This window comes from Peromyscus maniculatus, chromosome 14 (genome assembly GCF_049852395.1).
Source record: "Peromyscus maniculatus bairdii isolate BWxNUB_F1_BW_parent chromosome 14, HU_Pman_BW_mat_3.1, whole genome shotgun sequence".
Classification (NCBI taxonomy): Eukaryota; Metazoa; Chordata; class Mammalia; order Rodentia; family Cricetidae; genus Peromyscus; species Peromyscus maniculatus.
Window position 1 is genome coordinate 55,539,710 of NC_134865.1, and position 576,716 is coordinate 56,116,425.

At 46.2% G+C, this 576,716-nt stretch overlaps 5 protein-coding genes across 28 annotated transcripts; 3 read left to right on the forward strand and 2 right to left on the reverse strand.

The window, feature by feature from the left end:
• Nucleotides 1-45,325: 45,325 nt before the first annotated feature.
• Dpf3 (double PHD fingers 3) lies at nt 45,326-337,778 on the reverse strand. Of its 5 annotated transcripts, none has more exons than XM_015991899.3 (11): nt 337,638-337,778; nt 211,273-211,433; nt 183,961-184,068; nt 166,263-166,390; nt 158,889-158,984; nt 148,856-148,934; nt 126,608-126,745; nt 107,301-107,429; nt 57,248-57,360; nt 45,961-46,042; nt 45,326-45,464 (listed from the first exon to the last, which is right to left on the reverse strand). In XM_015991899.3, the coding sequence occupies exons 1-11, from the start codon at nt 337,667-337,669 to the stop codon at nt 45,394-45,396; spliced, it is 1,137 nt and encodes a 378-aa protein (XP_015847385.1). In that variant the 5' UTR covers nt 337,670-337,778; the 3' UTR covers nt 45,326-45,393. The 5 variants fall into 5 exon arrangements, with proteins under 5 accessions (XP_015847385.1, XP_042116802.1, XP_076407118.1 ...); XM_042260868.2 differs by lacking the exon at nt 337,638-337,778 and adding an exon at nt 283,910-285,593; XM_076551003.1 differs by lacking the exon at nt 337,638-337,778 and adding an exon at nt 245,499-246,054.
• A 34,261-nt stretch (nt 337,779-372,039) lies between these two features.
• Nucleotides 372,040-398,450, forward strand: Dcaf4 (DDB1 and CUL4 associated factor 4). 2 transcript variants are annotated; one of them, XM_042260869.2, is made up of 14 exons: nt 372,040-372,286; nt 379,845-379,920; nt 383,043-383,143; nt 383,700-383,857; nt 384,489-384,571; nt 386,540-386,642; nt 388,209-388,352; nt 391,546-391,595; nt 392,965-393,044; nt 394,584-394,682; nt 394,812-394,909; nt 395,434-395,607; nt 395,921-396,035; nt 397,275-398,450. In XM_042260869.2, the coding sequence occupies exons 2-14, from the start codon at nt 379,853-379,855 to the stop codon at nt 397,505-397,507; spliced, it is 1,506 nt and encodes a 501-aa protein (XP_042116803.2). In that variant the 5' UTR covers nt 372,040-372,286; nt 379,845-379,852; the 3' UTR covers nt 397,508-398,450. The 2 variants fall into 2 exon arrangements, with proteins under 2 accessions (XP_042116803.2, XP_015847384.3); XM_015991898.3 differs by having other exon boundaries at nt 372,060-372,286; nt 394,581-394,682.
• Nucleotides 398,451-403,461: 5,011 nt separating this feature from the next.
• On the reverse strand, nt 403,462-454,143 carry Zfyve1 (zinc finger FYVE-type containing 1). 7 transcript variants are annotated; one of them, XM_006973070.4, is made up of 12 exons: nt 453,874-454,143; nt 451,654-452,593; nt 428,439-428,943; nt 422,869-423,083; nt 413,102-413,208; nt 410,311-410,419; nt 409,755-409,852; nt 409,549-409,666; nt 407,601-407,771; nt 407,118-407,298; nt 406,456-406,569; nt 403,462-403,699 (listed from the first exon to the last, which is right to left on the reverse strand). In XM_006973070.4, the coding sequence occupies exons 2-12, from the start codon at nt 452,134-452,136 to the stop codon at nt 403,467-403,469; spliced, it is 2,334 nt and encodes a 777-aa protein (XP_006973132.1). In that variant the 5' UTR covers nt 452,137-452,593; nt 453,874-454,143; the 3' UTR covers nt 403,462-403,466. The 7 variants fall into 7 exon arrangements, with proteins under 7 accessions (XP_006973132.1, XP_006973131.1, XP_076407129.1 ...); XM_006973069.4 differs by having other exon boundaries at nt 451,654-452,564; nt 453,874-454,139; XM_076551014.1 differs by having other exon boundaries at nt 451,654-452,615; nt 453,874-454,011.
• On the forward strand, nt 416,910-525,470 carry Rbm25 (RNA binding motif protein 25). 11 transcript variants are annotated; one of them, XM_076551010.1, is made up of 23 exons: nt 416,910-417,050; nt 417,539-417,664; nt 471,757-471,830; nt 479,251-479,447; nt 485,947-486,012; nt 488,927-489,047; nt 489,851-489,900; nt 491,787-491,954; nt 493,220-493,277; nt 495,597-495,757; nt 502,699-502,884; nt 503,841-503,894; nt 504,113-504,196; nt 507,476-507,756; nt 511,118-511,340; nt 511,456-511,545; nt 513,917-513,990; nt 514,692-514,842; nt 516,290-516,614; nt 517,006-517,280; nt 518,579-518,677; nt 520,031-520,078; nt 523,868-525,470. In XM_076551010.1, the coding sequence occupies exons 6-23, from the start codon at nt 488,942-488,944 to the stop codon at nt 523,958-523,960; spliced, it is 2,526 nt and encodes an 841-aa protein (XP_076407125.1). In that variant the 5' UTR covers nt 416,910-417,050; nt 417,539-417,664; nt 471,757-471,830; nt 479,251-479,447; nt 485,947-486,012; nt 488,927-488,941; the 3' UTR covers nt 523,961-525,470. The 11 variants fall into 11 exon arrangements, with proteins under 11 accessions (XP_076407125.1, XP_076407121.1, XP_076407123.1 ...); XM_076551006.1 differs by lacking the exon at nt 479,251-479,447 and adding an exon at nt 488,701-488,818; XM_076551008.1 differs by lacking the exon at nt 485,947-486,012.
• Nucleotides 525,471-528,357: 2,887 nt separating this feature from the next.
• On the forward strand, nt 528,358-573,674 carry Psen1 (presenilin 1). Of its 3 annotated transcripts, none has more exons than XM_006973068.4 (12): nt 528,358-528,493; nt 538,979-539,050; nt 539,139-539,278; nt 551,829-552,082; nt 554,090-554,231; nt 557,095-557,162; nt 560,098-560,318; nt 564,995-565,093; nt 565,503-565,589; nt 567,861-568,034; nt 570,701-570,819; nt 572,517-573,674. In XM_006973068.4, exons 3-12 carry the CDS (start codon nt 539,192-539,194, stop codon nt 572,670-572,672), a joined length of 1,407 nt encoding a protein of 468 aa, XP_006973130.1. In that variant the 5' UTR covers nt 528,358-528,493; nt 538,979-539,050; nt 539,139-539,191; the 3' UTR covers nt 572,673-573,674. The 3 variants fall into 3 exon arrangements, with proteins under 3 accessions (XP_006973130.1, XP_015847381.1, XP_042116816.1); XM_042260882.2 differs by having other exon boundaries at nt 528,485-528,895; XM_015991895.2 differs by lacking the exon at nt 538,979-539,050 and having other exon boundaries at nt 528,363-528,493.
• The last annotated feature ends 3,042 nt before the right edge of the window (nt 573,675-576,716 follow it).

Below are 576,716 nucleotides of genomic sequence, written 5' to 3' on the forward strand. Positions count from 1 at the left end.
TTGAGGCTTCCCTGACAAAGACCCAAAGGGCCATGGAAGGCATGTCCTGGGACGTTTAGAAATGTAATGTATAGGCTGGGGAAGATAGCTTAGTCAACTAAGAACTTGCTTTGCAAGCTTGGGGACCTGAGTATAGATCCCAGAGCCTGTGTCGGGGTGGGGTGGGGTGGGGGAAATCCAAGCAATCCTAGCACCAGAGAGGTGGAAGCAGAAGGATTGTTGGAGCTCTCTGGACAACCAGCTAGCCTATTTGGCAAACTTCAGGCCCATGAGACACCCCACCACCAAAATCAAGGCAGATAATGACTGAGAAATGACACCCAAGGCTATCTCCTGAGCATGTACACACACATGAGAGAGAGAGAGAGAGAGAGAGAGAGAGAGAGAGAGAGAGAGAGAGAGAGAGAGAGAGAGAGAATGCAATGTTCGTCAAGATTAGCCATGGGGCAGGTATTGTGCTAGCAGAGTTCAGTAAAACTGGTTCCTGTCCTCAAAGACCACACCTTCTAGTAGAAGGCATCAATGTGTAGCCAACCTATCATGACACAAGCCAGAGACATATGTACACCTAAAATGCACATTGGACAGAAGATATGAAGAACGGGGCCACATGAAAATGCCTGGCCAGTAGGGAGCAGTAGATGGCCCTTGTGATGGAAGCACAAACAGTATGCAGGACTGGAATGGACACGGAGCTCAAAGTTCAGAGCCTGGGACCAATGAGAGACACGGCCGTGGGTTGAATCAGAAGAGGGCTTGGCAGGGAGGGTGCAGAGAGGAATAGGCTTGCAAGAGGCTGCGGCAGAATGTGAAGCCCTGTGGAAACTCTGGCTCAAAGGGGAACATGGGAGCTGAAGATTTCCGAGGAATCAGATCGGGGGAGGCATTGCATAGAGGCGGTATTCTAAGAGCTGTCCTATGCCCTAAGGATGGGACTGGAGGACCAGGGACAATAGATCTGTGAGGACAGGCAGAGAGGGGAGTAAAGAGAGTTCAGAAAGCACATTTCAGAGTTCATTTTTTGGGGGGTCAGCAATTTTGAAGGATCCAAGTGTAGCTATGGGGTGGCTGTACTGGACAGGAACAGGCAGGTGGAAGGGAGGATGTCCAGGAGGGGATGGCTTTGGGTGCTGGAGATTGTCATTGGGGACATATTGGGATCCCTTGGACTGACAGCGGTGGGAATGGAAGAAGACAGTGGGAGTCAGACATGACAGTCCTTGTCCAGGGGAGTATAGAGAAATGAGGTGGGGTCCAGAGGTGAGGGCATTGAAGATGAGGATGGAATCTCCAGCCAGTGTTCCTTCAGGGGACAGTAAAGCCCCAGACAGAGGCCGCAGTGTCTGATAACAATGATGACGCAGAGAGGATGTGCACTTCCAGCATCACCCAGATTTCCCTCAGAGCCACCTCTGGATTGAACATTTCTCTGCCACCCTGCACTCCGGGAAGTGAAGGCTAAGCCCATCTGGATGCTCGTGCTATGTGCTATTAGGCAGCTCAGTCAAGACCAGCAGCCTAGACGGATTGACTTCTGCCTCTCACTTCCTCAGCTGGCGTCCCACAAGTCCTTCCCACGCCTCCCTGGGAATAGCCAAGACATGTCGAGGCTGTCATCCCGGCTTCAAGGGCCTCCCGTAGAACGGCCTCATTAGTGGACGGATCTGATGATCGTGGGCCTTTGATTTGCAGTCACTCGGCTCCTCTGTGGAGTTCAAGGTGAACCACTTCCCACTGCCTTTCAGTCACCAGGAACACAATTAAGGAAAGCTCTTCCTGCTTTCCTTTCCGGCAAATTCTACCATCTGTGTTCTCTATCTGGGACACGTCCTCCGGATCGTAGAAGACCAATTTAGGCATGTCTATTGGTCCACATAAGCATAGGTATGCGACATGGGAAGGCCCCCACCCCCCAGCCATACACACCTACAGAGTTCCCAAGAAGAAACCAGAGTCTATGGCTCTCCCCCAAAGCGGTGTGTGCAGAGTTCTCTCACTCAATAACATCGCCCTTTAGTCTATAATGATAACAAACAATGACAGTGGAGAGCAAAGGGACCCAGGTCTCCAACACAGTAATGCCATTCCTTTAATGTGCTGTTGGCAGCAGGCAGATTAGACTCAGCTGTAATCTCATAAAAGGCTTTCGGCTCCAGGAGCCGTCAGCCCCCTTTGTTCATTTCAACTGTCTGGAACAGAACTATTTTGGGGTGGGGGGGGGCAATAAAATGAGTGTCTGTTACAATATTGTTTGGGGGCATAGACACGGGAGACATGTCTTTCCGCACTGTTGTCCCACGACGCAGACCAAATCAAGCTCAGTCTGTCCCTCTTCCTGACTGTCTGTCAGGACAGCGTTGAGTCCACGTAACCTCTCTTAGTCCTGCAGAGCCTCTAACCTGCTGCCCTTCACAATCTGAGAAGAATGGATCTAATACGCTCAGAATCTTGGTATTAGTAATTAAGGGAGAGTGATTTACGCTGACTCCTCAATCTGGGCCCCAGTTTGAATGACAGATGCTCTATGATGCCTTATGCCTTCCAGGGAACAGGTGGAGGCTGTGACAGCATCAACCTCTGTTCCCAGAATGCCTCCTTTTTATTTACGGAATCATCTGAATGATCTTAGTGAGAATGTGAAAAAAGGTTCCCGGACACAGAAGGCTATGTTTTAAAAAGAAAGCTAGACATAGCGGTGCACGCCTTTAATCCCAGCACTTGGGAGGCAGAGGTAGGCAAATCTTCGTGACTTTGAGGCCAGCCTGCTCTACATGTTGAGTTCCAGGACAGCCAGGACTACATAGGAAGACCTTCTCTCCAAAAAAAAAAAAAAAAAAAATTATTCTGAATAAAATTCTCTGAGCAAACAAACTGAAATCTTGACATAGGAACTGCTTAGGGTGGCCTACCAAGGCTAAAGTCTAGACAGAACAAAACCATTCAAAGAAGAAATGGCTCCCTGTGTGTAAGTATGGCCAGAGTTCTAGAGTCCTGTGTCTTTGAGCTCATTTTTGGCCTTTATCCTCCACCCTTCCCACCTCCATCTTTATTCCCTTCTTACCCCACCTCTAAAGCCACTCCCCTTTAGTACAGCTCCAGGTGTGACTGTTCAGATGTCACCCGGCAACATAAAGAGTCCAGTTTGAAAGAGGCCAGATTCGGTTATCTACAGACATAATCCAAGGGCACATGGAGGAATGAGTTCACTGTACCTGTCGGAACTAGGACACCCAAAGTCCTGCCTGCCAGGCTGCTCAAGACTGGATGGGACATATAGAGAAATGATGTGGGATCCAGAGGTCACATCACTGAGGATGAGGATGGACTCTCTGGCCAGTGTTCCTCCAGGAGACAGAAAACCCCCAGACAGGATTCACAGGCCAGTGATCCAAAAGCAATGGTGGCCAGGCGAGGATAGACTTGTGTACTTCCTCCATCACTCACATTTCCCTCAGAGGAACCTCTGCATTGAACTGCATTTCTCCACTGTTCGCATTCCCCCATGTGTCTGGAAGAAGTCCAGCAGAGCACCCATCTGAGGGAACCATTTCACATATCCTTAGGCTGCTGCTTTCCTATCTGAGAGGCCAGATAAGCAGAGCTCTAACCTGAGCCTTCGGTCCCACGGACACAGGGACTCACTGCTCTGGGCACCCACAATGCTTTTCACCACACTAGTGAGAGGGGAGACCCCAGGGCAGGCAAAGCCCAGCAGCTGCAGAATGGCCTGAGGTTAGTTCAGGATAGCAGCCTCTGCCTCCCTTGTGTGGGGGTGGGGGGTGGGGGGTGGGGGGGGTACGGAGTCCATGACTACAGAAATGCTCCCTTCCTTGCAGTAGGCGACCGACATTAACTGACCTTCCCTCTGCCTGGGTTCTGGCTTGGCTCATCTGCTTCTCTCTCCAACCAAGAACACAAACCGCCAATCTCCCTGCTCTGGCCATTAGACATGCGCTTCCCCCATTGGAAAGATTCTTGTTTTACTCATCGGAGACAGGAAATGCTTCCCCTGGCTTCGTCGCCATACCGTCTCCCTTCTTGTGGGATGCCTCCCATAGCAGTTCCTAACACAAAGGCCTGACAGTCAGTTCCTAACCCCCCCTCCTTCAGTCCCCACACCAAAACTGACAGCAAATCCAACTTCTGCTCTACTCTTCCTACTTCATCTGCCTTAGCTGAGGTCCAGACCTTGACCTCTCCACTGCAGCATCTGTCTCTAGGCAAAAATCCTTTAGCACCAGCAAAGTAGACTCAGTTCCTGCTCAAAACAGCCCAGGGGCTCCTTCAGCTTTTGTTCAATTCTGAAACCATCTGTCCAGGACCCACAGTGTGCTGGGTACTGGGCTACTGTTGAGAGGGCAGGGATGAATGAAGCAAGCAAAGCCTGAGCCCTTCAGGAGTTCACAGAGAGGCAGACTCACAAAGGAACCAGGTTTCACAGGGAAAGAGTGAATGGAAAAGGAATATAAAGCATTTGAAATCCTGGGGTGCCAGGGTTTGGAACTCCAGGCTTGCAGCATTGGACATGAGGCTCTGTGACTAAGCAATCATTTGTCAAGTGGACACCAATGGAAGAGAAAAGACTTGGCTTAGGAAAAGCCGTAGAATTGGGATCATCACGACATTCAGGCGTAAGTTAAAAAGTGTGGTGCAGGAGCTTGGAGAAGACCAAGCTAGACTCCTTCGGGAAAAATCCAAGCTGTGTGTACCTACCTGCTCCGGCCTGTGTTCCTGCCACATCTCCACCAACCCCTCCCATCTCTTCATCTCTTCCCAGGTCCAAAGTGCCCCCCATACTCTCTCTGATCATTGGCCTTAGGGTGATCGCCAAAGGAATAAGTGGGTACTCCCTGACAGCTATACAGAGATCGCTGAGCAACTAGGGCCCCTGAACTGGTCATCAATGCCCCTGTTCGTTGTTCCCACGTCCCATATGTGCCACCTATCACAAAAGGCCATCAAAATGAGGCCAGAAGGCAGCGCTCAGTCCTGTCTACTGGTTCAGATAGGAAGCCAGGCATTTATATAATGAGCCTTGCTCAGAATGCATCCCTCTTCCTCAGCTCCCTCTGAGGAGTGACGGAAAAGAAAAGGGAAGGAAACTTCCAGCCTTGTTCACCCAGAGACACTAAAGGGGAGGTTGGGCATGATGTTTTCGTTTTTTCTCGTTTGGGGTGTATATGTGGGTGTGGTGCATGAGCACGTGTGTATGCATGTTTGCATGTGTGCAGGTGTGTGTGTGTGTGTGTGTGTGTGTGTGTGTGTGTGTGTGTGTGTAGGCCTAAGATCAGGAGTTTTTCCTCATGGCTCTCCACCTTGTTCATTGAAGCAGGCAGGATTTTCCCACTGAACCCAGAGGCCCCCAACTGTGCTAGTCTGGATAACCAATTTGCCCCAGGGATCCCTTGTCTGCACCTCTGCAGCCTGAGATTTCAGCCAGGCTACTGTGCTCACCCAACTGCTGATCCAAACTTCCATTCTCATGCTGCATGGCAAGCTCTTTACCTACTGAGCCATCTTTTCAGGCCCTAGGCACTTGTCTGCAATGCGCCAGTCTTTGCTGACATCTCTCCCAGGATGAAGCATTCCCATAGACTTGGGATCATGACCTGTAGTAACAACATCCCTCGGAATGTCATGGAGACTCGTCTCTTCAGATGCTGGTTCCTGGGCACTAAACCAAATGACTAGGAAACTGGTAATGGACATCAAAGCTCTTTGGATGAATGGGATTTGGATTCTGTAAGTCACAAACAGAGCTCTTCAGACACTAGTCGCCACATAAATATGGTCTGGAGCCACCGGGGGCAGGATCATGAAGGAGACTGGGGTCTGAGCTGAACCGTGGAGACTGGGTGGGATCTAGACAGCAAGAAATGGGAGGGGGCACATACAGGGGACTATTGACAGCCAAGTCATGAATTAGGACAATGCGCCCCTTGGAGTTGGAAGATGTTTTCCTACTCACGCATCACAACTCACCACTACAAAAAAATCCTCCTGCAGCATCTAACCACCCAGCCTCCTAACCAGAAGCTGTGGAGACAAATGGCGAGAGCTGAATAAAAGGGCAGCGTACAGACACAAATGCTTCCCTGCACCGCTTCTTCTGATAGCGACAGGCTCCTAAATCACAAAATGGCCTTTCTCATGGCTCAGAAGACCACCTTTCATTCTGACCTTGTATCTCAGCAAAAATCCCATCCCTACTCAGGGTGGTAGCTCTGCCCTCCGGACTAAAGCAATCAGCCTCCATCCTCGCCATCCATATTCATAAGAACTGTCTGTGCTCTGACCTGTAGCCCTGAGTGGGATGTCAGCCTGGGAGCTGGGGCTGATGGTCCCCAGAAGGGCCCTTCAGGAATGAGCCCACCACCATCTGCCTCTCCTCGCAGTAGCTCGGGCCTGGGAGGAATGCACAGCTGCTGTCAGTGCCTTCCTGGGGAAGCATGGAATAAGACAAGGAGGAAGGGAGGCGGTGGCTTTCAGAGCCAAGGCTGCTCCTGAGAGTGTTGGAAGGTTATTAGTGCGGCTGTAATCAGGCTATTAGCCAAATGCAGGTGGAGAATGAAGTGGCTTTGAAATTGCTTTTCAGGGAAAGTAGAGCCCGTGTTGGTATAATCTATGCATACGATCTCTTTCAAGTAGCTCTTCAGCTTCCTCCCTTACCACGGTGGGGCCCAAATACCCAGAGAACACAGTCAGAATCATCCACTACCCCTGCCCTAAAGAGACCAAGGCATGCTAGGCAAAGCCCGACCCTCAGCCAGCTTCTCCTGCCTGGTATAAATGGGTGCCATGAGTCCCCTTCTCAGAGTCTACAGGCCCTGGGAGGCCAAGTAGCCCAGTGACACTTGTCTTTTCCCTTGCAGGCAGGTGGCTTCAGTCTGTCCTGAGTGGACAGTGCTCAATGTCTAGTTCATACCCAGAAGGGCATCTTGTTCCCTTCAGGTTTTCCTAGGTGGCTCGAAAGGAATCTCATTTCTTTGGGCAGGCTCTTAAGGAGAGAGGGGTGGCACTTGGTGGACCCAAGCCTTCTTCACAAACTACAGAAAGAGGAAGACACATTCTCACCTGCTTCTTCATGGTACCACATCCATCTGTTTCCCTGAGGCCAAGGCTTGAGCATCACACTTTCCCTTACCCCCTTTATCTCAGATCAGCTGAAAATTCCATTTATACATCTTTAATCCCAACTTCTTTCTCCTTCCTCCCTGCAACTGGCATTGTTTTGGCTTCTACCATAGCAACAACAAGAAGGCCAGCTGTACAGTCTACTCCCTCTTCAACCCACTGACCACACTGGAGCCACAGCCATCTTCCCAAAATTTCAAGTCTGCTCCTGTGAGGCCTCTGGTCAATTCTTCCCAGCTCCTGCTGTCCTCGGGATGGTTCCAAATGCATCCTCTGATGCACGATGTCCCAGTAATTCTTTCACTAGTTGCCTCTGCTAGGAACCCTTTCCATGCTAATCTCTATTAGATAAAATGCTGCTGCCCTGCAAGAACTTGGTTTCAGAAGCCCCAGTCTTCAGGAATGTTTTCTGATTCCTCTTTTCTCCATCCTTGGGATAAAAGTCCCCCCTTAGCGAGCTCTTACAGGACATCATCTGTGCATTTCTATCTCCCTTCCTATCTGTGGGCCCTGCCACGTGAAGGATGCTGTCATCCCCTTCCACCCACTATCCTTATTACAGCAGAACAGTGACCACTGCCAAAGTATCAAGCAGCTGAACTCATGAAAGACCAAATAAAAATAATGAAGGAGGCTGTAAACGGCCTAACGGGCCAATAGCTTGGGATGAGCCTGCTTGAGGATTAAATAGGAAAGGCCACACACCTGTCATTGATGGCAGAACCACATGAGCAAAAACCAAGAAATATCTTCGAATGGAATACCTTCAGGCCAGAGTTTCTCTTACGATTTTGGCTGGTAATTTCCACCTAGAGCCATCCAATCAGATATGCTGACTCTTGGTTCTGGGAGTCTCATCACTTATCCAAAGAACACAACTGGGTACAGCATGTAGTACAACCCAACTAGCTGGTGAACGATTTCTTGGATCCACTGCAATAATTTAAAGTATAATCATGGTCCCCACCTGTGTCCTTCCTTATGATGACTAATTTTTGGTGTCCACTTGACTATATTAGATAGATGCCTAGTTAGTCGGGAAAGCATTATTCCTGGGCAAGTCTGTGAGATTCTTTCCTAAAGAGACTGGCATTTGAATCAATGGACTCATTAAGAAAGATCCATCTGCCTCTAATGTGAATGGACAATAGCCAATCAGCTGACGGCCCAGCTAGGGCCCAAAGGCAGAGGAAAAGCAAATCCATTCTCTCTCTCCTTGAGCTGGCATGCCCTTCTCCTGTCCTTGAGTATCAGAGCTCTATGTTCTTATGCCTTTGCACTCTGGGACTTAGACAGCAGGTCCCAGCATCCTTGGGCTTTCAATTTCAGACTGAGACTCACACCATCAACTCTATTTGTTCTCGAGCAAGCAGGCTTGACTACCATAGCTTCCATGGTTCTTCAGCTTTCAATGGCATATCAAGGACTAAGATACCCTAATATCCCATCTATCTATCTATCTATCTATCTATCTATCTATCTATCTATCTATCATCTATCTCTATCTCTCTATATCTATCTATCTATCTGTCTGTCTGTCTATCTAACTATCCATCCATCCATCAGCTAATCAATTCTATTGGCTCTGTGTCTCTGGAGAACTCTAGCTGATAATTGTGGTACCAGTATGTGTTTTTTTTTATTATTGGATAGAGACCAAATAGCCTTTGACACATCTGTGCACTTTCTCCATGGTGGATCAATGGGAATAATGGAAGAGCTGATATTTGAAGGTTGCATGAAAAAGTGAAGAGAGACCGTTTAAATCACAACCCAACTTATAAAACAAAAAGTACTTCCCCCCTGGCTTAGCTTTCTTCTTGGGCCAATTTTTCTGCCAATCCTCCTGGACACTCTCAGGCCTCCCCTGGTCTCTTTCATAAGATAGCAGGTGCGTTTGATGCAGCGCTGGCAAAGTGTCACACAGGTGGTCACCCATATGGTGCCAGTTTGGAACTGACTCCTGGAGAAAAGTCTAAGAGCCCACTCAGCCATGAAGGATACCCGCAAGCTTCCTGTACAGGGTCCAGAGATGACTACCCATGAGGGACCCGGGTGGGAAGCAGGTGTTTCACATAAACGGATCACCCTCTGCTAATCACCGCCAATCAAGGCAATGGTGCAGGCGAAAACAAAATGAGAAAGAATCATCATCCAAAAGGTGAAATGAACTGGTATCCAAGGTGGCAGGCGATGCGCCTGGGTTCTCATAACACACGATCATATTTCAGGCAGGCTTTGCTGCAGAGCATGCTGGAAACCCAGAGAGGGAGGATACAAGGACTTCAGGTTTAATTCCAGTTGATGCAATATCTAGAGGTGTTTAATATAATAAAAGTCAACAGCAGCCAAAAATCAGACTCATTTAGTTGGTTTTTGGTTTTTGGTGTTTTGTGTTTTGTTTTGTTTTGTTTTTTTTTTTTCCGTGTTTATTGGACTCCTAACATGTACCAGGTACCATACTGGGTACTAGAGACAAAAGGGTGAACAATGTTTACAAAATCCTCCTTTTGGATACTACCATTCCAGTTGAAGGAAGACAGAAGGACAAACAAATTACAAGCTATCAGAGAGACAGATGTTCATGCAGTGAAATTCAAATGGATGGTGTAAAAGAGAGGCACTGCCGGGCGTTGGTGGCGCACGCCTTTAATCCCAGCACTTGGGAGGCAGAGCCAGGTGGATCTCTGTGAGTTCGAGGTCAGCCTGGGCTACCAAGTGAGCTCCGGGAAAGGCGCAAAGCTACACAAAGAAACCCTGTCTCGAAAAACCAAAAAAAAAAAAAAAAAAAAAAAAAGAGAGGCACTGGAAAACTACTACCCTGGCTGGATCAGATGCTCAAAGGATTTCTCTCTGAAAAGCTGAAATCTGAAGTGTAGTGATAAACTGGATGGGGATGACAGAGCAGCAATTTATGGATGACTGGGAAATAACCACTGCAAAGGACCAATAGGAGACAGACAGGTTGCTGCTCAAAGATGGTCAGAAGGGCATCATCCTGACGATGTGTGATTCTACATGTATAAAACCACAGCCAGCACAACAGGATCTGCAACCATGTGTTGAAGACATCACCACCTGTGCCTGAGAGAGTCTAGGGGAGGTGGGCGCTGACAGAGACCAGCCTCACAATATTTACCAGTGGGAGGCTCAAGTGATTGGCACGAGGGCTAGGCTTCTAACTGAACCCCAGAGATAGTGGAGTCTAGTCAAGGCTAGAAATGAAGCAGGCAGAAGAGGAGAGACTGGAGCTGAAGTATGCCTGGATCATGGGGTGGAAGCATGACCAGGTTAGGAGTTTATGTAAGGAGGGATAGAGGTTAGGACAACCCAGTGTACCCAGGATACAGTCAGGAGCAACATGGGAAGCAAGAGTTCCAAGGATCATGGCACTTTCGTTTTCAAGAAACATGGACTAATCTTCCTATTGGAATTGAGCCAATTCAGGATTCCCAACCAACGCTAGAACACTAATGACTTAATCCACTCATTTCTTTCTTGTAATATTTTTATTTATTCTTTCATAGTCACACGTGTATACAATGTATCTTGATCAAATCCACCCCTTATCCCCTTCCCAAATTCTCCTGGACCCCCCCTCAACACATCCCCCTCCCATCTGTATGTCATAATAAGAAATAAAATAAAATGAATCCAGTTGATGCTGCCTTCATGTGCATTCATGGTGTAGAGCCAACCATGTTAGCATGGGCAGCCTTCCAGCAGTCACATATCCAAAGGAAAACGAACTCCCACCCCATCCCTAGTTACATCAACTGCCAATAGTTCCTCATCTAGGGGTGGGGCCTCATAAGCCCTCCTCCCCAACCATGCTGAATGTTGACTGGGTGGATCTTAGGCAGATCTTGTGTGGGTAGCCATAGCTGCTGTGAGTTCATGAGCCAGAAGACAGTATTTCATAGCCTCATTCACATCCTCAGTCTCTTACGTTCTCTTAATACATTTCTTTTGAACTCTGGCCTCAATTCTCTAATGTCTCAAGATATTCAAACTCCGTCTTTCCAGCTATGATTTCCCTCCCTACCCACTCCATCCGTGTTTCATATTAAGATATGAATGTATGACACCACCATCTGTGCTGCTCAGAGGCCAGGAGATTGGCGACCGTAGGCCTGAGTTCTCTGGGAAACACACTGGGATGGAGGTGGCCATGGGACAGGTATTAGAAGGGTCCCTTGAGATCCACGTACACACCTGAGCAAGAAAATAGAAAGGCAAGTTTGGGATAAAGAGGAAGCTGAGATGCAACTAGGCCCTCAATAAAGGCTTCAACCAACCACACCTTGAGCCCCAAAGCAGAGAAGGCCCTTCAGAGTTACTCTGAGTTGGAGTCAGGGACCGAATATATAGCTGTTATACCTAGATCGTGACTAGTCATTGGAGGCAGCCCGTCTAGGACAACAACATGGACTTTGACAAGTAGATATCTCTAAATAAGGGTAATTCTCTAGGAAACTGGGGAAATGAGTTTTTCAGCACTGAGGGATGGCATAGCACATCCATTCAAACATTCTCACCTCCTTCTTCTCCCTTTGTCTTAGCTCCCTCATCTCATAAAGGCCTGAGCATCGATCTTTTCACCTTCCCACAAATTCAGGACTCAGTCCCACTCCCCTAGAGTGATGAAGTCCACCCTTATCTGAATGTTTTGAATGTATACTGCCTCCCTAGGCACAAAGCTATCTTAACCATTTTTTTCCTATACATTTTCCTTTTTTGTATGTTAGGGGTTGTAAAATGGTTGTATCATAATTTTTTGCTTCAGTGACTCTAGGACAAATTAAGACTCCTAAACTCAGGTGCCAGAGTTATATCAGAGGGGTGAAGTGGGGGAGGGATGAGGTGAGGGTGGGGTGAGGTAAGGAATGTGCTCACTTGAACAAGGTTTTCAAAACACTGGCCTTGGCCTCCTCTACAATCCATAAAAAATTACTTTTCTGCTACACAGCTTAAACCCATGGTTATTTAAAATTCTTCAGTGACTGTGGTCAGAGGGCAATTCAAATCTACCTTCTGATAAAATCTGAATTTCAGATCACAGCGTCCAGACTCTTCCTGACTGACCCATATGACTCCTGTGTCCCAACTGCCACATCTAGGTACTACTTAGTCCTTTTCCATGACTTAGTATCTCCCCACCCCCCATTCCTTGGACATCTGGCTTTTTAATCAAAAAGGCCTCCTTCATCTCCATCCACTTTGAGCTTTAGGGCTCAACGCAGTATCCTGATATCACGTCCCCCAACAAAAGCCAGCCATGTCTGGTGGGTTTGTCTAGGAAACCTTGGACTTTAGGTCCTTCATAATGGCCTAGTGCCCCCTCCCTTCTCTATGAGACAGAAAGATCCTTGAGCACAGAAACAATGTGATGTACCGGACACTGCAAAAGGGAACTGAGGACTATGATAAGGACTAAGATAAAGACATCTTTAACCAATCAGAGATGGCAGTTCCAAGTCAGATGTCTAGTGGATGCCTCCAGGACTTGGAAAGCCTCCAACTAGAGCAGTGGCCACACTAGGAAGATAAGGCTCTGCTTGTGACCTCAGGTTCAACTGTCTTTGGGGACTCCCAGGAATACTGATCACAGAAGCATATCTGGGTGCCGATGTTAAGATACTACCTGGGACTCCATAACTTGGTCAGAATCCCTACCTGTGAGCTCCTATGGGGGCACCCTTCTAGAAGTTTCTAGAAGCACTTCTGGAGGACTTATTTGTGAACTCATATGTGAGGTATTGAATATAAAAAGGTCTCTCGTTTGTGTTCATACATGGGACATGCCCTAGGGGTTCCCAGAAAGACCTGGGAGGGACTATTAGTTATGAGGTCATGAGGAACACTGCTGGGAATCTCTTTGTGTAGGGAGGTATAATGAGAGTATGTGGGGCACTTCTGGGTTGAAAAATATTTGAGGATCCATGTACAGGAGCTGGATATTCTACATGATCAGTTAGAGGCAAGACCCAATGAAATTTGAGGATTACAGTTCTTGCGACCAAAGGCCTGGGGCATTTGTTGTTCGTTTGTTTGTTTGTTTGTTTGGTGTAATTTGTTTGTTTGACGTGTTAGGGATGAAGCTAGCATGCTAAGCAAGGGCTCTTCCAATGAACTACACCCCAATCTAAGCCTAGAGGCATTTGTACACTCATTTTGATGACTAAGAACAACACCCCTTTATTCTTAAATGGCAAATTTATTGGGTCTGGCAATTCTTTTATTTTTTGGTTAGATAGGGCCTCACTATGTATCACAGGCTGCCTTTGAACTCATTACCCTCTGTCCCAGCCTCTCGTGTGCTAGGACTATAGACATGGACCACCAACACTGCTGTCATGGCTCTGGCAATTCTTCTGTTGAAGATATCAACAGAATTTCCTGGCCTGAGATCCACTCTGATCCTGTTTGGTGACTTTGCCCATTCCTGTGACACTGGCTGAGACAACAGAATTATAAATGAACTCTCAGGTGCCAAACTTCGGTTCTGACTTTTTAGGGAGTCCCCTCCTTGTCTGCCTCGTGGCTGTTTGCAGAAAGGAACGGGACTTTCACAGGCTGATTGGCCTAAGTGAAGAAAGAAGTGTTCAGGATTGCATGAATTAACAGGCATTTGCCCGGGTCCCAGACGGACATTTCCCTCCACCTGACCCCAATGCCAAACACTTCCAAACCTGCGACAACTACAACATCTCTGCTGAGCTTGTGGACACACAACAGAAACTCATTTGGGACAAAAGACATAAAGAAACAATTCATAGAAGAAAAAAAAACACTTGGAAGGATGTCCAAGTGCACTAATAATTTATGAAATGCAGTTTAAAAGCAACCACCATCCCTGTCCCTTAAAGAAACACTTAAAAAAAATACTAACAACATCCAAAGCTGGCAATAGTGTGACAAGGAAGGGTTTTCACCTATTGACAGTGACATTTAAAAATAATACAAACTTCCTGGGAAGCAAGTGGGCAACAGTATCCAAAGCTGGCAGTACCTTTTGATTTTATGTTTTGCTTCTAGAAATGTATCCTAAGGAGTAAATCAGATTTTTGTGAGAAGACAAATGTTAAACTGTTGATATTTTGAAAACAGAACTGCAGGCCATAGAGATGGTTCAGTGGTTATAAGAGCATTTGCTGTTCTTTCAGAGGACCAGAGTTTGGTTCCCAGCACCCACCCACATAGGGCTGCTTACAACCACCTTTAACTCCAGCTCCAGAGGTTCTGATGCCCTCTTCTGGCCTCAGAAGGCATCCATGTGCACATACACAGACACAGACATACATACACAAAAATAAAAATAGGTAGAAGAGTCTATTCCCATAGTCCCTCTGTGCTATGAAATTATCAAAGAGATAATACAAGAAAAATTTCCAAAGAGAAATACATGAACCAGCAAAATAAAAATAAATGACTAGTACAATGACTGGAGAGTCAGAGCAGACCTGGACCTGTATTTGGCATCTTACTATAAAATTTCAGAATATTATAAAGGATAAAATTCTAGACATTCCCAGTGGATATAAAATAAGTTCTCTGCTAATGAAGCAAAAGCAGGCTGATGGCTAGTTTCTCATAAGTAATGTTGGTGACTGCAGTTTCAACGCTCTGAGAGTAAATTATCTAAATCGAGAATTCTATAACCAATGAAAGAATTGATCAAGTGTTACGGGTGGAATGTGCCAGGACTCAACAAGTTTATCCTTCCACACCAAGTCATGGAAAAATGCTTGATGCCCTGCAATCAAACAGAAACCAAAAGGGGGAAACATGGAATCCCTGACGAAGGGGAAGCAAACCCAAGGAAGGAGTGAGAGGACCCGAGCAGCGCAGTGTGGAGTCTAGACTGGGGTGGGGGGTGGGGGGTCCTCTGGGAAATAGTTCTCAAAACTTCTCATACCCGATTGGATGGAGCGAAATAGAAATTTTGGTAAAGAAAAAGAAGAGTGTGGAAACTCAATCAAAACAGAGAACAATTTGAAGATGGCGCCTGTGTCCTTGAAGACAGAGACAAGGACATGAGTGCTGTCTACTCCTTCTTAACTTTCCAGATGAACCTATACTAAAGCGGAGAGCTCAACTGTTCCAGAACGTCGTGTGAATGCTGACACCACGGAGAACGTAAAGTAACATTGACAGAAGTCGATCTGGCGGATGCGGAGAAGGTGAGAAAGAGGTGGGCGTGTCGATATCCTCCACGCAGAGTCCAAATAACTGTACAAAGCTGTGAACCAAGACTGAAATGATAAAATGCGGGGATCACGCTAAAAGTAGCTCATGGGGGAACTGTAACCACGGAAAGGGAGGGGCAGGGGACCTCAGCATGAACGCAGGAAGTGTACAGCAGCTGATGCCGAACCCTGACACCAGAGGAAAACATCGGAAGTGCCAAACGTGGCTGCCCCTGAGTATCCAGGACTGGAGACAGGCAGGGGCGGGCTGGGGACAATCATCATCTTCCTCCTAGGCCCTCTGTGCTTGGCATTGTTATTAGCCATTTGAACAAATGGAGTAGTATGTCACTGAAAATAAAACTACATTTAAAGCATCCGTTGGGAACTGGGAAGGTTGCTCCGTGGTTAAGAAGAGTACTTGCTGCTCTTGCGGAAGACCCAAGTCAAGTTCCCAGCGTCTATATCAGGCCGCTCACAACCACCTGTAACTCCAGCTCCAAGGGATCCGATGCCCTCTTTTGACCTTTTAGGGTACCTGTACTCATGTCACACATACACATACAAACAAAAAAATAGATCTTTAAAAATAATCTATACGTAGCAGATGATTGCCAGTATTGTAAACCACATATGGATTCGTAGAAAGAAGACTTGAAGGAAATAAACAGAGCAGAATCTTGAAAGAAGGTTTGTGATATCAGTTAGCCATTTATTTACACTCTCCTATTTTTCACACCTCCTACAATGAGTGTGTATTCTATTTCGGAAAGTGGGAAACATTATATAAAGAATCAAAGCAATATTGTGGATCAAATTTTAAATATGAGAAATGAAGTGAATGAAACAAAATTGAGTATAAAAGTGAATTCAATTTTATATGTGCTTGAAAGAGATTTTAAAAAATAATGGACAATAGGACTGTGGGTACTTTTGTGATTTTCCCATCTTATCTTTACCTTTTTCCATAATTTTTCCATAATCACCATGCATTAAAACAGGTTTGGCTGAAGAATTAATTTTGAACTCTCCATTGGCTTCAGATCAAAATAATTAAGTAATGGCTCTGTGTGGTGCCAGACACCTGGAAAGCCCTTGGTGAACACTTGTGGCTTTAACAGAACTGAATGTAATGAGGTTTGTTAGCAATTGCTTCTAATTGAGCCCCCTCGGCTTCAGCCACTCAGCCAGCATTAACCAAACCCCTACTGTGTCCAGTGACCTGCACAGGACTCAGTGTGGGTAGGAGAAGTAGAAGAAGCAGGTGGACTTTGACCTTGTGGAGTAGCAGCCAAGTTTGGAGGAGAGACTCGACACCCACACATAAAAACAGCTGGACAGCATGCCCAGAGCTGCATCAAAGGGACTCATCCATTTGAAGCAGTGGACATCCTTCCCAGGCAGCTCTACCCTGCCTAGTCGATTGCTGGTGACTAACTTCCTCTCTCCACACCTGCTTTTCCTTCTAGCTCCTCGATGCCATACTAACATCGAGAGAGACTCTGTAAGCTTGTTCATCCCCCCATGCCAGGATGAGAGACCTCAAAATTATCCAAGATGAGGATGGAGAGCAACGCACACCTGAGATTCCTTGTCTTTCAACTACACTTAACTTTAGGAGAGTCAGCCTCGTTGACAAGCAAGGCAGACATGAGAAGAAAGTAAGAGTCCTGAGTTCTCTGAAAATGTTCTCCCAGGAAGGCTGAGAATGCCTCACTGTGTTCTCTGGCCAAGGAAATCCATTTCTCCATCATCAGTTGGCAGGCCAAGGGAGAAGCCACAGAAATTTCTGATTGTCCCAAGCCATATTTGTTGGTTCCCACAAGACCATCCTCCACAAGAAATGAATGGCCCAGACACAGGTGCACTGGTCTCTGTCAAGCATCAGAATTTGGCTTCGTGGACCTTCTCTCCATCAGCAGGCACATCAGGATCAATTTGAACATTATAATAAGATGAGGCACCATGACACAGTAGATACTACATTCCAGAATTAGCTATACATTTACAAGGAAAAAAATCCAAAAACTTCTTTCTGAACTCAAGTTCTCACCCACATCCTTCTTGAGAGTATAGAGTAATCTGACCCCTAGAAATTAAAGATTTAGGAAGATATATTTAGAAAAGAAATATGGATGCATCATGAGCCTTGTTGCTTTCTGAGGTCAGGGAGATGGATCAGAGGAGCCTGTCTCTTCTCTTAAATTGGCAAGAGGGATTTCAGAAAGACTGCTAAAATCTTAGCCTATGTCCCCAATGACATAGTATAACACTACTGGACTCCAGTCTGGAATTCTAAAAGGTAGAGACAGATGGACTGGCTGGTTGCTCCTACCATGGAAAGCGGGAGGTGTTTCTTCAATCTTGGAACTGACCTACAAATTATCACCAAACCGCTGGTTTTGGGGGCAGGAGGGGCAGCCATCGGGGCTTCTGGTGAAAAGGTTCACCTCCAGGGGTGAGAAATCCTCAGCAGAAAAGCTGAACTGGTTCCCATGAGCTCAGGAAGCAGTGTAAATATGAGGATGTGACGAAGGAGTGGTGACCTGGGTAAGAGAGCTACAGGACAAGGCAGAGGGAGGGTCTGGTGGTTGATTTCCGCTGTCAACTTGACTGGATTGAGAACCACCTAGGACACTTGCCTCTGGGTGTGTTTGTGAGGGCATGATGAGGGAAGACCCACTATGAACGTGGCTGACACTATCCCATAGGCATGATACCATCCCACAGGCATGACACCGTCCCATAGGCCAGGAAGCCAGACTGAATTCAAAGGAAGATAGCAAGCTGAGCACCAGTGCTCATCTCTCCCTGCTTACCGATTGCAGATACAATGGGACCAGCCATCTCGTGTGCCAACAACCCTGCTGTCTCCACCACGATGGACGGTGCCTTCAAACCATGAGCCAAAAGAAAACTTAATTTCCTTGGGTTGACTTTACACAGCAATGAGAAAAATGATTAATACAGAGGGCCTCTCAGAGACCCTCCACCATGCCCAAGAGACTGCACAGTGGTGCAGAGGCCATATTTACCCACTGTAGTTTATTACACATTTCTCTCTTCCTCACAGCTCTTGTCCCCCGTTTGCTCCAACTCCAAATGGCTTCCAGTTCTGATAGAGAGCTAGAGGAAGACAACTGATGAAGAAAGAAGAAACTGGGCCAATGAATAAGAATGCTTGCTGCCAGGCTTGAAGACCTGAGTTCAATCCCTGACACTCACGTGGTAAAAGGAGAGAACCAACTCCTGAAGCTGTCCACTAACCTCCTCATGAGCACCATGTTCACACACACACACACACACACACACACACACACACGCACGCACGCACGCACGCACGCACGCACGCACACATTTAACTAATTAAATTCAGAAGGGAAGAAGTATCCCACTGGCCGCATCTCCTCACTCTTTTACACTCTCTACCTACAGTAGCTCTAGATTTTGTATTGGGGGATTTTTGCTATTCTAGGGACACAAGCATTCTAGTATCTGGACTTGAAACAGTATTTGGTGCCTTAAGGTAACTGCAGAAGTTTTAATTATCTAAGAATGAGCAAAAAAAAGTCATGGAACTGCATGAATTTGTTACAATCCAGAATCTAGAAGGAGAAGGGCTTTTCTCCATAAATAAGAAAGTACACAATGGCATGGAGGTGAAAATGACATTGCATTATAATTATAACTCAGGGTCCTTCCCTGTTCAAAGTTCACGTCATCCTCTCTGTTATGGAATCCACTGCATTTTGCAAAATTCAGGGGCACTCCCATCCCAAAGCTGTACCAATTCTACCCTTTATGTGGGACAATAGCTTGGCCAATGAAAGTGTTCAAAGGCACAGGCCAGGAGACCATGGAGATAGTTAGAAGCCTCGAGAACACAAAAGAGCAGACAAAGGGAGGCATAAGATCAGGTGAACAGCCAGAATCTTAGCACCTGGGTATTCTGCAGTACTAAAACAAGTATTCCAGAAGGGTCCACCAGCTCCCCCAGCAATGCCAAAGAACGCATTGCAGACAGAATTGTGGTCTTGAGAGTGAGAGAAGGGAAGAATGAAATGAATGTTTGGCCGAGCCCTTCTGTGTGCCAATAACTGTTGCACATGCCATGTTGGCACTATTGTGTGAAGTAATGCTTTTATCCCCATTTACAGAGGGACAGATCAAAGTCAACTATTAAAGATTTAGACAGAAATTCTAATGGCCAAGATAATGTGTGTGTGTGTATGTGTGTGGTGGGTGGTGGTCGTGGGTGGTGGTAGTGGGTGGTGGTGGTGGTGGTGGGTAATGGTGGTGGGGGGGGGGGTGTGGTGGGTGGTGGTGGTGGTGGTGGTGGTGATGGTGATGATTGTGGTGATGGTGGTGGTGGTGGTGGTAGTGGGTGGTGGTGGTGGGTAATGGTGGTGGTGGTGATGGTGGTGGTGGTGGTGGTGGTGATGGTGGTGGTAGTGGGTGGTGGTGGTGGTGGGTAGTGGTGGTGGTGGTGGTGGTGGGTAATGGTGGTGGTGGTGGTGGTGGCTAATGGTGGTGGTGGTGGGTAGTGGTGGTGGTGGTGGGTAATGGTGGTGGTGGTGGGTAATGGTGGTGGTGGTGGTGGTGGTGGTGGGTAATGGTGGTGGTGGTGGTGGTGGTGGTGGTGGTGGTGGTGGTGGTGGTGGGCTGATGGTTCTATCAAGGATGACTGAAAGCCAGTAGAGGGGGACAACATGCTAGGAAGCCAAGCCCTAACACAGCTCCCACCCAAAAGATGACTACTGCTCCTAGCCTCTTCCTGAAGAAGAACAGGTCCTGAACTCCAGATCCTCATCCTCAACCACAATGCTGTCTCACTCAGTGGCCTCCAACCTGCAAACTCCAGCAGGATTCTTTAGTTAACACACAGCTTCCCTTCAGTCTTCCAGAAGGGTCTTAATGAGCTATATTTAGAATTGACCTAGAGTGTTCTAATTCTCTCCTTTGAGGGCCTTCCGGGGCCCTTGTGTTTTGGCTGTCCTGGCTCTGAGACTCTGAGTGTGGACAAAGAGAGGATTTAAAACCTTCTTGCTGGTTACCCAAAAGCCTCGAAACCATCACACCACCCTTCACCGGCTGCCCTGGGAGAAAACCACTTCCTCCTGCTCCTGAGTTGCTCGCGGTTCTAAAAGTCAATGCCAAACATCAGTTCTGCTGAATTAATTGCCTCTCCAGTCAATCCCTCCACCTCTGGTCATGGAAGGAACATGAGTGTGGAGCCAGAATAATCCTGTGCAGAAAGTATGGTCCCTTCTTGGGTCAGGTACTCCACAGAACAGGTACCATCACCTGGCGATATCCAAAGGCCACCTTGGTGAACTCTGCCCACTTGTGCCTTCCACCCTGAAGACTGAAATCTTCCCAGTGTGTTCCAGCCCCTTTCCGCGGTCAGTGGTCATGCTTGGAACCCACTCAGAAATAGTGTCTAAGTTGCCCTTGACAGCCATATTTTCAGAGGCTTTGCCCAGCATGGTACCTTCCATAAATGATTCATGGGAGGCTTCTAAGTGCATTTTATTTTCTAATAACCATCTCTCTCTGCCAGTCCATTATAGATGAACCAAGATATGGAAGAATGGTGAACCCATATGAAAGATTATCCCCCTCTGTGCCCAAAATGACCACCCTGACCTTAGCAATATTAATCCCTGGCCCAATTCTGTTGAGTATGTCATACACGTCCCAAGGTTCCAGGAACTAAATACACCATGTTATTTTTTTTTCCTATCTGTATTAAGCAACCTGTACGCACAGTTTAATCATGAGTGAGAACTTACAGGCGTAAATTATAACCTCTGTATCCTGCATGATCACCTGTCCAAAGGTCAACTAATCCATCCCCCTGCATTTCTAAAGGAGGAATCTAAATCATCTCCATGCAGACACAAATGCAACCTCTCAGTAGAAAAATGGTTTTTTCCCTCAGAGGGATGCCACGCCTATTTCTGCAAGCTGTGTTGGTATTTGGCGAGTCCTTCACAGACCTCACACCACTGTGACAGATCTTTCTCCTTTCTCTTTCCTGTAGATGGAAAACAGCCTTCCAAGAGAACAAAGCCAATTTACCATCACCGCATTATGAGACTGCGCCCGTGTTTACATTCCTATTCTTCCTATTCTCCATCAAGGGATCTGTTTATTTAATTGATGGTCTCTGCCTTCGTTAAAGGTTACTCTGGTATTTAGCAGGATGTCGAGAGAGCTTGAGATGTGACAAATTATACCTGTTTTTCCTCAGTTCTGTGCCGCCACCATCTCACAGGCACAAACACTGACAGTCCAGACTCCATCCATTCCAGACTGCCTGCATTACTCACATCCATGGAAATTCACCAGTGGACTGATAATTGACAGACTTAATGATCTCATCTTACTTCTGCTATGGCTTGAACTTGTCAAAACATTCCCGTGAGGAACCCCTGAAGGAACCAGGGTTGCACAGCATGGAGAAAAAGACACTCAGGGAAACAGTATTTTTTAACAGGTCTCACTGTGTAGCCCTGAATAGCCAGGAACTCCCTCTGTAGACCAGACTGGCTTTGAACTCACAAAGATCCACCATCCTCTGCCTCTCAAGAGCTGGCATCAAAGTAAATACTGCATTTGAAAATCCAATTTGTTTATATTTGTTTTGAATGCTGCCATAATAAAGAGGCTTAAAACAACACACAGTTATTATCTTTCAGTTCTAAGGGTCAGAGGTCATCAAAGCACCATCATGGTGGGTCTTTTCTGAAGGCCCTGGGGAAATGTGGTCTCTTGCTTTTCTGTCTTCTATAGGCTGCTCGCATTTTTGGCCTATGATCCCTTGATCTTCAAAACCACCAATGGTGGGTCAAATCCCTCTGACATCCTATACCTCCATACTGACTCTTCTGCCTCCCTCTTCCATCTTTTAAAGATACTTTTGAGTTTACTGAACTCATCTGTATAATCCAGATTAATCTCTCTATTTAAAGGTCAGCTAATTAGCCACCTTGGTTCCATCTGTGACTCTAGTGTCCCCTTGCCACATGGTATCGCATATTCTGAGGATTAGGATAGAGAGCTCTCTGAGAGGCCATGACCACAAAAACTAAGTGGCAGCGCTGCGGTCACTACAGTAGATATTGTAGATATATATAGTATAGATATATAGTAGTATATAGTAGATAGTCACTGCAGTTACTAAGAGTTCAAAACCAGTCCAGTGCAGGGGTTCAGGAAACAAACATTTTCATAATTATAGCAGCCGAGGAGGGACTGCTAGTGACTGTGATACCCAAGCCCTCCCTGTCAGAGGGTATAATGGTTTGTCTTGATTCCCAACTAGATGAGATACAGAATCACCTGGGAGATGGGCCTCTGGGCATGCTTCTTAATTAGGTAAATCCAGGCGGGAGAAACCTGCCCACTGTGGGCGACATCATTCCATAGGCTGAGATTCTGGGCTGTGCCACAACCTGCATGGCTGTGGGAGTGATCTGAAGGGGACAATAGGGAATAAAATGATAGATGTGTGTACAGAAAAGCTGGGATAGGGTGGGCTGTGAGCTCTGAGAGAGGTACCAGCCACCTTCCGGGAACTCAGGGAACTTAGCACAGCTGAAGGAGGAGGCAGGTAAATTCGTCTCAGTACGGGGTCTCTGTAGGGGAGCAGTTTCAGGCTGCTGTCCTCTGGAAGGAGGAAGCTGCTGTGGTTGATACTTTCTGCATACGTTGTCAACATCCTCACTTGAACCAGGGGAAGGCCTCGCCATTCCCATGTATCTGAGGCACTGGGGTCCTTGACATGGCCATGCTCACGTCATTAACGCTCGTTTATACAAGGGTGCATTTGCTCCCGAAGGACTGTATAAAAAGAAGGGAATGGGCTAGACAGGTGGCTCAGAAGTAAAGAGCACTTGTTGCTCTTGCAGAGGACTGGGGTTCAGTTCCCAGCACCCACTTGATAGTTCATAACCACCTGTCACTCTTGTTCTAGAGGATTCAATGTGCTCTGGCCTCTGTGGCACATGCTATACATACATACATTCAGGCAAATAATCATATACACTAAGTAAATACATAAACTTTTTTTTAGGAGCACAGACATCATAACTCTCTGCTTCCTGACTGGGATACGATATGAGAAGCTGCCTCACTGTCTTAGTTGGGTTTGGTTTTTTTGTTTGTTTGTTTGGTTTTTTTTTTTTTTTTTTTTTTTTTTGGTATTTTCAAGACAGGGTTTCTCTGTGTAGCTTTGCGCCTTTCCTGGAACTTGCTTGGTAGCCCAGGCTGGCCTCGAACTCACAGAGATCCACCTGGCTCTGCCTCCCTAGTGCTGGGATTAAAGGCTTGCGCCACCACCGCCTGGCTTAGTTGGGTTTCTATTGCTTCGATGAAACACCAGGACCCAAAAAGAAAGTTGGGGAGGAAAGGGTTTATTCGGCTTACACTTTCATTTTGCTGTTGATCACTGCAGGAAGTCAGGCCAGGAACTCAAGCGAGGCAGGAACAGATGCAGAGGCTGTAGAGGGGTGTGGCTTACAGGCTTACTTCCCCATAGCTTTGCTCAGCCTGCTTCCTTATAGCACCCTGGACCACCAGCCCGGGGGATGGTACCACCCACCATGGGCTGGGCCCTCCCCCATTGATCACTATTTGGGAAAATGCCTTACAGCGGGATCTCATGGAGGCATTTCCTCAACTGAGGTTCCTTCCCCTCTGATGACGTTAGCTTGCATCAAGGGAATACACAAAACCAGCCAGAACACCCATGCTCTTGCTTGCAGTAGTGGTGACTTGCCCACGGTCTCAGGGTTTCTATTGCTGTGCCATGGCCACAGCAACTCTTGCAAAGAAAACATTTCATTGAGGTGGCGGCTTACAGTTTCAGAGGTTCAGTCCACTATCATCATGACAGGGAGCATGGCGGCACGCAGGCAGACATGGAGCTGGCTATATCTTGACCAGAAGGCAGCAGGAAGTCGACTGACTGTCACGCCGAGTGAACACTGAGACCTCAAAGCATCACATTTCCTCCGACAAGACCACACCTACTCCAACAAGGCCACGCCTCCTGACAGTGCCCCTCCCTATGGGGGCCATTTTCTTTCAAACCACCGCCCCCTCACCATGATGGACTGCAACTTGGAACTGTGAGACAAAGTCACCGCTCTTCCCTTCAGTTGCTTTTGTGAAGGATTTCCTCACAGCTGCAGAGTAACTATGACAGAGGGTTTCAAGCACGGCTAGTCCAAAGAGCTACTTCACCACAGGGGAGACTATCACAAGCACATCAAGGCTGTGAGTGATTTCTTACATCCTCATTCTTCATAAGAATCCTATGACACACGAGTTATTATGTTAGAGAAGATGAACACTTACGAGAAAGACTTAGTGGGAATCCTGGATCTGTCTAACACTCATCGTGTGACCTTAGACAGTTATTTAGCTTCACCGGTGCTCAGGTTACCCATCTGTAAAATGGGTAGAACAATGAACCCCCATCTCAACAGATAGCTCTGAGGATCCACTGTGCTCCTAATGGCACTCACGCCGTGCTTAGTTGAGCAGAGGACAGAACCTGCTTAGCCTGGACTCAAGCTCTGTGCCTTTTACTACATACAGTTCAGCTCCGCAGAATGGTATGGACTCCTTGGCTACCTGCCCAGCACTGACACCTTCTCTCGAAACCAGAATTCTGCATGTCAGGCAGCCATGTTTCTCCCCCTTGTCCCTGACCTCTCGGCCATGACTGTGTGAACCAGAAATGGCCACCTGACTCTTGCTGAATTAAGATGCTCTCTCCCAGTAATTTGGAAGGGGGCCCCTGACAGACATTGAGTTCAGTCTGTGCAGACATTTTTTTCCTGGACTTTGGTACAATGGGTCTTCATCTTTCACCGTGTGCACTGCAGAGAAAAGCAAGTTCTGAGGGAGGATTAAGCAGTGGTCCTGGAAGAAGCCCTGTAGAGAGATGAAGGGACCAAGCAGCCCTCCACGTCCGTCCTCCCTCCCCTCCTCAAACGTCCCCCTTCCCACTAAACACGTGCCCCTGAGCCACTCTATGTCCTCCTAGCATGGCCTTCTGTTTCAGTTAAGTGGCCCTGGAGGTGTGCGTGGTATCTATTATTCACAACCAAAAGTCCCCGGATGGAGGCATTGCCGTCCAAAGGGGTCAGGGACCTCATCCAGGCAGTATGATGGCAGAGCCAGGACCAGCACCTAGAACCTCCAACTGCTTAGGTCATTTCCACCCACCACCCCTGCTTGTCTCCCAATCTGTTTGTTTTGTTGCCCTGCACCCCACCCCCCAACTCCAATAGGCTGAGAGTTGGGATAACTACTAAGGGGGTAGAACTGGGGACTGGGGAGAGTCCCTGAGTCTTGAAGGAAGTCAAAAGGAATTTCACACTGGAAGACTGAAACACCCATTCAAGAGGCTAATTTCAGCACAGGATCTGGAACTCTTCCAACAGCACCTGGATCTGCCTGGATGGTACTGGGAAAGAGATGAGCCAGGCACCATTTGCATATATGCAAATGAGGCCTTCCACAGCTGTCCAGAATCCACCATGGCTTAGAGCAGCCAGATCAGCAGGCCTGGGGGTTGGGGGGGAGGTGGCGCTGCTTTTATCCATCTACTCAGCCTTTGAAGACAGAGAGACAGGCTTGCCACAGCTTCCCTCCCAGCTGACAAGGACAGTCATCTCAAGCCACAGGGCTGGAGCGGTGCAGAGTGTCAACCGCCACAGTAAGGAATGGAGCCTCCCTCCCTCCCTCCCTCCCTCCCCAGCCTTCAGGCAGATTTTCCAGCTGGGCTAGAACAGGAGGCTACATTGCTGTCCAGGATTCTATCTACAGAAGGGCTGCCATCCCCATCTCCCTTCCCCTGACCCAGAAAAAGGCCTTCAATACTCTTCTCACCCCTCCCCTTGGGCTGGGGCGGGGGACGGGGGGGGGGGGGGGGACAGAGTGGAGTATTAGTCTGGTTGATGAAAAGCCTAAACTGAGACCTGGCCTGTCTCAGCAACAGGAGTCCCAAGTCTCAACCTGTTTTCTCTTTATAAAATTCTGAGCAAGGAGACAGGGGAATTAGAATCCATCACGTTTTAGTCAAGGGAGTCCCCAGTAAAACCTTAGCTGGGTCACACGCATCAATACAAGCGTTGGCGCCCAGTTGATTCAAATGCTGCAATACCACCGTTGTTCCTCCAGCCATTATTCTTTACAGCCCTCCGGCCATCAGAGCAGCTCCAAAAAAATATCGGGGTGGCTGATCAGTAATTTTCAAAGCTAGGCATTGCCTCTTGACTACTAAGGGCTGAAAGAAAGCTAATATTCTGCTTGCTTGCGTGCTTGCTTGCTTGATTTTGAAGCCATGTCTGACTGCATAGCTCAGCCTGGTCCGGACTCACTATGTGGTCCAAGCTGCCCTCAAACTCACAGGCCTTCTGCTTGAGTCTCCCAGATACTGAGTTTAGTATGTGTGCACAACTGTACCTTGTGTTAGCGCTATTCTGAACAGCAAGCCCCCGAGACCAGGCTTTTGAGTCCTGTGGATCAACACACATTCATCCCTCAAGTTCACAGTCCTGGGATTGCCTGTTGGCTCCATCCACACCTGTCCTTGCCATAAGGTCTTAAGAAAACTTGTTAGCCTAGAGAATTCCCTCCTGAGGACTAGCCGGACCTCTGTGACACCGGCCTCCCTTTCTGCCCATCTACTCCCCCCTCCCCCCGCCACACACACAGAGTTAACTTGTTGCCACCTTCACACCCCTCTCCACTCCCTGGCCTGTCCAGCCCACTGGACCCTGGGAAAATATGTGAACAATACCCAGAGAAAGATCAGGTATCCTAGTGGGGACAGGCCCCTGCAAAACACACAGATGGTTAATCCCCAGGCACTTCTGGGTTTTCCGTTCTTCCCTCCTCCCCTCTCTCTGTTCCCAGCCCTGGTCCAGCTCCCAGTACTCCTGCTCTCCTAACAGAAGACATCCTTCTCTTCTGTGTCATTCTTGGTGGCAGGGACCCAGCCAACCCCACCCCCACCCCATCCCCACCCCACCCCCACCCCCGCCACACCGACTCAGTTTACTCACATAGCAAGTGAAGGGTTGCATCGGCGAGGGCTGTGTTGTTGTTTAAGATTTTTGAGATGTCATAGAACCCTCCTGATGAAAGCCAGGTAGACACACATCACACACAATTTCACAGACACGTTCAAGGGCTCCCGAAACCCGTCTGTGGACTGCAGGGTGGCTATCCAGGGATCCTGTCCAATTGCTCTAGAATCGATCCCCAGTATTGTAAGAGAGAGGGAGAAAAGCAGAGGAAGCAGAGAGAGCAAAGGGCAGACAGGAAGAAGGGGAGTGAGTTCCTGTGTAGACAGAGCGCAGAACAAAATGGCTACAGCCTCTAGTCCCTCCACTCTCAACCTAAAGGGGGCGCCTAGAGGGCATGGGCGGCTATGCATCTGCCCACATACCCTGGGCATCTGGTAAGCAGGACCAGCAACTCCAGCTTCCCCACGGGTCATCATCCAGCGTCATCATGCGGCAGCAGGGCCCAAGTGACAGGGCTCTGGCCTGAGAGTCGGGGACCCCCCCCCTGCAAACCCCTCTCCAGTCCAGTCCACTCAGTCCTGCTCCCAACATCCCCAGGCTCAGGAGCCTCCCAAAGCTCTCTCTTGCTTCTGATTGAAGTCACCAGCCCCTCGCTCTTAGCTCTCAAGGGCAGAGTCCAACCCAGGCTTCCCCCTGCCTCATCGTCTGAAGTTTTCCTACCTGTGAGCCAGCCTGAACCACCATGATTTCTTGTCTTCACAGAGATGCTAGAATAATCTCCCTCTTCCTCCTCCCATCACTATTCTCTAAATGGGTCCCCATACCGCCTCTGCTCTGTGGTCTTTATCTTTCCAGCTGGATCCCTCTCCTCATCAAACCCTGGTGGGACACGCAATTGCTTCTGCAGCCTTTCCCACATTATACTCGATGTCGATGGGCAAATTTGATAATATGAGTCAATGGGCAGCTGGCAAGATGGCCCAGTGAATAAAGGTTCTTGCCTGATGACTAGAGTTCAATCCCCAGGACCCACATGGTGGGAGGAGAGAATCAATTCCAGGAAGTGGTCTTCTGGCTTCTACACCTTCACCACGGGATACAGACTAAATACATACATACATACATACATGGGATACAGACTAAATACATACATACATACATACATACATACATACATGCATGCATGCATGCATACATGCATGCATACATACATGTAATTAAAAAATGTTGAGGCAATGTCACTGTTTAGTTGGAGTCTGCTGCTCGCCAGGAGGTCTACTCTCCTAAATTGTCCCGCCGGATCTCCCCACAAACACGAGTTGAAGACAGCAACCGCCAAACCTTCTGTGAAGAGTTGGGAGACATACAAAGCCACATCTCTCGTTCCCCCCAAGCCCACACGCCCCCCCCTTCTGCCCCCTAAGTTTCTTGAGGGGACTTCAGTGTTGAGGGCAGAGTCTTCTTCACCTTTAATCTGAGCATCAAGCTCAGTCGAAGAAGGGTCAGGAGCAGAGGAGTTTGTGCCTGCCCTACCAGTTCACTCTCCCAGCAGCCTACAAGGAGGTGTTACAGGCGAGGAAACTGAGGCTCATGGGGTGATGGCATATGCCTGCCACCAGCCTATGAGTGAGTGGCCCTTGGCTGGCCTTCCAAGTGTCCTCAAGCCCCAAAGGCCCAACCCCCATTAGCAGTCCCACTGAGGGCACTGTGGCCAGAGAGAAGCCTTTCAACTACTTCCCTTCAGAAGCAAATGGGTTCCCAATGTTAGAGTCCAATATTTTTTTTTTTCTAATTGAAAGTATTTTCTTACTGACTTCCATTATGTAATTGGAAATGTGTTCCCTGGAGCAATAATTTTGGCCTCAAGATATAATTAAAAGCATACAGGGGTGCAGTGTATATTTTTAAATGGCACAATGAAAGGAAAGCTAACGATTTTATGACATAATAAAAACACAAGGAAAAGATCACTCCAGAAGCAGCCATCTGGACCCCGCCCATACTGGACCCAGTTGGAGAATATCAGGACTGACTTTGACTCAGCCCCTTAAAATCAAAGGGTGCTTGTAAACCAGCTGTTTAAACCCTGTACTTTTAGGTACTTTCTATAAATAGATTTAGTCTGTGGATGCCTGTTTAGGGACTTAGCTAATAATGGATTTGTTTTCAGGGTGCTTTATATATCTATAGTTAGTTAGTTAGTTAGTTAGTTAGTTAGTTAGTTAGTTAGTTTTTTGAGACAGGGTTTCTCTGTGTAGCCCTGGCTGTCCTGGAACTCTCTCTATAGACCAGGTTGGCCTTGAACTCACAGAGATCCTAAAGGCCTGTACCACCACAGCCCATCCAGGGTCCTTTCTTTATCAGCTCTTTAAGGGGAAAGCTGGTCTTTGTGCCTCCTAGAAGCATGGAGATCGTTCCCTTCATTTATTATTTCTTTAAGTGTGCAGTGGATTTTTTTTTCCCCATGGGAACACAGGGTGGCCCTCTTAAAGGGGGTCCTGTTTAATCATTCAGAAAGAATTAAAGAGTTACCTAGCAGAGAGAGAGAGAGAGAGAGAGAGAGAGAGAGAGAGAGAGAGAGAGAGAGAGATTGGTGCAGGCCTAGTTGTTTCCCCGCCAACATGGCTGCCACCCCTGTTCCCCGTCCCCCAAGCACACACAAGCATGAGAGCAGGACTCTGCTGATGATTGTGTCAAGGTCATCATGTAGAAAGACATATGTCTGGGACCAACTGTGCTTCAGTCCCACCCCTTGTTAGATCCATTGATTAGTCTCCTTCAGCCACTCCTTGCTCAATCATTTGTTCAAGTGTTCACATATCCATCCATCCATCTTTCCATTTGTTGATCATGTACCAGGACAATGGGATTCAACAGTGAACCAGACGCAGCCTGTGCCCTCAGAAAACTCGGTCAGATGGCAGGAGGCTGGCAAAAAAAGAAAAGAAAAAGAAAAAGAAAAAAAAGAAAAGCAGACAAATTGTTCAGGGAACACCACATGGTGTAAGAGAGGTCCAGTCAGCAAGGCAGGGCTGCTCCCTGGGCAAGGCAGAAGAGGCGTCGCAGGAGACAGGAGCCTTTAGGATGCTTTCAGGTGGAAAGAGTGTGCGAGAGAGATAACAGGAGCATGGGGGCTTGGTGGCATTCTAGATAGGAGAATACAATCCAAACACACAGACAAAAGGCCGAATGGGAGGCTGCTGGTGGTTTGCTTTGGGAAATGAGGGTTTTAAGGCACCTCGTAAAAAGGATTAAGAGGAAGGGTTCAGGCGCTGGGGACCCGCAGAAGGAATTATCTTTCAAGAGAATGCATAGAAATGGGGAAGGGAGAGTTCCATATGGACAGAGTCCAAGTCCACACATCAAACAAAATGGCAGGCCAGATCTCAGGCACATTTTTCACAGGCAAAAGACTCTAAGATGCCCTGGCAGACATCGGCTCTCAGCTGCAGAAGGCAGTCCCCTATGCAGTCACGGGGCAGCCAGTGTGCCATGGGAGACTTTGCCCTAGACCTGGAATGTAGCCCGAGTCTCTCAGTGGTCTAAGACACAGGTCTGGGCCAGGCCAGCCCAGCCCAACATTACCAGAATAAACAAGGGTCTTTGCTCACATCAGCCCCTCTACTTAAAAGGCCAAATCCCTGGTGCAAAGCCTATACACCTCTCCTGTCTCTACTTTAGGGCACCTGCCCATGAGGCCCTTTTGTATATAAACTCTCTTCCTTCATCTCTTTGGGACCGTCAGGTATGAGCATCTATCCCAAATTAAAGCCACCCAAGTGCATACTATTCCTTTCATCCAGCCCATGGCCTCCACTATAGGGTTTTAACATTGATACGAGCTCTAAGTATCCTCCTAAATCTGCAGCCATCTAAATCGCCCAAGGAATGAGCATTTTAAAAATAGCACGGAAGACCCTTTCCCAACATCCCCTTGGACACAAAGGACCTGGGAATTTAAGAAAATCAGAAAAGGGAGACAGCAAATGTCCGGACCCAGGGCAGCCCCTTCTATATGCCCCGGACCCCAGAGGCTCCCTGCATTGTGTTTTCCATCTCTGTTTTGGGTTGTGCCTATGTTTAGTCCCTCAAGGGGCAGCCATTATTTTCCTCCAGGTTTCAAGGGGTTTGAAGATCATCTCATATTTCTCTGTTTGACAAATAGTCAGTCCCCTGCCTCCCACTCCAGGAATCATGAATCCCAGAAATTAAAGCCGGTGGGAATCGGGTTTCTTTCTAGGGAGGGGCCACTAAGCAGATGCCAGTCGAGGCCAGGAAATCCAGCCAGGAGTTTGGCACGTAAGGCCCTGGATTTTTTTTTTCTGGGAGGGGAAGCAAGGTAAAAAGAATGGAAACAATGCCTTGATCCACAGAAGACAGACTCAGACACCTGTCTGGAGGCGAGAATCCTTTCTTTTCTCTCTGTGTGTTACAGCCAGCAAGGAGCAGAGGCAGCCGCCATGGCGCGCTCCACTGTGGGTATGCTTCTCTTTGAAGGGAAGGACACAGGTGACAGAATGTCCTCCAGTAGAGAAAGGGCAGGAAGGAGGGAGTCCCTACTGAGGGAAGCAAGGCCCCAGCCCAGATGCCAGCAGACAGGAGACAGGCGCTATAGGGAATGTGTGAAGGAGCTGGCCTTCCACACGGAGGCTTGGGGTGGCAGGCTATGCTTACAGCAAGAGCAGGGCTGACACCTGAATCGTGCTGGCTTCCCCCTGGAGAACGCTTTAATGAGGTTCACAGCTGTAATATCACAGAACGAGCATTAACAATGCTAATTACCTAAAGTTTAGCCAGAGAACATTCTCAACCCACCCACCTTAGGGACACACTTTTGTTCTGGCTCTGCCAGGCTGGGTTTTACCAGGAATCTGCGACAGGAGAGCATTGGAGTGGGACAGGATGGGGGTGGGCAGGCCAGTGAGCACTGCAAGAGAGGACCAAGTCACCTCCCCCGGTGATGACTTGTGTGTCCTGTGTCCTGCTGCTCTACTTAAGAGAAACCCAAAGAAAGAAGCCTGGTGGAGATTGCATCCCCCTGGAGAGAGCTGGGAATGGATGGACTTAATCTATATGCACCTGGCAGACATCAGGGGCCTGTCTCATCATCATGTCGTCTTCTGCAACCTCAGAGGACACCCCTGTGCCTCTCCAACTATCCAGCCCAAAGATGGTTTCAAACTGGTACATGGCCCTTTGTTCTTTTTCTCCGCAACATAGCCACCAATATGGCACAGAGCCACTCAGAGCTGTGCTGGCTGAGAGTGTGAGTCCAAGTATGAGGTTGGGGGACCTTCTTTCCTCTCCTCTACCCCAGAGCATCTGGGAATCACTCAACCCATTCTAGACTCCCAGGCCTCTGAAGAATGGATTTAGATCAGCTTAAGCCTCAGGCATCCCGTCTCAAGGGACTCCGTGGAAGACAAATTTGTCCTCTGCTCCCAGAGGGCCTTTGACTCAGGTGACTCTGGGGACTGGAAGATAGGCGTGGTGAATGTGTGTATATACACCTCGATCTGCTTGATTCTACCCAGACCTGCCTGAATCTAGGGCTGGGTTTACTGAACTCCGTCCCGGTGTCTGTAGAAGTCAAAAGCCAACTAGACACGAGATGTGGGATTGCCTACTTCTCTCCAATGTCCTTTCTGCTGACCCAAGGAGGGAAAACCGCTGCACAGCTCTACCCTTAGACTGCCCCAGTCATGGTATAGCAGCACCAATATCTTATCCATGGTTCTCTCTCTTTAGATCTCTCCCCAACAACCACCGTCACCATGCCATGCCTTTTCCTCTTCTGAATGACCAAGCAGAGGGGATCCGGTCTGTTGAGCAAGCTTTAACACCATTTGCTGCCCTCTGCTTTCTCTCCCCTTCATTCCTTTAACTCCCTAGAGCTGTGGTTCCCAACCTTCCTAAAGCTGCGACTCTTTAATACCGTTCATGTCATGGTAACCCCCAACCATGAAAGTATTTTTGTTGCCACTTCATAACTGTAATTTTGCTACCGTTAAGAACCATAACGTAAATATATGTTTCCCGATGGTCTTTGGTGACCCCTGTAAAGGGGTCGTCCAACCCACAAGTTGAGAACCACCGTTCTAGAACCTCCTATGGCTTCTTTGCTTTACTTATTTATGATTCAAAGTACAACTTGTTTTGTAAAGCTTGTTCTATGCCCCTCATTTATTGCTTGCTGTGGGTTCTACCTTCAGGAGTCCAAATTCCCCAGTCAAAGGCTGTAAACAATGGAATTTGTTCTAGAGGCTGAACCCTTCAAGATCAGGGCATCAGGAGAGCTGGTGTCTTGCCAGGCTCCCACTCCGCATAGAGAGCCTTCACTGTCCTCTATACCCCCCATGCAGTCCCTCTTGAGCGTCCTTGAGAGGGGCACTCATGCCATCAGGAGGGCTTCGCCTCTGTAACCTAGTCACCTCCCACTTCCTAGTACCATGACTGAGCGGGGACATCGGTATTTTAGGGAGGCACAACATTCAAAGCACAGCAAACCGGGGTGCAGCCCTGGTGTCCCGGGGGTTAGAGCAGAAACATGCGTAGCCCTCCACGCAGACAAAAGCCAGCACATGAGTGTGTGTGATCTTTTCCTGCCTGGACTTTGTTTTGAGCCCAAGTGCCCATGCTGCTGGAATCAGCATTTTAACATTGCAAGCTCAGCTATCACCTGAGGCACATTGGGTGAAGGCCTGGCCTTTCTCCTCTTGCCCCTGGATGTGGACACCCTCCCTCTCTAGGGAAGACTTGCCAGCCTGCTCGGTGGCCTGTATCTACAGTAGCAACAATCAATGGCTCCCCTGCTGAACCAGCAGGCCCTCACTGTGCTGAGAAACTCGGAGGCTGAAGGCAAGAACATGGCTCCCACTGCTGCACCAAGATGTGCGCCCGACTGCAGTGCACCTAATTCTTCCTGAGGCAAGCACGTGACTCCTGCTAACAACAGGCTGACTGAGACCATCCTTTTAGCCTCCTTGGTGACCCTCGGAACTGGCTCCAGACCCACTGTATTCTGTCTGGTGCCAGACTCCGAGACAAGACTGTCAGTCAGCCTCAGGGGGGCCTTGTTTTGTCCTCTTAGCTGTATCTTCAGTACCCAGCTCACAGCTGAGGTTTGACTTCATATTTGTTTATATTTAGTTTAGTTTTGGAAGGCTGGCCCTTCACTTGAAGTCTTGGGAAGCTACTTCCTGTGCGGACCCAGGAGTCCCACAGCAGGAGATAAGCAGATTCTGGCCCTTCTCTGGGCAGGTGCTTCTTGGGCAAGGTCTCTCTCTGGCTCCCTGCCTACCACAGCCATCGGTGCCTCTTCTGGAAGGCAGTTTCCAGCCCTAGGAGGGAGGAACAAGGGTTCAGCTGGCTTCAGCAGGGTCCTGACCCGGGGCCTCTCTCCCCCTCACCGTCGCCGTGTTTCCAACATCTTCAGTGAATCACCTCTGAGTCACTGACACCCCCCTCCCCAAAATTTCCAGTGGGCTCCCTTCAGCACGCCCTGTGACCTCTCAAAGGAGCCTTCTGAACATGAGCAAGTGAGCTTCTGCAAACGAAAGGACTGGGTTGTGCCCTGAAAATTACGCTGCCTGCTGTGTCCGTGAAAGCTGCCTTGACCTTGGCTTGTATGTGATGGGGTCAGAATCCCATCACCCACCGGCAACAACTGAGACCTGGAATAATTCATTCATTGTGCTTCTCTGAAACCTGGCGTGTGTGTGTGTGTGTGTGTGTGTGTGTGTGTGTGTGTGTGTGTGTGTGTTCATGCGCGCTCACTCTGCACACACACACCCAATGCAGCCCCGGTACATCCCAATATTTGTAAATTATGCTTTGTGATGGGCCTTTTAAAGATGAAAAAAAATAACCAAGAGTTTCTGAGAGGTCTAAAGCTTTTATTTGTTTACACATTCTCTAAACTGCAGACAAAAAGGTTTGCTACATGGATAGTCAACACTGCTAATCAGTCACAGAACAAGATACTAACCACAGCAAGGAGAGGCAGAGGGCTGTGGCTCAGTCTTTACCAGCGTGCGGGGGTCCTCTGAGGGGCTGGGATATCCAGTGGTTCTGAGGTAAAGGCTGCTAGATACTCATATGCCTAATCATTTGCTCAGATTCTGACATCTCCAAGGCCTCCCTCCTGGAATGGAAACTGAGTCAGGGCAGGAATAAGGAAAGATTGGCGGGGGGGGGGGGGGGGGGGGGGGGGGGGGGGGGGGGGGGGGGGGGCTGGCACATAGGCAGTCCTTCCAGACAGCCGACTTTCCAGGTAAGCCCCAGTCAGAGAGGTAAAAATCCAGATACGGGCGATTTCCAACCTTCAGATTCTCTTGGAGCTTCTTGCCATGTGCCAGCTCTCTAGGGAGTCAGAACCAGTGTGTGCCCTTTGGGTAAGGGGAGATAAGCACAGCCTCCTTTCCAACACTGAAACACCAAGAGATCCCACACATCCCTTAGGCAGGGTGGGGACAGCACAGCACCTTTCACGATGGGAGTCACAAGACCAAGACTTGATACATGGGAGAAAAAAGCATCCCCAGAGGAAGGAAGGACAGGGGCACACACAGCTATACACACCTGAAAGAGGCAGTGGAGCTGGGGCTGGCCGGCCTTCCCGTCTGTTTGTTGCTGTGCTTGCTCTTCAAAGCAGCAAAGCAAGCCGGATGGAAATTCATCTTCGGCCCATTACACCCAGCTTCCCAAATCGGCAGCCCTTTTCTGTAACCTCGCGGAAGCTGTGCCAGCCCACATCCCGTGCACTGGAGCTAAGCAGCTCAAGGCAAAAAAAAACTCTAGGTTGTTCAGTCAGCAAGAGGCAGCATGGTGCTGGGTCCCAAGGTCCAACGGGTCGGGGGGGGGGGGGGGGGCGGAGGAATGTTCCAAGGCATAAAAGGAAGATCTTCATTTGTAGAGATTGCCAGTGATGGAGGCCGACGCTCTTGGCCATCCTTGTGGGATGAAGATCCTCAAGGCGCTGAGGGAGTGGTGAGTGAGAGACAAGCAAGCTCGCAGCAAAGCGGAGGAGGATAAAGTGCCCGGATGGCGTCTCTCCCTTGTGCCCACTGGAAGAAGTGTGTGTCACACCTCAACCAGGCCAACAGGTACCAATGGAGATCCCATGATTCCCGAGGTCAGGAGGCCATCACCAGGGACTAAGAACCCTTTCCCAAATGCAACCCAAAGCAGTCTAGGGTGGTAATCCCCAAGGCTGCAAGACGTCCAGGGTCAGCTCAGATACCAACAGAGACATGAAGACTTAAACCAGCTCTTTCCCAAATGCCTCACGTTCCTGACTTAACTCAGGACCTCCGTGGCCCTCTGGAAGCCCATGTAGCTATAAGATTCCTCACAAGACAGCTTTCTCTCAAACCCTTCCTACCCTATGGACCTCCTGCCCAAGCTCACTCAGGAAAACCTCATAAGCAGCAGTTGTAGCCCTTACCAAAGCCACCGAGCCAGCCTTTCCCTGATGGGAGACACAGCAGGGATTAGCCGACCAGAAGAAGAAAATCAGTTTTATGTATCTTCCTGTGGAGATCTTCCACATCTCAGCTATCAGGGATAAAGAGTTATTCGAAACTGGGCCTTAAGGTTGTCCTCAGCCTAAACACATGTAGGGCAGGGAGGAGACACTGGGTAGGATGTAGTTCTGGCCCCTTCTCAAATGGACTGTCACGTGCACAGGCCGGTCACTCCTCAGATCTGCATTTGCTAACTGTCCAGCAGGCCAGCCTCAGGATAGGAAGGGGTCTGAGAACACTAGAGTGGAGATGGGAAGAGGAGCTCCCCTCAGAGCTTGGTCCACTAGCTCTGGGGGATCCCAGGTCCCTTGTGAATTCAGGGGCAGGAAGCTCATAGTCTGCTACCAGCTGCCTGAGGCCTGTGCCACCAGTCTGGCTTGGACAGGATCCAGGTGGGTCCCATCCTCATGCTTCCATACTCTGCTGTCACTAAGGAACAGTGAGGAGCTAACAATTCAAAGGAGATTTGGACCAAAAGAACCCTGCCCGACAGCTTTCAAATGGCTCAAACTCCAGTATGTGTTTCTTATTCTCTGGCGCTTTAGATTCGCAGCCAAGCTTCATTCTGGCTGCCCCTAGGGACCCCACAGTCCCTCCTACTGAGGGCTGTGTCCTCCCAGGGTGCAGAAGAGCCTTCTCTAAGATCATCAACAGCTAAACATACAGTTGCTTGTGAACAGGCCTCCCCCAAGGTGAGTATTTAGCTGGCAAACAAGCCTGGTGTGACTCCTTGGGGGAATATCCGAAAGCTAAAACCTGGTTGTGACATGTGCACATGTGCAGAGGGGGGGCGGGGAGAGGAAAGGAACTCTTGGTCCCCAGCGCTGTCAATATCGACAAGTTGGAGTCAATGAAGCCTGAGCTCGGATGTGAAGAGCCGCTGGCCGGGTGTACTGAAAATGCCTGATGCTGGGCCGTATCCACATAGGCCAGCTAGACCATAACAGAAGCTGGTCCCTAGAGGCTGAGCCCAAGCCAGCAGGGTTTCAGTGAGTGTCCACTCAATGCAGGCATAAGCCAGTTAATTCTCACTACCGATCATACCCTGCCAATTACATCTCCCTGACCTCCACTCCAGAAATCAGCATTTCTGACAGCAAAGACAGCATTTGGAGATATAACTTCAGATTCCCTGACTGTCTGACACACTTCAGCGAGGTACCCCCATTCCTCATCTCCCTGACTCTGATGCTAAAGATGAACACTTTCCATGGCATCTCTGAGCTAAGGATATGTATCTTCTCTGGCAGCTAGTATTCGGGATAACAAATCAAAACAAGGAGGCTGGGACCAGTTGTGTTCTCCGCAACTTCCAGAAGGTGGAGATAACCAGATGTTTCTACCTGCTCATCATATGGACATATGTCCAAAACAGAAACTAACATACACACATATAACCAACCCTTTCCTGGTGGTAGGATATTTAACAGGAGTTCCAGGAATATTTTTACGTTTACAGCCGATAATGTAATCCAAAGGCTGGGCCAGGGTGAGGTTGTTTTTCCAGCCTCTGCAGACCAAGTCCATTGCTCTGCGCATATCCAGCCCCCTGCCAAGTGCCTCAGCCGGTACCAGCTTGCCCAGTGCTCGCTCTTGGCAGGCAGGAGATGTGTTCATCTGCCTCCAGGGAAAAAAGTAACCAGGGTGGACAAGCATGGAGGACACAGCAGCAGCTAGGCCGGACATCGTTTCCCTTGCCTGACAGAGGAACACAAATGCTCCTAAGCACTTGACCATTCATTGCAAAAGCATGATTTGCCTGCTTCCCCCAAATGCCACGTGGACCTGACACACTGGCAAGCTAGGGCTCCCTGCTGACCCAACCCACCTGCTCCTCCACATCATCTCTGCCCCGGGATTCTGTTTTCACTCCTATATTATCCGGCCGTGTTTCTTTTGCTTTATTTCTCCCAGTCCTTAATTTAGACTTCTTCAACTACATATTGAAAATGCACAGGGGTGTATTTTTCTCTCACGCTACTGTTTCTTCCAGCCACCACTGCACTCTTTAGCATTTGCATGGCTAGAGGGAACGCAGGGCAAGGGCAGAGAAGGGAGGAGGCAGGAGAGGAGGAGAACGGAGGTCACTGTGGGGAATAAACAGGAAAGGGCAAGCAAAGCCAAGGACGACCCAGGCCTAATTCCAGCCATACCGTCTTTGCACCATGTTCATTACATAATTGAGGCTTTTTTCTTTTTCTCAAATCCTCACTGTTTCTCCCAAATAGGCAGAGGTGGGGGAGGGGCAAGATGGGAAGGGCCAAGAGCGTCTCTCTGTGGGAATCTAGTGCTTGTTTAGACTGGGCACTGGTGTCTCTGGCTGTGGAAAACCTCTGGGACAGTTAAGATACATCTTACCTGGTTGCTCCTGGCTCTCCCACTGCTCTTGGATCAACACCAATGGCTTTCTTGGGGTCAACACACACACACACACACACACACACACACACACACACACACACACACACACCCTGCTCTCGTTATCAATATTAATAATAGCAATACAACAATAGAGATGAAGAAAGGCAAGCTAACAAGATAGAGTGAGTGGAAACGGAGGCTGGGATTTCTCGAAGCTGTCTGCTGAGGGATACAAAGGCCCCAGGGCCTCACGGGCTCTCTCTGTTTCCCACAATGTCCCTTCCCAGCTCCAGCTCTGTAGATTTGCCAGACCCAGCGGGTGCCAACCTGAATGGGCATCTTATTTGCTTCCAGGCTAGAGGTCATTATTAGTAATTGTATGGAAGAGGCTTCTGGCTGCCTGCCAACCCAATACCGCCTTCCTCTACCATGCCCTGGGAAATGTTACCATCAGCACAAATGCTCCTGTTCATGGTGAGGCCCAAGATTGGGGAAACTATGGAGCGTTCCTTGTTTAAGGTTGCTGGCTCCTCCACCTGAGGCTGCCATAGACTCCAACAGGGCATCATCCCTGTACCCCCTGACCCTATGACACTCCTCACAGCTTCACAAATGCCAAGGACCACTTTTGATCAGTCATGGGGGCATAGCCAGAGCCCACTCAGAACCCAGAGGAATCTAAGACACCCTGCTCCGGGCTTCCAGTTTTTCTCCTCATAGGGAGCAGTTTCTATCTCTTCCGAGAGATGAATTTGATGTCGAGATGACAAAGCAGGAGCCTCCCTCCCCTACTTCAGGGCTTCCTGAAGTTACTTCCTATGGTTCTCTCTCCTACAGCCCAGTTTGAACAGCCTGACAGTTGAGCCTTCCCAGCAGCAACCGTTATGATGCTCAAAGGGCCCATTCTGTTCATCTTCCTGCCTCCTCTCTCTCTCTCTTCTCTCTGACCTACTGTAGATTTCCCAGTCCTCTACCCCCTGTCCCTCCAAACACCAGAGGGTCTCCAGGCTCATTAGAAAGACATTTCCAGGCTCTCAATCCATCCATCCTGCTGTTTCCACACTCAAGGCAGGCAACCATGGCCTCCGAAAGAGGATCCTACAGACCCCAAGCCCTGAGAATGCTGGGGAATAGGAAAGGAACCCAACTCACAGACGACCTCAACGGCAGTTGGGGCTGCAGTGGGGGAGACTTGTGGATTCGGGACAAATAAAAAATATGAAGTCCTCTCCATTCCTCAGCTGTGATGCGGGTAAAGCTGAGCTAAGGTCCAAAGGGGTAGCAGACAGTGGGGGACAGGGAGGTAGAGGAAAGGCTGTCTGTCCTGCCAGGTGGTAGGGTAAAGGCTGGCCCGGCCCTCCTGCTTCCCTTTCCAAGTGCTAGAGTCGGGACCTGTGGGCCCAAGCCCTGCAGCAGCAAAGCCTGAAACGGCGGCCATGCCACCATCTGTCACTTGACCCCAGCCAGTCTAGACCAGAGGGGCCTCAGCAGCTGACGTCCGAATGTTACAAGGACACTCATCTGTGGGGGTGGGAAAATCCATGCGGACTCAGGCCAGAGCCTGGGGGTCCTTCCTAGTTCCACCGGGTGAGGGGCACCAGTCCCGCCCCCCCTTGCCCTTCGACGGCCCCCTTAACCAACATGGATCCAGAGTCCAGGGGGCCCAGAGAAAGGAGAGCTGGCTTTTGTCCGCAACCGGGCTTTTGTTTCTTTTTTCAAATCATTTTGCTTTCCAGGACCAAAGGACTGAGGGGAAAGCGTGTTGGGATAACTGTCCACTCCCCCGCCCCCCGGCCCTTTGCTTACAGCCCCCATCAGCCCCCTCCAGTGTACCCTCACCCCCACTCAAGGCTCCTTCCCCTCTCTTCTCTTTATTAGGTTCTGCCTGGCTTCCTCACTAACCCCTGACTCCCCTTCCCAACCCCAACTCAGGAACGCTGGCCTACGAAAAGGAACACCGCTGTGTACTGCTCCGGCCTGGCTCCAGGCCTGGGACTCAAACACTTCCAGTGGGAATGTGGGCATGACTGTGGCCTATGAGCCAGCTTCACCCTTTGGGATTTTGGGATTCCCTAAGGATGGACATTAGTGAACAGGAGGGGAGAGAAGTCTCACCTCAACACTCCCAAACCCAGTGGCAGAGGGCAGACTAGGAGGTTCTCAGGACCCTTGCATGGGCCACCACCGGCCAAGCAAGGCTGCCTCGCACTTGCGGGCTGGGAGAGGAAACCACGGTCCTCTTCCATGCTTGGGGCAGCCTGGCTGCGGATGATCTTTTCTTCCACCCACAGCAGAGCATAGGTTTCCTGAACTTGAAAAGTAACAACGATCGTTTTCTTCCTTAAAATACCTGGGCTTTTTAAATAGGAGGGCTGGAAGGAATTGTTCTTGAAGACTAATGTCTACCAGGAGTGGTACCCAGACTCCTCCCCCCCCGACCCTGCAAAGCCTCCCCCAACCTTCCCTGCAGAAGTGATCCTCTCCTCTCTCTCTGTTATCCACGGGAGGGCCTCTCAGGCTGAGCCCAGGGAAGCAGCTGCTCCCTCCACCTAGCCTGGGCTTCCTAGCTGGCCCGGAGGCAAACACACACGTCCGAGTCTAGGGACCTGCCCAGCGGCTTCTGCCTCCTGAGGGGATGAGAAAGATGACAGGAATGTCCGTTCTCATCAGGAGCACCATTCCTGTTCCTTCACCAGGTTGCCTGTCCTGGATCTGCTACAAGCCCCGAATGCAGGGTCTCAAAAGCGTCTAGACGGAAATAAGAGTTTGTTTTCCGGCAGGAACCCTTCAGGGTTCCCATATAAGGATAGAAGGCTGTGGAACGCTATAACCCTGCCGGGGATTTGAGGGGGACTCAACAGCATCATCCTTTCCCCTTAGTGACCTCTGCACAGAATGACAGTGGCTACCACAGGCGGGAGGCCCTCTTTTTAGCAAGGCCTACACCAAGATACTTACCAGCGTTACTCTGATATCCCCGCTAGATTTCTAAACTGGCCATGTTTCTCTACCGCACGCACATGCGCAGTGAGGCTCAGAGAGGCAAAGCCAGCTAGAAAGTGACGCTACCTTTGAACAAGAACATAGTGCCCTCCGCAGAAGTTGGCTCCCTCTCCCAGTGGTTAATCACGCTGATGGTGTGTGTGTGTGTGTGTGTGTGTGTGTGTGTGTGTGTGTGTGTGTGTGTGTGTGTGTGTGTGTATTTCGGTCTGTCCGCATGCACATGCATTTATAGTATCTTCATCCTCTAGTCCCCAGCCTCCAAGCACCTCCCCATTACCACGCATGCCCAATCATGGTCTCCATGGCCACAGCCCTGGCTTGGGAGCCCTGACCACAGATAACCTGGCCCTCAACGTTTCCAAGAAGGCCTCTAGCTTTGGCTAGAATCCACAAGAAGGTGGCTTCAGAAAGCATTTGGAGTTCCTACAGACAAGCTGGGCTCTGGTGATGGTTGTTCATATAACATCAGACTTTGGGCCCCTCCCAATGTCACTGTGGAATAGAAAGGGCAAGTGTCAGCATTTCCGTTTTACAGATGGGCAAATTGAGATTTGAGGGTGCTAAGTGATTTGTCCAAGATCATACACTACTCGGGTAGAGGGGACATTAGGACCCTGGACCAGTGATTCCCGCACTCAGAGAAAGTGGATACCAATTTTACTTTACGAACACCTTCTTTTTCCCCACACAGGAGGTGGCACCCTGACAGGGCATCTCACAAGCTGATCTGCTCTCCCCACTTTCTCCACGGGGAACCAAACTGAAGCCTCCAAAGCACCAAGGCTGAACCCATTTTGCAGGACTCAGTGAAACAGAAGGGAACCCCAGGAGCCTTCCTTATGTCACCCAGAGCTCAGCTAACCCCAGCACTGCGGGCAAGCTCCAACTGGTGCCTTGACGTGGCTAGAGAGGCCTGTTCCCCCTCAGCTTGGGTGGGCAGAGCAAGCATGGCTGGATATAGAACAGGGAGCACCCCCCTCATCTGCATGTCTATAGAGAACGGACTCATGCACACTCCATATGGGAACCTGTCCGGTCTCAGAGCCACAGGTTGGGGTTTTAGACTTGGTTTTTTTTTTTTCTCCCCCACTTTTAAGCCAGTGTAGCATTCTGGAACATTTGGACCTTTTTTTCCCCCCCTAAAATTAATTTAAAACGAATGCCCAACCAAATAATTAGCCATTGAGGAGATCCTGCTTTAGGTTTTGTGGGAGGAGAGAGTGAGCCAGCAGAGTCTGGGGAGGAGAGGTGCCACTCTGTGGAGATGGGCTTTCCCCGCAGCCCTTCCCTGGGCCTTTAGAATCCTCACAGGCTCAGCAACCAGCAGGAGGAAGAAGAGAGCTTGTGAGGAAGGGCAGAAATGCTGTCTGGACAGGGGCCCTTTAAATGAGATCATTATGTATGCATGTGACCAGCTCTGAGGCCACAGGGCCTGCAGGAGAGTGACCCCCCACTCTCTTGCCACAGGTCACTCTGCAAAGGAGTTGGGGGGGGAGGGCACACCGCTTGGCTCCATGCCAGGCTGCCCTGGGTCCAGGTGCCAAGAGCAATTAGCCAGGGGGAGGATGACTCCTGCGGAGCGAGCGGCGGAGGCAAGCCTGCATCTGAGCAGAGTGGCCCAACTAGCCCAGGTCTCCAGGGGCTTCTTCGGGAGCTGAAGACTAAAAATAACTCCGGCCTTTGTTGCAAGCTGCTGGACCACGGCGACGGAGCTGATTTCAGGGAAGCAGAGCATGCGCGAGGGTCCTGCTCACTGAGACCTGCCCTTTGGGCAAATGATTTTTTTTTTTTTCTAGAAATATGTCAGTCATCACGCTGTTGCTGCGATTCAAAGACAACCCAAGCCACGCCAGCCCACAAGGCTGTCTGTCATCCGACACACAGAGTTCTCGGAATCTAGGCCTCCCTACCCCTTTCTCTAGAAACTTTCTTATTTCAGACGCGAGTCCAGCTCATAGCGGGGGAGCTCAAGGTACAAGGGCAGGCGAGGGTTCTGAATCATGGCCACCTCGTCACAAGTAATCACCACACTCAATGGTCTAGTTAAGTAATGATCCTCTCTCCTCCATTCTGAAATTTCCAGTCACATCGCAGTAGTCACTGGCAAACACATAACTCCACCAAAGTGGAGGAAATTGCCCGGGGAAGGAATTCATAGTGTAGCATTAACACTGAAGGGTTTCTCAAAGCTACACTCTCTTTCCTCCAACCTCAGACCATTGAGTGGGCAGCCTTTGCCCACCTCTCTGATGCTTGTCTCCCACCAGCAGAAACTGAGCCAGGCCTTGACACTCAATTCAGTCGGGAGGCACCGGGAATCTTCAGCACTTTTCTGTGTTTGCAGACTGTGGTTTGTCCCACCTCAAGGACACCGCAGTCCTGAAGGTCAAAGGACGACTGGGTCCCTTGCCAAGTCTCTCTTGATGAACAGCAAATACTAACTGGTTAGGCCGGGGTCCCATTTTTTCCTCCCATCTCTCGGGCTCTCTCCACCCCTCATCAAATGGTGGTGCAGTAGATCAAGACCATCCCAGCTGAGGTTTGAAAACTGCAACTCTTCTTAACCAAGCTCCATCTTCAAGATGGCCTCCAAACGTAGACATTTCCAGGGAAGCTTGTAATAAGTAACAATTTCTCCACAGCATTTTGTTCCTCGGTGAGAGTTTAGGATGAAGAGCCTAAGCTAAGGGTGAAGAGGCTGTGTGAAGGGATCTTGAAACACCATAGGTTTAAAACACACACACACACACACCATCAACACACGAGTGATTGGTGAACAGTCACAAAATGGCTTCCGCTAAAATGGGAAGTGTTGAGAGGGATGCACTGTGCGGGTGAATGTGAAGAAGATTCCACAGGGCTGGGCTGGATTGTTCTTCCAAAGTGCAAGCTCCCTCTGGTAGAAATGTGGAAAGTACTGGCTGAAGTCCCACGGGTGAGGCTGGAGGTCACGGGCCGGGCGGTAGGTGAGTAGAGACCTTGCCCTCTCGGTTCCACAGGTCCATGCCCTTCTGTAACTATTCATTTTCCTTACAGTTGGTCTGTGTGAATATGCAGGAGGAGAGCTCCATCTGGATCAAACAGGACTCCAGTTCAGCCTCTCTGGTGGCATGTCACATCCTGTGACCTGAGGCCCTAGGCCTGACAGCCAAAGGCTGAGGCTTTCTCTTTGAGCAGCTCCCAGCATAAATGGCAGCTCCAGCTTCCTATAAGAGACAATAGAGCATTAGCAGAAGCCCTTCTCCTAACTGTTGGGCCCCAGCCTAACGACTTTAACGTCTGGTAACGCCTATTTGCCTTTGACTTCCATAATATTCAGAGACCAAGTCTCAGTCCTGAAGGCGTGTGAGGTCCATTGCTCAGTGCAAAGTGAATGCTCAGAGATATAAATGCTCAGAACTATATAAGGAGCCCCACCCCTTTGTCACACCTCTTAGCCATCCTTGGTACACCTGTACTAGTTCCCTTGGAAACTCACACCTCCCCACTGTTGCAACCACACATCTGAGAAACCTCTCCTATGCCTCAATTTCCCCATCTGTCATTTGTGAAGTTACACCTAACCTCATAGGACTATGATGATGAAATGAGACAAACTTTGAAAATCCCTTAGCACAAGGCCCGCACCATAGTAAAGGATCAGTAAGGGATAGGCGTGGTTACTGTTACTGTTGTTGTTATTGTTGAGTTCATCATCATTACCTTCTGGGGGCTCGGCCACTGGGGGATTTAAACAGTACATGTGATAACCACGGTCACAGTCATCGCAGAAGAGTAGCTGGTCCTGGCAGATACAAAAGGGATAAATTGGGGAGAAGAGAGATGTCATTACAGTGTCTGCCCCCAACTTATTCCTCTGTTCTTATTTCCATAAATCAACTTTCCAGGCTCCATTTGGGTTCCTCACTGTCCCTTAAACATGGCTTATACTTTATCAACATCTGAAAATAGCCCTCTGACTCCCCAGTTATACAAATCCTTCGCCACCTTAGGGCTCTTCTCAACTCATTATCTTAGAAGTCTTCCCTGATGGCTGCCTTACACTTAGGCTCACAGAAATTCCTTGTCCTGGACTCCCATGGCCAATGATGTTGTGGATTTCTCTGACCCCCAACCCCATGGCAATGACCTAATAATACATGGATTGAATTTCCGCTCTTCCCATCTGTGTACTGGGCAACAGCTGAACTGGGTGGTAACACCCATTGCGTCTCAGAGCTCCTTCAGGATTTCAATGTAGATGTTAAGAAAAGCCTCTTCCCCATCTGGGGGTTGGAGCCCAGTGGGAAGCAAGAGATTGGTTGGTTCTAGAAGGAGAAGCCAGGTGAAGGATGCTAAGAGCCTGAAGTAAGGCAGGGCAATGAGGAAGCAGTCACTGACTGGTGTAGTTGCCTGGGCTGTGGCATAGTTAGCCACTGAGACAAGGCCAGGAAAGTGGCCACGGGGGTAGGAGAGAGAGGACAGCCTCAACTAGAGATCCAAGGTCACCAGGGAGGGATTTCCTGGAGGCTGGAGATCAGGACAGAGGTCTGGGCCCAAGATATAGATTTGAAAGTCACTGGTAATAAGTTGGCAAAGTGGAGGTCCCAGGAGAGAAAGTTCAGAGTGTATGACAGCAGACACCTCTGAAATGGTATTCATGGAAGGCTGTCCCTGAAATGATACACACAGTTTTGTATACAGGTAGAAATGGGTATTTTGCGAAAAATGTGTATTTCTGAAAATAGGGTGAATCCATGGCTTTCACGGAAGTCTCTGAAGTCTTTCCACAAGGAAAGCCAAGAACACATACTTTCACCATTAAGGAGAGACCAAAGGGATTAAAGAAGCCCAGTCAGGGGAGAGGGCGAAAGCCAGCACACCAGCTTGACTCCCAGAAGGTACACCATGGCATCTGAGACCAAAGAAGCTGTAGGACTACATAATTTGGATATGTAATTGTTGTGATACGAAGAGAAGTAATATTAGTGATGTATTAAAGACATCAATAATCCCTACCATAGCACTGACACAAGGCTCCAAAAAAGGGGGGATACCATAGACTGGACTCCCCTTCCCCACAATTCAAGTATATGAGGGTCCAAGCACATTTGTCATGTGTAGTCGTCTAGAATCCTTTCATTTCTTTCCCATTTACTTTTCAGGGCAGTGTTTGCTCATGCTCATGCCCATGAAAAAGATCATCTTAAAGGAGATCTAACCCCTATATCTAAGAGGCTGGATCCACTGATAGCTACAGTGCTGGTGGGATGGCAATCTCATTCTGGGATCTGCAGGAGACCTTGTGAGAAGATCCCTAATGTCCAGGCAACCACTCTACTCACTTGTGGACCCCTATTAAGGCTCTGTATTAACAATTTCAGTAAGACCAAAGTCTAGAAGCAACCCAAACGCCAGCCAATAAGAGACCAGCTACATAAAACCAACAAAGAACCATGAAACCCTAAGGATGGGGATTGTGGCTATAGATGGCTGTGGAATGACTTCTAGGATATTCAGTGGAAAAAATCAGAATGGAGAAAACATACCTATATTCTTACCATTTAGTTATGGGTACAGTATACAGCACAATGCTTACATTTAAACATAATGTAAAGACAAACTTTGTAATTTTTAAGAGGTCATCTGTAAGCAAAGAAGGAAATTAAGTTTGGAACCAGAACATGGAAACTAGATTTTCTTGACTATCTTATTCTTTCTAGATTTCTTTGTGGAACTATTTTGTATAGTCATAAACCAAAATTAAAATCTTACTATTCTTAAAAGGAAATTCTTCATAAGCGAATATACTTGTATATCTAGCTACACAACTATAAACAGAAAGTATTTGGGGTGATGACATATCTTCTTTATTTATTTTTTTATTTGGGTTTTCTTTTGATTCAGGGTCTTTCTGTGTAGCCCATTCTAGCTTCAACCTTATGAACCATCTGCCTCTACCTCCAGAATATCCAGCTAACCCATGATCTTAACAACCACGCTAAATGTAAACATGTGTGTATATTTTCAGCAATCATATTAGTGATGACAGTATTAGAACTGGTTAACTACCTATAGCTAGTTGCATGTGTGTCAAATGTGTGATTGTGATGGTATCACTGAAAAGCAAAATATTTTACATGCTGAAGGAATAGACATGAGATCAATGAATTAGTAGAAAAACCATATGATTAATTCTAGCTGTAATCTAGAAGAATTTGAATAAATAGTGTATTTTGTCTTTTAAATAACAAAAATATGTTCTAGATCTGCCATTGAAAATGTTCTGAAGCCAGGTGGTAGTGGCGCATGCTTTTAATCCCAGCCCTTGGGAGGCAGAGGCAGGCATCAGACCTCTGTGAGTTCATGGCCAGCCTGGTCTTCATAGAGCATTCCAGGCCAGTCAGGGTTATACAGAGAAACCTTGTCTCAAAAAACCAAAAAAAAGAAAAGAAAAGGTTCTGAAACAATGATAAATGCAATAAACCTTAGCCCCTCCAGACCAGCAGTCTTGGGGAGATGGCTGCTTTCAGACTGGCCCATGAAGTGTATAGATAGCTTCCTTTGTCCAAAAGCAAGGAAGCTATGGAAAGCTCTCAGGATAGTGTTGAAAGGGCTTGGTCTCCAGCCTGAGTGTTTCCATGGGCCAAAGAGAATTTTAACTGCAGTGGATGGAAGCAAAACATATTTGAGTTCTTCAGTTCATACAGACAATATTTTTAAAACTTAGTCCCTTTGGAAGATGTTAAGGAAATTGACACTTTTATTTATTTTGATACCACTTTAGACTTAGAGAAAAGTTGCAGAAATGGTAGTTTCTCTATTCTCTATCTAGCTCTTCCAAATAGTAACATCTTACACTGCAGGGTAAAATTACAGAGTGGAGATTACAGTTGGTATAATGTTATTAACTGGCCTATGAAAGGGCTTTAATTTCCTCCATTTCCCCACTTGTTTCCCCTTTCCCAGGATCCTACATAACATTTACTTTTTTGTCAGTTTGTCATGGTCTTTAATTGTTTGTTTTTTTCTTATACTTATTCATTGGAGTCAGTTTTCTCTTTCCAATGTGTGGGTCCCAAACTCCAGTCCTCGGGCTTGGAGGCAAGTGCCTTTACCCCCTGAGCCATCTCACAGGCCTTCTCTGTTTGTATTTTGGGGGGCAGGGTTTCATGTAGCCCAGGCTGGTCTCAAAGTCACCATGTAGCCAAGGACAACCTTGAACTCCTGGTCCTCCTCCTCTGCCTCCAAGTACTAGGATTACAGGTGGGAGCTCCCATACCAGATTACACAGTACTGGAGACCGAACTCAAGGCTCCACGTGTCCTAGGTAAGAACTCTACCAAGTAGAGCTATGGCCTCAGGTTTACTTGGGTTTTCTTTGTGTCCCTCAGTCTGTGACAGTCCCCCAGTTTATCTCCCATTACCTTGACACTTTTTAATTAATAAACTGCATTCATTGATGATGTCATACATATTTATAATGTATTCTGGGGAGGCTCCTCCCAGCCTCTCTCATTTCTCTCCCACCCCTGTCAAACCCATTCTACCTTACACATCTCCTTCTCCCATATTCATTCATTCATTCATTCATTCATTCACTCATTCAACTTCTTGTTTTATTTTGTGCCCCCACAAAGTTTAACTGGGATATCTGTGTGATTCTAGGTTTGAACTATCCATTAGAGTCTGGTGGGCTCACCAGTCAGCACATGACTGGGTACAATGCCCACCTCATGCCAGGATCTGTTAGTCGCTAATAGTGCAGTGGTAGTAGAGTCCTGTGGGTCCCTTCCCATCCACAGCTGACTGCTGGGAAGGCCTGACTTGTGTAGACCCAGGGCCGGTGCACAGCTGCTGTGAGTCCATGGCTTCCATGGCCGTGTCCTGCTCAGAAGATGGCATGGCAGGGCCCTTCTCCCTATCTTTGGTTCTTACATTCTTTCCAACCCTTCTTCCACAATGTTCTCTGAGCCTGAGGAGGGTGGTGTAAATGTTTTCATCTAGGGCTGAGTCCTCCACTGTCCTTTTTTCTCAGCATCTTATACCACCATGTGTCTGCATTCACCTCTGTCCACTATAAGCAGAGACTTCCCTGATTACAGCTGAGGGAAGCCTTTGTAGGCACACACAAACATTAGAGAGGCTGTTTATGCTCTCAGGAATTTGACACCTTTGAAGAATACGGGTTGGGGATTTTATAAACTTCATTGGATGTCTTGGACGAATCTCTTCCCATATGAAGACTGAGGTGTGCAAGCATTTTTGGCAAGACCATCACTACATTCTATCCTTCTCATTGCATCCTATCAGGGTGTCACTAGAGGTGGTATGTCTGGTTACTTGCAATATCATCATATAGCTAGGGTGGTGACTGTCAGTGTGAAGTTACTAATTTTCCTTTGGTAATATGTAATTAGGGACATATTTTGAGTTTATGCCAATATCCTGTTTTACACACTTTTACTCACTACATTTTAAAAAATAATTTGATGCTTGCCTAACTGTGGGCTTATGATTTCTCCTTCTGTATTTATTAATTGGAATTCCACTCTAAGGAAGTATGTACTGTCTTCATATTCCTCCCTCTCCTTCTCTCCTCCCTCCCTCCCTCTCTTCCTCTCTTCCTTCCTTCCTCCATCCTTTCAATCTCATAATATAAGAAGGGATATTTGTGTTATTCTTTACATTACAAGCCAACAGTATCATTATTTTCTTTCTCAATTGTTCCTAGATTAGGCCATTAAGTATTCTTTCAGGTTGTTGGTTCTTGTGTTCTTTAGACACACACTGTCACTTTTTTCTAGCACAGCCCCACTTTCTGACATCACAGGATATTCCAGGCATGTCCTATGTAGTTGGTACCCCATCCTGGCACCAGTCACTTCTCTAAGGATCTCTGGCTCTTTTCACTAGGGAATTCTATTTAGAATCAATCTCTGAGTGTTGGGTATCCTTGTTGCTTCTAAGTCTTTGCTAGGTTTGAAGATGAGCAATGCTCCCTAAGGTCTACATAAGCTTGGTACCCAGGGCAATGGTACTGGGAAAGTGCTGGAGACCTCTAGAGGTGGGGTCTAGTAGCAGGGCTTTAAATCACTGAAGATATACTTTGAAAGTTACTGTAAGACCCATTCATATTCTCTCTCTCTCTCTCTCTTTCTCTCTCTCTCTCTCTCTCTCTCTCTCTCTCTCTCTCTCTCTCTCTCTCCATTTGTTTTTGTAAATGAGCACTTTATTGTTACATGCTTTCCCTGTTAAGTATCCTCACCAAAATCCCAAAGCAACTGGGCCACTTGATCTTGGGCTGAAACTTTCATAACCTCCAAAATCATGAGTTAGGTCATTCCTTCCTTTTTATACACTAATTGGCACATCGCTGTAGTAATGAGAAGCTGACTAACACAGCCCTCTTTGCCAACATATTTAGGAAATAAATATGTGCATCTATATCATTCATATATGCTTATACTGACCGTGAGTACACACACACACACACACACACACACACACACACACACACACACACACACCAATCTAAAGCCAAAGGATTCAGGCTCCTCTCCTCCTCTTTTATGGTTATTCTTATTCTGGCACTTAGAACCATGACTATCTGTCACAATATTCAGCTATTCATTTAGACATATAAAGTCGCTTTCAGATTTACTAATCCGTATGCCCATGAAAATAAACTTCTTAGCTGGGGTACAGCATTTGTGATGCAGCTGTGTCTGTCTTTAGTCTTGCAGCACACAGTCAAAACACCATTTTCCCAAACTCCTTAGGCTAGTTCTTCTCTCGGCTCCTCAGTCTGGTTATGCTATCTGCTTGTTGTATAGATAGACTCATGGCTTACTGTCTGCTCCATTTAGCTTGTCTAGCCTCCTGATTAGCATTAAATATGTAGCTGTCTATGAAGCTTACTCTTGACCCAAGCTATCCAAAATGAGTATTCCCAAGGCCATGTTGGTCCTCCCTTATCCCCACTCATTCCCACATCACTGTATTTCTCCTCCCCATTTCCATCCACTCCTGAAGATAATCACTCCCGTTACCTCCTTGTTTATTCTTTTACACAAGTGCACAGATGTATATGCATTTCCTTATGTAGCCTTTTCCTTCCAATGAACACAGCCTACCATCAATAAGACATTACATTGAACTCTGTTTCGTCCACTCATCGTGGAAATCATTACACATCCATGCACAGACATCCTCCTCTTTTTTTTTTTTTTTTTTTTTTTTTTTTTTGGTTTTTCGAGACAGGGTTTCTCTGTGGAGCTTTGCGCTTTTCCTGGATCTCTCTCTGTAGACCAGGCTGGCCTTGAACTCACAAAGATTTGCCTGCCTCTGCTTCCCAAGTGCTGGGATTAAAGGCGTGCACCACCACCGCCGGCCCTCCTCATTCTTTATATAGCTTCATGGCACAGCTTCACCAATATCTATTCTATCATTTTTCTGTGCATGTACATTGAGGTTATTTCTGATATTATTTTTAATTAATAAACCACCTACCAGACATCTATTTCTGTAGTGGGGTGTATCCTTCAAGGTAGACTCCCACAGATGGGATGGCTCAGTCAAAAGTGAAGTGTGCAGTAGTTTTGTTAGAGATCACCAAATCCCCCACCCCAGAAGGATCATGTCACTTTGCACTCTCTTTAACACTAGATGTAGGAACCAGTTTCCTTATAGTTACATATGTTGTTATACTTGAAAAAATTTTGCCCATCAGATAGATGAGAAATGGGGTCTTGGTTTGGCTTTGAGTTTCTTTAATTGTGAGGGTGTTTGAGTGTTTATTTCAATGTTTAAGGATCATTTTTATATTGTTTATGAATCACCTTTCATGCATGTTTCTTCTTGTTTATCAAGTTCCTGGTTCTCTGTCTCTCATTCATCAGAGCTCTTTATATCCTGGGGCCATTGGCCCTTCTCCTGCATCGACTACAGACACCTTCCCCCCTGTCAGTCATCCTTTCACTGGATCGTGGCTTTTGACTATGCAAATTTTCAGATTCTAATTTTCCAATATTTCACTTTATTGTTTCTCTATTTTGAGGCAACTGGAAAACCTTTCCTAGTGTTTGAAATGAAAGAGGAATCTGGTGCTGGTCCGGTCTTAGTTTTCACATTTAAATTCCCAGTCTATTTGGAGATTGTTCTTATGTCTGAGTGTGAGGTATGAAGCTAATTTTGTCTTCTCCCAAACGGCTCCCCTATTGTCCTGGCATCATTCATTAAAAAGTCTATATTTGACACAGTAATTTTAGATGCAACCTTTATCCTATACTATATTCCCCTATGTAGGTGGGTCTATTCATAGGCTTTCTTTTCTCTTCCAACTGGTTTATTTGTCCACTTACATATCACTACCATACCATTCCACTCTGGGGACTCCCCAAAAGATTTAATGTCTGTTTCCAGCACAGTTTATCAGAATTTCCTTGCCCATTTTCTTTTCTGAGCCCAGATTTTATGTAGCCCAGGCTGGCCCAAAACTCACTACATAGGCAAGGATGATCTTGAACTTCTGATCCTCCTGCTTCTACCCCCCTCCCCAAGGATCACAGGCATGCACTACTCTGCCTAGTTCTACTGTGCTGAGGATTGAACCCAGGACTTCAGGCAAGCTAGAAAGCACTCTACAACAGAGATACAACCTCAGCCCTTCCTCTGCTATCCAAACCCACTTCTTCTTCCGCAGGGACATAAGCATCGGCCTGTCTAACTCCACAAAGGAGGCTTGTTGGTACTGCTCCTGGTGTCCATTTGCAAATCAACATGGGCAAAACTGGTGTCTCTGTAGAGCTGAGTCTTTTTATCCCATGTCATAGGACACTGTTCCACCAGACCTTTATGTTTTCAAACACATTAAATTTTTTTGTTCATATAGACTCTGCACATTCCTAAATATGGCTTCTTGTTGCACTGTAAATATAGCAATGTTTACTAATTCATTAGTTTTTACTTTTGCAAGATTCATTTTTAATTGTGTATCTGTCTGTCTGTCTACGTGTGGGTATGTATACGTGAGTGCAGCTATTGGCAGAGGCCAGAGGTGTCTGATCCTTTGGAGCTGAAGTCACAGGCAGTGGTGAGCCACATGGTAGAGATGCTCAAACCAGAACTCAGGTCCTCTGCAAGAGCAGTTTATACTCTTAACCACTGAGCCGTTTCTCCTGTTCCTAGCTTTCACTTTGTATATTCAAGTTAGCTCTATCGTTGATTCTATAGTTTCCCAGACATACTGCCACCACACATGAAAATAGTGTCTTAATATAGGCAAGGCTAAATATCCTGTATTTGAAGTGATTGAACTCAGAAGTGCTTCCAATTTGTGTGTATTGAAGGAGGCATCTTTGAGTTGAAATCCAAGAAGAAAGGGAAAAAATCCATGTGTTTCATATATGCTTTACACACATATCTTAAAGGTGATCTTATGCAATATTTTAAATGATTTTATGCTTGAAATAAAGTTTTGAGCAACAGAATTTTCCACCTGTGGCATCATGTTGGTAATCATAAAGCCCTGGCTTCTGAGCTCCCTGTGGATCAGCAATGCTCAACTGGTACTGTCATCTGTCCTTGTGCCTCTAATCTATGTCTCTTGTCAAGTGGTGCTAACTAATATCTCTACAAAACTATCGGATGCTGGCAGCATTGAGAGCATCCTTCTTACGCCAAGTTTGTAATGTTGATAGAAATATATCAAGTATTTTCTCATTAAACATGATATGGGCTCAATCAGAAAATATATTTTCTTGTGTTTAGAAGCAATTTTGTAGTTCATGTTTTCTTGAGTGTTTTTTTATTTTTATGAATAGATGATGTTTTTGTTAAGATTCATTTTATTTTAATTATACATATGTATGTGCGTCTGGGACCAGGTATGTATTTGTCAATGGAGGTGGCCCATAGGCCAGAAGAGAGCATTACCATGGAGCTGGACTTGTAGGCCATTGTAAGCCACCTGACATGGGTGCTGGGAACCGAACTCAAGTCTTCTGCAATAGCAGTACAAGCTCTTAACCATGGAACCAATCTCTCAAGTCCCATAAATAGACAGCCTAATGATCACATTTTTTTAAAAACTGATAAAGGAAAAAAGCAACCACATATGCTGCCTTTTATATATGGTACCAAAGGGTAGCATGGGTAAGTTTCTTACTATGGAAGTACTCCAGATAATAAAAGAAGAACCTATCAAGTAAGAAAGTGACTAGTTTGCAGCCTGTAATGAAATGGTCTCACTGAATGCCACGTAGAGGTACCATCACAAAAAGAGAGACACCAAGGACAACAGATGTGGTGATATTTTATCTGTGTCCCCCAATAAAGTTTATCTGAGGATCAAAGGAAAAAGCCATCCACGGTATTAAACATAGAAGTCAGGCAATGGTAGCACACACCTTTAACCCTATCACTTGGGAGGCAGGGATCTGTCTGGATCTCTGTGAGTTCAAGGCCACACTGGGAACAGAGTCAGGTGTGGGAGGGCACACGCCTTAAATCCTAGCACTAACCATAAGGATCTGGAGGTCTGTACAGACAGAAAGTGACAGAACTGGGCAGGAAGAGGAAGTGATGTAGCTGGGTGGAGAGGAAATGAGATGGCGGAACAGAAAGGCATATAGATGTGGGTATACAGGAAGTAGGTCTCTTTGACGGAGGATCTCCAGTGGGTAAGAACGTGGCTGGCTTCTTTCTGCTTCCTCCGCTTTTTATTCCAATTTCTGACTCTGGGTTTTTATTAATAAGACCTTTTAAGATTCATCTTACAAACAGACTCGGTCAAAAGTGTGTACTGATAACCCCACAAGAATGCGTCCAGAAAAAGGAAATCCTGGGAACTCCATTGAACAACTGATTTGTAAGGTGGAGGGGACATCTATGTATTATTTGTAGAATGCAGACATTGAAAGAAACTTCAAGATACATCAGCCGGCTGTAATGCTCAGGCCTCATTTGGATCTCAATTGCAGCAAATACATTTAAGAGACAACTGACTGAGATGAAATATTTATTGGACATTTAATTATATTAAATAGTATTGATTTGAGGCTATAGTAAAATTTTAGTTATTGTCCGTTAAAAAGTAGCTATTTGTCTTTTTATAGGTGCAGATGAAATATTTACCCGTGAAGTTATATGGTGACTAGGATTGAAAAGTAGGGGCCAGGGAGATGGCTCAGTTGATAAAATGCCTGCTGCACACTCGCGAGGACCTGATTCCAGGACCCCGACACCTGCGTAAAATCTAGGCGCACACTTGACACCACAGCTTTGGGTAGAGGAAGCAGTGTATGGAGATAAGAAGAATCCCTGGAACTCGTTGGCCATCTAGGCTAGCCAAATTGATGAGTCTTTGGATCAGTGAGCTAACAGTCTCAAAAATCAAGATGGGGAGTGATGGAGGAAGACAGTTGATATAGACCTCTGGACTCCACACGTACAAGCACGTGTATACACACCTACATAAACAGGTACACACAGCCCACGCATAAAGGATAAGATATTAGTACTTATGAAAAAAGACTGGACACGGTGGCCATTGTTGAAGCTGGGATAGAGTACATCAGCTTCCTTATTCTCTCGACCTTTGAATGTGTTTGAAATTGTCCGTAACAACAAAAAAAAAAGTTAAGTATCCTGCATTTCTTGCATTTACTTTGTCATCCAGGTGAGATCAAGCACTAGAATGTGGTGAAAAATAGCCAAGTGCATCCCACTCGAAGCACTGGTCACCAGTCACTAAATTCTGGAGAGCGAGTGGCCAGGCTGCTGAGGGTAATGGCCAAAAAGACATCCTCTGCTGGCCACCTCTGGCATCTTTCCCTAAAGGCACAAGGACCCCAAGGCAAAAAGTACAAGGGTTTCAAGGGCTGTAGAGGCTTAAAAAAGATTGACATTTTCCCCAGAACCTGGTGCCCGGACCTCTGTCTCCTTTCCACCTCTCAGAGGGCTCCCAGCCCCTCTGCCTCTTCTTGACACAGGGATAACCCAAACTCACGTCGTTCTCCGAGGTCCCACACAGGATGCAGGACTTGCATTCTATACACTGCCACTTGTAGGTCTTGACCGCCTCAGTCATATTCAGAGTGAACTGCAGACAAGTTGGGTGACCTGAAAGAAGCCAGAAGCAATGGTATTAGGACAAAAGAGCGTGACCTGTACCCCTAACACCACCAAGTCCAGACACATCTTGGCAGGAGTATGGAGGAAGGCCGGTGTGGCACTGGCTGGGAAACAGACTGGGAGTCTGAATGGGGCTCTATTCACAGTGCTTGCCACCTCCAGTCACGCCAGATAGAGGCCAAATGGAGAGATGGGCATGCACCTTCTTACTAAGTCCCATCCAGTTCCTCTTCCCCCGAGAACCGTGTGTCCCATTGGTGTGACAAGTAGAATAGAAAGCTGTGATCAGAGAGCACTATAAGGGGTGATGTGGAGCACACAGTTCATGGCAACCTGGTGGGAGGCATTGGCATCACCTCCCAAGCTCTAGATGCAGCTGGGGCAGGACAACTTATCAAAGCTACTTGGAGCTGGGACCTCTGTGGGGCGTTTACCCACCACCCCCACAGTTCCCCAGAGTTTTCTTGAGTGCAATCAGCAGGAAATATTAGATAGAAGGATTTATAGTGGAGAATCTTGCGGAGATAAACAGATAGAAAATAAAGGATAGCCTCGAGAGGGCCTGGAACCTATTCCAACGGGCCCCGACTAGCTCTGGCCCAGGGTTTTTATAGAGACACCAAGGGGTGGAGCAAAAGACCTCCTCCCCCAGCACAGCCAAGTGCAGACCATCTCAGACACCTGCACTCAGGCCCGTGGTCCTGATCATCCTCTATGCGGACCTGCTGGGTAAAGCCACGAGGAACCCGAGAACGGGCTCCCACAGACCTCCTATTCGCACTGCCTGAGGGCGTCAGGGATCACATAAGGTTTTCAGGGACAGTGCTTAGGGGTAATAGGTGGCATTTTGTGGTTCCTTGGATCTCCAGGCCCACAGCCAAGAGATGAACAAAAGCCCAAACTGAATAGTCACAGAAACGCAAGAAGAAAGGAGTCTGGCAGGGAAGGCACGGGAGTGACTATCCCAGCCAATGACCAGGTCTGTCCTCCCAGGTCTGCCGTGTTAGCTAAGTCTACAGCCCCGTCAGGAGAGGGACTGTAAGCTGGGACCACAGATCACACAGCCCTGAAGGAAGGCCCGAGGCTTGACCTGCCAAGCAGGACTCCATCAGCCCCCACTGAGTCTAAAGAGCAATGCCATCAATGAATAGACAGCTGGGAGCTACAAAAGGTACAGACCTTGGCCTTCTAGATGTCAGGGAAGAGAAACTTAGATGATGTCCCCAGGTTTCCTACTGCTGTGACCTGGACAGGCGAAGGCCACTGCTGATTCTGCTGTAAAGAATCAGCAGCTTGGCCCAGCCCAGGGCCCCATCCTTCTCCAGAGCTCCCACTGCACAGAGCATTTGCCCCTTCCACGTGAGGGATTTCGTTCGTTAAAGGATACTATAAACGGGGGTGGGCACCGATTAGAGTTAGTGTCACTTACCAAGGGTGCTGTCCCTAGCCCCCAGCAGAGCCACATCCCAGCAGGAAGCCCATGCTTCCCTTTGGAATCCTCAGAGAGCCCAACGGACCATGCTCGTTTGGGTGAAATACCAATACTTACGCTAGTACGTCAGCATAAGGACCTACCAGATTTTGGACTCCCCAGATATAAACCACACTGAGGTTTCTGGGAGTGTTAGCGTAGGAGTAATAACCAGTGGTGGGAAGACAGGAGAAAGAGATGAGGCCAAAAAGAAACCTGAAATTAAAAGCCTGCACGGATATCCTGCTGGTATTCTGGAAAATGTCTCAAAGTAGGATCTAAGGAGAATACTAGCCAAGCTGTTTCCTCCACTGACCTCTCAGAGTGAAAACAGAATGGGAATAGCAGGGACATTGTCAGCTGTGGACTCAGCGGTATGGGCTACAGGTGCCCAGGTTCTCTGACAGGACATTGTTGGAAAGGATGGCGCTGAGATCGTGGGACATACACCCACCTAGGCGAGGTGGTTTTGTGCAGTTCTCTGGCCTTGGGTCATACCCCAGCTGTAAAGACCCAGCTTATGCTAAGAAGTGCTCATTAACTCAACAACTGTTTCGTGAGCAGCTGCTAAGCTGGCTGTTACGCTAGACAGAAAAGATACGGTGTGAGCAAGACACCCTAAGCCCTCCAAAGAGACCTCAAATTACAAAATCCCTGTGCACAACTGTTTAATCACTATGGTGTGACTAACACCGTAAAGAAAAGCAGAGTCGGCGATGAAAACCAATGGGAGCTCCTGGCCAGAGAGGTCAAGGAAACCCTCCAGGGGAAGAGGCATAAGTCATTACTGGGCAGATCAAAGTTAACTGGGTGGGAAGGAGAGAGGATGCCAGGTAAAGGGAGCTGCGTGTGCAGGCTCTGAGCAGCCAGGAGCTTTGTAAACTAGAAGAAAGAGAAAGGCCAATGAACACGAGTGTAGCTTCTTTGTAAAATGAGGGGGCAAGAGGGCACCCGGGAGACAATGAAGCCAGACTAAATAGGCACTTATGGCCCTTATTTAAGCATTTGGGCCTGTGAAGTCATTGAAGGCTTTCAAGCAGAGCAGAGGCCGGATGATTGTGTTTTTTTAAGAAGCATTCTTAGGCATAGAGGATCTTGAGGCTGAAGATGCAGCTTTGGATCTTGGGGGTTACATATGGGTCAGGTGTGACATAGAACTACGCAGAGGCACACATCAAACATTCACAAACATGTAGGTGCACACGAGCCTGTGACACAACAAAACCCACAAAGGGTCTAGGACCGCAATAGCTTTGCTCTTGTGCGTGGGTATCTAAGATGCTCATCACTGGGGGAAAGGCACATGGGATCACTGCCATTTCATACAAACCTACAGTTACTTCCAAACAGAAGAAAAGACCTCTTAAAATAAGAATACACAAGTGAAAATGTACATCAGCAGGAAGAAAGAGGGTTGGGGGAAGAGAAGGCCTGGAAAGGATTTGCTGCAAGGCTGAGGAGATGCAAGAATTTTTGCCAGGATTGGTTCTGAGGCTGATGCAGCCAGCAGAAGAGAGACAGGAGGACTAGGCTCAGGTGGAAACCTGAGAGAACAACACCTGAGGAAGTGACAGGAAGTGACGCATCTGAGTGCCCTGAAGGTGGGAAAGGGGGCGTCTGAATGAAGAAATCAGACACAGTGCCTTGAAACCACTGAGATGAGGGACACCATAGGAAGAATGTATGGTAGCCCTGGAGAAGGGGATCCACTCTGTTCTGAGCAGGGCAGGCTGGATCAGGGAGGGGAACACAGGGTTGAAAGTTCACAAGACAAGTATGGACTCGAAGTAGAAATAAGGCCAGGCGTGGTAGCACAGCTTTGATCCCAGCACGTGAGAGCCAGTGGCAGGAGGATCTCTCTGAGTTCCAGGCCAACCTGGGCTACACAGAGACCTTGCCTAAAAAAGAAAAAACAAAAAACAAAAAAACAAACTTGAGATTGATTTTGCTAACTAGGTGGTAATTGGAAATATGAGAATCAATAAAGCAGGAAAAAGAAAAATGAGAAGAAAGAAAGGGGAAGGGATTTTTTCTAGAACTAAGCTTTGAGGAATCATCTATTTAAAGACAGAAGAGCTGAGGATGGAATACGTATCTATAAATCCCAGCACCACGGAGCCTAGAGCAAGAGGATGGTGAGTTCGAGACTACCCTGGACTACATAGTGAGACCCTGGCTTCAAAATAAAAACAATGGAGGGAAGAAAAAAAAGTAAAGAAAACAGAATGGCCAGAGAGCCAAGAAACAAACCGGGCCAGTACGGAGGGACCATAGCCAAAAGAAGAGATTTCGGCGATGGGTCAGCTGTGTGATACCGCAGGTTGGTCTTTGTCCCATAAAGACCCTGAAAGAGGGGGTATTGTCTATGGCCGTACCATCCTGAATGTGCCCGATCTGGTCTGAATGAGGGAGTGTTGACGGATCAGCACAAATGCTGTCCTGCTAATAATAACATTCCTCATGGTGCCATCTTCCCGAGGAAGGAAGGTCAGCACATTCCATGGCCTGGAACTCAGCTGGCAGCTGCATTGGAGCCTCTGCCTGGGTGGGGCTAGGGTGGACTGTGTGGTTCCCATATCCCCAACACAGCAAATGCTAGTCATCAGTGGATTCTGTGTCTGAGTTCTCCTACAGCAGGCATGCCCAGTCTTTGACATTGCAACACGATATTGTTGTCTACGAAGTTCACTCTTGAGAGTGGCACGATTGAGTTACAAAAATAAATAAATAAATAAATAAATAAATAAATAAATAAATAAATAAATAAATAAATAAATAAAATCTTGATAATCTCACAATGTTTTACAATTTTGTGTTGGGTCACATTCATAGCTATCCTAGGGCACATGTGTCCTGTGGGCCACAAGATGGACACATCTACAACCTCTACACAAACCCTGTGCTGAGTTCTAGGGACATTTTGGGGTGGTAGCTTTAGTTAGACAAGTGGATGGTAGCGAGTGGATGTTAGAAGCTCCTATTAGAAATCTGAGGGCGGGGGGAGAGGGTAGGATATCGCACAGGCTTTCTCTGTGTTCTTATTTTGAGAAGGTCATTGGCTTTCCAAAGATCTTCTGATATGGAGGAAGAGACATCAGCCACCATGCTTCCAGCCTCCAGGCTAGAACTAGCCTCAGCCCCAGCTCAGAACTCAAGACACTATTCAAACAAGAGAGGAAAACGGGGGCACAGGAATGTTTCTCCTGCTTCTATACTAGGGGGGAAGAGGTGCAAAAAGTTTAGTAGCTATATAGACAGGTCCTAAAACCAAGTCCTGAGTTAAGTTATTTGCCACCATACCAAGTTGGCCATTCTCCAAAACCTAGAAAAAAACTCATAGCATGCAAAACTCCAAAAATATGACATCTTAGGTACCTAAGGAATGTAAAAGGATGTAAAAGTGCACATTGTTGGGCAAAAGAGAACGTTTCCAAGGAAAGCAGTGGGAGCTTGTTTCTAAAGCCTCACTGCTGGGGCTAGTTTTGTCAAGCATTAGTGCTCAAAGTTCATGTACGTAGGAGAGGAGCAGGCACAGTCTTTCCAATCCAAGGGGTGGAGAGAAGAGAGGCGTGTTGCTGTGAAGCAGCTTGCTGAGGCCCAATTACCACTTGGTTGCTCTTGGAAAGTTAACCACCATCTTTAAATGTACGTGCTCGGAAATGTAGGGCTTTTCCCCCGTATCTCCGGCTTTCTATTTTTTTTAATTTCCTTTTATTTTATGCGTATGAGTGTTTTTGCTGCACATATGTATATGTACCGTGTGTATACAATGCCCTTGAAGGTCAGAAGAGGGCATCAGAACCCTGAAACTGAAGTTACAGATGGTTGTGAGCCACCCAGTGAGTTCTGGAAACTGAAGCCAGGTCCTGTGCAAGAGCAGTAAGTTATCTTAACCACTGAGCCATCTCTCCAGCCCTCCATCTTTCTTAAAGCAAAGAATACCTACACTGCTATTTAGCTCAACATCTTGAAAGTTAGACAGCCAAGCAGTGGTAGGGCATGCCTTTAATCCCAGCACTCAGGAGGCAGAGCCAGTCCGATCTCTGTGAGTTCGAGGCCAGCCTGGTCTACAGAGTGAGTTCTAGGACAGCCAGAACTGTTTCACAGAGAAACTCTGTCTCAAAAAAAAAGGAAAAAGAAAGGAAGAAAAAAGAAAGTTAGGCAGTTTACTCCTAGTCCCTTTGGTGCAATTGGTCAATGGGACATTTGTAAGATTCCAATTGCCTAAAGATTTAGAAAGTGTTGGTTGGGTATTTAGCTCAATGATAGGATGCATGCCTAATAAATACAAGGGTTTTCATTGTCTCCAGAACAGAAAATGGCGGCAGGGGGTGGGGGAGGGTACAAGCTGCAGTATGTATGATTTATCCCAACAGGATCATTAAAAATCAAGTCCTTGCTGAAAGTTGAGATCCAAAAGTGAACTTGGTATAAAGATGCATTCCTTGTTCATACCAATCTGCTCCCAAACAGATCTCAACCCTCCCTATAAGCTCCAACAGGAAATGTCATCCACAGCCACCTATTCAAGAGGCCTGGCCCCTGAACTAGGCTTTCAGATGATAGGGTTTGGCTTCATGGGGCTATTTCAGCAGATGGGAAGGGAAAGGAAGCCAACACAAAATAGGAAATTTCTCAGACGAGGGAAGACAGACTGTGGAGATAAAGGCACGGGGTGTTCAGGATACCACAGTAGAAATGCGAAGGTGGGCCTCTGAAAGCAGTGACCACTGCCTTGCCCCTCAAAGGACAGACATATCTCTTGTCCGCACAGAACACATGTGCCTGGGTGATGGACATATTCAGTGTACAGCAATGGGCTTCGATGGGGGTTGAGTCAGAAGTCACATATGTAAAACGCAAGGCAAAATCAGTGTTCATTTCATAACCACACACTCCTGCTTGGAGTCTCCTACACAACTGTCCCCACACCTGGACACTTTAACCTTTTAGGGAAAATGGCATCTAAATACACCTCACCGATTAAGCTCACGTTCTGATTATGGCTTAGAAGCTAACATATGTCTTTAAGTAGACTGTTTCGTGCAGCAGACATCCCATGCAGTGAAATTCAGTTCATTTTCAACCAACCCTGGGCAAAAATAAATACACAAACTACTATGATGTTTTTCTTGTGTTATGATTCCTATTAAAAGACTTTTATTTCATTGTTGCCAATATTTAATTTGGGCTTGGTTAAGCCACATCACCAATTAAATTAAAGGTCTAGGGGTAGATTATCTTTCGAGGTTTGTGCTGAAAACATAAATAAGAAGATACAGAGAAGTGTAAAGCTAGCAGGCTCTATTATTTATTCATTATGAATTTATAAACATCTAATTACATTTTATTACCTTATTTATCAATGTTGAGCTTTAAAAAACTAATTTCTCAGGAAAGGGGAACCTGGATATCCAAGGTTCTCATAAAAGCACATGTAAAACTCAAAATGTGTTCCTTGGTTTTTGCTGTTTCGCCTATGGACATTACATGAAATGCATACATAGCATCACTTTTAACCTGAAGCAGTACCAAAAACAAGTCTCCGTGTGTGCTCGTGAGAAAATAATCAGGAGGCTGGGGAGAAGGCTTGGTGGGTAAAGTGCTTGGTGAGCAAGTATGAGCACCTGAGTTCAATCCCCTGCACCCCTCTAGAGTAAATACAAATCCCGGCAAGGTGGTGCAGGGCTGTAATCCCAGGGCCAAGGAAAAGCTAACCGAATAACCTCTGGGGCTCGCTGGTCAGTCTAGCCAAATTGGGGGAAACTGATCCAAGAAGACATCCAGTGTTGGCATATGGCCTCCAGATGCTATGCACATGCACCCAGACACACCTGAACACACACACACACACACACACACACACACACACACACACACACACAAATAATAATAATAATAATAATAATAATAATAATAATAATAATAATAATAATAATTTTGCTCAAATTGTAAATAGTTATCCATGTTCATATACACAAAAAATTATAATATTTACATATTGAAAATGCATTTAGTTTTTTGTTTTGTTTTAAACTTTCTATTGATTCTTTGTGTCTTTCACATCATGCATACCGATCCCATTCATTTCCCAGTCCTTTCATATCCACCCTCTGCCCTTGCAACCTTCCCCCAAAATAAAATAAAATTTAAAAGAAAAACCAAAACGAACAAATCGCTGGGCGGTGGTGGCGCACGCCTTTAATCCCAGCACTTGGGAGGCAGAAGCAGGCGGATCTCTGTGAGTTAGAGAGGTTAACCTGGTCTACAGAGTGAGATCCAGGACAGGCACCAAAACTACACAGAGAAACCCTGTCTTGAAAAAACAAAAACAAAAAAGCAAACAAACAAACCAAAGTCTCAGTGTGGAAGCTGTAGTGTGGCCCAGTGAGTCACACAGCATACCCTTTAGTCCGTCCATCTTTACTTCATTTCCATGAGTCATTGGTCTGGTTCGAGGCCTCTGGTTTCTACACTATCGATGCTGGGCCCTCACTGGGACTCCTCTTGGATGTCCTGTTGTTGTTCTGTGCATGGAGATCATGCTGTTTTGGATCTGCAGGACAGGCCCTTTCACATGCTCCAGCAGTTCATAAATGAGGTGAATGTTGGGGTGGGCCAACTCATAGCCCTGGTTCTGGGCCTGGGTGGTAGCTGGGTTGGTCGGGCTGCCAGCTTTCCCTCATCACTCCCAGGGCAAGTTCTCCAGCACGGCCCCAGCTAGCTCACCCAGTGCAGCAGGCAGCAAGGGGCAGGGCCAGTTCTCCTGCTCTCATGCCCTCAGGGCAGCTCACCAGGACTCATACCTCAGGGCCAGCTCTACTGTTTTGCCCAAGCGAGGTGCAGGGCCCACTCTCCTGAGTACTGCACTTGGTGAGGTGCAGGACCCACTCTCCTGAGTACTGAAGTTGGTGAGGTACAGGGACCCCTCTCCTGAGTACTGCAATTGGTGAGGTGCAGGGACCCCTCTCCTGAGTACTGAAGTTGGTGAGGTGCAGGGACCCCTCTCCTGAGTACTGCAGTTGGTGAGGTGCAGGGACCCCTCTCCTGAGTACTGCAGTTGGTGAGGTGCAGGGACCCCTCTCCTGAGTACTGCAGTTGGTGAGGTGCAGGGACCCCTCTCCTGAGTACTGCAGTTGGTGAGGTGCAGGGACCCCTCTCCTGAGTACTGCAGTTGGTGAGGTGCAGGGACCCCTCTCCTGAGTACTGCAGTTGGTGAGGTGCAGGGACCCTTCTCCTGAGTACTGACTGCAGTTGGTGAGGTGCAGGGCCTGCTTTCCTGAGTACTGCAGTTGGTGAGGTGCAGGGACCGCTTTCCTGGTCTTGTGCCCCTGAAGCCAACTCTCCCACCTGCCACAGATGGCAAGGGGTGGGAGAAGGGAAGGGGAGGGGGCATCTTTCCCTCACCCTTGCCACCACATGGCAGAGACAAGGGGGTGGGGTCAGCTCTCCAGCTCCTTCACCTCAGGACCAGCTCACCTGAACCCTCCATATATACATATATATATATATATATATATATATATATATATATATATATACATATATATACATACATACATACACATATATATATGGTGGTATTCTAATTGTACTGAAATGTGATTTTGATTGTATGTTAATAAATAAAGTTGCCCGGGGGTCAGAGCTATTAGAGCCATAGCAAGAGTGTGGCGGTGGTGGCACACGCCTTTAATCCCGGCACTTGGTAGAAGAGCTAGGTAGATCTCTGTGTGTTCAGGGATACAGCCAGCATTGGAGACATACGCCTTTAAGATCTAGGGGGCTGTACATACAGACAGTGATGAGGCAGTCACGTGTTTGGGTTTACAACCAATGAGAAGGCAGAACAAAAGACTATGAAAAGACTTACACACAGGAAATAGCTCTCTTTCGGGAAGCTAGGAGCACGCAGGAGGAAGGGTAAGATTTTAGCTCTGAGCTCTGACCTCTCGGCTTTCTCTTTTACATTGGTTCTGTGTTTCTTATTTAATAAGACGGTTGGTTACATCTACATATATATATACTATATATATGTATATATACATCAAAGAGTTTTATATAAAGAATAATCAAATCTAAATAAAAAAATACTAAGTCATTCAAGAAAAAAATGCAATTTGATATCCTTGGGAACAGAACTCATTCAATCAGGCCCATTCATTCTCATTCTCTTTCTGCCTCAGTCCCTCTCAACCCCCCGCCCCTTGTTTCTCCACTTTGACACCCAGCCTACCAGATGGAGGGAAGGAGGCTCTGAGTCTTTACTTTCAATCTGTAAAGGAGTGAACCACTTCTGTGCAGCCAAGACTCCAAACTCCTGGAGAGCTGGGGCATAGCTCAGAGATAAAGGTACTTGCCTAAAACGTGCTAGGGCCTGGCTTCAATTCCCCCAGCACCACACACACATTAACAGTCCATAGGTATGTGGTGCTGGGGAATGGGGGGAGGGTCATTTTTCTTCAGGGTTTGGCCACTGGTAGGTTGAGCATACACATGTAGACAGCACATTTTTTAAAAAGAAATAAAAACATGAAGATGGGAAAGGCACATGTTGGGGGCTGGATGGACTGGGAGAAGAGAGTTGGGCACAGATATGCTCAAAATGCATTGTAGAAAATTGTCAAAGAATAAATATTTTTTTAAAAATTTTAAAGAGCCCAACCTCTTTCCACATATATTACCGCCAGTGTTTTCACAGATACTTGCTTCTCATGGATTATTTCTAGAGGCCTGCTCTGTTAATCTTTTGTAGTGGGACACAGGCTCACCTCTGTGTGCCCCAGATGTTACTTCCACTGCTTGAGACACCTGCAAATTGATGACTGCAATGAAACGGCACTCTCGAGGCACCTGAACGGCTTCCCTTTTTCCTTGCCATTTTTCATGTGCCTCAAAGAAGACAAAGAAGAGAAAGAGTGTGGAGAGGACAAAGACAAAACAAACAAAAATGCATTAAAAATAAATGATGGTGTGTGCTGTGGCTGCCTTTTGCTCAGGCAAAACACCTCACTGGACGGCAACTTCATCTCGTCTTAGAGGTCAGCTAATCCTCGCCCTCAAGCTGACAAGCCGTACAGCACCCGGGCATCACGTGACACAGAAGCCCGAAGGTTTGTTACACCAATTGTTCCTATAAATACCACACCTAGCACATTCATGCAACAGCATCGGGCGCCTCTGATGGGCTCAGCAGCTGATAGCTTATGGAGCCATTCTCAAATGGCCTGAGAAACTCCCCGTTTTCACGGTTACATATGGTACAAGATGTAGTCTCCTAGAAATGGCTGTATACCCATCTATAAACCCAAGGGCTCTGTGGTTGGTCCCCTCAGAGTGAAATGATGGGATGGGGAAGCCTTGACCCTAATTTATGTGACTTACTTCATTGGTCCAATTTGGGGCCAAGGCATAGCACTTGAAAAGTACGCAGTTGCAGTAAGGACTCCACTGCTCCTAATTAGTCATATATAATAGTTGAGGGTCAGAGAGTTTGTTTATTCTTTTGATAGCTTTTGTTGGATAAATACATATATTTATTGACAGCACTCTTTTGGGAACTGGGGACATAACAGTGAGGTAAAACGAGCTCCCAGCTCATGAAACAACTGTGACTATTTCAGATATGTGGCAGCAGCCAAGCCTTTTAGACAAGTCACTTTGCCTCTCTGGGCATTATATTTCTGATATATTAACTCATAGGATTATAATATGTGGACCATGAATCCATGGCTCACTCTATGCTACTCATACAAGATAAATTTAGCGATAAATATGGATCCTAAATTACCTATCTTTTTGGAGAAGAAGGGGGGAAAAAAACAAGCCTTCTAGAACTTGCTGGATAAAACACAAAGTGAAAAGAAGAAATTAAAACACCCAATAAGTGCTTCTAGAATTCATGTCGACAAACCCAGTCTTAGCCCAACACCAACACCAAATACAGCCATGACAAAAATCCCTAGAATGTGGTGGGATATCTGCACACTGTGTGGAGGTGTACTGCTGTGACTGGTGTAATAAAAAGCTGAATGGCCAATAGCTAGGCAGGGGGTACTGGCAGGACTTCCGGGCAGAGAGAGGAAATGAAGTACAAGATGAATCTAGGCATGAGAGAGACCCCAGAAGACATGGAAGAAGCGGGATGGGCAGTGTGTGACAGAACGTAGATGAATAGAAATGGGTTAATTTGAGTTATAAGAGCTAGTTAAAAGCAAGCCTAAGACCAAGCCCTCATAATTAGTAATAAGTCATTATCTGTGAGCTGGTGGCCGAAAGGAAAGTCCAACCACACTAGAAATCTAAAGCATTTCCCGTCAACCCCTCCACTCTTCCCATGAGGTAGGTTGGGCCTGAAAATATGAGCTCTCTAGGATCTACAGGCAGGACTAAAGTCTCGAGCAAGGTTCACTCTATGGGGAGTTTTAGATCTGGGGTTGAGGTAGCTGTGTGTGACAGCAGGAAGACACTGCTAGCTGGGGACTGAGAGAATGGGACATCAATAGAAGTGACTCAGCTGAGTCTTTCCAGGTCTTCACCAGAATTGCGAGTTTTGGACTACCATCTGCCAGAGTGATGTGTGCCCCCCATAGTGTGTGGAGGCCACGCTGAATCATTATCTCGAGCCTACTGTCAACCTCAGATGCAAATCTTTAATACTGGTTATGCATTTCAGGCCCCTCTAGATATCAGGAGCAGCATCCAGCCATGGGCCCTGGCTAAAGACTCTGGGATTTTCTAGAAATGTGAGCCCAAAGAAGAAATTAATTGCTACGCTTCCTGCTGCCCTGAGTAGACCCAGGAGGGCTGATATCTGTAATTAATGGGTCACTGATGGGAAAGAGTGATTAGTCAACTCTTGATTGCCTGGGATCCTCTAATCAGGACTGTCCAGGAAGTAGAAGATGAATTCATGAGCAGTTTAAATTCCTGAGCCATCTGAGAACTCGGGGTAGTACTTCCATTTTTCTATCAAAGATATTTCAGAGTTGTGCCAGGTCAAATGGGAAATGGATGCTCTCTTGCTCTCTGTTTTGTGATGGCAAAGACTGAGAGACAATCACAGAAGGGCCTGGGAATAGAGGATGGTTAGTATTAGTTTCAACACTTTGTTTTACATTTTTAAGTAATTGTGACCTAATTTTATGGTTCTGACTTTGTAATCTATTTCATTGTTATCAGAGTCGGGGGTTGGGGGGACTCCATTTCATTTGACCAAATCCAATGAGCACATTCTCTGAGACAGGAACTGTACTTGGGGCTTAAGTTTTTAATGAGACATGAATCCTATTATGGAGAGCTCAGTTTAGCAGGTGTGGAAGGTAGCCTTGAGTTTCTATCAGGCAGTCTCACGCCTGGTCTCACAGTCTTTTGTTTTGTTTTGTTTTGTTTTGTTTTTGTTTTTTGTTTTTGGTCTTTTTTTTTTTTTTTTTTTTTTGGTTTTTCAAGACAGGGTTTCTGTGTGTAGCTTTGCACCTTTCCTGGATCTTGTTCTGTAGACCAGGCTGGCCTCAAACTCACAGAGATCTGCCTGCCTCTGCCTCCCGAGTGCTGGGATTAAAGGCGTGCACCACCACCACCCGGCTTTTTTTTTTTTTTTTTTTTTTAGACAGGGTTTCTCTGTGTTGTTTTCATGCCTATCCTGGATCTTGCTCTGTAGACCAGGCTGACAAGGAAACCTGTCTTTTGTCACCCGATGTTAGAAGTAAGAGCGACTGCTAGTGTTGTAGTCTACTTGATAGAGGTGCGTTATAAAGTTAGGTCCATATAGAAGGAGAGAGAATGGCACAAGACCAGGTTTGCCCCATCTCCTGTGCTTTCTTACGCTAAAGCAGAAAACGTCTATGTGGAGAGGTGCCCTGTGGTGAGGTTCATGGCAATGAAGGAAGACATATAGGTTCTGTACAACAACATCTGGAGAGGACCTGAAGGGTCTGAAAGCCAAAGCTGTGTAGTGAGTTTAGACTAAATCCTCTCCCAACTGAGCCTTTGGATGCGATCACAGCCCTACCTGACGACTTGACTGTGGCCTCAGGATGGAACTCGGACCCAAGATACCCAGCCGAACCATACCTAGGTTCCTGACCACAGAACTATGAGATCATAAGACTTTGTTATTTTTAGGCTGTTCTGTTTTAGAATAACTTGTTATGTAGCCACAGGTAACAGCTATTCTAGGGAGAGAGACACTGTTTAAGATGACTACAGTGCAACATGGTTAAGTATTATAATAAAGAAAGGCATCAAACTCCTGAGGTGGGGAAGCTGTAAATCGTGTTGTGGAGACTTGGGGAAAGCCAGGAAGAGCAATTGAGCTGGGTCTTGAAGGATAAGTAGGAGCTGCCTAAGTGAAATAAAAAATAAATAAATACATTTTAAAAAGAGGAACGAACTATACAAGGGAGACGAACAGGAAGTGTTAGGAACAAGGTCCATTCCGCCAAAGCTGAGTAGCCAAGGAAAGAAACAAGGAGGAAAAATGGCTACAGAAGGAAGACAGAAAGTCGTGCGAAGATGAGGGCAGGCTTCTCCTGGGTCATAAGGACCACAGCATGACTCCGTGAGCAATGGATTGATTCGCCGGTGACTCAGCAACAAGGCAGAGAGCAGATGCAGTGTAGGTGACTGAGGAAAGGTGGCTGCTGGTGGTCCCCAAACAGTCAATGGATGTTGAGCACACACAATGTTCTGGGCACAATAACAGGCAAAAATCTGACCTTTTTATGAGACACTATTCTAGCAGGGTCCTAAGAGAAAGGAAGGCTTATTAATACTGGGAAGAAAGGTAAAGTTGAAAGAATTTGAAAGGTAGAATTGGTCAACAGAACATGATGCCTCCCTGGACACATCAATAAGAAAAAAATGGAGAAGTCAAAAAATGTCACTAAGGTTTCTAAGTTGGGCCACAGAGTAGAAAACAGACCTATCCGCTGAGCTAGAGACAGGGGGCATGCAAAATGTAGTGGTGCACTACACCATGGCATTTCTGTGGATGATGGATCCATGCTGGTCTCGCTAGATTATATGGCCCAGTGACATTACAGTCATTTTAGTTTAGTACTACCACATTTTTATAACCGTGAAAACACCCAATGATGCACTTCTCAGAACAGCCCCATCTGTTGTTAGGTGACACATGGGTGCATAATAACAGGCTTCATTTCTTCACATTGCATTCATGGGGCGTTCGGTGGAGATGTCTTAGACTCAGTGAGTGAATGTGGTTCTGCATTCAAGACCAGACTGGGCATGCACATTTAGAAGTCCTGAAATCTGCGTGACAAGAGGCGGCTTTGGAACATGGTAAGATGGTCAGGAGATGACCACAAGGGAAGAATTTGAAAGAACTAATCCAAGTCCGGAGTGGGAAACAGTTGGAGGTTAAGGCATTAAAAAGTGCCAAGAACAGAAACCACTGAGAAAAAAAGGGTCCAGTGAGGTGAGAAAAGAGAGCCTAAAGGAAGATACACGATGGCATCCAAGGAAGGGAAGCTTGAGCACCACAATCAAGTGGGCAATGGGGTAAGGCAAGACCTGAAGACGACGTGTAGCCTAGGGCAAGTGTCCTGTAGTGGCATGCTCTCGTGCCTCTTGGGATGGCTAGATGATTTCAACACCGCCAGGGGAAGAATTCACACACACACACACACACACACACATACACACGATCTCCCAGGTCTGTCAGAGGCTTGGTCCATCATGCTTATGCTTGTATCATGTGAAGGAGTCTTTAAAAATATCATCCAACTCGGCGGGGCGGTGGTGGCGCACGCCTTCAATCCCAGCACTCGGGAGGCAGAGGCAGGCGGATCTCTGTGAGTTCGAGGCCAGCCTGGTCTCCAGAGCGAGTTCCAGGAAAGGTGCAAAGCTACACAGAGAAACCCTGTCTCAATATATATATATATATAATATATATATATATATTATATTAATTATATAATTATATAATATAATATATATATATATATATATATATATATATATATATATATATATATATATATATATATCATCCAACTCAACCTTTGAGTAACAAGGTCATCTTTGGATGTCAGTCCCAGAGCCAAGGCTGTGGTCCCCTGTCAGCCTCAGTTTCTGTTCTTCCCAGAGGATGTCAAGGCCCAGTGGATACCTTCCTTCCCTTCTGATCTTAGATGAGGTCCTTCAGTGCTGGGTGTCTGACCTTTGCTAACAAAGCTGAAGCTCACCCTGGTAATAGCTTCTCTCCCAGCTCCAGAGTCTCCCTAATGAAAGCCACGCAAGTTCTCTAGGAGGATCAAAGACAGGAGGTGAGGATGGATGGTGGTCAAGCAGCAGTGAATCTTTCATCTGCCTCCATTCATTGTCAAGAGGTGGTTATGGGTCCTCTCCTTAAATGTAGACTGGACTTAGAGGCTAGCTTTTAACAGATATAGAAATGAGGAAGTCATATACAATCCTAGAGACTAAGCGCTCTCTCTCTCTCTCTCTCTCTCTCTCTCTCTCTCTCTCTCTCTCACACACACACACACACACACACACACACACACACACACACGCACGCACGCGTGCACACACACCACTGGTCCTTGAGGAAGCCAGCTACCATACTTCCTGAGGGAAGCTTCTGCACCACAGCAATAAAGATCCCGGGATCAACAGGATCAGTCCAGCAGCCCATGAGGAACTATGGGCAATCAACACACCATGGTCAGCTTAAACGTGGCTCCTTAAGCCCCCAGCAGAGCTGCAATGGCTGTAGTCCATGAGATACCTTGTGATAGACCGCCCACACGTTAAGCCATCCCTACACCCCTGCTCCTGGAACAATGAGGTAAATGAGGTTTGGAGTTGCTAGGTCTGGGGCACTTTGTTTTGCAGCAATAGTTAACTCATACAGTGCAAACTAATACAACAAAAGGTCTAGTTGGAAGGATAGAAAACGAGACATTTGGAGGCTGGAGAGATGCCTCGGTGGCTAAGAGTGTGTACTGTTCTTGAAGAGAGTACAGGTTCAGGTCCCAGCACCCGACTCCAGCCCCTGGAGATCCAATACCTCTAGTCCCCATGGGCACTTGTACCCACATGAACACACATACACATCCATATACAGAGAGAGAGAGAGAGAGAGAGAGAGAGATTTAAAATTAAATAAACATTTAAGAAAAGATGGCCGGGCGGTGGTGGCGCACACCTTTAATCCCAGCACTCGGGAGGCAGAGGCAGGCGGATCTCTGTGAGTTCGAGGCCAGCCTGGGCTACCAAGTGAGTTCCAGGAAAGGCGCAAAGCTACACAAGAGAAACCCTGTCTCGGAAAAAAAAAAGAAAAAAAAGAAAAAAAAGAAAAGAAAATCAGGCATTTGACACAACTTCCATATAGGCAATGTGCCCCTTTTCTCGGTCACAGTGAAACCTAGCACTGGGCTGGACACAAAGGGAAGAAGCAAGAGTTGGGAGTTTATATTATTTTCTCCCCTCTGTGAGGAGCTTTCTTCTTTTTAAATAGAGCATCTTCTAAAAGCCAACGGTGGTGGCCTGAAGAGGTACTCAGTGGCGAAGAGCATTTGCTCTTCTTGTGAAGGACCTGGATTCAGTTCCCTGCATACACGGTGGCCCACAATCACCTGTAACTCCAGTTCCAGGGGATTTAATGACCTGACCTCAGTGGACACTGGGCGCATACATGATACACATAGATACGTGCAGGCAAAACACTCATACACATAAAATAAAATCTTAAAAAAAAAAAAAAAGAGCCAACAGTGGGAACCTAGCTGATTTAAGTGACCATACAAAGATGAGTAAGAGGGGTGGGTAGATAAGACCCCCCACAATCCCCAACAACCTGACTGGATCATCCTTTGGGTTCCTGGACTCAGTTAACCATGACATGACTCCACAGATGTGCATTCCGCCACCATCATTGGCCTCTGGTGTTAGCCTTGACGTTGGTCTCACCCTCAATCCTGCTACACTCCTTCCACCTGTCTGAGCTTCTCACTGCCAACACATTTCTTACTACAGTTTCCTGAAACAAGGGCTTCCTGGAAGTCTGGTCAAGCTGATATGGATGGACACAGTGAGTGTCCGCTGCCTATGGGATTTCAAGAACCTATGCATGGGTATGTGGACATCTTCTTTGGTTTGAAGATGAGGTCTTGCTGCATAGACCAAGCTGGCCTTGAATTCACAGAACTCTGTCTGCCTCTGCATCCTGACCTGCTGGGATTAAAAGTATACACTACCACACCTGGTTTGGGTGGGTATCTTAATGATCTTTACTCCCAACATTTCCAATGTTACTCATTGGATTCCTCTCATTTCCCACAGCCATTCTGGAAGGTAAGCGAGACAGAGGTCCTGATTTACAAAAGAAGAAATCGAGGCTCAGAGTGCCGGAGGCAGCCAGCAAACAGTGGAAAAGAAATATCCAGCTCTTCACGTGTTAGTCTCTGGTCATACATGGCGGCTTGTTTCAGAATGGCCAATCTAAATAGAGTGGTCCCACTTCCTTCAGCTCCTTATTTGAAGCTATTAAAAATAGTAATAGTCTCCTCTTTTTTTTTGTACAATAAGTCTAGTAAACACATCTGCCTTGATTCTTCTATTTATACTGCACTGGAGTGTACTGTCCCCAAAGGCTCCTTTGGGCCTTAATGCTCCCTGCCTCTGATGAAGTCCCCAGGAAGCAGGGTTTCAAGTCCTCACCACCTGGCAGTGACTAATCTTGGAGAGCCCTAGGGAACAGTTGCCCAGGAATGAGCCAGTCCAGCCCACACAGAGGCCCTGGGGGCTGCAGGAAATAGGTCAGCAGCCTGTGGTGGCATTACTGGGCTTCAGCTCCGGAGAAGTGAGGTACCTTGTCCTCACTGATCACAACCCCTCAGACAGCCATGGCAGCGGGAGGTATCATGCCTTCCTTCTGTCTCACAGCCCCACCAAATCTTGCTGGGCTCGTTATTTCCATGTAGAGCCGGTTGTCCGGGCCCTCCCTAAGATCCCCCCGAGTGACTGCCCATCACCAGCTCGGCTGTGAAGCCACTGAGAGAAGCACAAAGGGACGTCTGGCATTCCAGGCTGATTTCACGTCAGACACCTCCACTGCACTGTCAGCTGAGAGAGGACAAGAATGTTCCTCACTCACCTTAGGAAAGAACAAAAGAGCAGACAGGAAAAAGCACACACACCCCCCACACACACACGCCTTTGCAGGCATCAGACTGCACCTCGGTCAAGGCATCTACCACCTCACCCTCTACCCCCCACACTCCACGGCCCTGACAAGGGTCCAAAGGCTCAGTGTCCCCTTTGAAGCCTTTCCCTCTTCTCTTTCTCCTCCCAATTTCTCCAGATCATGAATTCACTTTCCCAACTGCAATGACAGAAGAATGGGAAAGGTGACAACCAGTCTCCCCTGGAATCTGTCACCAAGGCTTCTTGAGACTCTGGGGTCCCTGATGTCTTTTAACATCCTCAACACGAAGAAAACAAAATCACACCAAAGGAACACTGCTTAAAGGAGAAACATCCTCAGGGTTACATCAATGCCAGCACCAAACCCAGTACCATCCAGCCTAACACTAGTCCAGTGCCAGCATCCAGCCCTCGGCTTACCGAAGCCCCGGTCCTCATTCACTATCTTCGGTCACTCTGTCCAATGGACAGATCCCTTTCTACCAATCAAATTTCACCTGCGATGGATGTGAATTTCCCTGACAGTCTAACAAATATTTATCCAACAAATTCATGAATGAGAATTGATCTTGCTGTTTACTTTGGAAGCTGAAGGAGGAGTTGACTCTTACATGGCTTTATTCTCTTCCCCTCTGGAGAAATTAGAGAGTTAGGAGAGCATGGGAGAAAGCAAATCAATGGCTATTTCCAGTTACCAGCATCTGTCTTCGGATTTAATAGAAATGATGCCCTCAGACACACTGTCTACTCAGGCTGCTCAGTGCAGAAACACCCATCGATATTATAGTAATGTGTGAGGAATGCCTTCCCTGGTCCTCTGGAAATGTAGACAAGAGCCTCACAACTGTTGCAAGATACACAAAGCCCTTCTGGACGAGAAGTGATCAATTCCATTCCATAATCAGAGAAATGAAAGCAGCAACCCTCTCTGAAATGGCTCTGGTCCACCTGAGGAAGAGCTGTGAGAGGATACGGAATACATCATCTGACTTGCCTTCAGGGAGAGCTAAATAGCTAGTGCTGTGCCACCATTCTATCCAATATTCATGACAGACATCACTAATCAATTCAGCATGCTCTTCCAATCCACATGGATAAGACCTTAGGATCCTTCTTAAAACAATATTTCAAGCATCTATTTCCCCTGTGAATTTATACACAAAGAAAAAAAAAACCCTACTTGCTACCTGTGAGCTAAAGGCTATTGGGCTTAATAGGTTAAAAGCCTGGTACGAGAATTGAAGAGCTAAACCTTAAGCAGGTCATAGGTCAAGTACATAACTCATGCTTTCCTGTCTGTGAGTCAGTGTCCCCAACCAAAGAGGTAGGACCACAAACCAAATGGCTTTGTTTTATAGTTAGCCTCACTGACAATATTCCTATAATCACATAGTTTTGTATCCACAGGAAATCTGCAACACCTTTTCAAAAGGGAGACTTTTCAAATATTGGTTATTTTTCACTGCACCATCAGCTAAGAGGTTTCTATCAATCCCCCTTAAGTAAGTCCTCTGTCTCCCATTGCCTGAAGCATGCTCTGCAAGCCTCTTTGCTAGGGGCTACCACTGCCCTTTATAGATCCATGTCTTTCCCACTACTGACCCCAATTGCCACCAAGTCCTAGCCAACAGTCACACAGAAAAATATCCATTACCTGTCTGCCTCAAAAAAACAAACAACAACAACAACAAAAAACCCCACCAACCCCACTCCTCTTGCTCTTCCCCTTCCTCACACAAAGATACCATCCTCTCCGAATCCATACTCACAGCCCAAGTTGTTAACCAGTCCCCTGCCTGAGCTACACAAAGTATGGTCCACATGTCATTAGCATGCGTATCACCTAGGAACTTGTTCAAAATGCCCACCAGGGCTACTGGATCAGGCCTGCAGGGCAACAGGCTAGCAAGAACTCCAAATGCAGAGTGTATATTGAAATGGGTCCATACTCTCTCACTCCCTTCTGGGTTACCCATTCAGTCTTCATGCCTTCTCATCTGACTCCTCACTAGCCACAGAAAAGTCTGCATCGAATGAGTGAATCTATCAATACACATATGAATAACAGAATAAACGAACTGTGACTTCCACTCTCTTTGAAGCTCAGGGATTTCTGTTCATCCTTCAAGGCCAGTGTCAGTGACTCCGCTTCTGGAAGCCTTCTCTGCTCTCCAGTGCAGACAAGGAAAGCTGTGTGCAGGGCGGCTGGAGTGATGCTAACGGAGCAGGCTGCCTCTAAATCTCACGAGAGCGCTCAACACCTGAAGCATGCTGCCTTAAAAGAATGCCATCAGGAGACTGTGTGACTTCTACAGGAGCCTCTGGTCACTGTCAAAGGCAGGAACTCCCACCTGAAATCTAGAAGAAAAGACTATCGTTGCTTTGATGATGAGGCCCCTTGTGAGCTGACTGCAAAGTGGATTTCTTGTTTGGGCTCTGAACCAGGGTGCCCACACCTCACCCGCATCTCACAATCTGCTTAAGATCCCTCTCTGATCTCTGTCTTTACACACATGTCACCAATACTTCTCTTTCCCTCTCTTTGTCCTGGGGATTTTTCATTTGGAGAACAAGGATCCCAGAGTGGAAATGTCAGACATTTGCCTTCCCATTTCCACAATCCATAGAGAGAGTTCCTGGCCCTCCATTGCTTCCCAGATGGCAGAGCACACAACAGTCACCAACAGGGGTAGTTTAAACCATCAGATACCCTGGTCTCATGCTTCAAGTCTACCAGCTCCAGAATGGGTGGGATCTGCTTATCAGTCAGTGTCCTGCGGAAACTCAGGTAGATGGCCTTCCAGTCACACTTGGAACCCTTCATCTGATCAGCACACTGTGCTGTGATGGCCACCACCCTAATCCTGAGTCCTCCTTGGTCTAAGAAAGGGTCCCATGCCTTTCCTCTCGTTGTGAGGAATGAGGCGATAGGTGCATGCCATTGCTTTGTTAAACTGGAAAATACTTAAAACCAAAACAGACAAGGTTTTTTTCTCCTCTGCTCTGTTTTGGCACCACCAAACTTCTAATCCCATTCCCAGAAAGTCTATATTTCTCTCCACCTCACAGCCCACTCTCGACATACTCCTAAATATTTCAAGCAGGCATGTGATTGATGCAAGGGGCACCAACCACACTGGCCACTGGCCAGGCACAGGCTGTCTTCCTGAAAGCCAGAGACCCACGTCTTGCACACAAACAGGCGACCTGGGTTTCCTAGTAGCAGCTTCAGACTAGCACTATCCATCCACACCCTGTCCCCAAGATAAGGCCCTTTAGATGACAAAACACTCAGAATCAGCAGAAACCAACTCAAATATCCAACCTAGCATTTGTGGAGCCAATAAGACTGGAGCAGGAAAGGTGAACAACTGGTTTAATATGCGGTTCCCTGTGTGTCATTAAAGAGCGTGGGCTGGCCTTGCAACCTAAGAAAACGATGACTGGATTTAAAGAGACCCAGAATAAGCATTGCTTCTTGCCATTTTCTTTTTTTGTTTCATATTTTTATTTTATGTACATTGGTATTTGCCTGCATGTATGTCTGTGTGAGGGAGTCAGATCTCCTAGAACTGGAGCTACAGACAGGTGTGAGTTGCCATGTGGGTGCTGGGAATTGACCCTGGGTCCTCTGGAAGAGCAGCCAGTGCTCTCAACCACAGAGCCATCTCTCCGGCTCCGCCATTTTCTATTTTAGTTTTTACTCAACTATCTTAGGAGGAATATACCTGAGCCAAAATCAAAAGAGACGGAGTGGGGAGATGGCTCATCGGTTAAAAGCACTGGCTGCTTTTCCAGAGGACCTGGGTTTGACTCCTAACACCCACACTGTGTCTTATAACCACCTCTAACTCCAGCTTCAATGGATCTGATGCCCTCTTCTGACCTTCAGACACCAAGTGCACAGATGGATGTAGGCAAAACAACCATAATATAAAATGAAAACTGTAAAAGCAAAGGGGGGCGCAGCATGATAATCAATGTGGTCCTGACTTACTGAGGGCAGTGAGATGGGTATAATTAACCTTCAGTCTCGCCAGGGCCTGTACTCCACTGTTCTATTGGCTCTCACCACATACTATCCCTTGCCTCGCTGCGGTTACACGGCCATCTTACATTCTGTGTCCATCCCCAAAAGCACCCCCTTGCATATATCTGCTTACCGTCCTCTCTTACCCTCACCACAGCTAAAGCCAGCATCCCACCTACTCTGCACTTGTACCAAGCCGTTCAGCAAGCTGCGGCTGCCCAGTCTCCACTCACATAGTGACTGCATCTCAGCTACACCCCTTGTTTCCCTGATCGAATGACTCTCTTGTGTCTCTCCATTTTCTCATGCCCATTCCCTTGGAAACTATATAGGCCATCAGACTCTCTGCTCGTTTCTGTGCCACACCTACCCAGCTCCCTACACCTGTGCTCTTCTATTGCCTCCCTCCCATGGTCAGGAACGCTACCCAAAGCCCCCACCAGCAGTGGATCCCAACTTCTCACCCTAGAACTTTCTTCCAACTGTGATTCCCTCTGTCATCTCTCTCTCCTACCAACGTACATAGAATAGCGGTTCTCAACCTGTAGGTTGTGACCCCTTTGGGACTTAAACGACCCTTTCACGGGGGTCACATATCAGAAAACCTGCACGTCAGATATTTACATTACGATTCATAACAGTAGTAAAATTACAGTTGTGAAGTAGTAATGAAAATAATGTTATGGTTGGGGGTCAGCACAACGTGAGGCACGGCATTGCAGCATCACACAGCGTTAGGAAGGATGAGAACCACTGTTCTAGAATAACAAAAGTAGAGAGGGAACGTGGGAAGAGCAAGGAGACAAGGTAGAGCTGGAAAGGAAAAGAGATGTTGGCACATGCATATTCAGCAAACACAGAACTCTTAGCATTTTCTTCTGATTTTTTTTTCCTTTTGAGACAGAGTCTCATGTAGCCCAGGCTGGGCTCACTATATGTAGCTGAGGATGATTTTGAACTTCCAATCCTCCTGAGTGTTGGGATTGCAAGTGTACACACCACATCTAGTTTTTGCAATTCTAGAGATTAAACTCAGGGCTTCATGCATGTCAGGCAAATGACCTGCCAACTGAGCTACACTGCCAACCCTGCTTCTTTTCATTATCAGTATTATTTAGTTTGTTAAGACTGGGTCTTATTAATCAAATTCTTTAAAAGATACGGAAACTCAATTCTCTAACACATCCCTGGAGGGGAATTAGCATTATTAATGCTAATTTAATGAGAGGCTCCCTATGTGCTAAGCACTTTCAACACACATCCTCATTTCATCTTTAAACAATCTGTGACTAAGGCTTATTGATGAAGAAACTGAAGGCCAGCGCAGTTAAAAAAAAAAAAAAAACTTAAGATGACCTAAGTAGGGTCTAGTGGAGGCTAGTGAAAGACATCTTATTCCAACATCCATGTGGGGAGTCTTCAGAGCCCTCAGCATCCATGTGGGGATTCATCAGAGCCCTCAGCATCCATTTGAAGAGTCATCACAGCCCTCAGCAAGAGGCAATTGCAATGGTCCCCTCCTCTGACAAGAGATGATCAGCCGCTCTCAGAGGACATGAGCTTCTGACCATTTCTGTAGCCTCCTGAGCCAGAGGGATACTAAAATCCTGGTTCCCCACCACACTCCACTGTCCCTGTCCATGCTCCAGGCTGCCCTTGAGAGAAATGTGAGGCTATAGAATACAGTGGGGGATGAGGAAGAACTGCTCCTGGCTTGTCTCACCGCGAATCTAGCTCACAGATTAAAGGCCCTCCCATACTTACCCAGGCAGAACCAGGTCAAGGATATGGCCAAGTTCCACCCACATGGAATTAAAGGTGAGCAACTGCATCCAGAAACATGGGCCTGCCCAGCCCCCAGGAAGCTCCCAGGAGATTCTGAGATCTGACAGTGGCTCTCCTGTGTCCCCATTTTCTCCTGGGTCAGTTCAGCACTAGGACCTCTTGTCTGCACTCAGGAGTCAAGGATAGGGCAGCCTTTGCCGCCAATGAAGCCTTATCTGGAATGGGTCCAGTCTGCAGATGATGAGGCTTGACTTTGTTAAAGCCTGTGGTGGGCAAGACCGGTATGTTCCTGCAGGTGTGTGCCCCACCCCCTCCCACCCCCCATTTCTCCCCTCTGCACACAGAGACCTTGATTCTAGCTACCCTGGCTTACCACCTGCCTCCTCTGGGCAAGACAGAGATAGAGCTGAGAGTGATCAGGTCAGAGGGAGTTAGAAATGTTAGAAGGGAGGACAGAGAAGCCTTCTGCCTGGAAGACATGAGTAGTGTTGGCAGGAGAGGGATATAGAATGTCATCATCTCTCCAAGACCCCTACCCGTGCCAGAGATGTCCAGCAGTGAAGATCCTCTCAGGATCTTAAAAATAAAACTTCCTCTGCTTAAAATTCGAACAAGATTTGCCACAGGAGCACCCAATCACAACGCCTGTCTAACCAACACACACTGCCAAGAGCAAAGGAGAACTCTGAAGATCACTGAGTCCAATCCCTTCTTTAGACAAAGGAGGAAAGCGGGGCCCCCAGAGGTTAAGCAGCTCGCCCATGGTCACAGGGCGTGGCGAAAGCAAGGTTGGAGCTTTAACCAGATCTCTAAGGCTACACAATGTGATCCTGGGCCCAAGAGAGGGTGGCTGAGGGTGGGGTGAGCAGGGATCTGGAATTTTGGCATCCTGCTTCAAGGGCTGCCCCTTCTGCCTGCCACCACAACAAATAAGAGCCCTTGGGATCTTAGCCAAATGACTGTCTCCTCCCTGGCTCTGCCTTCCAGAAGGATGAATACACAGAGAAGAGCCAGGGCCAACTCGGTCCTGGGTACTGTGGACTCGGCAGCCATTTCTGTTTCCCTCTCTGCCTCCTAAGAGGAAGAGCTCTCCAGAAGGAATAGACCAAAAGTACTTTACTCTTCTTTTGGGCACCAGAAGCGTGGTAGGAAGATGAGGGTATTAAAGATCATGATTTTTTAATGTCATTTTCTTACCAAAATGGCACCTCTTGAAATCAGCTGACTAATGCCACGTTGGATCCATTAATTACAAGGACGGAGGCCGAACTGCATTGAAGTAGCTAGCCAAGTGCTGGCTATGACCCAGAATGAGGTAATGAGAGACAACAAAATTGGGGATAGACAAAGCATCCTGCCTGGGAGTGAGAGGCTTATGGGCCTGCAGAACTGCCCAGCTCGGGGAGCCCGGTCAGGGCAGCTGGCTCTTTGCAACTAAGCAATTTGATCTTTACTAAGTAACCAAGGTTCACTTAAATACTGGCTTAAGCCCCAGGGCTCACCAGCCAATTGTTGTTCGAATTTCTAAAGGTCTTCTAATAAAAAACCTGGAGCCTGATATTGGGGTGAAAGCTGAAAGATCAAAGACGCAGAACAAGCCACAGCCACCACCTCTTACCTCACCGACTCCTCAGCCTGAAAGAAGTCCTGTCTCCTCCCACCTTATATACCTTTCTCTGCCCAGCCATCACTTCCTGGAATTAAAGACGTGCGTGCTTCCCAAGTACTGGGATTAAAGGTGTATGCCACCACTGCCTGGCTCTGTTTCTCTCCTAGACTGAGTCAATCTCATGTAGTCCAGGGTGGATTTGAACTCACAAAGATCCAGACGGATCTCTGTCTCTTGTGTGCCACCACTGTCTGACCTCTATGCTAAATCTAGTGGCTTCTTCTGTCCTCTGGTCTTCAGGCACATTTTATTAGGGTACATAACATATCACCACAGCCAATGGTCAACAGGATGGATGAGTCTCCCAGAGGCCAGCAGGAGTCCTGTTACTACAGGAAGAATAATAGTCCTGAAGAAAGAAGGAAGAAAAAAACTAGAGAATCAACAGATGCTCAGAGGCCTGGACTCAGGATGAGAAGATCCATGAAGATACCAGTCTCTGAACAGTAGCAAAAAGACCAGAAGAAATACAATATTTGAACACTTGCCTAATCTTGGGCAAGTTACTTTTCCCAGTCTCAGTTCCCTTGCTTCCCAAGTAAACTTGGACCACCTCTTACCTCAGAGGACCTTTAAAGAAGGCAGTGAGCGTAGAGATTGGGGTGACGTGTGTGGTTGGCACACAGTGAGCCTGGCTCCTTTCTCTACTTTAGATGACAGGGCAGACACCACCAGAGACAAGCCTAGGGGAAAGGCATTTCCCAGTGAGCCCTACAGGTGGGTGAAGTACAATCTAAAAAGGCTTTCAAGAGACACAGAGAGAATAGCTGTCCTGGAGCTCATAGGTAGTGGTAGACTCACTCATTGGCCACCCCTCTTTAACGTTCCTCTTCCTGTTTGGTGAGCCTTGGGTTATTTTTCCCCTAAATTAGGCATGCAGTGGGAAAAAGCTATGATTATCAGAGCAGATAGAGCAGAAGGGCCAGGGGACAGGGAGAGCAGCAGTCTGCAGTGTCTCCTGGAATTCAAGAGGAAAGGGGAAGGGCTCTTGTTCCCTCTGTCAATCAATAAGCAGAGACTTTCGTCTTTAAAGTCAACCTCTGAACCTCAGCAGAGTGCAGTCACTCCTTAGGCTTCTTGCAATATACGCAGTGCAGCCATCAGAGGTAGGCAGGAGCTGATGTGGTTTTGGCAGTGTGCACTGACATTTCAAGGCAGTGAGTGGGTAATGCAGCTGAGTGCATGGAACAGACGCAAAACATTGCCCACCATGATGAGTGCACAATTAGCAGTGGTCCCTGGAATGCAGGCTGTAACACATCAACATGAACATCACAATCTGAAGGCAGGTGAAGGAAAGAGGAGATATGCAAGGGTTTACTGAGGTCTATACTAAGTCCACATACTACAAAAATGAGCCTGTCAGCTCTCACGGAGCTGGAGTTATACGTGGTTGTGAGATACCCCACATGGGTGCTGGGAACCAAACTCAGATCCTTTGCAAGGGCAGAAAAGCAAGACAAAAGAGGGTCCAATCTGGAGACTGGTATCCAGCTATTCTTCCTTTCCTTAGGAGGGGGGGGAAGGTGGCTGTTATTATCCTGTAGTTTTATGCCATGTTCTTTCAGTCTAGCACGCTGCTCTTTTTATCCATACATAAGCCAAGACAATTGTCACTGAACATTCTAGACAAGTAACATGTCAAGGTGTGTGCACTAATGCAAACAACAGAGAAGGCACTTGGGGTCTGGACCAGCCCAACATGTGGGCAAGGCTTTGGCCAGGTTCCTTAGTCTTCCTAAGTGCCCATCTATTTACTCATCTGGTAAGCAGGACGAGGCTTCTAGGAAGAGCACATTGAGAGTAAAGTGGTGACAATTCAGCTTGGCAGAAAGTGCCAGCCCCTTTCGGCCACTGTGGAGAAGCGGCCCACATTCTTTGCCCTCACAACCCACACTCTCCCACATGGCTGCACCTCTTTCAGCTTCAAGGCCTGGTAGGGAAAGGCATCAGCGGAGTGAAGTAAGGAGAGAAGGGACGAGGTGTTCAAACTGAAAGACTCATCGTTGGGGCAGTTAAGAGTTCATGCTACTCTTGCAAAAGTTCCTGGGTTTGTTCCCAGCACCCCTGTGGGGTGTCTCACAACCACCTGTAAGTCCAGCTCCGTGGGGTCTCACAGGCTCTTCTGGCCTCAGGTGCACATACACAGACACACATAAATAAAATGAAATGAATCTGAAAAGGAAGACTTAGGGGCTACAAGTCCAACTTCTCATTTCCTCTAAGAGGCAAATCAACTGAGGTATCTAAACAATGAAGCCTCAAGCTGCTTCAACACCCAACAATGGGCACAGCCAGCATCCCCAGCCTGGCTCCTTCTCTTCACCCTCAGTGACCTTTCAACCTAAAGGATCAAGTACATTTGGTTCCAATTTGACCAGAACAATCGTAGATTTAGATCTCAAGTTGAAATAGGCTCTCTGGGACCAAACGGCCAAGGGACCACTCAGGATAAACCATGCTCCTCCCCCATGCATTTCAAACCAGCACGGGGTAAAAGAACAATCCGTGGTAGGAAATGCCCATGGAATCATCCACCTCCGATTTAACACTCGGAAAGACGCATATTTCACCGCTTAGACATCACACAGAAGATAGAGACACTGAGATTCTGTTTCGTGTTATCTAGAAGGAATATGATCACTTTTTTGTCTCTGAGAATCAGGAACCTGCCATATTTCATGAGAAGACAGAGGCTGCAGGGTGGGAAGACTAGATGCACCCAAATTTCCTGACACTCACAGCTCGGCTGCACCCACACAGTCATGCTAAGCATCACATATATCCTGCTTACGAGCTCATGGGGGTCCCCTATTTCCAGCTCTTCCTAACTCTTTTATTGTAGATCAAACTGCCCCTTGACGTCAACGCTGGTAGCAAGCCCACATCCTGCTTTCTCTCCCAGTCAGGTCCCTCTCTGCTCTGGCTCCAAAACCCCCATGCCTGCTCACACGTCTGAGCTTCTCTGCCCAGCCACCCCATGCCCGTTCAGACCGCTGAGCTTCTGCCTAGCTACTTCCTGCAGATGTTTTCAGTGGCCTGCCTTCTCTTTGTCCACACCAACTCCATCCATCCCTCTCTGAAGTCTTGCCCCCACATCAGCCAGCACCCGTTAGCTCTCCTTGATGAGCCTGCCTAACATCTGCAGTTTGCAGCAACATGGCGCTTAATTATGCATGGTCTTGTCTTGAATAATATGTTAACCACCTGTCTCTCCTCCACAAAAACAAAAGATGTCTGACACACTGGAGAACATAAAAGCCATAAAAGACAAAAAAAGGTCCTGTGCTTGCTTTAGCAGCATGTATTCTAAAAAAAAGAGAGGGGGGGGGAAAACCTTGATTAGAAAACTCAGGTGTCACCAGCTATCACCCCTTGAGTCTCAGATTCTATCTCTATAGAATGGAATTAGTAACCTAAACCCCAAGCTACTATATGACTTTAACTAGCAACCAGTTATCAAAATCCTAAGCACAGCCACTCACATGAGCACACAGAAAGCACCCCCCTTTGCCTCTCTTAATGTCCTTCAGAACCCCATACAGTATTGCAACACAGAAGGCATTCAGTCAATTATTGATCAATTGATTTGTACCATAACCGATAACATGAGGATTATTACAGAAAGTAACAATGGTCTGAACATATTGATTTATTTTTCCATTGTGGACATGAGGTTGATATTTATGAAGGTAAAGCAGTCTATTTTACCCAAAGAAGTGTTCAAGATTATAAACTGCCTGTGTCTCCAAATCCATACCTCAGCCAAGCAGACACCACAAACACGAACAGCACAGTGGTTCCTCCCTTGCTCTCTCATACCAGCTCTCAGCAGACCCAGACTTGTTAGAGACACAGTTCCCAGAAAGCTCGCTTCACAGAAAGAACACAGCACAGCCGTCAATTCTTTAAAACAAACAGAGAAAAAAATGTACGCAGGATTTCTTTCCCAAATGACTTAGGTCTCTAGTTGGAGTGCTGACCACTTTTATCCCCAAGCAGAGTTTTGTTTATAAAACATTGTTTTCTACTGGGGCCTTTCTGCCTGACCAGGTTGGGGAGAAGTTAGGTGGCCATTGTGAATGTCAGTAAGATCACTCTATCCGAGCTGAATGGAAGTGACGTTCTATCACGACCACATGATTCATTCACAAGGATGATGTTGGAGGTTGGGAAGTCCAAGAAGCTGAGAACTGGTACCCCATTCAAGATGGGGCTCTCTGCAGCACCATCCACCTGGTGGCCTCTTGGCCTGACTTGCTCTTCTTTTTCACAACCCTGGCATTTCTCTGCAGGAAATTGTCTCTTCCCACAGTATTCACATTCCAGCTGGTGCCTTGCACCATCCAATCTGGACAGTGCAAACAGGGCATGCTCAGAAGTAGAATTTCTTTGACTGTAATCTACATTCTTGGAACCAATCTTGCCCGTGTTTCTCCATTTGCTGGTGGTGAGTTAGACACTGATTTAACGTTAACTCTCCCAGCTGTCGCAATGCATTGTGGGGTTAGATCTCAGTAGCTCATCTCTCCCATGCCCCTAACTCTACATAGGGAAAGATCTTGGCTCCTGGTGAGTCCCCCTTAACTTCCAGAGACTAACGTTAGTTCTTGGTGATCAAGAGTTTGCCCATTTGTTCTCAATGTGCCCCGAGGCACTTCTTCTGTCTTCACAGGAAACCACAAGCTTTGGTCAGTGTCTTTCTCTCAACAATACACTCAATGATACACATAGTGAGACCACTAATGCTCATTTCCAAGTTAGACAACAGCCAATGCTAAACTCTTCCTTAAAGGGCTTATTTATTCTTATGGCATACTGTTAATAATATTTCCTGAAATTTTAGATTTTTTTAGTCTTTTATCATTTCATTGAATGTGGTATTATCACTACTAATACCAATACAAATATAGCTAATAATTCTATCTTGGTCCTTAGATTATTGCCAACATAACCTGCTACCATGCACTCAAAGATAACACAGTATCCCTTGGCTAGGGGGCTACTAGAACCGTCTTGATCTATCCCATGTATAACTAACCTTGCCAGATGATGGCTAATAATAATAATACAGTCAAGCCAGGCATGGTGGTGCACTCTTTCTTATACTGCTAGTACTTGAGAGAGGATGTGTAACACCCATCCAGTGAGGTGTGTACACCTGCCCTGAGACTTCAAGTTTCATCTTCAACATTACAAAAAGAGAAAAGTAACATCCCAGCACTTAGAAGGCAGATTCTGGAGGATCGATACACTGAAGCCAGTTTGGACTCTACAGTGAGACCTGTCTCTTATCCCCAGCCCTAAAACGTAAGATAAAATAATAGTAACAGCAACATGGTTAACATAGTTGAATCGACTGGGTCTGTGCTAAGCCACAGACAGCCACTGTCAATCACTCTCAGAAAGTATTTCCTATTCTAGTGTAGGGAAGAGTACACTGTAACCAGGAGACATCGGCTCCTCACACCACGTCTGTGTACAATAGAAACCACGGGATTTACTGACTTTAAATGACCTCCTCCCTCAGAGCGTACCCCGAAAACTGACTTCCGAGTGATTCGGACACAGAGTGAAGCTGGAAACAAGGGCAGACATGAAAACACACCAGTTCCAACCACTTCTCCCTTTCAGGAAACCTAGCAATAAACCTCACTAAAATGTTCCCTGGGATCTGAAAGGCTATCTGGTCCTCTTGAGACATTTAATTGAGCAGCTTCTAGCCATGTCCCCCCTTAAAAAAAATCTCTTCAATAATCTTTGGCCTGACAGCTGCCTCCCAGCATCCCTGGCCTCACAGTCTTCTTCTTCAGGAGCATCCTATGTTCAGCTAGTAAGACAATTTCCATTCAGTAGTAAGTCTCAGCTTAATAAGCTTCTCCACTAACAAATATGGGGAGATCTTTTCTTTTTTTTTTTTTTTTTTTTTTTTTTTAAAGATTTATTTATTTATTATGTATACAGAAGAGAGCGCCAGATCTTGTTACAGATGGCTGTGAGCCACAATGTGGGTGCTGGGAATTGAACTCAGGACCTCTGGAAGAGCAGCCAGATCTTGTTACAGATGGTTGTGAGCCACCATGTGGGTGCTGGGAATTGAACTCAGGACCTCTGGAAGAGCAGTCGGTGCTCCTAACCTCTGAGCCATCTCTCCAGCCCGAGATCTTTTCTTATGAATTGCCTTGGGAGACAAAATAAAATGTTGTGGGATGCGTTATGATCCTGAATAAAACCACAGGAATCTGAGATCTTGGGAAGAAATACATCTTAGGAATCTCAACATTTCAGATGTAACTGTAACCAAGTAGTCATCAAACCACACCAGCAAGAGGCCGTCTCTTTACCTCCAGCAGCTCTATACCTTCCCCACTGAATGTCCTTTGTCATTTATCTCCTACAGACAAAACTCAAGTATCTGCACTCACATTGATGCGGGAGCTGCTCGCCATTTTTCATTCTTAAAAACAACATCAGCTGCTAAGGATGAAAGGTATTCATCACCATGTCCTCAGGGACTCATTGTCAGGCAGGATTTGGTTATTCTATTCCTAGACACTTTGGTAGACACTGCTCTGTTGTGGTTTAGACTCATCACTGAGAGCTTTAGAAGCACTTGTAATGGGACCTTTTGCCTCTGATAACTTGGGGTAGTCAAGTCTTAAAAGTCTTTATTACTATTGGGGGCATGCCCCTCTACCCCTTCCCCCCCCCCATTACCTGAACTTTCCTCTTAGTCCTAACACTTAAAAGAAGACTCAAATGTTAGGTTAGCATCACTACCCCCAATTAAATGTACAATGTTCTCTGAATCAAGGATCATCAAAACTATGCCCCATGGACCAGCCCATTTTTGCAAAGGCTATTTTGAAATACAGCTACACCCATTCATGTACATCTTGTGTACAACCCCAGATTGTGGGGCAGCTCCAACAGAGCAAAGCCTAAGCTATTTATTATCTAGGCCTTTACAGAACAAACTTGTGAGTGTCCATCATAAACAGGGAAATGAAGGTCTTGTTCAAAATCACCTCTTTTCCAGACAAAATAGACATCAATGATCCAAGTAAGTAGTGTTTGCAAATTCAAGAGTAGATCTAACTCCCTCACTAGCATCTTCTATAATGAGATGCACATAAGATCTAAAAAGTTAGGAAACAAAGAATTAAAATAACAAAGATTCTGAAAGAATCTGTATCTATAGATACAGAGTGGGGGGAGGCAAAGGGGGAGAGAGAGAGATTTTACTCAAAGTTCTGAATTTAAACTTGCTTGTTTGGGGCTAAAACTCAGATTCAGCTCTGGTCACACGGAATGTGACACAGAGTTCTTAAAAAAGAAGGAATCAAAGAAGGAATGTCAAGATGGGTGACTCATTGGCCAGCAAGAATGACGTAACATGAGAACATCTATAAACTGCACAACCTTACCTGGAGTTTAACAGAGAGGCTTTCGTGGACATGCAGAGGAAAGGGGCCAGGTGGTGCAGTATTTTCTGCTGGACACATATCCCGAATCCCTGACATGCTGGATGATGGATGACATAGCCCTGCTCAGAGACCACCAAGTGCCTTTCCTATCACGTGACAACTCTCAGCCAGGATGCACTATCTGCATCCCCGAGTTAACGAGAGGATCTGCTGTTCTCAAGGATTTTGGACAGAGCATTCCAACCTCAACTTCAACCTTATCCAGACCTCTAGGTCCAAAACCATCACAATACATTCAATATACGTCCCATGTAGTCACGGGTGCTTTAGCCCCCACCAAGTTGACCTTCAGTGTTTGTTTTTCATTTACCACCAAACTTTTTAAATGGAAAGATCTCACCAAAATGTTTGTTTTACTTCTCTTGAAAAGCCAGAAGACAGCTGAGGAAAGACTCGGTTGGTAAAGTGCTTGCTGTGTGTCTAAGCTGGACATGGAGACAGGTGTACACCTGCAATCCCAGTGCTGAAGCTGTAGAGACAGGGGGGATCCCTGAGGCTTTCTGGGCAGCCAGTGAGCTCCAAGTTCAGTGAGGGACCTTGTCACAAGACACAAGGTGAAGAAGCTATTGAGGAAGATACCAAAGATTGACCTTTGTGCTTCTCTCTCAGAAAACCTGGGAATCCTGAATATTCCTTCACCCAGCGCCCTTGGAGCTTTGCAGCAGCTGGCGCATGCTGACAGAGCTGCTCTCCAGCACCACACCCTCTCCTTGTCCCTGAGGCTGAGCACTGAGAGCTGTTCCCCTCCTCCCCAGCACTGTTATTCCTCCTCACGCCACATCTGCTTGGCTTACTGAAGATACCCGCTCTGCAGGCATCTGAACGTTCAACTCCCATTCCAAGCCTTTATAGTAAGCAATGTGCTGGGACTTCAACCCAAGCGCTAATCCTTCATCGTGACTGATATAGTTTCAAGTGGAAGAGGAAAGTGATTTCCTCTTCTCCTTCTCCTTCTCAGGCTTGCATATACATCCTCCTCCCCACTCTTGTCAGTGAACATCTATGGACACAAAGCACCTGCATTCTTGGCCAACAACTCATCATCAGATGCTTGAAGTGACACTCACTGCCTTCACAACCTGCCATTGAGGACACCTGAATATCCTGAGTATGTTCCATCCCTAGTCATTTACACTGATACTACAACTCTATGGCAACCTCTCATCACAATAAGCATTGACACACACACACACACACAAGCCTTAGTCATAAAGAAAGACACCCATTAGAAAGAGAATGCCCCTACCCTTCCGAATCAAGGTACCCTTTAGAATGTGAACTAGAAGGGAGATTTCAGTTGTAACCACTTCTCTCTAGAACAGACATTTCACCCCTCAGGTGACCTAGGACTTGGTTCTAATGTCCCAAATCTTCTAGATAGTGGGGGTATATAATAAATGTGTAATACCTGCTTTATACTCCAAGTGTTGATGGACAGATGAATGGATAAACATCATGTACTTTATACATACATTCAACCCCCCAAAAGAGTGAAATATCATCCATGCCCTAGCATAGAGTATCCTTGAAGATATGATGCAAAATGAAACAAGTCAATGGCCAAAGGACAAATATTGCATGAGTCCATTCATTCAAGTATGTGAAGTAGTCAGATTTACGGGATCACGGAACAGAATAATGGCTGCCAGGGCCTGGGACGCGGAGACAGTTGGTGTTTAAGGGGAGTGTTTCAGTTGGAGATGAAATAGTTCTAGAGATGGGGTAGAACTAGTTCCTCAATGACGTGAATGCACTTTTGGCATAAACTATACACTTAGTGGCTAAGGTAGTGAGCTTTATCTCTGTATAGTTTTACCACAGTGTAAAGGGGTCGGGGCAAGAGGCCAGGAAGATGGCTCAGTCAGGTAGTGTTTGGCCGTGCAATCATAAGGACCCAGCACATACATGGAAGTCAGGAGTGACAGCAACACATCTGTAATTCCAGTGATGGTGGAGAGGGGGACAGAAACACCTGGATCCCTGGAGCTCACAATTGTCAAGGTCTGGATTCAGTAAGTGATCACGTCTCAAAAAATAAGGTAGAAATGACAGAGGAAAATATACATCAACATCAACTTCTACACACACACAAATACATACACACACATGTACAAAAACAAAATAAAAAATTTTAAAAGGGAGATGGGGATGTTAAGGTGGGTAATATATTAGAGGTGGTGGGGAACAACCTCCTTTTTAAAAAGTACTTAGAAAACTTGAGAAGTCCAAAATGGAATTGCACGTGACCTTCATTCTAAAAGAAGGTAAAATTAATGACCACAGCACTGCAATGTCACACTGCACTCCACCTGGCCCCAGTGGGGACAGGACCAATGCTCAGAGGGAAACACCTAGATGACCCTTCAGATAGCCTCCATCTTCACCTTTAGGAAACCTCTACCCCAGGGGGTCCACTTATAGCCTACACAGCTGCCATCTTGGGGAACCAACCCCAATAATACCTTTTAGGCTATTAAAAAAAAATGATAACCTCCCATCTTTTTTCCAAGCTTATGCTCAATCTCTCATATCTGTGCAAAACTTCTTAGCAGTGGTATGATAGCAACATTGAACAGGTCGGCTATACTTTTACACGTGATCAGAATTTCAGTAAGTCTGTTTTAACCATGGAAAGGAGAATGGGTGGTGGTGGTGGTGGTGGTGGTGGTGGTGGTGGTGGTGGTGGTGGTGGATGACAATAGCTCTGAGCCAAGAATAGATGGTAGCATCAATACCAGGTATTGCTCATGTGTGATGCCCCTAGGTGGCATTCAAGCCAGTGACAACTGCTGTTTGTCCCACAATGCGCTTCTAAATAAAACAAATCTTGGGCATGCAAGAGAGCTGAGTCTTTGCAGGAGTCCTCACACCACGTTGTAAGACTCACTCCTGCAGGTTGAGGTTGATAAGCAAATCTTACAGATGTTATAAAACCATTGGAAACAGTCTTTTATTTGACAGAAACTTACACAGACTTCACAGAAACCCTACATTATGCAAAACTTTGTCATAATTCTACATGTATCATAATTTGTGAGTGTGGACTGGAGAACAGATCATTACTATGATTAACATTTTTGACAAGGGACATTTTCTATCAGAAAATGATAGAAACACACTCTTGATGACATCTCCCTTCTCTTGAGTGGGAAACCTGAGGTATCTAAGGGAAAGTCTGCCTGCCTATCCTTCCTTTTCAAAGGCAGGTGAGATTTGTTCTCGGGCTGGGGACATTTCAGTAATACTGTGGCTCAAGCACGTTTGCTGACAAGAATGTCCAGCCTTAAATTGCGTATTTGTCATCCATGACTCTGCTCTGGACATGTAAAAGACAAGCTAAGTGGAAGCCAAGAGGTAGAACCCAGTGGCGCAGTCAGTCAGCTGACTTCCTGGGCTGGGTCAAACATACAATGCCGAATTCTATTTCATTGGCTGTAACAGCCATAAAGGACGCACACAGAACACTCTCCTTCCTACTTCTCCCCACAAATGACCGAGTTTCAGGTTCCTATCCTCCAGCCAACTCCCTTGTCTTCAGAGGCACTCTAGGCTCTCAGGCCCCTTGAGTCCACTCAGTAGGGCTTCCCTGGCCAACTCCTTTGAGGAGTTGTCAGGGGACTGAACTAATGTCACTTCATCCTCTGCTTACTTTTGGCTCTTCTGTTTCTCTCCATTGAACTGTTCTGAACAACATCATTTCGGTTTGGATCTGCTAAACTTTGCAGCAATGCATTCAATCAGCGGGTAGAACCCCTTCCTAGAGCAGGCCTCATGAGATGAGATGGACAGGCTGTAGCTTTACATTCAGATCAATGGGGCTCATCTGAGGTGAGGGAGGGTAGAGAGTAGACACCTGCTGGCTTGGGGCTAATTTATTTTAGTCAAAGTCTAATACATAATTTCTTAAGATCAACAACACTTTCCAGTGGACTCTGGACAAACTGACCACTCCTCACTTACCACATCCAACTAGCAGAAATTAATAACAACAGAAAAAACCTAAAGCACATACACGTGGCTTTCTTAAAAGCCTGAGAGAGCAGAGTTGATCTTTATTTCCTTATTAAAAATGTGGGGTATTTTCCCTTAGAGTCAATACGATGCCTTTATTTTACAGTAAGCACTCTTTTGATTTCAGGTCTTCACAAAATTGCTTTTTTCTAAACTTTTGGAGTAGAAGGTACTTTCAACAAAAATACCGTGCAATGTCAGCACCTTTTTTTTCTTTTAAATATTGAAATAAATAAAATAGTTCACTTTTTTTTTTGTCTTTGTCAGTTTATGTTGTTGTTTCTATTGCAAGCAAATTCCACTCCGAGCTGGGTATTTTCTCACAGACATTTCGAGCAAAGGCAATGAAGAATATTAAAAGGAAAAAAATAAAATCTTCTTATTGCACAAACTTGAGCCATTTCAGAAACTTGGCTGAGCTGAGCTGAGAGATGCTGGAAGCTTGCTTTTCCATCCAATCCCTGCAGGTTCTGGCATTAGCTGAAATTCATGCTCAGGAAGGACTGGACGAGAGATGGAGAGGCAGAGGAGAGACTCATCGTCTGGATTCTCTTCACCTTCTTCAGGAATGGCTTGCTTGAGGGATGCACAGTTCCTGGGTCACAGAGTAGACTGCAGAGGAAAAGGCAATGAGAGATAAAAAAACAACAGCATGGGACAAGAAAGAAATTTATTACCTAAATTTACCTAAGAAAGAAAGATGAAAATTAAGGATGAGGATGGGGTGTATGGAATGAGTTGAAAAGTAAAAAAGAAAGAAAATCACTAATTAATGATGGAGCTAAGGAAGCCACAGCTTTGGGCAATGAAAACCAGGCTTGGCTCTCTGGTGCCTCAAACATCAGCAATGTGAAATCAGCCGGCTTCAGGGCAGGGTAACCACGGAATGGCCCAGGAGACAGAATACAGAAGATAAAACTGGATGTGCACCAAGAAAAAAACAAAGATCTCTACCTGGAAACCAAACAAACCAAATATTTTCAAACTTAAAACAATCCAGAAAAGACCCTTATGAAATCATACCTTCCGATCACCTATGTGGAAATGAGTCCTTCTGAGGTATAAAAACAGCCACTGAAAAACCCAGCCACTGTCCCATCTGGCCCATGACCAAAAGAACATGACTTTATACACACACATACTTCTTCACCTCTAACCCTGACTAAATGATAAAGGGTGTCAGAATTATTCAAAGAGAAACCAAGCCACAGGATGCACTCCAGTCCTCTACTGGTCCAGTGTTGCCAGGTGTCAGCTTTGGATACTGGTGGTACTTCTAAACAGGGGGGAGAGATGCTAACCAGGTATAGGTTTTGCTTCTGGAGGAAATGAAGCCCACAAAGTTATTTTTGGCCTTTAGCATGAGGCAGTCTATGTGAGGAACAGGCAACGACAGGCAAGTGTGCTCACATTTCCCCTTAGAAATGTCCGTGAGAACAGAGATGGAACCCCACTAGAGACAGCCCATGCAGCTCTGAGCTCTGTGTGGAGGGAATAAGGGACTTCATTGTACAAAGACCAAAGCAGAAAGTTTAAATCCAAACAAACATCTCCACCTCGTCCAAGCTCAAACTCCTCTTCCTGCCATGCTGCTCCTTCTGGTCAACCCAAGACATCATCCCCTGGCCAAGTACCCAGGCCATGAGGAAACACATTTCCAGAACTAACTCCATCCATCTACTTTTGTTTTCAAAGGAAGCCTGAGGAACTCCACATTGCCAGGCCCACCAAACCTTCCATCTACATCTGCTCCTGTTCCTCTCCATCTACATGATTCTACTCCACGGCCACACACCTCTGAGCTGCTGATTTGGTGTCCCCTCACTAGCTCCTCTCTTCTTTCCTGTTTCTCACCTGACTCCAGCTCTTTCACTGGAAATAGAAGCCATGGTGACCTTTCTTTTGACTTTCCTCAGATTGCCTGCTCGCCGAATATTGGTCATGATTGTATCCTCTGCAAGAGTATTTTTGTCCCTCCCACAATGCTGACTCCTGTGGTCAGATGGCTCCTGTCACTTTGTCAGAGTTTATAACTGTAATCAGGCCCTTTGAGTTTCTACCATTCATCTATCCACCACCAACACACACACACACACACACACACACACACACACACACACACACACACACACGCGCGCTTCTTTTGTTCCGTTTAACCCACCTAGAAAAAAGCTAGTTAGTTTTTGAGTTTACAATCTTGACGTACATTTTTCTCCCATTTATTCTGGCTGAGTCAACTACAGGCCACAGAAAATGCTTCACTATTCTTGGTCCCCTACTCTTAACCCCTCTAAAGAAGCTTAGCTTTCCATCATCCCCCACGTGGATGGCTCTCCACCACCTTCATCTTTCACATCCTCATTTTCTCTCCCATATCCCTCTTCACTGCTTCACTACCCCTTGACTCTCATCTTCCCTCTTTGTCTTGACCAATGGGTGTTGCTTCCAGTGACAGCTTCTCCACTGTTGCATCAGAAATATTAGTTAAGCAGTCAATGTGTATAGAACAAGATTTTAGAATATTTCCACTAATTAGCTCAGGAGCATTGTTGAGTTCTCACTTAATTTTGTAAGTAATTATGTGGTGGTGGTATTGGGTATTATCCAACAGGCATGAATGTTGTCACCCTTGCCCTCAGGAACACATCTTTGGAAGGGAAAAACTACTGGTAAGAAGAGCATCTTATAGCACAACACTTAAATTCTTTCACATTATTTTGGCCATTTTTCATGGAATCAAGTGATTTCCAGCTTTGCTTTTGATTCAGCTCTACCTCCATTCTCTCTGACAGCAAACCTGCAGCAAGAACAGCAGTCCATCTGGAGCGTGTTCATTTGGAAGGCTCCCTCTCAGAAAATCTCCCTGACTACTGTGAGCCACAGCAAAAGACATCACATGCCACCACCACCCCCGCCCCGGATGACAGCCCTTACATATTGAGCATTTGTGAATATCTGCTCTTAATCTCCCCAACTAGATTGCAAGTAACTCCATTGGCCAACAAATCCACTAGTCCTGTGCTTAACTTCATTTTGAGTAGTCAAATGTGTGCTACATTACATGCTCCTCAGTTCCTAGACTCCAAAAGAAGAAGGGCAGAGCTGAGGAAAGGCTTTATCAGCCAAGATCTAGGAACATACTAGCTGGAAACCTCAGCTGATAGGTCAAATGTCTTCCTCCCCAGCCAAGAGCTAAGCCAATCATGTGCCTCCTTGAAAACAAAGCACTGGGAAGGATGCACCCTCCTTTTACGACATCCTTGCTGAGAATGCATAGCCTTGTTTACATCTTCAGAAAACATCACAGGAACCCAAAGGGGATGGCTATAAAACAATTAGCCAACACTTACAAAAGCATCAAGAAATTGAAAACCCAAGGCAGACACTGGAACTCATTAATCCAGGTTAAAGAACTTTGGAAGGACAGGCCAACTGGATTGGATGTGTGATCCTGGATCAGAAAAATGGCGTTACCAAGACAATAGGCAGAATTTGAATTAGGTCTGAAGCTTGTAGTGTTGTGCCAAAAAAAAAAAAAAAAAAAAAAAAAAAAAAAAAAAAAAAAAAAAAAATTGAGACAGGGTTTCTCTGTGTAGCTTTGGCGCCTTTCCTGGATCTCACTCTGTAGCCCAGGCTGGCCTCGAACTCACAGAGATCTGCCTGCCTCTGCCTCCCAAGTGCTGGGATTAAAGGCGTGTGCCACCACCCAGCCCCAAAATGAATTTTTGATTGTGATTGGTATACTGTAGTTATTTGGAAAATCTGGGTAAAGGGTATATGGGATTTTTTCTAATTGGTATCTTGGAAGTTTTTGAAATTTTAAGTGTGAAATTATTGAGGTTTGTTGTTGTTTTTAATTTTCTTCATTGGTTGAAAGCCAGCATTGAATTTTTTTTAAAACTTACTGTGGTTTTGAACCTACTGGAGGGTTTTTTGTTTTTGTTTTATTTTTAACTAATGACTTCTTCCGTGTGGATGTGGGGGGTGGGAGGGCATGTGTGTGTATGTGCATTTGCATGTGCTGTGCGAGTCATAGGACAGTCTCAGGAGTCATTGCTAAGGGAGTGACCATGCTTTTATTTGGGACTAGCCTACAACTTACCTAGTACACTGGGCTTGATAGTCAGCCAGCCTGAAGGATCTGCCTATCTTTGCTCCTCCTTCTGCTACCCTAGTACTGGGATTACAATTATGTCTAGTGTGTTTTGTGTAGGTTTGGTTAGGTTTGGTTTGGTTTGGTTTGGTTTGGTTTGGTTGTTTGGGTGGATTTGGTTTGGGGTGGGTTCTTTGGTCCTCTGTCTCTCAAGCCCCAGCTAATAAATCTCCTATAAAGAGGATCCTCTCTCAGTTTAGTCATTCTGGAAATCAATCGAGGAGAATGGTTTTTCCTTGATTGTTATTTTGAATACATGGTCAGAAATCATTCTTATTGAGCACGCCACTGTCATCTGATTCAGTGTTCTAATGTTCCAGGCTCTTGGACACATGATCAAAATGGAGTTCCAAGTGTTTCCTCCCTGATACCTCACCACTCCACCACACCACCCAAACCCTGACCACACAGGAAGTCCAGGCTTAGTCCTTTCAGAAAGTTCGTGGGAACTTGGGACATCGCTGCTACTCGGCACTGTTCCGCTGTCTAACGGCTTGGCTTTGTTGTTTCATGTCTGTTTTCCATTGAATACTCTTCTCAACCCAAAGAAGATATAAAGTCCTTTAATAATTCTAGTCAAGATACCTTCAAAAATGAGACCTGTGAGGAAGTCAGCGTGGACTGAGACTGAAATGTGAAAAATGAGTAGACCCAGACACCCAGAACTTACTGACCTTGGAATTTTAAACCAATCACCTCAGCTGACCGAACCTCAATTTCTTCACAAGACAAATGGAGATCAAAGACATCTATACCACGCCACAAGGTTATTTTCAGGGTTATAATCAATAATGTTGGCCACGGATTATGGTAAAAAGAAAGACATGTCCACATTCTGGACACAGAGAAAACTAAGGTGGTGCTCACAGCAACAGATGCACCCAGGGAGTGGAGTCCAGAAATTGGAACTCTTTCGTATCTGCTCACTAGGTTTCTACTCACTAGATCAAACATGCCTCACTCAGAAAACTCACAACATAAGCAACTTCACTTCCAAAGGCTAAACAAAATCCCCTGTGGAAAAATTCCTAATTCATGAGTCTGCTCAAACTCTAAGTACATGTTTGAGATCATATTCATCAGCTGTAACAGGAGGCATATTGGAATAAAATTAATTAATTTTATTCCACCATGAAGTAGGCACCTCGAAACAGCCTTTAGTTCTCTCCCCAAGTAATGATCTCAAGTTCCCTCAAGTGCTGTATAAAGGCAATATCAAGCTTCAGCCCATTAGGTGCATAGAGAGACTAAGCAGGCAGGAAAACTTAACGGGATGCTGCTGATGTGAGCATCCTATTTTTTATTAAATCCCTCTCTCTAAAATACCAGCAATCAATTGGGCTGCTGACTTGAAAGTACCTTTAAAAAAATTAAATGCATGTTCCTCATTCCCCATGCTGGAGTGATCTTACTCTCTGGTCTCCTCATTGTCTCCAGAACAGAAAATGATGCCTTAGGTTGGGGTTGGAACCAACATCAGATGGCCACCTGTTACACCAGCAGTTACCTTTACACCAGCAGTTCCCCAGAGGATGGGAATGTGACAGAAAGTTCTCCCCCATGCTGGGGCTGGTACTGAGAAAAACTTAGGTGACATTTCTGAAGCATTCTGGTCATGTCATTTCGTAGATGATTGTGATTTCCTTTTTGATGCAAAATGTTCATAGTGATACTTAACCAAAACCTTCTAGTAGCTCATACAACTCCTGTGATACCTGAGATCACAAAAAAAGAGGGCTTTTTGTCCCTATGAGGCATCCAGAGTCTTGTCTAAAGATTACAGAGGGTGAGTTTCCTACAATATTCTGTACAAACCTTGATCAGAATTAGAATTCTTTCCAATGAAATCTAATTGCTTATTCTTAGTGGTTGAAATAGCTTTTCAGAAGGTTGGCTTTTAAAGATACATTCATTGCAGGTATTCTTTACCTCAACTGGAACTGAATGAGATGTACAATGTATGATCCATGTTCCTTAACTAAGGCCCATTTGAGAGACAGCACAGGCAGAGCCAGCAGATGGGCCCTAGAATCAGGCTGCTGGGGGTCAAAACCTGGTTCCTCACTATGTGCGGGGCCTAGGTGCACTTAACCTCATTACTCGGTCTCAGCTTCTTCACCCATAAGCTGGGGTAATATAAGAATTTTTCTTGGTGTATCATGATGGAAGTCAAGTGAACTGTTCAAATAATGCCCAGCATGCACATGTTCACTCTGTTCTCTGCAGAAGGGGGATAGGGACCTAATATCAGCGCCATCAAGTTTTCCAGGATCCAGGACAGCCAGCTGCCACCTCCCATGCTTTCTCTCTAAAGCACAGTCCCTCTGCTTTAGGACACTGCCCTCTAAAGCGACTCTCTTCCAATCACTCAAACTGAGCTCATTTAATCTGTCCAGGCTGACCTTCCCTTAACTGAAAGGTGCAAGATGGGGATCTGATCATCTTCCAGGTTCCTTCCAATGCCTCTTAAAGTTTTCATTAAGGAATATGAATTCTGCGTCTGTTTGTAGATGCTGGTGCTATATGGAGAATGAGAGGTGATGCTCAAGCAATGTGCGGCAGCGCTGCTGTGCTCACATTGGCTATAGCAGTGGAAGAGGACAGCAGCTGCCATGCCTGACTGGAGAAACTAGTGAAGTAAACCGGACAAGCAAAAATCACTCTAAACTATGGGTTCCTTATTAGATGCACAGGCTAGACTCCTAAGTCAAGTGGCTTTTATTTGTTTTTAATAATTTGTTTTAAATAAATGCATTTTAAAATATCCCAACTTCAAAGTCTACTATCCCTGATAATTTCAGGACCACGACCAATTAGACAAGAGTTAAATGATTGTGTAGACTGAATATATTTTTTATTGACTTGGAATTTCACATTTCATCAGTGAAAGTCATGAGGCTATGAATCCAGTATCCGAATCAAAAGAAGAAAGTCCAGAGGTGCATAGTGGCAGCAAGAGCAGAGACCTACTGGAACCAATGCATGTGAGCATGCAGGAATACAACCACATGGAGGTCTATGGTCCATTCCCTAGGATACAGATTAGGCAGAATATCCCCCATGTGGGTGGCAGTATCACTTCTGGTCTCTCAAAACTGAGAACATTCAGAGAAGCTTATATCCATCTGAAACAGAAGAGAAGTCCCTCTATCTCAGGCTCTTAGGAAAACTCAAAGGGGCCGTTAGTAGTTTTGTCTGCATGCCTTTATTTTTGCTGAATTCCTTGTTATTTTAGGAGTGGTCTAGTTCAGGGAGATATTCCAAATCTGGTCTGTTGAAGCAGATCTCCTCTGATACTCACAAGTAGCCAGTTGACTAGGCAACCGAAAGGACCTCGAAATGTGTGCTCATGGAAGCCCCATACCCTGGCCATATTTCCTGGGAATTCAGAATCTTCAAAACAGTCGGGTTGAGTGTCATACTTAATCAGAGGTCTTTAATTTGGTTATTGTTTGTTTGCTAGGTTGGTTGGTTTGGTCTGTGTGTGTGTGTGTGTGCATGTGCTCATGTATACTCCAATGTGTCTTTGTATGCTCACACATGCCAGGGTGCACATGGAGATGTCAGAAGACAGCTTCCAAGAGTCAGTTTTCTCCTTCCACCATGTGGATCCCACAGATCAAACTCAGGTTGTCAGGCGTAGCTGCAAGCACCCTTGCCCAATAAGCCATCTTGCTGGCCCAGAGATCCTTAATTTAGACTCGGTCCCTTGGCCACGAAACAGGTTCCCAGAGCCCAGAGTTCCACCCTAGACATGCAGTACACTGTTCTCTGCCTCTTTATTCCTACCCAAGCCAACAGACTTCACTTCCACATTTAACCAAGGGAAAAGTCAGCCAAGCATTTCCCCAGCCACTTTCTCTTGCAGTTGAAGCCAAAAGCCAAAGCCAGAAGCCAGAAGCTTGCCATTCATTATACCAAGCCCCTCCCCTACACCCAAGCCAGTATCAGCCCAGCACCTAGGCCCAGCATGCACACACAGGCCAGACTCTCCATTCACCAACCCCATACCACCAAAGGGGAACCCGGAAACACAAAAGAGCAAGCTTGGAGGAACTAAAGGAAAGAAGTAGAGAGGGAAAAAAGAGGAGGGAAAAAATAAAAAAAGCAATGATGGTTTTGCACTCATTGAGAAACAACTCAGCCAGGACGTACCTGTTTGAGCAGGGCCTCCCCGCTGTTCTCAGAGACTGCCAATGAGGTGGACAGTCTTCCTTATCCCTGAGGCCTCGGACCAAGTGTCGCTTTGGTTTATTTCAGGAAATGCTATTGGAAAGATAAAACAAAGTGCCTGGGCAGGCACTATAAAAAGTAGAAGAAATACGGAAGACGTCATCCTCCAGTGGGTGGCTACATGGTTTTACGCAGGGGTGAAGGGAGGGAGATACATTGTGTAGTATCGCTCTTCCTTCCAGGAACGCCACCTCAGTGGCTCTGCCAGGGCTGAGCCCGTGACTTGCTGACATTCCATGCCTGTGTTCAGATGGACGCTCCTCTTTGCCAAGACGAAGGTGAGGGAAACCCAGCAACCAGGAAAGGAAGAGAGGAGCCAAGGGAAGCGGCCACTGTAGTTCAGGGCCAGAGCTGGAGGGAGGCCAAATGTGAGTGGCCCCAGGCTTCTCTGGGATGGCTGCCATTTTCTCACAAGCAGAAAGATGTAAAGGTCATGGAGGGGTCTGCTCTGCGGAGCCACCGACTCCCATTGAGGAAATTCTCCACACACACACACCCCATGGCTTGCCTCTAAACAGGATATTACTTCCATTTCCTTGATTCATCCATTCTCTCCTCTCTCTCTCTCTCTCTCTCTCTCTCTCTCTCTCTCTCTCTCTCTCTCTCTCTCTCTCTCTTCTCCTCTCCCCTCATCTGAATGTAATAATAGCTAGCATATATAAATAATAATTATTAATGTTATTTGTTCTTTGTTTCCAAACCTCATGTTCCTCTTCTCTTGAAAACTGGGGAAATCAACTCTACTCACATCAAAAAGATGCCCTCCCCCAGCAGAAAGAAAATCCACCTAACTTCCTATTTCTAGGGAAAATAAATAGCCCACCATGGTGCCATCTCTCCCAGGAGGACTCTTATTCTGCTCTTTTGTTGATTTGTTTTCAGTAGTTTGTGCTTCTGTTGTACCCAAAATAGAAGGATGCCAGGAGGGGAAGGGACTGTGGAAGGTAGGAGAAAAAAAAAGCAAGAATAACGGGAAAAGCCCAAGTCGTCTTTCATTTAAAAATATATATCAGAACTAGAACAGTGCCCAGAGTCAGAGGGGGTGGCTAATTGGCCAGACAGTCTGTCCCATGGGCTCAGCAGCTGCCCTTTTTATCTGCTGTGGGTGAACCCCGGCCACTGCGGCGTCCTCGACAGGAGCGAGGCTCTTCCAAATCGTCCTCATCAAAGCCGTAGAAAGTTGAGGTGTCACTTTCTGACGTGGAACCGAATAAGTCCTCCGTGGTACGTGCTGCGGCCGCTGCCTCCTTCTCCTTCCTGCCTTCTCCTCCCAAATGAGCTGACATGTATGATGAATATATCAGCACATGGGTTAAGCAACAGACAGCATTATTAATATTCTTATTACATCATTACAGTGTTATTCCTAACGGCAAGGTAATAAGCCACTGTTACACCAAAAGGGACTAACAGGTTAGGTATATCACCTGGTAACTGGGATTTGGGACAAAGCACACATTTCCAGGAAGATTCCACTTCCCAGAAAAGGCCCCATCCCTACCATGATACACGTGTCCACAGCTTCTGACAGCAAGAGATACACACACGATATCTCCTTTGGTCCGCTCACACAGAGGCACACGCTCACCCGACCCTGCCCCCACACAATGCTTTCGCTTGGTGGTTTTAAAGCCTTGTTGGTATTTCTTTGTAGTTTCAGTTGACGTTTCTTTGAACAATGTTCGTCCGTCACTTTACAGTCAGCTTTACCAAGGCATTACTGCCAGATAACCCATTCAAGGTGGTTAAGCCTCCGTCCGTTTTATTTTTATTTTTCCCCACCTCTAATCCCCTTCTTTGACAGCTCTTTCAATCCCACCCTCATGCCGTGTAGTTCATTTGGACTGAAAGCAAAGAACAGTGGAGAATCTAAGTGTTAGTCCGGAAGAGCTTCCCACTTGACCACTGCTTGTAATCTCACACACTGCAGCTGCTAAGCACACCAAGGTCTCAGCTACTCCAGAACGTTCACCCTGTCAACTCCAACTCAAGACATAGCCAAAGGTGAAAACAGGCCTTTAAAAAGCCCCATGAATAGAGTATCCTAAGACCTGTAACTCAGGCTTCAATTGTTTCATACTCTATTGGCACCCAATACCATAGTGATGGTCCCTTCCATGCCAGAGTTGGACAGGGCACTTTCTTCCGGGAAACAGAGGCAGTGGGTAGATGAGCAGGGAATAGCCACTATTCCAACTCATATTCTTCTCTGGAAGGACCCTGGGGAGGCCCCAGAGATATAGTCACGCATCTGACTTAGCAGCCCAACTCAGGGGTTAATGCCACCTGTATATTAACTATTTCAGGAACATTAGAGTCAGGTGTTAATAAAGGACCCCAAATTAGTTCCCAGCAGTTACAGTGAGAATACCTATGGCGCTGTAACTTGACACATGAAGTACATGTCAGACAGAACCAAGGCAAGAAACGGTGAGCGAAAGAGAAGCTCCATGCAGAAAAAAAAAAAAAAAAAAAAAAAAAAATCCTACTTCTGATGCCCATGGATCGGTTGAAGTGCAGTAATCCACAATAGCCTGCCTAGCACACCACTCTACCAAGTGGCCTTGCTTCTGAGAGAAGAGACATTGTCTGAGTGCCTGACCTTAAAACAAATAAAAAGCACTGGGTTGAAGTTCATTTGTTTAATTTTCTTTTTTAAAAACATCTAAAAACCAGCACCATCTACTATAAGGGTCGTTTCTTCTAAGCAAAAAGTTCAATGTTACATATCACGTTTGAACCATGAATGAATCGACAGAGTTGCATGAAAGGAACTCCCTGGTAGGGTCCTTGAGAACTAAATGTAAAGGGTCTTATGCAATGGACACTAAGTTGTGTCCAATTATTGGTTTATCGCTCAAGGCTGTCTAGAGCCCTAAACAACCTTAGCTTCCAAACACATAGCGCTAAAGGCAAGGCTTAGGACCCGGGAGGGAGAACCGAATCATTGCAGAAGACCAAGACAAGGTCACCTCAGTCCTTCTCTTGGGACTGGGGCTGAAAACAATGCTGCATTCAAAAGGTAGAAGATGAAATGACCTCTCATGCTAGACCCAACCACCCAACCAAAGTCTCGCCTGTAGCGAGCCACTGATGAAACTGAAGATGGCATCTGAAATCATCTCTCCTCCCTACCTTGTGCTTTGGGCTACTTATGACATAGAAAATTAAGGGGTAAGGTGGCACCAACTAACCATGATCAGGCAAAAACAATGATTTATCTACAATTGAAAAACCAATTCATAGCCAAGACTCTATTGAACTCATTTTAAGAATGAAGGAACAAAACCAAAAGTCTCTTTTTAATGCTTTAGTGTTTGGATACATTGAAGATGAAAAGAATGTGCGGGTTGGTCTCAAGGACGCTTGCCCTCATGTGTAGGGAGCTCTGTCATGTTTCCCATGGAAATATGGGATGAGTGGCCAATGGTGCTGGTAGGTTTATGCTGCTATAAAGGAGCCCAGGAATCTCCAAGCCCCACAGATCAGGATGTGGCTGCTTCCCTAATACTTGTGTTTCCATACTCTGGGGTTGCCCCAGGTATTTCCACAGAACAAACACAATTTTTGTTACATGTTCATCTTCCAGCACAGGCTAGCATGTTGCCTGGGATCTCCAGGTATCTCTGCTCTACTGTACTTTGGACCGCAACTACACATACAAAGTAATGTCCACCTCATGGATAGGCCAGACCTTCTCCTTGTCCTTTCCCCTGGGACCCAGAGAATGGGTTCTGGTCCTTTAAGACCCAAAGAGGAAAGACATGAACATGACCTGCAAATCCCTTTCCCCTCAAAGTCACCGACGCCACCATTACTTCTCCACCCTCCTCTCCCAGCCCAGCCACGGGGAGATGGCAGAGCAATCCAGATAGAGGAGGTCTACGGCACACAGTACAGGAAGGGGCCACACTCACCAGAGCGTCCACAGTCTGCACAGGACACCAGCTCTTCAGGCCTCCCACTCTTCTTGTTCATGTTGGAGCCCCCCAAGCAGAAGTCACAGTAGTTGTTGGGAATGACGGTCCCATCTGGTCCTTTCTGGGCTGTGGAAACATTGAGAAAGAATTCCAATTTTAGACTTAGATGCTGCCCCTTCTTCTTCTGGAGTGTAGCAGAGTGTCTTCCAGGAAGAATAGAAAGCTTAGAATGGAAGAGTTTGTTATAGCTGCTTTTTTTTTTTTTAATCCTTCTGGGTCCAATGATACCCATCTTGCAAATCATTCAGAATCTCATCTTTGCAAGTTTTCCCAGTTCAATGTTTTTTATAGAAACCTCATTGGCCCCTCTGATTCCATCTCTAAATTAATAAACTACTCAGAAATAGCATGCGTTATTCGTCAAGTCAACCTCTGTTAATCCTGCACAGACTCCAAAACATCAGATGGAAATTGTAAACAGTGATGCCTAGAGGAAGAGGACAGCCAATGCTTTGGCCTAGCCTTTGACAGAGATACACTTATTCAGTATCTGTGACTAGTCACTTTTGACGGCATACTGGAGAGGCTCTTGAGAACTCTTGATAAACATCTTGGAGTGTACACAAATGTCTGTTCTTAGCCTCAACTCTCAGGTTTTAGACTCAATGATCATGGAAAGCAAGTAGGCTAAGTCCATCTGAAGAACCCCAATGCCTGGAATTAGAAGTGGACACAGGTTGACTGGACACTTAGCTCAGTCTCATGTCCGAGATGGACAGAATGATGGGGGAGCAAGCATATGTGTAGACCTAAGATCTTCACAAGTAATGAACACCATAACTCCATAACCTATCCCTGCTGAATGTCAAAACAAACGTATTCTTCAGGTGTGACCTCGAAAACAGAGCCCGGTGACAATACCCATGCCTTTGAGGCCCAAAGTCATTCCCAGTTACTAGGGGCTGGTTGAAAGGCCTAGAACAGGTTCCTTGCATGGGAGAATGCTTCCATTTTCTTATTTCTCTCATCCCATTGTAGACGTTTCTTAGTGATATTCACACCCCCTGATTGCCACTAAAAAGAAGAGTCTCTCTGTTTGTGGAATCAGCCTTAACCACTAGGGTATCTTCCTCCTTAGCATCCTCCATGTCTGAGGCTATCTTTCATTATTCACCGGCTAACACTAATCAGGGTCCCATAGGGTATAAATCTGTGAAGAGGAAGCAGATATGTGAGCAGAAATACCAGGCAGACAGTAAGTGATAAACGGATTCACCCCCTTTAATATGATTCCCTCTGGCCTTTGCTTCCTCCCTGCCTCACTTTGCCTCCAGGAATAGAAAACTTACCTGGGGAAGGCGGAAGACAAAAGCTAGCAGAATTACATTACAGAGGGTTAATCCATTTATCAGTTGCTATTTGAATTGTTTAATCGGTTTCTAAGTCATTGATTTCCATCTTCAAGAAGGGAGACAATCCTCTGCAAGGAAAGTGTTGGCTCTTTGGGAGAGGCAGAGGAACGGGCCACCCTCTGTGGTCTTCTGAGGTTGGGCTCTCCTTCCGTAGCCATTGGATCTCAAAGACATCCGCAGAGCAAGTAGAGTGGCTTTCCAAATCCTCTCCCAAGGCCTGTGCATCTGCCAAAATTTTACTCTGCCTATGAAATGTGCTTTGCCCAAGGAGAAATACCAGTCTCTGCCCTTTCTGCCTTTTTCAATTGCCCTCTTCCTCATTTTCAGTACTTTCTGGAGAAAATCTAAGCATGTTTAAGAAGCAAGTAAACATAAGGTTTCCTATTCAAAAGATCCACTGAAGTCTATTAAGTGGTAAATATAAACTAGAGGTGGGAAAATATTCAATTTAGAAGCAAAGTTTCATGATTGGGTGAATTAGATATAAAGTGTGCAGTGATAACCACATCTGAGTTAACTCTCCACATACAGAAAAAGAATCCCATATACGCCATGCCAAGGTCTCAGGGTCCCAGTCTGACTTTCTTCTATGCACACACAGACTTCCTGCAATATCAGGTGTCTTCCCCACTCTCAAAATACTTCTGCCACCAAAAAAATCTGAATGCCTTCAGTTGACTGCATCCCCTGATGATCTATAAAGATGAAGAGGGAAAATATAGAGAATAATAACTTCCAGACTGTCCTTTACATTATTCACCAAATAGATGGAATAACTTCCAGACTCTTCTTTACATTATTCACTAAATAGGTATAATCAAGAGCTCCAAGTCAGACCTGATAGTTCAGGCCTGTATTCCCAGTTACTTAGGAGGCTGGGGCTGGAGGATCAGAAGTTCAAGGCTTGCCAAGGGGAGTTAAAGGCCAACCTGGGCAGCTCATGGAACCCTGTCTCAAAATTTAAAATAAAATAGTCAGAGGAGGGCTGGTTATATAGCTCATTAGTAGAGTGCTTGTCTGGAATGCACGGGGATCTTAGTTTTAAAGAAGTTTCTGGTGTCAGGGTGTCAGAGCAGTGTCCCTACATATACAGGAAGACAAAATGTCTGTATAAGGGAGTGGGGAAGGTAGACTCAGGTACGTACGATTGTGACAAGGGAGGTGAGGGGTGTGTTGTTGTTTAGCAATGGTCCACTTTAGAAAGTGACAGTGAGGAAGAGAGGCATAGCTCAGTGGTAGAACACCATGAGGTGGGGAGGGAGGAGCGAGGGGACGGTAAAAGCCATGCTTTAACTTTGGTTGAGGTTCTACTCTCTCCTTGGAGGGACAGGATCAAAGCCTCCTTCCATCTCAGTACAATGACAAGGTACGGGCTAAGAGCATGTGCACTGGTTCTCTTTCGCTTTTGGATATTCAAGATTGGTTGGAGAGCACAGATACTTCCATGAACCCTCCCTATTCCCAGCCAGCAATGACCATGCCTTGGGGAGGGCACTGTGTTGGTATCACTATTACATCTCTTGATAAATGTGCACACCTGCCTCATACATTCCTTCAAATAGGCTTACCACAGGACCACCTGCATGACTTACATACTGGAAATGGTTACCAACAATTTGTGGGATGAAAAGGTGACAAAGATATAAACAGGTATCCCACGATGCACCTGGGACCTTCTTCAAGAATCCAGAGCATGGTATCGGCTTTCCCTCTGGCAGAGCAATCTTTTCTTGCTCTTGTTTTTTTTTTTCTTGACTCTTCAAAGAGATGGTCCATGTTCAAACAGATGGACTCACAACACACTCCCAAGTATGCAAGAGTAGGTAGCTGGAGGTTCATTGTAACCCCGAAAATCCAGAACTGGGCAGGTGTGGATTGAAACCTCTGAAACTTGGAACCAAAATAAATCTTTCCTCCTTTGAATTGTTTCTCTGGGGTATTTATCAGATTGATGAAAGTCTGGCTAACACAACCACTCCAAAAAGCACAAAACCATAATTCATTACCTCCTGAGAAGTGATACTAGGTCCTGTCTACCCACTTAGCCTCTCTGTGGCTCCATGGCTGGCTGAGAAGGATGAGGATTGGGTAACTACCACACAACTATGGTGGGGCTTCTGCTAAGAGGCCAGACACATAATTGCCTTGGTTCCTCCAGAACCTGTGTGAGGGAGGAGTTGTTTGAAGGGTGAGGCAACCAAAATCCAAAAAGATTACAATATTGGCTCCAGATCTCAGTTGCAAAAAACGAGTTGGGCTTCATCCGCAGTTGTCTACATCCCCAGAAATTCACACTTCTCAGTCTCCTAGGAGGTCTGGAAGCAAACGCTTTCTGGCCATACCTTGTATAGCAAGCAGTTCATAAATCTCTTTAGAGTCTATTTGATTCACCCAATATATTAATTATAAAGCTTGAGGCAATAAAAAATTATTTTGATTGGTCTGATAAAAGCAGAAATTTCCTTTTGAACTTCAACTTAATGTCTCTGCCACAGTAATCCATCCAAGGTGAACTCTGTGAAAACACTTCTCCGGCAAACTCCAGAGGCTCTTAAAGGGTGTAAAGTCATAGCTCACACTATGGCTACATTGGCCTATGGTCTGACCTGCCATGAGAAATCTCCAGGCACCGGTACATGAGATCATCATAAAAAGGATTTTACTAGAAATAGGGGGCTGGCCCAGACCTTGTTCGTGGGATTTAAATGGAGTCTCTGCTTCTGCCTATGGGAAATTGAGTCTCGCTTTGTAGAATAAGACAATGCCGAGGACAAAGCCCCCAGTGGTGTCTTGATGGCAGTGTCCACGGCGATGGCTTTGCTTCACTGTTGACTGATGTCCATGACTGAGATCATAGAAGGGATGCAAGTAAACTGCCAGGGCAAGCAAGCCAGCCTTGACAGTTTGGGGGTTTACCTGGGGGAGCCGACACAAGAAAACCTCAATAGGAAAAAACAAATAGAGGTCAGGAGCAAAGTTCATGAAGAAATGCAGGGGGAAGTAACAGAAGTAAGAGGGGGGTATTCAGATAACTCAAACCAGCAAAATGAAAAGGAACAGGTGTCTATCCTACATGTCCAACACGTGCTATTTCACTGGTTCAAAGAGTCTAGCTACCACACTCAGAGGAGTAAGAGCAGGCAGGCTAGGGGACATGCGTATGCTAAGGGACCTAATGACTAGATTATGTCTTATAGCTATGGAAAATAAAGCCCCAAGTCCATGACAGGCCTGTCTTTCCCTCGTGTTAATACCATCTCTGCTGCAATGTACCTGTCTTTCACGGACAGAAGGACTGGTGGGACAGTCTGGCCACCATCGGTAACCCCTCTCCTGAGCTCTGGAGAGATGAGAACCATATCCCAGGTGTCCTGGGGAAAGAGGAAGCAGGCCAGAAGTTGATGCCTCTCCTGGCATGTGCACAAAGGCATGGCCTCCCATTCTGAGCAGATGCTCAGGCTGCCTGCCAGGACCTGGTGTGCACAAGCAGGAGGCCATGCTCAATGTCCACTAGCTGGCTTGAGCTCCAGCCCCTGTCCTGCGGCCGTTTGTCCAGAGCCTGCTTGCTTGGGGGTGTATAGCACCTGAAAAGAAATGGGGAGCCACAAGCAGAGCCCTCCAGGAAGAGATGTGCCTCTCCTAACCCCTCTCCCTTGTTCCCCCACCACCCTCCATGGCTGACAGTTCCTGTGTCCCTCTACAGGTCTGACATGTTTCCATGGCAACTGGAATCCTGGGCTCCAGCAGCCTCTGCTCTTGCCACCTGTTATTACTTCATCTCTCAAGTGTAAAGCATCTTAGCCGGGTACCACTTGGCTGTGCAGGCGCATCTTTAGAAGACAAAGTAAAGAAAGGGGGAGCGGGGAAAGAGGGCGTGCGGAAAGGCTGCCCCCAGGCTGCCCGTAGAAAACACAGTGGACAGGAAAGGCTGGAGGAAGCTGCTTTTGGAGCCCGGGAGGGTGAGGAGGGAGAGCATCAACCAAATGTGCCTTCCCTTCAGAATCAGTGAGCAGGCCTCAGCTGGAGGCCACATCCACTACCTTCTCCCAGCCTTTAATGAGGGCTGTGGGAGGGGCAGGGGAGCAGGCAGCGAACAGGGAAGGGAAGGCAGCGGGCAGAGATGGAAGCAGCCCGACGTGGAACAGGGCCAGGAGAGGGTTAAAAGTGGTGTGATCAAGACTGTGGGGAAGGCTGGACCAGAGGGCAAGCAGAGCATCAAAGCCTCGATAAATGGCCTTAATTCTCATGCTTGCGCTCACCCGACTCCTTGCGTGTTTACTCATATAAATTATCCTCAAGGCCTGACACCTTTTTCACTGCTTCCCTAGAATTGATGAAAAAATAAATCCCGCAGATCCAAGGAATAAAAGTGTTGGGATTCCATTCAAGCTGGTGTGTGGCCACCTCCTAGCCATGAGCCCCTGCTTCTGGGCTTCCGGGAAAAAGGCAAACAATGCCTTTCACCCTGGATGCAGAAAGACATAGAGGATCCAGGAGCCCCTCGGGGAGACGGACACCAAGGTCCACTCCCCACATGACCTTTACCATCAAGAGTCCTCTTCCCCCGCCATTTGGCCTCCAAGTGCTGGGAACAATGTGAATGGCGGGTAAGGCTGGACAGGGGACAGCAATGTAGAACAGTTGTAGCCCTGAGATTAGTCTGTCTGGAGAAGGGAAGGCCCAGGGCTGATTTAATAAGTCTTCAAGTTTATGGATGAGCCTGATAAATTGCCGCACTCTGTATCGTCAAGGACAACATGAGACAAAGTGAGCCGGAAGGCAGCACACGCCACAGGGAAGCCAGACACGAGGGGCTAAGGAGTTAAAGGCAGGTTTGGAGGGCCGGCATCTCTGAGAAGGCCTCGGCACACAGTGCAGGGGGGTAGGGGGGAGTCCCTCGGAACGACTGCCGACACCTGTCTAGAGCAGGCAATGTGTTAGAGGACTATTTCATGTCCTTTTCCGTCTATTACTTGAGGATTAGAATAGTACAGAAGAAAAGACAGGAGAGGGAGTTTATCCCAACCCAAAGGGATGCCGGCTTTCATCCTTTCATGTCTGCGTCTCTTTCCCAATTAGCCAGGAGCTCCCTGAGGGCAGGAGCACTCCCTTTCTTCCCTGTGTTCCTGGCACCTGGCACATGAGATTGTCACCAAGCAGATAGTAAACAATGAGAGGCTAGACACATATTCACAGAGGCTGGCTTTGTGGAGGGACAATGTGCCAGGCCAGGGTGATCTCCCCATCCTCACCACCTCTGAACCCAGTCCGCAAAAGGACTCACATTTTCTGTGCCCGACAGACTAAGAATAGATTAAAGAAAAAAGAAATGGCTGGGCCTTGTGTTTCAGACCTAAGGATTAGGAAAAGACCAAGAGACTAGAAGACGACAAAACAGCAAAGCCCAGGCATGATGGCCCAAGCAGAAGGACACACCCAGAGGCGAGGGCAGGAGGCAGGTGACGGGAGCTAGAAAGGTTTGCTGTATGGGACAGAAAGAGTATTAAGGAAAAGAGTTCAGTCAATGAACATGAGGACCTCTTGTACAAGCATGAGGACCTGACTTCTGATTCCCAGAACCCACATGACAAAGCCCGGTGTGGAGGTGCACGCTTCTAATCTCAGCACTGGCGAGACAAACACCGGTAGATCCCTGGGGAATGCTGGCCAGACAGCCTAGCCCTAATCCAAGAGTTCCAGGCTAGCGAGAGATCCTCTCTCAAAACACCAGGCGGAGGCTAGGGAGGTGGCATGGTGGGTAAAGCGGTCACTGCACATGCTTGGGGACCCCAGAGTTCAGGTAAAAAAGCTGGGTGTGTCAGCATGAACCTGCAATCCTGGTACTGAGAGGCAGAGCCGGAGGATTCCAGGTCTCACTAGTCAGTTGTTAGGCCTGCAGTAGCACAGTTCATCATGGGACAGAGAAAACCTATTCAACCCCTGGCAATCAGGAAGCCAAGTGAGAGAGACAGGAAGCAGCAAGGGCCGCAATGTCCCCTTTAAAGTCACACCCCCCACACACAATGACCTAGCTTCCTCCCGCTATGTCCATCCCCGTTCCAAAGATTTGATCATCCTCAATAGCCCTGTGGGCCGAGGACTAGGCTTTCAACACACGAGCCTTGGAGGAACATTTCAGATCTAAACTAGCACACATGACTCTCGTGGGACACGTGGCAGCTTTTATCGCTGATGCCACAGACACTTTCTGCGGACACTGCACTCTCTAATGACTTGACTCACTACATCTTCATCGTAGCCAGAAGATAGCATCATCGATGCTGTGCTTTCATGTCAATGGTACTCGAGGCATAAGAAGGCAAAGCAGTTTATCCAAGGCAAAAGTTAACGATGAACTTGGCACTGAACCCAGGCTGTGTGTCCTTGGGTAGCCCACCAAATACACCTTACCACAACATACAACCATGCCTTCAGGAAACTCAAGTCCAAGAATCTGGCAGTATACATAGGCAAGATATATGTGTGTGTGTGTGTGTGTGTGTGTGTGTGTGTGTGTGTGTGTGTGTGTGTGTATGTGTGTGTGTATGTATATATACATACACACACACATACACACACACACCACTATTTTTAAAAGGTAGGGCTTCCTAAACTTTGCTATGAAAATCATTTGGGAAGATTGCCAAAAAGGTTCAGTAGGTAAAGGTATCTGCCAAACCTGAAATCTGAATGTGAGCCCTAGGACCCACATGGTGGAAAAAGAGAACTCACTCCCACAAATTACCCTCTGACTCCCCTGCACAAAAATAAAATGAGATGAAAGTCACATTGAGAGTCCATTAAAATTCAAGTTGGATGGAGTTCATGGATCTAGGGAAGGGCCTGAAAACTTCTTATGAGTTCTCCAGTAAGATGGCCAATCTTCAAGGTTTGCCTCTGACCAAGAGTTTCCTGGGGGTCTAGATGACTGGCCACCATGGTCCCAGATGGTGCTGATGCTGCTGACCACACTCTAAGAAGCCAACATGAGAGCCTTGTGTGAGAAGCACAGATTGTGCACGTGTGAGCTATGATCTACTTTGTCCCTTTAAAAGACCACTCGGGCTGCTCTGTGGAGAACAGATGAAGGCAGGGGAATAGAGGAATAGGCATTGTAGTGACACAGGACAGAGCCAGTGGTGGCCAGAAGAAGAGAATGAGACAGATGCATACATATTGTTCAGGAACATCTGATATGGGATGGGCATTGAAAGAAAATGACAGCCAAAGATGCATTCTAAATTTTTCACATTTCATTATTTTTAAATGAAAAGAGTAAGTTTTTTTTTAAGCTAAGGAAATGGTGAGATACAAAGTAAAAAGAAAAAGGTTCAGGAAAATCACAAAATTGTGTAATGTTTGGCTTTTTTTAAAAACTATACTAAGCCGGGCGGTGGTGGCGCACGCCTTTAATCCCAGCACTCGGGAGGCAGAGCCAGGCGGATCTCTGTGAGTTCGAGGCCAGCCTGGGCTACCAAGCGAGTTCCAGGAAAGGCGCAAAGCTACACAGAGAAACCCTGTCTCGAAAAACAAACAAACAAAAAAAAAAAAACAACAAAAAAACTATACTAAAACTTGCTTAGAGATTACAGACCCATTGAGACTCTGTAATGTGAAGGGCAAGGTCCATAAAACCATCACAAATAGCAAAAGTTATCACAGAGCTTTAAGAAATAAATGTGTCTGATGTGGATCAAAGTGTATCCCCACATCCCCCCAGATCTTATATTGAAGCCCTATGTCCAATGTGATGTTATTTGGAGATGGAGTCTTTGGAAAGTAAATAGGTTTGGTAAAGTTGTGAGGATGGGGCCATCATGATGGAAGTAGGGATAAGATATCAGAGAGTTCTCGTTCTCTCTGCCTGCACACATAGAGGGAAGGTTGTGTGAGAACAGAGCAAGAGGGTGGCTGGCATATGCCACAGATAATGCCCTAACAGGACACTAACTCTGCTGTCACCTTGGTCTTGGACCTCTATGTCTAGCATCGTGAGAATTCAATTTCTGTTGCTCCAGCCGCTCCGTCTAGAATTCTGTTTATGGCAGTCTTTGATGGCTAATCTTGGTTATCAACTTGATACATCTTGAAAAGAGGGATCCTTAGTTGAGGAACTGCCTCCATGAAATTGACCTGTGGGCATATCTGTAGGCATTTTCTTGATGGTTAATTGCTGTAGAAGAGCCCAGTCCACTGTGGGCAGTGCCTTCCCAAGGCAGGAATGCATGGATTGTCTAAGAAAGGTAGCTGAGCAAGTCAGAGGGTACAAGCCGGTAAGCAGCATCCCTCCATAGCCTCTACTTCAGTTTCTGCTTCAAGTGTTCACATGAGTTCTTGCTTGGCATCAATTCTCAATGATTGTCTCTAGTTTGCAAGCTAAAATAAAACCTTTATTCCCCAAGTTGGTTTCAGTCGGTGTTTTACCACAGCAACAGAAAGCAAACTATGCTGGCTAGTTTTTAGGTCAACTTGACCCAAGCTAGAGTCCTTTTAGAAGAAGGAATCTCAATTGAGAAAATGCCTCCACCAGATTGGCCTGTGGGCAAGCCTTTGGTCTATTTCCTAACTGATAATCAATCAATAATTGGAGGGCCTAGATCACTGTGGGCAGTGCCACACCTGGGCTGGTGGTCCTGGGTGTTATGAAAAAAAGCAGGGCTAAGCAGGACATGAGGAGCAAGCCACCCCTCCACGGCCTCTGCTTCAGTTCCTGCCTCCGGGGTCCTGCCCTGCCTGAATTCCTGCCCTGACTTCCCTCAGCAATGGAACTTTAACTAAAAATGTAAGATGAGATAAACCACCTCATCCCCAAGTTCTTTTTGGCATGGTGTTTTAACACAGCAATAGAAACCTGACTAAGACACAAGCTAATAGGGAGCATAAGCTAACAAAGATGTGGCCTGTTAATGCAGTCCTCGCTTCTGAAAACCCACTGTGTAATGAGGTGTACTTGACAGCTAGCTGACAGATGAAAAAGGACATCATCAGTAGGTCCATGAGAAAGATCCAGGAGCCTGGGCCTGGGACCCCTCACTTGGGATTCCAGTGTCCTGACAGAGCCGAATGGTGTCCAAGCCATCCTCACCTCAGCTTTCCAACTCGCTGGGTACATTGAAACAAGTTACTCAAGCCTCTCTGACCTCCCCATTTCCTCCTCCGTAAAATGAGAATTCTAGCACATGCCACTTGGACTTGTGAGCGTTACTTGAGATGATGTGTGAAAACTGCCAGGTACCTAATAGATTTCCCATCATGTCTTTCCCCTCTTTCCCCTCCTACATGCAAAATCATTTCATCTCTAATGAAACAGGAAGAAAAATCCAAGGCCTAAATAAGCAAGCTTTCTCAGGAAACAGAGATAAACTCCTGAATCTACATTTCGTGCCATATCCAGAGGAATGTCATCTTCATGTGCTTCTGGGCAAGAGAGCAGCCACCTTGGAGGGTGATTGTAACGGGTGAATGAGCCAGGCATAGCAGGCTGAGCGCTGTGTCTGTGACACTCGAGATATGCCAGCGATAGCTACTGTTGTCACCAAGGCTGCTCAGCCTGCAGAATTCCTCAAATCCTGAACATCCTATATAATGATGACAGAAATGTGAGGGAAATCATAGGGGCTCAGACAAAGTCAGCACGTGACTCGTCAGCCCCAGGAAAGTGGCCTGGTGAATACGGGAGGCCACCCTTGACGGGATTCCATGTCACCTCTTTCTCTTGCCAGGTTTCAAGCATCCATCTTATTCCTCAATTATCCTAGAAGTGCTCCAAGGACAATGACTGTGGTGGTTTGAATAGGAACGGCCCCCATAGACTCATGTGTTTGAATGCTTGGCCCATAGGAAGTGGCGTTACTAGGAGGTGTGGCTTTGTTGGAGTAGGTGTGGCCTTGTTAGAGGAAGTGTGTCACTGTGGGGGCAGGTCTTGAGGTCTCCTATGCTCCAGCTATGTCTAGTGTGAAACACAGTATATCCTCCTGCTGCCTGCAGATAAAGATGTAGAACTCTCAGCTCCTTTTCCAGCACCATGTGTGTCTGCATGCTGCCATGCTTCTCGCCACAATGATAATGGGCTAAACCTCTGAAACTGTAAGCCAGCCCCCAATTAAATGTTTTCCTCTATAAGAGTTGTCGTGGTCATGGTGTCTCTTCACAGCAATAGAAACCCTAACTAAGACAATGACCATTTGTTGTTCCAGATGGGAGGCCTGTTATATATATCCCCACATCTGGGCACACATACAGCAAGGGCTCCATAAATTCTTGGGTTTTGCTTGGACAGAAGAATCAGAACCAAGTCTAAGATTTAGCAAAGGATATGCTGGGGTCAGGTCAGCCTCTGATAATTTCCATGGATGCCAAGTTAGCGTCGAAATGTCAGAAAAGTCCCTCATGTTGCCCCAGATAGAGCCTCTGACTCAGATTAACCATCTGTAGTCACAAACATGCTCTGCTGGACCAAATAGGGCAGGGAAAGGATATGGCTACTCACAATGAACAGGTTTAGTACCGATCCCACTACTCCTTCATCTCATTGAAGATGCACAGCAAGCCCATGAGACCAGGGTGGTTATCTCTATGTTACAGATGAGGCAACTAAGGGGAGGGAGGTGTCAGTAGCTGGCCCATATTCCCAGAGCAGTGGGTAGCAGGTTGACAAGGTCATGGATCACACCCTGGACCCATCAATTCCAACACTATCACCACCCTCTCAGCCACAGGGCTGAGAAATTATCTCCAGATACTTACACCTCCAAGCAACCCATCAGGCTTCCTGCTTTGTAGCCTGCAAACCCTGTAAATCATAACTCAGCAGAAGACCATCTGTTGCTCGTTTTCAGATTTGCTCTTTGGGAAAGTAGGAGGGGAGAAGAGGATGACTCCCTCAAAAAGAACTGCACATCTGGCTTTGCCTCACCTCCTCTATAACCAGAGCTGACACGCCAGTACCAAGCTCACTAAGCAGTAGGCTAAATGGGTTATTTTAGCTTTTCAGATACCCTTCAGAGATACCCAAGATTTCCAAGCACATTTCCAAGATGTTCTCCATCTCCTGAAACCTGTGCTAGCTGCTCCAGGGCCTAGGACAGAAGACAAGCATGTCAGAAGACAAACATCTGCTAGACTTTTCCTAGCAGTGTGGCAATGACATCATGTACTGCTCTTAGATAATTTGCACATTATCAGACTAATTTCCAGATTATCTAATCAGCAGACGTTACCCTTAATCAATTTGGCTCTTCCTTTACAGTTCCACAAAGTACACCCTGCCCTCCACAGCAGACAAGCTCTGGGCATTTTCCTCTCAAGAGTGACAGAAGGGGAAGCTTAATTCTGAACCAGCATGTGACCACTGCACAGGAGTCTGACCTCCAGGGACCTAGGACATCCCAACTTCAATTACATGGGCCTGAAAAGCAAACTTGAGATCAATTTTATAGAGCAGTTTTTTAAAACATTTCCCTCTTAAGAACTCCAAGTTTGGTGTGAAAGCATATATTTATGCTTTTAAATAAAAGAGTTATTAAATAAAAATGGGCTTCTTTTTAAATCCTCTCTTTCCTTCTAGGAACGGTTCTGATGATTCCCACAGAATAAAGACTCTGCAGCCTGACATGGAAGATGCCTGTGGACTCTTGTCTCATTCAGCCCTGACTTCAACGCTACTATGAGATCCGGCTGCAATCAACTATATGAACGTGGCCATTCTCTCTCAGACAGACCTCCTTGCCTACATCCATTCTGACACCTGGTGTCTTCTCCCTCCTGAATATTCTTTCTTGCTTTTCAAGGGCCCACCTGAACATCCCCTCCTTAGTGAACTCTTTCAAAACCTTACAATGCAGTGGTCCTTAAGCCTCAGCATACACCAGAACACCCTTTGTGCTGGTTCCTACCCCGGGACTCTCTGCTGGTGGAGTCTGAGAATCTCCACGCCCAGTGAGTCACAAGTAAGGCTAGTGCCCCACCAAGAGCACCCCTGCCTCATGACATGGAACACATACAGTGACTCTGAGCCTTAGGCAAATTCATCCTTTGTACATGATCCATTATGCACTCCCACCCAAGATTGAGTTCCTCAAAGATGAGGCCAAATCTTAGTCACACTCCTGCTTCTCAGCCTCAGTACTTAGCATTCAGTGCATAGGCACCAAACTTGGGGATAGAGAGATGTGTGAATGGATGGGAGAATGCATGGATGGATGCATGGGTGGGTAGATGGATAATGGATGGATGGATGGATGGATGGATGGATGGATGGATGGATGGATAGATGGATGCATGGATACATGGATACATGGATTGTGGGTAGATGCATGTATGGATGCATGCATGGATGCATGGGTGGGTGGATGGATGATGGGTGGATGAATGGATAGATGCATGGATGGATGCATGGATGTATGGGTGGGTGGGTGAGTGGGTAGATGGATGGGTGGGTAGGTGGGTGAGCAGATGACTGGACAGATGCATGGATGGATGGGTGCATGAATGTGTGGGTGGGTGGACTAGACAGATGCATGGATGGATGAATGTATAGATGTGTGGGTGGGTGGAAGACTGGACAGATGCATAGGTCAATGGATGTGTGGGTGAGTGGAAGACTGAACAGATACATGGATGGATGGATGGATGGATGGATGGATGGATGGATGGATGGATGGATGGATGGAAGTGTGGGTGAGTGGGTAGATGGATGATGGATGGATGGGTGGATAGGTGGGTAGGTGAATAGATACATGGATGGACGGTTGGTTGGATGGCTAGTTGCACTGATGGGTGGATTCAATAAATAAATGAATGGACAGCACAATTTTATTTACATCATTTTTCTACTTAAATCCAAGACTTTGATCTCATCCCTACCCCAAAAAAATATCCTGAAAACAACATCTTTAATAGATTCCAGTTGTGCAGAGAGAGCAAAAGGAACTTAAAAAGATTTTTGAAATTGTGGGTCTGGGTCGTTGAGATTCTGAATGTCAATCTTGCTAACCAATCTAAAAGAGTCACAATAGAGAGCAACTGAATGCCACTTGCACTCAGAGTCCTGATCAAACCACCCCTCCTTGTATTCATGTATACCCACAGCTATATGCAGGCATAACTATACAGAGATGAAGGCGGTCAGAGAATCTGAGGGAAAAAGAAGACCCAGTCTCATCTGGGGAGAAGGACAGCAGCCCAGCGGAGAAAGACCCCCTCAGTAAGGTCATCTCTCCCCAGAAGGGAGGTCTAAGCGCCAAGCATTCTAGCCACTCATCTGTCGTTGAGGTAGAGAGCCTCAAACACAGAGCAAGGGAGGCAAACCTATAGGGAAGAAACACAGAAATGAACACTCGGGAGAAAATGAGAGAGTGGGAGAGGAACAAAGGCAGGAATGCATCCCCTGGGAGGGACGGGAGGACAGCAGGGTGGTAGTCGAGTGCTGAGCTGGCCACTCAGGGCAGCGAGGGACGGGGGACGGGAAGGTCAGTGCTGACTCCAGCTGGCCACTCCACCCTGTCGGTTAAAAAGTGGCAGGTATGGGGCTGAGCCATGGGCTCTGCTAAGGACGCCAGTTGAAGGCGATGGATGGAGCAAGGGACAGCAGGGGCACCAGACTCAAAAGGTCTCAGTGGCTGCGGGTGGTGTGAGCCAGCTGCCTGGGCCCTGCCAACTCTTGTAGATGTGGGGCTCTTTTTCTATGACAGTAGCCTGGGTCACCCCGCAGCTCTACTAAAGGGAATGTCAGCATTTCCACTCGCCCGCATCCAGACTTTCTCCTGGGGGAGCCACAGATTAGCCTCCCGGATTAAGCTCTCCCGCCTGCCTCCCTCCCTCCCTGGATCTGGAAGCCTGGCTGGGGGAGGACCACGGAACTGAGCCCTCAGGATGCTGCTGAGCTGTCGCTTTCAGTTCACCACGCAGCCCCGGTGGCATTTAGGGGCAGTGTGGATGGGAGCCCACTCCAAGCCCCAAACAGTGAGAGCAGCTAATGACTGGGTATTAATGATGCCAGCAATTAGTGCTCACAGGAAAATGGTGGGGGCCTGCTCACCAGGGGCATGTGGGAGGAAGTAGAGCGCACATTTCGGAGCAGCAAGCAAATCGGTAGTGTGTGTGGCCCACAGGAGCCAGGGCGAGCAGCTGCCACTGGGTTTGTCTGGAGAAACGGGGGCTAGGGGAAAACGGCTTCTCCAGACGCCAAGAGCTTGTCTGCTGTACCCACTTCCCTGTGGGTGAAATTCGGGCTGGGCCCATGGAGTTTGCAGAGACGGAGTTGTGAGAGGACACCACAAAAAGAGAATCAATTAAAAATAGGGGTGTTGCCGGGCAGTGGTGGCGCACACCTTTAATCCCAGCACTCGGGAGGCAGAGGCAGGCGGATCTCTGTGAGTCCTGGACTACCAAGTGAGTCCCAGGAAAAGGCGCAAAGCTACACAGAGAAACCCTGTCTCGAAAAACCAAAAGAAAAAAGAAAAAAAAAATAGGGGTGTTTCTGGAACTGTCTTTGTATGAGGAGGACCTAGATTGGCCCACAAGTGGCTATTCCTTTCTGGTCAGTCAAATGGTGCTTTGTGAAGAAGTCAGTGTCCCATCAGGAGAGTAAGAAAGGAAGGACAGATGAAGGGGAGGCACTGGAGCATGTTGCTCACTCACAAACCCACAGATGATGGGGACAAGCATGGGACATGCCTCTGTGTAGAAAAAGGAAAGGCACAGCTTCTTTACTCAGCAAGCCCATGTGATCTCTCAGGGACAACACCTAAGGAGGACACATGCCTGCTGATAATTTCACATTTGAGGTCCTCGTAGCTAAAGCAAAGAATGCCGCCAGTGCTGGTCACAGAAGTCTACTTGGAGGGGACTTCAGGAATGGCTGGGGAAGAGACTGTCTCCTTCCACCGTGGTTGCCAAGACTTTGCACATGTACACACATGTGTGCAAAACCACCACTCACTATGGACACTATAGGAGAGGTAAGGAAAACACAACACAAAGGAAAAGCCACCAGAACACTGTAAAATAGGATGCCTGTACACAGGAACAAATGGCCAAGCATTGAGGAAACACAAGAGGTAGGCTAGCACCGGAGGAGTGAGAAAGAACGCTAACAGACACTTAGGAGAGAGAAGGAATCACTAATCTGTGCTTCCCAGACAACATCTAAAACCAAAGGTCATCTCCAGCCTCTTCCTGGTCAGTAGCAACAGCTCCTTGTGACTTCCCAGACACTCGGACCAGAGAAGGGAAAGAGAAGAGGGAGGGGCATGGCATTGTCGGCTCCTCAGTACAGACAGATCTTCCTCCCTGACAAAAAAGGAGAGCTCTCCCAAAGGGCAGACAGAGGGCCGGGTGTCATAGATACTCAGGATCTGGTGCAGAAAGAGAGAAGCCACCCTCCTCCTCTAGCCCTGCTTCCCAGATTCTGCCCAGATGGCAATAGGAGGTGAGAAAACAAGGGTCTGTCACATTAAAAGCTTGAACCCTCAAAGTTGGAAACAAATTAATGTCACAGGATGCATTCCCCCAACTCCAGATTCCTATATTGAAAGTTAACCTCTAGTGCTTTGGCGTTTGGCTCTATTGAAGATAGAGATAAAGAAGTAATCAAAGTGCTGAAGAGATGGCTCGTTGTTCTTGCTCAGTTTCCAGACCTTACATGGGGTGGCTCACAACCACCTGTAACTCCAGCTTCAGGGATCTGGTGCCCTCTTCTGGCCTCTACAGGCACTGCACTCAATGTGCACATACACAGACACACCTATATACTTGATTTAAAGTGAAAATAAATCCAGAGAAGGAGAAAAGAAGGAGGAGGAGAAAAGGAGGAGGAGGAGGAGACAAAGGAGGAGGAGGAGGAGGAGGAGGAGAAAAGAGAAGAAGAAGAAGAAGAAGAAGAAGAAGAAGAAGAAGAAGAAGAAGAAGAAGAAGAAGAAGAAGAAGAAGAAAAGGGCAAAGTTTGTTAAAGGAAGCCATTGGAGCTGGGGACACAGCTCAACTGGTAAAGTGGTTGTCATGAAGACATGAGGACCTGCATTTAGACCCCTGCCCCCAGAACTCATGCAAAAAGATGGAAATAACTACACACGTCTACAATCCCAGAGCTGAGGAGGCAGAGACAGGTGACCTCTGGAGGTCTCCCCAGCCAGTCTTGCCAAATCAGTGAATTTCATGTTCAGTGAGAGACTGGCTCTCAAATGTAAGGTGAAAACCAACTGAGAGTACATGCAAGTGTGACAGACAGACAGACACACACACACACACACACACACACACACACAAAATGCAGCTATTAGGGTGGGTCCTGATCCAGTCTGCCTGGTGACCTCATAAGAAGAGGTCATGTGGACACAAAACGAGACCCTAGACTGTGTGCCCAGAGAGAAAAGGACAGAGCTGACAGAGGACAGCCATCTGCAAGCCAAAGTGAGGGGTATCCGGAAGCCTTCCCAGGCCCCCAGAGCCATGAGAAACTAATTGCTGTAGTTTAAGACTCCTGGCCCGAGGTATTTTGTTGTGTCAGCCACAGCACACTAATAGAGAAGGCAGCATGACCGGTGAACCTGGGGTTCAGGCCAGGAAGAACCACACACAAATCTAAACACAGGTGTTGGCTGGGGGTGTGTTCATGATTTCAGATATTTGGTGGAAGTGCCCAGCTGGCATCGGTCAGATAAGCTGAGATGCTCAGCCATACAGCAGTCAGTCACCTTTAAATTTAGAATCCAGGGACTTTTAAAAAGTCGGATTCTTTGTTTGCTTTAAGAATATATACCAGGGCTGGGGAGTTAGCTCAGTGGTTGAGAGCACTTGCTGCCCTTCCACAGGACCCAGGTTCAGTTCCCAGCGCTCATATGGCAGCTTACAACCACCTGTCGCTTCAGGCCCAGGGATCCGACGCAGTTTTCTGACCTCAGCAGGCACTGCACATGCATGTGGTGAACATACATACATGCAGACAAAATGTTCACACACATGAAATAATAAACTGAATCCAGATGAAAAAGGTTTTTAAAAATATATACCAACAAATTGTATAAACAAAGCAAAAACCCACATCATATGTCCACAAGCACCCCTCCCTCTAGTGATCTCAGTATGACCCAGACCTTGAAGCAAGCTCAACAGATTCCATGTCCACATCCTGTTTGGGGGTTTTTGTCATCCCAGAAACCATAAGGGATGATGGGAGAGAGCCAGTCGAGTGGTGAATGCCTCGCCCCCTTTTGATTCCTAATTCATAGCTGCAAGTTGAAGGAGAGAAAGACCAGACACACAAATCTGCAGAATCACTTCCAGTCTTCGGAGCCAACTGCCATCCCAAGTGATGTATCCATCCAGATGGCAGGATGGATACCCTAAGTAGTGACCCATCCAGGGAAACCACAGCAGTCAACCAGCAAACATCAGTCACTCCCCACAGCTGTGAGCGGCCCTTCTGACGCCAAGAGAAAAGATGGACAGGTCTGGCCTGTGATGGTGGCCAGGTGAGGACACTCTCCTTCTGCTGGACACTTACACCCTGCCTCTGTCTGGAGACAAGGCTGATCACATGCATTCTGACCTGCTTATTCTTATTCTTTTATTCTTCTTTTTTTTTTAATTTTTTTATCCTGGCATGATTGGATACCAGACAGCCTGGGAACTGAACCCAGGACTTCTGGAACATCAGTCAGTGCTCTTAACCACTGAGCCATCTCTCTCTCTTCTCTGACCTGCTTATTCTTAGCTGGGTGCTCAGCTCGGCCATAGGTGTGGTGGTTGGCTGGGCTTAGGGCTCAACTTACTGCAGAACACCAAACCCCATCAGTTGTTACTGCCAGAAGATACCAGAGTGGAAAGAAAAAGATCGTTCCTCACACTCCCTGCCCCAGCCCTCGCTCCCCGACCTTACAAGCAGGGACTCACGTCTGTGGTTCTCATTCCTGTGGTTGGGTGGGGACCGGGCGTCCTGGTCTTGGGCTTCATCCCCCTCCTCGCTGGCCAGATGAGTGTGGGCATAGTGGTAGCTGAGTCCCGGCCGATTCTTGTAGCGTTTGCCACAGACTGGAGAGGAAAAAGAGAAGAAATGATGGGCAACGTCGGCAACTTGTGTGGTCGCTCTTACACCTCAGGGCAACAGTCCCCAGCTAGCCACACCAGAGCCAGGCTTCCCCTTAAAAGTACCTCCCCACCCTCAGACCCACACCACTGTAACCACACAGCTCATGTATACAAAAGAGGTATAAGAGCACAGAGATTAAGGGTTGTATGAGCTCTGCCATCCTGCCTGCGAGACCCTGGGCAAGTCAGTGAACTACCCTGCGCCTCCGTTGCTTTAGAGACAAAATGGGAATGATAGCAGTATTACCTCACTAACCATACACAGCACAGGGTACTTAGGCAAGCACTGTTTGACTGTTCGTTACGGCGCTGGGTATGCTGGGCAAGTGCTCCGTCACTGAGCCATACTCCCAGCCTTAACAAGGCACTTCAATTGGTACTGAGCACATGGATGACCATCATAACTTTGCATTCAGATAACACAAGAAGCCTATCCAGTCCGACATCTTATGTCACCAATGAGGTAAATGAGGCCCGGCAGCATTGTGACGAACATGGAACGCATCAGTGAAGAGCCACCAGAACCCAGGTCTCCTGGATTCCTCTGCAGTGCCCCATCTGCTACCCTGCGGTTCATTCTGTACAACATGGCAAGTTTTCCGTGTATCACCCTATGATTTATGCGGGGAGAATGTGCTCTACTCTCACCACAGACACAATGAGACTGAGGCGTCCTGGTGGCTGCAGTAGCTTGTGACCTCAATGCTCCAATTAGCCTCTGGCACCCCAGACTTGCTTCAAATGAGACAAAAGGCAACTAGTAACACTAATGTGGCATCTTGGAGGCAAGAATAGAGGGGGTGACTCGGTACACTGGATGCTCAGGATTTAGAGAGCAAAAGTGACCTCAGGCCAGACCACCAGCCATGCCTCCCCACCCTCAGCCCAGACCTCAGGCTTGAGGGATGGGGTTGCCAAGAACAGAGGCTTCAGAGGCTTCACAGTGAAACTGTGACCCCCCCAAATGCTCATCCTCCTCTCCCCCTCAAAAGTTCATCCTCCTCTCCTTCACAGATGCTCACCCTCCTCTTCCTCCCAAATGCTCATCCTCCTCTCCCTCCCAAATGCTCATCCTCCTCTTCCTCCCAAATGCTCACCCTCCTCTCCCTCTCAGATGCTCATCCTCCTCTCCTTCCCAAATGTTCATCCTCCTCTTCCTCCCAAATGCTCATCCTCCTCTCCCCCTAAAATGTTCATCCTCCTCTCCCCCTAAAATGCTCATCTTCCTCTTCCTCACAGCAGGCCAAGCCAGAGAGGACTCTGCTGGAGCACTGGGGGATGGGCTGATTCTGAGGGACTCTCTCTTCTCCCAGATCACTAGCAACAGAGAGCATAAATGTTTCATAGGGAGGAAGAGCAAGACTTCAGCATTGGACCTGGGTTCAAATCCCAGTTCCAGGTGTCCAAATTCAGTGACTGTAACCTTCACTCTTTGGAGAAGAGCTGTTAGGTACTGCCAAATGGACTTCTCACAGCTTGTCTTTTCCTATCAGATTCTCCTGGGCTTAGCAAAAATAGATAGCAACATCTCCTCTCCCTTATTTAAGTGAACTACTTCTAAGTAGAGAAATTCGTTTTGAGTAATAGCCAAGATGATAGCTTTAAATGGCAGAATTGGGCCTCTCCTATTTTCATGAAGTTGGATCTAGGGTTTCACTGTTTTGAATGACGTTATAGCTACTTTTTAACTTTATTAAATCTAAGCAGTTCCTAATATTCCTGTCTTAAAGTCTTATTATAGGAGAGTTTTGATGACTGCCCTTTAAGCATCTCTAATACATGCCTTTTCTTTGGTTTGTGGATATGGTGAATTAGGTTGGTTTCCTAATATTTCCTATTATCGAACTATTCTTGCATTCCTAGAACATGCTCCATTTGGTCAGAGTGTATTATTCATTTGATATAATGCTGGATTCAACTTGATAATATTGCATCTGAACTCAGACTCATAGAGCTATAATTTTTGAGCTATCTTTATCAGGGTTCAATTTTATAGTTAAGTCAACTTCCAAAAAACAAATGGGCAAGTTTTGCTATGTGAAATTGGACAAGACATATAATCTCTCTGTGCCTTTTCTCTGGAAATGAAGATAATAATACTTACTTTGGAGGTTAATTGAAATATCATAAATAGTATTTGTAAAGAATCTCACCCAGTCTAACACAATAGATGTTCAATAAATGGTAGGTAATGGAGAAGACACACCAGTCTTGTTCATCACATCTTAAGGGTTGGACTCCCAAAGAGAAACTCTGAAACCTTGTACCACACTGTGGAACCTGGCAATTGGTTGGACTTCCTTGATGAGTGTTTGATGACCTAATAACTATATATGCAAGTTCATATTCTCTCTCTCTCTCTCTCTCTCTCTCTCTCTCTCTCTCTCTCTCTCTCTCTCTCTCTCTCTCTCTCTCTCTTGTAAAACAAACTAAAATGGTGCCTTGCATCTCAGATCCACGTGACTTAGGAAACAGGACATAAAGAGGCCCCTGAGGTACACTCTGCCTGCTTGTGGCTTTTCCATTTAACCTTTTAAATGATCTGAGGTCAATAAACAACAAATTACAGGGTCATTGGACATGAATCCACTTAGTCACCAAACACACTGTTGTTGAGGAATGCATGACCATTCAAAGTAGAGCTGCTTTCGGTATTTGCACAAGGCAGCCCGGACCCTCTGCAGATCCACCCATGATCCCAAGTGGGCCATTTACAGATGGCAGGGTCAATTGCTTTTTTTCTTATTAAGAGTTACTTAGACTAACCACCCACTAATATTATTCCCACTAATACTCTAGAAGCCTGCTCAGCGGCCCCAGGGATGGGAACTTACTGCCCTTCAAAGCGGTTGCTCCTCCCCTGGACTTCTTGAATTATGATCCTGTCTACACCTGCAGTCTTCCCTCCAGGGTGGTTCCCTATTGACTTATCTGATAGCCACTGCTCCACCTCATCTGCCGCCATGCACGTTCTCCAAGACATGTTTGTCGAGTGGCTGACAAATGGACATAGAAGCACTCGTGGGAGAGACAAGAGCCAGGCGTTGAGGCAAGCCTGTATCTACCCACACTAATCTCATACTAATGGCTCTTAAAACCTACAAAGCTAAACCCAAGCAGACCATCTGTTTCCCCCACCACCACCACCACTGGAGAGAGTGATACTTTGGAGAACAAATTCTTCTGCTAGAACATAGATTCTCAACATGTGGTTCCCAGACCAGCACCGCTGGTATCACCTTGCAACTTGTTACAGAGGCAAATTCTCAGGTGCTGCCCCACTCACTGAATCAAGCTATCAGGGGGACACCCAGCCATCCGTTTAGCAAGCTATGGAACCCGGATTATCCTGGAACTCACTAAAGCTTGAGAAGATGTAGGCCTGACTCTAACCAATGTGATCTACCTACCCTCCTAGTGGGCAGGGGAGGGGGAGGGGGAGGGGTGGAGCCCACCTTAAGGCATGTGATTGGTTCCAGATCCAGGGAGTTCAGGGAGGTGTCCTGGAAGCAAGACTCCTTCATAAAGTGCCTCAGGATGGAACCTCATTCTTTATGGCTCTTTGGTTGGTTGGTTGGTTGGATTTTGTTGTTGTTGTTTTGTTGGTGGTGGTGGTTTGTATTTTCGAGACAGGGTTTTTCTGTGTAGCTTTGCGCCTTTCCTGGAACTCACTCTGTAGCCCAGGCTGGCCTCCAACTCACAGAGATCCACCTGCCTCTGCCTCCTGAGTGCTGGGATTAAAGGCGTGCGCCACCACCGCCCGGCTCTTTATGGCTCATTTGAACCGTGTATTTCCTTCATCACTAGACCCTCAATCCAACAATGCAGCTTTGAAATGCTGATACATGCTATCCCTGTGGCACCAAAAAGGATGAAGACAAAGGCAGCCAGATCCCTCTCCAAATAATTCTCAGTCTAGCCAAAGGTGTGTGCCTAGGAAGGAGAGACAGGGTGTGGCTGGCTGTGTGAGCAGGCGTGGCTGAGAAGGGCATCTGAGAGGGGCAGCAGGTGGCTTGAGCTGGGGGAGATGGCTTCCCAGAGTAAGAACCATGCGCACGCACGTGCGCAGAAGAGCAAGGGATGAGCGAGACTTCTCCTGGGGCTCCAGAGCACATCCACCAGCACCTCAGGGGTACTAGAAGTTGCAGCAAAGAGCAGGGGAGGGGGGTTGAGGCCGCTAACAAGACAGGCCTCTGGGTTTGACTCCATCCTGACAATGAGAGACCAGGAGAGGAGTTTATCCAGAAAATCATCTTAATCCATCTTAACCCATGTTAGTGATGGGTGGAAAATAAATACGTCCTTACAGGTGGAAATGAATTATGGGGAGAGGGGTTCGAGACAGACTCTGGTAGAAGTGGGTGTAAGAACACACCAAGGTGCCACCTAACATGGCTGTCTCTGATGTGCGTTGCCTAGCCTGGCCTCCCCTGGCACCAGGTCCTGCCTCCTCCTTTGCCTTCCTGCTTATTTTCTAGGCAGTTTTCTCCTTACCACAGAGCCTTCAAGCATGCCCATCCCTCTGCCTAGCATGCCCCCCACCCCCACTCCCACCCCCAGTCTGCCTGATGAGCATCTAATCATCCTTTAGCTCTTCGTTCTAATGCCCTTCCCCAGGGAGGTCCTGCCAATCATCAGGACCCTGGTGTTCACCTTCCTGGGACTAATCCACATCACTCCTACAGGGAGCCAGTGAGACAGACCCTGTACATTCACACACACACACACACACACACACACACACACACACACACACACACGACATCTGCAGTGGCCAGCATGGGGGCTGACTGTGACAGGTACTTGGATGCCAGCTAAGGGAAGTAATGAAGACTACTCCTGGCTTGGATGAGCTGTTAGAAGGATACAGGAGAAAACCCAAATTTAAGAAAGAAAATGGGTTCAGCCTGTGGAACGTAGACAGAGATGTGACTGGGCTATAGACACAGTGGCACTGGAAGTTACGGTGTTGGGACACACCAAGAGACACTGTGGGGAGGAACAGCAGAGGCAGTCACAGGCTAGAGCCTGGGAAACACAAGACTCCTTTTGAAACCTGTCAAGAAAGACTCACATGAGAGCCAGAAGGACACCCCACAGGAGGAGGGTTTCGGGACAGAGGCAGCGTCAAGGCCCCCAGCCACGGCTCCCGCCATCAGTTCCTGAGTGCTCCTCATCCGCTGGGACTCCGAGTACAGCAAGTAAACATGCTCATGGCAACTCACATCCCCACTGCGGTGACTTGAACGAGAAATGCCCCCCACCATGGCCTTGAGCATTTGCGCACTTTGGTCCCCAGTTGGTGATGCTATTTGGGAAGCTGAGGAGGTGTGACCTCGATAGATGAAGTATGTCGGGGTGGGGAGGGGGGGGAGCTTTGAGGTTTAAAAGCTCCACGCCATGTCACGTTCACTCTCTCTGCTTCCTGCCTGTGGTTCAAGATGTGAGTTCTCACCTGTTCCCACTGCCATGCCTGCTACCTGCTACCATGATTCCCTACCATGATGGACTCTTTTTTTTTTTTAGTTTTTTTTTTTCTATTCTACATACCAAGTTCCCCCTCCCTCCTCTCCTCCTGCTCACCCCCCACCTTCCCCCTACCCCAACCCCCCCATCCACTCCTCAGAGAGGGTAAGGCCTCCCATGGGGAGTTAACAAAGACTGGTATATCAAGTTGAGGCAGGACCAGCCTGTCCCCCTGTATCGAGTCTGAGCAAGATATCCCTCCATAGGGAATGGACTCCAAAAAGCCAGTTCATGCACTAGGGACAAATCCTGGACCCACTGCCAGTGGTCCCACAAACTGCCCCAGCCACACAACTGTCACCCACATTCAGAGGGCCTGGTTCAGTCCTATGCAAGTTCCCCACATGATGGACTCTTAACCCTCTGGAACTGTCATAAACTCTTGCTTCTATCCGTTTCCTTGGCCGTGGTATTTATACGGCAGCAACAGAAAAGTAGCTAATACACCCGTCTTAAAGGTGAGTAGACTCAGGCCGAGAGGCAGGGGCACAAAGGCAGGCCCAAAGGGAAGGAGACTGAGGTGGTGGCGGCCATTGCACATGGCCCTCGGCAGGCCACCACAGCAAGAAAATAATCCACGACCTTCTGGAGGATGAGACAATGCCGCAGAGGGATGGCTGGCATGCTCCGGGAAATGAGGCAGCAGCCAAAGGCTAATAGACCCCTCCTCCCAGCAGGCCTGTAGGAGGAGCCGGGCAGCTGGTGGGAGAAGGGGAGGATGGCTGAGGAGAGGGATGCACTGATTCATCAGAGTGGATCTGTGAGCAGGTCACAGGCTGAAGGGAGGCCGCAGGAGAGGGCAGCTTGAAAGGCAGAGGTAGGAGGAACTGGAGTTAATGGAGAAGATACTGAGCTCCGAACAAAGCTGCTAACACTTAGTCTTTCAAATGACATCATCACGGGGGGAGAGGAAGTCCAGACTCAAGTGATTTATTCTGGAGGAAGCGCAATGGCATCAGAGTGCAACGTTTTGATAGGAAGGAGCGCTTTAGAAATCCTGCTTTGACTGCCTTAGACAGCCTAGAGATGACACCCGCTGACCTCCTGCGTTTAATACTGCTTCCTTTCCAGCTGTCACCCAAACACTAGGGGCCAACTTCACAGGAAATTCATCTGGGCAATTGAAAGAGCCTCCCACTGGGTTTCTTGTTCTATGGCCACCATCTTGAAATACTTCCTATAGATTCCTCAAGGACCCTTCATGGTAGTGTGTGTGTGTGTGTGTGTGTGTGTGTGTGTGTGTGTGTGTGTGTGTGTGTGTGTGTTCTCAATGGCCTGGAGCTCACTACAGGGCAGACTAGACAGCCAGTGAGCCCCAGGAACACCTGTCTTTGTATCCCCAGTGCTGGGATTACAAGCACACACTACCACACCTAGCATTTTACATGGATTTCATAAATCAGACTCAGGTCCTTATGAGCAGTTTACCAACTCAGCTCTCTCGCTCTCTCTCTGTTCCCTCTGGATCTTATCTTGCTCTGGAAATCTGGGAGTGGGGATGTGGGAATGAATAAGTTACTCCAACTGAAAGCTTTAAATCCACCAGGGCGAACCCAGGCCGCAAGCAGCCGGGGCAAGAGTGGATTCCCAGAAGCCCACCTAGGGCAACTCACTGGCCACCATTCCAGTGTGATCAACAGCTCTGGCCCTCGTTAGCTTTGTCCTGGGGGTTGGGGGTAGGGGGCTGTACTGACATCCAAACAGTCCACATCTGGGTTCAGACTCCAACTGAAACTGCTGACTACCTGATCTGGGGCAAACAGCCGAGCCTCTCTGAAATGGGGCTCACTGTGACAGCACACCTACCTCGCCCTAAGATGCAAGAGAAAGATTAAAAAGGGATCCTGCCCATGGTAAGTCTCTGTCACCATCAACTGTCATCAACTGCCATCAAAGGGGCTCAGGAAAGACAATCAGCCCCAAAAGGGAGGGAGCTAGCTGTTTCTCCTCTGAAGTCTGGGCTAATGGTGGAGGGTAGAGAAGAAGGTGAGGAGAAAAATAACATTCTGAAAATAAAGTACCGGCGCCATCTGCTCCCCTCTTACCAAGTCAGCAATCCCACTCTGGAAGTAGCTGTCGCAGGGAATCAGACTAAGCCCCAAGACTGCTGAAGCATGCAGAGAGGGCTGAACCCCCATCTTCCCGCTCCAGTTTCCTTCCCTGGGGCCCACTCCTCTGCGTCATGCACCTCTGTAGCCATCCCGCCCCCCCCGGGACCAGTCAGCCCCATCTGCACACAGCCTAAGGTCCTTCTTTTCACCTTGGCAAGCAAGCACCTGGATTTTGTGTTCCTGGCACCGCGCATGTGGCGAGCAATGGCTGTGACAAGGGAAGTCCAGCTTGCCTCCCTCTCTCTCCTTCCCCCTGGGGCGGATCCATCTGTCAAGCTGCAGAAATAGCTTTGCCCACATTCCCGGTCCAGAGCTGGGTTCTCCACATGGGACCTCCAGGCTAGAGTTACGAATGCCATCAGTGCTGTCCCAGAGCAGGGACGGCACATCCCCTATCCTCCTTAGTTCCTGCTCCAATCGTTGTCTGAGGCTGGATGGGGGGTGTATGGGGGGGTTGGCAGTTTGTGTGAACAAAGCCGGCTGCGGCAGACAGCAGAATCCTTCCTGCCGGGGAGAAGCGGCTGCCTTCCCTACTGATAACTTAATGACTCTGGCACATTTTCATCAGGCCAACTTGGAGCACGCAGTGGGTATCTGAGCCAGTGGTTCCCAGAGACTGAAAGCGGCGACTGAAAGCAATTACGGGATGAGTGTCCAAGAGACAAAGCCTAGGCCTTGGGAGCCACAAGCCGCCTCACATTCCCAGCGTCTGCCCATGGCACAGGCACACAGCCCCCTTCTCTCTATAGCTCAACTGCTTCAGCCGGGACGCACATCACAGCACCCAGCATTGGCTGGTGGCTCGAGGGCATCATAACTACAATCAGGCAGCCCCCAGTGCCCACCCAGAGTCTTACCCCAGTCACAAGGCATGGATCCCATTCTCCAGGCGAGGAACCTGGGTCTGGGAAAGGCTATGTGATTCCCTCAATGGCAAACACAGGATTCAGACTTCAGTCTATCCGCCTTTGGAGAATACAGCTGGAAGACATTCTGTGTGTTTTCTGCCTGTCATTCCTGTCCCCAGTCCCCCCCCCCCCCAGTGCCTGGGGCTGACCTCCATAGCTTGCTTCTCTCAGGGGCCCTCATTCTGCATCTGGCAATTTGCCAGGAAGAAGCAGATGCAGGAGGGTGGAGAGTGAGAAGGGTAAGGTAGGGCCTGTGCCCTGCTCTCCTTTTATCCCGATGGGACCTTCATAATCATGACGTCATCCTCTTCTCTCCTGCTCAGTCCTTCAGAGTGGAGCCCACACCCTGCAGGGCCTCACACATACCATTTGGTCAGAACCACCATGTGCTGGCAGGCTGCTTGGTGGCTATTTGGAGCTCTACCCACCTGACCGGCATCCCTCTTTCTCCCCTCTGGGTGCCATCTGGGGTGGAGGAGGAAAGCCCGCGTCCAGTTCCCCAGGTAGGGAGCAGTCAACGTGAGAAAAGTCCCGTGTGGCCCTATAATAAACTGAGATTGGGACAAAACCCCAGGAGAGATGCATCTCAGACATGCGCTCTCAGGGCGGGCTTGTTCAACCCTAAGGATCATTTTAAATGGCTAGGCATTCCTTAAGAACCAACAAGGACTCTGGGCCTCAACCAGAGAAGCACAAGATTATCCCTGCACTGTTTGTACCTGTAGTTGTGTAAGTGGCAAGGATCCCCTCTAGCAAGACCAAGGCTAGCCGGGCGGTGGTGGCACACGCCTTTAATCCCAGCACTCGGAGGCAGAGGCAGTTGGATCTTTGTGAGTTTGAGGCCAGCCTGGTCTACAGAGTGAGATCCAGGAAAGGCACAAAGCTAAACAGAGAAACCCTGTCTCGAAAAAAACCAAAAAAAAAAAAAAAAGACCAAGGCTCCCACACTTGGGGTGGGCCTCCAAGGCTGGATTCCAGATGAGCTGGTTGCCTCCAGCAGCCCTGGGATCCAGTTCCGGCTCCTTTAGACACCCTCTGCATATCCTTGGACAAACTCCGCTGTGAAAATATGGAGGCTAGATCAGATTCCCTCTAAGTCTTCTCCATTCTAGCTCCTCGTGGTTCTGTTTTCTCTGGGCCTTGAAAGCCCTATGTGCCCCCTCAGCCACGATAGAAAAATGATACATGCTCCTAACCACAACATCCGCCCAGGGCCTGCTGACTCCCATCTCCCCACCTACCCAGCACGGCCAGCAGCTGTAGTCCTGTGATGTCAGTTGTTCTTTCAAACTACCCATGATGCTTATTTTAAACTTAATTCTTTGGATAGGATCATAGGAGCTGGGGGAGTGGTAGGTTGTCACATCCTGACATTTTGTGTGTGTGTGTGTGTGTGGTGTTTTTTCTGGTTTTTGTTGTGGTTGGTTGTTGTTTTGTTTGTTTTTGGCCTTTTGTGTGGAATTTTTTGCAACAAGGTCTCATGTAACATAGGCTGGCCTTGAACTCACTGTGTAGCCAAGGCTAGCCTTGAACTCCTTGTTTTCTTGCATTCACCTCCCAAGTACTAGGATCACAGGTATATACCATCACACCCAGCTAACATCCTGCCTTTTTACAGACACATGTCTCAAGGCCTGGCATTGCCTGTTATCTTCAGAGTCCAGACCCAGGATCTACTGCCCAGCAAGCCTGGTGGTAACCCAGGGCAGCAGCTGTTGTGCTTATTTTAGGAATTTATTAGACGTGGATGTGGCTCCCAGTTAATAACAGGAAGGAGAGAGACACACTGCAAGTCTTTCATTTTCAGAATACGATGTCACTTGCTCCTGAGCACCCGGAAGAGAGGGGCAGCCAGGCCACAAACCAAACCATGAAGTTTCCTGTCCTACTGAGAAACATGGCAACAGAATGCTGGCAATTTGCTATGTGACCTGGGGCAAGCGACCTTCAGAAGCCTCGATTTTCTTGTCTGTAAAATGGAGGTGATAAGTTTGTAAACCACAGACAGGGTGAGACCCGTGTCAGCACGGGATCAAGGCTGCGGAGCCTGGCCCGCAGCACGGCATCTGGAACACTGGCCATTTTTGCCAATTCATTCCATCTTATAGACTGCTTCCACAGACCTGGCAACTCCAGTATCTGGTACACAGAACACAACCAGGGACTCCCCTGGGGTGCTAAGTGCCTTTGTCGGTTGGTGTAAAGAAAATAAAAACTTATTGATAATACCCTCGAAGCAGGCAATAGGCTAATGCTTTGTACACTCTCTGATTGAGCCTCCCTAGAAACCCCAGCACTCATATTGGTGTTACTACTTGACAAAGAAATCAAGGTTCAAAGGGGCTTTGGGATGTGCCCAAGGTCACGGCTAGGAAATGACATGGCAAAGATTCAAATCCTGGCCTCTCGATCTCAAGTCCATCCTCTTCCAACCATTGTCTCTTACAAGGCAGTGTCTGAATCCTCATTCTAGTGAGGTCCATGTTGGCGTGTCTTTAATTAGCTTAAAAAGAAAAATATAATTCAATTATATAAAAATAATTGAAATAATAAATATGATGGTCAACATTTCTGGGGAAAGCAAACAGAGAAAAAGTCAAGAATCTGACCCAGTTACCATGGTGGCAGCTCCTACCCACTTGGAGGCTTGTGGGCGTTCCCTCTCTGGAGACCTCTATCCACCTCCTAGGGCTGGATGGACACCCTGACAAATGACGCATCAGGTACAGAGCAGATTTTTTTATTTATTTATTTATTTTTATTTTTCAAGACAGGGTTTCTCTGTGTAGTTTTGCGCCTTTCCTGGGACTCACTTGGTAGCCCAGGCTGGCCTCGAACTCACAGAGATCCGCCTGCCTCTGCCTCCCGAGTGCTGGGATTAAAGGCATGCGCCACCACTGCCCGGCTAGAGCATATTTTATTTGTGAATCCTAAGCCACTTTGTGGGACTCCTATCACCGTTAGGGAAACCAAAGTCCATCACTTCTGTTAAGACTTGCTGCCTGGACAGTGGAGAAGGTGCCTGAACAGGCCATCTCCTGTAATCAAATTGGTGACTACCCTAATCATCATCAGAGAGCCTTCAACCAGTAACCAATGGGATCAAATGCAGAGACCCACAGCCTAACTCCAAGCTCCAGGAATCCTGAAGAGAGGGAGGAAGGATTGTATGAGCCAAGGGGGTCAAGGTCATCCCGAGGGAACCCACAGAAATAACTGGGTTCATAGGAGCTCACAGACTCTGAACAGACAGCTAGGGAGCCTGCATGGGACCGACCTAGGCCTTCTACATATTGGTGACGGTTGTGTAGTTTGGTAGGCGGAATGGAAGGAGAGGAGGGAGGGGAAACTGTGGTCAGGATGTAAAATAAATGAAAAAATTTAATTAATAAAAAGAAAAGAAGAAAAGACTTCCTGCCTGCGCCTCCTGACACTTCCCCAGCTTTCGTGGCAAAGTTTCGTCACTCTCCAAATATCCTTCTCCTTTCAGAAGGTTCCAGTTAAGCCTCCCTTCATGTCTCAGTGACTCAAGCCCAAGATGCTAGCAGTCCTCAGTGCCTCTCCCTGCACACTTAAACACCATCATGCTCTCTCCCATAGCCAGGTTCTGTGGGGTTCCTTCTCTCTCTCCTCCCTGCCCCCAGTCTCTGGCTCCTTTTCTCTCTGTCTCTCTCTGTCTCTGTCTCTGTCTCTCTGTCTCTGTCTCTCTGTCTCTCTCTCTCTTGTGTGTGTGTATGTGTGTGTATGTGTGTGTGTATGTGTGTGTATGTGTGTGTGTATGTGTGTGTATGTGTGTGTATGTGTGTGTATGTGTGTGTATGTGTGTGTGTGCGTGTGTGTATGTATGTGTGTGTATGTGTATGTGTGTGTGTATGTGTGTGTATGTGTGTGTGTATGTGTGTGTATGTGTGTGTGTATGTGTGTGTGTATGTGTGTGTATGTGTGTGTGTATGTGTGTGTGTATGTGTGTATGTGTATGTGTGTATGTGTATGTGTGTATGTGTATGTGTGTATGTGTATGTGTGTGTATATGTGTGTGTATGTGTGTGTATGTGTGTGTGTATGTGTGTGTGTATGTGTGTGTGTATGTGTATGTGTGTGTATGTGTATATGTGTGTGTGTGTACGTGTGTGTATGTGTGTGTATGTGTGTGTATATGTGTGTGTATGTGTGTATGTGTGTGTATGTGTGTATGTGTGTGTATGTGTGTGTGTATGTGTGTGTATGTGTGTGTGTATGTGTGTATATGTGTGTATGTGTATGTGTGTATATGTGTGTGTATGTGTGTGTGTATGTGTGTGTATGTGTGTGTATGTGTATATGTGTGTGTGTGCGTGTGTGTGTGTATGTGTGTGTGTGTGTGTGTGTGTGTGTGTGTGTGTGTGTGTACTTGTGGAACCCAGAGAATAATCTCTACTGTCATTCCTCAAGCACCATCCACTCATTTGGGAGACAGGGTCTCTGACTGGCCTGGAACTTGCCAAGCAGGCCAGGCTTACCGGGCCAGCAAAAGCTGGGGATCTTCCCATCTCTGCCTCTCCAGCCCTAGGATTTTGAGCTTGTGCACCACGCCTGGCTTGTTTTTCCTGAGGGTTCTGGGGATCAGACTCAAGCCCTCACGTTTCCAAGGCAGACGCTTTACCAGCTGAAACATCCCCACCACCCCTGTGGGTTTTCCGTCACGAGGCCTGCCTTGTTTACTTCATTCATTTTGTTCCTGCTCTCACCCAGGCTGCTCATCTTCTCTGTGATTGGGAAGACACCCCAGCCCAGGCTTCAGGGATTTTACCTAAATAATTCTATAGATTAACAATGCAGTCACCCCCCGGACAAGCGTAGCGTGGTGTCTCCGTAAGCCTCTCCTGCTTAGACCCTTGTCACCTTACTGCACACTCTGCACTGGACAAGGGAGTCTGTTCCCAGCGCGATCCCTTCCCCAGCCATTCATCAAAGGTTTGGGATCAGCACTGTGCTAGGGATACGGTGCCGGTGGCCTACGACATGGTCCTTGTCCCCAGATGGTACACTGTCTAGACCGAGAAAAGAAGCACACAGGCAAACTGTGACCACACAGTTTGAGAGGGAGCCTCGTGGGAGGTACACTCAGTGTCCGTATAGAAAGCATCCATGACTGCGGAAGGAGGGATGGGAAGAGAGCCACAGCCACAGTGAAGTTCCACCTCCCCATTTATTCCCTGTGTGACCCTGGGAGTTATTTACAGGAGCATGGGCATCTTCCAGTGCCCATGGGCATCTGCTCCCCAGTCTTTGTCTAGAAGACAGAGATGACCACAGTCTCTATCTCATGACCCTGCTATGAGAATGAAACATTCCAAACGCATAACCAAAGTCAGAAACCTTTACTGTTATGACCTCTCTCCACACCTATACGTAAACTCCTTATGCCTGGAGACAGGAGTCCATTCACTCTGTGCTTGTTTAAATCAGACTGGCCTCAGGATATGTCCTCTGACCACACCACAGCCCGCCAACACACACACACACACACACACACACACACACACACACACACACACACACACACATACACACACACACATACACACACACACATACACACACACACACACACACACACACACACACACACACACACACACACACACATACACACGCAGTTCTCCTTTGGCCCCTACAGCACCTAGTGTCTGCTCAACTAAATCTTTCCTTGTATGACAAGCCTGGTCTACTCAGGTATACTAAAAAAGAGGAAATGGAGGCAGGAGAAATATTTCTTCAACCATATCGGGTATCATCACAGTTAGGTGCCCTTCCCGATGCACACAGAGGATTATGACACCCAGAAGAAGTCATCTTCTCCAAGGCACTGACAGCAAGTGACAGAGGCACAGCATGGCTTCAGTCATTTCGTTCCTGGTCAGGGCACTGTCCTTCCCCAGCTCTCTCACTTGGCATAGGCCACACCCCACACCGTGACATGCACCACACCCTTTGACCTCAGTTCCCCTTCGAGGAAGCAATAGAACATTATACAAAGACTGGGCCCGTTACCATCCCATCGTGGGTGGAGGATGAGCTCATGGGAACCCACCCCTCCCTCTGGAGCTACTGGTCACTGCCGGGGAAAGGGGAGACATTTTCTTTAAGGGCATGGCACTGGAAGATGCCCGTGCTCCTGTAAATGACCCCTTACCAGGGCTCACGTAGGCAACCCTAATTAAACTCATTGGGTCAGCAAATATAAATAAAGATGAATAAATGATATGAAAGTAGAAGAGAGGTTAGTTGGAAAGAGAAAAATGGACCCATGGGAGGAGCAGGGGGACAAGAGAGGGTAATAGGAGATGGGCATGATCAAAATACATTATATTCCCATGTGAAAAGTGCCATAATGAAACCATTATTATGTACAACTAATATCTGCTAAGAAAAAAAGACAAAACTGTGTGGAGAAATGGCCACCATGTTGTTAGTAGGGAACAAATTCTAAACTGAGCATCTAGCAAATTGACTCCTGACCGGACACACCAGAAAGATCATCAGCTGTGGCATGTCCATGTGGTGGAATACTATGTAGCCCTGGAATGGCTGCCATAGAAACGTATCTGTTGACATGGAAAAATCTTATTCCCTTGCACTGGTGAGGGGAAGGTGAGAGAAGAGTTGGGGGGGGGCGGGGATAAACCTCAGAGAATCCTACAAAAGCTCCGGACTCGGTCCCCTTTGAGAACTAAGATGACAGACAGCCGGTTTATTTTCCCCTTTTTGACTTATCCACAGCCTCTGCTTTCCTGCACAAAAACTAGTTCCATAGAAAATAGTTGCTTTAAGAAGTGAAAAGGGCCTCTTAGCATCATGGATCAAAAGGTCCCTTTGGATGAGAAAGCAATTCCAGAAGGCACTGGTGGCTATAGTGGCCCGCTTGGAGGAAGACTGGGGAAGGCGAAGGCATCTGAGAGCAGGAAGGCCAGGGCCAAGCAGCAGGGCAAAGAAAACAGGCAGGCAAGCTGGAGGGTGGGCATCAAAGAGAAACTTCCCAACCCTGCCTCTGGCTAGCCCCGCAGGGACACCACCGGCCACCTATGTCCGTGATACGGTGGCATTTACATATTTAAACAGGCCTAGTTTTGTGAGGACAAATGCATTCCATCTCCCGTGATCAATCCCACCCACAGGCCCTGCTCCACAAATCAAGTTTCTGGGGCACTGAGGCTCCTCTGCCACCCCCTCACACACACACATATCCAAGGATCTGCAAGATAACAGCCCGAGACAACTGAGTGATGGGCCAGCCACCGCACAAGGGCAGCAAGCCTGAAGGCCAAGTTATTGGCTTTTTTTTTTTCCTGCCACGGTTTGAAGCACAAAACACATGAGCCTCAGAGAGTGCAGGCCTTCATGCCCTCCAAAGGAAATTTTAATAAGGAAGAAATAGTCATCTGAATCTCCCTGCTGCACACAGGTTTAAAGGAAACCACGGTGGTCTGAAGGGAGCCAAGGGAAAGCAGACTTCCCAGGACCCCTGTGGCTGCCCATCTCCCCAGGCACCCATCCCACAGCTCCTCCGACCCATGGTGTGACCCTCTTGATGTTTCCTCCCCATGTACTTCTCCTTTCTGTTCCCGAGACATCTGGTTTGCTCAGACAGCCTCATGTGAGGCTGCTGTGTGGGAGGAAGGGAGCCCACAGGGCAGGGGTGCTGATGAGGGAGCCCCAGAGCTCTGAGAGACCACAAGGAAGAAATGTCACAGTCACTAACAGAACTGAACAGAGACCCTCTTCACCCTATCCCCTTCCCCCTCCAGAATAAATATGGCAGAAGGCAGAGGGTCAGAGCAGGCAGAGACCCCCCGACCTTTTTCTGACATGGCCCCTATAGACACGGTTGCACCCCATTACGGTTTGAATGGGAAGGGCTCCCTCTACCCAATCCCACCTCACTGAATACTTGGTCCCCAAGTTGGTGGCACTGTTTGGGGGAAATGTGGATCCTTTACCATAAAATGGGTCACTGGGGCAGCAGATCTGATAAGTTATAGCTTGGCCCTCTTTCTACCCACTCTCTGCTCCCTGGTCTGCTAAGATGTGGGCAAGCAGGCTCTTGTGCCCGCTGCCACATTTCTCAAGACAACATGAACTCTTTCATGCCTTGCCCGCCATGATGGACTGACTATATGCTTCCAACTCGGGAGCCGAAGTAAATCCTTGCTCCTTAAGAAGCTTCAGTTCGGTATTTTTATCACAGTAAGGAGGGAACACTAGGCAAGAGCTACCTCCAGCTGGGTTTCTAAGAGAGAGATCACCCCTGTGACATGGACATTCAAAAGCCGCAGACCTTGTCTACAGGGCTGGTATACTGGGACAAAGACCCTCCTGACAGGGGAACTGGTGCTGAGTGGACCTTCCTGATGTGTCAACACCAGGTGTGACTCAGAGGTGAGTCACACTCAGACCAGTCACTGACATACAGTAATGCTCTAGCGTGGTGTGGTTTTAATAGGTTTCGATGTAAAAGCCTAGGAATTGTGCCATCCATCCAGTTACAATTACTACCTGACTCAAGCCTGCCAATCTGATACTAGAAGCCACCCATTAGGAGCACACAGGGTCGTGCCTCATAAAGAAAGAAGGAATGCTTATTAACTAATTTCTAAAACAATGTTTCCCTCAGCTCCACAGTAGGAGGAGGGCACTCTAAACCAGACCTAGACTAAACCAAACCTAGAACTGTGCCATTTCTAGAGCTTAAGGAAGTAGGGTTCATACCTTGGGGTGACTGTTGACCAGCTGTGTGGCCTGGGGAAGTCCCTTCACCTCTCTGAGCCCTCTGTTTCTTCCCAGAAAAGTGGGGCCAGCTGTCTCTGTGGCTGAGGGTTACTGTGGGGGTTTATGGAGACAGTCTTTACAAAATGCCGGGCACACCACTCTGAGTGCTGTAGGTATGCACTAATGAGAATGTTGCTGTAACTCGGGGGCTTTCTTGCTCCTCTCAGAACGCCTACCATGTAGAGACTAAATGTTCTCAATCATCGCCATCTTCTTCTCTGTCATGCTCCTTGCACAAAGAAAATATGAAAGCAGGTCTCTCCTTGGGAGTCTGCCCTGATGGCAAGGGTACTACAGAGCAATTCAGAACTGGCAGCTCTTAGGCCAAGGCTGGGTGACTCAGGCAATGACCCTGAAAACATCCCAGGAGCCCACACCCGAGGATTCCCTTCACATCTGTCCCCTCTTAACACCCCAGCTAGACCATGTGATAATGGTACTATTTGGGCTTTATGCTCCCGAATAAATTAAAATCAGGTGCAGGAGTGTTGTGTTTAGGCTGGATGACTGAGCTTTACCATTGCTGAAAGAACTACCAAGGAAAGATGTGAAGGAAGCCAACTAAAACAGGGAGGCAAGCCCGTGGCCGACTGCTTAGAGAATCCTGGAGCCCTAAGATTCTAGGCCTGGGAACTGAGAAGATGGCTCAGTGGGTAAAAGATACCCAAGAATAAGGGCCTGAGTCCTGATCCCACCACCCATGGAAAACACTGTGGCAGGATGGGCATCTAGAACCCCAGCACGGTACGGACTTGGGAACGGGAGGGTTGCTAAGGCCTGCTGGCTGCCAGCCTGGCTCCAGGCTCGGTGAGAGACGGATCCTGCCAGAAAGGAATAAAGCAGAGTATCTGATATCCTCTGCTTTCCACATGTGCATGCGGTCATGCTTGTATGTGCACATGTAACACATACATATACATCCGAGAGAGAGAGAGAGAGAGAGAGAGAGAGAGAGAGAGAGAGAGAGAGAGAGAGAGAGAGAGAGAGAGAGAGAGAGAGAGAGAGAGAGATCTCGATCCAGGCAGGGGGCTGGATGGTCAAGGCTTTCCACGTTGCAATGAGGAGAACCAGCCATCCTCACACATCAGCATACTTATGAATCCCCTGAAATACTCAGGACACATGTGGGTTCCAGGCCAGCCCCTGTGATTCTGATGGAGGAAGTCTGCCATGGAGACCCTGGAATCTGCATTTTCATGAGTGTCTTGGTCATTTCTGCGCAGGTGTTCGAGATCCACAAACACCAACAGACTCCCCACAAAGCCCATTTCTGTTCTTTGTTTTAAGATAATGAACACCTTTCCTGAGACAAAAGACAGGAAGGGAAGGAACTGAACTTCAAGCCTTCAACTCAGTAAAAATTCAAGATAATTAATAGAAATTGGTTACTTGCTAGAAAATGAAGTATTCATGTGCACACCATAGATTGGGTGAAAAAATAAATTATATTTAGATGATTTAATATTTCTGAGATGAAATAAATCCAATGGCTGAGTGAAAGGCAGGAAGTAAACCTCTATGATCTGAAGTTATCCACCAAGGTAACATTTCAGCTACCCATTGTGTAAAGGAAGCCTGGACCAACAACATCAAAAGGCATCGACCACATCCAAGAACACATACCAGGGAGGGTTAAACACAACAGCATCTGAAAAAAAAAATGGCTATTACCAACCCACATAAATCCACAGAGAGGTGTTTGGGGTCCAAGGTGACCTAATGTTTTCATAAATAACTCCAAAGATGGAGTGGGAATTATGCAAATCAAACCACAGATGATACAAAAATGGCAGGGATTGCAAGTCTGTGGAGAATGGAATTTAACTACTGGGCAATGTCTTTAAATTTGCCTTTATTGAATCTTGTATATTGAAGTCACACATTATTGTATCTGTTTATTGAGATTCAATGGGGCCAAATGTAGAGTGATTTATGGAAAGAGAGATAATCAAATGCCTCGGGAGAAAGATTCCACACCTGGAGAGACCCTGGTGCCGGACAGATAGGAACTGACTGGGAAGTGGTTAGGTGTGCACAAAGCAGTTGGGTAGTCTCTGACAATGTGGGTTGTTCCAAGAGCTGGTGTATAAATCAAACAAGAAAATGTCTGCTCTTTGAGCTACTTGGCTTTGATGCTACTTCCAGTAGAAGTGCTTAAATATAGACCCGGAAGGGAATTCAGAGCAGGATGTCACCGAGATTATGGAGTAAGACAGACCCTAGTTCATCCAAGAATTCAGCAGATGCCAGACCAAAATGCTGAGCACGCCTATCTGCTGGGAAGGAGACACAAAAGACAAGGGGATGGCAGAGAGAGTGGTTCCAGCTCCCATTAAGGAAAACAGTCGTGGGAAGCACAGCTGGAGGGAAGCACAGCTGGAGCAGTGGTGGGGAAAGGGCTAGTGGTAACACCATCCCTGGGGATGCTGCAGGAGGGCGACAGGACACCTCTCTAGTTAGGATGCATTAGAGATTATTAAAAGCATTCCTTGTCCAGCTAAGGGGGGGGGGGCTTCATGACCTCTCCAAAGGTCACTTCTACCCCTAGGGATCACCTGTCTGAAGGGCACCAGATAAAAATAAAGTCTATTAATCACCAAGCTGTCACACAATGTCCTGAGAGAGCCAGAATGAAGAAGGGCAGACTGCAACGGACCTTGCTTTGCAGAGGGAGGAAGAGGGAGGCCGTACATAGGTGGGCAGAGCCAAGGAAGTAGCTGCTGAGACTTCCGGAAAGCTGGTGCCATCCTGTGATGAGTCCTCCCAAGTCCTTCTTCAGGGGAAATGGAGAGGAAGTGACCCTATGGGGAGGGTAGCAGAAAGCAGCCAAGGACACCAAGAGCCCCTAAGCAGAGCTGGGAGGTTTGGAGGAGAGGGTCTACTAGAAACACAGAGCAGGAGCTAGGAGGAAGGGGCTGATACAGAGGCTCTGTGCAGGAAGAGGAGAGCCAGGAGCCAGGCAAGAGGGCACTCGTAAAGGATGCTTCATAGAGATAATACACTGGGACACAGACGTCAGAGAAAGAGGAGGGCAGAAGAGAGCAAGAAAAAAGAGCATCAAGAGTGTGTCTAGAAATACATAAGACATGGAATCCCACGAAAATTCTAGAAAGAGAGCCCGGGAGATGGCTTAGCAGGTAAGTGCATTTGAACACCAAGCCTGAGGACCTGACTTCGATCCCTGGAACCCACAGGTGGAAGGAGAGAACCAACTCCTACAAGTTGTCCTCTGACCTCCACACGTGCCATTGCATGCATGCACCCCACGCATGGACACACAATCAGTCACCAATCAATGCAATAGGAACGTCTTTGAAGTTACAGAAATAGAGTGAAAAGCTAACCCCACTATCTCCAGCAGCATAATGGGAAACATAGCTTTTTAGAAGAGAAATGGAGTAGCCATGTCTCTGCTTCAAAGCAGTTGCTGGCCCTCTTAGTGGGGTGCTGTACACAGCTGGAAATCCCACCCACTGCCCAGTCTCCCAAGGACCAGCATGCTTGGACTGTTCACCTATCAGGACATCTGGGAAGTGAGGCCCAGACCAAAGCAGGCGCCTTCTGCCAAAAGGCACCAGACCTCAGGCCCTGCTCCCTTCCCTTCCTGGACCACAGTTGCTTGAGGATGGTGATGTGACCTGCAGATGTCTCAGGAGTCTCATCTGCATGGTGTATTGAGCAGCCCAATGAGAGTCATGGAGTTTGAGTTCTAGCAAAATGTTGTCCCACCAAATGTCATCCCCACAGGGCACAGAACATTGTGAAGTCAAGGATAGGGGCAGGGTACCACCCCATTGTGCTCCTGATGTCCTATCCCCTGGCTTTCTTTGCCTCCACAGAGCTGCAGGTCCTGACAAGATGGAGAGGTACCCCAGAGAGACCACCATGCCAGGTCCTACCTTGTCTAGCTTCCTGCTGTTCTCAGAGCAGCCTGGTCCTGGTGACTAAGCTCTGGGTTTTTGAGAGCAGACAAGAGAGGGTAGGAAGACCCCTAGGCATGTGGTATTGATGGCTACTCTTGCCATGGAGTGAGCAGGAACTGCCCAATAGAGTGGCGGACAACAGGACAAGACTATGGAGCCTATCACACCATACCCTGGCATGTGAGAAAAAAGAAAGGCCCTGTCCTCTCGGTGACCACAGTCCCTCCTTATGGCCTCCCTTGGCCTCTACATTACGTCTAACCTCAGGCTCTAACCCTGGAACCAGGCAACCATTCTTCCAAAAGATGTTTCTGAATCAGGAAGGGAATGGTGGGGGGTGAATCAAGGGCCATTTGTTAAGGCAAGCCATTTTAAAGGTTCAGCAGCAGCCCTGCCTAGGACAGGAGACAGGGAGAAAGAAAGGGAACCAGAGGAAAAACCAATGGAATGTGGCAGAAGCCAAGAACCTTTGTCAGAGAGTTTGGGGCTACACTTTTGTTGGTGATTCTGGACTGGAGAAAGATGCAGAGGATGAATCTTGAAAGAGACCATGAGGAAAGCCAGGAAGGAGATCCTGAAGGGCGGTGTGAAGAGGTGGAGTTCCCTTCCAGGCTATCCCCTGTGTCCAGAGCCCCGCCATGCCGGTGTAACAAAAGCAGGGAATATGACCACACAGAGCTGGAAGCAGAAAAGCCTGGTGCGGCCCAGAGCTGGCTGGCGGGCGGCTGCCAAGACAGCATAGGAAGACTGAGCTGAGACAGCGCGCTAGATACCTACTGTCACAGACGTAGGGTTTGTCATGGTCTTCCTGAGAAGCAGCATCATGTCTCCTCCTGCCACCTGCAGAGCCACGAGCCTGAGGAGACATTGAGTACAGGACACTGGTTATTATGACAGCCACTCAGCTCATGGGCATACACTCTTCAGGGCCCCAGTGAATCACCTACATCACAGCCTCTGTTCCCATGCCAACCCTGCTTTACCAGCAAGAAAACGGAGACCCAGGGGAGGAAGTAACTTGTCCCAAATCACTCAGCTACTCACCTGGCTCGTTCACCCCATTGTTTTCATATTAACTCCAAGAAGAAGGTATACTAGTGGTCCCCTTGTACAGGTGAGGGGACTGAGGCAACAGAGAGGCAGAGTAACTTTCCCAGCGTCATTCACCTACTAAATGCAGAGCCGGAACATAAACAGGATGTGTGACTGAACGGCACTGTCATGGCCTGAGTATGAAAATGCCCAGCTAGTGGCATTATTCTTGGGGGTGATGGAAACCTCAGGAGGCAGAGCCAGACTGGAATTATGTAGGGCAAGCATGGGGCACATCTTTAAAGGTTATACTTGACCTGGGCGTCCTTCTTCCTGCCATATACTCTTGTGCAGCCATATACTCTTGCCACTGGGAGGTTCAGACTCCCCCACAGACCCATAATGATGGAGAAAGCCAAGCGTGGCTGACCCCTCTGAAGCCACGAGCTCCTTTAAGAGGCTTTCTCGAGTGCTTTACCACAGCAGCAGGAGTCTAGCCAATGCGGTCCTGTAGCCATCTAACAGGGTGCCTCTACCACACCACCACACAGTGGAGGAGACATCATACTGCTCTCCTGATGACCACACTGGGGATGGGGCCAGGGAGAACAAGTACAGCGTCACCCCAAGTTCCTGAGCCCACAGCTGCCTGCCCTAAAGGCCTCAGGAGCCCAGCTTCCTCCTTCATGTCTGACCTTCCCAGTAGGGCTGCTTCAAGCAGGGCTCCTATATGTGGTCTACCTCAAGCCTCCAGCTAGGAGCTAAGACATTAACCTTTCAAGGTCAAATGGAGCTGGATTCCTGATACCTACCAGAGCCCTGTGTGTCTCCCTGGATGGATCACGTGACAGGGGGGCTGGCAGAAGGAGCTAGACTTCAGTCATAAGAGAGACTAGCCTGAAAGACTGCCAACAGCTCTGCATCCCCAAACAGCGGCACCAGAAAGCAGCAAGGCTTATTTATAAGCTACTATAAGCCCCAGGCCGGCCTTCCTGTGGTACCTTAGCCTCCTCCAGGTCATTCGCTGTTAATGAGTAGCAGTCAACTCCCAGCCATGGCAAGGGCTGGCTGTGGTCTGATCTTCAGGGGCAGAGAGGAAAAGGTCAGCAGGAGAGGGGCATGACAGGACAGAAGTCTGGGGTGCAGGCTCAAGACCCGCTCTAGAGAAGTGGGGCCCACGGATTCATGGTGGAAAGGCCTGGGATAGATTCTCCCACACATACACATTCACAAATAGAAGTATCCATATCTTACTGGAGACTTCACCGGAGACAGGCCCACTCTCCAGGTCTTTGGCACTCACTCTCCAAGTACACGCACTTCACAATCAATTCCACCTGCCAGACAAATCCTTTTGCCATCTCCTCAGCTTGTCTTTTTTGGAAAAAAAAAAACGGAGGAGGTGGTGGTGGAGGAGGAGGAGGAAAAGGAGGAGAAGAAGGAGAAGGAGGAGGAGAAGAAGGTGAAGAAAAAGAAGAAGAGGAGGAGGAGGAAGGAGGAGGGGGAGGAGGAGGAGGAGGAGGAGGAGGAGGAGGAGGAGGAGGAGGAGGAGGAGAAGAAGAAGAAGAAGAAGAAGAAGAAGAAGAAGAAGAAGAAGAAGAAGAAGAAGAAGAAGAAGAAGAAGAAGAAGAAGAAATTCCACCTCCCTCCTTATGGCTGCCTCCCTGCCCCCACCCCTGCTATGGATAATCAATTGAAGTTACTCTCCTCCATTTTCTCCTCCTCCCCCCTCCCTCCTCCTCCTCCTCTTCCCCATGCCCTCATTACTCAGAACTAACCCCAGGAGGAGCTGTGAGCACTGGCCATCACCCCGGAGGCACTGACAGACACTGTGTCTAGGATGCTGAGAGTGGTCGCCCTGGCCCTCCCCACACCTTCTCAGTGAAGCCAGGGACAGCTTGACATGCCCGGCCGGCAGCCCTGTCACAGCCCCTTGGAGCAGGTAAAAGCAAGTCAGGCAGAATGATGAGGCACAGCGAATGCCAGAAGGGACTCTGCAAGACTGGCCACATGTCAAGGAGGAGATGAGGGGGCAGGCAGGACAGCAGCACCTGGGGCTTCTGAGGGAGCCAGCAGAGGGAAAGAACAGCGCCTGAGAGCCAGGCTCCCTCCCGTCACTGCTGGGCTGACCAGCAGGGAGGCTGCATGCTCCCACACTCCCCACGCATTGGTCTTGCCAAACAGAGATAAAGGCTCTAGGGCATCTGAGGCAATGCATGTGAGGTTCTCCTAAGGCAAGGGAATTCTTGATCTCCTGGAAGACTCAAGCTTGACAACTCAGAATCCTATGTGTCCTGCTCAAATGCCGCTTCCTCCACGAAGCCCTCCCTAGACCACCCATGTCCACTTGCGTTCTTTCATTCTCTTTCTTTGCCTCTGCTTTTTTTTTTTTTTCCCACAGCATTGTTGTTATCCGGCTCTACATTGGTCATGTGTTAGTTTATGTGTTGATTTTCTTCTATCTGTCCCATGAGAGGTCGAGTCCTGTCTGGGCCACCACTATTCTTGGAACCAAGTACATTCTTTAAACAGTTGCCAGATCATTACATCAATCCATCAAGCAGTGAGTCGGCCATGGCTGCTCATCTTCATCTGTATCCCAATGCTATTGTTTCTTCCCTCAGAGGCCATCAGCTGATCCTGAGCTCCCCAGGAAAGCTCCCAGCTGGAGCTCTACCTCCCCACTGCCCAGCCTAACCCATCCTGCGTGGCCTTCTGGCCAGAAGTGATGAGAGGTGGGAGCTTGAGGTCATTTATTCACTCACACTCATCCATTGCCCGCTATCACACACTTACCTAGCCAATGGTAGCCTACCACCAACCCAACGGTCTCACCCCAGGCTCTGCTGTGTCTACATCTTTGTTTTCAAGGTTGTTCCTTTTATGATGGCCTCTGCCATGCCATCCATAGCCAATCTACATTTCAGCCCTGCCAGCATCCCACTCTTCCAGAAATCTTCCTCTTGACCTACTGCAGAGTAAAACCAGCACTGTTTTAAAGTCTGATGGAACTAAATTGAAATTCCAGTTGTATTAGTCAGATGTTGGTTACTATAACAAAAAGCCTGAGGTAAGCACTCTCATAAGGAAAGGGGGTTTAGTTTGGTTCATGGATCAGGAGGTGTGACATGTAGAAGACTCATCTAGTGATATCCTTGCTATCGAAATCCATAGGCAACACGGAGCACCACACGGCAAGAAACAGGGAGGCCTCATGTGTGTCTCCTTCAGTCCTTCTCCCTTTGCTTATTGACCCCAGGGCCCAATAGGAAGCTCTACCCTGACCTTACCTAATAAGCCAGGTCACTTTCCAAAGGCCCCTTCTAAATACTACAGCCATCCAATCTCTGCCTTCTCAACATCTCACAAAGGGCTTTAAGTCTCAGCACATGAAGTCTCGGGGACACTTGAGCCATACAAGTGTCCAAACAAGAGGTAGCACTAGCTATGTGTCATAGAACAAGCTACCCCTCTAAGCCTGAACTTACTCACTTATAAAATGGGCAACAGCAGACCAGATGTAGGGGTGCACATCTGTTACCCCAGCACTCAGGAGACAGAGGCGGAAGGAATACTGCGAGTTTAAACCAACCTGGTCTATACAGAACGTTCCAGACCACCCAAGGCTACTTAAAAAGACTGTGTCTCAATCAATAATACATAAGTAAGTGAATAAATAAAATGAACACAGGAACTCCTCGGCAGCACAGTTGTCGAGATGGTGAGGGTTAGGAGTGTCAAGCCACACGACGCAGCATTAAGCCCACAGGAGGTGCTCAGTAAGTCACTGACCCCTCCATGCCCATGTGGATCCTCTAGGTTCTCGAATTTGGTTAGCACATGATGAGAAGTCTGCAGTTGTCTTTGTATTGTGAGCCTTAGCACCTCCCTAATTTGAGTCTTGGGTCCTTGAGGGGAGAGATGGCACTTTCTGTTTTATCATGAACCCCAAACATGCTGCTGTGTACACAGCACAAAGCTCTTCCACACATGTTAGCTCAGGTAACTCTGTAATAACCCTGTGGGTTAGACCAATGGTGTTGCTGTCCCTGTCTTGGAAGTCGGTGCCGGTTCTGAGTGGGTCCATGACTTGCCCGCAGGTCCAGAGCCAGCGGAAACAGCAGGACAGGTTTCTAGACTCGGATACAGAACCCTTTGAACCCTACCCTCCAAAAATGACCCACCCTCCCTCCCTGAGGATGCTCGCCTCCCATTTATACACTGGGGGCCATGGCAGCCATGACTGTACCACAGGGCCCTGCCTTACTGGCCGTAAGTGGGTAAGCTCAGGAAGAGTCAACTAATTTCTCCACCAAGCCTGTTTTAACTCCAACCTAGGCCACCAGAGTCTACCTTCAAGGGACTTAGAGCTTGAAAGCAGTGACCTCTGTTGGTCACCTGAATTGTAGGGACCCATAAATTCAGGAGCTCTAGGGTCCTGTACTCAGAAGAGCTAGGGAACCAAGGTACCAGAGAGGAGAAAGAGGAAGCAGAGGCCATTGCCGGGGTCCTAATTCTCCTCAGTCCTGATTCCCTGTCACCTCTTGTGATCTGGATCTTCAAAGATCACTCACATTTGGGATAATGGCCCCAAGGTTTCAAATCCTTCTCTTTTAGGCTTAAAGCCATTGAGTTTTCTGTAACAAAAAGACCCAGAACGAAGACAGACTCCAGCCAAGGGTAATTCTTCTACAAAAGCTACTCTTGAGTAGTGTCCAAGGATGACTATCAGACTTCTCCTATAGGCTGGAGACAATGGCTCCGCAGTTAAGAGCACTTGCTGCTCTTCCAAAGGACCCAGGTTCAGTTCCCAGCACCCACAGTTGGCTTTACAACAAGGAGACCAAACATCCTCTTCTGGCCTCTGAGGACACCTGCACTCATTACACATGACCACATACACATAATTAAAAATAAATATTTTTTTTGGACAAAAGCTATTCTCCTGGTGCCACTAAAAGATCATTTGCCATTTTCGTTCTCATTTTCTTACAAGCGTACAGTGAGGTTTTCCAGAGGCTACATGACATTTGACAGGGCTTTCAGTGTGCACTTGTATATTCATGAGCTACATTCATAAGCTGAATTTTGTCTTAATTTCAAATAGAGCAAATCATTAGTGAGATTAATGCCACCTGTTATATTCAGAACAATAGCCTTGCGGGGCTGTCAGTATTTGTTAAGGGTGTAAAAAAATTCCAGAGGCAGAGAGAGAAGGGGAGGGCACTGCTCTACTTACTACCTTGCCATTGAATGCATGGTCTGCAGACCAGCAACACCCGGGAGCTTATCTTCCAGGCAAGAACTTAGCCCCCCATACCCCAGAACTACCACTTCAGAATTTGACCTTTAGCAACATCCCTGGTGTTAGGGGAAATTCAGTCACACTGTGAACCCCGAGTTTGCATTAATTAAATAAAATTAACCTTGGGTCAGGAGGCTGTGTCAGCAACTAGTTGACAGAAAGTAATGAGAGAGCCTCAAAGAGCATCTGGGGGGGGAGAGACACACACAGCAAGTAGGAGGGCTGGCTTTGGAGTGATGCAGGTTTTTCTGGTTGAGCAAAAGGGAAACATGAGTCTTCCATGGATGCCAGCAAGGAGAGAGGGTGAGCTAGTTACTGCCCAGCCTCTCTGAGCTCGTAGGTTTTCACCCCAGCCTTTGAGTCTTGAGTCTTATTCATGATTAGAACGATAGAGATTTAGTTCGAGCTGCCTTGAGGGGCAGCGACAGGACCCGTGCCTGCGGGAACAGAATTGTCGCCAAGCTGTGGCCTGAGCAGCCAGGCCTCTGCTAGAGAAGCGGGTCGGAAACTGCAGAGTTGCAATTGCTGGCTGAGGTAGCAGCAGATTAAGGTGCAGCCACCGTGCTGGCGTTAAACAACACCCTGTGGTCTTCACGTGCACGTACAAGTTTGGAAAACACTGGGCTGTACCACGAGTGTACCAACAATTACTAATTTGATTGATTGGTTGATAATACAAGGGCTAATCACAAGAATTTCATTAACTTTTTAGGTTAAAGTTACCATAGACACAATTATTAATTGTTGGATATGAACTGTCCTCACCCCCTCAGAGAACATAGAGTATTAAAACTCAGAAATTTGGGGCTGGAGAGACGGCTCAGAGGTTAAGAGCACTGGCTGTTATCCCAGAGGTCCTGAGTTCAATTCCCAGCAACCACATGGTGGCTCACAACCATCTGTAATGAGATCTGGTTCCCTCTTCTGGTCTGCAGGAATACATGCAGACAGAACACTGTATACATAATAAATAAATAAATAAATCTTAAAAAAAAAACCTCAGAAATTTATCCACTTTACTTACAATATCCTTCCATATCTGTCCTTTATTGGGCACTCAAATTTGGCTATGTGTTTTAATTATTCCCAACTCACTGATGGCCCAGATCACAGAAGTTATATGATTCACCCAAGGTACAGCAGTAGGTGGTGGAGCTAAGATCGGCACTCCTGCCGTGGAAGCTAAAATAAGGGAAACCCGTCCAAGACTCACTATTGAAGCCCTGCCCCCTTCATGTGTCCAGAGTAGCTAGGGTCCTGTCAATGGCCTGTGGGATGGAGATCAGGCTCCTCCTGCATTCCCAACAAGCTCCCAGGTGAAACTGAGGCTATAGTCCAGACTACACAGGCGGATATCAGGCCCCAGTGTGGTTGCTCCAGAAAGTTCCAGCGGCTGCTGCAAATCCTTGTAAAAGCTTAAAGCTGTGGACAAGGCAGCTTCCCACACTTGTTCAGCTCAGACACTCACTTGTACACCCTCTGCCTCCTCCATGGCTCTCAGCCTGGTGACATGTCCAAGGTGTCACCGTATAACCTGGAGCCGTTAGCTGTCGCTCAGTCATGAAGTTCAAATATGACTTGGCTTCTTGCTGTCCTCGTTCTGTTCATTCATTTAGCCTAGCCGTGCACGGTCCTGGGCCAGGAGGGACTCAATGGGAGAAGCAGACTTGTGTTCAAGTTCTTCTTTCTTTCTGACCAGATTGAGCAACACTGAGCAAGCTGCTTAACCTTTCTAAAATACCAAGGCACAATTGTGCTGCCATGTTTTCCAGTAGCTGCTTTTTTAAAAGGGATAAGTGTAGCTCAGTGGTTAGCAACTAGTTAGCACATTTAGACCTGGCTTCAGGACCCAGGACCCCACACAAAAATAAAATGAGAGGTGTGCTTTAATTTTAATAACATTTTAACCAAGTATAACAAAATATGTTATTGTTTAAAACATATAGAAATTAACAATGAGGGTGTTCTGCATTCTTTTTTTCATCCTAAGCCATCAGAATGTGGTGCATATTTTACATTGGCAGCACCCCCCAATCTGGACTAGCATGTGCTAGGTAGCATGTGCAGCCAGAAGCTGCTGCAATGGACTGTTAGAAATGGAGAACGCAGAACCTAAAGCCTCCAGTACAGCATCATGGCTCTCTAGAGTGGGCTCACTCAGGAGCCCTTCACCCTGCCTGATTTTGAGTGAATATAAGGGCCAGTGGGTACTGTCACTCCTAACACCTCCATGGAAAAGACACCCAGCCCCTACTCATTAACGGCAATCTCCATCTTCTACACATGCCAGGAGTACCATTTTCCACAGTGTATTCTACAAAGTCTGGCAGGGGCAGGGCAGGGGAGGGTGGAAGCAGTTGGGAGGTACACAGCTCTTGGCATTCACAACAGACACAGAAACTCCATCCCCCCACCCCATGCTTCCTTCAATGATGGGATAGACGTTTCTTTGATCACTGTCGCACACACACACATCACAGTGAAATAAAATGGCCAAGCAAGTTCATCCACAGCTGTAGGGAACCATTAGGTGAAACCCTGGTGAGGGACATGATGAGAGAGAGACTGGGCTGCCACAGCAATTCTGATCAGTTTGAACACCACTGAAGGCAGAACAGCATGCAACACACACCCCTGAAGTGATAAAAAAAAAATACGTATCACCACCCAGGAAGGATGCTCACCCCTTGGAATAGATACACACATACACACAGAGATCCTGGACCTATTCAAATCTCCAAGCAACCATAGTGCTCCTCAACCCACAGAGAACATGATCCAAGACACCCCGTGGACTCCTGAACCTCAGAGAGTATGATATGAGCCCTATAGTTGAATGCCTTATCCATCTTAACCAAGCACTTATGTGCCATGACCATAACTTTTGTTCTTCTGGGGTGAAACAGCAAATGTAGCACAAATCCCTTTCTCCTTCACAGTTTCACAGGAAGAAGGCTCGTTCTTACTATAGGGTTTACCAACCTTAGCATATAACACTTTCCTCAAAACTTAAGACAAGAACTTTTGCTTTTTTTACTTCAAGGAAACTATTAATGGGTTCTCTTGGGCATATATGAATTGTTGGTGTCCTTACTATTGCACTGGTAAGTATAATAAGGGTTATTTGAACATAAGCACAGCAATACTACCAGTCTATCTGATACGACAACTGCTAGATAATTAACAGAAGGGCAGCATATATAGAGTGGATACACCGGGCAAGGGTAGTTAGTAGGTATTAGAACAAGGAATAGTTGTGCTGCGTATAAAAATGCCTAATAGAGATACACACTGGGACAGAATGAAACGTATAGGAACTACTTTCAAATACTCCAGTGGGAAACAAGCACATAAGCCAATGAACAATAAACAGGAGGAAAGAATTCATTCAGCAAAATGGTGGAAGTACTAGTAATTGATGAAGGTGGTGACAGCGGGTAAAACTGCACCACCGGATAGCTGGCCTGCCCAGACTGAGTACTGTGGCTCTTATCGACAGTGGGAGCATCTTGGCTCACAAGGTAGCCAGCACTAGACTTCATGCAACAATCACCTGGGAAGTTGCTTATCCTATAGCTCAAGGCCTGATCCCAGACCTAATCACTGAACACAGGTCCTGGGTGCCTAATCTCAGTAGACACTCTCTGTGGCACTACTGTCTACACAACCCAGGCTTACAGTAACTCTCCATGGGCCCAAACCCACAGGGCCCACAGGACGGACTTCTCACCCATAGGAAAGGAAAGGTCCTACCTACAGCTGATAGGAGCTAGACCCCTGAGCCCTCAAACATGGAATCTCCAGTGAAGAGCCATAAGCCCCCATGGAGGTCCCTCTCCACCTCTCCACCTCTCCACCTAGTTATAATGATTCCCTTGGACATTGCCGAAGGTGATCACAGAACGCTTTGCTGAACAAGACCCTGGAGAACCAAATAGAAAAATCTGAAAACATGGTCTTGGCCAGCTCCCTGCTCCCTTAGGAACTAGCCAGTGTTTTCTTTCTCCCCATCAGCGTCTCTCCCATTCTCACCACTGACCCTTTTCTTGTTCATTTCAGGGCCACATGCCTCTAAAGTTCATGCAAAATCCATTCAGGGGACCGCCAGTCACAGCCCGCCTGCTTCCCCAACCAGCTTCTACTCTCTCTAAGGAGGAAAGCATGTCCCCTGGCAAGTGTCCTGAGCCCGTCATTCTGGGAAACCCCAGGGACAGAAAAGCAAGAACTCTTCTCATGACAGTCTCAGAAAATTCTCCTCACCCTCCGCTCTCCCAAGCCAAAGCCCCTCAGAGCGACCTCTGCTTCCTCTCCTCTCTCTTGCCAGCTCTGGATTTCCCAGCCATGCCCAGTCTAGGGCTCCCCCAGCATCTTCCTCAGAGCAGTCTCCAAGTAAGACCATGAGGTGTGTCTATTCAGGTATGCAGGGGACTGGAATCAACCCCAGGAGGGACCGACGGCCTCCCCTCCACTTACCCGTCCTCTGGTCCTGTTCTTGCGCTTGGGAATGTCCTCTTCCAAATCCTCCTCTTCATTCCCTTCTTCTACATTTTCGTCATTTTCCAAAACCCTCTAAAATGACAAGAAAATCAAATACAGGAGTTGAGAGATGAAACACAGATGTGAGAACCATCAAAGGGTAGGTTGGGTGTATTCCGGGGACTTTGTTCTTCAGCAAAGCAAGGGTGCTGCTGCTGCCTACGAGTTGGAAGTCTCTTTGCAATTAGTACTCTTTCAAGCCCTCAGGCCCCTTCCAACCAAATCTTGCCAGGACACTGGCCTTTCTCGACTCTTTACACACACACACACACACACACACACACACACACACACACACACACACGTGTTGAATATAAAAGGCCATTTCTCCCTTCTCCACCTTTGTGAAGCTCTGCCCTGCTTCATAAAAGCAAGGAACTTCCTGCCTAACTGACCAAAATGCAGCCTTAACATGCTGCTCATACTAATCCACTGTGGGGTTGTTTTTAAGAAAAATAGATTTTCAGCAGAATATTAGTGGCACAAGCCTGTAATCCCAGCACAGGAGGGGCAGGAGTTCAAGGCTACCCTCAGTTGCATAGTAAATCTAATCCACCCAAGGTTATGTGTGAGACTCTGTCTGGGTTGGCAGGGGTATGGGGGGAGGGTAAAAGGGATAAATAGATTTTCATCACAGCCCAGGACTTACAATCAATCTTTAAGTTCATTCAAATAACCCCCTCTAATAGCCCTCAGAACATGGCAACCCAAGAGCCAGTTTCCATTTTAAGGAACATAAACTAAGGCTGAAAACAGTTGACCAGTCAGTCTTCCAGCAGAGCCATGACCAGAGAGAACAGGGTCGGGTTGGTTAGCTTTGCTTCCCACTCATTCCCCAGCCCTCGCTGCTGAGACTTCTCAGGTGCATTACAACAAACAGAACCTGCGAGCTTCATTCCCTCCACAGAAGGAAAGGAGAGAGGCGGGCAGAGGGGGGGTCGTGTGCCTCCAGGCCCAAGGTAGGATAAAGGAGCACAGAGGACCCAGTTGCTACCAAGGAGTCCATTAGAGTCCATGCCAGGGACCCACAGGGTGGGAGGAGCTCTTCATGAGCTCACTGATGTGGCTTTGAGCCTCTTCTTATCCAACTAAACACTAGCGATTCTTTGGCTCTAGAAGCATGTGCCCAATGCTGACTACATGTAGGCTCTGTGCCAAGCTAAAAACAAATGGCTACAGTCCTGGCCACGAGTAGACCTTAAAGTGTACTCAAAGGAAGACAGATTTAAATAACACATATAACCGCATAACCCCCCATTGTTGTAATGATTGTGAGGGAGAAGTTCACGGTACTGGGGAAGGGTGCTCCCAGAGAACTCTGCCTGATCTGAAGGCCAGAGGAGACTTTGCTGAGGCTGGGACAAAGAGCAAGGAGGCGGGGAAGATGAGCAAAGGGTGAATGAGAGCCACCCAGACACACTGCCTGCTTGACAGAGGACTATGTATGTGAGTGGAGGGGCTGAGGAGGTTCTAGACCAGCAAGAGCTGGTGAAGCAGTTGGAGGACTATGGTTTGTCCAGCAGGAAGAAAGATTATGGTATGACCAGTGCTCCGTGGCTTGGGGAAAGATGTCGAAGATGAAGCCAGAGAGGTAGCATAATCCTAGGCACAGGGCTACAAGGTGGTGGTGGTGCTGCTGCTGGTGCTGGTAGTTGTGGTAGTTGTGGTGGTGGTGGTGGTGGTGGTGGTGGTGGTGGTGGTGGTGGTGGAGGTGGTGGTGGTGGTGGTGTTGGTGCTGGTGGTGCTGGTGGTGCTGGTGGTGCTGGTGGTGCTGGTGGTGCTGGTGGTGGTGATGGTGATGGTGGTGGTGGTGGTGGAGGTGGTGGAGGTGGTGCTGGTGCTGGTGGTGCTGGTGGTGCTGGTGGTGCTGGTGGTGCTGGTGGTGCTGGTGGTGCTGGTGGTGGTGCTGGTGCTGGTGGTGCTGGTGGTGTTGGTGGTGGTGGTGATGGTGATGGTGGTGGTGATGGTGGTGGTGATGGTGGTGGTGGTGCTGGTGCTGGTGGTGCTGGTGGTGTTGGTGGTGGTGGTGATGGTGATGGTGATGGTGGTGGTGATGGTGGTGGTGGTGGTGATGCTGGTGGTGATGGTGATGGTGGTGGTGGTGGTGGTGATGGTGGTGCAGAAGTCACACCAGCTACAAAAGGGTTCAGAAAGTGGTATGTGCTGCCCGTGCAGTCTGATGTCACCATTACTACTCAAATGATCTCTGGGACACCACCTCTGTAACTCGTCTTCCAAACAGGAAGTCAAAGAGGTAGTTATCAGGACCTCCCACTCCAGTCACTGTTCTAGATGACTGCTGGTCACCCAGTCCGTCTAGAGGACACAAAGCATGTTTCATGACTTCTTCTCAGATAGAATATGGCGGCTTGAGTGAGAATGGCCTCCACAGGCTCATCTATCGGAACATGCCATTCCTAGGTGGTTGGACTGTCTAGAAAGGATGAGGAAGTATGAGCTTGTTGGAGGAAGTATGTCTCTGGGGGTGGGCTGTGAGATTTCAAAAGCCCACGCCAGCCCCCCCCCCTCTCTGCCTGTGGATCAGAATGTAAGCTCCCAGCTACTCCTCCAACGCCATGCCTGCCTGCCTGCTGACACACTCCCTGACATGATGACCATAGGCTAACCCTCTGAAACGGTAAGCAAGTTCCCAAGTAAGTGCTTCTTCTAGAAGTAGCCTTGGCCATGATGTTTCATCACAGAAATAGTAAACCTGAGACGGAGCACTTACAGATAGCTTGGCCAACCTTCAACATCAAAGAGAAATGTCCTTATCTGCTGGACATGGCCCCTGGCCCATAGCTAGGAGATGTTGACGAGGGTCCAGAGCAAGCTTCTTAGCTTCCTGACCTTAAAATGGGGTCACTAGTCAAGCCAGACAAGGCCAGATCAGGTGCTCTACCACCTTGGGTAAAAAACGGTAGGATGAGTACAGGGTACCACTGTGACTACTGCTGTTGACTGTATCTTACAAACTTCCAGGTCCTGAAGTCATTTAATCACAGCCAGTCCCAAGTGCTGGTATCTAAAGGCCATTGCCTCTGGTGTCTCAGTACATTTCCGATGCCCCTGTCGTATTTCATGACAAGGAATGTTTCACACAACCTGAATTCTGGGCTGGAAAGTAAAAAAACAGGCGAAGGCCACTGGGCAAGTCCATAAGTGTCTTATGGTCTCTCGGTCCAGGAACAAGCTGATTTCTCCCTGAGTTTCCATCCCACTTGACATCAGCTTGTAACTCTAGAAACCCAAGTCTAACACACCGGCCTCTGATACACTACCTCCGTGCGTTGTCATTTCCTGCCACGCCGCCCTGAATCCAGAAGTCTGTCCACCCAACTCATTCATGGAGGAGTAGGGAGTTCCTGACAAACAGAGCCTATGCTGGGACTCAGGAAGCTGAGCGGAAGTCAGGAGGTAGGAGTGAAGGACAAGGGACGTACAACATAACCGACCCTCCCCACCACCCTGTTACATACTGGAAGTCCCTGTCCACAGACATCTGAAAAATAGATAACATTTGAAAATAACTTTCCTACTATTACTCTAAATAGTCTTTATTGTAATGGTGACAAAGATTTGTGCTTGTCTTCTTAAAAGTAAAGAAGGAGAAAGGAAATAAGGAAGAAGGGAGAGGGGGAGGGAGGGAAGGAGGGAGGGAGGGAGGGAGGGAGGGAGGGAGGGAGGGAGGGAGGGAGGGAGGGAGGAAGGGATCTAACTGATCAGTTCCACGCTGCCCCTGCACTGTCTCCTCTCCATGCAGGGCAGGAAGGGAGGAATCTTCATGAGCTCTAAATTCACTGCCCTGGTGATCTAAATTCAACCCCCCCCCCAAATGGTTTCCTTTTCATTGCACATGAAGCCAGAGAACCACAGCTAGGTCTCCCGAGGCCTGAAGGGTCTGGTGCCGGCCCACCTGTCCTGCCTCCCCACCCTCACCACTGCACTCTGGCCACAGGGCCTTCTATCTGTTCGCTGGACAAGATGGGCCCTGACCGGTCTCTGAGCTGTCACTCCAGGGATCTTACATCACTGGTGCCCGTCATCCCACAGGACTGTGGCTAACCCCACATCCCTTAGGACACTGCCTAAGCTCTGCCCCTCCTTCAACATGGCTTCCTCCTACTGGCCTTCGTTTATCCTAAAACTGTGGTTCTCTTATGTGTTCACTTGTTTTTCTAACTGCATGACACACTCAAATTCGAGTAGCCCCCAGCACCCCAGTCCCTGTTCAAAAGAAGTGCGTCTATCAGTCAAATGCATACATGAATTAAGGAGTAAAAATGAATGAAAAGGAACACAGTCGATTTATTATATACAGAGTTTTGCAATGCAAAGTCAATAAGAACTTAAACTCAAGTGGTTCGTGGTCTACGTTCAGCCTCATGCAGCCTAGACAGCGCAGTCCCATGCTGTGCATGGCCACACTGCCAACACCAGGCCTGACGCAATGATGGCCACACAGTGACAGCGGGTATCCTGGCCCAGAGTCACGTGAAGGCGGCTCAGACTTGCTCCCAGCTTTACAGGAGAGGGGCTGTATGTCACTGGGTATCCAGGCTTCTGGGCACCTGCTCTGGATCAGTCACTGACTCTGTCAAAGAACACTCACGGAGCAAGAATACTAACAATGAGGCAGCGGGTCACACAGGGATGGCACACCTTGCTTCAAACTCTGCAAGTCCAAACACGGGGACTAATCCGTGACTAGCAAAACACACACAAGGAAGAAAGTGGGAAGTGTCCCAAATGCCTAAGTTAAAAGGGACTACTCTGGTTATGGGGGACCAAGAAAGGTTTGATGGGGAAGGGTGGTGTTGGGGCTGGGCCTAACCACTGAATGGAATCGGGGTAGGTGGAAGAAAACGCAGTAGACCAGAGGCTCAGAGGGAGAAGACCGAGGAAGAGGAGATACTGAATCTGAATACTAGCCTAAAGCATGTAGGAGAAGCCAAGAAGCCATGTCTACCATGCTGGATTTCTACAAAAGATGTATTAGGAAGGAGGAAATATAAGCAGAGCTGTGCTTAGGACTGAAATAACAAAGCAGGGCATGTGGGACAGAGGGAGGATCAGAATCGAGGCCCCCAGTCATCCACTCAAGCAGGCACTTTGGGCACCTATGTGTCAAGCTGGGTTTGTGTACTTAAGATGGATAACTGAGGAAGGCAGTCAGAGGCTTCCCACCTTGGCGGTAGGGAGGGAGTTTACATTCCACCAGGAGAATAAACAATCACAAAAAAAAAAAATAGAATTCAAAGCATACTAGATGGCGATAAGCGTGATATGAAAAGAAAAAAAAAAAAAGAAAAGCAGAGTACAGGAACGAGATGGGTGCAGGGTATAGCATTAATCACAGCAGTCAGGGTACCCAAAGGTAAGACGAGAGCCCCTGTATGTCTAGGGAAGGACTCCCCACACAGAGCAAACCACCAGGGCATGTCCCATTCTGAGAGAGGCAAGAGGCCCTTGTCTTCACCCAGGCGTGAGCAGCCATGGAAAGAGTCCTTTCCCTCTGGTCATCCATCCTCTCTGAAGAACAGCGTTCGGCACTGGAAGGAAACAGGCTGTGACATCATGACAAGTCACGGAGGAAGAGTCTGTGTGTGTTTGGTGACAGAAGTCAGTCTGCAAAGGCTACCTGTGTGGCTGGACTGTGGGGGTGGGGAGAGACGGTTGTAGCTGGGGGCTGGGAGCGGAAGGGACGAGTAGCAGGGCACAGTTGGTTTCGGGCAGTGAAATTTACTCGTATTACACTATAGACGGTGGACTCTATCATTCCACATCTGTCCGAGCACACAGCATGTGGCATGCCAAAAGTGAACACAAACATAAACCGTGAATTGTGGGCGAGGATGGCCTGGTGAAGGCAGCTCACAAATGGAAACCGATGTGGAGGGTGTTGATAATGGGAGCGGTTAAGCTCCGAGAAATCCCTGTACTTTCCTCTCCATTTTGCGATGAGCTTAAAAATCGCAGATTTTTAAAGATATCTTTGTTTTAAAGACTTTCTAGGGCATGAGTGGAGAGACCATTGAGAAGGCAATTAGGCACTCGGATCAGGGACCAGGGTGAGGTGGGACCCAGGTAAGGTGATCAGGGCAGCAAGAGGGATATGGGACAATGGGCTATGCTGATTCCCCCTAAAGACACTGCCGACGGGGTTCCTGACGCATGGGATGCTGGGTGTGAGACAGACAGGAGCATTAAAGATGACCCCGGGGTTGCTAAGTCCAAACTAGCAAGGGTCTCCATGAGGGCTACAGCTTGAGGAAAGAGAGGTGGAGACAAATATGTCAGGTGGCGGCAACTAAGTGGAAAAGATTTGACCGTTCATCTTACCACTGGAAGGGCAGTGGAAGACAGACCAATTCGCCCAGCATCTTTATGGAAAGTCAACTCTCCATGCTGGCATGCACAAGGACTGAGTGCCTCACAGTCAATGCACCACAGTCCCTGACATGCAGGTATTTACAAAGCACCAAAATGGTACTTATTATTATTGCTGTTGTTGTTGTTGTTGTTGTTAATGAAGATTTTAATAAACTAGCAAGCCAATCAAATTAAATGTCAAATTGAATATGAATTGAATAAATATGAGATACATGACATACAATGTAAAATTTTAATATACAATATAAATTAATCAAAATATAATTTAATTATATTTAATTATTAATAATATTATATCAGGATTAACTGTTATTATTATAATGCTCTGTACCCCACCGAGCATTAGCTAACAGGGATCTAAAACATATTGAGGATGAGAAATGGTAGGTGTCCGCCATCACAGTGCTCTCTAAGAGCCTTACAGGTGGTGTACACAGAGGCCAGTGGACACATGAGGACTGAGGCAACTGTCCCTGCCTAAGGAGGTGAGATGGGTAGGTGGTGCTGGGAGGGGCTGAGAGTTCTGATGAGCTGGAGCTCACGCTGGGGTGTAAGGAAAGGGGCAGAGGTGAGGCAGGGGCCCCAACTCTTGAGTCTAAATGATGGGCTGCTCATCCCACAAAGGCAACGACTCAGTCTATCCTGTTCCCATTAGGTCTTCGGGACTCAGCACAGTACCTGGTACTCAGAAGACTCAGTAGATACCTTTTGAGTACAGATACAGGGAGCCCAGGAAAGGGGACAGACTGGAGGGAACAATGATTTTCTCCCCCCTGGGGTTTCCAATTCAAAGGAAGCTCTGAGCTTCCTGACAATGGTGTCACAAGGACCTGGTAACCCAGATGCAGCCCTGCCCCTAAAAGGCAGTGAGGCACCCGGTGGTGATGCTCAGGGGCTCCCTTGGCAGGTGCAGGGTACCTGTATTTCCTGGATGCTTTCCTCCTCTCTGGCATCCACCTTCTTCTCCACACCCTCACCACGAAGCAAGGCTTCCAATGTGGTGCTCTCAGAGGTAAAGCCATCTTTCTTCAGGGGCAGCTCTACTTCTGGAAAACAAAGACAGACAGATGGGTCAGGCACCCAGAAGCAGGTAAGACAAGAAGGGTGATCTTGGGGAACATGCAGAGTTCTTGGGTAGGACTCAAATGGCCTATGCCATCTCCTCTTGACAAACAGGACCATGGAACTGGCGTTGGGTTCAGCTTCCCCACCAGCGCACAGTCCCAGAGAAGATCTCCATCTTGCCCACTCCCTGGGCCAAGTCGAGGCAGAACAGAGAGGGGGCCCTCTAGAGGTAGGATCAGACTGCCCAAGTCTCAGTCCTGCTTCTTCTGCCACTCTGGGGTTATGACCCAGGACAGGATGCTGAAAGAGCTGGAGCCCATTTCTCCATCTATTAAGAGGAAGAACAGTGCCCAGGACCACGGGGTGTTTGAAAATGCTCAAGCACACCAACGATGTCTGCTTACTAGTGTCTTCAAGGTCTCCTCCCCTTGGCCCTGCTGGCTGCCTGGCTCTGCTTTGTTCCATAAAAAGCTATCAGCCTTGGGGAGACTGTTCTCATCAACTCACAGGGGAAGCAGAAGCCCCAAACCAGTGGAAAAAAGAGTGACGGCGATGTCCAACGGACTCCAGAGCGGCAGAGTAGGAAGACATTGCCGTGCATAGAGAAAACCGCAGCAAGAGTGCCAACACTCCCAACCCTGGAGAAATCAGTAAAGTAGGACTGCGGAGCATTTTTCCATAGACATTGGGAGTTATCTTGCTGGGCCTGGGAGCCAACAGGTACTGTTGTTTGGATGCAGAAACTCTCATTCCCACTCAGTTGCTACAAGCTTGGTACCCAGGGTGGTACTATTGAGAGATGGAGAGACCTTAGGCGATGGGTACTAGTGGGAAATGTCCTTAGGTCATTAGGATTATACCCATGAAAGGGATTGTACAACTCTGGTCTCTTCCTCCCCTCTCTCTTTCTGGTCATGAGGCTGGCAGTTTGTTCCAGGTATACACTCTCCACCATTGACATCTAGGGAAGCCCCAAAGCCGGGTCTGCCTGGCCAGGGACTAGAATCTTGAAAACTATAAGCCAAAATGAACCATTCTCTTTGTAAGTTAATATCTTAGGTATTCTCTTATAGTCACGGAAGGCTAACATACTGGGCAGTTAAGAGGGCTGGAGGCAACCTGCTCCTGAGAGAGACCAGAGAGAGCTTCTGACTCTTCCCCAAAATGCTCCCCAAACCTGAGGTGCTCCCCAAGCTCTTGACAGAGAATTTTAACTTTTTTTAAGAACAGAAAACTAAGGTATTAAGTGATATTTTGGTTTAACCATATAATTTTCTTCCAATCTCTTCTTGATCTCAAACCTCACTGACTCTCTCTCACACACACACACACACGTAATTAAAAAAAAACACAAGCATTGGATCAACCACCAATGAAACTTTACCATCATCTATTGACCAATAAATATCTGTTGGGCACCTGTCATGGGACAGCCACTGTTTTGGAACTAGAGAGGTGACCAAATAATGGCAGAACTGTCTTTGGATGACTTAAAGATGCAGCTATGAAATGTTAAATGTAAAACGAAGATGCAGTTATGATCTCTACAAAGGAAAATGGTGAGGGGGCAGCTACTTTACTTCAGTGTCAGGGAAGGCATGTGTGGTGGAGTTATAATTAATAACTTATAATTAATAAGTTATAATTATAATAACTTATAATTAATAAGTTATAATTAAGTTGAGTGTTAACTATCCCAAATAATTAAGGTGTGTTGCCTTGTACCCTGTCCTCAGTCAAGCAGCAGGTCACCATCCCTCAAACTTACAATAATCTGATGTGTATGTATGAATTTATCCTTTAACCTTCTGACAATAAATGTGTCCGATTTCCAGAATGGCACCGTGTTTTAGAGCAGGAAAAGTCCAGTCATCTAATCCAATTTCATCTCCTTTTATAAGTGAGTCACTGTAGCTCAGAGAAGTCAAGCAACTTCACCAAGAGCAGGCAGGAAAGCCATCAGATGATCTTTCAAAACCCGGTAAAGATCATGACAAGAACCCCGAGTCGTTATAACCTTATCAGTAAAGAACAAGCCCAGGCAAAGCCAGGATGGCGCTTTGGTGCCCCGGTGCACATGCAGAGGACAGGGTGAAGCAGAAACACCCAACATGCAGACGCTGTCACTGCCAGATGCCACCTAATCCCCATCACACCACAGAGCTTAGAGTTATTCCATTTTACAGATGAGGCGGCTCAGCGCAGGGAGGTTTAGAACCCGCTTACCACCTATCACAGGACTGGAGAGGAGCTCCGTACCCTCCCACCTAATCACGCTAAAAGAGCTCTACCACCAGCCCCTTCTCTCTTCCTAGGAAGAAGGAAGGTGTCTTTCCAAAGCTTTGTGCATTCCCACTGCATCCCTAGGCCCTCCCTGTGGTTTTCAGATTTCAGGATGAGAGGCGCATCTCTGCTGACGCTGCGGGCAGTTTGCAGCATGGTGCCGAGCTCTGCGAGAAAATCTCAAGTCTCCCCATCCTCCTGAAACCAACCCCCCTCCCCAATCCATGCAGAATTTCCCATGGGCTGCGAACTTCCCCCTCCCGCTGCCCTTTCTTCCTCCCCCGCTAACCAGGCCTCCATCTCGCCTTTCATCGTTCACTCTGTACTCGGTCCTCCTTAACTGGATGGGCTGGCATGTACAAGGTAAGAATCAAGAGAGGAAAGGGAGCCGAAGCAGTGAAAATGCAGCAGGTTCCCAACATGCAAAGGGCTCCAAGGGATAGCCAGTGACACCTGAGGTCCAGGTCCTTCAGGAAGAAAGCAGAGCGTAGAGACACAGAGGGGCTTTGCATCACATCGACCGAGCGGCATCACTCTCCCCTAAATGCCAACGTATTTTATTGGCTCGTATAGCTTCATTTTCAGACGTGAAGTCAAACCCTATTAAGTCTTGCTTGGGGCAGTTTCTTAACCTAAGTCTCTGTTGATGAGTTACATGGGGTGATACAGGCGTGGACCTCATAGTGTTGGTACAAGAATCGAACAAGGTAGGGGCCGGAGAGATCGCTCATTGGTTAAGAGTACTGACTGCTCTTGCAGAGGACCTGGGTTCAATTCCCAGCACCCACATAGAAGCTCACAATTGTCTGTAATCCATCTCCAAATGTAATCCACCCTCACACAGACATACATGCGGGTAAAACAAAATGCACATAAAATAAAAATAAAGCATTAAAAAAGGAAGAAGGACATTGAAAAAGAATCAAAGAAGGTAGTATGTATAAAGAAATTCCAAAAGATTCACCCCAAAACCTAGTATGTGAAACATTATGAGAGGCATGTTGATTTTTTTTTATGTTTCATTCTATTTAAAATTTGAGTTCTAAATTGGGTGATATGTGCAAAGAACCTGGACAGTTTGAGCGTCCCACAATTGCTGTAAGTTATTATAACCAAACTTTTAATCACTAATGTTAATGGTCCAATAGAAATCCAGTAAAAGCTACTTGTATCATCCTAAATTTTCTAGTCATATTTTTGAAAGACAAGAAACAGGTGCAATTAAGTTTCATATTTTCTCTATCCAAAATACTACCATATCACCATGAAATAAATATGTGAAAACTGATGTGATGTTTTACAGTCTTTTAGACCTTACTGGTATATATGTTCCCCTTATAACACATATAAATTCAGATGAGGGCTCCAAAGCCACATGAGGCTAGCGGCTACCCACCGGACAGAGCAGCTTTACAGCATTAAAAGAAATGCTTAGGGAGATTCTTGCTTTCGGTAGGTGGACAGAATTTAAACATGGTTTTAATGTTGTCTGTTTAATGCCCAGTGGAGTACCATTCCATGAGCGGCATTCAGGCTGACCTCTGGCAAACCCTGTTCACAAAGCATTGTAAGAAAGGTTTGGCGAGTCAGAATGAAAGGCTCACCCCATCCCCCAGACAACCCAGCAGAGGGTACGTTCTCTGCCTCTTAACCACAGGGGGTCCCCAGAGCACATCAAGGAGAAAGGTGACAGGTCCAAGCTCTCCCACAATGTACACACTGCATACACTCCTGGGAACCCTGGGGAATGTTACTGATTCAATTTTATTCTAATGTGGCTCATCTGGATATAGGATCCAGTGACTCTTTAAAAGGCTTCTCTTATTTAACCCCATATGAAGTTGGAGACCACATAACCCCGACAGGAACCATCAAACATTTAACATCAAAAGAAAATGGGCCAACACACACACACACACACACACACAATTCATTTTTAAATCGGTCTGATTTTATACACAGGGATGTGAACCTATGGATCGTTACTCTCTCCAGAGTAGCAGCAGCTGTCACCCAAGCCAGCCACCTCCCTGGGACCCGGAGGCAGCTCTGCCTCCACTTCTAATTGGGAACAGAGATACTCCTTGGGTGACTTCCAGCACGATCCATCACACCAGAGACAGTTTCTGTGCAAACCGAAACAAATCGGTTTCCAAATAAGAAAAAAAAAAAAAAAAAAACACCTCTTAGACAAACAAGGATTGAAGCATCGGAAGTCCAAAGAGAAAAGGAAAACACACACACACACACACACACACACACACCACAAATAAAAGCAGAGGGGGGAAAAACTGCCAGTGAAGCACTGTGGCTTCTCCCCAGGTTCCGGACAGGGCAGCCTTCCTTGGGTGCAGATCAAAGCCATAAGCTTTTGACACAGGTGCCCTAAGCCTGCCACCCAATGCACCAAAAGAAAAGCTTCCACTGGGTTGTTGGAGCCACTGAGCTCATTAACAGGGCGCAGTCAAGATGAGCCTGAAAGTGCGACATGGGAGCAGAGTGAGTAATTAAATCCCAGGTCATTTAAAAATGCAAACGCCTTGGATGTCACAGGCTCCCTGAGCCTCTGACTCCTTCTCCTTCATTATTAGGCTAAGGATGGAGGGCTGGGAACCTCCAACTCGTATATGGATTATAATAAAATATGCTGCATAAAAAAAAAAAACAGATTAAGACAGGTCTTCTTTGGGGAAATATACAAAGAGAGGAGCTGTCTGTTAGCTGTCGGGTTTGCAAGAGATACCATCTTCCGGGAGGCTGGGCTCTGCCAACAGACAGGCTGCCCCAAGGGAAATCGTGGTGAAACACCCCGACAAGGCGCATCCATCCGTCTATCCATCATGGGCTCCCTCTGACACAGGGGCCTGGAGATAGAGTCATGGTACAGAAAGGGGGGGGGGGAGCCCACAGACAACAGAAAGAAAAAAAAATCTCTTGCTAGCGCCTGAGTGCTCAGGGGTTTTTTGTTGTGGTGGTGGTTTTTCAATGCCTGCCTCTAGTTTTTCTTTAAAAATACAAATGTGCCATTTTCTCTTCTGGGTGCTTATTATTTTGAGGAGTTAAGTTCATCATAGGTCCTTGGATTTATACATCAACTTACACCAAGGAGCAAGGAGCTTAAAGCTCAGGATTTCGTTCATCTTCTGCAGACTTTCAGTCTACGGAGCGAAAGGGGGAAAGATAGGACATGGGGAGCAGAGACCTGATTTCCTACGAGGGCGGTAGGCCCGGGGAATGAGCAGATGGATCCCTTTTCTGGCCTGCATTTGACTTCCGGGTTTATGACTTATAACGCTCAAAATGAGGTTCTCATTGAGGACCTGTCACCCAGGCTGCAGCTCTCAGGTCCTGCTATAGATAGCTTGGGTTAGCATCCCAGGATAGCGCCCCCAACAGGAGAACCATCATTCCCCTCCCCCACCCCAGTGACCCTGGCTGTGCCTGCCCACACTCCTCTAAGAGGACACCTTAAGGCAAGTAAGTTCTAGAATTTGCGATTAGTGCTCCAGGGAAGCAGTTTCCAGGACCTGAGGCACACAGAAATATCCATGACATCAAAGGAAGTCACTCCTGGGCCAGCCCACAGGATGAATAAGTGCTGTGTCATAGGAAGGGCAGAGAGATGCATCATAGTGGGAATAGACTGAGTGGAGGAGGCATTCCCACGGTGTGTGGATCCCACTGGAGAAGGTTCCAAGGTTTCAGGTAGGTAGGATGAATGCATTCTGGAGATCTATGGAACAGCATGGTGACTGGTTATTAATAATGTATTGTTGGACTTAAAATTGCTAAAGGAGTAGATCTGAGTGTTCTTACCACCAAAAATAATGATCAACTCTATGAGGTGATAGACACATTCATTAGTCTTATCTAGTCATTGTACAGTGTCCACATATATCAAACATCAGGTTGAATAAGAATGTGGCTCACTGCTAGAGCACTTGCCTACCATACCCGAGGCCTCCAGGAACACACACACACACACACACACACACACACACACACACACACACACACCACTTCAAGTATACCATTATAAAGCTTGGGAAAGTTAAAAACTAAATAGTTCAGGACCGGGGTTGCAGCTCAGTTGCTAGAGTACTTGCCTAGCCATGCATGCAGCCCTGGGCTCTATACCCAGTCCTATATAAAACGGATGTGACTACACACACACACACACACACACACACACACACACACACACACACACACGATTAAGAGTTCAGGACTATTCTTGGCTACACAGCAAGTTCAAGGCCAGCTGGCACTACATGAGATTAAGCTCCTGTTCTTGTGCTCCTCAGACCCAACTCCCTAACTTCCAACACTCTCAGGCCACCAGGCATGACAAGACCCAGCTCTCCCCAGAATGGGTACGGCCCAGGGAGGGCAGAAGCAACCAGGCGGGATCTGGAACAGTTAAAGGGACAGGAGAGGTGGGGTGTGAATGGAGCTCCAAGCAGAGACATGGCCCCTGCCCCAATGCCAGGGCAGGTACAGTCCTTGCAGCTCTGAAGGAGACCCAGCAGCGGCATGGTAGACGGCACCCTGCTGTCCATTGATTTGGCAGATATGGCCGAGTACTTACTGCGTACCAGGCTGTCCCAGGTGCTTGGGACACAGTTGTGGATGAGGCAAAAATCCCCGCCTTCACAAACGGAACTTACATGCAAGTTCCTAAGAGATGATACAGGTGGCGAGCGATATAAGAAATGAGTGGGTAACGTCTACAGGCCGACATTGGGTAATCGGTGCTTTGGAGAAAAGACAGAGCAGGGCTGGGAAAGTGGCACGTGGGGGTGATAGGAGGGTTGAGATACCTTAAAGCATGGACCTGGAAGAGAAGTGAGAAGGAGCCTGTTCCGATGTCCATGCAATGACGTCACAGGTAGAGAGTCATTTGTGCATGTGCCCTGAAGCTGCCATTTGCCTGGAGCACACACAGGGAGTTGTGGGGACTTTGAAGTGCTGCGTAGGTGGCAGCAAGAATATCAGCTTCCCCCCTAAGCGTGATGGTAAGCCACGGGAGGTTCTGAGCAGAGAAGCAGGCTGATGCCTATATAGTAACAGGATCACTCTGAAGTGGAGGGGGGCGTGGACAAAAAGGAGGAGACCAGTTAGGAGGTTCTATACGACATACAGAGCCCCAGGATACGCGTGGGCTGGAAGGGAGCTGGCTGAACAGGGGCAAGGCTCTGTCTTCAGGGACCTTAGAATCTCCTTGTCAAACCCATCCAGATTACACTGGGCAGGAGTCCCCTGGTCCCCAAGCAAGGAGGCTTCCCTACATAACAAATCTGTCCCAAGGCTAGATGTCTCATGCTACAGGGACCAAGATGTCGATCCTTATCTGGGCAAGTCCACAGAGGAATGGTTCTCCAAGAAGAAGACAGACCAGCTTCCACCAGAGCAGAGGACAGGCTTGGGCAAATGGGCCTGCCCTAGCTTATCACATTGCTGCTAACTGCCCTAGCATACTGCAGGACAGCCGCTATAGTAAAAGCAAACAGTGGGTCCCACAGCCAGGTTCCCAGAACTCTCCTCACAAAGAAGATTCTAGAAGGAGGCTTTGGGGGAAAACTCAGAGGTATTATGTGTTCCCTCTCCAGACAAGACAGAGCACAATTTCCCTGCGGTGCAGCAAGCTGTCTGTAACAATCTCATCACTGATCCTGAGGAGTGGTGCAGGGTTAGTGGAGGCCCCTGGGCTCACTCCAGAGCGTCTGGAGGGGCAACACTGCTGTGCCTCCTCACACTGCCTCCCTACCACCTGGTCTTTAGAATGCCCTCAAGAAGCTACCATTAGCTTCTTCCTGAAGAATCAAGGTCAGATCATCCAGGTAACTTGCCCAAGCTCCCAAAGCTAGTGGTTGGAGGAGTCTGAACTTGAACCCAGGCCTTGGGACATCCATTCAGTGGTTCTTCTCCAGCAGACTATGAGAAAAGGAAAGAGCACCGGAAAGGGGTCTCCAACCGACGACTAAATAGAGGCCCAGGACAATGATGGAGCTGGATGGGAAGCCCCGCTCAGGGCCAAGGCTTCTCCTCCTCCCTCCCTCAGCTTCCCTCGTCTGAGAAAGGACAAAGAGAGCTCAGTGTGCTGTCCCAGCCTCATTTGACAACTCTGTATCATCCTTCTGCCACGCACTAGGCCTTTGTGCTGGCTGCTAGCGATCCAGCAGGAGAAGAAGATGGGTCCCTGCCCTCTCTCTACCTGTCAGTGAGAAGCGGTGAGGGAGGTGGGGGGGCGGGTAATGGCAGACTTAAGTGATTCTCAGGCTTATGGCCCCTTCTCTAAAGATGGCTCTCTGGCCCAGCTATAAAATGAAGCCTTAGGCCCAGCAGCAGCCATGCGGCTACCCTGCCCGCCTCCAGCTGCAGGCCTGTGTCCCTTGCCAGGAGCACACGCTGTGCCAAGGACGCCTAAATTCTGTCAACCCCAGTTCCGCCCCCCCCGAGACCACAGGGGAGCCCAGGAGCAGGTCCCAGGGACACAGACAGTTGCAACATGAAGTGAGCTAGCTGGAGGCCTGCCCACCTCTCCCCAGCTCCCCTTACTCCTGGGGCCACCAGGAGCCGGAGAGGCAGCCGAGGCAGGCATCTGGGATAGATAGCTGCAGGCTCTGACATCGCAGGAAAGAGATAAATGACAGGTCATTTCCCCTGATGCACTTGAAGGCATCCATTCTCCCGGCCATCCCAAGCTCAGACACCCCCACGCAGAGGCAGATAAACACTGACAGATGGGGGTGGGCGCCCGTGTCCTTCTCCCGAGGAAGGACACAGAAGCATTCCCGGCGGGCCCGGTGGAAGGTCACACTGACCACGGGCTCACACCTAGCTCCGGGCTCTGCTTGTCTCTTCCTCGCTGCCTGCACTTGTGCCCACCACCACCACCACCCCCACCTGACTCATCCATCTGAGGAGCGCCTGGCGGAGGGGGAGGGTTGGGGGGGGCACAGGAGCCTGCCGACAACCCCATCAATCTCAACCTACATGCTTGGCACATCAGCGTTCCTTAAGCTGTTCCGGGATGGGAGGGTGTTAGAGGAACCAGGGGGGAACTGTCTTGGGGAGAAGAGAAATCACATCAAGCATCAGAGAGCAAATGGTGGAAGAAGCCCAGAGACTATTAAAATGTGGGCCATGTACAAAGACAGTAGGGAACTAATTAAGATGCAGGATTTGCAAACGCTGGGGAAGTTGGCCAGAGCCTGCTCCCATCTGTAGAGTTCTGGCAATTCTGCGAGGCAGGGACAGCACCCTCGGCAGGCTCCGGCCTCCTCCTGGACCTTTCCCTTGAGGATACCCCTCTGAGGGTCTTGGTAACTGACTTGTTGGCTGGCTTATGGCTTTCTGTGTTTGGGGGCATCCTGAGCTACAGTCTCCTTCAGGGCTCCCGCCTTCCTGTCAGTCGCTCCCCCCACATCACCGCCACCGGCAGCCCAAGGAGGGAAGTAAGTATATCCTGGTCATTCATCCCCAGTCATTGAAACGCTGCCCAAAACAAGAAACGAGGAGAAAGAACCAGAACTCGTTTCTGGCTGCCTTCCCTCCCGTTACCCTTGGAGTTCAGCAAAGGAGGCAAAGAGCCTGCTGGTGCCCGAGCGTGGCAGGCCAGAGGCGCTGATGGGAGCCTCAGGTTCTCAGGGAGCAGGGGACAGCCAGACCTTCAAAGCCTCATGAGTCTGCGAGCATCCGGATGAACGTGTACTTCGGGTCCCGGAGAGAATGATACCAGTCCCGACCTGCTTCCTTTAGTGCGCCTTCTTCTCAGCTTCACCACGGACCCTTGAGAAATTAACTTTCTAATCTGCACCACAGTTTCCCAACCTCTAAAATGAAGATAATATCTTCCCAAGACCACAGGGACCAAAGGTCTGGAGTTGAAAGATGTTCAACTCGCCGAGCGTTTAATCCAGAGGGACACTAAGGAAAAGTTTGTTACCAACCTTTTTCTTTACTTCGCCAGGCCAAAAAAAAAAAAAAGTTGAAGGCTCCTTTTTGAAGGAGCTAGTTTTGCCCACAATCTGCCCTTCCCCTTTTCAAGGACAGAGCTCAGTTCTTGGGGCGGGGAGGGGGGGGGGGGGAGGGGAGGTGACCAGGAGGAGGCTTCTCACTAGCCCCAGATTTCCTGTTGCAGGAATTGTGACATCTCTGCGTGGCAAAACACCTTGTGCTACCTCTGCGACCAAGAGCAAGTCCCAGAGAACACTGCACCCAGTTGTCAGGCAGAGAGAAGTAGTTCTGTGTGTGTCGTCCTTCAGACAGCAGGCCAGCGGGAGCCTGCGGGCTCCTCATTCAGAGATGGGAGTGGGGAATGAGAGAAACACATAGGTCCAGGACAATACGGACACCCCGAGACTCCAAGGAGTTCTTCCCAGCTCGTAGCCCCTTCCCACCCCACCCCACACCACACATTGGTCTTCCCAACAAGAAATAGATGTAGAAGGGGTGACATGTTCACAGTGACAGGTAGAATGAAAGCTGCCAGACTGAGGAGGAGCCTCTCCATCCAGTCATAACTCTGGCCAGGAACGAATGACTTAAAGGCAGCTCTTTTTGTCCCCATGTGGGGAGCCCCCTCATTGAAGATGAGCTGTGTCCTTCAAGGAGTGTGGGGGAGCCAAGCCAGAACCTTCCCTAGACTGCCAAATATGGCCTTCCCCACTGTGTCCAGACCTGGTTTCCTGACAGTCACCAAGCTCAGTCCAGACACAGGGACAGCCATCTCACACCTAGCCCATGAGGCGGTGCCGGGACCTCAAAGAGGACAGGAAGACAAGCCCTAGGGTTGGCATGATGCTCTGTAGCCTGCCCTCCTCCTTCTCCATGCAAGATTTGGCATGGAGGATGCTCATGACATGGGGTAATCTGGTTCCAGGCAGCGACCCTCAGTCCACACAGAACAGGGTCCTCCTCCCACAAGCCAACGGGGGGTGGAGGGAGGAAGGGGGAATGCACTTCAGGATGGTGTCGACAGGGACCCCAGGAGTCTTCAACACTGCCAAATTCCTAGGACATGTCCAGGGGCACCCACCCTCCCAGAAGTGTGAGAAGGTGGTTGGTTACCTTCCAACATAAGTTCACTCTTCTAATTTCTGTATTTTTAAAGAGATTCAGGCCAAGATAGATAAATTACTGACTTTTAGCAAGTTTTATCCAAAGATTATATATGATGTTACACAAATTATTTTTCCTAGTTATTCTTATATCTTAGACATCTTTGATTTTCTTGAGTCTCTTTTTAAAAATTTGAGGGGGGTGTACATATGTGTGTGGTTGATATATTGTGTACCCCAATAAACTTATCCAGAGGTCAGAGAACAGAATAGCTATTATATTAAACATAGAAGTTAGGCAGTGGTAGCACACACGCCTTTAATCCTAGCATTCAGGAGGCAGAGATCCGTTCAAAGCCACACTGGAAACAGCCAGGCATGATGACACATGCCTTTCATCCCAGGAAGTGATGACAGGAAGCAGAAAGGTATATAAGGCATAAGGACCAGGAACTAGAGCCTGGTTAAGCTTTAAGGCTTCTAACAGCCATTCAGCTGAGATCCATTCAGATGAGGACACAGAGGCTCCAGTTTGAGGAAATAAGATCAGCTGAGGAATTGGCGAGGTGAGGTTAGCTGTAGCTGGTTCTGTTTCTCTGATCTTTCAGCGTTCACCCCAATGCCTGGCTCCAGGTTTGTTTTTAGTAATAAGAACTTCTAACAATTCGTGCTACATATGTGTATGCATGTGTGTGTGCATGATGGGGCGCACACATGCCACGGCACACATATGGAGGTCAGAGGGCAACTTTGTGGAGCTGGTTTTCTCCTTCTGCCTTAACATGGGTTCTCAGGATCGAACTCAGGTCACCTGGCTTGTGCAGTGAACACCTTTACCTGCTCAGCCACCTCATTGGCCTTTGAGTCACACTTTTAAAAGGCAAAATAATATTGCACTTTATGAATGTAATATGCAACTAACTAGGCCCCATCAAAGGGCTTCATAATAGTTTCGAAGCTTTGTTTATTGTTGTTACGAGCAATGCCACAATAGCCATATTTAAGGAAATATGTTTATAGTTTAGATAATATGTATCTAAAATTAAATAGCACATACTATGTGTGGTAGTTGGAATAAGAAAGGGACCCTAGAGTCTCTCATGTTTGAATTCTTGGTCCCCAGTTAGCAGAACTTTTTGTAAAGGATGAGGAAGTGTGGCCTTGTTGGAAGTGTACCACTGGGCCCATGCCAGGCATTCTCTCTCTCTCTCTCTCTCTCTCTCTCTCTCTCCCCTCTTCCCCTCCCCCTCCCCCTCTCCTCCCTCTCTCTCTCTCTGCCTGCTGCCAATGGACCAGGATGTAAAGCTCTCAGCTACTGCTCTACTGCTGTGCCTGTGTGTTTCACATGATGATGATCATGGACTCACCCTCTACAACTGTAAGCCAGCCCCAATTAAATGCTTCCTTTTGTAAGAGTTGCCTTGGTCATGGTGTCTCTTCACAGCAACAGAATAGTAACTAAGACAGTATATGCATGACATACCACCAGCAATAAAATGTCCAGTCCAACAGACCTGTGCTTTGTGTGTACATGTGGATGTGTTCATGTGTGTATTTATGTACATGTTTGTGAATATATATGTGTATATATGTATATATATGCACATGTATATCAATGCACATTGCAAATGTGTGCACATGTGTGTGAAGGTCAGAGGTCAACACTGGTTTCTTCCTCAGTCACTCTCCATCTCATTTTTTTCTTTGTTTTCTTATGTGGGTGTGAGTGTGGGTATGGGGGTGTGTGCACGTGTGTGCACACACATGTGAAGGTCAGAAGACAACCTGTGGGAGTATGTTCTCTCCTGTTACTATGTGGGCTCTGGGATCAAACTCAGGTCATCAGGCTTGACCACAAGCACCCTCGCCTGCTGAGCCATCTTGCTGGCCCTCCACCTCCACTTCACACCACCTTTTTGAGACAGGCTTACCATGGGGCAGCAAGGCCCACAGACCCTCCTGCCTCCGCCTCCCTGGCATGAGGTTAGAGGTGCCGGCGTGGCAAGCTTGTCACTGAGTCATCTTCCCAGCTCTGAGCCAGTACTTGTCAAAGGCTGAAGGTGCTAAGACTTCCCTCCTCTGTCACAGGTGAAGAGGACCATATCTCTCTGTCTCCCTCTGTTTCCTTCACTGCCACAATCACACACACACACACATACACACACACACACACATACACACATACACACACACACACATATACAGAGACATGCAAACACACATACACACATACACACACACTTATACACACACATATATATACACACATATAGAGAGAGAGACACTTATACACATATGTACACTCACACACTTATACACATCTCTCTCTCTCTCTCTCTCACACACACACACACACACACACACACACACACACACACACACACACACCTACCTGACCTAAGAGGAATTATATAGTAAGTTCTCCAGAGACTCCATGAGTGGTTTTCCTCTGAGTCACACTCAATGGTATCGATCAAAACTCTGAGCTCTCTTGGAGCCCAAATGGAATAAAACTAAGAACTGGCCATTTAAAAAAAAATTGTCCAAATCAACCTGTTTAGAGAGAACATACCCCAGAAAAGAAAAGAGGTTCCCTAGGAGGAAACTGCATCTTATAAATGACGAAAGCAGAGACTGCATCTCTCATGAGGGCACTGGAGAGGGGCTGCGTTTTTCATCCTTTTGTGGGAATCCAGCCAGTGACAGTGTCACCTTGCACATTGCCTGAAGGTGCCTGTGTGCTCGCTGGGGCCCTTGTTGAAGGGATGTTCCTGAAACTTTGACTCTTTTGAAAAACCCAAGTGTTAGAATGGGAAGTTGGCTCAGTCAGTAAAGTGGGTGCATGCAAGCTTGAGGACCTGAGTTCAATCCCCAGAATCGACTTTAAAATAGCTAAGCTCTACAAGCTAGGCAAGATTGCGTGTCCCTATAACCCCAGCACTGGGGAGGCAGAGCGAGAATTCTTGGGGCTCACTGGGCAGCCCAACTAGCCGAATCGGCAAGCTTCAGGCCAATGAGAGACCCTGTCTTATAAAACAAGGTGGATGGTTCCTGAGGAATGGCACTCAAGACTGACCTCTGGCTTTGGTATACATGAATGCCGACATGTACACTCACATGTATGCTCATACAAACACACACACATAAATTCAAATGCCAGCCTGAGTCATCTCCGGGAAGATCATGGCATGCTGCTTTGATGGCATTTCATCCTGGCCATTTCCAGGTGCTAGGTTAAGGCATTGATCCCAGGGCCAAGGCCACTCCTGGGCATCTTTTCTCACCACTTGCAAGGCATTCTGAGCACCGTGCTAGACCTGGCAATACCGACTCAGAAAAGGATGGGAAGTAACCAGCACTTGGCCAAAGGCTTGGGGTTTGGGGTGTCTTGTTTCACGGGCTCACACAGAGCGGGAACACATGTCTCTGAGAAGCGTGTATGGTCTTAAAGTTCCTGATTCTCAAGCCGGGCTGTTTACTGTCTCTCAGCACCTGAGCCCTGGCTGGAAGAACAGGCCTCCCAAGACAGCGCAGTTTTACCCACAGGGGCTAAGGACACCCCTAAGGGCCCACACTCACAGAGCCGTGGCTCCTCTCTCCAGAGCAGGTCCTGCTCTAAAACACTAAGCACCTTTGATTTGGGCCTTCCTCTCTGAAGTTGGTACGGCCACTTCCACCTCACACTTTGAAGCAGAGACTCTGGGAGTCTTTTCCATGGGTCTCCCAAAGAACCATCGTGTGCTGGAGGAAACTGCTACCAGAAACCGCCAACCCTGCCGCCTTCTCCCTCGGCCGTCATGGCAGCCCAAGTGGAGGAGGCCAGTCTCCAGCACCTATAAACACAGCTCCTCCCACCCAACCACAGACAGGAAGCAGATGCTGGGAGGCCAGGAGGCCCAACATAAACATCTACAGATAGATCAAAACCCCTCAGAAATCCCTTTTTGCCTCAGTCCCACGAGCAGCGGTCCATGACTTCTCAGGAACATGATCCCCACAGTAAACACTCTTGGTTCTGTCCACACGACTGCTCTCATCTATGAACTAAGCTTAGAACACTGTTCCCCCACCATCCCTCCCGGTATGAGGTGTCTGCTGACCAGGAAAGCTTTGGAAAGGGCTTTGCCAAGCACTATGCTAATCAGAAGCCACTGCTGAGGAAGGTGGTGACTCAGGCCCCTGGGTGACAAGAATTTGTGGAGCAGACAAAAACCCAGCCAGCTGTTCAGTCCTCCCTAGGGCTTCTCTGCCACAGCTGGAGAAGGGGACTGTCCTGCTGGGTGCCGAGTCTGGGACCTCCCCATGAGGAGAAGAGCATGTTGCACACAGCACAAGACATACAGCCCTCACTTTGGGCATCCAGATTTACTGTTCTGTGCATCAGTTTTCCATTTTTGGCTTAGGCTAGTCAGGTTTGAGCTTCCAACACTTCTGACTGAAGGAATTGTATCTCTCTATTTCTCTCTCTCTCTCTCTCTCTCTCTCTCTCTCTCTCTCTCTCTGTATTTGAATATTAATTTTATAATCATAAAGTAAACATCTAAAGAGAACTCTCTGAGGCAGCAGAAAAGCCCCTGAACAGGAACTCAAGCCATTTGAATTCCCTGCTGGGCCCATAGGAATTCCTGTGTGACTTCGAACAAGTTTCTTAACCTGGCTGGACCACTATAAAGAAACGGGTTAATGATACCTTTTATGTATTTGAGCTAGATGTATTTGATCTTACAGCATCCTTTGCCAAGTATTCTTTTTTTTTTCTTTCATTTCTTTCTTCTCTGACAGAGTCTCACTGGAACTTGCTATATTGATCAGGCTAGCTTCAAACTCACAGAGATCCCCCTGCCTCTGCCTCCAGAGTGCTGGGATTAAAGGCATAGCCACCACGCCCAGTGCATTCTTTCATTTTTGTTGTTGGTTTGGGGGGGGGTTGTTTATTTGTTTGTTTTGTTTAGACAGGGTCCCATGTAGCGCAGGTTGACCTAGAACTCACAACGTAACTCAGGCTGGCCTCAAACTCATGTTGATTCCAGATGCCACCACTGCCGCTGCTGGCGTTGCTTGGGGTCACACTTTCTGTGTGTCCCTAGAACCACACTGACCGACCCGGCTCCGTTAGCTGTGTGTGTCTATTAGGTACTTGAGGTGTGGCTCCATCAAAACGGGAGGTGGGCAAGTGCCGAACACACACTGCAGCTCAAAAGGAAACATGAGCATAGAACAAAAATGCCCAAAAAACCGCCATCATCCCTAGACTGATGCATGCTGGGAGGACAGTACTTGTGCTGACCTCACGGTCGTGATCGCACTGAGGAAAGTGGCCAACAGGCCAGTCACTGGTTTGTCGTTTTCTTCTGTCATCTTGACCCGTTCACTGGGTGGACTCCAATCAGGAGCAGCCGGCCCAGCACTGAAGGGTTCCACTGGACCCGAGGACCCCACACACTGAGCAGAGGTCTGGGGTGAGATGACTTTTGCCTTGACTCTGTCACATTGCAACCCAGACAGGGATGTGAAGACAGCCACGTGTCTGAAGATTCCAGGTGAGTCAAGGCAAAGAAGCCTGCACCCCAGGGGTGACCTTGACAACCTGACTCTCTCACCCCCCAAAGCAAGTTCGAGTTTTAACAAGCTATCCTTTTCATTCCAGAAAGTCACACAGGTGTGTGTGGGGTGGTCCCCAGGACACCCTGGCCTCTTTGGGAAAATATACCTGGATCGGGGTGTCTTCGTTGAGGCTACAAGAAAGAGAGAGGGATCTGAACCAAGATATTGTTGTTCCTTGGGCTCTGGTAAGGGAGGGAAACTGAGGCCTAGCCCCTACCACTGCTTGGCTTCTCAAAGGAGGCAAGAGGGAAGAAAAGAGATGGCACAAAACCCCCAAACCCAGAGAAGTTGGGAAGACAACAGACTATACTTAAACACAGAGTGAGCCTATGCACATCTCTGGGTGCCACATGGGCGCCATTCTTCTGCCAGAAACAACTCCTGTTGGGGATTTCTGTTTATTACTTTGTTTCACTTTTTCTTGCAGTCTAGGGGTTGAACTCTAGGCCTTGAGCAAACTAGGTAAGGTCTCTACCACTGAGTGGCAGCCTCGGGCCAAGAAACCGCCAAGTGGACACCAGAGCAGTGAGTCTTGCCATGGGCAGCTCAGGCCTCCTCAGCTCTCCTGCCCCTGGCCCAGCTGAGCTCCACAGGGCACTTACCAGGTTTTATTTCCAGGAGTCGAAGCTTTGGGTCCTCTGGTGGATGCAATCGTCGCTTCTTGCGCCAGCAGCGGGCAGGATACGTATACAGCTGGCCCGGAGCAAGGCCTGTGGACAGACACAAGGTAAAGATAAAAGGCTTTAGACCAGAAAGGACATCACAGACTACCCTGCCTAACCTGCCATTCACAGCGAGAGACAACTGGAGCCCAGAGAGGTAAGGCAACTTGTTAGCGTCATCCAGCTGGTCCACAGTTGAGTTAAGGTATAATCTAAGGCATTTCCCAGACCTCTATCTAGTCCATCAGAATGCTCAGCAGGCCCATCACCAGGCAGAGCCACCACCTTTAGCAGAAAGGTATTATCTGCCCTGCAGAGACTTGTAAGCCACCAGGTGTGCAAGGCAGTGGCCCCGCAGTGACTGTCCCTCTGCCCGGGGCCAAGTTAAACAAGCTCCCTTCAGAGAGGAACAGCAGAAGCCAGTGAGAGCCTTGACTAGGAAGTGTTTCAAAGACATGGTGTCACAAGATCTGCTTGCAGCCTCCTCCCACCCACCACCATCAGCTTTGGGCCGTTTGCAGAGGCCGGAAGACATGGGCAACTCGTGGAGGTATGGCCTGCCCTGGACACCCACTGGTATAGCATGTGTTCCTAGACTTCCTGGCCCACCTGCCAAGCCCCATACACAGAAATGGGAAGAGTCCATAGGATGGGCAAGGATACACTGTCTCCCCAAAGCTGTTCCTATCTGCATTTGGCTTCTAACACCACCAGCTTCGTTCCTATGCCAAGCACCCTGCATACACATATGCACATATAACACGCACATGCACACTCACATGCACACACAGAGTTATGGGGATGGGAAGATGACTCAATTGCTACACTAGCGTGAGGACCTGAGTTCAATTCCCAGCACTAGAGGGCACATGTCTATAATCCCAAGTGCTGGAAAGAAGAGATGGAGACAGAGGGGTCCCAGGGCCTTGCTGGCCAGTCAGTAGAGCTGAAACAGCAAGCTCTGGGTTCACTGAGTGACCCTGCCTCAAAGAACAAGGTGAAGAGCGATGAGAAAGATACCCAAAGTCAATCTCTGACTTCCACATGCATGAGTAAGCACACATGTACACACACACCACCACCACCACCACCAAAAAGAGTTAAGAGGGGAAAAGGTTTCCATTGATTGGCAACCATACCAGCATTAAAGGACCAAAATGCCCACATAACTTTGTATGCTAAGTATCATTTTAATGATACAGTTCTTCCCATGTTTCTCAGAATGGTGAATACATTGGAGGTTTGTATCTCCACCCCATTGATTCTCAGGAAATATTAAGGTTGGAGTCAGAAGGTTTAAGGATCAGCCTGCACCAGATGGATAAAAGGCTAAATGAGTCATATAAGTCATCTTGAGCTCCCTGGACATGGAGACAGGGGCAGCTGTGACCTCCCTCTGAGAGAAAACATTCCTCACGATGGCTCCATGTTTCTGGTGTGACTCACTTAAGGAAGATGTTATCTCTGGCCCTGTCATTCCTGGATAGATGCATCTGCTCTGGCCCCACCCAGACAGTCAAGCTGCTTCTGGGGAAGGTCCCCCAGGATCTTAGCAAGGACCCAAGGATTGGCCCACTCCTCCACATCACAGAACAAGTCCTGGAAATCACCACTCATCTGGGGCTAGGGACTCTAATCAGCTGAAATGGCAAATACCTGGAAGAACTCAGAAATTCCAGAGCCCGAAATCTACACCAGACCTCTGATCTGAAGGGTGGTAAGCCTTTAAGAGAATTCAACAACTGTTTTTAAGGAACTTTATAGCTTGTTTTAATGCCTACTGAGAACATCTGGAGGCCTGAACATCATCTACTAGCTGCTTGCCTGTGTTCTCTGTTATACCAAGACTGGTTTAATGGCCTTTCCTGTAGGATCCTAAATTCCTTGTATTCCCCCAAGGTAATATAATTAATTGCCTGCATACTAGTGTCTCCCCTACTGGTGTTGGAAGAGCTGGGATGGCAGGAATCATCCCATCTCTAGTGTCCCCTATATTTAGCACACCATACTTGGCAGGCACATCTAGGAATCATCATATAAACTCAACCAGAACTAAACAAGATTCAGAAATACAAGAAAAAAAATAATAACCATTGGCTCCGATAGTCCTGGCTCCAGGGTACTCATTCACCAAGACACAAACCATTCAAGAGGGGCTGGGGATATGGCTCAGCAGTAAAGACCTTACCTACCACGTACACCCTGGGTTCAGTTCCCAGAACAACAAAAGAAAATGTCTTGTTTGACAAGCCATGCAAGGGGGGGGGGGCGGCCTTAGTTCTGAGCCCACCCATATCTGTGTGGCCATCTCTGTGCCGTGGGTTTTCTTCTTGCCCCATCCCCTTTGATCCCTGGTATTTCCAACCTGGACCAAGGCTGCTAAATGATAAGCTAGTCCTGACTAGCACTCTCAAAGGGTCTAAGGGGCCCAAATTAAAAAATGTTCACATATGTCTGGGTACTATACGCTCTCTACATTGTAATCACTGCCCTGTGGGTTAGTGTTCCTGACGCCTCCCTACTGGTGGCTTACATCCACTCTCCTGAAGAGCTAAGGCTAGCAACAGTGTGAATGTGGCAGAGGGGCTGATTTTACTTCCTAGCTTGGGGAAGCCCTGTGGTGCAGAAGAATCTCATAAGCATGAGCATTAGGAAACAGCACAGCCTCGGCAGAGCCGGCCTGTAAGTTCAGATCATCTGAACAGCCTACCTCAGGGGAGTATGGTGGGACTTAACTGGTGTTCAAGAGGAATCTCTCTGCAACCATGAAGACTAGACAGAGGTCAGCCGCTGATCACCACAAGCTGGCTGATACAGATGAGTCTCAGACCCCTGTGCCCATGTGACAACCCGGCCCTTGCCACTGCTGGCTCTTCAGCCACCAGGATGGACACCTGCGTCTCTTTCCATTTTGCTTTGAATCCACCTTGTCTCAACAAGTAAATGGGCCCCGAAGCACTCCCCTGGGGCTCCTTGCCTCCTTTCCTCACCCTGCTTGACAAGCTGACAGACACCAGGGCCCCTTCTGAGCCCACACATTCCACCCCACAGTTGCACTTACGGAGGGAAGAGCAGAGCCCCGCGAGACTGATGTTGTTTATGTCATTAGATCAGGGGGCCCATAACTCAAAGGCCTGTGGGGGGAAAGAGGGGGTGGGGTTGGGGGGGCGGGGAGGAGGAAGGAAAGGAGGGAGCCACAACCACTGTCGGGGAAGTTAGCCTTGAGGACTGAGCCTAGGGTTGGGCTGGGTACGGAGGAGGAGGAGGAAGAGGCAGGGGACAAGAAGGGACCAATCCTCCCCAGCAAGCAAGACCACAGCTACCCCTCCAGTCACAGACCCCCTGTGCCAACTGCAGCTCTGTCACCTGGAGCTGCAGCTCCGAGTTCCCACACTCTGCCCGTGTGAAAGTTCAGGCGCGACAGGCACACTCGGGCAGAAACTTGCACACTCGGGCAGAAATTTGCGCACTTGCTGGGAGAACTGGATCCAGAGAAAACTCTGTTATGATGAGCCTGTGGCTTAAACGGCCAGCAGGCTGCAGACAAATACCTGGCTATGCACGTGGTTCAAGTTTGGGTCTGAGTATCTCTGACAAGGCCTGAGGTAGGAAGAACTGGGGAGGGGACGATGACGACAACAACGACGAGGACATGACATAGAAAGAGCACAGGACAGCACGCCAAGTTGGGGCAGGACCAAGCCCCTCCCCCCTGCATCAAGGCTGAGTAAGGCATCCCGCCATAGGGAATGGGCTCTAAAAAGCCAATTCATGTACCCAGGGTAGGTCCCTGTCCCATTGTCAGGGGCTCCACAAGTAGATCAAGCCATACGACTGTCACCCACATTCAGAGGGCCTAGTTCAGCCCCAGAAAGGCTCCCCAGCTGTCAGTCCAGAGTCCATGAGCTCTTTTGTTATGCCAGCCTGTGTTGACTACCCAAGGGAGGCCTTATCCCCTATAAGGAGTGAATGGGGGGGGGAGGAATGGGGGAAAGGTTGCGGGGGGGGGGGGGGGGGAACAGTGGTTGATATGTAAAATGAAAAAAAAATGAATTAAAAAAAAAGCACAGGAAAATAATTAAGTGGAGCAGAAAAGGACTAAGTAATTCCCTCTTGCTCCAGCCAGATTCAAAGGGTGGAAGTTCAAGTCCCCTGATGGGAAGGTTCTTTCCACAGCATCCCAAAGGTGGACCCAACCTTCCCTGTGATGGAAAGAAAACTCATACATTCACAGGGCAGTGTGCCAGCCGACATCTGTGCTACCCTGCCTTTCTTCCTAATCTGTCTGTCCTAGTCTGTCCACCTTCTCTCCCAACAGTCACCAGAAATCACCTCCATCCCCCATCCCCACTCATGCTGAAGGAACCAGAGAGAAATGGGAACACAAGAAGGAGGTAGGTCTACTTGGAGCCAGAGGACAGGATCAGAGACCACAGATGAAGAACCCAAACACTGCTGGCCATCTGTCACCTGTCTGCAGCCCCACCCAGACAAATGAGAAGGCACACATGAGACTCTTCTTAGGGCCATCAGTCCATTTAAAGAGCTCCTCCACATCTCACTCCCATCGGATGTCACCAAAATGGGTCGTTAATGGCCTTCACGTTTACAGACAGGTAGTGCCATGCATTGGGAATTCCTCACCAAGACTGGGCGTTGAGTAGTTCTTGAATCATTAAGTCTGAACTAGAATATCAGAGACATGCCAAGGCAGTTGTAACTGGGGAAATGCCTGCATAAGAAACTTTGCACAGAGAACTCTTGCTCACATCACAGGGGCTCTGTCCGGGGCGCCGGTTGAAAAACCTCCATATGAACCATCCTGACAGGGATGGAGAGATGAGCACAAGGCCCCGGGTAGAGCATGAAGAGTGGAAGCATGCTTCCTAAGCACATCAGGGGTGTGACCCTGGAGCTCTGCCCACCCACCCTCTCAGCTTAGCTAAAAATCTGCCTTTTTTTTCAAGGTCTTGAGGCATTCCTGACCCACCCCTAAATGACAAGAGTCTGGGCACTGGCACTGCACTCCAGGATTTAGTCCACATCACTGGGGACATCCCTCCTGCTTGCCCTCCCTAAGAGTCTATCCTGGTGTCCCTTGTGTCAAGACTGCCCTGCCTTTGTCAACATAGAAATGTGGCCTGCCTCTTCTGGCCCAAGGGTTCCCAAGCTTCACCCCCCCACACACACACACACACTCTTAAAGCAGGCACAGCAATGGATGCTGACATTTACCACCCTTTCCTCTTGGGGCAGAAACTCCATGAGGCGTTTAAAGGCTGAATCACGAGGCTAAGGGTGACTTTGAAACCAGCTCAAAATCATACACATCCTAATGGAGCCTAGCTCATAGCAGATGCAATAAGGCTATCCTCGCCACCCTACCCAAATCTCAAGGGGTCTCCCATTGTTCACAGGATTAAAGCTAAGAGTTCTGCTCTCTGGGAAAACAGCTCCCCACACCAAGACCACAAGGAAAAGAGCCCCAGTCCCTCTTCCCAGGGCCACCAAGCTACTTCCTGTCACATCACATCATCAACATCACCAACTCTAGTCATTCAGAGAGAACATGCCTCCCGGTAACATAAAAGCATTGTAACAAGGCACAAGAAATATATGAAGAAGCAGAAAATCTCCAGGACCCACTACGTACATTCGTCAAAAGAACTTGTTTTAAGAGTATTAAGATTATGCCAAGAGTAGAAGCCAGTGCATACTTATAACCTCAACACTCAGGAGGCAGGATATCTGTGAGTCCAAAACCAGGCCAGCCTAGACTACATAGTGAGTTTCAGGCCAGCCAAGACTATATAGTGAGATCCCATCTTATTTTTAAAAAAAAGAAGGAAGGAAGGAGAAAAGAAAAGAAAAATTACAATGTAACCTTAAAAACACAGATCTGACCACTATCTGGTATAAGAATCACCTCAACCATGTTCCTGACAAGGGTGCCTCGAACCCCAGCCTTTGTACCAATATCTCTAGTTCTCACTCTGGCATGAATCTGTCTCCTACACTGTTGAAATATTCTGTTCTTAGAAGTGTATCTACCACTCTGCTCCACTGCAAAGGACACAGGGTGACATCATAAAGAAGTTAGGATCACTAGCAAAATTCTGCAAGTATTCCCCCTTTGACCTATCAACCCCATTCCCAGGAATCCCTAAATGTAAAAATGTATATTCACTGTAGCAGAGCAAATAAATGTCCTTCTACAGGGGCCCCTGCTTAAATAAACAACAAAATGCACATGCAGTGGGCATGTTAAGATGTGTGGTGGCCCTGCTATACCCCCAGCTCAGGGAGGGAGGGACTGGATGATGAGGCATTCAAGGCCAGCCTCAACTACAGAATAAATGAAACCCCTATCTTGAAAGCAGAGTAGAGGGACACTAGGGATATGGTTCAGTTGGTAGAGTACTTGCCTGGTATACCTGAAACTCGTCCTTGGGAAGTAGAGGCAAGAGGATCTGAATGTAAGATTATCCTCGGCCACACAATGAGTTCAAGGCCAGCCTGTGTTACATGAGACTGTCAAGCCAGGTGGCAGTGGCACACATCTTTAATCCCAACACTTGGGAGGCAGAGGCAAGTAGATCTCTGAGTTTGAGGACAGCCTTGTCTACAGAGAGAGTTCTAGGACAGCCAAGGCTACACAGAGAAACCCTGTCTGGGGGGGGCAGTGGGGGAGGGGGCGGCGGGGGGAGAGAAGGGTAGGAGGGAAGAAAAGAGAGAGAAAGGGAGAGAGAGAGAGTTGATGCTACCAAAAGCTATTTTTTGAGGAAATTTAAATAAAAAGCCTCTAGTCAGAAGTTAAAAAGGAAAATAAAATTACAATATAAGAATGAAAGGCTACACTACTATAAATTCTACATATACTAAAAACCAATAAAACAATATTCTGAGCAACCTTTTCTATTCATTTGTTTCCAGACAGTGTACGTGTGCATGCAAGAGTGTGTGTACACACGTGTGCCATGGAACATGTGTGCAGGGCAGAGGACAACTTGCAGGAGTTAGTTCTCCCCTTCCACCATGTGGATTTCAGGGAAAGTTGGGTTGTTTGGCTCAGCAACACATGTCATAATTTGCTGAGACATCTTACAGGGTCCTATGAGCAATGATGTATAACTAGTTTAAACAGCTTATTCAAATAGACAAACTACCAAAGCTTACCCAAGATGAAGCTGACAACCTGAATAGCCCTATGTCTGCTTATGAGATTAAATCTATAGTTAAACATTTCTAAGAAATCACCAAGTCCAAATGGGTTCACTGGTGAATGCTACAAAACATTAAAGGAAAACAATACCAATTCTATAGATAAAGTCCTCCAAAAAATCGGAGGAAAAACACCCTTCCCAACTCACTACATGAAGCATCCTTTAATACGCAAACCAGATACAGCATTACAAAACAGCCATCGACCAATATCTCACCAAATATAGACAGAAAATGTAAATAAAACCTTGGTGACATGTGGCTAGTAATACAGAAACGGGAAATACATCATGACAGAGCAATGCTTATCCCAGGAGTACAGTATTAGTGGAATGTTCAAAACCAATCAACATAACTCACCATATTAACAAACCACACATACACACACACACACACACACACACACACACACACACACACACCAATAACCCTCAATAGACATAAAAAAAAGAAAACACACAAAATCCATTCACATTAAAAAAAAAACTCTCAGGGGCTGCAGGGATTGCGCCTCAATCTGACAAAAAAGTTTCTGTGAAAACGTCTACAATCTCTGATAGTAAATTTAAACATTAATAAGTGGGAAGATATGCTTGGAAGACTGCAGTCCACTTCCCCAGATGTCGCTACAGATTCACAGAAACTAAAGACAGTAAAATCCATACAGGGATACAAAAAACCTAGGGTAGTAAGAATAACTTTGAAAAATATGTCATCTGACTTTTTTGTTTTGTTTTGTTTTTCAAGACGAGGTTTCTCTGTGTAGGTTTTGGAGCCTATCCTGGAACTCGCTCTGTAGACCAGGCTGGCTACAAACTCACAGAGATCTGATTGCTTCTGCCTCTGGAGTGCTGAGATTAAAGGCGTGTGCCACTACCGCCCGGCTCTGATTCTTTTTTTTTTTTTTTTTTTTTGGTTTTTGGAGACAGGGTTTCTCTGCATAGCTTTGCGCCTTTCCTGGAGCTCACTTGGTAGCCCAGGCTGGCCTCGAACTCACAGAGATTCGCCTGGCTCTGCCTCCCGAGTGCTGGGATTAAAGGCGTACGCCACCACCGCCCGGCTCTGATTCTTTTTTAAGACAAAAATCTTACTATGTAGCCCAGGCTGGCCTGGACCTTGATATTCAGACTTTGATATCAAACTCATAGTGATTCACCTGCCTCCACCTCTAAGTACTGGAATTATAAAGTATGCACCACCACAGCCAGCTTAACATCACCTGATTTCAAGGTGTATTATGAAACTACAATAATCCAGACCTTGTGATAAAAGTCAAAACAGACACAGAGCAATGGAGCAGAACCAAGAGTCCAGAGGGAGACCCACAGATGTGTGACCATCTAATCTTTAATAAAAACACAAAGAAAATTCAAGAAAGGCTAATCTTTTCAACAAATACTGCAGAAAACATCTGCAGAAATAAACTAGTTCATACTTTGCACTACATACAACTTATAGAACCAAAATAAAATCTAAAATTATAAATTCTAGGAAAAGCACATGCCTTCTATTAGGCAGTAGATCTATTGCCAAAAGTACAATTCATGAAAGAACAAACTGATGAATTGAATTTCACAAAAATTCAACTCTTCTGCTTGTTAAAAGAGACTGTTAAGGCAGCAAAAATATAAATCAGAGATTGAGAGAAAATATTTGCAGTGTGTGTGAGAGAGAGACAGAGACAAAGATAAAGGTGCCTAGACTATGTAAGTACCCAAATCCAACAATCTTTAAATGTTGAATACCTTTACAATGAGCAGGTGGGTAGACTGACTGTGTGATACTGAGATATATTAAATAAGACATACACTATCTTTAGTCCTCCTTTTCTGGATTCCCTAAGTATCTTTTTGTACACTAATAAGATCACCACTGATTGGAGGTTTCTGTCTAGCCTCAGATTGGGAATGTTGCCAGGGATACCAAACATACAATTATCAGGCTGGAGCTTCCCGTCTCCTCCAGACCTTCAGCCTCTAACTTCTGCCATTCAACCTCTGATCTCCTAAGGCACTGGGAGTTGAGCTGATCGCTAATGATTGATGTCACAGTCAGCCATGCCCACTAATGAAGGGCCACAGACACCCACAGGGAGGAAGTTCAGAGCACTCTGGCTGGTTGAGTACACAGAGGTACTAGGAGAGTCACAACTGGAGATGGCCAAGTCCCTCCTCACCCCTTGCCCTGGTACCTCTTTCACATAGCTCGTTTTTTAACAACTGTTTTCCTTTTTTTTTTTTTACTTACTTCTTGAGGATCTTATACAGTATGTTTTTATGATATTCTTTCCCTCCCCCCAACTCTTCCCAGATCTTCCTCCAACTTCTCTAGCCACTGAACTTCATGTTCTCTCTCTCTCTCTCTCTCTCTCTCTCTCTCTCTCTCTCTCTCTCTCTCTCTCTCAAAAAGAAAGAAAAGAAAAAGAAAGGAAAATAAATAAACCACTAAAATACATGGAGTATGATTTGTGTTGGCCATCTTCTGAGTATGGGACCTGCCCTGGAGTATGGCTGATATACCCAGTGTCACTCCACTGAAGAAAACTGCTTTTCTTTCTCCCAGCAGCTATCATGTTCAAATAACGTCTTGGCTGTGGGTGGAACTTTGTGCCCACATCCCCTCCTTCACTCTGGGTTTTTTGCCGGACTTGAGATGTGTGGGTTTTGTGCATGCTGTCACAGTCTCTGTGCCTTGTATGTGCATCTTCCCTGTTACGGCTAGAAAATGCTGTTTCTTTACAATAACCTACCACCCTTGGTTCTTACAGCCTTTCTCCCATCTCTTCCATATAGATCCCCTAGCCTTGAGAAGAGGGTTGTATTAAACACACCCCATTCAGGGCTGAGTGCTCCAAGGTCTCTCACTCTCTGAACCTTGTCTAGTTGTGGGTCTCTGTGTTCATTACCACCTACTTGCAAGAAGAAGCTTCTCCGATGAGGGCTGAGCAATGCACTGATCTGGGCTCCACCAAGTATGGCTGTGGTGGTAATCTAATTGTATTGAAATATTATTTTGATTTGTACTGAAATATTAATTTGATTGTATGTTAATAAATAAAGTTGTCTGGGGGTCAGAGCTATTAGAGCCATAGCAAGAGTGTGGCGGTGGTGGCACACGCCTTTAATCCCATAAGATCTCTGTGTGTTCAGGGATACAGCCAGCGTTGGAGACATATGCCTTTAAGACCCAGGGGGCTGTACATTCAGACAGTGACGAGGCAGTCATGTGTTTGGGTTTACAACCAATGAGAAGGCAGAACAACATACTTTAAAAATACGAACCGAGAGGAAGTAGGTCTCTTTTCGCGAAGCTGGGACAGCAGGAGGAAGGGTGAGATTTTAGCTCTGAGCTCTGACCTCTCGGCTTTCTCCTTTACATTGTTTCTGTGTTTCTTATTTAATAAGACGGTTGGTTACATCTACATCTGGCGCCCAACGTGACAAGAATCCATTAAAAACTGCTTGGCTTGGCGGCAGGTCCACTTTCCCGCAAGGGCGGCAGGCGGCCCGCGGCGGCGGCAGCGGCGGCGGCGGCGGCAGCGGCGGCACACGGCGGCCGGCGGCGATCGGCTTCTTAGTCCGAGCTGCTGGCGTCCTAGTCCGGGTAGCAACTTCTAGCCCGGGCCTAGGTCTGTGAGCAGCTTGCCTAAAGCCGGTGCTACAAACAACTCAGACCTGCCCTGCCGAACAGGGCCCTGCCTGTAAAGCCAACGCACGTGGTCGGAGCTTAAGGAAGCCAGACCCAAGCCTTGACTCGGCACAAGAGGGAACACGTGGCTGCATTTAAGCTTTAGCCGGCTACGCTTTCTTGTGCGTTCTCTCTTTCCTCTCTCTCTCTCTCTCTCTCTCTCTCTCTCTCTCTCTCTCTCTCTCTCTCTGGATTTACACCTGGGACACTAGGTGGCTGCTTTGAAAATCCCCTCGGATTTCTACTGTTCTACGCAGATTTGGTAAGTCATAATATATCAGATATTTTAAAGGAAACTATCTAAAAGAGAATTTTTTTCCACATTAAAAAACAAATGGGTTTTATGTGTACATTGGAAGAAAATTGGTTTTTGTTCGAAATTTTAGGCAGTCTGGCAATGGAACAACTATATAATATTAGTATTGGTGGAATTATGCACCTCATCACTATAATAATCCACATTTTAATATTTAAAAAGATAGTCAATTTAAGTGCCAAGATAACAGCGTTAGAAGAACTTGTTAAACCTGTAAAAATTCAGACAGAAGAAATTAACAGTGAAGTTGTTTCAAGTCGGGATCATAAGGTTGCAGAAAGAAAGCCTGTTTTCACACAGTCACCCTTAATTTATCCTGTAACAGTACAGCAGATGCCTGATCAAATGGCTACACAAAATACTTGGGCTCCAATTGAAATGTTGGATTTAAAAAGGTTTAAGGAGGCAATAGTATCTTATGGCATGCATTCCCCATATGTAAAGCAAATGTTAAACACTTGGTCAACATATAATAGGATAGTACCACAGGACTGGCGGGACCTCGCACAAGGTGTTCTGGAACCCAGCCAGAGACTTCAATTTCTGACTTGGTTTAAGGAGGAGGCTAAAAACATAGAAAAACAATGGAGGGATAAAGGAGTACAAGTTTGCCAGGATCAGCTTATGGGCGAAGGCCAATATGCTTCAGCACAAGCACAATGTTTATATGATGTCCAAACCCTAATTTTATGTCGAACGGCAGCCTTGAATGCATGGGACAAAGTTGAGGAACCAGGAAAAAAATCTGAGTCATTTACAAAGGTGAAGCAAGGCCCAAAAGAGTCTTTTACAGATTTTTTACAAAGACTGGCTTCAGCAGTAAAGAGAACGGTCTCGGATTCAGAAGCTGGTAAGGCAATAATTGAATCTTTGGCCTTTGAGAATGCGAATGCAGCATGCAAAAGAATAATCAGGCCATTAAGGGCAAGATCTGCACCTATGGAAGATTGGATTAGAGAAACAATTAATGTTGAAGCTGATGAGCATGATGATACATGGGTAGGAGAAGTAATTTCAAAAGGTTTGAGGAGTGTTAGATGTTTTGGATGTGGAAAGCAAGGACATTTGAAAAGGGACTGTAGACAGGTCATTTCCAGAAACAATGTTTCTTCAAGGAACAATGGCAACAGAATGCCCCTTCCTTCTGGAGTATGCAGAAGGTGTGGTAAGGGAAAACACTGGACCAACGAATGTAGATCAACAAAGGACAGACAGGGTAATCCTTTGCCTCAGTCTTCGGGAAACTCCCAGAGGGGCCTCAGGCAGGCCCCCAGTGCAAATCCAGTTCAAACCTTTCCGGCAGCCATAGAGGAAATGCCTGCTCTGGAGAGCGATTAAATAACCAAATGCCTATTGGAATAAATCATGCTGGTCAGAATGATGAAACAGAGAGAATAGAAAATTCAGGAGAAAACATAAAGAAAATTTTTTGGCAAACTTCTATTAATGAACAAAGACCAAAATTAACGATAAAAAATAAATGGTGTTTTGTTGTCTGGTCTGGTAGACACAGGTGCGGACGTTACCATAATTGCACCAGAATTTTGGCATCCAACTTGGCCTCTTCAGGAGGTAAACGTTCAACTGTTAGGAATTGGGACATTATCTCAGGTGAAACAGAGTGCAAGATGGCTCGAATGTATAGGTCCAGAAGGACAGAGAGGAAAATTAAAACCATATGTGGCTAACATAACTATGAACCTGTGGGGTCGAGACTTGTTGCAACAATGGAATACTCAGATTAACATCCCTCCAATCTCAGAAACAAATCATAAACTAGCACATGTTACTGAGAGAAATATTAGAAGATATTGTTCTAATGAGTGGTCACCAGCCATCCATATTATACAAGAACAGGGCACAATAACTGATGATCTTCCAAAGACACCAACAGCTCTACCTTTAAAATGGTTAACAGACAAGCCTGTATGGGTCCAGCAATGGCCTTTAACAACAGAGAAACTCCAGGCTTTAGAAGAGCTGGTAGAAGAACAGTTAAATGCTCAGCATATTGAAGAATCAACCAGCCCTTGGAATTCTCCTGTATTTGTTATTAAAAAGAAATCTGGTAAATGGAGAATGGTAACAGACCTTAGGGCAATTAACAAAGTAATTCAGCCAATGGGTTCTCTACAATCTGGGATGCCTTTGCCTACTCTGTTACCAAAAGGATGGCCTCTCATAGTTATTGATTTAAAAGACTGTTTCTTTTCAATACCCTTACAAGAAAAAGACAGAGAAAGATTTGCTTTTACAGTGCCTACTTATAATAATTCTCAACCGGTTAAAAGATTTCAATGGAGGGTCCTCCCACAGGGAATGTTGAATAGCCCAACTCTGTGCCAATATTTTGTACAACAGCCATTGGAAGTGATACGTAAAAAATTTCCTAAATCTATAATTTATCATTATATGGACGATATTTTACTAGCTGACTCAAATGCAGATACTTTAGAAATAATGTTTGAAGAAGTAAAGAAAATTTTGCCTCGCTGGGGATTACAAATTGCTCCTGAAAAGATACAAAGAGGAGATTCTATTAATTATTTAGGATATAAAATAGAGCTACAAAAAATTAGACCCCAAAAGGTGCAAATTCGGAGAGATAGACTACAGACTCTTAATGACTTTCAAAGATTATTTGGAGATATTTCTCATCTACGAACTATTGTTGGGGTAAAAAATGATGAACTGACTAATTTGTTCAAAACCTTAGAAGGTGACAAGGACTTAAATAGTCCAAGAGAATTATCACCTGAAGCTGAGAAAGAATTAGCCTTGGTAGAAAAGAAAGTGCATGAAGGACACGTGAATCGTATTGATCCAAAGCTGGATTGCATTTTGGTTATCTTACCTTCTAGGCGTTCTCCTACTGGAATATTAATGCAGAGGGAAGATATTATATTGGAATGGATATTTTTACCAAATAAACCAAATAAAAAATTAAAAACTTATGTGGAAAAAATCTCTGACTTGATTTACAAAGGAAAAATGAGACTTCGTCAATTAGCAGGCATAGACCCAGCAGAAATTGTCGTACCATTAACTAAGGAGGACATTGAAAAATTATGGACAGAAAGTGAACCTTGGCAAAGAGCTTGCAGTAATTTTTTGGGAGAAATTAACAGCAAATATCCCAAAAGCAATAGAATTGATCTTATAAAGAGAGCTGAATGGATCTTGCCTCGAATTGTACGGCAAAAACCCATATCTGGAGTTCGTACATTTTATACAGATGCCAACAAAGAAGGAAAGGCAGGTTACAAATCAGAAAATTTAAGTAAAGTGGTTCAAAGTCCGTATAATTCAGTGCAAAAATCAGAATTGTATGCTATTCTGTTGGTATTAATGGATTTTTCAGAACCTCTCAACATAGTAACTGACTCTCAGTATGCTGAAAGAGTGGTGTTACATATTGAGACTGCAGAATTTATCCCTGATGCTTCAGAATTAACTTCACTATTTATTCAATTACAAGATACAATCAGGAAAAGGAATCATCCTTTATATATAACTCACATTCGATCCCATACTGGTCTGCCAGGCCCTCTAGCACAAGGCAATGAAGAGATTGATAAATTATTGATAGGAAATGTGCTGGAGGCCTCAGAATTTCATAAAAAACATCACGTTAATAGTAAAGGTTTAAAAAAGGATTTTTCCATAACCTGGCAACAAGCCAAAGAAATAATAAAGAAATGTCCTACTTGTTCCTTCTACAATCAGACGCCATTACCAGCAGGATGTAACCCAAAGGGTACTCAGAGAAATGAAATCTGGCAGATGGACGTGTTTCACTTTGCAGAATTTGGAAAATTGAAATATGTACACCACACTATCGATACTTATTCAGGATTTCAATGGGCAACTGCTTTGAGTTCTGAAAAAGCTGATTCTGTAATCACTCATTTGCTAGAAGTTATGGCCATCATGGGTATACCTGCACAAATCAAAACTGACAATGCTCCATCATATGTCTCTGTTAAAATGAAACAGTTTTTTGCTTATTACAATATAAAGCATATTACAGGCATACCACATAATCCTACAGGTCAAGCAGTTATAGAAAGATCAAACAGAACTCTAAAGGATATGCTAAATAAACAGAAATGGGTAACAAAAACCCCCAGAAATAGACTGCATAATGCTCTTCTAACTTTGAATTTTCTGAATGCCAATGAGAAAGGAACAACAGCTGCAGAGAGACATTGGATAATAGAAAAAACTACAGAATTAAATCAGCCTATATACTTTAAGGATGTGCTGACCTCAGAATGGAAACCAGGGTATGTATTACATTGGGGACGTGGTTTTGCTTTTGTTTCTACAGGAGAAGATAAGCTGTGGGTACCATCAAAATTGATAAAGGTTCGATTTGAACAAGAGAGACCTCTTAATTAGAGGAGGTGATAGTTCATCAACCAGCATGAACATCCAATTTAAACTAACTTGTATCAATAAAACATGCCTTTTCATTTCATCAGATAATAACTTGCCAAAAAGGAACATCCCCAAAATTAGTCTTGGGGAAAAGTTTTTGTTTTTGTCTTTTAGGAGAATGAAGGTTAAGGAATCTGAAGAACACTGGACAAATGAGACAACTGAAGAAAAGGGACAAATCATCTATCCCAAGAAACAGAGTGAAACGGTGTATGGGTATATATTATCTAAAAAAATTTTATGTCTTCCTAAATGTTTGTTTCTGCTTTTCTCTAAAGATTTAACACTCTTGGTTTTCTAATAGTCCCAGTTCAATTAAAATTTAAAGCTGACTTTGGAGTTGGAGAATGGCTCTCTCCTTCTTTAAAATCAAGCATGTTGTTAAAAGGAAAATGCAAACTCCCTGTATCATGCCAGAATAAGAGCCATCTTCTGCTATGGTACAGGACAAAAGCAAAATTAATTAAGGGACTATTCTATTACTAATCTCAACTCTTTGATTCTATTCTGATTCTTTAAACTTTTCTCAAAGTATAAATTTTATATCAAAATTTACAAGATTAATATATATATATATACATTTTAAACTTTGTTAAGATATGAATGGTCACATAGAGTACTAACTAATTCTAGAAAAAAGGCTAGCTGCATATATATGTTTTTGTGTTCGAGTCTCTTATCAGTTTTCTGCAGGAAATCATGGCCAGGCCTAACATCAACTGAAGTCTCCAGAAAGAAGATGGGGCCCCACAACAACAACAATTCCACGTGGACAATAATAATATCATTAAGCTGACAAACATCATCCATAGATCAGCTTTGAACTACAAGGTGCTCAGAGCAAATTTGAGATGACTAGCTGAGATGATCCAGTCTCAAAGACTACTTGAATAAGGACTTGAGATAAACCCTCAACTTTGGCATTATACACAGACTGGATAATGAAGGATATAGTTACCTCTCCTAGAATTTGACAATTAACCTAAAATTTTTCTTTCAGGATAAAGAAAACTTCGCCCATACCCAGCAGGAAGCAATTTTAAGAATACGACGCCCACATTCCCAAAGAGGTGGTGTGGGGCGGGTGGTTTTTTGGTCTTTTTAATGGGTTTTGGGTCTGGGATAATTTTCAGTATTTAGGGGGGTTGGTTACAAGTTATTGTCAAGGGTTAGGAAAAAGGCTAAGCAAAGGAGATTAGATTTAAGGTTCTTGTTTAAAAAAAAAAAAAGAGAAAGAAAGAAAAGAAAAAGACAATTACTAGTTTTAAATACTTTACATTGGATTGAATTGTTTTATATTGTACACAAATTTGAAACTGATATTGTTAGAAAATGCTATATGTATATTTCTAATTGTATTTATTCCATCCATTTAACAATGTAATGCAAATTTCTGATCCTTGAATGTTATTATTATCAACTATTAGGATATAAAGAAATGAAAGCTAGTAGTTAGACATTATCATAGAACTTGTAGTTATATTAGATATGTTTTAAAAATTGAGCAGAGATGTTTTAGACAGGTCATCTTCAAACCCTTCAGAGATCTACAGAATATGGCATTTAAAATGTTTTAATAACTTAGAAAATTTTTCTTTTTTGAGACATGTCGGCTCCTGGCAGTACCAATCTACTTTAGAGAAAATATGGGCATTGAAGAAACTGCATATGGAGTCAACTTTCATTCTGGCAAAAGTTAGCCACTGGACAACAAAGTATCCTCGAATCAACAGGACAAAATGGACAGACAGATCACGAAACAAGGGACTACTGATTCTTGCCAAAACAAGTGTGGTTATGGCTTTATCAAAAGGCATCTTCTGAGGCCAGGACAATATGGCCCCATCCCTGAAGTGGCCTTCGCATCCGGAAAAGGTACGGTGCCCTTTTCTTCGAAGGCAGCTTAACAGGCAGAGGGCCGATGGATTCTGTTGTACAATGGAACAGCAGCTGAAAGCTCATGCCTCTCAAAAGTAGACTGGCATTTAATAGAGGGATGTGGAGAAGAAGGGGATGCTGAGATGAAGCCATATATACACAGCCAAGAAGAATGAACAGCTGAATTAAAAAACTGTCAACAATTTCCAGAATTTAAAATCCTGAATCATGACACGACACTAGTGGAATTCAGGTGTTTCTGGTACGTGGACTGCTCTCACCCAATGTGAGGTTGAACTGTTGACCTTGTGTACATCCTACTTCACAAATGAGTCTGTCAGATACACTAAGCCTATAGGCTGAAGATGATGCCCCAACACTGTGGAGAAACCTCAGGTGACTGCCCAGGCAGCTGGCTGTTTCTGTTAACTCACAAAATTTTTTTGGAAGTTGCTTGCATGCACTTCCTGTTTTTATTTTTGTTAGCTAATATTATTCCCTTCTTGGGTCTCTGAGGGAGTTGAAGATTAGTTAGTTATGGTTGAAGATTAGTTAGTTATAGTTGAAAATTAATTAGGATAGAAAGTACATTAGATACATCTTGGAATTATCAAAATAGGATAGATAATGGAATTATTTTCTCTGATTCGTCAAATACCTGTTTAGGTATTTATTACTTGTATATATTGTATATAGTTATTGTACTTTTGTATATAGTTTTTCTTTTGTTAGTCATAACCTTTTGCTTTTTTTCTTTTTATTAAAATAGAAAAGGGGAAATGTGGTGGTAATCTAATTGTATTGAAATATTATTTTGATTTGTACTGAAATATTAATTTGATTGTATGTTAATAAATAAAGTTGTCTGGGGGTCAGAGCTATTAGAGCCATAGCAAGAGTGTGGCGGTGGTGGCACACGCCTTTAATCCCATAAGATCTCTGTGTGTTCAGGGATACAGCCAGCGTTGGAGACATATGCCTTTAAGACCCAGGGGGCTGTACATTCAGACAGTGACGAGGCAGTCATGTGTTTGGGTTTACAACCAATGAGAAGGCAGAACAACATACTTTAAAAATACGAACCGAGAGGAAGTAGGTCTCTTTTCGCGAAGCTGGGACAGCAGGAGGAAGGGTGAGATTTTAGCTCTGAGCTCTGACCTCTCGGCTTTCTCCTTTACATTGTTTCTGTGTTTCTTATTTAATAAGACGGTTGGTTACATCTACATATGGCAGCTGTGAGATCCTTGGTGTTGGAGAATTACAAATGGATGGAGATGAACAGAGAGGAAGGGCTGAGGAGGAGGACCTGTGTGGTGATGAATCCCAAGGGAATGGAGGTGGCTGAGGTGGATCCTTTGAAATGAGCTGCCGGTTCGGATAGGTAAACTGTTTCTCTGAGCTCTGTGAGTCACTCAAGCAAATGCCCAAATCTGAACGGCACCATGGGGGCCCCTAATTTGTATCCAGAGGTCAGAAACACGGCTGACAGCCTGGACTTGCAATTGGCACATGAAATAGGGCAGTCTTGGAAGCCTGGACCCTTAACCTGAAGAGTCTGGTGATTCTCTAGATAGAGGATGTCAGAGGCTAATTAAACTGTGGATGCTGGGGCTATTTGTGAAGAATGAGACAATGGCTAGCATGAGAACAACACATCTGTTCACAGAGGGGCTGAACGTGGATACAAGAAGAACCGTTTTCAGTGGCAAGTAAGTGCATACAAGGATGATCAGTAATACTATTCATTAGGGGAACACAAATTAAAGCTATAATAAGTTTCACTATACATCCACGAGAACGGCCAAATTTCTTCTTGACTGACAGTAAGCCACAGAGCCCTCACACACGGCAGGAGGCGATGATCTCTATTTCACCTTGGAAAATTGCCTGACAATTTCTTTAAAAAGTTAAGCACTCACCTTCTTTGTGATCTAGCTGTTCTGTGATTAAGCTGTCTGTCCCAGAAGAATTACAACATGTGTCCACGCAAAGACTCAAACACAGATGTTCATAAAGGCCCTCCTTAATAATAGCCAGAAACTAGAAAGAAGTCCACGATTTTATCAACAGGTGAATGGGTAAACAGTGTGACAGCCATACATCAGAACACTACCTGGCATAGGACGAGGTTATTGATGCATGCTAGCACGTGGCTGAATCGAAAATAATCATACTAAGTGAAAGAAGGCAGACATAACCACCTCTAAAAAGGAGTACATTCCAGTATATAAAGAAATCAGGGGTCCACCCCCAAGAAAAAGAGAGGAAAGGTAGAAAGAAGAAATGGGTCAAAGAGATTTAGAAACTTTGTTGGGTCAAGGATATGTTCATTATCTGGATTGTGCAAATGGTTTTACACACATCAAATCTCAACAAATTACACACAAAAATGCATGCATAATCTATTGTGTGTAACTGTATGGGTTGAATATCATTTACCCCAAATGCTTGGAAGTAGAAATATTTCAGAACCCAGAGGTTTTTTTTACATCTTGAAGTATTTATATCAACTTTACCTATATCAAGCATCCTTAATCACAAAATTTAAAATCCAAAAATGCTCCAAAAACTGAAACTCAAAATATTGAATTTTCAGGGCTGTAGAACACTAGTCCTTCCTGCAGGTGGACCTGGGTTTGATCCCCAGCATCTCACATGTATAATAATAATAATAACAATAATAATAATAATAATTTCAGATTAGGGATGCTCAGCTTATGTGTAATAAAGCTGTTAAGGTTTTCATTTAATAAAAATGTAATCCCAATAATTTTTGTTTCTAGACATTGGAGTAGGTAAACATTCTCCTATTCTTTTTTTCATTTTTTTAAATGTACATGGGAGCTTTGTCCAAATCTATGAACCACATGTGTGCAGTGTCCAAGGAGGCTAGAGGTAAGCATCAGATTCCCTGAGACTGGACGTGAAGACGTTTGTAGGCTGTCAGGTAAATGGTAAGAACGGTAAAACTCAGGTCCTCCTGAAGAGCAGCCAGTGCTCTCAACCTCTGAGCCAATTCTCCAGTGCTACCACATACTTTTCGTAAGTACAGTCAACTACACCAGATAATCCATTCAACAAAGGAGACAGTACCAACGCGTGACAAAGCAGACCAGTGAAGGACATTGGGACCTGAGGGACATCTGGTTGGTTGAGTTCCCTGGGTATTACTTTTAATTCAAGTTTCCTGGACTGGGTCCTAGGAAAGCTGATAACCTGAAGGTATCACTAAATGCAGAACAACAAACAACAAAAAAAGTCCCACGAAAATCCTGTTCTCAAACCAAAGACCAAAAAAGAATGGCATAAGTTCTCCATGAATCCAGAATATCTAGTGTGTTGATGTCAGAGAGAGCCAGGGGAGAAGCCTGAACTCATGAGGAACCTTGACTCCCATGCCTATCCTCTGGTAACAAAACACACACACACACACACACACACACACACACACACACACACACACACACACACACGAATATCAGAAGAACCTACCTAAGACAAAATATCAATAACATCTGGAGTCTTATAACAAAATAGCCAAAATGTCCAAGATCCAATCAACTTCATAAGAAAAAGGCTAAATGATGCTAATGCTAGCATTATCTGACAAGGATTTTAAAGTGGCCATCATAAAAATGTTTCATCAATTAGGAACATGCACAACAGATGAAAAAAACAAAAAGTCTCAGAAAAGGTAGATGGCCACCACGAAGTGAACTCAGTGACATCTCTGCAGGTTCCTTGTCTTGTAATGTTTTCTCAAGCCTTAGTTTTTTTAACCTTATAGTTCCTTTGAGTATATATTATGACTTCCAATGTTTGTGTTTTTATGGGATTCCCATAGCTTGTGTGCGAACCTGTCTCTGCATGTTTATGTGTTTCTTGTGATTTTCCTATTCCAGATTGTTTGTTTTTGTTTTATCATCTTATTTTCTAACTAGAGACAGAAAAGGGTATGGATTCAGACCAGAGGGGATGTAGGAAAGAATCTCAGAAGAGTTGGGGGAGCAGAAACTAAAATGAAAATATATCCTATTAAAAAAAAAACTATTTTCAATAAAAGAAAAATAGAAAAAGAAAAAATACACAGAAGATCCAAGGAACCAGATAGAAAACTGAGATGAAAAATAGTAATCAAAGAACCAAAAAATTCTCCATGGAGGAAGCTCATCAGCAGAATGCAAAGGAGAAAATAAAAAAAGCAGCAAAAGAAACATAAACTTGTAGAAATTGCCCAACTAAGGAACTGAAAAAATAAAAATGAATAGAGTCTGGGGGGCTGGAGAGATGGCTCAGCAGTTAAGAGCACTGGCTGCTCTTCCAGAGGACCTGGTTCAATTCCCAGCACCCACATGGCAGCTCACCACTGTCTGTAACTCCAGTCCTAGGGGACTCAATGCCCTCTCCTGGCATCTGCAGGCACTGCACACGCGTGGTGCTTACATTTGTGCAGGCAGAGCATGCATACATAATAAAGGAATAAAATTTTAAACCAGAAAAACAGAGCCTGGGAAGCAAATATCCAGCATGTGTGTTGTTAGAACCTCAAAAGGAAAGCGAATGGGGCCGAAAATAATAGCCAACAGTTTCTCAAATTTGGAGAGAAAACAAAAACAAAAAATCTACAAGTCCAGGAAGCCAAGTAAGCTTCAAATAGAATAAAGCTGAACAAATCTATTACAAGACGTCAAAATTAAACTTTTGAAAACTAAAAGCAAAGAAAAAAACTTAACAGCAGTGAAAAAAAAGACACCTCTCCTACAAGGGAAAACCCATGTGGCTGACAGCAGATTTCTCATCACAAGCCTTCTGAAGAAGTTGCAAATTTTTCAAATGCTATTCCTAAAGGACTATCCATTTGTAATTTTATAGCCATAAAAAGTATTCTTTGGGAATGAAGGAAAGATCAACATGTTCTCTGAGGAAGGAAACCTGAGTTATCACAGAGTTTTAAGTAAATGTAATAAGCATTCTCCGGGTGCTCTAAATGGTGCAATGATCTGATGTACTTCTCAATAGACATGTTTAAGATAGCTGTTTTATTAGTACCACCATCTAACCAACTGAGCTAACTGGTCCGTAGACATGTGGTGAAATTTTATCTGTGTACCCCAATAAAGCTTATCTGAGGATCAGAGGAAAAAAGCCAGCCACTGTATTAAACATAGGTTTAGACAGTGGTAGCACACACCTTTAATCCTAGCATTCCAGAGGCAGAGATACACCTGGATCTCTGTGAGTTCAAGGCCACACTGGAAACAGCCAAGCATGGTGACTCACTTTAATCCCAGGAAGTAATGGCAGGAGGCAGAAAGTTATTTAAGGCATGAGGACCAGGAACTAGAGCCTGGGTAAGCTTTTAGGCTTTTGAGCAGCACAGTTCAGCTGAAAGGCATCCAGTCTAAGGAAGCAGGATCAGCTGAGGAATTGGCAAAGTGAGGTGACTGTGGCCTGTTCTGCTTCTCTGATCTTCCAGCGTTCACCCCAATACTTGGCTCCGGGTTTGTTTTTATTAATAAGGCCTGTTAAGATTCGTGCTACATATTATATAATATTTTGTTATATTTTTTTGAATGAATGAATGCATGAACAAAAACCTAGACCCTGGTAAAAGTTAACTAGATTGTCATTTATACCTTCTGGAAGAAGGAAAATCAGTTTTCTCCAGTGGAGTAGCACTGGGTATAGCTCCAAGGGCGGCCTTATGTTCAGGAGCAGTTGACCAACATATAATGGACTCCACAGTTTTGTGTGTGTGTGTGTGTGCTTTTATTTGGCTATGATTTGGTGGGTTTTTTAATTTCCTTTTGGATAGTATTTTATTTTATTTTGTTTTCTTTCTTTTGAGAATTTGTTGTTGTGTTGGGGTTTTACCTGTCTTTTGAGAAAGAACTTGAAGTTGGGTGGGTAGGGAAGGGGAAAGGATCTGGAAGGACTTGGGGGAAGGGAACAGATTTGAATTTTAAATTGTTTTAAATATTAAAAAAAATAATGGCAAGAGCTGTGCACATGCATTTCACCAACATCAACTTCTGGTGAGATGTTCTGGTTTGATCTTAGGGGAAAGGGAATGAAAATCAGACAGGCATTCTCTGTGCTATGTTCGCGGCTCCCAGGAGGTATATGGTGACTCAAAACGAGAAGCTAATTGTAAGAAAAGAGATTCTATGGAGCCTCTGCACAGAGCAATCCCTAATAAGTAAAACCAAACTGAAACCTATAAATCCAACCGTGTAGAAGACTTACTGTCACAACCAACACAGAAGACTGTTTGAGATGACTTCAAGCCAGAGTGGTTGGACCCTATAGCCTAAGGAAGACCAGCCCTACAAAAGGCAAAAGGAAAGAAGTCTTAAACCCTGTCCAGTAATCTTCCTATGAATAGGCTTGTTGTTACTGTGATACTGATGTGTCTGTTGTGAGCACTGTAAGGGATAAAGCAAGTGTGTCAGTATCAGTAAATCCTGGTTTGGGGGTATATTGCATATGTGTTGTATGCATGCATGCATTTGTGAACGTGTGTGTGTGTGTGTGTGTGTGTGTGTGTGTGTGTGTGTGTGTATGTATGTGATAAACGTGTACATGCATGCACTCACAGGGAGTGTGTATCCAAGTGTGTGTGTGTGTGTGTGTGTGTGTGTGTGTGTGTGTGTGTGTTGAATGTCTGAAAAGAGGGAGATAGAATAAAGATAGTTAAGTACAAACTATTTAAAACTGAATTAGCTAGGAAATAGTATAATTCTGCAGCATATTTCACTTAAAAACATGTTTCATAGCTATGCTGACTGGAAACTCCAAGAAACAATGATAAACGTGAGAGCTGTGACCAGCATAGATGGTTGCTTCTAAACATCTACAAAAAAATGAGAATCTAGGGCTCCTAGAAGAAGCAGCTCCATCTAGGTCTAAGGCAAGAAGTACACCAGGTGAGCCTGCACCCATGTGTCCTGATCCTGGAATGGCAAGGAAGCCACCAGACGGACCTGGGGCTGTTTCTAAAGCCCGACTGGCTGAAGAGAGGACCACGTAACCATCAATCAGAATGACAGCTGCCATGGATTAAAGTGCATCCAATGTGTTTACGTCCGAGTTCATGATCGCACTTAAAGTAACTGTATTGATCAGCTTTGCACAATACCAAGGAACCAAGTCATTATTCTGAAAACTGGTAAATACAGGGGAAATACCATCTATATCTTGTCAGCTGCACCTCATAATAACCAAAGTTTTAATGAGGGGATGTCTTCCTGTACAGAAGCTGTAGAGTTAACAAATGAAAAAACAAAGATGGCCTCCAATCAAAAGCCACATTTTTTTTTTTTTTGCAACTCTTCATGGAATAAGAATCTAGATGATTATCATCAAGAGCTGCTAACATGAATAAAGGGAAGATAACCAGATTGTATGCGCCTCCTGACGAAAGCACAAACTACCACTTAGGAATTGCTCTTGCCAAAGAAAGAGAGAGAGGAGGGAGAGAGAAGAGAGCCTGAATAAGTCTCTAGACCTAATTATCAATTCACAGGAATAACACCACGGGGATGCAATCAGCAAATCCAGCTCTGGAAACCCCACAGTGCAAACAACCCAGTTTCTTCAACAAATAACATACAAAGGAGAGAGAGCCTGTGTCCAAGAAAAGCCTGGAGATTTCTGAGAGGAACATCAGCCAGGTGTAATGTAGGAATCCTATTTGGAGCCTGGTTTACACTCGAGGTGGCAGGTGAGGTAAGTGCCGGAGAGGTAAGTGCCGGAGAGGTGAGTGCCGGAGAGGTGAGTGCCGACTGATTTGATTTGATCATGATTGTGGGATGGGTTGGTCTGTTCCTTTATCTTCTCAGGCAGAATCTTGTCATGTAGCCCAGGCTGGCCTCAAACTCACAATCCTCTTGTCTCAGCTTCCTAAATACTGTGATTACAGGTGTGTCCCACTGTACCCAACTGGCTGGACATTTTTTTTCTTTTCTTTTCTTTTTTTATTTTTATATATATATTTTATTTTACAATACCATTCAGTTCTACATATCAGCCATGGGTTCCCCTATTCTCCCCCCTCCTACCCCCTCCCCTTACCCCCAGCCTACCCCCCATTCCCACCTCCTCCAGGACAAGTCCTCCCCCGAGGACTGCGATCAACCTGGTAGACTCAGTCCAGGGAGGTCCAGTCCCCTCCTCCCAGATTGAGCCAAGTGTCCCTGAATAAGCTCCAGGTTTCAAACAGCCAACTCATGCACTGAGCACAGGACTCGGTCCCACTGCCTAGTTGCCTCCCAAACTGATCAAGCCAATCAACTGTCTCACCTATTCAGAGGGCCTGATCCAGCTGGGGGCCCCTCAGCCTTTGGTTCATAGTTCATGTGTTTCCATTCATTTGGCTATTTTTTTTCAATAATTGAGTAAAACTGAAATTTATTATACTGGCTGGACATTTTTAAGTCCACAGTATTTATACATGAAATGATATGTTTTCCCAGATCTACTTCAAAGTCATCTGGAGTCGGGGGAAAAAGGTGACAGCTAAGAATGAATGAAATGATTGGCGGTAAGTGACTTGTGGAGCTGGGCCATGAGGATTTCCATTTTCTCTGCCATTGTCCAAATTTTACATAAATATGAAATTTTTCAAAACAAAAGTTTGTTTGATATACTCATACAGAGCCAGTGGTCGCATATGCCTTTAATCCCAGTACCTGAGAGAGAGAGGCAAGAGGACCATAGATCATAGCAAGTTTGGCTTGGATCCATAGCAAGCTTGAGATCAGCCTAGGATACATGAGACCCTACCAAATGTAGGGAAAAGAAGAAATCAACACAGAGGCTACGGAGATGATGACTCTGTCGGTAACGTGCTTACCACGAAAGCATAGAATCTGAGTTCAATCCTCAGAACCCATGTAAATGCACACATTTGTAATCCCAGTGCTGGGGAGGAAAAGATAGGCAGCTCCCTGGGGCTCGATGGCTGGCCAGCCGAGCTGAATCAGCAAGCTACTGGTAAAAGAGAGAGATCCTGGCTAAAAAAGCAAGGTGAAGAGCAGCTAATTAAGGAAGATACTTACATGCACACATGTACCCCCACACACACACACACACACATACACATGTACACACACATACATACATACACACACACACACACATACTCACCATGCACACACATGGAAACAGGTATATACACATATATACATACTTAAATTTTAAAATAAAAAATATGACCACAGAAAACTGCATTTCTAGAGGTAGCTATCTCCCTAATCTACACCAGAGTCTTTATTCTATTCTGATAAGCCTAAATTAAAGTCTTAGCCATGACAGCAATAATATCCAGTATTTTAGAGCATATACACATTGAGTTATTTATAGATGTTGTCATTCAATCCCGATAAAGTCTGTGTAGTAAATACTGAGATTCTCCACACCTCACAGACGACAAGCCTCAGGGACAGAGTTCGGATGACAAAACTAAGCCTTATCCCCACAACTAAGCACATTTGCAGATTTTAGCCAACACCCAAGGGTGAAAAATGAAGATTGCTTTCACTGGACTTCTTTGAGATAAATACCTCCCATCATCCTTGTCTGGTCCCTTGGAGAATCTGTACTATCTGACCCCCACCCTACCCAGCTGTGTGAACTCCCAGACACAGTAGTACTTTTTCCTCCAGACTGGAACCCCTGTGCATGCTGGTCCCAGCAGTGGCATGGCTCACCTGGGCCTCGGTGCCTCTTCTCCATCCAGATGTAGCAGTTGTTCTGGGCTACCCCAGTCTGCGAGTCCAGGAAGGGCAGACGCACGCTCCGCTCTGCACACAGCCGTGAGTTGTAGCTCCGGCAGTGCTCAATGGCTTCCTTGTAGAACTGGTCCCCAAGCCTACAGGAGGCAAAAGAGCCAAGGAGTGAGACCAGGCAAAGTAGACACAATCAGAGGGAAGGAGTCCCCTACCCTCTCCCCAGGAAGCGGCCGCATTTATGGTAGCCAAGCCAATGAGCACCAAGAGCCCCAATGTCATCAAATCTCTACCAGATCCCATTTCCTGTCCCATCTACCAAGTCACTTAGAAGCTCCTTTAAAATAGGCCCCAGAGAACAAACCATCATAAAGGTGACCAGCCCTGTCTTGGGATGCTGAGATGTGGCCAGCCCCTGGAGGTGGTCTGTAGCAATGTTCTGTATAGGACTTAGAGAGCATCCAGCTGCCAGAGCCCCCTCTTTGAGCAGCCCCATAATATTGCTCTCAAAAGTTGCCAAAACACACCCAGATTACTATTACAACAGAGAAGCGTTTAGAATAAACTAGGATTACAAGGACAGAGAAGACACCCTGCGGAGGTCCAGCCATTGGTTGTAAGAAGTATGTAAGGGAGGATGCATGTGGATCTTCTAAAGCCACAGTTAAAGAAAAAGAACTTTCTCTGATCAAAACAAGAGAAGTATTTAAAATAATGTCTGATACTCCCCCACCTTGGGAATTGCTGAGGGATGCTACAGAAGGGGGGGTTGTGTAACCACCAAAGGGAGCTCACTAGACCCCAGTGCAAAGTCCCACACCCCTGGCCACACAGCCCTGCCTAAACACAGTAGGACACAAAACAAAACAAAGAGACATGATTGTGAGATGGGGACTTGTATGGAAGAGGGGAGGTTGATGCAGGTGGGCGAGCTATAAGAGAGGTAGGGGTAGTCATCAGAATGCACTATATGTATAAAATTTCCAAAGAATAAATTTAATTAATAAAAATTAAAATGGTGAGGCTGGAGAGCAGGCTCAGCTGTTAAGAGCACTCACTGCTCTTCCAGGGGACCTGAGTTTGGTCCCTAGCATCCAGGTCAGGCAACTCACAGCCACCTATAACATTAAGGGGATTTAATGTCCTTTTCTGACCTCCATATATAGACACATGTGTGTAGCATTTATACAGAGAGAGAGAGAGAGAGAGAGAGAGAGAGAGAGAGAGAGAGAGAGAGAGAGAGAGAGAGAGATTTTTTAATTAGGACAAGATTAATAATAATAATAATACTTGAAAATGCCCAGAGTTGAAGACACAATTAGAAGACCATCCTGGTTTGCAGGGTGGTGACCCAATTTACACAGTCAATTTTATGTCTGTGAATCAAGTATTTCATATAATTTGGATCTTTTCAGGCCAGCATATTGCACTTAGTATACAGCATTCTAGATTCATCCATGTTATAATATATGTCAGAGTGTCCTTCTGTGTCAGACTGTATTACATCCCATACTTTGCTCCTCAGTTCATCAGTCAGTGGATAGCTGGATTGCCTTCATGCCCTAGTCACTATGAATATATAATAACTATACTCTCTACAGAGAACATGTCACAATACTCTGTGGACATAGGGGTATACACATCAAGTTCTACTTCCAATCATTTTGAGTTCAGGCCCAAGAGTGGATTTGATGGAGCATCTGGAAATTCTGTTTTCCTTTTTCTTCTTTCTTTCTTGCTTTTTTTTTTTTAAGAACTACCATACTGTTTTTCACAGTGGCTCAGCCATTTCACAATCCCACCAGCAATGCACAGGGTTCTAATCCAGCATATAGCGCTATGGATTGCCAGACAGCAAGGTTTTAAGCAGACTTGTCTGTCCTTTCTTTTTAAAATCAATGGGTCAGATTCTACTGACGATTTTTAACTTTATTCTGTTTATTAACATATTATTATTATTATTATTATTATTATTATTATTATTATTACTAGCGCATGAGTGTGGAGGCAAGGCACTGTGTGAAGATCAGAAGACAACTTTGCAGAAACAGTTCTCTCCTTCCATGGAGGATGGAACTGAGGCCCTAAGGCTTGCTCAGCAAGCACCTTTGGCCACTGAGTCATCTCACCAGCCTCCTACCAAAGGATCGAAAGCAAACATCTTACAGCTGGAGAATGCAGTCATGGAAGACTCATCTGTAAGCTAATTGTTGACAAGCCTCTGAGAAACAAACAATGCCCCTCCCTGCTCCTCCAACCCCCCTACCCGCTCTCTTCACCTCTGAAGACCCTCATAGTCACACAGAAGGCCCAGCACACAGAGAAGGTACCCCAGCAGTAACAAAACCAAACTACCGTCAAAGCCTAATAACCACACAGCTGGAAACGAACTGGGGAGGGAAAGCTGGAAGCCCATTAAAATGCTATAAAATGGAACAGCACGTAATCTGATGTAATCAAAGATACTAACAAGAACCACAAGATTGATCAAAAATGAAGAACATTTTCAACCAAGTATCTGCCTGTGTCACACCAGCCTGAACGGTTCCCCCGGCTAAGGCCATGTGTCTCAGAGGAACAGAACCATTTACAGGCAGTTCGACCCATGCAAGATGACACAGCCTGCCCAGAGTCTCCAGCAACCAACACCCATGCCGTTTCTTGTAGACAGGATCTTACTATGCAGCCCATGTTCCTGCCTCAGCCTCCCAAGGGCCAAGATGACAGGTGAACACCACCATCCATCCGGACTCATCTCATGATCTTTTTAAAAAGATGTTCACTAGTTCAACCTAAGAAATTCTGGTTAAGGGGGGGGGGGATTAAGAAGATAAACATAAAAAAAGGGATGGGGGGGTGTGGTAAAATTCACCTCCTGGAGGAAACAGGATTTCTTTCTTCTGGAAGCCAGTATGTAAGAAATCTATAGCAAGATTTTAAGGCAAATGTCCCTGCCACGTTCCTCGCTTCCGACAGCTTTGGCCCACGTAAGAGGAACAAGAAAATGAACTTAGTAAGAGTGAACCGTGAAGCTGTCCAGCATCTGCACCTCACACCGAATGGAGCCCAACAGAGCTGGGACACAGTGAAAACGGAGTTGATCTCCGGACACTCGGTGTCAGTACTAACAGGCACGCCGGGGCAAACGTGTATTTTCAAAAGTGTAATCTTTGTGTGGATGAAACTTCTTATAAATATCAGATCCTGTGTGGTGCCGGGGTTCTCACCTTCTGCCTTTCCAGGGCTTCCAGGGATTGAACTCGGGTCCCTTGGGCTTGCATGGCAAGGGCCTCTAACCCACTGTGCTATAGACTGGAACCTCTAGACTATCATCTCTCCCCAGGGAAATCACTTTTGAACAGACCGGATACTGGCAGGGATTTGAAAACAAAAGTTAAATGCCATTTTTGAAGATATGGGAGGAGGGAGGGAAAAAAAAAAGACTTCAACTTCCTGGATAAATTTAAGTGGCACTTCTCTGAAAGTTAATTAGCCAAAATCTTCACGGAGCTTTCTACACACTCTAAAAGAAAATCGATGGCCAGGTCTCCCAAACCCATGGAAAGCAATTTCAACAGGAAAGAAGACAAATGTCCTCTCCAATATGGCATTTAAAAATAAATAAATAAATAAAGTCCCACGAGGAAAGGATCCCACGGGTGACATTTGCATTAAAGCCACAGGGGGCAAAAGGAGCAAGGACAGGCTGGCAGCATATGACTCATTTTGTGGAGTTGTGACCAGTGTGCCCCAGGCTGGAGCAGGCATGGACCAACCTCAGCCATCACCTGTCCGGCACCAGACCATGGGGGCTAGATTACCAGGGCATGATTGATGTCTTGAGCTGGAAGAAGCTGGCACCAGGCAGGTTAGAGTGATGTCCTCATCAAGAACTGACCCCAGGCCACTAAAGACTGCAATCAGAAACAGAAAAGCAAAAAAGAAGTCTCTGGGCTCGGAAAAGCCTTCCAGTATTCCAGAAATACCAGCCACCTGGTTCTAGGGTCCTTTGTAAGGAAGCGGGTGGAAGACCCCTTTATGGTCCCAACTGGACAGAGGGGTCCAGCCTAACTCTGAGAACTGGATGTTCCTCTCAAGAGATTTCCAAGGACCTTTCTTGAGCATGTCTATGGGGAGATGAATTCCAGGGCCCGAAGGGCCCTCTGCTCCTCTTCCAACTTCCTATTCTAGAGAACGTGTTCGCTGGATCAACTTCCTGTCTACTACCTTGAGATAATGCTCAGCGCCAACCCTCCAATCAGACACTCGCCCTTACTGTCCCACGGGTTCTGTACTCATAACTAAGGACGTGTGTCATGCCATACTTCACATATGTACCACCATCAGATATGATGGAACATGCCTACAATCCTAGTACCTTTAAAGTGGAAGCAAGAGGGTTACAAGTTCAAGGCCATCCTGGACTATGGAACCAGTCTCCGCCTCCAGCAGGGGGAGAGGGAGTGTTCAAAAGCCAATTCCCCATCTTCTGCCAAGAGCCTTTCTCCCTCCCCAGCTTCCATTCTTCTGGGAGGGGGAGCAAAGAGGGGTCACTGCTCCCCACCCACATGGCCACTGGCCCAAGGCCCTCCCTCCGCCCTCACTCAGCCTGGCACTGAGTTCTGTCACTTTCCAGAGTTCTTGTCGATTCACGCACGCTATGTGGCCACAAGTCCCCCGTTGCTGTTACAACAGGACCTTGGCCTACTCTCTGTGCCTGTAAACAGAGATAAGCAGCCCTGGCCAGTGACATTTCTGATTCCCCTCTCCCCTCCCACCGCCACCCTCTGCAGTGCCTCTGCCTGGCACCCTCACACCCATAGTCGCACCCAGCCGCCCACAGTCCCCAGCCGCCCACAAACGCACATTAAACTCATCTCCGGGGCACTGACGTCCTGCTCTTTGCATTTTAGTATGTGTAACGGGTGGCGTAGATAGCTCTGTTCTCACTCAGCTTTGAAGAAGCCCCTCGCAAGCTACAGGCAGTTTTTGACAAGGTAAAGGGGCCATTTCACTTCCCTTGATGGTGTATTGTTCCTAGAGTGGCCCTTGAAAGAAAAGCTAGCTTAGTAATAGACTGAATTGTGTCACCCCACATGGAAAAAAAAAAAAAAACTAACGTCCTGCCCCGCCAGATTGATGGCATTTGGAGATAGAGCTTTTAGATCATGAGGGTGGAGTCTGCACAATGGGACGAGGATTCAGGGAAGAATAAACATAAGAAGCTGAGAGGATAGTTCAGCCCCAGTAAATGCTTTTCTTACGAGCAGAAGGACCTGAGTTCAATCCCCAGAACCCATATAAAAAGTGCTGGGGGGAGGAGGGGAGGAGGCTGTACACACTCCTAATCTCAGCACTCTAATCCCACATAGAGGCAAGAGGACCAGAAATTCAAAGTCATCCTCAGCTACAGGGCAAGTCTGAGGCTAGCCTGGGATGCATGAGATCCCATCTCAAAAAACGAAAAATTAAATACATTGGTCCCCATAGACACACTTTTGAGGACACAGCAAGAAGGCAGCCATACTTAGTAAGCCAGGAAAAGAGCCCTTACCGGGAACTTGACTTTGCTGGCACCATATAATCTTGAACTTGGAACTCATAGAACCAAGAAATAAGTATTTCATTACAACAGCCAGAACTAGTGAATGATGTTTCAAACAGAGAAGGTTATTGAGATAGGAGAGATTCCAAAACCCTTTCTCCCTGATTTCATTTCCTTACAACCAAAACAACAATACTATAACTGTATCCATTTAAACCCAACTCCGTGGCTATGTGAACATGTGTCTTCCCTCCTGGACCGTGACCCCAGAACAGAGACTGCATGTACAGTGCCACAGCACACAGCTGCTCAGGTTGGGCACTGAATAGCTCCCAGGACACATCTGCTCCAGTGTGAAGAAAGTGACCTGTGTCAGGTAGGCCAGTAGTCTCCAAGTCCTGGACTTTCATCTGGGTCATTCCGGGCATCCGGCACACAACCTGGTACACGGTTAGTATCCAGGAAGTTGGGTGGTGCTGCACCTGACCACCCAGGTGCCACTGGCACAGGGGAGGATTTCCACTTAGCCCATAACTCATGCACTACATACGTGTGCTCAGTCCTCAGCGTTACACGCACACGGAGGTCAGTGACTTCGAGGCCTGTCCACTTGCAACTTTAGTGGAGAAAGTGGGAATGTCTACGATCTCTCCATTTGTGCTCATCACCCAACATCTGGCTTATTGCAGCCATCTCTCACTATAATCACCATAGCTCTCTTCTCGCCCATCCTGGCAAAAAGAAATCTCCTTCAAACCTTCCTTTAGCCTCTGACTCCTTGGTACAGATCTCAAAGTGGCTCCCAGGGATGCCCCGATGCCTGCCAGGCTGTGGAGGCTCTGAGGGAGCAGATGTATGAAAGGCTGGTCTGTATCAGGCAGGCCTGTCCAGCTCCACCCTCACAGGCTCCCCAGCCCTGTGCCTCACTCTGGCCACCTTCCCTGAGATTCACACACACTGTTCTGGAGGCCCGTGGACGGACTTGGGAAGCTAGAATCCAGCCACCCAGGCAGGAATGCCTACACCCACCATCTTTCCCGTCTCTTCTCCTTGAGAGCAACCTATTTTCTACCATTTTGTGGAAGTTAACACTGCCTGAGAAGGCTGGTCCTCTGCACGTGACATCCCGCCATGGAACCTTCACTATGACAATGACATTGAGGCTGTCAGAAACCCATTCAAATTTCTGACCCCAAGCTGAACCTCAGACATTAGAGAGCAGAGTGGCTGGGGTGTGATGGTCCATCAGCACTCCCAGAGCCGCCTCTAAGTACCAGAGGCCACGCCAGACTCATCTGTGGCTCTATCCCAAAGCCCAGGACAGAGAGTCTACCGTGCTGAGCTGATAGATGAATAAGTACATAAGTAGAAGAATCAATCAATCAAAGTTAATCTCCGTCTGATGATTTCCTGCACAGAAGAAGCCTTGTTCTTGTGCCCAACAAAACACTCATGTCCTTCCACCCACAGTTGGGTTAATCTGAACTGGCTCAAGGCTACCTGAAATTCTTCCTCTTCTAGGAAAACTCCCAGGTTATCCTGCCCAAAACACTTTTTCTCCCCCTCCATCAGTCTACCTAATTATTTTTTCATTAAAATTTTGCTGGTCTTTGCTGTCTTCCTTATCAATTCCCCACCACCCATGTAGAGTGTGAATGTCTTGAAGATGGGGTCAGAGAGTTGTATTCTTGCCTGTTCCCAAACCACACACATTAAATGAGCGTGAGTGTCTGAGTGGAATTCCTATCAGAAGTCTACCAAAGATGGCTAGCCCACCAAAGACCAGCACTCACTCTAACCCACCCACCCACCTTGTACATGTTTGCTCAGCCCCTAGATACCAAGCATTCTTAAAGCTTGACTTACAACACCCCTCCCCAATTATACATTAGCCAGTAGCGGTGGATGGTGAGGCCCAGCTCCCAGCCATGGAATGAGACACAGTTGCAGCCCTGGGCTAGGGAAAAAGTGAAGTGAAATTCCTACCCTGGTGTGCTTGCTTACCCAGTTTGGGCCTTTGCATACTCTTGCCAAGAAAATTACCTCACCAAGTTACTTTCTTTTTCATTCATGTGTCTCCTTGTGCAGCATTACATATAGTTAAATGTTTCCCAACACAGAAACCCAACGGAAGTGTCACAGTTGTGAAATGTGCAGAACATGAAAACCCTCCTCTGCTTGAGCATGGGGTGGGTCTGAAGGTACCTAGCTTCTCCAAGCACAGGAGCAGATGCCTGAAAACAAACTTCCTACAAGATCACAGCCCACTATATTTTTCCATGTCCTAAAATGGTGGGAGGGGGGTCAGCTTAGCTCTAGAAGTTCTTTACCAGAATCCAGGCTGCCCTGCAGGAAGTTGCCAAACTACATAGCTCATTGCTTTTAAAAAAAAAAAAAAAAATAGTACCTGATCAAAGAAGTAGAAGGAATGAGCGGCTGTGGCTTGCTTGGACTTACGGTTTGAAGAGAAGTCCATCATGATAAGAAAGGCTTGGAGGCAGGTGTGTGAGGCTGCTGCTTATAATGAACCCACAGTAAGGAAGCAGAGAGGGACCAGTGCCCCAGCTCAGCCTAGAAGCTTGCCTCCTAGGCAATTCTAGATCCTGTCAGGTAGACAGTGTTCACCATTAGACCCAACCCCTTTCTCTTTCTCCAAGCCTCAGAAGCCGACTGACGACTGTGTAGACATCAGACCTGCCCCAAGAGACAGAGATCATCCCCACCTGTCATGAAACGTCCTTCTGCACCAGGAATGCCATCACATCACCCTGCTCTCGGAAAACATGGTCTAAGCAGCGGCTCTCACACAGGGGTTTGTAAAAGATATCAATAGGCGGTACAAGGCTGAGAGATTGGTGCTGACGCTGACTCCGGGGGTTTGGAATGTGATCCACACACCAGCCCACTCCTCACCCCCAGGTACTCAGTGCTGGAGGAAGGGCATAGACTCTTCCGGACACTGCGTTTTAAAGGCGGAGCTGAGACGCTCTGGTAACTGACTCTAACTCAGCTGGCTTGGTTCTCGTTGGAAAAACCTCAGGAAGCTGCATGGATTAAAATGACAGCATTGACCTGTCTCAGGCCCATTCCCCCAGAAGTCCTCATCCCTTGCACACGTCCAAGAGGCCTAGTCAAGGCCTGTGTGTGGGACAGGCACTGACATTCCCAGTCATTCAGCCTGTGGCTCTGATCTTCATAATGGCCCAGAGCAGACACCCTGGGGACAAGGGTGGCCCTGGTGAAAGCCACATTAGACAAAGAATTTGAACCCTAAAACTCATTGTGATTTCAATGCCGTTCAGAGGATGTTCAGGCCCACTAGACCCAATAAATCCCTCTTCCTCTGGTGAAGACTTTCCAGGGAGTTAATATGCAAAGCTGCCTAAGCAAGACGGAATTTATATTGAGCCTGGTCATGATTCCTGAGCTGCCACTGATGTTCTGATGACATGCGCATCTCGGGGTTGAAGTCAAGGGGCTGCCAAGGACAGGAGACTGGAGGCAGTGCGATTTCCTCCAGTAAATAATGGGAGGGGGAGGGGTGGGGGAGAGATGCTCTGGGGAAGACAGAAACTAGCTTCACTCGGGTACCCAAGGTTTGCCTTTCAAATGGCATCTAGATGTGACGAAATAAATCTCTCCTCTGAAGGTGAAAGAATGTACAGAATGTCACCAACTTTCAAAAGTCCAACAGCAGCAGCAACGCCCCCTTTGTGTAGGGTGACTCCTTCCCTGAAAAGAAAGCACACCCACAGAAGAAACTTCACGGAGTAAAAGGATGGCTAGTTCCTTAGCTGGGTAGCATCACACCCCTGCAATCCTTAGAGCTCAGGAGATGGAGGCAGGAACAGCAGGAGTTCATGAAGCCAGCCAAAAGAAAAGAAGAGAAGGAAAGAGGAAGAAGGGAGAGGGGAGCAGAGAGGGGGAGAGGAGGGAGGGGAAATGTACAGAGAAAAGGAGGGAGACAAGAGGGGAGGGAAGAGGAGAGGAAAGGATGCCTTGATTACCTGCTTCACAGCAGGAGTCTGCTGAGACCCCAGCAGGGCACCAAGACGCTGTCCCCAGAGTGTGACCGCTGAAGGGGTAGGTCATCAATTAGACCATTCTCAGACTAAGAGAGCTCAGCCCGCCTTGGCTGCTGGAGGACATGAGCCTCGATGCTGCCCTCCCCAGCAGAGGGGATATGGTCTGGCATTTAACACAGTCACAAAGAACATGTTCTTCCGCAGTCAATTCTCTACGCGGCTGCCCAAGCGACCTTTTCAAGACAGAAACCGGACCATGACATTCTCTCCTCCTTAAATTCCCTCAGTACCTTCCCATAGCACCCAGAATAAATCCAAAGTCCCTCTCACGGCTGCAGCACCCCAGATGGTTATCTGACTCCACTCGCCTTTCCTCCTTCATCTGTCTCCACCCTCCCCACGCTGGGGTCCATTCTCTCTGTGCCTCTTCCTCTTCTTCTTTCAAGGTGACCTCACCTCAGGACCTTTGCATATGCGGACAGCGCTACCCTCACAGACTTCTCCCAGATCTCCAGGCCGGATTTAAAGCCTCATTATCCACAGTAACCAGCCCACCCCACTCCTTCCTGATCCCTTGCTATCTCACATCCTATGTTAGTTTTCGTAACACCTTCCAGTATCAAAATTCTCTTTGCTTAGCTGGACATATTGGTGCATGCCTTTAATCCTAGCACTCGGGAACCAAAGGTAGGGAGTCTCTGTGAGTTCAAAGCTACCCTGGTCTACATAGAAAGTTCCAGGCCAGTCAAAACTACACAGTGAGACACTGTATATTATTATTATGATTATTATTATTAATATTAATAATAATAATAATAAATTATATTATTGCTTTAATTTTCATTTTAAAAGTTTAATTTCAATATTAAATACAATTATTCTATTTATAGATTTTAATAAAATATTCGTGAAATTAATAAAAAATAAAGTGTTTTAAAATTAATACAAACTGTCTTTGTCTCCTAATTGTCTCTGTGTAATTAAAGCTTAGTTCCTGTGCAGCCAGGGCCCAGTCTCTTCAGATCCCCTGCACCCAACACGGGATTTGGACTCTAGGAAATGTTCAGGCGGTACCACTGAACAAATAATGGAAAGATGCAGATAGACAGCAAGTCAGAGCAGAGGCCCCCAGGACTTAAAAATGAGGAATACAGAAATGCCTCCTCACTTCTGACCACCACCCACCCACCCACCCAGCCAGCCCAGTGCACCCACGACAGGGGCCCTATCTCCAACTCCATCATCTCTATGTGAATTTGCTCACAGCCTCACAATGCCACCCATGCACCCCAAACTCTGGAGCAAGGGCTGGTAAACAGTACCCATTTATAGTGTTGGTCGTTGCTTTCATATGCCCAAAGGGGCAGTCCATGCTTGGAACCAGTGCTGCAACCAGCAAAGTCAGAAGATAGTCTCCAGTGGGCCTGTTCTGTTTCCCTTCAATGCCTTCCTCCAAATTAACCTCCTCCGAGGGTCCTGTCCCAGCTTGCTGATCCACGTCCTTGTTCTGAGCCCCAAACCTACGGGTAGTGCCAGGGGCACTGCAGGCTGGGGGTGGGAAAAGGCTTGACAGGAAATCAATGAGAACTTGAAGGTTATCTGGAGGGCAGAGTCTCCCCACCAGGCACCTGCTGGGATGGGATCTGTGGTCCTGACCTCGCTTGGGGGCCTCTGCCCTCCTGTCAGAGTTGGTTAAGATCAGCCGCAGAAGCAATGCCCTGTGCACCAAGTGATCTTCAGGCTGCCCTTCGAAGGGACATCCAGACAAAGAGGCGTCTCCTTCCTCCTGCCACCCGGTTCAACGGCATTCCAAGTTCTCTCGTTAGGCTCCTGAGAAAATCATCTCCAACTTGCCATCTTTTGAGGTGTATAACTTAGAAATTCCAAAGTCGATGCTGGAGCTTGGCTGAATTTAGAACCCAACTCCCCCTTCTTCATGTATAATTTTCCCAGAACCCTGCACTCCCAATCTTCATCTGTCTTTTCCTGCCGCCATCTTCTCTCCCATTTCACCCACTTCTTCAAGAGTCAATTAACACACGGGATAGGGACAAAGCCCTCAGCCTAAGCCTCTACTCAGAAGCTGAACATGAGTCTGGGGTAAAAATCAGTAGGGCTGAGGAAATAGTTGTCTGCATAGTGCTTACTGCACAGCCTTGGTTAAAAAACCAAGATGATAGCACACACTGTAACCCCAGTGTTAGGGAAGCAGAAACAGGGTCTTCCTGAAGTTCACCGGCCCGCCAGCGTAGCCCACACACAAACCCCAGGATCTGGGAGATACCCTGTCTCAACAGATGAGGTGGGGCTGACCAAGAAAGACACTCCGTATTGCCTGTGGCCTCCACATGCACATGTATACACATGCATGCACAACTGCACACACAAAAATAGATGAAAAAGAGATATACACCCAGCATGGCTGTAGGATGATGGGATGATGGTACTAAGAACGGTATAGCTGATGCTGACTGAGCATATACTACATGTGGCTGGCAGTGTTTTATATGATTTCCATGTATTATTTTATCTAATCTCATCCAATTCATCATCATCACCACCACCACCACCACCACCACCACCATCATCATCATCATCATCACCATCATCATCATCACCATCATCCCACTATAGAGATTTGCAAACTGAGGTCTGGAGAATCCTAAGCAATTTGTCTTGGGGCATAGTTGGCATTAAGGAGATGCAAATCCAGGAGACAGAGCCAGAATAACCTCAACAACCCACACTTTCTTGGAAATACTAAGTTTTTCTCAATGAACATCGCAGGCTTGCTGAGTCATTTTAGCTTTTTCATTCCTTTATGCCTCAGTTTCCCACACTGCTCAAAAGCCCAGAGCTACCTCTCAGTAACTCAAGAGGATGGTTGGTTGGTGGAAAGATACCATCAGAGAGCTATCTAAAGAGGTATTCATCCCAAGACTGAGCAAGAGGCACTGGACTCCAAAGGACCCTGTGGTCCCCACATCTCATGAGAGACAAAGGGATCCCAGCCTGGACTAAAGAGAGGACTCAGACAACCCCAGAGTCCCAGAGAATACCTCATTAGCTCCCTGGGTGCAGGGAATCAAACTTGGGTCCTTTGGAAGAACAGGATTTGCTGCTAACCACTAAGCCATCCCTTCCCGTCCCTGCTGCCTAGTTTTATTGGAAAGAAACCCAGCTGCCAGAGAGATGACATGATCTGCCCCCGGCACACAGAGCGGGACCCAGCATTAGCTCATCAGACCAGACTCTTCACTCGGGGCTTTTCACACCATTTATAGCAGGTGTCTGGAAACTACAGACCCTGAACCCAAAGTTTTATCAGCAGATAAAATGTATAGAATTCCCCTGATCCACGGTTTTGTTTTTCACAACACAAAAATACTCAATGAAAATTCTAAAAACAGGCAAAGCAAAAGTTTTCATTTTCAGACCATTCTGAGGTGTGTGATGAAATTTCAGGCTGTCCTGTTTCATCCAGTCCAGAATATGAATCATCCCTTTTTCTAGCCTACCTCTCTCACCTTTACATGCCACCAGCTTGGAGCTTAGTAACTGTCACACTGCCATTTATTGCCATCCCAATCATCAGATCAGCCATCAGTGTCAATATCTAGCTATTGTCTAATTTACTATTATTTTCTTAATATCCTACTTGGCCTAATATGTAAATTAGACTTTATCACGGGTCTTAGTCAGGCACCTTCTCAGGCTATCATCAATTACACAGCCAGAAGGAATTTAAAAGGAGAAGAATTTATTTATTTGGGTATGGAGTTTGAAGGAATTTATAACTACGGGGAAGGCATGGTGGCCGGAGGGGGAGGTGACTGGTCACTCCACATCCTCAGTCGAGAAGCTGGGAACAGTGAAGGTTGAGTTCAGCTGTCTTTCTCCTTCTTATTCAGACACAGACCCCAGCCCACGGGACAGCACCACCCACATCAGGGTGGATCTTCCGATCTCAGTTAACCCGGTCTAGAAACATCTCACCGACATGCCCAGAGTTTTGTCTCCTAGGTGAACCTAGAGCCTCTCACCTTCACAATTAATATTAACCATAATAGGTACATGTGTATTAAGAAAGGACCACAGTATATATAACCTCTATCTAAGGTTTCAGGCATCCATAAGGAAGTCTGTTGTATTCTCCTCAGAGACCACACGGCATGGACCTTTTGGTCCCATTTGGTTCCCATTTGGACCTTTACAAGCAAAGTTCCCTGGCTCCCAACTTCCAGCATAAACCTTGAATAAGGCATACTCTCCATCATCACAGAGAAGAAAAAAAAAAGGAGGTCTAAGAGTCATACAGCTTAAGCAGATAGTTTTACAATTATCTCAGCTTGGTACAACTTAATAAAAACCCATAAACATAGCTAATAACAAGGAAAACACGCAGTAGCTCACCCTGCCTATTTAATAATCATTGTTAACTACAGCAAGCAAAACATCACTGAAAATTAATTTTTTTCCTAGGCTCCCTGGAAAGCCCTTTGTCATTTTGGAAATGCTGCTTGGCCAGTGGGTGAGAGGATGCTGCTCACAGCTTCAAGGCCTTTGTTTTCTCCTGGTGAGTGGAAGTCTGGCTCTGAGGAAGCTAGAAACTGAGTCTTGCCCTTCCCCTGGGGTGCCCTCTTAGAGCTTGGGGCTGTCTGAGAGATGATGCCTAAAGCCTCCTTGTCCCTCACACTCTAGGGAAGAGCAGGATATGGCTCTTCCTGTCTAGGAAGAGCAGGATATGGCTTGGGGATGAGGGGCACAGTTCTGGCACCAGCTCCTTCCCACCTTGCCTAGCTATGCCCTCCTCTCCAGAAGTGATCAGGAGGTATGCAGGGCTCCCAGCAGGCTGCTGCTGCCTTCCTTCACTCCTTGGAAAGAGGCCTGTTCCTGAGGGGCTGAGGTGGGTAACAGGATGAAGCCAGAACTCAGTTTACTCTGGGTCTTCAGCAAGGCTCTCAACCTCTGGGCCCCTGTCAAGTGGAAAGATTTAGCTGCATGCACATATTGCAAATGGAAGGGTGTGTGCCAAGATGTACTCGTGGGAGGCAGGTGAGAGAGAGGAGGCGAGTGGGGCAGCCCAGGCCGGTCTGTAAATCAGATACACCAACACCAGGAATGCAGGAGCTGGGGAGTCTGACGTTTCTCAGCAGCCTGGCAGCTGGAAAGCTTCACAGTGTGACGGCTAATCTTGGTTATCAACTTGACGACATCTGGAATCACCAGAAGTCACAAGCTGCCGGGAACTACTGTGAGGGGTTTCCCTGATGAGATTATTTGAAGCAAGAAGACCCACCCGGAATCTGGGTATCACCTTCTGGTGACCATCTAGATCAAAGGGCAGGGAAGAAGGGAGCTTTGCTTTTGCCTGCTTGCCCTCACTGTCGCTGGCAAATTCATCCATGCTGCTGCTGAGACTTCCCTTCACCAATGTCAGAGTCAGCATCTTCAAGATCCCAATGTAGACTGAAGAGCAGCAGCTCTCCAGGAACCCTCTAGGACTCCAAAGCCAGGTAGGACTGCTGAGATATCCTCATGCATGGAGCAATATAGGATTCTTGGCCTCTCCAGTGTGAGATGGACACTTTTGGACTACCAGTGCCACATCCTGCAAGCCTTTAATAAATCCCCTTTTAATATAGTGAGTATATATATATACACACACACATATATACATATACATATACATACATACATACACACACATATATTCCTTCTCTCAGTCCTGTTCCTTCAAAGGACCCTGACTAACACACATGGCTAGGAAAAGGTTTGCACAGAAGAGTCCCATTTCGCAGCAAGGTCCCCTTAATAATAATGCAGTCATTATTCTTTCCCTCTCAAAAGTGCCCTTGCTTAGCTGATCGATAATTAGGTCCCTCCAATGGCAAATCTAGACCTCTGTCACCCCAACATCCGGGAGACAAGCAGAAAGGCACCAGAAGGACTGAGTGGGAAGCTGTGCAGGCAGAGGAGGGAGGGGGCAGAGCACAGCAGGACACTGAAAAAAGAAAGAGAAGGCAGGAGGCAGCCTCAGGATCACAAGAGAGGGTAGCCTGCAGCACCTCCCCACCGCCATCAATACCTCCCAGGACAGGTTATCTCTGGAATTTACGCTCTCTGATAATTACCTTGCAGAGGGTTCCACTTATCTTATCCAAAGGATCTGCCAGTCGCCAGACACACAAGGTTCTGGTTAATTCCATCTTCACTGCCCTCCACCTCTGTCTGCCGCCTGCCCTGGCTCCCTTCCTCTCCGCTGCCTCTCACTTCCAAACTCCCACCTCCTCTGCCCTTAAATCTGCTTTTGCAACTCTGGACCAAAGGAGGGACATTTAAGGGTAGAGGAGTCTCAAGGGCTTTATGAGTGTTGACAAAGGAACGAGATGGGGAGGGGAGGGGGTCACTTACTGATAAATGTAAGAAACTGAGGTATGGCCTAGGAAATGTAGATCGTCCTAAAGGCTGTGTGGGACAGGCAGAAGCAAAGTTCGGGGTCCGGGTTTTTGTTTGTTTTTTTTTTTTTAATTGTTGTTGATTTTTTTGTCTTTACCTGCCTAATGCCATTAGGTCTGGTGGTTTTCGTCTTTCTTTTTGCTTTCTTGACGGTATAATGTAGCCCAGGCTGTCTTCAAACTCTGTGTAACCAAGGATGACCTTGAACTTCTGCCCTCCGTGCCTCGACCTTCCAAATGCTGGGATTACAGGTGTGCACCACCACGCCCGGTTTTCTGTAGTACTGGGGGTGGGACCCAGGGCTTCCTGGGTGCCAGGCAAGCACTCCACCAACCGCAACCAGTATGTTGCTTGTCTTATTTGCTCTTCAAAGTCTGCTTCGCTTACGCACTCTAAGGATGCCTTTCATGGCTCCTCCTGTGAATGTCCTACACACGTGGCCCACTGGGACTGGGACCTCTTTAAACGCGGGTCTCACGGCTAACTGTGAGCCACTGAACGAGTCATTGCTTCCAGGAGCAAGGCCCTCAATGACAAGGAAGACGTTCAGCCACCCTCACTGTGGACCACGTACTGTCCCGTGTCTTGGAAACAGGACAAGTCATCTTTAGGGCAGAGGTCCTGCCACTATCCCCCCCTCCACAGAAGACACAGGGCTCCAGAGAGCTGAAGCCATTAGCAAAGATCCCTTAATACAGGGCCAGGTCAGGATTTAAACTAAGGGATACTACCTCGAATTCTGGAGTCTTCACCACCCGGAACCAGCTGGCCTCTACAGTTAATTTTGCTGACTGAGTGGAGCAGCTAATGCTGTGTTCTATCTACATATGTATGCTATTCTTTCTTTACAATGGTGATTTTTATTAAAGCAATCATAGCCATCGCCAATAGCTAATGGTCACTAGACATGTACAGGTACTCAGAGCTTTCCACGTAGGAATTACATCCTGGGGGGGCAAGCATAGTCGGCCCCACAATATACCACCCCCACCCCCACCCCCGAACCATCCCTTCATCCCATAAACACGAGCCTAGCCCTCTCTCAGAACCTCCACACCTGCCCCAACCTGTCACAGGTAAACTCTTCTCCCATCTTTTTATTTTATAATTTATTTATTTTTATTTTATGTGCATTGGTGTTTTGTCCGTGTGTGTGTCTGTGTGAGAGTGCCAAGTCCCCGGGAACTGGAGTTACAGACAGTTGTGAGCTACCATGCGGGTGCTGGGAATTGAACCGGGGTCCCCTGGAAGAGCAACCAGTGCTCTTAACCGCAGAGCCATCTCTCCAGCCCCCTCTTCTCTCATCTCTACGGGGCTAGCTGTTGTCTCCTTGGGGCTGCTTACTCATTCCTCCTTCTCAGGCCTTCCCCACTCCTTCCCATCACTCAGGATGGAGGTCTTCGGGTCACGGTGCCAACTGTCAGCACAGCTTTATTCATATGCTTACTTAACAGCCTTCTTTCCCTGTAAATACGCTCTCTGGGAGAAAGATGGGTCTAATTTAGTCACTCCTGTGCTCCCAGTAGCTAAGACTGGTTCCCAGCCTATAGTGGGCAATCAATAAGTATTAGCTGGATAGGTAAATTACGACGTGTCTCCACGGAGTCTTCCACAAGCCATGCTGACTCCTCCCTGTCATGCCCCCTGCTCCATCTGCTCTTTATTTACCCATGAGCCTGTTTTTTTTTTTCCCATTCTTTGCTAAGGACCCGGGGAGAAGAGAGGGACTGCTTCTCACTATGAGGTTCAGAACATTGCCCTTCTTGTGCCCATTCTACAGATGAGGAAACTGGAGCTCAGGCAGCTGGCAGTGCTAGCCCTCAATCACACAGAAATCAGATCACTCTTCCCTTCTGCCTCCTGAATCCATGCCATCCATAGCTGACCTGTACTGCCTCCAGCAGAGTTCCCCTCTGAGCCCATCACCTCTCCTGGCTTCTCCGCCCTGGCTCTGTCCCCTAGGCCCCTCTGGATTCTCCATCACCCCTGCTCTTCCTGCTCAGGGTCACAGCAATCTGCCCTGCCGACACTTGCCTCTTTTCCCCCTGCTCCAGTGGCCTCGGCCAACAGCAGGTGCCAGGAGCAGCCGGAGTAAGAAGTGACAGGGTGGTCACTCCCCGGCCCCTCCTTCCCGGTCACTGTGGGGTGGGTGTAGCTGTCTCCCGCAGGCCACAGCTCCCGCTAGGCAGCCTCCTCCAAGCTGCCATTCCAGTCAGTTTCCCATTCCCCTTGACCTCGTCCTTGGGTTCTGTACCACCCCCTGCTTTGGTTCCCTGCCCACGTTTTATAATGGTCCTGTTATTAAATATGCCTTGGTTTGCTCCAGCTGAACCTGCCACTTTCTGCTGGCACCTTGACTCTCCAACACACTGACGTCACCCAGCCTCTCGAGCTCCCACAATCCCCCGCACACACTACTTTGGCTTCCTTCCTTGTCCACTGCTCACTGCGGCTGCCTCTGCTGGCCCCTTCTTCCCTGCTCGGGAGTGGCGTTTCCCTCTAATACCTATAAATAAATGTTCATTTGCTGGTTTGAAGGTTTTGCCCTGGCAGCCTCAGCCCCTTTGCCTGGACTCTAACCACTGCTTTGTTAAGACTGAAGCAGTATGTGGTAGGAAGAGTAGTATTCCACAAGAGCCCTGTGTAGACCACATCAGTCTTGTCTGTTGACTGCTGAAACGAAAGGAGAGACACTGGGGTTCAGCACAGGGATCCCCTATACCATGATCAGGCTCCTCCCATGTAAAGTGCTGGGGGACCCCGCAGATACTATGCTGGTGGCTCAAACAAAGCCATCAACATTTCAACAATCATAATACCTTAATTTACCGATCAATGATCGCATGGGAGGCCATCCTGGGCTGTCGCTCTCCTACGTTCATTCTGCTTTAATAGATAAGGAAATTGAGGCTCGAAGAGGTGAAGAAATGGGGCCAAACCAGAAGCAGGAGAACACTAGTCAAGCCGACAGACCTTCCGTCTCCACCAATGTCACCTCCGTCTGAGGGAGCCGCAGGCTTGTGTGCATGCTGCTCACAGGTGTCATCGCCAGTGACCACAAGGCTGGCTGAAGCAGGATGCAAGGAAGATGGGTGCAGAAGGTCCATGTTGTCAAAAGTCACACTATTCAAGAGGCATGCCGTGGTCTGAGCCCAGTAAGTCCTAATCAGCCGGCGTGTGCCCACCGCGCCTTCCTATAGACTGGCTGTAGTCATGTGTCCATCCCAGGCCCACACTGGCCACACAGCACAGCGGGCTGGGACACAAAGCCTACCACATCGTGTCCAGGAAAGCAGCAAGGAAACCCCCGGGAGTAAGAGACGGAGTGGTACAGAAACAGAAGGAGGACTCCTGCCTCAGGCACTGGAGAGCAACTGAGCTGACCCATTCTAAAACCCCCTTCCAGTCAACACCAGTGTGGAGACAATAGCAAAAATAAGACATTTCGAGTGCTGGGGGCCATCAGCGGAGGCACTTGTGAGCATGTGTGTATGACACACAGAGAGAGAATGTACTACCACCCCCTAGACCAAAATAGTCCCTGCTTCAGCCTTGGCTCTCTCGTCGGCTCCTGGAGTACCATCTGACCTTGGTCCACATGACTGCTGGCTGGCTCTTTTCCCCCAGGGATCCAAGCACTCCCAGGACCCAGTAGCACAATGCCTGCTCCAATAGACCACCCCATCTCCCCGCTGTGTCCCTATCTGTGAGTCTGATAGAACACGGCCAAGCAGAAAGAGCGGTTTTGCAAAGACACCTGGTAGAATGGTGCCATATCCCCAGCTGAAATGCCCCTCCCCCCTCCCTCTTCAGCCCGAACCCTTAGGAATCTTGCTTGGTCTTTAGAATAAAAGTTTACTGCTGACACACAGGACTGGGTGTCAGGGACTGGGAATGCAGCTCAGTTTGTAGAATGCTCGCCTAGCACACACGAAGCCGTGGGTCCAACCCCCAGTTCTGCGTAAAACCAGGCATGGGGATGCACACCTATAATCCCAGCACTGGGAGGTAGAGGCAAGTACATCAGAAGTTCAAGGTCCTTCTCAGCCACGTGAGAGTTCAAGACCAGCTTGGATTACAAGAGACACTGGGAAGGAAAAAAAAGAAGAAGAAAAGAAAAAAAGGAGTGTGCCAGCTTCAAGTTTCTGGGCTACTAGAATTCAAACATACTCACTGAAATCAAAAACACTCTCTGCCCCCTTTAAACACAGCAAGTTTAATCCCCTCCAAAGATAGGATGGCAAACATGATTAGACCCAATTAATTTATAGAGAAACCAGGAAAAGAAGGAAAATCAATAGAATCGTCCTGCTCTGACCACTGCTGCAAATGAAGTCATAACTTGAGGGTGATTTGGGGAGGAAGGAAGCCAAAAGTGTCACCCAGCAGCCACGAGGCAATTTAATAAGGCGGCATCGGCCCATATGGACCGGCTGGGTGAAGATCAGCGAAGCTGACAGGGCTCTCTTGGGGACAGAGGGGCAGAGGAAGGGAAGAGACTGCCGAGGTCACTTGCTTTCTAGTCATCATCTGCCACGAGGCTCATTGGTGGTAAATTCTCATCTCGCGCAGAAGTGAGACCTAAAGGGATTTGGAAGGCAGGAACCGGCCTCGCTCGCTGCCAGTGCATTAAGGACACCGGCAGTTCCCATGCAGGCAAAGGCCACATGGGCTGCTTCCGCAGCTTCACGCTAGTTTTATCTCCGTCCTCTCTCTCTCAGTGTGTCCATCTCTCTTCCATATCCAGGAGCAGCCATCCTACGTCACCGGCTGGGCCCTCTAGAGCACCCAGAGATGGGGGTGAGAGAAGCCCCAGGGGAAAAGAACACACTGAGAGACCACTGTCCCCACCACCCACGCTTGCTGTCTGCAGATATGTGACAAGGAGGATGCTGGGGAATTCAACAAGAATATACTTGGACGGGAACGGTGCCACACAACTCTAACCTAGTACCCAGGAGGCGGATGGAAGAGATCAAGAGTCCAAAGTCCTCTTCAGTTATATAGGGAGTTCAAGGCCAGCTGGGGCTACATGAGACCTCGGCCAATATGAGTGTTATGTGTGAGTGTGTGAGTGTGTGTGAGTGTGTGTGAGTGTGTGTGTGTGTGAGTGTGTGTGTGTGTGTGTGTGAGTGTGTGTGTGTGTACACATACATATTGTTGGACCTGTCTTTCAGTCCAGATTCGTCAGAGAGAGAACACAAAGGCTCCACCACAGGACCCTCCTGCCCGTAAGAGTAAATACTCCCTCATGTCCAACTAGATTCCCTTGTGCTCACCTTGCTGTCTCTGGATTGAGTTCACACAGATCTGGGTCTGGATCGAGTTCACAGGGATAGTTCTAGCCCCCGAGTCATGTGGCCAAGGGAGTGTTTAAGCAGTAACCACGTGTCACTCACTCCCACAATCCCGTCCAGGAAAAGCTCTTCAGTAGGGGACTGACATGAAGTGTTTGAGTCTTGGCTCCTTGTGTTCTCATTTGCTGACCTTCTCTGAGCCTCACTTCTCATCTATGAAATGGGCGTGACCACAAAATTCCACTGGTACAGCCTGCCGGCTTGTCACCCATGCTGGCGTGGACTTTTCAGTGATGTGGCTACTCGATCCACCTGTGTAAGTTACCTCAGTCAGTACCTGACTGGCTCACCAACGTGGACTTGGATGGGATCATTTGTACTGCCTGCCACGGCCCTATCTATGTGAGACAAACAGAAAGACGCCCCCAAGAAAAGCAATGTAACACCCTGACTGTACACGATCAGCAAATATTAGCTCCTGATACGGTGATGTGGGGGGTGACGTGGGGGTCCCATCTTCCACTCACTGTCACCACCCCTGGTAGAAAGTAGTAGGTCATGAGTCAATTGTAAGAAATTACTGTCTGTTCCAGGGGACCCTGCCCACTGGATAAACAGAGCAGAATATATTGAGAAATAAAAGACCCAATGAAAAAAGCAGAGTCGTTAGTTCCGATGACCAGTCAGCTGTCTAGCCAATGGGGTCAGGAATCAGAAGTACAGCCTCAGGTGCATGGATGATTCAGGACAAAACCTTCCCCACCAGCAGAAGCCTGAGCCCCAGCACAGACCCTCCCAGAGTCTACAGATGCCCCATCTTTTTTTAAAGGGCCCTGGGTCACAGGAGGCGCCTCCACAAGTTGATGATGGGATATTTCTAAAGGATTTGTGGAGAGGCGGGTGGAACCCAGGGCTTTGTGTGTACTAGGCAAGGGCCATGTCACTGAGTTGCTCTCCCAACCCGAAGCAGAGCTTCCTCAGGCTGACAGTTTGGAACACAGGCTAGGACGTGGTGAAGTGGTGTGTCGGCTTCTTACCACTATGGAAGCAAAGGCCCACAAGCTAAGTAGACCGGCACAGCACCAGCTTACTGGCATACTGTTCTGAATATCGGAAGTCCAGAATGAGGCTTCCAAGGCTAACGTCAGGGTGGCTGTGTTCCTTCCAGAAGCTCTAAGAACCCTCTTCTTTGTTCTTTCCAGCTTCCAGGGGCTGTCTGTGCTTCTCAGTGTGGATGCAAGAACCAGGGGATCCTCCACTACATATCACAGTCTCCACTTCCAACTCTATATTACCGGCCAGGCTGTCAACCTCCCTCCTCATATCAAGACCCTGTGATGATGTTGGGCCACCTCCAAGTCCAGGCTTGCCTCCCCATGCCAAACCCTTTAATCACCTCTTCAAAGTCTCATTTACCACACAGATAACATTTTGTGGATTAGGATTTAGGTGTGGGCATCTTTGAAGAGGCGTGGTTTCTTCTGTCTGCCAAGGTAGGGTTGGCTGTATGTATATTTGGACACTATTAAAGCCATGGGGGAAAGGCAGCGTGGGTATCATTCAGCCTGGAGTTCAAGGATGCTGAAACTGGGCTGGAGACATGGCTCAGTAGTTAAGAGTGCATACTGCTCTTCCAGAAGACCCAAGTTTAATTCCCAGCACCTAGTTCAGGTGATTTACAACTGCCTCTAATTCCAGCTCCAGGGAAATTGAGAGCCTCCCCTAACTCCAAAGCTACTGTACTTACATGTACACAGATATACACACACACAGATACACACAAGTGCTCATAATTTTTTTGAAATAAGAAGAATGCTGAAGCAGTCCAACTTTTTGAGAAATGTTCAAGTATAAAGCATATGTTGTGGGCTAGAAATCTATCCAGGTTGATAGAATGCTTGCCTAACAAACACATAGGCCCTGGGTTCAATCCCTAGTACTGTATAAACTGGGTGTGGCAGCACATAGCACTCAGAAATCCTCATAGACAGGAGGATCAGAAGTTCAAGGTCATCTTTGACTATAGAGGGATCTCAAGACCAGCCTGTGAGACCTTCCCTCAAACAACACAAGCAAATGCTCTCTAGGAGCATAGGTTTCAGAGATACACAGCTCTAGTCGAAATCTCAACTCCATCACTGGCGTCAGTTTTCTGTTGTTGTGAAGAGGAGCAGATTTATTGGCTTACAGGGAAGTCAAGGCAGGAACTCAAGGCAGGAACCTGGCGACAGGAGCTGAATCAGAGGCCATGGAGAGATGCTGCTTACTGGCTTGTTCTGTTTGCCTTCTTATAAACCCAGGACCACGGCCCACAGTGCAACTTGGCTGGTGGTACACGCCTTTAATTCCAACACTCTGGAGGCAGAGGCAGTCAGAGCTCTGTGAGTTGGAGGCCAGCCTCACCTACACAGCAAATTCTTGGCTAGCCAAAGTAACAAAGGCCCTGTCTCAAAAAAAATGTATATATATATATAATACTTTTATTAATACTATATTAATATAATATAATATTTTTATTATTTATTATAATTAATAATAATTTATTTTTATTATTATTTATGCCCCACAGATTTGACTATAGGAAAATCTAATAGAAGTATTTTTAATTGAAGTTCCCTCTTCCCAGATGGTCCTAATCTGCATCAAGCTGACAAAAACTAGCCAATACAACCACTTAACATAACTGGAGCTTCCATTTGCTCAACTAGAAATACTAACCACAAGAATAAAGAACGGAACAGGCACAGAATCCTTCACTCCATGCCTAGAACCCGGTAAATGCTTCGCAAAGGGCAGCTCCTGAGCTGGGCCTGCTCCTGTTCTTCTACTGCTTTGGTTCTGTCAGGCCCAGTCCCTGAGTCAGTCTGTTTGACGTGAACCATTTGACTGTCCGCAAACACACCAGACCCTGCCAAGCCCCAGGCACCAGAGAGCCTGCCTCACCCAAGGCAGATGAGCCTTGCCATGCTGAGGCCTGAGGATCCCAGGAGAGACACCAAAGATTTGCCAGTAAGATCAAGTCGTCTTAGTTCTGACATGGTCCAGAAACAGAAATCTGTTTACTTTCTGCAGAAAGGAAATAAAAACATAAATAAAGCCTTTCTCTTCCACAGATCAGACTCCACTGTTCTGCATGTCTTTCACTTACAAACCATCGCTTGGTATTTTTAATTATATTGCAATAAATTTAGGCTACAGATAATAGTCAACGATTCCCGGTATAAATATTTCTGTCCTCCCATATTTTAAATAGAAAAACTGAGGCAAAGAGCAAAGGAACAAGGTCTTTATCTCAATGAACAACATTACAGGCCTTTGATTCCACCACTGAAGTATCTCAGATGATATTCAAAACACTAGAGCTGGGCATGGTGGAATGTGCCTGTAATCCCAGCACACAAGGAGGCTGGAGCAGAAGGATCAGGATTTCAGGGCCAGTCTAGGCTACACAGTGAGACTCTGTCTCAAAAGCCCAACAAAATGGGGATGTGAGCAGAGACAGGCAGATCCTGGGTGCATGCTGGCCAGCTATCCTATCCAAACTAGTGAGCTCCAGGCTCTGTGAGAGACCCTATCCCAAAGGAACAAGGTGGATAGAAACAAAGGAAGATATCCATTATCCTCTGCTCAGGACACACAGGCATATTCCTGCACCCATCTGTGCACCTACATGCATACAACGAGAGAGAGAGAGAGAGAGAGAGAGAGAGAGAGAGAGAGAGAGAGAGAGAGAGAGAGAGAGAGAGACTGTAGTATGAGTCAAACATCACCTGAAACTTTAAGCATAGTGTTCCGCTTCCAGAGTACATGCCTTAGATACCATGCTAAGCTTTCTATGCATTCATTCATTCAATCTTAACAATTCTATGAGGCGGATAACTCTTTATTATTCCCATTTTCCTAAAAACCTGCACTCTCTTGAGATCAGGCATTTTTGCACCTTCATTGCCAGTGAATAGTAGATGCAACCTACATGTACCATTACTGTTGGAAAGCACAGTTAAGTCCACAATCACACCAGAAGATTTACGAAGGGGGAACCTACAAGATAGAGTTAGATAAAGGAAGTGTTCCCAGGAGGGTAAGGTGGGGTACAAACAAGTAACAAAAGGTACAAGGCCTGGAGGAAAAGGACTACCTTTCCTAAGTACCTGAGTGCGGCAGGAGAGCCTACAAGGCACCCTCACCAACAATGAGAGAACAATCCAGAGAGGACGTTGGGTTAAGCCAGTGCCAAGCCCAAGATGTAAGATGCCCTGCATCTCCTCCCCACTCCAGCTCTCCTGGACCCCCGCCTAGCTAGTTGTTTGGCATATGACCATGTGGAGCAAGGGCAAGCTGTCCAAATTAAAACTGCTCTAGATCAAGCAGCCCATAACATGCCCACAACCAGCTGCCTACAGACATCCAAGTGAGCCCAGTCTAGACCAGAAGAACCATGCAGCTGAGCCCGTGAAATAGTGAACACAATACATGGTTGATTAGCCTCCAACTGAAGCCACTACGCTTTGGAGCACTTTGGTAAGTAGCAAGACTAATAGATAAAGGCAGGAATCTATTCCCTTCATCTTTATATACTCAACAGCCAACAAAAGGCTTCCCATGTAACAGTTACATAAATATTTCATGAATCTGTCTGGAATCAATAACAAGGTGAATTGATGAATAGTGTACTCGAGAAAGCAGCAGTAAGGCTACATTACAAAATCCTGTTGAAATACTCTGGCTGTTTATGTAGGGTTTTTTTAATTGTGTATTTATTGATGGAGGGGCAAGTATGTGCCCCAATATTCATGTGGAGGTCAGAGAACAGCTTGCCCAAGTGGCTTCTTTCCTTCCACTATGTGAGTCCCAGGGAGCCAGCTCAGGTTGGCAGTAAGCACCTGTACCCACTGAGCATCTTGCCAGCCCTGAGATACTTTGGTTTAAGGAACTTAAATACCTAATGTTAAAATCCACTTTCTGGTCTGGTGGTATAGGCCGATGAGTATAGTGCTTGCCTAGCATGTACAAAACCCCACGCTCAATCCTCAGTCCTACATAAATTGGATGCAGCAGTATATGACTGTCATCCCAACAGGAAGACCAGAAGTTCAAGACCATCCTCAGCTACACATCAAGTTCAAGGCCATCCTCACCCTGTCTCAAAAACTAAATAAATGACAAAAACAAAAAAGAAAAACTTGACTTTCTTTATTCTTCCTAGTCAACATTCTTTCTCACTGAGTTCCATCTAGCAAAAAAAAAAGGGGGGGGGGAGTTTTGCACATACCTATAATGTTAGTGGTAGTGATTAAGTGTGAGCAAGATTGGGTTCTAAATTCAGCAATAACAGGGACCTTGCTGTTCTTTTAATTAACATCTCTACTTCTGCGAGATAGTAATTTATGCTGCCCTCTCTCGACCTCACTGGTGGATAAAGTAACTAAGACAAACCAAGAAGGCTCTTGGACACTGTCCATCATCAATAATTCCACTTCCTCAGTAAACAGTTTTACCTTCTGATGATTTTTTTAAGAGATGGGCTCTCGTGAGCTCCATTTATCCCTTTGGCTAGGTTTCTTTTAATATTCTGCAGCTGGTGCCCATATTTTCAACAATAAAATGACACAAACAAAGGTAAGAAACCATAAAGTGGTCCTGCCCAGTGGAGGATGCAGTTGCTCAAGCTGAAGAAAGCTGGGGTTTCTGGCACTGAGAATCGATTACATGTGACCAAAGTCAACCCTGAAACCTACAGGACTCTCTGGAACCAGAGTTCCCAGGAAAAAAACTACCTAGACAGCTTGCTCCCCTTTCCCTTTCAGTAGTTCCTGCTCAGCTTAGGAATTCCCAGGCTCCAAATTCTAAGTCTGGCTCTTCCCTGGCCTAGGTCCTTCCTGGGCAAGTCACAGGATCAATGGAGCTGAGTTCTGAGCCCAGATCTGACACTGCTGGAGAAAATCCTCCACCCAGGCTCTTCTGCTGCTGGGGGTTCCCCATGCACTCCAAATACACTGGGTCTCTCTTGGCTTATCACCTCTCCAGAAGCTCCCAAGACATCTGGAAGCCACAGTTCTGGAGTAGCTCTAGATATCAGACCCAAGCATCTCAAGAGCATGTAGGAGGTAGGGTGAGACACCCAGACCCACAAGGCGGTGTGCTGTGCTAGCCTCATCCTGGAGGGTGAAGGGGCTGAACAGGCATCAGGGTAGCCTCTGCTCACACTAGGAAGTGGAATGGAGCTGAAAGGATGGGCAACTCTGGCCCTGCTCAGAATTCTCAGTCACCAGCGTTCCCATCATCCCTGTTACCTTTTGTAAGCCTTTTCCTCATCTACTTTACCTGCATAGTCCCTTTATTAGATGCATGAACAGAAGAATTAATTATTAATTAATTAATAGATGGGTGAATTAATAGATGAATGGATGAACTCACTCACAGATGGAGGGACGGATGGTCGAACAGGCAAGGGATTCTGCGTTTGCAAGGTGAACCAACACACAAATAGGAACAACACACTCAGGAGTGAAACCTCAACCACTTCCATCAGGGAACATTTGATCCCAAGGAAAGCAGTCAGCCACAGACTGGTGAGTGACTGTGATCTTCAGAATAATGGTGGTTGGCCTTCTGGGTTGAACTCATCTGGGAGCTTCTCTCCTCCCCACCCCTCCCAACCAAAGTAGCTAACACAATCTGAACACAATGTACCCCAAGAAAACCATTCAGCCATTTTCCCAGGCAGCTGCACCAGAGAGGAGCTGACCCCAAAAGCAGGTTCCCTCTCCTCCATCCCTAATAGCTACTTGAATCTTGGTAACAGTCCCAGGTTACAAAAGATTACAGAAGATGCAGGCGCTGTGTAAGGTGTCTGGACTTGGAATAATGCAGGGAGATAGCCACAAATAAACCCATGAGGCTCCGGGCTGGGAAACAAGGACATGGGGAACTCGGGGTGGCTCATCAGGAACACACAGTACCTCAAAAACATAGTAGCAAAAAAGGCCAATCCAAAATGAAGGCTTGCCCCTCAGCCACCTGGCTGAAGGCATCACCATGACCTCAGAGGTCACTGGTGATTTACAGGGACCTACTGGTCAACTATTTATTCTCTGAGGTTCTATCAGCCCACAGTTCAGGCAATTGCTTAGACGACTGTACATCATCCACTCCACCATGAATCATACTCCCTTTGCTATCTCCATGAAGCAACCCTGGGTCTTTCCAGGAATCCATGAGGAGGAATACTCACAGCTGGGCAGCTCTAACTGCATCTGTTCAGAATGTGGTTCTCAGTGGTGACAGAGCAGAACAAGCAAGCCCCGGAGAGAGTGAAACCTGGCTACATCCCTTCATACTTACAAACACCATCCTGGAAATGGGACACATGTGGCACAAAGAAAGAGTTCATCTAATGATGCCTCACGGCCAGGGACAGTGGGAGAAAATGAACTCACATACCCACATTTTCTAAGGACATCAAAGAAGAGTGGCTGCCAAGGCCTTGTAGGAAGTAACAGTCACCCTTGGTACCCACAAGCAACTGCTTCCAAGAGCTCCTCTCAGATACCAAAATCTGAAGATGCTCCAGTCCCTCATAAACAATGGAATAGAGCCTGTGCACATCCTCCTGTATGCTTAAGGCATCTCTAGGTCGCTATGTTACCTAATACAGCATCAGCACCATGGAAATGGACATCATGCTGTACTGGTTAGGAAATAATTAAAAAAAACTCTTGGTATTCAGTACAAAAGCAATTGTTTTCTTCTCAGTGTTTTTGATTCCCCGTTTAAGTGTACAGATGAGGAACCCACAGATACAGAGAAGCCAACCGTGTTGGTGAGCATCCAAGGCAATGCCATCCTACAAGGCATCACCTTTGGGGCGGGCGGCTCAGTCTCAGAGTCAAGGAAACACAGCACAAAGGGGAGCCATGGAAATGATTCCTAGCTGAATAGCAAAGAGGGTGATTCCAACCAATGACAGCCTGTGAACGCTAAAGTCCAAATGGAGGGACAGCTGGGCATGCGGAGCTGTCACCAACCTCTGGAATGCCACAGAGGAGATGGCACTTGTCGTTTCTGCCCTCAGCATGCTTCTGTTTGAGAGAGACAGAAAGATCCATGGGTGAGGAGTCACAGCACACACAACCTGGGAACCGGGAGCCTGGGGTTCTCGTGCTGCTCTGTTGCTGTGGGGCATGGAAGTCCATCACTGCGTTTCCCAAGCTTCAGTTTCTTCAGCTGTAATTGAAACTGCTAGCAGCTCACAGTCTTGGGAGTGTCCAGTGCTCAGATTAGCTGGTTTCTAACACAGCACGACTGCCCTATGGTCAGTGCTGCTGCTGCTGCTGCTGCTGCTGCTGCTGCTGCTGCTGCTGCTGCTGCTGCTGCTGCTGTTTTCGGGATTGGGTTTTTCTGAGACAGGGCCCTGTGTAGACCAAGCTGGCCTCAAATTCACTATAAAGCCAAGGATAACCTTGAAATTCTGATTCCCTCCCACACCTCTGCTACCCAAGTGCCTAGTTTCGAACCCAGTATGTTAGGCAAACACTCTAGCAACGGAGCTGCAGCACCAGGTCCCCAGACCTGTGCTCCTGAAATTATGTCTAGTCAGAGCTAGAAAGGACAAGCACCCAATTTGTCATAGCAGCACACACCTTAGACACACCGTGAGCACATGTGCACATACACATACATACATACACACACACACACACACACACACACACACACACACACAACCCCCAGGAGCCAAGACACTCTGGTCAACCCTAAGCATATGGATTTTCTACCCTGAGGATTTGTTTTAACTTAACAGGAGGAAAGAATCTGGATTCCTTTTAAAATATATACAAAGAGAATGCCCTTGTTTACCTTATAATACATTCTCAAATGTAGTCAAGAGTTTGAAGCAAGGCTAAAAACCATTCTTGGGGCTGGTTCAGTGAGTAAAGCTTGCTGCACAAGAGAGAGGACCAGAGTTCGGATCCCCAGCACCCATCTAAATGTCAGGCAAATGTGACTTGGAAGGCACAGACAGGAGATCACCAGGCAATCTGGTGAGAGACCCTGCCTCGAAATATAAGATAGAGAGCAATGAAGGAAGACATCTAATATTAACCTCTGGCTAACACACACACACACACACACACACACACACACACACACACACACACACACACACACCTGCATTCACATAAAAAAAAATAAATCTTTCCCTTGCTCCTGTGAGCTGTATTACACCATGGTGACCTCTTCAAAGACCACAAGTGGTGGAGAACACCCACCTGTTGGCTTCCAGCCAGCCTCAGTTTGTTACCCTGGCCTTGGGGAGCTCTCAAATAACCCTCCAGGACCTCAGCACTCCAGGGACCTCCATTTTGTCTCATCACCCCTACAGGGGTGCAGAGTGTCTAGTCGAGCCCTCCACTTACCCCACCCAGTAAGGCTGACAAGCTGTAGGACCCACAGCTAAATGAGCAAATAGCTTTCAGCCAAGCCTTTGCCTTCCCAGTCAAACTCCTCCCAGATAGAAGAAGTGTCCCTTTCTTCCCAGAGTGGGCTCACAGAGTCTCAGCCTTTATGTCCCTTGGCTTCAGTGAAGCCTGACTCTACCCCTCAGGGCAAGATGCCTGAGGTGATGGTCACAGAAGGTCATTGCATTCAGATGGCAATGGTTCTGGTCAGAAAAGCTGCCACAGCTAAGTCATACACATTACTAAATGTGACAGCCAGCCCCAGTGCAAGAGGGACTGGGGACAGGAGAGAATAGGGACAGATATAACCATAGATGCCTCTTACAGATATCCTGGTCTAAGACGTTGTGCAACAAAATAACCATTGTTATTGTGTTGCCTGGTGATGGCTGAACCATGGGCATGAAGACCTATTTCTGCTTTCTATCTTTAAGAGTCAAGCTCTGAGCATCTCCCAACCTTGCGGTCCACAGGGACAATACTGAACTTCACACCTATACATCTTGACCTGCCAGAGTAGGCAACAGAAGGTTCACATAGGCAAGGATGGGTGCTCTCTTTTGCTCTTCTTAAAACTATAGGCTCATCATATAGCCCAGAACCTTGCCTCCTAATAAGCCCTCAATGACATGTGATGGATGGGTAGATGGATGGATGGATGGATGGATGGATGGATGGATGGATGGATGGATGGATGGATGGATGGATGGGTGGATGGATGAACGGACAGACAGACAGACAGATAGATAGGATGGGTGGGTAGATGCATGGATGGATGGATGGATGGATGGATGGATGGATGGATGGATGGATGGATGGATGGATGGATGGATGGATGGATAGATGGGTGGGTAGATGGGTGGGTAGATGGGTGCATGGGTAGATGACTAGGTTGCCCAACATTTCCCAGAAACCATCACAAGCTTTATAGAGCAAAAAGACTCTGAACAACTCAAATGAGCAACACAGCACATCCAGTGAACAGGGTTGGCAAATTCCCTGAAAGAATTTTAAACACTTCTTGCAACACCCTAACCTGGCATTCAAGATGGAAGTTGCCATGCCTTGCCATTGGTGGTGACCCCTGAAGGGAAGGATGCAGAGAAAAAGAAAAAAAAAATGCAGTGAGGACAAACAGCTAATAGGGTGTGGGTGGGAAGAAGAAACATAATTCGAGATACAATGCGGCTGTCCAGGCCACGCACTGGTGGACCACCACCCCAGACAATGATTCCCTTCCTGACCCTCTCTGCGGGTCCCCTCTAGCCCAGCCCATCACCCTACACAGTGCTTCATTGTGGAACAGAACAATCGGTACATTGTCCCAACCCATAATTACCCTAGAAGAAGAGACAGCAAAGTCAAGGCATTGGTGAGTGTTGCATACTGGAGTCACAAGAAACAAACAACAACAACAATAACAACAAGCCACGGGACGCCTAAGATAGCAAGCTGCTGGAGCAGCCTCTCTCTATCAGCTGGAGGGTGGGATACTTTTTCTCTACCCACAAGGCCTCCTTTCAGTGAAACCGATGGAGGATTGGGGGATGGGATTAGAAGGGTTGGATTCATTTTTCAGTAAGAAGGCACACACTTTCACACTAATCTGCCTCCCTACACACACACACACATACACACACACACTGAGGTCCTATGTAGAGATATCCAACCTCCCTCCTCACATCAACTGCTAACGCCTCCTCAATCATATGATCTTCAGTTGATAGAGTAGCCTGCCTAGCATGCATAAGGCCCTGGGTTCAATCCCAGCACTTAATAAACCAGACATGGTGGCACATGCCTGAAAAGTCCTGTAATCCTAGGAACAGTGGAAACAGAAGCATCAGAATTCAGAAGTTCAAGGTCATCCTCAACTACACTGAGGCCAGTCTGGACTACTGAAACCTTGTCTCAACATACACATGCATGTACACTCATGTACACACACAGACACACAGACACACACACACACAGAGAGAGAGACAGAGAGAGAGAGAGAGAGAGAGAGAGAGAGAGAGAGAGAGAGAGAGAGAGACATGCTTGTCCTCCATCTGCCTATCCCCCTCATCCTTTAACCATCCTCCCCGGCCACTTTCTCATGGTTACTCCTTTCCTTCCCCTTGCCACACCCAGTGGCCACTTCCAGGCCGTCACGAGGCTCTACCAACCTTCAACAGTCTTTACCACACATGAGTGGATCCTCCAAGAGCCAGGGCTCCACTCCTACGTTGAACCATCCCTCCAGGATGCTTCCTGGGCCTGTGCAAGCAACAAACCAGGCCGAGTCCCTGCCCCTCTCCCTCCCTGCATACCTACCACAGTGGCTCCAACTCCTGACAGCAGGGAAGGGCTCTGAACAACTCGAAGCACCTCCATGCTCACTACCCCTTTTTTATTACGCATTTATATTGTAGGGGTGTATTTTGTGTGTATGCACACGCACAGCTTGGGTGCAAAGGTCAGAGGACAGATGGCCAGGATTGGAGCTAACTTTATACTGTGTGTACCACACATATTAAATTTCGGTCATTGGGCTGGCTTGGCAACAGGCACTTTTGCCCTCTGAGCCATCTTGCCATCCCTTTCATTACCCCTTAAAATAAAAAACGTTCAGTCCTGCAAATTTGGGGGAAACACCACATAGTAATAATTTTCTTCACTGGGTGTGGTGGTTTGAAAGAAAATGCCCCCCCTAAGGAGAGTGACAGTATTAGGAGGTGTGGCCTTGTTGGAGTATGCATGGTCTTGTTGTAGGAAGTGTGCCACTGTGGAGGCGGGCTTTGAGGTCTCAGATATGCTCATGAAACTGCCCAGTGTCTGAGACCACTTCCTGTGGCCTGTGCAAGATGCAGAACTCCCAGCTACCTCTCCAGCACCACATCTCCCTGCAAACCGCCATACTCCCAGCCACTTGATGATAATGGGCTAAACCTCTAAACTGTAAGCAAGCCACCTCAGTTGAATGTTTTCCTTTCTAAGAGTGGCTGTGGTCATGGTGTCTCTTCACAGCAATAGAAACCCTGACTAAAACACTGAGGGGGGGTGTGGGGGGAGAGCCTATTCCTGCAACCAACACTGTCCTAGAAGTGTGGGAGGCATCTAATAGAAATACAACCAATCGACACCCAAAATCTGAGGAGTTGTCACATCTTCGATCCTCCCTCCTCGCCTCACTCTCCTATGGCACTTCTTAGCCCCATCAACCTGCAGTCGCCTGGTCAATCCTGAGGACTTAGAACGGACAGCTCTCTATTCGGCCCCCACACTGCCCAGTGTGTAAATATTTGTTGAAATGTAGAAAGCCTGGGAAGTCAGTCAGCACGGCTGTTCGCCCGCTCCTGGGGACCTCACCTTCACCTCTCTGCTCCTCAGGACAGTCTCTCCCTTGTCTCTCACATGGCCCAAGACAGGGCTTACCCACCTGCAAGGTCGAAGAAATGAGTTTTCTCCCACCCAGTACATCTCAGGGGCCACCGATAGACCACACGAAAACGTCCTAGCAGAGCCACAAGGGAGATGACCAGGGCCCTAGAAACAACCCTTCACCTATTCAGGACACAATCTGAATGGAATTTGTGTCACTGAGTCATTCCGTAGCTGGCCTAACTCACTAACTGGATGCCTTAGGCAAACAACGTGTTTGTTCCTGTTTTCCATCCATCCATCCATAAGGAGAGCCTGAAATAGGTGTCTCTTCGGGTTACTGTGAGGACCTAGTGGACGGACGTGAGAGAATGTGTCCAGGGCAGTATACAATCAGTAACGGAGGCTCAGTGGACGCACTATTGTCGTTGCTACTGTATTACTGTGATAGTTTTTACTATTATAACTGTTGTTCACAGGATTAACAGGGGAGGGGACAGTGAGAGGACTGAATGGGGAAAGGCACTTGCTGCCAAGTCTTACAACTGGAGTTTGATCCCTGGGACCCACGTGGAAGGAGAGAAAACACTTCACACACTCACATTTACACACACACACATGCACACACCCTGTAGCGCGCACACACGGTGATGACGAATGTCTCATTTTGAAGGTGGCGTGTGAGATGGTACACTCTGACACTTGCTAGTGTCGACAGAGGGGCCCTTTGACAACAACCAGAAAATAAGCCCAGTAAACTTTCAGCTTCTGAAACCTACCAAGAAAAGTGAGAAGCAAATGGCTTGGGCGCTGGCTGAAGGCCACCCTCATCCAGAGCTCATGAATGGAAAGAGATAAGCATAAGGGATACAGTCAGAGTTAGGAACAGGACAAAGGTCAGGAATGGCCTGGTACTCAGGAAGGGGAGGATCAAAGATGGATTAGAAGCCTGGAGGGGAGCTCAGAAGTTGGGTAAGAGTCAGGGTTGAAGGCCGCAAGGATGAGATACATTTCAGGGATATCTGATTGTGAGTCACATTGAGAATTCTTTCCACAGCCCCACCACATCATCAAAATGTCCTGCTTTGTGACAGAACTGGGGAAGAGAAGGGGAGGGAGAGGAGGAAAAATGCTTCTCTGGGTATTTGAAAACAAGACATTTTGAACTCTAACCGGAAAAGCAGGATGCCGAGTATGTCCCAGAAGGCCTTGCGGCAGATCTACAAGCAAGAGGCTCACCACAGGGCCTCTCCACTCTGGACATACCGTGCACTCCAAGGACATTTTTCCAAGTTAAATTTTCAATAATGTGTGAGAATAGCCTACCATTTGCTCCTTGGATGAGGTAGTATTTAGATGTTAGCCTAGAATCCTAAGCCAACATCTTCAGAGATGCCAATTTAAAAAAATAATAATTATTATTTAAAAAAAAAAAAAAAAAACAACTTGCTGCTGTCTATCCAGATCTCTTCCTGTCAGAGTACTAGCCAAAGGGTCTCTTGACTTTGTAACGACTACTTTCAGAACCCACAGCTTACACTCGTTGTGGTCCATGCCTGGTTTCCCCTCTCTCTGGAGGCTGAGTCAGGAGGATCATGAGTTGGAGGTCTTCATAATGAGACCCTGTCTCAAAACGAAACAAAAACAAAAGAAATCATAGCTCAGATTTTGGTCCAATTAAGAAGCCAAAAATAGTTTTATTGATTTGAGTTCTAGTCCCAAATCCTACCTGTTGTATGATCAACATCATAAATACAGTGTGGCCCCTCTGAAATTCACAGTAAAGTTTGATCACTATTGTGAAGTATTAAAAATTGTGGAAACCTAATACAACTTTGGTGTTTAGAGGCAGTACCCTTGGGAGAGAGAAAAGTAGATCTCTGGAGTAGTCCTGAGTGAACATCGATGTCTTCATAGGGAAGGAAGCAGAGACCAGGAGACACACATGCATGAGGTCTCTCACCATGCAACGTCTCATGCTTCTACCTGCAAGAAGGCCATCATACATACAGCCCTTTGACTACGGACCAGAACCTTGAACTAACTAAGCTTCTTGTCTTTATAACTAGTCTTTGGTATCATCTCATTAGCAACAACAATCAATTACTCAGGTAAGTGAATCCGTGTCTTTGCACCATGACTTGCTCCTCTGTTCTTTCTACACAAAATTAACTTGGTGGTGCTTTTCAGTTCAGTCAAGATACATCGAGTGAGCATCTATCTACTCCAGGCCAGACATGTTCCCCACATGGGATGCAGAAGGTTCCTGCCTCTACTGGGTTGACAAGTTAGCTACAAGTTAGCTCCAGGGTCCTATGAATGCTAAGAGCCTGTGCCAGCTAAGCCCTCCATGATGTTTATATGTCTTGGAAAGAGACAGGGCAGGGTTTCCATAGGCAAGTCACCACCGCCCAATCAGTGCCCAGGTCACAGTGCTTGCTCCTTCGGTGGTGGCAGTGGCTCTTGTCATTTGCTTGTTTGTTCATTCGTTAAATTGTTGGAATGGGCTGGACTTTTGTTTTGTTTTGGTTTTGTTGGTTGGTTGGTTGGTTGGTTGGTTGGTTGGTTGGTTGGTTGGTTTGGTTAGTTTGGTTTGGTTTTTTTAGAAGGTTTCTCTGTGTAACCCTGGCTGTCCTGGAACTCACTCTGTAGACCAGGCTGGCCTTGAACTCAGGGATCTACCTGCCTCTGTCTCCCAAATCCTGGGATTAAAGGTGTGCACCACCACCACCCAGCAGGACTGCGTTTCTAGAAGAGGTATTGGCTTGGGCATGAGTATTTTTTTTTTGGGCCTGGTGATGGGATTCCAGATGTAGGGGCAGGAGTGAGTGACGGTGAGGAAGGAGGAAGGGCAGAGGATGGTACAGCAGGTGAGGGGGGGCAGGGTTCTTCATCTTCATCATCATCTGCTTTGTATACTGGCGGCTGACTCCAGGCCAGGTGCCTTCCAAGGGACCACAGAACAAGCACAACTCTAGAGAATGGGTGAAAAATAGGGATGCTAACACATGCCACTCCCTCACTGTGGGAGCCCCTACGAGACCCCCCCCCCAAGACCACTCTACAGAAGAGAAGAGGCCTGGAAAAAGTGAAAGGCAGGTCACATGGGCCATTCCACTCAGAGCATGTATGACGGTACAGTGGTTCAAATGCCATTGACCCCCCCCATGACCTCATAGGGAGTGGCATTATTAGGAGGTGTGGCTTTGTGGGAGTGAGTATGGCCATGTTGGAGGAAGTGTGTCACTGTGGGGGCGGGCTTTGAGGTTTCCTATGCTCCAGCTACTGCCCAGGGTCTCAGTCGACTTCCTGTCGCCTGCAAGATGTTCCAGTACCACATCTGCCTGCATGCCGTGATGCTCCCCGCCATAATGATAATGGACTGTGAACCTCTGAGACTGTAAGGGAGCCACCACAATTAAATGTTTTCCTTTAGAAGAGTTGCTGTGGTCCTGGTGTCTCTTCACGGCGATAGAAACCCTGACTAAGACAGACATGGACTGCAGGTTCCCCAGCCTGGGTGGGACAGGGGGTAGGGAACACTGAGAGGAACCTGGCATGGCATGGATGGGTCTCACCCTCTGTGTATAACCTGCATCTCTGGGGGCTGGACTTGGACAGAGATTCTTGAGTTTCTCTGACTCCTTTGGGGTTCAGCAGACTGGAGGAACCCTGAAATATGACTTCTTACAAAGCTCTGCAGATGACTCAAAGGAGAATGGCCACGGCTCACATTCCTCACGCACAGGAGAAAATGGAGATGCTAGAAATGACTGAGTCCCTCCCTCACTGAGGAGCTTGGAAAGCTTACACCTCCCTTCAAAACCCCAAATGCCCATCTGTGAGAGGAGGATAGTGAAGGTATCTTGATTCTTGGGATTATCAAGAGACCTAAATGAGAAAAACAATGGAAAGTATGTGGCATCATAGTTCATGGGAAGGATCCTAGGGTCTCCTCTTCTTCAGGTGTAGCATATAAATAAAGGAATTATCCCATGCCCATCCATCTTCCTAAACTGGAGAGCTCATGGGAAGATGCAGACAGATGAGCAACAGTGGAGTCTTGGAAATAAGGGACAGGTTTACGGCACCAGGTCCTGCAAAGGTCATCACCAGCGTGACGGTCCAGCTGCACACCAGGTCTGGAATGCTCCAGCCCAGAACATGCCATCGACATGCCAGTCCCTAAGTCCAATGGGGATACACACAGAGGGGGCTTTCCTGCCAGAGAGTTGCGCTGAAATGGCACTGGGGATCAGGACGATATTTACAGCACAGGAAGGGGAAAAGAATGTGAATCCCCCGACAGCAGCTGGGCACTCCATGCAGGGAGGCTCCAGGGAAAAGACGGCACAGAAAAGAAGTAGGAAGCAGGGCATGCTGGGATATGCCTGTGATTCCAGTACTCAGGAAGCTGCAGCAGGAGGCTGGCCGGCCCAAGATAGACAGACAGTAAAGCAGGAAAGGAGCAGCAAGTATGTGAAGAGTATAGTACTGGCACTGCCTTTGATTCCAAAAGACAAATAGAATGATTCTACTTTTTATAAGCCATTTGGGGAAAAAAACATATTACTGTTTCTAGGACACAAAAATTCAGGAAAAATTTGTGTCCTCCTTTGAAATGAAAATGGCCACTTGGACACAGAGCCATGCACACAGGGACTCCCACCACCCTGTGGAGATAAAGCAGAGGGGAGGGTGATGCTTCTCCACTAGGGAATGCCGGGAAAACAGCCGAAGTGGGGGGAGGGCCACAGAACAGACACTTCTCCGGAGCCCGCAGGAGGGGCCCACACAGATGACACCGTGATGGTGGACTTCTAGCCCCCGCGATCTAACAGATTACATTCCTGATGTTTAAGCTATCCAGTCTGTGCTATTTGTTACAGCAGCCCTCATACACTAATACACATCCTGCGCCTTCCTGTTCTTCACCACACCGATCAGTGGAGTAAATTGACAACTCCTTAGAAAGTCATCCTATTTTACTTTCTAGCCAATGGACTGGACATTGTGGAGGAATTCACAGTAAACAAGACAGGGGGTTCTCCCTCCAGCTCACAGGACACAAGTGTGCTCCATCTGACACTTCCCAAAACACATCCACGCGCAGTGTCTCTTGCAGATGACAAAGCCTTGCTCGGAGGCAGGTCAAGCTGGCCGTGTTGTTCTGTCCTACAGATGAGAACCCAGGGTTTTAGAGAGCTGGAGACGCGCTTCAGAGCCTGCAGCGTGAAGGGGGCAGAGACGGAGCGAGAGCAGAGGCTTCACAGCGCGCGGCTGTGGGGCGAGACTGCTTCCCTCAGCCTGCCCGGCTGCCTCCTTGGCAGGATGAGGAGGAACCTCGTGTGTCCCCTTGCAGGAGAAGCCGCAAGACGAGCTGAGGTAACTGTGGAAAAAGAGCTGCTAGGATCCAAGACCTGTTCCGAGCAGGCTCCAGAAGGCCGAAGAGAGGTCTGCCAGGCAGGCCTGCTGAAGACAGATGCGGGGCCCAGTGAAATGAGGGGCAGGTGCAGCCCACCCTCTGGCAGGGGCCCTTACTCACTGTTGCTCCCCCTCGCCCCCACCCTTCTAACTCACAGGCAGGGCAGGTTCCTGGTAACAGCGCTGCTGCCCTGTGTTGTCAAAATAGTGAGGCGCTGGAAGGAATTCACAATGAAATCTATGTGCCTCCGCAGCCTCCTAAGTGCCTGTCACTGTGGCCGTGGCTAAACCCGCTAATGTGCTAAGCATTTTCTGGCAGTGTGGCCGGGGTAGGGCTGGTATTTTGGGAGCTGGGAGGAGCTTGGAGGTGACACTCCTGGTAACCCCAAGAAGGAGGAACAGGCCTAGAAAACCAACCTCCAGCACCTCGCCTGAAGTCACAGAGCCACCAAGCCATTTTTGGGGATTCCTGAAGTTCGTGGGTACGTGGGCAGAGAGATCGAACAGCCTGGTAAGCGGCCTCAGCACAGAGGCCTCACAGGCCAGGGCTGCAAGGGACAGGGTGCTCTAGAATGTGACCGGCAGAGGATACTTTTTCTGCTGACGCAAAGCAGCATGCAACGCCGTCCAGGAGACCAGGCAGCCAGGCTTGGCCCCGGCTCAGGTTTTCTGAGTTGGCAGGGGCCAGGACCATGATGACCAAACAAAGCATAAGACAGATATTCAGAGGCAGACGGGCAAGAGGGCCCAGAGAAAAGGGAACCTGGAGGACAGGGAGGGTCAATGGGAACTTGTACTATCTGGGATGCTCGGTTCCCCAGACACACTCCATCCCCTGGACTGTCTGTTTTCCAGGGGCCCTTTAAGAATGGGTCAAACATGACACAGAGAAGGAGCAGCCGTGTACACACACACACACACACACACACACACACACACACACACACCACCCGCCATGAATCTGAATTCACACAAGATCCTGGTATGCTTTCATCCCTAGTGAACTCACACCTCTTAGAGGAAACCAAAGGAATTTGGGAATGAGGAAGCAGATAACAGGGTCAAACAGTAGGACTGCTCAAGGGTCCCTTCCCACAAGCAATGTGTGACAGGAAGTGTAGGGGGTCACAGGTTAGGAAGACGCAGGGTCATCTTGGGAACAGAGAAACCAATAAAATCCTGATGGGATTCAACCTGAAGGAGAAGGAAAGAAACCCCCAGCTGACAGATGCTGCTGAGAGCTGCAGCTATCTCTGGCAACGGGATCTTCAGACTCTCTGCAAACCCCAACCACGCAGCCAGCCAGCCAACTCCCAGCCAGCAGCACAGGGAGCACTTGGGCTAAATCAGGAGCAAACCCACAAACCCCCAGCCAGACCTACCCCTGCCTCCTCTGCCTGCAGTCCACGGCAATCTGCCTGGGCCAGTCACCCTCGGAAAGGCAGCGTCCTCGGGGCAGCTGGAGGGAGTCTAGTCTACCAGAGCCACGCGGAGCCAGGAGCGGAGACCTGGGCCTCAGCGTGGCAACTGACACTTGCGAGCCTTGTGTTTTAATCTGAAAACATGGAGAGGACCAAGATGCTCTTGTGAAGGGGGAGGGGGGAAGCTATCCATTTGAGATGATGTAGGCTGGATGCTGGGCACAAAGCTGGGGTGGGGCGGGGTGGATGCTCCATGAAGGCTGGTCCCTCTCCTCCTTTCCTTATCTCCTAACGTCTTCCTTCCTTCGTTCCTTCTTCTCAGCACCATATTCATTGCAGGGACAATATGACTCAGAGTTTATGAGTTTAGGGAGACAAAGGCATACGCACGTATAACCACTATTGATACGTTCATGGCATCTCCTCTAAGCTAGTACACTCCAAGTTACCCACCCGACTCATCCCTCCTCCTGCTGGAAATCACTTGGCCAGCAGTCTCTTTTTAGGAGGATCAGTTTGTTTTACAACACCATGAGGGCGTTGACCATGCTTTCTTCCCAGGAGAAATGGCGACCCAGTGCTGTGTCTTGGCGGTCCCACAAAAGCCTCTTCAGTGCCACCTCTTTCGTTGAGAGGTCACATGGCTTGTCCCTTCTTTGAAGGTCCAAAGCAGCTTGTCTGTATGTGTCACATAGACTCATCAAAATCTGCCTCTGTCACACTTGGAGGGGGGAGACTCCAGCAGGAGCCAACGATGGTGAAACACACCTATAATCCCAGCACTTGGGAGACTGAGGCAGGAGAATCATGAGTTCAAGGCCAGTCTGGGCTACATGAGACCCTGTCTCAAAGAAAGAATAGAAAAGGAAACAGGAAAAAAGAAAGAAAAAAAAAACTTCCATCGCAGATTAGATTTTACCTACACCCCCTGCCCCCCCGCAGTACTGAACACCAGGCTAACTGTGAGGCCAGTATTACCCTGATTCTAAACCAGCTAGACATCTCAATATTTTTAATTTTACAAACCTTAACCTTTACCTCACCTGCAAAAGAATTAACTCAAACTGGGTCAGAGAGCTAAATGTAAAAGCAAAATCTATGAAGGTTCTAGAAGAAAAACTGAAAGAAAATCCTGTTCACCTTAGGTTAAACAAAAAAAATGCCTTAACTTGGGCATCCCACTATGTTGGATTTCATCAATATTTAAAATATCTGCTCTCTGGAAGGCACTAGTATCAAAATAAAACACAAGCCACAAACTGCAAGGAAATATTTGCAGAAGGCATATCCAATAATGGATGTCTAGTCAGAATATATAAAGAACTCCTAAAATTTAATAATAAGTCAAATGACCCAATTTTTTAACAGACAAAAGAACTGAACAGACATTGCATAAAAGATGAGCTACAGATGGCCAAAAAGCATGGGAAAAAATGTTCAACATCATTAGTCATCAGGGAAATGCAATTAAAATCACAATGAGAGAGCATTAAGCATCTATTCTAATGGCTAAAATTAAAAAGGCTGACAATGCTGAGCATTGGCTAGGGATACAGTGTGACTGTAGCTCTCATAGCTGCTGGTGGAAACACTAGATGCAACAGCCACTTTGGAAAGTATTCTGGCAGCATCTTGTAAGGCGAAATAGGCTCTCGTGACCCAGCAATTCCATGCACAGGCATTTGAGCAAATGCTCCAGAGACATGAAAACATATGTCCATACAAAGACCTATATATGAATGCTCATAGCAGCTTCGTTGGTAACAGCTCAAACTTGGAAGCAGCCCAAACACTCATCAGTTGATAAATGGATAGGCATGTTATGGTACAGCCAGCCATGCACTTGAAGGCATCTATGCATGTGATAATCTTAGTGAATCTTCAGTCCACTTTATTAGTTTTTGGTTTTGTTTTTTTTGTTTTTTTGTTTTTGTTTGTTTTTTTGCTACTATAACAAATGGCCACAAACAACTTAGTTTAAAACAACACAAATGTTTTGTCTGTAGGCCACATGGCCAAAGTCAGTCTCACTGGATGGGGATCAAGTTGTCAGAAGGACTAGTTCCATGAGAAGATTAAGAAAATCTGTCTCCTTATCTGGAATAACTCCTGGAGGCTCATGACCCCTCTCTCCAAATACCAATGCTGTGTCTTCCAATCTCCCACTCTCTTAACTTAGGCTAGAAGGAACGGGTGTTGGGTCAGAAGTACAGGAGTACAGCAAGTTGTAGAAACTCACAAGTCATTGCATATTTCCAGAGCATGTAATAACATTTCAAAGATGAGTATATTGAAGGCTAGGGGCAGAGCTCAGTGGCAGAGTGCCTGTCTAGCATGCCCAGGGGCCTGGGTTTAAATCCCAAGCACTATTAAGGAAACAAAAGGAGGGCTAGGGACGCACAGTATAGTATTTCCGCCATATAATAAGTCATATATAGTCCCAAGGCTTCTGAATCGAAACACAGAGTTCTTCCGGTACATGCGAGCCTTTGGCTTCCCTGACAACTTGGAAGCCTCGGACTGCGTGGGCAGCACCACCCTGTCCCGGAGCCCAGCATTCCATCCCACTCCATAGGGCACGGCCTTGCTCTTGTGGACTGCACCAGTGTAAACCCTGGATTTCCCCATCTCCCGACCCTGTGGCCAGCTGATCCCCAGCCACAGTACAAAGGAAGTGTAACCTTTAATCGGCTGAGGTTTGCACCCTGCTTTGCTGTCATTCATTCACTCAGGTTGCTTTATTTGACCATCCCCACCGTGGGGGCTAATGATGCAGACGCTATCCACCTGATCAAACCGATAAGAAAAGCAAGGTGACTTCTGACACAGCCAATGGATAGAAGCCCAGCTTAGAATCCTACCCCATCCCATCCCACTGATACCACACGCACCGATTATCTTAAAGACCCTAAGCCATCTCCTAGCCACGGCAGAGCCTCCTTCCTCATCTGCAAGATGGAAACCATGGAACCCTGCCTGCCCTGCCTACCACATCAGGTATAATGAAAAAAAGAAAAAAGAAAAAAAAAAACTGGAGCTGGAGAGGAGGCTCAGAGGTTAAGAACTTTTGTTGCAGATAGGTGTGGTAATGACACACACCTTTAAGCCCAGCACTGGGGAAGCAGAGCCAGACAGATCTCTGAGTTCAAAGCCAGCCATAGTGGTTTCAGGACAGCCAGGACTACGTAAAGGGACCCTGTATCAAAATAACAACAACAACAACAAAATAATATTATTACTCTTCCTAAGAACCAAAGTTCAGATCCCAATTACCCACATCAGGCAAGGCAGTTTACAACCAACTGTAACTCCAGTTCTGGCCAGTCTGATGTCCTCTTCAGGCTCCATAGGAAGCCACATGCATGTGACGTACACATAAATAAAAGTAATAAAAGCACATTTAAAAAGAGAAAAGTTGCATGCACAAGCACTTTGCAGATTTTCAAATGTTTTAACAAAAAAGGAGAATCAGTTTTGATGATCCTCTCAAGCCATGTCACAAATATTCTCCAAAAGCAAATCATTTTCATTTCCTTTAAGCTTCAACTCTGAGAAAGTTTCTCCCCCTGCTATCTTTAGCGCTAGGTAAACCCGAGATAGCCTTCCCAACATCCCAACTGGATCTCAAGGTCAAATCTTCACATGCCTCCCTCCAGCTTTACCTATTCTGAAATCAGGCAATTTCCTACATCACCACCTCCACCCCATCCCATCCTCAATCTCTCAGCAATCAGTCCCTCTTCAAGAAGACAGAGTGCTAGCACCCATTTCAGCCCTCATCCATTGATGTCTCCCCAGTCAGACCAGCCATGATGCTAACATGTGATGATGCTATGGGACACGTTCCAGCCCCCTCTCAGACCTCACAACACCCACGGGACAAAGGTAGGGACCCTCCATGCTGTGTAACCAAGCTCTCCAGCTCCTCCCCCCCACGACACCTCCATCCCACACACCAAGTGGCCCCCACTTCTTTGTTTTAAGGGTCACAGGTGTGCATGCTCATGTGTGTGCAGAAGCAGGCCTGCATTTCTGAATGTGTGTGTGTGTGTGTGTGTGTGTGTGTGTGTGTGTGTGTTTAGACTTTAAGTCCACCTCCAGTGTCCATCCTTGGAGGATATCCACCTTGCTTTCTCTCACAAATTCAGTCAAGGAGACCTGGGGCCCACCATGTAAGCTGGGCTAGCTGAACAGCTGGTCCCTCAGATGCTCCTGTCTCCAGCTTCCAAGGGACTTGGAATACAAGCACATGACACCTCTTTGCATAGGTGTTAGGTATCGAACTCAGGTCCTCTTGCTTGAGCGTGTTACTAACAGAGCTATGTGCCCAGCTCTGGCCCCCATTTCTTAATAGGTAGGCCCTTTTCACACCTTTATGTACCGACTACATCCACATTTCTCTTTCCCCCTATTCAGTTATATGGAATGTTGAGTGCAACTATTACATAAGCTTAAACATATTCCAGTTAAATCAAAGAACTGGGTTGCTTAAGTCTAGCCGACAGAGGTGAGGATGTAGCTAGTAGTAGATGCTTGCCCTAGCATGTGTAAAAATCCAATGGATTGTACAAACAAGTATCTACCAGATCCCTGAGAAGGGTTATAATTTCTAATCCACAACAGAATAAATCAGTGACTAATGGCTAATAATACTTACTTATTTTACTTATCTTTTTATTTTACGTTTGTTTGTTTGTTTGTTTGTGAGGTAGAAGTACACATTCCAGGGCACTCATGTGAGTGGAGTTCGGAGGGCAACTTTCAGGAGTCAGTTCTCTGCTATGAGATCTACTAGTCAGAGCTCTGCCAGGTTTAGGGATCAAGCCTAGGTCATCAGACTTGGCAGTGAGCTCTATTCTCCACTGAGCCAGCTTGCTGGACCTTATTTATTTTAACCAGGTCTCCATATTAAAATATAATGGCAAGATGGTTCAGTGAATAAAGGTGCTTACCCCTGACAGCCTAAGTCCAATCCTCTGGTAGGGTGAGAATCCCTACCCACAAATTGCACTCTAACCACACCCAGGCCTGGTGCAGAAACACATACAAAATAACTAAAGAAATAAAAATGAGATTACAAGTAAAGCTCAACCTGTACTTCATGCCACAACCCCAGTGCAATCAAAGTGGATTCTAGCATCATAGTAAAACACTAAGATTCTAGCCGGGCAGTGATGGCACACGCCTTTAATCCCAGCACTCAGGAGGCAGAGGCAGGCAGAACTCTGTGAGTTCGAGGCCAGCCTGGGCTACAGAGTGAGTTCCAGGAAAGGCTCAAAAGCTACACAGAAAAATACTAAGATTCTAAGACTTCCAGAAGAGAGCACTGTGGGAAGTCTTCAGGACATTGGTATAGTCAAGAGTCTTGGGACACAAAAAGCAAAAACCATAAATAAATAAAAAAAAAACTAATTTAGAATTCATCAAAATTTTTAAATTCTGCTTCTTCAAAGACATTGTTACCAACAGGGATAGTGGTTACACAACTGCACAAATATAATTGATTATAATAAATTATGTAATTAACAAGAGATACACAACCATGAACATACTTATCATCATTAGGAATCAGGAAGGTCCAAGTTAAAACAGAAGTAAAGATACCGTTTGCACCGACTAGAATTAGAAAGACCGATAGTGTCGACATCTAGCAAGGATGTGTACCAACAAGAATGTTCATGCACTGCTCACAGCGCTGTAAGCAACCACTGTCAGAAAAGCTAGGGTAGTTGGAGAACAGCCAGCAGCTGGAGAGATGGCTCAGCATTCGAAGTGCTCATTGCCTTTGTACAGAACAAGAGGTAGGTTCCCAGTAGCCACGTCAGATGGCTCACAACCGCTTGTCACTCCAGTTCCAGTAGATCTGCTGCTCTCCACTGACCTCCATGGACATCCACACACATGGCATAAACTTACACAGACATACACACAAACATATAAATAAAAATAAAAGATAAATATTTTAAATTTAAAAAAAACATGTATATGGTAGCTTGAATGTAATTGACCCGCATAATCCCAAAGAGAGTGGCACTATTAGGAGGTGTGGCTTTGCTGGAGTGAGTATGGCCTTGTTGGAGGAAGTGTGTCACTGTAGGGGCGGGCTTTAAGGTTTCCTATGCTCAGGATACCGCCCAAGGTCTCAGTCAATTTCCTGTTGCCTGCAAGATGTAGGACTCTCAGCTCCTTCTCCAGCACCACGTCTACCTGCATGCTGCCATGTTCCCCTGCCATGATGATAATGGACTGAACCTCTGAAATGGTAAGTGCACCAATTAAACGTTTTCTTAAGAGTTGCCATGGTCATGTTGTCTCTTCACAGCAACAGAAATCCTAACTAAGACAATGTACTAGTCACACACCTGGAAGTTTCACTCCTAAGTATTCATCCCCATAGCAAGAGGGAAAGAATTCTATTGAAAGAAACTTACACATAGCTGCTGTCCCAACTTAAACCATACTATTCCAAAACTGGAAACAACTCAGCTATCTGTTAACTGAAGAATTTATAAAAATTGTGGTGAGTGGATTAAAAAGTGTCAGTGTGTTACACTAATTAATGGGATGCTACCAAAAACAAACTACCAATACACAATGAGAAATGCAAGTCTTAGAGAAAAAGAGTCTAGGTGAAATGAGCGAGATTTGAAAATGATACATGTTATATGACTTTGTTTATGTACAGTTTTAGATATAAAGACATAAAGAATCAATGCTTATCGGAGGACAGAGGCAGGGCTGACTGCAAAGAGGGACTAGAAAAACTTTTAGGATTCTAGAGTGTCTTGTTGTGGTTACACAGGAAACACAGATATATTCATCTTTCAAACCCCCAGGATATGTAGACTAAAGTACATTCTATTGTTGTAAATTATAATAGTACAAAATTGGCTTAAAACCTTTTGTGAGGCCAGGCACAACAATGCACATCTGGAATCCCAGAACTTGGAAGAGGTTCAGGAGTTCAAGGCTATTCTTGGGGCACACACACACACACACACACACACACACACAGAGAGAGAGAGAGAGAGAGAGAGAGAGAGAGAGAGAGAAGAATGAATAAAAGAATTTTTAAAAAAAAACTTTTAAGAAACAACCATAATAGCTAAATTAAAAATTAAGATAATAAACCACCACATTTCACATACTACATTAGCACACCTTTGTTTCTATTTTAGTGATAATGCTAGTGTCATAGGGTGAGATGGACACTCGGTCAGGGTGTGAGAATGAAAATATTACATTTATAGACCGACTACAATTCAGCAATAAGGTCCAGAGCCTTAACAACGGTGGTGGTTTGAGTGAGAAATGCCCCTTGGAGGTGCAGATATTTGAACACATGGTGCCCAGTTGGTGGCACTGTTTGGGAAGGTTTGGGAGGTAGTATGTCCCTGGGGGTGGGCTTTAAATGTTTTGGCTTCACCTTATTTCCAGTCTGTTCTCTCTGCATTGCGCTTGCAGTTGAGATGTGACCTCTCAGCTTCCTGCTCCTGTCACCATGTGGGTTGCTTGCTGACCTGAGTGACTCATCATTCTGGAACTGCAAGCCCAAATAAAAATCTCACTTCTGTATGTTGCCTTGCTCATGGTACTTTATCACATCGAGAGAAAATTGTGGTGATATATCGTTTGTAATCTAGGAAATAAAACTTGCTTGAAGATCAGAGGACAGAGTTAGCTACAGAGTTAGCCATACTTGTAGTCATGTTAGGTATGTTTTCAAGGTCAGAGATATATTTTAGAGTCTTCAAACTCTTCAGAGATCTACAGACTATGGCATTTAAGACATTTTAATAACATAGATTCTTTTTTTTTTTTTAATGACAATGGATACGTCTGCTCCTGGCAGCACCAATCTACTTCAGAGAAGATGATGGGCATCAAAGAAACTCCTTATGGAGTTGACTTTATTTGTGGCAAAAGTTAGCCACTGGGCAAGAAAATACCCTTACATTAACTGCTGACAGTATGCTGCCCAAATGGACAAGCAGGACACAAAAGAAAGGACTGCCAAACCTTGCCAAGACAAGGTAGGAAGGCCCTTCAGAAAATCCTGCTGCACAGAAAAGTCTGTCAGATAGTCTAGGCTGAAGATGGGTGCCCCAGCATTGCAAAGGAACCTCGGGTGACTGTCCAGGCAGCCAGCTGTTTCTGACATTTCTCACATTTTTTGGAAGTCCCTTGTCTACACTTCCTGTTTACTTAGATAACTATTATTTCCTTCTCAGGTCTCTAAAGGATATAGTTTTAGATATAGTTCTCCTTGTTAACAAATTCAGAAAAGAAACTCACTAAAGAGGTGTAAAGTGTATAAGTTTGAAAGACACCAAAAGATAGTTTTGGGTTGTTAATAAAAGTTAGGACAGAAAGTGAATTAGGTACATTTTTTACTCACCAAAAATAGGATAAATAATGAGGTATTTTCTCTGAATTTGTCATATGTTTATAGACTGGACATTGTTAATGCAATTCTTGACTGTATATATTGTACATAGTTATTTTACTTATTGTATATAGTTTTTCTTATGTTAGTTATAATCTTTTATTATTTTAGACCAAAAAAAGGGGGGAAATGTGATGTATTGTTTGTAATCTAAGAAATAAAGCTTGCCTGAAGATCAGAGGACAGAGACAGCCACAGAGTTAGCCATAGAGGTCAGGTAGTGGTGGCACACACCTTTAATCCTAGCACTCAGGAGGCAGAGGCAGAGATCTGTCTGGATTTCTGTGAGTTCAAGGCCACACTGGGCAACATGAGATTAATCCAGTCTGAAAGAGAAACAGAGCTAGGCAGTGGTGGCACACACCTTTAATTTCATCACTAGAAAGGTTGAAAGAGGAAATGATATGGCTGGGCAGAGAAAGGAGTATAAGGCAGGAGGAAACAGGAACTCGTGCTCTTTCAGGCTGAGGAGTTGGTGAGGTAAGAGGTGGTGGCTGTGGCTTGCTCTGCTTCTCTGATCTTTCAGCCTTCATCCTGATATCTGGCTCCAGGTTTTTATGATAAGACCATTTAGGATTCATGCAACAGAAAATTAATAATACGGAGTTTTCAGAGTAGTTAACCCATTTCTAGGAAACTGTGCTAAGAATGACCACAATCAGAAGTAGACAGTAGGTACCAGCAGGGTGGCGCAGTGAGTATTGTTGTCTAAGCCTGGAGACCCACATTCCTTCCTCCAGCACTATGTAAAAGCCAGGTGTGTTCGGGAACATGTGTAACCCCGGAGCTGGAGAAGAGAGGAAGATCCCCAGGTCTCACTGGCCAGCCAGTCTGGCTAAATCAGCCAGCCTAGGTTCAGTGACTGTCTCAAGGTAGACAGTCACTGAAAAAGACACCTAATGTTGAGAGGAGACTTGTAGCAGAAATGTACATACAACTTTTGTGACTGACTCAGTCATACTCACAAGAAATCATTTAGAGCACTGGAGAGATGGTTCAACAGTTAAGAGCACCGGCTGCTCTTTGAAAGGACCCAGGTTCCTGGCACCCACCCTCCAGTCCCAGGGGACCAGATGCCCTCTTCTGGCCTCCATGGGCACCAGGCACTCATGTGGTATACAAACATACGTGCAGACAAAACACCTATACACTTAATTTTTTTTTTTTTTACCTAAAATCAACCATCAGGAAAACACTAAGAGATCAATATTGTACAAGGTAAGAAGATAAAAGATGTTTTTTAATTCACTCAACTCATATACTAAAAGTGAACTTCTGATGTCCAGATGACTTCACATGAACAGGTAAAACATGTACAGACATGACAACATGTATGGGTAAAGCATATTCAAGTTTTCCATTGAAGCAACAATTGAAAATCATCTAAATGTCTATCGAGAGTGGTGAAATTGAATAAATTACATCTCTACACTTGAACTACCATGTTTCAAGTAGAATGTGTAGGTTGGGAGTACTGCTCACAGAGCCCTTGTCTACCTAGCTTATCCAAAGCCCTGGATTCAAAACCCCAGTGCTGTGAATAAAAGGGGCGGATACCTGTTGCTGGAGAATAATCTGAGGTATACTATTAAGTAAAAAGAAAACAAGGTACATAATGGGAGGGGGAGAAGAAGAAGGGGGTATAGTATTGGGGGGATAAATAAATACACTATGTACTTGAGTGAAAAATGGCCTTGTGTAACCCTTTACAATAAAAATAAAACACAAACGAGACAATACAGGACACTTGGAAAAGCAACTTTTTGAATGGAGAAAAGAAATTAATTAAATAAAAACGTATAATCCTAGGACATCAGCAGAAAAAATAGCAGAAATCAGACAACTCTGGGCACAGAGATAAAGGGAATGGGGGCGGAGGGGATAAAATTAGCAATGTAAAAAGCCATAAAGAAATCTGACATTTGAAACACTTATCAAAAAGGTGTGTGTGTGTGTGTGTGTGTATGTGTGTGTGTGTGTGTGTGTGTGTGTGTGTTTTAAGCGTTTTAACGAGGCACCCTAAATGGGTGGATAAAGCTGCTCCTAGAAGCCATAGGTTATTAAAATAATAATCCCAGCCAGCACCAGGGGGTAGGATATTCCCCTATCAGTTGGTCAGGGATCCCCCAAAACAATACAGGAAATTATCACTGTTGTTGACTCCACACCAGAACTAGTAGGTAAGGCCGTTACCTAAGACACCACAGGCCTTGATTACAGACCATGAAGAATTCAGGGTGGACCTGGGCTGGAAGCTTCCTTCCTGCTGGCTTGGCCCTCAGAGTGCCAGAGGTATGCAGGCCGCTGGGGGAGAATTCCCAGCACCCGTATTACCCAGCTGTGGGCTCTGTGTGCAGTAATACTGACTGGCCAAGCATGATGAGCCAAGGGTACAGTACTGGCAAGCCTGTTCCAGGGGTAAGCAGCTGCTTTTTGATTGGATCTGGTACCCAACTCACAGGATAAAACTCGTACCTGATCGCATAAACCCAGTCCAAAGCCTGTGGCTGGGGAGATGATGGGCTGTCGCGGGGAAGCTCCTGCTGATGTTTTGCTAAATAGACATGATGATCCCATCAAATTGCCCCTGGAAGAACTGTTGATGCCCATAGAAGAATGCTGTTGTCCTTCTTGGCCCGAGAAGATTGTTTTCGTAATGGTCAGTGATGGCTGCAGAGATGCATAACTGGTCAAAAGTACCGAGACTAAAGGGCTGTTGAATGACCAGTCATAAAGGGGACATCTACATCACTTCCTCCATGGTCAGGGAACATTCCAGAAGAAGAAACAGAAAGAATGGAGGAGCCAGAGGAAGGGGGGTTAATGCTGGTGGATAACTCGGCTTTTGTCTACAGAATGGAAACTATTCGATCCACATCACATATATCTTCAAAAGCAAACTGTGACCATTACCGCTGTCCTGAAGTTCTATGGAGGGAAAACCCATGTGAGGGGTGGAGGGGGGGGCACAGCTGTAAGCCCAACACAGAGAAAAAAAGGGAAATAAGAGAAAGATGGAGGTGCCACCTGCCGGTCCACACCTCCAGCACAAGCTCCAGATTCCCATCATGGAATTCCTCATTCAATTTCCCAGAATCCTTTGCTCTCATCAGGCTAGATGCTTCTCTCCAGAGGCCTCACCATTCTTCATCCTTGTTATTGAGACAAAAACACCACCAAAGACTAGGACATAAAATCCAAGTTAGCTAGGAGGAAAAGAGAGATTGGGGGCGGGGGCAGTTTTAACTCAAGTCTCTGTAGCCAGGGTTTCAAAGAGGCACCTAAGCCAGGCTTGTTAGCATAAGCCTGAAATCTCAGGATTTGCAACTGAGTCCCTAAAGTGGCAGCAGGAGAACAGCCAAGTTCAAGTCCAGCCCAAACTACATAAAGAGTTCAAGGCCAGCCGGGGTTAGGTATTGTGAAACCCTGTTTCCAAACAAAAACCAAAAGAGAAAGCACAACTGTCTAATATGATTCCACCCGTCTCGAGTCACCTGCACACCTGGAATCAGGACCCCCTCCTTAAAAGATTAGAGAAGCGAGTCCCACAGGACTACTTCCCAACGCCAGAGGGGGGAAATCAGAAGACAGGAGAGTGGAAGAACAGGGAGACCTTCACTCCAACATGCAAGGACATGAGTCTCTGCCCTATCTCAGATATTATGCATTCCCAACTGGCCTGGCCAACATCCAGAGAGACTCCAGGCTGGTGAGTCCGCGAATGTGAGGCTGAGATAAGCCGGGCAGCGGCGGGGAAGCTTGCCTAGGGTTATATATGGGCTGCTGTGCACCGACATGAGGAGCCACGGGAATCTTCGGTTCCCAGGGCATTTTCTGCATTCATTTCTGCTCCCCGGGATTAAGGATCCTCTCTTGCTCCCCCCCCCCCACCATCAGTAAGCAGTTGTCTTGGGAACATGGGAAAAGTGAGGAGAGAGGGAAAAAGAGAGAGAGGATGTGTGTGTATGATGTACATCTTAAAATCCCATGGATCCTGGGTACTTGTTTACAGTAACACAGAGTAAGAGGCACCATTTTCCCTTTATCTATGGGACAGCCACCCAGTGGCACATATTTCAAAAGCTAGAAAAAGGCCAACCTCTCGGTCAGGCCCCCAGCTGGAAACATGCTTTGAGGGCCCCTAAAACGATGCACTTCCTTCCAGCCAAGGGGGAAGCTCAGTCCTTGCAGAAGATGCAACAGGATGTGTCCGGACAGAAAGAAATGGGGGGAAGCCTGCTAGAAAGAGAAACAGTGGAAGAAAAGCCAGGGGAGGGGTCATTCTTGTGCAGGGAACAAAGGAGCCCGGGAGGGCACAACGAAATGCCTTATGGGAGCGGAGGTGTCCAGAAGCGGTGCTTATCTCCTTTCGCCGAGTCCAGGCATCTGTGAGCTTATCCTGTGAACCCTCCGAAGACAGTAAACTCCAGCCCAGTGGTACTAACAAGGTCTGGATGAAAGGAATGTCTTCCCCTCCGTCTTGCCTGAGGGTCAGACGCCTGGAAAAATTCCTGGGATGATTTGGTGTTGCCTGAGATGGCTTTGGAGCCACCCTGGCTGGAAGAGAGATGTGGTTTTGAACAGAGGCTGCCGCCGGGACTGGTCTTAGCGAGTGAGAGACACTTTCAAGCCCCAGGATGTCTGCCCTTGCCACGGGTCAGCCTGGATCTCCTTCAGCACCTCTCTTCCTTGTTTGGAGGGGGCAGTGAGAATCTCCGTCATGAAGCATTTACATAGGTTCTGGGTATCCAAACACAGGTCCTCATATTTGCCCAGAAAGCACTTTAACCACTGAGCTATCCACCACCCCCACCCCTAGGCCCCATACATTCTAAATCAAACCCTTCCTCGGCAAATAAAATACCTACTGAACTGAAGACACAGGCCAGGAGGAGCAGCCTGGGGCTGGCAGGCACCCCAATTCCTACTTCCATCAGTCCTTGCTCCTCAAGCATGTGAGTAGCTGCTGTCTGCCAAGCCCGGGCATTCTCTCTCACACACTTCTTTCATTGATCGGCTAAAAGTAAGCTCAGCCCCCATCCAGCACATCTCTTCACATCTAAGAAATAGAAAAGTCTCGCAGGCTCTCTAGACAAGCACCAGACCCCTACAGAGTAGCACAGCTGCTATCCCCTGGCAAATAACAACCTCAAAGAGGCATGTCGGGGAGTGGGGCTGAAGAAATGGCTCAGGGGTTAAGAGCATTCGATGCTCTTCCAAAGGGCATGAGATCAGTTCCCAGCACCCGCATAGGGCAGCTCACAACTGCCTGCAACTTCCAGCTCCATGGAATCCCGGGCCCTCTTCTGGCCTCCTCAGGCACCCACATGTGGCACATTCACACAAGCAAGCAAGCAAGCTCACACACGTGCATACACACACAGATTGGCTGGAATATGTAAGGGTTCCAAGCCCAGCCCACCCAGGGGAACCCTGACTATCCTATCACTTAAGACAGCAGAAATAAGACAGTTCATTCACCTATGTGCACAGTACACAAGGGACACTAAGGAGCTGGTGTGTGTGTGTGTGTGTGTGTGTGTGTGTGTGTGTGTGTGTGTGTGCCAAGGAGTCATCCCTGCTGGGCAGATGTGGTCACAGAGGCAGGAGGATTAGCCGGAGGTCGTGAGAAACATCTGCCCTGCCTGAAGATCAATAAGTGCAAATTACTTGAGAATCTGGGGTGTCCAGGAACAGCTCCGCTATGAGAGACAAATACAGATGGAGGTGGGAGGGAGAGGGAGGGGGCAGGCTAGGGACAGCCATTTATCTCAGAGGTCTCTTCCCACACCAAAATTGTAGGTTTCTAATCTGAACCTCCCCTGCCAGCAACTTGAAAAAGTTGCCTGAGCTCAGGGACATTTGGAGAGAAAGTTGAATCGCGTTGTCAGATAATAAACCAAGAAGAAATTCTGAAGTCAAAACAAGGGATAAATTTTCCTTATCTCTCTAAGACATGCATCAAAGCGGCTCAGTGCTGTCTGCCCAGCCTGGGAAGATGATAATGGTTTTTAATGGCCTGTAAACAACAGCACCAGCCTATGTAATAAAATTTAACCAATTAATCCTTTGGGCTTCCTCTCTGCATTCTGCTTGCCCCCACATTTTCTTTCTAAAGGCACTGGGACAACCTTTGCGGGGGGAAGTCTAAAAACCAGGGGAGTTGAGTCTAAAGACAAAAATGCCTATGAGTCAGTATCCAGAGAATGTGGGGTAACTGTGAAGTTGTCCAGGAAAATAAGAAACATAGGGCCCCAAGGAACCAGAGCAAGAGGCAAATGTCATTCTTACTCAATGAGTTCATTCATTCGGGGAGCACGTGCACAAGACACCTGCAGAGGCAGGAGTTAACAAGGAAAACACCTGTCCTCCATGGACTCACAGCCTGGGGTGCCTCTGGGAGGAAGATAGGATTCATGGGAGCTGGGCCGTGTAGCCCAGTGGTGGAGCATGTACTGAGTATATGTGAGGCCACACCCAACCCCACAAGCAGGAGGAGGAAGAGCAGGCCTGGGGAAACAGCTCAGACTGTGAAGTGCTTGCCTCACTCAATACCCACAACCTGAGGGAAGTGCCAGGCATGGTGGCACACTTGTCCTCTCAGAGCCGGGGGGCTGAACCAGGCCGGTGCCTGAGGCTTGGTGGCCAGTCTTCCGAGCATTATCTGGGAGCCCTAGACCAAATGAGACCCCGCCTCACGAAACAAAACAAGATAGTAGGTTCTGAGTTCGAACAACACCCAAGGTTGTCCTCTGACCTCCACTCGCCCACACACATAAAAGAATGTACACATGTATACATACGTACATTCATACATACATACATACATACATATACATAAAACATACACAAAAAACAAGGTGTGATGGTGCATGCACTTGGGAGGTAGAGGCCAGAGAATCAGGTATTCAAGGCCAGCCTGGACTACATGAAACCCTCTCTCAAAAGACTAAAAAGAAAAGGGGGGGAGGGGATACAGTCACACTACTGAAGTTGGGTACAGACGTCATTTGCAAAGGGCCACAGAGTCCAATTATCTCTCTATCTTTTTGCTTTTTCTCAAGTGTGCTCTCTACCACTTGGGTTGACTGGGGCAGGTAGGAATCAGAAAGCCAGGCCCCTCCCTCCTGCCCGCCACAGCTCCCTCTACCTTCGCCCTAGTTCTGGGGCAAAGAAATGACCTGCTATCACTAGAGCCTCTGGAGACTTGGCCACTCAAACAACTCAAGTCGTGTTGCTTCTTCCTGCGCCACTGAGGCAGAGCTTTCCTGTAAGTCTCTTTGGATTGTTCAAAATAAGCAAAACAACATTACATGGTGGTAAGCTGGAGTCACATGCTTTATTTTCTATTATTTTAAGGATGTATATACATGTATGTCTGTGTCTATGTGCATGTGAGTGCAGGTGCCCATGGACTCCAGAAGAGGGCGCTGTATCCTCTGGAGCTGGAGTTCCAGGCATTTCTATCACCTGTGAGCTTTCTTGATGTAGGTACTGGGAACCAAACTTAGGTCTTCTGCATGAGCAGCATACAATGAACCATCTCTTCAATCCCTATGTGTTTTGTTTTTTTTTTTTTTTTTGAAATATGACTCATATAACCCAGGCTGGTCCCAAAGTTACTCTGTAGCTGAGAATGGCCTTGAACCCCTGATTTCTGTCTCTGCTTCCAGAGTGCTAGGATTGATTACAAGCCTGTGCTACAACTTACAAATTTTCTGAAGAAGTTTTGTTGTTGTTTTATTTGGTGGTGGTGGTGGTGGTGGTGGTGGTGGTGGTGGTGGTGTGTGTGTGTGTGTGTGTGTGTGTATGTCATGTAGAAGTCAGAAGACAACTTTTAAGAGTCAATTCTCATCCAGGTGTGGTGGTGCATGCCTTTATCCCAGCACTTAGGAGGCAGAAGCAAGAGCATCTCTATGAGTTTGAGGCTAGCCTGGTCTACCTAGCAAGTTCCAGGACAGCCAAAGCTGTGTAAGAGAGACCCTGTCTCAAAAAAAAAAAAAAGTCAATTACCTTTTTCCATCTTGTTGGTCTCAAGGATTAAACTCAAGTCATCAGCCTTGACAGCAGGAATCTTTACCCATTGAGCCACAGTGCCAGCCCCACCCTGAAGTTTTGCATAATACTGGGGATGAAAGCAGGGTCTCATGGGTGGTAGGCAAGCCTTCTCCACTGAGCTAGTCCAGCTCTAAACCTTCCTGTGTCCATTTCTTGTCTACTCAACAAACCACGACTGGGCAGCTGCCACATGCTAAGCACCCAGCTGAGCATGGAGTCTCCAAGAGAACCAGGTAAGTGCAGGCCCCACCTCCCCAAAAGGCTCCCGGGGCCACTCCCAGAGATAATCTACAGAAGTCATAATACATTAATTTGATATTGTCAGGTGGAAAAGAAATGGAGACATTGGGTCATTCCACAGTGTGTGCTTAGAAAAGAGTGAGCCGTCCATGTCCGGACCATGGTGTGAGTGCCACTGAAGAGCAAAGGCTGGAAAGTACTGAGAGGCAGGCCAGCCAGCCAGAGCCAAGAATGCCTCGATACAGAACTTGGACTTCACCCTCTGTGCAATGAGGAAACCACGGGAGCCTATAAGCAGAGGTAGGCTGTGCTCGGATTTATATTTTAACAAGAGTATTCATTCATGCTGCTGGGTGGAGAATGCTCCAGAATGAGGAGAAACTAGGCCAACTCCGGAAACATTCTCAAAACAGAATCGACAAGACAGGGGTCCACCAGAAGGAAGAGGGAAAGGAGGTATCCGAGATGGCTGCCACACTCCAGCTTGGGGACCCTCATCCAAGATAGAAACCAGTGAGAAAGCAAGAGGCAGGAAACATGTATGTCATGCTCGGGGGACATAGAAGCTACTAGGGAAATGGAGTATCAGGAATTCAAGATCAGCCTGGACTACATAACAAATTCAGGGCTAGCCTGGGCTATTTGAAACGCTATCTCAAAAAAAAAAAATTTAAGGGAAGCAAGAAGAAGGGAGGAAGAGAAGGAAAGAAAGAAGAAAGTCGGGGGAAAGAAAGGAGAAACAGCTCAGTTGGTAGATTGTTCATTTGCCTACCATACATGAAGGCCTGTTTGATCTCTAGCACTACATAAACCAAGCACCAGCACTACATAAACCAAGTACAGTGGTGCACACCTATAAAACCATTCCTGGGGAGACAGAGTCAGGAGAAGCAGAAATTCAAGGTCATCCTCAACTACATAGCAAGTCCACAGTCAGTCTAAGCTACATAAGACTCTGTTTCCAAAGAGAAGGAGGAGGGAGGAGAGGGAGGAGGAGGAGAGAAAGAAAGAAACAAAGGGAAGAGGAGGCAAGACCCCCTTGATCTGCATAGTCATCAGACGGTGGCTAAGCCTAGCCATCCTTCGCCCAGCTTTTCCTGTCTCCTCCCTGACACTGGTTCAATTTTTCTATCATCGAAGACTGTCGAAATCTCCCTTTAGTCTCTCCTAAGCCTTGGCCAGTCCTAGGCAATAAGTAGCCAGTAAACGCTTGTTATTAAATGGGACTCCGGAGGCCTGGAGAGCCTGTCACCCTAGTCATCACCTCATTTGCAGTACGGGGTGCTCCCCTTCACTAATCCTCACTAAGAAGTTTTTATAGAATTCCTGGAACAAGCCATTCCGAGATGCTTGCTGGAGAGACCAACGACAGAACGAAAGTCTCGCCAGCTTTGTTTTTTTTTTTTTTTTAACGCCATTGTTCCTTAAACAAAAGGTAACCGGTAGATCTGGAGGAAGATGTGTGGCTAAGTGAAATAAGCCAAGCATAGAAAGACAAACACGGTCTGGAGAGATGGCTCAGAGGTTAAGTGCACTGGCTGCTCTTCCAGAGGTCCTGAGTTCAATTCCCAGCAGCCACATGGTGGCTCACAACCATCTACAATGCCTTCTGGTGCCCTCTTCTGGTGTGCAGGCAGACCACTGTATACATAATAAATAAATAAATCTTAAGAAAGGAAGGAAGGAAGGAAGGAAGGAAGGAAGGAAGGAAGGAAGGAAGGAAGGAAGGAAGGAAGGAAGGAAGACACTACATGTTCTTGCTAATATGCGGCAGCTAGAAAAGCTGAAATCATCGAGTAGAACAGTGATCTCTGGAGGTTAAGACAGGAAATGAGGGGAAAGGATGGGCAGGCTGAAGGCTAGGAACCAAGAACAGTTAGGTAAAATGAGTTTTAATGTTCTACAGCACAGAGTCATTATTAAAACACTACAGCCAGGCAGTGGCTGCACATGTCTATAATCCCAGCACTTGGGAAGCAGAGGTAGGTGGATCTCTGTGAGTTCGAGGCCAGCCTGGTCTACAAGAGTTCCAGGACAGCTAGGGCTGTTACACAGAAAAACCCTGTCTCAAAAAAGCTAAAGGGAAGTGGAGGGGGGCGGGGACACTTTAATGTATTTGTTAAACTTTCTGAAGAACTAAAAGAGTTCAAGATTTCTCAATGCAAAGAGATGATAAATGTACAGGAAAACCAATATCTGGAGCCCCTACATTTTATACTGATGCAAACCAAAAAGGAAAGGCAGTTTACAAATCAGAAAATTCCAAAAAGTGGTTCAAAGTCTTTATAATGCTATCCAAAAATTGGAACTATATGCCATTCTGATGGGATTAATGGATTTTTTGGAAACTTTCAACATAGTTACTGACTCTCAGTGTGCCCAAAAGAGTGGTCTTACACATTGAAACTGCTAAATTTATCCCTGATGAGTCAGAATTAACTTTGTTATTTATTCAGTTACAAGAAATATCAGGAATAGGAATCATCCCTTATACATAACACACATCCGATTTCATATGGGTCTGCCAGGCCCTCTAGCACAAGGTAATGATGAGATTGATAAACTATTGATAGGAAATGTGCTGGAGGCCTCAGAATTTCATAAAAAATATCATGTCAATAGTAAGAGTTTAAAAAGGATTTTTCCACAACCTGGCAACAAGCCAAGGAAATTATAAAAAATGTCCCACTTGTTCTTTATACAATCAAACTCCACTACCACTAGGAGGTAACCCAAAGGGTACTCAGAGGAATGAAATCTGACAGATGGATGTGTTTCATTTTGCAGAATTTGGAAAATTGAAATATGTATACCACACCATTGATACCTATTCAAGATTTCAATGAGCAACTGCTCTGAGTTCTGAAAAGGCTGATTCTGTAATCACTCATTTGCTAGAAGTTCTGGCCATCATGGGTATAACTACAAATTAAGACTGACAATGCTCCAGCGTATGTCTCTGGTCAAATGAAAGAGGGTTTTTGTTTTGTTTTGGGTTTTTGTTTTTGTTTTTTTGTTTTTGTTTTTGTTTTTGCTTATTACAATATAAAGCATATTACAGGTGTATCACACAATCCTACAGGCCAAGCAGTCATAGAAAGATCAAATCTAACTCTAAAGGATATGCTAAATAAACAGAAAGGGGTAACAAAGACCCCCAGAAATAGACTGCATAATGCTTTATTAACTTTGAACTTTCTCAGTGCTAATGAGAAAGGAACAACAGCTGTGGATAAACCTTGAATAACAGAAAAAAACTACAGAATTAAATCGCCTATATACTTTAAGGATGTGCTGACCTCAGGAGGAAACCAGGATATGTATTACGATGGGGACAAGGTTTTGCTTTTGTTTTCACCAGAGAAGAAAAGCTATGGATATCATCAAAATTGATAAAGGTTTGATTTGAACAAGAGAGACCTCTTAATTAGAAGAGGTGATAGTTCATCAACCAGCATAACCATTCAATTTAAACTAACTTATATGACTAACAAATGCTTTTCATTTGATCAGATAGAACTTGACAAAAGGGAACCTCCTCAAAGTTAGGGTTAGGGAAGGGTTTTGGTTTTTGTCTTTCAGCAGAATGAAGGCTAAGGAATCTGAAGAACAATGGACAAATGAGACATCTGAAGAAAAAGGACAAATCATCCAGAAAAAAAAAAATGTCCCACGAAAAAGATTTTCTGCTGTGAACCATGACCACACCTAATAGCAACCTTTGAAGTCTTTGAAAAGATGATCCCACAATGATGAGTCTATCATGATGATGATAATGCCGTTAAACTGACAAACACCACCCAAAGATCAGCTTTGGACTACAAACTGCTCAGGACAATTTCAAGATGGTTAGCTGAGATGATCCAGCCTCACAATCTACTCTAGCCAGGACTTGAGACAAGCCCTGCACTTTCTCATTACACAGAGACTGGACAACAAATGATACAGCTGCCTCTCCCAGGACTTGACAATTAACCCAAAATTTTCTCTTCAGGATCCTCTAAAGATGCCTTTGCCCCCAAACAGCAGGAAGTACTTTTAAGAACATGACACCCATATTCCCAAGAGGTGAGGCAGTAGCTTTTGGCCTTTCAATGGGTTATGCATAACTGCCATTGTTTAGGATGGTTGGTTACAAGTTGTTAATTGTTAATGGTCAGGAAAAAGGCTAAACAAAGGAGATTAAATTCAGGGTTCTAGTTTTTAAAAGAAAAAAGGGGATGCAGATATAACAGGACAAAAGGTCAATTATTGAATCTATTGAATCTACTCTGAAAAGAAAAAAAAAGACGGTATAGACATAAGACAAAAAGGTAGATATTGAATCTACTTTTAAAAAGCAACTACTAGTTTTAAATATTTTACATTGGATTTTTGTATATTGTATACAAATTTGGTACATTGATACAAATTTGAGATTTTTTTTGTTAGAGCATACTGTTCATATACTTCTAATCTTGTGCAAGGTATTGTACCTATAGAGTTCATTCAACAATGTAGTGCAAATTGCTAGTCATTATTACCAACTATTTAGGATATAAAGAAATGCAAATTAGTAGTTAGTCATTACAATCAAACTTATAGTCATGTTAGGTATGTTTCCAAGGTCAAACAGAGATACATTTTAGATAGACTAATCGTCTTCAAACACTTCAGAGATCTACAGAATATGGTATTTAAGTTATTTTAATAACATAGATTCTTTTTTTTTTTTTTATGACTATGAGACATGTCTGCTCCTGGCAGTACCAATCTACTTCAGAAACAATGATGGACATCTAAGAAACTCCATATGGAGTTGATTTTTTTTGTGGCAAGGTAGCCACTGGGCAAGAAAGTACCCTTACATGGACTGCTGACAGTATGCTGTCCAAATGGACAAGCAGGACACAAAAGAAAGGACTGTTCATTCTTGCCAAGACAAGGTAGGAAGGCCCTTCAGAATATCCTACTTCACAGATGAGTCTGTCAGATATGCTAGGCTGAAGATGGGTGCCCCAACATTGCAGAGGAGTCTTGGGTGACTGTCTAGGCAGCCAGCTGTTTCTGTCATTTCTCACATTTTTTTGGAAGTCGCTGTTCACTTAGGTAATATTATTTCCATCTCAAGTCTCTGATGGAGTTGAAGACTAGATAGTTATAGTTTTCCTTGTTAACAAATTCAGAAAAGAAACTCATTAAAGAGGTGTAAAGTGTATAAGTTTGAAAGACATCAAAAGATAGTTTTGGGTTGTTAATACAAGTAAGGACAGAAAGTGAATTAGGTACATTTTGGACTAGCCAAAATAGGATAAATAATTGAGTTATTTTCTCTGAATTTGTCAAATGCTAATGGACTGGACGTTGTTAGTGTAATTCTTGACTGTATATATTGTATATACTTATTGTACTTATTGTATTTAGTTTTTATTATATTAGTTATAACCTTCTTTTATTATTTTAGACAAAAAAGAGGAAAGGTGGTGATATATTTTATACCCTAATAAAATTTGCCTGAAGATCAAAGAAGAGAACAAGCCACTAGATTAAACACAGAAGCCAGGTGGTGGTGGCACACACCTTTAATCCTAGCACTCAGGAGGCAGAGATCTGTCTAGATCTCTGAGTTCAAAGCCACCCTGGACTACATGAGATTGACTCAGTCTAGGAAAGAAACAGCCAGGCAGTGGTGGCACACACCTTTAATCCTAGTACTTGGAAGTCACACACCTTTAATCCCAGGAAGTGACGGCTGGGCAGATAAAGGTATATAAGGCATGAGGAAGACATGAACTAGAGGCTTTTTCAGGCTGAGGAGTTGGTGAGGTAAGAGGTGGTAGCTGTGGCTTGTTCCTTTGTCTCTCTGATCTTTCAGCATTTGCCTCAATATCTAGTTCCAGGTTTTTCATTAATAAGACCTTTAGAAATTCAAGCAACAGATAAATGTTCTTTAAGGGAGTAAAAAGGCTAATTACCAACATTTGATCACTACACACCATACTCATCTGTTGAGTTACCACACAGAACATTGCACACATAGATAGATAATAGATAGATAGATAGATAGATAGATAGATAGATAGATAGATAGATAGATAGATAGATAGATAGATAGATAATGTTGATGAAATAAAAAGATGGTGGCTGTAAAGATGGCCCACTCAATAAAGAGTTGGCCACAAAAGCTTGAGGATGTAAGCCCAGTACCCTGCACTCATATAAAAAAAATCAGGTGTGGTGGTGTGTATCTATAACCTCAACACTGGGGAAGCAGATCCCTGAGCTCAATGAACAATCACTCTAGCTGCATTGCTAAGCTTGGGGTTCAGTACAAGATCCCTTCTCAGATTGGGGAGGAGGATGAATTTTATATATATATATAAATAAATATATATTTTATATTATATATATATTCTTTATATATATATATAAAGAAATTTATATATATATATATATATATATAAAGAAATTTCATTAAATAAGTATGTGTTACATTCATAGTGGGGGGAAAAGAAATTTCATTTTTATGTTTCTATTAGTAGCTGTGTTTGAAAATTTCTAATATATATGTATATATATTATATATAAATATATAGTTTTGTTTTTGTTTTTTCAAAACAGGGTTTCTCTGTGTAGCCTTGGCTGTCCTGGAACTCCCTCTGTAGATCAGGCTAGCCTCAAACTCAAAGATTCGCTTGCCTCTGCCTCCCAAGTGCTGGGATTAAAGGTGTGCGCCACTACCACCTGGCTATCTAATATATTTTCTAAATAAATGTTAGCTATATTATCTAGCAACAACAATAAGGTAGTGTCAGTATAGCTGCTGTTCTATCGCTGTGAGGACACACCGTGACCTACACAACTCTCATAAAAGAAAGCATCTGTCTCACTGAGGGCTTGCTTGCAGTGTTGAAAGGTTAGTCCATGACCATTGTGGCAGGGAGCACAGTGGCAAGCATGGCACTGGAGCCGTAGCTGAGCGTTTTACACCCTGATCCACCAGCATCAGGCGGAGAGGGAGAAAGAGAGAGAGCGACCCTGGACCCGGCTATTGAGACTATAAAGCCCACCCCCAGCACACACCTCCTCCGACAAGAGCTACCTCCTAACCTTTCCACACAGTTCACCAACTGGGTACTAAGCCTGGCAATATATGGGCCTATGAGGCCATTCTAATCCAAACCACCATAGGCAGAGAGCAATTGAAGAAGAGATCTGATATCAGCATCCATCATACATACATGTAGGAAGCCATGCACACTCACATAAATGTACACAAATATATCTCACCTAAGAGTGCATGCACACACACACACACAAAAGGACCCACGATGATATATTTCTCACAAATCAGAATAATAGAATTTTAAGATTAATGATCACCCTAATTAAATCAGCTCCTGGCCCGGGGAGGGGAACAGCTGTCCTGCGCACTGGAAGATGTTAAACAACATCCCCGGCCCCTGCCAGTTAACTACCAACGGCACTTCCCAGCTGTAACCACCAAAAAACTACCTTAGGCGTTTCCAAATGTCCCTGAGAGTTAAGTTGCTCCAGCCGAGACTCACTGAACAACACAGCATAAGCCTTACTATAACTCTAATTACATTGTCCTCATCTTTTGGACCAGTAGAAACATCACTAAATGGGGTGAACCCATAAACCGGCTTTGGGGACAGACACAGAGGCTGAGAGTGTGGTATTTGAACTCTCACTTGTCATTAGCGGACCTTGAATAAGGCCCCCCTCTCGGTCACTCTTCTCATCAGCTGACTGGGGAGCATGTTACATCTTCTAGGAAGGATTCAATGGTACGGCTATAGCTCAGCATGTGACTGTCAGAAGAGGGGATGTGACAATTGTGCCATTTCTACCATTTCTATCCCACAGGGCCCAGTGTCAGGTACCTAAGTAATGATGTCCACCCAAATTCCAGGCATGCTGAAGCTAGACATGAGTTATAATCCCAGCAATCTGGAGGCAGACAAGAAGATTACCCAAGTTTGAGGCTAGCCTGAGCTACATGGTGTGTTCAAGTCCAGCCAGAGCTACACAGTGAAAAAAACTGTTTGAAAGAGCCAAACCATGAAAATGAGAAAGATTTTCTGGGTAAAAGGACCTTGCACATAATACAGCAGGCATCCCATAAACATTTATTGAATGAATAAATGGGTCTCCAATCACCCAGCTCTCGACAGTCCCTTTCCGCAAGCCTGACACACCTAAGTTCTTTTCTCCTTTACCAGAACATTCTCCAGTTCCACTTATGGGAATTAGACCCATAAAATGAGTCTGATCAGTCTAGGTAGGAACCTTGTTGGAAACTTCTAGAAAACAGTCTCACTATTCAACGCCCTCTGGACAATTCTCATCCCCATCCATGACAGTGAGGCCTTTTTTGAAAGTCCACCCGAGAAAGTCACTTGCGCCGTCAACATCTTCTAGTCGCTGCTGTCCCGAGATATTAAACCTGGAAGTCAGCCAGGGACAGCAAAAGGAGGTGGCGAGATCCTTGAACAAAGTAGCTATAAAAGGGTGTGGGGGAGCAGGACAAACAGCAAATGGGAAAAGCCGTGACCTCAGAGACCTGTGGGGGGAGGAGTTGGGGAGCCTCTGTGCTCCTTGCTGGGACACGGAGAGGTCAGAGTTCCTGCCGCTTGGCCTGTCCTCACCCAGCCCACCCGCCAGCCTCCACCTCTGCACTCTGTAGCTCCTACGAGGGGAAAAAAAACACATCTTGTTATTAACCAGATGCGGTCCTGGCCACAGCCCAGCCGGCAATAAATTTCCTAGGTTCATCTCACAAGTACATTTAAGTATCTCCTGACAATTTCCCAAAGGAGTGAGGTATTTTTTTGGCCATCACGGGGCCACAGGACGTAGAGTACAGGGAGAAGCCTTCAAAAGCAGGTGATTTAAGCTCTTGCTATATAAATGGAGAAACTGAGGTTTTGCCAAGTGTGCTGCAGTTGGGCAGTACTGAGGCAAGAAGTCAAGCCTTGGGGTTCTCTGTGTGGCTCGAAAACACACCACGAACAGGAAAGGGGCACTGTCGACTGATCTCATGCTTCCTGCAAACAGGTGTGATCACACCCAAAGGGCTGTGTCCCACGGCCCTCCATCTGCCTGATGGCCAAAACACAAAAGCACTGGGAAGACCATTCGGGAGGCTGTGTACAAATGTCTGTGTGTCTGAGCGTCTGTGTGTCTGCGTGTGTGCACTCATTCCTGTGCACCTGAGCGGGAGAGGGGGGAGACAAATGTGGCGAATGTGCTGACAGATGGTGCGTCTGAGAAAGGGGAGGGGAGGATGTTATAATATTCTCACAACTTCTCATAAGGTCTGAAAAGTTTGCTAAGTAAAAATAAGAGCGAGAAGCCAGGTGTGGTGGCACACACCTTTAGTCCCAGCACTTGGGAGGCAGAAGCAGGCGGATCTCTGTGAGTTCAAGGCCAGCCTGACCTACAGAGGCAGTTCCAGGACAGCCAGGGCTATATAGAGAAACCCTGTCTCTCCAAAACCCAAGAGACAGAGAGAGAGAAAGAAAGAGAGGGAGAGGGGGGGAGAGAGAAAGAGAAAAAGAGGACTAAATGACAATTTAAGGTAAATTAATCTAAAAAAATAAAAACTTCATGGAAAAGGCTAGGATCACACCTTAAATTTTATTAACCTCTTTATCTAAGGACTAACATACTCTGAAAAGGTTAGAAGGCATCCTAAAGGTCAAAGGTGGTCTTAAACAAGTACGTGATGTTCGTGTTTATAGAAGTCATGGCAAGCTTGAAGACTCAAACCTAATTTCAAATATGTTTTACTCATCAGCTCCCAAACTACACATATGCTTTGTGATTCATAACATCAATAAAATTCAGTTTGATTTTAATTCCATTTGGAAATTTTTCACATAAGGAAATTGTTGAATCAAAACTCATACCCAATCCACAGTCACCAGGTTCTCTATCCAAAGTAGCATTTAGCTTGGGCCACAATGGAAATCTGTCCCCAGCCACATTCATGAAACTCATGCCAGCTCACAACAGTCCATGTATGGCAGTAGGAACAATCATTCAAGTGGCCACATGGAATTCCTAGTGGCTATAATAGGGACGAAGAGGAGAATATTTAGAGAACCGTGGGGTTTCAGAAAGAGGTTGTAGCCATGTTAGAAGGGTGGTATGCTTATCAAGTTTGTCCTCAGGCAAAGGAATCATGGGAGAGGCTGAAGATGACAAGGATCAGATCATGCAGAGAGCGGGTGAATGAGAGATGCTCAAAACTGGAGAGCCTAGTTGTAATGACAAAGACCTGGCCCATGTCAGTCAGAGCATGAGGGCAGAGATACAGACACATTGAAAGGAGTACATGGACAGGACTTGGTAAATAAATGTGGCTCAGAGGAAGAAATCCATGAGGACTTCCTCTGGCTGATTAGGTAGATGTTGATGGAGAATCCAACGGGGGAGGGGGGGGGTGAAGACTTGGCAAAGGAATGTGCTGAGTTATGAGCATGCTGAGGGTCCTGCTGTATGTATGCTTATGTATGTAGAGAGAGAGAGAGCTTCAAAGAGGGTCAGACATATGCATACAGGAATGATCCACGTACATATAGAAAATAATGCCATGAGCACAGAGCAGATTAGCTGGGGACCAACTGCAAAGCAAGACTGATCAAGGACAGAAAGTCGGGTGAGGGAAGGGGAGATTCCTAAGCACGCTTGAGCAATCAAAGAGGCAAAGATTAAAACCTGCTTTCAGACGACCCATTTAAACTCCTCCTTCATCACAGGTTGGTGGCACTATGCTAGAGTGTGGGTGGGGGGAACAATGGTAAGTTTCAATAAACTCACTTCTCAACACCAAAAAGACAACTGAAAATGGGCAAAAGATTTGAATGGGTATGCATAATACAAAAAGATAGACAAATGGCCGATGTGCATGTGAAAAGATACTCGGCATCCCTAGTCATTAGGGAAATGCTAATCAAAACCATAATGAAGGGGCTGGAGAGATGGCTCAGCAGTGAAGAGTACTAGCTGCTCTTCAGGAGGACCTGGGTTCAATTTCCAGCGCCCACATGGCTGCTCAAAACTGTCTGAAACCCTAGTCCCAGGGGATCTAATGCCCTCTTCTGGCCTCCATGGACACCAAGCATGCATGTGGTACACAGACATACATGCAGGCAAAACACTCATATACATATAGATAAACAAGTAGATACATACATGTACTTTTTAAAACCATAGTGAAATACCTCTTCATGCCCACTAGGATGGGTATATTCAAAAGGGCAGACTGGGGCTGGAGAGAGAGTTCAGCAAGTAAGAGGATCTGAGTTCAGATGCCTGAACCACATAAAAACCTGGGCACAGTGAAGACATAATGCCCTTCAGACACAGGGCCCACAGGCCCTGAGCTGGAAATGACCTGAATGCTCCCTCCCTGAAAACTAACTTTCATGGTACCAGAAGGTACCATACAAGCTTCCTAAGGAGGAAGGCAACCAACAATCCTACCCAGCTATGATGCCTATGAACCATATCCATGCCCAGCATTGCACGATGATCCTGGGGATGCAGAAGTGGCATGCATACTTTGGTATACCAACAGCTCTCTAATTGGACTTAAGACTTGCTCGGAAAGAGGAAGCCCATGCCTGTGGCTGGAAACCTAGCTAACTACTCAGTGTGTGGAGTCATGGTTATAGGAGGAGAATCTATAACCACTACTTTGCTAGGACTAGCATACTCTCTAACAACAATCTATAAATATTATGCCCACGGTGTAGTCTTCACTCAAGTGTGGTCTTCATCAAGGAAACTTCTCTTTGCAACAGATGAAGACCACTATAAAAAAAAATCACAACCAATCAAGATATAGAGTTGTTGAGCCCAATCCCAAGGGATACATCTACCAAACACTCCTGCACCTAAGGCTCAGGGAACATTGTGGAAGAGGAGGCAGAAAGACTGTAAGAGCCAGAGGACTAGGGAGTTTGCTGTGAGATCGTGTCTCCTAGTAACATTAGAAGCTACACCCATAAAGTCTCACCAACATGACTGCCCACATGTGAACTGAACAAGGACACCAATGGACATGTGAAAGTGGATGGGGAAAAGCCCACCAGGCCTCCACCCTACACAAAGACCTATAGGCAACAAAGGGAAGCTGGGAGTGGGAAAGGGGGTCCTCCCCAAGGAAGAGCACACCAATTGCTTGTCCAGTGCCAAATGGTCAGCCCTGAGAACATACAAGTAATGCTGTATGAACCAAGCAGGTAGTATTTGGGAATATATATGTATATACATATATGCATACAATCACAATTAACAGAAAAAGAGGTCATGAATTTGAAGGAGAGTGGGGGAGAGTGTGTGGGAGGGTTTGGAGGCGGAGAGGGGAGAAATGTAATTATAATCTCAAAAATAAGAAATCTGGGCATGGCCACGAGCACCTGTAACACCAGCACTGGAGGGGACTGCTGCGGAATATTCCTTTGCACTGTGTGAAGATGTGTCACTGTGATTGGCTTCATAAAGAGCTGGATGGCCAATAGCTAGGCAGGAAGAGATTGGGCGGGACTTCTGGGGACAGAGAGGACTCAGGGAAGAAAAAAGGCAGGTTTGCCAGCCAGAGGCAGAGAAGGCAGCATGAGCAGTACAGAGAGATGAGTTAACGAGCCACGCAACAGAACATAGATTAAAATAAATGGGTTCATTAAAGTTATAAGAGCTAGTGGGACGAGCCTCAGCTAAGGACAAGCTTTCATAATTAATAATAAGTCTCCGTGTCATTATTTGGGAGCTGGCGGTACAGAGGAAGTCTTGCTACCGGGGACAGAGACAGGAGGATTGGTGGGGCTTGGTGGCTACCAGTTTAGCTGGAAACAGAATATGGTAAAATCTGGGCACAGTGAAAGACCCTGTCAGAAGGGAATAAGGTGAAGAGCAACGAAAAAAAAGACAACAGATAGCTTTCTCTGGCCTTTTCGTGTACATGGGTGTGCACACCTACACACATTCATTCACACACACACACACACACACACACACACACACACACACACTCAAGGAAGAGCAGGCAGTCACAAGCATCAGCCAAGGTTTAGAGAAACGAGACCTTCATGTATTTGGGTGGGGATGAGAAGTGGAGCAGACACTATGGAAAACAGGCAGCCCCTCAGAAAGTCACACGTGGAGTTATTACTCTGTTCAGCTACGTGTTATTCGGTAGAATTTAAAGCATATGTTCTGAACCACATGGGATGGCACAAGACTGTAATCCTGAGCACAAGACTCAGGGGCTATCACAGGAGGATTGAATCTGAGGCTAGCCTGGACTGTATATTGAGTTCCAGACCAGACAAAGTGACCTTATCCCAAAAAAGGAACTATAGGGCTGAAGAGATGACTCAGAGACCAAGGGCATTTGCTGCTCTTGGCAAGGTCCAGCACCCATATGGTGGCTCACAACTGCCTGTAACTCCAGATCCAAGGGATTCAAAGGCCTCTTCCGGTCTCCACAGGCTCCTATATGTACATGGTGCACACACACATGTACATAAATAAGAAAGGGCAAAGGGAAGGGAGCATGTCCACAGAAAAGATGTACACAAATGTAAAAAGATTTATTTTAGCATCATTTATAATAGCCAACAGGTAGAAATAATCCTAATCTCCACCAACCAATGAATGGATATATAAAATGTGATTCCACACAATAGAATACTATTCAACCATAAAAAATGGAATATTTCTACATGCCACAATATGGCTGAACACTGAAAACATCATGCTAAGGGGAATAAGGCAGACACAAAAGGTCACATATATTGTGAGGTTTCATTTATATAAAATATCTAGAATAGAGGAACTTCATTCACAATGGCAGATATAGTAAATTAGTGATTTCAGGGGATAGGGGAATGACGAAGTGTATGCTGGATCCACAATATCGTGACCACTTTAGAACTGTTGAGTTTGATTGTGAATTTTGATTGTGAATTTTAATATCAATCAAACAATTAAATAATAATTAAGTTCACTTTACAAAGTTACTGTAGTAGTTTGGATATATTGCCCCCCCCCATAATCCCATAGGGAATGGCACTATTAGGAAGTATGCCTCTGTTGGAGTAGGTGTGGCCTTGTTAGAGGAAGTGTGTCACTATGAGGGCGGGCTTTGAGGTTTCCTATGCTCAGGATACTGCCCAGTGTCTCAGTCAACTTCCTGTTGCCTGCAAGATGTAGGCCTCTCAGCTCCTTCTCCAGGGCCACGTCTGCCTGCATGCCACCATGCTTCCCACCATGCAACTGTAAGTGAACCCGCCCCCGCCCCCAATTTAATGTTTTCCTTTTAAGAGTTGCCACGGCCATGGTGTCTCTTCACAGCAATAGAAACCCTAACTAAGATAGTTACGATAGGCAAAAGGAACAGGGCGGGGTGGGGGCAGGGGTTGGGGGTTGGGGTGTTGCTGAGATATCCACGATAGAAACTGAAGAGCCTGCTGCTAGAGAGACTCTGATATGGCTTCCTAAGCCTGCAGCCAAGGTGTAAGGCTCCACAATGGAGAAGGAGCTGAAACATCCAGCCTCATGACCCCTCCCACTTCCAAACCCCCAAAGTGCCAGAGTCCAGAAAGCTAAACAAGCAGGTATGATTGTCACCAACCAGGCCCAACCTAGGCACAGTCACCACATGGGCAGAGGTGAGAAAAGCCCCCAGGATACCAACCCCACAGTTCATGACCCCTCAACTCTTGGACATCTAAATCCTTGCTCTGTGATCGAGAAGCACCTGCCCGAGACAGCATTCGTCACAGCATCTTCGTGACCAAGGAGTCACTTGAACCTTTGTCTCTCTTGGTTTGGGGAACAAGGGGCTTTGAAATTAGTACAACTTACGTGGTTTGGACCCAGCTCCATACCACCTGTGGCAGAACTCCAGAGAAAGCAGGTTAGAGACCGGAGGCCAGTGGCACATTTATCCAAAGAGGTTGGAGCCCCTGGGAAGGAGGAGCTGAGGATACAGCTCAAGGACTCTTACAGAATCCCATAAAACCATCTTCTGTCTCATCTCCACTCTCCAGCCATGGAGGCCCTGCTCTGCTGTTCTGCCCTGTCTCTCTGGCCACTCCTCCAATGCCATGCTGCTTGGAGGTGGCACTCAGCACCCCTGGGAGATTGTCAAAGCCGGGAAGCAGCTCTGGGGACAAAGTCCAGGTCCCCAGGCCTGCTGTGGCCATTGAGTAAGCAGCCCCTCCTCCATCCCATACCACTCCTGCCTGTCCCAAAGTGAGATGAGCAGTGAAACTCGGCCTTCCCTTGGGATTCTGACCACCTTGTGGGGAGATTATGATGGCCCTGCCGTTGTCATGCCAACCGTGATATCATTCCTCTCATCATTCCATCTGGGTGGATTCCTTTTTTTTTCTTTTCCTTAAAGGACATCCTTTTACCCGTGTCTGTCTGGGGGCCCACCAAGAGGTCAGCTCTTGTCTTCCCTGGCTCCAGGTAAACTATGCTGTCTAGACTCTGTGGTCCTCATGGGAACAGCTCCCGGGATACAGGCAAGCTCCACTCCGAGGCTGGCTGATCTACTAATTCAAAGTAGAACCAACGAAATGCTTCCAGCATCTCCTATCAGACTGCCTGGAGGAGAGGGTATGTGGTCAGGGCCTGGCTTGGCATGATAGGCCGGCCAGGTGAAGCCACTTTCTAAGAAAAATAAGGACAAAGAGGAATAAAGATGGGGGATATGGACCCCACACTTGAGCCTGGACAGAGGAATGCAGAGAACAAGAAGAAAATCATTCCCAAAAATGGCTTTCACGCTGTCTACTCCCAGAGCTGAGGTTCCCACAGGAAAAGCATGTCTGTGTCTTCCTACTATACACCAGACACTGGAAGGCTACCAGCAACCTAGTTTCTACCTGTAAGGAACTCACAATGTCACTGTTCACAAAGACAATGACGACAATCATTGACTGGAAAGACCCTGACCTCCAGACGGATGAACCCAGACTCTAGAAAACCAGTCTGTCTATGGCCAGGAGGTTCAGCATACAACTTGTAGACAAAGAGCCACGCATAGGTGCAGGTGCTGGCCCTGGGCAGGCAGACCTCGTTCTAAACCTTCGAATGGAGACCATAGCCTGCAGCACACTTCCTCCTCATTCTCTCCCGCTCCTGAGATCTGTGGGGACATTTGCAGGCAGTAAAGGAAGGCGGCAGCCAGTAACTCCGGTGCCAGCTGGCGGAATCTCACCAGGGAAATGGCGGCCATCTGCCACAGAGCGGGCAGAGGGGCCCAGGGCAGGCGTCCCTACGGTCAGCCAGCCTCTGCAGCACAGTCAACTTTTATAAACAAGCCTATTCCCGGAAGTCACCAATGCCATCGTTCAAGTCCCAAGAAAGAGTAGTCTCATCACGTTGGGCACATCCAGATTTAAACAGCAAAGTCACCATCATCAGTGGCATCAGCTTGCTGTTCCTGCCTAAACCTGATGCACATTCCTGGCCTTGCCTTTCTAGTGTATAGTACATCTTCTATTACTTAAAAAATACAAATATTTTATAGATATTTTACTCGTGAGAGGGAGAGAAAGAGTGTGTGTGTGTGTGTGTGTGTGTGTGTGTGTGTGTGTGTGTGTGGTATGTGGGCATGTGTGTGCAGGGTATACATGCCCATTCATGCATGCAGAGGCCAGAAGACGATCGATGTCTCACTGCCCTACTCTGTCACTATCTACCTGCTTCCCTCAAAACAGGATCTCTCACTGAACCTAGAACCAGACTAACGGCCAACAAGCCCCAGAGCTCCTCCCGTTCCCACCCTCCAGCCCCCTGTACATCATCATTTAATGGCTAGAAGGATAAAAATCATATTCCCTCTTTATGAATGAGGAACCAAGGAAAAGGAAATAGAAGGGACCATCCCAGGTGACATCATTTTGCAGAACTGTGACTTTAACCTTAAGGACTCCCTTTGGGGCACTTTTGCGGACCACAACGGCACGCAGTAATTTGTACAAAAGCCCACGACCAGGCCACCAAACAAGCCACTCTTGTTAGTTCTTTTGTGGTTTGTGGGGTTGGGGTATGGCAAGCAGAGGTGGAAGACAGAGCCTCAGGAGAGACCAGGCACTTGCTACTTGCCCCCCAAGTAGCTGATGAGATGGTTCTGGGTCCAGGTGTCACACTCAGTAACAGTGTGCTCCTTTTTAACGAGCGTCCGCTCTCACCTGTCCTAAGGTAGGTCAGCAAGATGCCCTACTTTGCTGTGCAGTCTGCTTCCCTGAGAACAAAGTCCCAAGCAGCTGCTGCGCGCATGCGCGCGCGCGCACACACAGACCAGGTCAGCAAGTACACACAGGAAACAGTTACTGGATGGTGACTTGGGTAGTTTTAATAGCAAAACACACCTGTGAGAGAGGGTCCTGCAGAACTCTCAGCTATGATCAGAGCACGCCAGCCCCCCCTCCAGGCTCCAACCTGTGGCCACAATAATTGACACTTAAAGAGCTGGGACTCTGCAGGCAAACGGACCTGGACTTGGGTCTTGGCGTCACTTATTCCGTGTGACACCTTCAGTGACATGCAATTGTTTTTCCTCATCCGGAAAATGGGGACATAATTATTTCACTTTGAAAAATCAGGAGACTGTCGTCGCACCGCACACACTTCAGGGTGACAGTAGCGACTGCTGAGCAGCTTGTCTGTGCCCGGCCACCCACTTCTCACCGGCGTCCCTGACTTGCAGCCACACTAATCTGTTGGGTAAATGCTTCCACTTCTGGAGCCCAGCCCTTGCCTTTCCTAGACTGGCCCAGGAGCTCAGTCTTGTTCTTCCGTTTGATTCTCTTCATTTACCCACAGATATTTATTCACTTCTTTATGCAAGTGCATGCAGAGATAATTTATTCAAATGACATTATATTGTTATGTTATTTCCCTTCACTCCACCCTCCCAAATAAGCATCCTCATCTCTGTTTATTTACCAGGGAGCTCACAACCATAGTTTGGTTCATAAGTCCCTTAAAGCTGAGGTATTAAAGGCTTAGGCCTCAAGCCCCACCGTGCTATTGGGATGTAGCAAAGCCTCTAAGAGTTGGGGCCTAGAGGGAGGAGGCCAAGTCACTGGTGGGTGTCCTGAAGGGGGTTTTAGGACTCCCTTCTCTTCCTCTCTTTCGGTGTTAGGTAACACATCTCCAGACCCTTTTCCCTCTCTCTCACTTTGGGGACCATGAGGTCAAAGGTTTCCTCCCCAACATGCTCCCACCATAAGGCACAATGCCATCACAGTTCCAAAGCTGTGGAGGCAGTAGGTCATGGGCTGAAACATCGAAAGCTGTGAGCTAAAATGTAGCTCTTGTAACAGAACCCTGGCCTACATACAGTGCTAACTTCTTGGCTCCCTCTAGATTGAATATTGTTTGTTTAACAAATATTGTACACATCCCTTCCCCTTTCGTTTTCCTACTATAGTTACAATTTTATAGACTTATAAAATCCTTGTACTGGTTCTTTTATGAATCATGGTAGGAAGGTACCACAGCTCTTGAGTCATTCCCTTACTGATAACCATTTATTCTGTTTTAATTCTTGGCCACTACAATCAAAAGGGAGGTGTCTTAGGGTTTCTAAAGCTGTGAAGAGACACCATGACCATGGCAACTCTTATAAAGGAAAACATTTCATTGGAGTCGGTTTACAGGTTCAGAGGTTCTGTCCATTACTGTCATGGTGGGAAGTATGGTGGCACACAGGCAGACATGGTGCTGGAGAAGGAGCTGAAAGTTCTACATCTGGATTGGCAGGCAACAGAAAAGAGAAGGAACCACTGTGTATGGCTTGGGCATTTGAAACCCCAAAGCCCACCCCCGAGTGACTTGCTTCCTCCAACAAGACCACACATATTCCAACAAGGCCACACCCTAAGCATTCAAATATATGAGTCTATGAGGGCCATTCTTATTCAAACCACCACAGGAAATAAGTTCTTCAATGTGTCCTTTCTAAAAACTGATAACCGTGTTTGTTTTGGTAGGGTCTTGTGTCACCCAGGCTGGATTCAAACTTGATATGTAGAGGATGAAGGCACCAAACATCTGATCTTCCTGCCTCTACCTCCTAAGTACTAGGATTACAGGCAGGCACCACCAAGCCCAGTTTCTGCACTGTTCAGGATCAAACTTAAAGCTTCATCCAAAGAGCATTTTCTAGACATACAAAAAATACCAAGATGTGAATACCAACCATCAACATGAGGCCACAACAAGCTGGTAAATAATATACCTTCCCCTAGTTCTCTTTAGAAAAGACACCCCTACTCCCAAAAGGATCCTGACTTCCAAACAGCAATGTCCTCCAAGGTCCTGCTGGGTCAGGGAAACCGCAGATCCTCAATGTCCTGTCTTTGGAAAAGAGCACTGGATGTGCAGATTCAGCCCACAAGAGCTAATCCCTCTAACCACCCCCTGCAGCTGGACCCTGGTTTGCATCAAAAACATCTGGGACTATCAGCAGCCATTTGCTTTTGTTTCCTTTATGCTGGAGAGATGGCTCAGCACTCAAGAGCACTGGCTGCTCTTCCAGAGGACCCAGGTTCAATTCACAGCACCCACATGGCTGCTCACAACTATCTGTCCAGTTCCCGAGAATTCAACACCCGCTTCTGTCCTCCACAGGTGCCAGGCATGTGGTGCTCAGGCATACATGTAGGCAAAACACCCATAGGCATAAACTAATTATTTTTTAAAACTTCTTTAAATTGTTGGAATGAGAGAAAAAAGACATGATTGTTTTATATGGAAATCAAGTGTGGAGAAGGGGTTGATCAACATCGACCAAATGGAACGAGATTGAAAAGATTCATTATAAAGTTCTAGCAGGCAGATTTGGGTTTCCATTTAGTCATTAGTGATCCAGTAACAACAGCTAAGGAAGTGTTCGCATGGGCTAGGCATTCCTATAAAAGCTCATGTGTCTAGTCTCTGTCTATGAGATAGGTACTAGTATATTTCCCATCACACAGTCTGGAATGAAAATCCAGAGAGGGTAGGGAAATTGTCTAGAGGCACACAGCTACCAAGTGACGGAGCTAGACGTTGTCCCTAGTCTGTATTCTTACTGTCTCCTACTAGGTGTTGATTAAGTCTTGGCCATGTGCTGGGTACCGCACTGGACCAGAGGCAATTGAGGTGTATGAAATACTGGTGTGGGAGTTACAGTGAGGAGGCTCGCACAGGCATCCAGGAGTCTCACTTTAAAATGTCAAGTTAGGAAATGGTCTCTTCCTAGATTTGAAGTCAGTGTCATTTCTCATTGATGCCATTCTGTTTGGATAGAGTAGGGTGTCGGAGTAAATACCCTTGACACCCTCCCCACCCCTGGCTCAGGAGATTTAGTAATATTGCATTCACTGTAATTGGAAGGAAAATACCAAGCACTCTGAACATTGAAGCATAACCAATACAGAGCAGTATGATGAAGTTCACGGCACATTATAGGCACACGTTCAAACTCAAACACGGGGTACAGTAACTATGGCCCTAAGAATCACCAGGTGTCCATCTTAACTATTAATTCAGAATGCCCTAAGGTGTGGTCTCAGCACTGATGTGCACTTGATGTCTTCTGACGAGCAGTTTTCTGACTGTGCATAAAATCCAGAGCAGAGCAAAGGTTAGCATCTCATTTGAGACTCTCTGCATGGGAAAGCCCAGCTCCAGACAGCACCCCTACTCAAGCACTGACCCTTCATAAGTCTTCCTCAGGGGAAAGAGAATAAGCCTGTCTGACCCAGGCCCCCAGTTGTTGTGCCCACACTGGTGCTACGTTCACACAGACGCTGTGCCCACACTGGTTCTCCTCACTGGCCTCTCCCTGTGGAGATGGAGATGGATGGAGTCTTGAACACACGAGGTCCTTCCAGCCCATGCTGCCTTCTCCCACATCTGCCCCATTTCCTGGAAGTCAACAAGACCTTTCGAAGAGTCTGAAATTACAGCTGTTGCAATGCTACAGCTAACATAGCTTTCCAGAAGGATCTGAAGTCCAATTCCAAGGTACTGAACTCCTCAGACCACACCAAGTGAGACAGTGGCTGGGAAACCATTATCATCCATCTCTGCCCAAATCTATCCACTGCACATATTACTAAAGAGATGTTAAAGTTTTTTGCTCTGAAGCCAGACAGACACTCTGTCCATCCCCTGCAGCAGGTGGAAAATATGCTTTTTCTACCCATCACAAGATAACAGCTCCAGGGCAGAGGACATCCTCACCTGCCAATGGAGGGTGGGGGGTAGGCATGTTTTTCCTCTATCAAAGGAGCACTAGAAAGAATCTCAAGAATAAAATTCTCAGGCTTGGGGTGGAATGCAGAGGTGGTAGAGTGCTTCCCTGGCATGTATTAGGTGATAGGAATCCCCAGTGTCCAGTCCAGAAAAACAAAGTTCTCCCCAGGCTCCTGAGGGACTTTACTGGCCACCATCCATTTTATTTAGGCCTACTAACTGCACCTCAGTATTTACCTCTCTATCTATCTATCTACCTATCTCTTCCTGTGGCAACCCCCATCCCCAGTTTCACTTAAGCATAGGTTCATCTGCTGTAGACTACATTTCCCAGAATCTCTTGCAGCTAGATGTGGCCATGTGACTAAATTCCAGCCAATAGGATGAGAATAGCTCCTTCTCTAAGACAAGCCGCTTGCCTTGGATTTCCTCACCTCCTACCTCCCACACCCCCGAGACAGACTTAAGGGTGTAAAACGAAAACTCCTGCTTGTCAAGCTCATGTGCTTTCCTTAGGACTTCCTGTCTTAGCCATTCTATTTGGGGATCTCTTTGTCATAGCAGCTTAGCCTATATGCTAGCTTCAGCATCTAAATACACCCAGGCTGGCGATTTCTTCTCAAGCCTACAGACCTGAGTTCAATCTCAAGAGCCCATGGTGTAAGGACAGAACAGACTCCCAAAAGCTGTTCTCCAATAACACACACACACACACACACACACACACACACACACACACACACACAGTAAACTCAACTAATTACATGGTTAGTTACCCTCCGTCTTGTTGTGTTCAACATCCCAAATGCCACTTCTTAGGGCTTGGGTCATAGGAATTTCTTAGTAAATATTTGTGAACTAAATTGGGGAGGGGGGGGTTCCCGTTATATAATAGAGATAGAACCAGGCCCAAAGAAGCTTCCTCAGCTTATCCACATGAGTATGACATCTGAGAAGCAGGGACTCAGGCTAGAAGGTCTGTGTTAAGGAATGCACTCTAAATGGGGGCAAGGACACCGTGACCTTACACTGTGTCTCCTGTCAGCTCTCTTCCTGAGACAATGCATTTTATGCTTAACCACAGTTAGCTGAGGCTACTGCTTGTCTCAGAATAAAGAGCTCAAACTGAGCACTTACTGTGGGCCGGGCTCTGAACTAAACTCCTCATGCACTGTGGTACTCAGATCCGTTGATTCCTAACAACAACCCTAGAGGTAGGCACAATTATTTTCCCCCAAATGAGCCACCCTGCCCCTCCAAAGCTCAGTAACTTGGCCCAGGGGCAAGGCAAGTAACAAAGGGAAGCTCCAAACCCACGTTCTCTGAACCCACACTCCCTACTTCTCTCCATGTATGACCGGCTTCTAGTCCTAACCACAAACTTCAAGGGCTGGGCCCAAGTTCCACGCTCTTCCCAGTAGACGCCCAGAGATGTTTCTGGTGACTGTGATGCTCTTCCTCTGTGCATGACTAGCAGGGATGTGCACACCCACCAGGCTACATGAGGGCAGAGTATAAACAACTTCAACTCCAAGTCCATGCCAGCTCACACCCGCCCTCTCCCCCAGAGCTGTCCTGAGGCCTCCCTGACCTCTGTACCCTACCTGCCCCCACGGCGGCCACCCACACTTGTACACACTTTCCCCTCAGCTGTCCCTGGATTTCCTACCGGCCTTACAGCAATCCTCACTGAAGCCTTCAGGGGCCAGATATGCTGCTCTAGCTTGGTGACCGTATAGTCCAAGTTTTGCATCCTCCCTTCACCCACATTGGCCCTCACAGCCATTCTTTATCATAAGAGATCTTCCCTCTTTATGCCCTCGATTCACAAAGTCAAGTCAATGGCCTCGTGGAGAAGTCTTACCCCAGGGCTTGCAAACCTAAGATCAATATGGCCTCCAGACATCTTTCCTTTGGTCTGCACTATGCTTTTCTAAGAATTAGTTCATTCTATCTGAAGCTGTCAGAGTTCAGGGCTGAGGATATAGCTGGGTGGTAGAGCACTTGTCTGGCATGCACACATCCCTGGGTTCAGAACCAAAAGAAAAACTATTCTTGCCAGGTATGGTAGTAGACACTGGAATCCCAGCACTCAAAAAGCAGCAGAAGGGCTGATGAGATGGTTCGGCAGTTAAGAGCACTGGCTGCTCTTCCAGAGGACCCAGGTTCAATTCCCAGCATCCACATGGCAGCTCACAGTCATCTATAACTCCAGTTCAGGAGATCCAACTCCTTCCATCTTCCATGGGTACCAAGCATGCACATGGTACACAGATATACATGAACACAAAATATCCATACACATAAAATAATTTGTAAAGGTGGAAGCAAGATGATCATAAATTCAAGGCCAGCCCGAGCTACATAGCAAGTTCCAGACTAGCCCAACCTATAGAAAGAACCTGTCAAAAATAGGGTAATGGGTTTTTTGTTTGTTTGTTTTTGAGACAGGGTTTCTCTGTGTATCTTTGAAGCCTTTCCTGAAACTCAATCTGTAGCCCAGGCTGGCCTCAAACTGGCATCCCATCAGGAACAGGACCCTCCCAGTTTACCACACTCCCCTTTGCTTCCCTACCTCTCCCATGAGGATATCCCTTTTGTCTACAAGGCCTGCCTGACCCTCTGGGGCTTGAGTCTACAACACCTGCACTAGTGTCTCCATTTTGATGAACAAACTGGAGAGAAAAGAGACTCATTCATCTGCTCTCAAAGGTGGCCTGTTGTTGGAAGTTTCTCCGGTCCCACCCTGCTCCACGGTCCCGTGTTTCTCTGGTCCCGCTTTGCCTCCATGGTCCTACAGCCACTTATAAAATAATCATTTAGATGCTTATATTAATTACCAACTGCATGCCCTATGGAAGGCTTCTTGCTAGCTAGCTCTCATAATTTAACCTGCTTTTATTATCTATAAGTTGCCACGTGGCCATGGCGTTATCGGTCTGTTGGCATCTTGCTGCTCCTTGGGCGGCAGCTGGTGTCTCTCCCCCTCTGCCCTTCTCTTTCCTGTATCTCCACTTGGATTTCCTGCCTGGTTGTAAGCTTCCTTGCCATAGATCAAAATAGCTTTATTTATCAACCAATGGGAACAGTATATATTCATATCGTACACTTCCAACAACAGTGGCTTCGAGGGCAAGTCCATCCTGCCTATTGCCAGGCCAAGATTCATCAAGCTCTTGGATGTCCCAGGACCTGTGCAGGGCTGGACACTGGACAGAGGCTGAAACTCGGGTCCTTGGAGCCATGCACAGTGCAGCTGCAACACTGTGGATATGCAGTAGGCGCTTTCTCTGAATGGCGCAGCTTCTACTGTGTGCCATCAGAATCCGATACTCCTCACCTTGCTCCAAGATTTTCTCTTCTTGAGTCTGTGGCTCAGCTTATGTACCCTCAACCTGCTAAGGGGTGACCTTTCTAGAAAGCTAATCCCTTCTCGGCCTCAATCCCTGTGCTTGTGTCTACTCACCCAAGCACATTCACACGTGTTTCTAGATAACACTCCTCCTCACCAGCTTTGCAGACAGGTAATGCTGGCATCCTTTGCCCCGGGTGGATAACCCAGAAGCTGGCAATTCCACTGCCCTATCCAAACAGCAGGTAGCCTTGGTGCAATGAAGATCCGGATTGCCAGATCTTCAGATTTTTCAAGTAGCCAGGAGCATCGTAGAGGAAGGAACAATGGCCTCTATTAATAAGGCCTGTGCCAAACAGCAAGCCGTGGGGTGCTTGAGAGACTCTGAGGATCGGGTGCCAGAGAGTTCATCCAAACACCAAGAAATGAAAGCTGCTCTCTGCCACCCAATTGGAAGGAAAGCTCAGCCTTGGGGGCTCCAACCCTCTTTGCGCCCCGGTACCACCCAAAGCCTTGGAAGAGGACTCCAATATGCTTAGCTGTCTTGGACCTGGAGTCTTTCTTGTCTTCTGCAATAACAATACAAACTGAGACTGTCATTGATTGATTTTAATTCTGATTGGTATGGCCTCCGAAATAGACCGTTTTTAGCTTTGCTTTTTTTTGAGACAAGGTCTCATGTAGTTCTGACTAGGTAGCCTGGAACTCCTGACCCTCATTCCTCCACCTCCCAAGTGCTGGGATTACAAACGTGGGCCACTGTGCCAGGCCAAACCCTCTGTTTCTTAACTCACGCTGTATTGTCTGGCTCTTCCCGGTAAGCAAGCGGCTTGCCAGGCCCTTTTCCTCTGTTTACAAAGAATTCACTGAGATGGAAACGCTCACCTTGAAGCAGGTGTCATCCCTCTCTCCCCAAACCGCATGAAATTAACATATCAATAGCCGGGCAGAGGGCCTTCTTGGAGAGGTGCAGATTAGAACTCCTCTTGCCCCTGACACTTACAAAGCTTTTAAAAAGAGAGAGAACAATTTCCAAATGAGAAAATGTCACAGATGGCCACAAACTAACTTCCCTGGGGAGGATCATTTTGATGCTAATATTCTTTCTCCTGGTTTAAAAAAAATAAAATGTATAAATGCCCACCTGAGGATTTCTTCCTCCCTGCTGGGGCAATGGCCCTTATATCATAGGTAGATGAGGAAATGAGATGCTCAGGAAGGTGGTCATGACGGGCCAGCTCATTCGACACCTCCATTAGCCAGACCTGGCAGCTTGAGCTGGGATGGGTGAGCTTTGAGGACAGCCCAGAGATTTGACTCTCCCTCCCTTCCTATCTCTCTCTCCCCCTCTCTCCCCCTCTCTCCCCCTCTCTCTCCTTCTCTCTCCTTCTCTCTCCTTCTCTCTCTCCTTCTCTCTCTCCTTCTCTCTCTCCTTCTCTCTCTCCTTCTCTCTCTCCTTCTCTCTCTCCTTCTCTCTCTCCTTCTCTCTCTCCTTCTCTCTCTCCTTCTCTCTCTCCTTCTCTCTCTCCTTCTCTCTCTCCTTCTCTCTCTCTCTCTCCCCCTCTCTCTTCCCCTCTCTCTCTCTCTCCCTCTCTCTCCCTCTCTCTCCCTCTCTCTCCCTCTCTCTCCCCTCTCTCTCCCCTCTCTCTCCCCTCTCTCTCCTCCTCTCTCTCCTCCTCTCTCTCCTCCTCTCTCTCCTCCTCTCTCTCTCTCTCCTCTCTCTCCTCTCTCTCCTGTCTCCCACTCTCTCTCTCTCCTCTCTTCAAAGCATAGAGCAGACATCAGTTAATCCTCCAAAGATGCTTTCAAGGCAAACATTGTCCCTTTTGGAGCCCCAGAGCTAAGGCAGGTAGTTGGAGGGGGAACAGAGGAAGGGACAAAGGAGCTCGGAGCTCTGGGCCCCAGACCTGGTTCTCTGGAGAGACTCAAGTTGCAGAAAAAGAATGAGCCCACAGAAACGGAGTGAAGGAGGAGAAGGCTGGCAGAGTTCCTGCCCATGAGGCTGTCTCTCAAGGCTTCCTGGTGTTCTATCTCCTAGGATGCCACAAAGCAAAAAAAAAAAAAAAAAAAGAAGAAGCCTGAGCACAACTCTGTACCGGTCACCAGAAGAAGAGTTCCAAGAACTGGATTGTTCTCCAGAACCCATGGACAGCAAACATGTTTGGGGGAGGGGGGTCCAAACCAAAGTTTGGGTCCCATTTGCCACACTGAGTTCACTCTGGCTCTCCCTCCTCTCCTTTCCTAAAATGGGGCAGGGTGGGATTTGTGTGTGAGCCGAGGCAGGGCCCTGCCTGACTGGTCTTTGCATCCAGGCACTCATACCCATAAGGATCACAGCTTGTCACCACCTTGGCCATAAATGTCACACATTCTCACGTTACATGTTTATCCAACCTTTACGATCTTGCTCTGAGATTCCCAGAAAAGTAGTACGCACCCCTGGTCAAACTATAAAAGCCGCTTCTCTTCAGCTCATGTGGGCACTGTTGCTATCTTCCTTACTGATGTGTGTGTGGTGAATGCTCACAGTCCCCACTGTACCCAGTCAACACTTGGAGTAACTTGCTTTTCCACAAACCATGTACTGTTGGCTTTCCTAAGCAGAACCCATGCCGCGTGCAACAGAGCAGACCTACTGGGGATTGAAGTGTTTATAGGAAGGAGTCCACTAGAGGATGAGAGCAGGATTTCTCTCCTTTTACCAATCATCAAAGAAGTAAGGGAAATTGCTTTACAACTGACTCCTTAACAGCTATTCTGACATAGACTTGCAGACATATTATATGCATGCTCACAATGGCATAGAAAATGCAAAGAAAGATACACAAAAAAAAACTGTGTACAGCTATGGAGAGCAGAATGGGCATATGGGGAAGAAATCTCGCTCTTAAAATTTTATTTTTTAATTATATATACATGGGATCAGGGGGTCATGAGTGCCAGTGTCTACTGAATCCAGAAGAGGGTGAAGATTTCCCGGAAGCTGGAGTTACAGGTGGTTCTGTGCCACCCCATACGGGTGCTGAAAACCGAGCTCAGATCCCGTGCAAGAGCAGTGTGCACTCTTAACCACTGAAGCTATCTCTCCAGCCTTGGAAGTCCTTGGCCTCTTGTTTTATGCCCTTTTGTCCTATACATTATTTTTAAATAATGTACTGCTTTTTGAGTGTTGAAAAGTCACAAAATGAGAAACATACTCTAACATCATTTATTTTTCCCAAAGGGTGTCGTGTGTCCCTATTCTTTTTGTTGGTGTTGGTTGTTTGTTTATTTTGAGATAGGGTTTCTCTGTGTTACTCTGGCTGACCTGGAACTCTCTGTAGACCAAGCTGACCTCGAATTCACAGAGATCCGCTGGCCTCTGCCACCCAAGTGCTGAAATTAAAGGCGTGTGCCTGCGCTGCCGCCGCCGCCGCCGCCGCCGCCACCACCACCACCACCACCACCTAGCAATGTGTCCCTATTCTATGCAAAGGGTAACTTTTGAAAACATCTTGCTACCTACATGAATTGCAAACTCTTGAGACAGGCATAGTGATACACACACACACACACACACACACACACACACACACACACACAAAATCCCAGCCCTTGGAAGGCTGAGGCAAAAGAATCAAGGCCATCCTCTCCTACACAGCAAGTTTGAGGCCATCCTGGGATACATGAGACCCTACCCCATCCCCAAAAAACACCGCAAACTTTCATCATGACACTGTCAACACCTAGGAGGCTTCCCTGGAACATACCCCACTGAGATGCACATTGGATGGATGAAAAAGTCAAAGCTGCGTTTGGCAGTCAGCATGCCATGTCGTCAGACACACAGAATCTGATGCATACCTCCGCGACCAGCAAAATGCTCAACCTTCTTGTCTTCCCTTGAGGACGATCTGAGAAGTCATGCCTCCTTCCTGACTTGCCCATCACCAGTCAGACCTGACTCCAGATCCCATTCCCCAGAAAACCCAAAAACACCATGACACAAAAACATGCCACAGAATGACATCCCTTCAATTATCAAAGCCATCTTTTCCTTCCTTAAAAAGTGGGGCTTTTCAAAGGGTACAAACCTCTTTGGCCATCGAAGTGTTTGCTTAAGAAAAATTTAGGTTGGAGGCTTGGAAAGTGAGGACCTCACCTCCCAAGGCCCTCACTGGTGTCAGGCAATCGGAAATGAAGTAAAATGAAGCTGAAGTGATGTGGCTGATTGGAAAACCCAAATTGTTTACAACGGCTGCACTTGACATGCTTTTCTTGTGAATGCAGCTAGACCAGAGGTTCTTAACCTTCCTAATGCTGTGACCCTTTAACATAGTTCCTCATATTGTGGTGACCCCAACCATCAAATTATTTTCGTTGCTACTTCATAACTGTAATTTTGCTACTATTATGAATCTCAATATAAATATCTGTGTTTCCCAGTGGTCTTAGGCCACCCCCCAGAGAGGGTTGTTTGATCCTGCAGGGGGTCGTGACCCACAGGTTGAGAACCTCTGAGCTAGATAGCGTTGATAGCAAATTTGTCCCTGGGAATCTTAACATCTAGTGTGCATCCTGTGTTCCTTGCGCTCCTGGTATCGGGCAGGAGGAAGCTCCAGGATCAAACTGTCCATTTCAGCCTGACTCTCCAATCAAAGCTTTCTAATAGTCACAGGGGTCCTGAAGTTAATCAGTGACTGCTCACATTTGACGCCACAATCCTTGAAGTCACTGGGGGAGGGGGGGGCGAATCTGTGCGACACACCAGAATGCATTCCTTTGGGGGCGCCGGTGTCCTTCTCACTCACTTCCGCCCTCTCCTTTCTGAGGCTGATTCAGAAGGGAAGGGAAGAAGCTAAGAAAACCCTCACCTTTAATATTAATCAGTCCCCGGATGATCAGAGCCCAGACTACACAGGACTTGAAAGAACGATCGAGACTTTGATATGGAATATGAAAACCTAACAGGCAGGAGGGGTAGGAGACAGCAACCTGGGAGGCCTAGGGCTCAGCTTCTCCCAGCTCTGTCCCCGCCTTACACAGTGTTGCTTGCTCGCTCGCTCGCTCCTGGTCATTAAGTCGCCATGCTCTATCACAGTCCCCTACCTTTCTGCCCGTGAGATGAACACAGTGAAGCCCCGTATGGCTTTTGCTCACTTGCCATGACACATTGAAAAACAAGAACCACCAGGAATGTTAGCTGCTACTCCCTACCTCTTTCAATGGCATTTCCCATGTACCAAGGCATCCCTACCCCTAGGGAGGCAGTAGGCTGTCATTATTAGCCCCATTTTACAGACAAAGAACTGAGGCCCAGTGTGGTGACATGGCGAGGCAGGGTGGTGTGTAGATGCAGCGCAGATCTGTTTCATGCTTTGAAACGCATGGCCGGGAAGATGTGCTGGGCTGTGAGAGGCTCCTGCCCAGACTCACACAGAACTCTGTCCTCCTCACTCGGATCCTATCACTCTCTGTGGAGTCAGCCTACTCCATACAGCTGAGGCTTCTATTCTTGGATTTTCGTTTTCTTCCAGGGAAGCCACAGGTTTGATGTACCCCAAGTCCTCACACTTGCTATGCTGTTGAAGGTGCCCTTGATTTCCTAATCCTTCTGCCTCTGCCTCCCAAATTCTAGGATTGCAGGCGTGCACTACCACAGATAACTTGCCGCTGAGTTTGATAGAGAAATTTGCATCTACACCAATCTCAGGAACCCAATAGCCAAGGCCAGATGGAGAGTGGGGATGGGGACAAAATGTTTTACTGACCAGAACATAAATACATGGGACTCTGGTCCATGGATAACTCTGAGTCACTGGAACAGGAGAAAGGACAGCATCAGTGCTGTTAGCTAGGGACCTCACTCCACGCACAGAATCCCACACCCGAATCCCCATCCGTAGGTATCAGGAAATTAGATTCTAGAACCCAGATGGAGCATTGATGCCAAAGGGCAACGTGGGTTTTCAGGAAATGTGCATTTGTGAGGTCGCCTCACACTATGCCTTTCTAGAGCTCATCCTGTCCAAAGGCTTCCAGCAAGAGCAGTCTGTGCGTGCTTCTCTCTGCCCAGACTCAGTGGCAGCCGCACACACCTTCATTACGTTCCTGAAGACCTCTTCTTCCCAGGACACCAAAGCAGACACCACGGCTCCTCTAACCCCACTGAATCTTTCTCCTAGACCGGTGGTTCTCAACCTCCCTAATGCTGCGACCCTTTAATACAGTCCCTCGTGTTGTGGTGACCCACCACCTGTAGCAGGCTTTCTTTTGGGCCACCAACCAGCTCCCAAATCATGACATGGAGACCTATTATTAGTTATGAATGCTCAGCCTTATCTTATGCTTGCCCCAGTAGCTCTTATAACTTAATTTAACCTGTTTCTCTTCATCTACATTTTGCCCTGGGGCTTTTTACCTTTCTCTCATCCTGTATGTCCTACTCTATGGCTGGCTGACAGCTGACTGGCCCCGAGCATCTCCCTCTCTTTCTCCCTTGTTCTCTTCTCCCTTCTCTGCTCTCAGTCCTAGAGTCCTCCTCCTAGTTATCCTCTCTGCCTGCCAGCGCACCTATCCCTCTACTGCCTGGCTATTGGCCGTTCAGCTTTTGATTAGACCAATCAGGTGCCTTAGGCAGGCAAAGCAACACATCTTTACATCGTTAAACAAATGCAGCATAAACAAATGTAACACATCTTTGCCTAATTAAAGTAATAGTCCATAACACCAGCCATAAAATCATTTCATTGCTGCTTTCATAATTGTAATTTTGCTACTGTTATGAATTGTAATGCATACATCTTACATGCAGGATATCTGATATGTGACCCCCTTCTCCAAGGGGTTGTGACCCACAAGTTGAGAAAACACTCTCCTAGACCCTCTCCTCTTCAGTAGAATAGCTGCCTTTCTTCTCTGATAAACCCTGGAAGGTGCCTACCCTACCCCAGCCAGAACATTCTCAATTTGCTCTCTGGAGGAGGTAGAAGCAGACAGGGAAGAAAGGGAGAGAGAGAGGTGGAGGTGAGGGTCTGGCATTTATGAAAGAAGTCTGTTTCCCTGCCTACTTAGGGAATACCCCAAGCCCTACCCAGGTCTAGGGAATGAAACTACCTTCTAAGAAGGTGGGGGACTAGACAGACCTTCAGGAGCAGGGGACCCACCTTGCAGGAGACGGTCCTCTGGAAAGAGCAGCCGACGGACCCCCCACCCAGACGGACCCCCCACCCAGACGGACCCCCCCACCCAGGGTTAAGAACATAGCTGTCTATGGCCCCCTTTTCTCAGCTCTGACTTGGCACAAGTCACTGTCTTAGAATGTCGTTGCTGTGATGCAACACCATGAGCAAAAGCAGGTTGGGGAGGAGAGGGTTTGTTTCACCTTACAGCTCTCGGTCCATACTCCATCGTTAAGGGAAGTCAGGGGCAGGAACCTGGAGGCGGGAACTTAGCATAAAGCAGAGGCCACGGAGGAATGCTGCTTACTGGCTTGCTCCCCATGGCTTTCCCAGCTTGCTTGCTTAAACACCCCCAGCCCAACTGCCAAAGGGTGGCATTGCCTTTAATGGACTGGGTCCTCCCACATCAATCATTAATCAAGAAAATGCCCCACAGACTTTCCTGCAGGCAATCCGGTGGAAGCATTTTCTCAATTAAGGTTCCTCATCCCAGATAAATCTAACTTGTGACAATTTAACAAGGAAAAAAAAAAAAAAAAAAAAAAAAAAACCAGCCAGGACTGAGCCAAGCTAAAACCAGCAGTGTGAACAAGGCATGAGGCCAGCACTGGACTTCCCACACAGGAGGCCGGAGGCCACAGTGGGCTGCACAGGCGTCTCACCTTGCTGGCCATAACTCTGTCACTTCAGGGCTGAGAGTCCGCCCCAACCTCTGCTCCTCTGCAGTGGACCTTTTCAGGGCTCCCCAGAAAAGGGATGCGAAGTGGGGAGAAGGCTCCTGAAGGGATGGGGAAGCACTGGTCATCCTGGGGCAGACACCAACAGCTGAAGTGATTTGTTAGCCCTTTTTTTTTTCCCATGAGTTAATTCACTTCCAGCAGATTCCATTAGTGACCTGACAGGCCCAGGGCCTGGAGGAGGGCCCTGGAAGAGCTGCTGAATCAGCCACAGAAGGGGGGTAGCAGGGAAGGCCAGCCGACTTGCACGGGAGCCCTTTGCCCAGGGTTTCCGTTTGAAGAGCTTAGAATAACTATTTGCCAAGCTATTGTTGGGCAGGCCCCTCCACACCACGTATAGAGAGAAAACACAGGAACCTTTGGCCACTACATGTAAATGGCCAACCAGGGGCTGATGCAATGCAGGAAAAGGATTCTCCCGTAAAAACAATCTTGTCTTCCTGAGAGCCAGAATAAAACAAAAGCCAAGGTCATAAGGTGGTCCTATCTGCTGCTGGGGACCCATGCCTAGGGTGGGGGAGGGGCAGTGAACTCCGCAAGTTTCTGGGGGCCACTCCGGCCACTGTCACGGCAAATAATAGCCACCTTTGTGAACACTTCTTTGTGAATGTGTGTGAATGTGCACATGTGTGTATGGAGACCAAAGGACTGCTTATGATGTCACTCCTTGTCCACCTTGATTCTGCGTGTGAGTGTGTCTGTGTGTGTGCATGTGTCTGTATGTGTGTCTGTGTGTCTATTTGTCTCTGTGTGTGCATGTCTATGTGTCTGTGTGTGTGAGTGTGTCTGTTTGTCTCTGTGTGTGTGCGTGCATATCCGTGTGTCTGTGTGTCTGTTTGTCTGTCTGTGTGTGTGCATGTCTATGTGTCTGTGTGTGTGAGTGTGTCTGTTTGTCTCTCTGTGTGTGTTTATTTGTGTCTCTGTGTGTGTGCATATCCGTGTGTCTGTGTGAGTATGTGTGTCTGTGTGTGTGTGTGTGTATGTGTGTGTGTGTGTGTGTGTGTGTGTGTGTGTGAGAGAGAGAGAGAGAGAGAGAGAGAGAGAGAGAGAATGTTTTAAGACAGGGTCTCTTATTAGCCTGGAGCTCACCAAGAAGGCTGCGCTGGCTGACCATCCATTCCCCAAGATCCATCTGCCTCCACCTCTCTAGCACCTGGATTAAGAGCACCCACTGTGCCAAGTTCTGGGGATTGAACTCAAGTCCTCAGGCTTGCCAGGAAGGGCTGGCCCATAGCTAAGGAGCTGGGCAGTGAGCTCTGTGGGCAGCATCTCATTTGCTCAGGACTTTGGAGTGATAAGCTGGGGGGGGGGGGGGGGGCAAAGTCACGCAGCTGCAGTGTGGTAGAAGAGTCTGTGTGGAACAGAGGCCAGGTATGCTCGAGACTTCCGGTTGTGTCCTTACCCACCCTGTGACAGAGCTAAATTCCTCAAGTCCCAGAAAGGCGCTGAAATAAGGAAGCCGTAGGAAATCTGGCTCCAGCCCCACACAAGCCCTGCCCAGGGAAGGGCTCTCAACGGATGACTCTAACTCCTGAACTATGCTCTTCCACAGGGTGAATGAACTGCTTCTTAATGGCCTTTTTAGTTCAAACCACAGCTGCAGACAAGGTGGGTACCAGCCTTGTGACTGGGTGGGGGGGCGGGGATGTACACAGCTAAGGCTCCATCCCTCCCTTCAGGAGGTGACAGTCCACGGGCCTCATGCAAAGGCTAAGAGTTTCAGGCTCACTTCTGGCTCTGCAGTTCTACTCAGGTTCCTTTTGGACTTTAGGAAGTATTTCTCGAAGCATTCTGTTTGTCTTCTGTTTATTCTATATGGACCTACGCATAGGGGGTGGGGGGGGGGAGAACAGAGTCAGGTTTTTATACTACAATGACCAAATCACCTGACTTCCTCCCTACTTAAAGGAGAAAAGGCTTAAGCTAGATGTGGTGGTACATGCCTGGAACCCCCGCAGTGGAGAGATGAGAGCCAGAAAATTCAGAAATTCAGTATCATCTTCAGCTATACAGTAAGTTTGAGACCAGGCTCAGCTACCTGAGACCATGTCAAAAAAAGAAAAAAGAAAAAAGTGTCAGCAAGAAGCACTCAGTAGGTTTAAAAAAATAAAATAAAAAGTATGTGTGACTTGAGCTTAGCAATCAGTTCAAACTCCAGAACCCACAGGAAAGGAAGAAGAGAACCAATTCCATGGAGGTGTCCTCTGATGTCCACATGAGCACTGTGGCATACATGCCCACACACACACACACACACACACACACACACACACACACACACACACACACTCACATACTAACAAATTAGCTAATTAATACATTCCAAGTTTGCTTTCGATTACTATGATTAAACACTATAACCAAAAGCAACTTGTGGGAGAAAGGGTTTATTTCAGTCTACAGTTGTAGTCTATAATGAAGGGAAGTCAGAGCAGGAATCCAAAGCAGGACCCTGGAGGCAGGAGCTGATGCAGAGGTCATGGAGGGGAGCTGCTTACTGGCTTCTACTTGATGGATTGCCCAGCCGCTTTCTTATAGAAGTCAGGACCACCAGACCAGGGTGGCACTACCCACAGTGGGCTGGGCCCTCCCATATTAATAATTAATCAAGAAAATGCCCCATGGGCTTGCCTACAGACCAATCTGACAGGGGCATCTCCTCAATAGAGGTAGGTTACCTCTTCCCAGATGATATGAGCATGTGTCAAATTGGCGAAAAACTAACCAGGACAATATAGATTTTTTTTTTTTTTGTGGTCTTGCTATGTAACCCTGGCTGGCCTGAAACTCATAATGTAGACTGGGTCAGCCTCAAACTCAGAGATCCACCTGCTTTTATCTCTCAAGTACTGGAGATATATATACATATATTATATTATATTATATTATATTATATTATATTATATTATATTATATTATATTATATTATATTATATTATATTATATTATATTATATTATATTATATTATATTATATTATATTATATTATATATAATGTATATATAATGTATATATAATATATATATACACAGAATATATATATTCTGTGTCACAGTTTCAGGTATCTCCATACCATGGCAGAGAGGCTGTGGCAGAACAGGGCCGCTCATAGCATGTGGCCAGGAAACAGAGAAAAGGGGGAGGGGCATCAAAGAAGTAGCCTGGACAAGACACAGCCAAAGACACGACCCCTGTGGTCTGCTTCCTCCAGCTAAGGCCCCACCTCCTACTTTTCACCACCTCCCAATAATGCTGTGATTTCAGGAATCCATTAAGGGGCTAATTCACTCATTTGGTTAGTGGGGTCATTAAGAGCCAGTCACAGGCCAGCAAGATGGCTCAATGGATAAAGGTGCTTTGCCACCAAGCCTGGTGACCTGAGTTCAGTCCCTGGTACCCACCCAGTAGGAGGAGAGAGCCAACTCCTGAAAGTTTCCCTCTGGCCTCCACATAAGCACTCTGGCGCATGCTCGTGGGCACACACGCACAAACACACATACACACAAAAAACAAATGTGAAAATATCATGAAACTCATGTAATTTCACATGTAATTGGTATATAATTAAAATATTTTAAAATAGTGTCTGAGATCTAGTTTAAACAATCCCCAATGAGGGAAGTAAGTAAGCTACTGATGAAATTAAACTGACTATGAGGTGCTCAAGGTGGAAGCTGGTATATGAAAGTTGACTGACTATTCAACATATATTTGAATTTTCCATACCATATGGTAAAAAAAGAGAGAGGAAGAATAGGGAACTCCTTTCACAACCAGCTGGGAGGCAGCATTTCCCTGAAGCTGAGTTGAGCACCCACCCAGGCGCCTGTCCACCCAGCTTTTCAAAGTCCTTGGTCCCCCTTCACTTGGGCTGGCACAGTTCTCCACAGCTTCCTCCTACACCTACACCATCCCCTCCAACCTTACAGAATCACATTTTTCCATCTGTTAATACAGTCTGGTGCTTGGTCAGCCCCATCTGACCAGGTACCCTTGCCCAGGGAACAGAGGGTATGGCCTGAGCAGTGTGGCTTCCCACCTGTGTTCAGAGCCAACCATTGTCAGCCTCTCCGCTCTAGAGACACACCTGTGACAGGTGAGGTGGGGGGCATGCTGAAGGTGGGCATGTGACCATTGCGGGCAGCCCGGCAGAGTCAGGACTGGGTAGCAGCAGAGAAGCTCCAGAAAAGAGTGCTGGCCAAAATGTCACCTCCCAAGTCCTCCAAGACTCAGAGACAGGAGGATGGATGCCCTCCAAGACAACCCTGAAGCGCTTGGGATCTGGTCCAAACTAAGGAATTTCAACCTCAGAGGCACAATCTGATGCCAAGAGTCAACACGCCACCTACTTCCCATCCCAACCCAGTTCTCCACACCATCGGGCACAGAGACCAAAACAGTAGAAGCCAAACACATAGGGAAAAGATGACCAGGGATGGCACCCCTAAGCCTCTCCTGGACAGACCCCCCACAGTGCCCCTTCAGTTAGGGTTTTCGGTTAATCTTTTTCATCAACCTTTACTATTTTCATGACCAGTGTCTGGTCAGCGTTGTGAGCTCTACTGTATGAAACAGTGGCCTACTGACGCTTAGCGTTTTCAACTGACCTCTGTGTTACGTGCATATACCTCTCTACATAACCTGTTTTTTAACTGCTAGTTCCTGGCTTTTCATTATTATCTTCCTAGCAGGAAAAAAAATGGATTTGGCTGTCTCTACCACACACATACACTTTCTTTCTCTCCAGCCCCTGGGTTTCTAGCTGCCTGCCTACAATTTGTCTGTCTCTCTGTCTGTCTATCTGCCCATCAATCTATCCATCCATCTATCTCTCTCTCCCACACATCCTCTCCTCTCTTCCGTTTTGTGCTATATATTTTTGAATAGATTTCTATTTCCTCACTAATTACTGTTTCTATAGCTGTGGTTTTATGGACTCACTTCAGAGCTGAGATAATAGTATATACTATGATTACATTTTTCTCTTCTGGATAACTTATGTTCTCTGGAATTAATAGTTGGACTATTTAATTCATTTGCTTAGTGTTATATGTAGTTGTACTGGCTGGTTTTGTGTGTCAACTTGACACAAGCTAGAGTCATCAGAGAGGAGGAGACTCCAGGAAATGCCTCTATAAGATCCAGATGTAAGGGATTTTCTTAATTAGTGATTGGTGGGGGAGGGCCCAGCCCATGGTGGGTGGTGCCACCCCTGGACTGGTAGTCCTGGGTTCTATAAGAAAGCAGGCTAAGCAAACTATGAGGAGCAAGCCAGTAAGCAGCACCCCTCCATGGCCTCTGCCTCAGCTTCTGCCTCCAGGTTCCTGCCCTGCTTGAGTTCCTGCCCTGACTCTCTTTGGTGATGAACAGCAATGTGGAAATGCAAACCCTTTCCTCCCCAACTTGCTTTTTGGTCATGGTGTTTTGTTGTAACAATAGAAGCCCTAACGAAGACAGTACTCAACACTAATTCAAGCATTTTTTTTTTTGAGGACAAACTAAGTGAATTTGGATGGTCATACCTGATTCTAGCATTTTCCTGAGGGAAAACTTATTTGATCTTGATAATATTACAGCCGCCTCCCATAAACAAGCTTGGCTATGGGAAGACACTTGCTTAGTATAGACTACTAATATCTGCACTTGGTACCTATTTCTGAAGGAAGGAGGGGGAAATCACCTTGGAAAAACTACAGCCATTTTCATATTTTCTATTTTACCACAATAATGGAAACAGAATGTCATGGGTAAAGATTCTGAACTTTTTAACTTGTTTCATTATATGCAGAGTCTGTACTGTACTGGTCATTAGTTTAGCATCGATCTAGTGAAAAGGGAATGCTCTGAGCACTTTTGCCCATAGACTCTCAGATCTGAGCACGCTCCATCTCAGTCCAGCTGCTGGAGGACTACTGAGCTATCCTTTCAGCGCGGGCCTGATGTGAGCATATATCGGGCATAGAGCTAACTGGCATGCATCATTGGTGCTGGGAAACAGTTCTCAGACTGAGTCAAAAAATGCCCGTAGACATAATATAGGAACTAAACTCAGTGCCTAGCTAGTTCACTGTGCTTTTAGAGCAGTTCATTTGACCCAAGTCTCAACAAGACCCACTGACTCCGTGCTCCAATCTCCCCAAATGGAAACCTACAAAAGACAGGTCCAGCAACACCCCTTCCCTGCCAGACTTCTCCACCTAAAGTGAAATCCCACACCTCCTAAGCCTCACGCTCTAAGTACAAAGCCGAGTCCACCCACGGTTGACTCCCCACTTGTCCTCCTCACCAGCTCATGGCCAGCCTGCTCATGGCCAGTGCTATGGGGTCACCTTGCCTCTCTTCTTGTCACTCTCCGGATCCAATTCCTTCTGTAAAAGTCCAGCCACTCCTTGTTACTAGTCCCACCCAGGGCTGAGCTCTGTCCCCTCCCCGCTCTGCCTGCCTCCTCCAGGCCTTCCCCTGGTCTCCCCTCAAGGCGGTGATGCTGTTGAGGCCCTCCAAGGTTCCCCACTCTGAAGAGAAGCCCCTCCCTCTCTGGCCCGGCCACACCCATATACTTGTCCCACAGAACAGCAGCTGCACTTGTCCCTCAGGACCCCACTGAGACCCACCTGCCTGAATCCTCTCCTTCAGGTGATCCTGGAAGGACAGGTTTGGTGAGGTCCTCCCTGGCCGCATTGTTTTAAATTCTTATTCTCAGGACTCCCCGTGTCCCCTCTAGTTAGTTCCTCTGCAGACTGCCTGCCAGTTCACTTATTTACTGAAAATCTCTTCCGACAGGAACACTAAAACACAAGCCCCGTGGTGGGAAGGCTTCTGCCCATTTCATTCACCACTGCCGGTCCAGCCACAGGATGGTCCTGGCCACTCAACGCATGCCGGGTTTATAAGGACTTCTCGAAATAGCATCCCGATAGCAAGGGTGTTTTAGATTTTATGTTCATTATGTGTATGAGTGTTTTGTTGTGTGGGGGTATCATGTGTGTTGTGTACCTGAGGAAGTCAGAAGATGTTGGGACACCACACCCCACCCCCACCCCTGAACTGGAGGGACAAACGGTTGTGAGTCACCATGCGGCTGCTGGGAATCGAAACCAAGTCCTTTGGAAGAGCGGCCCATGCTCTCAACTGCTGAGCCACTGAGAAGGGGAAATTTTGTAACCCCCTTCAGGGTTAAGGGATATAAGGATGCACGATTCGGTTCATTGTGCGTATGTATCTGTGTTTCTCTGTGTGTCTATGTGTATGTCTGTGTGTGTGTGTGTCTATGTGTGTGCATGTGTGTGTGTGCATGTGTGTCTATGGCTCTGAGTGTGTCTGTGTGTTTCTATATGTTTCTGTGTATGTGTGTTTCTCTGTATATGTGTCTATGTATATGTCTGTGTGCATGTGTGTGTGTATATATGCATGTCTGTCTGTGTGTGTGTGTCTGTGTGTGTGTGTGTGTCTGTGTGTGTGTTCCCTCTCCTGGTCCCTGAGATGGAAATCACCTACTCAGTGGAGACAGGAGGAAGTACAGGTACCACTGACCCGAAGGTGATTGTCACCTACAAGCTCGAGAGAAAGAAGGTTGCTGAGAAGGGAAGAGAAATTAGCACATAGATGAGAAACACTTCCAGAAACTCCTTCTCAGGCTGTGAGTCAGCCGAGGCTGGCACCGGTGACAAATTAATTTCATGACGCCGTTGCTCACATTGGAACTTTAAGACTCTTAAAAAAAAAAAAAAAAAAGCAACTGATGTGTGGAAAAGAGCCTGTGTGCATCTGCCTGCATATCTATTAGCTCACTCTAGTAACGGAACAAGTTGTTTTCCGAGAGCACTTGCTTTGAATGTGCACTGAACCACCTACTGTGTGCCCAATGGACCACGAGAGAACTAAAACTCTGGTAAGACTCCCACAGGTGGCATTGCCAACTGGAAGCCACCATGCTGAGTGTGCATGCTCAAAGCAGGAACCAGACTCCATGAGACCTGTTCAGACCGGTTCTGTCTGAAGGAGGCCCAGGCCTTGGAGGGCAGCAAAGACTGGCGGAGATCATCAGGGAGAGATGGGCAGCTGGGGAAGGCATGCTAGAGAGTTCTCAGAAGCGAAGACCTGAGGGTGGGGATTCCACAATCAAGTATGACTGAACCTCAGAGCTCAGGGAGGGGCTGTAGAAAGGAAGGCTGCATTAGGATACCAGGTCGTGGAGCTCTGTGCTGCTCTCTGAGACATGCCACCTGCCTCCTTCTCCCTTTGCTCCACTGCACACCCTAACAGATGTACTCCCAACTCAGGACCTCCATCCAAGGTATCAGCAGCCCCCTAAGCTAGAAATGCTGCTCCCCCAATATCTGCATGTCTCAGCTCAGCGAACATCTTCATAGGGAGCATCTAAGAGCACTGTCTACACACAGGGACAAACCCACACACACACACACACACACACACACACACACACACACACACACACATGTGCCCCTTGACCTTGCTTCCTTTCCCTGCACAGCGCCTCTACTGTATAGTTAGCCTCTGCTGGTCTCCCTGACAGAATGTGAGCCCTCTGGCAGGGACTGTGTTTTGTTAGCTGCTACATCCCAGCACCTACAGTGCTTGGCACATAGGGAGAAATCAATAAATAATTGATGGGTAAATGAACAAAAAGTACCCATAATGCTTCTGAGATTTGGGCTGTTTATTTCTGTCCCCTTCTATGGGATTAAAAATTGATATGAAAGGAAAGATTGGACTTTTGGCTGCTCCGCCCCAGCCCCTCCCACAGGGTTGCACAGGGCTGCCACTCAGCAGATGGAAGAGTGGATGATGGAAGATCGGATGGATGGACAGATGCTTTAATCAGTAGGGTCACTGATGACCTCATGGAACTGTTCTGTACACAGGTCTCCCAGGGAAGGGGATTTCTAATGGGAGAAATTAAGTACCTCTGGCCAGTGGTCCCATGGGCCATATTGTTGCCCCAATGACAGGTGATCAGTGTCGGAGACAGAATCCAGAGGTGACCAAGGTAGGTCAGTAGGACTTGGAACCTGTAACTCCAGCGACTCAGAAGTCTAAAACAGGAGGATCCCAAGTTCAAGGCCTGCCAGGACCCCAGACTGAGTTCAAGGACAACCTGAACTAATAGTGAGGCCCTGTCTCAAGACAAAAATAAACGGACTAGGGATGTAGCTTAGTGGTTAGGTACTGGAGTAAAGCCCTGTGATTAAGCAGTCTCCAGTACCAGCAATAACCCCTACCCCCAACACACACACACAAGACTCAGTGCTGAGCATGGGTGAGGAGATGGGGGGGAAGAGCCAAAGAAGGCCCTGAGGCTTTTGTTTAGGTGGCTGTGAAGCCTGAGGAGGATGAGCAGCCTTTAGGACATCAGGTTTGTTTGGGTTTTTTTTGCAGGGGGGCGGGGGAGGAGTGCAGGCCGCAGGATCAGATCATCAGGACGAGATGGGATTGTGGGCACTGGCCCACAGGAATTACAGCATTTACTGCCGTACTAAGGCCCAAGCAGGCTACGGACACCCACGCCAAGCCACGTCTACGGAGCCACGAACCTTAATTCCAAACGGAAAGGCAAGCAGAGGCAGACAAATGCACAGAGCCACCACGGGTATCAACAGACCGGATCATAGAGACGTGATGTGGGGAACAATAGGATGGGCTGGGTGCACAAGGAAGATGCTCCTGAAGAGGGGGCTTTTGTCGGGATGAGGCAGAGGACATGGGTGACAGGGAAGTCCCTGCTCCGGGGCTTCCGGTCTTTTGAAGGAGTCTGAGGCAAAATCATCAGCTGACGCTGGAGGGTCAGAAAAGGTTCTCAGGCAAACAGGAAACGCCTAACAACTGCTGCGGCCAGGGAGTGAAAAGGGGAAGAAGAGAGCCAAGGATGGGGCCACACGCCAAGGACTGAGACCACGGATGTGCAGAAGGCACGTTTCCTGTGGCGCACATGCACACCTCGCCGATGTTATCTGTTGGCGGCACTTTATGTCCCTGCTGAGGGACAAAACCGAAAGCCCTAGCAGGGCTCGAGGATCTCCCTGACTCTACTTGCTAGGAGATGGGTTTGTAACCAAGAGCAACCTCCGTCCTGCCATACAGGTAAGTGGCTTTTGTTTGTCTGGGTTTTTATCTATGTGTGTATGTGCACCTGCTGGAGTGTATGTGTGGCACATTCGTGTAGATGCCCATGGAGACCAGTAGAGGGCATCACCTCCCCCGGAACTACAGTTACATGCAGTTATAGGCCACCCAGACTGTCTGGGGTTTTCATCATCTTTTTGAACCCAAGTCATGAGCAAACCCAGCCCCGTGGCTTGGGTCCACACATGCCAGCTGTGGGGTCTTGAGCAAGCTGCTTTAACTTGGAATTTTCTCATCTGTACACAAGTTAATACTGGGGGGGGGGGGCAGAAAGATAGTGGATAAAGGCATTTACCACCAGACCTGCCGACCTGAGTTCAATCCCCCAGCCCACAGGATGGAAGAAGAAAACTGACTACAGCCAAGGTGTCCTCTGGCCTTCGCCAGTGTACCATGGCGTATACACACCGACATGCACATATACACATAAATCAAAATTGTAAAAAGTAATTTTATATATATATATATATATATATATATATATATTAGATTTACAATGTTCTTTTGCTCTGTCTCTTGGCTTCCACTAAATGAACGGATGGATGTTTCCTATTGTTTTGAGCGAGGGTCTCACGAATCCCAGGCTGACCTCAAACTCGCTATATAGCCAAGGATGACTTTGATCTCCCGATCCTCCTGCCTTTGAGTTCAAGTACTAAAGCTACAGACATGCACCACACACAGTTTTTCGTTGACTTACAACTTCTAGTCCCAGAGTCTTCAACTGACATTTTCATTCAGTTTGAATCTTGTCCCTCAGAACACCCCCCTCCAAAAAAAAAAAAAAACCAAAAAAGCACCCAAAGAACACAAACTCGCTCCACTTTTTAGTACTCCAGCCTTCACTGTGGTGTACAGAGCCTTCCAGACGGGGAGCTGTTCAGTCGCCCTGCTGAGAGACTGGTTCCTTCCTGTCTTTGGAGGGGTCCATTTCTTCAGCTCTCAGGCTTTTCTACCCATCAGTGAGGGACCCTCTCAGTCCAGCCTCCCACCCAACCCCAGTGAAATGAAACAGCAAAAACATTTTTTCTCTCCGGAAATCCCCTGGCCATCACTAGACCACTCCTGAGGTCACATTTGGCCTTGGACCTCCGGGGCAGGCTGAATCAGAAAGACTGAAGAAGGTAGGGCCCATCTCGCACCCACAGAGTCACAAGTTCAAGTATGTTCCTTTCCAGCCACGTGATGAAACCTTCAGGCTACCCTAAGGGTCCTTTGTGTAAAAAAATGAAGCAAAGGCCATGTGGCTAAATACTGCTACTTCAAGGGGTCCCCACAGCTTTGCAGGTCACTTCCTATTAAGAAACAGTGGAGACCCTCTGTTCTATAAGAGAGGTGGGGCCCACTTGGGTCAGTGCCCACCCCCACCCTCACATTAGCTCCATGAGGTCCCGGGGCTACTGCTGACGTAGGCAGACCATTTTTGGTATGTCCAGACAGGGAAGAGAGCCCACAGCAGCCATCTGAAGCACTTCCTAGAACAATCTTCCATCCTGAGCAAGAGCTCTGCCTGTGAGCAGAACTGCTGGAGAAGGATGAGTCAAAGGACTATCTCTCTCTCCGGTCAACAGCCATGGCGTGGCCCGAGAGCCTTGTCTTCTCTCTGTACATCTTCCCCTCAGCCATCTCAACCCAAACACAAGAGCACTCCTGGGAAGGTCTGCACGAGGAGTACCAAGATGCCTCCCACACCTCTCACGATGGTTAAAGATGACGCGGGTGGGGGCCTCGGGTGCCACCTTGTCTGCTTTGTACAGGTTTGGAATCTCTGAGGGAGAGAAGGTCTGGAATGAATAGCAATGACCCTCTACTTCCACCCTGTCACGTGCTAAGTGTACTAAGAGGATATCTATTTTGCCGACCGAGCTCACGAGCCCTCAAAAGATGCTGATCACAGCCAGGTGTGATAAGACATACCTGGACATACCTGTAATCCTAACTGCAGGGATTGAGGGTAGGGGTCAGAAGCAGGAGGATCAGGTGTTCTCTGTCAGCCTGGGCCACAGAGGTACTCATCTTTTATAAAAAAAAAAAAAAAAAAAAAAAAAAAAAAAAAAAAAAAGAAAAGAAAAAGAAAAGAAAAGAAAAGAAAAGCTGCATCTGGAAATGATTCCAAGAAGGGAAAACACACACACACACACACACACACACACACACACACACACACACACATTACCCTTCTCACTGAAGAAAGAGTGTGAAGGAAAAAGAACAACATAAGACAGAATTAGCTCTCAAGATCTGGGGGACTAGTTAGTTCCAACACCCCAGTGCTCTGTGGGTGCTCAAGCTCCTTCTGTAAGCCGGTACCTTAGTTTGCTCTCTGTTACTGTGATAAACGGCATGACCAACAACTTAGCAGGGGACGGGTTTGTTTCAGCTCAGTCTTAGTCTACATGAAGGGAAGTCAGAGCAGGAACCTGGAGGCAGGAGCTCAAGCAGGAGCTATGGAGGAACGATGATTACTGGCTTGCTCTCCTCCCCTTCCTCAGCCTGCTTTCTTCCACAGCCTTGGGCCGAAGGGTAGCACCGCCCACAGTGAGCTGGCCCCGCCCACCGCAATCATCAATCAAGAAACAGGCAGAGGCAGACAGGTCTCTACAGAGAGAGTTCCAGGACAGCCAGGGCCATGCAGAGAAACCCCGTCTCAAAAAACCAAAACAAAGAAAAAGGAAAAGAAAATGCTCCACAGACATGCCTACAGGCCGACATGATGGGGGTATTTTATCAACTAAGGGTCTCTCTCTTCCTAGACTCTAGATCACAGCAAATTGACAAAAAATAAAAAATAAAAAATAAAATAGCCGACACACATGGTGTTCACAAACAACTGCCACACCTGCTCCCACAATCTTGAAATCAGCTCTAGTTTATGTGGAAGACCAAATACAATATAAATTGTACTGTTTAGAAAACGACAAGGAAGGCCAGGCACCATGGCACATGCCTGTAATCCTAGCACTCAGGAGGCAGGAGGATTGCTATAGATCCAAGGCTATCTATCCTAGGCTGCGTACTAAGTCCCAGGCTAGCTAGGACTATATAGCAAGACTCTATCCAAAATAATAATAGCAATAATGTTAATAATAAATACAGCCAGGCGGTGGTAGTGCACGCCACTCGGGAGGCAGAGGCAGGAGGATCTCTGTGAGTTCGAGACCAGCCTGGGCTACAGAGTGAGTTCCAGGAAAGGCGCAAAGCTACACAGAGAAACCCTGTCTCAAAAAACAAAAAACAAAACATAATAATAATAATAATAATAATAATAATAATAATAATAAATGCATACTGAGAAGGAAAGGAAGAGGAATAAGAAAGGTAAGGAACGGGAAATGACAAGGAAAAACTTCTGCACATGTTCAGTAAAAATGTAGTTTTTTTCCTGAATATTTTCCGGCCACAGTTGGTTGATCCGTAAATGCAAACTCCACCGGGGAGAGATGATGTGACATCCACTGAGAGTCAGGCTGTCCTAGCATCCCTAGCCCTGGCCTCCGTGGTTGTATTCTTGTGGGGCCCAAAGGAGACAGCCTAGGACTCCAAAGCACGTGGCCTCCTGTGACACACACACACCCAGGAAGCACTGTCATCTCCCACGCGGGAGACATCTTCTGCTTCGCAGACCTGTGTGCTCCGGGAACTCGGGGCATAGGAATCAGAGAACAGGGCCTTTGGGAATCGACCTGTCCTTCAGTCTCAGGTGGCCCAGCACATTGACGTCCTCAGACCACACCCTGAGAACCCCAAAGGCAGCAGGGCCGGCAGGGGAAGCTGTCTGCTTGACTCTGCATGGGAGGGAACAGCGGAACCTTCCGCGGATGGGGAAGAGGTATCAGCGCATTTCAAACACATGGGCTGGAAGCCAGCTAGCACAGATAAAGCCCTGCGGCCCAAGCCTTCTCCAGCTAATGTCTTGGCCTTCGTTCGTGCTCATGACTGTATCTCATTCTCATATTCTACATTTAACTCAGAAATGCCTTCCCAGAGCTTGGTCAATCCTGTCCTGCCCAGGCTCCATTGCCAAATCTCTCCCTAGCTGGGAGGGAATATTTAGAATATGATCTAGATTGGAGTCGCTTCCTACCTTAAATCCTTCCACGGCTGCTTCCTGATTTAGGATAAAGTTCACAATCCTTGTGATGCCATGAGCCAGGCTTCCTGCCTTCTCTAATGCTCCGGCCTCACTGCTTTCCATAGGTCTTCCAGCAGGCCACAGGGCCTTTGCACATCTATCCTGACTACCTAACAGGAACTGTTCCCTCCTCAGGGAAAATTTCCCTCCCTACACCAGTCTATACTTTCCTGTCTTTGTGGACTTTTCAACAGAACCCAGATTCCATTTTTACTTAGGTGAGATCATGTGGTTGGTAACTGTCTTCCCAAATGAACCCCAAGCGCCACGAAGACAGAACCTGTGTGGGTTTGATTTACCACTGAATGCACAGGGACAGTGTAACTGGTACAGTGTACGTATTCAGTAATGTTGGACAAGGGCCTCCTCGCATGTTGCCGCCTGGAGGGACAGGCGGACGGTGAGGAAGCATGAAATAAAGCTCTAGATTCAAGAAGCCCAAGACAGGTCAGTGTGAGACACAGTGTTCTCCCCCTGGACTTGGGGAACTGAAAATTGTCTCGGTTGTCACCGGACACCCCCAGAGTTCCCTCCCTTATACAATAGCAGCTCTCTGGGACTGTCCCCAGAGGACAGTGAGAAAGCAGCTTACCCCTTGGGGAATGAAGGGGGACAAAAAAAAGGGGGGGGCCAAGAGAAGAGACAGGGACAGGAGTGGCAGCCTTCTGAGTAACCTATTTAGCTCTCTGAAATGCAGCTTTGTCCTCTGCTATCGGGAGTCACAAAGAGGTGGGGAAGAGAAGGTCACGGACACCAGCCACGTCCCTCCCTCTCTCCCCAGCTGCAGACCCAGAGCTCAGGTTATCTCGGAGAACTGTCTTCCCTAGAGGCCGGTGGGGGCTGGGGCGGCCGGGGAGAAGCAGAACCTTAGTTAAATACAGTGGCTTTTCGCTTAGGTTATCAGACCCATGCCCATTCAAGGGATACAAACCAAGCTGAAGTTTAGGTTCTCTGCCTGGGCCACTGAGTCCCATCAATTACACCACGTGGAAGGGAAAAGAAAGAAAAAAACTCTGGACAGTTAAAAATAACATAGGGGTCTGGTGTTTGGCATGCCAGCTTGTCAAGCACAGAGTGGAGCTCTGCCTCCTAGAAGAGTGCTCTGGAAACTCAAATACACACACCAGCTTGCCCAGGAGGTTAAGGGTTAGCGGGGTGCCCCAGCCTGCTCCCTATCACCCAGATAATGAGAGCAGCAGCACATCCCCAATTAGGCAGACAAGCACACAGACAAACCCTCCCCCCTCCCCCCCACCCCACCCCACGCGGCCCCCCGGGGTCTGAGGGACTTTCAGCCCTTCTCTAACTGTGAGACAGAAGAGCAGAGTCCATCTGTGCAAGGAGGAGGCCGCCGCCATGGGACACACAGAAGCTGGATGTGGCAGCCCAGGTGCCAAGCCGCGTCGCGGCTCTTCAGAGGGCTGTTGTCAGGGTCTGTGACGTTCCTGTTCTTTTTCACCAGGACCCAATATCAGCCGCAATTAATTAGTATGTAAATAGTAGAGATAACTCTTCCTCAAAGCCTCTTCTAGACCATTTGTTTTAAGAGTGGAAAAAAAAAAATTAATGATAATACTAACCAGGCATGGTGGCCCCCCACCTGTAATCCCAGCACACTGGAAGGAGAAGCAGGAGATCAGGAGTTCAAGGTCGGTCTCACCTCTATAGAGGTGGAGGCCAGCCTGATCTCAGAGATCTAGTCAATCATCATCATCATCATCATCATCATCATCATCATCATCATCATCACGTTATCTTACTTCTAGCAAAGTTATCATTTCGCCTACATTTCCTTTAAAATGCCAGTATGTATGGGGGGGGGAGGGAGGGGTCATATCTACCAGATTGCCTTTCCATTTTAGAGATGAAGAAACAAGTCACTGCCCACATCTGCCCCAAGGTGACATGTATCAACACTTCTAAGGACCCTAAAAATACTGCTTGAGTCTCCCAACAGCCCTATCAAACCATAACTGTCAGTCATATTCCACAGATGGGGAAACTGAGTCACAGAGCTTAGGAAACCTGCCTAAAGTCATAAAGATTGGATTTGAACCCAGACTCTGGCCCGAGCGCCTGCACCCAAGCTATGGGTCATGTGACAGCTGCCCCCCTGGGTCTCAGCATCTAAGCTTACAGGGTCCTCCATAGAGATGATGCAAGCCTCCTCCTGAAAACCAGCTGTCGGTAAGATGAAGTACCTGGAGTGAAAGTTGGATGGCTGGGAGTGTCTGGCAGGGGCCAGGGCCGATCCAGCCTTAGCCTTGTTCTATCTGAATCATGAAACTCATTCTTGGGACACCAGGCTTGGAGATAGAGGGTCCACATCTTATATTTAATATTTTTTTAAACAGGGTCTCATGTAGCCCAAGCTGGCCTCAAGCTCACTACCATAGCCAAGGATGACCTTGGAGCTCCCAACTGCTGGGATTCCGGGAATGCAGTAATGTCAATGGTATATGTGGTACTAGAAACTAACACAGGGATTCATGCACGCTGGGTAGCGCTGGATTGGATCTTTACACTGTATTTACTAGTACCATTTCCAGGTTATTGTTTTCGAAGGAAAAGAGTATTAATAGCTGGACATGGTGGCACACAGCTAGCAATTGTAAGGGAGAGCCATGAGGCTCAGAAGGCCAGCTGTGGCTGCTGCATGAGGCTTTGTCACACGCACAAAGGCTAACGGCACAAAACAGGGCGATACCTAACTTTTGTTGTTATTTTGCTTTTTGGTTTTTGTTGTTTTGTTTTTGTTTTTCAAGGCAGGATCACTCTCTGTGTGTGTGTAGCCCTAGCTGTCCTGGAACTCACACTGTAAACCAGGCTGGCCTCAAACTCAGAGATCCGCCTGCCTCTGCCTCCCAAGTGCTGGGATTAAAGGTGTGAGCCAGCATCTAATTCTTTGATCAACATCTAAGTCTTTAATCCACTGCTGGGCTGGGCTGGGCCCTATCCCTCAGCTCTGCCCTTTGCAGCAAGACTATCCATGCAGCTAGACAGGGCTGTCCCAAATCAGGAGGGATGATGGCTCACACCAGGACAGGCCTGGTAGTATACCTCCTTAATCTCTACTTGCCCTGAAAGGCACCCAGGCAAGTACTCAGAACATATCACAAGGGCAGCAAAGATGGCTCAGTGGGGAGAGATGCTTGCCTCCAAGACTGATGACCTGGGTTCAATTCCCAGGACCCACATGGTAGATGGAAAGAACTAACTCCCACAAAGTTGTCTTCAACACACAAGCTGTGGTACACGAGCATATGCATGTACATGTATACACACACACACACACACAAATACATGTAATTTTTAATGAACACATAGCACAGGAACCCAGGACCACCAGGATCCAGCTTAACCCTGAGAGCAGAGTGATTAGAAGCAGACTGGAGGACCCAGAATTACAGCCCACCAAGCCAGGCTCCCCTCCATGCCTCCATTTGAGTTCTTTCCAAGATTTATTCCAAACAGAGGCGCATGTAGAGCCCAGCCTGGGGAAGGGTGCTCACTACTTTCTGTGCATAGACACCCGGCATTTTTGTCTTTCCCGTGTTCCTTCTCACCTCATCTTCCCTGCCCTGAACAATAAGGGGGTCCTGGATGGAGTCACCCAAATGCTTTTTTTAAAACCTTCATTCACTCCCTTTCCTGTGTGATGCTCCCCAGCCTTACATTCTATGGAGCAGTTCCCGGGGTCCTAATGGCAGATGGGAGTCCACTTCCTCTTTATCCCTCCATCTCAGCCCGCCCACAGCTCTCCTTTCTCTCCCATTAAATGCTGACCAGGCCCAACACTGCTTAGCTTCTGAAATACAGTAATTGCGTCCATTCAGGGTGGAGCAGCTGTAGACGTCCATCTACCTTCTCCTGCTTGCAAAGACTACTTCCTCGAGGAACTACTTGCTGTCAGGGATGTTGGAGGAGGAGGAGGAGGAGGAGGAGGAGGAGGAGGAGGAGGAGGAGGAGGAGGAGGAGTCCTTGTCTTTGGTGGTGCAGCCACTGTTGAGTTCCCATGCTCTGGTGAATAGCTCAAACTTCATAACCATTTATCAAAAGAAAAAAAAGACCAAAGTTCACGAAAGCGGGAGGGGGGCTTCTTGGAGGGGGTGACCACAGAGAGATGGAGATGAGAAGGCTGGGGGCATGATCAGAATGCATTATATACACGTGTGACATTGTCAATGAAACAAATGTGATACTAAAATCTATATGCCAGGTGTGGCGGCACACACCTTTCTTTGGTCCCAGCACTTGGCGGGTGGCGGGGCAGAGGAAGGTGCCACTCTGTGAGTTCAAGGCCTGCCTGGTCTACAGAGTGAATTCCAGGTCAACCTCTTAGCATCTCACATCTCCGCAGCTTCTCTCTGCGGTCTCTAAGTTTGTGCTTTCTTCCTCACTTCCCCACCCCCACTCACAGATCCAGTGGACCATCCTGAGAGATGAAGCCAGGTACTCTTTTCCTCGCTTTTGTGCCCCTCTGATTCTTTCAGATCACTGTGCCAGCCACAGGGCACAGGAGAAAGCTGAATGGGGAACAGAGGCAGGCGAGGAGGGGTCAGAAAGAAGCATAGGCCGGAGGTGTGAGCCTTGGCATGAAGCGGTAAGTAGATTATTCCTCCGTCCGTGGCTCGGAGGGCCTTGAAGCAGCTTAGCTCTGAGCAGAGAAATGAAATAAGAAACAGAAGGCCAAAGACAAGTCCACGGGTTCCCGGTGGGATTTTTCTTCCTGGGGATTTGAGAAGCTGCGGGAAGTCGAGCCCGAAGGAGAGATGCTAGGAGATGGGACTGCCCAAGAATGCCAGCTCAGGGTCTTAGCGAGAGGTGCGTGTGTTTTCTTGACTTCTGCAGCATTTAGACCAGTTCACCTGGGTAACTCGGGAGACAGGCACTTGGCCCAGCCCTGGGCAATAGTAAAGACAGTCCCATCCATCAGAGGTTCTATGGGTCTGTATTTCCCTGTAAACTGAAGACATTCTGGGCAGATAAAGGCCAAGAATGAATGATCACCGGAAGAGGGGACAATACTATTGGGTCCTCTCAGTTTGGCAGATCATAAAATAAGAAAACAAGAGTCTTATTGCTCTAAGATCTAGCTGGGTCTCAGAGAGGCTCCAAAATTTAGACTCATAAACCTGCTAGACTCCATCCCTCCCCAGACACAGGCTGGGATCTCTAGTCCCTGGGAAGACAAACAAGGCCCCTAGTAGGCTCTGGGCCAGGGAGCTTGAAGAACTTGCCAAATTTCATAAAAGCCTATAGATCAATGTTCGTCCCAAGCACCCTGTGTATCGCTGACCTAAAAGGGTGAGTCCGAACCTGTTTCCAACTCCCCAGAGACGCATGTCATTAGACAAAATGAACACAGAATATGTGTAAGTATCTGCTAGACTGGGACGGCTGCCCGAAAGGAAATGAGTGCCGGGAATGGGACAGCCCTCTTTGCCCCCTTCCTCCTGAGGGCCTGGAGCAGAGTTACCTCAGAGCATAGGTGCTAAGGCAATGTGACCTTTCAGAGTAGACAGGCACTCTTGCACAGTTCTGTTCCTACAGCCTGCACTTTGTACAACGTCCTCATGTTCCCCGACCTTCTACCTTGAAGGAGGGTCAGGGTTAGGAGGTCCAGCAGACCTGGATCTGGACTAAAATTTAACTCCAAGAGTCTGACTCCTCCTCATCTTCCTCCAGACACAAAGACAAGCTTTCCCAGAAGTCTTTCTTCCAAGTAACCCATGTCACAGAAAGATCTGGAGGATGGTGGCGCATGACGAAGGTGTGCCAGAGTTACAATCCCAAGTCAGCGTCTCTCCTAGTGTGAGAGAGAGGCACCCCAATGACCCCGGAACACCCGTTCCAGCAGCAGTGTCCAAGGGAGCTATCTGCACTGGCCATGTGGGGACATCGAGTCACGGGAGTTACTATCTCACCTAGGTCCCTGCACTGTCAAAGCATACGGAAGGCATTCTCCAAGAAGACATAAGTACCCCATGGCTGGACTGACGTCAACTCCAGAGCTTGATAGAACAGGCAGTACACTCTCATCAGAGTTCAACCTTAGTTTCCACCATTGCAAGGTTTATGCCTCTTACTTTTGTCCATCTTGAAACCCCAAAATAGGTGAGCATATAGCTCCGTCCATAGAGGACTTGCCTACCATGGACGAAGACTGGGTTTGATCCCTTTGTACCTCACACACTGGGCATGATCACACGTTCCTGTACTCCCAGCCCTTGGGAGGTGGAGGCAAGAGGATCAGGAGCTCAAGTCATTATGCAGTAGGTTTTGAAGTCAGCCTAGACTACAGCAGATCCTATCTCTTCATCCTAGCACTTGGGAGGTAGAGTTCGAGGTCAGCCTGGTCCACAAAGTGAGTTCGGGAACAGCCCGGGCTGTTACACAGAGAAAGACCGTCTCAAAAAATCAAACAAACAAACAAACAAAAAATCTGGACATAGTGGGGGCAGTGATGGCGGTGCACGCCTTTAATCCCTGCGCTAGGGAGGTAGAGGCAGGTGGATCTCTGTGAGCTCCAGCAGACTAGACAGGGCTTCAGAGTGAGACCCTGTCTCAATAAATAAATAAATAAATAAATAAATAAATAAATAAATAAATAAGCATGCTAGACATGGTGATGCCTGCCTTTAATAACAGCATCAGGAGGCAGAGGCATGTGGATCTCTGTGAGTTCAAGCCCAGCCAGGGCTACACAGTGAGAACGCAGCTCAAAAAAATTGAATTAAATTAAATCCCTAAAAGACTAGAGTTGAACTTAACAATAAAGTATTTGCCTAGCATTTGCAAGGCCCTAGGTTCAATTCCCCTGCACCACAAAAAATAAATAAATAAATAAACATAAAATCCAGGAAAAGGTCCTTCGGCATGCATAGGGCTAAAGGAAATGCTATACAGTGCTGAGCACATATCACACACTCAATAAAATGTGGTAAGGTCACCCATAGCTAGTCACAAACCCTGAGTTACAATATCCCTGAAAGAAACCAAAGCAGTTCAAGTGTGGTGGCCCATGCCTGCAATCCCAGCATTCGGGAGGCGGAAGCAGGTCAAAGGCTGTGAGTTCAAGGCCAGCCTGGGCTCCAGAGTGGAGTAAGAAAAGAAAGGGTGGCTTTTACTTAACACCAAAGTGGAATCAGGTGTGGTGGCGCACGCCTTTAATCCCAGCACTTGAGAGACAGAGGCAGGCCGATCTCTGTGAGTTCAAGGCCAGCCTGGTCTATAAACTGAGTTCCAGGACAGCCAGGCTGTGACACAGAGAAACTCTGTCTGGGGGAGGTGGGGGAGAGACCAAAGTGGAAGGCCAAGCCATTTGTGTCTACTAGGACAAATGACAAGGCTCAGAAACAGCCATTCCCCCTACATGTCACACAGCCAAGCCTGTGTCTGATGCCTGACACCTGAAATTAAAGAATGTTTAAAAAGAATTCGCCTGCCTTTCCCAAATGCATGCCATTAAAGTGGACAATGAGAACCAGTCAATCCCGAAGACAGGCAGAGCAAGGTACCTACTTCCTGGCTTCATTCACTCAGACACTCACCAAATGACAGACAGCTAAGCCAGGTCCTGGGGACACAAAAGCACAGCCAGCCACTGTCACTGCCTTCCAGAGCCTTTTCCGCCATAACCAATCACAGTGAAGTGTTTCTATGATGGCAGGAGGAAAGGCGTGCCGTGCGCAGAACTGAGGGGCCGAGGGCAGGTGTGGACAACCCCACCCGAGGGTCAACAAGGGTTATGATGGGGGAAGGGAGCGCTGGGTCTGTCGGGGGTGGGGGGACAGGCAGATGTGGACCCAGAGTGTCTGGAAGTAGGCTGGGGCTAGAGGACCGACGAACTGCTGACCTACAGCAGCGTACGAGGTGTATTGAGATGTCAGAGGACTCAGGGCAGGGCGGGGCTGCCTCTGCACGGGGAGGCGGAGCATCCTTAGTACTCCATGGTGGTGAACATCTGTCATCCCAGCCTTCGGGAGGCAGAGGGAAGAGAACTGGGTTCTAAGTCAGCCTGGGCTAACAATGGGGGACTCTCTCTTCCAAAAAATAATAATAATAATTCATTAGTTATTAATTAATGAAAGCATTCTTTCAGGCTGAGAAGTTCACCCACCTCTCTCACTGCTGAGGCTGTCACCCAAGAGCCAGGGCATCTGCAGGGCATCCGCAGATGCATCCATCATAGGCTGGGAGCTCCATAAAGCCATATGTGGAGGTTCACACTGGGGTGCATCTACTCCCAGGGAGCTGATGCACAGCCTCCAGAAGATTCCTGAGAGGGGCTGTGGCTACCACAGAAAGGTAGAGAGAAAGTGCCCAGCAACCCACTGAGTGAACACCAGGACCACAGTGTTAGATCGGGCTTTCCCTCACTGTCTCCTGCATGGATGGCTCCGGACATATAAAGGGTAGGTAGGGTTTCAGAACCTGACAGAGCTACAGAGAGCAGAGGTACACTCCAACGCAAGGAGGCCGGCAGGGAAGACCATTTTCATCACCAAAACAAACATCCGTGTGTGCTGGGCCTCGGGCCCTGGGCTAGACTTTTAAAAACCTTAGGGAAGAAGAATGTCTTCCCAGCCTCTTATTCCCTGGGCTATACGACAAATCGAAGTCCCTAAATGTAGACATAAACCACCCAAGGCAATTCACCGCCATCCCCAGAACAGGCTTAAACTTTCAGCTGGCAGTTGCCTAGCAACAGGTAACCCCAAAGACATATCACCAAACCCAGATGTCAAAAGGTCATTTTGTGGACACACTGGTTCTAAAAACTAGTCCACCGAAAGCCTGTCTGCCAGACCTCTGTAGAGCTATAGGACAAAGGTGCAGACCCCTCTGGTGCAAAGAAGGCTGGCAGGGGGAGCCAGGAAGCCGGGCGGATGGCTGCACGTTTGCCCACCACTGCAGAGCAGCAGGCAGAAGCAATAGCTGCCTCTTGACTTCCTTCTTCAGATCACACCAGCAATTAATCTGCCAAGAAGTTGCTCAGCGGATCCCAGCCATGCCTAAATAAAGACGCAGTCCATGCCATGAGCACCGAGCTGAACCTGTCCCCAGCCTGCTCTGAAGCCAGCCAGCACCCTTAGCAGCCACAAGGATCTGCTAGGCCAGGTATGATGGTCCCCCAGCTACAGAGTTGCTGAAGCAGGATCCTTCACGCCCAGGCTGGAAAACACGTAGTAAGAATCATTGGTTCTGTCGTTTGGTTGGTTGGATGTTTTGCTTTTGGGGGTTTCGTTTTGTTTGAGACAAGGTCTCACTATGTACACCAGGCTGGTCTGAAACTCACTTTGTAGACCAGGCTAGTCCTAAATTCATAGAGATCTCCCTGCCTCTGCCTCTTGAATACCGGAATTAAAGGAATGTGCCGCCACGCCTGACCCGCCCCTCCCACCCACCCACCCCCCATCTACTATTTTAAAAATAAAAACCTCTGAACTGTGCGAGGCTCTGCTGGGCAGGATGACAGACCTCAAACTACAACTCAAAGTGAACCCCAGGGAGCAGGTTTTAGCCAACTCCCTGCCGCCGCCTCACCCCCTCAAAACAAGCACAAGAGGCCAATGGGCCTCACTGTCTACAACCCAGAATTTCTTTTTCTCTTTTCATTTTTTTCTTCTTATCTTTCCTTTCTCCCTTTTATTATTATTATTTTTTTTAATGAAAAGCTCATAAATTCCATTATCTAAGAGTCACGTGAAATTTGAGTTTTCTAAGACAAAGTCTATGAGGCAAACCATCACAGGACCCCCCACTAAAATGGACCTTCTCTGGAATCCATCCTCCCATCTTGGGGAAAAAGGTCTTGGGGGTAGGGAGGTCAGGGGCAAATAAACACACCCATCTAAAAGCGATTCCGGAGGGGCAAATGCGGAAGTCAAACAACAACAAACAAGGGGGATATAAATCTAGATAAAATATTAAAATCATTAAATGGCTGCTGCTCCCTGAAGATTGGGAAAAATGAAGAGAGTTAATTAAAAGCAATCTCCATGCACTGCTGAGCCGGCCAGCCCTGATAAATCAACAGCTGGGGCTGCTGTGGAGGGCAGACAGGGGCTGGGGCGGGGGCTCTGCCGCTTGGAGATGCCGGTGACGGCGAACTGAACGCCGGGACTGAAGTTTCATGTTTTATTAAATATTTTATGACTGCTGAATAAAGTTGTTCTTTAGAGAGAAAGAGAGAAATGATGGGCTGAGAGAAGGGACGCTCCTCCCAGATGAAGAAGTAGGTTTGATTTCAAACACACTTGGGGAATTAATCCTGTCCCCAAATGCAACGGTAGATAAAACATTGTCTGGGAGAACCTCTCTGAGAAAGCTTGGGTTTTTGTGAAGGTTTGTGGAAAACAAAGACAGAGAAAACTTACAAACTTCCCATTGGTGATCCAAGCTAGACTTTTAACACAAAACTAAAGTCAGCAGAAAATGGCCCCTCTCTCTCTCATCTTTACTTCCTTGAGTCCTTTTTTCTGCAGTCAAATAAAGTTTGGAGACTTTATTATTATTTTAAATGTTCTACAACGCTCAGAATTTTCAAGCCCAGTTGAAGTAGAAAGACCAGCCACTTCTTAGGCGTCGGAAGATAGATCCCGTCTCTACGCTGAGGGAAACCCTCAGTCCTTCCCTGATGAAAACATAATCAAGGGAAATGATTGGGGGAAGTGTTTTTTTCTCCTCCATAGACTTGGGATTGGAAGGAGAGTTGTGTGCATTGGGGAAACATAAGGACTTATGCATTTGGATATGCATTTTAATTAGGTGGACAGAAGCAGCCGCCTGTTAATTTTTCTTGCTTGTTTCCACTTAGCATTCATCACAGGCAGAACCACCACAGAGCGCTCCCACGATAATAGATGGTTCTGCATTGGCTTAAGTCCTCAGGGAAAATAATTAGCGAGAGAGAATATATTCTCTCCACTCCCAATGCCCCAGACACCCTGCCCTCCCCCATCTCCAGCAGCAGTTACCTCCCCTCTCAGCACCCCACGCCACCCCAATGGCAGTGGTTTCCCAGGGAGAGGCCTAGGGGAACAGTCAGCCTCCTGCCTCTCTGGCGCTAACTTCACCGAAGAGTAAGTCTAGACGTAGAGACAGAAACCAGGTCCTTCTGGAAGTAGATGCCCCTAAATACAGACAGGGAGGCCATTTGGCTTGTAATCATCATTTGGCCAGGACAGGATGAAGGATGCTCTGAAGTCAGATCCACTGAGACTATCCCCACTGGGCTCAACAGAGATCCATGGGAAGCCGTTGCTTGAGGATGATGGAGGTAGGGAGGGCTTTGTGTTTGATTTGCTACTATAAAATAAAAGACCCTTGTAGCTTGCTTCAAGATTGTATCTGAAGTACCTCCAACACTAGAAAACAAGATCTGACTTAATGACTCAAACCTGTCATGAGCTTTTTACATCTAGTTTTCTATAAATAAGATGTTCTTTTTCACGGCCTCCCACATCAACAGTTGGCCCTCCTTGGGTCTCCAGCAGATGCAAGCTCCAGCTGCCTTTCATGCCTTCTTGCCCCTTCATCGTCTTGATGGATGGAGCCAGAGCTTGGCTGAAGACCCAAGCCCCACACTCCAAGGAAAGCCCCCCACCCCCCCCCACTGACCTTCCCACTTCTGCTGATTCTGTGGATGACTCAGTTCAGGGCTTCCAAAGGGAAATGGGGGCTTTTCCTGAGCTCATCATCTCACCTGCTTCAAATCCAGACCCTGTGAAACCCCTCTGAGCTCCCAGGACTATAGAATCACAGAGGGATGAGCAAGGTTTGCATTCCCTAAAGAAGCAATGATTAGATAGGATGCCAGTGACGTGCCTAGATTCAGTCTTTTGGATAATGTTTAATCAGCCAGCCATGGCGGGGCAGACCTCTGACCCCGGTTACTCAGGAGGCAGGCCCAGAAGATACCTGGTAAGGCCTGGTCTCAAAAGAACCATGCTGGCTATGTGGCTCCACAGAAAACTCCCCTAGCATGGGCCAGACCCTGGGTTTGACCCCCAACAATATACACATCTAATAGATTAGGTATCATTGACTCTGAGAAGGCCTCCATTCATGACAGAAAAGTTTAGCTCTCCCAGGAACACCACACATTGGGAGTCTCCACTTTCTGAAAAGTTTTTGTCTTTTTTTTTTTTTTTTAACTTCACTTGGTTCCTTGAAGAATAAGTAGGGACTTGGGCAAGAAAAGAGTAAATAAAAGAAGATTTAGGCTCTCCTAACCATGCAAAAAAGATGAGCTCAGGTTTTGTTTATTGCTTCCTGGGTTGTTTTGGATTTTTTTGGTTGGTTGTTTTGTTTTTGTTTGTATGTGTGTGTTGCTATGTGTCTATGTATTTTAGACAAATTCTTGGGTATCCCAGGCTCACTTCTCACTATGTAGCTGAAGAGAGCCTTGAACTCCTAATTCCCTGCCTCCACTTCCTGAGTGCTGGGATCACAGGCATGTGCCACCATGCCTCCTGTATGTGGTGCTAGAGTTCAAACTCAGGGCTTCAGTGTTAACCAACCCTCAACCAACTGGGCTACATCTTTAGGCCCGGGCTGTTATTTTGTATTGTTTTGTTTTCTTTGAGACAAAGTCTCGGTCTGCAGCCCAGGCTGGCCTTGAACTCCCAAGTGAGCCACCACTCTTGACTCTCAATCTGTCCTGACATCCCAGGTGCTCCCTCCTTCACATGGTGACAAATTCCTCTCATAAGGGATTCTTACCCTTAATGTCAAAAGGGGAACAAGGGGCCATCACTGTAGCCAGGGGTGGGAGAAGTGAAGCTCTGGATTTCCAGAGTGGTATGCCTAGAAGAGGAGGCGAAAAGAAGTTGAATTCTATCACACTATTAGCATTGTCTGAGGTGTAGTAACAGAGGGACAGACAGCCTTTCCCGTCTAGAACCGTGGCCTCTGATTTGTAACGAGTCCGAAAATAAAGGCAATCTAGTCCTCTACCCTAAAGAACTGAACACAGAGAATCAAGCAGTTACTAATACAAATGATGTTCATAGCAGCTTTATTTGCAAACAGCCGAGAATGGGAATGGCCCAAGTGTCTACTAACAGATAGATGGATAAACAAAGTGTGGCCTCAACATACAATGGCCATAAAAAGGAATGAAGGTCTGATGTATGCTACAACATGGATGACCCCTGAGTCACCGAGCAGAGTGACATAAGGCAGACACAAAAGGACAAATACTCAAGTTTCCACTCATCTGAGAACCTTAGGCAGAAAGTAAAATGGCACTTCTAGATGTAGGAAGCAGGGTCTGAGGGACACAGTTTTGTTTGGTGCTGAAGACTGAACCTGAGGGTCTTGCCCGTACAAGCCCCTGCTCCCACTGAGTTATCTCCCAGCCCAGCAAGGTGTTTAATGAGTACACACAAACTTTTTTGTTTGGAGTGATAAAAAAGCTCTAGAAATAATGATAATGACTGACCGGTAACCAGAAGTATATTTAATGTGGGCTAGCAAGATGGCTAAGTGAATAAAGGTACTTGCCACCAAGGCTGACAACCTGAATTCAGTCTTTGGGACCCATATGATAGACAAAGAGAACTGACTTCCTCAAGTTGTCCTCTCGCCTCCATAAGCACATGGCACACCAGGGCATGTGTCTCCATGTGTATGTGTGCCCACGCACAATAAATAAATATTGTTAATTTGTGTTTAACACTGCTGAATTGCATGCCTTAAAAAGGTGTTTTTTATGGTATGCATATCTTATCACAGACTTTTAAAAGTAAAGGTGATGCCTGTCTGATGGAGATCAATCATTTCATTTTTTCATTTGGTTTAGGACTCAGGATTTACATGCTGGCTTCTGTGCATTTGCTGATAAATTCTGCAAGCCCTTCTTCCTCCTTTAGGCTTGTAGAAAATTGCCAAGGGAGATTTCAACCACAGAAAAGCCTGATAATAATCCCCCAGTGGAGTCTGTGATGTCAATAAAGGGAAGGCAATGAAATTCCAATCTAGAGGCTGCTGGTGCCCACACAGGGATAAGCCAGCTCCTGGGTGTCCATTGGGCACCTCTCTTTCCCCAGCAGTAAAACAAGCTGCACCAGAGGAAGCTCGCTGAGACATCAGTACAGGCCCGCAAACTTCCGGTCACTTAGAAACAAGGCTCTTGCGGCTGTGCAAATGAAAAAGAAACAAGAACTTTGCATCCATGTCATTTGAGCTGGGTACCACGGCAAAATGATGGCATAGAGGAAATCCAGAGGATCAGCTTAAGGCTTGGTTCCCTGTTCTCTAAACTCAAGAATCAAACCCAAGGCTTCACACATCCTAGATGAGTACCCAGCAATGAGTTACAACCCCAATATGTAGAAGAGGAGGAGGAGAAGGAAGAAAGGGGAAATGTTTTCAATAATTCCATTCTTCTTCACATCTTTCCAGATGTGAAATTTCCATGGTTTTTTTTTTCTTTCTTTTCTTTTTCTTTTTTTCTTTTCTTTCTTTCTTTTTTTTTTTTTTTTTTTTTTTTTTTGGTTTTTTCTTTTCTTTTTTTCTTTTGGTTTTTCTATGTAGCCCTGGCTGTTCTGTAATGCACTCTGTAGACCAGGCTAACTCAAAGATTCACCTGCCCCTGCCTCCTGAGTGCTGGGATCAAAGGCATGCACCACCACCATCCAGCTGAGGGCTTTTAAATAACAAAATAGGCCAACTAGTCTCCTGGCTGGTCTTTCCTTTCTCCTAGGCCTCTAGTTACAGGGCCAATAAGAAAAGCCCACGTTCTGAACAGCCAGGCCACCAGGTCCTCAGTCTTAGGTCCTGAGAAGGGATGGGATGTCCCATCATGTTAGAACCCCAAGTGGAGACTCTACATGGCAAAACTGGACCCCAAAGAGTAAAACTACAGAAGGGCTTCCAGGCCTTACCTCTCCCTTCTAGAGCAACACTCTAGAAACAAGAGACTGACCACTAACTGTCCCCCCAACCCCCACCCAAAATGACCGAAGTAAGAGCTAGGAAGATTTTTGGTTTTGTTTTGTTTCATTTTGGGTGGGGGAGAATTGCTGTTTTGAGACAGGGTCTCACTGTGTAGCCCTGCCTGTCCTGGAACTCACTCTAAACCAGGCTGGCCTCAAACTCCCACACAGAGATCTGCCGGCCTTGGCCTCCAAGTGCTGGCATTAAAGGTGTGTACCATCACACCTGACCAAAAGCCAGGACGTTTTTTGCCTTGGAGGGAATTATGGAATCAAGTGCATGTCCTCATCTTAAAGGAATAGGAAGCTCTGGGAAGTGACAGGTCAGGATAGCAGAGCTAGCCGAGAGGGTTCTGAGCTCCTTGTGAGCCGCTTCTGCACCCTGACTCCAAAGTCACAAAAGCTGCTGTAGTCACTGGTCAGAAGAGACAGTCTGCAGTGCAGACAGCGAAAGGGTTCGAAACAGGAAACATTTGCTGGTAGAATGTCAACTATGCATGTTACAAAGAGCAGGTTCGGGGTTGGGGATTTAGCTCAGTGGTAGAGTGCTTGCCTAGCAAGCGCAAGGCCCTGGGTTCAGTCCTCAGCTCTGGGGAAAAAAAAAAAAAAGACAAAGCAGGTTCTCCAGATGAGTAAGAATGACAAGGACATTTAAGGCAACCTGAGGTGACCACAGTCCCTGGAATCAGGGGCAGGGCGGCTAAAGGGGGATGGGTACATGGAGAATTAGACATGTCATTGTTTTTCAGCTTCAGCAGACCTGGCGGGTTGAGGCCCTCAGGGTACGGAGTCTGAACTCAGCCTTCCCTGCCTCCACAGAGTCCCCAGTCTCAGCCTCCCTCAGCTTCCTCTCTTCACAAACACAGGACCCAGACATTCTCCACACTCCGCTTCTCCAGTCCCATCCCCTCCCCCAGGGACACCTCCTAACTCCTCCTTTTAAAACTCTAATGCAAATCACAGGCTTCAAAACAAAAATACCTTCCCTTGGTGACAGTTTTACGAGGCCAGCTCTGTTCCTCCATATGGTTTGACAGACTGTGAAACACCAGTAACTTGACCAATAAGAAAAACAAACCACACACAAACACCACACCTCATCCCTTCCCAGTCACTCTGGCAGCTAGAAAACTTGAGAGCTGGAAACAGATCATCCTGTGGTGCTCTTCTGCAGTTCAAACAGTCATCTCTGCAGTTCCAGACCACACAGTAGCTTTATCCACTCACCCATCCTCTCCTCCCTACCCCAGGCCACTTTATCTTTCCTTGTTAAATACCTTCATAGTTAAAGACTATTTAAAATAGGGTCATGCTTATATAAGACTCCCGATGGAAAATCGCAGCAGGGTAAAAAATATTCCAGCGCTTGTGGGATTTTTTTTTTTTTTTTTTTGGCCTGAGGTTTGCCACATTTGGCTACATTTCTGCCTTCGAGTGACTTTCAAAACACTCAAAACCCACAAAAGTTACTTTGCGGAGGTTGGGATAATAAACAGCCCCCCCCCCTCCTGGGGTTGTTTTATGACGAAGGCCCTGCTGCCACCTCCAGCAACAGGGCTGTAGTTTGAAAAGCGGATGCCAGCCTCAGTTTCCATTCTTTTTTGGGTACGTGCTCCAAACAAGGCATGCTGACCATGCATGATACGTTTGGTATTGATCCGAGAGGATGGTTCCTGAGATGTTTCGGCTTTTCCGAGGATGAGTCCGAATCCTAGCTGTCCAAAGAGTCGAGGGAAGATGTAAAGCTCCCAAGTCAGTCACCATGGGATCCCGGTCTGCTTTACAGGTCTCAGATGTTCCCCAGGAGGTCTGCAGACCGGACTACTTTCAAAGGTTTACCCTGTGACAATGCCTCCACTTGGATTCTGACAGAAACTGGGGCCCTTTGTGGGTATGAACATCCCATGGGGGGAAAAATGTTTGCTAATGAAATTTAGAGGTTTTAGGGCTTTTTTTTTTTAAAGATGTACTTTGTGTGTGTGTGTGTGTGTGTGTGTGTGTGTGTGTGTGTGTGTGTGTGTGTGTTCCTGCAGAGTCCAGAAAAGAGTGTCAAATAATCCCTCGAGCTTGTATTGCAGGCAGTTTGAGATGCTCTATTTTGGTGCTAAGAACCGAACTCGGATCCTCTGGAAGACAGCAGCAAGGGCTTTTAATGGGGGAGCCATCTCTTCCTGCATCCCTTTTTATTTTTACGATGCTGAGTAAAAGCAAAGAGCCCAGAGTAGTGCTCAAGCATCTGTTGGATTCAAGGGTCCCCTTTTCCATAAAGGACTAAAATAATGTCCATAAAAGGCTGCAAGTTCACAAAGCCCCAACCCCACTGTTCTCCACTTAGTCCCTACTCACCACGCCCTCCCCAACCAAAATAGCCTAGACAAGATTAGGACCAGGAATGTGGCCCCCTGGCCCTTCCTCTCTGATAGCTAAACTGGCCGCCACAGTAAGAGTAAGGTCTGGCTTCTAACTCTCATGTTCCCCAAGACCACTTTAGATTAGAACATATATTAACCACATCGGAGATTGGATAGAAAAAATGAAGGCTGGAGGTCCATCTATACACATGAGCCATGTTGGATCTTGATTAAGTAAACATTTACTTCTCTCATAGTTATGTCCTTCATAATAAAGCAGAGGTATCAACCCTGACCTCCAAGCTAGAGTAACTCTTCACAAAGTCAAGTTTAGATGCAACTGTGTACATGTAATCATAGTGATAAGCAGGACTACATAGTTTACTTTTCTCATTGTTTATAATCAAAGTATTAAAGCCCTAACTAGAGTAATTAAATAATGATAGCATTTATTCCTCTCTGAGCTTGGAGTTATAAAAATAGATACATATGTACATGATCAAGTCTGGCAGAAGGTGGCAGGCATTCCCAGTTAAGTGCTACGGCCAGAGTTTCGAGAAGTCTCTGAGAGATTGCACTGTTTAAAGTGCTGTTGGCAGACATGGGGGAAGGTGAGTTACCAAAACTAGAGTTTTGAGGTTAGAACTTATAATAAAAGCAATATAAGGCGGGGAGATAGCTCAGCAAGTAACCACACTCGCTTCCAAGCCTGAGCTGAGTTCAATCCCCAGAGTGGAAAGAGAGAATCAACTCCAAAAGTTGTCCTCTGACAACACACGTACACACACACACACACACACACACACACACACACACACACACACGCACTTGCACCAACACCTCACCCGATCAAGATACACACCCACAAAATAGTAATTTCTTTTTAAACAGTGTCTCTCTATGTAGCTCTGGCTGTCCTGGAACTCACTGTGTAGCCTAGACTGGAAACGAACCCACAGAGACACACCTGCCTCTGTCTTTCAAGTGCTGGAATTAATTAAAGGCATGTGCCATCATGCCCAGCTACAATAAGTAATTTTTTTAATTTAGGCATTTGATTTCCTAAGTATATAGAAATCAACAAGTATACAATATGTAACTTGCACACATGCCTTTACCAAAGCTATAGGTGGCCCTTAACCTATGTATACAGAAATTGAGGATGACTCCAACTGTCAATGTAGCTCAGACAATGTAGCTGCTAACTTAAATAGCACAAAAACTCACATGTACACACCATACATGTCCACCCGTGCTGTTGAATTCTATTTGTCCAGATGCGACTGCTTCATTGTAGGGCCTCCTGCCGAGTCCCCTTTCTGATCTAATCTGTCCAGGCAGCTCCTGTTTCTGCCTCTAACACCCTATTGGGCAGTAACAAGAAGTTAAAGGCTACCACGGGGAAGCCAGACTGTCAGCTTCAGAGAGGAAGGGGTGAAAGCCACAAGGAGGAAAAGGGGAGTTGAGAGGAGATCAAAGACAGCCAGGAAGAAAGGCAAACCACCAAGAAAGGCTGTTTTCAGGCGCTTGGGACTCTACAGAAGACACCCCCCACCCCCACCCCACGAAAAGCAAAGAGATTCAAGTTAGCCATCCAGTCACCCAGTGAATTGAATTATTAAATGCCCCACATGGAAAAAAAAAAAAAAAAAGACCTAGCATGATGAAAAGTAACCCATAGTCTAAGAAGGCAGAGCGCCCTGCACAAGGTTGCATGAAAGAAACCTGAGCTGGCTTCTTCCCCACACCGTAACTACTGCTACTTATCCCGCAGTCCAAGAGGAAATCTTTGTGTGACCAGTTTCTGTAGGGGGCGTCCGTGATGTTGCCTTTTTAAAAACCAGAGAGACTGCGCGCACACGGAGAAAATGCTAATGCGGTTTGGAGCTCCGGTTCATTGTCAGGAGGGGCACACAAGGATAAACACATAAGCTCTCCAAACCATTCTCCTCGCTCCTCCTCCCTGCGCCCCCATCCATCCCTTCGGCTTGATGTGGTCGCTGCGCTTTGTTCTAATTTAGCCCATGCATAATTTATTCACGTGTGTTTTGTTTCCTAACCAGCAACTTCTAAAAACAAATGAAATATGTAGATGTTTTATTAAACAAGTTGTTTTTTAAAATAATAATAATAATAATAAAAGCAGATGACGTCGGTCTCCCAGTAACGACGCGTGTGCTCCTGCGTGCGGAGTTTTTAAAATGTCCAGGCTGTAAAAAGCTTGGTCATTGGGGTTATTGTTTACACCCTTAGCCCTGGGGGGGTGGGGGAGAAGGATGGGATGCAAAAAGGGTTGGCTAATTATAAAATGACCGCTCTACTCCCTCCTAGGAAAGGCAGGCAGGGGTGTGTGTGTGAGCTCCCGTGTGCGTGTGCCAAGACAGAGTTACAAATGCATCCCACGGCAAGTGTTTCCAATTATTAAGGAGTACACGTGTAATTCAGAACTAATTCCACTACCGAGATTGGCCACCTTCTTGCTTCTCTGTCCCTTCCCCCACTACCCCTACACACGCACACTTCTGTGTCCAGAAAAAAAGAAAAGTGGACCGATCTGGGGAACCCTGGAGCGTGGAGCTCCTGCGCGCGTCCGAGCGTAAGCCTGCTCCCGGGCATCAAGGATACCGCTTTCCCAATAAGGAATCCCATACACATAGCAAATAGATCTCTCAGACTTGAGTTTACCAAGCGGCATCAGCTCGGCTACGTGATTTCGGCTGGAAATGAGGAAATTGCAAATCAGCTGTGTGGGTTCTGGAGAAACTCCCGGCATCAGCGGTGTGGCGGCGCGAGTCGGCGAGGACGCGGCGAAGTTACGCCCATTTAGTCTGCCATAAAACATTTTCTCTCTTAGGTGAAATGCTGTCGCCAGTGCAAAGTAGCTGAGCTTCCGTGCGAGAACTGGAGCCAGGAACTCCCATCAAGCTCAGCCTCCAATGTCTTCTTTACAGCAATATCTTGTAGAAACTCCGAGATCTGGGACATCCCTGCCCTATTCCTGGTCGCTGGCTGGTGCAAACGCAGCGGGTTCTCCCTAGGCGTTTCTTGGCTCTAGGAATCCCCTACCCCACCCCACCCCCGCCCCCTGCGCCACTCTCCTGCTCTCCAAAGCAAACCATGTTTTTGACTCCAGAAGCCAGGGGTTTAGGACGCTGCTGAGAGCAGTTAAAAGAGCCAGGGTCGACCACTGCCACACATTAGGAAGAATTGGCATGAAACATCCACGCGCACCCTCCTTCTCTCAGAGGCTTTCACCCGGGCGGGGAAGTCCTAGAACACCCGGCACCTACCCGGAGCCCACGCTGCGCCGCGATTCCCAGGGATCCACCCTCTGCCAACATCCCTGCCAATAGCGCCCCTTGAGAGCCACACTAGTTTTCCGAGGCCACCCCCGGCTCCGCGATCGCCCGCGGACTTGGCGGCTCACATTCACAGTCCACCGACTGGAAGAAGGAAGGGAGGAAGGAAAGAAGGTAGGAAGGAAGGGAGGAAGGAAGGAAGGAAGGAAGGAAGGAAGGAAGGAAGGAAGGAAGGAAGGAAGGAAGGAAGGAAGGAAGGAAGGAAGGAAGGAAGGAAGGAAGGAAGGAAGGAAGGAAGACAAGCAGCTCCGACCGGGGACCGGCCCCCGCGAGTCCTCGTGCAGCCCGCCCCCCTCTGTCCGCTCAAAGTCTCCCGGAGGCACCTGCCCCTCGCTGTTGCCAGAGCCCCAAACTGCCTCCGCCCGCCTCGGCTTTTCACCCAGAGCAGGCGAGCACACCATTCATAAGACCTGCAGCTTCCCTGCCTCCATATCAACCCCCAAATTAATCCAGGTCGTTAATTTACTACAGCCCACAAATACGCAAACACACCGGCGACCGCCCGGAGCGCCTCCCTGATCCCCCGGCTGCCCGAGTGGAAAAGCCTGGGGCAAGCACCTGGGCCCCAGGACTCCCGAGACCCGCCGCTCCGCGCGCAGTCCTCCCAACTCCGGAAGGTTTGCACAAACTCCCTGCGAGAGCTCGGAAGGCAGAGCGAACGCCCAGCAAACTCCGCAGCCACAGCGGTCGCTCATCCCGCCAGGGCGGACGAGCAGCGGAGCCGGGAAGCCTCGGGCTTGGAGCGCAGGGCTCAGCGGAGCGCACGACGCGGCCCCTGCCCCGCGCTCCGACCGGGCTCAGCCAGCCTCGCGCGGCGCCGAGAGAGGCAGAGGACTCCCGGGACCGTGCAGCCCCGAGCTGCTCGCGACCCCCGCAGCTCGGGAGCGGGCGCCGCGGCTCCGGGCTCCCTCCCGGTCCGGGTCAGCCAATTAAGCAGAACGCAAATGTAGCAATTTTCTTTTTGTTAATTGCATCTCCTGACATTTCTGCGCGCTGGGAGGAAAAAAAAAAGATGAAGAAGTAAGAGCAGAAGAAAAGAGGAGCCCGGGCGCAGCGGGAGGCGTCTGCAAGAGTCGGGCGCCGGCTGCGCTCCGCAAGGCGCCTTTTTTTCATATTGAAACCACGCGGAATATGTACATTTTTTAGTCTTACTTACGCTTTCAGGGGGTTGTGAATGACAGTCGCCATTTTGCTACAATGTAACAGAATATTGTCTGTCTCAGAGTTCTAAAGGTTCGCTCAGGGGAAGCGGCAGGCCAATCAGAGCACGGGATACCGGCCTGCAGGCCAATCGGCGCGGCTGGTCGCCAGGTAGGCGGGGCCTGCGTGGTGGTAGTTATTAGGGGAGCTGTCAAAGCCCAGAGGTCACTCCCTTTTGTAGAGCCCGAGAGCGAGCAGGTCTTAAAGGGGCAGTACAGTGTTGGTAGCGCCTTTTCTGATTGGGGCTAGTGGAGACACATGGGAGAGCATTCTCGCTCAGTTTGAGTCTCTACTTCACTAAATAACTGCAGAGAGTTTGCGCTCCTGGACAGGAATATTTACATAGTGCCAACAAAACCATTAAATCCCATTCATTAGCTTTGGGCTTTATATATCACGGTTTTTAACCCTTCCCCCGGCTCCCCACCTCTCCCCACCCCACCCCACCCCCGCCAGCTCCGGGTACACCACAGTGTTTCAGTGCAAGAGTTGGAAGGTTGCAGTTTCCTGCAAGAAATGACTACTTGTGTTCCACTGTTTGCTAATAAATGCTCTATGTTCTGAGGCTGTTTAATATTCTTGTTCCTGAAGTGTTTTCTTTATCTCAGCCACCTTCCCCGGTCGGTTTCTGGGAACTGGCGAGTCCAGGACAGCAACTCCCTTCCCCCTGGAATGTCTCAGTGTCTGGCTCGCCCTCTCCTGCAGCCACGGTTTTTGTTACGTAATTCGCCGGTGGTCACTGCGCGGTCCCCTACGACCACCACGACCACGGTTCTCCACTGTCAGTTATTGACAATGATCTGACACGGGCCAGCTGGAGAGCAAAGCCAGACCTGGCACTCTTCTGGCAAAAGGATAGGGAAGATTTGAGGCAACTTTAGGAAACGCTGCTAGGGAAGGGAAATTGTTAGAGCCTGAGGTGGGTGTTGCTGGAGTTCCCTCAGGGAACAGCGCTGCGGATTCGGGCGTCACCTTTCTGGACTTAGAGAGGAGGCGAAAAGAATTCGCAAGTGAATATTGCGACGTGACTCGAGGCTTCCCGAGCCTGCCGCTGCTCAGAATCTGGTGAACCCTTGAAGAAACGGAGAGAGACTTCTGCGAACTCAGGCTTCCACGGAGCACAGAGAGGATCGGAGTGGGCGAAATCGCATAGAGAGCAGAGGCGTCGTTAGCATATAGAAGCCTGGCTTTCGGGCCCCATAGCTGTTTAATCAGGCCAAAGAGATGGAGGGGGGTGGAGTGAAGAGGAAAAAAAAGAAAGATGCTGAATTGCCAGTTCATAATTCCACCTGCTTTCTTTTGACTACTTTTTTTTTACCCTCGATGAATCAAGTAAAATACAATTACAAAGCAGTCCGTAACTTTCAGATTCCAACTCCATTCACTATTAGAGTTACAGATAAGCTCAGCAAAGCTGAGTGAGTACGTGTGTGCAGACTGGAAATATTTAACTCTTTGTTTGCCTAGTAGGGTGGTGTTCCCCCCACCCCCTTCTCTCACTACAGGGTCTTGTGTATTGAAAGCTGGCTTTGACCAACTACATAGAAAGAACCCGGCACGATGGTGCTTTCTTAAAGTTCAAAACCAGCCTGGACTACACATGGGAACCCAGTCTTAATGCTCTCCCCCCCAAAAAAAAAAAATAGTATTGCTTTGTTTTTTGTACTTGATGGAATGTCATTTTAACTGTCAATACAAGTCTGATTTTATAGTCCCTTTTTTTGTTTCTTTGGTTTTTTTGGGGGGGGGTTGTTTGCTTTTTGGTTTTTTAGTTTCGAGACAGTTTCTCTGTGTAGCCCTGGCTGTCCTGGAACTCACTCTGTAGGCCAGGCTGGCCTCGAACTCACAGAGATCCTCCTGCCTCTGTCTCCCAAGTGCTGGGATTAAAGGGGTGCACTACCACCGCCTGGCCCAAAACCCTTCTTACTGACTGTGATGTCAAAACACTTTTTAAATCACATTTCAGGGGCCAGAGAGATAGTTTAGTGGTTAAGAGCACATGTTGCTCCTGATGAGGACTTAGGGTGACTCCCAGCACCTGCGTGGTAGCCTACAACCAACCACCTCACAACAGTTCTGAGGAGGCATCTGATGCCCTGTCATGAACAGTTCAGGCACAAGGCACACACATGGTACACAAACATACATGTAAGCAAAACACACTGGTACACAGAAAATTAAATAATCTTAAAAAAAATTAATTCTGTGTCAAGGGCTAGCTCGGTGCCTGCCGAGTATACATCTTTCTCTGGGATTGAACCCATGACAGCACAAGGGAGAAATGGAAGGGGGGTGATTAAGGGACGGGGAGTGAAATCCCATTTCTAAAGCTCTATTGGCCTCATATGTGAATAGGAGCCCCATCTTTTGCACCTTGGTCTGGGTGGATAGGCAGGCTGTGTGGACTGCAGAAGTGACCCCGGGTGATGACATCATCCCCACCTCACCTGGGTAGCTCTGGGCTTCGCTGCCCAACATGGTTGTCCAGCGCCCAGGTAACCACTGAGCATTGGATCCGTGGTAATTAGATGTGTCACATATACACACAATTTATAGGCTTAGCACCAAAAAAGAGTGTAAACTAGCTCATGAGTTGGCTCTGTTAGGTCACACCCTTGCTCAAAAGCATCCTTCTTTCCTCTACCCCTATATTAACATATCCTTTTCTTTAAGATAGGGTCTCATGATGTAGCCCTGGCTGCCTCCTGCGTGCGGGAATTAAAGGTGTGCGTTATGCCCAACCTTAACTTTAACTTATTGTTATAAAACTTCCTCCCTCCAAGTAACTGAATTATTTTATATTGATCACAAGTTGAAATTATATTTGGGGTTTCCTAGATTAAATAAACGTTAGTAAAACTAATTTCATATATTTCTTTTTACCTTTTTAAAGGGTGGCTACTAGGAAATTTCAAATCACACCTGTGGCCCAGGTTGTATTTTATCATATAGCTTTATACGTGGGAAAGAAAGGTAGGGTCCGTTCTCAATCACATTCATTTTCCCCCTACATAGCTTTCTCTAACTCAGAATTGATGTCAGTGAGCACACCTCTCTGACTCAGCTCAGGAATACATCAAGTGGCCAACAACTTAAACCACACGGGTACCCATCTCTGTTTACTCCTAAGTTCTAAGACCATCTGCAGACAAAGGCAAAGCATGGAGACGTGGGAGGTGTGACCCTTACAACACACCTGAGAAGAGACGTAGGTACCCCAAACCACCAAAGGGTCCATATGAAATAGAGTACAAGCCAGGCCTCATGGTGCACAGTCATGATTCCACCTACCCAGTAGGCTCAGAGAGGAAGATAACAAGTTCAGGCCTACCTAGGCTACAGATGGGGTTCAAGTTCAGCCTGGACAACTTAGTGAGGCCATGTCTCAAAATAAAAGTAAATAAATAAATAAAGTGGTGGGGCTGGAGAGTTGGCTCAGCAGTTGAAAAGCACTCGCTGCTCTTGTAGAGGACTGGTTCCATTTCCAGAATCCAATGGCAGCTCACAGCATTCTATAACTATAGTTCCAAGGGATCTTATCCCCTCTTCTGGCCTCCATGGGTACTGCACATGATACCGAGACACACTATGCAGGCAAAGCACCCATACACATAAAATAAAAATAAATAGCCAGGGCGGTGGTGGCGCACGCCTTTAATCCCAGCACTTGGGAGGCAGATGCAGGTGGATCTCTGTGAGTTCGAGGCCAGCCTGGTCTACAGAGTGAGATCCAGGAAAGGCGCAAAGCTACACAGAGAAACCCTGTCTCGAAAAACCAAAGAATAAATAAATTAATAAATTAGCTTTTAACAAAGTAAGAGTAATGTTAGGGGAATAGCTAAGTGCTACAGTACTTATTGAGCATGCACAAGGCCCTAGGCTCAACCTAGGCTCAATCCTCAGTATCATCCCTCAACCAAAACACAGTAAGTGTGCCACATAAGCCATGCAAAATGAATGCAGTTCCTCAAAGGCTCTGAGAACTGAAAGAATTTTATTAAAAACAAGAGCAAGCTCCCCTTCCATCTCTCCATTCATCTACAGCACAGGCAGCCATGACCTCAGTAAGTGGTTTCCTGAGATCCACAACCAACTCTGATATGTTCTAAGCACTGAGCTGAAGTAAAATTCCTTTGAAGAAAAGTGAGACAATAAAAACTGTAGCCAGCAAAGCAGGGTGGTGGTGGTGCACACCTTTAATCTCAGCACATGGGAGGCAGAGGCAGGTGGATCTCTGAGTTGGAGGCCAGCCTGGTCTACAGAGCAAGTTGCAGGACAGCCAGGAATACACAGAGAACCCTTGTCTCAAAAAAAAACAAATAAATAGATAGATAAATAAATAAACAAACAAACCAGGCATGGAAACAACCCTTAAAATGCAATTCCCATCCATCTGCAGAGAGAACCAAGACAAGTCAGACTAACCCTACAAGCAAGCGGAGCAATTGCTTTATGTGACTTAAAAGGAAAAGGGAGCCCCCCCAGTTATCTTCCACTGTGGCCCGGTGCACACGATCCCAATAGTCATATCCTCGAGTGTTTATTGAGTGCGTCTACTTTTGAAGATGGGCAAAAGTCCATCAAAGTATGGAGGGTTTTACACATTAGCATGAGACAAAAAAGTGAAAGATGTCAGAAGACCTGAGTGGGGGCACTGAGGCCATTCCAGCATCAGGGGAGAGAAAGGCTCCATGAAGAAGATAGCAATTAATTTGATTTGCTTACGGAGACCTTAGAAATGAGGCAAGGGGTAAAGGGTCTTCTATACTAAAAACGTGACCTAGCAACAAGTACTTTACATAGCAAGTGTTTGTAGATTCCCTGCTGCTGGGCTGTGGGCACAGAAAAGGACAACCTCTACCTATAAGAAGACTAGATGGTATTTGAAAGGCAGAGGAAGGGAGCGTTGGGCACTTAGGGTAAGACAAGAACCACCCACGAGGCCAGAAGATCAAGGGTATCCCCTTAAAGAGGGCATGCCTGAGCTTAATGACAATGAGGGGGTGTGGTGACAGCCCCTTCTGAGGCCACTGTAAGAGAGCTGGCACAGGATGAGTGTGAAGGGAAACAATGGAGAGGGTGGGGTGGGGTGTAAATACTAAGAGATGTGGCATTCGGTCCTGGAGGCAAATGACCAACACTGAAAGATTGTAAGCTGGGGCTGAAAACGAGGAGACTGCCATTGTAGAAAAGAGCAGTGATTCCAGTTACAGGAGGCTGGGATGGAGGTCGGGGTGATGGTGACTTGGGCTGGGATTCTCTTGACTTCAGTCTCTACCATTTACTTTTTGGTTGGTTGGTTGGTTGGTTGGTTGGTTGGTTGGTTGGTTGGTTGGTTGGTTTGGGGAGGGGAGCCTTACTCCCTAGCTCACACTGACCTAGAGCTTACTGGATAGCCCAAGCTGGCCTTGAATTCACAGCAATCCTGCCTCACCCTCCCAAGTGTTAGGACTGTAGGAATAAGATGTCACACCTGGCCGGGCGGTGGTGGCACACGCCTTTAATCCCAGCACTCAGGAGGCAGAGGCAGGTGGATCTCTGTGAGTCTGAGGCCAGCCTGGGCTACAGAGTGAGTTCCAGGATAGGCTCCAAAGCTACACAAAGAAACCCTGTCTCAAAAAACAAAAAACAAAACAAAGATGTCACACCTGGCTTCATACTCCACTTTCATCTGGGACCTCATCCAACCCCTACCCCTCCCGCTAATTCTGCCCTTTACCTCGAAGACAGTCTAAAAGTTAGGAGGGTTCCTCCTGGTTAGCGTCTGCTCTTAAGAATAGATTTTAGCCAGGTGGTGGTGGCGCACCCATTTAATCCCAGCACTCGGGAGGCAGAGGCAGGCAGATCTCTATGAATTCGAGGCCAGCCTGGGCTACAGAGTGAGTTTCAGGACAGCCAGCGCTACACAAAGAAACCCTGTCTTGGAAAAAAAAAAAAAAAAAAAAAAAAAAAAAAGAATAGATTTTAGAGCTGGGCAGTGGTGGTGCACACCTTTAAACCCAGCACACGGAAGCAGAGGTAGGCAGATCTCTGTGAATTTGAAAATAGGCCAGCCTGGTCTATGTTATGAGTTCCAGGACAGCCAGAGCTTTTACACAGAGAAACCCTGTCTCAGAGGGAAAAAAAAATTTAGGACTCTGCAATCTGCTCACTAGGAGAAGATCAAGACCTCATCACCAGGTAAGATAGCACATACCTATAATCTCTGCAAATAGTAGGCAAGGCTAGAAGATTAAGAATCCTAGGACAGCCTGGGCTACATAGAGACCTTGTCTCAAATAATCAAACAAAAAGAAAGAAAAACCCCTCTTGAGATGCACAACACACACACGTGCACACACCATGCATAAGTAGTCACTGGACTCCAAGCACCAGGGAAGACAATGGATAGAACATTCCCTCCCCCCCCCCTTTGTCCTCTCTGACCACACCCAGCAGCCCAGTCCTCATAGAGGACCAGTTCTGGCGCCTTTTCTACCTCCTGGAGGCCAGACCAGCCTGAGCTGGCCTTGGATCTCCTTTCCAGTGAGCCTCTGGCTACAGAGAGCCCTTGTAGCTCTTTTTAGAATAGCTCTCTTTACTCTCTACCTGCCAAGTCTGATTTGCCAAGCTTTCCCTTGCCCGTGTAGATGGATGAAATCCTGGGAGCTCTTACATCCCAAGTCAAAGCACTGGCAAGAACTCTCGCACGGGGGGAGGAAAACCCTGGCCACGGCCACCAAATTGTGACCCAAGATAGATGTGAATCAAATTTCTCTACGATCACACACACACACACACACACACACACACACACACACACACACGGGAAACAAACGCACCCCTCCCTTTGGCCATTTCCGAGGTAATCTTCCCATCTGCAGAGGGAGCTCCCCCAGGGTCCCCCAACAGGGCTCACTGCAGGGTGTTGCTTTAAGTGTGGTAACACTCCCAAGCACCTGTTTCGCTCACTCACCCCACTTACATGACCTCAGGCTTCACTGCTCTTGACACTAGGCGGGAGTCATCCCAAAGTCTGTGAGCCAAGCATAGGAGGGCACATCAAGTCTTGTTGTTCTGTCGATATTTACACTACCATATAAAAATAGGTGTCTACCAGCAGGAGAGATGGACAGAAGCCATGAGACCTAAAATGTCCCACACCCTGGCAAGGGCAGGGGCCGAAGCCTGCTGGTTTTAAGCAGGTGTTTTCTATTCTCTGACAGCTCAAAGGCAACGAACTCTGACCTGCATAACTGCAAAAGGACCTTCACTCCATGTTTACTCCAAAATTAAAAAGGAGGAGGCAACTGCCTTAAGTGCCAGGTGTGGTAGTACTTCCATGTAATCCCAGCATGCAGGAAACTGGATGAGCCAGAAGTTCAAAGCCAACCTTATCTATACAGCAAGATCCTGTCTCAAAAAAAAAAAAAAAAAAAAAGGCTGGCAGTGGTATCGAACACCTTTGGTCTCAGCGCTTGGGAGTCAGAGGCAGACAGATTTCTGTGAGTTCAAGACCAGCCTGGTCTATGGAGTGAGTTCCAGGACAGCCAGGACTGCTCAGAGAAACCTTGCCTTGAAAAAAGCAAAAACAGAAAGAGACAGAGACAGAGAGAGAGGAAGGAAGGGAGGGAGGGAAGGAGGGAAGGAAGGAAGGAAGGAAGGAAGGAAGGAAGGAAGGAAGGAAGGAAGGAAGGAAGGAAGGAAGGAAGGAAGGAAGAAAAGACATCTAAGACAAGACAACCAGCTAGTGGGCTGGGATTCTGATCTCACCTCCACTATCTATCTACTCTTTTGTTTGTTCATTGGTTCACTAGTTCGTTGGTTTTGGGGGGGAGTTTATAACTCCTTAGCTCATGCTAGCCTTGAACTCACAGCAATCCTGCCTCACCCTCCCAAGTGTCAGGACTGTAGGAATAAGATGTCACACCGGCTTTGTACTCCACTTGCATCCAGGGCCTCTTCCAGCTCCTGCTTCCCTCCTGCTAACCCTGCCCTCTACCTCAAGACACTCTAAAATGGCTTAGGGGGTTTCCTTCTAGCACTTAGGATGGGCCTGTGTCTCAGAGCACAGGGTTCTGGAACAGGGGTCAATCCCAAAAGGTCAAGAACTCCAAAGAAGATAATGAATAGAGAAATAGTACTGAGCAAATGTTTAGGGTCGTACTTTTGGAATAATGGGCAAAAATGAAACGTATTGTTTATTGTAATGATAGGAGACAAAAATCTGGAAATCTGGCCAAGTGGTGGTGGTGGCGCACACCTTCCATCCCAGCACCTGGGAGGCAGAGGCAGGCGGATCTCTGAGTTTGAGACCAGCCTGGTCTACAGAGTGAGTTCCAGGACAGCCAGAGCTACACAGAGAAACCCTGTTTCCAATAAATAAATAAATAAATCTGTAAGTCAAGGCTACTGAAAAAATTTACAAAAGAAATTAACTTTCACTGTCTGGATCCCCACCATCATCAGATGCTGTGTGTTCCCACCAAAGGATGCCACAGCTTGTTCTAATCTTGTGCCTCAGCTGAGACCGCAGCAACCATCTTGTAAGAGTTGGGAGTCAGAGGCAACTGCAAAGCCAGGGCTGTTCTCCAGAAACAAGTGAGCTTGTTTGTTGGTAAACCTGAGGGTCGTGATCTTTCTACTAGGCTCTTACATGAAATTGATGTTAAGCATTTTATATCTTGGTGTTTTTTTTTTCCATTTGTTTTCTGATAGTCTTCTAGAGCCTCAAATTCAATTTGTTGTCAGGGTGACCTTGAACTCCTGATCCTCCTCCCTTCCACCATCCAAGTGCTAGAATTATAGGCATGTGCCATTACGTCCTGCAGATAGCCAGTGTTTTACTTCTGCCCCCTTGGCAGCTTGAAGTGAAACCTATTGGGTTAAATGGATCTCAGCTTACTCACATGCTACTTTTGACTCTTGCAAAGTTTCTTACATAGCTCCGTTAAAATACTTGTAATTTTCTGGAGCTGGAGAGACAGCTCAGCAGTTAAGAGTACTGGCTGCTCTTCCCAAGGACCCAGGTTTGATTCCCAGCTCCATAGTCTATAACTCTAGTTCCAGGGGATTGAATGCCCTCTTCTGGCCTCTGCCAACACTATGTGAAAGTGGTGTACAGACATACATGCAGGCAAAACACTCATCCAGGTAAAAGAAAAAGAAATGATAAAATCTCTAAAAATATATACTTGTAATCTATTTCCCCACCCTCCAAGGCATGGAGGGCAGATATGGTTGGTAATTTGACATCTCTAGTGTCTGGCCACAGACTAGTCACTGGTTAACAACTGGTAGTTTAAAAGTTCAGTGAAGGCCGGGCGGTGGTGGTGGTGGTGCATGCCTTTAATTCCAGCACTCAGGAGGCAGAGGCAGGCGGATCTCTGTGAGTTCGAGGCCAGCCTGGTCTACAGAGTGAGTTCCAGGAAAGGCGCAAAGCTACACAGCGAAACCCTGTCTTGAAAAACCAAAAAAAAAGAAAAAAAAAGTTCAGTGAAACCATAAATAACTAAACTTGGTGATATAGATCTTACCCTACTTTTAAGAAGAAGTCCCTGTTTACACCTATTAGGGATGGTTAAAATGATAAAGAAACCAAACATGCTGGGCGGTGGTGGCGCACGCCTTTAATCCCAGTACTTGGGAGGCAGAGGCAGGCGGATCTCTGTGAGTTCGAGGCCAGCCTGGGCTACCAAGTGAGTTCCAGGAAAGGCACAAAGCTACATAGAGAACCTGTCTCAAAAAAAACCAAAAAAAAAAAAAAAAAAAAAAAAAAAAAGAAACCAAACATGGCAATATTCTCCTACAATCCCAGCACTCTGGAGGCCCAAGCAACATTATAGTAGGGTTGAGGCCAACCTGGGCTACATAGTAAGATCTTGTCTAAAAGAAAAGCAAAATTCAGCTGGGCAGTAGTGGTGACGCACGCCTTTAATCCCAGCACTCGGGAGGCAGAGGCAGGCGGATCTCTGTGGGTTCCAGGCCAGCCTGGTCTACAGAATGAGATCCAGGACAGGCTCCAAAGCTACACAGAGAAACCCTGTCTGGAAAAAAAAATGGAGTACTGTTATATGCCACAATGTGAATGGATTTTTTTAAAGCCTATTTACTTATTTCTGATAAGGTCTCATTATTTGTCCCTGGGTGGCCTGGAACACATTAGACCAAGCTAACATTGAATTTATGGTGGTCTTGCTGCCTCTGCCCACCAGTGCTGGGATTACATGTGTGTCTATGTCACCATACATGGATGGAACTTACGCTAAGTGAAAGAATCCAGTCACATGGTCACACAGGCCGTGTGATTTCAGCACAGGGAAATGCAGAGAGAAAAGTGCCCAGCCTTTTCTTAGGGCTAGAGGGGCAGGTATATGGGAATACAGGGGTGAGAAAGGACAGTTTCTGCTTTTTTTGGGGGGGGACTTATTTTATCTTTATTTATGTATCTATATGTCTGTGTATGCACACACCTGTGTGGGGACCGGAGGAGGCCAGAGGAGGGTGTCAGGTTCTCTGGAGTGAGTGTTGCAGGTTTAAGCTAGATAATTGTCAGCCACCAGCTAAGGGCACAGGGAACTGAACCTGGGTCCTCTCCTGGGTCCTCTGTAAGAGCAGCGAATGTTTTTTAACCACTGAACCACCTCTTCGGCCTTCCCATATTCCTTCTTTAGGAGATAAAAAAAAAAAAAAAAGAAGTTCTAAAGCTGATTGTGGTGACCGTTACATGTCTGAACATTCTAAAGCCATTGAACCAGACACTGGGGGCGGAGGCTCTGTGGGAGATGAGTTAGGTCTTGAGGATATTTCAGAAACCCCCTCCTCATAACGAATGCTGGTGGCTGTTTACTTTGGAACAGCGCTGGGCCTGGAGAGGATATTGTATGGTATTCAGTTTACCAGTCAGTGATTCCACGCTAATCACAGTCTCTTGCTTCATAGCAGGTATCAGAGGGAGAATTTTTTTTTTCTTTTCTTTTCAAGACAGGGTTTCTCTACACAGCTCTGTCTCTCCTAGAACTCGATTTGTAGACCGGGCTGGCCTTGAACTCACAGAGATCCGCCTGCCTCTGCCTCCAAGTGCTGAGATTAAAGGGGTGCCCCACCACTGCCCGGCTCAGAGGGAGAAATTTTGTTCCCTGGAAACCTTAAAATACTGAAGCTGTAACCATGCCCAAACACATGCGCCCGTTAACTGGGAGCGCAGGCCGTCCCACCAGGGGGCTGGAGGCCTCTGGGTATCTAGAAAGTCCACAGCCAAATAAAAACATTTTCATCTCACATATTACCCATGCTGGAGAGACCCCGAAAGCATAACCTCATATTGAAAGGGCTGAGTGGGAGCCTGTTGTGACCACACCCAGCCCCATCCCAAGTAGTGGGTTGCTTGCTTGCTGGTAAGAGAGTCTCTGCTATATAGCCAAGGCTGGCCTTGAACTCCTGATTGGACTGCCTCTGCCTCCTGAGTGATTACAGGTGTGCCCCACCATGCCTGGCTTTTTGTGGTTGTTGTTGTTGTTGTTTGTTTTTTCTTTTTCTTTTTTCCTCTATTTTGAGACAGGCTTTCCTTGTGCAACCTGGTCTGGCCTCAACTCTCAGCAATCCTCCTGCCTCAGCCTCCCAAGCCCTAGAATTACAGGCACAAGCCACTATGCCTAGGTTATGCTTGCCTTATGGTTTAATTGAGAGTCCAGGGATGGGTAAATCATAGGAATATAAGTCTTTTGTCTTTTTTTAATGCCTTTAACTAGTTTTATCATGAACTGTGGATTTTTTATAAACTTTCATAAAACACCCTAAAACATTTATGACAACATTAAAAAATATGAAAGTACAGAAGAAATAGAAAAAAACAACTTTTAAATAAGTCAGAAAATTAACCTCTGGCAAGTTAACTTAACCCTGAACCTCAGTTTATTCCTCTGTAAAATGGAACTATTCATACCAGCTTCTACATATGACAATATAGGTGATACATAGAAATGTCATTGATAGGGCCAGTAGGCTAATTCGGCAGGTGAAAGCCATAAAGGCTGAAAACCTGAGTTTGATCCCAGGGGCCCCGCATAGTGAAAAGAAAGAACGGACTCCCACGGGTTACCCTCTGACCTCCACGTGGATGCCATGGCCCCTGTGCTTCCCATATTAGTTAACTAATTTCTTTTTCTTTTTTTTTTTTGGGGGGGGGGTTCGAGACAGGGTTTTTCTGTGTAGCTTTGCACCTTTCCTGGAACTCACTTGGTAGTCCAGGCTGGCCTTGAACTCACAGAGATCCGCCTGGCTCTGCCTCTCGAGTGCTGGGATTAAAGGCGTGCGCCACCACCGCCCGGCTCTGAGTAATTTCTTAAAAGACGAATGACTGAGCTGGGAACGTGGCTCAGTGGTAGAGCATCCACCCGGCATGCACAAGGTTCATTTTCCAGAACCACAAAAGAAGAGAAGAAAGAGAAGGAGAGAAAGAAGGAAGAGGAGGGGGGAAATGAGGAGGAAAAATAAAAGGAGGAGGAAGAGGAGGAGTGGGGGGAGCGGGAGGAGCGGGAGGAGCGGGAGGGGAAACTGACCCGCAGTAAGCCCTTGAGAGGTATTTCTCCCTGCTGGTCAGGGAATGAAAGACCACGAGGAGGTAAAGGAATGGGAGGCATGGGGGTGGGGGGGAGTGGTGGAGTTACAGGAACCAGGGGTCACCAAATCTGAAGCCAAATAATCCTGGGCCACAGTGGGAGCTAAGTCCCTCCTATGTGAAGGCAAAAAGACATCAGACCCACCAGAGCCGACCGAGGGCTGTCTGGCCTGTTGGGAACCCCTCAGCTTAGGAGGGGGCCCGTCCTGCCAAGGCGCTCCTTTCGGGGTATCATGGAGTCCGAGATGGATGAGGCCGAGGACCGTGGGAAGGGATTAAACGTAACTCCCAGGACACGCTAGTTGTTCACTGCTGTCAGGGATGTTTCCAAAGCCGGGTGTGTTGGAAACCAAGGTCTAGACCTCGTCAGCGCCCCTCCTCCGATGTCCCGTTGGGAGGAGGGTCGGGACGCACAATGGCTCTCTACGGAAAACAGTCCAGCCAAAGTGGAACGTGCAAAGTTCCGGGACCCAAATTTGTTACTGGCAATTGAGTGCCCTCTAGTGTCAGTTAGTGGGAAGACACATTTGTTAAAAAAAAAAAAAGTTGAGAAACTCCTAGAAGGGCCAAACAGTAATCTTTTACATGGCTATGGATATTGGGGGTGAGGAGGAGTACCGATAAATCTGGAGCGGAAGGGATGGTTCAACCGGTGAAAGGCACTTGCTGCCAAACCTGATGATCTGAGCTCGATTCCGGGAATTCATGCGGTGGAAGGAGAGAGCTGATTCCTGAAAGTTGACCTCTGACCTCAGGAACATGCGCGCGGGTGCACGCGTGAGCTTACACACACACACACACACACACACACACACACACACACACACACACACACACACACACACATTTTAAAACTGTTTCAAAAACATAAATGAACAAACGCAGTGTGAGCAAGTCCTTTGGTGGAGAAGGTCAAGAGCAGAGTGGATCTTCCCAAGATGTATGTGGGAGGAAAGAACAGCGCTCAGTCTGTGGCAGAACATCCTGGGACGACAACCCCGCAAAGGGACGCTTGGCTGCTCGGATTTACGGTTCACTCCGAGTGAGCGACGCAGGTGGAGAGGAACCAACCAGGTGAGGCATAGTAGTTACTACTTCCTATGTTGTTAGGGCAACGAGCCTGACCTAAGCAACTGAGGGAAGGAAGGGTTTATTCTGGCTCACAGTTTGAGAGTACAATCCCTCACGGTCGAGGTTGGTTGCAGGAGCCCGAGGCATCTGGTCACATTATGTCCGCAGTCTGGAAGCTAGGGCCCATGTAGCTTTCTCCTTTTTAAGCCGTCTGGGACCCCAGCCTAGCACATGATACCACTCACATGTAGGGTGAGTTTTCCCAGTCTGAATTAGTATGATATAGAAAATCCTTGGCAGAGAGAGAGAGAGAGAGAGAGAGAGAGAGAGAGAGAAGATTGAGATTTGTCTCCAAGATGATTCCAGGTCCTGTAATATAAACCATCACACAAGGTTTATATTGAATTGAAGTTAAACAATTTGTTCTAATGGGGGCAACAACAATAACAACAAAAAAAAAAATTTGAGAGCGCTAGGGAGATGGATTAGTGGGCAAGAACGTTTGCTGCTCAAGCATTAGGACCCGAGTTCAAATCCCCAGTACGCTCATTAAAAGCCAGGTCTGGTCACAGGGGCGGCGGGGTGGGGAACAAGAGAACTGTTGAATTCTCTGGCCTACCTGCAGATTCGGTGATAAATCTCACTGGGAATAAGAGCACAATAGAGCAGGACACGGGACATGGACATGTGTGCCTACACACACACACACACACACACACACACACACACACACACACACACGAGTATGCTGTCTTCAGAACCTTTTTTTTTTTTTTCTTCTCTGAGCTTTGGCGAGTCCACTTGCAATGCAGGGAATGTGGTTTGCCTCTCAGGAAAAGACAACCCACAGCTGCACGTATGGGGAAATCCACAAAACCAACAGGATGTTTTTCTCACATGCGCTGGCTCCAGTGGAGAAAGCACACCCACTTCCACACCCAAAGCAGGGCTGGCACCCAGCTCCCTGACAGTGGAAGAAAAACCCTAGCACACCGACCTGCTTGCCAGTCTAGTTCGTGAAGGTTGCCAGGAAGTCACAGGCGGTGAATTCAACCATTCATGAGGCAAGTATTGCCTGGCCATCTCTGTGTGGATTGGCCTGAAAAGGCGGGGGTGGGGGTGGGGTAGGGAGGGTGGGGGGACAGCCCTCGCATGCAAAGACGCACTTGGAGCAGAGAGCTGGAATGGCTAGGATGGCTCGCAATCGGAACCCACGTTCTCCCTGCTTGGAGGATCTGGAGACCCACTGCCTCCCGGGTAAGAATGCAGAGTGTGAAGGAGACCACTCCCATTCTACCCCAAGTGCAGCGCCTTCTGCTTCCTCCTTTGTGAGGGTCACACAGAAGTTCTGAGACTTGAGCCAAATCAGGTCAATTACCTGAAAAGGGAAAATCCGGAAAAATAGCCTGACCTCTGTTTGACAGACTAGGCCTTTCAGAAGAACTCCAAGAACCTGACCTACGGATGGCCCAAGCTTCAGATGACCATCTGTTTGATGTGGAAGTCACCAAGGGACACCTTTATGTCTCCTGCATTATTTTTTAAACACTTATTACCATGTTTTAATGTGTGTGTATATGTCGGGGTGGTGCAAACGGCAACCAGAGCATCCGATGTTCCAGAGCTGGGGCTGGAGGCAGTTGTGAGCTACTGGATGTGAGTGCCGAGAACCGAACCTGGGTCCTCTGGAAGAGCAGCAAGTGCTCTTAATTGCTAAGCCATCTCTCCAGCCTCTGTGCCGGGGACACTTTACTGTGTTAATTAGGTTTCTGTTGCTGTCATAAACACCATGGCCAACAGCAACTTGTGGAAGAAGGAAGGATTTTTTTTTTTTTCAGTTTACAATTGATGTCTATCATGATGGAAAATCAGGACAGAAACTCAAGGCAGGCCCCTGAAGATGGGAACTGAAGCCACGAGGACCACTGCTTCCTGGCTTGCTCTTCATGGCTTGCTCAGCTTGTCTTCTTTTTTGGTTTTTCGAGACAAGGTTTCTCTGTGTAGCTTTGTGCCTTTCCTGGAACTCACTCTGTAGCCAAGCCTGGCCTTGAACTCACAGAGATCCCCCTGGCTCTGCCTCCCGAGTGCTGGGATTAAAGGCGTGTGCCACCACCGCCCAGCAGCTTGTCTTCTTGTAGAACCCAGGCCCACCTCCCTAGGAGTGCGGCCAAGCACAGCGGTCTTAGTTCTCCAGTATCAACTGTGAATCAAGAAAACGCCCCCCACAGACTTGCCCACAAGCCAATTGACAGAGGCAATTCCTCAGCTGATGTTACCTCTCCCTAGATGACCCTAGCTTGTGTCAAGTTGCCAAAAAATAGTTAACAAACAAACTTTAAATAAAACAAGCCGAGCATGGTGGCACACACCTTTAATTCCAGCACTTGGGACTCAGTAGCAGGTGGATCTCCATGTTCAAGGCCAGCCTGGTCTACAAAGAAAGTTGTGGGACAACCAGCGCTACACAAAGAAACCCTGTCTTGAAAAACAAACAAACAAACAAACCTAACCAGCACAGATCCCCAGAGCACAGAATCTATGAAAACTCCGATGGTTATTCCCAATCTTCTTTCCAGGGCCAGGAGAACAAAGAGAGAGCAGGGGCCTTGGGGTGTCAGGCACATGAGATGCTACTGGAAAGGAGATCAAAGCCATCCCAGACCAAACCCTTTAGGACACAGATGAAAGCAACCTGAGCTGACTCGCTTCTGAAAGTGAGGCAGGGAGTGCCCAGCCACCAACAGCACACTGTGAAACCAGAAGTGACGGGGAAACAGGCCAGGGTCCTACGTTTGCTCTGCACTGTGGTCATCACTCAACCGTGCTGGCTTCTGGGAGCCCTGCAGGGCCTCTGCCCTCCTGCCTTCTCTTCGGGACTCTGACCACAGTGCTCTCTTAATGGATGCGTGGAAACAGTTTAGGCAGAAATTGAAGAAAGAGGAAGAAGAAGGTAACTCCCTTCAGAACTTGGAGGTCACGTGGGCTTTGACAGTGTGTCAGGATGAAACAAAACGCCCCGCCCAAGAGCAAAGCTGTTATTTGCCTCACAGCATGATATTGTGACAGGTGTTGTTGCTATTGTTTGTTTGCTTTTTAAATATGCGTGTCTGTTTTTGCCTGCATGTACGTAGTGTGTAAATATGCATGTGCATCGTGTGTTTACCTAGTGCTCTCAGAGGCCAGAAGAGGGAGTCAGATCCCCTATATTTTAATTGTAACTGTTACAGACAGTTGTGAGCTGCCATGTAGGTGCGGAGAACTGAACCCAGTCCTCTGTAAGAGCAGCCAGTGCTCTTAACCATTGATCCATCTCTCTAGCCGCGCCCACCCCCGGCGGTGGGGAGGGACTAATTATTTTTAATTATTAGAAAATATCTTGGGGGCTGGAGATGCTGGTAAACAGTTTGTTTGGTAAAGTACTTGTCAAGAATGCACAAAGCCGGGCTGGAGAGATGGCTCAGCTGTTAAAGGGTAGGCTCACAACCAATATATAAGAATGCACAAAGCCCTGGGCTGGACCCCGAGCACTCCAGAAATCAGGGAGAGTGGTATACACCTGTAATCTCAACACTCTATAGGCAAAGGCAAGAAGATCAGAAGTTCAAGGTCATCCTCAGCTATGTAGTGAATTCAAGACCAGGCTGGCCTACATGGGACCTTTCATCTAAGTATAAAAAAAGAACGGGGGGGGGGGGGGGGGGAGGCGCTTAGGAGGGAGAAAGAAGAAGGAGGGAGAGGAGGAGGAAGTAAAAGACATCTGAGATGAAATCTATTAGTATCCCAACAGCTGAACCTACATCCTGTGGCAATCAGCACATCAGTCATGCCTGACTTTCTTGTTGAAACAGTTATTTAAAGAAATCAAAAATACTTCACAATCTATTAAGTCCCTAAACTTCTTTATAAGGTGACTATCTGCAACTGTTGATTGAATTTTACCCTCAAATAGAATTTAGTGCCCTCGAGTCCATGGTCTCAAGTGAGGTACAGCATACACTGAGTAATTCAGACAGCGTGTCTGAATCTTAAACTACATCAATACATTAAAGGCCATTAAAAAAAAAAAGTTCCGTGGCATTTCCCATGCAAGACGAGAAAAGATGCCAAGCAACCAGAATCACCTTTGGCTAGTGTCTCCCCAGTCCACAGTTTGAAAGCCTTTTATCCTTGTGAGCACTTGGAAGCAACTCTCAACACCTCCTTCCCCAAAGCGGGAGCCTTCTCTTACAGCATCTCTGTTTGCAAATGGTTAATGATTCAAAGCAAACTCATCTATGGTCATTTGAATGAGAATGCCCCCACAGGCTCAGGTATCTGAACACTTGGTCTCCAGTTGGTGGCGCTCTTTGGGGAGGTTTAGGAGTTTTAGGAGGTGTGGTTTTACTAGAGGAGGTATGTCCTTAGGGACAGGCTTTGAGAGATTAGGGCCACACTCTACTGCCAGCTTGACATCTCTCTGCTTCTTGTTTTTGATAGAAGATGTGAGCCCTTAGCTCTTAGCTGCCATGCTTCTGCTACCATGATGAACTCTGTTTGTTTGTTTGTTTGTTTGTTTGTTTGTTTGTTTGTTTTTCAATACAGGGTTTCTCTGTGTAACAGCTCTGGCTCTCCTGGAACTCGCTTTGTAGACCAGACTGGTCTTGAATCATAGAGATCCGCCTGCCTCTGCCTCCCGAGTGCTGGGATTAAAGACATGTACCACCACTGCCCATCCATGGTAGACTCGTATCCCTCTGGAACCAGAAGCCAAAGTAAACCCTTCCTTCTGTAAGTCCCCTTGGTTTTGGTGTCAGTCACAGCAACAGGAAAGTGACTAATACAACATTCTAAGGAGCAGCCTCAATATAAAACAAGACCAAGTTTCCCGGTCTCTACGTGGCACTCCAAATAACCTGCTTTCAGGTTCAAAGTACAAGCATGAATTTTTACACTTGAGTCGAAAACTGGTAACAATGGGTTTGTGACATCACACGCTGCTATTTTCATTAGCTACCTACGAGGCAAGGAGGAAACCTCGTTCACAAACCAATAAAGCCAGATATGGTGGTATTTTATTTGTACTGAAATGTGATTTTAATTGTATGTTAATAAATAAAGTTGCCCCGGGGGTCAGAGCTATTAGAGCCATAGCAAGAGCATGGTGGTGGTGGTGGTGGTGGTGGTGGTGGTGGTGGTGGTGGTGGTGGTGGTGGTGGTGGAGGCAGCAGCAGCAGCAGCAGCAGCGCACGCCTTTCATCCCAGCACTTGGTAGAAGAGCTAGGTAGATCTCTGTGTGTTCAAGGATACAGCCAGCATTGGAGACATACGCCTTTAAGACCTGGAGAGCAGTACTTACAGGCAGTGACGAGGCAGTCATGTGTTTGGGTTTACAGCCAATGAGAAGACAGAACAAAAGACTATTTAAAGACAGACACACAGGAAGTAGCTCTCTTTCAGGAAGTTAGGAGCACTGCAGGAGGTAAGATTTTAGCTCTGAGCTCTGACCTCTCGGCTTTCTCTTTTACATTGGTTCTGTGTTTCTTATTTTAATAAGACGATTGGTTACATCTACAACCAGACCTTCGAATCAACAGGCGATACAGAGCGGCGTCCCTGCTGTTGCAGTGGACTCCAAACCTTGGGCTTCAGACTTCGCTTTCTCTTCCTCTGTGTTCTCATCTGGGGAGGATGCAGAATTTCAAATCTAGGTTACCGCTGTACCTAGTCCATGTGGGAGAGAGCACCGTACCAGATCTCAAACTCCCACTAAAAGTTTTCTAGCGTTTCCTGAAAACAGCCAATGATTCTGCTGATGCAGGGAAGCCAGCAGTAAGATGTGCTGAAGCAAATGCAAGTGTGACTTTAAACTCTGTCCCAGCTGCCCCATCATTGGCAATGAAGGCAATGCTTCTGAGCAGTCAGGGCTCCCTTTGCTCAATCGTTCCATCCTTTTCTCAAGCTGAGCCCCCTCAAGACAACTGTAAATAAGAATGCATGTGTTACTGAGGACATTAGGATTCCCAGTTTCAGGTTTATTTGGTTTTTGTTATTTTACTTTTGAAGTGTGAAGAACTTCTTCCTCTCCTTGGGTATAAAAATAATACATGCCCATTATAAAGAACTGAAAAAAAAAACACATAAACAAGCAAGGATAAAAACAAAAGTCCCTGAAACCTCAGCATCTTTTCTTTAGCTTCATTTTATTGACTTTTGTTTTAAGACAGGATCTCACTACGTAGCATTGGCCGACCTGGATCTATCTCCCCATGTAGACCAGGCTGGGCTCGAACTCATAAAGATCCACTTGCCTTTGCCTCCTAAGTGCTGGAATTAAAGTCATTCACACCCTACCTGACCAACATATTTTTTCACATATATTTTTTTATTTAGGGGTGAGGAGACATTGTACAAAGCCCCAATATGGAGGTCAGAGGACCACAGAGAAACCCTGTCTCGGGGAAAAAAAAAAAGAGTTGGCTCTTGCTGTGGGATGTTCTATATGTCCTGTGGGAGCCCGTTCTTGGGTTCCTTGTGGCTTTACCCAGCAGGTCCACATAGAGGATGATTAGGACCACAAGCCTGAGTGCAGGTATCTGAGATGATCTGCACTTGGCTGTGCTGGGGGATGGTCTGTATGTCAAGTTACTCTGATTGGTCAATAAATAAAACCTGATTGGCCAGTGGCTAGGCAGGAAGTATAGGCGGGACTAACAGAGAGGAGAAATAAAAGAACAGGAAGGCAGAAGGAATCACTGCCAGCCGCCATCCTGACAAGCAGCATGAAAAGATGCCGGTAAGCCACGAGCCGAGTGGCAGGGAATAGATTTGTGGGAATGGATTAATTTAAGCTATAAGAACAGTTAGCAAGAAGCCTGCCACGGCTATATAGTTTGTAAGCAATATAAGTCTCTGTGTTTACTTGGTTGGGTCTGAGCGGCTGTGGGACTGGCAGGTGACAAAGATTTGTCCTGACTGTGGGCAAGACAGGAAAACTCAAGCTACAGGCTCTCTCCACCACGTGGCGTCTGGGGATGGAACTTGGGTCATCAGACTTGGTGACAAGCACCTTTACCCACTGAGTCATTTCACTGGCCAAATCTCAACATCTGAACAAATAACAATAAAGTTAACAACCTTCAGTGCATAAATATACACACATATTTATCACATACAAGCACAGACTTTCCACAGCCTACATGAGTGGGGTCCTATTATACTTAGTACTTTTATTATGGGCAATGGCTCTCTCTCCCTGTTCTCCCACAATATTAGTAACTTAAAGTGCATGTGATATATCCAGATCATATATATAATATATACATATACATATATATATACATATATATATTATATATATATATATCACATGTCTTCATAGACATCAACACACACAGGGAGAATTTCATTCTTTTTCCAATAATGAAATAACATTACCCTCATTTCACATTTTACTTTCCTCATTGACTGGTACCTTGCAGATCTCACTGACATCTGGCAAGGCTATAACTCATTCCAATGAAGGGCCATATAGTATTCTATAGAGTAATGTATTTTAATTTTTCAGCCATTTCCTGATTAACAGCCATTCACCATGACTGCAGTTCTTGGCCGCCACAAACAGCCTGCAATAAACACGCTTGCACATGTGGCCTTACCAATAAGCACAGTCTGTAGAGTGGGATTCACGGGTAAAGGAAATTACATATTTTTTATTTCAATAGATGTTGCCAGATTGCCTTCCAAACAAGGCCAGACTGCTTTGCATCCCCACCAGCAATGGGTGAGAGCATGTCACCCTCTCTCCATGCTGGCAGCAGGGGTGATAACTCTTAGGTCCTTTTTTTTGCCAATTTAATGGCTGAAAAGCAACATTTCATAATTAATTTGCATGTCTCTGTGTCTGGGCCCCTGAATATGCAGCGCAATCTGTGTGGCAGGTGATAGCATTGAAAGCCACCCCACAGGTGGCTCTGGTGCTTCCCAGCCATCGGGAGGCAGAGGCAGGAGGGTCTCCGTGAGTTCCAGACCAGCCCGCTCTACAAAGTGAGTTCCAGGACAGCCAGGACTCCATAGGGAGACTGTATCTAAAATAAATAAATGAGAATAAGAAAATAAAGGGTATACATAACCTTATCTCACCACATTGCAGCCTTTAGTTTCAGCGTGCATTCTTTGGATTTTTATGACTTGAAGAGCTGGTCTCCATTTGCCCAGACGTTCTGCTATAGAAAACAGTCTCTCCTCTCTTCCTCTGTTTGCTCACCCTGCAAGGTTTACTTACCAGTGTAGACGTGGTACTCCCCACTTACCAAGTCGGGCTACACAATCCATCACTATCACTCTTCCCTTGATACTCAGATACTCTCAAATTTTGCCAATTTGTGGGCACCTCAGAATAGCACCCCCAAACTTTTAGAATTTCTCTGCCTTAACCCTGGAATGAGTCATTTCTCAGGAAACAACAGCAGTAAAAACTCCGGTTCCTTTCAGGAAAGAGTGTTTAGGAACCACTTCCTTTTGGGGGGGACAGGGGGTTCTTGTGGTTTTTTGAGACAGGGTTTCTCTGTGTACGTTTTGGAGCCTGTCCTGGATCTCGCTCTGTAGACCAGGCTGGCCTTGAACTCAAAGAGATCCACCTGCCTCTGCCTCCCGAGTACTGGGATTAAAGGCATGCACCACCACTGCCTGACTAGGAACCACTTTGTAAGCACTGCAAGTACTTACTACAGATCTTGCAAGGCTGCTGCTTCTGAATCCTCTCAGGGACCAGAGGGAGGGAACGAAAGCCTGTGTGCCTACACACATTGGCATCAGCGAGTGGGCCGTATGCAGCTATCTGGGCATAAATATACCTGTGACCTCACTTCAGCATCTCGGCCCCAGTTCAGCGTCTGCCTGGATCTACAGCTTCCTTCTGCGGCAGTGAGAGCCCTGACTCTCGTCATTCTCAATGTACTTACCTGCTAGGTCATGTCACAGGCTGAATTACATCGGGGAGGGGGGGCACTGGGGGAGTAGTCAAGGAAGTGCTGATAACTCCCAGGTCCTCAGAATATGTCTAAATTGAGATATAGGTCCTTTAAAGAGGTGAACAAATTAGAGTGGGCCCTAATTCAATGTTATCAGTGTCCTTTTTATTTTGTTATTTTATTTCATTTTTGGCGACAGGGTCTCCTGTAGCCCAGGTTAGACTGAAACTCATTATGTAACCAAGCATGTCCTTGAACTTCTGATTCTCCTGCCTCCAACCCCCAGAATCCACCACCTTGCCGAGTGGCATAAGGAATCAGACCCAAGGCTTCTGCACATGCCAGATGAGCACTCTCCCACCTGAGCCACGTTCCCAGCCCAATCAGTGTTCTTTTTTCTATGTTTGTATTTTTTAAATTAATTTATTTATTATGTATACAGTGTTCTGCCCACAGGCCAGAAGAGGGCGCCAGATCTCATTACAGATGGTTGTGAGCCACCTTGTGGTTGCTGGGAATTGAACTCAGGACCTCTAGGAAGAGCAGCCAGTGCTCTTAACTGCTGAGCCATCTCTCCAGCCCCAATGTTCTTTTGTTGTTGTTGTTTTTCGAGACAGAGTTTCTCTGTGTAGTTTTGGTGCCTGTCCTGGACCTCGCTCTGCAGACCAGGCTGGCCTCGAACTCACAGAGATCCACCTGGCTCTGCCTCCTGAGTGCTGGGATTGAGGGCGTGGGCCACCACCACCGGCCAATCAGTGTTCTTATAACAGGAAATGTGACCATGAAGAGACACTGGGGTTGTTTGCCCACAGAGGAAAGGCCAGCTGCTAGCCAACGGGAGGAGCCTCAGGAAAAAAGCCGAATCAGCTATCTGAACTTCTACCTTGCCAAACTGTGAGAAGCTTCGTTTCTGCTGTCTGCCACCACCCTGTGACACGTCTTTAACAGCGATCCCAGCAAACTCACGTGGACCCACCCAGCCAAAGGCAACTACAGCCGAGTCCCGCACCTACTGAATATTCTGCGGAAGTCTGGTCTGCCTTGAGCAAGGTGAATGTTCTATGTAAATTCAGTTTTCTCTGACAGCCATCAGGGCACAGTCTACACACCTCTGCAGGCTTGTGCAGTCTCACAGTGAAGGGACCGGTGGGTCTTGTCACACACTGTGTGTATGTTGTGCTGTGGTGAACCCAAGTCATCCTTGGGCTGTCCCCAGTGTCTCAGCTGATCTGCATCACTTGCAATGCATATTTACTGAGCAGTAGCAAGCACAATCTCGACCTAGGACACCAGCTCAGAGCTCGGCATATTCCTCAGTAGGAAATTGCTCAACTAGCTACTCCCTTAGGACCTATCGGTACTTTCAATTTTACAACCCTGGACTTTCAATTTTACTACCCTGGTGCCTTATTCAACTTTCAGGGAAAAAAAAAATGGTTCTAACCACCCTGGCCCAACACACACACACACACACACACACACACACACACACACACACACACACTCACACATACACTCACAGACAGAGACACACACACAGACACACAGAGACAGACAGACAGACACACACACACACATACACAAACACACACACACACACACACACACACACACACACACACACTCCTCTTGGAATTTATGTCCTGACTCCACGAGTCTGATTACTCTAGGCTCCCAAACTGCACAGTGTGTGCCCGGGGCTGGGAGCCCAGCTGTGCGTTCTCTACCTCTGACACCTCCCCTGGCAATAAACAGAACTCCGCTGGGGTTTCTCTAATGATGCCTCCAGCAATGGGCAACACTGCGGCTCATTAGCCGGAGCACTCACGCTATGGGGCTAGTGGGAACAAACGCTGCCGATTTAGTTCCAGAAGATGAGCCGGCTCCCCCTCCCCCACCAGAAATCAGAGGTAGCAGGGGATGCCATTTATAGAAAGAGGAGCTTATTTGCAGGAGCCTCCACCTGGAGATGAGGTGGCTGAGCCTTCTGAGGCAGGGACATGGTGTGGCTCCATCTTAGCCTATGTCCTGGGAGAATCACACTCATGACTCCGGGTGCGAAAACAGCTGCCAGAAACCCCGACCTGGACCATTCTCCTTCACTCTCCTAGCCTGTTCTCATGGGGTCCAGCTAAGCTGAGTTGTGCCAGTGAGAGAAGTCCTGGGGTCCATGTCAGGGAATTTCTGAGTACTCATCCTGGGTAGGCACTGTTCCAAGTGCTCTCCATGACCCATCTAAGCGTGGCTAGTCCTCACAGAGAGGACTTGGTCTCCTGACCTCTCAAATGAGAAAACTGAGCTCATGAAGGTTAAACAGCTCGTCCAAGGGCCCACAGTTAAGGTGAAACTGTAGAAGGACAAGAATTTGAACCCAGAACAGCTGGCTCCTTGGCACACAGCAGCCTTAACTGCACTGCTGTGTTCTGGGTGATGGCTGACAATGTCTTTTCTCCCCCAACTTATTTATTTCGTGGGGGGGGGGGGGCATGTGCACGTCACAGAGAACTTGTGGAGGTCGGAGGGTAAGTGTGTTCTCTCCTTCTACCCTGGAGATTCCTGGGATAAAACTCAGGCAGTCGAGCTCGGTAGCAATTGTCTTAACCCACCGAGCCCTCTAGGGGCCCCAAAAACCCAGCTTTTTTTTTTTTTTTCCATGAGACAATGGTCTCATGTAGCCCATTCTGAATCTTACTTGCTATATAGCCAAGGATGACTTTCAACAGCTATCCTTTTGTGTCAGGCCCTCCTCTCGGATGACACCAGCTTATGTCAAGTCGACATAAAACTATCCAGCATGCCGGGCGGTGGTGGCGCACGCCTTTAATCCCAGCACTCAGGAGGCAGAGGCAGGCGGATCTCTGTGAGTTCGAGGCCAACCTGGTCTACAAAGCGAGTTCCACGACAGCCAGGGTTACACAGAGAAACCCTGTCTCGGAAGAGAAAAAAAAAAAAAACAAAAAAAACCACCATCAAGAACTCTTTGAAGTCAATGTTCTATCAGTTTATCAAAGCTGCATTTATCAATATTAAAACTTTGAACCTCTGGAGTTACAGCTGAAACTAGTCTATCTTGTACCATGAAGTCTGTGAATGAGGCAGAGCTGTCTGTGATTTCCACAGGTGCTTGTAATCTTGGGATTGGGGCTGTTGATCTGATACCCTGGTCATCAAACACCATCAGATCTGAGAAGGATAAATTTAAGAAGTGAGACAGTTGTCCAGCCACCTAGGCAGAAAGCCCAAGTCTCTCCATGGTTGCTGGGGGGCAAAAGCCCCAAAGGCAACACTTATTCAGCTGATCGGTCCAGAAGACCTGACAGATTTTTTTGTGAAATAGAAATCTGGGGAGGTCATCCTACCTGTCTTGGCAGAGAGGACAACCGACCCTGTTATTCCTCTTATTCACAGTCTGGACAGGATCTCAGCTTTTCACTGCGTGGCCGGCCTTGCCATAAACTTCCAAGTTCTTCTGTGGCCATCCATCTTCTTGGAGAAGATACAGGATGCTGCCAGGAGCTGACATGTCTCTTTATCATCAAAAGCTTTTACATCAAATGCCATATTCTCAGATCTCTACAGGTATTTGAGGACTGGAAGGAAAATCTGTTAGATGTATAACTTTGAGAGCATATATATGACTTGAATCTGAATATACAGGTTTCCCAGTTAGTTACAGCTTAATGACGTTAACAAGGACAGGGAGGCTCACAATCTTAAGCCTGAATAGACCTTGAATAAGGAGAGACACTTTTTAAGCTGTTGGCAGTGATATCTGAATCTATTACCATTCTTAAGGCCCCTCAGCTGTAGTTCTGTTCTTTGAGTACAGCCAGATTATAATCCTGAATGACTTACGTAGAAATAATTATTTTTTAAGCTGTCTCCTGAGAAGACAAAGAAGAGTGACAGGGAAAGATCCCAAGGCTGAATGAGAACAGGAGAAAAGGGTATTGTGAGTCAGGGTGCAGCCCAACTCTGAGAAAAGAACTCTCTGAGAAAAAGAAAAAGACCCTCTTGATTGACTCTATGCCAGGGTTTCCATCCCTAACCTAACCCTCCAGCCTGTCCTGGGAACAGGGAGCACAGGATGAGGTATTCTCCATAGCTTCGTCAAGATGAAGCAGGGTGCAGATGGTCAGGACTCTGACCTAGCTGTAGAGAATGAAATAACTACATTTGGCTGGACCAGATCAGCTTTCAGCAAGTCCATGTGTCACACACTGAAGTCAGCCAGATGGAACCCCACTGAAACAGATACAGACTAGAGACAGAGTTAAAATTTATGAACTTATTTGAAATCTTCAGGCCTATAGCTTTGGTACTTGGAGACCAAGAGAGAAAAATGCCATCTTCAGTAATAGACATGCGAGAAAGACTCCTGAACTGCATCAGGGATGGGACATCTGAAAAGCAGCAGTAGACTCATACCTATAGGTTTAAAATCCTGAGCTTGTGGCCCAAACAGTATCAGAATTAAGTTAATGTTAAAAATCTGAAATGTTAAAATCTTAACATGATACCACCTGCATATGGTTCCACTGATGCCCCAGAGGGGAGTGCATCTATTTCTGGGCCCCACTTGCTCGAGGAGATGCAGAGGAATGAACAGCAGGCCTCGACTGGACTTCTGTCCTGCCCAGACAGCTGGGGCCTAAGAGAGGTAGCTGGGGAATGTCAGGTCAAGGCCTGAGGACTTTTCCTCGGCCCATAAAACAGTGGTCAAACAATGTGTGGTGGGAGGTGATTCCTTAACCTCCCTCCATACTGATGGCCTGAACACGGGTGCCCGGCCCATGCTGCCCTTAGTAAAGATGGCAGTGAGGTATACGACCTGCCTGTTTTGACCTTAACCAAGATGGCGGCTAGACCACATGGTTGTCCTTATTTTAAATGGCACCTTGATCACGTGATCACCCTTATTTAAGATGGTGCCACCTGTTCACACGATCACCCCTATCAAATATGGTGCCTGACCATGTATTCAGTGGGTTTTTTTTTTTTTCTTTCTTGGGAATAAACTGAGCAGATAAGGAACAGATAAATTGAAGCATTTAAAAGTCAGTCAGAAAGAAATACAGATGGCCATATCAATCATACATTTCCATTCACACATAGGAAATAGATTTTGTGAAAGAAAGATGGAGAAGGAGCAGTGCAGCCAGGCAGGAGGAGGGACCCCTTGGACTGCGGCATGGTGCAAGCCATGAGTCGGCGGCAGTGGTGGGGACAGGGGGGCCATAGGCACATTTTTCACAATGAGGCATAAGGCCCAGCAGACTGACCTCCGGGGTCCCAGAGGGTCAGCAATGGCCAACAATAACAGTATAAGATAGCCAACGGACCGTTGTCACAAAAGCTATGGGCCATGGAATGGAGAGGGCACAGGCCATACTCCATATGCCTTCCCATAGGGACAGGGGCCAAGGGCCTTAGAGCCCAAAAGTACACGTGGTACCAGCGAGCAAAAGGAGATGAATCCTCACTTGTGGGAAAATGGCCAGAAGGGAAGGGAGGAATCTTACTGATCAGGTAGGGTGAAGGCCCCCCCGCAACAGTGCTCCAGCCTGAGAAATGGTGGGTGGTACAGGATCCCAGAGCTCCTCAGACTGCCAGGGGTTAGGAGAAAGCAGTGGGATTGCCTGGCGACGTTGGGCACCAATGTTATGAATTATGCACCAGGGAATTATGCACTGAAGGTATCTTGAGTGGTATCAACTTATGGCTTTTCCTGGAACTGAAACTCAGGCCTATTCTCCTGGCTGGTTTTTATCAAGCCTGTCATGGTAGCAGTATGGCCAAGCTGTTCTGGGCCCCACAACGATCCTCCAGAACACCGACTGTCCTCCCTCAGGGTTTCCAGGATAGCCCCCATTTCTTTGGCCAAGGCTTGGCCCAGGATCTTTCCACTTTTGACCCCAGTCCTTGCACACTCCTCCAGTATGTAGACGACCTCCTACTTTTTAGTCCCTCCCCATCTCTGTCACAGTGGGCCACCTCTTTGCTACTAATCTACCTCGGCTCCCTGGGATATCATGTCTCCCCATCTAAGGATCAGCTATGCTCTCCTGCTGTTGTGTATTTGGGCATCCAGCTCAGCCCGAGGTCTAAGCCCCTCACATCTGATAGAATCCGAGCCCTGTGGGACTTACAGCTCCCGACCACAGCAGACCAGATTCTCCCATTTTGGGGCCTGATGGGATTCTTCCATCACTGGATGCCTAACTTTGCCATTATGGCCAAGCCCCTGTACCAGGCAGCCAGAGAGACCCCCATGGGGCCCCTCACCTACCCGGCTACCACTTCTCTTTACTGCGGGATCCTCTCCTAATGGCCCACATCCTAGCTCTCCCAGACCCCACCCGACCTTATCACCTCTATGCAGATGAAAAGACGGGAGCGGCCACGGGGTTCTAGCCCAATAGGTTGGGCCTTCAGATTGGGCTGTTGCTTTCCTATCCCAACAACTAGACCCCACTGTGGTATATTGTTTGTTATCTAAGAAATAAAGCTTGCCTGAAGATCAGAGGACAGAGCCAGCCATGGAGTTAGCCAAAGAGGGTTAGGCAGTGGTGGCACACACCTTTAATCCTAGCACTCTGGAGGCAGAGATCCGTCTGGATTTCTGTGAGTTCAAGGCCACACTAGGCTACATGAGATTAATCCAGTCTAAAAGTGGTGGCGTGCATCTTTAATTCCAGCACTTAGGATCACACGCCTTTAATCCCAGCACTAGGAAGGTTGAAACAGGAGATATGTCTGGGCAGAGAAAGGAATATAAGGTGGGAGGAAACAGGAACTGATTCTCTTTCAGGCTGAGGAGCTGGTGAGGTAAGAAGTGGTGGCTGTGGCTTGCTCTGTTTCTCTGATCAGCTTTCACCCTGATATCTGGCTCTGAATTTTTATCAAGACCGATTAGGATTTGTGCAACCCCCCCCCCCACTGTGTGTGGGTGGCAGACATGTTTGAGAGCCCTGGCAGCAGCAGCTGAATTCACCAGGAGGCCCTCAGGATCACTCGGTTTCAGCCGATCACTGCATACTCCCTCCACCCACCGCCTCTCAGACCTCCTGAGACACTCTTCTCTCTCCCTCCTGGGCCCCTCATGGGTCTAGGTCTTTCATTTACTGTTTCTAAAGAACCCCCAAATTACCTTGACCCCCAGCCCTGCCCTGAACCCTGCAACTTTCCTTCCTGTCCCTTCCTCCTCTGATACCTCTTCTCACTCCTGCTCAGAAGCTGTGGAGGCCTTATGCTCACCCCAGCCTGGTCTCCTAGACTCCCAACTCAGGAAACCACCAGGCAGCTTATGCAGGGGTCACTTCTACTAAAACAGTTGAAGCAACCTGCCTGCCAGCGGAGACGGTTGCTACATGACCATACATGCACTGCTCAGTAGCCACACAAGGGGCCTTATGTCCTACATAATCCCATGCACTGCATGATCACACAATCTATGTGCATGCGTGGCGAAGCTATGTGAGCCCATACATGCGCGTGCAGGGGAATCCATAAAAAGCGAGTCAGAGACTCCTCCCCCACCTTCTTCTCCTTCCTCTCTCTCCATGCACAACCTTCCATAGGCCTAAAGCACATTCCCTTCTGCTCCTTCTCCTAATAGACTCTTACAGTGGGTTTTGTCCTACCTCGTGGCTTTTCTCTCATGGTAAACAGAGCCGCTTAATGAATAACATTACGCCACAAAAAAAACTAACAGAAACCTCTCCACAAAAGGCTGAATTGGGCTAACATCTACATTGACTCTAACTATGCCCATTCTGTCCTTTGGAGGGAAAGGGGCTTCCTCACTGCCAAGGGCACTTCCATTGTCATTGGACCCCTTATAGCCAAGCTCTTAGAGGCCCTCCAGATCCCTGCAGAAGTAGTCATAATCCACTGTCGGGGACATCAGGCCTCCAAGGACCCAGTGGCTTTATGCAATGCCAGGGCTTTTTTCCTCCCACCGGCAAGCGCCCCCTCCCCCCAACTCCCCGCTGGTAGACTGGCTCAACAGGTTCGAGGCCTGATCAGGCCTCGTTACAAACAGTTGTGGGCCAATCAACCATCTTATCTTTCTTCAAACTGACCAATTAAATTAGGGAAGGGAGAAGAAAAAAAAAAACACCCTCAGCTCTCAAGAAGAGACTGGATTTCCCGGCTTCCTGAGTCGTCCCCTCTGCTTCGAAGAGGGTCTTTTACTGTGTGTCTGCTGCCTTTGTGTGTTCTCTCCCAAAGTGAGGGAACCTTTCTTCAACTCCTGGTTCTGCCTGTAGGCTGCCTGTTCGAGATCGTTCTACTGCCCCCTGCCGCCCTTTCCCCCTGCTTTTTAATTCTTTAACTGGCAGCAAATATAAACCAGTCAGGACCCCTCACCTGTATATATCACAGGCGAATGGGGGCCAAAGGTCAACTTTGGTTTTATGCCTCAGGAGCCACCTATCTTGTTTTGTTTTGTTTTTGAGGCTGAGTGTCCCACTGGGACCTGGGCCTTGACATCTTTGGTTAGTCTGGCTGGCCAGCAAGCCCCGGAGATCTTCATACTCTGCCTCCCTGGTGCTGGGATTCCACTCCAACACCGCCACATCTAGCATTTTGCGTGGGTTCTCATGCTTGGACTGCAAGCACTTTCCAGATCGAGCCAACTTCCCAGCCCCAGGGTATTTTTTATGTAGCAATATTTAATGCCGACTTATTCAAGATAGAATTTTAAAGAAAAGTTCTCATTGGTTTCAGATTCTGGAAATTAGCTTTTATCTTTATATTTTATGTTGTCTGTGCACCGTCTGCACGCCTGGTACCCTTGGAGGCCAGTAGAGGGCGCTAGATCCCCAGGAACTGGCGTTACAGATGACTTCTCCAACTTCGGATTACAATTTGTACCCCAAATCAGGTCCAGCCACCTATCCTCAATAAGCCAATTAAGAGTTCAGTTTAAAAGTGGAAAGTCGCTGGGCGGTGGTGGCGCACGTCTTTAATCTCAGCACTCAGGAGGCAGGGGCAAGCGGATGTCTGTGAGTTCCAGGCCAGCCTGGGTGGGCTACAGAGTGAGTTCCAGGAAAGGGTCCAAAGCTACACAGAGAAGCCCTGTCTCAAAAAACTAAAATAAATAAATAAATAAATAAATAAATAAATAAATAAATAAATAAATAAATAAATAAATAAATAAATGGTAAAAATATAATAAAATAAAAGTGGAAAGTGAAAAGGGTGATTTATTCAACATGGCACATATCAAAAAGGGACAAATATGTTGAGCAAACTCCTCAAGTCTGTCTTCAGGGTCCTGACGTGAGATCAAAGCTTAAACAGAGGGTCAAAGATACGTACACTAAGCAACCCATCGAGGTGTGATGCTGCCCATTGTTGACCTGTGAATGAGAACCCCTAAAAAGAAGCTGTGTCTGCAGAGACTGACTGGCTGATAAGTTTCAGTACTGTGGAGGAGGTTGGAGTGGTGAACGTCCAGAGGCTGCCTTATCTTGGGCCCTCCGGAACAGCCATTCCTTGCCTGCCTCTGCATCAAAGCGAACACCCTATGACTAATAGATAAAAAACCTTTTGGAATCTATTAACTCAGCAAACCATTGGCTTCCTCCACCAACCCCGAAGCTCAGCATCCTGGCTCTGCAGAAAGGCTTCCCCCACCCCCCTCACTGCATCTCCCTCTCTGATGTAACTTGCTTTGACTTTCTTTGTTCTGTAAAGCTATACAAACTTCATTAAACCGCTTCCACGTTGACACATGGAATTGGGGGTCACCTCAATGTGTTCCCAGGCCATGGTCACTCACAATGACTCCAGAATAAACTATCTCTCGTTTCCTTTAAGACGAGAGCTGTGTTTGCTACAGACTCATTTCTGTCTGGGCTTCAGGTTCACCCTGTGGGACTCTGACATTTTCTTCCGGGAGCTCCCCCTCTGGTGGTGCCGATTCTTTCTCCCAGCATGAGATTCCTAGGGAAATTCCCACTTCTTTGGGGTCCATTGTTTCAACAGCTTGATAGAATGAGAGACACAGGTGTCTCTTTAGAATATATTCTTTTCTGCCACAAGCCTGGTAAGCTGTGAGCTGCCATGTGAGCACTGGGAAGCCAGGTGTTCTGGAAGAGTAGCCAGTGCCCTTAATGACTCAGCCAAGTCTCCAGGCCCTGGATGTGAGACTTGGTTTTTGTTTTGGTGTGTGTGTGTGTGTGTGTGTGTGTGTGTGTGTGTGTGTGTGTGTAGGTGTTTGGTTTTCTGAGGCAGGGTTTCTCTGTGTAGCTTTGATACCCTTCCTGGAACTCATTCTGTAGCCCAGGCTGGCCTCGAACTCACAGGGATCCGCCTGGCTCTGCCTCCTGAGTGCTGGGACTAAAGGCGTGCACCACCACTGCCTGGTGTGTGTGTGTGTGTGTGTGTGTGTGTGTGTGTGTGTGTGTGTGTGTGTGTTATTACATCTGAATATTATACACCATCTAGACACCAAGTCAAACTTGTGACACAGGATGCTTAGTCACTGGAAGCCATACACCAAGCACCTGATTCTAGGTCATAGCATTGGCTCTCCAGGACTTCCTTTTTCAGCATTACATTCTGTCCTCACTTTACCTGAGAGAAAAGTGAACCAGGGATGTCATATGACTTCCTTCCAAGTTTCCTTTGTAGATTGAGTACACGTGACAGGTTTCCAAGGCAAAACTGAAGTCTGTCTGGTTCCCATGGTGGATAACCAGTGGAGCTTGTCAATGGTGCCAGCCGCCTGGCTTTTGTCCCTCCTTCACTTCACAAACCCACACTCACCTTCCCCTCCTCGATCCTCCAGGGACCTCAAGGCTTAGCATAGAATCCTGTCTTCCTCCTCCCCCCAGAGTTCAACTCGGAGGTTCTCGGTGGGATTTTTGTCTCCCATTCACCCGCCCTCCATCCCAGCTGTAACCTCCCTGACTACCTTCACAGCTACTGCTGCTCCCGCCAAGAGACTTCCCCTGAGCACAGATTTAGTTCTTACCCAACAGGGTTCCAGTCTCTGGAGCCTCACATGTTTTCCCTGCCTCTGAGGCTGATCTCCAGCTCCATCCATCCACCTTGCTAAACCTTCCAAGTTCCTCACGGCCAGCTCAACCAATAGCTGGAACAGGCTTCCAGCTGCATATTCCTGTCCGTTTGGATCCTTTCCTGCCCCAAGTACAGTAAGATCAATCCTGTTGGTGGTCCCCACCTAGCCTGGCCTATTTGAACCAGCTCTTCCTTACACCATCACTTCTGACCTATCATAAACTTCATCTTCCTTGGGTTGGTCCGTTGGCACAGGCACGCCAGTTATCATTCTGGAAATATTGCCTGTAAATATAAAAACTTCGGGCTGGAGATCACTGAATTAGAATATTTTCTCGATTTACTTGTTACTGTGGGAGAAATTAAGGCGCAGAGAAGAAGTGCGCACCCTAGATCACAGATCAAGTAGGAAACAACCAGACACAGATTCGCAGGCACACACACAGCAGCCTCCCGCACCTGCGGTCACGAAGACTCTAATTCTTTTCTCTTTCCCGCTCGGAGTCTCCTTTACTCTTTCCACAATACAATCATCTCTCCCCACAACATATCAATGTTAACCCGGGCTTATGCACCGGCCCCAAGCAGAAAGAAATTTCTCCGGGTACGGTCTACAGCAGAAGAGAAGTCTCCGTTGGCCAAGAGGGTTCCTGGGATTCCCGGGGCGCAGGTAGCAACCTCCAGCCCCGCCCCCAAGCGCACCAGGCCCCGCCCCCGAACGCACCAGGCCGGGGCAAGCCCGACCAGCACGAAGCGGAAGTACTAAGTCCCGCCCTCTGTATAAGACCTCCCCTACTGGCATGGACAGGCAGATGCCTTATCCAATGAGAAGGCAGGACCTGTCGCCTTAGTCCTATGGGCTGCGACAACTTTGACCAGGAGGGTCTTTCCGGGTCCTCGCACGCCTCTCTGTACTCCAGCCGGCCTGTGCTGCGGTTGGGAGACCCGTTTGTGCAGGTAAGCGTGTCCCGACGCCTGCCGCGCCCCTGGGCGCCGAAGGAGGGTGTCGCTGCACCCACGCAGAGGTCGGGGAACGCCGAGCTAAGGGGCAGGAGGAATGAGCGAGTGATACACAGCCGGAGTGGGCGTGGGCCCGGGCCTGGCGGGTTCAGCTGGGTCCCCAGGGTCACCTAGTAGCGACCGACCGACCCACAGGCCCAGGGCTGTGGCCTCTGTTGAAATTCGGGCGGTGATGGAGCACCAGCCCAGTAGTACTTTTTGGTATAAATTTTGGAAGAGGTTCTTGTTTTTTTTTTTTATTGTGTGTGTGTTTATTTTTATATGTATGGGTATTTGGCTTGCGTGTGTATGTGTGTGTGCTGCAAGCATGCCTGGTGTCCATGGAGGCCAGAAGAAGGCAGACAGATCCTATGGAACTGGATGGTTGCAACCGCCATGCGGGATGCTGGGAATCGAATCTGGGTCCTCAGTGCTCTTAACCACTGAGCCATGCCTACATACACACACACACACACACACACACACCTTTTTATTTTTTATTATGTGTGTGGGTGTGTGCACTTACACGCCTGTGGAAAATGGAAGAGACCAAATGTATCAGACACCTGGAGCTGTAGTTTCAGACGTGAGCTTCTGTGTGAGTGCTGAGTATTGAACCAGGGTTCTCTGAAGAGCAGCCAGTGCTCTTAACCGCGGAGCCATCCCTCCAGCCCTAGTGGTAGAGAGGCTAAGTTGCCCGAGGTTTTGGACAGGCAGTTAGTTATATGGAAGAGTTAGCCCTGGTGTGGACCAGCCTCAATTCTCGGCCACACCAAGTTGTGCATTAGTGAGGAAGACAGTCTTTCCACACCATTTCTTCACAACCCGGGTGCATTTGTGGTCTCCTTAGTGACTTTGGGAAGCACAACATCCCCACTACCTTTAAGAGCCACACACCGTCTTGTGTGTGGAGCAGGGCAGGGCAGTAAGAAAGACGAAAAGAATCTAATGAATCAGCTTCCTGGAGAAGTCAAACACCCTGTGTCTGGAAATTGAGTTGTAAATAACAGTGGAAATTAATTGAGGTGCTGTGGCATGGGTGATTGCGCCCAGAGGTGACGGGGACTCCCTCTTGCACCCTTACTGCGACTTCGTTAGTTAGATATTGTTAGCTCTATAAGCCTCTGTTTCCATGTGGTAAAGTGGGGTTTAATTTTACTGTTGTTGTGTGTGATGCTTGGGCCAGTGTGCATGTGGAGATCAGAGGGGGCAGCTTGGTGGAGGTGGTTCTCCTGTGGATTTCAGGGATGGGATTTGTAAGGCTAGCGGCATGTGTGAGTGAATGCCGCTTGTGTGGGAGTGCCCTCAGAGGCCAGAAGACTGTTGGATCGCTTGGAACTGAGGTATAGGAGGCCACCTGGTGATAGTGAGTGCTGGGAACCGAGCTCAGGTCCTCTACAAGAACAGCCAGTGCTCTTAACTACAGAACCATCTCTCCAGCCCTTTATTTTAGTTTTTAAACTGCACAGAACTCCTAATGAGCCATCTGCATTTGCCCATTTCCCTCCTTGTTTACTCGAGGTCCACACTATTGAGGGTGGAAACCTTTTGTTGTTGTTTTTGTTTTTGTTGCTCTTTATACCTTTGTGCCTTTCCTGGAACTCACTCTGTAGCCCAGGCTGGCCTCGAACTCACAGAGATCCTCCTGGCTCTGCCTTTCAAGTACTGGGATTAAAGGCGGCCGCCACCACCGCCGCCGCCACCACCACCTCCTGGCTTGGAAACCTTATTGAAGGGACTGGTTTTTATGCTGGATTATACCAGCATTAGCATTTTGCATCTTCCTGTGTCTGAGGAATCAAGAGTCTTACTGAATTTTCCTCTGATTGCATTATTTCTCGCCTTATTTATGTATTTAATTTTTGTGTGTATAGTTGAGTATGGTTGTGTGGAAGTTAGGGGACATCCTGAGACATCATTTGTCACCTTGTGTGAGACAGGATCTCCTGTTCCCTCCTAGTTCATTGAGCTAGCTGGCCTTGGAACTTCTGAGGAGTTCTCTGCCTCCACCCTCCATTTCACAGTAGGTGTGAAACCTCATCCTGGGGGTTCCAAGCCATATGAGTGGCAGGTGCTCCCCCTCCTGTCTCCCCAGCCTTCACTGAATGCCATAGCCTGCTGTTAGGTAGTACATTTGCAAGGTTGTGCATCCACCATTGGCCATGTCATTCCCAAGTGTTTTTGTCATTATCCCCAACCCCACCCCCGTTTTCCAGCCATGTGTTGGGGTGAAGTGGTGTAGCCCCACGACCCCCAACTAAGATGTCCCCCGAGTGCTCAGGCTGTATTTGGGTAGCAAAGAGCCCAGAAGCACTGTGCTACCCACCCATACATGCTGTTGCTCTCATAGTGCTCCCAGCCACAGGCTCTGGGATCTGCTGCTTAGCTGGTGCTTGCTGCCAGGTACAGAGCCCCAGTAAAGCCAGGCCTTTTGCTAGGACCTACAACATGGGGAATATCAAGCCAGGCCTGGAAGGTCCTGGAGGAGGGGAAAGACTGAATGTGGGCTGTTGGATCCTCAGACCACACACAGAGCCTTACCTCTTCATATGTAGGAAACTGCCTGACAACAGGAAAAACCCAACCTCCCCAAAGAATGAAAGAAACAAGCAGACCTTTGCCAAGCCCCGATGTAAAGCAGGGCTTGAGTAACTGCAAACAGACTGGGCTTGCTTGACTTCTGGACCATCCGCAAGGAAAGGTTGGGAGCCAAAGGAGCTGAGCCTTTGAAAGCATTGTAAAAATAAAGTGAGGGAGCTGGAGGGATGGCTCAGAAGTTAAGAGAGCTGCCTGCCCTTCCAGAGGTCCTGAGTTCAATTCCCAGCAACCACGTGGTGGCTCACAACCATCTGTAATGAGATCTGGTGCCCTCTTTTGGCATGCAGGCATTCCTACATGTAGAGTACTGTATATGTGATAAATAAATCTTAAACTTTAAAAAAATAAAATGAGGTGGCCTCCTGGTACCACAGGCAGTGGAGAATGCAGAAGCCTAAGCAAGTCCCCAGATTGTAAAGAACACGTTGGCTGTTCACCTGATAGTAGACCTGTATCCCAGCATCTCTGGAGTTCTAGGGGAAACTTTAGGGCCAGGCTGGCCTTGACCTTGATATATAACCAATGGTGACCTTGAACTCCTGATCCCTGTCTGGCTTTGCTATGTATCTCGACAAGGCAGGAACCCACCTGGCAACTAAGGATTAGCAGGTAGTAGAGATTGTATGGGGGAGGGTAAATTTTAAGCACACTTATTTCTCCTCATTTCCATTTTTATCTCAAAATGACTTAGACTCCAGATTCTTAAATTGTACAGCTTCATAGTAGCCTGTTGTCTCCAAATGAAATGCTACTGAAAGTGGCATTAATTAAAGGGAACTCTGGTGAGTGGAAATAATGAGTTATAAAATACTGTACTCCCGGGTATTTAAACACCCTCCGTAGTGATGTGTGATCTTTTTCATAATTTACGATTATGGACTTCAAGCCAGGTGTGATGGTGTACCTCTGTAAACATAGCTTGTGAGGGACTGAGGCAGGAAGAGTCACATGTTCAATGCTAGTATAAAGAGACCCCCCCCCAAAAAAAATTATAGATTTCAAATTATTTGATGTTTAATATAATTGGTAATGCTGTCATAAGTAGTTGGGTTTTTTTTTTTGTTTGTTTGTTTCGTTTTGGATTTTGGTTTTTGGTGATATGGTTTCTCTGTATAGGCTTGGCAAGCCTGGAACTTGCTCTGTAGATCAAGTTTGTGTGTGTGTATGTATATATGTATGTATGTATGTATGTATTCTGAGGGGCGTGGAGAGGAACCAAAGCTAAAGGAACAGATCTGAAAGCCATTGAGCGTGGTGACACAGACCGAGTCAAATGTGGCTCCAGAGCCATATGCACAGTGAGAATTCAACACAAAGAGATAATTTTGCCTGATAGTAATATGAAAAAACAGCACACATCATGGGGTCCACACATCATGGGGTCTAAATTAGTCCTTCCCAACCAAGGACAAGTGGTGGATCACAACTATCTGTTTCACTCTCCCAGGGAATCTGACTCCCTCCTCCGGCCTCCTGGCCAATAGGCACGTATGCACAGGTACACTTGCAGGGAGAGCACCCATACACATAAAATAAAGAGAGAAAACAAAACAGGAATAAAGTGAACTAGGTGAAAACATGTTAAGTGAAAAAAGCTAGATATAGAAGGCCTTGTATTTTTGAGATAACTTGTATGTGACAGACAAATTGGGCTGGTTTTTTTAGGCTTCCTAGTAAAGTCTTTTGTTGTGAATAGTTGCTATTCCAGTTAACTCAAATGCATTTAATTCATAAAGGAGCTGACTGTTATATTTGCAAGAATAAGAATGACTATTTCAGTAGGTAAAAGTGCTTGCTCTGCAGGCCTCCAGGCCTGTGTAGCTGAGTTCCACCCTCCGAGCCCAGTGGAAGGAGAGAACTAACACTCAGAAGTTGTCCTCTGACCTCATACGCTGTGGCACATGTACGCCCATATCCACACACGTAATGAATAAATCTCTAAGAAGAGACTTTACACTTGCACTAATGAAGTGTCAGCTTAGAAACTAGCCAGCTCTATAGTCTTCTGACTCTATTTCAGGTCTCTCTCTTCCCCATTTTTACCTACTTTCAAAATAGAAGAGTCTTAATTGTAGCGTTCTGGCCCTCCCCCAAGTTTGTTTCCCCACGCTTGCATATTTTTGTTTGTTTGGTTTTCCGAGACAGGGTTTCTCTGTGTAGCTTTGGAGCCTGTCCTGGATCTTGCTCTGTAGACCAGGCTGGCCTCGAACTCACAGAGATCCATCCGCCTGGCTCTGCCTCCCGAGTGCTGGGATTAAAGGCGTGCGCCACCAACGCCCGGCTCCCTTTCATATTTTTGAGCTAATCTCCTATGAAGCGCAGGTTGGCTTCCTGAGATCAGTTATCCCAAATCAGGCTTTTGGGCTCCACTCCTCCATCCTTGGTCTCCTGGCTCCCGATGCCTCCAGTTACTCACTTCCTAGTCCCAGTTCCTCTGCAGTCTATGAAGGTCCCGCCCCACCCCACCCCGACTCTTTCCACTTGAGTGCCATCTCTCCAGTTTGTGAGAGTTTGCCCTGCTGCAGTGTCCGGCCTCTCTTGCTCCCCTTCTGACAGGGGTGATGAAGCCTGGAGCTCTCCTCAGCCTGCCCTGCCTGCTTCTCCAGCCTCTTCTGCAGTCCCTTGTACTTGACTCCGAATGCATCAAAGTGCTCCTCCTGTGTCATCATCTGTCCCGTCCTGTTACACACACACACACACACACACACACACAGCCCTCTAGCCTGTCCACACAGGGCTATCATTCCTTGCTCTCCCGCTAGGATGTGAGAGGTGTCATGGGGCAGGGGGCCACGGCTCTGCCCAATTCCCAGTGCCTGATGCACATTGGGTATTCTGTAAATATAAAATACTAAGGGAAAATAGCCAGCAGAAAGAAGCTACCTAGGGTTTGAAGTGAGGCGGAGCTAGAGAGCAAGCTTAGTGGTTAAAACACTGGCTTTGATTTTCAGAGGACCTTGTTTTGATTCCCAGCACCCACATGGCGGCTCATGTCTGTAACTCTAGTCCCTCCCCTCTCCTGGCCTCCTTGGGTACCAGGCACACAAGTGATGCACAGACATAGATGTAGGCAAACCACCCATACACATTTTGGTTTTGAGTATCTCGTAAGTGAAGGGAGCTAGAAGTAAAACTCAATAGCCAGGCCCAGGACCCTGGATTCAGCCCCAGCGCCACAGAATAGAGTAAAGAGCAGCAGGTTTGTTATTGGTTTTGGATTTTTTTTGGTTTGGTTTTTGCTCAGTAGTAATTTCCGCATAGCCCACTAGGTCAGTGGGTGCTAAGAGCAGAAACAATAACACGGGATCTCTTGCCTAGCATGTGCAAAGGCCCTGAGGCCTCCAGCTCTGCAACAAAACAAAAAAGGAATTCACAAACCATGAGACAGGAGTGTATAAGCAAGGTTTAAAACAGACAAATTAATGCAGATAGAAATCACAGTATGGGGGCTGGAGAGATGGCTCAGAGGTTAAGAGCACCGACTGCTCTTCCAGAGGTCCTGAGTTCAATTCCCAGCACCCACATGGCGGCTCACAACCATCTGTAATGAGACCCTCTTCTGTGTACATAATAAATAAATAAATCTTTAAAAAAAAAAAAAAAAGAAAGAAACCACAGTATGGATCTTGAGAGTGAACTTGCATTTTAGAAGAACATACTTTTCATCCTTAACATGACCTGGTTTTTTTTGGTTTTTTTTTTTTTTGTCTTGTGTAGCTCAGGCTGATCTCAATCTCCCTGTATAACCCGAAGGATAACCTTGAACGTTCAACCCTCTTGCCTACCCTCCCATGCTGGGGTTACAAGAGTACCACCAGGCCTTAAGTTTTATTTATTTTTATTTTGTGTGTATGGGTATTTCCTGCGCGTATGTCTGTGCGCTGTGGGCAGTCGGTGCTGGAAGAAGAAGAAGGCCTTGGAGTACATGTGGTAGAGGACAACTTGGAGTTGACTCTACCATTTGGGTCCTGGGTTCAAACTCTCCTCATATTTGGTGAAGAGCATCCTTACCACCCCCTGAGCAATTTACCAGCCCTCAGCTTTTTCTTAATTATGTGTATGTGAGGGTAGGGTGTGTGCATGTGAGTACAGGTGCCCTCCAGAGCCAGAAGAACACTTGGATCCCCTGGAGCTGGGGTTAACAAGCGGTTATGAGCCACCTGATAGCAGTGCTGGGAACCGAACTCACGTCCTCTGCAAGAGCACTCACTGCATGCTCTAATACCTGCTGGGTTCTCTTGAGAGTCTTACCGGGCAGCCAGGCTGGCCCTAACTTAGTGACCTCACTGCCCCAACCTGCCAAGTGCCCGAGTGGGGACTAAATGAGGCTCCCTAGCTTTGACCATAAGGATCATCAGCAAGAGCATTTTAGCAGAATGCTGGGGCTGGGGAGATGAAGACACTGAATTTGTAGATCACTTTTCCAGAGTGTTTCTGCACCTTTACAGTAGAGAGGGAGCCATTAAACAGGAACTGTGATGTCCCCAGGGGAAGCTGAGGTAGACATCTAGGTGGGGAGAGTGTCTTGGAAAGGCACCGAGACAGACGTTTATTTCTCCAAGACAAGAGTAAGAATTCACCCAAAGCCAGGCAGTTGGTGGTACAGGCTCTGAGTTCGAGGCCAGCCAGTTCCAGGACAGCCAGGGCTACACAGAGAAACCCTGTCTGGAGGATTGGGGTAGGGGATGAGAAAGAATTCACACAAGTGTGTGTGGAAAAGATGTGCAGAGTTGAGGTGTTCGCATCTGATCACGTCTCCTCTCTGTAGTGGTGGGAAGGGGTACTGGGAAAGTGCCAGAAGCAGACTTTAGGGAAGGCTTGAGTGGTAGCCTCACCAATGGCCATCGTGAGCATGGTGGAGCGGCCGGGCAAGTGGGAGAGCACACAGCTGGGTGTCTGAGTTGTTTTTCTCTCACAGGAACAGAAATGAGTAGAAGACGCGGGCGAAGCCGCCAGCAGAACCCCACCTTCAGTCAGGGTGACTCTAGCGAGAGGTAAGTGTACAAGTTTGGGGGCCAGCCTTGCCCAGTGCCGTCCTGGCTGTCCAGTACAGTGCTCGCACGTGTACTCGCCTCCCAGAAGGAGTTGGCAGTGGTGCCAGTAGGCCCGAAAGCCTGACATGTTGCCATCAGCCCACTGCTCCGGGCAGTGAGGGCAGCCACACTCTTTTTTTCGCGGTGACTGGCTTCTGACCAGAGTGCCAGCCGTAAGGCTACTGGTAGAGTTTTCTGACACAAATGGAGATCTGCTTTTCCATTTGGAGACTTGGGAGGGGCAAAAAAAAAATCTTTCTGGAAATATTAGCTAGTGTTAGTCCTGGGAAAGGGCTTATAAAATATGTACTTAACATATATGTTGCTTATATAAAAGTATATAGTATGTGACATAATTACATAATATATGCATTCTACTGAGACAATGACCAGCCGCCTTGTCTCATCTCTTTTTTTGTTGTTGTTGTTTTGAGACAGGGTTTCTCTGTGTAGCTCTGGCTGTCCTGGAACTCACTTGGTAGCCCAGGCTGGCCTTGAACTCACAGAGATCCTCCTGCCTCTGCCTCCCAAGTGCTGGGATTAAAGGCGTGAGCCACCACTGCCCGGCAATATATGCAAATCTTTATGTAGACAACATTTTGTGTGTGTATGTGTGAGTGGAGATCTCTACATAGCTCTGACTGTTCCGAAACTCACTTTGTAGACCAGACTGTCCTTGAACTCACAGTGCATGTGCCAGTCCCACCACCACCATCCCACCCCACCCCCACCCCAGCATACCAAGTGTTTTTTTTTTTAAAGAATTACTTATTTACTTACATGTACAATGTTCTGCCTGCATGTACACCTGCAGGCCAGAAGAGGGCACCAGATCTCATTACAGGTGATTGTGAGCCACCATGTGGTTTCTGGGAATTGAACTCAGGACCTCTGGAAGAGCAGCTGGTGCTCTTAACCCCTGAGCCATCTCTCCGGCCCACCAAGTCTTACTATACACAAAAGTATTCGAAGAATAAAGCAGTGATTGCTGTGTGCCCACCCACCTTGGACTGTCTTTAAAGTCCCCGGAATACCCATTTTCCACATCCCATTGTTATCCTGCACGAAGCACAAACATGCCTGTCTCAGAACAAGAGCCTCCTCACCACCCACTCCCGCATCATCCTCACCTGGCCTCGGGTGAGGACTCCCAGGACTTCTGACAGGAAGGCTTCCCTCGGCTTCACAGGTTGTCCCCTCTTTACAGCACAGGTGCCAGCTGCAAATTCTTCCACATGCCGGTCCTCCTTTTATGCATTTGGGTGGGGGGGGGTGCGTGCCATGGCGTACATGTGACGGTGAGGGGACAACTAGGGGAATTGGTTCTTTTCTTCACCATGTGAGTCCCAGGGATCAAACTCGGGTCATCAGACTTGACCGCAAGCACCTTTATCCACTTCGTTGTCTGGCCAGCCAGGCCTCCTTTTAAAATAGATCAATTTGGAGGAGGCAGGAGTTGAGTCGGTATGAACTCTTGCTGCCATTGTGGAAGGAAAGAACCGACTCCCTCGAGTTGACCTCCACATGCATGCTTGCCCATGCATGCCTGCCCACGCCCATACACATTTTCAATTCTTTTTTTTTTTTTCAATTTCTAAACACAGGGTGATGATGTCAGATATCAAGGTACCCCCCAGAATAAATTAACACAAACAGTAACAAAACCCTTTGAAGATTATGAGAGAAAGAACAAAGCTATGACCCTGGGAGGTCTACTTTTCCCATCTAAAATGGCTCTGTCCCGTAAAGCCACCCTGACTTGACTGTATAAAAACCCCTAATAAGCTGCCTGGCCCTGGAAGCCCTCAGCACGTAGTAGAGCTCACTGGACGTAAATCTTGAATTTGGCCCATACCGTAGAAAGATCAGCACTACACCCATTGTTGGTATGTTTTGGTAGGAGAGCCATGGATACTTTTTGGGCCCCGGGCCTTACCCCACAAGCCAGAACGGGTAGCAAGATGTGATCTAGGAGATTTTCCGCCAGTTTTGGCAGAGTGGTTTGGAAACCTGCTGGGCACAGCCACTTTCTGGGCTCTATGTGGAAAAAGTGGAGCAGCAGTCCTTGGATGGGAAAGACCATCGTTTGTCATGACACTCGATCCATCCTCCTGCTGATCACAGATGGGCTGCCTCAGAAAGCTCTGGACAGAAAAGGGAGAGAAAGGAATTTTCCCTGCAGCTGTGCATAGCGTCGGTATTGATGAGACACAGGCTGGTCTTTGCTTCCCTCAGCCTAGCTTTACAAATTTCCTTTTATTGTGTGTGGGGAGAGGGATTCTCCCAGGATTCTCACCCCATATCTCAGCGTGTAATTGCCACCGAGGCCACTGATGGCTTTACAAATCCAGTGTGTTAGCCATGCCCCCGTCCTAATATGGAGGAAATTACCTCTGTTCCCCAAATCCCAGTTTCTCCATCTGCAAGACTGTCTAGCCAGATAAAATTGAAACTCTGCTGCTGCTGAAGCCAATAAGGAATGAAACTCATCTGGCTTTGTAAATGCTGCTAAGCAGACAGCCCAGCTAGTAATATTCTCATTGACAAAGATTTCTGGTTTTCTTTTCATTGTGGAAAACTCCAAAAGACCTCACAACATGCAAAATGCCCAAGTGAGAAAAGAAGGAATTCCTATGACAGGTGTCCTCTTAGGAAGGGAGAGAGGGAGAGAAAAGAGGGGGGAAGAAAGAGAGGGGCTGGCCCTTGTTTTGATGTGTTTGCAGTAAGGGGTCAGTGCTCCCCAGATAATCACAAAGGTCAGATGAAGGCTACAGACTTGCTCGAGTAGGCCCTTCAGTCAGAATGAGAACTGGCTGGGGAGATGGCCTTGTTTGATTCCCTGGAACCCATATCTGAAAGCCAGGTGTGGCATCCATCGTGTGCTTTCGCTCCCCAGACTAGGAAGGCGGAGGCAAACATAGCCCTGGGGCTCACCAGCTGGCCCCGTCTATTTTGTGAGGTCCAGGCCAATGAGAAATCCTGTCTCAAAAAGACAGATAGTGCCTGAGTGTGGACACCCAAGACCGGCCTTTGCCCTTCATGAGCACACACACACTCACACTGCCACAACTGTGTGTCAACAGGTCCACCACAGAGACATCGCAGAGCCCACAAGATTCTGACCACCATGATGCCGAGGCCCCATCAACCTCGTCCAGCAGAGCTGGAGCATCGTCTGTACCAGGTAGGCAGGAAGATGGGTAGGGCTCCTAGCTTGCCTGGAGGAAAGATAAAAGCTCATCCTGCCTTAAACCAGGTAGTGGGTCTGTCCTGGCAGCCATTCCTCAGCCAGGACTTGGATATGTCTCTTGTGGGGGGAGGGGCGTTGGGAGTCCTTTTTGGGGTTTTGTTTTGTTTTGTTTGTTTGGTTTTTGTTGTTGTTGTTGTTTTGTTTTTTGAGACAAGGTTTCTCTGTGTAGCTTTGGAGCCTGTCCTGGAACTCGCTCTGTAGCCCAGGCTAGCCTCAAACTCACAGAGATCTGCCTCCCGAGTGCTGGAATTAAAGGCGAGCGCCATCACCGCCCGGCTCCCGGAGTCCATTCTTGACTTGAGGGAATTCTAAAAGCAAATTGATCTGCTGAAGGAGCCAGGTGTCTGGAATAATGATTCTGGAGGAGATGATCTCTCCAATACAGAACTCAGCAACCGACCGAGACTGTTGCTCAGCCAGCAGAAAAGACACACAGACGATTAGGTGGGTCAGTGTTTTCATTTAGTCAGTTGAGTTCTTTTTCTTGAAGATCTTCCAGGCTTTTATTTCGACCCGGAGAAGAACCGCTACTTCCGATTGCTCCCTGGTCATAACAACTGCAACCCCCTCACAAAGGAGGGCATCCGGCACAAGGAGCTGGAGAGCAGAAGGCTGCAGCTGCTGCACCAAGAGGACAATCAGAAAAAGGTGGGCCTCACCCTCGGCTGCCCGGTGTCCTCTCCTCCGACAGCACCCTCGGCTGCTGAGAGCAGGTGGCCCACCAGACGCCCCGGGACACTCAGCGAGAGGACGGCAGAGTGCTGTCAGATTTTCCCGGGCATGGATGATGAGGAAAAGAGCAGGCAAGGACCCCACCTCCTACTCCTCCTGTTTCTGTCTGCTGACGTAGACCTTGGCATCTGGCCTTGCTCTGCACACACCAACCTGTCCAGGAGCCTAGACGGAGGTGTGGCATTGACTCTCCAGCACAGCCCACAGGACTGCCTTGTGCTTGGGTTTCCTTCCTGCCAATGAGAGGAGACTTGGAGAGGACACCATCGAATTTCTGTCCACTTAGTACCGGTTTCCCTGATTGTGTCCTGTGGGGCTTCCTGTTCCCCAAACCACAGCACAGATAAATCTCCAGTGGCGTTTTGCTTTTGTTTTTGTTTTTTGGGCAAGGTCTCTCATAACCCAAACTGGTCTTGAAAGTACTATGTGTCCAAGGATGGCTTTGAACTGGTGTCCAGGATCCACCTCCCCAATGCTAGAACTCCAGGTCTGTACCACCATGGCTACCATCACTGAATCTTCCTTTTCTTTTTTTAAATAAACTTAGAAAATTACCAGAATAGGATTTAACGCATCTTCCATCCTACGAAAAAACCAGCTGGGTTTTCTCAACACGGCCAGTTACTGCCGGTAAGACAATGCCTTGGTTTGTCTTGAATGTTCTTTCCTGTTCTTGTTTCTGTAGTCCACAATCTAGTCAGATGAGACCTTGTGCTACTCTGTGAGAAGTCTTCGGAGCTGAGGATCTTCAGTTTGCTCGCTGCCTTCTACATCTTTTTGGTTTTTCAAGACAAGGTTTCTCTGTGTAGCCCTGGCTATCCTGGAACTAGCTCTGTAGACCAGGCTGGCCTCGAACTCACAGATCTGCCTGCCTCTCTGCCTCCTGAGTGCTGGGTTTAAAAGTAATATGCCACCACTGCACGGCTCCTTTTTTATTTAAGCCAAGACTGGTGACACATAACTTTTAATCCCAGAACTCTGGAGGCAGATCCCCTGGGACTGGAGTTACAGACAGTTGTGAGTTGCTGGGAATTGAACCGGAGCCATTCTGGGCTCAGTCTCCAGCCCTACCTTGGTCTTACCGATTACACAAACCCTCCCTCAGATACAGCTCTGCCTGCTGTATCTTAAACAGCTCTGAGTAACTGCTACTCTCCTCAGCAAGGGATGGAGACTCCTGAGGGTCTAGTGAGAGAGGAGAAGGGATTTATAAAAATTAGTCGGGACTCTGTGACGCTCACAATAACTTCATTCCTGAGACCCCTTCTGGTGACAGGTATGGCATTGAGTGAGTACGTGCTCTGCTTCACCAGAATGCTTGTGATGGGGGGGAGGCCAGGGATGCAGCTCAGTGTCCAGTCTTGTTTGTTTCACGTGTCTGATTCAGTCCCCCAGCATTCCCAAACATTGCATTATTTTTGTGACGGCTGTTATGACTCTAACTCGATCTGACAAGATAAGCTGATAACTCCTCCCATTTCCTAAAGAGGAAACTGAGGTTCAGAGAGGAGTGACTTGCTCCAGGTAAAATCAGGACCTGTCGGGCTCCAGCCCCCGACCCTAACCCCTGCACTCTACTACCTCTACATGGATGTGAGGGAGACCAGTGCGCGCTTCAGGGAAGGCCAGCCGCGCAGGGGTAGTGCACAGTCTCCTATATTTCCTTCCCAAGAAGGAAGAGAGTCTCGCAGAAAGAGCTCTTCTGCTGAGCTGGAGAGGAAGCCGTGCTTTGGAAGAGGAAAAGGGCAGTGAGGTGGGGGGCCGCACTCCTGGACTCTTCTAGTTCACCCTGTGCCCCTCAGCAGCTTGTTCATCTCTCAGGCACAGCCTCGTCATCCCAGGAGAAAGTTTGTACTAGGTGACTGGGTCTGATCCCTCTGGAGTCTAATCTTGGATTTGGGGAAGGGCTGCCCAGTGGTTTTTTATTTGTCCTTAGCGTTCTCTGTGAGAACTGATGTGGAGATAGATTGAGTGTGGGGAAAGGCAGAGTCCCAGGTGTTTCTCTTCTTTAGTAGTTGTTGAGCCATGACCTCCTGGAGATTCTGAACTGAATCATCCTCCTCTGGTTTGAGGCCAGCCTGGTCTACAAAGTGAGTTCCAGGACAGCCAGGGCTACACAGAAAAACCCTGTCTCAGAAAGAAAAAAAAAAATCATCTTAGGCTGGAGAGATGGCTCAGTGGTTAAGAACACTGGCAGCTCTTCCAGAAGTTCTAAGTTTAATTCCCAGCAACCAAATGGTGGGTCACAAACATCTGTAATATGATCTTATGCCCTCTTCTGGCATGTAGGTATACATGCAGATAGAGCACCATATACAGAAAATAAATAAATCTAATAAATAAAGCCAGGCAGTGGTGGTAGCATATGCCTTTAATCCCTGCACTCGGGGGGCAGAGGCAGGCGGATCTCTGTGAGTTCAAGGCCAGCCTGGTCTACAGAGTGAGTTCCAGGACAGCCAGGGCTGTTCTACAGAGAAACCCTGTCTTGAAAAACAAACAGAAGAAGTCATCTTCCCACAGAGGTGGTTCTAGAAGCATGTACCCCGGCATCAGACTGTGGTGTCCATTCCCTCCCTCTGTTTCTGTTTCCACCCTCAGTTTATCCCATGAGCTTCGGGTGAGCTGCATGGAGAGGAGAAAGGTAGAGATTCAGAGCTCAGATCCTTCTGCTCTGACAAGTGACCTCTTCAACTTCATCCTGGTGAGTGACACCTGTCTGTGGGTCCTCCGGTGTGGCTGCCACTGCTGCCTCATTGTTAGTGTTCACTACGCCTGGCTAACAAGCTGATTACTGTGAAAACAGGTGTCTGCCCTTTGGTTTGGTGGGAGTTTTTTCTGTTTTAAGATTGTGTGTGTGACTCACTCTTTAGTCCTGTCCCACGACATAAAGCCTGGGTCTTCTCCCTGGCCGTGGTGTGTGCAGCTGAAAAGGCACACAGTGTGGTACACGTCCGTGTGCCCTCAGCTGCAGCTCAGTGGGTTTCTTTGCTCATTGTCCATAGTTCCCACAGTGGCAGGGCCCTATAGACCTCCATCACATCGTTTGTAGGAAGTGGAAGCTCTCTATTTACTGAGACCTGGACTGGATGGAAGTTAAGGCCCACCAGTAGAGCCTGTGGACATTGTAAGGGAGCCAGCGTGTGCCCTGCACATGAAGGATCCTCCCCCTCTCCATGGGCCTCCTGAGTGTGTGTCTTGCCAGGGAGGCCACATCATCCTTCCTGGAGGCCAAGGGGAGGCCTGGGAGAGTGAGACTAGGCCATCCTCGGCTAACAGGATGGGAGGCCAAAGCACAGACCGACCCTTGAGGCCTCCTGGGTCTCGAGCAGAGCCCACCCATGAAAGGAGTATTGGGGTCAGGCCCAGATTCTCCGCTGCTGCAGCCCTTGTGATGGGAGTGGGGTCTGAACCAGCAGATCCTTGGCTGCAGTGGGTCCCTCCAGCCCCTTCCCCGGCACAGTGTGCAGTCTGCCGGTGCACATTTGCCTTCGGTAGAGCAGTCTCCCGTCACCAGCATCACGTGGGACTGGCTGGCTTGTATGGCCAGAGGGCTGGGAAGGCAGTTTTCCACATTTGATTCTCCACTGGTAGGTTCGTCCAGCCATGTAACTCTTCAAGCTTGTAGAGTTGGGGGAATTTTGTGTGTGTGTGTGTGTGTGTGTGTGTGTGTGTGTGTGTGTGCGTGTGTGCGCGCGCGCGCGCTTGTGCATACAAACACATGGTTACATATATAAAAAAAGATAAATATGGAAATTTAGTTTGAAATAACAATGTTATGTTTTGTTGGGGATTCTATTGGGGGAAGTTTAGGGGTTGCTTTTTGAGACAAGGGAACTATGTACCCCAGGCTGGCCTCAAACTCAGTTTTCCTGCCTTAGTTAGTGTCCTAAGTGTTGGTATTACAGGCACTGTGTTGTATTTTTAAATTAAATACAGCAGGGTCTCACTGTGCAGCTGGCCTAGAACTCACCGAGTTCTCCATTGCTTTCATGGTGGCCATATGGTATAGTTCTCTGGGCCAACATTCAGATCCTCCCAAACTCAGTTCTGAGGTAGTCACTAAGGACACCAGACTTCCTGGCCATGTCCTCTCTTTACCATCTTCATCCATTCCTCAGAAATGGCAGGGCAGACTCTGAACTTTGCTCGAAATCACTACATTGAGCAGGAAGCTAAGTTAGGTCCCTGCCATATTCCCTTATGGAGAGGAGCTTAGGCGACCCCATGGCTCAGCCCGAGAGATCACTTACAGCCTGTCTCCCTCCAGGCAGATACTAGCAGTGACTGCCTCTTCACAGTGAATGATGTCAAAATTGGAGGCTCCAAGTACGGCATCATCAACCTGCAGGGTCTGAAGGCCCCCACGTTCAAGGTGCACATGCATGAAAACCTGTACTTCACCAACAGGAAGGTATGTCCTGCCCTGCCTCTCCAGCCTTGCAGCACGCTTGATTTGTATCCAGCCCCTCGATAGTCCTCTCCCAGGGTCCGGGAAGAATCTACAACCAGCTGATAATTAATCTTTAATGAGAAGAAATGAATCTATGTACACGAAACTCCTTGGTCCATATACTTTATTATTCTGTGTCAGTTACAAGCTTATATTCTGCTCTCATATTTAGGTCATCTTTAGCCTGATTTCTCTCTACACTTGTCTGCGATCCCCTCTAGGTTCTATCTTAATTCCTTCATCTAGTTCTGCCCCTTCTAGGTTCTCATCCATCTTGTTCCTTCCCATATCATTTCCTCTCCCGTCTCCTCTCTCCTCTTCTCGTTCTACCTCATCTTGTTCTTCCCTATCTGGCTCTTTCTCATCTTCCATCTCGTTCCTCTAGTACTCTCTTGTAGCCCTTCAATCTACTTCTTCCCCATCTCAGTTTGTTCCTCTCAAGTTCTTACCCATCTGGTTCTTCCATTCTCTTTTCTCTTCTCTGTCCTCTCATGCCCTGGGAATCCTGGTATATATACACTTACAAGCAGTATTCCCTTAGCAGTGCAAAGCCAGGCTTCCAGGGTCAGATGGAGGGGTGATAAGAATCACATAGGGAGGCAACAACCGTTAATTATCACTTGCAACCCCAAAGGGAAGTGAACATTGGGGAAATAAATTAACTAAAGGCTAAATTCAGGTAATGTCTAAGAAGAGGGCTCTTATGTGCTCAACTATAATCTTAAACGTGGTTGGTAGAAAGTGTTAAGAATTGCCGGGCGGTGGTGGCGCACGCCTTTAATCCCAGCACTCGGGAGGCAGAGGCAGGCGGATCTCTGTGAGTTCGAGGCCAGCCTGGGCTACCAAGTGAGTTCCAGGAAAGGCGCAAAGCTACACAGAGAAACCCTGTCTCGAAAAACAAAACAAAAAAAAAAAAGAAAGTGTTAAGAATCTATAAGTTGCCAGGTCAATGGGAGAAAATAAAACTGTCTTCTTTTTTCCTGTAGCTCCTATCTGTCCAAGTTATCTGCCGTTTTTCTGCAGGGTGGGGGAAAGGGTGCTCAGTCGCTAGGCAACCTATGTACAGCTAGATGCCTCTGGTGATAGTTAAAGGGAGATCTGGAACTGGTGGTAAGGTTTGGGAAAAGAGGAAGTAAGGCTTAATTGGCACATCCGCCAGGCCTTCTCAAACAGGTAGCCCAGATGCTTAAGTCTGTTCTTAGAGAATACAGAGGTATCTCTGATAAAGTACTTTCCTCCATCTGGGGATGGACCTGGCCGGATGCTGCTAATGATGATTACAGGGAGGCTTGAACTGGGGTTCTGGCTGAGCATAGCTGTCAGCACAGAAGGTTATCTAAATATTCCTAGAAGTGGTTAGGTAAGGAGTTAGAGGTCTATAAAGTTAGTAAGACTGTAAGAAAGAATGGTTCGAGCTGAATTGTGTAAAGCTATTACTTAACGTCCACCTGACCTAGGCGGTGTCTCCTTGTGGAATTTATCTTAAATCAGGAGACTTGCATGTGGACTGTTATTACTGCTAGTCCTTGAAAGTGGCCAAGGGAGATATCTGATTCCTGAGAAAGCCTTTCCTGAGGCTGTTCTCCAAATACCTGGAATGTGTATGTCCAGAGAGTGATCAGTCCACACTGTTAGCCCTTCTTAGGGAAAAGTCAACTGGGAAAACTATGAAGGCACACATGATTTTCATAACAGAAGACAGCTGATATATAACAAGCCAAGTAACACCAAAAACTCCTTGGGATTTGGCTTCCTCTGGAGGAATTCCCTGATTCCTCCAGGTAGTGACTTTGCCATAACCAGCTGAGTTCTTATGATATTCCTGTGGCCCGCAGCAGATTTGGGCCTAGGACACTGCTTAGTTGCCTAAATTCATCAGGGAAAGGGAAAAGAGCTTTGTGAAGAATACGGGAAGAGCTGTCTCACTTGGGGACAGATGACTTGTTAGTTCCTGAGAGCCCACAGGAAAAGGAAGGCCCAGAGCATCTTATGTCAGGAGAGAAATTTAGTTGAGGTAGTTGGGGCGGCCTCAAGGCCGTGTGCTCACTGGCCATCAGGACATTCTTTTCTAAAGAATCAGAATCAATGTGAAAGGGCGTGGTTCCTGGAGTGTGGGCTGTGGTGATCACAGCCTGGATGGAGTCCGCCCCTGGGCATCACAAATGTCAGTGCTCGCTGACCAAGAGCAGCCTTTAAACTGCATCTAAGAGGCTGTGACTCCTGCTCAGCCGGCGCAGGAGCCACAAGGTAGATGGGGTGAGCCAGGTGTGGGAGCTGGACTCTGAGTACACAAGAAGGCTGAGACTGGAGGGTCGCCCTTTGCTTGAGCCTAGCCGTATTTTCTCCTGTCTCGGAGGAGGCAGACAAAGGAAGGAAGGAAGGAAGACTTGGCGCACCTTTGGTTAAGAGTGCACTTGTCTCCTAGCCCCATAAGTTAGAGAACTCAGGACTGGCTTGGGAGGTGGGGGTGCCAGATACCTTAGTATGGGACCCACGCTGGTGTGCAAGGACTGAAGCCTGGAGTTTGCTTAGGTCCCAACGTGTCTGAGCAGGGAGCCCCACTAACCTCAGGATGCTTCTTTCAACATTTCCTTATGTTGTGGTGACCCCCAGCCATAAAATTATTTCATTGATAACTTCATAACTGTAATTGTGCTGCTGTTAAAATCGTAATGTAAATATCTAATATACAGGACATCTGATCTGCAATCCCTGTGAAAGGGCCACTTGACAACCCTCCCCAAGGGGTCACAGCCCACAGGTTGAGAACCTCTGAATTAAGGGGTAACTTAGTGGTAGAGTGCTTGCCTAGAATGTTCAGAGCTTTGAGTTTAGTCTCAGTACTGTGTGGGGTGGAGGGTCATGTGTCTGTATCCCTATAAGTCTTTTCTTTTTTAATTTTGAGGTGTGTGTGTGCATGCATGCACATACATGTACACATGTATCTCTGTGCATCCAGGAGAGGTTGTTGGGTCTCCTGGAGCTGGAATTACTGGTTGGGTGCTGGGGCCCAAACTCAGGGTCTCTGTAAGAGCAGCAAGCGCTGAGCCATCTCTCCAGCCCCTACAAGCTGTTTTCTAGAAGAAAAGCATTGACCATTGTTCCCATGAGCAGCAGTGGACCTAATCTTTCTTTCGTCCCACTCCCTCTCCAGGTGAACTCTGTGTGCTGGGCCTCACTCAGTCACTTGGATTCCCACATCCTGTATCCTTTGGCAGGTGGATAACCACGCCCTGGTATGGACCTAAGCATCTGTGGAGATGGCAGAGGGGTAGACCGTTCTGCACCCTTGGCTCATGTTTTGGACACAGACTACACCAGGTCCAAGGCAGGGAGTCTCCATAAGCAACTGGAGTGCAGGGGTGGCTGTTTGCTGGATGCTGATGAAGTTGCTGTGTGCCAGACAGTTGGGACTTGATGATGTGTAACTGCTAGAGACCACACGGGACCCTAGGAAGTCTGACTCCAGACCCTACCTGCTCCACCACTGACATACAGTCTCGGCTCTTGGGTCACCAGACTGACCCATCATCCCCGCCAGGGGAGTCAGTGCTTTGGTGAAGGAGTCAAGTAAAAAGGATCAGTACAGCCCTAACAAGGTAGCCAGCCAGTCGTGAGGTGGCGTGAGAAAGCAGAGATTGGGGAACACCGAGGAAGGCAGAGGGGAGTACTTTGACACTGAGCACAAGACTGTAATCTCAGACCTGTGCCTTTAGAACACTGGTTTCTGGCCTCTCAGTGAGCCTGCGGGGCTCTCTCTCTAGGAACACAGTAGCCTACTGTGATGGGGCCTGGGCTTTCTGTGTAAGATTTGTTTAACATGGGCCGGATGGTGGTGGTGCATGCCTTTAATCCCAGCACTCGGGAGACAGAGGCAGGTGGATCTCTGAGTTCGAGACTAGCCTGGACAGGCATCAAAACTACACAGAGAAACCCTGTCTCAGAGAACAAACAAACAAACAAACAAAAGAGATTTGTTTACCACATTTTCATGACACTTATCATTGGTTCAATCCGTAACTAATGAGTTTTGTGTTTTTTTTTTAAATTTATTTACTATATATATAGTGTTCTGTCTGCACATATCCCTGCAGGCCAGAAGAGGGCATCAGATCTCCTTACAGATGGTTGTGAGCCACCATGTGGTTGCTGGGAATTGAGCTCAGGACCTCTGGAAGAACAGCCAGTGCTCTTAACCTCTGACCCATCTCTCCAGCCCCCAACTAATGAGTTCTTAAGCCTATGTGCTGTCATTGAACTTGAGACTTACTTCATCACATGCACAGGCAAATACATGTGCAGACATGTTACACCATAGCCTCAACAAACTCACTTCACTTTGAAAACCCAAGTTCTCTGGTGGAAGACAGGAAACAGATTGAAAGGGACCAAAAGCTTTAGCTGTGTCTGTGACATTCTGTTCCTGAAGGAACTGAACCTGGGTGTAAAAGCATTGTCTCTGGACTCTCCACCCTCCTTTGTGTTTTATCATTTGCAGAAAGATACGGATGGCCATTCTTCTCCCAGAGGAGGGCCCTGTCCGTACCTGACTTTCCTTAACAGATTTTTGCAGCCTGTGCCTCATGGGCCTTGCAGAGACACCAGGCTGTGCCACCCTGCTCCCGGCATCACTGTTCGTCAGTAATCACCAAGGTACTACGGAGTCCTCTCCTTTGTCTCTGACGAAGGCCTGGGTCCTCTGTCTCCCTGGGGGTCTCGTGGAGACATGGGCACCAGAAGCTGGACAACCCCGGTTCAGCACATGGGGTGGGGTGGGCAGCACTGTGGGAGGGTTCCCAAAGTCTGCCCCGGATCATGGCATTTTAGAGTTGGCTGGGTTTTTTTTGGTTTTTTTTTTGTTTGTTTGTTTGTTTGTTTGTTTGTTTTTTTTTGGTTTTTCGAGACAGGGTTTCTCTGTGTAGCTTTGCGCCTTTTCCTGGAACTCACTTGGTAGCCCAGGCTGGCCTCAAACTCATAGAGATCCGCCTGGCTCTGCCTCCCGAGTGCTGGGATTAAAGGCGTGCGCCACCACCGCCCGGCATGAGTTGGCTGTTTTTTATAAACCCTATGAGGGCATTTCAGCAGCCAGAGCAAAGTGCACATGACTAGCCAGTACAAGACTTCAAAACATTGGTTTGAGCTGCCTGTAGCGATCATTCAGAAGGCACCGGTTAAGCCCCCAAGTGTGGTAGGCGTGCTGGCTGGCTGGAAGCAATCTGACTGCCCCTTCTGGCAGACTCCTGCGTGTGGTTTGCAGACGTCGGGCAGAGCCGGCCCAAAACACAGCTACTCCGTCCCCATGTTCAAGCACACTGTTTGACCTCTGGAGGGTGGAGGCAGTACCTACCCCAGCAGGTTCCTCCTGGAAGTAGATGAGGCCGTGAACATTGAGCCCGGTTGGCATCTCACTGCCCAACAAACTTGTGGGGTATATATCTTTCCACTTTACAGATAAGGAAACTGAGGCAAAGAGCCTGTCAAATTTTGCCCCACAAAACTGGTTTTTTTTAGTGCTAGGAGTCTTCTTATTAATTCCCTTAGGGAACTATACGAAGTAAAGTAGAAACTGGAAAGGGAGACTTCTGGGGTACTGGCCCGTCTTAGTGGTGGGCACAGGCTGGTTCTCCCTTGACATGTTCTGTCAGTTCATAGTTTCAGTGTGTGACTTGAGCAGGCTGTTGGTATTGGGACCAGGATTGAAACCACAGTTCCTGTCACCCCACATGGCCCTGCAACAGTGTTAACACTGTGAATGCCACAGTCTGCCCCGAGAACACGAAGTTGCTCCTTGAGCAGACGTCCCTCCGAAGTCATTCTCTAGTTACCACAGAATCCAGTAAAGGTCCTTGTCTTGGTCCTAGAGTCCTGGAGGCTGGGAATTCCAGCAGCATACTCCAGACTCTGGGGAGGGCAACCCATTAGTGCTGACCTCATTCTGTTGAAAATCCACCATTGCCACGTTGGAGGCCCATCTGCATGACCTCATCAAATCCTGGTCACCTCCCAAAGGCTCCATCTCTGAAGTGCATCATCGTAGGACTTGGGGGTAGTTGTTGCAGATAGGGACTCTGGGAGACATCTAAACCACACTTTTCCCAGTGGTGTCCCAGATCTGGTGGTTGCTCGCCTGGTAACGTGGAGGCGTTCCTGGGCCTAGAAGGCTGCCCGGTTTTCCTTTGTTTCTCTAAGCAGGTACCGACCAGCCTGGCATGCTCTGCAGTTTCCAGATCCCTGGTGCCTGGTCCTGTGCCTGGTCCCTGAACATCCAGGCAAATAACTGCTTCAGTACTGGTAAGCCATGGCCACATCCCTGGGTGTGAAGTAAAGAACTCCACAGACCTGGAGGTCCACCCAGCAGTTCCTGGTTCCCCAGACTGCCAGCATCCCTGGTCTCAGGGACCCATTTCTTGTCTCCGCCAGGTTTGTCTCGGAGGGTCTTACTGACCAACGCAGTGACAGGACACCGGCAGTCATATGGGACCAACAGTGATGTCCTGGCTCAGCAATTTGCAGTCAAGGTTGGTTGGCTCGGGAAGGGTATAACAGAAGGTCCCCTTAGTGGAATGTTTGTGGGAGTGGAACTGGATTTCCCTGGTGTAGCATCTGGGCTGCCGCCTCTTCTACAAGAAGAAAAGCGCGGGAACGATCAGTGGGCACTTTGTTTGGGTTTTTTATTGGTTAGTTGTTTTGATTTGATTTGGTTTCGTTTCCTTGAGACACAATCTCGAGGAATCTCTGCCTTGAACTGGTGGATCTCTGAGTTCGAGGCCAGCCTGGTCTACAGAAAAACCCTGTCTCAAAAACAAGAAAGAAAAGAAGCCCAAGGGGCAGTGGTACTCCCTCTGAGCACCTACAAGCTCACCACGGGATGGACACTGGAGGACGCACAGGGTCCGTGTCCTCAACCTCTTCCAAGAACTCAGACTTCCTTCTAAGTCCACTGGGACCCAAACTCATACCAACCCTAATGCCAGGGCATACATACCCTTCCATTCTTAGGGGCCGGTGGTCAAAACTGAGTGCTACCGCTCTCTCTCTGCAGACTCCCTTACTCTTTAATGGCTGTCGTTCTGGGGAGATCTTTGCCATTGACCTACGTTCTCCAAGTCAAGCCAAGGGCTGGAAGGCCACCCGCATCTTCCATGACTCAGCAGTGACCTCTGTGCGGATCCTCAAGGAGGAGCAATACCTGATGGCATCAGACATGGCTGGAAAGGTAGGAGATCCTGACTTCAGGCCTCAGAATGGTAGGGTACAGGCCTACAAGAGACCCTGGTACCAAGGCACCAGGGTAGGGGCTATCTTGAAGTTCTTTTGATACTCCACTTGAGCTTAATCTTGCCTAGATAGAAGTGCAGAAGGGCCTCTGGGTCTGTGGTTTTGATGGACTCAAACTTTAGGAGTTAATGGCAGTCTCTATAATCAGAAAAGGTCACTGGAGATCACTCCACCCCTGCGGCTTCATACCTGGTAGTCACTGAGTTCCTGCTAGACCCTTCCCAAGTAACGCTTTGTGCTTCTTCCCCCAGATCAAGCTGTGGGACCTGAGGGCCACCAGCTGTGTGCGGCAGTATGAAGGTCATGTGAACGAGTATGCCTACCTGCCCCTGCATCTGCATGAGGAGGAAGGGATCCTGGTGGCAGGTGTGTGGGGAAGGGGAGGTCCGTCCATCAGATGCTGCCTGTGAGGGCTCTCGCATCCTACACAGCAGAGACAAAGGTGGTCAGACTAGGGCTAAATAATGGGAATTCTGGCCCCCTGCCAGCATCACCTCAGAAACAGACAGGTGATGAACATCAATACAGCAGCTGGGGACTGTTGGATTGGAGGTCAGGCCTCTTGGAGTCACAGGATTCCATCAGGTACCATCTTACCTAAAAGCTGCCCATTCTGCTCACATTCCCTTCAGAGGATGCTGAGAAATTAAGGGTCCTGACGTGCTTGGATCCTGGCCCTTTACCATTACCCATGATCCACAGGGGAGCAGCCGCAGCTGTCTGGCCACTGAGCCCTGAGGGAATTAAAGTAACTGCAGATCGTACTATTCCCAGGCCACAACACAGAATCCATGTTTCTACACATGGAACAGTTGGCCCTTGACATGTTCTCGGTCTTCCTGAGGCTCCCATGTGCCAATGTCCCTACAGACAGTACTCATCCCCTGTTAGAATCCTGGGGGGCCAAGCAGCGATACTGCGCTGGAGCTTCAGCTGTACTCAAGTGTCTTCAAGGCCAACACTGGGCTTGCTCATACAGTGACGGTCCTGAGTCTCTCAAGAGTTTCCACGTGCTGAGAGGCAGGCACGGGGTCCGCACAGCTGCAGGAGCATGCCCCATGCTCCAGCATGGGCCTGCGGTCACCAAGTACTCAACTGAAACCTGATTGCTGAAACCCCCACAGGTCTCTAGGAGCACGGAGCATCTGGGCTGTCCCGGCCCATGGTGTCGCGTGCCACATTACTCAGAACTAGGAGTCCTGCAGACTTTAACTTCAACCAGAAGTAGCTGGCGTCTGCTCTGCCAGGATGTAACCAAGTTGAGAGATCTTCCTGGCTAGTTCATCAAAAGGAACCCAGCTGCCTGGCATCTAGACCAGCTAGACTCCCACCTGAGAAGAGTCCCTACCCGTGGGCCAGGGTGCCGACTGGGCCACTGCTGTGTCACAGCCAGCCAGTTCATCCTTGTCACTTTGAACACCTGCGGCTAGTTAGGGTTCTGGAGCAACAGACCAACTCACGGTCTTAATTTTAAGAAATATATTAGCAGAAATACCCTCCACCAGTGGGTTTGCGTTTGGCCCTGGGAGGTCCTAAGACGCCTTGTCTACATGCCATAACTTTCTTTGCATTCTCTAACCTCTGTGTGTCTTCCCTCTTTCTTAGTGGGCCAAGACTGCTACACAAGAATCTGGAGTCTCCATGATGCCCACCTGCTCAGAACCATACCTTCCCCATACCCCACCTCCAAAGCCAACATCCCTAGTGTGGCCTTTTCTCCTCGCCTTGGGGGCCCCCAGGGAGCCCCAGGGCTGCTCATGGCTGTCCAGCAGGACCTTTACTGTTTTTCCTACAGCTCACTGTGTCCAGGCGATCTGGAGGAGGGCAGGGGGGAGTGAATGGCAGCTCCCTTCAGTTTCTAAAGAGGACTTTTTTTAAGTGGCGCCTGATGTATTCAGATGGTGTTCTTCAGCTTGAGGGCAGTGCAAAGTGGTTGACATGGGGGGCAGGGGCTGGATAATGACTCAGCTGTTAAGAGCATTGGCTGCTCTTCCAGAGGACCAGGTTCAATTCCCAGCACCTACATGGCAGCTCACAGCCGTCTTCAATTCCAGTTCCAGAGAATCCAACACCCTCTTCTGGCCTGAGCACCAGGCATACATGTATAACATGCAGGCAAAACACCCATATACATAAAACAAAAAAATACAATTTTTTTCCAAGTAGTTTATGTGGAATAAGTTCAGTAAAGTGGCAGTTAAATTGTGGGTTCGGGACATGAAAGGCCTTTCCCTATTGAAATCCATAGACATTTCCCCCCTTCACTGGCAAGGCAGACTATAAAGACTGGCAAAGCAAAATTAATTCAAGCTACTGCTGACACCAGGAACCATCCAGTGGTGGGGGCGACCTGAGTGGTCAGTGCTGCAGCGGCAGGAAGAGCTGCATCATCTACCCTGGAGAAAGAAAGGCATCCGGTGCAGAGGAGCAGCAGGCCATGGCTTTGTGTCTGCGGATTCAGGGCCAGCATTGAAGCCGCTTTACCTTGCCTTCTTAGATGGTGCCAATAAGTCCTGGATTCTTCTGTTACCCTGCACAGGCACTGGAAGGGACAGCGGATCTCTTCGAGTGCTGTGGCTCTAAACAGTCCTGAACACACCTTTCTTGGGGAGTCTTCAGGATGTAAGGGACAGCAACTTCTGTTACAGTGACTTGAATGTCAGCTCTAAAGCCCAAGGCCAAATTTGGCTTTGACTTTTTTGCAATCTTGGGGCTGCAGTTTATGAAATATTTATAGTGTTAAAATCCTTTCTACCAACCAATAAAGTAAAAAGAAGCATGTGCGATGTTGTTTCTGCATCTGATTCGGATCTTGATCCCTTAAGCTGGTGAAGCATCAGATTGCCCAAGGAAATCCCTCCTGAGCTGGCCAATGGGAGAAAGAGACCCTAAGACCAGCAGCCTCACTAGCTTGCTGGAGACCTTCAGGTTGCCCTCCTACACCGCTGCCCTGCTCCGCTCATGCTCCAGGAGGCTGCTCTCTAGACCTCTCCAGCCTCCCTGTCCCCAGCACTCAGTGGGAAAGCAGAGGGCAACAGAGCAGTGGGGTGGGATTGATGGTCCTCTGGCTCCGTTCCCGTTGGGACTAGGAGTATCTGTGACCAGAGGCCATGGCCTTTATTGGAACACAGCTCTCTATGTCCTAATGACTTTGCTATTTGTGTCAGGCACAATGTTCCCCAATTAAGCAATTACCCACTGAGTATTCATCTTTCTCCTCAGGGGTCCTAATACCACTTATATAGAGAATATCACCAATCTACTATACTGACTATCTCACATTTTATTTGAGCCTTGTAACAATTCATAAAGAAGAGGGAATAGATAGTTAATTTACATCAGTGTCATCTTACAGATGAGGAAGCCGGGGTCCAGGCTCAGTGGTACAGCATGTCCTCAGCTAGCACAAGGCAATGGCTTCAGGTAAAAAGCTGCTGCAATTCTAAACTGTCCTCTTCAGAGGCCACAACCTCAGCAAAGACACAAGATGATGGACTACAGCAGCCTGGGAAATACAGGCTGTGAGGATGGGGGTGTCAGGAGAAAGGAGCCGTGTCAAGCGTGGCAGTGGCTGAGATCGCTCAGCACCAAGCAACGAGTGTTGTGTTGACCACAAACCACCCGACTGCCCTGGGCACATGTAGTACCTGGATCTAGGACAAATACATGAGGGAATGCGGCAGCAGACGCTCAACAAGGGTGGATGATATACACTGTGTATTATAAACAGTAACCGAAACCAGCGCCATTAATGAGAGTATGCAAGCTACAGGCACAGATTGAGTTGCCTCCCTGAAAACGATTCCAATGTTGGAAATGCAAACACGGTTGCACAATTACCATTTCGACAGGACTTTTTTTTTTTTAAACACCTGGAAACCTGGCTCTGTGTTCCCAACTAGAACAATCTGTATAACCTCCGAGCCAGGTGCTGGCATAGAGAAGTATTAGTGTTGTCACGTGCCATGAACCTCAGAACAAAGGGGGCAGGTTAGACCGCCAAGGCCTGATCATAATGGAGAGCGGCTTGTGAACGGTCCGCTTAAGGGAAAGGTACTGACCTTACTGGAGAGGCAGAATTCACAGCCGGGGAAAGGGAAGGGAAGGAAAACAGAGAAGCGCTGTGGCACCTCGAAGGGCCCCTATGCTGACCCCGGGTGGCTCTGCACTTCTGAAACTCAGCCCACAGGCAGCAGCTGTAAACCATGCGCACCAACACCTACCTTCCAGGCCGGTGGGCACCACGGCCAAAGCTCCCACAATGCCCGGCAGTGCCACGGGCAACTCAATGGTTGTTTTCCAATTCCCAATAAGCCTACCCGCTAAGAAAGCCGAGAGCTGTAAGGATCCCAGAGGCCACTGCTTAGGAGACCTCCTGGAATCCCAGTGCTCGTGTTGAACAGCCCTCTTCACGGTTCTGTGCAGTGATTAAAGCCTGTATGAAGGACCTGGTGAGGAAGTGCCCTGTGCAACTGGTGCCAGGAGAGTTCTGAGAGGAGAGGGACGAGGTGTTCCTGGAGGACAGCCATGCTGTTTCTTAATCCGGGTGCTGGTTAGATTTGCGGCGTCCAGCTGGAGAAAATTAACCAAGCCCATAGGTTTGACAGTTGAAATTTCTCCAGGCCCTGTTTTCAGCCTGCATTTAGCTAGCTACCCCCTCCTTAGCTGCCTAGCTGAGGCTGGGATTCTCTCTCTCTCATATATATATGAATATGATGCCAGTGAACTTCCTCTCTCCACTGGACTGAATAGCATGTAGAAAAAGGTTTGCAGGTTTCCTGTGAGATTTCTTCTATAAGAGCCTGAAATAGGTGCTAGAAACGACCCCACCTCGTGGTTAGTGGGATTCACATTCAAGAACAGGGTCTTATACAGTTTTCATCTCTTCCCCAAGCCCTCCCAAAATAAAGATTAGAGGAGGAGCAGGGGAAAAAATGAAGATGAAGGAAGAGTCAGGGAGGAAAAACTGCAGACCGGAGTGTCAGCAGTCACAGGGGGACATGATGGGTGACAGGCAGGAAGCAGAGCTGTAGGGGTGGTTGTCTGTGCTCCACAGGTAACTGTTAGGTGCTAGGTACCTGCCCCTGCCCGGGGTGTGGCCGAGACGGGACCCCTTAAGACCTGAGATGCGCCGGGCGGTGGTGGCGCACGCCTTTAATCCCAGCACTCGGGAGGCAGAGCCAGGCGGATCTCTGTGAGTTCGAGGCCAGCCTGGGCTACCAAGTGAGCTCCAGGAAAGGCGCAAAGCTACGCAGAGAAACCCTGTCTCGAAAAACCAAAAAAAAAAACCAAAAAAAAAAACAAACAAACAAAAAAAAAAAGACCTGAGATGCAAACGTGCTCACTCTCTTGGCCACCTTGTGAATCTGGATGCAGGATGATCTGCAGACCATGTCAGAGTTCTCCTGAGAACCACATTGGACTGCGCCTCACCTCTCCTGGATCCTGTAACCGACCCCTTTGCTTGCTGCAAGTGGACCCAAAATAAACCTCTTTTGACTATCAGGTAAACTACGTGGAATTGCCGCATTAATTTCTACTATACAGTTTTGGAAATGACAATACACAGGCATTGAAGTGGTAAGCACATGCCTAGGACATACAAGACCCACTGAGGCCCAGCACCACAGATCTCCACTGCCTCCACCGATCGGTTTAAACCATCCAAATTACACATAAGGAGTAATGCCCAAACCACACCAAGGTACAAACCACCCAACTCAGCAAGCCGGCCTCATCTGGCCTGGCTGCAGCTGTCCCTCCCTGACAGTCTGAGGAAGAACTTCCAGAGCCCTCTGGTCACTACTAAGAATTCCAAGACCTTAATTTGCCTTCTCTAAGTGAAGGGATATTACAGCAATCATAAAGACCAGGCCCCACTTGGAAACTAACGTGGAGCATGCTAGATACGACCTGGAAGATGAGGATGAGGGATGTAGTTGGATTGGTAGAGTGCTTGTCTGGTGTGCAGGAAGGCCAACACCACATAAACCAGGCATGGTGGTGCACACCTGTAATCTGAGCACTTGGAAGGTGGAGGCAAGGATGAGCAGAGGTTAGAGTTCGCGCTTGGCGTATATGAAACCTGGGATGGGGGACCTGGGGGAGACTGTCAACTTTGGAGGTTAGTTAAAACCCACTCGCTAAGCTTGGTGCGGTGACACTTTTGAAGTCCCAGCTACTTGGGAAGCTGAGGCAGAGGGATCTCTTGAGTTCAAGACCAGCCTGACATATCAGCAGACTTTCCATCTTAAGTGTGGGTGTGAATATAAATGGTCTTATGGCACCTATGTTCTAAAAAGGCTCCTGTCCGAATAATAAGACGAAGCACTGTCCGTAAAGGATTACCTTTCTTAGGCATGGCTTCTGCGCTGCTAGCCACTGTCTATCAACTAGAAAAGAGATGCGAGAGCAAAAAAGAGCCGACACGGACCACGTTCAGCAGGAAGATTCCTTTATGGTGGAGAGTGGATGACACAGCTCTAGAGGAGGGCCTCGGGAGGCAGAGGAACAGGTCTAAGAAGGACCAATCCATCCCAGGGCTCACGTCACGCAGATACACAGCCCAGAAATGACTGCCCACATACCTCCCCAAGGCTCCACCCACTCATCAGTTCAATCCACAACGATGTTGCTTTACTTCTTTTTTGGCCACTGAAGATAAACTCCACTCCGACGGGAGTTTCAGCAAAACAGTCTTTCCAGTCATGATCGGTATGTCCAAGCTCTTGCTGAGAAACACTGGTTCATGTGGTTTCTCTTGCAAGAACTAAAGAGAATTTTTTCCTTATGATCTGTTGAAATATTTATATATATATATATATATTTATATATATATTTAAAAAACACACAACCAACTGTCCATTCTGTGCTGTTTCCCCTCCCTCCCTCTAATAGACAGAGGGGTTGTATGTCTGGAAACAAAGAATAAGACACTTGGAGTAATAAAAATTCTAGTGTGACACTCAGAAGCAGGGTGGGACTCCAGGGGCTAAGGGGGAGGTGTTGGGCTGACTCAGGGGCAGGGTGTGGCCTTCTAAGATGGCCTCTTGGAGACAGAAGCATCAAGGAGCAGATATCTTGCTAGAGAGACCTACTTCCTCCTGGACACCCCAACTGCAGTGGCCACGAGCACCTGCATTTTGACTTTTTATGTCTCCAGGCCCTACTCCTCTCACCCTCTACACACCAAGCTGGATGACCTCTGCCTAGAACAGGCTGGAACCACGGACTAGAACTCACGCTGGGAAAGCCTAGTGGAACCCCTCTAGGCTGCTTCAGGCAAAAGGAGGTTCAAACCCAGGCACCCATCCTCACAGCCTGGGAGCCCTCAGGAGGGGGAAGGCAGAAAACACTCTGCCCAGCTCGGGGAGAAGCCGCAAAGGTGACTCGACCTGGCTGGCTTCATGAGGAAGACTGGTTCCCAAGGCCACCTGACCCGTGCTGGGGACACACCGGGCTGAGTCTTCAAAGCAGAAGCGGCCTTGGTCACTCCAAATCCCCTCTATATGGATATATGGAGATATAGGTAGATAGATTTATTATTTTTAACTGAAATAAATGTAGTGGACTCGGGTCCATTCCCCTTTACTGAGAGCTGCTCGGTCCTCTGCCCTGAGGTGATTCATGCCTTCCGGTCTACAGCCAGGCTCACCTGCACTGAGGGAAAGTGGCCCGGGGATGTGAAAGGAGGGCACACACACCCAACAGGTGCCGGAAGGGCCTACCTCAGTGAGACTTCTGTTTCTAACCCTGAGAACCTAAGGAATTGTGAAGGAGTCGGAGAGGGAGCTGGGGTTAAAGGTCACCGGGCTTTTTATTGCAGTTGAAGCAGACTCGGACTGGATGGTCCCAGCCCCGAGAGGGGACAGCCCTCCGGTCGTGGGAGCACTCATCACAGAAGCCCTGTCCGCAGGCTCGGCAGTGGTGCTTGGAGAGCTTGACGCTGAACTCCTTCCGGCAGTTGTGACAGTGCAGGATCTCATGGTCGGGCACCCAGTAGGCCGGCCTGGCCGCATCTTTCACCAGGCCTGTATCAGAGGAGGAGCGTGACAGTTAGGACCCCAGAACCCTCTGCGCGTCTTGGCCTGTCATCGCAAATGCACACAGAACCGTAACTGTGCTGTGTTTCTCAGTTTATTTTTATTCACGGATTTTTTTTTAAAGATGTATTTAGTTATTATGTATACAGTGTTCTGTCTGCACACCAGAAGAGGGCGCCAGATCTCACTGTACATGGTTTTGAGTCACCATGGGGTTGCTGGGAATTGAACTCAGGACCTCTGGAAGAGCAGCCAGTGCTCTTACTTTGAGCCATCTCTCCAGCCCATATTCACGTATTTTAGGAGACATGGAGCACAGGGTGGCCTCAGACTCACTGTTGCTGAGGATGGGCCTGTACTTCTGACCCTCCTGCCTCTCCTCCAGTGCTAGGACTATAGGTATAGGCCGATGCACCCAGTTTACGTACTGAATTAGACCTAGGACTTCAGGAATGCTACCCAAGTGAGCCACAGCCCAGCCCTGCTTTGAGTGGAAAGCAGAGGTTACTTGGGAAGTCTCTTCTCTCCTTCCGCCTTTATTTACGTGGGTTCCAGGGACAGAACTCAGGCCGCCAAGCTTGCACCGCAGGTGCCTTTAACAATCCCACCACCGAGCCTGAGTTCAATCCCCAGGACTCCCACGGTGGAAGGAGAAAGCCAACTCCTACAAGCTGTCCTCCGACCTACTTCTGTGTGCCATGACACAGCATACAAGTGTGTGCACCTGCCACACACACACAACAGATACATTATTTTAAAAAAAAGCCAGGCGCTGATGGGGCACGCCTTTAATCCCAACATGCGGGAAGCAAAGGGGGGTGGATCTCTGAGTTCGAGGCCAGCCTGGGCTACAGACTGAGTTCCAGGAAAGGCACCAAAGCTACACAGAGAAACCCTGTCTCAAAAAAAAAACCAAAGGAAAAACAAAACAAAACAAAAAACCCAGGTTTCCACCCTTGGCCACAGGACCTGTGGTTGAGGCTGAGGCATGGCTGTTTCTCTATCTGTCACACTCTCCAAGTGACTCTAGGTGAAACTGCACTCAGACCACCGGAAGGGGCCACAAAGAAGTTCTGACTCTGTAGTCAGACATTCAGTGGAATCCTAGCACCACTGAGCACGGTAGCTGTGGGATTAAGTGAGGTGACTTCATTTCTTAGGGCCTCATTCATCTTTAACAACCCCTTCTAAAGCTATCATCAACAACCAGAAATAAAATACCTGTGCTATAGAGATGGCTCTGTGGTTAAGAACACTTGTAAGCCGGGTTTGGTGGTGCAAACCTTTAATCCCAGCACTTGGGAGGCAGAGGCAGGCCTGAGTTCAAAGCCAGTCTGGTCTACAGCATAAGTTATAGGACAGCCAGTGCTACACAGAGAAACCATTTCTCAAAAAAAAAAAAAAAAAAACAACAAAAACTCAAAACAAAAAAAGCACTTGTTGCTCTTGCAGTAAATCTAAAAGAAAAAAGAGAGAAAGAAAACACACAAACGAACTCAACCTGATGGGAGCTCAGCAAGGGGACATCTGGGGAACAAAACGCTCCCACCAAAGGCAGCCCATGCCCTGGGGAGGGGGGGTCGTGAGAGGACAGACATCTGAGCTTCAAGCCAGGGCAAACCCGCCTGCTCCTATACCATCGAGTCAAGCATGGAGTGTGTTGTGGACCCCCGTGTAATCTAAGTCATACTGTATCTCTAGCAGCCCTGGCCTCTCAGGTCTCTTCTTCCCTCTCTGGTTTTAAGTACGCACGCACGCACGCACGCACGCACACGCTGACCCCAGCAGAGCGGGGATCTTTGTTGTTGTTGCTGTTTTTCAAGACAGGATTTCTCTGTGTAGCTCTGGCTGTTCTGCTCTGTAGACCAGGCTGGTGTCGAACTCAGAGATCTGCCTGCCTCTGCCACCTGAGTGCTGGGACTAATGGTGTGGACCACCGCTCCTGGTGAGCAGGAATCTTAAATGCTGAGTTACGACAGCTTGGCCAATGTTACACAGACAAATGGAAGTCCCACGAGAGCAGAAGAGCCCCTGGAACTGGAGTGGTACTTGGGACACGAGCTTTGTCCTCTGTGGTGGCAGCAAGTGCTCTCACCACTGAGCCACTTCTCTAGCCCCAAACATTAGCTCTTGAAACCCGAGACACCACACAGGTTCATCTACTTCCAGGGACTCCACGGGGAAAGGCCCGGAAAGTCCACAGAGGAAGTGGGATGCTCCACTGAGCCTAGGTGGAAGGTCAGTTTGGACTTTCCAAATCAGTTCAAATGCCACCCTGCAATATTCAGACAGTGACTCCGGACAATGACGCTAAGGAAATAAATTGTTCTGACCGCTGGATGCACACCACTTTAAGAATATAGATTGGACCTGCTTTTTTTTCCCCCCTCGAGACAGGGTTTCTCTGTGCAGTTTTGGTGCCTGTCCTAGATCTCACTCTGTAGACCAGGCTGGCCTTGAACTCACAGAGATCCGCCTGCCTCTGCCTCCCGAGTGCTGGGATTAAAGGCGTGTGCCACCACCGCCTGGCTTATGGACCTGCTTTTATGTACAGCAACAGGTAGTGACAAATGGCCTCCAGGAACAATGCCACTGAAGGATTCGGCACAGAAGAAAATGGAAATAAAGCTTCCCTTCATTCCTTGCTGCCAAACTCCATCCAGTGAGCAAGCATGTCAGGTGACCGTCCATGAAACCCCCTCATCCTACACGCACTGCACCAAGACAGGCGTCACCAGGCTCACCTAGGGGTATGTCAATAGCGGTCACCACGGCTCCCAGGGTATTCTGCACGGCCTCACCCACCTTCCGGGCAATCAGCGTTCCCCCTTCCTCATCTGCCTGCGCCTCGGCCACATCTGTGGAAAATAACAAGGGACAGCTTGTTGCCTCTCGACAGTTATTTCTCAATTGGGAGCTCAGGGGCACAGTGGGAGAGGAACACTCTGGATTCCTCACAGTAACTAAAAGGAAGTGACCTGTGGGGCCAGTCAGCTCAGACCGTGAAACTTGTCCTTTACCTCCAATTCTCTAGGACTGATTTATAACTTTTTTTTTTTAAAGTCAACCACATTGATTCTAGGAGAAAGACCTAGAACTTTCTACAGAACGAGGACTCAACCTAACCTTGGCTTGCTATATGCTCATGTTTTTCTCTCAGAAGCACCACTGAGCTCAGAGCTCAGGCCAGGCCAGGTTCAATCCTGCCTCCCAAACTTCCACCCCAAGGACCAGCATCATAGGCTGAGGCTGAGAAGGAGCTCAGGGGATGCCTAGCCTCGGGCAGGGGAGCAACTGCCCTCAGTAGCGATATGGATGGAGCAGCAGCCCCCGGCGCCCGATATCCAGTAAGTGCAAAGGAGGGGGGCCCCCCTCCCACCCTGGCGGCTTCCGAGCCCCGCGTTACCTAACTGGATGTTCCTTGCATCGTAGCAGCTGTCGCACACCCGGACGGGTGCAGGTCCCCAGCCTCGCTCAGGCACTGGCCGAGTCTTGGATGAACAGCTATCACAGAAACCCTCACCACAAGCCCGGCAGTGATGCTTGGTGTCGTTGTCTTTGAAGGATGTTGCGCACTGGCTGCAGCTCTATTCCAAGTCCAAAACAAAACAGAGAGGCAGGAGTCCTACAGATTCTGTAGCTGTGGTTTTTGACATCTAGGCAGTATTAATCGACTCTCACAGGTACGGGAATACAACCCATGACAAAGAAAATGGAGGAAGTCCAGAAGCAAAGAAGCAGCCTAAAGCTGAACCCTTCCCAAGACTCCCAGAGCTAACTCTAGGAGGGGAAAATGTTTGTGCCTCCCTCTTGGAACCAGCTTAGCTCCAGGCAAAGTGGCATCATCAGGAGGTCTATGTCAGGACTTAAGAGGACTCCTACATCATACCAGGATCTGGGAGTTAGGCCTCCAGTAGGCAGGGGCGATCTGGTCCGTTAGCCAAGAAGTCACTGCCTTAGTGGGTCCCAGGCTAAGCTCGGACACTGACTGAGCCATGAAGTTCACCCCATCCAACAGACGCTGGGCCGCATTGTTGTTGTCCTTCAGAAATGCATCGGTCTGCAATGAAAACACAGGGCTCCTTCGTCTCTGAGTGCAGGCAGGAAAAGGAGAGGGACATCTGGGACCAACGCAGAGCAGTAAACCACCAGGCAGGGCAGAAGAGCAACAGACTGGCAATCCCACTAGCTGCCTGGCAGTGTCATATGCACCAGTCAGTCTCATCAGGGCTATCACGACGTCTGATGTTCAAGTGCTCAACTCACGACTAACTCTGCCCTACAGTACAGAAGGTGACGCATCCCACAGGAAGCCCACTCCGAGCCTAGACAGGGATCCTTCTTCCCAGTTCCCCTCACACATGTAAACCTCTAAGAATCCTATTTCTCTATGTATAGTAGCTATTACATCTAAAACCTGCTAGACTGTGGACTCTCAGAATAGTGACCTACCTTTTTCCATGTATGTAGCTCAATTCTGGACATGCCCTACTTTAACAACATATATTCAAATAATGAATGAACAGACAGACACACAGAATGCAAGGTATTCTAGCTCCAAGGACCAAGGGGACTGCAGCTGAGGTGCTCTTTTCATGAGACAGAAACTAAAGTTACCACTTTATTGCTTTCCAAAGCCATGTTGAACCCTACACCATCAAGGCCACCAAGTGAAGGAGGCGGGCTCCAAAAAAGGCATCACATAACAGTAACAAATTTCAGAAGGCCCTGAAATTCTGTGAGGAGGAGAAAAGCAAGAAATCCTCAACTCTGTGTGCCTGCATGATCCAAGAAAACGCCAAGGTGGATTTGCAGAAAGGCCTGGATTGTAGTTTGGATCTAGACTACCTATTAGAGGCCCATGTGTTTGTTCTCCAGCTTGGCTCTATGAAACACTGCTAGAAATGAAAAAGATAAGACCCACTGAGTTCTAGATCATTAGGGGCATGCTCTTGAAGGGGACTATGGAATGCTGGTCTATTCTCTTTTGAAACTTAGCTCACAGTTGCTCATGGTAGAGTACCTCCGTTCCAAGCTCCTTGGGAGGCTGAGACAGGAGGATGGTTTGAGCCCAGGAGTTTGAGTCCAGCTTAGGGTGACATTAGAAAGGCCTTGTCTCAGAATAAAATCAAATCACTATTCATATTTATAGTTACTTGAACATGACTGGTTTTCTTGGAGGGCGTTATTTTACTGCATTGTTCTCCTTGCTGGATAATTGCTGTGGCTGTGTTTTTTAAGTTCACGCAGACCATTTAGCCCAGTAGTCATGTTGGTCAGCTTTCTGTTCCTGTAACAAATACCTGAGATGACCAACTTATAAAGAAGAAAGTTTTGTTGTTGTTGTTCATAGTTTTCTATTCATGACTAATTGGCTGGGTTGTTTGGGGCTATAGTAAAATAGTACATCGTGGTGGGAGTATGTGATAATTGATCAAGGAATGCTGGGGCATGCCTATAGTCTCAGCCTGAACATCATAACGAGGCCCCATCTCTACATAAAGAAGTGAAGAGTAAGGACATCTATGAAAATATGTACATGTGCATACGGAAAATGAATAAGAACATATCAAATGAAGTTTTATTTGCTAGTAGAGAATAACAGACTAATTTTCATCTACTTCACCCAAGGTTGTGTTCCTTATCATTTATGCAACGAGAAAATAGGAAACAGGGCTGGAACGGGATGGGCTCTGCAGCTCTGCCTTTTTAAACCACGAGTGTGCTGAAATTCATGGCTGACTTTTCGACTGGAAGCAAGCTCCACCTCTCTAGACACAAACACATGGTAACAGAACAGGGCAAGAGACGGGAGGAAGCCAATGAACAGTTCTTACTCCAGGCCACACGTGTACAATCTCGGTCCGCACCACCGTATCCACAGGATCTTGGTTCCCAAACCAGTACTGCCGGCTCCGATAGACCACACCACAGTTAGGACATTCGATCACATACCTACAAGGAGGCAAGTCAGCAAGTCAGCAGGGTCACTCTGCGGGTGCTACGATCACCCAAACCCACCAGCTACGTTATTCCAACTCACCCAGACCAGGCATATTTTGCAAGCCCCATCCAGGGAGAGTCAGTGGAGGCAGATGTTTTGGGCACCACGCTGACTTCCTTGCCTCTCTCATAGCAGGCCTGAAACAGGGAGTACTCTGAGAGTTTTTCTAGGTACACTGGACCCATGGCCTCCTCACACCCCTACCCCACAAATCTCCCCAGCTGAGGAGTACAATGCCTTGAGTTTAGCACCTCAGAAGGTTAATTCTCTGAAGAAGCCAGTGAATGCCTTTCTATGAGAAGGAACTGTGAACTAGTCTGGGACCCAGAACTGTGCTCTAAATTATATGCCTGTCACATACGCCAATATGCCAATCCATCTAAATTGGTTTCCTGAGAAGCATTTCTGCTCAGAAGTGAAAAGATGATCCTTAACTATGAGCTCAACAGAAGGAGAGAGAAATACGTTAAAACAACAGAGAAGAGGCCCCAGAATGAGATGTGAGCACTGCTGAGCCACTGCTTTCTCATTCTGACCATCCACAGGGTTTCTAGAACTTTCCCTGTTGGAGGAAGGAGCCGCTCGGCAGACTCACCTTACAGGTATAAACTCGGTTGTCATACTGGTGGGAGTACCTACAGCGGCTCTTGGCTTCATGAGGTACTCCTTCCTTGCCGTGGTTCATGCTGTTCTTACATCCAACCCTAAAGGAAGCCAAACACAATGGTGAGAGGGAGGGCAAGGAAGACAACGTCACCAACAAAGAAGTGTCGATCTGAAGAGGCACGGGGCCAAAACCAGACCGAGCCCCACACACGGGAAGTGGGTTACCCGCACACAAGCCCCTCTGCAATACTCAAGGTCAATCACAACAGACAGCAACTAACTATTGGCCTGAAGGGGGAAATGGGGAAGAGAAAAATCAACCTGGAGTAAAAATGGAAGAGACAGAAGACACCAGCTTGACCAGGGGTGAAAGCTGAGCAGCAGGTCTCAAGAAATTAAAGACACAAAAAGGATGAAATGGACATGTGGTAGTTTAAATGAGAATGGTACTAATATGGTCGTGTGTTTGAATGTCTGGTCCCCAGGTGGTGTAACTGTTTGGGAAGGATTAGGAGGCGAGGCCTTGTTGGAGCAGGTTATGTCACTGGATGGCCTTTGAGGTTTCAAAAGCCCACAGCATTCTCAGTGTGTTTGTTCTCTCTCTCTCTCTCTCTCTCTCTCTCTCTCTCTCTCTCTCTCTCTCTCTCTCTCTCTCTCTCCCTCTCTCTCTCCCCACCCCCCCTCATTGGTGTGTCTCAAGATGTAAGTTCTCAGCTATTACTCCAGCACCATGCCTGCCTGGCTGCTGCCATGCTTCTCACCATGACATCACAGGCTCCAAACCTTCTGGAACTCTGAGTCCCCAAATTAAAAGCTGTCTTTTGTAAGTTGCCTCGGTCATGGTGTCTCTTCACAGCAACAGAAAAGCAACTAAGACAGGAAAGTTAAATCACATGGCTGTCAAAATGTAAAAATGAAAAGCAAGCCCCCGAATCTGGCAGCGTCTCCAGGGGAAGCTTAATGATGAGCCACAAACACTTTCAAGTGAACAAGAGCAAGCTCTGCCACGCTGACAATGCAGAAAAAGAGATCAGCAGTTTAGGGTTTCACTGTGGTAACACAAAATTCTAGAAATCCTGCAGATGTTCAGAATGAAAGGCGATCGATCACCCAACAGTGCTTAAGCCTCTCCTGCTGGACTCAGGCGGAGTAAAATGGTCAAGTCACATGGCCAACTAATACCTCTCCCTCCTCCCTTCGCCATGGAACTCTCCACTGTAAAACTGAAGAGCTTTCCAAGGTCTCCTCCTGTAAAGGGGCGGGAGTGGAGGATATAGAATAGATGGTGACCCTGATATGAGCAAAACAATTCAGAGGTGAAGAGAATTTGGAAGTACGTCTACAGGTCGAGAAGACTGGAACCTAGCCTTGACACTATGTTTAGACCCACAGGCTCCATCAGGCAAGGAATAAGACTGTGGGTGAATTGCACTCCACAGCTTAAAATGATACAGCGATCCTCAAGGTAAGGCTCCAGAAGCAGTGTCTCTGTCACCTGGGAAGGTCTCAAATCCGCCGACTGGCGGGTTCTTTGCAGATCCACTAAATCTGAAATGGGACTAACCAATCAGTTTAGCACACTCAGTTCCTCTAATTCATGCTAACATTTCTGAGTAACTGCTCTGATCCCTCTGCGGCCAAGTGGGGTCCACAGACCAGCAGCAGCATCACCCTGAAACTTGTTGAAGACACAGGCGTGTCTCAGGCCCCATCCAGACCTACTGATCCAGAGCCTGTAATTTAAAAACTAAAGGTGTTAACATGTTAAAGATGGAGTATTCTTCTAACCCAATGCTCTCAGCTTTAAAGGTACACTTCAGAACACCTCCAGGAACCTTGTAAATACACCACTGCCAAGGGTACACCCCAGATCCCGCAAGATCAACTGGGGCCTTGGTCTCAATTCTGAGCGTTCCTTAGAAAATCCTACTGTGTTCTAAAGATTTGTCCTTATAAAGAAAATCACCCTGCTGGGTGGTGGTGGTGCATACCTTTAATCCCAGCAGCACTCGGGAGACAGAGGCAGGCAGATCTCTGTGAGTTCGAGGCCAGCCTGGTCTACAGAGTGAGTTCTAGGAAAGGCACCAAAACTACACAGAGAAACCCTGTCTCAAAAAACCAAAAAAGAAAAAGAAAATCACCTCCAGAACCATCACCTGTCACAGAGCTCTGAACTAGCCGGGAGCCAGAATGGGGGCACTGACGTACTAGCTAGATGAACAGAACAGTCTGAAAAACAACCAGCACTGAGATGCGTGCTTGAAGAACCAGAGAAAAGCAGGCAACCCTGTGTCCTGTCTCCAGCACAGGCCGACCACTCGGATCTACAGCAGTCTTCAGGCAATTTCTCCTGACAAGTATTTCTAAAGTCCTTACTGCCCCAAAGGGTGGTCTCCAGACCTGGAGCTTGTCAGAAATGTACATGAGGCCTTACCCCTGGGAATTTATTTTCTTCACACACACACACACACACACACACACACACACACACACACACACACACACACACACACACACACACACAAACACACAAAGAGGACAACTTGTAGGAGTCAGTTCTCTCTCCACCACGTGGGTCCTAGGGATCAAACCCAGGTCTTCAGGCTTAGCAGCAGGAACCTTTCTACTTGCTGAGCTATCTTATCTTGCCGGCCCAACCCATCAGATTCTATAATTTGACTAGCAATCAGGTGACTGGGCCACACACCCAAGTAAGTCGGAGGCAACACTCCCAGCCCCTGGTTCCGAGCTGAAGGATGGCCATGGCTGCTCTCACTTACCCACAGCTGAGGCAGAGCGAGGAGCAGGTGAAGTACTCATCTGGAAAAAACGAACTGTACGCCATCTGGTCATCGGGGATTTCACCGCTGAAGCGGTCGCTCAGTGCCTGTCAAGGAGAAAAGGAGATCTGTGAAAGCCTTCAGCAGAAGCCTGGGCTCTGGCTCTTCCTCGCCTGCCTTTGCAGGGTGGCCCATTCACGGCTAGCAGATTTCTTGCAAGTACCACAGTGGAGGAGGGAACCCCATACATGGACTCCTTACTCTCCTCCCTGACCCAATCTGCACCAATTCTCACCACAGCAAACCTTGGAAAAGGTAGCCTGTTGTCCAAGAGGTCAAAAGGAAATGGTTACTCTCGTCCCTTAGTCACCTTAGAAATCACATGCATCTCACACACACACAAGCATTTTATTTGAAATTATCGCAGATACGGATGCTCACTTCCTTTGGGAAAGAACTCAGACTCGGGTAGGAGCCAAGAAGCGAGCTGAAGCGAGCTGGGAGCGTCCTAGGCTTCCTCCCCTTTCTAACCACTGGCTCCCCCATGAATGTTACTAGGCCACAGAACTATCTGAACACAGGAAAAAATGAATCTGTAAGAAAAAAACCCAGTAAAAATGCCATAGTATTTCCCAGTCATTTCTCAGCTCTATTAACTTAAAAGTCAGCAAACGGCCAAACACTGAAATGCAAGAATCAAGTGCTTGAGCAGAGAACACTTTATGCAGAGTGCCTTCCATTTCAAATCGATTCCACTATTCCTCTGTATCTGAAGTACTCCTCAGCTTAATGACACGAATAATAATGGGCCGCCCTCCAGCGCCTTCTGATGGAGTTATTCCAAGTCGGAGGCGGCCAGGCACAACATAGGTAAGAAGAGGGAAAACAAGAGCATGCGCTATTAGCCCTTCAGTGAAAGACACAGGAAAGTGGAGGTGAGAGCTGGAGGGCAGGGTGAGCAGCTGGTTGTTGTTGTTGTTGTTGTTTGGTTTTGAGACAGGGTTTCTCTGTGTAACAGTCCTGGCTGTCCTGGAACTCACTCTGTAGACCAGGCTGGCCTCCAACTCACAGAGATCCACCTGCCTCTGCCTCTCAAGTGTTGGGATTGAAGGTGTGCACCACCACCGCCTGGCTTTTGATCTCACCTTTCACTCTAGCCTTCCCAACCACTCAAGGCCACATCTTCAGTCTTCTCGGGAGCACCACCTGCACCAGACACCTGAACTGGGTACTAAGCAGGCTAAAGTGGAAGTCTGGATACTTCCCATTTTTCTCCCAGGTTAGATCACAGACACTACAAATTTCCTCCAACCCCTAGCACGGGTCCTCAAGGCAATCAACCAGGTCTTCTGGGGGGTGAAGTGACCAGCATCAACCCACCCCCTCCTTCTCGGTCCTGGCCTTGCCCCAGCCTTTATCTCATAGGCCCACTCAAGTTTTATCCCTTTAAGTGGCCAAACATTTGATAACTCTTAAGGCTGTGTTTCTCAAACATTGTTGGCATAACTAACTTTGAGGATAACTATGGGAAAATGGGCAAACATAATCTTCTTATTAAATTACCAAAAGATTTGGGAAGTTTTTTTTTTGTTTTTTTTTTTTTAATTTTATGTGTATGGGTGTTTTGTCTGAATCTATGCCTGGTGTCTGAGGACACTAGAAGAGGGTGCTGGGTCCCCTGGGACTGGAGTTACAGATAGTTGTAAGCCGTCATGTGGGTGCTAAGAATTGAACCCAGTCCTCTAGAAGAGCAGCAAGTGCTCTTAACTGCTGAGCCCTCTCTCCAGACCCCTTGGGAAGTTATTTTTATATTTCAAAACCCAACAAGCTATAGGATAAAAGTGTGATGCCTCATTGTGACTGTCAACTGACTTCATCTGGAATTAACTAGAACCCAGGCAGCGGAACACACCTGGGAGGGTTTCTTCTTGGTTGGATCTTTTGAGGTCAGATGACCCACCCTAAATCTGGGCCACACCCTCTGGTGGCAGCCCACACAAAAGGACCTGGGAGAAGGGAGCTTTTGCTTTTTGCCTGCTTGTCCTCACTCTTACGGGCAAGTTCACCTATCCTGACCCTGAGGCATTCCTTCCCTGGAGTTAGAACCCGCTTCTTCAGGATTCCAGTGTGGACTGAAAGGGCAGCTCAGTCTAGCTCTCTAGAGCTTCCTGGGACTCCAGCATCAGACTGGACAGCCTAGACATCCAGACTTGTGGACTGAGCAACTACCAGATCCTTGACCAACAGCCATTGTTAGACTACTCAAATCACAGCCTGTAAGCCACTAGAATAAACTCAAGTGTGTGTGTGTGTGTGTGTGTGTGTGTGTGTAGACATATGTTCATCAGTTCTGTTCCTTTAGCGAACCCTCATTTAAAAAAAAAAAAAAGGAAATTTGCATACTCACACCCAAGGCCGGCAGAGTCATCTCAGTGTGTGCCATCTGGGGGCCGGCACTGTATCTGTCCCTTCTGTGGGATGGGTCATGCCTGCACCACCTTCCTCACTAGACCTTACAAACACCACTAAGAACCATGTCAGCGGCTGTTGACATCCTTGTCACTGGTTTTGATGGTGGCATTGTTTTCCTCCCTTCCTAAGTCATTCTCACCACCTAAACCAGACAATGCACAGGACCTAAGAACCTTTCTCAGACTGTATGCTTAGAATCCCAACTCTTGAATGGTATAGGCAGGGCTGGAGAGATGGCTCAGCAGTTAAGAGCACTGGCTGCTCTTCCAGAGGTCCTGAGTTCAATTCCCAGCAACCACATGGTGGCTCACAACCATCTGTAATGAGACCTGGTGCCCTCTTCTGGTGTGCAGGCATATATGCAGACAGAACACTGTATACATAATAAACAACAAATATTAAAAAAAAAAAAAAAAAAAAAAAAAGGTGCAGAGAACAAGGAATTCATTTCAAGGTCATCCTTATCTATATAGTGAGTTTGAGACCAGCCTGGGCTAATGAGACCCTGACTCAAACAAAACAATGTAAAATACCAGGTCTCTTTACCTGTTTTCATGGCTGCTGGCATCTGCAGGTGAACACTTACCTGCAAGAAAATGTTTCTATATCTAATGAAGTGTCACAGAAAATACAACAGAAGGACAGTGAAGGAACATGGAATATGCTACACAAGGCATATAGCAATATTTTAGCCTTGGAGGTTTTGCAACAGATAACCCAAAAGCTAATTTATATTTGTTCTCATACAGTCTCATGTAGCCCAGGCTGGCCTTAAACTCACTCTGTGGCCAAGGCTAACCTGAACTCCTTGATCCTCCCCCTACCACCTCCCAAGCCCCAGCACAAAGGATGCCACCATGCTCTGGCAATACTTGTTTCCTTGAAGACAAACAGCATCAAATCTAGCTGGCATGAAATCAATATGTGGGTTTTATTCCGAGGAGGGACTTGTCACCCAGTAACACTGACAGAACACTTTCTACCATATCATTCCAAGTAGCTCAGTTCACTGCTTTGAAAGGTTCTCTATAGAAAGGTTAGTGGTGGCACACGCCTTTAATCCCAGGACTCCTGAGTTAGAGGCAGGCAAATATGAGTTCCAGACCAGCCAGGGCTACATAGTGAGACCGTTTCAAAACAAAACACAACAAAACGATCATTTTAAAGTATCTCTCAGCTTTTCATGAGACAAACTGTGGCTTTTTTCCATGGTACTCATGCCCTTAAATGCAGCATCCTCTGACCCAGACAAACTGCTGGCTTGCATTGTCAAAGGCAACAGTGTCTTCTTATGACATCAGAGAGAGAACTCTCACACAGACCAGGCTAACCCTTCAGAGGCTGGGTAAGAGGACAAGTGTGCCACTTCCTTCCCACGTCACAAGCTGATATTAATATATCCGGCCCCAACATGCCTCAGGAGGACTTAGAGACATCGAGCGTATGGGAATAGAATCGTAACTTAAAAAAATCAAAGGTAGCATATTTTAGACATGCGGCCAGAGAAAACCCATCCTCCTTCCACTGTGATGTTTTTCTAGTGTAGACGTAACCTCCTACCTGACGCATTGGCTCAGCCAGGTCAAAACTCCCAACCCCAGGCCTGGGGATGTACAGGCATGAGCTCCTAGGTCCCCAGCACAAAAACAAAATTTCCAAACCTCACATCATTCCATGGTTCTTGGTCTCTGCTCCTCCTCAGGTCTCAAGCTACAAGGGAAAGGCAGGGAAGGAAGGGCTTCTCTTGAGAGTGCCTGTGAAAGTATTTGAGGCAAAATTGGAGACCTGGTTGCCTGGCGACCAGATGATCTTGAACTTTAGTTGCCTTGGCAACAGCAGGGCCCTTTCTATTGTACCTTTAAGGTTAGCCTCAGTTATCAGGAGCTGGCAGTGGAAGGTCTGGTTCCAAATGGACATTCTTTGATGCTGCCACCCTCCAGCAATAACATCATGAATATTTAACAGATGCTTGCTAATGTGACGGAATTGGAAAGTCAGAGTTCCTACATTCAAGGATCGGAGGCGAAAGAAGGTATCGCATGACACCTCCTCGGCTTCAGCCTGAAAGTGCATCTCAAAATCATTGAGACCGTAAGTACAGATACCACAGTTAATTCAATTTTCAATTCCCCTCTCATTCACTGCTGATTCCCCTACTGGACTGGGACTTGGGCATCCGTGAGGCACCTTACCGGTATCTAGGCATCTTATGGTGCTACAGTGGACCTTACATGAAGGGGCAGTTATCACAACCAGAGAGTGGTACTGAGCCTGGAGATGAGAGGGGAGGTTATCTGTGAAGAGGTAACCATTTCCAGGCACAAACGGGCAGGCCACTAGTGGCAGCAGACATCACTGATACTTGTGCAAGTCACGGCCAGCGCATACTCCCAATACTTCCTCCTCCTCCTCCTCCTCACAAATCACATTTCCAAAGCCATCTTTCCCACTCAGTGATGAGCACGGGCTGAATGTGAACAGTGAGAGCACCTGCCTAATGTGTGCTAGGCCCTGGCTTCAATGCCTAGGGCCACCCAAACCAAAAAGAACACGGAAGTAAGGCCAGGCATTGTAGCACATACTTTAGTCCCAGAAAAGGCAGGAAGGTCTCTGGATATTTTTTGTTTTGTTTTGTTTTTTTGAGACAGGGTTTCTCTGTGTAGCTTTGCGCCTTTCCTGGAACTCACTCTGTAGTCCAGGCTGGCCTCAAACTCACAAAGATTCTCCTGGCTCTGCCTCCGGAGTGCTGGGATTAAAGGCATGCGCCGCCGCCGCCGCCGCCGCCGCCGCCGCCGCCGCCGCCGCCGCCGCCGCCGCCGCCGCCGCCGCCGCCGCCGCCACCACCACCCACCAACTGGGTCTCTAGATTATTAGAGGCTAGCCTAGTCTACAGGGCAAGTCTACAGACCTGCCAGGGCTACATAGTGCGACCATGTCTGTCTTAGTCACTGTTTCATTGCTGTGAAGAGACACCATGACCAGGCAACTCTTCGAAAGGAAAACATTTAACAGGAGCTGGCTCACACTTGAGAGGTTCAGTCCATTGTCGTTGGGGCAGGAAGCATGGCGGCACACAGGCAGACACGGTGCTGGAGAGGGGCTGGGAGTTCCACATCTGGATCCGCAGGCAGCAGGAAGGGAGAGACACTGGGCCTGGCTTGAGCATCTGAAACCCCAAAGCCAGCCCTAATGGCACACTTCCTCCAGCAAGGCCAGACCTCCTAACTCATGTCAAGTATGGCCACTCCCTAGTGACCCAGCATCCAAATATATGAGCCTATGTGGGCCACTCTTATTCAAACCACCACACTGTCTCAAAAAAAGAAAAGAGAAAGAACAACAGCTACCTACGTAGCAGTACCCGGACTCCCTTCAAATTGAGTGCTGCTCCATCCATGGGGGGTGGGGCTCACAAATAAGACTCGGCTAGTTTTTGTTTGTGTGAGGCGGGTCTTGCTATGTAGCCATGTTAGCCTTACGTCTGCTCATATTATAGGCATGAACCGCACTAGACATCAATTACTGTTAAAGGTATTATTTACTAATATAAAAAGGTCACCAAGATGCATAGTTAATGGGGGGGTTCAGACACAGACTACTACTGTGATATTATAAAAAATAATATCTTGGTTCCTGGCTTACAGCTCCCTCCCCAAAGCAAGCTCCAGAAACTTAGAGTTCACAAGTAACTAACTAAACTGAGTAGGGAGGGGAGATGTGGGAGGGGGAGGGAAAAGGGGGAGGGAAGTAGAGGGGGAATGTATTGAGAAGAGTTATGGGAGGAAGACAAGACAGTAATGAGGGTGAATACGGTAAAAATACATTTATGTGTGTATGAAATTGTCAAAGAATTCCTGAAAAATGCTTTAAAACATAATTTCTTACATCGTGTATGAGAGACAGAGGCAGGGGGGTCACAAGTTCAAGACCAGCCTGGGTTACATAAGACTGTCTTCAGAAAACAGAAAGTAATAGAAACTAGAACTTCTCTTCCAACTCATAGAAACTCCAACCTATTTCCCCAAAACTTGCCTGACTCAGCATCAACCATAAAGAAATTCTCTGACCTACTTCTTTCTGATAAAAGTTGTATTTCCCTCCTCACACCAGAGAAATCCTCCCCGATACCCTGGAGAAAGCAAGGATGTAGAGACCACAAAGAATCTACACAAACCTTGCTGGGTTGCCTCACATAGTCTAATTGACATTGATCAGTTCAAGCCTACTCTAACCAATCACACACGCTTCAGCAAGGCTGACCAGGCATATCCACAGTATAATGAGGTCTTCCTAAAAAGCCAAAAGCAAGCTAGATATGGTGGCAAATGTCTTCAATCCCATCACTTAGAGGAGGCAGCAGCAGGTGGATCTCTGTGAGTTCAAGGCCAGCCTGGTCTACATAGCAAGTTCCAGGACAGCCAAAGCTACATAATAGAGAGACCCTGTCTCAGTGATGATGATGATGATGATGATGATGATGATGATGATGATGATGATAAAATACAATTTTAAAAAGGAACACCGTGCACGGTTTTCTTCACAGGTGCCTCACAGATCCCCCTTGGGTAGGACATCCAGAACTCCTCAGGGAAGTCAGTCCCTGAGCACTCACCACGGCTCCCAGCACTCGGTGTCTCCAGGATGACCTCAGCAAAACATTTAGGTTGGGCTCCTTTGGGGAAGAGCTAGAAAGTGCTTTATTCGCCTGCTCCAGCCTAGTCACCTCAAAACTCCTGGCAACCAGTTACAGTCCTTTGCACACCATGGCATGAACTCAGCCTCTTTTGAGACTGTTTGCATTACTTAAAGTCACAATAAGGACATGTTGAGCTAGATAAATAAGTACACTTAGCCACAAATTTAACAACAAATACTCCATGAATTATTCAAAGAGAAATTTTTGTGCCTTTAAAAAAAAAAAAAAAAAAAAGGTTTTAGTGATAAGGTCTCATTCTGTAGCCTAGGCTGGCCTGGAACCCACTATATAGACCAAACTGGCCTTGAATTTGTAGAGACCCTCCTGCCTCCACCTCCAGTGTACTATGATTACATGCATGCACTACCACACCAAGATTTCTTGTTTATTTGGTTTGGTTTTTTGAGACAGGGTTTCTCTGTGTCCTGGAACTCGCTCTGTAGCCCAGGCTGGCCTCTCACAGAGATTCTGCCTGCCTCTGCCTCCCAGGTGCTAGGATTAAAGGTGTGTGCCACCACCACCCAGCAAAATGTTTTTCAAAGAAGCAAGGAAATGATTTTCAGGAAACCTAGAGACCAGGTCACAGTACTGCAGAAGAGCAAGAATGGAGACACTAAGTTTCTAAATTATATTTATCGATAGATGTGTGTTTACGGGGAGGTGATGCACACGCCACAGCCTATGTCTGGAGGTCAGGGGACAGATTGCAAGTCTTGGTTCTGTCCTTCCGCCATGTGAACCCTGAAGACCAAACAGGTCATCGGGCTTGGCAGCCAGCACCCTGACTGGCTAAGCCATCTTGCCAGTCCACGGGTGACTCTTCATTCTACATAGGAATCTGCAGAGGAGCCTTAAGAACAGCTCAGGGAGCACAGCTCAGGGAGCACAAGTCACCGTCCATACAAACCAGCCAGCTGTCGTGGTGTGCGCCTGAAACCCCAGCACTAGGGAGCTAAGGCAAGAGGGTGGAAAGACAAAGGCTAGCCTGGGCTACAGAGGAGGACTATCAACCAAGGAATTCATGAATGGTCTACACTGTGCCCACTGCACCAAGCAAAGCCAGAAGGTGTCAGCCAGGACCCACCCAGCTTTATGGCACCTCCTATCTTTTCTTCCCACCCTTTCCTGGGTCCACAAGTCCAACTGCTGAGTCACTGGGGAGCCTCAGCCTAGTTCCAATCTCTTGGCCAACATTCCCCTTGTCTCGCCAAGAGCTCAAATGCTAGCACTGCCTCAAGACCCTGCCCCTTCCTACCAGCCACCGCCCTGGGCCTGCAAGCATGCGGCACAGTGCGCACAAAGCCAACAGCAGAAAAGAAGTGGGAGACTCAAAGAATGAGGAATGAGTTTAGTACAAAGAATAGTCCATTCAAGTATGTATACTGAAGATAAGATTATGTTGAAGCTAGGCGGTGGTGGCGCACGCCTTTAGTCCCAGCACTCATGAGGCAGAGCCAGGCGGATCTCTGAGTTTGAGACCAGCCTGGACTACAGAGAGAAACCCTGGTTCTAACTCAAAAAAACAAACAAACAAGAAAAGACTATGTTGAAGTCAAAGCATTGATGGAAAAAGACAACAGGGGCTGGAGAGATGGCTCATAGGTTAAGAGCACTGACTGCTCTTCCAGAGGTCCTGAGTTCAATTCCCAGCAACCACATGGTGGATCACAACTGTCTGTAATGAGATCTGGTGCCTTCTTCTGACCTGCAGTCATACATGCTGTATACATAATAAATAAATAAATCTTTAAAAAAAAAAAAAGGTTTAAAAAAAAAAGACAGAACAGAAAAAAAAAACACCAGAATATTAAACTATTTAAATAGAATTATATACTCAACTGCGTGAACTTCATGAACAATGATCACTGTTAAAGTATAAACATACAGCACTGAGCAGCTTGGCAGCTGGGGCCAAGGAGAGCAGCACACTTCTGGAGTACAGAGGCAATACACAATGCAGAGATCACCTGCCCAGATGAGGCCCAGAAGACTGTACACACACACAAAGACCAACACAACCAGGCTCCATGGCACACCCTATAAACCAGCACTTGGGAGTTAGAGGCCAGAGAGACAGGATCAGCATCAGCAAACAGCAAATTTGAGAGCAGCCTGAGCTATATGAGACCCTGTCTCAGAGAACAGCCACCTGTAGCTCAGTGGTTAAGAGCAGGTACTGCTCCTGAAAGGGACCCAAGTTTGGTTCCCAGCACCCACAACAAGGGGCTCACAATTGCCTGTAGCTCTAGCCCCAAGTGATCCAGCGCCTCCTTATGGCCTCCAGGGGCACCTGCACTCATTCATATGCATAGGGTAATTAAAAAATAAAGCTTAAACACAAAACCAACCGCTAGACGAGCAGTCTACTGGACCACAAGCTCCTCCCCCTTTATCAACTGTTTGACTGACTCAAGATTCCTTCCCACTGGAGCTCCTGGCAAGCTGAAGGCACATGACAGGTGCAACCCTCACTTGCACACCCTCTTCTGTACCGACTCTTTCTAGCCCACGCTTCCAGGCACCTGCACTAAGAGTACTGGAGGGCCGAGCATTCTTCTGGCATCCTCATGAGAAGTACCCAGGGCCGGAGCCCACTGACCTTCAGGGCTTTGAAGATGACCCCTGGGTGCCGGGGAGACCTGGTGGTATTGTTCTCTAGCAGCTGCTCCAGAGCGCGCCGAAGCCCAGAGAAGTCCGTAGGGGGATTGTATGTCCTTGTCCCCTTGTAATGAATGGAGCTAAAGGCTTCGGGGAAGCGGCCCAACTTCCTGAACCGGTCCTGGATGAGCTTCTCGGGTGCCTCTGAAGGGTGATCTGTGCAAGCAGAGACAGGCATGTGGGCAATGAGTGCCTTCCTGAAAACAAGTTACCTACGTTTCACTGTACAAGTAAGATAAACTTTACTTCGCACTTGAAAAGCACACGTTTAGAACTATAGCATTTGCTTGGCCCTGACTGGAAAGGAACAAGAAGAGGGCATGGGTATCTCCTAAGCTGCCACTGACTACATGGGTATGTGATAAACTGCCTTACACACTGTGGTATGATGTGCACTAGTCTGGATGTATATCATAGAAGAATCTTGAAAAGGATTCAATGGAAGAGAAATGTAGACATGTGAGCATGAAAGGAAAGCCTGTGTCTCCCCACTCCCACATGTCCCCACTTTCTGCCCCACTTACCGTCATCCATACACAGCTTGCTTTGTGATCACCTGCTACACTAGACACTGAAGAAGCACCTGATTCTTTTTGTGAGCCTGTAGATGAACTTAGCCAGCTGTCTACTAGTGAGCATTTAAATTTTATCCTTCGAGAACTCTGGTCTTACATGAGAAGCTGCAAAGCTGTGGCAAGCTAGCAATGCAGGGGAGTGGCTTACAGATAGGCTCAGCACCTCTCCAGCAGCCATAGGATGGGCAGAGTCAGTACACCTTTTAGAGGTAAGACACTCTGGCTTAACTTCCTTTAACATTTTAATACAGTCACTCAAACACTGAAGCCACATTAGTTCAAATTTAAAGGGATAGTCATTAAATAGCAGCCTTCGTAATTCTGCCTTTACTCCCTACACGCAGCTCATGCTGCGATCTGAAAGAATTGGTGGGAAGTGTTAGTCCCTGCCTTCTCCCAAAGCAGCCCAGGAACCTGACCTGGCCACTTCCCTTCACCCCAGTATCTCCACACGCCTTTCCTTGAGCATGCCGTCACTGCTCCCAAACGAATGCCTTCTGCTCACCAGTATGTAGAACAGAATCCAGGCAGGGCATTCCTAAAATGAATACCTAACTCAGAAATGATTTCAACACTGTCCTAGCTTGATTTCTGTTGCTGGTCAAAAGCAACTTGGGGGAAAAAGAATGTGCTTTTTTACATGGCTTAGGCCCACCTGCATGGGGCTAGTACTGCCCAGTGGGCTAGCTCTCCTTTATCAATTAGCAATCAAGAAAACGGGGGATGGGGCCGGAGAGATGGACCAGTGGTTAAGATCACTGGCTGCTCTTTCAAAAGACATAGGTTCAGTTCCCAACACCTACATGGCAGCTCACAATGGTTTGTAACTTGAGTCCTAGGGAATCTGATACCCTCTTCTGGCCTCCTCAAGCAACAAGGCATGCATGTGGTGGGTAAGCATACATACAGACAAAACACCCATACACATTAATTTTTTTTTTCTTAAGAAAATATGGGCTGCAGAGATGGCTCTTGGTAAAAGCAACACTGATTGCTCTTCCAGAGGTCCCAGGTCCAAATCCCAGCACTCACATGGTTGGCTAACAACCCTCTGTAACCCCAGTTCCAAGAGGATATGATGCCCTCTTCTGGCCCCCACAGATACTACATGCATGGTGCACAGATATAAGCAGATAGACATACACTTACAAGTCAATCTCAAGAAAACGCCCATAGACCAATCTGATCAAGCCAGTCCCCCAAATGCTGCTCCCTCAGACAACACTGGGCTTTGTCGAGTTGACTTCTGAAACTAACCAGGAGAACATTTCAGATCTCAGACTTTCAGATTCAGGATGCTCCTCTCACAAGACTTTACGAACATCCCCAAATCCAAAACCTCCCATCTTACTTCTGGCCCCAAGCCCTTTAAATAAGGAACACTCAACCTGTCATTCATCCTCCTATTAAACTCCTGCCTAGCACTCCTCTACCCAGAAAAGCAGCAAGACCAAACAGAAACATGAAACTAAACGGCTCTGAGACAAGAAAAAGGCAATGATCAATTTGCCCATTTTTTTGGCACACCTCTACCCTGCTGTCCTTGCTCTGTATTAAGGCTTCAAGAAGCCCTGTTGCTACAAAGAGGTCCGGATTTCAGAATTCGAAGACCTTGGTTGAACCCCAATTCTGCTAGGACCGCCTTGGCTGTAGATTGCCAGCAGTTCTCTGTGCTGTCATTTGGGGCTGCTTCACATCGCCGCACAGTACACAGCACAGTGCAGCGCAAAAAAAGATGGCTTCTGGAGACTGGTTATTTCAAAAGCCTGAGCTGACAAACCTTGCCCTCAAGGCTGTAAAGACCCAGAATGACTTAGGACTGATCACGGGAACTATCCAGAGTCAGCATTCCTTGTTTCCTTACCTTATCTCACAGTCATTTCTATTTAGTCTCTTCCTTCACCCTGGAAGGTCATGACTCACTGGAACCAACAACAACTACAACTAGTCCCAGGTCCATCAAAACAACCTCCCTTCTGGTCCAGCCTGGCCACTGCCTTTTAACACCACCGTCATGGCTACCATGGAGACTCCCCGGGAACTCAAGGCAGGCTCCTCTACTTGTTCCTGGGGACAGGAAGTGGTGCTCTGAAATACAGATCTGACATTATATAGGTCTCTGCCCAAGATCCTTCAGAGAACTGACCAAGGCCACCCATGGTCTGATCCTCAAGTGCAACTCCCTCTAACACAAGCTAGCTATGCTTCAGATGAACATAGCTCTTCCTTTATCATTTGACACACATCTGTGCAGCAAACATCTGGGCTCTTTAATACACATGCAGCAGCAAACAAGGTAGGCAATTTTCTGCCTTCATGCTGTTTCCATTCTCATAGAAAATATCAAAAAACGAATAAGCGCACACAGGGTGACTCCAGGTGAATGGATGAGTATGACTGCACCAGGGTGCGGGAAGGACCACACCATGGGAAGAAGAGTCAGGAAAGGCTCGGCCCAGATGAGAGCTGAGTATGAGAGACAGACGGTAGCTGGGGCAAAGTGGTCCAGACAGACAGAGAGCACATGCCAAGGTGAGCACACAGAAAAGGTCCAGACAGACAGAGAGCACATGCCAAGGTGAGGACACAGAAAAGGTTGTATAGCTAGTGAGGACGGTGTGTGTGTGTTGGGGGGGGGGGTGTGTGTGCGTGTGCACCCATGTGCATATACAAATATATATATAATATATATAAAAATGTGCACATGAATACATACACACACAGTGAGGAGAGAATCAGCCAGTGGCCAGACACACTGACACGGGTTAGACAGAACACCATATTTAGGAGTTTAGATTACATTTGGTTTTTTGTTTGTTTGGTTGGTTGGTTTGGTTTAGTTTTTCGAGACAAGGTTTCTTTGTGTAGCTTTGTACCTTTCCTGGATCTCACTCTGTAGCCCAGGCTGGCCTTGAACTCACAGAGATCCGCCTGGCTCTGCCTCCCAAGTGCTAGGATTAAAGGTGTGCGCCACCACTGCCTAGTGATTACATTTGTTTTTATTTTTGGTTTCTGGAACAGGGTCTCTTTGTTTCTGCTGGCCTCAAACTTGAGCTCCTCCTGCCTCAGTGTCTTGAGTGCCAGGATTACAGGCATATATGCCCATATTCAGCTACTGGATTACTTTTTTTTTCTTGGCTTAGTTTACATTTTGATGTAACTGAAAGCAAGCAGGAATATCACAAGCTTGGGTATCTAAATTATAAATGAAGCTTTCATTTCAAGAGAGCCCTCTGAAAGGCAGACAGAGAACACATCCAAGGGCTTATGCTGAGTTTAGGAATCAGCTGCAGAAGCAGCTGCATTTCCCAGCATGCAGCTGCTCTGGGAAGCTCCAAGGGATTTGCCCCTCCCAGAACATGCTCTTGCCCTCTTCTGCCTATCAAAGACTCCACTTGCAGGCATTGCTTCCTCTTTCCAAGACCCCACTAAGATGCGTGGTCCTCCTCTCCATTCCCACAGCTCCAGTGCTACATGTACTACAAAACCAAGAACTCCACAGTCTCTCCACTTAGACTGAGGGGAGGAGATTTCAACTCTACACCTCATTGTCTAGAACATGATATGGGTACTTTTTGGCTGAATAAACAGATGTGAACAGTATAACTGTTTTAGAGGCCAGACTACTAACCCTACCACATGGAATGACTATTGTTGCACATGGTAACATTGCTCCGTATTTCTCAAAGAAACAGAGACAATAAGATAACTTACAGACACACTCACCACATGCACCCGCATCCATTCCACTCTCTCCTGTAACACAAGTCAACTGTCACGCTCTTAAGGCCATCCCCTCCACTCGAGCGTCCGTCACTCCAGCCATTTCCGCTCTTTTCTTTTGCATTTGGATTCTGAGGCGGACAGGCCCCCTCACACTTAAGAGCGACAGTGTCCTCTGCTGCCTCCCAAGGGCTGCCATTACAGGTGTGCCAGCACGCTTTCCTTGTCTTCCGCAGTGCTCAGGGTTCAACCAGACCCTCCAGCATGGAGGTATCTGGTCTCTTTCTTGGGTTTACCCCTCTCTAAGGAATCATCTCATCAGTACACCAATACCTTAAATATCTAAATACTCAAAAAGGGAAATTCTTAGAAATTCCACGTGAGCCATCAGCTACCACTTTATGGTCCTACTTCCCCCTATGAAACTCTTGGGAAGAATTCATTTAACATACTCACAACCTTCATAGTGACAGTGACAATGTCTGTGTGTCTCTTCCTTTCTGGTTTTTTGGACAGAGTTTCATGTAGCCTATGCTAGCCTCTGATAGAATGGAGCTCAGGATGGCCTTGAACACACCACTCCTACCTCTGGCTCTTGGAAGCTGGGCCTCCAGGCACGCAGCACTGCATCTGCCTGCCTTTTGTTGCCGTGACAAGGTCTCACTATGTAACCCAGGTTTGCTTAAAATTCATAACCCTCCTGCCTCGGGTTCCCAAATACTGGAATTACAGGCATGCATCCCTCTGCCTGACTCTTCTGGTCTCTCTTCATCCCACTCTGATCACATTTTCACTATCAGCATTTCAGGGAAACAGATTTTTTTTTTTTTTTTTTTTTTTTTTTTTTGGTTTTTTCGAGACAGGGTTTCTCTGTGTAGCTTTGCGCCTTTCCTGGGACTCACTTGGTAGCCCAGGCTGGCCTCGAACTCACAGAGATCCGCCTGCCTCTGCCTCCCGAGTGCTGGGATTAAAGGCGTGCGCCACCACCGCCCGGCTCAGGGAAACAGATTTGATCCCAATCTCCCAGGATATTCAGTCCACTAGCCTGTCTTAATCCTCGCCAGAGTTGATTGCTCCAGCCTCCCTGGAACATTTTCTCAGTCTTGCCTGGGCACAAGTCTTTCTGGGCATTCCACCATCACCATATTGCATCCCAGAGGCCACCTCCTTGTGCCCAAAAAGGTCAGTCTATGACACAGCACTGTCTACTCACCAGAACCCAGAAGTTGCGTGTGCACAGTCTCATGGAAAATAATAACTGCAGGGCCCAGGGTGGATAAGGGGACATCCAGGCCACAGCGTGCAGTGGTGGCCTTGAGTTCCTTGGTAAAGTGCTTCAGGTAAGCTTCCGAGGCATCCCCAAGGAATTTGAAGAGGTCATTATGCAGGCGGTCTGCATGAGTTCGATAGATGACCAGGTCTGAGATGGCCAGGACCTTCAGCAGCAGCCGTGTCCTCTGGCTTAGATTCACGGTGGCCCCCAAGAGTCCTTCTGTGTCTATCACTGCTACTTTATGGACTGGGTCATAGGCTGCCCACACTCCCACTGTGCAGGACTCCTGAGCAGGGGAGGTTTTGAAGACTTCTCGGCCATAGAAGAAAGTGTGGTTGAGGGTATGGGACTTTCCATCACCAGTATTTCCAAAAATAGAAACCACCTTGAGATGCTGATCAGGCTTACAGTCCAATTTCCTAATAAAGTCCTCTTCATTTGTTACCTTCAAAAAACAAAAAAACAACAACAAAAAAAAGAAAAGACAATAAAATATGGAAACTGAAAAACTAACTCCTATAAGAAACAGAGATGCTTCCCAGGGTCAAGGCCTTCCTGACTTGTAGAAGTGGAAGGAAAAGGAAGAACCAAGACGACAGCTCCACCCTTAGCAAACAGCTCACGGACCCTCTGAAGCTCCCATCAGTGGAAAAACTTGGCAGCCATGAAAGAGCCAAAACCGGGGGGCTGGTGACATGGCCTGATGATTCAAAGTATTTACTGCTCTTGCAGAGGACCCAAATTTGGTTCCCAGAACCCACATTGAGAGGCTCCTGCTGGGCGATGGTGGCTCACGCCTTTAATCCCAGCACTCGGGAGGCAGAGACAGGCAGATCCCCGTGAATTCGAGGCCAGCTTGGTCTACAGAGTTCCAGGAAAGGCACCACAGTTACACAGAGAAACCCTGTCTCAAGAAAAAGAAAAGAGAGGCTCCTAACTGTCTGTAACACTAGCTCCAGGGGATCAAATGCCTCTTCTGGGGCTGGAGAGATGGCTCAGAGGTTAAGAGCACTGGCTGCTCTTCCAGAGGTCCTGAGTTCAATTCCCAGCAACCACATGGTGGCTCACAACCATCCGTAATGAGATCTGATACCCTCTTCTGGCCTGCAGGCATACATGCAGAAAGAACACTGTATACATAATAAATAAATTAAAAAGAAAAAAGAAAAGAAAATCTTTAAAAAAAAAAATGCCTCTTCTGGATTCCATGGGCATCTGCATTCACCTGCACTCATACATACATACATACATACATACACACATACACACCTGAAAAATAAAAATTTAATGAAGAGCTAAAACCATAAAGTTCTTAAAAGAAAACATGTTAATTGTTGGGTTCAGCAACAGTTTCTAAAAAGAAATATAATAGTTTAAGTTAAGACCATATGCTGTAAAGCCCCAAGACAGTGAAAAGATGAGCTGGAGATGGCTCAATGGTTAAGACCACTGGCTGCTCTTCCAGAGGACTGGGCTTCATTTCCCAGAGCCCTTATCTTGGCTCACAATCATCTGTAACTCCGGCCTCAGGGGTTCCAATAGCCTCCTCTAGCCTCCACAGGCATCAGGTATGCATGTGATATAAATACATATATGCAGGCCAAACAGGCATACCCACAAAATAAACATAAATCAATGCATCATTTTTTAAAAGAAGCCAAGAATTTGAATAGATATTTCTCCAAAGACCTGCGAGTGGCTGCAAGTACATGAAAACCTGCATAACCATTCACCACTGGAGAGACACAAACCAAAACCATAATGACAGCACTTTGCCATCCAACAGAATGGCTATGCCCAAAAAGGCATTAACAAGTGTTGGCAAGCCGGGCAGTGGTGGCGCACGCCTTTAATTCCAGCACTTGGGAGGCAGAGTCAGGCGGATCTCTGTGAGTTTGAGGCCAGCCTGGGCTACAGAGTGAGTTCCAGGAAAGGTACAAGGGTACACAGAGAAACCGTCTTGAAAGAACAAAAAAAAATAAGTGTTGGCAAAACCAGAAATTACAACCCTGCAGGAACACAGAACATGGTCACTGTAGAAATAGTGCAGCACCGACTAAAAAAGTTACATTAAAAAAAACAGGTGTGGTGGCTCATGTCTGTAATCCTACCAGGGAGGAGGCTGAGACTGGAAAGTCTTAAGTTGGAGGCCAGCCTGAGCCACATCAAAAAATAACAGAAAGGCTTATTTTCCAATTATGTGAGTGTGTGTGTGTACACAAAAGAAAGGAAGGAGGGAGGGGAGATAAGAAGCAGGGGAGAGCTGGGGCTAGACAGATGGATCAGAGGTTTAGAGCACTTGCTACTTTTACAGGACCCAGGTTCAGTTCCCAGCACCCACACAGCAGCTTATAACACCCTGTAACTCTAGTTCCAGGGTTTCAATGCCCTACTTTTCCAATCCATGGGCACCCAACACACATGAGGTGCACAGACATACATGCAGACAAAACACCACACATAAAATCACTTTAAAACACAATGCAGAAAAAATTATGTGCAAGATTCCATGACTCAGAAATCCTATTTCTAGGTTTATATCCAACAGAAATGAAAACATACATCCACACAAAACCTCTCTATATGTAATATAGCAGCATTATCCATACCAACCAAAAAGTCACTATATCCCAGATGCCTATCAGCTGATGAATACATGAACAAAATGTGGCACATTCCCACAATGACCATTATTTAGCCATGAAAAAGGATGAGCTCTTTCTTTTCCATCCATTATTGCAATTACAACTATTATTTTCACCTTTAAGACATTTCTTCAATGTGTCCTTCCTTTGACCTGATTCTGTAGAAATGTCTGGGGTGTTTGTACTACATGTGGGTGCATATACGCCATGGCACACCATGGAGGTCAGAGGGCCACCTCAGCTGTCAGTCTTGGCCTCACCTTGTCTCTTATCTCTGCTTAGGCTAGGCTCACTGGCCTGCAGGTTTCCAAGGATGCTCAGGTCTCTGCCTCCATCTCACTGCAGCAGCACTGGCATGGCAGTGGTACGACAGATGCGGGACAGATACACACTACCTCACCTGCTGTACATGGGTTCTGGGGATTCAAACTCAGATCCTCATGCTTGCACGCAAATGCCTTACCCACTGCGCTAATTTGGCAAAAATATTCTTTTCTTGTTGCTGTTGTTTTGTTTTGTTTGTGAGACAGGGTCTAACTATGTAGCCCTGATTGGCCTGGAACTCACTCTGTAGACCTATCTGGCCTCAAACTCACAGAGATCTGCCCACCTCTGCCTCCCAGGGTGCTGGGATTAAAGGTGTGTGCCATCGTGCCCAGCTAATTTTTTTATTTTTATTTTTTTTTATGTGTATGGGTGTTTTGCCTGCTTATATGTCTGTGCACTGTGTGTGTGCCTGGGTGCCCTTGGAGGCCAGAAGAGGAAGTCAGAGCCCCTGAGCTGAAGCTACAGGGAGTTGTGAGCCACCATATGCTTGCTGGGAACTGAACCCAAGTCCTCTAGAAAAGCAACAAGGACTTTTAACTACTGGGCCATCTCTCCAGGCCCTATTTTTTTAAATTACATTCTATTTATTTTGTTGTTGTTTGTTTTTTGTTGTTTTTGTTTTTTGAGACAGCTCTGGCTGTCCTGGAACTTGCTTTATAAACCAGGCTGGACCTTGAACTCACAGAGATCCACTGCTTCTGCCTCCCTAGTGCTGGGATTAAAGGTGTGCGCCACCGCTGCCCAGCTTTTACATTCTATTTGTTTGTGTGTGTGTGTGTGTGTGTGTGTGTGTGTGTGTGTGTGTGTGCGCGCGCATGCACAAACACATACACATACACACACACACACACACACACACACACACACACACACACACACACCAAGTAAACTATGGTGTACATGCAGAGACCAAAGGACAACTTGAAGTAGTCAGCTCTCTCCTTTCACTATTCAGGTCTCAGGAATCAAACTCAGGCTGCCAAGGCTTGGAGACAAGCACCTTCAGCTGATGAGTCTTCTCTGGGACTCCTGTTTCCAATCACAACTGTGCAGGTGCCCCTTTCTAGTCTTCCTAAGTCTTTGCTCACTGACCTTCGGAAGGGGATGAAAACGCCACGAAAGACTACAGAGTCCATGGCTGGAAAGTAATATGCACGGCATGGGGTAATGGCCACTGATCTGAAGCTCAGGTGGGCTTGTGACCCATACTGCTTCTGTACTGACCTGTTTTGATTGCTTAGAAAAGCCTGAGACTAGCTTTGGAGAGGAATTACCCATCTGAAGGATTCTGCTGGAAAAATGTATCATCAATCATTTCAATTACTTCTTCAGTGAGGAAAGTGATTATGAGGCATAGTCACTAGACTAGACTCATGCTAGTCTTTCATCTAAATCACTTACAACAAACCTTTCACTGAATTAGAAAAATATGTAATTAACGTGATCATATTTGTCTTAAAGTGCTTTCCAGTTCTAATTAAAGAACTTACAATATTTTTTACAAATATTACAAAGTATTTTTACTTGTAACCCAATACTCTATAAATATGTTTATGGAGTAGACAACTGATGCTTTGCACACTTCTATCATCCCCTAAACTGTAACTACAGATGCTAAAATAAAAATATTATCCCTGTAAAAATAATAAAAATTTAAAAGGGGCACAGTTGTGCATGCTATAATCTTGTCATTTGAGAGGCTGAGACAGGAGGATCACTGGTTAGAGACCAGCTTGACCTAAGATGTTGGAAGTTTCAGGCTAGTCTAGGTTAAAAAGTGCAAGTCTGACTCAAAAAATAAATTATATGTGTGTGTACACATGTTATATATGTATATACATGTGTGTATGTATGTATGTATATATGGGTGTATACATGTGCATGTACACATATACGTGTATATACTTGTATGTATACATGTATGTATATACATGTGTTGGAATGTGTGTGTGTGTGTGTGTGTGTGTGTGTGTGTATATGTATGTATGTATGGCAAGGTAGCTCACTGAAACCAGGCATAGTGGTGCATGCTTTTAATCCCAGCACTCAAGAAGCAGAGCCAGGCAGATCTCTGTGAGTTCAAGGCCAACCTGGGCTACAGAGTGAGTCCAGGGAAAGGCTCCAAAGCTACACAAAGAAACCCTGTCTCAAAGGGGGGCGGGGGGAAGCACCCTCAAAATTAAAAGAATAAAAAAGTAAACAGCTATCAATATTTGATCAGTATTGGTTTGACATGCTGGGAAAAATAAAAGAACGAAGTGCCAGCACATGCTAAACATGATTACAGGAAAATGAGATTAAATGACAAGAACCAGACAGAAACAGCCACATATGATGTGACCCATTTATATCAGATGTTCAGAACAAGTCAATTCATAAGTCAGGAGGTAGATTAATGGCTGCCAGCAGCCGGGAGAGGAAGACAGAGGGAGAGGCTGTTAATGGGGACAAGGTCTCTGCCTGGGATGACGACAATGTTCTGGAATCACATAGTGTCCTCGGTTGCACTACTTTATGAATATACTAAAGGCACTGAATTCTCTAGTTCATTTATTTATTTACTGATTTCACTTGTGGTGCTGGAGATCAGACCAGGCATGGGCTTTCAATGAACTGCACACTTTAAAAGACCAATCTGGCCTGAGGGTCAGGTTTAGAAGTACAAGATTTGTCTAACATGTGCAAGGCCACATCTGACCCTCACATGGAAAAGGCAGCTTTGAAATACAATAAAGGGTGGTTTTGTGGTATGTGGATTCCATTTTAATACAGTTGTGATGTTTTTAAAGAGCTTACTGTTCCATACATTCATAACCCCCATGACAATTTAAAGAACATGCAGTGCAGGATGGTTCACTTGCTACCACCCTGGTATCCAGAGATCCAGGGGTCCTCCAACTCTTCACACTCCCCATACATGCTCTCCAGAGCCAGAATACTTATCTCTCTCTCTCTCTTTTCAGTTTGTTTGTTTTCAAGATCCACAACAGAGCTTCAGAAAGCCCCTCTCAGGACCACTACTCTGACTCCAGAACCCCACATCAATACCTCCACCCCATAGGACTCCTCCAGCCACAGGAGTAACAAGCCTTTTATTTGATTTTTTAAGACAGAGTTTCTCTGTGTAGCCCTGGCTGTCCTGGAACTCTGTAGACCAGGCTGGCCTCAAATTCAGAGATCCTCCTGCCTCAGCCTCCCAAGTGCTGGATTAAAGGTGTGTGTCACCACTGTCTGGCAGGAGTAACAAGGCTTTATAAGCAATTTCTTTCAGCCATCAGAGAAAAAAACAGCTGTCTGATTCAAATGTCTGCAGTCTGATAGAGAACGAAAATGTAGACCGACCACTGAGTGTGAAGATGATGAGCCTTTGTCTCCTTTAATCTCATCAAGATGGTGAAGCACTCATCACTAATGAGGTGACCATTGTCAAGATTATTAAGTGCCTTAATGCTGATGACAATAGCAATAATTCACGAAATGATCCTGCAGCGACAGGGCTCAACAAACACCCAACCACGTCTACCTTATCTTTGCATGCACAGCACTTAGGACACAGCTTGGTACACGGGATCCACACCTTGCTAGAAATTTGAATCACTCCCCTCACCCCAATCCCTTCCACTGAGCTGAACACTGCAGCATTTGATAAGCTCAGGGACAGGCTACTTGAACTAGCCGACAGCCCTGAGAAACAAGGGGTCCAGAAGCTGGCCAGGTAGTTCAAATCTGTGATCCCAGCATTGAGGAGATGGACGCAGAAGGATCACAGGTTCAAGACAAACTTGAGCTACACAGCAAGACTCTGTCTCAAAAAATTAAGTTAAAAAAATTTAAGTGTCCAGGTATAGTGGCACACGTCTTTGATCCCAGCACTCTGGAGGCAGAGGCAGGAGAACCTCTGAATTTGAGGCCAGCCTGGTCTACAGAGAAAGTTCCAGGACAGCCAGAGCTACAACACTGTGAGACTCTGTCTCAAAATACAAACCAACAAAAACTTTTAAGTAACAGAGAACAGTCCATTTTGGACTTGTGTCACTCAACCAGTCTGGTTCCAAGTTGCTAAGGTGGCCAGCAGGACACAAACAAAAGCCCCATAAACTTCTACTAGTAAGAAGTCGGCTAAGGTCAGGGTAGCCAGCTGGAAGAACCATCACTTTCTCAAACGCTCCTGCAGCAGAAAAGACCAGGCCTTCAGGGTGTCTCCCCTCAAAATCTACCACATGATGAAACTGTCAACGCAGAAGCAGCAACTGTACCCAGAATATGGTTAGAGCAGTCATGTAGAAGACTTTAGGTATAGAATTGAATGTTTCCAGATTAATAGTAAGTGCTCGTCAAATGATGTATGTAATATACAAATAAACCAGATGTGCTGACCCACTTCTGTAATCTCAAATCTCAGGAGGCTCTTGAATTCAGTCAGCACAAGCCATAGAATAAGACCCAACTCAAAAAAAAAAAAAAAAAAAAAGCAAAATTCACACACGTATACACACACACACACACACACACACACACATATACACTCACTCATCTCGGTGTGTCTGTAGATATGTACAGATGTGAGTGAAACTCACATTTGGAATATTATCTGGTATTTAGAGATACATTAAGCACGTGTGCTCTTTTGTTGGGTATAGATTCTCATCCAGTGGGCAGACTCAAGAGAAAGAACCCAAAGCCTCTGCAGTTTGTCTTCAGGTGGTCTATGGATAATCAGCATGTACCAGTGGCTTTTTTCATATGCAAAGTGAGGACATAACCATTTTGACCCCCACTAACTGGAAGGTACAGTGACTAACTAAATGAACAGATGAGGAAAAACTTCTTGGCAGACCTAAAAGCAGGCCTCACCCTCCTGTCCCTCACATGACTCTGCTCCCTGGTAACACTACTAAACACATCCCCAACCTGTGGACATCTTCCTGAGCCAGCAAAGACTCAGCTGCCTGCCCTTTGGTGGCAGCAAGACTGGTTTTCAAACTGGGAAAGCAAAGGTCAGGGAAGATAAGAGGTCAGGTGAGCCTGCACAGGCAGCTGGAGGCTGTGGCTGCAGCAGGCTCAGGGCCGCAGAGGAGCTCTGGGGCAGCCTGGACTACCTGGTAAGGGGGGAGGGGGGCATGTTCCCTTTAATAATGAAAGGAAGGTTCTGGAAGGGACAAGGATCCCGCTCCTCTAGTTCTGTCTGTTTCCACTCATCCACCCATTTCCACTCCCTTTCTGAGGTGAAGGAACTCCCTGCCTCGTCACACACCACACACACGCGCACACACGCGCGCGCACACACACACACACACACACACACACACACACACACACACACACACACACACACACACACTTCAGACGTTCTGAAACAGCCCTCGGCCTGACACACCAGCAAAGCAGCAGCAGCAGCAAACATCAAAGGCGTCCCTCTCCAGCATCACCTTTGCCCTCCCCAGAGCCTGGACTCAGACCTCAGGCAAGGCAACAGGCCCAGCTTCCAGCCCAGGCTTAGCCACTGCAGGGCCCTGAAAGAGCTCCTTCACCAAGAAGCCTCAGGGACATTAGATAACAACCCTGTGGGGACACAGAGGGCCGCTAAGATAAAACAGCCAAGGGCACAGCCCAGTGTGCAGCACACAGTGAGGGAGAACAGGGGCCGTTCTCAGAACCAGCCCACTGGGAAAACACCCAAGTGTGTTGCGACACAGCTCCCACCTGCCTCTTACCCACGAGTCTAACTCAGCAGCATGGCCAGATCCAAACCAACTCTACCAAAAATGCACACTTCAAATAACCCTTTCCTCTCCCAAACCAAAATAACGCTTAACAAGGTTCAGTGGCACGTGTCCTGAATCCCAGCACTCGGCTGGCAGAGGCAAACATATACCTCTGTGAGTTCTAGGCCAGCCAGGGATACACAGTGAGACCCTGTCTCAAAAAAAGAGAAAGAAAGAGAGAAAGAGAGAGAGACAGACAGACAGACAGACAGACACAGACACAGACACAGTCACAGAGCCAGGCAAGATGGCCCAGTAGCCTGGTGAGGCTCTGTCTCACATAACAAAACTCTAACATAAAAGTGCATTGTTAATACTGGTGTTGCATCTGACTCTTAGTAAAGTGGTCAGCTCATTCATATACACTAAGCTGAAGAAACTCAACTAGAGGAATGGAGAGATGGTTCAGCAGTCAGGAGTGTGGACTACTCTCTTCCAAAGGACCCCCAGCACCTACATCAGGAATGTAACCCCGCTCCAGGGGACCCAGTGCCTCTAACCTACATTCACAGACACATACCCCCCTCCACACACACACACACAGACACACATAATTAAAAATCAGTCTTTCAGAAAGAAACTCAAAACACCTCCATCTTACCTACTTCTTTCTCCCTTACTACAAAACTTAATTTATGTAACATTCCAAGCCCAGTTTGTAAAATCAATTAACAATTCTCAACGATCCCCACTCTTCCTATTTGAAAATCAGAGCACTTCGCAGCAGAAAGGACCCAACCAGGAGAGCACTTCAACAACCCAGCCATACTCAGAGGATAAGCCACAAAAGTATCAGGAAGTGCTCTGATGGTGGTCAACATCAAGGCCCTTCCAGTCCTGGCTTAGTCTACAGAAGATCCCATCTGTACCAACCATCATCAGACATCCCTCTCAGGCTTACTAAACTGTTCCGAGTGCCAGGGGCCCCAAATCAGCTCCTTCCCCAAGTAACACAACAGGCTATCAGAAGCTCCGCCATTCCCATCACAATAGAGAGCTCATGATAAATTACATCCCATCCAACAAATGATTATTTTATAATTTTCCATTGACATTTGTAAGTAACTTAAGTGGGCAATCATTCTCAACATTGAGTTTTTATTAATGATTTTTATTTGTTGGTTTCTGGTTGATTTTGCTTTCTTTTCTTTTTTGGCTGAGTTCAGAGGAAGAGAGCCAAAGAAACCAAGTAAGATTCTCTAGTTAGAACTCTGAGACCATTACCCTAAAATACAAGTAGAGCTTGCCCGTAGTCAACAGGCATATACTAAGTTCACCTCGTATCCAGCACTAACTAGACGACAAACCACACACAGACCTGCTGTTACAGTTTTTGTTTTCTTCTAGAGGCAGGAAAGAGATGGAAAGAGGGAATTTCCCTTTGAGAAACCCAAAGCCATTTCCATCACATTCAAAAGAACGGGGCAGGAGAGTTGTCCCAGCGGTTAAGAGTACTGGCTGCTCTTCCAGAGGACCTGGCACCCACATGACAGTTCACCACTGTCTGTAACTCCAGTTCCAGGGCATCCGACACCCTCGCACAGACATACATGCAGGCAAAACACCAATAAACTTGAAATAAAAATAAGTAAATCAACTATGTCAAACAGATCAGTACCCTAGTTTTAAAATCCCAACAAAGGCTCCATTCCAGTAACAAATCCCTATATCAGGAGGCAGAGGCAGGCAGATCTCTGTGAGTTCAAAACTACAAAACTGTAGTTCTGATCTTAAAAAAAAAAAAAAAAGAAAAAAGAAAAGAAAAACCACCTATAACCAGAACATTCTAGAAACCCTGCTTCTAGATCACAGGAAGTTCTAAAGGAGCTCACACTCACTGTAGGTTCACATGTGAGATGGCAAAGTTCCTTGTTAGAAGCAGCCATTTCCCTATCAAATGTTTCCTTCAGGTGACTGGAGTCACAGTTTGACCTCACAAACACTGAGCACATTTGGTAAGGACAAAGATCACCTTCTTCCACTCCATTGTCCCCAAAATATCCCATGACTTGAGAGTCAGGAATTCCCCTTCCCTGTCTTATAACTCCAACAATGTTTGACCCTTGCCTCAGACACGGCCCACAGCTCCTCCACGGTCCAAGCAGTGAGAACGTAGCCACACAGAAATGATCCTCACACAAATTCTTCAGAAACATTTCTTTTTAGCTCCATGACGAGCCTCTTTGACATACGCAACTAACCCAGTTCACCTCCTTTTATATCTGAAGAAAAGGCCTTCCAGTCCTGAGGACCAGGAAACACCAACTCAAGAGATCCAAAACCCTTCCGGATGGACACACAGCCCCTTTCACACAGCCTAGCAAAGGCCTATTTAGCTACAACAAAACCAGCATAAGCTCTGGTGACACCTGGAACCTTAGAAGGGAAAATACCAGACTAGAAGACAAAGAAGCAGGCCACAAAAAAAAAAAGGTCACACCAGAGCCAACTGATAAAATCCTCCTCCCGCTCAGACCCTTCACTCCCACCCACCCTCTCTGTTAACACGTCCACACTCTCGTCAGCTCTCAGCTTCACAACTACAGTATCCACCTTGCTGGCAGGGGTCTGGTCTGTGCTACCCAACACCACATGCCTAGCACAACACTGGGTGCTGTTGAAATGGATGGATGAAGGCAGCTTAGAATGTCTAGAATCATCGAGGAGGAACCCTCTAGATGCATCCATGAAGGTGTTTCCAGAGGGAAGATAGAAGAGCCACCTGAGTGTCGGTGACATTATCCCATGGGCTGGAGTTCTAGACTGAACAAAAGGGGAAAACAGAAAGAAGGAAAAGGATTCCGATTTAAACAACACTTAAAAAGGTCAGCTGAGCAGCAGCATCCTCTCTCTGCTTCCTGAGAACAGACGCACCAGGACCAGCTGCCTCACACTCCTCCTGACAGGTCTTCAAGCTATGACAGACGAAATCATTGATCGCTGAGGCCTCCCTTGATTCGCCTTTGTTGGGTATTTTACCACAGTAGTGAGAACACTAACTAATGCAGCTGTTTTCATGGAGCTTATGTTCCAAGACAAAGAAGAATGGCATTCAGAATAAATATATGGTACAAGCTGAGTCCCGGGGTCACACCTAAAATTCTAGCACTTGAAGAGGCTGATGGAGGATAAGACCCTCTCTCCAAATAAACTATGTATATATACATATATTACATAACACATTCATCAATAAATGGATAAATAATCAGTATACCCATATAACTCAGCAATACAATGAATTACCTTGCAAGATATACAAAAATATAGATGACTCTCAAAAGCATAGTAAGCTGGGTGTTAACAGCTGGAAGCCTAGCTACTCAGGAGTGAGGCAGGAATACCATAAGTTCAAGGCCAGCCTGGACAACTTAGTGGCAGGGGATATAATGTGATCGGAGGTAGGAGTACTTGCCTCACAGGGACTAGACTCTGAGTTCATCTAGTATTGGGATGGGGCACAGTGAGTCATTTATATAGCACTCTAGGACATTCGATCTCTAATGCATAGTAACAGAAAGCAGTTCAGTGACTGCTGGGGACTGACTTCTCAGAGGCACAAGGGAACCTCAGAAGTTGGTAGAAATGTTTTCCTTCTTTTTTTTCCTTTTCTTTCTTTATTTTTGTTTTCTGAGACAGGGTTTCTCTGTGTAGCTCTGGCTATCCTGGAACTCACTCTGTAGTCCAGGCTGGCCTCAAACTCAGAGATCCTTTAATCCCAGCACTCGGGAGGCAGAAGCAGGCGGATCTCTGTGAGTTCGAGGCCAGCCCGGTCCCCAAAGCGAGTTCCAGGAAAGACGCAAAACTACACAGAGAAACCCTGTCTCAAGAGGAAAAAAAAAAAAAGGCATGCACCACCATTGCCCAGCTATTTATTTTATATGTATAAATATTTTACTAACATGTATATCTGTATATCATATGCATGTTTGGTGCCCTAGGAAGTCAGAAGAGGGAGTTGGATTTACTGGAACTGGAATTATAAATGGCTCTGAGCTATGTGGCAGCTGGGAATCAAACCCAGGTCCTCTACAAGAACAAGTACTCTTAGCCACCAAGCCATCTCTCCAATACAATGTTTCATGTCTTGACTGCAGTGGTCACAGATGTATACATCTGTCAACTCATAAAACTACACATCTCAATGAAGCTGGATTTTGTGCTTTGTTGAGTTCTGTTTTGTAGACAGAGTCTCAAAATGTAGCCAGAGATGACCCTGAATTCCTAATCCTCCTACCTCTACCTGCCAAGGCAGACCTCAAGAGTTCAAGACCAGCTCAGTACACATACCAAGTTCCAGGTCAGCCGGGGCTACAGAGTGAGACCCATCTAGAAATGAATGAATGAATGAATGAATGAAGAAATGGCACACACAGTCAATTTTCTGTAGTAAAGGAAGAAAAAGAAATTCAAGTACAATGCAGAATGAAATATAACCCACAACCATTTGTATTTGGTTATACCAACTGCTTACCCAAACAATGGGAGATTTCAAGTCTTAATTTACAACCAGGAAAGAACAGGGGTGAGGAAAAGGAAAAACAAGAAAGGAAGGAAGCAAGTAGGGAAGGCGGAAAGTTGTCTGCTTGTCTGAATGCCTGCCAAGTAGTCCAGATATAAACAGTTTACTGAAACACAGGAGCGGGGTGGGGATGCACAACAGTGACCTACTAACTAAAGTAAACCCTGGTCACCAGGACCAGAAAGGCTGTGCAAAAGGAACTATGGAATCCTCAAATAACCTCTACTCAGGGCCACCGAGAACTGGGCATTCCAAGCAATGCTGGCCTCTACCACTCCTCCCAGGCTCACTCACCATCGTAAGTTTCCATTTTAAGACCATTTTAGAGTGAGGTAGGGATGTAGCTCAGTGGCAGAGCATTTGCCTGCTATGCATAAAGTTCTGGGTTCGATCCCCAGTACTACAGGATAGAAAAAGTTTGCACAGAGATTATCCCAACAACTAAGATGCACAGCTCAGTAAGAACTTCCATTTCAAGGCAACGGACTGATGTCTGTCTGAGCTTTGAAAGAAAAGATTACAAAAGGATATAGTTAGCCATGTGGATGACACAGTCACCAGCTAGCAGGATTTGAACTAACTAGAAAGCAGAAAATTTTCTAGAATATTCTTTGACTGCTAAGTTGCTCGGAATGTGTTGTCACTTAACTTTCACTTGTAGTGTCTGAAAGGACCAAACTTGGTTAGCTCTTTTTAAGCACCAGTATCTAGAATCAACCAGAAATGATTCAGGATCAGAAAAAATAGGGGGGTCAGGTCAGGGATTCCAGGAGCTACCAAAAAATCAAATCATCCTCTAAAGATGTCAAGTCAGTGGTCAGGTTGTTATATATATAACTAGTTTACTCTCTACCCTAAAATTCCAACCACTACCACTCTGACCCACAAATAAGTCAAACAGAACCTCTTGACTGAAGGCCAGATATGGTAGCACACACTCTGGATCCTAGCACTTGGGAGGCAGAGGCAGGTGGATCTCTATGAGTTCAAGGCCAGCCTGGTCTACAAAACAAGTTCCAGACCAACCAGGCTACCCAGTGAGATGTTGCCTTTCTTTTTTTTTTTAAGAGAGACAAAGGACTGGTAAGATGTCTCAGTGTGGAAAATCCATATGCTGCCAAGCCCAATGGCCTAAATTCAATCCCTAGAACCCGCATGTTAAAAGAATAGACTTCTGCAAATTATCCTCTGATCTCCACACTCAAGCAGTGGCACACATATCTACTACAGGTCATGCACATAGACACATACCTAATAAAACTTTTTTAAAAAAATTTTTTTAAAAAGAAAGGCAAAATGAGAACTGAGAATATAGGTCACAGGGTAGACTGTTTGATGAAGCCCTGAGTACAGCCTCCAGCACTGCATAAACCAGTGGAGACGAATACCTGCTTATCCCAATTCTAAGAGGGTAGAAGCAGAAGGACCAGAAGTTCAAGGTCATCCTCCTACCAGCTGAGTTCAAGACCAGCCTGGACTACACAAGATCCCACCTGGGAGAGAAGGGGAAGCAACATAAACAAAACTCCAAGGAAGCATCACCCATCCCTGCCTCAGAAAGCCCTTCTGTGTCCTTTCCCAGAGACCGAACTGCTCTTGCCTCAACAAGCTACCCCCTGCCTCCCTTCCTTCCATGGCCTCCCCACTGGCTCCCTCTCATTTCTCATCAGCAATCAGCTGTGCTCGATCTTTGAGCACTTAAACTACAAAGGAGCTCCCAGGAGCTCCCAGGAGCTCTCTCCAAAGCAGGCCAGGTCCCTGGCACAGTCCAGGCAGCCACCAGAGCTACACAACCTCAGGAAAGCCCCAGGCGTGGCCCAGCCAGCAGACACATCCCCAGAGAAAAGGCATGAAGTCAACTTAAAAAGAAACCTGCCTTCTGCAGTAATCGTGGCTCAAAAGAAAAGCACTTGCCCAATTCAAAACGGACAGGGGGGGGGGGGCAGACACGACACAAACTGGAGCTAACTTAGGAGAGTTAAAGACCAGGTCCTTAAAAAGCTGACCCACTGTGACTTTGACAGTCTGTGGGGGTCAAATTTTAAACAGCCTTACCCTAAACAAAACAATCTCCTAAATTAAAAGCCAGGAGTCAGTCACAGCAGAATGAGCCCAAAACTGAGCACACTCTCAAGGCCCTGAGCAGAAGGAAGGCATACAATAGGGGCTCTTTCATCCTTCTGTCCGTCTGAGTCATCCCCAATGCTGTTTCCCAGTAATCCCATTTAAGGCAGTCCAGTCCACCACATCACCAAACAAAGGGGCTTTTACTTTCTATGTGTAAAGGGGCGGTTGGGGGGGGGGGGCGCTGCCATTCATGTAATTATTACTCATTATTTTGACAGTTTTTGTGTCTTATTTTCTTGGCACAGAACCGAAGAAACTAATGGCAAAATGTATCTATGTTCTGACCAGAATGTGCCGAAGGGTACACCAAAGTCAGTTCTTACTTCCTGTCTGGCCATTAAAAAGAATGGAAAAGTTCAACAACGTAGAAAATCAGGATGCCTCTGGCTTATGACCTACTGACCAAAATCTTGGGGATTTAAACAAGCCTACCTAAAGAGAGAGGGCCCAGAAGGAACAGAGCCCAAGAAGCTACCTAGACCAGGAGCCAGAGCCAGAGGGTAGGGTGTAGCAGGCCCACGGCACATGACACGAAAACAGAAATGTGGCAGACCAGACCAGCCAGTCAGGGGAAAGACGAAAGAAAACATCCTCTGCTGTTTCCCATTTCTGAGTCCTACTAAAATAAGGTCTCTTTTGGCCAATTCAAAAAAAAAAAAAAGGACAAGTCCCAGTATTTTGAGCAGCACTATTCTGGGACTGTAAACAAGGGAAGCAGCCAAGCAGTGCATTGGGTCTTCTTAAAGGACCAGTTTCAGTGGTATCCAATGACCAGGAAGGGAAGGCAGGAGACTCAGCTTGGGTTCCCATTAACCTATGGATGCTTCTAACTCAAGGAGGGTAGGGCACACACACAGAGACGCTGTTATTCTCTCTTCCCCTCATGAGCCCACACGGTCTCCTCAGAAGACAAGTCCCCAGGCCCTCCTGGGTCTCAGTCAGTGGTCAGTCAGCATGAAGGTGAGACAAGGTTCTTCTGGGCACCATGCTTCTGTGTTCTCCTGGAGCGGGCACTCGTGAGAACTTTATAGAAAAAGGACAGGGGAATGGGTGGGGTGAGGAAAAAACCTGTCTGGAGTCTTTAAACAAGGGGGAATGTGGAGCCGAAGAGATGGCTGTGAGCATTTGCTGCTCTCTCAGAGGATCCAGGTTTGGATAGCGGCATCCACATGGCAACTCACAACTGTCTCCAACTCCAGTTCAAGGATCCTGGCCCCTGTGGGCAGCAGACATGTACAGGGTACCACAGACACACATGCAGGCAAAGAGCATTCATACACATAAAATAAAAACACACAAACCTTAGAAAATAAAGTCACTTGCCTTAAATATTGGAGGAAAAAGAATGAAGAATGACTTATTGTTTCTCATCTTTTTCCCCCAGCCCGTAAACATACTGACAAAACAAGATGTCTGATTCCCTGAAGACCCAAAAACAGACAGCATCCTCTTCCTCTCTAAGAACCCTATGGCTAGAAAGCTTATTCTCCTAACCTTTGAGACATTTGCTAAGGGCGTTGCCCCTGGCTCCTTCATTAAGGACTAAATAATGGGTCTCTATAAACTGTGTTCTTCCTCAGTCAGCCCCACTGAAGCCTAGAAAAACAGTGAGTACAACCCAAAGTCTACCCATCTTGCTGGAAAGGCCACACAAAGAGAAGATGGGCTTCCTGGGCAAGACTACTGAGAGACCAGAAGCAGGAGGGAGGCAGAAAGGTGTCTGGTTAAATACTGTGCCTCAAGGCAGCTTCACCCTCTGGACCCCAGTTCTGTAGTGAGCCTTCATGCATCTGGTACATCCTTCATTCATCTGGTACATCCTTCATTCATCTGGTACATCCATTCCTCAACCACTGCACTGTGGACATTGTGCATCAGATGGACCTTTGGGGTCCCCATCTGTGAAACACAATCTACTTCACAAAATGTAGCAGGCTGGAGATTGGCATTCCCCAAGTGACATCCATGTCCTAATCCCAGGAACCTGTGAATATGCCACTCTGTGTGACAAACAGGCCTCTAAGGATAACTAAATTAAGGACCTTGAAATGGGGAGATGATGCTGGATTATTTTGGTAGGTTCCGATATACTCTAAGGATCCTTACAAGAAGACGTCAGGAGGGACGCAGAAGCAGAAAGACTGTGACAACAAAGCAGAGAAACACGAAGGGACTAGAAATCGCTACAGTGCAGGCTTTGAAGTTCAGTGCCAGAGCCACAAACGAAGGAATTCAGGTCAATTCTTACAGCTCGACAAAACCAAGCAGAACGAATTCTCCGTACAACTTCTAGGAAGAACACAGCCTATCAAACCATTTTAGGACTTTTGACCTTTAAATTAGAAGATAATCTGTGTGATAATTTGTTGCTGCCACATGAAATTAATATACAGGATTACCATTAGGATTAAAAGTTTTATATCGGTACTAAGAAAAATTCTTAACAGCACAGGAAGAGCTTTTAAATCTTCAACTATCAGTTTATCAATCACAGCAACATTAGTTGGGAGTAGTGGATTGGAACAGAATTCATTCACTTTAGGAGAGTATTTGTTCTCATAGAGTCATTAAGTAAAAACTTAGGAAATGATCTAGTTCAGTTTTCTGATAGATAGCTGCATATGCAAAACAATTAAAAACACGTTTGTGAGGCTGGGCAGTGGTGGCGTACGCCTTTAATCCCAGTGGCAGGAGGCACAGGCAGGTGGATCTCTGAGTTTGAGACTAGCCAGGTCTATAAAGTGAGTTCCAGGACAGCCAGGGCTACACAGAGAAACCCTGTGGGGGGTGGGGGGTGGGGATGGGGGTTTGGGGGTGGGGAGTGAGGGGTGGGGAGATTTTGTTTTTGTTTTCCAGCTCTTATGAGCCAAGACTAGAACACAGAGAAAAGAAATCTCAGGCCCAGCTGTGGTGGTGCACATTTGTAATTCACTGTAATACCATCATTTGGGAGACAGAGGCAAGATTGAAAGTTTAAGGACAGACTGGGTTATACATCAGTTCACGACCATAGGCTATATAATCAGACTCTAATTGCTTTTTGATTTTTCAGTTATTTGTGTGTAAGAGTACATGAATGTACACAGAGCACATGTGGAAATCAGAGGACAACTGTTCCAAATCTGTTCTCTCCTGACAAGCACCTTTACCTACTGAACCACCTCACTAGCCAGTCTAAAATAATAAAGTCAACACTATCAGTGTGTTCATCCACTGCATATGATGTTGTATAGGACATAAAACATAAACTAGCTGGTGCTAGAGAGATGGCTCAGAGGTGAAGGGCACTGGTTGCTCTTCCACAGGTCCTGAGTTCAATTCCCAGCAACCACATGGTGGCTCACAACCGTCTATATTGGGATCTGATGCTCTCTTCTGGCATAAAGATGTACATATAAACAGAGCACTTGTATACATCAAATAAATAAGCAAACAAACAACCATAAACTAGCTAAATTTATAATCTACATCTGTATCATACATTTTTATTTCCCCCGAGACAAGGTATCTCCAGGGAGCTGGATGATTAATCTCATTACCCTAAGCTCACAGCACACCAAACAAAGCTTAAACCTGACACCCGCTCCCATACACACGTGACTACCTACATGATCATGTCTTTTTCTTCTGCCACATAAACACATATTTAGCTTTCTTAAAAACCAAAGTTTCTTTGCAGATATCAAAATCCAAATTATATATTCCTTCTTATTTTCCTAATCCCTTCTTAAGAAACATGGACTAGGGCTGGAGAGATGGTTCAGCAGTTAAGAGCACTGGCTGTTCTTCCTGAGTTCAATTCCTAGCAACCACATGGTGGTTCACAACCATCTGTAATGAGATCTGACAGCCTCTTCTGGCCTGCAGACATACTTGCAGACAGAGTACTCATATACATAATAAATAAATAAAACCTTAAAAAAAAAAAAAAAGAAAGAAAGAAACATGGACTATCTTGTCATCATGTCGAACCCTTTTAATCCCAGTACTCAGGAGGCAGAGGCAGCCAGAGTTCTGCAGAGCAAGTTCCAGGACAGCCAGGGCTACAGAGAAACTGTCTCAAAAACAAAAAAAGAAAAAGAAAAAAGAAACATGGAAACAGGTGCACAGTGAGACCCTGCCACAAGCTCTAGGAGGGGCTGGAGAGGTGACTCAGAGGTAAAGAGAGTAGACCCTCCTGCAGAGCACCAGAGATGGGCTCCCTGCAACCACAGCCGGTGACTGGCAACTGCCCACCACTCCAGCTTCCTTCCAACAGCCTCTTCTGGCCTTCCCTGGACCTGCACACACGGGGCACACATGAACTCAGACAAGCACACACACACACACATAAATAAAAATAATTCTTAATTTAAAAAATAATAATAAAATAAGCATGGCCTTCCTGGGGAGCTCTAGGCATTTAAGAGTTGCTAGGGAGGGAAGATATTTCCTTCAGTGGTATAGCCACTGGTAACTGTCCATGCTCCTGTAAATACCCTAAAGACACTGGTTCACAAAAAAATCAGGTTATTTGAAAATACTGAGTTGTTGTTTTTTTTTTTTTCCCAACCTGTCTAGGGAAAAAAAATATTTTAAGAGAACACGATAGAGGTAAACAGATGGACAGACTGACTGACTGGCCTGGGCTGGGAATGTAGTTCTGTTGGTCAAGGGCTGACCAAGCACCTGAAGCAAGCTTGATGCTCAGCACCACTATAAACCAGGCCTGTAGGCACAATCTGTGATCCCAACAATAAGAAGGTGGTGTCAAAAGGGATCATAAGTCAAGGTCAAGCCAGGTGTACTGGCATACACCGTTGGAGGCAGAGCAGACTTTTGATCTCTAAGTTCAGAGCCAGCCTGCTCTATCTACATAGTGGATCACAGGATATCCAAGGCCTGTGAGACCTTGTCTCAAAATTTAAAAAAATAAAAAAAATTTAAGGTCATCCTTTATTGCAAGGAGTTTGAGGATAGCATGGGCTACACTAGATGATGTCTTTAAAAAGTCTCCCAGGAGGAGGAGGAGATGATACAGATGTGGTGGCAGGTACCAGGAACCCTAGTGCTAGGGTGTGGTTCAAGGTGGAAGCAGAGAGGAGGATCCCAAGGGCTTCAGGCCAGACAGTCCAGCTTCAACAGCAAGTGAATATGTTCAGCGAGTGAATAACTGAAGGTCGACCTCTAGCTTCAGCATGCAAAAAGACACACACACACACACCCCACCCCCACACAAAGGTTAGGGTAAATGTTAGGTTGAAATGAGCATGTACTTAAATACGAGCAAGTTTTTTAATTCATGAAAATTTAAATATTCATGAAAATGACTGGTTCCTCAAAAATCTTCCTCTCACTTTAGAAAGTATCAATACCATGAACTGTGACTTTCAGAGGCTGACATTATACCAGAACAAACCAGAACCATCCAGACCCAACTGCTCCATTTATAAAATATTCAGTGCACAATGTTGCCCAATTAGAGCATAATCCATAATGAAGACATTACTGCTGACAAGGGAGGCCGAATGGGATCTGGGTCATTCTCCCCCAGCTCTATTAGTTCCTCTCAAACCAATAATGGGAAGTCTGTGTTAGCAAAGTATCCAGCAACAGTGTGATGGCAGAAGCCAACAGCAGTCATGACGTAATTCATTTCCATCAGCTTATCCACACATGAGAAAGGCAGAGGTAAAAAATACCTAGTGGATAATTGGGAAATCTCTCAAATGGTGACTATGTACCGGTATTCCTCCCTCTGGGGACTGAGTCATCACCACCACAAGTACTAAGTCAGTGGGCCACAAACACCACACAGACACTGGCAACAACAAACTGGTACTGGACATGAGGTTCCAGGCCCTATGATAAGTCTTCTCCACTCCTAATCTCCGAGTCCTCCCGACAGGCCTATGAAATGGAGATAGAACAGACTGGTGAAGCTGGAATAACTCGCTGTGGTTGCACAGCCTGGGAGCACTGGCCAGGAAGGGAATTCCAACAGGGAAGCAGTCTTCCCTTGAAAGGCAACTAAAGGGCCTGCCTCAAGATGGCTTATCTAGTGAGAAGCTTGTTGCCACCAACACTGAGTTCAATCCCAGGAAACCACAGATAGGAGAGAGCAACTCAAAATATTGTCCCCACCTCCATACATGAGCAATGGGACACACAGATACATGATTTTTTTTTTAAAAAGCCAACTCAAAAAAATTAATAACATAACATAACATTACCCTAGCAGGGCAGGGCAGAACAGGCCTTTACGCCTAGCACTTGGGAGACAGAAGCAGGTAGATCTCTTTATACAGACTGGAGTTCTAGGACAACCAGGGCTACACAGAGAGGCCTCAAAAAAAAAAAAAAAAAGAAACAAAACAAAAAACATTACCAACTCCTGATAGTCACCACCATCTCCCTCTCAGCTTAAAGGACATGCTCTTTGAACTTACTATTTTACATCTCCTATCTCTTGCTCCCCTCTCACCCAAGTGGGGAACAAACCAAAGATTCTCTAGGCATTCTGGAAGCCCTCACTGGCTTCTACACATTAGAAGTCACCATGGTTGGAATGTTCCTCTGAAACTATATTTTAAATGATGTGTGTTTATGTGTAGTAAGGGTCTGTGCACATGGTGTTCTTGGAGCCCAAAAGAGGGCGTTGGGTCCCTGGAACTGGAGTTACAGACAGTTCTAAGCCTCCTAACATGAGTGCTGGAAGTTGAACTTGGGTCATCTGTAAGAACAATCCACTGCTCTAAACCAACAACCAGTCCTGCCCCACCCACACTTGATCCTCATATATATACACGCACACGCACACGCACACGCACACGCACACGCACACGCACACGCACACGCACACGCACACGCTGATATTCTGGAAGTGGACCCTTCAAGTAATTGAGATAAGGTCATCAAAGTGGAGCCCTGTGATGGGAGAGGTGGCTTATCAAGCCAGGACACTTGAGCAGAATTCTGATACCCTCCACATAATACAGCCCTCAGATGCTCAGATACTCATGGACTTCTCAGCCTCTAGACCTGTGAGCAAAAGGAACTTTTATTCCTCATAAATAAGTTACCTAGACTCAGGTATTTTGTTATAGCAACAGATAAGGGACTAAGAAGCTTGTATAAGAAAACCAAAAGAGGCCATTGAAAAGAATATTGTCTTTGTAAAAAAAAAAAAAAAAAAAAAAAAAAATTCCCCAATACTGAGGATACACAGTCCCTTATCTGTCACATTATTTTTGGTTTTCTAAGTGCTTTCCTGCAGGCCACTGTCCTAAGCTGTTCTTCCTACTACTACAAAGACAGAGCTGGCAGGCCACAGCCTGCACAGCCTCACTTCATGCTCACAACCACTGTTCCCACTGTATAGATGAGAAAACTAAGGCTCAGGAGAAAGCAAAATGAATTTAGTCCAAGATTACCCAGCTGGTAAATAACTAAATCTTACTCCACAGTCTCAGCACTACCTCAGGAGGCTGAGGTAGGGAGATCACCAGTTCTAGGCCAGCCTGAACTACCCAGCAAGACCCTGTCTGAAAAAAACAAAAGGTAAGCCAGCACTTGGGAAAACTGAGGCAGGAGGACTGCTGGGAATTCCAGGCCAGGTGAGCTAAGAGTGAAATTTCTTAAAACAAAACAAAACAAAAAACTAAATAAACTTAAGGCTTCTGAGGCCTTGGCTTCTACTGCTTCTTAGGGGCACTCCTGGGCTATTTTGGAGAGCAACCTCCCAGAGAAGATCAATACAGCGATAGGAGTCCCGTAAATGGCAGGGCGCTTACCTGAATCTCCTCATTTTCATCTACCAGGAGGAAGCTCACAACCCTCTCTGTCATCTTCTTCCTCTTGGTCTCCTCATCCATCTCTTCCCCGTCCAGGGGTTCCTGCACCTTACTGACATGGTACACAGTAATGGGGTGCCTCCTCTTGTTACCTCCTGAATGAGTCCTCTTCTGGCACTCCAGGCACAGATTGATTTTGCAGCTCTGGCACCTCACGGCCGCCCTTTGCCTAACACCTGGAGAATGCCCATTGGGGCCCTTGCAGAGGTCGCAGTAAGGGACGTGGCCAGCTTTGAGCCTTATCCGCTCATGGCTCCGTAGACGTTCCTGCCTATGCAGCTCCTCCTCACAGCGGAGACATTGCAAACTGCAGCACTCATCACATTCGAAGACAGCCTCGTCAGACCCGCTGCAGGCGTAACTCTCCTGGCACATGAGCCCCGGATTCAGGCCTTTCTCTGCTGGGGAAGTCTGGGCACTCATAACTTAGTCTCGTCTAAAAACCACCCACCGGGGAACACTCACTCCCGTGCTTTTCCCAGGAATGAAGGAAGACGACGGCGTTGAGTCGGAAGGGGGCTAGTGCTTCCACAGGGTTCTGAACACTTTAAAAAAAAAGAAAACCTGTCTGGCTAAGGATGTCTGCACACTCACAAATGTTTAAACGTTTAAGGCTCTGCCTCCAGGTCTCTAGTCTCAGCAGCAATGTTGATTGAGTCTGAAGGTTTCATCCTCTGCCAAGTGCAGAGAAAGTTGAGGTCAAAATGAACTCGACAGAGTCTTTGATACAGGTTGAGAGGTCTGCTGGGTTCACAAAGGTGGGCCTCGGGCCACAAAGTCGTAGTGATGAAATAAGGTGGTGAGGAGCTGTTCGATATACATGAGCCTCGAGCCAGTATTTCAAGGGCTCCCTAGAACAGGGGAAGAGGATTTCACTCATCTGGAAAAAAGCAGAAGTGTACCTTAAAAATAAACAAACAAAAGAGCACCTAAATGCCAGGCCAAAACCACCGAGAGAACTCTCATCCTTGCTTATAAAAACTACAATGGCAGTGGGCAGTGGTGGCGCACGCCTTTAATCCCAGCACTCCAGAGGCAGAGGCAGGCAGAGCTCTGTGAGTTCAAGGCCAGCCTGGGCTACAGAGCCAGATCCAGGACAGCCAGGACTGCTTCACAGAGAGATCCTGTCTTGAAAAACAAAACAAAACAAAAGCTAAAGAAAAAAATTAAACAATAAACTTTAGACCTCCCTCAAAGACCTAGCTAGACAAACCCAATTATCCTCATAAGTGGACTGCTTCAGTTTTGTACAGGTGAAGGCCTTGTAAGGAGTCTCAAGTTGGCAACAATAGTCTCAATTTCACGTTCAAAAACTGAAACAACTACTAGGCTTCTTTTTGTCCCTTCTTTCTCTGTCTAGAGCAGGGAGCTGGGAGCAACAGGAGACAGAATTCCTACACTCTGGTGCACTGTAGAGTCAGCCCTATAGTGAGTCAAAACAACTCATTTTCCTCTTGACACTCAGAATCTAACTTAAAAAAAAAAAAAAACTTTAAAGGAAAAAAAGTGGGGAAACAGAAAAGGGGGTTGGGGTCACTTCTTCATGTAATTACACTCGTAATTCCCCCTAGCTTTGCCTTCTAGTCCAACAGCACAACAAAGTGTAAAGTCCTCTTTCCAGATATTCACTCCTCCCTTACAGTAATCAGTCTATCCATCTGATCTGCAGATAAACAAGGAAGGCAGCGGAGTAACCAGGGGACACCTTATTTACCCCCTAACCTCAGGGGTGCTCAGCCAGCTCCCAAAAGGGAAACAAAAATCAAAACTTGTCACTACTAAGAAAAACAGAAAATCAACCTTCATAATACCCGACCCCTACCAGGCCAAGCAAACAATCTGGCCCCTCCTCAGGGCCCCTACCTCGACAACTCTCTCCAATCTCGAGTTCCTCACCCCTACCTTGTTCCCGGACACCGCCACCACAACCCGAGGGGTGGCAGCGGAGCCGAAGAACAAAGAAGGCCCCCCAAATCTCCCCCACACCCGCATATCCCAGAGCCGAATCCATTGTTTATGCCACCCCACCCCCATCCGAGCCGCACCCGTCCCCCCCTTCCTCCTAGAAGCGACCGGAGCCCCGGGACCAGCGCTCGCCCGGGGCTGGGCCAAGCTGCCCCCGCCCTGCCCGTCGCGCCCGTCGTGGCCCGCAGAGCCCACCCGGAGTAGCTTGGCCGCCGCAAGGCGATGCGGGGGACGCGGGCTGCCGACGGGACCCAGGCTGCTCTAGGGCCCCGACGGATCCATCCTCAGCAACATCTCCGCCCCCTCCTCCTCGGCTGCCTCCCAGGCTTCCTCCTCTCTTGTTGTCAGTTGGAATCAGCTGATCAGAGTGAACTTCTCCCAGCTCGGACCAACAGGAAGGCATGAGCCGCGCAACCCAGCGAGGGTGGAGCGGCCGGGGGCGGAGCACGACAGCGGCGGGGCGGGAAGGGCGCGCGTAGCACCTTGGGAGCTGTAGTTTTCTGGGTGGCATCCCTCTGTCCCAAAGCCCAGAAATATGGGCTCCAGATGACTACAACTACCAGATGGAGGTGTCGCCCTTGCGAACAGACGGCGCAGACAGGCCGACGAGCATTTCGGGACTTGGAGTTTCCGCTGAGACTGTGGTTTTTTGCAGGTTTCAGCCCGTTGTTTAGGGCTGTGGCCTGGGAAGAAGTTCTGTAGATTAGACAAATAATATAATGTTTATATAAGCAGGAAATGGACCGGCACATTATTATTGTACATCTTTCCTTCATAAATGCGCAAAGTGGGAAAAGACCATTAAACACTGACTGAAAGGATATCCGTATGATTGAGGGTATTTTGTATTTTCCCTAAAGGTATTCAACAAACCCACTGTTAATTTGTTTTGTTTTGTGGGGAGTTTTTAGTTTTTTGTTTTTTGTTTTTTGAGACAGGGCTTCTCTGTGTAGCATTGCGCCTTTCCTGGACCTAGCTCTGTAGACCAGACTGGCCTTGAACTCAGAGATCCGCCTGGCTCTGCCTCCCGAGTGCTGAGATTAAAGGCTTGCGCCACCACCGCCCGGCTTACTGCCCGTTCTTTTTCTGTCTTTTTCCCTATATAAGCCTCATAACTTCTACTTTTTAAAATGTGCAAGATACCTGAGGCACACATTCCAGTAAACTTTAAGATTACAGTGCCTGCTAATGTTAACACTTCATCAGACTTTAAAAAAATAGGTGTATGTCTGTTTAGTGCTTTCACTTTTTTCTCATTTATTTCTTGGAATAACAGTGAGAGAAAACATGATGCACAGAAAAGATACTGGTCTTTAATGCCTAGGAAAGCTTTATTTAGGTGGTTAGGGTAAATCACTTAATGACTCCATAAAATAAAGGAATTTTGCTGTGTAATTTCTGCCAATTTTAATGTTGTATGATTTTATCTCGATAATGGTTAACCTGAGACAGAAAACTAAGGTTAAGTTACTTGCCAAAGTACACAGCAAATTATTGACAACGCTGGGTAAGATCTCATCTTCTGACTTAAGCAGGACACTCTTTTGCCTTCTGATTCAAAGGACATAATTAGATCAATAGTCAAGCCAAATCTCCAAAATACTGAATGCGATCTGTATAAAGATTATATTGCTGAAAATCATTTCTTCAGGATAGAGAGCCAACAGTGGATAACCTGGAGGTAAACCTTTTTCTCCTGCACCATATCACAAACCAGAGTGGTAAAAAACTACACTAGCTGTAGCACTTTAAAAAATAAATCTTTAGCCAAGCAGTGGTGGCGCACGCCTTTAATCCCCAGCATTCCAGAGGCAGAGGCTGGTGGATCTCTGTGAGTTCAAGGCCAGTGTGGTCTACAGAGTGAGTTCCATGACAACCAGGGCTGTTACACAGAGAAACCCTGTCTTGAAAACCCTCCCCAAAAAATAATAATTATTATAATTAAAAAATAAAAAAATAGAAGTTTATTAGAAATAAGGTGATGTGGGGAGAGAAAAGACAGGATTTTAGAAAAGAAGTTAAACTAACAAGTTTTAAACAAGCCCGAGATTGGTTGGCATGACGAAGGTTTTACTCTAGGACTGCCTCTGTGACTACCTGTAGCTTTGTCAGATTATTCATAACCCTGCTTATAAGATGAAGATACTGAAGATATTGGTCTGTGTATGTAGAGAGTGCCTTCCTGGCAGACACAAGGCCCTGGGTTTGATCCCCAGCACCACAAAAACTGAGGATATTAATATATTGTAGGGCTGGGCGGTGGTGGTGCACACCTTTAATCCCAGCACTCAGGAGGCAGAGCCAGGGGGATCTCTGTGAGTTCAAGGCCAGCCTGGGCTACACAGAGAGATCCAGGAAAGGTGCAAAGCCACACAGAGAAACCCTGTCTCGAAAACAAAATAAAACACACACACACACACACACACACACACACACACACACACACACACATACATATATATACATATATTTATGGAACAAACATTTAGCATTTCAAGTTTTATTTTAGTTACTTTATGTGTATGTGTGTGTACTGGTGCATGCATGTACACATGTGTACAGGTACATGTTTAGACCAGAGGTCCATTATTCCTCAGGAGCCATGCACCTTTTCGTTTCGTTTTTGTTTGTTTTCAGATCTCTCTTAACCTGGATATTACCGAGAAGATGCGCCCTTAAGATCCTCATGTCTCTGTTGCCCAGCACTGGGTTTACACCACATTCCTGCTGTAGTAATAAGGGTTCTCTAGAAGAACAGACCAATAGAATGCATATTTATTTCTCTGAGTTTGAGGCCAGCCTGGTCTAAAGAGTGAGTTCTAAGACAGCCAGAACTACACAGCGAAACCCAGTCTCAACCCTCCCCCCAGAAGCATATTCATTAAAATAAGACTTATTAGATTGATCCCTTAGAATTTCTATTGCTGCGATGAAACACCTTGACCAGAAAGCAAGTTGGGAAGGAAAGGGTTTATCTGGCTTATGCTTCCAGATCATACTCCATCTTTGGAGGAAGTCAGAAGAGGAACTCAGGGAGGGCAGGATCCTGGAGGCAGAAGCTGAAGGAGAGGCCATGGAGAAGTGCTGCTTACTGGCTTACTCAGCCTGCTTTCTTATAGAACCCAGGACCACCAGATCAGGGATGGCACCACCCACCATGGGCTGGACCCTCCCCCATCAATCACTAATTGAGAAAATGCCCTATAGCTGAATCTCATGGAGACATTTCCTCAACTGAGGCTTCTTCCTCTCTGATGACTAGAACTTGTGTCAAGTGGACACAGAAAACCAGCCAGTACATGGCAAGCATTTTAGCCCCATTACCATATTTTACATTTGTTTGTTTGTTTTTGAGACAGGGTTTCTCTGTGTTGTTTTGGTGCCTGTCCTGCATCTCCCTCTGTAGACCAGGATGGCCTCGAACTCAGAAATCCGCCTGGCTCTGTCTGCCGAGTGCTGGGATTAAAGGTGTGCGCCACCACCTCCTGGCCACATTTTACATTTTAAAGTTAATATAAATATATATAATTTATAAATTATAATGGCACCTAACAGTGGTGGCGCATGCCTTTAATCCTAGCACTCGGGAGGCAGAGGCAGGTGGATCTCTGATTTCCAGGTTAGCCTGGTTTACAAAGGTAGTTCTAGGCCAGCTAAGGCTACACAAAGAAACACTGTCTCATAAAAAAACAAACAAAAAGATCATAATAGCAATTCTAGAAAAATTCCTAAGGCTTTGTGTAGCTAGAGTTTTCCTGGTCCTGCCTGGCCCAGGTCAGGACAAATCTGCCACCCACCAGTCCCACAGTTGCTCAGACCCAACTGAGTAAACACAGAGACTTATATTACTTATAAACTGTATGGCCGTGGCAGGCTTCTTGTTATCTAGTTCTTATATCTTAAATTAATCCATTTCTATTAGTCTATAAGTTGCCACGTGGCTCATGGCTTACTGGTACCTTACATCTCACTTGTCATGGCTGGCAGCGTCTCTCTAACTCAGCCTTCCTGTTCCCAGAATTCTCTTCTCTGCGTGTCCTGCCTATACTTCCTGCCTGGCTACAGGCTAATCAGTGTTTTATTTATTAACCAATCAGAGCAACACATTTAACATACAGAACATCCCACAGCACTAAGACATTGTTTAGGTATTTATTGCATATATATATATATATATATATTAAATATATAGTCTATATAAACTATATAAAATATATAGTCATTGTACTTTTGTATATAGTTTTTCTTATATTAGTTATAACTTTTTTCTTTTTATTAAAATAGAAAAGGGGAAATATGGTGATATTTTATTTGTACTGAAATGTGATTTTTTTTGTTGTTGTTTTGTTTTGTTTTGTTTTTCGAGACAGGGTTTCTCTGTGTAGCTTTGTGCCTTTCCTGGAACTCACTTGGTAGCCCAGGCTGGCCTCGAACTCACAGAGATCCGCCTGGCTCTGCCTCCCGAGTGCTGGGATTAAAGGCATGTGCCACCACCGCCTGGCTTGAAATGTGATTTTATTTGTATGTTAAAAAATAAAGTTGCCTGAGGGTCAGAGCTAATAGCAAGCCATAGCAGAAGCAGGGCGGTGATGGCGCACACCTTTAATCCAGATCACATGACAGACAGATCTCTGTGTGTTCAAGGATACAGCCAGCATGGAGACACACACCTTTAATCTCAGTACCAACCATAGAGACCTAGAGGTCTGTATAGACAGGCAGTGACGAGGAGGTCATATGGTTGGGTTTACAACCAATAAGAAGGCAGAACAGAAAGTCAATAAAAAAGACAGATACACAGGAAGTAGGCCTCTGTCTGCGGGGAAGGATGACAGCAGCAAAGAGTTAAGAAAGTTTTTTTTAGTATCAGCTCTTAGCCACTGCTCTGACCTCTTGGGCTTTTAACTCTGCATTTAGCTCTGTTTCTTATTTAATAAGTCCGTTATCTCTACAGCTTTGGGAAATGGTTACCTCCAGGGAAGACAACTAAGGTATAGAAGTTGTTTTTCTTACTTTATGTGTATGTATGTGTGCCTGAGTGTATGCATGTACATGTGCATGCGCATGCACCACCTGCATGCATGAGCCCACAGATGTCAGAAGAGGACATGGGATTCCCTGGAACTGTAGTTACAGACGGTCATGAGCCCCCATGTTAGTCCCAGGAACTTGGGCCCTCAGCAAGAGCAGTGATGGCCCTTAAAGGCTGAGACAAGTCTCCAAGCCCAAGAAAGCTATTTGCATGTTATTTTGCTTTGCTTTTCTGCAGAAAATGAACCCAGAGCTCTTGAGTCCTTTCATGGGGAAAACTAGCTTTGTCTCTTGTATCAACTACTTGAATTTATCGGATCTTTTTCTTTAATCTCCTATGGGTTTTGCTCTTTTACTTTTTTTTTTTGTTTTTTGTTTTTTGTTTTTCGAGATAGGGTTTCTCTGTGTAGTTTTGGTGCCTGTCCTGGATCTTGCTCTGTAGACCTCACAGAGATCCGCCCCTCTCTGCCTCCCAAGTACTGGGATCAAAGGCGTGCATCACTGCCACCAGCCTCTTTTACATTCTTTCCACACCTGTTTGTTTGTTTTACCAAGACGTACATTTCTTTTTCTTTCTTTCTTTTTTTTTTTTTTTTTTTTGTGGTTTTGGATGGAGAAACACCAACACCTCATAAGCTCAGTGTGTTTATTAAATAGAGTTGAACAGAGGCAGGGTTACTGCATCCAGCTGCAAAAGGAGATGGGGTTATCATATACAGATAAACAAGGAGGCAAGGTTTATGGTATATATGAACAAGGAGGCAGGTTTAGCGCATCTAGGTAGGAGCAGACTTCAGGCTGTGAACATGGGGAGGGAGAGGCTATGATGGATGTTTTCTGCATATACCATCAATATCTACACATGGCTTTGCCACCACTCTGAGCCTGGGGGAGTGGGTGCCAGTTTCTGAGGCTCTGGAAGACCTCTATTTTCATTGGAATGTTGTCTATGAAGATTCTTTAAGACCTGGGATAAAGGGTCATTGCTCCAGAGAGATTTTGCTTTTGATTTTTTGTTGTTGTTGCTGTTTTTCTTTTTCTTTTTTTTTTTTTTGTTTGTTTTGCACCTCACCCCATGAAGAAATACTTAAAATTCAATGTTATTATTTTATTTAGTTAACAGCCACCAAGACGTTTCTGTTGGGGCTGTAAACCCCATCTTATGGGTCTAGTGGCACCCACACACACCATCATAATCTCCCCCATTCCAAAATGATTTTCTTTCTAGTTTGTTGGGCTGGGATGTTTTTACTCCCCATTCACCTCTATGGGAATTTGAGTGTCCAAATTTAGAGTTCCTACCAGGTTCTGGTCTTGGTCTTCTGTCTCACTTGCTCTATGACACATTAAAAAAAAAAAACAACCTCGCCGGGCGGCGCACGCCTTTAATCCTAGCACTCGGGAGGCAGAGCCAGACGGATCTCTGTGAGTTCGAGGCCAGCCTGGGCTACAAAGTGAGATCCAGGAAAGGCACAAAGCTAAGCAGAGAAACCCTGCCTCGAGAAAAAAAAAAAACAAAACCGAAGCTATCTGGGTGGTGCATACCTTTAATCCCAGCACAGGAAGGGAGAAATAATAATAATATTTAGCGGCACAAAATACAAAACATCTGGGCAGTGGTGGCACACACCTTTAATCCCAGCACTCCGGAGGCAGAGCTAGGCGGATCTCTGTGAGTTCAAGGCCAGCCTGGTCTACAGAACGAGATCCAGGAAAGGCACCAAAACAAGCAGAGAAACTCTGTCTCAAAAAACAACAAAAAAACTAAAAAACAAACAAGCAAACAAAAAAACCCTTATCTCAGAAAAAAAAAAAGCCAAAAAAAAAAAAATAGTATAGTGCATTTGTGCCCTTAATAGTTCTATGGGAGAACAGTAGTGAAAATAGTGTTTGATGAGACTAGAATCAGAACAAGAAAGGAATCAGACCAATGAACACTTATGATGAAAGGCTAATCTTTGGGGAAGAGACCCCTCTCCATACTAGTCTTGGCCATTGCCCCTGGCAACAGAATAATTCAGTTCCTCCCACGCTACTCTTCCCTTGATGTTTCTTTGCTGTCCACTGAGACAGAGCTAATAAATTCACTCTGGATGATTTTAAAAGAGAGTTAACTCACTGAAAGGATTGTGTGTGTTTTAGAGTTGTCAGGAAGATTGGAGAATCTGGGTCAAAAAAAAAAATGGTCAGAAGGTGTTTAGTAGAAAATACTATCACATTCTCACCTAACAAGTCAGGGGAGCAAGCCTGATTGGTACTGCTTGCACTGGACACACTCGATGCTCCACTGTCTCTGTTGCATTGTCAATGGTTTGGATGCCTCAACTGAACCTCATGTTAAAACTAAATCCCATTACAAAGTTTTTTGTTTGTTTGTTTTTCGAGATAGGGTTTCTCTGTGTAGTTTTGGTGCCTGTCCTGAATCTCACTCTGTAGATCAGGCTGGCCTCGAACTCACAGAGATCCCCCTGGCTCTGCCTCCCGAGTGCTGGGATTAAAGGTTTGCGCCACCACCGCCCAGCCTAAAGTATTAAATAGATAAGTCCAGATGGAATCTTAAAGGATGATTAATCCACTCGTAGATTAGTTGGTGAGTTAGGGGGCTGGAAAAACGACACAGTTGGTCAAATACTTGCTGTACAAGCATGAGTACCTGAGTTTGGGCTCCGGAACCCACACAAAAACCAGGGCAAGCTGGGCAGTGGTGGCGTACACCTTTAATCCCAGCACTTGGGGGAGGCGGATCTCTGAGTTTGAGATCTGGTCTACAGAGTGAATTCTAGAAGTACACAGAGAAACCCTGCCTCAAAAAAAACAAAAATTAAAATAAAAACGATATTCAGGAGGCAGAGGCAGGTGAATCTGTGAGTTTGAGGCACCCAAGGCAGCCATAATGGAGAGGCTCAAAACAAAATAAAATTAAATAAATAAATAAATAAATAAATAAATAAATAAATAAATAAATAAATAAAATAGAACAAAGTAGAGAGTGATCCAGGAAAGACACATGGCATCGACTTCAGATTCTAGGGAGATGATTCTCTCCTCTGGTCTCCACAGGCAACTGCACTCACATGCACATACCCATACTCAGACACACAACGTGTGCATACAATTAAAATAAATTCCTTTTTTTTTTTTTTTTTTTTTGGTTTTCAAGACAGGGTTTCTCTGTATAACTTTGAGCCTTTCCTGGAACTCACTCTGTAGCCCAGGCTGGCCTTGAACTCACAGAGATCCGCCTAGCTCTGCCTCCCGAGTGCTGGGAAAGGTGTGCGCCGCCGCCGCCGCCGCCACCCGTCCTAAAATAAATATTTTAAAATTTTTATTTATTTTTATTTTATGTGTAAGTGCCCTGGCGTATGTATGTACTTATGTGTATCACATGCATGTCTGGTGCCCATTGAGATCAGAATTGGACTTCGGGGTGGTTAGGAACCACCATGTGGAAACCGAACCAGGTCCTCTGCAAGAGAAACAAGTGCTTCTAACCTTTGATCCATCTCTCCAGCCTAAAATTAAATTTAAAAGTAATTTAATAAAGAGAATAGTATGTCCTCTCTCCTAGAGAAAGGGTTGGCAGTGAAGTGAAGAAGGGGGCGGGCAAACCTCAATCTGATAATTAATTCAGAATGGATTGTAAACGTAAACATAGCTCACGCCCTGGAGAAATAGCTCAGCTGTTAAGAGCACATATACTGCCTTTGCAGAGGATGCAGGTCTGGTTCCCAGCACCCACATGGTGGCTCACAATTGTCTGGAACTCCAGTTCCAGGAAACCCAACGCCCTCTTCTGGCCTCTCTGGACTTCTGCATGCATGTGCACACAAACTCATGTGAGCATATGCACAGACACATCAAGTCAATGACTAAATAAAAACCGTAAAACATAAAACACATGAGAAAAATCCAATGACCTAGGCTGAGCAGAGTTCTGTTCCTTTTTTTAAAAATTAGAATACTTTTAAATTTTTATTTTTAATATTTTATATTAAATATATTTATTTAAATATAAAAATAAAATTTTATTTTAATACTTTAAAAATTATTTACTTTTATTGTATATAGGTGATCGAGGGGCAGTAGACGTGCCACATTGCACACATGGAGGTTAGGGGGGGCTTGAACTCGGATCGCTGTGCTTGCACACCAACTGCCTCTATCATCTGGACCATCTTGCTGTAGAGCCTAAGCTGTACTTTTTTTTTTTATAGTATTTTTATTTTATAATTAACTTACTTATTAACTTATTAACTTACACATATCAGCCACGGATTCCCCCTGCTCCCTCCTCCTACTCCACCCCCCAGCCTTCTCCGCCAATCCACCCCCCACTCCCACCTCCTCCAAGGCAAGGTATCCCCTGGGGAGTAAGCCCAGCCTGGCAGACTCAGCCAAGGCAGGTCCAGTCCCCTCCTCCCTTCACCAAGGCTGAGCAAAGTGTCTCATCCTAGGCCCCAGGCTCCAAAAAGTCAGCCCATGCACCAAGGACAGGTCCTGGCTCCACTGCCTGGGGGCCTCGTAAACAGTTCAAGCTAATCAACTGTCTCACTTATCCAGAGGGCCTGGTCCAGTTCCATGGGGGCTCCTCCACCATTGGTTCTCGGTTCAGGCACTTCCACTAGTTTGGCTATTTGTCCCTGTGCTTTCCCACACAATTCTTCACAGACCTGGAAAGAACAATACTCAATTTCATATGTAAAAACAAAAAATCCAGGATAGCCAAAAGAAATCTTGTACAATAAAACAACCTCTGGAGGCATCACGATCCCTGACTTCAAGCACTACTATAGAGCTACAGTAATAAAAACAGCTTGATACTGGCATAAAAACCGACATGTGGACCAATGGAACTGAACTGAAGACCCCGACATTAATCCGCACACCTATGAACATATGATTTTCGACAAAGAAGCCAAAACTGTACCATGGAAAAAAGAAAGCATCTTCAACAAATGGTGCTGGCATAACTGGATGTCAGCATGTAGAAGACTGCAAATAGATCCATATCTGTCACCGTGCACAAAACTCAAGTCCAAGTGGATCAAAGAGCTAACATAGATCCACTTACTCTGAACCTAAGCTGTACTTATTCTTGCTCTCCTGGAGGCTGAACCCAGGGCCTTATGTATAAATGTATAACTAGAGAAGTTCTCTACTCCGGAGCTACATCACAGACCTGTCTTTCTTTCTTTCTTTCTTTTTCTTTTTTTTTTTTTTTTTTTTTTTTGAGAAAAGGTCTTGCTAAATTGCCCAGGTGGTATTAAACTTCCGTTCTTCCTGCCTCAGCTTCCCCAAAAGCTGTAACTGTATGCCTTCATCACCAAGCCCAATTGGGTTCTTAGATATAAAATCAAAAGTATAATTTATAGACTAGGAAATAGATACAAATTAATTTAAGTTAGATCAAACTAAAATACATTCTTTGTGAAAGGTACTAGAAAACTCCATATGGACAATTCCATGAATGAAAGAATAAACCAAAAATATAGAATCAGGCATGGTAGCACATGCCTGTAATTCCAGTAAAAGAGTTCAAAGCCACCTTCAGCTACATAGCAAGTCTAAGGAGAAGAGAGATGGACAAAGCTGTATTCAACACAGGAATTTGGGCATTATTCAAAAATTCTAGGGTTGGGGATTTAGCTCAGTGGCAGAGTGCTTGCCTAGCAAGTGCCCTGGGTTCGGTCCTCAACTCCGGGAGTGGGGGGCGGGGGGGGGGGGGGGGAAGGGAGGGAATAACAAAAATTTGTTGCCAAGGTAGTGATGGTGCAAAACCTTTAATCCCAGCACTCAGGTGGCAGAGGCAGGCTGATCTCTGTGAGTTTGAGGCCGGCCTGATCTGCAGAGCAAGTTCTAGGACAGCCAGAGCTACACAGAGAAACGCTGTCTCAAAAACCACCCCGAGACAAACACACACACACACTGGCTGGAGGCAATTGATTATGCCCCTTTTTGCCCCTTCCCTCCCACCATGTAAAGACTTAGTAAAGAGGTTCTGAAAGCAGAAAGCCAGGCCTCCTGGATTCTAAATTTGCCAGGACATAGAATCTGGGAATTCTAGTCCCCCAAAATGTAAGAAGCAAATTAATGTTCTTTATAAATGAGTCACAGATCCCCTGCCCAATCACCCCCCAGTATTGGAGACTAAACCTAGAGCCTTGTACTTGGTAGAGAAGCACCACAGCTAATTTGTTATAGCAACAGGAATGGCTGAGACAGCCTCTTTAAACAGTACTTAACTGTTTAAACAAAAATAGGGCGGGCAAGATGGCTCAGCATGTAAAGGCTCTTTACCTTCACTCCTAAGATTTCAATCCCCAGGACCCACATGGTGGAAGGAGTAAATTGACTCTCCCAGGTTGTCTTCTGACCTCAACATCTGCACACCCTAGCCTCATACACACGTGTGCACAAAGTAAATAAATATAAGTATAAAAAATAGTGTATCAAACTGGGCGGTGGTGGCGCTCGCCTTTAATCCCAGCACTTGGGAGGCAGAGGCAGGTGGATCTCTATGAGTTTGAGGCCCGCCTGGTCTATAGAGCAAGATCCAGGAAAGGCACAAAGGTACACAGAGAAACCCTGTCTCGAAAAACCAAAAAAAAAAAAAGCGTATCACAGAACATATACAAAATGAAAATAACAGGACAAACAATGGAAACACATAAAGTTAAAACTCATTTAAAATGACTTTATAGGGGCTGGAAACTGGCTCAGCGCTTATCAGCATTGACTGCACTTTCCAGGAGATCCGGGTTAGATTCCTAGCACCCACACAGCAGTTCACAAACATCTGTAACGTCAGTTCCAATACTGGGGTGTGGGGGATCTGTAGCTAATTTATAAAGAACATTAATTTTCTTCATACATTTTGGGGGACTAAAATTCCCAGATTCTATGTCCTGGCAAATTTAGAATCCAGGAGGCCTGGCTTTCTGCTTTCAGGATTGAACCTCTTTACTAAGTCTTTACATGGTAGAAGGCAGGGGACAATAAGAGGCATATAACACCCTCCTCTATCCTCCTTGGCACCAAGCACGTAAGTGGTGCAAAGCAGGCATAAAACCAACACACGTTTAAAAAAATGAAAAGAAACAGCATTATATATTTTGAACATATACTATGACAAGAATGCTATTGTGAACATCAAAACCTCAAAATGTATAGTGAGCAAGCTAATTAATATTAACAGTAAAGCCAGGCGGTGGTGGCGCATGCCTTTAATCCCAGCACTCGGGAGGCAGAGCCAGGAGGATCTCTGTGAGTTCGAGGCCAGCCTGGGCTACAAAGCCAGGTCCAGGGCAGGCACCAAAACTACACAGAGAAACCCAGTCTCGAAAAACCAAAAATAAATAAATAAATAAAATAAAATAGCAGTAAAACTGAATAATAAATAAAATAAAACATTGGCTCTTGTTCTGTATGCCGATACATGCAGGTACTAGAAAGGCAGAGGCAGGAGAATCACTTAAGTCTAAGACCCTGAATGATGTAATGAGACTCAGCCCTTCCTCTCAAAAAGGAGTAACAACAACAAACACTAAGTTAATATAAAATAAGTCAGAAAAAGCACAAAGGACATCTAGATCAAGTAGAGAACAAATAGCAAAATTGTTGTGTAGTTAAGAAAAAAACAAGCCGGGCGTGGTGGCGTACGCCTTTAATCCCGGCACTCGGGAGGCAGAGAGCCAGGCGGATCTCTGTGAGTTCGAGGCCAGCCTGGGCTACCAAGTGAGCTCCAGGAAAGGCGCAAAGCTACACAGAGAAACCCTGTCTCGAGAAAAAAAAAAAAAAAACAAGGTTCAATAGTATCTGCCTACAATATACTGGCTTGAAATATAAAGAGGGTAAAAAGTTAAAAAATATTTGCTATGTAAACACTACATGAAGCTAATCTCCAATGGCTGCATTAACATATAGAAGTATTTGAAAATTAAACAACATACCTCTAAATAATACTTCAGACTAGCTGGGGGTATAGTTTGGTGGTAGAACACTTACCTAGCATATGCAAGGCCCTGAGATAGATATCTTCAGGACTGCAAAATAAATAAATAAAGCTTTAACAAAATATCCACGGGGAAACCAAAAAGTATATCAGGTTATAACAGTATAAAAACTCAGGACTGGAGAGATGGCTCAGCAGTTAAGAGCTCTTCCAGAGGACCTGAGTTCAGTTCCCACCACTCATATGGTTGCTCACAATAGTCTGTAACTCCAGTTCCAGAGGACCTGATGTCCTCTTCTGACCTCTGTAGACACTGAATTCATGTGGTAGATAGCCTATATGCAGACAAAATGCGCATACATCTAGAAGAAAAAAATTTTGAAGTGAAAACACAGTAAATACATCAATGACTTTAGAGAGACATTTATTTTTTAAAAGAGTTAAAATAAATTATTTGTGATTGTATCATATAAATATAAACAGGAGTCTTCATGCTCATGCAGGAAGCACTTTACCGGCTGACCACCTCTCCAACTCCAATAACTAAGAACGTTATACCATCCAATACATTTATTGGCAAGAAATGGCCACATGCCTCTAAGGGTACAAGCTGCCAAATAGAAAAGGCAATCAGAATAAAAAAGAAAAGGTAGTCTGAACAACCTTTTACCTGCTAAGTGAAATGAATTTTAGTTAGAATATTCCCACAAAGATGATTCAAAGCTCACGTGGATTTGCTAGTGAACTCTACCAATACTTAAGGGGGGAAGATCAGTTATATACAGATTCCTCCATACAACAGAAAAGGAGGAAACACTTCCCAACTCATGGGGTCAGCATGACCCTGATTCAGAAATCAAAGACATGGGAAAATAAAAACACAAACCAACCTCCCTCATGCCAAACAAATATAGTCTCTCTCTCTCTCGTCTCTCTCTCTCTCTCTCTCTCTCTCTCTCTCTCTCTCTCTCTCTCTCTTTCCTTAGACAGGGTTTCTCTGTATAGTCTAGGCTGTCCTAGAGCTCACTCTGTAGACCAGCATGGCCTCAAACTCACAGAGATCTACATTCCACCTGCCTCTGCCTCCTGGATGCTGGGCTTAAAATCGTGTACCACCGTGCCAGGCTTACCACACTGTCTTAATCATAGGGGTTTTAAAATAGGTTATTAAAGTTATTAACTCTAGTAATAAATAAAATGCAAAGTTTCAGGATCTTGACAGTAAAATTTTTCCCCTCATATTTTTTTTCCTATCCTGCTTTTATTTTAAGTGTTTATTTGTCCTATGGCCTTTTCTATTCATTTGCAAATCATACAGTTTAATAACTGGTATCATTTAGTGGTTTCTTTTCTTTTTCTGCACTTGTCTGTGTGTGTGTGTGGTGTGTGTGTGTGTGTGTGTAAGTCAGAGAGCAATTTATAGGGATTAGCGCTCTTTCCACCATGTGGGTCCCTGCGATTGAACTCAGGTCCATCAGTCTTGATGACAAGCTCCTTTACCCACTGAGCCATCTTGCCAGCCCTTAGTGGGCATTTTTGAAATTATATTACTGAGAGTTTTATTATTAACCTAATAGTAATTTCTGTGTAAGTGATCTGCCTTTCTTTCTTTCTTTCTTTCTTTCTTTCTTTCTTTCTTTCTTTCTTTCTTTCTTTCTTTCCTTCCTTCCTTCCTTCCTTCTCCTTCCTTCCTTCCTTCCTTCCTTCCTTCCTTCCTTCCTTCCTTCCTTCCTTCTTCCTTTCTTCTCTTTCTTTCTTTCTTTCTTTCTTTCTTTCTTTCTTTCTTTCTTTCTTTCTTTTCTTCTCTCTGTGTAGCCCTGGCTACCCTGGAGCTTGCTCTGTAAATCAGGCTGGCTTTAAACTCAGATTTAAACTTTAAATCTACCTGCCTCTACCACCTGGGATTAAAGGCACATGCCACCACACCATACAGAAATAAAGAAATCTCTGTAATTTCTTAAAAGTTCGAGACTAGCCTGATCTACAGAGTGAGTTCCAGAACAGCCAGGGCTACACAGAAGAACCCTGAACTTTGTCTCAAAAAACTACACATACACAACAACAAACAAAAAAAAAAAAAGAAAAGAAAAGAAAGACAAAAAAAGAAGAAGAAATTATGGTTTCATGATGATGCATGCCTGAAATATCAGTTCTTGTAAGGCAGGAGGATTGTGAGTTCAAGCCTTGTATTACACAGCAAGATCCTATCTAAATAAAAAATCAAAAATACCTACTTCTTTAAAGGTTTCAAACATACTTTTTGTTTTGTCTCTAACAAGTTTAGTATCTGAGTTTATTGGGAATTTAACTATTTGTTAAGTTTAAATTTGAATATGTTTCTATTTCTGATAATCATCATGCATAGCAATTTGTTCCTAATACTGCTGGCACTTTAAAATGTGTGTGTGCGTTGCATGCATGCATGTGTATATGTGTGTTCATATGTGTGTGCAGTGTGGGTATGTGCATGTGCACCCATGTGTCCATCTGTGTGGAGGTCAGAGGATGAAGTTGAGTGTGTTTCTCTAAAGTGGCAATTAATGAGGCAGTTCCACGTAGTTTATCTGATAGTCAAAAGGGGTTTATTTTGAGTTAACTTACAACAAGCAAAGGGAGTTGGTTACAGGATCCAGGAGAGGTAAGGCCCAGTCCAATGCAGTTCTCTGGAGAACTCTGACTTGGTCCGCAGTACCAGATCCAGCATCCAGGATCACGAGGTAGCCAAGAGAGAGCAAGCATGTACACATTTCAGGTATTAAGGGGTCCTCCCCGTCTCGGCCACGCCCTGGGCGGTGGCAGGTACCTAGCAGTTCCCCACTGCCTACTAGAGGTGGTGCTTCAGGCGTGAAGCCCAGAAAACCACCCCTACATTCCTGTCTCTCCTCACCTTATACATTGATGCAGAGTCCCTCAGTTGAACCCAGAGCTGATTCAGGTGGTCCAGTTAGCCAGCTTCCTCAAGGGATCTTGAGCGAGGTATTCTATCTCCGCCTCCCACTGGGATTACAGGTAGGCGGCACGCCCATCTGACCTTTACGTGGTTGTTGGGGATTCGAACTCCAGTCGTCATGCATGCAAAGCAAGTGTTGTACAGCTGAGCCAACTCCTTGGTGCACTTTTAAATTTTAAGATTTATTTTTGCACTTTCAAAAATACATGTATGTGGTGGTGGGTTATGCACACGTAGATGTAGATGCCCATGGAGGAGGCCAGAGGTGTAGGGTCGCCCTGGAGCTAGAGTAACAGGCTGTTGTGAGCCTCCTGATTTGGAATGCTGAGAACTGAACTCAGGTCCTTTGCAAGGGCAATATGTACTCTTAACGGCTGAGCCATCTCTCCAGCCCCCAGAATTTTAAATTTTAGATGATGTCAGACTGTACCAGGCTTTTTCTTTTAGGCCACCAACCAGCTCCCAAATCATGACATGGATAGTTATTAGTTATGAATGCTTGGCCTAACTTAGGCTCATAGGCTAGCCCCCCCCCCCCCCCCCCCCCCCCCCCCCCCCCCCCGCCTTTTCTCCTTATTGAGGCTTACATATAGGGTCTCAGACAGATAAAGCAAAAGCTCTAGCTCTGAGCTATTACCTCAGCCCTGACTTCACTACCTCCAAGAGCAAATTAGGCAAATAAGCTGCTTCTGTCCTTCCTTCCTTTTTTAAAAATTATTTCAGGGCTGAGGACCGAACCTAGGGCCTTGAGCTTGCTAGGCAAGTGCTCTACCACTGAGCTAAATCCCCAACCCCACTTCCTTCCTTCTTGAGACAAGATCTCATGTAGCCCGGACTGGCCTTGAATTTAGCTGATAGCCTAGGTTAGCCTTGTCCTTCTCCCTTTCGGTCCCAAGGGCTGGGATTACAGGTGTGTGCCTCTGTGTCCCGCTTAGCTTTCTTCCCTTCTTCTTCCTCTCTAATATTTGTTTTATTTTAAATTATGTGTCTGCCGGTACATCTGTGAGGAGTGTGCACACAGCGTGTAACTGTAGATATCCCACAGAAGTCAGAAGAGAGCATTGGATCGCTCGGAGGGAGAGTTGCTGGGGGTCGAGAGCTCTGCCACGCAGATGCTGGGACTTGAACCCGGGTCCTCTTCCAGAGCTGTGTTTGCACCACTGAGCCACATCTCCAGCACTTAGTTTCTCTTCTTCAGAGAGTTTGGGTTTGCCTTTGCTAATAGTCTGACAGGGCTGTTAAGAGGAGACACTTGTGTTAGTTTTGCTGCTGTTGTGATAACACAGTCTAGAAGAAGCAACTAGAGAGAGGAAAGATCTACTTTGATTTTTGGTTTTAGTCTGTGGTCAGCTGGGCCCATAATTATACGTCTATGATGAGGTGAAGTAGAACTGCTCCCCTCATGGCAAGCAGGAAGCCAGAGAGAGGGCAGAGCCAAGGCAAGCTGTGTGCTTCAAATCATGCCTCCAGTGACCCACTTCCTCCAGCTGGACCCAACTTGCAACGGTTTTATTACATCGCAATAACTTTTGTTTTTTTTATAATTTATTTTTTATTTTGTGTTCATTGGTGTTTCACTTTGCATGCATGTCTCTGTGAGGGTGTCAGAAGGCCAGGAACTGGAGTTACAAACAGTTGGAGCTGCCACGTGGGTGCTGGGAATTGAACCCCGGGTCCTCTGGAAGAACAGTCACTGCTCTCAACAACTGAGCCATCTCTCCAGTCCCCACAATTACTTTTTTCTTTTTCTTTTTTTTTTTTTGTTTTTTGAGGTTTTTCTGTGTAGCCCTGCTGTCCTGGAACTCACCTGCCTCTGCCATCTAGAGGGTGGGAGTGGATTAAAGGTGCATGCCACCATGGCCTAGGTCAAAAGCTCTTTCAGTGATGACCTCGTCGATTAATTAGTTTATTGATAAGAACCCCTAGATTCCAATCACTTTCTTCTTTTAATATTTTTATTTTATAATTAATTTTACATATCAGCCACTGATTGCCCTGTGTTCCCTCCTCCCACCCCACCCCCCAGTCACTTTCTAAAGTATGTTTCTGAACACTACTTCTGTGGTTGGTCAAACTTTCATAAATGAGCCTGTTGGTGATACTTCCTTCATATGCAGTCTATAACATGCCATCACTCTCTTTTCAGAATCCTGATTTCAGTTAGCAGACCTCAGATATTGGACCTTGTGGGCAACTCCAGCCTTGATCTCCAGAGTCTGTGTAAGTACCTGCTGCCTTGTTTGTCCTCTGCCTGCAGTTCTGGCTAAGACACAGCTCAGGAGAGCATGTCCTTTAGGAAGCCTTCCCTGGCTCCTGTGCCCCTTCCACACTGAGCGTCACTGCCAATCCTCTGTATTTTTTTTTTTAATACTCTGTAATTTTATTTTTCAGGGCTGTCCGAGTTTCTTTCTCTCAACCCAAGGTCTAACTTAATCTTCACTGAAAATGTCCTTTTGAAACATCCATCTGCTTTTCGTTTATTTTTTTATTTGAGATAGAGTCTTACTATGCATTTATGGATGGCTTGGAACTTTCTATGTAGAACTGGCTGGCCTGGAATGCCCTATGTAGCAATGGGTAGCCTGGAACTCACTATAAAATGATCTGTCTGGGCTTCAACTTGCCTTTGCTTCTGGAATGCTGGGGTTATAGGCGTGCACTATAATACTGAGCAGGATGCCACCTCTTTCTCTCATACTGCTACTTGTTCTTCAGTGACTTTAGAAGATCTTAGAAAGGAATGGCGCATGGGAGGTATAAATGGTTCAGCAGTTAAGAACTCTTGCTCTGCAATCATGAGGACTGGAGTCTGGCTCTCAGAACATGCATGAGGAACTAGTTATCTATGCAAATGCCTGTACACCAGCTTTGAGGCTGGCAGAGAAGGGTAGTTTGTCAGGGTTTGCTGGCTCTCAACCTAGCCAAGAAGGCCTGAGCCCCAGGAAGAGGGAGAGAGAGAGAGAGAGAGAGAGAGAGAGAGAGAGAGAGAGAGAGAGAGGGAGGGAGGGAGGGAGGGAGGGAGGGAGGGAGGGAGGGAGGGAGGGAGGGAGGGAGGGAGGGAGGGAGAGAGAGAGAGAGAGAGAGAGAGAGAAAGAAATAGAGGCACTGCCTTAAACACAAAGGAATGGGCAAGGAGTGACAGAGAAGGACACCAGACTCTCTTCTGGCCTCTGGCCTCTGTGCATGTGTACCTGCACAGACACACACACACACACACACACACACACACACACACACACACACACACACAATACATCTTAAAATTAAAAAAAAAAAGAAGAAACTGGTTGCTTATTTTCCATTAACTTTGCTACCCTTCCAACCTATGGAGAATGGATTATGACTGGTGGCTCTTTCTACCTGTTCAGTGACCTAGTTAGTGGAAGCAGCAGGCCAGTCCTGTGCAGTGAGATAAGTCCTCTAGGTTTCATAAGCCAGGCGGTGAACAGACAGACAGACAGTCACATACATATACACACACACACACACACACACACACACACATACACACACACACACACACACACACACACAGAGAACTTCCTGGGCCAGCGCCTGCCACGTCCGTCCGGCCAGTGCGTAAGCTCTCAGTGCCCTTGTGCTGCGGGGATGTCAATCTCCACACTGGAGAGTCGGATCTGCAATTACACAGACATTTTCATCATGTTTGGAAGTTTGGAAGCAATTGTTTGGAAGTTATAGGAAGTCTGAATCTTGATGACAGAGCCTGAAATAGAACTTGAAGCAAAAATGTAGAGAAAAGAAATGATTTATATGTGGTTCCTAACAATTATCTTTGTTATCTATTTTGTAAAGACATACTGTGATTTTTTTTTCCCATTAAATATTACTTTGGTGGGACTGGAGAGATGGCTCGGTGTACCACTGAGTCCAGTCAGTACTGCTGTCTGCTCGTCTGTTGGGGTGTTGACTGATCTTGTGGTCACTTTTTTTGTCTGGTGCTGGGGATCAATCCTAGGGCCTCACCCATGTGGACAAACACTACCTCTGAGCTTCAGTCCAACCTCCATGACCTAGGGACCTCCCACTATCAATGTATTATCTCTCCTGTCTCCAGTTTAAATGTTTGGCCTCTGGGTGATTCAGCTAAATAATACTTTTCCTGTTTCGGCAGTTTTCCTGGAGAGTCACCCAATACGCCGCGGAACACATGAGTCAAATGCCCATGGGGACAGGATCAGATTACATGTGGCTATTTATCTACTAAGCTGTCTTCCTAGCAAGTGACTAGGACAGGTTCTCTGATACTAAGAGTGCATAGCTTAGCCTGGCCTCCGTAAGTGATAAACAAGCTTATTGGTGGCTCATCCTGACTTTGTGTGTGTGTGTGTGTGTGTGTGTGTGTGTGTGTGTGTGTGTGTGTGTGTGTGTGTGTGACAGTCTTATATATTCCCAGCTGGCCTCAAATTCACTCTTTAAGCAAGGATGACCCTGAATTAATCCTCTTGCCTCTACTTCCCGAGAGCTGGGTATGGAGGGGGAGTACCAACACTGGTTTTTATGTTGTGCTTGGGATCAAATCCAAGGCCTCATGCATGCTAGGTAAGCACTCTACCCACTGAGCTAAAACCCTCAGCAGGAGAACTTTTTCAATAAACGGGGTTTATGTGTGGTGGTGCTCACCTTTAATCAGGAGGCAGGCAGGTGGATCTTTGTGAGTTCAAAGCCAGCCTAGTTTATTCAGTCAGGTCTAGACAGCCAGGACTACACAGTGAGACTTTATTCAAAACAAAAACAAAAACAAACCAAAAAATTAATAGAGTGTACAAATGTCTGCAAAGCTACATAAAGCCTATGTTAATTTCTTCTTTCTGGATAGCCTGGGACATTTTATCCTTCTTCATGCCTTTTCTTTTTTTTTTTTTTGGTTTTTCGAGACAGGGTTTCTCTGTGTAGCTTTGCGCCTTTTCCTGGAACTCACTTGGTAGCCCAGGCTGGCCTCGAACTCACAGAGATCCGCCTGGCTCTGCCTCCCGAGTGCTGGGATTAAAGGCGTGCGCCACCACCGCCCGGCGTCTTCATGCCTTTTCAAAGAAATGAATTAATTTGGTAGTTTTGCACTAAGGTCTGGGTAGTTAGCTGAACTCTGGGCAGCCTTTTCAATATTTCCATATTCCAAGCCCCACAGCCTGCACCACCACTGCCAGGCTTCTGTTTTTCTAATGGCTCCATTCTTTTTATCTTTCTGCAAATTCAGGGTTCTACAAGGCCTTAGCTTGGCTTGTTCTTGCCAGCTTTATTTAACTTTAAATTATCCCATTTACCTTTTGCCTCTGGGATTTTGCCTTTCTCTTCTGTAAATCTTACTTTCACTCCACTCCGTGGCTTGCTGTGTGGCTGGTCCCTAGTGTCCTCCTCTCCTTGCTCTTTTGCTCCTTCTTTTTCCTCCCAGATTTCTCCTATTTATTCTCTCTGCCTTCTAGCCCCATCTATCCTTTCTCCTGCCTCACTGTTGGTTGTTCAGCTCTTTATTAGACCATCGGGTGTTTTACACAGGCAAAGTAACACAGTTTCACCGAGTTAAAAAATGCAACATAAAAGAATGCACCACATCTTTGCGTCATTAAACAAATGTTCCACAGCATAAACAAAGGTAACACATCTGAAAATAATATTCTACAACATGAACCCATAGGATAGTGTGTCACTGACGTATATATGTGGGCCTTCCCACCTCAGACCTTACCAATCTAGGTAACCCCTCCTAGGCATGCTCTGAAGCTTGGATCCCAGGTGAGTCTAGATCCTAGTTACTCTGTAATAACCATCACACTGGGTAAACTTAAACAACAAATGTCTACATTAAAGTTAGCCAATTGTCAGAGACCTCTTCTTAAAATTTCTTTTTAGATTTATGTGTATGAATATTTTGCCTGAATGCTGCTTGCAGAGGTCAGAAGGGAGCATTAGATCCTCTGGAACTGCAGATACAGAAGATTGTGAGCCAGCATGTAGGTGCTGGGAACTGAACCTAGTTCCTGTGCAAGAGCAAGTGTTCTTAACTGCTGAGCCGTATCTCCACCTACTACAACCATCTGTTTGTATGTTTATGACTTTCAAGACAGGACTTTTCTCTGTAGCCCTGGCTGTCCTGGAATTCGCTCTACAGACCAGGCTGGCCTAGAACTCAGAGATCCACTTGCCTCTGCCTCCCAAGTGCTGGGATCAAGGTGTGCACCACTTCCAAGCTTATTTGCTTAGCAGGAATCTTAAAAGGTCTTATTAATAAAAACAAACCTGAAGCCTGGTATTGGGGTGAATGCTGGAAGATCAGAGAAGCAGAACAAGCCACAGCCACCTCACTTTGCCAATTCCTCAGCTGATCCTGTTTCCTTAGAGCTCAGACTGGAGGTCTCTGAGTCCTTATCCAAATGGATCTCAGCTGAACTTCTTCTCAAAAGCCTGAAAGCTTAACCAGCCTTAAATACCTTTCTGCTTTCTGCCATCACTTCCTGGAATTAAAAGCTCACTTCCTAGGATTAAAGGCGTGAGTCACCATACCTAGCTGTTTCCAGTGTGGCTTTAATCTCGGAGATCCGGATGGATCTCTGCCTCCCAAGTGATAGGATTAAAGGCATGTGTGCCACCATTTTCTGGCCTCTATATCTAGTGGCTGTTCTGTCTCTGACCCCAGATAAGTTTATTAGGGTGCACAATATTTTGGGGAACACAATATTACCACATATTTATTTTTCGGTTATTACTATTTACATGTATTTATTGTTTATATGTGCACATGTGAGTGTACTTGAGTGTATCCCCTAGTGTTCACCTTGTAGGAATTTGGTCTCCTTTTCTACCAGGTGAGTTCAGGGACTGAACTAAGGTTGTCATGGAAAGCAGGCACCTTTATCTGCTGCGCCATCTCACCGTGCCCTAAGAATTTATTAAGCAAGTGATATTACACAAGTCGTGGAGAAATGGCTTGATTAAGGGCACTTGCTGTTTTTGCAGAGGACCCCGGTTCAATTTCAAGTCCACAAGATGGCTCATAACTCCAGTTCCAAGGGATATGATGCCCTCTTCTGTCCTATGCTGGCACCAGGAATGGATGTTGTACATAGACATATATGTAGTCAAACTCATACACATAAAATAAAATCTTTTGTTTTTTAAGGGATATGTAAGCTGCTTGATGGTGATATACACCTTTAAACCCAGCACTTGGGAGGCAGAGACAGGCATATATCTGTGAGTTCAAGGCCAGCCTGTTCTACATAGTGAGTTCCAGGACATCCAGAACACAGAGAAACCCTGACTCACACAAACAAACACCCTCCCCCCCCAAAAAAGGGATATACAGTAATTTGAGAGATTTCTGTGTTTATACTTGGTTTTAAAAACAAAAACAAACATTTATTTACAAAATATAAATAGCATTTAATGAGCATTTTATTGTAGGAAATACCTTCACATTAGTTAATTAATACTTGTAATAGCCTTGGGAAGTTGGTATTGTTGCTTTTTTTTTTTTTTTTTTTTTTTGGTTTTTCGAGACAGGGTTTCTCTGTGTAGCTTTGCGCCTTTCCTGGATCTCACTTTGTAGTCCAGGCTGGCCTCGAACTCATAGAGATACGCCTGGCTCTGCCTCCCGAGTGCTGGGATTAAAGGCGTGCGCCACCACGGCCCGACCTTGTTGCTTTTTTTTATAAGGAACCTAGTAAATAGAAATATATGTGAACATAAAATTTACAGGTGGTGCCAGGCAGTGGTGGCGCACGCCTTCAATCTCAGCACTCAGGAGTCAGAGCCAGGCGGATCTCTGTGAGTTCGAGGGCAGCCTGGGCTACAAAGTAAGATCCAGGAAAGGCGCAAAGCTACGCAGAGAAACCCTGTCTCAAAAAAAAAAAAAAAAAAAAAAAAATACTAGGTGGCAATAGTGTCATAAACTTTCCTATTTCCACTGTTCTTGCATTGAATTTTCTTGGTACCTATCATATGACAATTTCCTTTTTGTTGCTTTTTTTTTTCCCCCCTCAAGACAGGGTTTCTCTGTGTAGTTTTGGTGCCTGTTGCTGGCTTTGAACTCACAGAGATCTGCTCTGCCTCTGAAGTGCTGGGATTAAAGGCATGCGCCACCGCCCGAATGTTGCTTTGTTTTTTTTGAGACAGGGTCTCTTTATGTAGCCGTCCCTGGGAGTCCTGGAACCAAAGAGGCTAGCTTTGAACCAGGCTAGCTTTGAATTTAGAGAATTGGCCTGCCTCAGCCTCCCAGAGTGCTGGAACTCAATACATGTGCTACACCACACCCACCCGAAAATCATTTCTTCTTCTTTTTTCGAGGCAGGGTTTCTCTGTGAAACAGAGGTTCTCTGTCCTGGAACTCACTTTGTAAAACAGGATGGCCTTGAACTCACAGAGATCTGTGAGTCCTCTGCCTCCCAAGTGCTGGGACTAAAGGCATGAGCCAACATTGCTTGGCTAATTATTTTTTTATTCAACAAATACTGAGTACTTGCTAAATACCAAATCACTATTCCATACACTGGAGCTACAGGAGATAAAAGATCTATGCTCTCTTTATGTTTACATTCTAGTGTGGAAGGAGCAGGTGGACCATAAAATGAGACATTAGTATGGCAGATGTGATATATACTAGAATAAAACTATGAGACAATTTGGGTGTGGTGGCACATGCAATTAATCCCAACACTTGGGAAGGGGCAGGCGGTCTACCAGAGAGTCCAGCCTGGTCTATGCAGACTGTCTAAGAAAAACAACAGACAGGGAGTATGAATGATAAAGTGGTCAGGGTTTGCCACTTGCTACTCGGGGGCTCCAGCTCTCCCAGGACAGGAATAAACCCCATCTCTACTTTCTGACTCCTTGGCAAACCACCAGGCACCTTATGAACAAATTATAAGCCTTCTGAGGAGCAAGAAACAAAGCAGTAGACAACTGCTTATAAACTCCATAAATTGAATAACTCAGTAATTTGTGAGTATTCACTTTTTCATGAGTTTAGTATTCTTTTTTATCATTCGCCCACTACAGAAAGTTGTATTAAATATTTTTACGGGCTTTTGAAGCTGGCAAGCATCTAGTTACCTCTTAGGTCCTATGACCTCACCTAAGCTGTAGTGCGTGTTCGCACAAAAAGTAAAAAAAAAAAAAAACCAAAAAAAAAAAAAAAAACTCAAACCAAAACAAAAAAACCCCAACGTAGCCGTTGCCAGTTATTTCTTGATGTGACCGGTTGTTTTCGAAGGACACATGACATCTGGGCTTTCTATGGAGGTTCTCGGTCCCGCCCAGGTCTCAGTTCATCGAACCTCAAAGAACCAGGAGACCGAGGTTCTAATTCCTGGAAAAACGAAATCACCAAAAAAAAAAAAAAAAAAAAGTGAGAAATCCTCTAACAAACCCCGCTCGGGTAAACAGCCGGAACCTTGACCTCAAGATGGCGTCGTGCAGTCATCAGATTCAGTCGGCGCCAATCAAACATGGCAGGGTGGGTCGCAATTCGCAGCCTGCGCCTCTCTAGGCCCCACTAGGCCCCCGCTCGCTCTCTATGGTCACCCTTCTATACGCCGTGAGTCAGAGGCCACCGCGGAGACTATCTAGCGCAAGCTTCTCTATGGTTTCCCCCCCTCCTCCCTGGCCACGCCCCCTGGCGCAGTGCACGCCGGGCAAGAGGAAGACCTCCAGAGGCTCCCCGCGCTGCGCGGCTGTGTGTGCGGCCTATGCGAGTCGGCGCCTCGGACCCCGTCTCTCCGTCCCGGCGGCGCGCAGGAACCTCGAACCGGTGGAGGAGCCCTCCCCTAGCCTGACGCCCAAGAGGCCGCGACGACAGTACCGTTTTTCTCTCAGCGGCGGGTGAGTCCACGCTTCCGAACGCGTGAGGAAACCGGTCGACCGGGTGCCTCCGCTGCCGGAGGAGGAGGAGGAGGAGGAGGAAAAGCCAGGGTGGCTGCGGAGGGCCGGGTGGGGTGGGGGGTGAGGGGGTGGGGTGGGGGAGGGGACGGGCACGAGGCTTGGGGCTTCTCCGCTCCTCCAAGGCCTCGGAGGAAAAAAAAACAACAACCCAGTGGGACCGGGAGCCCGTGGAGGCCGGGCCCGCGTCCTGAGCGCGCCTCGGGGCATGTTTGTCGCCCACTTTCTCGGTGGCTTCACCTTCCGTCTGGGAGGAGGGAATGGCCCCGGCCCTGACGCGGCCCCGTGGTAGCCCCGGATAGCATCGGTCGGCCTCTAGCCCGACCGGGTCCTGGAGGCCTTTTTCTTATCATCGGGCCTCCCGATCCCACCCCTCGGTAGATTTCCGGGGCCGAGGACTCCCGGGCCTCAAGGCTGCGCCTTTAAACCAGCCTGCGCCCACTCTTGTAGCCAGGGGTGCTGGCCACCAACGAATTTCTACCTCTCGGGAACGGATTTTTCTACCTCTCTGGTCGTCTGGTTGCCGCCGCCAAAAGAAGGGGCCCCACCCCTCCTTGAATTTCACGAGTGTCCACTTTTTAGTTTTTTGGTTTGTTGTTTTTTTTTTTAAAATACCCTTCCGGCTTGCTGAAGACGGTGATGAGTTTTACCGTCTTGTCCCCTTTCCGTTTGGAAGGAGGCTGTGTCTTCCATTCATTCCAGGCAGCACCAGCCTTCTTATTAAAATGGATCACCATCCTTTTGTTTTCAGGATTGATTTTTAAACACGCTTTTCGAAATAGAGTATGAAGGTTATCCTGAAGTTATGTAATAGTAGATTAATATTGACGTGGAGATGCCGTTTTTGCTACAGGGCAGAGTAAAGCAGACCAAAAGGAAAAGGATTGGGTTTCTCTTACATCACAGTGCTTTAGAATTGAAATAAAGTGTAGCAGGTAGCTGGCAGTATTGTATAAACTTTTTTTTTTTTTTTGTATTGTCTGTGAGCACCCTTTCCTTCAGTTGCTTTCAGTTTAAAAATCTCTTGATTTTTGAGTACATTTTAGACCTAAAGACCGGCACAAGTAAGAGTGTCTCTGTATCATTGATGCTTGTAAGCCTGTATATAGAACTAGGAACGGTTAGGACAGCTTCACGGGGCATCTTCACACCACGAATGTAATTTTTTGAGACATTTTTTTCTTTCTTTTTTTTTTTTTTTAAGGGTATTCCAAAAGCATTGAGAGGTCTCAAAAGGCACTCGGTTGCTTAGTTCTTGTGATTCAAGCAGACAGTGTGCTCTTATTAAACTTTTTTAAGTCTTGATTTTTTTCTTCATCAGTAAAGTGAGAGTTCTATTACCATTTACTTCACAGAAATGTATGTAAAATGCTCGCTAAAATATTCCTATAACATGATATTGGTTTATACTGATAAATGTTATTTAAGAACTAGAGTGAGAAGTTTCAGAGACTTTTCCATCTCTTCCTTGTGTACTTGGAGTAGACTTCAATAGTGCTATTGATGCTTAAATTCCTTTCTTTCTTATTAGTATGTTAGGGCATTGAGACCTTGTATTAGAGTGAAAGCAGCCTTTGAATTGGTAATTTCAGGATAGTGGGGAGCCTTGGAGTCTCCATGTACTTAGTGTGTTCCCTGACCAAATTAGCTTCTTCATCTGTAAAGGCAGTAACAATTGTGCATCAAGTAATTCAGGAGATTAAAAAGGATATTGAAGCCAGGCAGTGGTGGCGCACGCCTTTAATCCCAGCACTCAGGAGGCAGAGGCAGGCGGATCTCTGTGAATTCAAAGCTACTACCCTGGTCCAGGACAGCCAGGACTGATACAGAGAAACCCTGTCTCAAAACTACTCCCCCCCCCCCAAAAAAAAGGAGAGAAAAAAGAGATTGAGAAATCAATATAAATAAAAATGTTAACATCATATCGTTTTGGGATTACATTTGTGTGTATGAGAAAGGTGTCACAAAAGTATTTTCCTTAAATTTTTTTTTAAAAATTTATGTGTATGGGTGTTTTAGCCTCCATGTATGTTTGTGCACCACGTTTGTGCCTGGTGTGGCCAGAGGCTAGAAAAGGATCCCCTAGAACTGAAATTAAAAATTTCTGTGAAACACCATATGGATGCTGAGAATCAAACCCAGGTCCCCTGGAAGAGCAACAAACACTCTTAACGGCTTAGCTAACTTACTCCTTTCTTTTGGTAGGATACCAAAGACTGCTAGGAAAAAATGTTTTATTGTCTTGTGTTTAGCCATCATGTATTAATAGTTTTGGTTAAATATTTTTATTCTGTGGTTCTTTTTATTGTAGTATTGCATCTCTATATGTTAATGTTGAGTAACCGACTTGAGTTGGCCAAGGATTTTTCAAATTATTATTATTATTATTGTTATTTGAGACAGGGTTTCTCTGTTATCCCTGGCTGTCCTGAAACTCTATAGGCTAGGCTGGCCTGAAACTAACAGAGATCCACCTGCCTTCTGCCTCCAGAGTGCTGGGGTTATAGGCATGTATCCAAGCTTGGCTTCTTTTTGTACTTAAAACAACTTTTTAAAAGTATTTGGAGAAAATACTACTTAGAATTATTAGTGTTGTTGTTTTTCCTTTCTCTTTTCTTAAGATTTTGAGACAGGGTCTCATATGTACAGGCTGACCTAGAACTCATGACAGTTCTGCACTTTTACTTTGACATAATTTAAGATTTACCCAAAGTCAACAAAATAGTACCTGAGTTCTCAACCATCCTAATTCTGAGATTCCTTAGCATCTGCCTCCCTTGTGCTGGGACTACAGGTGTGCTAGATCTTATTAACATTTGATTTTGTTCTTTTCTCCATAGTTTCCTTTTGACATATTTGCTAGTAAGTGGTAGCTGTGATGCTCCTAAACCCACAAATAACTATAGAGTAGTTCCTGAAATTAGGAATTTTTTAAAAAATTTTATTCTGCCGGGCGGTGGTGGCGCACGCCTTTAATCCCAGCACTCAGCACTCAGGAGTCAGAGCCAGGCGGATCTCTGTGAGTTCGAGGCCAGCCTGGGCTACCAAGTGAGCTCCAGGAAAGGCGCAAAGCTACGCAGAGAAACCCTGTCTCGAAAAAACCAAAAAAAAAAAAAAAAAAAAAAAATTTATTCTACTTTATTTTATGTTCATTGGTTTCAGATCCCCTGTAACTGGAGTTACAGACAATTGTGAGCTGCCATGTGGGTGTTGGGAATTGAACCCAGGTCCTCTGGAAGAGCAGCCAGTGTTCTTAACCCCTGGGCCATCTCTCCAGTTTTTTTTTCTTTTCTTTTTTTATCATTTAAAAATACCAATCAGGAAATTAACATTGGTACAATATTGTTTAATCTTCAGGCTTTAGCTTTTGGTAGTTGTCCTGAATTGATAACTGCTTGTAAAAATAATAGCTGTACAAAGCTCAGTGAATTTTTTTTTTTTTTTAAATAAGTGAGCAGAGTGTATAACTACTACCCAGAAGTCCCCCGGCCTCTTTGGGAAGCACTGTGTATCCTAACCTTAGCTTGTGGCAGTCACTGATGTGTCTGTAGAGGCAGTGCTGCCTTTTTCCCATTGAAGATAGTGAACATTTCTGAGGGAAAGATCTGTTAGTGTTTGCTTGTTTGTTTTTTCGAGACAGGGATTCTCTGTAGCTTTGGCACCTGTCCTGGATCTTGCTCTGTAGACCAGGCTGGCCTCAAACTCACAGAGATCCGTCTGACTCTGCCTCCCGGGTGCTGGGATTAAAGGCGTGCGCCACCACAGCCCGGCTCTGTTTAGTTTTTGGAGATTCAAAACATTTTAGTATTTTCTTCCCTGTTTCTTGCCATCCAGTGTTTCTGTGTATTGTTGACAGGGCCTTGACTGTGTTAGTAGATAAGAGCTCTATGTCTGAGTTATGTCCCCAAATCTGTGAAAAGTTTTGCTATAACAGTTTCAACATTTTCATTATTTGAGCACAGATTTTTTTTTCCTTGCTGAAAGTAGTGCAGTCATCAGTCTCTAGTAAATGCAGGCTGTAAGCAGGACAGGAGACCGTGTTAAATTAGTAGTCACTTACTTTCATTGTGGGGCCACTGGATTGGTTGTGAAGGTTCTTAAAATCTCACCCTTTCATAACTAACACAAATGGCTCCTAGAGGAGCTTGCAACACAGTTGGAGCTAGGCACTTAAGAAGGTTTGGTGGGGGGGAATCTATTAGTTCTTTTTTTTTTTTTTTTTTTTTTTGGTTTTTTGAGACAGGGTTTCCCCATGTAGTTTTGGTGCCTGTCCTGGATCTCTTTCTGTATCCTAGGCTGGCCTCAAACTCACAGAGATCCACCTGGCTCTGCCTCCCGAGTGCTGGGATTAAAGGCGTGCTCCATCGCCACCTGGCCTATTAGTTCATTCTTAACCATTTCAGAAATTTGGTCTATACTGTCCCAAGAGAGCTAATGTGCCACTCTCTTCCTGGTAACATTTGTTTTTGTCTGGATAAGTATGCAGTGGAAGATTGCTTAAAAGTAGAATTGGTTATATTTTGTATACCTGTGGTAGTCCCAGGAATAAAGAAAAAAAGAATGGGCTGAAAAAGAAAAAGGTGACAGAGAAGTAGAGTACATGCATATTTTCAACAGTATAAATATATTTTATGTCTTTTCTTTTTTAGATTAAATACACATAAATTATACATAATAAAATTAATACATTTTTGTTTTCAGTGAGTCTCGACAAAATTGTGTGGCCACCATCACAGTAGATAGAGATTGGGAACACATATCACATATACTTATTACTTAGGGACATAAAGCTTCATATTTAATAAATGAAAATATTTTGAGCCTTCTAAAAGTTAAACACTTTAGGCCAGGCATGGTAGCACACACCTTGAATCCTGTGTCCTATGAGGCAGAGGCAGCAGGATCATTTAGGCCAATCTGGTCTATGTAGTGAGTTTCATGACAGCCAGAACAACATAGAAGAGCCCCAGTTTTGAAAAACAAAAAACAACCTCCCCAAACCCTAAAAATAAAAAACAAAATCACATCAAAAACCACTTTTAGCCAGGCAGTGGTGGCACACACCTTTAATTCCAGCACTCAGGAGGCAGAGGCAGGCTGATTTCAGTTAGTTCAAGGCCAGCCTGGTCTACAGAGCAAGTAAGTGCCAGGACAGCCAGGGCAACACAGAGAAACCATGTCTTGAAAAACCAAATAACAACAAAACAAAAAAGAACCACCACCACAACAAAAACCATTTTTATAACTAGTATTAAAATAATTTCAGTAGTAATAACTGCATCTCATATTCAACATATAGCCCTCAGGAAATCTTTTGGCTATCTTTAAAATATTTCCAGAACTCAGCAACTTATTGACTACTATTTTGACCATTCCTACCTCCTTCAGGGCACAATCTCTTGTTTGTGTTATTGCAGCAGTTTCCTGCTTCCATCCTAGTCCCTTCTGGGTTTAACAGGGTGACAGTGATTATGTTAAGTCAGAAACCTTTCAAAATGAGTTCTATCTCACTTAAAGTAGCAGCCCAGACCTTTACAGTGTACTACTACAAAGCCTTATCCTCTTGATCTCCCCTTTCTCCCCAGTTAATGCTTAGTTTTTTACCTGACTCGGTGTTTATTCTCCTCGGGACATAGAGTTGATAGTGCTGGTGTGTTGTTTCCTTTGCTTGGAAGGCTCTTCCCTCTTATATGAATAGGGGCTTCCTGCCTCAGCCTATTTCAGACCTTTGTTCAAATCTTTACTTAGTGAGGCCTGATCACTGGAACTGAAAATAAATCATTCCCTAGCTCTTTTCCTTGCATTATTTTTCTGTAAAATGTACCAACTTCCAATGTCCCTAAAACTTAGAAGAAAAAGTATATTTTTAAATTTGAATTTACTTTAAAAATAAAATCTGGTATACTTTGCTGTGGTTGTATTTTCATTTTATAAACATGAAGTGTTTAAAGTCAACATTATATTGTCAAAGGCATCAGGAATGTCTGTTTTTTGAACTTCCCAAGGAGGGGGCCATTATCTCAAAGGAGAAGGGGACTGTTCGTAAATGTTGGCTGTTGACCAACATTTTTTTACCTTGAAGTCCAACCCCTGTTAAGTTTTGAGCAGCTTTAAATAAAAGGGAGGTAATTTATAGAAAAATTAGGAATGTATGCAATAATTGTATTGATGAAACTAAAATGTATCTGGTTAATTAACTTTTAGTATTAAAAACCATAAAATACAGCTTAACCCTTAAGACTATAGTTTTACTTTAAAAATGCTGTTTATATCTAATCCTGCTTGGAGAGAAGTGGTTGTAAAAGGGAGTCTATGGCCCAAGTTTATACCATTGTGAAGGTAGGCACTGGACTGTTGTTGCTGATCTGTAGTAGCTGTTTAATTTGTCAATGAGTCCTCAGGCATTGTTTACTGTTCATTAATTAATGTATTTATTCAACAGGTACTATACCAACTGCCTTCCTAAGAAAGTGCTGAGATAGAGTATTATTATAATACAAGAGCCTCTGTAAGTAGGACAGTAGCCTTCGGTTTTAAAGACACACCTTCCCGCTCCTTTCCATGCAGAACATTTGTAATACAGATTATTAAAAAAACTCAATGGGGAAGGGGAACAAACGAGAACATAGTATATAATAACACATGTATGAAGATATATAATTGATACCCATTACTTAATGTGGTAATTTTAAAGGTAATAATTACAAAAAAGAAAAAAGAAAAAAGCAAGCAACACATGGAAATTAAATGCATAGTCTTATAAACTTGTATCATTCCTTTGTAAGATATGCTGATGATTACCTAAGTTTTTAAAAGCTTTTCTAGCACCTTTTTCTAATATAGGAATCATTCTGACAACTCTTAATTGTGAATAAGATCACTTTTCTGAAACCAAAGCTTAAATTTTACAGAGTATTTTTTTAATTATTATTTTGTTTTGTTTTTTTTGAGACAGGGTTGCTCTCTATAACTCTGGCTTTCCTGGAACTCGCTCTGTAGCCCAGGTTGGCCTCAAACTCAGAGATCTGCGTGGCTCTGCCTCCTGAGTGCTGGGATTAAAGGCGTGCGCCACTACTGCCTGGCAAAGTATTTTAAAGATATTTTTAAAGTTACATTTCTATTTACTTGTTTTGGGGCATGTGTTCAATGGCACATGTGTAGATGCCAAAGGACAATTTGAGGGCATCAGTTCTGTCTACCTTGTGGGTCTCAGGTATGAAATTTAGACTGTCAGTCTTGGGGGCAAGGGCCTTTAGCTGCTGATCTGTCTCACCAGCCCTTAGAGACTATTTAAGAAGTCAGAGGAACAGTGTAAGAACAAACAGCTGTGAATGCTGTACATGCTTTTTTATTTCAAAGCAATGCTTATTAACAGGTAAAAATAGTCAACATTAGGGATTGAGGAACTAAAATGAAATAGGTTGTTCTGTTTTGATTTTTTGTAAGTTAGGTACACTGATGATAGAATATAAGTATACATGTTAGTTTGGAGGGAATGATTTTAGTACTAGAGTTTGGATGCAAACAGTGATAATCTGTATTGGAGAATTATTTGTGGGCTCACAAAATGGCTCAGTAAAGGTGTGCTTGCTGCTACACCTGACAGCCCAAGCTCAATTACAAGACCCAGAGAGGTGCCTCTTGTGGCTTCTTCTCTGACTTCATACATGTCACACACATATACCCAAACACACATAAACCTACACAAATGAATAAATGTAATTTTTAAAATCCTAATGTATTTACAAAAGTAAAATTAAATGTTCAAGAATCTTCAGTGTTTTAAAGGATTGAGGCAACTGGTATTTCTGTATTCTATATAATTAACTGTATTATAAAGACAGGAACAGACATGAAGAGATGTCAGTGACACTGAAGGAGAAATGCAGGTAACAGTGTAGTATGAATACATTATTACAGAGCACAAATTATTAACTATTTGTATATTAAAAAGGTATGTAAAAACCATAACAGCATACTGGTGGGATTTGGTGGGTAAGAGAAATGTAGAAGATACCACTTAAAAAGAAGCCAGGCATGGTGGTAGTATTGAAAGGCTAAGGATGTTGGGTTTCAGGCCAGCTTGGGGAATGTCTTAAACTGAAAAAAAAAAAAAAATACATACCTACACTCAACCTACTGAAAATAAAAATAAAACAATATACTTTTGAGACAGGGTCTCATGCTGCCCAGGTAGGTTTCAAACAGTCTGGCCTTGAAATGATCCTCCTTCCTGCCTCTACCTCCCAACTTCAGTGATTACAGTCATGTACCACCGTGCCCTGCTTGAAAAATATGTTTAACAGTTCTAGGCTTTCTCAGTTACAGAGTATGGGATTTTCTGTTAATAGGTGGAAAAATTTTTGCTAGCTGTTTGACAGAAATTACTGCTGCTTAGTTAAAAAACAAAACAAAAACAAAAACCTAATTCTATTGGAGTCAATGTCCAACTCATTTCAGCTTCATATTTTTCTTTTTTTTGAGACAGGGTCTCCCCATGTAGCCCTCGTTGGCTTGACTATGTAGACAATGTGGTCTGTTTCTCCAGTGGTGGGAATAAAGCTGGCCTCTTTGCCCAGCTCAGCCCTTGAATTTTTGAGATAAATCCTAGCATACTCAGGATTCTTCTGCTTCCACCTCTGGGATTGGGATTACAGGCTTGTGCCACCAGGTCTGGCTAGAGGTTTGCTTTAAGAAGACTGTCTTAAACTGGATATGGTGGTGTATACCTGTAATCTCAGTACTTGAGGTAATGGAGGCAGGAGGGTCAAGTGTTCATAGTTGTCATTAGCTATAGTGTTCAAGGCCAGCTTTGACTGCTTGAGATCCTCGTCTCCAAAAAGAAAAGAAAAGAAAACAAAACAAAAACAACTGTTACCATATTACAAATTGTGGGCTCTTTATATGTTGGAGCAGTTACTATGTGACCTGATAGCAGGAGTGCCCTCTTCCCCCTCAGTTTGTAATTTAATAACACATTTGTCTTTAAGAACTAGGTAACACTGAAGTGTTAGTTGAGTTTTCAGGGAATCATTGGGTTAAAAATGAATGTATTAGAACACTTAGAAAATTAGCTACCCTCCTGGATTCTGAGTTTGTTTTAAAAGATTCGTTGATGTTTGGCATTTAATTTTTTGATATTAACTGAACCTCAAAATTTTTTTCTTCCTTTATATGTATTCCCACATGATTGTAGGAGTCTATCCTGAACTTAGTTCGTGTACATTTTGGGAACTTATTTTAGAAAAGATCTAAGTTTTAAAAAATTCTCAATGGACAGACAGAGAAAAGAGGGTCTTTGCCAACTCCTTTGGGTAAGAAACTTTAGAATTTTGCAGATACTCTAAAAATGAAGGTCAACAATATAGGCATATCAAATTTGAGAGGTTTCAAATAAAATGATTTGTCATTTCTTTCTTTAGACTGGTGCAGTCAGAATGTCTTTCCCCCCTCATTTGAACCGCCCTCCCATGGGAATCCCAGCACTCCCTCCAGGGATCCCACCCCCACAATTTCCTGGCTTTCCTCCACCTGTACCTCCAGGTAAGTTTGATCACATTTTTCTAATTTTAAATCTGAGTCTTTGTCATTGTGGTATTACCTTTGGAACATGATACATGTGTGATTTATTAGTAAAGATAAGATAGGCTTACTGTGAAAATGGATGTCTGATTTTTCTGTGACATTGTTATTTGTTTGAGGACAGAATCTGTGGTGACCCAGATGTACCATCACTTCCCAGCAGTCCTCCTTGCTCCTGAATGCTAGGATTACAGTTAGTTGTGAGTCTCTATACCCGATTTGACCAGTAGATTTGTATTTGTGGCTGAGTTTCAGACTCATCTTGGAAATGCCTTAAAAATGATGTATATTTCAAGGTGCTCTATTCATAAGGTTCAAGAATTTAAGAAATAGAAAAAATTAGCAGTGAAACTTACCTCATGTAGCTACATCAACTAACATCAGTGTTGTTACTAGCCTGTTGCTGCTAAAGGGAAACAAAATGGTAGCTGATTTATCTTAACAGATATTTTTAAATGCATGGCATAAAATAATTAAAAGTTTACATTTTTATGTTTGTGGTTTTTTTTTTTGTTTGTTTGTTTTTTTGAGACAGGGTTTCTTTGTGTAGCTCTGGTTGTCCTGGAACTCCCTCTGTAGACCAGACTGGCCTCGAACTCACAGAGATCCACCTGCCTCTGCCTCGATTTTCTTTTCATATGGGTGCTGGGATTGAACTTAGGTCCTCATGCTTGTGAAACAAACACCTTACTGTGCAAGACATTCTCCAGCCCTGGTTATTTTTAATTGCATTTTAAAAATCTGTTATGCTTTTTCCCTCTTAGGGACACCAATGATTCCTGTACCAATGAGTATTATGGCTCCTGCTCCAACTGTAAGTATAGTGGGTTTTTGTTGTTGTTTGTTTGTTTTTTTGAGACAGGGTCTCATCTTCTGGCTAGTCTAGTCTTGGATTTACTTTGTAGTTGAGGATGACCTTGAACTTTGATTCTCTTCACCCTTTTTTTTTTTTTTTTTTTGGCTTTTTGAGACAGGATTTCTCTGTGTAGTTTTGGTGTCCTGAATCTTGCTCTGTAGACCAGGCTGGCGTCAAACTCAGCCACCTGGCTCTGCCTCCCGAGTGCTAGGATTAAAAGCATGCACCACTGCCTTCCAGGTTGTCTTTACCTCTTAAATGCTGGGATTACAGGCATACACTTAACTATGCCTGGTTTATCTATTGAAGATTGAACCTAAGGCCTCAGATTTTATAGAGAAGTACTCTACCCAGTTGAATACTCTACCATAACACTGTATATATGAAGGGAAAATTTAGATTAGGATAAAACTAGTACTTTTTGAAATGTAAACCTTTGGTAAGCTTAGATAACTGAAAATGTTTGTATGTATGAATGTGTCCTACTTGTCACTGTGTGCAGCATTTGCATGCAGTGTTTCTGGTGGCTAGAAGCTGTTGTGAACTACCTGGTGTAGTTGCTTTGAACTGAATCTGGCTCTTTTGCAAGAGCAGTGTATTGGTTACTTCTACATTGCTGTGACAGGGTAAAGCCATTAAAAGGAGGAAGGGTTACTCAGGCTTACTGTTGTAGAAGGATTAGGGTCCATATTTCAGGGAGTTGTGGCACAGGTGGAAATGGCTGGAAGAGCTGAGAGCCCCAATCAAAAAAACTAACAGCTGGAAGAAGAGAGGACACCCAGAGTGGTGGGAATCTTAAACTATCCAAGCTCACCTCTAGTGAGTGACATACTTCCTACAACAAGCTGCATTTCCTAAACCTCCCAGACAGTTGGGCTATTTTTTGTTTAATTGCTCTTGTTTTTTGGGACAGTGTCTTACTTTTTAGTTCTAACTGGCCTGGAACTCATTATGTAAACCAGGTTCTCCTTGAACTTAGCCAGGAGCCACATGCCTCTTGTCTCCTTGGTGCTAGGATTAAAGATGTGTACCACCATATTTGGCCTCGTTGGTTTTTTAGAAGCCTCCAAATGACACTTCCTTTGTATGATAGAATAGGAAAAGGTGGAATTGGGTTTGGAGGAACTCCACCAGTTCCCAGTTTACCCCATGCCTACTGAGTTTGTCATGAATTCATTGTCAAGTACATTAGATTTCTGCTTTTGTATGTGGGGAAATTGCAAGTTTAAAGTGAAAATAAGCTAATAACAGAAGGACCTTATAAAAAGCAAAATCGTAAACAGTGTTGCAGTGTTGCAAAATTGTGCTGCAAGATTAGCAGGAATAGCCGACAGTGGTGGCCCACGCCTTTAAATCCTAGCACTGGAGGCAGAGGCAGGCGGATCTCTGTGAGTTCGAGGCCAGCCTGGGCTACAGAGTGAGTTCCAGGAAAGGCACAAAGCTACACAGAAACCCTGTGAAGAAGAAGAAGAAAAAAAAAAAAAACAACAAAAAAAAAAAACTAAAAAAAAGAATAGCAGGAATAATGAATTTGCTTTCATCTTGGTACTTAGTATAATTGTGATAAAATTTCTAAATTTTTTAATCTTATGGTTTCTGTTTTAAACATTTAAGAAATTGTAAACATAAAAGTTTGACATTTTGTTTCCTTTTTAAAGGTAATTGACAATGGAAATTTGTGAAGAATAAGTTTGTATTAATGAAACATACTACATGCTTTAAGAGTTTTAGATTAATTATGTAGGTCCTTTAGTAATATGCTATACATTTATACTTTAAAGTTGGAATTTTTAGCCTAATGTCATAATTGCCAGATAAAATTTATTTGTTTTTCTTTACCATAGGTCCTAGTACCTACTGTGTCCATGGTTGGAAAGCATTTGGGAGCAAGAAAGGATCATCCAGGCTTAAAATTGAAAGAAAATGATGAAAATTGTGGGCCTACTACTACAGTTTTTGTTGGCAACATTTCTGAGAAAGCCTCAGACATGCTTATACGACAGCTCTTAGCTGTAAGTTAAACTGTTTTTCATTTTTTTAAACTTAAAAATTTCAAATTTACAAAAAAAAAGGAAAAAAAGCTTGGTTTTTTTCCCCCTCAGCATTTTACTATGAAAATATTTCAAATCTGAAAAAAAAAAAAAAAAAAAAAAAAAAAAAAAAAAAAAGGCAGAATAGTAAGCACACTTGTATTCTTTGATGCACATTCATCAGTGAACTTAGCATTTTTTGTTTTATTTGTTTTTTGAGCAGGATCTCACTGTATTGTAGCTCTGGCTGTCCTGGAACTTTCTGTAGGCCAGGCTGGCCTCTAACAGATCTACCTGCCTCTGCACCCTGAGTGCTAGTCCCTGAGTCAATTTTTTGTTTTTTGTTTTGGTTTTGTGGGGACTAGGGATAGGATATAAGATTTTTTTTTTTTTTTTAAGATTTTTGACTTATTATGTATACAGAAGAGGGTGCCAGATCTCATTACAGATGGTTGTGAGCCACCATATGGGTGCTGGGAATTGAATTCAGGACCTCTGGAAGAGCAGTCAGTGCTCTTAACCTCTGAGCCATCTCTCCAGCTCAGGATATAAGATTTTTTAATGAAGACTGGGGGTAAAGATTCAGTACAGGGGAAGCAGTGTGTTGTCCAAGGGGACCATGCATGATCAGCCATATACAATCCTATAGCACATAAAACAAGCCATAGAATAAATTAAAAAAAAAAAAATATTCCCCTCCTGTTTCCTTCTGCTAGGAGTCAGTGAGGCTCCTTTCTCTTTTTCTTCAAGCTTCATGGGTTTTCTTTTGGATTTTTGAGATAGGGTTTCTCTGTGTAGTCCTGGCTGTCCTGGAACTCATTCTGTAGACCAGGCTGGCCTCAAATTTAAGAGATTCATCTGTCTTTGCCTCCTGAGTCCTATGATTAAAGTGTGGCACCACTGCCTGCCTAAGGCTTTATGTTTTTTTTTTTTAAGCAGTTTGTTAACATGTCTCATGTTTATTGGAGACTTACTAATTTATTTTAACAAGTTTAGTTGTTGGCATGATCTTGCTAAGCTGTTTGTTTTGTATGGTCCCATATCCCCCTCCCCCACCATTGATGGTGGTATTATTATTTTAAACTGGGTTTCACATTGTGACCCAGGCTGCGCTCAAACTTGTTCTGCCTCGACCTCTTGGATTACAGGTGTGAGTTACCTTACTCTGTAGCTTTAATTGATCTTGTGATCTTGTCTTGAAGCTATTTCATTTTGTTAAGTGATAAATTCTCAACTTTCTTTTTAAGAAATGTGGTTTGGTGTTGAGCTGGAAGAGAGTACAAGGTGCCTCTGGAAAACTTCAAGGTATACATATTTTTCTTATTTGTTGTCCACCACTTTAACCTGTTTGCAGAAGTTATTTTACATGTTTTATTTTAATTTTCTTATATAGGATGTATTAAAAGACAATTGAGAAGGTTTTGGCTGAGATTTGGGGATAGAAGAATCAAAAATTGGAACAGGAGGTAGAAGAAGAAATAATTAAAATTACTCAGTAGTTTTTCTTTTTTTCCCCATCCCTTTTTAATATACTAAGCTGAACAAACCCAGTGGTTTCTTTTTTAAAAAGGTTTTATTAAGTGCCTTTAAGTTTTGTTTTGGTTTCTGCTTGGAGTTGGAATTATAGCTGGTTTCCAGCTGCCTGACAGGGGTCCTGGGAATCTGCCTTCTTTACTAAGTGTAGTAGGTGTTCTTAATTGCTATGTTCTTTTTCCAGCTCTCCCATTAGTTTCTTAAATGTTTAAGGTCATTTTTGTCTGGGAAAAAAAGGCTGTCTGGTCCAGATGGAACGATTAGAGCTCAGGAAGAGAGCAAAGATAAGCATATGACCTCTCATTGATTGACTGATTGAGATTTATTTATTTTTACTTGGTGTATATGAGTGTGTGCCTACGTGTATGCTTTGCACCTCCAGTTTCCAGTTCTGCAGAGACCAGCAGAAGGAGTCAGATTTCCTGTTGCAGATGATTATGGGCTGCCATGGGTTTGGTGGGAATGGAACCCTGGTCCCCTGCAATAACAAGTGCTCTTAAATGTGAAGCTATCTCTAGCTGCTTTTTTTTTTTTTTTTTTCTTTCTTCTGTATATGTAGGCATGGTTGGTTCCAGTTTATTTAGAGTCTCCTGTTGAATTTGGAGTTTGTAGATGCTAGTATGGCTAACAAATTTGGCCAGGAGGATTTCCCCGTGTTTGCCTCTGGAGGGCTGGAATTACTAGAGGTGCCCTGTTACTTCTGCTCTTATGTGGGTACTAGGTATCCTAACTCTGTTCCTCACACTTCTATGGCAAGTGCTTCCCAGCCACAGAGAGCATATTTTGAAAGTAAACTACTTTTCATTCTAGACAGAAACACTGCTTAATTCCCTACCACTCTTCTCTTGTTGCTATGGATTAAGTCTAGTGCTTCATATATGCAAACACTAGTATCTCTAAGTTATACGTCCTAGGCTAGATTTAGAAATATCTTTATGGGCAGTGGTGGCGCACGTCTTTAATCCCAGCACTGGGGAGGCAGAGCCAGGCGGATCTCTTTGAGTTTGAAGCCAGCCTGGTCTACAGAGTGAGTTCCAGGAAAGGCGCAAAGCTACCACAGAGAAACCCTGTCTCAAAAAAACAAAACAAAAAACAAACAACTTTATTATGGATAAATTTATACATACATAAAATTGAGGTGGTATGACAACACCTGTTTGAGGTCAGTGGCCTCCTTCACTTTCTCTCTCTCTCTGTCTCTGTCTCTGTGTAGCCCTGGCTGTCCTGGAACTCACTCTGTAGCCTGGTCTCAAACTCAGAGATCCACCTCTCCCTCCAAGTTGTGGGATCAAGAGTGTGCTCCACAATGTCCAGCCTTTTCTCTTTCTATATTTGAGTATATATTCTGAAACCTAAAAAAATTTTGTTTTGCTTCTTTTCATTCTGGGAAAAAGAAGGGCTTTAGCGAAAATACTCAAAATAGAATCATAGTACCTAAAAATACTGGCTGTTTTTTTCTAATGTGTTGTCTGGTTAATATTGAAATGTTTGGTTATTTTTATCTAATGTCAAGTTTTAAATGTTTATTTCATTCAGGATATATGTGAGCTTTCTATAGTGAAATTTATTGGGAATTAGAATAATTCTTTTGAAAATTTAAAGCTATTCTAGTCCTCATTTGCTTCTGCCTTTTGAGTACATAGCTTTGTCCTACCCTACCTAGCAACAGTCTATATGGGTAGAGCTATAGCCTCAGTCCTTAGACGGTTGTTTTTTATTTTCTTAAATTTTATTATTATTTAGCTCTTAGTAAATAATGATTTGCTTGATTTTAATTTTTCTTCCTTTCCACTGGTCTTTTTATTTACACACACACACACACACACACACACACACACACACACACACACACACTGGTCTTTTTATTTACACGCGCACACGCATATTCCTACACACACCTACCTATGTACCTGCCCACCTCCTTCCCTCTTTGGTTTCCAGATGCTATAAGTAAATGGTTATTAGAGGGTTAAAGAACAGGTTGGAGTGATGACCGCAGTACCTTCATAAGTAATGTCTTTAATCAATTTACTTTGCTGTGTTTTTCACTTTTTATGATTTAATATTTCACAAATTTTTGTTTATTGCTAGCTTTTGGATTTTGTGAGTATAAAGAACCTGAGTCTACCCTCCGTGCTCTCAGATTATTGCATGACCTTCAGATTGGAGAGAAGAAACTACTTGTTAAAGTTGATGCAAAGACAAAGGCACAGTTGGATGAATGGAAAGCAAAGAAAAAAGCTTCCAATGGGGTATGCAATCTCTTTTCTAGTCTGGGTGTGCTAGTTCAGTGTGAATACTTCATATTGTAATAAATCTAACATGGGGACTCACAAAGATCATTATTGTAATATGTGCTTATGGCTTATGCAGGAGTGTATTTTTATCGTTTTGTAGATAAGTGTTTTATCTACCCACAGTGGGTGGATGACTGTTGGTTTGCTTGTTCCAGGTTGGGATGAAGGTAGTAAGGGAGGCTGGACAAGGTTAACTTGCCAGAGAAAACACTTGTACAGACTATTCCAATCAGAGCTAATTCATTAAGGCAGCTTTGTAAGTAAGTATAAAATATATTTCAACCTACACAATGTTTATTAGTTACCCTCTCTTTTAGACGCACACAGATTGGATTCTAAAGTGACTGAAAATAAGTCGTACTACTTAATGTATTGGGGTGACTTTATTTAGGCTGTTTTTTATTTTTCATTTTAATTCTGTTATTTTTAAATGAGGACAAAAGAGGTTTTTGTGTCTTGTGTGATAATGTATCTATTGTCTTCTTCACAAAACAAAACAAATCTTAAGCCTGAGGATATATTGTGTCCATTTTTTTCTTTTCTCTTCCTTTCCACCTCCTACCAAAAAACAAAACAGCCTTTGCTCTCATCAAACTTCCATTTTTCAAGATAGATATAGCCTCCTTGTCCCTGTTTATAAGAAGCTTTGTGTTTTACATTTTTCTTTACAGAATTTTTTTTTAACCTCAAATTTAAGCTAAGTATAAAAGGATGTAGACATTTTGGTCTTGTGTTCTTGAAGACATTTTCATTTGTGTGACTGAATTTAGTGTTCTGTTCACTCTGTTTTTTTTCTTTCAGTGCTGAGGGTTAGAGCCCAGGGCTCCTGTTTGACAGGCAAGCATTCTACTACTGAGCTACATCCACATCCCATGAGTATAGCTTTAATTAGAATATTTTTAGTTCATAAAAGCATGATTAAAGCCAGCCGTGATGGTACATCCTAGTACTTGAGAGGTGAAGGCGGTTGGGTCAGGGGTTTAAACTCATCAGTTATTCAGGGAATTTGAGTCCAGTCTGGGTAATATGAGACTATCAAATCAAAAAGGATTATTTTATAAGCACTTTTCCCCCCTGCTTAATTCTGGTTTTCTTTGGACTTCTAGTACTTAAATAATTTCACTGACTCATTCTGCGTATATTTGCGATAAAATTATTCTTGCTTGTTTGTCAGACCCAATCTTGGTTTGGATTTCCTTACAAAGTAAAGCCTGTATTTTGCATAATGTTCATGTTTTGTTGCGTATCTCTTGTTTTTTTGTTTTGTTTTTAGAAATTTATTTTTATGTGTGAGCGAGTGAGTGCGTGTGTTTATGTGCACCACTTGCATGTATTTCCCATGGAAACCAGAAGAGGTTAATTAATCTCCTAGACTGGAGTTATAAAAAGTTGTGAGCCACCATGTGTGTGCTGAGAACTGAACTGAGAGGTCTTCAAGAGCAGCAAGTGCTTTTAACTGCTGAGCTCTCTCTCCAGCTGCTGTTTTGCCTGCCCCCCAGAGGGTTTTCTCTGTGTGTGTTGTTTTGGTGCCTGTCCTGGTTCTGCTCTGTAGACCACACTGGTCTTGAACTCAGAGATTCGCCTGGCTATGCCTCCCTAGTGCTGGGATTAAAGGTGTGAGCCACCACTGCCTGCTGTGTTGGGTTTTTTTGAGATAGGCTTTCATGTAGCCCACGGTGACTTCTTAATCTCCGTGTAGTATGACCTTGAACTCTACCTCCCCTGTGTACTGGGATATTATAGTCAGATGTTATTATGCTATTTATTAGATCTTTAAAAAATTGACTGTATTTATTGATGTGTATAGGTATGTGTGTAGATGTGGAAGTCAGAGGACAACTCATGGAAGTGGGTACCTGGGATCAAACTGAGGTCATAAACCTTTGTGGCAGGTCCCTTCACACTGACTTGTTTGTTGTTGTTACTTTATGTTTTTGGTCTTTATTGCCCATTCAAGCACCTCGTTCAAATTTGGTCCATCAAGTTATTCATATAGCTATTGTGTGCTAAAACATTCCTGGAGAGATAGACAACACACACACCTACTTACTCCAGAGAGGAAATCCTCGACATACCAAAATATGAGTACTATTGAAGTTCAAGTTGGTGAACCACTGAGTTTTTTGGTTATTTACAGGCAGCCAGTCTGGTCTGTTTTTTGTTGATTTTGGAGCTTTTCTCCTCTGAGAGACTTCTTCCAGCTCAGCTTTCTTCTATCTGAGAGGGACTCTCAGCTTTTATTGTTTATTCTGGCACGGGAATCTGATGAGTTTCAGGGACTTCCTGAAGCTGTCTTCAGTTGTTAACCTTCCTGCTCAATTTCTCTGTAGGATGGAATGTTTCAATTTGGAAAAAATTTTCACACAATAACCTTTATCATTTTTTTATTTTCTTGTCTTTAAATCCTGTCTTCTCATAATCTGCCCCCACACATATGTGGTCTCCAGTATTTACTGTCTGGTCTCTCAGAGCCCATCACATCCTATCTGATTGTCACATTCTGTACTCTTTCCATATCCCTGATTTTCAGCAAAAGGGGAAGTAATTTCACAAACTTTGCTCCTATAGCCACTCTGTCACCTAGGAAAATGTCTTCTAAATTAATAGTGGAATGTATGTTTATTGAATAACAGTGTTGTGGACAACTCTCAGTTTCCTCTGACTCTGAGATAAAAGAAAGATCAAAAAGTAGTTTTGTTTTGTTTGAGACAAGGTTTCACTGTGTAGCTTTGCACCTTTCCTGGATCTCTTTCTGTAGCCCAAGGCTGGCCTCGAACTCACAGAGATCCGCCTGGCTGTGCCTCCCGAGTGCTGGGATTAAAGGCGTGCGCCACCTCTGCCCGGCTCAAAAGTAGTTTTAATGAGTCAAAGAGAAACAAGAAATTGTATGAAAGGAGTGAAATATTTTTCCTGATTTTGAATTTTAAGAAAATGTTCCTTGTCAACTAACTTGGTTGAAAATACTTGTCTGTAGATTAGTTTTTTTTCTTCCATTTTTTTTAAAGCAGTGTTTAAACGTAAAATTGTGTTTCATTCCAGATAACCAGTCTGATTTGTCTAGTCCATGCCCTACTTGCTGCTTTATGCTAGTCAGCAATAAGTCTGTAGAGATAGATAAACATGCTTGATTGTTTCAAGCTGTATTTGTTAACCATTCATTCAAGAATAAACTGATGGGTTATAGAGATGGCTTAAGGGTTACTAACACTGGCAACTTTTGCAGAGAACCCAGGTTTGATTCCCAGCACACACATGGCAGCTCATAAACTGCCTGTAACTCCTGTTCCAGGGAATCTGACACCATCTTCTGGCTTCCCCTCCACAGCACCAGGCATGCAAGTGGTACACATATTTGCAGGCAAAACATCCGTATACATGAAAGAAGAATGAATTGGTGAGCTGGGCATGCTTGTTGAATGTCTCTAATCCCAACATTTGGGAGAGAGAGACTGTGGTCTGTTTATTAAGTCAGGCCAGCCAGGACTAGCACCTATGTTAGAAAGCAAATCAGAACAAAATAATGACAATGAACTGTTGAGTGGTGGAGTAGAGATAATCTCTGGAAGGCCATACATTACCTACTGTCAGATAAAGTCACTCCAAGTGAACATCTTCACGTAATTGCTTCCCAATTCATCTTGTTCATGTTTACTGAAAGAACTGTGCATTTGGTAGTTTCCCCTCAAAGGGCTTGTTTCATTTTATACAAGTTAATCTTGAGAATGTCTCTAGGGCCCGGGCGTGTGCCTTTAATCTCAGCACTTGGGAGGCAGAGCCAGGCGGATCTCAGTGAGTTCAAGGCCAGCCTGGTATACAGAGCAAGATCCAGGACAGGCTCCAAAGCTACACAGAGAAACCCTGTCTGGAAAAACTAAAAAGAACTTAAAAAAAAAACTTAAAAAAAAAAAAAAAGGAATGTCTCTAGATTTGTTATGTCTTTGTTAATATTACTTAGTATGCATTTTGGATTTAGGGGTTGAAGTTTAAGTTGGTAACTCAGTGAGAACTTTGGATCAGATTTGTTAACCTGTCTGTCTAATGACCTTTCTAACTCAAATTAACTTCTCTTTCCATATGCTTTCAACATATTTTGTTTAATGATAATTAGCAGTCTGCTAAGAGACCTAGCCTTTCCTTGCTTTCTTTCTAAAGATGTAGATTGAGAGACACTTGGCCATTTGAAAGGTTGAGTTGAATTAGTATATTATAAATCCTTCATGGCTATAATTCTGGCAAATAGCTGTATTGATCCTTAAACTTTCAGTTTGTTGGAATAGTAATTTAGAGTCCGAATTACTTTTATATTAGCAGGCCTTTGAATTTACATCTCCACTTTTATTCCTATGGTCAGAAACCCATAGAGAGTATTCTGAGGGGAAAAAATCAGTGTAGGATTTTATGGGTTTTTTTTTTCTGGCTTGTTTTTTATGGACTGTTTCACTGTGTAGCCCTGATTGGCCTAGAAGTCACAGATAGCCACGTGCCTCTGTCTCCCAAGTGCTGGGATTAACAGCCTTCAGCACCACACATGGCCCAACAGCATGCTTTCTAATGGAATATTTTGATAGTGTAGAATTAGCTATCAAAGGCTAGGTTTCAGGGAGTTGGATTTGGTGGCTCATAGATGTAATCTCAGTACTTAGGAGGCTGAGACAGTACAGCAAGTCCCAGGCCACCTTGGACTGCACCTTGGCATTGTGTGACAAAGGTGTAACAAATAACTGTAACAAAACACTCCAAACATGGACTTTGAATGTAAATGTTACCAGAGTATTCATATAAAACTTTCAGGGAGGCGTGGTATATCATTAAGGATTTAGTGACAGGTGTATAAATTTGAAGACCTTATTGTCCTTATTTTACCAATTTAAAATAAGCAGTCACCACAATTAACAGTTTACTATATATTGTTGATAAATAATTTTAATAGTTTAATTACAGTCCTGTGTAAAGCATCTTGTCTTTATCTAAGATGCCAAGTAGAAAATTGGCTACAAGAAGATTGGATGAAGAGGCAGGTTTGAGAAAGTAAGAAACTCTTAATAGAATGGGTTTTATCTTTGACATAATTCCTTATATTATCTGTCATAATCTTCTATTCCTTACTGTATGTTCATAATGTTTGTGAACAAAATTCTGAGTTAAATATTTGTGTTTTATATTTTCAAAGTGTCAAACTGTATTCTGAATAAGAATTTGTTGAAATTAAATGTTGATTAATAGAAAGTGTATTGACTATGTATATAAATATATTTCTAATTGTAGAAACAACTTAATGGTTGTTGTGAAATAACTGGTAAGTTATGATTACTGAAGTAACCACAAAGCATGAAGTTCAACTTCAGTAGAGTTGAAATGTGTTGTGACCTAGAGCCTGGCATTTAGGTGAAAGATTATAATTCTTTTTCTATTGATACGTTGGCAGTTGAATTCAGAATGACATGTAAGGCAAGTCCTGTATCACTGAGCTATATATATCCCAGGCTCTGCAAGCATGTTGTTGTTGGGTTTTCTTTTAAACCTACAAATGAAAGTATATATTGACCAAGTAAAATTGCTATTTTAGGAAAAATATCTTTCTAATTTTAGTTTAGAAAAATGCCTTTGTACTGCAGTTTTTTCATGCTTTTTCCTTCTGTTCTTATTTTTCCCCATGTTTTGAGTAAGAAGTTGAGTTGAAAGTGAGGGAAAATCCAAAATTTTTAGGTCAGTAGAAATTCTATTTTTAGTTTTAACTAAATTAACTTTATTCTGGGGACTTGAAAGGATGACTAGAAGCAACAAGGTATTTGAAGATTTTTTTCTGCTAGACTGATTTTCTTTTTGAGATAGGTTCCCCTTATGTTAGGGAAGCTGGACTGGTAGTTACATCCTGCCTGATTTTTGTCACCACTCAGCTTTGAGTGGAGGTTAAATTCTTAACCTTTAACTTGTGGCCTTTTACAAATTCTTCCTAACTAAATGAGGCTTTTGTGTCCAGTTGAAAGGGAAGATAGGTCTCATGTAATCCCAACTGTCCACAAATTCCACACCCTATCTCTGCCTCCCCAATGTGGCAAGTACAGGCATCAACCATCATTGGCCAATCAGAAATTTACTCTGAAATGATTATTATTAGAATCTAAATAATATTTTTTTGAGAAACATTAAACAAGTTGTATGTGTATGGTTGTGATTGATTGCTTTTGTTCAGTTTATTTTTGAGACAGGGTTTCTTTGTGTAGCCTAGCTGTGCTGGAACTGGATTTGTAGACAAGGCTGTCCTTGAACTCAGAGGTTCATGGCTAGGTTTGATTGATGATGCATATGCGACTCAGGGAAAGAAGTAAATTACGGTATATGGAGCATGTGGAGACATGGTTTCACTCTGTAGCTCTGGTGTCCTGAACCTATATACAGACAAGTTTGGCTGAACTCACAGAGATCTACTGGCCTCTGCATTCTGGGTACTGGGATTAAAAGGAGTGCACCTTCATTCCCGGCCAGGTTTATGTTTTTGCTGCACCATTGGAATTGTAGCAGGTGGACTGGTGAAGTGGCTGATTAGATGAAGCTTTGCTGCTAGGCCTAACCACCCAATTTTGATTCGTGAGACCAATGTGGTGGAAGTAGAGAGCCAACCTCCAAAGTTGTCCTCTTGACTTCCACATGTATGCCATAGCCCACACACATACATACACATAGAAAAAGGGCGGGTTTTTTGTTTTTATTTTAAAGTGATTAAACAATACGTAGAAGCAAATGTGGGGAAAGAAGCCATCATTTTAAACCTATCACCTTTCTGATGTTTACATTTTGTACATACAGCTATCTAGTATTTTTTCTTTGTTTAGCTTATTCATATTCTTTGGAATAATTTTTTTCCTTTCTCTCCAAATTTGTCTTGGTTTTTTAAGAATGCCAGACCAGAAACTGTCACTAATGATGATGAAGAAGCCTTAGATGAAGAAACAAAGAGAAGAGACCAGATGATTAAAGGGGCTATTGAAGTTTTAATACGTGAATACTCCAGTGAGCTAAATGCCCCCTCACAGGAGTCTGATTCTCACCCCAGGAAGAAAAAGAAGGAAAAGAAGGAGGACGTATGTGTTCTGACAACATAGTCTAGTATTTCTAATATTTCCTCTTCTGAAAAAGTACAGTGTTTGTTTAGAAACTCAGGAGTTGTTTGTGTCATAAAAAATGCTATAAAATGTATATATTGGTTATTAAGGATAGTGAAAGGTTATCTCTTGGGTTTCTGTGTTTTTTGGGGGGCATTTTAAGTTTTGTCCTTGGCTAGATACAGTTGTATTACTGTTTATTTTTCATTTGGTCCTAAAAGTGGGTCTATTTGGTATGTCTATTGGGAATAATAGCTGCTGGAATTGGTCAGATATTAGGTAAAATAAAATTTTTTCTTCCTCCATTGATGTGGAAGGAGCAAAAGAACTAATTGACAGTGACAGGGAGGATAAATTATAGAAATACCTTCCTTTGGCAAGAATTACAGGCAGAGCTTTTTATATGATAGACAAATTTTATTTTGTGAATTCAAGTACATATCATGTGGTGAATGTTACTAAGTATGATTGTTTCTTATATCTTAGAGATGTAGAAACAGTCTTGTTACCCACCTCCCACTCCCCCACCACAAACACTCCCCCCCACCCCCCCACCCCCGGTTTTTCATAACAGGGTTTCTCTGTGTAACAGCTGTCTGTCTGTCCTGGAACTTGATCTGTAGATAAGGCTTGGCCTCCCAAGTGCTGGGATTACAGGCGTGTGCCATCACCACTTCGCCAGTCCTATTCTTTTTTTTCCCCCTCTATTAAACGCTTAAGACCCTTTTTCCCTGTCCACTCCAATATTTGGGTTATTGGAAAAAGGATGTGTTGGGTGATAGAGGGATTTAAAGATAAGGAAATCGTTTTTACTATAATTTGAAATCAGGAAAATATCCCAAGTAATGTATTGTTTCCAGTGTAAATATGGAGTCAGTTGAATTATAGCATAATATGAACTATTTTTAAAAAAATGTTTGTGGGTTTCTCTGCAGATTTTTCGTAGATTTCCAGTGGCCCCATTGATCCCTTACCCACTCATCACCAAGGTTCGTTTGAACTGTAAACTTTAATTCTTTTTGTGTGTGCTACTAATTACCAGATTTGTGATTATTATTATCATATACCTTTACATTAGAGTATACTGCCAAGTTGGTAGTTTTTACTTAGTTGTATTTGTAATACTTACACAAAATACTGAATCATGACATTTTTATGTTAACACATATAAAAATCTATTCATTCCTTTCTGTTTCCTTATTTTTAGGAGGATATAAATGCTATAGAAATGGAAGAAGACAAAAGAGACTTGATATCGCGAGAGATCAGCAAATTCAGAGACACACACAAGGTAGTATTCTTGTATTTTCACTTGATACCAATCTAGACTTTTTACAGAATCCAGAGCAAACAGACAAGAAAATCAACTTTACATTAGAGTATAATTTAATGCCTTTTATAGGCTTAGTTGTGACTGAGGTAGAAACAGAAGAAGACTAGTACCATATTTAAAAGTGGTCATTGCTTAATTTTTTTCAGTCACTGACTACTCTACAGGCATCTCACTTTAATATGAACAGAAATTAATTCATAGATTTCAACATAGTCAGATTAAACTATATGTAGGGGGCAGCAGGATAACATACATACAGTTTATTTTTGTGGGCAGTTCTTTAATCTTAGGAAAACTTTTTTTTTAAAAAAAGAGAGAGCTGAGATTAAAATTTAAGATTTATATTTGTGTGGATTTAAGTTTGAGTGGGGGAGATTTTTAAAAGTAGGTCAGTGATTACCAGACTTACCAAATTATAGATGCATGGAAGAACTGTAAATTCCCATAAAGCTAATCTATTCATTGACCCCCACCATTATGATAGAGATCATATGGTGACTAATGCAAGATGAAACTCAGCTTGGAAAGTAACAAGGAATAGGATGTAAGTATGAGCTTCTGTTTTTTATTATATTTATGGATGCCCCCTCAGAAAAATATGCAAAGGGGCAACTGGCTTGGAAGTTTCTATTTGTGTCTAGTAAATCCCACTCACGAGTTTTGCCTATTTAAAGCTTCTCTCAGTGACAGTGCATTTGTGAATGTTCGCTGGTATTGAAGGTGGTGCTTTCAGATGGTGAAATGCAAAATGCATGAGTTGTATTTTGGTGTTACAGGTAATAAGATAATACTGGTTCTGACTAGATTGAGAGATATGTAACTCAACTCAGTGGTGTTAAGTGTTCATTTCCTCTGCATTGGGTCTTTCTCGTTGCTTTGAAAATCCCAAGTTGAAAATTAATGCTGATGAGTAAATGCTGCTGAACACTTAATGTCCAGATGCCCAACCATAGCTCACATCCAGTGCTTTTTCAGGAATTAACTGTGTCTAAAAGCACAAATGTAACTCCCAGAGTTTTGAGAGTTACAATGGTGGTCTGTGGATTGTCATTGTAGAATACTTCTTTGTATGTTCAGTATTCCAATTCAATGCCGAGTAAGCTTAAAAATGGTATACAGTTGTGTGTGTGGTTTACCCCCCTTCTGTTTTTATTCATTTATTTTGAACCCTGTCATGTTTTTGGTAAATTATGAGGAAACCAAGTTCAGAAAAATTTTAATTCAGAAGATATTACTTCAGCATTTTAAGGGTCTCTCAGGCATTTCGTTGCCTTAATATTATTGTACTGAGGGGAATGCTTTGAAAAATCAAAACAAAAAAAAAAAACAGTTCTCTTTGGGTGGTGTTGGTTAAGGGAGGGTATTTGAATTATTAGCAGTAAAAAATGAGCTCAGTGAACCTTTGCATGTTTTGGTATGAGTTTGTTAAATAACCACAGACTGTCAGGGTATCAGCGTGGCAGGGGGCGTCCATTTACAGCACGGATGAGTCTGAAGAGAGAATAAGGTAAGATTTTTGATTTTTTTGTTTCTTTTTCTTCTGTTTTTTTAACCTCTTTCCTTTTCTCATTACTTAGTTACTTTTTAATGAATCACTTCATTTCTTTAATCTTTCTTAAATATATGCATATGCTATATATCTGCTTGTTGTGTACATACACATATTGCATATATAAATAACTTAGCATTATTATGGACTAGATTTTTCTCACTTGCTTACATAGAACAATTAAGATTTCAGAATGAGTTCTGAAAGAAATTATTTTTACATCAGATAAGGTAGCATAGCAAACAACTGGAGGAAAAAAATTGAGGACTTGTACAAAAGAAATTAAAAATCTGTAAGTATATATTATCTCCGAAATAAATTTCTTAAGTGCATGACACTGAGGTAAGTTTTATATAGTCTAAAGTCATTTTAAAATATAAGTTTTAAATTCTATTAGGAATGTTCAGAAACTAGGATTCCCCTGTAGTAGTTTTCTGTTTCTGACCTCTCTCTCTCCATGTCTCCTATCTTTCCTTTCTAATTTCAATGTATTCAGTATTGGCTCTGCCTGTATGCTAACTTAGTTCAGCAACTGAATATATTGATACCTCATACACTAGCTTTTCTTTCTTAATCCTCTATCAGTTCCTTGGGCCATGAGCAAGAGAAAAAGTACCAGGTAAGACTGCTTTTTAAAGTTTTAAATGCTTTACATGACTGAGAAAAAGAAAAATGCACATTTTATTGTTGCAGTTTAAATTTCATTTCCATGAAATTAAACGTGGAACTTCAGGGATAAATGTGTTTTGCTTACTTGATTGGGGTTTTGTTGTGTTTTCTTTCTTCCCCTTCTTAGCTTGTGTAGAAATCTGTGGTACACTGGTAATCTTTCAGGATTCACACTTGGTCTGACTGTTCATTTGGTTTATTTGTGAACCGTGTACTTGCTCTTCCTCCCAGAAACATAGCTTGTAGGCAAGGTTAATCCAGTGTTGGCGATCCATGTCCTAGCACAACATCTGTAAGTTAACGTAAGATCCTTGCAAGGGTGCATTTATCATTGTAAATATATTTTTTGTTGTCTTACAGGCATAATGGTGGGCATAACTATACTGCTTTTAACTTTTAAATTTAAATGTTGCAATTATATACACGTTGCTTAAAGTGAGTGGTTTTCAAAGTTTCTGTATTTGATGGATTATCCATTTTGTAATGGTGGGAATACATATTTCCATAGTTAAGAAAAAAAATCCTGGCTGAATTCAGCTTCTGCTTCTTGTGGAGGGTGGGCAACGTAGAGGGCACAAGATGGCTATATTGTGAGTTGACTGATTTCCACCTCTGCCTTAAAACCTCATCTAGTAACTTCAAGTAGTGAGACTTTTCGGTTATAAATAGCATCACTGTTCCGCTGACTTAAAGATACTCATAATGGGCAAAAGTTAAGCTTTAGCTGATTGTCTTTCTAGAAATTATTAGGAATCGCCACATTCTTTGTGGTTATTTTAGATATTACGTAGTCAGTGCTCAGCCACTTATAACACCGTTTTCCCAACCCAAGAGATTCCTGGTTTGTATGGTTTGCACGAAATCTAGCTGCCTGATTCAGTTTATTTTTCAAGTAAAGGCACGAGTATTTAAAGCCTTGGTGGTTTGATGCTTTTCTTACCAGTATTGGGCATTGCGCCGGGGAAAGTGAACACTAAACCCACAGAACTAACTCTAAAAGTACTTTTATTGGTTTCTAGAAACTGGAAGAAGAGAAAGGCAAAAAAGAAAAAGAAAGACAGGAAATTGAGAAAGAACGGAGAGAAAGAGAGAGGGAACGTGAAAGGGAACGAGAAAGGCGAGAACGGGAACGAGAAAGGGAAAGAGAACGTGAACGAGAAAAGGAAAAAGAACGGGAGCGGGAACGAGAACGGGATAGGGACCGTGACCGCACAAAAGAGAGAGACCGAGATCGAGAAAGAGATCGCGACCGTGATCGAGAAAGGAGCTCAGATCGAAATAAGGATCGAAGTCGATCAAGGTAAGAAGACTTCATATAATTGTTTCTGATAGCTGCATTGAATTACAGGATTGCCAATGGAGCCATTTGTATTCACGTGATAAGTTTTACATAGCCTGCTGATTTTCTATACACAGTAATATCATTGGTGAAAGTAACAATGTTGTTTTGGGAAAGGGTCTCTCTGTGTAGCCCCAGTTGGCCAACCTGGAACTTAAAAGAGACTCCAGTTTCTGCCTCCCAAATGCTGGGATTAAAGATGTGCACCACCTTACCTGGCACATTTTTATTTTATGTGTGTGATTATTTTGCCTGTGTGTATATGCATGCACCATGTATATGGAAGCCAGAAGAAGTTGTTAGATCTCCTGGGAGTATAGTTGTGAGCCACCATATTGGTCCTGGCTCTTCTGCAAGAGCAACAAGTACTCTTAAGATCTTAAGCTGTTAAGATATCTCTCCAGCCCTATTATTTTGTTTTTGAGATGAGCTCTTTGTATATCATGTTAGCCTAGTATTTACTATGTAATCTAGGTTGATTTGTGAATTCGTTTTGCCTCGGCTTCACTTGTACTGGTGGGCTTATGGGCAGGCCCCATCATGCCAAATAGACTACTGGGGGCAGGATGAGCACTCTACTGTTGTACAGTTGTTCCCTGAGTGTTAGGGCAGACATAGTTCCATTATAACCTTGAGTTGTTAGGCTATTTTTCTTTTTGCACTGAGAAGTCAGTTCTGCCAGTATTCTTTTTAAAGGTGAGGTGTGCGTGTGTGCGTGCGTGCGTGCGTGCGTGCGTGCGTGTGTGCGTGCATACATCTATCTGGCTGGTCTACTAATTTCACCTTTTAATGATATATTTTAAAATTATGGTAATTTGTGATATATACAGCAAGTTAAAATAAGAACAGAGCAGTGATTGAGAAGATAGGAAAATCTCATATTTTTCAATCTATTTTGTGACAGTGTAGCTTAAAAGGGAAGGCCCACTTTGATACCATGCCCAGAAATAAATTTGGAGAGGAAAGTGTTTATTTAGGGTTTCTAAGTGCTGTGAAGAGACATCATGACCACATCAATTCTTAGAAAGGAAAATATCATTGGGGCTGGCCTACAGTTTCAGAGGTTTATTTAGTCCATGGTGGGACATGGTGGCCTGCAAGCAGGCATGGTACTGCAGAAGGAGCTGAGAATTCTACGTCCCCAGGCAACAGAAAATGAACTGTATCCCACATGGGGCACAACTAGAACATATATGAGAACTCAAAGCCGCCCCACAGCGACACACTTCCTCTAACAAGGTCACACCTACTCTGACAAGGTCAAGCCTCCTAGTAATGCCACCCTTTATGTGCCCCTTGTGCGTCTGGGTGCATAGTACATACTATGTCTTCTCTGACTGCCTTGTTAATGCAGCCTTTAAGGAGAATTTGGCTTTCAATGTAATCAGACAGTTTCTTTTTAAAAATAGTCTTCAAAACCAGGCCTGTTGGTGCAATCCTTTCATTCTAGCACTTTTGGAGGCCGATGGAGACAGATCTCTGAGTTTGAGACAAGCCTGGTCTCTCGAAAGTTCTAGGCCAGATAAGACTGCACAAAAAAACCCATGAACAAATAAAAATGTCTGTTAGTAGCATATTGTCTCATATACACATGTGGGTTTGTCACTGCATGTTGTGTAACCTTTTTTAAAGACTTAGTTTTAATTGTGCATGTCTGTTTATTAGTATGTATGTGAATACTGTGTATTCAGAGACTAGAAGGGGTGAATGCCCTGGAGTTGAACTTAGAGGCAGTTGTGAGCTGTCCGATGTGGGTACCTGGAGCCAAACTGGTCCTCTGCATGAATAGCAAGTATCTTTGACTTAGAAACAGTCCTTCCAGGCTTTGCAGTATAGTTGTATTCTAAATTAAATACTCAGTTTGTGTATGTTTTTTGAGAGGAGGAATGTCTGGATCTCATGTAGCCTAGGTAGGCAGGTCTTGAACTCCTGATTTTCGTATCTAGTGTATGGTTCCTAGAGGTTGTAAAGTTTAAGACCTAGCTAACATAACAAGCAAGATGAGAGCAAATGTGATAACTTCAGAAACTGATTATTGATCTACATGTTTGCCAGCACCATAGTCCGTGATTGGTAGTGCTGTAGCAATAACAACAAAAATTTCTGTGATGGTGTCATGTTTCCCAGGGTGGTCTCTCTAGTTGGTGAAGGTGGCCTTGAACTTTTCCCATATTCCCTCAAATACTGTAACAGGCATATACATCCCATCCTTGCCTGGCTCTAGATTGGCTTTTTAATATGCTCATTATTCTTTCATATTTCATTTGGGAATGAGCAACATACCCTCACCCCCCTTTTTTTTGTTTTTTGTTTTTTTGTTTTTTTTCAGGACAAGGTGTGTCTGTGGTTCTGTCTGTCCAGGAACTCCCAAATGCTGGGATTAAAGGCACGTGGCACCACCACCTAGCCATTCTTTTATTTTTTATTTTTATTTTTATTAAAAATGTTTTTATTTTTAATGTGAATTTGCGTTTTGCCATGAGTGTCAGGTCCCCTGGAATTGGTGTTACAGACAGTTGTGAGCCATGTGGGTGCTGGGAATTGCACACCATCTGAAAGAACAGTTAGTGCTCTTAACCTCTGCGCCATCTCTCCAGTCCATTTTTTTTTTTTTTAGGCAGAATCTCACTATCTACCTCTGGCTAATCTAACTCTTTGCAGACAACCAAGATTGTCTTAAACTCAACAAGGTCAGCTTGCCTGTCTCCCACACATTAGGATTGCTAGTTTTTACCCATGCCTGGGAATAATATTTTTTTTTAAACAATTATGTATCCGCATATAATTAGTCAGAATTAGTACTTTTTCAATTTTTTATGTATTTTTTTTTTTTTCAAGACAGGGTTTCTCTGTGTAGCTTTGGAGTCTGTTCTGGATCTCGCTTGTAGACCAGGCTGGCCTCGAACTCAGAGTACTGTCTGCTTCTCCCTCCCGAGTGCTGGGATTAAAGGCGTGTGCCACTACTGCTGGCTTTTATGTAATCTCATGTTCATTTTATGTATTCTCATGTTCATTTTCTGACATGTGAATAATTACTAGCATTGACTTCAGAATGCAGTATAGAATTTGTAGGTTAGAATTAAAATCTGGCTTGCTTTTAATTCCAACAATAGGATTAAAATGATGTTCATTTTAGACAAATGCTTTACCTGAATTGTACCTTGGAGTATAGAGAAATTTACAGTTCTCCAAAAATTGAAAGGCCAATTCTGACTTGTTTACATATTGGTTTATAATATACATTACAGCTTCCCTTGGTCCCTAAAGAAAAAGAATAGAATGATATACAATATATGATATATGTAATGTTTTATTTTCCTAGAGAAAAAAGCAGAGATCGTGAACGGGAACGGGAGAGGGAAAGAGAGAGAGAGCGAGAACGGGAACGAGAAAGAGAACGAGAGCGAGAGAGAGAAAGAGAAAGAGAACGGGAGCGTGAACGTGAGAAAGACAAGAAGCGAGACAGGGAAGAGGATGAAGAAGATGCATATGAACGAAGAAAACTGGAAAGAAAACTTCGAGAGAAAGAGGCTGCTTATCAAGAGGTAAACTGAGGAACTGCTTTTCCTCGGAAAGTGTGTTATACTCACAGAGGCTGGTGAGCCATGTTTTGCAGAATTCTGTATGAAATTTTAAAGTTTTGAAACTTTTTTATTTTAGCGCCTTAAGAATTGGGAAATCAGAGAACGAAAGAAAACAAGGGAATATGAGAAAGAGGCTGAAAGAGAAGAAGAAAGAAGAAGAGAAATGGTGAGATTTTAGGTTTAAGAAAAGGTGTTTTATCAAGTCAAAACCATTATTCAATTTTACTGTCTTGCAAAAAACCTTATAAAAATACATGAAAGCACTGAGCGGTGGTGGTGCACACCTTTAATCCTAGCTCTTGGGAGGAAGAGGCAGGCAGATCCAGGACAGGAACCAAAACTACACAGAGAAACCAAAGTGGGGGGACACACATGACAGCTTCTTAGTTAATAATTTCTCCCCCCCCCCCTTGTTTTTGGTTTTTTGATATGGTCTCACTGTGTAGCTCTGGTTGTCCTGGAGTCCATGATGTAGATCAGGCTGGCCTTGAACTCATTTCAACCAACTTTGATATAGACTCTGTACACATCTCTTCCCAATTTTCAAAAGTTTGCTGCCCATTAATGAATCTACCCTACTGGTTATAGAAACTTAAAATTAATGTGATGTCCTTTGGTTAAGATTAAAAAAACTTGTTGACCTGACAAAATGCCCCACTTATGAGAGTTGGCTGCAACTGCCACCCTAAAGTTCACTCCCCAGCAACCACTTGGTTGAGAGAGAAAACTGACGCCCTCAAATTGTACGCTGACCTCCACATGTGTGTTTTGACATCCACTGGCACACATGCAAGAAATAAGTGCCATAAAATTTTTCTTTCAAGCAGTTCTGAAATTATTGAATTAGTCAGTGCAGTTGTGTGGTTTTGGGAATGGGTTTGCTTTGTTTTCTTATGATTTATTTATTTTCATTTTAATTTCACTGGTGTTTTAACTGCATGTATATATTTCTGAGGGTATCAGATTCCTTAGAATTGGAATTGTGAGCTTCTCTGTGGGTGCTGGGAATTTAACTTGGGTCCTCCAGAAGAGCAGCCAGTGCTCTTTATTGATGAGCCATCTCTAGTTTCTCTGGTGAGTGTTTTAAGCAGAAGTGTATTTAGAATTTCTTATAGTTTTCTTATGCTACCATATTCTCTTTTGTATGGTCATATATTTAGGTTTTTGTTGCATTTACACTGATGACTGTTAAGTATCAACTAGTTGGCATATTTGTTGAATATATTGATAAAAATTACTTCAATAGTAAGTATGTTCTGAGTATAGTGATAACAATTGCTTCAATAGTGTGTTCTGTGTTGTGGATACCTAGGCGTGGTGGTATACACCTTCAATCCCAGACAGGTAGATCTCTGTGAGTTCTATAGTCCAGTCTGGTCTACAGAGCTATTTCCAGGACAGGCAGGACTACACTCAGAGAAAGAAACCCTGCCTATTTAAAAAAAAAAAAATAGATAAAATTAGGTGAAGAAACAATGTTGTACTTGCTGTGAGCAGATCTGAAATGTTTCTATAGAGAAATATTTCCTTTACAAAAAAATTCCTGTTACATAAGCATTTTCTCATGTTTAAGTAACAGATACGTTCAGTATAAGTGAAAGTTTCCCAAAGTAGTGAATTTCATTAGTGTTTCTGTGTACTTTATAGCCTGTCCTGTATAACTATACTTTGAATATTGAAAATACATAAGAATACTGTTATTCTCAACAACAGACCTCTCCCTCCATTTATTTGAGAACTCATATCCCAGCTTAATGCCTTGGGGTGGGCCATACAGAAGTGATTGATCATAAGATTGAAACAAGTCAACAATGTAAGCAGATAAGGCAGTTACTATACAGAAAGTGTGAGTGCTTAAGATATGCAAAAGTTATATTCATAGTATTTTGGAAGTACTAGAGAAGAACATTCATTTTGCCTCAGGGATAGTTGCTACTAGATAGATTGTTCCTATGGATGATGTGGCTGAAAGGTATTAAAAAATTAAGTCTGAAACCGCTAACTGCTTTACATGTAGATGTGAAATCTATTTATAGTATATGAACATTGTTTAAATCTAAACCTTGGCATTTTACCTAAATCATTTATAGTATTATCTACCCAATGAAATTTAGGTACTTTTGTGAAATACATTTAATAATGTATATTCAAAGGATATTTGTTTAGCATACTGTATATGTGGATGTTTCTCATGACTCAGATATGTCCTAAAGCTGACTTATTTAAAATTTTGAGGGCTGGAAAGATGGCTCAGTGGTTAAGAGCACTGGTTGCTCTTCCAGAGGTACCGGGTTGGATTCCCAGCACCCACGTGGCGGCTTTGTGGGTGTAACTGTCTGGAACTCTAGTTCCAGGGGACCCGATGCCTTCACACAGACATACATCATATGATACCCATTTCATATGTGAAGTAAATGAGTAGTATTAAAATTTTAAGTGCTATAAATAAGGAAAAGAATATTTTCCCAAGAAAAGGGAAGGAAGTAGTCTAACTCTTAACCTGAGTTTTATGTATTTTGTCCTTTATTTCTGCAAAGGCTAAAGAGGCCAAACGACTAAAAGAATTCCTAGAAGATTATGATGATGATAGAGATGATCCCAAGTACTATAGGTAAGCAAGTGCAAACTGATGGGTTGTGTGTGAATATGAGGATAGCAGCTGTGCTTAGGTTTAGAATCAGGAATCCCAAATGCCTTGAGAGGGAGCCTATGATGGTCATTTTTAAAAACTATTTAGTTTCAGAAATTTGTCTTCAGTGTTTTCAAAAGTGTCCCATCTGATCTCCACCTCACCATCTCCATATTGATACAGTACTGTGAAGTTATAAATTGAACCACTTTGTCTTTACTGTGTAGTCCAGGCTGGCCTTGAATTTACAACTTCCTGCCTTGGCCTACAGATTGGCGCTATTAAAGTGATATACATCATGCCCACCCACTCATTTTGGTGGGACAGTGAACCTCACACGTGTTATGCCCTCATCCCCAAAAGGCTTAGCAGTTCTTGTATTATCTTCACCTAAAAAAACACAAATTAAATGTTGGGAATCACTGTGGAATAGCCACAAAAAAGCTCTCTTCCCCCTGAAAGTCAACCTTTTGTCTTTCAGGCATGTTAGAGTGATTTTTGAGAATAAAATGACAACTTGGTGCTGACTAGTTGCACACTGATATAGAGAGCATACTGTCTTGGGTGTGGTATAGATGGAGAACCCCCTGAGTCTTAGCATTCAGGTATTCGGTTTCTAGTATTGAGAAAAGCACTGTTGGGGCAATGATCTGATTATTAAATGAGTCCTTTTAACTTTGCAGGGGGAGTGCTCTTCAGAAACGGTTGCGTGATAGGGAAAAAGAAATGGAAGCTGATGAACGAGATAGGAAGAGAGAGAAGGAAGAACTTGAGGAAATCAGGCAACGCTTACTGGCGGAGGGGCATCCAGATCCAGATGCAGAGCTCCAGAGGGTGAGATACTACAACATCTGAAATTGTTTGGCTTCAAATCTCTATATTATTTTAAAGTCAGCTATGTTTTTGTCTGTAGATTATTTGGTAGGTTATTAATTAGTACTTCTGTTATTTTTAGTGCATAAGTCATGCTGGTTGAATGCACACCTTAGTGTATGTGTGTGTGTTGAGGGGCAGTGTACACGTGGAAGCCAGAAAGTCAGTCTCAGGTATCATTCCATAGGAGTAATCTCCCTTGGTTTATTTTGAGACAAGAGTCTCTCATTGTTAGGCTAGCAGGCCAGGGATTTGCCTGTGTTCCCCTTCCAGTATTATCATTACAAGTGCATGTGCTTGGTTTGGGTGTTGTAGGTACTGGAAATCACACTCATGCTTGCATAGCATTCACGAATTCAACAGAGCTATTTCCCAGGTCCTTGAATTCACAAATCTTCTTTGTAAAATGTCTTACACATCAATTAAGTATTACATTACTACCGACCAATTTTTAATAAAATTTGGATAGAAAGCTTTCCCTACAATTTCCTTTGAGTTGTAATGACTATAGTTAGAAGTATTACTAAAAAATATTTTTTAGTTCATAATGTATCGGTTCTTTTTAAAGATCTAGTTATTTTCATTTTATGTGTATGGGCTTGCTTACATATAGATATGTGTATCACATTCTTGCCTGCTATACCCTCAAAGGCTAGATTGCCTGAAACTGGAGTGATGACGGTTGGGAGCCAGCATGTGGATTCTGAGAACTGTACCTGGGTCCTCTTCCTGAACAGCAGATGCTCTTTATCACTGAGCTGCTGCTTCATCCCAACAGTCATTTGTTTTTGTTTTTGTTTTTCGAGACAGGGTTTTTCTGTGTAGCTTTGTGCCTTTCCTGGAACTCACTTGGTAGCCCAGGCTGGCCTTGAACTCACAGAGATCCGCCTGGCTCTGCCTCCCAAGTGCTGGGATTAAAGGCGTGCGCCCCCCAACAGTATATTTTTAAGCAGAACAGACTGTTAGCAGATGTACCATGCTCTACTTTTACAGCTCAGAACTGTCAGTTTTAAAACACTTTTAGTTCTTTACTATCAGGTAATGATATTTTTTACATGTTACATGCCTCAATAAAATCCCATCTTTTCTTGTTTCTTTGGGTTTTTTTTGTTGATTTTTTTTTTGTTTTTGTTTTTTTGTTTGTTTGTTTGTTTACTGGGTGTTGGATCCCCTGGGACTGGAGTTACAGACAGTTGTGACCTGCCATATGGGTTCTGGGAATGGAACCCAAGTCCTCTGGAAGAGCAACCAATGCTCTGAGCCATCTCTCCTGCCCCTAGTGTTCAGTTCTTAATTTCAATTAGGGTTGAGCTCACTGGTCAAGTAAATCTTTTCATCAACTGTTTCATGGGAAGAGTTATAGTAGTAGTCTTTTCTAAAGTTAATCAGGCAGATTTTTGGGTTGCAGATGGAGCAAGAGGCTGAGAGGCGCAGACAGCCTCAAATAAAGCAAGAGCCAGAATCAGAGGAGGAGGAAGAAGAAAAGCAAGAAAAAGAAGAAAAACGAGAAGAGCCTATGGAAGAGGAAGAAGAACCAGAGCAAAAGCCTTGTCTCAAACCCACTCTGAGACCCATCAGCTCCGCCCCATCTGTGTCCTCTGCCAGTGGCAACGCAACACCCAACACTCCTGGGGATGAGTCTCCTTGTGGGATCATTATTCCTCATGAAAACTCACCAGATCAACAGCAGCCTGAGGAGCATAGGCCAAAAATAGGACTAAGTCTTAAACTGGGTATGTCAGAGTTGCCTTCCTTTTTTCCTCCTTTCCTCCATTGTCCCAATAACCTTCACTGTAAGGACAAAGACAACTCATATACATGTAGAGCTCCTTGGTAGATAGATAGCAAAGTATTCAACAATGCCTTTCTAGCTCACGATTGTTTTCGTAGTTCTACTAGTGCTCCTATATCTCCAGCTGCCTCAAGTTCTGAGAAGAAGTGAAAAGTTAAATTTTCTAGCACTTGTGAGTAGAGAGTTTTTTTTGTGTGTGTGTTTTTTTTAACAGTTGGGATCTTTCTCTGAGAATTATGGAAGTATATTTGCACTTTATGAGGGATGGTGGGTTGTCATCTTTAGCATTTGAAAATGATGTTTGCATACTAAGATAGTGTTTTTAACTATAGGTGCTTCCAATAGTCCTGGCCAGCCTAATTCTGTGAAGAGAAAGAAACTGCCTGTAGATAGTGTCTTTAACAAATTTGAGGATGAAGACAGTGATGATGTGCCCCGAAAAAGGAAACTTGTTCCCTTGGATTATGGTGAAGATGATAAAAATGCCACCAAAGGCACTGTAAACACTGAAGAAAAGCGCAAGCACATTAAAAGTCTTATTGAGAAAATCCCCACAGCCAAACCTGAGCTCTTTGCTTATCCTCTGGATTGGTCTATTGTGGATTCCGTGAGTAGTACATTATTTGTCACCATATTTGGGCTGGTTTTCAATGTGAGTGACCTACGATCTTACTTGATTTTAGTCGTAACAAAGAAGTTGGAAAAAATCTCCTGCATGATGAATTGCCAATATGTAGATGCTATGGCAGAGGGTATTTTTTATCTCCTTCATAAAATCACATCACACAACTAGATTAAGAGATAGCCACTCAGTCTAGGCAGTGGTGACTTGTACTTTTAATCCCAATACACAGGAGACAGAGGCAGGCATCTCAGTAGAAGCCAGCCTGGTATATACAGAGTGAGTTTCCGGACAACCAGGGCTAGTTACATAGAGATACTGTCTTGGTACACACCCCTAGCCCCCCCCCCCCCCCCAAAAAAAAAAGCCACTTAATAAGTTTATAGACAAGTTATTCTGAAGCCCTGGAGTTTGGCTTAGGGTTTTATGCTTTCAGTGTCAATTACATTTTTTATGTACTTATCCATCACACACAGAATAATAAAAACAAACACATGTAGTTGAAATTAGAAAAAAGTTTATATCCCTCCTCTTTGACAGTTTATCTTTTTTTCCTGCATTCTGTCCTTCAGTACCTAATAATTACATTTTTTAAAAATTCATCTATTTATTTTATATCCCAGTTGCTCCCCCCCATACTACCTTTCAAAAGCCTCCTCTTTAAATGTTCCCCACACTCTACATCTTAATAGTTGTAAGCTCTAAGCTGTAAGCTAGACAACACATGGGCGTTGTTTCTCTTTCTCTCTCTCTGAGTTTAAGTGACGACACTTACTGTTTTATGCCTAAGTCCATCCATTTTCCTGCAAATTTCATGATTTTATTTTTCATTGTACAGATTTTTTTATGTGTGCCAGATACTCATTATCCATTAATCTATTGATGAATATCTTGGTTGGTTCATTGTTTTTTCTGGAATAAAACAGAGCTGGGTCATACAGTAATTACATTTGTTTATTTCTCAGGCAGTGTCTCAGGTAGGGGCTTTAGAGACAGGGTTTCTCTGTGTAGCTTTGTGCCTATCCTGGATCTCACTCTTTAGACCAGGCTGGCCTCGAACTCATAGAGATCCACCTGCCTCTGCCTCCCAAGTGCTGGGATTAAAGGCATGCGCCACCATTGTCTGGCAAACTTGGATTTTCTAGTCTTTTGTCCCTTGAGTTCCAGATTTAACATCTGTGCCCCTTCAGTTGACTTACTTTAGTCTTGAAAATTGTGAATTTGATGTGGCTATAAGAACAAGTTGTAATTCTTTAGTTCCTCAACCTAGCTTTGTTTTGCAGATACTGATGGAACGAAGAATCCGGCCATGGATCAATAAGAAAATCATAGAATACATAGGTGAAGAAGAAGCTACATTAGTTGATTTTGTTTGTTCTAAGGTTCGTTTTTTTCCTTTCTACATCCCTCCCTAGCATTTATTTTAGACACTTTCTAAAATTAAAAATCCTGCAGAGTATACAATAATTCAGTTCTAATGAAGTGACCTGTTATTTAAAGGAAACTTCTGCCTTCAGACCCATCACGCCACAGCTTTGGCTCTGAGTCAGGGAGGGCAGAATTGGTGTCTCTTTTCAATTACACTTTCTCTTCTCTACTGCCAATGCCGTGCCTACCCTTTTGTCTTGGGTGTGAATTTTGTGGAGATAGCCAATAGTTTGTTTCCTCCGATTTTTGAGTTACCCATCTTTGTAATAGTCCTGTCGCTAATAGTTTTTAGGATGTAGTGACGATTAGAGTTCATGGCAGACACAGTGCTGTGTTTTATGGAGCTTTTTCTGTCATCCTTAGGTTATAGTCTTAGGGAATACAAGTCTCAAATGTTTCTCCTTACCATATTTATTCGTGAAAAAATTGAGCTTTATGGAAAGGTTGTGTCTTGGCCATTTTTTATACAATATTTAACATTTAAAATCCTACAGGCTTTTTGTTTTGGAGACAGTTTGGAGCCCAGGCTGACTTTTGACTTGCCTTCATTTCCTTAGTGCTAGAATTAACGGCAGGCACCAGGACACCCAACCATTATCCCGCAAAAATTATTCTGTTGTGTGTCCTCAAACCATAGTTTCATTTAAATAAGGTGGTTATTATAGAGGGAGCACCATATTCTTGTAATGATATAAATGTGTCATTCTTCCACCTGTGTCGCTCTTTTAATATTTTTGAAGAATAAACATAAGACTGTCTTCTCTGCTTATAATTATTATAGAATTAATACTTACATAGCCAAGTATGGCAGATTTCTGTAATCCTAGCACTTGGGAGGCTGAAGCAAAGAATCACAAGTTTGAAGGCACCCTAGGTTGCATAGCATGGGGGCAGGAGTGGGGTAGGGGTGGGGAAGCAACCTCTAAGTAATGATTGAACTGTCTTTATTGATTAGGATCCCAGGATAAAAAGCTTAGCCAGACGGTAGTGGCGCTTGCCTTTAACCCCAGCACTCAGGAGGCAGAGGCAGGGTGATCTCTTAAGTGTATAGAACAAGTTCCAGGACAGCCAAGGATGCACTAAGAAACCCTGTCTCGAAACTCACCCTCAAAAAAGAAAGCCAGGCACATAGCGCTTAATTCTAACATTAGGGAGGCAGACAGGTCTCTGTAAGTTCCAAGCCTTCCACAGCTATACAGTGAGACCCTGCCTCAATGTAGGGCAAACTCAGTCAGGCACAAGAAATGTTTTTTACCATTTAGAGGTTCTGTACAACTTTTTAACAGCAGATGTTTGTTTTCTTTTAGGTTATGGCACATAGTTCACCTCAGAGCATTTTAGATGATGTTGCCATGGTAAGTTAGAAAAATACTGTTATGTTAATATTTCTCTGAACAATCTGCTTTATAAATTTTATACTGAAAAATCAAAATTCGTAATTGCACTTGATTTTTGTATTGTTGTCAGTGGTTACTTCTATTGAACAGTGTGATTTTTATAAGCAGAGGGAAAGAAGGGGTTTGCATTTTAAATGAGAAAAAATGCTGCATTTAATATGAGGGCCTGTTATGAAGAGAAGAAAACAATTTGAGTAGAATTGGTAGTTTGAGTTAAGTAAGGATTGGTAGGCCAATGCAGTTGTGGAAGATTAGTTAGAATTAAGCAACTGGGAAAAGGTTACTCTCAGAGAATAAGGTAGTAAGAAAGTAGAGCTGGGAATGGCATTGCACTCTTTTAGTACCAGAACTTCGGAGACAGAGGCAGGTGGATTAAGCTCAGCCTGGTCCCCTTAGACTCTTTCTCACGAAAATAAAACAAGAAGAAAATTAGTATATTAGTCCAAATCATGGCAGTTGCATATCATACATCCTTGGGAATCCCTAAGATCATTGAGACATGGATTAGAGAAAAATACTGGAGCTAGGTTTCAGTACCATGGCATGTGTGTTCTTACCCCAAACAAATAAACATACAGGTAATTTTAACAATTGCTATTTAAAAAAAGCTGTCATGGGTTGGTAGGCACATGTGGATAAGACCTCTTACTGTCTAGTATGATGCTTTGCAAGCAACATAGTAGAACTGTGCTTATGCAGGCACACCCACTTAGTAGACCAGACACACACACACACAAAAATGGAACTGTAAAAATTACTGTTGTAGAGAAAAAAGAAAAAGAAAAAAAAGTAAAAAACCTGGGCAGTGGTGACGCACGCCTTTAATCCCAGTACTCGGGAGGCAGAGGCAGGCGGATCTCTGTGAGTTCGAGGCTAGCCTGGTCTATAGAGCAAAATCCAAGACAGGCACCAAAACTACACAGAGAAACCCTGTCTTGAAAAAAAAAAAGAGAGAGAGAGAGAGAAAAAATTACTGTTCTAGGGGCTGGAGAGATGGCTCAGAGGCTAAGAGTAATGGCTAGTGTTCCAAAGGTCCTGAGTTCAATTCCCAGCAACCACATGGTGGCTTACAACCATCTGTAATGAGATTTGGTGCCCTCTTCTGGCCTGCAGCCATATATGCAGGCAGAACACTGTATACATAATAAATAAATAAATCTTTTTTTAAAAAAATTACCGTTCTTGTGCATACAGTCAGATACCTCAAAGTGCTTTATGCTTAAGCATAAGTTCTGTACCCAAAAATCTATTTAAAATGCTGAGTGTGGTGTTATGCCCTAATGACCCGAGCACTGGGGAGGTGGAGCCACAGATCATTGGAGTTTGTCCTATTGGTAAGTCCCAGGTCCTAGTGAGAGATCTTGTCTGGAAAAACAAGGGGGACATCTCCTTGGATGACACCCCTGGTTGACTTCTGCTTCCCATGAACTAACACTCTCTCACCTCCACACCAGAATAGCAGAATAAAAGCTGGAGAGATGGATAATCGATAAGAACACTTAGTGCTTGATCATGAGAACCATGTTGTAAGTCAGGCACCCCTCACAAATACTGTAACTCCAGCAGACACATACGAGTAAATGAAAGTACAAATGACTTTTTTTTTTTTTAAGTTAAAGGGCCCTGTAAATGCTTTTTAGGTATTTAAGATAGTTTTTTAGCTCAAGAAGTGCTTTATTCCTGATTAAAAATATGGTGTTTTTACATAACATACTTTTATTGCGTATTTTGTAATTTGTGTTACAATATCCTTCTCAAACTTTGTTGAAATAATGGCCCAGAAATGTGTTTAAAGAAGCTTAAAGAGGCTTCTAAGGGTTGGGGATTTAGCTCAGTGGTAGAGCGCTTGCTAGCGCAAGGCCCTGGGTTCAGTCCTCAGCTCAAAAAAAAAAAAGAGGCTTCTAGCTGCTTTTGAGCATTTACTGATCACCATGTAACAAGTACTCTCTTGCAGTTATTAATATTTTTTTTTTTTTTTGGTTTTTCGAGACAGGGTTTCTCTGTGTAGCTTTACGCCTTTCCTAGAACTCGCTTTGGAGACCAGGCTGGCCTCGAACTCACAGAGATTCGCCTGGCTCTGCCTCCCAAGTGCTGTGATTAAAGGCGTGCACCACCACCGCCTGGCGCAGTTATTAATTTTAATTCCCACAGTAGTACTACTGGTATGATATAGCAAAATGTCTTCCATTTTATATGTAAGGGAACCTGATGCTTAGTGAGCTTCAAGTGACTCAGCCAAAGACACTTTTAATTGATGTAAAATTTAATAGATGTTCAAGATTTGAACCTAGTTTTACTAGGGTTTGTGTTCTCAAAATTCTTAGAGGCAGTTTAGGGAAGAAACCAGATAATAAGAAGTTGCTTTCCACTCAAGAAGTGATAGCCTAGAGTGTCTTCCTGGTGTCTTTAAGGAAGCAAGGTCTTCCATTACTGTTAACAGCAGCTCTTGGGACAGAACCTTATGTCTGTAGGCTAAAGGCAGGAATAATATTGGGAACATGATGTAGTAATGAAATCCTAAGTAGATAGGAAAATCACCTGCTTTCTTCATTTAGCAGTAGGAAAAGGTAGCCAGTATTCTTGTATCTGGTGGTATCGGTAGTCATTTAATCTTGTTTACTGCTTTCTAGAGACCATAGTAAATTCTCATACGATGCTTAATTCAATGTCACATAATAAGCATTTGTTAAATGTTAGGTAAAATAAGTCTGATTTGGGATAAATAAAATTACTCTATTAAGATACATAATTGTGGGGCTGGAGAGATGGCTCAGAGGTTAAGAGCACTGGCTGCTCTTCCAGAGGACCCGGGTTCAATTCCCAGCAACCACACCCTCTCCTGGTGTGCAGGCAGAACGCTGTGTACATAATAAATAAATACATCTTTAAAAAAAAAAAAAGATACATAATGGGCGGTGGTGGCGCACACCTTTAATCCTAGCACTCGGGAGGCAGAGGCAGGCGGATCTATGAGTTCGAGGCCAGCCTGGGCTACAGAGTGAGTTCCAGGAAAGGAGCAAAGCTACACAGAGAAGCCCTGTCTCGAAAAACCGGAAAAAAAAAAAAAAAAAAAAAAAGATACATAATTGTATATTTAAGTTCTTCATAAATTATTCTTTATGGCAAGCTTTTGCTTTACTTATGAAGTAGTTTAGCCAGACATATATCAATGTAATGTCTATAAAATTATCATGAAAGTAAAAGTTGTAAGCCAGGCGGTGGTGGCGCACGCCTTTAATCCCAGCACTCGGGAGGCAGAGGCAGGCGCAGGCGGATCTCTGTGAGTTCGAGACCAGGCTGGGCTACCAAGTGAGTTCCAGGAAAGGCACAAAGCTACACAGAGAAACCCTGTCTCGAAAAACCAAAAAAAAAAAAAAAAGTTGTATTCAAAAAGTATTATTGGAGACAAGAGTGGTGACATATGCCTGTAATCCCAATGCTTGGAAAATGTGGAAACAGGAGCTCTACCTTGTTTTCATTGAAGTTTAGGTCCAGCCTGGGCTTTGTGTCTCAAACCAGTAAACAAAAGTAAAATGAAATTATTATTTATTAAGTCATGGGATTTGGCTGAGTCATCTTTCTTTTGGTAACTTAAATCTTCTTTTTAAAATTTTTTTCATACTGGACAATTTTTCTTTAGGTCATTATGTTGATTGTGTTTGGTGGGTAAGAATTTGTTCGTATGTTACTGTCAATTTGACATACCACTAATTATCTTTATAAGTGTTACTGTCTTTTGTCTTCTAGGTACTAGATGAAGAAGCAGAAGTTTTTATAGTCAAAATGTGGAGATTATTGATATATGAAACAGAAGCCAAGAAAATTGGTCTTGTGAAGTAAAACTTTTTACATTCAGAGTTACATTTCAGATTTCTTCTTTTACACCCTTCAAAGAACTTTGAATTTTTTGTGTCTTCAAAGACATTTGTGAGATCTGTAATTTTTTTTAATGTAGAAAATGTGAATTCTTTTGTCCTCTAATTTGTTGGTGCCCTGTGTACGCACTTGGTTGTAAAGTCCTCTAAATCCCTGGTTCTCTTTATACTCACCAGGTACAAATTGCTGGTGTTTTATAAGCTGCAGCTACTGTACACAGCCTATCTCATGTAATCTTGTTCTGCTGATTTGTTCCTTGTAAATATTGAAATGACTCCCCAGTTCTTTTGCAGGTTTCCACCTAATATTAAAACTGTACTGTATAGGCACCAACATGAATAATTTTAATACTAGTCATACCCATTACCATCTCATCTCACTCCCCGGATCAGAATGGCAAGCCCTTGTAAAGGCATGGAGTTTAAAATTAGAGTGCAAAAACTAGCAGTCAGTCATTCCTAATGTATCTCTGTATTGATGTGTTCATGTGAATGTATGTATAAAAGTCTTTTTTAAATTTCCTTTGGTGGGCTCCCTTAAACAGTTCGTAATTCACCAATAGACTCATAAAGGAAAAGTGATAATTGTGCCAACCCAAGTAACTAGTAAAATTACGGTGTGAGTTTCCCAGAGCGTGGTTTTCTGCAGTGAGCAACAGTCTGATAAACCAGATTTGTGTTTCTCTGTGAAATAGGATGATCTCTTATGATCTCTGTGAATAGGATGATACATCATAGTCTTATCTCTTCCTCCAACTTGATGGCTCAGAATTGAAGCAGATTCTTAAGTTCTGGAGCATTTTAATCAATACATTTTCAACTTACTTGTCTTTGTTTAATTTGAGTGTATTCCTTTTAATAAAACAAAATTAATTCCAAAAGTATAAGGGAGGGGAGGAGCCCACTTCTTTAAAACAAATGACCAGGGGGTACCTCAGTGGAAGAGCTTACTATGCTTAGTATGAAAGAGGGCCTGGGTTCTGTCCCTAGCACCAATAAATAAGTAAATAAGGTAAGTTTACAAAAGAGATTTTGACAAAACAAAATAATAATTCACCATGGTAGTTAACTGTTTACATCTTTCTTCCAAAGATACATCATTCATGGCAGTTTCTTGCCCATAAATTTTTAGTGCTGGTCATCATACTTTAAATATATTGCTGACATGTTTAGAGAAATCCTTGGACTTTATTAGTAATTCAGAAGATCACCAGGGGACAAAATGTATTTGAAGAGTACCAAGTTCTAAACAGTTCTTATAACAAATAAGGTGCAACTGTTGCCATGTTTGTTGATTAAAAGGTAAAAACTGACTTGTTCGGATAATGTAACTGTGAGCTTGAGTTACTAAGTTTTTCTTTTCTTTTTCTTTTTTTTTTTAAACATCTTGAGGACATCCAAAACATTGTTAATGTTGAACCTTGACATGGCTTCATTATGTAAATATTTCAGTTATTAAAAATGTATATATTTGATCTTGGAGATGCTTTCTTTGAGTCTTATAAATAAATGGCATTATGTTACAATTGTGTAGTGCATATTCTAGAAAAAAACCTGTAACTGAGCTGAAGTTTTTAAATGAATTTTTATGGTATCAGAATATCAAAGAGACTGTATTCACCTTATTTTGGATGAGGCTATCATCCATGGATATCTCTACCTAGTTTTGAATATATTTTAAATTTTGGTTTCTCAAAGGAAAGTTCATACAGATCACCCTTCCAATTACAAATTTATTAACATTTTATCATATTTATCCCACCACCAGCCCAAGACATTGTTTAGGTAGTTTATTTTGTTTCTCTGTCTTCTAAACACATTGTACCTTTGTTTTGACCTTATGTTAGGTTTTTATTTCGCTAATAATACCATGAAGCTTTATTCAAGTAGGTGACTTTACCTTGCTAGTCTCTCAGCTACTTCTAAAACTAGAGATGTTTACCTGAAGCTTTTAGGAATATATACCTTATACTGCATAGCACCTCACTGTCAAATCATCCGTTTCAGTAGAGCTGGGGTGATCATGCGGGTGGCATAAAAGGTGGTTAAATTAATAGTTTAATATACTTTAAACCAGGTTTTACCATTACAGCTTGTTTTAAATCATTCAGACATCTATGCATACATTCGTCTTATGTTTTATGCTGATTGATATTGCTCATTCAAGTTAGAAAATACATGAAGGTCTTAAAATTCTTTTTCCTCGTTTGGCCCCAAAATAAAATTTAAATGTAGGAGGAAAAAAGAGTAGTAGAAATGTCTGAGACTAATTTTTCTCACAGTTTTGGGGCACCTTTGTCTTATCTTGTTAAATGCCTATGTAGTAGGGTGCGTAATATTTTGTAATTACCAGGTGTTACTAGTGCCCACTGATCCATGGGGTACACTTAATTGAATAAGACTTTTCAGACATTTGTACATTGTTTTATTCTGATAGAGGCAACATATTTTTCTTTAAGGGAGCTTTTAAAGAGAAGAGCCATTTTGTTATGTTTTTTGAGATGGACAGCTTCCCAATCTAGTTCAGGCTGTCATAGAAGTTACTGTCTCCCAGGCTTCCTCCCATTGCAATCCAAAGGGCTGGGTTACAAGTATACAAGTATGGTGATATTTGAGAAAAAGAATTAGCTATGTAAAATATGTTCTACTAGTGAACATCAAACTAACCCTTCAAAATAGTACCCTAGGACAGTGTAGGTATTCTAGGCTCTATCCCAGCCAGACCCTTAGGATGTTCTTTTTAAGTTTGTCATTTGAGCTTTACAAGTGCTTCCCTGTGAACCATGGAATAGCAAATGCTGGTGTTTTCTTCACAGTGAAATTTCAAATAATCGGGCGTGAATAGCAGCTCTCATAGATACCGGAGGGGAAAAAAACAAAGGCTTGAGCCAAAATAAGCATTATCTGTATATTCTTTTTTTTTTTTTTTTTTTTGAACTACCATGAAGAAAATTAAAATTGCAAATACATATAAGTAAGCAACCAGTGTTTGTGAGGGGTGTTTTTGACAAACGGTTTTTTGTTGTCGTTTTCCTGTTTTTAGCTGTCTCTTGTTAATTGCTTTTGTTTGTGAGACAGGGTCTCACTAACCTGGGCTAGCCTGTAGCTCACTATGTAGACACCTTGCCCTCTTTGGGTTTTGTTTTGTTTTTTGAGACAAGTTTCTCTGGGTTTTCCTGGAACTTTCCCTTTGTAGACCAGGTTGGCCTTGAACTGGTGTTGGGATTGAAGGTGTGCACCACTGCCTAGTTCCCTATTTGAGTCTTAAAGGGATCAAATTAAGAAAGGGTGTAAATACCCACAGGGGGAAAAAAAATTAAAGTTCAGCTACTACACAATTCAACTCACATTCTGTATGAGAATAGAAAGACCATCAATCCAACTAATAAATAGTGTGTCATTTTTTCATTGTTGCAATAAGTAGTGTCATTTTTTTCATTATTGCACTATTTTCCACATTCTTCCCATATAAAAGAACAATCGGGGAAAAAACTACCTAAAAGTAAGAAGTTTATTGTATGAGGTATGTATGGTATGTCTTGTCCCAGCTGCCATTCTGCTGGTGAGAAAGATGACTTAAATAAAAATACTGCATGAAATCTGTATTAAAACAGGGTTGAGAGTGTAGGGAGAAAATGGACATGAATGCTTTAGTATTAGAACTAGGCATTCTGGGAAATGAAAAAAGGTAATTTGGCCCTGTGTAGTCCAGTTTGCCCTGTAATTTGTTAAGTCAGTATTACCTCAACTCACTGACCTGGCCCCATCTCCTGAGTATTAGTCAGTATTAGACATAACTGTTTTATGCAATTACATAAAGTTTTATGTTGTAAAATCAAAATAAACATTTCTGCTCTCCATATGCTTGCATCTTGGAAGACTTCCAGATTTGGAGCCTAGAATATTAAGTCTCAGGTTCCTTTCACCAATCGCTTTCATTTACGAGGGCACAAACGATAAGTTATATCCATGTTGAGGAACTGTATAAATAAATCCTGGGAAGAAATAGGAAGTGTTCGGTTTTAAATGTCATCACAAAACGGGCCATAGTCTGGAGGCAGAATAGGTTTCCAAGATCATCTTTGTCTACATGGTATGTTTGATACAGGCAGGGAACACACGAATCTCAGACTCAACCAAGAAACAAGGGGAAAATGTCATCATCGCCTGTAGCCTGGGAGAGCACTAGACCCTCCTCAAGCCATACAGATGCCTCAGATCGCGTACCATCGGACACCCCCACCATTTAGCTACAAAACAGCAAGACCAGCTGCAGCCCCCAACTCTCGCCGTCTGCGCGCTCGGTCGGAAGCTCCGTCCCCTTCCGGGGTTCGTGGCCAACGTTGCGGAGGCCGGAAATTACGACACCGATGAGGCCTCTAGGGCGGGGCCTAGGACGACCTGCTCTGTGGTCCGCGAGTTCTTGTCGGAAACAAAACAGCGGCGGCCGAGGCGAAACCTGGGCTGCGAGCCGGCCGCTCTGGCGCGGAGAGAGAAGGTGCGTGCCCGGGATGTGAGGGGCCGACGGTGTCCCTGCCAGCTGCGTCCGCTGGTCCCTGCCGAGTGCCGGGGCCCGAGTCTCTGCGGGCCGCGCAGCGGGCGTCCTCGAGGATGAGGGGCGGGGTCCGGCCGGGCGGACACCGAGGAACCCCGCATGGGAAACGGGGGGCGGCCGGTTTCTCGGGGCCCGGTCGGTGCGGCCGGGCTGAAAGTGACTCCCCCCGAGCTTCGGTCCGGAAGTGCTGGCTTTCCCCGGCGGCCCGGAGCAGGTGGCTGCCGTCGGGGGCTGGCCCACTGGACGGGAGTGGAGCCGGAGATAGAGGAAGCGCCCTAGGCTGGGTCTGCTTGAGCAACTGGTGAAACTCCGCGTCTCCTGCCCCGAGGGTGTCCTAGTCCAGAAGTGAGTGGCACTCAGCGCTAACTTCTCAGTGTCTCCATTGCCAGGCAGAGTCGTACGGCGCTTGTTCCTTCATCAGAACTGTCATGTATGCCCGACGCTTGTAGGCGCCTTTAGTGCTTGCTTTTTCTTACCTTGCACGATTTCAAAGGTGGCACTGCCGTGGACAGAGGTTTGCCTCAGGCACATCCGTCTGGTAGTGAGGCTGGAGTGCCTAAGAGAATTGAGGTAACTTTTATATAATTGGGAGAGATGAGAGTAGAATGTAGAAGAAAACGTGAGCAAGACAGGAGATCAGTTCAGCTCAAGCGTAAGGCTGACTGAGTTCAAGTTTGGAGAATGAGAGAGAAATAAGGAAGTAAGGAACTTAGGAAGTGGTTTGAAAATCCCACTTTTGAAGTGTCAGCGGTTGACGATGGCCTGAGGTCAGAACTGTAAATTTAAATATGGGTCACTTAAGTAGATTTGCTGCCTGATGTTGGAGTAGCGAACTGGGTGAACCTTCGGAACCCACAAGGAGCCACGTGGAAGGAGGAGGGCGAGGAGGCAGCTGAGGATGAGTGTAGAACCACAGTAGTGCAGTGTCACAGAAGCTGAGAAGGCAGGGAGCCTTCGGGGAGGGGGAAGCATTGTCAGCGACTTGGAAAGAAAGGGCTGGTGGTGTAGAAGAATCTGAAAATTTGGAGCAGCATTGTATTGTTGAAAGACGAACACGAACCACAAATGTTAGATTTAAATGTCCCAACAGACACCTTTTTAAAGGTTACAAGAAACAGGTGAAATTAGTTTTAATGATTTATTAATCCAGAATAGCTAACAGTTTTATTTTAACATGTAATCAGTGTAAAAATTAACTTGTCTTCCTCTCTAGATAGGAGGCTTGTAAGTGAACAGAAGCAATATCTGATTCTATATTATCCCGGGCACATGTCACCATGTTTGATTGTGTAAAGGAAACCCAGTTCCTCTTTGATGCTAGAAGAATTCTTGTTTGGTTTTCTTAATGCCTTGTCCAGTTCCTTGTTTAAGTTGAGAAAAGCAGAAGAATTTAGGCAATGATAAATATTCACAAGCTTACAAGTTAATCAGATGTAAATATTCATTTTAAATTAAAAATTAGTTGTATTCTATCCATTTCCACAGAAGGTCGAGATGGTGACTCACAATAATTATAACTTCATTACAGGGTTATTAAAATTAAAATAACATTGCGGGAACAAGTGTGGTTGTCAGGTATGCAGGTACGGCGGCATGCATTTGGGGTTCCACCTATTTGGCAGGCTGAGCAAGAAATCAAGGCCAGCCTTGATGACAGAGAGACAGTGAATAAATGAGATGAGATTAGTCCTATCTGACCTGAACCTATTATAGTCTATAGTTTATATGTAGGCTGTGTAGGTAGGACATGCAGTGCATACTGTGTGTGTATAAAGACGATGTAGGGTCTTATTGTGTGGGCCTGTGTATGCATACACTTGTGTACTTTGTATGCAAAACTACAGTCTTTGTCTATATATGGGGGTGCATGCATTCATGCGTGCAAATGAGAGGCCAGAGACGGACGTTGGGTGTTTTTCTCTATTACTTACAACCTTATTAATGTGTGTGTGTGTGTGTGTTATTTTGTGTGCAGGGTTAGGGGATGGTGGTGGTGGTGCCATGGTGCATGTGTGGAAGCCTGAAGTGAGTTCTCTCCTTCCACCTTTATGTTGGTACTGGGGATTGAACATAGGTCTCCAGGCTTGTGGGGCAAGTACCTTTACTTCCTGAGCCATCTCAATAGCCTCTTATTATTTCTTTTAAATTTAATTGTTTGTTTTGTTTTTTGAGGCAGGGTCTTTCTTTCTATATAGCTCTGGCTAACCTGGAACTCACTGGATAGACCAGGCTAGCCTCAAGCTCACAGAGCTCTGCCAGAACTGAAGAAATGCTCCACCACACCCAGCTTTAATTTTTAAAAACGTAATTATGAGTGTGTTTGCACATATTTGGGATCATGTGTGCGGTGATACAAACGATAATACAAAGCCTAACTTGGTGGAATCCTTCTCGTCTACATTTATGTGGGTTCTGGGGATGGAATTAAGATTGTCAAATTTGTGCAGCAAATGCTCATCGGCCCTGTACCTTATCTTTTTTTAAGCCAGGGTTTCTTTATTGAACCTGAAGCTATTTCAGCTAGATGGGCTGACCATCCATCTCCTGGGATCCTGGCCTCTACCCTGCAGTGTTGGGATTATAGACACAGTAACTACGCCTGCTTTTATGTAGTGCTGGGAATTTGAGCTCTGGTCCTTTTACCTTCAGTGCTTTTATCCACCGAGCCATCTTCCCGGATCCTGCATACTGTCTTAATACACTTTGAGACTGTGGGTCTGTTTCACTGTAGACCTCGATGTATTTCACTTTTGTGATTCCAAGGCTCTTAGAAGCACTATCAAGCATATATATTTGCATCACATTGCCTTTACAAAATCTAGAAAAGGTCTACATTCTAAAAACATTTAACCATGAAGCTTTGAGATAAGAAATCCTCAGCTGATTTTTAGCTCATCTTCATTGCGTCTTCTGAGCCAACCAGCATCACCATTGTTTTAAAACAAGTTGCTACAGTAAGTCTCCATCCATAGCAGACCCCCTCCTAAGCTAGCAGACCCCCTCCTGAGCTAGCAGACCCCCTCCTGAGCTAGCAGACCCCCTCCTGAGCTAGCAGCTCAGAGCAGGTAGAGCTCACTCAGGGCTCTGCTTCAAGGTGGAAATGTGTGGGGTGGTTGGGACCGTTTTGATTTGAGCATCTTATTATGGGGCCCAGGTTGAGAGGGCAAGGACTACCAGTCCATGCTAGTGTCGTATACGATGATGCCAGGTGTAGAAGCAGGCAAGGCCAACTGCACAAGCGTAGTTCACATATCTATCTGCCAGTGTCAGTCAGCTAAGAGTGCATTGGCAAAGGCACATTATAGGATCTCACCTAAAGGTTAGAGTAGATCATGGACTTCGCCCATCATTAGGCCAAAATCCAAGGAGGCTCCAGTCCTTATATAAAATGGTAGAGTATTTGGGCCTGAGAATGTAGTCATGTACAGAGACCTGCACTTGATCCTGAGCACTGAAGAAAAAATTCGGAACAAAATTCTACTTATTACTTAAAATCTATACACAGATCCTCTTTGTATACTTGAAATCATCTCTCCATTAGACTCTCTAATAATGCAATTCTGTGTACATCATGGTTACACTGTGTTGATTTAGGAAGAACAAGGGAAACTACAGGCCGCATATTTTCAGTCTTCAGTTGGTTAAATCCTGAACCAGAAGATGCGAAGGCTAACCATTCTTCCCTTGGGGGTACTGCGGGGAGGAGAGAATATTTACTGAATAATAATTTTATCTACCACAGATGGCTCACAGAGGTGGAGTGGGATGAAAAGGGGGGGGGGAACACCCTCAATAAGATGCATCACCACCCTTGCTCTTTTTAGTTCCATCACTTTCAAAAGAGCTCTTGTAGGGCTGGGGAAATGATTTACTCTTCATACCTTCAAAATCAAGAGTCTATCTTGGCTATTCCTAAGTTGAGTGATTTTTATTTCAGTTATAGAATACGGTTTAGAGTTTGGTTACATTTATGATTGGCTGTGAGCCTTTAGAAACCGAAGCAGAACCGGGTTTGGTGGTCAACACTTGTAATCCTAGCACATGGGAGTTGGAAGCAGGAGAACCTCAGGTTCCAGCACAGTAAGACCCTGTTCGGATAAATACATACATACCAGGGCACACCTTCAGTCCCAGCACCCAGGAGGCAGAGGCAAGAGGATCTCTGTCAGTTTGAGGGCAGCCTGATCTACATAGCAGATTCCAGGCCAGCCAGGCTACATTGTGAGACACTGTCTCAAACAAACAAACAAGTAACCAAGGGGAGAGCTGAGGGTGTGGCTGCGTGCTGGACACTTACCTCGTATGTTTGCTTCCCACCAACCAAAATAAATAAATCAAAACTAATCAGAATTTGGGCTGCCTACCAAGGAACAGCTGTCAAAATGACAAGTAGAAGATAGATATGAGTGGAAAAAAGTGTGTGTGTGGGAGGATCCTAAAAACCGCCCAAGTGTCCTATGCCTGTTTGTGCAGCCTGTTGGTCAGTTGTGAGACCCTGACCCCAACTTTCACGAGAAAGCTTTAGTTTTCTTAACAGGCAGCTTTGAGCTCCTGGGACCTTCAGCAGTCTCAAAAAGGAGGTAGATATATGGTAACAACAACAAAAAGATGGGTCTTGATAACTCTTGTCCCCTTAGGGTCAGAATATCACTTTATGAGGTTAAAAGGGCCCACCTTACCGTGAATTTGCCAGCCACCTCATAAATATTCATCACAAAATCTCTAAAATCAGTAGCTCAGAACCCTCTGTTCTGCTCCGCTGCCTTTCATTGTAGCCCATTCAGGTCTCTCTTTGGAATATGTACATTGCTAAATAAACTTTGGCTTATACTGTGTGTGTGTGTGTGTGTGTGTGTGTGTGTGTGTGTGTGTGTGTGCGTGTGCGTGCGCGCGCGCTCTGATTCCCACCCCCCCCCCCTTAAGAAATAAGACCTGTCGGGCGGTGGTGGTCCACGCCTTTAATCCCAGCACTCGGGAGGCAGAGGCAGGCGGATCTCTGTGAGTTCAAGGCCGCCTGGGCTACCAAGTTAGTTCCAGGAAAGGCGCAAAGCTACACAAGAAACCCTGTCTCAAAAAAAAAAAAAAAAAAAAAAAAAGAAATAAGACCCTCACTTCAGGCCATGGCAATACTACCCACTTTTGTAGGAATATAAATTAGGAGGTCTTTGACCCTTGAAAACTTTTTGCATATTTATTTATTTCCCCACACCTTGAAAACCTTTTAGCACTACAGTGCATTTATGAATAGCAAAAATCATTTTAGTAGTTTCCAAAGTGAAAGAAGCTGACGAGTGGCTTAGGACATGAAGCCAACAGCCCTTTGTGGTGTTCAGGTCATGATTATGTATCGTGAAGATGTTTTTGTAGTGTGCCAGTTTTGTTTACATTTCTCTCAAGAGTTAGGAAATGAGTTCAAAGGTTTAGTTGTTACCTTTGAATACAGTGAGAGGGAAACATACTTTTCATGTTTTTTTCTTTAAAAGATTTTAAATTTTAATTAAGGTCTCTTATAGCTCAGGCTGGTTTCATGCTCACTGTGTAGCCAAGGATGACCCTGGACTTCTAATTCTCCTGCTTACATTCTTCTAAGTGTTGGAATTACAAATGTTCAGACCCACACTGGTTTATGTGTATGGAGATTGAACCCAGGGATTGGCGTGTGCTAGGCAAGTACTCGATGAACAAGCTCACCTCCCCAACCCTGTGGTGCTTCCTTGGATGGGATTTTCTTCTAGGAAACTCTTCTGAAACTCTAAACATTGCTTCTGCGATGTTTTTGAAGTTTTAATGTACAGAGAAGGTTTCTAGTTGGATAGACCTTTTTATTTTTTCCTCACATGTGGTGTGTGTACATGGATGCACGCCTGTTTTGTTGTGTGCCTGGGCAGATTTCTGGTCTCTTTGGATCACTCTCTACCTTATTCACTGAGGTATGGTCTCAGACAAACCCAGAGCTCACTGATAGAGCTAGTCTGGCTATCGAGCTTGCTTTGGGGATACCCAGTCTCTGCTTTTTGTGTTCCGAAATTAGAGACAAGTTGCCAGACCACCCAGTATTTAGTGGGTTCTGAGGAATCGGATTTCCAGTCCTCACTTTGCACAGCAATCACTTTAACCACTAAGGCATCTCCCCAGACCCTGCATAGACTTTTCTGTGGAGCATGCCTAAGCTTTGAGATTATTCGGACTTCTGGGACTCGTTTTCCCCTTTGTAAATCTGCCTTTGTTTCCCCTAGAACTAGGGATGGACCCCAGAGTCTGCACATATTAGGCAAGTAGTCTCCCACAGAGCTGCACCCCCTTGTTAGTGTCTTTGTCTGATAGAAATTGTAGTTGCTCATCAGAACAATGGTTTCTTTTTCCTTTGTCTGACTGCCCAAGTTGTCATGCTAGGAACAAGCCCAAAGCAGAGGGGAAAAGTGTTTACCAGATCAGAACTGATAGGAAAGTTCTAGTAAAGACAACATACTGTGGACAGAAACATGGGGTGTCCCTGAAAGGGAATGTGGTCCTTTTATAGCAGTCAAGGACTGACTGATGACCAGGCCTTACCTTCGGAGCCATTTGTATGAGGTCCAATTTGAGGAGGTGAGGGCTAGCCTCCTGTCTTCAGTTGTAAATTTATAGACTGACCCTGTCAGGTAAGGCACTCTGATAGTTTAATTAGTCTCGATTGTATATATAAGGTCAGCAGCACAGGCTCCATAGTTAGGATCTGATTGTTAGTAAGGGACTTTGTTTTTATTCTAGCCTCTTTGTCTCCACAAAGTGTCGGAGCGAAAGGAAAGAGATGGCAGTGGCGTGCTGCAGTGTGTCTCTCTTCAGCAGGTGTCCAGAGTGGAAAGCACCAAGATCCACATGCCTTCCCTCCTCCTCCTGCAATGCAGGGCACTCAACTTCCCAGCTACTGGCTCTCGGTGTTCACATCATCCGCTGAGAATGTTGTCAGATTGCAAGTGTCTTCTGCCATGCTGCCTGAACAGTGGGCTCACTGACCTTTTCCATCGCTCTTTCCAGCTGTTCCTGGATCAAAATCAACTCTGTTTCAGCCTACCCTTTCTCTGTACCGGCAGTGTGTGTCTGCTCTCCTGACCTGGCATGCCTGCTTCTGCTTCTGGGCTCCCTCTCAGGACAGTTCTATCAATGCGCTGTGGTTTCCCTAGGTGACCAGAAGAGCCCTGGGCTGAGCATCCTGACCCCCTGGGCTCTGGATTGCTTGTGTTACTCCCCAACCTTGCAAAAGTAGATCCATTTGCCTTCGGCCGAGGTGTTTATTGTTTGTGACATGAAAATGCAGAGTCTTCGTGAAAAAAAAAAAATTTTTTTTTAGAAGGGCAAGCAAGTGAGATTTGTTGAAAGGTAGAGCAAGAGCTCCCTGGAATAGGGAGTGGGAGTGGAGGATTCAAAAGAGATGGCCCTCCAGGAGAATTTTTATCATTTTTAGACATTTTTGTAGATTTATGTGTGTAAGTGTTTTGCCTGTATGTAAATGTGTGCACATCCGTGTGCCTGGAGCCTGTGGAGGTCGGAACGCACCAGATGCTCTGAAACAGGAGTTATGAATGGTCATGAGCCACCATGTGGGAGCTGGGAAGCAAACCTGGGTTCTCTGCAAGATCAGCCCTTTAAATGCAGAGCCAACTCGGCAGCCCCCATGGGAACTTTTCATTCATTCATTCATTCATTCATTTTTATTTTATGTGCATTGGTGTTTTGCCTGCATGTATGTCTGTGTGAGAGTGTTGTATCCCCTAAAACTGGAGTTACAAGACAGTTGTGAGCTATGTGGGCTCTGGAAATTGAACCCAGGTCCTCTGGAAGAGCAGTCAGAGCTCTTAACCGCTGAGCCATCTCTCCAGCCCCCCCATGGGAACTTTTAGAGAGTCAAATGGAATAACGATTATGAAAAGAACTTTGAAAAATAGCATTGGGAATATGCTGAAGTGATGGCTGTGTTATTGCTGGTTCTTACAAGATTATCTGAGAGAGCTCCAGTATGATTTATGCTAATGGCTAAACAGACTGTATGAGCATTAAAAAACAAGTTAAAATGACAGAGTCCCATCATAGCTTGTCATTTTTAAAAATAAATGCTAGGACTGTCTGTGGAAAATACTTTAGACATCTCCGGTTTCACTTTATACTGAAAGCAGTTATTGATGTTAAAGATCTTGTTTACTTTAAGCAATGGTTTTGCCTGTGGTAAAAATGAGCTTAGTAAGCCTTGAGGTGGTGGTGAACAGCTTTAATCCCAGTTCTCGGGAGGCAGAGGCAGGTGGATAGCCGTGAGTTCAAGGCTGGTTTGGTCTATAGGTTAAGTTCCAGGATCGTCAGAGCTGCGTATAGTGAGACCCTCTCTCAACCTCCCACCTCCCACAAAAGTGTTTACTATAACCTAGTCTGAATTGCCGTAAAGGCCTTAGGCAGAGACAGTGTACTGTTTGTGGGTTTGGATTCCTTTGTTTACCAGATGTGACGTTGGTCGAAATAGTTGACTTCTTCGTGGTTTCTTTTTTTGAGACAGGGTCTCATTATGCAGGCAAGGCTGGCGTCAAACTCTTGAGAGATTTGCCTCCTGAATGCTGGGATTCAAGTCATGGGTCATCACACCCAGCCCTTGGTTTTATTGTAAAATGAGTGGATAAAGTGAACATAATAAACTAGTTAAATGTTCTCACTTCCTGTTTAAAATTTGCATGAAAGGAAGAAGAAAGATGAACGTAAAAGAAAGCCTAAAGTGGTTAGAAATTTGTCATGAGAAGGCTGGGGTGTGGGTCGGTAGAGGGCTAGTCTAACATGAGTGAGGCCTTGAGCTGCATTCCCAGGAAACCCCTCTCTTAGAAAAGCCGTTTGTCATGATTTTCATTGTCTGAATATAGTTAAGTAAGGATTAATTTGAACCCGATACTTTTACTAAAGGAGAAAGGAGAAAGCTCCTTGTGTATTTTTTCCTAGGAGAAAAAAATGGAGTATGTGTTTTTTTTGTTGTTGTTGTTCTTGTTTGTTTGTTTGTTTTTGAGGCAGGATCTCTCTGATGTATGTATCCTGGCTATATGATGTATGTATATTGTCTGGCTATGTAGACCAGGCAGGCTGGCCTTGAACTCATTGAGATCCTTCTGCTTCTCCTTTGCTAGTGCTGAGATTAAAGGTATGTGTCACCTAGCCTGGCCTGGAATATATATATTTTAGAAGGTAGATGATCCTGAAGTTAAACGTAAACCTGACAGCCAGGCGTGGTCTCCCACGACTTTAATCCTTGGTACATTCAAGGCCAACCTGTGAGTTCCAGGACAGCCAAGGCTACACAGGGCAACCCTGTCTCAAAAAGAACAAACAAAACAAACAAAGGTGACCATGAAACAGGATATTAAAAAAAAAGTCGGTTATGCATATTTGGTTTTTATTTTGTTTGATTTTTACTGTGCCGGCTTTGAACCTATGGCCTAGTGAGTGCTCTGCTATTGAGCCATATAACCTCACCCCCATGATGATATTTAGATACTATATCTTGGTAAGATTATTGCTTAGTTATAAAACAGATCTTTTCTATATTTCTAAAGGCTTTCTATAAAAGGCACTGTCGATCTGAAAGGATTAGCTGATAAAGAAAATGGGAATATGAAGGGTGTGCCTGTAGGATGCACTGCTGTCCATGTTGGAGTGGTTTGTTGTTGTTACTGTTTTTTGAGACAAGGTCTCACTGTGTAGCCTTGGCTGGGCTAGAATTTCTGACATCACCTGCCTCTGCTTCCTAAGTGTGTTCTTACGCAAGACACAGAACTCTGGATCTGCTTCTTCTGTCCCCACCCCCACCCTTAGGGATTGAATCCAGAGCCTCAAACATGCCAGGCATGCACTGAAGTCAGCGCCCACCCCCCTCTTTCTTCTGCTTTTATAAACCATAAGCTGTTAGTGGTGGGGCAGTCGGGTAGGGTGAAATGCGACTGCTAGAGGATTGTGAGGTGAAAGCACCACACAAGTGATGTTATGGAGATGCGATAATTAATTTAGAGTCGTCAGCCCAGAAAAAGAAATTTGAGCCAGGGGTGGTGCATACCTCTAATCCCAGCACTCAAGAAAGCCTCAGAGGTAGGTGGATTTCTCTGAGTTTGAGGCCAGCCTGGTCTACAGAGCAAGTTCCAGGACAGCCAGGATTACACAGAGAAATTCTGTCTCAAAAAACAAAGCAAACATCAACAACAACAAAGGAAATTGGAGACCTTCTCTTAAAATCATGTGACACCCTGGTTTTGAAGTTAAAGAAAGTATCTCAGTGCTTGAGGTCTTGTTGCTATACGCAACGCAGTAACTGTCAGCCAAAGTCATACGTGGCAAGTGAACACATTTCTTCTGGCTTGCCAATATTTGAGTGGATTGGACTAATTATGAGTGGCTTGGTAAAATCCTATTTCATGCTTAATCCAGGAGCCATCACGTGACGGCAGCCCTTGGAGGTCCTTAGGCAGCTCGGCCTGGAGGAGAACACATGAGAGCAAGGTTTGTTTTTACAGATGTAATTCACGAGAGTGTTTAAAGATAAGTCATCTTAAAGCTTGAAGTTCTGTTTTGTTTTTTCCCTTTTCAGAATTCCGAGTGGCTCTGTTTTCTTTGAAAGGGTATTTCTGTACAGTTGCTCCAATGACAGAGATACCTGCGCCCTTGTCCTACTTCCAGAATGCTCAGATGTCTGAGGACAGCCACTCGAGCAGCGCCGTCCGTGGCCAGGTACAGTGTCGGCTTCTGAAGCTTTCCCATCCTCCTCCTCACGCACCCCTGGAAGGTGCTGAGGCTGGGGCAGCTTTGTTCTACTTCGCTGACATCTTTATTTGCTGAACACTAAGGGGGGGTGGGGTAGATATCATAGCCTTAGTGCTGGGGACTTGTCCTGTTTGGTCCTAGTGTTCTGAGCTATCCCCAGCCCATTAGGCTGTGAGCACACGAATGTTGATGCAGGCCCTACCTGCGTCCTACCCCCTCAGAGGAAACTGTCCAGCTTCCTGAGGATAAGGACCTCACGATCCCCATTATTTGTCTTGATCCTGCTCTTGTATAGGAAGAAGTGGGTACATTTTATTACTTTTTCTAGTTTCTGAGAGTGTTCAGTATTTAGTGACAGTGATTATAGAATACAAGGTAAAGCATCGAAGTTCTGAGTTCAGGGTAGGGGTGTGATGCATGGTACAGTATATAAACTCTTCCCAGACTACATACACACACAGAAATCTATGTTGTAACCCTGCTAGCTAGGCACTGCTGACCAAGTGCAGACTCCACAGTGGGCCTGTGAAGTGACTAGGGAATTGGTAGAACCAGGATGGAAGAAAACCTTGACAAGGCCAGTCTAAGTTCTCCAAGGCTGGCCTTAGGGGCTAGTGTGTACTTGTTACTAAAGGTTATCATTAAAGGCAAGTCACACATGACTCCAGGGGACTTGGAGAGGTGGCTTAGGGGTTCAGAGCAATTCCTACTCTTCAGAGGACCCAAGGTTTCTTGCATCTGCATGAGGTGGCTCCCGACTGCCTGTTAACTGCAGCTCCAGCATGCACATACACAAACAACCTCCAGGTTTTCTTTGTGCTCTTTGTGACCCTGTTAGCTGATCATTGCTAATGGAGTGCAGACTCCACAATAGGCCTGAAGATTTAGATTCCTCACTTCCCCACCAGTAAAGTTAGATGATTTACTAAATAGTTTGTTGTCTTCTAACTTAAATGTTGTGGTAGCACAAGGATTTGGGGTAGCCTGATACCAGAAAGTAGGACTTCTAGTTTTAAAACCAATATAATCCTGAACAAACAGGTTCAAGATTGAACTGGTTACTCTTACCACAAGTATAATGAATTGAAGTAATTTTAGAAAGACTAGCCAAGTCTTACTCAGATAGTTGACAGTCTTGTGTAAATTTAAGCACATGTAAATATCTAATATGCCAGATATCTGATACTTGACCCACAGGTTGAGAACTGCTGATCTAGAGCATAGCAAATAAGTAACCAACTTTATTGAAGTTAAAGGCTGCCTTATTTGGCGTATACTCCTTGTTTGTAAAGGCCATTTTCATTAAGATTTTCTGTTTCTGTGTTTCTTAAAAACAACAACAACATTTTTGTGATGTGGCAGTTCAGATCCAGATATTGTACATGATAGTTATGCTACATACACCCTCTCCCCTATTTCTATTTATTGATCCTAAACCCAACGAAATTATAACCAAATAAATGAAATCGCTACATTTAATTTGGAAAGAAAAACTGGTTTTATGACAACAACAAACAACACAGAAGAAAATAGAAGTCCCTCCTTCCTACCCCACCTTTTCTTCTTAGGAGTCACTCTTCTGAATTTGGCTTTTAACATGTTTACTATGAATATGCAGCAAAGACAGACTCTTGGAACTGTGTGTGTATGCCAGCCTTAGCTCCTGTGTTCTCTTTTGTGAACATAAAGTCCCAGCACTTGGGAAGCAGAGGCAGGTGCATCTCTGAGTTTGAGGCCAGCCTGGTCTACAGAGTGAGTTCTAGGACAGCCAGGGCTGTTATACAGAGAAACCCTGTCTTGGGGGAAAAACAACAACTTGGTTTACAAATGTTTGGTAGTTCCCAGTTTCTCAGCACACCGAGCAGACCTGTTGCCTCTGGTGGAGGCTTGAGAGGTCTCAGAGACGGAGACCAGATTGAGATCTCTGCCTGCCCAGTGGTGCTGAGATGAGATAGTAGGGAACTGAAAGGAAGTTTTACTCTAGAGCAGAAATACACTCGGAGTGTGCAGACGTCTTGGGAGAATTCTGGGTAGTTTATTTCATGGGTGAGCCTTAATGGAAGGGGATTATTCCTGGATTAAATGGGGGGGGGGGTTGTCCAGATAGGAATCCAGGTAGGTTGGGTTCCTCCTCTGTAGGGTTTCTTATCGTGTTTTTGTCCTTACGAAGTTTTTGGGTGTGTCATGGCAGTAGATGCATGATGGGAGCAGCCAGTTTTGCAAGGTTAAATGAACGGGAATCCATTTTTAAGAAGCAGAGTATGGGTTGGCCATGCTGGTGCCAGTCAGTGTGAGCAGTGATGTGATAGACAAAACACAGCTCTGTGGTTGCATTAGTCCCTAAGCCACCAGCAGCTTGTCTGTCCTTTTTTCCTGTGCCTCTGGAGCCTATCTCAGAGCTGCCCTTTTTAGTTCCACAACTAGCATGGCCTGTTTAGTACAACAACTAGCATGACCTGTCTGTTTAGTACAACAACTAGCATGACCTGTCTGTTTAGTACAACAACTAGCATGGCCTGTCTGTTTAGTACAACAACTAGCATGGCCTGTCTGTTTAGTACAACAACTAGCCTGGCCTGTCTGTTTAGTACAACAACTAGCATGGCCTGTCTGTCACAAGAGTTCAGCGCAGATTTTATGGTTTCCCCACCCACCCACACACACCCTACTTCACTGCCTTCCATCGGCCTCCCACCCCCACCCTACCTCCCACCCCCACACTGCCTCAATGTGGACATGGCTTTCATGTTTGTTGAGGCCGTTGATTGGCTATGTGTGTATGGACTGTTGACTAGAAGATGATCCAATTGAATAATGGTTCACCTATTTCTGGGAAAAAAAAAAGAACAAGGCTTCAAATCTACAAATAACTGGTCTTTGTGTTCTAAATTATCATATAAATCAGGTATTCGGGGAGCTCTAATCAAAGCCCTGGGTATTTGGCTGTAGTTTGGAGAAGCAGTTGGTAATTACCCTGTTGTTCTTTGAGGTACAGTCCTGTGTTGTAGTCCAGGCTGGCTTCAGCCTTGTCATTTTTCTGCTGCAGCCTCCAAATGCAGGGATTATAGATATTCTTCACCATACCTGACTTTTTGTTTTTAAGTTTTTGTTGTTGGCAGTGGGAGGAGGGAAGAGGGGGTATGTAAAATAAATTTCTTAATAAAGAAAAAAGGTATGCCTTTAAAAAAGGGTTTTGTTTTGTTTTTCGAGATAGGGTTTTCTGTGTATCCCTGGCTGTCATGAAGCTCTCTCTGTAGACCAGGCTGGCCTCAAACTCACAGAGGTCCACCTGGCTCTGCCTCCCAAGTGCTGGGATTAAAGGCGTGTACCACGACCACCTGGCCTGGGGGTGTGGTGTTTTTTAAGACAGGGTTTCTCTATGTAACAGCTCTGGTCATCCTGGAACTCACTTTGTGACCAGGCTATCCTCAAATTCACAGAGATCCGCCTACCCCTTGTTCCCAGGTGCTGGGATTAAAGGCGTGAGCCATCACTGCCTGGAAAAGGTTAAACAGTGTCAGAAATATATAATAATAAAGCCCTAAGTGAAATGTACCTAAGTTTCAATAATTACCAATATGTAAATAGTCTTGTTTTATCTTTTCTGTGTCTATGTCTAATCATTTTAGTAGTTAACAAAGATTCTTAATTTTGGAAACCCCTAAGTATTTTTAGTATCTCCTCATTTTAACAGTTTTGAAAGCTGGTTTTTTTCCCCCCTTCTGAGATAAAGTCTTTTTATGTAGTTCTGGCTATACTGGAACTCAAAGTAAAATTTAAAATCGCTTTAAAAATGCTTAAATTTTATTTCATTTACTTTAAAAGAATCAGCCGGGCGTTGGTGGCGCACGCCTTTAATCCCAGCACTCGGGAGGCAGAGGCAGGCGGATCTCTGTGAGTTCGAGGCCAGCCTGGGCTACCAAGTGAGTTCCAGGAAAGGCGCAAAGCTACACAGAGAAACCCTGTCTGGAAAAACCAAAAAAAAAAAAAAAAAAAAAAAAAGAATGGCTTTATTGTGATATAATTGACATATGATAAACTATACACAGAGTGTTCCATGTGCTGACTTTTAACATGTATAAATACTTTTAAAATTCCACCATAATCAAGATAATGAACAGACCACATCACTCCCAAGTTGCCCCAAGTTCCTCTTGTGTTCTTCCTCTTGCTTTTCCAACCAGATTTTTGTCACTGCACTCTGGTTTCACTCTTCTAGAAGTTTATATAAATAGAATCCTGCTGGGCTGGAGAGATGGCTCAGGCTTTAAAGACTAAGCTCTTATCAAACATAAATAGAATCATACAGACTTTTTGTCTGGCTTCTCCATTAGCATATTGAAATCAGTGGTGTTTTGTCAGTAGGCTCCTTTCTGTTACTGAGTTGGATCCCATTGTGTGCTTATGCATAATTCTTTGGTCATTTATTGCTTCAGTACTGGGGGGATTTTCAGTTTGACATACTACAGATAAGGTGTTGAGATATTCAGTTATAAATCTTTAAATGGATGTGTATTCGTTCATCTCGGGTAAAGGCCTAAGGACAGAACATAACCCAACATTGCAGGCTGTGTGAGTTACCACCAGTCCAAAGTGGGTTCCTATCAGTGTCTGCCTGCGAGTCCCGGGTCACCCGTCCTTGTCAGCACTCAAGGAGTCCTAAGCTTTGCAGTCCTTCTAAAAGGTGTGTGGTAGTATTTCCTTGAGGCTTGAATCTGCCTGTCTCTAATGAGCAATGGTGTTGACTGTTTTTATGTTTGTCACACTGGTGCTACGTTCTCTGGTGAAGTGTCATAATTTGTTGCCTATTTTTAAATTGTTTGTTTGGGTGGTTGGTTTTTGGTTTTTCAAGTAAATTGTTTTTTTATTACCAAATTGTGAAAACTCTTTATATTCTGAGTATGTAAGTTATAATATATACACCTTAAATATTTTTCCTAATCTTGGCCTTCTCTTTTTAGTAATGATGCTTTTTGTGCAGCAATATTGAGTATTGAAGAAATACTTTTTTAAAAAATTATTTATTTATTTATTTTAAAGATTCATTTATTTATTATGTATACAGTGTTCCGTCTGCACGTATCCCTGCAGGCCAGAAGAGGGCACCAGATCTCATTACAGGTGGTTGTGAGCCACCATGTGGTTGCTGGGAATTGAACTCAGGACCTTTGGAAGAGCAGCCAGTGCTCTTAACCTTTGAGCCATCTCTCCAGCCCTGAAGAAATACTTTTTGTCTTTGGGGTGTGTGTGTGTGTGTGTGTGTGTGTGTGTGTGTGTGTGTGTGTGTGTGTGTGTGTGTGTGTATGTGTATGAGTGTATGAGCTTTTGTGTGTGTGTTATTAGCTAAGAAATTTTACCCTGTCCCAAGTTTTTGTCCACATTTATTTTCTTTATAGTTTTATGTTTTACATTTATCTGTTATTGGGCATCATGGCACACACTTGTAATCCCAGCTACTTATTTGGGAAGCTGAGACAGAGAATCACTTGAGGCAAGCCTAGACAACCCAGGCTCAAAGACAGATTTCATTTTGATCTGTGTTCCAGTTTAAGTTGGCTTTGTATATGGTAACCCAGTATGTATGGGTCAGAGTTCCGTCTTTCTGCATGTGAACATTCAGTTGTATCAGCACTGTGTTTTGAAGAAGACTGTTGTTTGCAGTAAAGTGTCTCTGCCCCCTGACACACATCCCTTCATAGATTCTGGGCTCTGTTCTGTCCCATTGGCACCAGTGGTACATTTCCACTGTTACTGTAATGGTATGTAAGTTTTGATGTCACTACTTAACAAACTGGTTGTTATTTTGTTTTGTTTTGGTTTTTTTTTTTTAATCAGCTGGGTTTGATGGTGCACACCTTTAAATCCCAACATGAAGGAGACAGGCAGCAGATCTCTGAGTTCAAGGCCAACTGGTCTATTTTATTTATTTTAAGTCCTTAGTGTTTTTCTCCTGTCAGTTTTCCTATCCTTTCTTTTAAAAAGTCAACTGGCAGTTTGAATTGCATTGAATCCATTCATATGTTTTTATAGAGGATTTGTGGAATTGATATCTTCATACCATTCTCCATTGTATGAGTAGTATATTTCATTTTTTTAGGTCTTTTAATTAAAATTTTCAGTTGTGGTAAATAGCACACAGTTTAAGCATTCTAGACTGAGCTACACCTGGTCTCTATTTTGTGGGATTTTTTTTTTCTGATGATGGCTATCCTAATGCTGTGAGATGAACTTTGACATGTTCTGCAAATGGAATTTGCTAATAGTTTCTTGTTTTTGTAGGTTACTCGTTCACTCTAGTACTTGTTCCTGTGATGCATTTTTATGGTTGGTGTGGTCCTATTTGTTTTGCTTCTGTTCTTTAATTCTTTGCAGCATTCTGTAATTTCATGTGTACATTTGGGGCAGCAGTCTGTAGAGTACCCTTGGTTCTCTAGTTCACTGGAAGGTCTCACGGACCTCAGGAAAACTGTTGTGTTCACTGTTACAGTTGATTGGAGTGATAGAATACAGATTATCATTGGCAATAGAAGAAAGCACATCAGGCAGGCCAGAGGACACTTGCATGGGATTCCAGTGGATTTGTGCAGACAGTGATTAATTCTCCTGGCTACAGCATGCGACAACACACTGATTATTTTCAACCAGGGAAACAAACTCTAGTGTCCAGGCTTTTTGTTGGTAATGATCCATACAAACATGACTGCCTTAGTTCTTCTCCCCCTTCAGAGCCAAGCCCTCGGTATAGATAACAGTCTACTGTCGACAAATTTCTAAATGATCATATTAAATAACAAAACACAGAGCCAAATACAGGGGTAAAAGCCTTAGAGAGATCAGAGAAATAGAGGAAGCCATCAGCCAACCTTACCTCACCAACCCTGCAGCTTCCAAATGCGAGCTACTTCCTGTCTTACCCACGCCTTTATTGCCTTGCTGTTCTGCCCTCTCATTGGCTACCTTAGCCCAGCTACCTCACTTCCTTGTCACTATCATCTGTACAGACCTCCAGGTCTCTATGGTTGGCACTGGGATTAAAGGCCTGTGTCACCTCACTTGGCTGTGTTCCCTAGTATGGGTTGAACACACAGAAACCTTACCTGATAAGTGATCAGATTAAGGTGGTATGCTACCTGACTTCTTGTTTACTGAAAGTGGCTGGTCTTTTCCCCTTGATCTCCAGGCAAGCTTTATTAAAGCACAAATAAAGTATCACCACAGTCTACATTGCTGGTGTGTCCCAAAGCTTCTCATTAACAGTCCTAATAGGATATTCCAAGGGTTTCCAGATATCTTCTAGGATTGGGTGGGCCAGAATCTTCTTGGCAGGTGCAGGCTTTAGAAAACCCTGAGGTGCTAAGTTGGTAGCCTTACTGTTCAGCAGACCCTTGAATCTTTTCACCCACCTGGATTGGCTTCTGGTGTCACACTGCCCCAAAGTTATCACATCCCAGGCTTCCCTACTCCCTGTTTATTCTTTGCAGAATGACCCCACCCAGGCTGTAGCAGTCGTGTTTATTCGTGTTGTGTCCCATGTATCATAGGAGTTCAGGACAACAGGACCTGTCTGTCTAGTTTCACTGCTTTCTTCCTGCTACCAGTGTCCTGTCTGCACATGGCTTAGATTTTCTTTCCCCCACTGCGACAAAAGTAGTAATTAATACTTAGAAACCGAAACAAATTTATGTAATAGAGAAATGGTAAAAGACTTGAATATAGTTTATTTATTTTTTAAGATTGTTTTGTTTTGTATTTTGTGTTTGTTTTGTTTTTGTTTTGTTTTTTTTTATACAGGGTTTCTTTGCATAACTTTGGCTGTCTTGGAACTCACTCTGTAGCCCAAGCTGGCCTTGAACTCATAAAGATCTGTAGTTGGACTTTTCTTTGGGCCACCAACCATCTGCCGAATAAAGACATGGAGACTTATTATTAATTATGAATGCTCAGCCTTAGCTTAGGCTTGTCCCACTAGCTCTTTTACTTAATTTAACCTGTTTCTATTCATCTACATTTTGCTCGGGGCCTTTTACCTTTATTTCATACTGTATGTCCTACTTTCCTGCTTCTACCGTGTCTGGCCGGGCCCTGGCATCTCTCTGTCCTCTCTTTTCTTTCTCTCCCAAGCCTAAATTCCTCCTCCTACTTCCTCTCCCTGCCTGAAAGTTCCGCCTATACCTTCTCCCTTACTATTGGCTATTCAGCTTTTTGTTTTTGGAGACAGGGTTTCTCTGTGTTGTTTTGGTGCCTGTCCTGGATCTCGCTCTAGGAGTGCTGGGATTAAAGGCGTGTACCACCACCGCCCGGCTTCTTTTCTTTCTTAAGCACCTATGTCTGGAGTACCCAGAGGTCCCAGGGTTTAGCTACGTCGCTCGTGGGATATCTGAGGGGGAAAAAATCGATGTACACTATGTTCTTATGTCTGTTAACTTTGTTCCTCTAAGATAAAATTCTATCAATTCAGCTATACCTCCACCAGGCATTCAAGGCAGGAACTCAGTCTACTTTATTTCTCTGGGATGAAATCCTGTCTCCATAACTGCAGTTCCATCCAGTTCCCCAGCTCATAGTCCTGCTAAGGACTAAACTCCTATGCGTCCAGCCTCATCTCCGCCCTCTGTATCCCCTTTCTCCATCTCTACTACTCTCTACTCCTGGCACTCAGAAAACTCTCCCCGAGATCTGCTTATCCTCTACGGAACTTCTGTGGTCCTCTCTTCTCTCTGGCCAGGCCATTCTGTCTATTTCCACAGAAAACGCCTGCCCTTTCTTTCCCTGGGCACAGGGTTCTCTGCCTCCTCAGGAATGTTATTCTACCTCTCACCTTGATATGTAAAAACCTCTTTTGTTCTCAGTCAGTTGCTCTGGAGAGCCACTAGGCCTAGGGTCAGGGGATGGTCTGAGCTTCATTTGTGCAAGAAGCAAAGCTATACATCTCTGCCAGCTTGTCTTTGCTTATGTGACCTTATCCAGGTACTGGCTCCAGCAGGGAAGTTACCTAGAAGTTCAGCAGGTCTGAAAATATTTGAGCATGCAGGAATTTCATAATAGAAGACAGATGGAATATTAAAGGCTGGATAGCACCAAATATTCATAATAAATGGCTTGCCTCTTGGCAGGACCCTTGACCGGTCAAGGTATAGCTTTAATACACAGCTGACTCTCTATAGTATATTCTTGTGGCCTGCAAGACCTATGCACACTGTAACACGTTTGAAATGTTTTTTCAGTCTGGACCTGTTTTCCCGTGCACCTGTACCCGTTCTCTGACCTCATGAGCCAAACGGCTAAGCAGCAGCTAGGGCCTCTGCCCTGTGGTTGGCTCTGCCCGCTCCTCAGCCTTAAGCCTGTGGGCCTGGTTGAATGTTTAACTGGGAGCTGCATTCAGCTACCCCAGCTCTAGAAAGTTGGTGTCCTCACCATGGCAGGTATTTTTACTTAGTGCGCTGTCCTTCCTTGGCGAGCCAGCTGCTCGAGGCTCTGCTGCATGGCGCCTCTCAAAGGAGCCCCGTCCATTCTGCTGTTGTTGTTTCCAGCTTCCTCGGGCCCTGTGTGGAAATTCGGGCGCCACATTGGGTGCCAGAGATCTGCCTGTCTCTGCCTCCTGGGTGCTGGGATTAAAGATATGTGTCAACACTGACTTGTGGGAGACCTTAATCTTAAAAAAGAAAATGAGAAACTGGTTGTACACTTTTTCACATTTTCTTGCTTTAAAACCATTTAACCTTTAAAATACATTGCACCTTTCTAAAAGTTGAAAATACAAAGACCAGGGGCAAATACAGAGAGAGGGAGAGAGGGAGGAGGGAGGGAGGGGAGGAAGGGAGGGAGGAAGGGGGAGACAGAGAGAAACAATTATTTACTGCTAAGTTAAACCACACTCTCCTAGACCATTTTCAGCTTGAAACAGGCAGGCTTGGGTCATGCTCTTCATCAGTCAGAATATCCAGTGCAGGAGTGAGATCTTGATCTGTCATGCCAGCTTTAGCCTAGTTAAACTGTGCATGCAGACTGATGTTAGCTAGGGCTGTGGTGCCAGGAAATCCACGCCTGTTTTAGTTCATGGTGAACATTAACCCATCAGGTGGATAGAATTGTATTGCTAAACACAGACATCACAGTTTTAGCTGATGGCCTGATGACTTCCTTCTTTGGGAACATGGAAGAAGCCTAGTTTTATCTGTTTGTATTTCTGAGTTTATTATTCTGCATGTGCTTTAGTCTTTATGACTTTGTATTGCTCACAGGATAAAGTCTCAAGTCTGATAGGGCAAATAAAGTTTTCTGAAGACCTGTCCCTGCAGTCAGCAGGAACTTTTTAAAGAGCAGAGGGTCGAGAGCCAGAACTCTCTTTGTGGTACTGGGTTTGAGCCCAAGGCCTCGCTCAGGATAGGTGAATGCATTACCTTTTTAAGATTTTATTTTGAGACGGGGCTTGCCACATTGCCTTCAGACTTGCATTTGTCCTGCCTCAGCTTCCTGAGTAATTAGAATTGTAGGTGTGCCCCACCACACCCAGCTCAGAGTTTAGCGCTTACTGATTTCAATGTTGCCAAGGGGAGTACCTGGGATGTAGTCAGAGTCTCCTGATGACTTATGGAATGGTATCTTAGCTACTTTTCTGTTCCTGTGGTAAAACACCATGACCACAGCAACTTATAGAAGGAAGGGTTTGTTTGGGTTTATGCTTCCAGAGGGTTAGAGTCTGTCAGCATCATGGCAGCAGACAGACTTGGTGGCTGGAGCTGGAAGCAGAGAGAGCGTTCAGTGGGAATGGAGAGGCTTTTAAAAACTCAAACCCTGCCCCCCCCCCCCCATTTCCAGTAAAGCCATACCTCCTAAATCTCCCAAACAGCACCATCAGTTGGGGACCGAGTATTCAAACATCTGAGCCTGTGGGGGACATTTTCATTCACACCCCCGCAGATGGGTGTGCTCAGGTGAGAAGTGAAACAGAGTGACTGGAAATTAGAGGTTTGCACAGGTCACAGTTCTTGTTCCACAGGAATAGTTGAATGTTGTTACTCAATGTGGGATGCATTGTTATTACTTTGCGCTGGGTGTGAACATGCATGGCGTGGCGTGAAATGTGTGTGGAGGTCAGAGGACAGTGTTGTAGAGTTGGTTCTTCCTCCACCTTTCCGTGAGCTCCAGGGAGGAAAGTCCGTTGTCAGGCTTGCTTCACTGGGTGGCGGGTGGGTCCCTTACTTGCTGGGTCATCTTGCCCATGGAATGTGTTTTTAATGAATGGTCGTAATACTCCACAGTAATGCACACTCGGTAGTTGGAACTGAAATTTGAGGGTAGCTTGTCTTCAAATCATCATCCTGAGAGAAGTTGGCTTAATCAATCTTCACTTACCAGCAGTGACTATATTAACAGTGGGAGTTGGCTCTTCCCTTCCATCATGTAGTCTCAGGGAATTGAATTTAGATTGTCGGGTTTGCCCACATGTGCCTTTGCCCACTGAGCCATCCCGCCCACTCTGTTAATGCTCTTTTCAGTCATTTTACCATTGACAAATTTAAGTTTTAACAAATGAACAGTAAATACCAAAATAAAAGTAAAACTTGAAAAATAAGAAAAGCCAGGGTCAATGAGATGGATCAGTGAATGAGGGCACATGCCTCCAGGCCTGGTGACCCAAGTTTGTACCTGTACATACACAGACACACAAACACACACATGCATGCATGTGCACGCATGTACACATAGAATTACAGTAAAGGCAGGAGCTGAGACTGTGGCGTGGTAGTGCAGAGCACCTGCTGAGCATGTATGAGGTATGAGGCCCTGGGTTCAATCTCCTGCATCACAGACAAAAGAAAGAGGGGCTGTTAACCCCAAGCATAGACTAGAAATGAACATAACGAGATGACCCCTGCCTGGGTTTAACCAAGGACAGTGAGATCTTAGAAGATTGTAAACGCATTGTCCATTCATCTAGTGGCCGTGTTTTCTCTGCTGGATTAGGCTCAGTGAGGGTTGGGAAGGTGAGGACATGGAACGTCAGAATTGTGTAAGACCATTTGCTGTCCATGAGATTGCTTGATTATTCGTTTTGTTTTTGAGTCAGAGTTCCTCTGTGTAATGCTGGCTGGCTGACCTGGAACTCACTGCATGGAATAGGCCGGCATGAACTCTCAAGTGCCAGATTTAAGCATTAGGCCTGACTGGAAGAATTTATTTCAACTAAATATTTTTAAATGATTTTAGTCTTATGTGGCAGTATGAGAAAGGATACAGAGAGATATCTTGAACATCACTGTGTATAATTTAAAGTCTTGTTAATAGTGGATCCTAGCGCTTGGGAGGCAGAGGTAGACAGATCTCTGTGAGTTCGAGGAGGCTAACCTAGTCTATAGAAGCAGTTCCAGAACAACCAAGGTTATACAGAGAAACCCTAGAAAGAACAGTACGCTGTCTGTAAGCCTACCTAAGTACTGATGGGCCCGTTACTATACAGAATGCCTTGGCTGTGCTGAGAGTCTGATTTACTGAATGGTTTTCCTGTGCTTTTCAGAATGACAGTCAAGAACGGCAACAGCACCATGACAGGCGGAGACTTGACAACCCTGAGCAGCCGGTATCTAACGGTCGACCCCAGAGTAATTCACGGCAGGTGGTGGAACAAGATGAGGAAGAAGATGAAGAGCTGACATTGAAATATGGAGCCAAGCATGTCATCATGCTCTTTGTCCCTGTGACCCTCTGTATGGTGGTAGTCGTGGCCACCATCAAATCAGTCAGCTTCTATACCCGGAAAGACGGACAGCTGTATGTATAGTGTTTCATTCTCAAGGCCAGTGTGGCTTTTCCACATCGCAGCATGTTGTTATCCTCTTGAGACCTCTGTGGTCATAGAGCATGGTAAATCCATCTTTTTTGATGGCTGGGCTAGTGGAGATGATGGTAATTGGGTACTTGATGCTGAAGTGACGAAAAGAAGGCTGTGGAATTATTCCTAGGATGCGGTCATGGGTAGGGTTGAATTTGTGTGGGACTGAACAGGTTGGCAGTGCTCTTTCCTGTCTCAGAACCACTGGGGCCATCGTTCTTCCTCCTGGAATGCAGGAGCCTTTTTGTTGTTGTTCTGTTTTGAATTGAATGCTGCTTTTCACCCAGTCATGGTGGCATGAGCCTGAAGTCCTAGCACTTGGGAAATGGCTCCTGGGAGTTTAGAGATTTAGGAAGCCTGGATGTGGGGGATCAGCATGTGGTATTTGAGTCACAAGCATGGTGGCATATGCCTGTAATCTTAGCACTTGGGGGTGGAGAAGGAACAGTCAGGAACTCAAGGCCATCTTCTGCTTTATGCAAATTCCAGGCCAGCCTGTCTGAAAACAACAAAATTCTTATTGTCCTTCTCCTCTTGGCTTGCCTATCCAGTCTTTAACTCTAACTACCTTCATCTTCTTCTAGAACTAGATCCTAGTTGTTTTCACTGTATCTCAGGCTGGTCTGTAATTCACTGTGTAGTCTTGGCTAGCCATAAATTTTTGATCCTCCTGCCTCAGCCTCCTGAATGCTAGGATTCCAAGTGTGTGCCACCATACCCAGCTTTATGACTGTTACAGAAACTCAAACGATAGACTTGTTTCTCCCAGAGTAGTGCGGGGGAGGCGGTCCAGATTGGTCTCCTGGTCTTGTATTCATGAAGCAAGCACCTTGCCTCCTTTCTTCCACGTCTGTCCTCTAGGTTCCTTCTGGGTCCAGACTTAGAGTCTCAGCCTTCATTCAGACAGCAGGAGGGAATTGAGAAGGACATAGTCATCACTTAGCAGAGGGCACTCCTTTCAAGAACTTCCTTATAACATGTATTCAGAGTTCCTTGGCCATGATTTAGTCTCATGACCACACCTTCTAGAAGGGGCGGAAGGAAAGCCATTGAGCCAAGAGCCTTGGCACCAGGAATATAGATATTTTTATGTAAATGAAAAACAAGGAGAGGATAAATCCAGTTGTAATCACTCTACAGATAAAAGACAATAGTTCCAACCCTGTCACTTCCCTCTGATGATGTTGTTTGGGGGGGGGGGGTGTTTATGTGCAAACCAATTATTTCACAGATTCTAATGAGCTCTGGAGAAAACACTGGGTGAGATTACTATTTCAATACAAATCATCCACTAGATGGAGCAAGTGCCTGTCTCATGTGTGAGTTCATCTCTGCAGAGTCTGGCTGTTTCCTTTCACTTTGAAGTAGTTATTTTGGAGGATAGCTGTTTTTCTTAGGTTAGAGGTGGCACAACAGTTAGAGACTGTACTACTCTTGTGATGTCCTGAGTCTGATTCATAGCACCCACGTCAGGCAGCTCATAACTGCCTCAATTATAGCTTCAGGGGATTGGATGCCTCTGCCTTTCATGGACATCTGTACACATGTGCGCAGGCACACACATGCACATACAATTTAAAATAGTAGTATATATGTGTGTATTTTTAAAAATTATCAGTTAGAGCCAGGGTAGTACAGCCCTATAATCCCCACACTTGGGAAGCAAAAGGCAGAAAGGTCACTTGTTCAAGTACAGCCTGGGCTGCATGGTGAGTTCCAGGCTAGCTTGGGGTTACTTACTAGATTCTGTCTCAAAAAACTAATCAAACAAAAAAATTCTTAGTTGACTAACTGCGAAAGGTACATTCTAAGGCACTCAGTAAATCAAAGACCTCACAATTAAGTACCGTTTTAAAGGGAGCACGTGGTTTGAGATATCCATTAACACTGTTAATGTTTCTTGTACTGTTGTTTTCTCTCCTCCCTCCATCCCTCCGTCCCTCTAGAATCTACACCCCGTTCACGGAAGACACTGAAACCGTCGGCCAAAGAGCCCTGCACTCGATTCTGAACGCGGCCATCATGATCAGCGTCATCGTTGTTATGACCATCCTCCTGGTGGTCCTCTATAAATACAGGTGCTACAAGGTGAGCACGGGAGGCCGCCCGGGTCTGCCCTGACCGGCTTGTCGACTGTCCTCTTTTCCCAGACTTGTTGTTATGTATGTGAGGAGAAGAGAGAGGGAGGGAGGGAGGGCAGTCCTGTGCTTGCCAGAGTCCTCATGCACAGTTGAGAGGATAACTTGTTTTCTCCATTTTTTCCTTGGGTTCTAGATATCCAGTCCTCAGGGTTGTGAGCACTTGCCTCACGAGCTGTCCCACAGCCTTCTTGTCTTGTTATGTTCTTGACTTGGTCTAGTAAAGAAAAAAGTGCCTTATATTTGGATCTAAGTTTTGGCTATTTTTCCTTTCATTCTGGAGCATGTTTAAAGTACCAGAAGACATAACTGAGAAACAAATGTTTTCATGTAAGATCATGTAGCACAGCGGTGGTGGCGCATGCCTGTAATCCATGCTTGTAATCCCAGCTCAGGAGGCAGAGGCAGGAAGGTCTCGGTGAGTTTGAGGTCAGCCTGAACTACAAGAGTGAGTTCTAGGACAGCTAGGGCTACACAGAGAAACCCTGTCTCAAAAAAAAAAAAAAAAAAAAAAAAAAAAAAAAGAACAAAACAAAAAAGATCATGTGGTTTCAGTATTTCAGTTTATATTGTGCCTGTGGCATTCCAGAGGGATGTACCCTAAGGCTTTTGTGTATATCCTTCCTGACAAATAGCGCTATATGATTTAAGTGTCCCATAAAGCCACCTTCGGATGCTGTTGCTGAACTCAGCAGTGACTGGCCAGTGCACCTGAGAACTGTCAGCATCATTTATGTGATTGGTCTCTTGCCTGGGCCACGGGGCACAGGGAGAAGGCACAGCAGTGATGCGGGCCAGCCTCTCCTCCCTCCCTCCTTTTCTCTCTCTCTCTGAGTGACTGCCATCATGTAAAAATCCTCTCCAATGTAGTCCTCGATTCCTGACAACGGTGCCTTCTCTTTCTGTGCCTCGTGGAAACTGCCCCTGCTCCACAGTATTTCCTGTTGTATCCACTGCCCCTGTAGACCTTAACTTTTCTGAACCTTCTTGCCATTGGCTTCTGTTCTCTTACTGTGCTTTCTGACTTTGGTTAGGTTCCTTCGCAGTCCCTAAAGCTCATCAATCCCACTCCCAGGCACTGGGATTTCTCCTTTCCCTGGTTTCTTAGAAAATCCTAGTAGGGCTGGAGAAATGGTTCATCAGTAGAAACACTGGCTGCTCTCTCCGAGGACGTGAGTTTAGTTCCCTGCACCAGCATTACGGCTCATAGTCGTCCTTATTCCAGGGGATCCAACAACCTCTTCTGGCTCCTGGGGCACCAGGCACAAATGCACTTACTGCATACACTTACACATGCAGGGAGAACATGCTTACACATAAAGTGAAGATAAATCTTTAAAAAAGAAAATCATTTAATCTCAGGCATAATTTTGTACCCTCAGATACAACTTTAAAAACTTCTAAAATTGTTTACTTAGTGTATGTCTGTATGTATGTGTATGTACAGGTATGTATGTATGTATGTGTGTAGGCATGTATGTGCCATGGCTCATATGTGGAAAAGTTTGCAGGAGTAAGTTCTCTCCTTCCTTGTTGTGTGACAGACCTCTCCTACAGCACACATCTGCTCACCCCAGAGAGGGAACCCGTGACATAGCAAAGTGACAAGCCGATATCTATTTAGTGAACCAGTGAGGTTTTACTGGGGTCACTAACAGTAGTATACGGAGAGGTTACTTACGAGGAACAGCGAAGATTCCAAAGCAGATGTGTCGTGAGAAGGCCACCCCAGCATAGGTGACGATTCTCAAAGCTGCAGCCCTGGAGCTCCCTGCACAGTTTATGGGCCACTCTCCAAATATCTTTCTTTCTGTACTTGGGCTGGTCAGAATCTTCACCCCAAGCCATTGTTTGCTCCTTTTTATATTGTTGGAGGGCAGCCCCCATGAATCTGCAATTTCTGTTCTCTCAGATATGTGGCCTTTGACTTACTTTCTGTGGTTCAGGATCACCCACCTCTTGTTTTTTGTTTTTTTTTTCAAACAGAAGACAGGGTTTCTCTGTAGTTTAGTGCCTGTCCTGGATCTCACTCTGTAGACCAGGCTGGCCTCGAACTCACAGAGATCCTCCTGACTCTGTATCCCAAGTGCTGGGATTAAAGGCGTGTGCCACCACCGCCCGGCAATCACCCACCTCTTGAGGGAACGGTTTAGATTAGAGGGGAATAATTCCATACAAGAGGCTCCAGCTCCACTGTCGCGCTGGGCAGCAAGTGCCTTCAGCAGCCAAGCTGTCTTCCTATCCCAGACACAACTTTCAGTTCAGCATTTCAGCCTAGAAGTCATGTCTTACTGGGCCCCCGGTTTGTTGGTTGTTTTTCTTTACACATACGTCTGCTCGGATCCTGAGAACATACACATCGAACTGATTGCCTTTCTCCCGCCCCCTTGCCCTCAGCAGTTCTTCTTGGCCAGCTTTTAATGTAGTGGTCATGTTCATCTGTTGCCTTCCTTCCTACCAGTCACTTACTTTTGTAGGCTCCTCCAGGCCAGCCCTCTCTGTTCCCTCCCTTAGCTTGATTTCACATACCACAAAAACAAAGAGACTCCCATCTCTTGGTTTTCTTTATTGTTGTTTGTTTTTTTGAGATAAGTTCTCACTCTGTAGCTCTGGCTGTCCTATAGGTCACTATATGTAGACCAGGCTAGCCTCAGGCTCACATGGATTAAGGCCGTGTACCACCATGCCTGGCCTATTTATAAAAGTTTTAATACTCCCTCCCATTACCCTCTTTCAGAAACACCTGAACAGAGAGCTTAGGAGGGATAGTGACGGCTAATATATTGGTTATATTTGAATTGTCTCTTTTCTAGGTCATCCATGCCTGGCTTATTGTTTCATCTCTGCTGTTGCTGTTCTTTTTTTCATTCATTTACTTAGGGTAAGTGATACAGTGTTTTGGTCTCTTTTCATTCACTCTGGCATCCATCACTATCCTTAGAGCTGTGCGCCTTGTTGATGAGTTACTCTTCAGTTAACATTTTTTCCACATACTATGTCTTAACTGGAATATAAAAAATGAGTTGGGGGCTGGAAAGATGGCTCAGATGTTAAGAGCACTGGCTGCTCTTCCAGAGGACCCAGGTTCAGTTCCCAGCACCCACATGGCAGCTCACCACTGTCTGTAACTCCAGTTCCAGGCCTTCTGACACCCTCACAGAGACAAATGCACATAAAATAAAAATAAATAAGTCATTTTTTTAAATGAATTGATTGATAGGGATATCGTTTTTAAAAAAACAAAAACAAAAAACCTTATTATTATTTGTATGTACATGAGTGCAAGCACCCATCTAAAGGCCAGAGGACAGCTTTTAGGAGCTCATTTTCTCCTTCCACCCCAGCCGGTTCTGTAGTCAGGCTTGCCTTTACCCACTGAGCCATCGTGCTGGCCAAGCAGTGAGGTGGAACCTCGTGCCCCAGCGCATGTGGTAGTCCGAGGACAACTTGGGGGGTCAGTCCTCTGCTTCCACCAACTAGGTCCATATCTGCCGAGTTATCTCAGCAGCCCCTCGGTGGGGCTTGTCCTGCTCTGTTTGCAGTAAGGAGACTCACAGCTGGGGCTGGAGAGCTGTCCCAGCAGTCAGTAGTGCTGGCTCTTCTGCAGAGGACCCAGGTTTGGTTCCCAGCATCCCCGTGATGGCTCACAGCCATCTGTAACACAGTTCCTGGGACCCTCCATCCTCTTCCAACTTCCTCAGGCACCAGGTCCACATACCAGGACACATACACACATGCAGACAAAACACTCATACACATAAATTTTAAATAATTTATGTAGAGAGAAACCCTTGTCATAGAACTGAGTGTAATAGACTGTCATTTATATCTAATACAGAGTGCATGTATTTGGGGCTGGAGAAGTAGCTCAGTTGTTAGAATGTCTGCTCAGTATGCATAAAGCCATGGGTTCCATCTCTACCACCGCATGACCCTGGTGTACAGCAGGAGGATCAGAAGTTCTGGGGCCCATCTTCAGCCCTGTGTGAAAATAAAAAAGTATACATTGGACAGGCCGGGGAAGGATAACGTAAAATAGAGACTACTGCAGTGTTTTCCCTGGAGAGCAGAACTGCAGGACAGAAGGGATAGATTCTTGTTATACATCTTTATATTAATTATGCATACCTCCCTAAGAGTTGAGGCTAGTTTAATTTTAGTATACTTGAAATGTTTACTATAATATACATTGCAACCTCATTCAGAAATTTTGACATTTTACTTTGTTTTAGAATTTCAAAGTAGAAAAATCATCTTGCTGGATAGTCCTCTTGGCCCACAGTTTGTGCTTAAATATATTCTTTCTCTATAGCTACTTAGGACATCTCCCGTGGTTATAGTCTCGTTAGACGATAGATTTTGTTCTCCAGAAGTTAAAATGGTAGTTTTCTTCATCTAAAAATGTTAAGCAGGGTCTGGGGAGTTGGCTCATGTGGCAGTGTGTGCTGGTCAAGCATGAGGGCCTGGGTTTGGATACCCCGACCCCACATAGAAGCCAGGTACAGTGGCAAGCTCCTATAACCCCAGCAGGGGGAGACAGAAAGAGACAGATCCCATGGACTTGCTGGCCAGTCAGGCCAGCCAAAACAACAAGCACCAAGTTCAGTGAGAGACGCTGTCTCAAAAATAAGGTCAGCTCCTGGCCTCTACATATGCCCTTATGGGCAAGCGCACCCACACACACACCACACACAGAGTGCTAAATTTTTATTAATTTTACATACTGGCAACAGTTTCCCTCCCTCACCTCCCATTCCCTCCCCCTGCCTCCCTTCTACCTCCCCCATTGCCCAGCCCCTCCTCCTCCTCCATTCAGAAAGGGGCAGGCCTCCATGGGAGTCAACAAAGCATGGCACATCAAGTTGAGGCAGGACCAAGCTCCTCCCTCTGCATCAAGTTGGGTGAGGCAAGCCAGCATGGGGAATGGTTCCCAAAAGTCAGTTCAAGACCAGGGACAGGTCCTGACCCCACTGCTACAAGCTCCACAAACAGACCAAGTTACACAACTGCCACACACATGCAGAAGGCCTAGGTCGGTCCCATGCAGGCCCCCTAACTGTCAGTCCAGAGTGGGTGAGCTTCCTCGAGCTCACAGAGAAACTAAATAAAAGACATTTTATAAGAATAAAGGTAAGCTGGGCGTGATGGCACACGTTTTTTTATCCTAGCACTTGAGAGGCAGAGGCAGACTGTGAGTTCTAGGCCAGCCTGGACAACCAGGGCTACACAAAGAAACCTTGTCTCAAAAAACCAAAATGAATGAATGAATGAATGAATGAGAGTCCAGTCATCCTTCTAGAGATTAATAGATACATCCCCAGCTCTATTCTCTCTTTGTTTGCTTGTTTTGTTTTTTTGTTTGCATACGCCACACTGCCCGGCTCCCAGCTGTGTTCTTAGACAAGATTCTCATCAGTGGGATTGGAGTTTGTTTCTTTGTTTCTGTAGCAACAGTGTGTCACACTATTCTCTGCACGTGTATATGTATAAACTAGGATTTCACAAAATATAGTATGGTATTGTAGGTGATATGATTTACTTTTTTAGTTTTTGTTCTTATTTTTACAGGTACAGCTATAGCCTGTAAAAATTCACTCATTAATGTAGATAATGTAGTACCTGTTAAAATAAGTTCTGCTTGAGGAAAATGTGATTTTTTAAAAGAAGATGTTACATAAATAACTGGACAGCATAGGCATAGTAAACCATAAACACGGGGTTTGAATAGTTAATGTTTCAGAATCTCAGTTTTAAACAACAGGCACATGAGAACGATAGCACAGAAGTCACTTCAGATCCTGTTTAATCTTTTTCAGGGAAGTGTTTAAGACCTACAATGTTGCTGTGGACTACATAACAGTTGCACTCCTGATCTGGAATTTTGGTGTGGTGGGGATGATTGCCATTCACTGGAAAGGCCCACTTCGACTGCAGCAGGCGTATCTTATTATGATCAGTGCCCTGATGGCCCTGGTATTTATCAAGTACCTCCCTGAGTGGACCGCATGGCTCATCTTGGCTGTGATTTCAGTATATGGTAAAACTCAAGACTGACACTTTGTTCATCACAGAAATACTCCCTGGTGTGTTTTCCTTCCTCTTCTAGTTCTCTTGATTTAGGAAACTCTTACTGGTTATTTCCCATAGCTCTTGAGTGCTTTTCCTTTTACAGTGCTGAGGACTGTACCTGGAACTAGTTGGTGCTAGGCCAGTACTGTGCCATGAGCCCCATCTCCAGCCCTGAGAGTGAGGACTTGTAAAATGTTTATTACAACTTCCAGTTTTAACTCAGCGCTGGATTGATGGGAGGAGCCATAGTTTGCTGGCCAGAAGACTTAGATTCAAAACTCTTTCTCTTAGCATATGCGAGGCCCTGGCTTTAGTCCCCAGACCACAGTTAACAAAACAGAAAAATAACATCTGTTGTCAAGAGTTTCATTGAGTTTTGATTTCCTGTAAGTGGAGAACGAGTGTGCAGGGTTCAGTGAATTGATATATACTGAGATGTGCTAGCAGAGTACCTGACGCATGTCGAATGTTCAGTTTATTTAAAAATTTGCATAATATTTTTGGGGCAAGGGCATGTGTCGTGGCATGAGTGTAGATGTCAGAGAACTACTTCCAGAGTCAGTGGTCTCCTTCCTTCATGTAGGTGCTGGGGACTGAATGAACTCATTGTCAGGCTTGGAGGCAGATACGCTCACTGAGCCATCTCACTGCCCTCAATTCATTTTTGTCCTTTCAGGTTTTTATTTCGTGTGTATGAGTGTTTGCCTGTAAGTATGTCTCTGTACTACATGCATGTCTTGTGCCCACAGACACCAGAAGAGGGTGTCGTATCCTCTGGAACTGGATTTACATCTAGTTGTGAGCTGCTATGTGGGTCCTGAGAATTGAACCCAGGTCCTCTAGATGAACAGCCAGTGCTCTTCACCTCTGAGCAGCCACCTTTCAGCCCTTCCTCAATTCATTTTTTTTTTTTTTTGGTTTTTTGAGACAGGGTTTCTCTGTGTAGCTTTGTGCCTTTCCTGGGACTCACTTGGTAGCCCAGGCTGGCCTCGAACTCACAGGGATCCGCCTGGCTCTGCCTCCCAAGTGCTGGGATTAAAGGCGTGCGCCACCACCGCCCGGCCAAAATCTTTTCTTTTTTTTTTTTTTTTTTTTTTTTTTTAAGATTTATTTATTATGTATATAGTGTTCTGCCTGCATGTATGTCTGCAGGCCAGAAGAGGGCACCAGATCTCATTACAGATGGTTATGAGCCACCATGTGGTTGCTGGGAATTGAACTCAGGACCTCTGGAAGAGCAGTCAATGCTCTTAACCTCTGAGCCATCTCTCCAGCCTCAATTCATTTTTTAAAATAATTTATTTTTATTTTATATGCATTGGTATTTTGCCTCATGTATGTCTGAGTGAAGGTGTTGGGTCTCCTAGAACTGAAGTTACAGACAGTTGTGAGCTGCTATGTGGGTATTGGAAATTGAACCCAGGTCCCCTGAAAGAGCAGTCAGTGCTCTTAACCACTGAACTATCTCTCCAGCCCCTCCTCAATTCATTTGTAAGATCAAAATCATACAGCAACTTCAGTGGCATCACCCCTTTCAAGATTAATTTTTCCCTGATAACTGTTGTGCACACACCTGTGATCTCAGCACTCAGGGAGCAGAGGTAGGAGGGGACCAGCAGTTTCAAGGCTATCCATAGCCAGTATAGTAAGTTTAAAACCAACCTGGGCCACTTTAAACCCTTTTTCAAAAACAAACAAAACAAAATCTGAGAATGAAGTAACATAAGCCCAATACCTGTTTGTTTTATTTGAAGTTAAGTCTACAGAAAGACCTGTGGATAGAACCCGTAACTTGAGGGGTCCCTGCAGGCGTCACTCACGGAAGCGAACCATAAAGAGATGAGAATGAAAACCCAGTGCAGATTGACTTCATCAACCTGGATCAGACTTCGGGGAGTCTAATGTCAGTTTATTTAGAACACAGTACACTTTGAGAAAAGGTTTCCAGGCAACAGTCAGTCTAATTCCAGGTGTCCAGTAAAGCTTAAGGTGTGATTACATAGAGACTTTTACACAGTCCTTGTGACCCTGAGAGAGGGTTCTGTAGCTAAAAGGCCTGGAATCTAGTGTGCTCTCTGACTGACAGTATAGAGGTCAGCAGGCCGTAAAGTACTTGGGACATCTCTGCTAATAGTATGTGATGGTCTAAGGAGGGAAGAGTCTGGAATAATCATTCTGGGGAATTAGGGTGTGGTCTGCTGCCACACATAAAGGTCACTAGGTCATTAACAAATCCACTCTCAGCTTTCTGGATGGAATTGCAGGCATTTGATTTTTTTTATCTCCTCTTTTGAGTAGACACCCTTGTATGATTAACTTTTCTGGTTCTTAGTGCTTCTCTGTGAGTACATGGACCTTGTGCCCCCAACAATAACTGGCATAAAAGTTCTCAATAAAAACCTACCATTTTGCAGCGAGATGTGGTGGCGCAGAAGGCAGAGGTAGGCAGATCTCTGAACTTGAGGCCATCCTGGTCTCCAGCGGGAGTTCAGGACAGCCAGGGCTACATAGAGAAACCCTGTCTCAAAAAACCCTATCATTTCAATAATAAAAGCAAACCTTTGGGACTGGAGAGATGGCTCAGTAGTTAAGGGTGCATACTACTCCTGCAGAGAACCAGAGCTCAATTCACAACAGCCACATACACGCAGCCATGTAGATACACATACATATGCATAATTAAAATTTAAATTTAAAAAATTGTAAACATGCTTTTGGACAACTAAAGATTTCAGTTCTTGTCACTACTGCTGTGACATGGGTCCTGAAAAAGTCACAGTAATACTCTAGTCACGAGTAACAGGGGGCTGGCTTTATCCTGCAGGTCTTGCCCCACATGAAAGCCGAAAAGAGATCCCTTCTCAGAGATTACTCAGTGGTCACCATTCTAAAGAACATGCAAGTATGTGGTGACCTGTAACTGGAAACTGTCATCCCCTTTTAATTGATGGGGAGTAGCCTGTGGGAATAGAACGCAGCTGGTCCTCTGTTGGTTACTCGAGCAGCTAGTCAGACTTGAAGGTCACACACTCCCTGCCTCACTCCCATGGTAACCTCACCTTACTAATGCTGGTGAATCTGCCGTCTGTCCCTGCAAGGCTGAGGTCGGGAAGGCCAGTTCTGAGCTAGTGAGACGGCTCAGCCTGTGAAGGCACTTACCACCAAGCCTGGCACCCTGAGTTCAGTCTCCTGAAGCCACGTGGTGATAGGAGAGAACCAATTCCTGTGCAAGGTAGCATGGTAAACAGTGTAATTTCAACTGCCATCCTGAGAGGTCAGCAGTGTAGTTACCACAGGTTTGCTGTTTGTTTGTTTTTTTAATTGCTAAGTAGCTTGAAGGTTACAGAGGTAAAATATTTGCCTGATCTCATGTGGCCTGACCTAGACTCTGAATTCTAAGCCCGTATTATTCTGTCTATGACCCTCAACCCCCTGCTCATAGCCCAGGTGAGACCTCCTCAGAGCTTTGGGTCTTCTGAATGTGGAAAAGCTGTGCACCCAGTGTTTAGACAGTGACTCTCATCCAAATGTTTTGTCAGAAGTGCTCTGCAAACTTTTAAGTACATTAATTTTCATTCATTTCAATTGCCCTAAAAATAGCTGAATCTATTCATTCCAAAATTCTATAAGGGGAAACATGTCATAAAACCAAAATAGTGGCCGGATGTGGCAGCTTTAAGCCAGCTGAAGATGTCATTAGTTGCAAGTACAGGACATTTCCCTTTTCTCACTTGAGCAGATCTAAGTGGGAAGTGGGAGGGAGTCGCCGCTGTGCTGTCCTACTATTGTACAGAGACATGAGCACGGAAGGCCATCCAGATGACAGCGATGTCAGCTGTCCAGTCTCCTTACAGTCTTAGCTCTCCCTGCTTGATGGTTTTAAATGACACAGAAAATAAGAAAACTTGTAGTTCATGGAGGAAAGTGGTGTCCGAATCAGATATAATTTAGGTGGATTGCCTCCTCTCTGAGCTGCTGTTTTTGTGAAATAGGTCAATTTGTAGCACCACATATGTTCTGATACCTAAATATTTGTGAACTTATGCTCTAGTTGGCTGGAAACTGAAACAAGTGAAGCTTTGTCATGTGAAGAAGCTATCGTTTTATTTAAATGTGTTGCCCTCTTATTGCAAGCTCCTTCATTATGCATACTTGCTTTGTGGAGCAGGGGACTGAGTGCAGGCTTCCCTGGCTGTGCAAGTGTGCCACCCCATCACCCCATCCGCCCAGTCTCCACTCTGCTCTCAGGACAAGTGTCCGTTTGTAATTCATAGTGGAATTATTTGAAAAGCACTCCCTCCCATTCTGCTCGCCACAGATTGAGAACTACTCTAGAGTAGTTCTGTCTTGCTCTTCCTGCCTCTTTCCTTCCAACTAAGAGGAGTCGTGTCTAGACCCCAGTAATCATACACTGTAGACTGAGCACACAGCAGGAAGGCCAAAGTGTAATTTGCACAAGTCTTCTGTGGATTCTGTTTTATTTTGTTTAGGTTGCTCTTTTTCTTAGTTGCTTAACTGCAAGTATTTCCGTATTTTCCCAGCATCCTTTTGTAAAAATAAATTAAGTCCTCCCCAGCATGTACTCATTTACACATTTCAGTCAATATATTTTATTGGGTGTCTTTTTTATTTTTCTCTTTCTAGATTTGGTGGCTGTTTTGTGCCCCAAAGGTCCACTTCGTATGCTGGTTGAAACAGCTCAGGAAAGAAATGAAACTCTCTTCCCAGCTCTTATCTACTCCTGTAAGTATGCTGGAGCAATACTGTGTTCGTGCATTCAGTTTTAAGGTGCCCTTGGAGGTCAGAAGTCAGAAGAGAGCATTGGATCCCTGGAACTGGATTTATGGATGGTTTTGAGCCATTGTGTAGGTGCTGGGAATCGAACCCAGGTCCTCTGCAAGAGAAGCCAGTGCATCCATGGCTCTTAACTGCTGAGCCATCTCTCCAGCCCCAGTGCATTCAGTTTTATATTTGTTTCTTAACCTGTTCTTTTATCATTTTTTTTAATCTTCATTTATTTCTGATTATTGTAGCATATGAGGTAACATCACAAACCAGTGTTTTCAAACTGTGGAGAAATAATGGCCTTTTGCTTGCTAGTACAGTGTCCTGGGCTTGGAGAACTGACCTTCAGCTTTGTTTTTCTCAACAGCAACAATGGTGTGGTTGGTGAATATGGCTGAAGGAGACCCAGAAGCCCAAAGAAGGGTCCCCAAAAACCCCAAGTATAGCACACAAAGTAGGTGACGCTCATTTGTAATTGTCTTAGCTTTACAGGTTCATTGTCGTTTGTAGATGAATAGTTGAGGTTATAAAGCAGTAATTTCAACCCTCTCTTGCTGGAGCGCAAGGCCAGAGTACTTGCCTGCCATTTGAGAAGCCCTGGACTTAGGGGGATGTGTGGCAAGGAAAGATGTCACAGAGACTCTCCCAGAAAAATTGGCCATCCCCCGTAGATGCACATGGAACTATTTAAGAAGCTGAAATACTTGCTAAGCCACCAGTCCACACTGGGCTAAGATGCTGCTGTTAATGTGTAATTTTTAAAAAAATGCTTTTTAAAAAACGAAGCTCTGTCTTCTTCCCCACCCTCCAAATAGCTAAAAATGAGAACCTTAACTGGGTGTAGTCAGAATGTCTGTAATCTCAGCGCTGGAAGCAGAGGCAAGAGGATTGTGAGTTCAAGCCAGCCTTGACTGTGTAGGGAGAGCCTGTTACCAAAGGGGGCAGGGTCTGGACTCTTGTCCAGCATGTCCAGGGTGACTGAAAATATCTGATGAGAGGTGAGATGCTTGCACTAAGAAGGTCAAGTACCTCAGTGGACTGGATGATGGTGATGACCAAGAATTGTGAATACTATGGAAGACACTAAGAAGAATCAATTAGAAGCTGTGTCAGAAAGAATTGAAGAATAGGGGCTGGAGAGATGGCTCAGTGGTTAAGAGCACTGACTGTGCCTCCACAGGACCTGGGTTCAATTCCAAGCACCCAAATGGCAGCTTAACAACTGTCTGTAACTCTAAAATCTAACACCCTCAGACAGACAGACATGCAGGCAAAACACCAATACACATAAAATAACTAATTAAAAAAAAAAAAAAAAAAAAGAGTTGAAGAATAGTGTGGGGTAAAAGTAAAGCCGAAAGGAAATTTCTTAAAAAGACGAAGGGCTAACCTTAGGAAGTGGAAAGAGAAAGAAGAGTGCCGGTTAAGAGAGAACAGTGGGCCTTGGCTGCACTGCTGTTTAGTTACAGAGGCAGAAGAACTGATGTGGGGGCTGTAAGTGGAGACTTGACACTGGGAACTGCGATCTGAGGCTCCCAGCGTCGTAGCTCGTCTCCTCGGAGTGAGGCAGCAGAGCAAGGTGCCATTTGACCAATAACAGATCAAAGACGAGAGAGGAAGTATTAGAAATGGTTGCTAAAAGCCTAACTTTAAAATATATATAGTATGTGTAAATGTATATAATTTTTATGTGTTTGAGTATTTGGCCTGCATGTATATATTTGCACATGCATGGTTGGTACCCATGGAGGTCAGCAGAGGGCGTCAGATTCCATGGACTTATGGATGGTTGTGAGCCACCATGGAGGTGCTGGGAGCCAAACCCAAGTCCTTTGGAAGAGCCATCTCTCCAGCCCCAAGTCTGGGTATCACATTGAGCTAAAGGGAAAAGTTGTGACTGTATGTCTTAGTCAGGGTTTCTATTGCTGTGAAGAAACACCATGACCATCGAAACTTGGGGTGGAAAGGGTTTATCCAGCTTACACTCCCACATCACTGTTCATCAAGACAGAAACTCAACAGGACAGGAACCTGCGGGCAGGAGCTGATGCAGAGGCCTTGGAGGGGTGCTTCTTACTGACTTGTTCCTTGTGGCTTGTTCAGCCTGCTTTCTTATAGAACCCAGGACCACCAGCCCAGGGATGGCACCGCCCACAATGGGCTGGGCCCTCCCCCATTGATCACTAATTAAGAAAATGCCCTACAGGCTTGCCTACAGCCTGGTTTTATGAAGACATTTTCTCAATTGAGGCTCGTTCCTCTCTGATGACTCCAGCTTGTGACAAGTTGACACAAACACATTATGAGCATAGTTTTGGTGTGTTAAGATTTTATTCTTTCACCAAACGCTGACTTATCACTAGGTGCTTTCCTAAGCTGCGGGGTAGTGCACTGAACAAGACATTCCCTGTTGGTATTCACAAGGGAGCAGGTTCTTTACTGTTTCCTGCTCGCCACCTTTGACATACTCCGCTTCATCTCCTTGTGATCGTGACAGCTGCAGTGCTGGGCATTAGATCCTGACTGCATGCAGGGAAGGTGGAAGCCATTCCTTCCTTAAAAAGAGGAAAGAAAGGGGGAAATGTCACCACTCTAGACAGTACCTAGAACTTTGAGAAAAGAGAATGGAAGAATTGCGATGCTGTCTTAACCAAGACTCTGCCCTCTAGAATATGGAGGAAATGGCCCCAAGTATTAGAGCTCTAACTGCCCTTCTCTCTTAAAGGAGCAGAAAGTGAGACACAGGACACTAGTACTGGGAACGATGATGGTGGCTTCAGTGAGGAGTGGGAAGCCCAAAGGGACAGTCACCTGGGGCCTCATCGCTCCACTCCCGAGTCAAGAGCAGCTGTCCAGGAACTCTCCAGCAGTATCCTCACTAGTGAAGACCCGGAGGAAAGTACGTGAGTCATCTCGTCTGAAGTCAGGGGTTTCTTTTAGTGACTATTATCCATCTCTCGAGAGTACATTGAATTGTTCAGGGGAAACTGCTTATGTGGGTGTTTGCCACACAAGCACAGGGCCTGAGTTCACTCTCCAACACTAGATTTTAAGAAACAGGAATAAAAAAGGTCAGCACAGCTTTAACACTCATGATCCCAGCACTGGGGAGGGAGAGCCAGGAGGGTCCTGGGGCCTCCTGACTGGACTGAATTCACTGCAGGGCCAGTGGGACTCTGTCTCCAAAACTAGATGGAGAACCACTGAAGAAGACACCTTTGGCCTCTACACACTGCATACACACGCGCACACACACACACGAACACACACCCAGGTCCCCTCTTTTAATACATACACACGAAAGCGAGAGTACCTTGAATTGAGAACATAAGCAGACAGTGCTGGGTGGTGCTGTAGCGCTTAGCGGGAGGTGCCATTAACAGTCAGTGAATTTTTATAGCTAAGGTGCTAAGTTTGTTAATTGTTAAGTTCCGGCCTTTAAGACTTTTTTCTGTTTTGTTTTTGCCTGTTTGTTTGTTTGTTTGTTTGTTTGTTTTGTGGGGGATGTCTCACTAAGTAGCTCTGTTTGGCCTAGAACTCATAGAGATATGCCTGCCTTTTCCTCCTGAGTTCTGAGATTAATGGTGCATCACCACACCCAGCCCTTTGTGGGTTTTTTTGTTTTTATTTATTTTTATTTCATATGCATTGGCATTTTGCCTACATGCATGTCTGTTTGTAGGTGTCAGATCTTGGAGTTACAGACAGTTGTGAGCTGCCATGTGGGTGCTGGGAATTGAACCCAGGTCCTCTGGAAGAACAGCCATTGCTCTTCACTGCTGAGCCATCTCTCCAGCCTCCTTCATGGATTTTTAATTCTCCCTTGACCCCTATTTTATGGCAGCTAATTGACACATTCTTTTTTTTTTTTTTTTTGTTTTGTTTTGTTTTGTTTTGTTTGTTTGTTTTTGGTTTTTCGAGACAGGGTTTCTCTGTGTAGCTTTGCGCCTTTCCTGGAACTCACTTGATAGCCCAGGTTGGCCTCGAACTCACAGAGATCCGCCTGGCTCTGCCTCCCGAGTGCTGGGATTAAAGGCGTGCGCCACCACCGCCCGGCGTAATTGACACATTCTTGAACAACCAAGTATCCAGCACATTCTCAATCCATATCTGATTGTGATAGTTTGTTAAAGCAGACATGGTTACTTACAAAAGGCTGTTTACTCGAGAATTTTGTGCATGTGGGGGGAGGTATGCATGTATGTGTGTGCAGGTGTGCAAGGAGCTGGCTGGCCATGCTGGCTAAGCTGGCTGGTTGGTGCGCTCCTAGGATCTGCCTGTCTCTGTCTCCTTCCCCTCCTGTCCCCCAGCACTGGGTTACAGATAGGCCCCACATCCAGCTTGCAGGGCGCTGAGGATCTGACTCGGGTCCTGGTGCTTACTTTGCAGGCAGTTTACCCAGTTTACTGAGCCACCTCTCCAGCCCAAAACCATTTTTTGATGGTTTTTCAAGGCAGGGTTTCTCTGTGCAGCCCAGGCTGTCCTGGAACTCTCCCTGTAGATGATGCTGGCCTCGAACTCACAGAGATCCGTCTGCCTCTGCCTCCAGAGTGCTGGGATTAAAGGCGTGAGCCACCACTGCTTAGCTCAAAACAGCTTTTTAAAGGTCAGTATATAATCTAATCACTAAAAACATCATTTTATATGACTGTGTGTATGAAACGTCTAGAAAATACAAATTCATACAAATAGAAAATGAGGGAACAAAACCAAACCAAAAAGATGATGACTTTTAATCCCAGCACTCAGGAGGCAGAGGCAGGGAGATCTCTGTGAGTTCCAGAACAACAAGAACTACAGAGTGAGACTATGTCTCAAAAAAAAAAAAAGAAAAGAAAAGAAAGGGTCTTGGGTTTGGGGCAGTGGCACGTGGTGCCTTACGGCATGGTCCAGTGTGGATTGTGATGACAGTCATTCACTCTGAGCTTTCGCGGTCACTGCGTCACGTCCTTACAGGAGGGTTTCATGGGTTGGACCTCACTCAGGTGCATATGAGGTCCTGTAAGGATCAGTGGTGCACGTTCTGGGTGTAAGCTCGGCATTAAGTAGAAGTCAGTTATGTTATTGTTAATTAAGTTTTTGTGGTTACTGAGATGCAACAGCAGCATCTCTTGGGACTCCAGTCACAAAGAATCTAAAACTCCTGGTGTAGAAAAAACAGACAGAAAGAAATCTTTCTGAAGCCTGAATCGTGTATATCGTTTACTGACTTCTCAGTCAGTGTGGGACTGTGTTTTGATTCATTTGGCTTTGGCTTTTGAGACAGAGTCTCACCGTGTGAGGCAGGCCTCACGCTCCTGGTCTTAAGCCATCCCACTCAGCCCCCAAGAGCTCAGGGTGCAGGTACATGTCACCATGCCCAGCTTGGGGCCATACATCTGAATTATGAAATCACAGCAGTTGGGTGTAGTGGCACATACTCGTAGTCCTAGGGCTTGAGTGGCAGAGGCAGGAGGTTCACAAGTTCAAGGCCAGCCTGGGCGATATAACACACCCTGTCTGAAAAAAGAAAAGCCTAGGAAAGAATGACAGACTTCCTGACATCTTTGCTCTTTCTCATTTTAGGGGGTGTGAAACTGGGACTGGGGGATTTCATTTTCTACAGTGTTCTGGTTGGTAAAGCCTCGGCGACCGCCAGTGGGGACTGGAACACCACCATCGCCTGCTTCGTAGCCATACTGATCGTAAGTGTGCCCTGTGGAAGTGGGGCCGGGCGCGGGCTCTGCACACCGCGGTGGTGTCTTCTCCGAGCCTTTGTGCACGTGTACTGCGGCCAGTGTGGGGCAGAACAGCGTTCTTTCGGGGAGCTGGGTCCTGCTTTTCAGCTGAGGCAAGGGCGCTCTAGTGTCTGCCACCGACTTGTGCACTCCTGTCTGTCCTCCTGTCTGTCCTCCTGTCTGTCCTGTCTCCACCTCCATGTCTCCACAGGAGTGCAGGGACTGCAGGTGCCCGCCCCCCCACCCCCAGCTTTTCACGGAGCTCCCGGGGTCAGGCTCGGCTCATGTGGCAAATGCCTTCACCTGCCGAGCCAGCTTCCTGACCCTGACGATCTTTGGACTCCAGATGGGCTGAGAATTGCAATCCCTTGAGAAGCTTTTAAAATGGATAATTAGGCCCTGCCTGAGTAGTTCTCCACTCTGGCCACACACTGAAATCCTGGATGCTTCCAGCCTAGCTGGGCCTTATCTGAGTCTAATGAGCTGAGGCTCATGCACTTGCTGTGTGCTCTTCCTGCACTGGCTCCTGATACCAGTCCTGTGCCGGTCTCTGCCCCCGAGATAGAGTAACTGCTTTGTTCTGAGTAGTTCTTAGAGGTTCTCCAGGAAATGGTACTTCTCTTAGACACCACGTTGAGAGCCCAGCAGCAGCACAGGGGTTAAGAAAGACTCTCCTGACCCGTGTGCTGAGCCTGGAGTTCAGTCCTTTCCACCGATGCTCAGTCTGCAACAGGGTTGCCTTGGGCAGCAGGTGTGGAGCGAGAGAGGCTAGCCCAGGGCATGATCCCTCGTGCTTCGTGCCTGTGGCTCTCACAACAGAAGGCTGGGTGTGTTGCTCTACACCTCTAATCCTGGAGTTCTGGAGGCAAAGGTGGGTGGATCTCTGGCTGCTTAAATTCTAGGCTACATAGTGAGATCCTGTCTCAAAACAAAATCCGACTTAACTAATAATGAAAACCTGTTTCTTACTGCTTGGAGTTGAGATGCATAGTTAGGTTGCTGGAGTGCCTGCCTAGCATACACAGCGCCTGCATTCAGTCCCTGACCACATAAAACAGGCATGGTGGCACATCCCAGCACTGTGGAGACAGAAGGAGAAGGACCAAGTTCAGAGCTGTTCTTAGCTGTATAGGGATTTGAGCCCCACCCCCAGGTTACATGTGATAGTCTAAAAAAGAAATTCTATTTAATTCAAGCATCGTGCACACTTATGACCCGGCACTTAGGAGGCTGAGGCAGGAGGATATACAGTTTGAGGCCAGTCTGGGCTGTGTATATAAATGAACAAAAAAAGCAGCAACTGCATTTTCATAGAGGACCACACTCGGCATGCACAGGACCATGGCCATGGCCAGCACAGACTGGTTCTCCCTCCCGTCCCCTCCCATCTCCCCTTTCCTCCCTTTCTCTTGAACCAGCCTTCACTGTGTTGCCCGGGCTGGTCTCAGTCTTCCGGGCTCAGGGAATCCTGCCTCGGCCTCCTTAGTAGCTGGCATGTGCTAGCAGGTCCAGTTCCAGAAGCTTCGTTTTTCTTTCATGACTCTAGAGTCAATGAAACTTCTGTTGCCAACGTTAGGTCTGAGAGAGAGTAGTCAGTGCGTGTGGCGCCGAATAGCTCTGTGTGCAATGCCGACAGTCCTGAGTGTGCACCCTCCGTCCCACAGGGCCTGTGCCTTACGTTACTACTACTGGCCATCTTCAAGAAGGCGCTGCCAGCTCTTCCCATCTCTATCACCTTTGGGCTGGTTTTCTACTTCGCCACAGATTATCTCGTGCAGCCCTTCATGGACCAGCTTGCATTCCATCAGTTTTATATCTAGCCCGTCTGCAGTTAGAACCCGTGGATGTTTCCTCTCTGATGATTAAATACCTGAGGAGGTCATAGGTGACTTTTCCGTGTCTTCTCTAACGACGTCAAGACTCCAGCTGGACTTTGGCAGCTTCCTTCCAAGTTTCCCTGGCCTCCTGCTCTGTTGGACTTTGGAAGGAGGTGTCTACAGAAAACGGTTTCCAACATTCATCATTAGGTGGACAGATGTCCCTCAGAGCAGCAACTACCAGATTTGAGGGACAAGGACCAGAAAACGTGCTGCGCCAAGAAGTTGTGCTCTGCCAGCAGGTGTGACCCTTGGGCACGGAGATTCTACCCATCCTGGGAACTCTCGGGAGGCTGAACAGAACTTCCATCATCCACGCCATGTTGGAAATAAAACATGTGTTAGCTGAGTCCTGCACTGTCCAGGAGGTTCCGTGAGGAGGTGGCACTGGGCCTGGGCCTCACTCTAGGCTCTTTTGCTGCCCGCTTGTAGGGTTTAAATAAGGACACCACCCCACAAGCCCCCATTTCTGTCACAGGAGTGGCTTTGGCCATTTCTGTTTCGAGCACTGACACTCGTGATCATCTGTGGTTATCATTTCTTCCCAAGGCCAGTCTGGATGTATTTGAGGTTGCTTTATCCTGAGAATCAACCCCAGGTTCCAAAGGCTATAATTTCTAGAAATGATGGAACTTGTTCAACAGTCCCCTGTCGTCCTTACGTCAATTCTGGATTTTCCACAATCTCCTCGTTTTCAGACATACTTGCAAGCTTACTTTTGCCCCGGATGCTTCCTCCCCCTTTCCCTCCCTTGGCCCCACAGCACTTCTCCTTGACAGCAGACAAGGCTGCTCTGGGGTAGCAAGTGGCCCTGATGACCCAGAGTCACATCCTCATATGATGCAAATAATACATTGAATCAGTGCCGCAGCCTGCCTGTCGTGACTCCTTTGGTGGCAAATAGGATGTGTGCCCAAAGAATTAAAGCGTAAAGTGGCTGGTGAAGCGCTCTGTCCTGGTTTTTCTTTTATCACTACAGTCCACTGTCTGGTCAGAATTTAAACTGGGGCTGGGATATAACTCAGCGGTAGAATGTTTGTCTAGCAAGACCCTGGGTTCAATCCCCAGCATTGGGGAAAAAAATAAAACTACAGAATTTGAATATTCAAAATACAGAAATTGAATATACAGTGCTGGTAGCTTGGCAGTTCATGCACCAGTTGTGTGTGTACTGAAGCAAGAGTCTGGAGAAAAGCTGGTTCTTGGTTAGCTATGGGAGACCCTGGAGTCGACTGGAGCTGCCCAGAGCAGGGCCTCCCACAGCCGTGGGGCCCTGTGCTCCCCACACAGGCCGGTGTGAAGGGCCAGGTGTGCTCTCAGGAACCTCAGGAGTGACCGTTGTGTGAGGTGGGCAGTGGCCGAGCTGCGGAGGTCACAGGTGAGCTCGGGCTGTGGGTCAGTTAGGCAGCATGCCCAGACTGAAGAGGAGTTCCCAGTGCATGTGGCAGCCGCCTCAGCCAGGAGATGGGCGGGCAGACGTCAGAAACCTTGATGTGGCTCAAGAAAGGAGGCCTGCTGGCTAGTCCTCTCCCGGACTAGCCTGTGAACCAGTTTGGGCTTCTCTTTAGAGATTTGGGGTCACACAATAGTACTGGTGTGTGTGTATGCGCGTGTGCGCATGTGTGTGTGTGTGTGTGCGCGCGTGCCTGTGTGACTGTTGAACAAACCTGGGTTTTGGGGCATGCTAGCAAGTGCTCCACTAATGAGCTACACTTCACTGGACCCGGGATAATCCTAGTAAGAATTTGACTCCAGGAGTTAGGCCTAATAAGCCCTCACTGGTGAGGTGGAGACAGGTGGTTCCCTGGCCCCGCTGGCCCGCTGGCCTAGCCTCAGGAGGTCTGAGCAGTGAAAGAGCCTGTTCAAAAGGCACGGTGACAGTCCTGAGGAGCAGCAACCACACACACACACACACACACACACACACACACACACACACACACACACGGGAAAGAGGAGCTGAGGGCGTAGCTCTTCGGTAAAGATGATGCGCTCAGCATCCTCAGTTCCCAGACGATATTTAAAGACTAGAAGCCCAAACGGGCTCATCTCAGCTGGTGAGAAGAGCAGGGAAATAGGCCACACAAGGGAAGGGGGGCTTTGGGTCGAAGGTTCCGTCCATTTTATTACTGTGCACACATGCCGCCGCCCACTCGTGGAGGTCAGAGATGAGCCCTGGGTCGTCAGCTCTCTCCACATGTACGTGGGTCCTGAGGATCAACTCGGGTCACCAAGTGCGCTCTAGACAAGAACCCCTAACCTGCCCAGCCGTCTCACTAGCCCCTCGGGCAGAATGGAAGTCATCACGCCTTCTGCTCCGGGGCACTTTTGCAAGCTCTCGGCTAGCACAGTCTGTGTAAGGGTCCCAAGCGTGCGGTGTCTTTCATGACGATACATCCTGTGTGTGTGTGTGTGTGTGTGTGTGTGTGTGTGTGCGCGTGCGCGTGCGTGCGTGCGCGCGCGCGTATAAGTCCAGGAGAGGAGTGGCCACGAGCCAAGCCACACCTGGGATAAAGCCACTGAATCCAGCCCGCTTGGTGGGAAAATGGTGGGAAGAAAAGTAGTAGCTCCGGAGCTCGGGTCTGATGCCTGCAGGACACAGGGCATTTATGAGCAGAATGTCAGCTGCAGTTGAGAGCCGGCTAGGGGTTGGCCAGAGAGGAAGGGCTCTCTTTCCTGTTTTGATCCTGCTGTGTTAGAGGGGTCCCAGGGGCACAGTTTTTACTCTCAGTGACTAAATTTCTCCAAGAGGAAAAAAACAGCCAAAAGCAGTCTATTGACTTCACTACAAGAGGAACAGTTTGACTTAAACAGTTTGACTTCACTTGAAAGTTCAGTGTCCTTTCGTGACAGGTGCCCAAATGTTTACTGCTTGTCCTATCTGTGGTCTTAAGCAAACGTGTGTGTGTGTGTGTGTGTGTGTGTGTGTGTGTGTGTGTGTGTGTGGTAGGGTCTGCGGTTTGCACAGGCTGGACTCAAACTTAGGGTCCTCTGCCTTCACCTTCCAAGTACCAGGGGTCACAGACATGAGCCGGCATGCTGTGTGTGTGTGTGTGTGTGTGTGTGTGTGTGTGTGTGTGTGTGTGTGTGTGTTTGTGTGTGTAGGCACAGAGCATGTGCTTGCTCATGAGATCAAAGGTTCTCGCCTCCCACCCTGTGGGTTTCAGGAATTGAACTCAGATCCTCAGGCTTGGAGGCACGTGGTTTTGCCCACTGAGCCATCTTGCTGGCCCTATGTACGTTCTTGATCCTATTTGTTGAACTGCCAAGTAAGGTCTTCCAAGGTCAGGCTTCTAGAGGAAGTCTCTGCCTCTGACCCCCAGAGCCAGGCTGTGCAGTTGTGACCATCTGTGACCTAACCCCGGAAGAAAAGCTGAGAGACCGGCATTGTTCATTCTCCTGAGTGCCTGGCTAAGGCTGCAAAGAGGAGCCAGAGCCCTGCCTGCGCTCTTTCCTCCCTCCGCTTCCCTCCCATTTCCTGTTCCTTCCTCTTCCCCTTTCTTTTTCTCTTTCTGAAAGAAAACCCCAGACTATCCTCAGACTCGTTATGTAGCTGAGGACGATCTCCTGCCTTCCCAGATCTGGGATTACCTGTGCTGGGGATCGAACCTGGCCTGTGTGCATGCTAGGCAAGCACTCTACCAATTGAGCTATATCCCCAGACCCCGGGCAAGGTCTTGACTTCTCTTTAACTACTTTGGTCGGTGACCACTGAGGCTTACAAAAGAGTGTTAGAAGATTACTTCATTCACTCAAAAAACATCCTTTCAGCGAGACTCCCTCCCCCCGACTCCCATCTCTCCCCACTCCCAGTGAGTCCTTAATGCTGAATTTGAGGATAGCTTGGAAACTGGGTATTTGCTTGCACCCTTAGGATGGAAATGATGTCATATCTAGATGAGAAGTTAGAGTCCAAAAGCAATCCTGGGGTCTTCTCATGTCCTTAGATTATTCAAGCATGGGCAGTTTACCAGAAAAGGCACTGGT

Coding starts and splice junctions, on each gene's coding strand:
- Dpf3 (XM_076551003.1), bottom strand. CDS start 245,539: ATGTACTGGGTGGGAGAAAACTCATTTCTTCGACCTTGCAG. Junction 166,391..183,960: donor ACTCCTGGAAATAAAACCTG/GTAAGTGCCCTG, acceptor TTTGTTTTCCAG/AAGTAGAGCTGCCCCTGAAG. Junction 148,935..158,888: donor AGAACAGGACCAGAGGACGG/GTAAGTGGAGGG, acceptor ATGTCTCCTCAG/GCTCGTGGCTCTGCAGGTGG.
- Dcaf4 (XM_015991898.3), top strand. CDS start 379,853: ATGAGTAGAAGACGCGGGCGAAGCCGCCAGCAGAACCCCACCTTCAGT. Junction 383,144..383,699: donor TGGAGCATCGTCTGTACCAG/GTAGGCAGGAAG, acceptor TTTTTCTTGAAG/ATCTTCCAGGCTTTTATTTC. Junction 384,572..386,539: donor AACACGGCCAGTTACTGCCG/GTAAGACAATGC, acceptor TTCCACCCTCAG/TTTATCCCATGAGCTTCGGG.
- Zfyve1 (XM_006973070.4), bottom strand. CDS start 452,136: ATGAGTGCCCAGACTTCCCCAGCAGAGAAAGGCCTGAATCCGGGGCTC. Junction 409,853..410,310: donor ACCGAGTTTATACCTGTAAG/GTGAGTCTGCCG, acceptor TCCCTGTTTCAG/GCCTGCTATGAGAGAGGCAA. Junction 409,667..409,754: donor GCAAAATATGCCTGGTCTGG/GTGAGTTGGAAT, acceptor GCCTCCTTGTAG/GTATGTGATCGAATGTCCTA.
- Rbm25 (XM_076551006.1), top strand. CDS start 488,777: ATGGACAGACAGAGAAAAGAGGGTCTTTGCCAACTCCTTTGG. Junction 489,048..489,850: donor TCCTCCACCTGTACCTCCAG/GTAAGTTTGATC, acceptor TTTCCCTCTTAG/GGACACCAATGATTCCTGTA. Junction 511,546..513,916: donor AAGAAAGAAGAAGAGAAATG/GTGAGATTTTAG, acceptor ATTTCTGCAAAG/GCTAAAGAGGCCAAACGACT.
- Psen1 (XM_006973068.4), top strand. CDS start 539,192: ATGACAGAGATACCTGCGCCCTTGTCCTACTTCCAGAATGCTCAGATG. Junction 565,094..565,502: donor CCCAGCTCTTATCTACTCCT/GTAAGTATGCTG, acceptor TTTTCTCAACAG/CAACAATGGTGTGGTTGGTG. Junction 570,820..572,516: donor GCTTCGTAGCCATACTGATC/GTAAGTGTGCCC, acceptor TCCGTCCCACAG/GGCCTGTGCCTTACGTTACT.